At 37.4% G+C, this 576,716-nt stretch overlaps 5 protein-coding genes and 2 long non-coding RNA genes across 26 annotated transcripts; 3 read left to right on the forward strand and 4 right to left on the reverse strand.

The window, feature by feature from the left end:
• Positions 1-141,089: 141,089 nt before the first annotated feature.
• CETN3 (centrin 3) lies at positions 141,090-151,887 on the reverse strand. Of its 3 annotated transcripts, none has more exons than XR_011682576.1 (5): positions 151,743-151,887; positions 149,531-149,666; positions 147,721-147,835; positions 144,090-145,274; positions 141,090-141,535 (listed from the first exon to the last, which is right to left on the reverse strand). XR_011682576.1 is itself a non-coding variant. In XM_071448728.1 (5 exons), the coding sequence occupies exons 1-5, from the start codon at positions 151,757-151,759 to the stop codon at positions 141,492-141,494; spliced, it is 471 nt and encodes a 156-aa protein (XP_071304829.1). In that variant the 5' UTR covers positions 151,760-151,887; the 3' UTR covers positions 141,090-141,491. The 3 variants fall into 3 exon arrangements, 2 of the variants coding, with proteins under 2 accessions (XP_071304829.1, XP_071304828.1); XM_071448728.1 differs by having other exon boundaries at positions 145,083-145,274; positions 147,754-147,835; XM_071448727.1 differs by having other exon boundaries at positions 145,083-145,274.
• Positions 151,888-155,582: 3,695 nt separating this feature from the next.
• Positions 155,583-161,223, reverse strand: MBLAC2 (metallo-beta-lactamase domain containing 2). Its single transcript, XM_071448726.1, has 2 exons — positions 160,677-161,223; positions 155,583-159,082 (listed from the first exon to the last, which is right to left on the reverse strand). Exons 1-2 carry the CDS (start codon positions 161,119-161,121, stop codon positions 158,694-158,696), a joined length of 834 nt encoding a protein of 277 aa, XP_071304827.1. The 5' UTR covers positions 161,122-161,223; the 3' UTR covers positions 155,583-158,693.
• LOC139600505 (uncharacterized) lies at positions 160,989-176,053 on the forward strand. 9 transcript variants are annotated; one of them, XR_011682579.1, is made up of 5 exons: positions 161,357-161,492; positions 161,638-163,015; positions 163,648-163,775; positions 168,639-168,686; positions 169,414-176,053. It is a non-coding gene; the product is annotated as an uncharacterized lncRNA (long non-coding RNA). The 9 variants fall into 9 exon arrangements; XR_011682584.1 differs by lacking the exons at positions 161,357-161,492; positions 161,638-163,015 and adding an exon at positions 161,214-161,258; XR_011682582.1 differs by lacking the exon at positions 161,638-163,015 and having other exon boundaries at positions 161,240-161,370.
• On the reverse strand, positions 175,382-181,424 carry LYSMD3 (LysM domain containing 3). Its single transcript, XM_071448725.1, has 2 exons — positions 181,164-181,424; positions 175,382-179,171 (listed from the first exon to the last, which is right to left on the reverse strand). Exons 1-2 carry the CDS (start codon positions 181,422-181,424, stop codon positions 178,563-178,565), a joined length of 870 nt encoding a protein of 289 aa, XP_071304826.1. The 3' UTR covers positions 175,382-178,562.
• Positions 181,425-181,439: 15 nt separating this feature from the next.
• Positions 181,440-470,102, forward strand: ADGRV1 (adhesion G protein-coupled receptor V1). Of its 9 annotated transcripts, none has more exons than XM_071448717.1 (93): positions 181,440-181,558; positions 186,215-186,310; positions 194,491-194,653; positions 206,289-206,473; positions 207,399-207,548; positions 208,651-208,746; positions 209,836-209,940; positions 211,239-211,352; positions 213,785-214,350; positions 215,571-215,841; positions 216,640-216,969; positions 220,818-220,994; positions 221,938-222,161; positions 227,557-227,589; positions 228,653-228,779; positions 228,871-229,056; positions 229,731-229,911; positions 230,470-230,633; positions 231,290-231,413; positions 231,789-232,055; positions 233,442-233,568; positions 235,750-235,967; positions 237,018-237,761; positions 239,546-239,919; positions 241,894-242,070; positions 244,238-244,418; positions 245,045-245,247; positions 245,881-246,010; positions 247,432-247,512; positions 248,865-249,004; positions 249,418-250,027; positions 250,928-251,143; positions 252,347-252,562; positions 253,449-253,693; positions 253,890-254,071; positions 254,836-255,647; positions 256,889-257,098; positions 261,412-261,542; positions 261,785-261,884; positions 262,836-263,015; positions 264,510-264,673; positions 265,211-265,304; positions 267,822-267,900; positions 268,506-268,644; positions 269,182-269,323; positions 269,748-270,010; positions 271,482-271,657; positions 273,134-273,258; positions 274,108-274,274; positions 274,363-274,506; positions 275,395-275,502; positions 276,007-276,259; positions 276,944-277,063; positions 277,232-277,454; positions 277,917-278,121; positions 279,058-279,204; positions 281,481-281,736; positions 284,647-284,855; positions 285,404-285,574; positions 285,956-286,138; positions 286,855-287,034; positions 287,672-287,836; positions 289,104-289,221; positions 289,503-289,626; positions 291,484-291,622; positions 291,763-291,948; positions 292,213-292,445; positions 292,948-293,096; positions 293,190-293,388; positions 293,955-294,171; positions 295,280-295,519; positions 296,703-296,852; positions 297,703-298,176; positions 298,903-299,046; positions 300,302-300,473; positions 300,853-300,988; positions 302,597-303,444; positions 310,421-310,538; positions 311,409-311,580; positions 315,673-315,915; positions 320,461-320,868; positions 322,008-322,192; positions 323,266-323,515; positions 323,670-323,809; positions 324,783-324,943; positions 329,669-329,769; positions 392,629-392,745; positions 399,922-400,100; positions 424,652-424,809; positions 436,032-436,153; positions 459,817-460,008; positions 461,735-461,912; positions 469,643-470,102. In XM_071448717.1, the coding sequence occupies exons 3-93, from the start codon at positions 194,632-194,634 to the stop codon at positions 469,759-469,761; spliced, it is 18,684 nt and encodes a 6,227-aa protein (XP_071304818.1). In that variant the 5' UTR covers positions 181,440-181,558; positions 186,215-186,310; positions 194,491-194,631; the 3' UTR covers positions 469,762-470,102. The 9 variants fall into 9 exon arrangements, 8 of the variants coding, with proteins under 8 accessions (XP_071304818.1, XP_071304821.1, XP_071304822.1 ...); XM_071448720.1 differs by having other exon boundaries at positions 286,855-286,971; XM_071448721.1 differs by lacking the exon at positions 392,629-392,745.
• Positions 470,103-503,268: 33,166 nt separating this feature from the next.
• On the forward strand, positions 503,269-506,612 carry LOC139600410 (uncharacterized). Its single transcript, XR_011682516.1, has 3 exons — positions 503,269-503,579; positions 504,815-505,151; positions 505,799-506,612. It is a non-coding gene; the product is annotated as an uncharacterized lncRNA (long non-coding RNA).
• Positions 506,613-530,781: 24,169 nt separating this feature from the next.
• Positions 530,782-544,779, reverse strand: ARRDC3 (arrestin domain containing 3). 2 transcript variants are annotated; one of them, XM_071448740.1, is made up of 8 exons: positions 544,278-544,777; positions 541,036-541,117; positions 538,388-538,535; positions 537,075-537,177; positions 536,430-536,686; positions 535,868-536,030; positions 534,907-535,061; positions 530,782-533,520 (listed from the first exon to the last, which is right to left on the reverse strand). In XM_071448740.1, the coding sequence occupies exons 1-8, from the start codon at positions 544,555-544,557 to the stop codon at positions 533,464-533,466; spliced, it is 1,245 nt and encodes a 414-aa protein (XP_071304841.1). In that variant the 5' UTR covers positions 544,558-544,777; the 3' UTR covers positions 530,782-533,463. The 2 variants fall into 2 exon arrangements, with proteins under 2 accessions (XP_071304841.1, XP_071304842.1); XM_071448741.1 differs by lacking the exon at positions 530,782-533,520 and adding an exon at positions 535,300-535,395 and having other exon boundaries at positions 534,925-535,061; positions 544,278-544,779.
• Positions 544,780-576,716: the final 31,937 nt, after the last annotated feature.

Below are 576,716 nucleotides of genomic sequence, written 5' to 3' on the forward strand. Positions count from 1 at the left end.
GAGTAATACTCAATAGTAATAGTACTACTACAATTTGTGATTACATTAAAGAATTGTGTTATAATTGAGGAGATAGTTTCCCACAAGCCCTTGCCAGAGAGCTTTCTTTCATCAGACATCATCTTTCTGAAAGGGACTGATTTGTTTCCCCTGGTACCTTTACAGAGTGAAGTCCTATTAGTTACATTTAGCTCCTAGGACTCAAAATTTCTATAAAGAAACAAACTTGACTGATTTGCTTTTCTTGTGCTTTAGTATCAAACATCACCAAGTTTTTGCAAATGGCAATAATACTCCACACTTCAAACCAGAAAGCTCAAATCTAATGTTTTTCCTTTAAAAAAAAACTTGAAAACCGTGTCTGTAGATTATCTTTTATCCAGCAAAAAGCCATACATCATTGAAAATTCTGTCCATTCCCAGTCTTTAAAATTACTTCAAAAATCAGTAGCAGAGGTATTATCCCATGTACCATTCCAGATGGAAACAACTCTATTCCACACACCTATGTTCTTTCTTTAGTTTAATTGAATAGCTTAATTGAAGTGTTTTCACTTCCTGCACTAAAATCGTGTGCAACATCCCAGCTCAGACTTATCCACTTTCCTTCAATCAGCAGTGTGTTTCTGTGGAAATGTAAACCATTCCATTATGTGTATAAAATAATTTGTGATCTTAGGTGCTATAGGCCACTGATCAAAAGCATTATTTAGATTATTCAAAAGCATTATTCAATTTAATAGAGTGGGCAGGATCATTGTCTGGGCTTTATGGCTTGCCAATGCTCCCAGTGACTCCAGCAAATGAGCCTACTCGAAAATTATAAAGAAGCCTTCAACCTTTCACTTATTTAACATCCAAATAAATCAAACAGACATGGAAAATATTGATAAAGTTTGTGCAGAAAAGTGAGAGAACCAGAATTATTCTTGCCAGCCTTTGCCTACCAAACACATTAAGTTATTTTACATCTAATATTAGAGAGTAGAATTGGACCTCTAGCTACAGTCTCCAGAAAGTCACTCAGCAGGAATGAATGTGGCTCCATGAGGGATGACACAAGAATACATATGTTGTGCCAGGCTATCTGTAAGCTTCAGATGGGTTATCAGAGATGATGCCGGAGGATGCATGCTGCCATGAGTTTTGCCTGTAGAAGGAGGGAAGTTGCTCCAATCAAGCATACCCTACAATGCTACCATGATTTTGAAAAGGTCCCTTCACTGTTTCAGGGGCCTTAGAGATGATGGGCTAACTCATTAACTATTTCTCTCCAGTATATACCAAAAAATAGTTTCTAATTGAAAATTATCCCAACTACAGAGAAAATTATCTGAAAATAGCTCCTACTTCTTTTACTAGCTTCCCCCCCCCCTCCATATCTTCAAATTTCTTGGCTTTAAGACTTCCCACACTCCTCTCTCTGCTTCCCCCTCTCCCACCTCTCACCTCCTCCCTCTCCAATCTGTCTTCTCCGCCTCCCTTGGCAGGCTCTTTAGCTTTAATTCAATAGTTAAAAGGCTGAATCAAAACTTGTATAACAGGCTTGAGCCAACTTTAATTCCATGTCAGAAAGGGAGAAGAGGCTAAGAACAGCCCAGATTTGATTTTGTGTTCATGGGAGGGAGCACAGTGACCCACCAATATTTTCCCCTTTACGTGGAGATATTATTTGCCAGGTGTTAGATGTTACCTGCATAGTCAAGAGCAGCAGTAGGGGAATCTCAGTGACAGGTATGATGCACCACAGGTCTGTTCCTTAGGCCCTTCTCATCTGAGACATTTCATTAATGATGTCATCTGAAACCCAAAACCTAGAGGCTGCTTTAGCTTTAGTGGAAGGCAAATTTCAGGGAGAAAAAAAAAGCAGAACAAGGGAAGGAAATTAGACAGATAGAATAATGAAAAAGCGGAGAAAGAATGTCCAGTTTTATTCTTTCTATCCAAAGCAGCTCAATTTCAGTTTAAATAAGATTTAAGTTTAAATCTGCAGAACATGCAGATAGGCACTATGAGAAGTCTGCCATGCAGGGGAGAGCAGAAAATGCCTTGATTACCCTGATAAAAATGATGACGTGTGCTAGGACTGCTGAACCTAATTGTAAAGAATGAGCACATGTCAGGGAGAAAGTCCACCAGTGCTAGTAGACAGTATTAACACAAAGCCAAGTATAAACATGCTGTTGATCAGCTTCAACACCCTGAATAATTCATATTATGCTGAGACCAGTAATAGAGTCACTATAACCTGCTAACCCCAATGCCTGATCCAGCAGCTGGCTTGTCGTAGGAGGATCACAACCTGATATTGATCAGGACTCAAGTAGTTGGGTGTAATGAGGTTCAGGTATCAGAATAATGCAAACAAGGATCAGCAGGTGATGAGATAGCAATGTCTGAAACTGCTAGAAATGTATTAAATACCACTGTGGTTGATTTTATTTTTGCATAAACTTGCTATAAACCAGTATGAATATGAGGAAGTCCTTTATTCTTTAGAGAAGTGGCTATGCACTGTAACAGATTACAGAGAGGTTGTGGGGTCTCCCTCAATGAAGATATTTAAGAACCGTCTGGACACAATTCAGTGCCATGTCCACTATGATGACTCTTCTTGAGGCAGAAAGGTTGCATCAGATGGTTAACTTTAGTACTTTCCAACCTGAACCATTCTGTGATTCTGGGATCTAGAAGATTTTGGGTAGAAAAAGAGAGAAATGAGCTTTACTTACTTGGGAGAATTGCATTGTTTTTAGCTTAAAAATTAGAAAAGGAAATAAACCGTGCTTCTTTATAAAGCTAATAAAAGGAACAAAACCACTACACAGATTTTTTCACCATGGCATGGAGAGTAGAATCAGGCTGTTTTTTTATGTCAAAGGTCAGCATCGCACCATTTGAGTTTCATGTAATATTAAAAAAAAATAAAGTTACATATTATATGTGCTGGAGCCCAGGTACTTGTTCTCATTAAACTATTTCCTTTAAGGTAAATCATAACATTAGGAATAAGACTATATGAATTTATCCTGGCTGTACGTGGTGTTATTGGTTTTTTTCCCCAGTAATTTAAGGATTTAAAAATAAATCAGCCATACTGCATTGCTTGAGAAGAAAAACTTAGAACTCAGATATAACTTCTAAAGAGAAATTTTAATTTTTTTAAATTAATCCTAGGGTCTAAAATCTGCAAAGCATGTGGGGGGTGCGCACATATCTTCACATGCACTGAAGACAGACACTTGTACAAGGGCTAAATTTTAGTTGTAAGTGAGACTTACAAGGAGCTTCCGGGAAATGGGACACACACCACAGCAGCAGCGCCACACATCCCTCAGATCCTCACCACACACAGCCAAGTGTATACAAAATATTCAAATTACACATACTTTAAAAAGCAGAATAAAGTTTTTAGCAAATTGTAATCAGTGTCACAACTATTGCATATTTAGACTTTGTGTTTGGATTTTTCTACCAATTCACCCTAGCTGTGTGTAGTGACAATATACATAACAAACCCATTATTTCTTTGTGATGGGAGAAAATAAAACAACTACAGCAATCAGAAAATACTTACATTAGTTCCCATCACCCAGAAAACAATTTTTTTTGAGACTGTGACTATATCCTGTTATTACAAGGGCGTTTTTTATTGCAAAGAAAAAGCCAAAAGTTGCATTCATTTCATCTCCTTCTCCCATGTTTTCATTTCTCCTTGAACATCCACATCCACCCTACACACAGTGCATGCATATGGGACATTGGAATTATTATTAGCTCGGTGTGGAAGCTTTGATGTGTGATTCTTTGCAGAGCTGCCAGGAGAATGACAGTCTACTTACCGCAATGCAAAGACTGTTCTTCATCTATTCAGCTCACTTCCAATAGTCTTATATCAGTGTCACAAAGAAGATTGTGCCTTCCAAAAGAAGAACTTTCACCCCTCAGGGTTAGTTCTTTCTCCCAGAGGATTGAATGTCAGTTCTGAAACTTTTTAGAATTTTTATGATATGAAAATAAGGGTTAAATGCAATAAATTAAGTGAAAACACACAGCTCAAAATATAATAAGTAATAAACTAGAATTCATGTTTCTAATACATTGTTTCCAGAGGTGAGAACTTGGTTTTTGTAGCATGGTGATTTTTTTGTAGCAGTGAAGTTGGGACTTCCTCTTTGAACATATAAAGAATATTGCACTATGAATTCAAATGTACAGATTGCAGCAGTTAAACATAAACTGCTTTCTCCTGAAAAATTAATTGCAATTTATTGTTCAATGAGATAGATTTGTTGCATTTAAAACTATAAATGATGCTACATATGGACACCAGAAGACCATGAGAAATACCTCAGAAGCTAACTCATCTCTTAGTACCTGTGTCTCCATTCTGGTACCAGCCCTCATGGCAAGCATAATTTTCCTTTGAGTGAGTTTGTGGATCCAAGGAGAGAAGGTGCCATGCCATTTGCCAAACATATTCTTGCTGAGATTGTAGGACCACAATGCTAGGTGCTATAAAAAGAAAAAGGCATCTGGAAGATTTACAGAGAGACAAAATAGGATGGATAAGTAACCTCCTATATGATATAGCAATATAGTGTAGAGATAAGAACAAAGGTCCTCAGTCTTAGCCTAGCAGTTCCCTCCTCCCCACTCCATTTCCCATCATGGTATTAACTGTACATCTAAGGACTAATTTTTAAGGCTGTATTACCTGTAAGTGTGGGAGCATTTTGTGTGGAGGAGTGCTGCTAAAAGGCTATTTAAAAGAACAAAAATACCATATGCTTCCTGGATTAATTTTGAAGCCTCATTAAGGTCAACATAAAAGACTCAGATACACTACTGACTTGGTGTGTATTTTCATTCCATCAGAGAGGGGTGGTATTTTTGTAAACAAAGTTGCTAATTTAATCCGGTCCTTAATAAACTTGTGTGTAAATATTCTAAACTGCAATGTTGCTGTACCTTAGCAGAAGAAATGCCAAATAGATGCTAAGTTTACTCATCCTAAATAATAATGACACTTCATTTATGAATACAACAGACAATAAAGAAAATTTGTATTATCTAGGAACTCCAAAGGTGTTTCCTACCAAACTAGCAGCCAGTTCTACAAACTGGTAATCCAAAACTGACACAGAGGCTGTGTCAGAAAGGGAGCGTAATGTTGTTCCTGTTAACAGAATATTATGTTTTAAATAAGGTTAACATCTTCAAATACTGTCATGCTATTCTTACTACTAAGAATAAATGAAATACTTGAGAAGCAAAGTCTGAGAATCTAGCCTGAAATATTCCAGTGATATCAAATTTAGTTCCAATATCCATGCATATAAAAAAAAAGTAATAAATTAACTAGACCCTTATAAAATTGAAATGCATGATTCTACCCCAGTATTGGTTCAGTAAATAAAGTAGTATTGATGTTAGTGAACATATAGTAGATTTTTTCAGACTGAAAAATCTTTGCTTTCAAATTGCCAGCCAAAGACCTATCATTCCATTCTGAAAGCTTTGACATTTATTTTCATGTTAACAAAGCTTTTTTTGTTTTTAATTTCAGTTACCAATCAATGGAAAAAAAGCTAAAAAAAAATATTTCTAATCTGACAGAATTAACTGTTTTGCATAACCTTACCTTGAAACTAATATATTAATTATTTGAAGAACAACCTCTGCAGAAATTTCATATAATCCTACAGTCCTCAGAATTTTATTTGATGCTAAGAGAGAAGTAAGGACAGGCACATTTCATCAAACCAAAAGTATTTGTTTCCCTTTAACGCTATTGACTGAAAACTTGTATTCATAATTTGATTTTTAATAGGCAACTGAATCCAAATCATCTTAATTTAAAATCATCTTACATTTTTAAGGTAACAATTACAATACCAAAGGCCAGAGTCTGGCAGGTTATATAAATAAATTTGATATTAAGGGAAAAATCAGACAGACAAAATAGTAAATATAGCTGTTCAGCTTTTCCAACTTGCAAGTATATGCCTCTATTTACAATTTCTTTATGACCATATTTCCTTAAAAAAAAATCTGTGCAAATCCAGTTTTCAGTCCTAAAACAGTCCTTACTTTCAGTCTAAAGAATGTTGAGTGACAAAAATCTTTAATTTAAAAAAAACCAATCAGTAACAAATGTGAAACTTTCCAAAGGGATATCTTGATTTCTTACATTGTTTATAAGACCACCCTCTTTACTTCTAAATTTTTCTGTATTTTTCCCTATCTAATTACTTCAACTGATCTTAATTTAGGATGTGTCCATTTGCTGCCAGAATTTGTACCAACATGTCAAAGCTATGCTACTTTAGTCACAGAATAATAATTATTCCAAATAAGATGTTTAGGTGAAAATCATTGTGTAAGTGAATTTCACTTAAACCCAAGAAGAAGATCTGAATGTTGACAGGCCCTCAGGAAAATACTTCGACTGACCTACCCTATTGACTATGTGCTCTAATGTATTACATCCCTTTAAGTCACCTATGATGCAATTCAGAGTGTATTAGAACACCTTCCTTCTTTGGAGGAATTCTCAGCCAGTAGAAAAAATATAACTACTTTTATAAGGCTGAGTTTGAAACATATAAATGTAGCGATGTAAAGTCAGCTACTTAGTTTGCTGTTAGGAATGTAGTAGCAGTAGGAGTTGTGGCAGGTCAATTGTTCTATGATGGCAAAAGCCCAATTCTCCCTCATCACACCTGGCACTTGTGTAAAATTTCCCACCTAAAGGCCTTTGATAAAAGATCCTGCCTGGAAAGGCTACGATATCTTTTCTAGTTTTTTTCTTTTCTGCTATCCCAATCCTAATAAACAGTTTAAATGTTTGCAGTTTAAATGCTTATTTTTTTATCTGCTCTTTGGGCACAGGGAAACTTTGTTAATCTTCTCACTGCAAAACTGGTGAATTATTAAGCCCTTTGCTGTGGTAATATCATTCAAAGTTCCATAAGCTCAAACCACTCAGTCCTTCCTAGTAAATCATATTTTCTGAATCTCCAATCACTGTCATACAGCCATACTAATAACCACAAATCCAGACTTTCATGGAGAAAGGCACAAATTATTGGACTTTTCTTCAACTACAATGTCATCAGACATAATAGAATGTTTTCTTTCTCTCTTATAGACAAATTTTTCTCCAGTAGAGATTTGAATATTTTGTCCTTTTTTCTTTCTTTTTTTCTAACACAATAATGCAGGCAACTCATTCCAGCTGTGAAGGACTGCACAGCCCTGTTTCATCCAGAGAGAAGGCATGTACAGATATTTAGCCTCACCCAAATATAGGTGTTTATATTTGTTCTTCTTGCATTGCATTAATGGTAGTCTTGACATCATCACAAATTTGCCAAGATTCTTTTTGTTTCTGAATGCCAGCCTGCAGGACTTCAACCTCCCATGTTATGCATAAAGCTAAAAAGACCACAATGGTAATCCAGGATTTCAGAGTTTCTGTTAATGACAGATCAAAAGTGATCCTTACAGAAACTTATTTTGACAGAAATAATTTGAAACAGCTTTGAGTGTCATTTTGCAAATAGATTTTTGCTTTTTGTCTTATGCTTTAATTTAGATAGATTGTAAGGAACTGTCAAAAACCTTACTATGTTAATGATATACATCTATAACAATTACCATGACTCTAAGTGCCATTCCTCTAACCAAATAATTGGCTACCTTATTGTGGAACAGGAAATCAGAGAGAAAAATACCCGATTCCAAATTATTTGTTTAACTAGCAATCTGAAATGAATATTTTTTCCTTATAAAACTGAAGATAAACAAATTTTAAGGAAAAAAAATTTCTTCCAATAATATGTAAACTCTTTTTGTACCAAGCATTACTGTGTTCTCTGCAATTTTGAGGAACCAGAAAATTGCTGATGGCATCACCACAAAAAGGGGAATGCAAAAGAAACACTCAAAATGTACATAAAAATGTACAGAACAACTTTAAAAAGAACATGAAGGTTACTAATTGAGCATGTTCCAACAAATGTAGGACAAGCTCATGGTAATGGGAGGATGATGGGAGAGGTGAGCAAACAATTTGAAGACCATACATCAAAGAAAAGCAGAACACACTACCACAGCATGAACAGGCAGTGCCTCACAGGAATTCTTTTTTTTTTGTATGTACCTAAGACAATGAATAAATCCATGGAGAATAGAACAATAATCATTTCAATGCTAAAAACAAAAATTAAAAAGAGCAAAAGCACAACATAGCTTGTAACAGTCTGATGAGCTGATCAATCAGTAGAGTAGTAAAAGAAAAATAAATTCATATGCAAAAATTTCCTAAAAGTGCAAACAAAAAAAAATATTTAAAACACAATTAACACACATTGGGTATTGCATTCATATTTCTTTTTTGATGAAAAGTAAGTGAACATGAGGCAAGGACTAATTATCTGGGTTTTTTTAGGCAAATCCCAAAGCCATTATGAGGTCTTGTTGAATTTAATCTTGATCAGCCTTTAAAAGAGTGAGTGAGAATATTGTGTTTCCCATCCACATACCTGCTCAGCAGCACAGGAAGTCACTGGGCACACTTAACCATAATGTACATATAGAATCTCCTATAGTAACAGATTTTGGGGCTGTTTAGGGGCCCCTCTAACTAAAGAGCAGGCACAATCTTCACTACATTTTGACTGCAACAGCAGAGCAGTGAACAGTAGGAGTCCCATCAACTTAATTTCCATGAACCCACAGTTTTCCCCTTCCATCCTCTGCTCGATGTAAACCATGTTACTTTAATGCCAGTGTTGACCTTAATACTGCTTTAGACATTGACCTGTAATTTTTGCAAGAAAGTCTTTGCAATTCTCTGGAGCTATATAAACAATTGACAGCAATTAACTGCTGCTTCACCTGTGCAAAAAGTGAAGACACTGATCTATCACCAGCAGTAGAAAATTACTGAAGGCACTACTTCGGCCAAGCATCCAAAAGGATGTTTCTATGTCCTTTTCTGTTGTGTTGTTTTGGTTTTTTTTTACAAAATATATATATTGAATGGTACTTTCTGCAGCAAAAATATTTCATTAGTGTTCAGAGATTTTCAGAGCTACAAGGAGCAGCTAGGGTGCCAATATCAATATGCTGCTGTTCATAATTCCTGCTTTTAACAATCAGCACAGTTCAGAGTTTGGAATGATTATCCTTTTACTTGATGATCTCAGAGGTCTTTTCCAACCTAGTTCATTCTGTGATTCTGTGTTTCTGTGATTCTGTAATTCTTATTTTACTCATGAGGAGTGCCAATTCTAAAGACACCACAGCATCTAACTTACATTCACACAACCCTGTTCCAGACATGAGCATTTATTAAACAGGTGATCAAGTGCAGCCTCTTACCAGCAATAACTTTTCTTCTATGTTTGCATAGTCTAATGCAAGGAGATGTCATCTACAATTTTCTCTTGCCATAACATATTGCAAGTCATACTTGGTTAGACAGCTGAGTTGTAGTTAGGAAAAATAATCTAACACCCTGCGCTGAAAGAATAGACAAGCATCTATAGGTGGTCAAAATTCTAATTTCCAGCTGCTCTTGCCTTTCTTGTCAACTCCTGACCAGACAGATCTTGTAAGCACAGGTATAGCTGGCATGTCTATCAGGGCAATTGACACTTGAGATTGAAGAATTCCAAGTTTTCTTAGTAATTTAGACCCAAAAAATGTGTATTCTCACCACAAAATACAACAAAAGAAAAATATGAGACTCTCCTGTACTCTTTCCTCTGTGTTAATTTTGAAAAATGCTTGCAATCCTCCAGTACTAAAGACTAACAAAAGATAGATACAAAGTTATTTTAATTACTAGGAATGGAGAAAAAAACCCTTTGATATCTTTGAGGGTTGGGTGGTGCTTTTTCTTTCTTTTTTTTTTTTCTTAAGCAAAATTTCTGCGTTGGTGTAAGGCAGATTTTCCAGGCTTCAACAAACCAGATGGCCATCCAAAATTGTGATATGAAATTTTTATAGGAAGCTAAGAGCTGAACCCATCTATGGGAGAGATTTTTCAGAGATTCCAAACTTTTAAAAATAAATATTACAGCAAGATCTTATGTATCTACATTTGAACTGCAATGAGTCAATAAATAACCACAGTGATAATTACCTAAATTCTATATTTAGAAGTAACAGAACACATGCAATAAACAATAGCACATTGTGATATTAATGAAGCACTTGCTTCCTCTAAATGTAGAAATTCAGCAATTATCACCAGAATTGGCATGTATAAAGGTGCTGGTGACAATTTTAAAAAGGCATATTGCTTATATGATAGACCAGAATGCATGCTTTGGACCCAGTGCATTCTGTTAGGAAGGATTCAGCGACACAGTCCCACACTGAGCCAAGCTTATGCTCAGCACAGCATTGGCTCTGGTGGAGAGGAAGAGGTGATTGCAAGCCTTCCTTCTGCTTGCCCCAACTATGAGTTGGCCAGAGGCCAACTCAGCCATCAGCACAAACTAGATCTGCTAAAAAGATGTTCTACTTTACACCAGCAGGTTTGGACCCCTGAGGAGCGCACCACTCAGGTATCAGAACATGTATTGAATTACAAACCTTTCCCATCAAACCTCTGTCAGACTCTTTCCCTGCTAAAAGGTGTCTCTGTGATGCTCTCAGGCGTTTCTTCCACACAATTTAAACCCTGTCAGAAAAGCTGGTAGGGCTGGGCACACCAAGCTGAAATGTCTCTCAGGCACAGGACTTGTTCTCTTGCGCTTTAGGGTCACTCTTAGTAACTCTCCTTTGTAGACCAAGATTTGGCCTGAACACCTGCAGTCAAAGAAATACTTCCAGGCAGCTTGCTTTTTCAGACCTGCATCACTGGCCTCAATGTGCACACAGAGGAGAGCTGCTTTGATGTCTGCACTTTGCACTGTGCCTTTCCAGCCTGCCTTTTTTTTGTCCTTTCTAGCCTTTTTTTTTGTCCTTAACTCTATCCATCTTTTCTCCCTGGGTGAAAAATACTGCTTGCATTTTTCCTTAGACTTTTCCATACCATGTGGTTTCCTATAACCCCATCGTATTTCCCTCAAAGAAAGAAAATAAACTTCACAGAACATAGAAAAGGGATCATTTACCACCTGGCTAACTGCAGGATTTGAGTTTTGGCTTTCCACCCTATTACGTGCCAAGAAAAGTCAGCCACAGAACAGACATCTCAGTCAATGGATGAAGTCTTCTCTAATTCTCTGAGCAAGGCTTTATACTCATACTTCTCCTTCACACTATACCTGCTGTGCAGAAAGCACTGCTGAACTGCTAGGAACAATTTCTTTACTGGGTACTACCAGGCCAAGGAATCTGCAGCACAGCCTGCAGTGATCAGAAGGGTCTCCTTGTGTTTGGGAACTTGGTATAGGTTATAAAAGAGAATCAATTACTGAAAGGGAAGGCTAGCCATTTTCCAAATTACAGAATTCAGTTGTTTTGTTCATTCACCACCACTCTGAATGTGTATATTCTGCAATAGAGGTGTAAGTGACTCTGTGACTCTGCTCCTCTCAGTGCATCCTGAAAGATGAACTTCTGGACACTGCACACCCCTTGCACTCACACAGATGTGTGAAATGACTGCATACAGTTCTGATGGAGAGCATCAGAAGTCAGTCATGCTCCTTCAAACTCTCACCTCTGCATCAGGAAGTATTGCCAGTAGTTGACTCCTATAGCTTCAGGGACATATATGCAGGCAGATGCTCCCAGTCTCAGGGAGGTGACAAACATCACACATTGCCCGGATGGGAAGACAATTGCAATATTTTGGAGCATTATGTCACTGAACATACACAAGATCATATGGACAAGATAACATGCCGGGAAGAATTCATATACCAGCCATGTCAAAAAAGGAGATGAATAAAAGGACTGTAGCTCATGCTTTCCTTTTCTAAGAGGTGATGCTTCCAGAGGATACAGGGTGTAGAAAGCTCTCTATAGGAATCAACAGAGTGTCATGGTTTAACCCTGGACAGTAACCAAGTTCCACACAGCTGCTCATTCACTGTTTCACCAGCAGGATCAGGGATAAAAACTGGAAAGGTAAAAGCCAGAAAACTCCTGGGTTGAGATGAAGTCTGTTCAATAGGGAAAGCAAAACCCATGCACAAGTACAAATGCATGTACAAGTACTTTACACAAAGTAAAACCAGGAATTAATTCCCTGCTTCCGAGAGGAAGGAAGGTGTTCAGCCATCTCCAAGAGAGCGGGCCCCATTACATGTAATGGTTACTTGGGAAGAAAAGCATCATCACTCCAAATGCCCCCCCAGTGCTGCCTTCCTTACCTCACTTTATATATTGAGCACGATGTTACATGATTTGGAATATCCCTTTGGTCAGCTGGAGTCACCTGTCCCTGACATGTCTGATCTCAGCCTCCCAGGCACTTCCAACCTCTTCACCAGCATAGCAAGTATATGAGAAGCAGAAAAGGACTTAGTTCTGTGGAAGCCCTGCTCAGCAATAACAAAAACATCTCTATATTATCAACCCTGTGTTCAACACAAATCCAAAACACAGCCAACTGTGAAGAAAATTAACCCTACCCCACCTGAAACCAATACAAGAGATAGCCTAAGCAGATTTTTAAGAGGAGAAATTGCATTATTTTCTTCATAAACTTGCAGAGATGATAGCATGCATGATAACATTCACATCACTGAGACTCCAAATATACCGATCTAAATGTCTGTTAACATAAACTGCTTACAACTGACCCCACAGAATTAGAGCCCAGAAGATTGCAAGGTCTGTAGACTTACTCATTCAGCAGTTGTGCTGACTCTTACATCTCTGCTACCACCATATAATGTCCTCCTCCCCAAAGGGCCAAAGACACCATAGTGAAAAAAATTGCCACAAGAATCATAGAATCATTAAGATTGGAAAAGGGTTCCAAAATCATCAAGTCCAACCTTTGACCAAATACCACCATGCCCACTGAACTATACCACAAAGTGCCACATCTATGGTAACTCTACCCCTGGGGACCCTGTTCCAATGCTGACCATCATTTCAGTGCAGAAATTTTTCCCAATGTCCCACCTCAGCCTCTTCCAGTGCAACTTGTCCTGTCAGTAGTTGTGTAGGAAAAAATACTGAACCCCACCTTGCTACAACCTCCTTCAAGGTAGTTGTAGAAGGCAATAAGATCTCCTCTGAGCCTTCTTTTCTTCAAGCTAAAAACCCAGTCTGCAAGGACAGGAGAGACAATACCTCTTAGCCACCTAACCACTGGATGTCTTTCTGACTTGGAAAAAGTAGTGAAGTTCCCTTCCCAAACACTAAGCTGGGAGCTCCTATCACAGCAACCAGAAAGGGACTGCTTGTCTCACTCTCTCTCCATCTGTTTCCAAATAAAACCTGAATTCTTTCTTTCTTCCCATCAGTAAAGTGAACTCTTGAAAGTCATGTACTGTGTGACATCTTGGTCAAATAACCTAATAAACACAGAATTTCTGTGTCTGAGAAAACATACACTTCCCCTCTGCCTGTGCTGGGTTGTAATGACAAAATACCTGCTGCAGGGGCATGTATCCCAGCTATGACCATTGGGATGTATTGAATATGCATAGGCACTACTAAGTAAGTATGCAATCTAACTCTGCCACTCTCCTCTTTGCTCACACAAACTCTTGTGTTTTCCACTTAGCAGTGGAAAGCACTGGACAATGACTCTACAAAAACATGTAGTTATAAATGAGCACACCAACTGGTTCTCAATACAGAACAGAGCAATTGGGTGATGGAATGCACTGGGAAATTCCCCATCCTGCACCTTTTGTTCCAAGGCTGCTAATGTATTTTCCATGAGAATTTCTTCTGCAATGGAAAAAAACATTTTAGGAAAACAACTTATTTACTATTAGAATGGCAGGCAGAAAGCGGAGTATAACAGAGTTTTAAACAGAGATTCTGTGAGAAAAATATTTTAAAATGCAGAAATATGTTTCAACAGTAGACATATTTGATAAGAAGTGACATTTCAAGGCCTCACAGTCAAAATCTTCTGAACTGCATTCAGATTAGCTGAACCACGGTCTGCAGCACTGTTACATGCATACAAAGTTGTAGAATCAAGTCTCTATTACTGCATATGGGACTAAACCACCTTAAGCATTTTTTCCACAATCAAACACACTGTCCCCATGAAAATGGAGCCATATACCTAGATGGAGCCAAAATTAAAATGGACACCACACCTCCTAACATGCCAGGCAACATTTAGTGTGCAATCTGCCATGACCTTATTGATGTTGCTCCTCTGAGGTCATCTAGTTGATGGATGAACATTATGATGAGGTACCTACCTCTGGAGCAAAGTCTTGAAGCAGCCCTCCAAGAATTGCCTAGCTGTTGTTCAGCATCCTACCTATGAAAATTAAGCACAGGATGCAAGGAGAAAAAAATAGGAGAGTTGGTGAAATAAAAGGAGTAATTATGCAGCTGAAATGAAGTAGAGGAGGAGGGGTTGAAATGGAGATGAACACACACTTAAAAGAAGTGCTCAGAACTAATTCTGCAGTTAAAATACTGCCATTCCATGTGTTTTTCAAAACAGCCTTCTTGTAACAGATAATCTGTGACATTTGTCTCAATCCTCTCAGCATGCCTAAGCAGCATTGCCGTCTATTGAATTGCTACTGAATTGCTGCAAAACTAACCATAATTCCAATATCAACATCCTGCTACCTAGAGCAGCCATAACCTCTGTAAAATAAAGTTCATGCACATAATAACATGCACAGGAGAATTACATTTTAAATAACAACAGCTCTGTAAACATTCTATATGTTTGCACATAACTTTTAAACATATCTTGTCTGCAAGAAGTGCATAACTGAGGGTTACAAAACATCTTTTAGCCTTTTCTCAGTATTTGTGATGTAGTTTTTTCCTCTGGCTATTTTCCTAAGGCACAATCTGTTTTTAGGCTATGCAAACAACAACAGTTTTTGGCTTTTCATTCAAGGAAGCAAGGCTTATAATGTCTGGAATGGCACCTGAAGTGAGCATCATTGGGCCCATCTCTTCTGCAGTGGCATAGTGGTTTTGCTACAGGGACAACCAAATGGAAAAATTGTATTAATAAACACAGTTCTATGCAATGCTCATTCTGAATATGTGACTTAGGAGTCGAAATAATGGGAGTGTACACTGTCCATAATTGATATTCTTGTGCTCACTCTGCTATACCCCAACCACATATCCTTTTACAGAAATCTTTTGTCCTGTTTACCATGCAAATTCAGCAAACATATACACAGCTGAATTCTTGTGCAAAACTTGATTTATGGTCACCAAATTCAGTTTTAATTAAAACTTTCCCAAAATATCAAGTGGTTTTGATTTTCCAAGAGCAGAAAGAAAAAAAAAACCACCAAAATCTTACTTTTTTAGCATGTCACAAATATTATGTTTTCCTCTAAATTTGGACATAAGAGCTCATAGCATCAGCTTGCACAGAAAAGGCTACCTGTATCTTTAGCACAGCTACAGCCTTGGAAAAATATCTTCATCTTTCCAGCTGCAGGTTTGGCAGACAGATTTTAAGGGTGAAAGGATAAGAGAAGTACAATTAAAGAGTCACTAGCTAATATTTTAAACTGCTGTCTTGCAGGGTGAGTAACCTGCCAAGGACTGGAGAAGATAGTTACTTACCATTGCCTAAGGTCACAGCATTTAAAATTTTGATTAAATAATGTAGCAAATTCTGAACAGCAGCTCTTTTCTGCTGTGTTGCCATGTTCATAGTCACACAGCCATGGATAGTACACTGAGGTCAAATCAGGATCTTGCTTTCTTGATAGTATTAAGACATAGTTTTTCCCCAAAGAGTCAAAATTAGATGAAGAATAAAGTTAATCAGAGTTTTTCCCCATCAAAGCTAGCTTATCCATAGCAAAACCTCCATATTTTCATTCTGATTATATTTCTTATGTAGAGTATCACTTGTTTGGTTTTTTTTTGGGGGGGGGGTGGGGGAGGGGATGGCGGGAAGAGGAGTACAGAAAAAAACCACAAACAGTAATTCCACAGGTTCCATAAAATTCAGGTTGGCTATACCATCTTCCAAGCAACAGAGCTCAGTCTATTCTCAAAAAGAAGGATCTTCTCAGACCCTCTCTGCCCCCATTATCACTACCCTGTCTCTCTTTTTTCTGACCTGAGCCTTTATCTGAGCAAATTCAGCTCAAAAAAGTTCCAGAAATTTATCATTCTGCATTTTTTCAGCAGGTCCCTGGGTTGAGATTACTCTGAGGAGGGTGGTAGTATAAAGCTCTGGAACAGGGCACTTGGGGATTTCATTCAATAGCAATATTCAAGCTGAGCACCATCTCTTATTGTCACATACCCATCCGTTCCCAGAAATTGAGTTTTTGGTTGTTTTTCTGTCAGTAATATTTGCACAGGTGGACAATATCTTTACAGAATCTATCAAAAGGACTGTGTTCTCAACCACAAAAGGACTCCACTGACAGCTTTGAAGAAAAGGAGGGAAGTGAATCTATCTAAGCCACCAGAACCTTGGCTGATTTCTGAAGCCCCAGGAGTCCATTGACTATCAGGTGCACTGTGCTGGGTAAGATTAGGGAGCGTATCCCTGATCCTCATCACATAACCACTGTGAGGCTGTCAGGCAATACAATGAAGGCAGCACCTTAGATCAGAAAACAAAATCCTCTTCATCTGCTAAGACAGACTCAGATGTCAGGTTAAGGAAGTGCCTGGTAAACTGAGCTCATGGAAGAGGAAGTCTGACTTTTCTTACAGATTTCTTGCAATCATATGCAGGATTGTCCATTGCCCTTCATTCGGCAAGGACTAAATTACTCTAAACCCTAATTTGACAAATCCGTTTTTGTTCCATGTATACTTTAAAACAGCAAGCAAAGAAAACAAACCCAGCAGTTAAAAAGGGGCCAAGGAGAGATCCTTGTAAGTAATATGACTATTATTCTCCTATCTAAGTAGGGTTATAGCTGCAACAGAGATAAAAAACAGCAAAAGACTTAGCAATAATTATCACATCTTGGATGTGGTTAGGTTTTACTCAGGAAAAGTGCAACAACTTTGGGTTGCAAAGCACAGAAACATGTTTGCACGAAATTAAAATTTTGTTCAATATGAATGATAAAGTAGTTAAAGGGAGAAAAACTTAAAATTTCCAGCTGAAATTGAACCTTAAATTAGTATTTTAAATATATTTAAAAGAAAAATTAATTCTAGCAAATGTATAGAATTTTGAAACAGGTGTTTTAATGGAGAATCAAGCAGCCAAGAATTGCAGACCATCATTGTACCAAAGGGGAATATCAAAAGCTATTCTTTTGGACAAGAGTATGCTTCTCATGCATGGGGAAAACAGCATGTCATCTTTTAGTATCCACTCCAAGACAGGACATGTAGTCATCTACAGGTTTTTCTTCAAAGGGAAGGATGACACACAAAAAAGTAGAAAAGCTCAGGAAAAATTATTCCATTGGGATTTTTTTCCAGAACTGGCAGGATGACCTTGGCTGAAAGAAGAGAGGATTAAGGACAGGAGCAACCAAAATCTTCCTTCCATCTCAATCCCTGTCTTTTTTTTTTTAATGTTTCTTCTTAGCTATTGACTTGAATTTCTCATCTTTTTCTTTTTTCTGTAATTTGTTTGTTAGCTTATTCTGTTAGATGCCTAACAACTTGTGTGCTGATATGGCATTTTTTGAATACCTAGTCTCTTTTCTGATGCACAGAAGTTTTGCATTTGTTTGATGTGCTGGTACTTAGACTGTCCTAAAGCAAATCACAAATGTTTAATAAATAATAGAGTTCAAAATAATTTAGCACAGAAATTTATTTGTAAATACATTTTAGTAATATTAGCTTAGGTAGAAACAAACATCTGAGGGTGAATTTTTTCATTCTGTAATGCCAGTTTTGTAATTGCAGACAGGTTTTGCCATTGACGTCCTTCCCCCTTCTGCGGTATAGAACACAAAAGCAATATTTAAATATCTTATACCTGCTGGTCTAGGCAAAGATAGTAAAGATTCCCCTGGCCTGGCAGGGATTAAAGCACTGCACCCTTTCCTTTGCAATCCCTTACCAAATGCATGTATGTATCACTAGCAAGCTAGGACATATCAAGGTTTGTTCTGAACTATTGCCTGAAGCAGTAACCCTGGTTTCTTGACCCTTAAAGCTACTTCTGCCTAGAAGTCCATTAGTTCAGCAAATTTTGAGGATCCCCATCCAAGTTCTTCTCACTCAGGATGAAGTGAATGTCCAGGCCTACCTTTCTCTTATCAGCTGGAGGTGTTCCATTCTCCAACTAAACTGTTAAACTGGAATTAACACAAATGGTGGGTATCAATAGACTGTGAATGAAACAAAACCAAAAAAACCCAAGCAACCAAATGCAAAACCCACCAAAACAAAACAACAAAACTCCCCCAAAACATCAAAATCCTTTTGGAAAGCATTGCCACTTGAAGCCAGTTTAAATATTTTATCTTCTCGACCAAATACTAAAACAGGTGTGAAAAAAAAGAGGTGGCTGAAAGGCAGATATCCTAATTTTCATCAGCACCATGAAGAAGAAAACAGAAAAAAATTACTTAGTTTGTCTTAGCTAAATTTAAGGGGGTTTTATCTTTTGAAGTAACTCCAAACCAGGACTCCATCCAGTCTTTTATCCAGTTTATTGTCTCAATGGGTAAGGATTAATTCTATTATTCAGATTAACTTCACAAGTAGCATGAAATGCCTTTCTATGTAGATATTATGTGTGGGGGGGCATGTGTTTTGTGGAGACAGGGAAAACACACACCCAGATGTCCATGTGGCAGTGCAAAATGAGAGTGTTTTATTGCACGAACCCAGCCTTATATAGGGGGTTTTTAATGTCTCAATCTAAAACACTTACTGGTCTGCTCTTATCACTGCCCAGCTCCCAGACCAGTGATATGTCTGCAGTTTAGGAAGGAATGTATTTGGGTGAAGTCTCTGTTTGTATTCAAATACATCCTATCATCACTCAGACAGGGACTAGTTTATGCAACCAAGCTGGGTTTCTTATTTATAGCCAAATTAATTGTCCAGTACAAGCCAGCCTGTACTGTGACATGAAGAAGCCTTCATTAAAATAAAGAAGCTACGCCAGCAGTTACACTGTCTCTTCTGTGCTTTGGAGTCAGCTCTTTTGTTGAAGGCCTTATTCTAGTTTCATTCAGGAAAGCCAGAAAGTTATATGTAGAATGAGAAGTGATTGCAACACCCAGAAACCATTGTTGCTTACTTTCAAAGAGACTCTCAAATGTACCATGCCTGGACTACTTTGGAAAGTGAAAGCATTCAGATTCTGACTCTCAGATGTATTTAATAAAATATACATGTTTAAATAATTTGCTGTCAGTGCCTCTGAGCCTACATTACATTACTAATGTAATTTAGCTCACAATGCTAAAACTGCAATAGGATTACTGGGAAAATCACATGTGGGGCTCAGATCCTAACCTTCTCCTGTGATTTGCCTCAGTTTTTTACAAGAAAGCATGTGTTATTCTGAACATGGTTTCTATATTTTTGCTGTACAAAGGGGAAAGACTTTTCCACATTAAGAAAAAATTCAACAAAAAAAACCTGACAGGCTTGAATTACAGACACAGTGAGACCAAAATATCTTTCTGGTGCTAGTGATTACTGGCTTTGTCTTTCATGCAGTTCTTCTCTCCTCTTTTGTCTCTTTCTCTTTTTATTATAACATAGGAATAATAGCAGTCCATCACCTGTACTGGCAAAACTGAAATTATTTACTTTCCTTCCCCTAGGAGGCTGCTTTCCCATGGGCTGTCCTGCTGGGGTGACAGCAGAAATGAAGCACCCAAAGGGTTTATCCCTCTGCCCCAGTTAGACCCATGTGGTTCCCTAGGACAGCACAATTATCTCTCTCCCATTAAAGCATTGTGGCAGCTCATCAACCCTGGTACTTGATAGATCTGTCCTAGTTACTCACAGCAATGTCCATTCTGTTTTGAGACACAACTACAGTAAAGCCTGGAAATAATATCATTGCAATCAATGACTACTGAAGACTAAACTGTTAATTTTAAATTCAAAGTCAAAATGCCAATGATACTTAAAGGTAGAAGCTGCAACATTCCAGCAAGATGATGTTTGTGTGTCTCCAAGCTTCTGTCTGCAATATCATCCAGCACATAATGGGGAGGAGGAACACTGTAAAACAGATTTCTCTTAAAAGTCATTTGACCAAAAATCTCTGACTTATCTTGATATATAATATAAAAAATTAAAGCCTGACTGTGCTGCAACATATTCCAACTAGCGGGAAATGTACAAAACACAATTGTGCTAAACTGATTTTAAGGTGAAAACTCCTACAATTATCCTTCTCCCTGGCACTTAATTTTACCCATTAACTTTTTAAAATTCTGCTCTTTCTAAAGGACATAGAGCAAAAATAAAAACTTAGAAATGCATCTGATTTTGAATATGAAATGTAACCTGTTTAACAACAGGCAATTTTCATTTTTGGGATTCAAGATCTGCATGTATTGCAGTGTCACCTCCCAGCATTCCCCACTGTGAACCTCAAGTTCATGGGAATGACCAATACTAATGATCTCTGAACCGTTTCCCACAGCGAAATGACAGCTGTGATTCTTTAGCCCCAGTTCTCTTCCTTAGAGCTGATTCAGTGATAAATTTAATGCACTTCCTCTGAAGCATCTCATGTTAGTTTGGACATTTATCACCCAACCTTACCATCAGAAGATGCATTTTCCTCATAACTCATAGTCTAGAGCCTACTTCACAAGACTGTGGGAAGTAGGAAAATGCAAGTTTGTGTATATTCTGGGAGATGACCAAGGCATTTTTCTTTATCTTTATTACCATCTTTCTTCAGTGGAGGTCGAATAATGGTGGAACTTCATGCAAAACGTGGAGGAACTCTGTCTGAAACAGTGGGTTCAAAGAAGCTTTGGGCATTTCTAAACCTGGATACTCTGCCAAATCTATTTCAGGTTTGAGACTTCTATACTGCCCACCTTAGAACTCATAAGAAATGTCTACGTCAAAGAGTATCTGCTGGCATGGAGCCAGTAAAGTGCTGTAAAAGCTAAACAGGAATTATTCAGGTGTCATTTCTCAAATCTATGGCAGTTAATCAACACATCTCCGAGTAAATCCATTGCAGATTTAACATTTTCTATTATTTTCCTTATCACTCCATTATAATGCAAATAACACTAAGAACTTGGTCTTTCCATGTTTAAAAATGATCCTTAAAGCCAGGATACATTTCTGTGTTTACTGCTCAATCTATTATAGCTCATGTGAGAAAAAAAAAAATCTGCACCAGATAAGCAATATTCCCTCCAGCAAGAAAACTTCAATGCTTAACAAGTGAAATGGAGCTTCCCTGTTTAGCCATAGCTGAAAGTAAAATCAGTGTGAAATTCTGAACAGAAAGGGACTATCAAAACCCAAAAGTTGTTCTGATTGTTGCTTATTCTTGCAAAACACGGTGATGCTTGTCTTCTGCAGGTTTTTTACTTAGGTAGTAGAGACAAAGAGACTAATAGGAGAAACGGATTCCAGATTCAGATGTGGATTTCAAACCCCTTCTTTTCCCTCCCCAGTCTCAGCTTTTCCAAACAGTATTTTATTTTTAAATGAGGGCAAAACCCAGTGTCTTTAACTTCATAACTTTTTGCTCAGAAACTCTAGCAGTGTGTGATAGTCTGGTTAAGAGCTGTTTATCCTGCAGCCATGCCAGCAAAGCAGTGCACCCTTGATCTTTCCATATGAGCTGTTACACAGAGAGCAGGTTTCACAGCAGGTTCCATGGCACAAAAGACATCACGATGCAGAAATAATGCTCCAAACAGCCAGACACATTTTCACTTCTACAAATGTCTGAGAAAACATCCGCATCTGGTATTCTAATTTTTTTGGTTTTGTTGTTTCAAAGAATTACGAGTATTAGCTCTTGTAGTGTGCCATTTAGAAGTGATTTCAGTGACTCAAACAAAGAGTTCTTGCTTTGGATCTGGCTGGAATTTAGTCACTGTATCAGGAACACATCTTCAGCATGTTCTGTGCAGAATAGATTTGAAATCCAAGGGCTATTTTTTTATGACAATAGAAACAGTTTATCCAAGAAATAGGATAAGCTATTCAAAGATGGCTATCAGAAAATCAGCATGTTTTTTGTAGTTTTGTGTAGCCGAATATTCAAATACCATTTTAATTTATACCAAGAAAAAACATTATTTGTCCATTTTGAAATATCACTGAAGTTCTCATTCAAAGTGTTGCTATTCCATCTGGGTAGTCAAAATGAGACAAGTAAATCCTGAGCAAACAAATCAGACTTTTGCACCTCATTCTGTAGAGACAAATATTAAAATTGCAAACAGTAGACAAATAGAAACATTCTAAAATGCAAATTAATTGTTACCAGCAATATAAGGCCAAGACAGTAAAGTGATCTCATTAAGAAGCTTTATGGAGGCCATAGATTTAATTATCAGGGGCAGTTGTACTACTCGTTCTGACCTTCTAGCAGCATTTTTGGTTTGCACAGATGGGCCATAGTGCTGTCTCTTTCCGTCATTTATCTTTTTTGTTCCCCAGAACAGGCAAATTACTGAAATCTGTAAGTATTCTGCTCAGCAAAGCTCTCACACTTTCTTGTCATTCTTGAATGCAGCAAGCTTTCTGCTGGCAGTAGAGGTGGAGACAATTTTCAAGTCTGTGAAAATCTTGTAAGTTTCATTCCTTAATAATTATTATTCTGCAATTGGCAAAGATTAAATGCAGCCTGTTCTCCCTGCTCATTTTTCTGCTAGCAGCAGGAAGTGTCCTACATACTTAAACCATTTCTCATGAACATACAGGGTGGAGAACAGAGACAAAGCTTAAACAGTTGGCATTATAAATAAGGAGTTTCAACTGTTTCACCAAGAATATATAACTCCTTTCACTCACCATGAAATAATGAAGTTTGGGTGCTGGTAAACGATATATACTGTACTTGGCCATGTTAGTTGTACAAAGAAGGGCAAGGAGTTGTGCGTCTTCACTGGACTTGTTTCTCTGAGAGGAAAAATTAAACTTCCACAGAACACACATACACACACACAAAACAAAACAAACAAACAAACAAACAAACAAACAAATAAAATAACCAAACAAACAAAAATCCAAACCAACCAAACAAACAAAAACCTCCAAAAACACACGAACTGAAAAACAAACAAACAACATCAAACACTAATAACAACCCAAATACAGAGTATTGCAAATTCCACAAAATTTCGTCCATATAATTTTTCTTTACAAAAATAAATTCACCCTGCTTGCAGGAAGAATGTCATCTGTGCTTCCAGCCAGGAGCCCCTGTTCCTATCATTCTGGTTATTCCTTTGTGTAATCAGTTTTCTGTAATCTGTATTTCTGTTCTCTCACCAAGTAAATGCATTGAAAGTATGTGCTGGCATTCAATCCTTGTAATATTTGCTCTACTCCTTTGGCAAAAAAAAAAAAAAGAGAGAGAAAATATCCTAAGTGTTGTGCCATCTTCAGAATTTTATTCTTGGAGCAAAAATCTTGTATCACCAACACATATGTGAAGAATGAAAACTTCTGCATAAATTTTGTTATTGGTCATAAAGAACAAGAACAGTAGAAAGCACAACTTTCCTCTGCAACACTGTGTAAGTGGATAAACTAATATCTGACTTGACCAGTTCTGATGTATTAAAAAAAATTCTGAGTGCCTGTAAATATACTGCCATATAATGAATATATAGGATTCCTCAAATCTCAGTTTTATATTTTTTTATGTTAGAGGACCTGTCCTACCTTTGCCATGACACCTTCCTTCATATTTTCTGGTCCATTTCTCAGGTTAAAAGAGAAATGGATCAGAAAAGATGAAAGAAGGTGTCATGGCAAAGGTAGGACCAACACCACTGGGAAGTTAGGGTGTCATTTAAGGTAATAGTTTTCCCACAGAACCCAGTTTTGAACACTAGAGTTGCTTTTAATGGACTTAACTTTTAAAAACTATTTTCTTGACATTGATATATTCTTGTACTTAGCTACCATCAAAATATTTCTGTTTTTCCCAGGACTGATATTTAATTTCTCTTTGAGACATCCTAACTGCATTTTACTTTTCCTGATGCTGGGTGCCAGCCCTATATTGCCCAAGCTTCACACAGTGTGGTTGCATTCACTGTTTTAATATCAAATTACATTCATTTATTGTCACTCCAGGTGTTTCTAATTGGTTTCCCAAACACCTGCAGTAATACAGCTGCTCTATTTGGCAGTTGCCAGTGCCTACAAACTCCTTTGTCTTCTTCTTTGACACTGTTCTACATGTTGTCTTTTGGCACTAAAGAGAAAACAGTTATAATCAGATGTAAAGTATAAAAAACTCCAAAACATCTGCATATAAGATATCTTCATATAAGAAATTACAAGCAAAATAACCACAACCAGAGAATAAATTTTCAAGATATGATTGGTGATGGAGAAGACAAAGGCAAAGGCAGGGCTGACCACAGCACCCCTGTCTGAAAGCTCATCACACCTGCATCCAGGGCTGCCTGGCTTGGCTTAGGAGGTTGAGGTTTCTTCCTAAATAGTTCTGTGCATTTGCTGACTGGATAATGGCCCGCTGGAGGTTGTTGCTTTATGGTGGAAAATGTAAATATTCTAAACTACTCAGGTTCTTGCATAAACAGCCAAAGAGTATCCCTTTAAAGCGATATCTTTTATGAATAGCAAGGGGTTGAGCACAGCAAGGTGCTTCTCAAACTGCCTGCGAAAGAGGACCAGTGAAATGCAGTGTGGAAACCAATCAGAGAAAGGGCTGTGTTATTTTTACACAGATTAGGGTTAGGGTTAGGGTTAGGGGTTAGGGTTATGCAGAGCATATGGGTCTTCATTTTGGTGGCTCTGATCCCACCTTGGGAAGGCATGAAACTGAAAAGTACAGTGCTCATTTTATCTCTCACACAAGAATGAAGAGTGCAGGCAACTCCAGTACTGCCTGTACCTCTGGTTTGAGGAGGTCTAGGTATTTTAAAACCAGTTCCCAAACACCTGAGTATTCTGAGTGCAGAAGTCCTCAGTTCATAGGTACACTGGGCTGTGAGCACCAGTCTAGATCCAGGCTGGAAATCAAACTGCGCCTAACGGCAGTTAAATAGCACTGCTCCTGTGTTTCTATCACCACAGTCTTGATTTACTAGGCTAAATAAATCTAGTAGGTCTGTAATATGAGTTTCTGGTAGAAGGTGAATTACTATTTACATGTAGGAAGGAACAGAAAAAAAAAGAATGAGTGTGCCTCAATCTCATGTTCAGTTTTCATAGACGATCCTGTAAAACAGCTTAAAAACAGTCACGTAGGACAGAAAAATCTTTGCTTAATAAGACAAGGGTGCACAATCCACACATGCAATCCTTGTGATATTTTTACAGAGCTGAACTTTATATGAGGGTAGGAAAGAACTTCTACAAAATATACTGTAGCAATGTAAGTTTTCTATTTGACAACTTAATTAAGAGAAGAGTTAGTGTAGAGCATGCAGAATTCATGATGAATCACATGTATTCATACAGACTTCATTTCAGTGTTTCAATTATACACATTGCTAACTGATGAACAGCACATAGAATTTTCTGGTAATAAATATGATATCTGTTGAAATTGATGATATTAGTTCAGTAATTACTGAGCCATTATTGTCAGGCATCAGGAAAAAAGAAATGGAAGGATGTCCTAGTTATTAAAGTCTAGTGCCAGCACTGAAGAAATAAGTGTGAGGGGTATTTCCCTACAGGCGCAATACTTAGCACAAGTCCAAAAAGTGACAAAAGGTCCATATGGATCTAATTAAGAGGCAAGGGAGAGTGGAACGACTTAGCTTAACGAATGGAGGACCAGACTGAGGGTTGGGAGATTTGTGTTTGATTCTCACATCTATCACTTTCCACACAGCTTTCCTGTGTGGTTTAAGTCAAATTATTTCTTCTCTTAATGCCTCAACTCCCTATCTGAAATAACAATAAGATTAAATGCAATACACCCCTCACCCAGATTTTTTTGCGATTAACTCCTTCTCTTACAGAGTTGTCTTCCAGTATTATGGGGAAGTATCAAATATGCTACCATAATATGAATAATTGCTAATCTGATTTTTCTTTTAAGTTATGGGGAGGTGGCGGGGGGGAGATGGGGAGGAATGCAGGAAGCAAATCCTTCCTATGTAGGCACTTAGAATTTGACTTTGAAACCTTGGAGGTATCCTTGCAGGAGAGAAAAGGAGTCAAATTTCAGGTCAAGAATCATTTCTAAAACAGTGTTCTTAAAATACCATTTTGCATCCAAACTTCCAGAAAAGGAAAATTTCCTCTTTCTTTCTCCCAAATATGGTAAGAAGGAAGGCAATATTGTCCCTGACAGAGCTGACAGCAGAGAGTGATGGATGAGAGTTTAGCTGCAAATTCAGCCAAATCCTTTGGTTTTGTTCCCAAAGAAAGGCTACTTTCTCAGCTACAGAAAATTAAAAATTTGCAAGAGGTGAGAACACCTGCAGATGCCAGGGGTCTTATATTACAGCAGGTTGCTTTCCTTTTAGAGTAACAGCAGCTTGAAATCAAGTATAGATGTTTATTTCTCCAGTAACCTATCCAAAGTTACTTATACTATCATAAATACATACACAGGAAATAGGCTTCTGCTATAATTGCCTTTGAGTGTGTTCATAATTACCTCTACCAAGATTACTGATCAAGAGCCTCACCTCAGAGAACAGCTGGAAATGGCTTCTTGTGCAACTTTCTAAGGAACAATATCTACTTCACCTCCTCTTTGTCAGAGTCCAATAATGCACAAAGCACCTACTCCTATATCCCAAAAAAATATATTTTAGAAATTCATGTTGCCTTGATGAGAGGTTCTTTTTTCATCAAGTAAAGCACAGGATGCTAAATATAAGGAGCAACTCTAATTAGGTATTTTGTATATTATAACAGCAACAAAAATTACATGCTCTGACACTTTAGTGCACAAAATAATACTAAGAAAGAGATGAAGAGGAAGATAAAGAAGCCTCACCCTTTAACCTACAAGTTTATATAATTTTTTGAAATCTACAGAGAAGACATGGAAACAAAGGCCACGAAGAAGCAAGAGATTATTTCCTGAAAGGATTTAGGCAGAAAAAACAGGTAAGCATCAACACAAGATTTGAGCAAACTCCACCTGATATGGTAGACAATTGTGCTCAGCCTAGTGCTGTCATGGATGTCCAGTGCTAAAGCTGTTCTCCAGTTTAACCCACATCTGATTGTTACTAGAAATTACTCCAGTTGTTCCAACTGAATGTCTTTGTTTTTCCTTTTCCCTCTGAAAAATGCTGACTTCTCAAAATGTAGGTGATCCATGGGAACAGATTTTAATGAAGTTCTTGTTGAAGCCAAGAAAAATGGAGCTATGCCATTTTTGAAAACCATACTTAGGAAGGTTTCTAAAATTATCCCATGTGACTTTCTGCCTGTTCACCTAATACACTGCTAAAGAAACCAAGCTCCCTCAAGTCCCAGGCCATGGACTAGCCAGACCTGGAAGCACAGATACTCAAGATGTCACCTCGGGAGCTTGCCAAGGCTTCGGAAAGTTCAGGTAGAAATATATTGAAATTATTGACAAAAAAATAGAATTTTTATTTTTTTTTAAGCAGAGCTGTGGACATATTTAGGAAGACATTTTGAAAGTTTGTTTTTCACTTGATTTTTTTACTTTATTTTTAGTTTTTCCACTGAGTGCCTGACAGCAGAGTATATTTCTTTGGCTTCAGTTACCATTGCAAAGCCATGTCAGTTGATCAAAAAAAGGCACCAGCCCTGGTGCCTTTCTCCTCAGACAAGCTGGCTCTGTGAAAGAACTGACCTGTGGAGATGCCTTTGTCATTTGCTGTCTGTGGAAAGACCTACATGGCTAACTGAAACTAGACTCATATAGAAATTTAAGACAGGTACAGTTCAGAAAGATAAATCCTATTCATAAACATTAAAATCCTCTGAATTTAGAACAGATTAAGCATGCTGCCTACTCTAACTGGAAGATATAATCTATTACTTATTTCTATTCAGCTGCCTAGTTTGATACTTTGTATTCAGAATATTACAAAGCAGAATTGGTAAACATGAGAGTTTGTGTCCTGAATTTAGTGTTTTTCCTAGTGTCTGAAGCTATTACTCCATTTTCTTTGCTTTTTAGTGTACCAAAATGGCAGCTATTTTCAAGTTCACCACCTTTATTAAATGTCTATTTAGCACCACTTTCTACCTTCCTCTTGTGTCTATTGTCTCACCTTTATCCTGAAACTTTTTATGACTTTCCCCTCCTATTCCTATTGTAGCAAGTTACCCTGCAGTTATCTCTTTTCCATCTCCACTGTGAATAAGGGATGTACCTTCCCAGTTTTGGCTATTTCAACAACAGCTTTGTGACAGAAGCTGCTCATTTTGGTGCTGGAAAGTGGCTGTCAGAGGTTTAAAATTCCTCATTGTTTTCACAGGCCCTTTCTATGACATTCATGGTATACAACCTCTAAAGTACCCATGTGGTTTCTCTCCCCTCTTCCAAATGATGTGTAGGGTGCTGTAATCTATTGGAGAAAAAAAACCCCTGGAATTCTGTTTTCATTCTGCCACTTCTTTTACAAGGAATATTCATAATAAGAAATTTTGTTTTCAGACTTAGAGGGTCTGCAGGCCTTTAGATGTCTGAAAGGATTGCATACTCAAACCTTTTTTATTTTAGATGATTGATGTTCCAGCTTCCTTAGCCTCACCAGACAGATCTGTTTCTTTGGGCACGGGAAAAGTTCTCCTTAGCTGTTCTTTAAAATGTGAAACAAGATTTTGCTCTTACAACAAAAAACACTGCATTAATCAGTTTACAGAGGTGTAAAGTGTTTGTCAGAACACAATGCCAGCAAGATAATTTTGTTTAACAACAATCTTAACAGCAAGGGTCCCTGGGATGGAAATAAGTAATCAACAAAAACAGGGATGAAACTTTGAGAAGCCACCTCTTTCCTATGCATCTACAGTGCAATGAGACCTCACACAAAGCACTGTGGGAAACTGGCTTTTCTTTCTGTGATCCTGAAATCAGTATTTATGCCACAAAAGTAGACACATTCCTTAACATGAGAAATGAAGGACAGAAGAACCAAGTCTTTGCATAAATATGCCCACCTCTAACCTGGTCATCCCCAAATTCAACAGTTCTATTGACAAGCACAATGAGATTAAATCCAAATCAGTTTTGGAAATCATGTTCTCAGAGTACAAAATTTACACTACTATGCATTTTAGATACAGTCAAACCAAACCAATTTTAATGCCAATTTTTAAACCAATTTTAATGGTATGGAATTAATCTTATGCCTATGCACATAGAGGAGTATTTTCATTATCCAAAGCATGAGGAAAGTTGAGAACATCTAATTTTCCCTCACCAGCTACTACATGGATGAGACAAAATTTATGAAATAAAAGCTGATCTTTTTTCCTACTAATTTGCCTTGCTTCTGTCCTCAGATCATCACTGACCCCATTCCGTTATCACAATCAGACTGCACACCAAAATGAACCTATTGAAACACGACTGTCAGCAGAAATGGAACAGCCCCTTAGTTTATTTTTTGCTTTCATGTGTGTGAGATGGGGAGAGATAGCAAGAAAGGGCTATTGAACTTTAAACTTTGCAATAAACTGTATTGTGGGAAAGTGCCATTTTTAGGTTTTCATGAAGGACCTACCTCTGAGAATGCCCTTTTAGCCTATGAAAAAACTAGAATCATCCCAGGAAGTCTCCAAAACATTGCAGCCCTGAGAGAATTTGTATAAAAATAAACGCTAGATTATTTCAGTACTACTCCCTTGAGACAATGAGATCAAATTACTCAGAGCTACTAGCATAATCTTGACAGAGAAAGGGAAATTAGCAGCTGATGCCAGGGCTTTTTTTGTTTTGTTTGGGTTTTTTTCCTGTCTTCTTAGTGTAAAGTAATACTTGGAAGAGTCAGCAAAGGCAGGTTAAGCTTCTGATTTGAAATAGACTCTAAGCTGAGACCAAGCCCTGGAGGACAAAAAACCAAACAAGAAGGAGTGCTTTTAAAAGCTGTAAATTGAAATTCACAAAAATATGAGAGCTTGAAAAGTATCTACTGACAGACACAATTCAAAGGCAGAAAAATTCTGGTCTCTAGAGTTCAGGGTAATTTTTTTATGCTTTTTGTCAAACATTTTTCTCAGGTGAAATTAAGACATGGAAGATGCAAGGAGTGATACAGGGTCCCATACCACTGTAAAAGATCTTTCTAAGCCTCATCAGAAAAGTCCTTCATTTCATGGAAAAGTTATTATGCTGTGTTTTCACTGGAAGGGCTTAGAATCCCACACACAGCATTGGTCCTGGTAAATGATGGTAAGAAAGCGCATGAGATGTTCTGATTTCAGTTATCTATTGGTGATCTCTAATAGTGAAGAGAAAGATGTGTAAAGCATAGAGCAGGAAGTCTGAAGCGGGGTGATCTGAAGCCATAATTCTAAAAGTTTATGTATAAAACAGGAATTATAATGGAGGCATCTTCTTCGCAGTTATGAACTGTTCCACAATACCAATCAAAGTTGAGCAAGTCTTTAATGGAAAGTGTGTATCAAAACTCTTCTGAGAGGGCTTGTATTGACTCAGAGAAAAGAACAATCTGGCATTGTCTGCAGTTCAGCGCAATGTTCCAAAGCAGAGACTTGATTGATGGTCTGACATTTGAGATACGAGCTTTGGATTTTAACTTACTGTTGCTCCCTTGCATGGCACTAGGAAGATCCGGAAGAGAGTATAACACAATAGGAAAAAAAAGACAAACAAGGAGAAGGTGTTATGTGTGCTGTCTAGGCTGATTCTGGATTCAACAGTCAAAAAGAGTTTCTTTAATCTGAGCTGGAAAGCCAGGATTTTTATCTGGACATGTTACAAACTTCATACTTCCCTTGCATGAAACACAGATGGGATCCCTCAGCAAGCATTGAAAAAGCATTGCAGAAGTAGACACTGCTGCAACCCTTTGGCAAAACTCCTTCCAGGCAACCCAAGAGTGAAAGTAAACAGACTTTGATTACTTTGCTATCATACTGGCCAACAAAAGAAGATGAAGGCAAGAATCTCCAGTATGAACTAACAGAAAGCAAAGAAATTGCTTCACAACAGGGAGAAAATCAACACTTTCAGAAGGAGAAGGAAAAAATATATGTTTTTAGCTTCACTGTCCAATCAAGTTAATAAAATCATTCAAAAATCACCATACAACTCTCCATCTAGAGTGAAAATTCAATATCTAATGGCATTAACAACATCATTAATAAGAAATGTCTGTTTAATTACTCTTGCTAAGATTAAAAGGCCATTATTCTTGTAATACAAGAAATTTATTAGCTGAAAAGTCTTTTTCATGCCAAATGAACCACAGAGTTCATTAAAGGCACAGAGTTTATTATTTGAAGGTACCTCTGACAGCCAGGCATTTGTGTTGCTTGAAGGAGTACTACCCAGCTGGGCTGAAGTTCATGTTGTGACAATGAGGAAGTGCTGTTACATTTGAGAAGATCTGACAAAGCTACAGGTCATTTGATAACAGTGACTTTCATTTAGAACTCTTTAAAATGCACAAAGACAGAATAGGGTTCTCAGAAGTAACTAAATCACTTATGACCCTTCATTTAAGTGAAGAAAAAAATAAATTCTTCTGAAAGATTAATATATTCCCCAGCAAATTTTGGAAATACTGCCCTATAATCATCAGCTTTTCTTGTCATGTGCTGAAAGGGACTTGTACTAACACTATAAGCCCTAATGCTGTGGATTATGCAATGTGCACCTTCTGTAACCAGATCCTCAGGATGATAAACACAACTGTTCGCCTTGTTATTCAAGGGAGGAAAATATGGCTAACGCCATAGTGCCATGATCTATGTATCAGTCTGTCTGATATCAATTTTTTACTGGTAGTAAACAATGTGTATTCCATCTTTAGAACTGAATGTGGTTGTGAATTTTGACAAACAATCCCATTTGTCTGCAGCTGCAGAACTAATTACATCCTCCTAAAGCTTGAAACACTGCACTTCTGGAGTCCAGGGCAATCAGAAAATCTGATCTGGGACAGATGGAAAGGTAAATGAATTTCCCACTCTAAGCTCTATGGATGGTGCTGGAAGGTTATAGAGAAAAATTATTGCAGTTCACAGCAATAGCAAAGAGGGGTGTGTTTAGGAGGGTAATTCACTCTGAGATCAAAAGTAGCCCTCAGTTTATGTGCCCCTCAGCTGGCTCACCTCCACATCATGCATGTTCTGAAGTCACAGCAATAAGGAAGAAGACATACTAGAACAGCAGTAAGAAGTGTAGCTGTTAGAAAAGATACTCAAGTGATCCATATCTCAAAAACAATGCTGAAAAATGCTCTCTGCTCAGCCTGTTTCACTAACCAGAGTCTATACACTGATGTCTGTAAAATATCTTTCGTATTTTAAAACAATTCAATTAACTCTCTATTTAAATACATTTTTGGCTGGGTTGAGGGATGTTAGAAAATATAAAGCAGCATTATACATTCAAGATTTGTTGAATGCTATATTTGTCTTTGAGACAAGGACAGTCAATGACTTACCCTCTTTCCCTCATTTCCTTAGAAAATACTAACAATCATAGATAGAATTTTCTTTGATGTGATGGTAACAGGAAACCATGAAGAGTTCTTCTGCTACTTGATGCAATACCAGGATGACAAATTGAGGATAAGTATCACATTATTAGAACAAGAGATTTATGCCAGATCTTAAGAATAATTCAGAGCCACTAGTCCTACTTCTTGGGCATATTTGCTGTTTTTCTGCTTCTGACAGACATATCTACCAATACCAATACCAATACTCCCATTTCATGTCTACTTGGAGGCGATTCCATTTTTCCTATCATGATGACTCGGGACTTCTACTATGGTGGGATGTAGATAGTTCCCTATAAAAAAAACCAACTTGCCATGATAACACATCATTGATTAGCAGTTACAGCTTACGGATACACCTCCCATGTGACACACTGGATGCTTTTACATAGTGAAAGCAGACTGAGTTGATGTTATGAGAAAGTAGATGTCAGGGAACCTCAGTAGTAGTTTGGAAAACCACTGAGTTTGGCTCCTAAATAGAAATCTATCTGCCTCACCCTACTTACAGGTGTTCAAAAGCCTTTTGTTGCCACCACTCTCCAGCAACATTTAAAAGCACCTCCCTCACACCAGGCACTAATATATGAGTATCTGCCACAAAGTCACAAATACATGCTAAAAGAGCTTTTTATAAACTTCTGTCCCATTTCTAGGTCATGCAAGAAGGGACACTAATTCAGTGTCAAAAGTAGTAGTATTGTGGGTCAGTAATTCTGTTAACACAAATAACGATATGTATTTGTATTAGAAAATATTTTTTTCATATTTAATTTTGCAGTCAAGCAACTGGTTTGCTCTGTTTAGCTTTTCATATGGATAGCAGATGGATTAAAACAACCGTAACTTTGGTAAGAAAGGAGTTGTCTGTTCAAGAAGGAAGGGGTTATATGCAAACAGAGGGCATAAACTATTTTTTTTCTTCCTTAGTTTTCAATGCTTTGCTCCACTTCATAAGCCTTTGATAGGTAGCTTTGAAATGCCATATTCATTCAGTTATACCTTGTTTATGTGAGAAATTTTACATCAGAAGCAAGAATTAGACTTCCCAAAGAGCAAACAAAATCACTACAGATTAATTGTAGTGATTAACTGCTTTCTGAAATAGGTAAGGAACTCACAATAAGCCTTGAAGTGTCTGTCACTGACCAGAGTTGTCAGGTATGCTGGTGTATTTCTTAGTCACAAGTGAATGAGTAGGTTGTCTAGGCTTCCAGTTTAATTTTTAGAGCTTAAACCTGACTATGATAGGTAGACATAAAATCTAACCACATTCTTGTTAACGTCATCAGTCAACTAACAGTCAGATATGTATGCAAACATAATATACAAGAGATAATGATAGAAATGAAAAAGAATTATGTGTGTATTTGATTGCCACATTCTTTTCCTTGAGAGCAGTATGATTACCATACACATCCAGCTATCATTCACTCTAGGTTAAATTAAACCACAGCACAAACACAACCAGTTTAAATTATATCACCCAAGGGTCACTTTGGCCAATCACATGCCAATTACATCCCTGAAAATCAATACTTTTCTTTTTAAAGGTAAATAGTGTTTTATAAAATTAGTTTTAGAAAAATGGGGTTTGTTTGTTTTTTCAAGAAAGTCACATATTTGTAGAGTTCCTGGACTACTTATGCCATTTAAAATTACATCTGTTTTTCTCCATTTGTGTTGTCCAAGCCAGTTTAAAGGTAAAACTAATCTAGAGCAAGCCAAAGATCTGACTAAATTCTATAAGGTAAGAAACAGCCAAGCCACAGAAAATATTTAGGCATGAGGTTCCTGCCCACAGTCCGGCACAGCAATCCCCAGGAATGCACTGCAATTGCTCTACAGCTGGATCCTGGCTGCAGACCCCATGGCTGAAGCATGGCTTTCTTCCCATTCCTGTCCAGGATAGCCCCAAAAACAAGCTGTTAGATTTGGGTGTCTCCCCTTTTCCCCTTCACCTCACAGCGGCTGTTTATCACCACCCAGCAGACTTAGGCAGGAGGATGGACAAACTTCTGATGTTTGAGGATCTGCAAACAGTTGCTCTTCCTTCTTTGCAAAAATAACCCAGGTCTCCACAAGTGTTCCTCCTTGCAAAGTTAAACACCTGACCAGGCAGCATGATTTTGTCTGCTTATTAGTTTGTTAGTAAGTGAAAGAGTGAGATGTGTATTTCCACATTGTAAAAGCTGGGTTGGCAGAAGGGGATTATGTGGATATGAAGTGTCTAACCATAACTCTGACTCATTTCTTTATTATATTTTTTGTCTGTCTTTGCCCTTTGTGATTTCACTGTCCCCAGGACAACTCAAATACTAAAAGTGAATCTGAGCTTGCTAAGCAAAAATCTGGCCCCAAAAGAGTTTTGGAGCTGATTTCATGAGCACAAAGCAAGTATAGATATTTATCCCTTACAAAAAGTCTTAATAACTATAACTATATATATATATATATATATATATAGTTATAGTTATAGTTATATAGTTATAGTTATAGTTATAGTTATAGTTATATAGTTATAGTTATAGTTATAGTTATAGTTATAGTTATATGTATATGTATATGTGTATATATATATATATATTAATGAAACCATGAAACCTCTGTGTTTTTTGCAGAGAAGGGACATGGAAACCACCTGTGTTGTCATAGCTGCAGAGCAGTATTCACTGGAAAATATTACTTTACCCCGTGATAAGAATCCTTGGGCAATTGAACATTCACCATGAAAAATGGCAATGTAACTGAAAGAAAGATTCTTACTTCTGTCTCTCCTATCTAGAGCTGTAACATTTGAACATATATTATTCCTACACCTTTCTTCAAAAAGCAGATCACATGCAGGAAAAGTTGAGAAAAACAATGAAAACTTTTACCAGGAAAAAGTACACACTGAAGTAGTGGGAAGAATCAATTTATTGAATGATTGTGCTTATGGTTCCCAGTTTCAGCCACCCACTCAAGTTACTTGTGTATGTCTGTTTATACAGATGTGAGTATATCTCTAGGCATACACAAAGATTATGTGCGTTGTATTCTCCTTTCCCCATGGAAGATTTTAACATCCCACCAAGATTCCCTTTTGGCATTCCACTTCTGTTTTTTTCTCTAATACCTCCCCCATTCTCCTGATAACATAGTTTGCCTGTCTTTCCACAGCTGTTACAAAGCTGAAAGGCTCATAATATTAGCTGATACAGCCAGACAGGGTCATAACCCCTGGTGCTCTCACTTATGGAAACCCCACGTGCTGCTCAAGATCTTTCCTGTCCTTCCTGTGTGTCTGCTCTCATGTCACTCTTGGGTAGGCTATTCCCATCCTCTTCCCTTTGCTTTCTCAGTGATTCATCAGCTGTTTCTGTTTCCTCTGTCACTGTTGCCCAAAAGAAAAAAATAGCATTTCTTACTGCAGCGGGCTTGTTCAGATGGGTTCTGCAGGGACATGCACCACAGAGGAGAAACCTCTGTGCTCCACAAGACTGAAAGTAAAAGTGGGAAAAACTTTACTCATTTTGAAATTTTATGTCTTGGAGAGCTACACCTCTGAGAAAATTTCCCTAAAGTGACCACACACTTGATGTATCCTTAAGTTTGGTGAGGCTGTTCCCCTTTCCTGAGTACCTATGCCTCCCCTTCAGGTACCCTTTCTCTTCTCACCTTTCCCAAATGTCTTAGCAGGGCTCTTGTGCTTCCTGGAAGCAGGCTTCAAAATGCCTGCTTCCAAAAATGAACTGCCAGAAACTACAATTATTTGTATTAACACTTCAGCAGATTTTCTGTCTCACATTTTCTACCTATCCAAAAGGAAGATTACAGGGCTAGGACTGATAATATTTTTTTTTACTTTTTTATTTTTATAATAAATTGCCAATCGGGATTATAGAAAAAATAACAATTGCAAAATCCGACCACTCACATATGTCTTTTATCACATTTTCACTGACTTACTCACCTGGCACATGCAGAGTTTTACCTTGTACTAGTAGCCTGGGTCTCTATCAATTTCATGCAATTTACAAAGGAAAATGATGTTATTTGATTCTTGTTTGTAATTTAAGCTAATTGCAAACTAGTTGTTCTTAAGGAGGAACATTTTCCATTTGAGAAAGGAAGAATCAATGGATTTTGCCTTAAAATGTCAGATCCTTGCTTTGTTAAGACAGATGTGTCCTATTAACTAAGAAAAAAACAATTGCAAATCTGAAGGCCATGCAGTCTAAACGTATTTTTTCAAGCTATTTGGGGAAATGCCTGGTGAAATAGAGATGAAGGAAAACCAGTTCAAATTTTAGGTGCATTTTAAAAATGTGTCCCTTTTAACATATAAGTTTTTTCCATGTTACAAATGGCTAGCTTACATTTTAATCTTCTTTAAACTAGTTGTTCTTAACCTTTTTAAAGATTGGTTAAAATAATATCAATAGTTTCAAGTTAAGCTTAAGTTAATATGAAACACCTTCTGTGCTGGTTGCATTCCAGGCTGGTGGTTTGTTGTTTTGGATTTGTTTTTTTAATTAACAAGGTTCTAGCAGTCATTTTTGACTGCTGTAGCAGTGTAGCATCTCTGCTACACTGAGTTTATTTGTGTCATTCAAATCTTTGCTTTTTAAATATCCTGTTATAAATTTATTATTGCAATGCATTCATATATTTAAGCTTAATCTCAAACTTCAATAACATGACTAAATGAATAGAAAGGAACCCAGATAAAAATTAAATTACTGTTTTATAATTGCCACATAAACTATTAGGGATACTGACAGGATAATATTTTAACTTTGTCCTCTTTTGAGTTGCTTTCTCCACCTCACTTCACTCTTCCATCTTCAGCTTTTTGCCAAAGCTTCTGATTAAGCACAGGAACAGGATACCTACACAACATGCCCTGAATATCTTTAAAAAGCAGAAGTAGTGACACCAGTTAAGAATCACTGTGCCTCAACCCAGAAGAAAGGATCTTTTCTTTCATTAACTAAGTACCAAGTGATTCCCACAGAAAAACACTCTTACTATCAAAATAATTTTGAAAAACGGTATCTTGTAACACTAGCTCTCCACCTGTCCATGATTTAGTTATATTATGTGACCAATTGCTTTTTCATGCTCATGCAAAATCTGTTTGCAGGCCTCTCCACCAAGCCTCCCTAAAACAAATAGTTGAGAAGTACTTTCACCCCATAACTAAGAATCTGAATTTTGTTGGATTTTTTTAACTTGCAGGTATGACTGTTTTCTCTTTCCCTCAGTTAAGAGAGAAGAAAACTAGTCTTTTTTCAGATTTCTTATTTATTGAGTATCCAGGTAACAAACTGCTTAAAATCAAGCAAACAAAACTTGATAATTGGCCCTCATCCTCACCTGAGCTGCAAAAGGATGTAACCATGGCAATATGCAGTTTAAAGAGGACCATTTAATGTACCTTTCAGGATTTAAGCTTGTCAAAGTCTATCCATCCCTAAGTAGAATTATCACTCTAGACGCAGTTTGGTATTTATTTAAATGATGGTTAAATCTGAGGGCAGAAATAGTCTTGACAACATGTTCTGGGGTGGAGGGAAGAAGTATTGAAGGTGATATGGATGTACACACAAAAAGTAAAACAAAACAAAAAACCTCAAAGTTCCTCTCCAACAAGGAATGAACAGGAACAGACATTGCAAAGCAAAAGATGGTAATTAAGGAAGAGTTAAGCCCAGCAGGTTGTCAAAAAGCTTACCTGCAAGTGAGTCTTCTCTTAAGAAGCCTGGAACAGCCCTAAGGTCTGCTTTCCTTCCTGAAAGTAATTCTTATTGTAAATTTATGCATTTATATCAATAAAGAAGTATATCTTTGGAAAGAAATTTAAGGCAAGAGACCACAAAACAACAGTTGTTTGACACTGGCCAAAGACCAGGAAACCACAAAAGCTATTCACTCACCCTTTCTTGTTCTCATCTGGCCAGAGGAGAGGGAAAAAAATTAATGAAGGGTTCATGAGTTGAGGTGACAACTGGGAGAAAACACTCTAAGGGGGCAAAACAGGTTCAAATGTAATGGTATAAAGTAAATTTATTATTAACAGCAGAGGATGACAATGAGAAGTAAAAAGAGCCTTTAAAACATCTTTTTCCCCTAGCCCCTCCCTTCTTCCCATTGATAGTACAGGTACACACAGCGTGGGGGTTTTGGTCAGTTCGTCACTCGAGATCTTCTGTTTGCTCAGGGAGAGGAGTCCTTCCTCTGCTATGCTGTGGGGTCCTTCCCATAGAAGACAGTTCCACAAGCATTTCTCCAGCATGGCTCTAATTTCACAAGGAGCAGTCCTGCCAAAACTGATATAAAGTGAGTCTTTGCCATGGGCAAACAGTCTTCCCAAAACTGCTGCTTTGTGGGTCACTCAACCATGGCGTGCACTCCTCTAAATAATAGGTTGCTTTATTTTGGAAGCAGGGTCTCTCTCTCTCTCACTCGCTCTATCCCTGGAAGCAGGGCTCTCTCTCTCTCTCCTTGGTTCTCCCACTAGATTACAGCTTTCTACAGCATCCACTCACTCTGGCATGAGCACTTTTCACATGGGCCGCAAATAGATCTCTGCATCCCCTGTGGACTTCATGGGCTGCAGAGGGACAGCTGCTTCACCAGAGTCCTCACCACAGCTTGCAGAGGAGTCTTGGCTTCAACTCTTGGAGCACTTCTTCCCCCTCCTTCTCCACTGACCTTGGTGCCACTGTGTTGTTCTCCCTAACACACCCTCTCTTCCTCCTTTTCTCATATTAGAAGAAAAACTGCTGCGTGTAGGTATCACTGCCAACAAGTTCTACCAATTCAAAGATTCTTGGAGGATCCTGTGGCACCAAGTTGATCTCATTAGGATCTGAGGTGGGGAATCAATTGCCATGTTTCAACCGCCAGCCAGGCGGCCCCAACACCATTGTGAGGGCAGTGGTGGCTGCTGTGGCACTGGCACTATGTAATGCCTCTCTTCAAGCTGGGTGCTGGGAAGGGGAAGCTGCCGCTTCCCCTGCCCTTCTGCCCATGGCACAGCTGGCTAGGGGTGGCCAGGCAGGCAAGACTCACTGCGGCCTGAGATGGCAGTGGCCACAGTGGTGCAGTACCACGGGCTGTGCTGGGATGGCCCTAGCAATGGCGCCTCTCCACCCTTAGAAAAAACTGTGCCTGCATGGTGTTGATTTTCTTCTTAAATACATCATCACAGAGACCTTACCAACCTCTCTAACTGGGCCAGCAGCATGTCCATCTTCAGAGCCATCAGAGACTGGCACTGTTGGACTCAGAGGAAGCTCCTAGCAGCTTCTCACAGAAGCAACTTCTGTGGCCTTCCACCGCTGCCAAAAAACCAGGCTATCACAAATCTACACACCCACATTGGTAACATGGTAACTTCTTTTTTTTATTATGGGGACTCAGGATCTAATGAAACTTAGTCAATTTAATACTTTTTCCTCTTATATAATGTTTTGTAGGTTTTTCCTATCTGTGTAATCCAGCCTTCCTTATGTATTTACAGCTAATAACTCCGTAACATTACTGTTTTCATATAGCCCTGCATATAATTTTGCTTTCTCCTTGCATTTCATTAATTAAATTTTTGTTTTGTAATGTAATTAAGAGTTGGTCTTGAAATCCGTTCTGCTAATGTTGGGGTTTTTTTTTTCCTTTTGAAACAGAAACTACAAACAACATATTTTAGCTGTCTCTTTGCATAAGACAAGTTGCATTGTTTAACCAGAGCCTGATTAGTCAAATTAACTGACATGAGAATTAGTAGTTGCTCTGAAGAGAAGAGGTAATGCACAAGACAATGCTCAGAAATTTCTTGACATGGAAATCTAAGGGAGGCATTTGTATTCAGATTTTGAAATAATTAAATTTGAATCAGAATAAAAATAGTCTAAGTCAGAATGAAATATATTCCTGCATCCTCATATTCTATTAGCCCCTGCAGCACAGGAACAGGGAAACATTAATGGAGGCAGCTTTATTATTGACTAGAGTATGTGTCATGGAAAACTGCATTCCAGAGTGTATAATGCCATAAAACATCATGTACACAGGAACACTTTCTTCTAACTGTTCAGTAATCAACTAGTGCTTTTCACTCATAGTGCACACTATGCTTCCTCTAGTTAGCACATTCCATGCAACGTCTCCTTTTCTTTCTATTTTTTTTTTCTTTCTCTTCTTTTTTGCAACATATACTACTGTAGGTGTCCTGTGCATCTTTCTTAAAAACAGCACTTTAAAATAAAAAATAAATTAATGGAAAGACAATTACAACATTTAAAGGTGACCTACAGTCAAGTCTGAGTTTTACATGGCTAAGATCAGATTTTAGGCCTGCAGGAGTAGGTATGCTTGTTATCAGTTCTCTAACTTCAAGGAGCAACCAAAAATAGACCATCCAGTTAGATTATAATTACTGTGCTCCTACCAGTCTTACTGCCATCACTCATGCTGCTACTGATACTACTGTTAGTAATCTTTTTTTCAAAGAATAAGCAGGATTTTATTAATCAGCAAATAAATATTTCTTGCTATTTAATTTTATCCTCAGAGAATTTTGCATCTTGTACACTTTGATAGAAATATAAGCTCATTAACAGAATATTTTTTAGCTAGACCATTATGGCTTAATTTTGAATCAAAGCTCATTAAAACAATTATAATCAAATGTTTCATTTTCTTTTTCCCTTGTGACGAACAGCTGAAAAGGTTATGTTTGTTTTTCTTTATCTGAATCTCTAGGGCTATATAAGCAGACTATATGGACCTGGTTTTGCTTCTTTTTTTTTCCATTTAAGGGTTTGCTCAGCAGAGTATGCATGGATGCTGCTACTGGGATCCAAGAACAGTTGTAGCATGAGTTGCCACCCAAGCCATGCTCAAATCAGAGATAGTTTTCAGGCTGTGTGCTGAACTATGCTGCTTCACTAACAAAGGTCCAAACAGGGGCCATGTCTTGATGCAGCATCATTGGAAAGTAAACACATCTGGGATACGTTTGCTTTTCCTTGTCTTGCAGGAACCTACACACTGTAAGCAGGAGGAAAGGGTAAGATGGTACAGGTGAGAAGAACTGCCTCAATCCTATCTTAGATTAAGTAGTTCATCATTCAAGACAAGAACAACCAATTAAGAGAAAATGTATGCTCAAAACCCAGTAAATCAATGTAACAATAAATTTAGAAGTAATAAACCTTCCTCTCACAAAGCATTACCTTCATATGGAAAATGGTATTTTTTTTTCTTTTGAAATAGCTAACAATTATACATCATCTGCAAACCAGAAGATCAGCACTTGGCTATAGTCCAGAACCACTTACTTCACATTAAACATTAATTTTTTTTCAGTAATGAGATTAAAACCAGAAAGTTGAAGAGGGGATACTAGCCTGAAAGCTCCAAGTTTGTTCAGATTTTCCTGTATCTGTTGAAAACAACAATTCTTACTATCCTAATATCATATAATTTCTGTACCAGCTCAGTGTAACTACATTTTCCATGCAACAAAAAACACATAATACAAAGCAGATGATGTGCAAAGTTCTAAAAGGACAAAAAATAAGTAACACAATTACAAAACGATTTAAAAAAAAAAAAAACAAAACTTTATTGCACAGTTTTTCTACTGCTAATTGTCCTAGAATTCTTGTCTAATTTTAAGGGGAGAGGTAATACAATATATATGGCCATATCTTAAAGTAAATAATACTTGAGCGAATAATACTTTCTAGAGGCAAGCTTCTTTATAAAGATGTCTTTCTGGCAAACATATTACCCAGTGGTTAGGATGTTCTTTTGGACTTACGGCTTAAAGCCAGCAGTTTCTGGAGTGAAAGGAGAGAGCCTGTTATTCATCTCTTCTACCTCAGGACAAGACAAGGAGGCAACAATCTCAAGGTTTTTTCAACACCATGAAGGCCTGAGTTGTTCAATCTGTTCTCTCAGACCTATTAATTATCCTTTTCTTTTTTCCAATTTATGGATAATTTCCTAGGTTGTGAGGTTTTTCATGACATCGTAGCAATAAATACAAATAACTTTCACAAAATCTTCTGGACTAGTATACTAGAGAATCATTTAATCTAAGTATAGATATGCATATCCACGATTCTCTATTTTCATTTAACTTTTAAATGCTGTCTAACCACATTGCTAGCTCAAGCAGGAAGAGCACCATCATTTTTATTTTTTTCCTTATGTCTTTTCCTTCTTTTTCTTAATTTTTTTTCTTTTTTTCTGTCCATTCTTTTTTTTTTTTTCTTTTTTTTCCTTCCTCCTTTCTCCTCCAGGCTCTACCAAGATCAAAAATTTCCAAACCACAGATAAAGAATTGATTTGGGCATGAATGTGCAAGGAAATCTCCTTGCACAGTAATGGATATGAGAGCTCTCTTCTTTCTGGGGTGCAACAGACCTGTCTGTTTTTCTATAGAAAGATTTTCCATTGATTACAGGTGTGAGCCAGGTGGGCAAGCAACAGTATTTTAAAGCACGGCACAGAAGAATAAGACAATGTGTCATGTCTAGAGTCCTGCTAATTCTTTACAATAAACCAGAAAAACAGTAAAATTAATGGGGGGGATAGTTGTAGTTACAGTTCATTTCTAAGACTGTTTCCAAATGCAGACCTCTAAACCAATGGACATTAGATTTATTTCAGTTTTATACCAGTTTAACTTTCAGGGTAGAACTGTCAACTCCCTAGTTGACATCAGTCATCCCTAGTCAGTTGTCAGGGGTGAGGTAGAGAGGAATGGGAGAGCAAAATACAGAAGGAAGCAAAGCAAGAAATATCTTGCAGTTTCCAGATTTTACTTTGACCATTCCTAATTAAATAGTTTTTTTCCCAAGAGACAAGATATGAACATTGCATTGTGTGATGGAGTATGTGAAATTTTTTTTTAACTCTGTTATTTAGGAAGGCCAAGCATGACCCTTGTGTCAAATCTGTTCTGCATCTGGGGTATTTTGCAGCAGTCCAAAGAAGAGCTGCTTCTCTCAGGACAGTGCTACTCTGTCCATACTTCTCCAGCTCCCACACCATGGCTGTAGTCTTTGCACCCTACTCACCAGTGGCCGAGTGTATTCAAGATGCTCTTGCCTGCATAAAGCTAGTATTTTCCCCATCACAATGATATTTTCCTGGAGATCCAATTTTTCATTGAGCAAGAGTATTTATTTTAAAATTTTTGTTGTTGTGGTTGGTTTTATTGTTGTTGTTAACTATTTCTTTTAAGGACAGCAGCAGACTAAAAGAAGTGACCTACTCATGAATGATGAGATCATTTAAATGAAGGCAGTACGGCAAAACCCAGACATTCCAAAGTTATAAATCAGGCCTCATAAATCATGAGATAGCCTCAAAATAAGGATTAAAAAAAAAAAAAGAGTTCTTGTTTTTCTCCTCTATCTTCTGGCTTTTTCATCTTTTAAGGTACACATTAGGTCAAAAAATTTCAAATTCTCATCTAACATGAGTAGTATGTACTTTTTGTTTATAAGCAAAACTGATGTTAAAATACTAAATGATATGCAGAACTTTCGTTTTCAAGAAAAACATCAAATATGACCTCTCTTGTGGTAATATCACAAGAGCTAGAAACAAAAGAATAGTGTATATGCATTGCAATAGTCTTTCCTAACACTTTTATAAGACAAACATTTTACGTCCTAGCTGTGCTTTAATTAAAACCAGTTACTTTCTTTTGTTTGTAAAAGCTTAAACATTTCAGCACTTAAAAAGAAAGGAAAAAAATGGAAGAAGCTATCTGGATGGGCTTCTAATAGCGGGTGTAAATCCAGTCATAATCAAGATTTACTTGTATATATCATTTCAGTGGGAAAATACAGCCTCCAAAATGTGCATTCAATTAAGTGTCATACCAAACCTTTCTAATCTTTATTTAGACCTGGCTAGTGTCTATGTACTTTGTAAGTCAAACATAAAAATATCATAATAATAAATAAATTCTATTTATCATGAAAAGTTATGGATTTCATAATAATTTCAATTTATCAAGAAAAGCTGAGTCCAGTGTCAATAATTGGGCATCTGCATTTCTGTTGGTACTTGTAAATGCCTAAAGACAAAAGCAACTTTATTATTACAGATTAAATCACTGTAAAATATTAATTTCTGAACCCTTTTTATACTTCAAAAGTTGGACAGCATTTTTTGCTTCTTATCTGAATTCCTGAATAATGTATTAGAAGATCAAAATTTCAGAAGAATTTGTTTGAGATTTCTTCTTTTTCTTCACTTCAGTTCTCAATGAGCAATGCATCATCCAAACACATTATAGAAATTAGAGTCTGCATTCCATTATGCACTCAGACATTCATAGCAGAATGATAAACCTGTCTGTACCTCAGGGAGTTGGCTTTATAAATCAAGGCTTCCTTTAAAAAGATTATATTCTTATTTGAAATTATTTGGTTTCTGAATCTTCTTTCCATATCATGTTATAGTACATATCAGAAAAAGAAAGGAGAATGGAATTAAAGTGGAGGAAAAGTGAGGTTTTATTAGAGGCAAAATGTGTTACTACTTTATTTTGATTTTCTGAAAGAAAACTGAGATTCTGAAGGTTTAGGTTTGAATGCTTCACCATTATGGAACTTATTAAAAAAACCCCAAAAATCCCCGAACAAGCAAACAAACAAAAAAAAAACCAAAAACACAAAACCCAACCAAACAAACAAAAAAAAATAAAAGAAAAATAGGAAAAACCTCTCATCTCTTAATCTGTTTTTGAAACTTATCTGCTTCTACAGTACTAGAAAAAATCTGATGTCTTTCGTGGATTTATCATCACTGAATTCCTCTGAGGGAGGAAAATGCTGTTATCACTATTTTAGATATCAAATGTTAGAGCACAACTCCTCAGATCTCTCAGGTGAGCTCTGACACAGCCAGGGATTGAGCCATTGTCTCCCAACCTAAAGGTCACACAGAACATGGAGAAATTAGAAATGCAGTCACAGAATTACAGAATATTCTGAGTTAGAAGGAATCCACAAAGATGATTGAGTTCATCTTTGAGTGAATGGTCCACAGGAAAGCATCCCTTTTCAGCAAGCAGGACACAGTGGGTCAGGACGCACTCTCATTAGCAATAGGAGGGGATTTGGATGGGACATTTTGTGGTGTGAATGTCCTCAAGGCACCACAGCACAGTGCTCTAAGTGCCATGTCATCTGTCCTACAGTAAGATGCTTCTGTTGAGCTCAAATTTCACTGCCTTAGTAAATGCAGTGAGAAATTAGTCTGCTAATGTGTGAGGAATGGAAATTTGACTTCCACAGAGGGCATTCACTTATGACCATCCCCATGTCTTCTTCTACCACACATCAAATATCCCCCTCATGCCTCAATGGAACCTTTCTGAGATGTCTGTATTGCAAATTATGGTCAATATAACAATGATGGTCACACAAAACCAGGTGAATAGATGTGAAACCAGGTCTTACTTTTCTTGAAAAAGAAAAGTTTTTCTCTGTGGTGTCAAGTGAGCATAACATTCTCTAAAAAATTTGGTATACCTTAAATTAAGAAACCTGTATACATGGCAGGGCTCATTAGGATGAGACTTTGAATAAGAAATATTAAAACTGAAAGGAATTAAGGAATATAAGAAATTGGATGGAGAATGTGAAATTATCTATGGTTTTCTGCTTACGTGTTGCAGAAAACAATTTCATGTCATTTATGTCTGTAAATTCAATAACTGCTCCTCAGCAGATATGCCTTTCTCTTGGCAATCTGTCACAAAACACTTTGTTAATTGTACCCTCTGTATATTCAATAGCTGGAAGGAAACTTCAGGATGGGGATGAATGAAAGCAGTAAATTAGGAGGCATGTGAATCTCAAAAGTCACCTCCCATAGTTGTTAACAGTGGAATGTACACGTGAACTGCAAATTTTCTTAATTTTGTTATTTAAAATTCTGCAACAGAATTTCAGACCTCAGAGTAAAAAACCACTAAGGTAAACTGATGAAATCTTGTTCTTGTAGGTCAAATTACTTAGTCCAGTAAATGGCCTGAGATCCTATTAATACAGTGAAGTCAGATGTTTTGGGTTCTTTAAGTTATACCCCACAGTGATTTCAGTATCTATACGTAACCTTCTTTAAAGGCACAATGACTTATCATCTATGTATTAACTGTATTTTATTAACTGAATGAAATAAAGCTCTCTAGGGCTGAAACGCCTCCTGAGAGCTACAGTTTACATCCACCTTGAAGTAATTGAAAGGCTTCATGGCTCTGCAAACCACCAAAGCACACCACTATATGTGTTCATATAACACTAGAAGCTCACCTGAAAAAATAAATTTTTTCACGTGTATAAATAAAACCATCCTTCCTAATTTTTTTCTTTTTTTCCCAAGAAATAAAGTCTTGTTCCATATTTTTGCTATTAAAAGATTTTGCATCTCTGTTTTTCTATCTGGAATCAAAGTTTTCATGCGCCACCCTTAATCTTCTTAAAACTTGAAACACTTTTTTATTGAATGACACATCGATATTCCATGTTAAGTGTAAGCTATTTGCCACTCTATCATTAAAAACCTACTCAAAACCAAAGTCTGATAAGTTAATTTGAGCAAGAAAATTTATCCTACATTGTTCACTTAATTTTAGAATCAGGAAGCTGTGGAAATAAAATCTGCCAGAGGAATCAGATTTGACAATCAGTAGTCCTTACTCTTTCCTAGTTTGTTGAATTAGAGATTCAATATATACAATATTGAATACACAATATACATAAGGACCCACGATCATGTAGAGTATTGATTCCCTTCTGTGCTTGTTTCTTATTTTATTTTTATACTGTGAAATACTCCCAAGAGATACACACAAACTCTGAGGTGGCCAGACAGAGATGCTGTACCAGCACTACAGAACAAAGTAATTCAGTGTATGCAATCTTAAAACCATAACCATTAATCTTTTGATGCAGTGCAACTCTGAGTGTAGACTTATAAAGCATATAATAAAACACAGATGTGCAACAATGATTGGAGTCAAGTCCTGTCTTTTCTCAGCCATTTGACTTACAACAGCAGAGTCAGAGCATGGGAATGAGCTCAGGGAAAAGTCTAAGGGTGCAAATAATCAAATCTAAGACATTTGTTCTCTAAGACATTAAATCCCTTTAAGGGCTAATTTTTAGTTTTGCAGGTTGACTATAAAACCACCTATTCTACAGTGATGCTCTACTTTGGTTTATTGACATTTTCCACTGTCAAGCTGTCAGTTTTACTGTTTAAAATCTTTAAAAATTTAATCGTCTGAGTGAAACTCTTCTAAACCTTATGTTGGAATTTGGGAATATTTCAGAATATTTCAGAATATTTCATTAGCCATATCTGAGATTGGGTTAATGAAAAAATGGTTGAATTTGTCAGCTTCTAGGGAATGTAATTGAAATTTGACAAAGGTTGGCATTTGAATCACATGTATGACTTTGACTGTTTCTGGGAAACTGTACCCAAATTTATATAAAATCAAAAGCCTATTTCACAGCTCAAGGGACCAGAAAGAAAACATAAAGAAATTCTGTGCAAGCTCTTTGTACTGCTATGTAAAACCAAAGGCACTAAAACAACAGGAAACAGCATATCTGCCGTGGCATCTTCTTTTTAATATGTGTTTATGTGGGATTATTAGTTACAGCTTTTTATACCACTTCTTTTTCATGAAGTGGTAATGAGATCCACACAAGAAAATGTTAATAAATAAATTACAGTGGTTTAGAACAAAGCTTTAAACAAAGCAAAGGCTGATAGGAAAGAAAGCAAAATATCAGATAACTCATAATTAATCAGCAATGATTCCAGTAACTGAATGAGATAGTCATCTTTGAAAAAACTGGGATGTGATCATAAAATTTAAAAGTAAATAATAAAGCTCAGGCACCTTTTTATGTTATTTTCTCATTTTCAAGTGCCTAACTTTGTGATCTTATTAATGTAATCTTGGTGACAATTGCATTTTACTCATAGTGAGAGATCATAAGAAAAGCTGGATTTCTGGGAAAATCTTGAATTTTATCACACAAAGTTCAGATAGCCATGCCTACGATCTGTTCCTCTGATGCTCCTCAACAGGGTATGCATAAAATACGTGCATGTGTGTGCATGTTTGTGTGTATGCATGTCTCATAGATAGATAATATAAGAAAGACATGGTTCATGTGTGAGAAAAAAATCCCATTTAACTATAACAGTCCCAGATGTTTGGTTTTCTCAGTACAGTGTATATGCAGAGAGTAGCTTCCCCTTAAATAGCTTGCAAACTTTCTAGATTGTTCACTGTACTCATCAATCCAGAGCCACCAGAAAACAGCCAGAGCAATAATATATATGTATAACCAGGCCTTGGATGTTTGTATATTTTTAGCAAACATAGTTCTTTTGTACCCAACTGTGCCCCTATGCTATTTTTCATATTTGTTTTGTTGTTTAAAGATCAAAAAAAGCACAGGAATAAACTGTATATTGCAAAGAAAGGAAATGAGGAGGCAAAACTTCAATAGTTTAAAAACCTCTCTGGCACCTCTCCAAAACACAAAATACAATTGTAGAGCTATTCTTGAATATTACGTTATATCTTGTGCAGGACCAGAATATTTGCACTGTTTGTCTTATGTTACTCATAGTGAAATTTTCTTAGTATTGACTTCCACAGTCTCATTATCTTTTGTACCATCAGCTACATGAGCCTCAAAAAAGCAATTTTAACTTTCAATATGTCTAATGTAATAATTTAATGTTAAAAGGACTTTTGTATCCTGTCTGAATGTGAATATGTTTTTCTTCTAGTCTCCTCTCCTTGACAATAATTAAAACTGTGTAACAGACTGTTGAGAACTTTTTCTCAGTGAGAGAATATTACTGATCTCCCCATTTATTCTGTGGGATCTTAAATCACAGGAAAGTATCTCATAAAAGAAAAATAAATATAGAACTGGAAGGTGATTGAGAGGTGTAAAGGTAATATCAGTGAGAACTTTTAGTTTGAGCACAAATGGCAAGACTGAGAAAGTTGCTCTATGTGCCCAACTTGTGAGGCCTGTCCAGGGTGTTGTGTTCATAGTAGGGTGAAGTTATATGGGTTATATGGGTTCAAGAGTTCAATAGGGATCAACTGCAAACAAAATAGACTGCAAAATAGCTGGTTGTTGAAGGAAAGCATGCCAGGGAAAGATATAAGAAACAGTTATGCATGGGAAGAGGTCACTTTTACATAGTGACCCACAAAGATAAACTCAGATTTATGAGCAAGGTATTTCCAAAGTGTTTGCTTCTACTGCATGCCGAAAAGATTTTTAGACCAAGAAATAACTTCTTTCTCTTTCTTAATTCATGTGGATGTTTTTCTTGGTTGAGTTGGGTTGGGGTTCCTTGTGGTAGAAACTACATCTAAAGTCTTGAAATCTTACCACTTGAACCAAAATCACCAACATTACTATGTTTGAGTTCTGAAATCATCATAAGAGATTTATAACATAAATCTGTAATGCTCAAATCCAATCTCTTGTATTCTCTAAATCTTATAATTTATGCAAATAGAACCAGCCAAAGTGAGTAAATCCTTATGCAGCAAAAGATGCAATTACTTTTCTGTGTGTTCCACCTGAAGAAAGGCTTCTTGATATGGGCAGGAAAAGTACTTTTACTTCCTATTCAACTTCATTAGGCTGCAAATAAAGCATGCGGGCATGTGCTGATGTACTCCTGCAGAAAATCCAAATGCCACGCATATTCTAGATTATTGCATGCAGATAGTGGCAAAGTGTATGTAGATCTAGATTTTTTACTAAATGAAGTCTCAGAAGAAAAGCATGGGTTAAAAATACATATTAAGCTCCTGTTGACAGTGAAAGGATCTGAAGGCATTCACATGCAAAGGTAAGGTCTGGACCACAGTCATATCATAGGAGAAGTTCTGACACTGAAAATGGGTTTATTTAAGTTCACAAAAACACTGACAATATATCAAAATGCAGTGCAAGCACACAGGGAGGGAGATGCATAAAATAGGCTGTGGAGTGAGCACTAGGGAAGAAAGATACAAAGTGACGTGCTAGAAAAGCAAACATCTGGCACACGTGGAACCAAAGGTTGTCTGGATAAAGCAAAAAAAATGTGACTCAAAAACTGGAGGATCAAAAGGCATTTGAAATTTAAATGAGAGCCCAGTAGCTGATAATCTAAAAAGTAAAGGAAATTTTAAAGGTACATTCTGTGTGGGTCAAAATAAGCAGCAATGGAGCTGAGTTGTCTGGTGTTTAATTTATCTGCAGAGAGAAGGAAAACAAATGGAAATTTTGTTGAGATCATGCTGTTTCTAGATACTTCCATTTAAAATATAGAATCAGAGGGAGTTTTATTTCTTTAGGTATCTATCACTTTCCAAAACAGATATTGAACTAGAGAAAGGAAAAAAAAAAGACAACAAACTAGTATTTACTTCAAATTCCAGCAATAGAAATTGTTTGACTTGAAATGTGGAAAATTATTTAGAGAATGATTTTGTAGGTATGTAAGTCATAAAGACTGATAGGTATATTCGTATATTAATAGACAGACATCTATAAATTTACAGTGACAGCAGAGGATAATTTTAGACTTAAACAATACAAGTAAAAATACAGGGCTTTTCTGAAATACCAATGTTAGTAGTGCAGAGTCTTTTATCTCCTGTAGATGAATCCTGTGCAGGACAACTCTGAAGTACTCATTATTGCTGTGAGAGTTCATGCACAAATTAATCTTTTTCATTTCTTTTTCCTAAATCTCCTCTCCAAGGAATCAGTGTCCACATTCAAAAACAAATTTTCTGCAGCAAAACTGCTGCTCTCAGGGGTCTACCTGAGAAATCTGCCCTTCTCCTTGGACCAAGAAATTCCAGAGCTACTGCTAAAGGACCTGCAGCCCATCCCACAGGGCTGGCCCAGCCATATATTACAACCTGCCTTGAAGGTGAGGTTACAGAAGTTCTTTGTAGTAGATACCTTGGGGTAGATTAGAGTGAAACACACTGAATGACCAGTGTTTACATATACATATATGTAAGGTTTATTTTAGCACAATTTGCTTGTGACGGAAGGGTGGTATGTAACCATTTTGGCTATTTTTATTATCTATAGAAATATAGCAGTATAAAAGTAAGAAAATTAAGAGAATATATTAGGAAAAGAAAGAAAAAGAAAGAAAGGATATGAGAAGAGTAGATAGAGGACAGGAAATATATCACCACCTGTGGATTCAGTGACAAGATTTATTTGTTGCAATTTCAGTGTCCATTTGTAGAGGTGATGGCCACAGTCTTTATCTGTCAAGGGCTGCAAAAAGCCTATGAAACACAAAGATCAATTGTTAATGTATTAATGTACATTTAGGCTTAGGTGGAATATACCTCCCCTGGGTGGGAAGAAGAAGTATCACACTGTCTATTTCAGCACTGTGTTTCTGTTATAACACTTGTGCAGTCCTCTGGTGGCAGACCTCAGGAGGAAAGTCTGGGGGGTACTCTGGGGGTATTTGATGATTTATGAGCCTTTCTAAGAGATGACAACTGCCTGTGTCATCCGTGTAGTTGAGCCAGCTATGCCCCATCAAAAGAGATTAATTAACCTCCAGCCTTCCTGTGAATGTGACCTTTTCTGGAGCTGGAGGGTGAGGGGGAGAGTTTTACAATCGAGCCAGTTGTGTAAGGGAGGACATTGGCATGATAAAAAGCACTACCCCACCTCAGCAGGGTCTGCTTCTTATCAGTCTCCTCCTTTATGTGGTTCAAAATCCAGAGGCTCCAGTGCTCACCCTGTCTGTCTTACACAGATCAAAGGTTTCACCACCACGTACAAAAACCTCTCCTCTTCCATTTTTGTTTGGGGAGGTGCAAACCTTGCCCCAGAAAAGCACACTTTGCCTTTGCAAATGGCCAACTCTTTGAGTCATTGCCAGTTATCATGTCAGTCTCTCACCGCATCCCAAAAAACATGAAGCATTAAATCAGCTAGCAAGCCATACTTATGGTTTTAAGGATAAGCAGATGGAAGGTTGAGGGCTTTGGAAAGAAGTTTCATCTTCACTCATAGTCCTTCACCTGCCTCACTCCTCCATTTCCCGTTTGCTCCCACTCTCCAGCCCCTGAATCCCACCTCTGCTCTAAAGAAACAGAAACTGAGAGAAAAAGCACTGTAATGCCAAAAGTGAAAGAAAAGACTTAGGCTAAAAGGAATCATTCTTCTTCTCAATGAGACATTTGTTTTCACAAGGAAATTCCTTCTCAGCTCAAAAGGCAAAGTCATGGCCTTCTTTTCAAATAAAATCTATTTTCAGACAAATCTTGAAAATAGAAGAACATTTTCTACAAACATTTCAATAGGGAAAATAGCCTTCTGAGTTCTACAAATGTAAGTTTCTGTGGGTTTATCTCCTAATTCCTTTTTGGGCAACACTCTCTTTGACCTTATTGATGAGTAAAGTCTCAAGATTTGGCATGAAAAGTTTCATTATTGCCCTGGTACAAGGCACATATATAGGTTGTTTTATTCATTAGTACACGAAAGCACTCCCCAGTCCCCAATATCTACATTTATAGATGGAAAAAAATAACCTGTTTTGATATAATCTCACATACTAAAGAAAAGAAGTACACTTTTTCTATCTGTCAATTAAAATAGTCACCTGATGTGAATAGTAACCTTTTAGGTAATTCTCCTTAATCTCATTGCTCAAAGCCAAATATATTTGTTTGCCTATAATAAAAAAAATCCACAACTACTAGGTACAGCATGCATAAAATGTTAAGAACCATTATTACATCCAGAAAGTTTCCATTTACACTACCCTTACCATATACTTGTTCTAGAGTTCCATGTGTAAGGATCCTTTGTAAGGATCAATTGGTCTATTGTTTTAAGACTTTTATCTCTTTGTCTTTTATTCTCTAATACAGTATTTCACTTAATGCATCACATTTTCTAAAGCTGTCTTACAATAAAATTCTTAATAATTTCAGACATTTTAGCAGGCAATGAGTTATTCATGTATATATGTATGTTAATAATTAAGGATAATAATATTAACCTAATCAAGCCCCAGTTTGTGGTTAAATAATCATCATTTTTTCTTCAGTAAGTTCCTTTCTTTTATATTTTTTAACATGTATACATACATACATAAAATAAAGTATACTAAAGGGCAGAAAAAGATTTCTTTGGTTATATTTTCTCCTTGTTTTCCTAAGTGTATTTTCAAAAAAAAGAAATTCCATTCATAGCCTATCTGGACTTGAGAATAAAGAAGCATTCATGCTGTTATTGTCTCAAGCCTGCTTTCCCCTAACAGCACTTTGTTCCAGATGTTAGATGGAATAATGGGTTTTAAGAAGTGGCTGATGACTGTGCACTTGTTTCAGAAGGAGGAAAGAAAAATCCCCAAAATCTACTTTGCCCAGGAAAATTGTATGTAGCATCCTACTACCACAGCAGCAAGGACTTGAACTGAAATACCACAAGAATATTGAAATTGCCCTCCTTCAGGGATGAGGCCCACTTAGATATTTTCAAATCCCTGCTGGTTCACACAGTGATGGAGGGAGGTTTCCCACTGACCACTGCTGGGCCTGCTGCTGAGTACTGAAGAAAGGGAAGCAGGAGAATCTGCAACATGAGAAATGCTCTTACTTGTGAGTGAAAAATAATCTGCAAAATCACTGAGTTGGACAGTATCATGGACAACTTGCTGGTTTGCCTGGCAGAGGAGTTGTACATGGAGATGGTTTTTCAGGGTGCTAAACATAATTAGTGTATTTTACCTGGAAGATCAAGGGAGGATGAATGCTCTACTTCAAAAATCTTTCAGGGAATTCTCAGTTTACTCACACACTTGCATCACTGTGCTGCTTTCTCAACATAGTGGAAATCCCTTCAGTCTCCAGATTCAGAGTTTAGAATAGCCTTCAATGCCTTTCACAGATCAGATCTGAAAGATTTATTGAAAAACACCTCAAAAATAAAAAATCTTCCTACAGAAGGAAATGCTGCATTCCACACATTAAAAAAAAGGCAATTTACTTCTTCTTTGCAATGATTAGTGGACAGAACAGGGAAAAGAGAGATATTCTCAAAGGAAAGCATTATTTCATCATATAGATAATCGCCTTTGTTTAATGCAATTTAGAAATTCCTGATATTGGATAGATAAATTAGGAAGATAAATTGCTGGTGACAGAGACAGGATCAGAGAGATTCTAAGGACTTCAGAATGTATGTTTTATCTCCACAAACACATATTTTAATACCCTGTGCTTTTTTTCTGTACAAAATTAGGCAAGGTTACCTTTGCCTAGAAGAGATAATTATTTTTTATAGAAGAGTGCATAAATTCTGAGGGAAATGCAATATCTTTTGACATAGCTTTAGACCACCCACACAGCAAGCTAAGGGAATCAATATTCTTAAGCCAAAATATGTTTAAATCACTAAAAAAAGCTTTTGGCCTTCTACATGTCTTGTTTTTTCTAATAAAAAAACTGAGCTGGTTGTGAATGATTTAGAATTTTTGAGCTCATTCGTCTGGGCTATAAGAAGCTGGATATGATATAGTAATTATTTTTCCAAATATAAAATTAATTTTCAGTACAAATATACAATCAAGTCTATTCTGAAAACTGGCCTCCAATGTAGAAGGCAAAAATTGTCATCTATTTTTAGGGCTGTATATCTTTTACTACTTGATAGCAAGTAAAAATCCACTTTGATGTGAAGGATGAAAGAAAAGGATGCAAGTGTTTAATGCTTCTTATTAGAAACTGTCCTTTTCTCTTTACCTAAAATTGAGAATTACTGTGCACCTTATCCTCCCCATACTTATCACAGATTTTAGAGATTACTGCTGCAAGAAAAATCTCACAGCACTGCACAGGATGTAATTTATGGTTGAGAGGTAGAAAGGGCATGTTCTGTGTAAGGTAACTACCATCCACCCCCATTCATGTGCCCAGAGAAGGGACATAGAAACTTGGGAGCTGAATTTAAGGCCAGTTTTCCTCAGACAAGAATGTTTCTCAAGCAAAACCCCTGAAGGCACTGGGAAGAGTTTACCTGAATTCAAATGAGACTTTGATTGTTTTCCTAGATAGTAAGGAAAGAGCATTAACAAACTTTATTTGTGAATCATACAATCATAAAGTATGGAAAAATCCTCTAGGATTCTCAAGTCCAACCATTAACCTAACACTGCCAAGTTCACCACTAAATCATGTCCCTAAGCACTAAGTCTACAGGTTTTTTAACCACCTACAGTAATGAGGAAACTCTAACACTGCCCTAGGTAGCCTGTTCCAGTGCTTGACCACCCTTTCAGTGAAGAAATTTTCTTAATAATTTGAAGATTGTTCATGGTGATTCTTGGAGCTACCCTATGCTGGACCAGAACTGGATTTTGTGGGCCCCTTCAAACTCAGGATATTTTCTGATTCTATGACTTTTCCAAAAATGGGCACAAAATCTGGTTGACAAATATTTGCACTTATCCAAAAAGCTCAGAATATAACCTTCTCTAGTTAAAGTCAGAATATGTTCATCCGCTCGAAGTTCCACTGGCTTCAACAGAACCACCAGGGGAAGAAGCAGTCAACAACTTCATGCATATCCAGATTGCAAACCCTACAGTTTTATTTCTGTACATTAGCTGTTTCCTCCTTATTGCTTCCCAGGGCAGGAAGCTCCTAGGATTAAGGAAAGCAGTGGTCTCTTTCCTTGACCCTGCTTTCTCCTGTTGTAAGCAGTATTAACAGTAACAAAAATATTTCCAAGGTAAAATTCCAATCCTGTATCTGAAGTTATTCTGGAAAATGTTTTTTGCTTGTCCAACCTGTGACTTTACTTAAGGTAAAAGAGTTCTGTGCTCTCTGCACTTTCTCCAGTAACAGTGCTTTGATTCAGTGAGCAACAAGCTTGAGTTGAAAACAGTGATTAAGCTTGGCTGAAGTTGTGAGAATCATATAAAAATTCCTTAAATTCAGTCCAAACAGTGGAATAAAAACATATCTTTTCCTTTAATAAAAAAAAAATTAATTATAAGCTTTTTAAATAGAACTTAAAACAACTGTTCTGAATTAAATTTTAGTTGTGACCTCAGGTACTGCTGTTTTTCCTTGTAAATCCTGGGAGCTGCAAGCTATTTGGCTAAAAAATCAGTGAAATCTTGAATTAACCAGATTCTCTAACTCATATTTTTGCACAAGATAAAGAAATTAGTTGTGTGAAGTCAGGTAAAATGGTGAAACCAGGTAAAAGGCAGTAGCAAAGAGAGGTATGAGGAGAAACACTTTATCTTTCTCTTTAAGTTATTTAGCACAAATGAGAGCACACTTGTATATAAGGTAAAGAAATTGCATGCTAAAGCACACTGTTCATATGAGAGAGGTTTAATTCATTTTCCTATGACTCTTGTAGTGATGAAACTGAAAGCGTCACGACACATCCCAAACACTATCTTCATTGTGCAGAAGTGGGGTATCTAAAGCTAATCTGGGTTCAAACACTTGGTTAGGTGCTGGGATTTCATTGTCTCTTCCTCAGTTGCACAGAAGAAAGCACAGGCTGCCTTTCCCCAGGTCCCCATGCCTGAAATGAAAGGAAATTTCTTCACTTTGTTTTATTATTTGTATACATAAATACAATGTGCCTTGTACCTGAAGCCTGGATTCATGGTATTCACAGAAATATTACCAAGTTGCAAGAAACCTACATTTTGATAGAACAGTTACTTTCTAATATTTTTTCAATTACATTAACTTTGTTCCAACTCTAACAGTAGATGTAGAAACATTTCCCCTTCACCAAAAGAAACCTAGCTCATCTTAGCTCACCTCTGTGAGCTAAAGAAATTTTAAATGCTGTTGAGACACAGATTTTATGCAGAGATGCGCACAAACCTGCAAAACTTTACAGTTTTAGATCTGGAGAACTCAGCATTTCACTGGGGCTACTCATGTGGACGTGATAATGGGTTCAAATGCTTTGCTGTCTGAGGCTTCTAGGTTTACTCTTCTTTTTAGGCATACACCGGTATTCTTCCTCTGTAGAGTAAGGTTATACCACTGCTAAGGCTGTTACTTTTAAAACAGTGGCAGCAGAAAGGTGTTAAAAAGTCTGTTTTCTGTAAATTGCACTAATTGTGTAGCTGCAAAGGAGTTTCATGAGATGGCAGGCATTGAAGGCATGTGCTGCATTGTAGGTGCACGCCTTTGCCTCTGGCATGTGGATGCATCATGTAAAGAAACCAAATGAGGATCTCTTTCTCATAAAAGGTGTTCATGCACAGTTGGCCATGCATGGAATCACAGAATCACAAACTTATAGAGTGATTTGGGTTGGAAGGGACCTTAAAGACCATCTAGTTGCAATACTCCTGCTGTGTGGGACTCTAGCATAATATTGGACCCAACAGCAGTACCGTAAAGTGTTGACACTCATGCCACAGATATGGGCACATTTGGTGGGATTATCAGAAGAAAAATCTTCCCCAGCTATACTCTGCTTGAATTTGCACTTTTTGTTACCAAAATATATCACTATGTGCCACTAAATCTGCATCAAAAGTAATGCATGAGAGACTAAAAGCTGCTTTGAAGTCTGATCGAGTCCCAGGAAATAGGTCTCTTTAATTTCAAGCTACAAGAAATTTTGCTCATAAGAACTTTGTTAAAACAGAACAATCTTAATTCTCTCTGGTCTGAAGGAATGAATTTGTCTGCGAAGCAACATCTAATGGCAGAGCTTTTAGTGTTTAAATCATTCCACCTCATTTCAGCATTTAAGGGTCTGCCTCCTAGAGGAGAGAAGTCCCCAAGTGCCAGCAGCTGATCTACACAACCACAGCTCCTCAAAATTTAGCAATGAGGAATTTGTGTTGTTTCAATCAAACATCCATTCTTCTTTCCCCAGTCCAAGATGTGAAACTGTCCTAAATACATATCACCATTTCCCAGATTTTACCTGCTGCTTTTTAAAAAAGGGTAAAAGCATTTTATTTGTGCATGTTCTCATGAGTTCACAGTGATTTAAAACATTTCACCAGTATATTGCAATTTTTACCTATTATTTTACATTTTAAAGTGGGACAGTGCAGAACTGGAAATAGTGAGGGTTTAAGGTAGAGATCTGTTTAAAAAAGACTTGAACATGGTAAAATCAATCTAAAATCTATACTAGGCAGGGAAGTGGCAGGGAATAACATGAGCAAAGGGAATAAAAAGCTCTGAAGAGCCCACACCAGTTGCTAATACTTAATCTCTTTAAATAATGAATTAGCTGCTCATATCTAGTCACTGCAAAGAGAAAGCACTTTCTTTGTGAAGTGAAGTAAAGCTTGAATAGCCATGAATTATTCAGTATAAAGTGTGCCAGTTAAAATGCCTTGATATTTGAAGTCAAGTGTAAGATTATCTTTTGTCTGTCAGAAAGCATCTCTCCCATGTTACTGAGACTTGAGGGGGGTGGAAAAAGGGGCCAACCAGGGCACAAACATGTCAAGGAAAATAAGGGAGGTATTGTAGTAACATGCAGAAGCATTTCCACTAATGTATGAGCTCCAATCCTATGCAGGAAATGTTCTGCTAGACTTTTTTCTGCTTACTGTTTCTCTTCTCCTTTACCTTCATCACTGCTCCATTGTCTGTGACTCTGAGAGAAGCACTCATGATGCAGCAACAATACACCAAGGCTCCTTCCAGCAGAGACACTATCAGTTATTGATCTGTCAGCCTTTGCTGAAATGCAGAAATGTATTTCTGTACTCAAGTTTCTAACAGACCTTTTTACTGTATCACAATGTTTACTTTAAAAGAATGCAGGAAAGTCTTGCACAGAAAATTACTGTTTCTCAGGAAAGTTGAGGTTGCCTAGCTTTTTAGTACAACATGATTTCCAAAATCTCAGTTATGCTATATTTTGAAGTAGGGGGAGAAGCGGGGGAGAAAGGGGGTGGTGTTTCCTTTTGAAACTGTCCACATTGTTGATGGTACCTCCACGTATGTCAAACACGTCTTTTATTTTATTTTCTACCTGTGTTTTAAATAGATTACATATATTTTTTCTTTTTCTTTTTCTTTTTCTTTTTCTTTTTCTTTTTCTTTTTCTTTTTCTTTTTCTTTTTCTTTTTCTTTTTCTTTTTCTTTTTCTTTTTCTTTCTTTTTTTCTCTTTCTTTCTTTTTCTCTCCTCTGTAGTTGTTTTTTTTTTTTTCTCATGATTGCAATTGAGTTCAAAATATCACAACATTCTGAAGCCACAGAGAAAAACAGGTTGGTGTTTGGGAGCACATTTTTTTTCAGTCCCTCTTTCCCATTTTTCCTCCTCAAATTTCTCCAATAATCTCCACCTAACCAATGCCTTCATCTTGTCTTTCTATTTCATGGGTATGTGATCTGTATTTGGTGGCTTTTCAGATTCAGCAGTACAACATCGGCAACTAAGCCACAGATGTAGCATCCAAAATAGTCAGTAAATTGAATAATCTTTATGGGCTATATACAGCTTACCACTTAAAATCCCCAATTTAAGCATCTTATTCTTCCCATCATTGATTACACTGGCAGGCAGGAACTAGCAGGTCTGACCAGAGGTTCGTCTGTGTGCCTCATCAGGGATGCTACCCTATGACAATAACACTGAGACTCTGTAAGAAATGTGAGTACAATTGGGTGTGAGAACAGCAAGTCAAGATTGCTTAATCACTTCTAGAATATTTTAACTACCATAATTCTCTGCAATCCACTTTATATTGATTTTGATAAGAATTTATGCAAGCTTGACACTTCTGAGAATTACAGCCTTGGACTTTGAGATCAGACTAGAGAACACAAGGGGTATCTTTTGTTTCTGGATCACTGATAGTGCTCTGTGGAGTCCTCAGTGAAGGACCATATTAGTACTCCCAAGGCTGAGACTGAGAATTATCACTTCCCTACCTATTAACTGAAAAAAAAGGAAAAAAAAGCTGTAACAACACTGAAAAGTAGTGCTGGCTGTAAAAAATGTCATAAAAGAATTATACTTTGAATTAACTTATTTAAGAGATGGAAGAGTTACTGCATACTTTTTGGAAACACCTACAAACTCTTCCATATCTGTATTAATGTAAAACTACTAGTGCTATTGATCAGTCCATGTTTGGATAAATTTCCGACAACATAAAAGTAACTTACCTTTTTGTCTAAACAGAACAATCCATCTGTCATCTCTTCTGTTTATTTCCATGTTTCTGTTGAAACTCAAAGAACCAGACTTTTCTAGCCAGACCAAGCCCAGGACAGAGAAAAAAAGTCATCGTTGTCTGTTTCACCTGTGCTGACTACAGATTAAAAAATAAGCTGCAATTTTAAGTATTTATTATTTCTCTTTTCTCAGACATCTTTCTGCATGTTGGATGATACTCAATTTTATTTTTAACAGATATTAACCAAATAAACAGTGGCAGATTAGCTCTCTTTTCTTCAGCTTCAAATGGGATGGATTCAGAATAAAATCTGAATTACACCACAGAATGAAAATAGGAGAAAGAAATCACATTAGGGTTCAGAACTTTCCCTCTGGACAAAGACAGCTGTGTGATTATATGGTTAGAAGGAAAGTATTTGGAGTTAGAATTTTCTTGTAATACAGCACTGATTTAAAATTAATATAAAGAATCTAGTATTAGGAAGATGAATCAGAATTGAGAAAAAATTCACTAATTTATTTGTTTTGAAAGGAGATATTTGTATGATGTCTTTTAAGATATGTCTTGAAATGTCCTCATTCAACAGATTAAGAATATACAACATGTTGCATGACAAAAAATGCAGTCTTTAGAGTAATTTAAGATTGATGTTTAGTAACAAATGAAAACCATTTGCCACTCTTCCCAGAGAAATTTTGGAATGAAAGATTAATTATTCATATTATTGTGGAATCTTGATCCAGAAAAACTCTCTTTTGTTCCAGAAATTAATTTAAATGTATTGAAATGATTTCTCAGAATTTATATGGTGCCTTTCCTCATTAAAATCTATGGATATATATTTGATATTAAAAGAACACAGATTTTAGCAAGGAAAGTTAGAGGCTTGTTGCCTTTTAAACATCACGGACCATATCATAGTCTCCATTGTATGAAACTAATTCTTGCTGAAATGAATATAAGTCCCACATATATGCTGTTTTCATAATCAGAACCAATTGTTTTTCTGCTTGCACAATTCAGGCAGGGTAAAGGAGAAAACTTAGGAAACTGAGCATCACAAGGCAGTTACATTCTTTGGTTCTCAGAATGTGCAACACACTAAATCTTATTGTTCTCACTTGTGGCTTTAACAGAATTTTATTAGATCTTCCATATTTTTTCAATGAGAAGAACCCCCATGATTTGTTCTGCAACTCTGTATAATTCGCCACTATTTGAGTTTTGTTGAAATAGTCACATTTTTCATGCATCTTGCTGAATAAACAGATTTTCCTTAGCTAGCTTAAGTGAATGTGCTTTTGTGACTTTAAAGCTACCAAAGTAGAAAATAGACCCATAACCAGTTTATTCCACTACAATGATGTTTGGGACCTGAGCATGGTTTGATTTGGGGTGGGGCATACCTGAAATTTTACCCCAGAGTGCCTCCCCAGAGGCATTATGTGTCTTGCTTCTAAGAAGTTTGTGGTCTACTTGCACTATATGGCTTCTTGTTTAGGTTTTGGGGCTATTATGTGTGGAGTTTTGTGTGTTTTTTACAAATTAACAGCAGCTCCTGACTATTTGCACACTATGCAATATGAATGTCAGACTGACCTTGTTCTTTAAGAATTATGCCAGATGTCCCATGCTCAAAAATACCCACACTAATTCTACAATCACCACTATCAGAGTTTTATGTTGTAATCAGTTGTCACAATGTCTTTTTATATCAGCACTTGTATTGTTTTTGAATAAGTCTAGAAGAGAGAGAAAAAAGCATACCCTTTAACTGGGCCCCTAGCATATTTGTAGAAAATATTCAGGAAAAAACCCCAAACAGTTTTTAAAGTACTAGAGCCCTTTGACATCTTTGACCTCTGTAGTACCTACAAAAGAGGCCAAATGATACCCTTAAGATGCCATATCTTAAGAGGACACTTCAAAATCCTATTTCATAGTGGATATTTGAAACAGAATTTTTTTCTAGGCAAGGCCAAAGGTTAGATTCTTACTTTTCCCCTGATACATTTTCATGGCCACCAAAACTTAAATAATTGCACATGCACATATTAGCAGTCAGGATTTGTTAAGGTCCATGTATTAGCCAAACTTTTCCTCTGTAGGCTCATCTGAATAACTGACCCATCTCTATTGACTCCTAAGCCACAAAAATTCACATTTTGAATAAACCTTTCAACAAAAAACCTTATTCTGGGGGTTTGAATAAATCCACAAACAAATTTAATGGGAAAATATATAATTACGTTGGAGGAATAATTACAGGACAAAAGTGTTCTGTTGCCTTCTTTAAAAACAGCATTTCTTAACTGGATTTTCACAATACCTTCTAGACTGAAAAATCTCAAAAATTAGATAATAGGTTTGAGTACATCTTGTGCTGGCATGGAAACACAATATCTGTTGTTTAAGAAAAGGTTCCACTGATTATTTAAAATGAATGCCCGTCACAGCTAAAAGGGTGTTAGCCTTACTTGTACCTTTAATCTGCAGTCCATACCCAAATAAAAGAACCCATCTGTAAATCCTATTCACCTGTAGTAAAAAAATTCTAGCCTTCCTAAAATGAAAGATATTATTGTTACTTTTTCTATGTCTATAATAAATGTAAAATGCTCCAGTACAAATCTAGTATGCTGTAAGTATAACAGGTTGAATTTCTTACCCCATTCAACAACAATAGTGATATATGAAAAAAAAACAGGTGGAAAAATGACCTGCATTGAGAAAATTATCCTTCAGATTCAGACATAGAAGAAAAACATAGCACAAAAAGTATTGACTCTTTTCTTTCAGTGCAGCTTTATTCATCATTTTGGGGGGAACACATTATGAAATTATTAACATAGCTGAAAATGATTGTTCTTTCTACCTTCATTCTTTCTCTTCTATTTTCATTCTTTCCTTTCTTTCTTCTTTTCTTTCTTCTTACCTTTCTTTCTCTCCCCCCACCATTTCTCTCCCTCTCTCTTTCTTTTTTTTCTGTCTTTCAAAAATCAACCTATTAAACCAGTAAATCAAGGAGAAGACAATAAACATGCCCATTCCAAATAGTAAATAATTATTTTGTCCAACCAGCTGCTGGCAGTTATGAAATCTGCGACAGCTAGTTAGTCATCCCCTTAGGCCTAACTGCTCTAAAAATCACTTCTTTTCCTTTCCTCACTCTCTTGTTTTTTTCTCCCTTTTTTTTTTTCTTTTCAGAGCACATATCCAGATACAGAATCTCTGAGCTAATTATCAGGGCTGGGATTCTCAACTTAATCATCACTACCAATTCCCTGGAGAACAGTGGCATCTAAGAGCTAACCCCTGCCATGCTGAATCACAGTCACACAGATGAAGAATCAAAGCCCACTGAGATTTTCAAAGGAGAAGTCCTGTACACAAACTTCATATAATTCTATACTTTACAATTGAAGTGTAAAGTAGGACAGAGTAGCTGATAAAATGTTATTTATAGTTAAAAACATTAATATTAGAGATGGTTAGTTTAATAAGGAGTCAGGAAAGAGAGAGTCCATCTGCCTGCATTGTCTAAAAGCAGTTCTACAGTGCACTATCTGTAAGAATTAACTCGTTCTACGTTCATCATTAATGGAAAAAAAGGTGGAAAGAGACACAATCTACTAATTTGCTGTAACTTTGCATCAAGTATTAAATTAAGAGAAGAGAAGGATAGACTGCAGAATCATTTCTCTCCATCATCCTCATTAAATTTCTTTTCAGCAGGGAATTGTGTCACTGGTGCTTTAGTTATCTGCTGTGATTTCAATCCAATATTCAGTTTGAGTGCTCTTTGTATGTAACTGCCTGTATTTGCAGGTACATAGGATGACATGCAGTTACATGATGCCAGTAAATGCCAGGCTTAATTGTTTCATAATCATTTCATGAAATCATTTATTTTGCATGAATAAACACAGATGCTTATAGTCTCTGCTGGTGTAAATCGTAATCGTTCCACTGACACCAGTGGAGGTGTGCTAATTTACACCAGATGGAGATTTGGCCCGATTATTTAAGGACCTGAGGTGTTTGGCAAAGGCTCAACAGGCACAACTGAATTGTGAAGTTTCCTCCTAGGGTATTTCAGCAGTAAATTACATTTTATACAGAAATTTCAGCTATCTGGATGTAAAATCTTCCTGGAATAACTGCAGCAAATTAGTTGGTCTGTTAGATGAATGATATTTGCTACAGCACTTGCAGATGTTCAGTCTTATGTTAGATTCCTTTGAGGCAACTGCCTATAACAAAGATACATTTATCACACTTACAGCTGTCTAACCTTTAAATAACATTGCTCAGATGCAAAAAACTTTCTGAATTTCAAACTATGCTGTTATATTTTATTAAGGTTTGGGTATTGCTAGCAACATTGGCAGGTTACAAGATGTTCATAGTGAACTGTTTGCTGTGTTGTTTAAGACTGCAGTTTCAGGAGTTTTTAAAATATGTCGGAATTTATGGTTAAGCTTTTTAAGTATAAATGTCTTTTTAGCATGCATCATAGAACAAAGAAATTAGGAAAATGTCCTAAATAAACAGGCAAAGTTAAAATCAATCATTTAAGAAACTCAGCCATCTTTTTCTGTCCATCTTACAGTAGTTATTATTTAATAACCTTGGAGCACCTTGCATATTGCTTGATTTGTGACTTTAGCAGTACAGTAAGATGGAAGGCACTCTTTTTCACAAAATTGTAGTGGAAGATATGAACTTTATGCCAAGAAACCACAGTGAGATTTGAGAGTCGGTGGAGAAGTCATATATACATTGGCACAATTTTATACATCTATACAGAGGATAACAAAATAAATTAAACTTGAATGATTAAAGAACATGAAAGAGAAAAAGAATTTTATTCTCAATACTGCCACAAACACCTTTATTCTCATTTTCTTTCCTTTTCTCTGTCCAAAAATTAAGTAAAACAATGTTTTATCATCCCTGTTAATTTGTTTTATTTTGGAAAACCCTCCAGAATGCGGTCAGTCTTACTAAGTATCATAATAACTGCAAGAGATTCTGCTCTATAAGCCCAAAAAAGAGCTGTTTCTCTGAACATCGTTAGGACATAGTTATTGTGTCAAACCTGTCCTAACCTGTTGCTAGAGGAAATTCTATAACCAGGTGAGTATGGCAGCAGTCAGATTAAACTATAGGAAAATTTGATTTGATTTTTAATTGCTTCCAAAAGGAAAAATAAACAGTTTTATTTCATTATTTCAGTAATCAGTGCAGATATGATTGTCAGAAGGACCAGCCTGTATCAATTATGCATTTTTTCTGGTATATGTCTAGCTCTCTTTAGCACCATGGCTCCATATTATAAGTAGAGATGTATTTTATTTGGGTTCATTCCACCTGCTGGAGAAGGATCTGATCCCTACTTGTGTTTTCCTGAAAAGCAATAGAGGAGATATTATTTCAGGAGGTGTTATTTTCATCCCCTTTTCCTTCCTGAACACATACAAACAGTTTAGAGCTTTGCTTATAAATTACCCTTAGATGGGGAAGAAGCTGACTTGGCACGTTTTTCTGTTGCATGGATTATAGCAGATGGGCAACCAGCAACCACCTTTAAAGAACCATCTCCTGTTGATTATTCTGTTCCAACCAGACAAGCTGTTGTAATGGGAGACATCTTCTTTAATCATATATACCATATTTCTAAATATTTATATGTATTTATATTAATTCATAGATCTCAGGAGATTCTGTAGAGCTCTTTGTCAAATGTTTCTGAAATTCGTCCTGTGAAATCATTCTTATCTTGACTGATTAAATATTTTTACAAAAAATCCAGTCCCTAATCTCCACCAGTGGAAAGTGCCAAAGGTGAATGCTTTATCTGTTTGGATACTCATTCTGTTGTCCCTGTCCACAAAGCTGCATTATGGATGTTTCATGGTGATCCTGGTGATGTTACTTGCACAATTGCATACATATATATTACAGTGTATGGTCTATCATTGCCCCCCTTATTTCATGCAAATTAAATTCCAAGGTTGGTGATTTAAAGGTCTCCTTGAGGGACCTGCATGAGCTTGGAAACAGGCTTATCAATTTAAAAATATCTTCCAGCTATTTTACAGTCTTACGATTAAACATTTTCATGGAATTTTTAACCAAAATATGATGAGCACTCAGGATTTTACATCAGATATTCATGTGATGAAGACTGAACCTCTCCATTTTGTGAATTCACATATCTTTTATCTATCTGTTTCTAAAAAACAACTACGGTTTGCAGTAGCCTTCCACTTGAGGAATGAACTGTTTCCTTCTGAATAAAACTATCAGTAGCTCCAGTGGCTAAATTCCGCAGATGGGCAAGGACTAACATGGAACTGGAGAAGAGTCTGGAGCACAGGTACTACAAGGAGTTCCTGAAGAAGTTGGGGGTGCTGGTGCTCAGCCTGGAGAAAAAGAAGTTCAGGGGAAACCTTCTCACTCTCTACAACTACCCAAAAAGAGGCTGTAGCTGGTTGGGAGTCGGTCTCTGCTCCCAGGTTGCAAGTGATAGAACAAAAAGAAACAATCTCAAGTTGAGCCAGGGAGGTTTAGTTTGGATATTAGGGAAAATTTCCTCACCAAAACAAAAAAAAAGTGGGCAAGTCCTGGCACGGGCTGCACAGGGCAGTGGTGGAGGCACCATGCCCAGAAAGTCTTCAAAACTATGTATAGACGTAGTGCTTAAGGACGTGCTCCAGTGGTGGGCTTGAATGTGCTGGGTTAATGTTTGGATTTGATGGTATTAGAGGTCTTTTCAAATCTAAATTATTCTATGATTCTGTGACTTTACTAAGGAGTTTTCCACAAACAGTTTTGTAGGTGCAAATCCACTGGAGACTGCTAACTCTTCATTACAAGCAGCTCTGCCCTCCTTGTAAAGCCATTTAAACTCAGTCTGAAAAGGGGTGCCTAGCTCTGATCTCTTGTCCTGTTTCCCACTGATTTTTCTTTAGGCAAGCTGGTAATGACTATCACATACAGTGTGTAACAAGCACAAGGCAACATGTTCAAGATCACTTTGATCTTTTGGCACAGAGCTGGGTATCCTGCCAAGCTGTCCTCTGACAGGAGGACTGTCTCAAAACAACAGCCAAGTGTACCAGAGGGTTTAGCTGGCAAAGGAGAGCAGCTTCAGGACAGAGTAGTAGGTAGACATGTCCTGGAGGGCCTTGAACTGTTGGAAAACTGAGAAACACTGAAAGCAAGGAATAGAAAATTTATTATGAGACCCTGTGGGCAGATAAAGGGTCTGTGAGGCCTCATGGAACTTCAGCTGGTTTAGAGAATATCTTAAACTCCTGCATATCCACCTAAAACATGCTTCTGCGAATAGTGATATCTGCTAATATCACGATCCCCACTTTCTGTTCCCTTGTCTAGCTACAAAATGTCATGTTATTCTTGTAGACATAATTATCTAATTGTTATTTTAATCCTCCTAAAGCCTTTTGCTGTTCATTTAGCAAGTTGCCAGTGAGGCTAATGACATCAAGAAAATTGCTCTGAAAGGAGTTGCCTGTACACTGTGATGTATCATAAATATAGATGAATGCAAAGATGGTACACACAAAATGCAAATGAACAGGGAATGAGATTCAGTTGTTCACCAGAGGTTCAGATCTTGATGGAGAAGCCTCTGTAGGGCTACGAAGCAAAAAACAGGCTTATGTTTCAACTCTCCAGGTGCTGCTGAGTAGGGACTGTAACCTGTCATAGAGCACTAATTGAACAGGATGCTGCTGGAAGGAAATATGTGTCAGTGCCAGTCCCCCATTGAAAAGCCATAAGGCAGATTCATGGAGGAACAACAAACAATGAACTGCTTGGGTCAAAAGTGTAGCCTGAAATGCAAAAAAAGTCAGGAGGGTGAGCAGCAACAGAACTCTCCAGTGGCTGAGGAAAGTAAAAGATGGTTAAAATACCTCAAAGATTAAAGTGGCCTCTGCAGAAGTGTCAGAAAGACCACTGAAGAGAATAAACAGTTGTCATGGGAGGCAGTAACTCGTTATAACAAAACTTTATTTTACTGTACATCTTTAATGCAAACCAACACCCACACCGCTTCCCTGGCTTAAATACCGCAAGACAGTCAGAAAAATAAGCAGAAAATTGCAGGAGAAAATGGACGGGGAGCAAGCACTGCATCCCTGTCCCATCTACCTCTACAGCAATCAGGGGTGCAGAAAGGACAGGAACACAGGCACTTCAGGCAACAATTTTGGAAGTGCCAAAAGTCCATGCACCTAAAGTACCTTTATGTTTCATGGTATTTTAAATTATTGTCATTATCTAGTTTCTTCCAAACTAGAACCAGTGCTTGAAGCACTGAGATCTCCCAGATAGCTGGCATGAGGCACCTGAAAAGACTTTGAGTTCCAAAGAGTTTTCGATTAGCCTACAAAATCTCACATATATAGCTGACAAAATAATTGCAGCTGTTCTGAAACGACAGCAGTAATTTGAAGAGGTAAATCAATGGAACCTGCAATCTTTAATCAGTTTGCTCTAAAAACATCATTCCACAAACAAAGACATTTGTTTGTGGAGGAATGGCTACGTGACAGGGGCCACGTTCTGGATCAAGAATCGGGAGGATGCAGCTAATCTGGGTCCCTGCACCTGCAAAACACTGTGTCCTTGAGCATAGCTGTGGTACAATAACAAGTAGTGAGAGAGACATGTGAAAAGAAAGATGTAATCCCTAAGGTATGAGGAAGAGCTGATATTGTAGTATAGCCAATAGATTGCTTAGCTTGCAGAATATGTATGAGCTTATTACTTGTTGTGCATAAAAGTCTGATGCTCTCTTCAATAAATGAAGCTTGCTAAACACTCATATTGAGCGTCCAAGTTTCCCTCACCACGACAAGACTGAAAAACTTTTTCATATGTGTTCATGTCCATGTCTCTATCTGGGCATATAGGACAGTCAATTTCATTCTTACCTGCAATGCAGGAACCACACGAGTACACAGAAGTTTTGAGGCAAGTGCATTTCAACAACATCTCAGAAGTTGGAGGACAGCTGTGGACAGCTTAGATATGAGTTTTCTGCTTCAGGACTGAAAAAACTTTTATCAGCTTCTTAATTTTCTGCAACAATTAATATTTGCAATTCATATTTTTGAATACATTATAAATTAGTTCCTAGGTCATCAGCACCTAGGACTGGCATCAAGCCTATCTAGAGCACTGTTACAAAAAATTTTTTGTTACCATTTATTTGATGAAAATGTTGCATGTGGTCAGATGACTTGTTCAGATACATAAAATTTACGATCTGAGGTTTTTTAGCATTAGCCCCAAATCTCTCTTTATTTGCAGAAAACATGATACTCTTGTGCATTTTTCTCAATATTATGATGCCCACTGAGAGAGTCTGATGTTCCTTAAACAGACCAACAGTTTATTAATACTAGCCATTCCTTCATTAAAAAGTTTCTCTCAGAGAGATACTAGGAATCTGCAAATCACTTTCACTAAGGAAAGAGATTTTGTATTTTTCGTATTGTTTTTGTTCCCTAAAATTTCCAAAAGTTCCAAAATCAGGTAGGTTCCTGATATCATCTTTATTGCAGAGATATTAGGGAGAAGCCCAGGGAAATAATTTCTGTTCCAGTAATGTGGAAAAGTTGCTGAATCCCATTTTTTTTAGGGGTAGCCCTGCTAACAACCCTATCTACATCTTACAGAAGAAAATTAACCACAAGCCTAGTTGAAAGGGGATGGATACAAAGGAAAACTTGAAGGGGAAATAAGGAAACCTAATTTTCAAAGTTGTTGCATTTTCTGGGCTAGCATCTATTTGAATATGACTGTTGTATAAGAATACACTGATATGATTTAAAAATAAAAAGCCCAGCAAAATAATAGTGGTTTTCATTATTTCTCCTTTGGGAATTTCTGGCTTCATTAGTAGATTCTGCCTTCACTGTTAGCAGACAAATGTTGAACAATAAACAAAGCATTTCTTCCTAAATTAAATGAAGTTTTGAATGGTGCAGCTATAATGCTCACTCCTCTGCTAAGAACAAAGGGTTAAACAGTGTGAAATATTGCCTCTCTGTGAGGGAAGAGGGATTGAATTTCAGAAGGCAAAGTCTTACAGCAGATCCTGACTCAGATAGGCTTTCATTGATTCAGCCATAGCATTCACTTGGAAAACTTTACATCATGGCCTTGGCAGACTCCTAGGCTTTCCGAGCGCAAGCTGCTTTTCTTTAGCTTACCAAAAGTAGCCATGAATTTAGTGTACTTGGCTTGCTGGTGTTTACAGGCATGAAGGTGTCTTCAGGATGGCTCTGGGCAGTCAGAGACTGTTACAGTTGGAGACAAATGGGGAAAATATTGAATTCCTTTGTAGGCAGAGACATCCACTCTAGAGTCTGGTACTTTACTACTTTACAGACTCTAAGCATCCAACCAATTGCACTGGCCCCATCATCCACATGTGTGTTCCCAGCTCAGACCCAGCCTTTCTGGATTGTTGTGGTCATTTCCAAGTGGCTAATTGTTCACCTTTATACATCTCTTGTGGTACACTGATCATCAGAGCAGACTTTCTTCAGAGTGAGGAGCAAAATTCTGGCTTCAAAATGTTGAGCAAAAAATCCCTCATTTGCTACATGAAGGGATGAGTATCACAACGACATCTCCATACAAATCTGCTGATCTTTTTCAGGCCCTTTTCCTACAGCTGGGAGGACAGAATCTCAGCTGCTGTCACAGCTGTCACACATTATAAGATCCTGGGCAAATGGAGATTCCTTTTGCTTCATGTACTGTGATATGAAGTGACTGACACACCCCAGTGCAGAGGATTCTTGGGTATGTAGCGCGGAAAATTTTGAAAGGAGACCAGCAAGACGCCTAAACCACGACAATCTTAAAGCTCAGCTGCCAACACAGGCATCCCTGTCATGCTTCTTATCTGGGGGCACAGAAAACACCAGCATGAGCATCTTGGTCACCACAGGGCTTCCTAAAGCAAGATATCTAAAAGACAGTATTCCTGTCAGATCCAGGCCTGCAAGGTAGTCTGGAATTTTAGAAGTACCATACAGTTGTTCCTTGACTGTAGAAGGCAGCTGGCAATAGTGATGAGCTCTCAACAAGGTTTTCCTAACACAGTTTACCTAAAAAAAACCACAGCACAAGTTACAGCAAGAGGTCAGCACATATTTTTGCTTGAGCTCACTACCAGCTAGCTTTGTTAACTTCCTAACAAAACTGCATGCTCTGCCTCCAAGCCCGGGGTGGATGCAGCAACTATCTCCAATAAAAAGAAAGGACCTAACAACCTGGTAGCTTTTAGACCAGTTTTTTTTCAGGAAAATTATCGGGATATCATCTCAAGGTTCAGAAGACTGGTAAATGGAATTACTGCAAAATGTCACAAGAGGTCAAACTCTTTGCTGTGCTTCTTGTGTCATTGGTCATAACCACCAAACCCCTATAGCAAAAATCTGGAGAGGAAGAAAGACCAAAGCACCATGGTCAAATGGTGTGTCAATATCATGTACCTGCTTTTCATCCTTCTCTCCCCATCAGGGAAGAACAGTGACAAGCTTTAGCCTAAAACCCAACTCTCAGTGGAGCATGACTCCTGCTGTGATGGCGGTAGGGAGAGTGTCTTTGTCAGAGCTCACCTAAGGAATGCAAAGATGTTGAGCAAATTTGTGCCCGGAAAGTGGTTTACTTTTGGTTACAGGAAAGGAAATTGATCATGCTGTCTAGCACAGAAGTTAAGTGCCCCATTTACTTACTGGAGTTTTCTTGAAATTTTGTTATCTAGAAACAATTAGGAGAAAGCTCTTGTTCAGATAATTTTATCTCAGGTTATTTCCCTATTTTTTTTTGTATTAATTTACAGAAGACCTCACAGAAGGTATGAGGAGGTTTAGGTTGTATATTAGCAAGAAATTCTTTACAGAAAGGGTGACTAGACATTGGAATGGACTACTCGGGGAGGCAGTGAAGTCACCATTGATGGAAGTGTTTAAGAAAAGATGGGCATGGCACTTATGGCCATGGTCTGACACTGTGGTGATTGGTCATAGGTTGGGCTTGATCACAGAGTTCTTTTCCAACCTAATTTATTTTGTGATTCACTTTCCAAGCGAAACAAAAAAACATATATCCTCCTGTAATACAATTTATCCCCATGCCCCTCCTGCTGCACACTCTCCTCCTAACAGCATGGTCTCTTAATTCATTATCTGGTACCTTCCTTTGCTATTTTCCTTTCTTTTTACACATATCGCTCATGAGACCTGTAAAGGAGAGGAGATCTGTGAAACCTGGCAAAAGGCAGATTCTTTTACTTAATTCAATGCACAGGATGGAAGGCTCTGTACATGCATTTGTCTGTACCTAGACACATGCACATATGTATCCATGTGTGCATATTTTGTTTTTAGAATATTTTTTTAAATGTACCCCTAAATGCTAACAATTCAAAACCAACAGCCCTATGCAACTTTGGCGAGTTAGAAAGTGTAGGTTGGGCAGCCAGCACCAGCCTTAATAACCAAAAATAATTGCCTGGGTCTGAACTAAGAATTTTCTCATCAGTATGCAGCACAAGGGTGTAGGGCGAGGAAAATGAGGGGTTTGAGGATATAAAACAAACAGTAAAATGAAAACATGTCATCTGTGCTCTGGCCTAGCCTTCTGCTTCTCACAGCCCATTCCAAACAATGCAGTTGGGATATGTGACAGGCTGTGCACAGAGCAGGAGTAGCACGCATGCAGCTGAACACATCTGGTTAGCAGTTGCCTGGTTTTGTGCTGTGAGCCAGCCAACAACATCCACATTTCCAAGCCAGCCCTCTGCCATTGTTACAGAGTGGTTTATGACTTCACTTTTCCTTTGTAATAGGTTCATTCCTCTTTCCAACAGTACTGTTGTCACTCTTTTATCTTTGCCTCCCTGTAGCCTTCATCCACACGTGCATATGTAGAGTCAGGCTCAGGGTGACTGAGAGGAAATGGTTTGCATAGGAGAATTTGATGCAAAAACCTGGTCTGAAATGTTAGGCAGCTTCCCCTCTTAAGGTTGTTTCTGACAAGCCAACCATATTTATTTAGGTGTGTAACAGTGATTTGCAGGCCTGGGTTTAGCATCAAAGGGGAAAACTGTGACTTCAGTACTTCCACGTACAAAACAAGATGGATGTTGTTGCTATTTTTTTGCTAAAGGTGTGGTTATACAGGAAAATGCAAAAAAGTAGATTATCTCCCTTTGTTAGATTAGCCTCACTCAGCCAGGAGCAGCCCATCTGTCATTTCTCTCTTCTCTATCATCCATGCCATCAAGAAAGTGACTAGGGACAGTGTCCTGATCTGTTTAGTAATTTAATAGGCATGGTGGTAAGGACAAAAGTCATCCCACACTCATCACCTGTAGTTGCTCTCAATTTAATTATCTCCACTTTCCAATTCTGCTAAGAAACTGAGGCTTCAATGTGGCTGGAAGCCACTGGCTATAGCACAAGGAAGCTCAGATAAAGAGACAAAAATAGCCAAATGGACAGACCAAATGTAAGGTGGTCCATACAGAGGACAGAAAGAAAGATTGGAAAAGAAACTCTTTCTGGGCTCTGGGAGTTACACTAGACAAAGAACAGAGACACAGCCATGGAAATACAGCCATGCACATGGAAGATGTGATAGACTGGCAAAGTCAAATTGCTTCAAAAGCAAAATTAATGCTGATTACTTGATGCAAGACGTCACTCAAACCAATCAAATTGTTATTTTGGGAAATCATAAATTTGTATCCAGAGTCAGTTTGTCACTCATTAAAAACTTATAAGAATGATTAGAAAATTAACTTAATAAGTAAATCTTAACTTCTTTTTCATTTAATAGCTTAAAATATAAGATGATCTCATCTGGCTCTTACATGACCTCTGGCCACATCACAGGCAATTAATTTTATTCTCATCCTCACTGCTAGCATTGGTCTCAGTCTAATTTTTTCTGGTGTAAACATAGCTGAAATCTCCCTGCCACCATCTTTATCTGGATAAGGAGTATTATATATACCCCAGTATGGAACCTCTATATTTCACTCTTTGCTTGCTTCCTGGTTCTATTGTTACATGGACCACTTTCATCAGGCTTTTACACTTACTCGAAAAGTTGATCATGCTGGAAAATGCCCTGCTGAAGGGACTTCAGAAGTCAGTTTGGTGGATTTTCTTTGTGTACTGCATATCTGTACAGTCAGCCTGGGAATCTAATTTTAAGGCACTACCAGGAAAGACAGCATTATTAAACTATGTAGAAGTGGGCCCATTCATTACCAAAATATCACTTAAAATATTTTTTGAATAGGTTTCTTAGGTGCATATAATTTCTTTTGACTACACAAGGACATATTTTTTCCACAAACATATACCTTTTTTTCTGAGTGAAATATTCCTCTCTTCCTAAGAATTACCCCTGTAAATTTGGAATGGGTCTTTGCATGGAAGAAATACAGATTATCCTGTATCTTTAAAAGGTAAACCATACTGGAGAAAAAAACTCTTCAGAAAACTAATTTTAAAAAACATTTTAAAAGCCAAACCAACAATTTTTAAAGGAAAACAATTTCTAAGGGAAGTTACTGTAATATGAATGTAGTAGTGAATTCACTTTACCTTTAAATTTTACTTTTCATTACTTGGAGACAGGCATTTGAAACTCTGTTGAAATCTGTACTTCTTAAGCCTTCTTTTCAGTAGAATAAGTACAAGAAACCCATGGGATTTGTGTCCAACAGGTTAAGAGCAGTTTTATTTAATTAATTGTCCTGCTTTGCTGAAAGGGAGTGACAGTCTCACCACTGGTGCAAAAAGAGACCTTTTTGATTTGCTTTCAGCTCATCCATGCTTCACAGTGCAATTCTCTATTTCTTTCTCTCTATATCTAGGAAAATAATAATAAATGCCACTGTGACACATTTTCAGAAAGTGGCAACATGGTTTAGAGGCTGTCGATACCTAATGAAGCATTTCAGCTCTGTCTTATAAGCTGTGATTATCATGATCATTTTTACTGATACATATATGGATTTGACATCTGCAGCCTTTTAGCCTTTTAAATAGTCTGGTCAGCAAAATTGCTAGTATGTAGGTCAATTCAACCATTTCTTTCCAGATTTTCTAGTGCTTTTTTAATATTATGGTTTCTGTTACAGTATGTGTTGCTGCTTTTCTCGAGGAAACAGAGCAGAGAAGGCTTGGAAGATATTCAGCAAACCTTGTTACAAACTCAGGAACATCTTATTACTTACTATATTTCATCATGGCAATGCATTATATAAGTAACACTGACAGAAAGGCTCTGACCCAAGAATTAGAGACCAGAAGTATTGATCATACTGCTTTCAGGTTATAAAAATATTTGTTTAGTTGTGACTCATGTACATCTTGAGATGGCAGGAGTGATAATAAGCTGCTGCTGAGCTGGTGTGGGGAGGGGGAATGGTGCAGGAGCACACACATCCAACTTGAGCATGAAGGTACAAGCCACTACAAACCTAGATACTTACAGAATAACTTGGGTTGGCAGGAAATGCAGGCTCAAGGCTGGTCAGGTTATATAGGCACCAAGGGTGTACTCTTATACTTGCAGGGTGATGGCTTGCTCTTACTTTGCTTGGTAGACATATGATTTGGGTCTGAATTGGACCTTATGTGAATAACCATGACACTGAGTGAAATGTTTGAAGGTGTGATTCCCCTTAAGCATACAGGTGGCCCTGGTGAATTTCAGTTACCTCCAAAACATCCTGATGGAAATTTGTCTGAACAGATTGCACATGACAGCTGTGCAGTCTGACACACAGCATTGGTGAACCATATCATCAAGTGTGTTAATTTGCTCGTAACAGAAGTCCCCAAAACACTGATTGATTCCCTTGATCACCAACAAAATTTTTCTGGTAATCTCAAGGATAAACAAGTGGATGATGTGTGATTTATCTAAAGATTTTGTTTTACTTAGTAAAATGGAACTAATTGCTTCAAGCTGGATGTGGAAGAACGGCTGGATGAACAGGGCCATGGGTCCCTGGAAATGTTGTACAAGCAAACCCCATGTTAGCTTAGCATAAGTAGGCCTCACTTGACATAACTAGGCTGCACACCATGATAAGGAGTTTGCAAAGTATGCTGCATCATGCTGACAAGGTTGAAAGGGCAAAGACAGCAGCAAAAATAAGGAAGAAAAGAGGTTTTGCAATATAAAAATAGAGAAGTAAAAGCAACAAGAATGAGGAAGAACCCTGTGTTAGAAACCACAAAGTAGGAGGAGTATGTAAAAATAACCTTTTGCTTTAAACCAATGAACTAACGACGAGTATGAATAATTATTGATGAGTATGAATAATTATTGAAAACATATAAAAGTACCGCTGTACTCAAAATAAACTGAAGCTTGCTTTACCAATCATATTGATTGATTGCATGCCTTCCCTCGCCGCCATCAGCTGGAGATCTACAACTTATATCTATATCTTACTTTTGAAACAATTTTGAAAAGCGTTTTTCAGACCAAGAATTTTTTTGTTTGTGTTTGTGATATGATTGGTTGGATTTCAGCTTGGTTCTGCCATTCTGCTGTATTAAGTACAGCCTTGTCAGGAAAATAAGGATCTCTCTGTTCTTTTCCATTTTGAAATCAAGGTATTTGCTCAAACAGCCAAGCACAAGATATTACATAACTCTGAACCTGAATGCAGCAGGATAAGGGCTGTAAATGATGACCACAAGGTAAGTGCCACAGCATTTGCACATCTGTGCTAGACATTCAGGCCATGCATGAAATACCTTCCTAGACCCACACTGTGCTGATGGTAGGTCTTGCACCAGGAGACACCAAATTCTAGTGAAAGTTAATGATTCACGCTTACTTGTGTCTGTGCCTCTGTGTGTGTGTACAGAGAGATACTTGCGCATATAAAAAAATAAATGTCAGCTCCATTTTAGTACCAATTTTTAGGTAACTCAGTTTTCTACAAATGCTGGTATGTGCCTCATTCTGGAATCCACCTACAGATAGCCAACAAGTAAAGAATCCTGGAAAACTGTCATAGCAACATTTCAGACTGCTGTGCAATATTGTACCTTGTTTCAAAACTGACATCCAAAAAATTAAGTTTTATATCCAGGACCTGTTCAGTACTTTTCTGAATCAGGGCCATTCACTATAACTGTCTGTTGCCTGTGCTGTTGCTTCACAGCCTATTTTTAACCCATGAAATGCATTCTCAATAAAAATGTATAAAATTGCATTTTAATTATGAATTGCCTCATGAACCTTCCTAAAATAATATACACTCTCATCCTTTCACATGAAACAATAACATTATTTTCATTAAACAGTGCTAACAGATAACAGCTCTTTCCCTCTTTCCCCTTTCCTGTCTTCTTTGTAAACAGATTTTTCCTGTAAGAAATCATAAAATGAAATTCATTCCTGGAATAATGAGTACAAACCTGTATCAGATATCAAGGATCTTGTTTTCATTTTCCTGTTACTGTACAAATGAAATAATCATGAATGCCCAATGAATCACCCTAAGTCAGAAGGACTTTTTAAAAAGTTCATTGCACCACTAAATTTATGACTACCTACCAGAGTTTACATAGGGAAGCACAATAGATCAGCTGCTAATTAAGAACTAAACATTCAGCTGAAGCAGATACAGAGAAAACATTCCCTTTTACACAAGCTAGTGGCCCAGTTCCAAAGGTCATGTATGAGTCTGTTGCCCAAAGCATCAACACCTTTTTTCTTCAAGAGGAGCCAATTGATGAAATCTCAAGTACAGTTCTAGTGCAAAGAGATTGCAGTATTGTTGCTTAAAGTATTTATTGTCCATATTATCTACTTCAACAAAATCTTGAAAATGTCCTTTTCCCTCTTTTTCATCCCAAAGGTGCTGTGACTCTATTGGAGCCCCGGACAGTGGGCAAACATTCCCTTACAGAGTAGCCAGTACACCCACCCCTGCATAGGGATACCTTTGTGCCTGAAGCAGAAATTTGCGGCCATAGCTCTGTTCCTCCAGACAGGCTCTCATACATTCTCCAAGCAGAGCATTCATCTTCTCCCACTGCCATTTGCACCCAGAAATGCCTGCCTGGAGTTTCATGTCCATTCAGGACCAGCTCTCAGGACCTTGTATTCTGTCCTTGCCACATATTGCTCATAGCCACACAGCTGCTTGATCTCTCTGTGCTGTTAGACATAAAATGACCAAAGTACTCAGAAGTCAAGACCCGTTATTAATTTTCATATGGTTCTGCAAGAAGTTGGTCGACACTTGTGCTCATTATCAGGACTAAGTGTAAGAACAGCTATGCAGTTCTTAGAGCAATTATAATTTCTCTCTGCTTTTGATGGCAGATTTTCTATATTCAAAGCACATATAGAGAATTTTTTTGCGGGTTTTTTAAATATTTTTCTTTCAGTATTGACCCCAGTCATAGAGTCACTTTCCAACTTGCATTTGTAAGGAAGGCAAAGAGCCATTCACCTTTTGCTCATGGTCTTTTTTACACAATGTTCAGCCTGAGAGAGCACAAATATTCAGGAAGGATCTTTGGACAAGTTGAAGGGAAGCTGGCTGAAAAGGACACAAACACTAGAAAACTCATTTGGGTTTTTTCATCCCATAAATCCAGCTGCTCTCAATTTAAAATTAGTGCATGTATCCTTCTATACTGCTGGACTCTTGCAGACAGCAACTGTACATAGCATGTGTACCATTCCTCTTTCTGGTCCTCTTTTTCTCTCTCACATAAACCAAAACACAGACAGGCAGAGACATACACACACACACAAGAGCACACACGCACACAGAGTAACAGCTTGTCAACAGCTTTAGCAAAGTAAAATACAAATGATAATTAGAAACATGTGACCCTAGAAAAGCAACACAGAAAGTAAAAGGTCATCTTTTTCCAAATGACCTAATTAGAAAAGCTTGGAGTGTTGGCTACAATATATTGGTTTTACACGGCTTTTTAACATAGACTTCCTGTTTTAAAACAATGCAATTTATTGGTCATAAAGAAAAAAAAAAAAACAAGGAAAAAAAAAAAAAACCTGGCATTTAATACTGGTAAAACTAGGTCTCACAACACCTACCTCAAGAAATCACCAGCCTTCTAGATCTATCAACAGAGCACTGTTTATTTGTTATCCTATAATGACCATCAAGAGGCCAGCACCAGAACAGCTGCCAACTCATGAGAGAGCCTGAAGAGACATTCCAGTGTCTCTCTGGAGAAAGACACTCCTCATATGGAGGAGGCAGGCACAGGTGGCTCCACAACCCTTGCCTGTATCATCCAGCTGGAGCACCCTCACCTTGGCTGAGCCAAAGGCAATGTGCAGAGGAGGGGGGAGGGACAATGGAGTGAAATAGAAAGGAGCTGAAAGCATTAAGAAATGCATAAAAAATATGGAAAAAGGAAGGTAGGGATCTTTGTGCAAGAAAAGGAATGGATGAGTAATTCTTGCCCAGGGTCATCTTAAAAAGATCATGGGCTACAGCCAAGGGTTTTCCCCAGCTTAGTTTCACCTACTCACTTCTTACTCCACACTCTTGTTTAATAATTTTCTTTGTTCTGGTGAACATGCATGCCATTTATTCCTGCAAAACTATTAATCCTAACTTATTCATTGTTTAGAGAAGCTATATTTAGTTTCAAATAAATCAAACTTCTCAGGCTTGTCAGTTTTAAACAGTTTAATTATGGCAGCTATTCCCACACTGTAGAGCTTGTCCCCACCACAGTGGGAGTGCAGGGCGGGGGGTGCAAAACCAGCTCAGGACAGCACTGAGGGGAGGACATGAGCTGGCTCCAAGTATGGAAGTAGGATAACCAACATATTGTGGGTTTAGACTGAGCTAATTAAAGCGAGGGACAGAGTTCATGAGGGAAGAAAGAGCTAGAGAAAAATCTTGGGAAGTGCTGAGTTAAGACCATACTCTGTGTTATTAAAGGCAGTCTAAGCAGGTTTCTGTACCTTTAGCTGAAGAGAAGCCCAGCTTTCATATGGAAGAAAAGTTTAAAGCTGTGCGGCCATTGTAGAGGTGGGAGGGTGAAGTTTGAGTTTCTACATCCCTGGGGGCTTAGAATTTCTCTGCTCATAATGGTTTCATTGGGAATCAATGGCATTGCCCATTTCTCAGGCAGTCTCTGTGTCCCATAGGACTGAGCTGGATGAAGCAGCATGGAAAAATAATATATGCTGTGTATGTAATGAGCTGCCTAACCATTTTTTCCAAGAATCCAAAAGCATGTGATCTTCATTGAAAACTGCAGATGCCAAATTAAGAGCTTTACATTCGAACTCTATTTGAAAGTCTGTAATGGAAAAAAAAAAGAAAAAAGAAAAAAATAGAAAGGAAAAAAGATGCATTTACTTGGTAAAAAGGCATAATGTTTATTTCATTTCATTGTTCTGAAATGAGTGTGTGGATTTTATTGAGCAGTTTATATGTGCTGGTTTAAGAAGAATAAATGTCAGATTTTTACTGTTAAAGGTAATTTTATTATGAAAGCCACTGAAAATAGGGGTTGAAAAATATTAGAATCCAACAATAGTAGCACAGTGATATTGTGTATTAATAATGGTTTCCTCATGGTAATATTTTCAGTGATACTGGGCATCTCACCCATAGTTACACAAGGACATTCAGATATACTTGATGATTACAATAAACATCTCAGAATGAAAAGCACTGGAAAGATACCATATCATTTGTAATACAAGTTATGTGAACACTTAAGGTTAGAGAGTGACAATTAGCATTTTCTCTATATCACACTGAAAGTGTAGACATTATCCTCAAGTGTCTTTTTTTTTTTCTTTTTTCTCCATATATGCAAAAGGTCACAAGACCTACTGAGGCAGAATCAGGCCCCTGTAAAATATTCACACCCTCATGGGGCTGTATGTTGATCTAGGGAGAATCAGGTCAGTAAGATGTTACTTGGTTTCAAAGACTGAAAGGTACTAATTTTATATGCCAGTTAATCCATCAGATCCAAGGAGACAGAGGAAATGCTTTTATCTTTAAAATGACAGGCATTATTAATGTTACTAGAATTCCCCTTATATAACTTTAATACTTTCAGGACTTTTAAATGTCTGTACAATGGGAAAGCTTCTGAAATATGAAAGGCAATGTCCCTTTCAGATTTACTAGCATTGCCAGCATGGGTGTGGGAAGATGAAATATGTTCTCAAGAAAAAGAAAATGTTGGACAACAGAAAGGAGAGGTGTATTATATAGGCACTCATAGTGATAGCATTGTAGCTGGTTCTGTAAAGACCAGCTGTGGAGTGGGGTTGCAGCCATCTTTCCCACTTGTAGGCATGAAAAACATGAGTTTTGAAACAACCATTGCTATTGACCTTGCAAACTCTCTTGGAAATTTGCAGGACAAAGTCCAGAGCAAGCAGTCTGGAAAGCCTAAGCCACAAGCTCCAAGTATGATCATGAAAAGAAATGTCTGACCTGTCTACTCTGAGCATCATAGCCTCTGTATCATAGCCTTTCCTCACCCTTCCTCGGACGTTCTGGAAACCAATGGCTGCTTAAAAAAAAATAGAATAATAAAGGACTCTATTAGGATTGCAGGTCATGTTTTCATAATCTCAGGTTAATGGGATGCCAATCTCTCCTCTGCCCCAGGACAAGAAAAAAAATGTCAGAAAAGAGCCATTTCTTTTTATGTACAGGCTATTAAAGGAAGTTCTGCATTCTGTACTTCTGATACACATTTGCTTGGACCACATCAGCTCATGACAAGAGCATGATAAGCATAATCTGCATTTGTGCTTACTCAAGCTTCTAACAATTCCCTAAAAGGGTGTCAACATGCATCTCAGCTGGGTGAAGCTGGAGGAAGCATGCCATGATTTGAAAAAAAATCAATCATTCCCTGAACTACTCCAAGAACATTTTTCTCCTAATGTATCTGAGAATTAGTAGGAAAAGGTGTACCTCATGGGCAGAATGTAATGTAGCAAAGAGTTACTTGGACATCCTTGCGGGTTATACTTACTGGCCATGTACTGGGCATTTAGCAGCCTGTCATTACTATTTTGCTCTTTTCTTCCCAGGCTAATGGAGTTCCTGGGAGCAGTTCAGTAATGGAGCTCCACAGGAAGTTAGTGTCTTTTTTGTCTTTTAGTGTCCCCTGCTCTTGTGTCTCACCTTACTTAATCATCTTTTTACTATAAGACCTATGTTAGCTATCTCATATAGGAGCTGAATCTCTGCCAAACTATGGCAGAGCTCAGGGGTTGGAGAAGAGATATCACAGAAACAGCAACCCACGCAACTTCTTGTTTTTGCAGCGTGAATAATTCACTACCACCCCACACCTGCTTCTCTTTAAAAATCAATAAGAAAAAATTTCCCAGTAAAATGATAGAGGTGAACAACCAGACTTTTGTACTGAAGTTCATGTAATCTGAACTTCTGCTTTTTATGATACTTTTCATTAGCATCACATTAGTACAGCACACAGAGATTTTTATGACAGCAGCAGTGATTCATTACCTTTGTTAAAGGTAATTTGAAAGTCTGCATAGAACAGATCTGTAGAAAATCTACAGGATATTCCATTTGGTTTTTATGATTCAAGCTCACTGTAGACTGTACAGTCACAGTTTTCCATTTCTGCTGGAAATACTACAAGCTATTTTTTTTTATTATCAACTATGATGGAAACTGAAGGTTACCCATTCTTATTTTCAGTCACCTACTTTCTTTCCCTTTCACTCATACGCTTCATTGATCTGAATTCCACATTAATTCTTATCAGAAAACAGATTTAGTTGATCACAGAAAGTTGCTCAATCCAAAGTGGAAAGATTTTTGCTTTGTTTGGCAATGGGATGCAGTTTTAACACTGGGGTTTCAGACATCACATTTCATAATCTAACTGGCTATTTTGAATGAGGCAATATGAGCAGAGAGGCAATAGAATACGCACAAACAGTTCTGTCAAATGAAGTTATTGTAATATCAGCTGGCTTATTACCTCAGTATCATATTTACAAAGTTTCTTTCTTCACAGACGTCCTATGTACAAAATAATTCCTATGTCCTTGGTCTAAAGCTGTGGAATTTTTCAATTTTCTTCTCAGCAAATACCAAACCAGAGCACTGACAGTGTCTTTCACTACTGTCTGATCATTAACACAATCTGAAAGGCTTGCAGGATATGCACAAGGTACTAACTTATTTGTCCTGACCTATTAGAACCCCAAAACACTGATTCTGCACCAACATGAAATACTGAGTGTCAGCCTCAGTAAGGTATATCCCAGGTTGGACTCACAAGTATCCCACTTGTGCCTGGCAAAGAATGAAATGCTGTAAAGGTTATGTTTGCCTCAAAGGCAACACCACACCCAGGAACTTGCTTTCTGGAACTGTTGCCTGGGGGCTGCTGAATATGTTTATTGTGACTGCAGGAGTGAAGCTCAGAAGTGCAGCATGCAAGATACCAGGCTCTCACCAGGGCCTGGTAGGAGAGTAATTCAGAAGAAAATCTTCCCTTTCAATTTTTTTCTTCACATAAACAATTCAAATAGCTATATTCCTCAACAGCTGGGAAATCAAACACAGAGGCAGCTCCTGGACTGTACAAAAACTGTCACCAAGAAGGTGCAGGAGACTGGGAGGAAACTGTTAATACACCCACGGGGAAATAAACTGGGAAGCTGCTTCAGAGCACAGTAAGGGTAGAAGAGTAAGCTGCTTGCTATTCTACAGTAGGTGGGGGTACAGCTCTTGTCCCATAAACATATCCAGCTTCAATAGAATGTGTTTAGAGCCCATTTTGGAGGGCTGTTCCAGGTCTCTCCACTTTTCATGGAGAAGTAAATGCTGGATTCAGTATATGCAGATGGCAACATGTGTGAAACACAATTTTATGGGTACTGGACAGCCATCGGGAAATGGTGCCTTCACATGTTACCAAAGGCTATAGTCCAGCAACAATAAAATACCCCACCAAAATTGATCTCTGAAGCTACTCCAGTATGTTACTCCTCAGTTTGAAATAGTTATGTCCAAAAGTGTGGTCTGTGGCATCAGGAGAGCAGGAGACCCTTGATTTTGGTTTTTCATACCCTTAGAAAGAGAGTAAGTAATTTTTGTAAGCTTTGCATGGGGAGGGCAGCACTGCCTTGCACAGGAAAGATCAGCAGGACAGTGTCGAAACTTCTGAAACTTATAAGATCTAAGATCTCCCTGTTGTTTTTGCTTCAGAATAAAACTAAGAGGTAGATGTTGTCTTCCTTCTTATCTTATGGATATCTTGATATCTGGCCTGGGGAAGACATGGGCAAAACCAAAGGCAAAATCTTTGTGCCATATAGCTGGTATAGCTGGTGAATTATATTTTCTGGTGAATTATATTGTCTGGTACCACTGCCAGGCTGGTCAGCGGCTGTCATTGCAGAGACCAGCAACTACCCTAAATCATCGCAGATTTTAACAGCAATACCTGCACCTAAGATGGGCTGGAGGTCCTGTTCCACAGCAGCACAGATATACCTCTTTTTTATTTAATAAGTGTTCCAGAAAATATGTCTTATCACAGGAATATGGGGTTGGCCAACTCACCAAAGGCTTGCAGTAGCCCACTGGGGGCTGGTACAATCTCCACAGAAGAGACTGCTTGGAGCTCAGCAGCTCCATACACATACTCAGAAATGACCTTCTTGAGCACATTGCTCTCATTTTGGACACATGGAACTGAAATGACGTGCAGAAGTGCTGCTTCTATCACCCCTCCCAACAGTGACCTTATGGATTGCTGCTTAGGGTAGGGGAGCAACTGGAGTGCCCAGAAGCATCAAGCATCTGCCTGACTAACTGCTTTTACAACCACAGACGAAAGGCAGGATTTTGCAATAAGCATCTCCTTTTTAAATTCAACCCTGAAATTTTTTCTGAGGAATTATTTGGTTATGTTTCAGGCTAGCCTGTGGCCTTTCCTGAGAAACAGACTCAAGAAAAGGTGTACAGGTGCTGAACAAGAATCTCAACTTTTAAAAAAAAAATCTTCAAAGTTATTTCCTTAGGGTTATTTGAAACAAACAGCATTTGCTGAGACAAATGACGGCTTGACTGGAACAAGCCAATGAAACACATGCGCACAAGTTACAGCTTGTTAATATTAAGAATTATGTCTTTCTGAATGACAGGTAAAAAACCTCTTTTGCAACATTGCATGGCTTGGAAAGAAGCATTTTCTTCTTTTGGCAAGAATTTAGGTCTATTGTTGGATCAAAAGTCACAGAATGGTTTGGGTTGGAAGGGATATTAATCATCTCATTTCTAACTTCCCTGCCATGGGCAAGAACACCTTCTGCTACATGAGGTTGCTCAGAGCACCATCCAACTTGGCCTTGAACACTTCCAAGGATGAGACATCCACAATTTATCTGGGCTACCTCTGCCAGTGCCTCACCACACTCTTAATAATGAATTTGTCCCTAATAGCTGACATAAACCTATCCTTTTTTGGCTTGAATCCATTTCCCTTGTCTTATCACTCTTGTCAAAATTTCCTTTCCAGCTGTCTTGTAGCCCCTGTAGGCACTTGAAGGTATTCCAACTACTCTCAGGAGACTTCTCTTCTCCCATCTGAACTACCTCTTCATAGGAGAGGTGCTCTAATAATGATTCATGCTAGGGAACTACAAGATCATCATCATCATAATTTATTAGAGGTGGTAGTGAATTCCTAATTATCATTAATAGGTTTCTGAAAAAAACACTTTCTTTCCACTAAGTTTGTTTTTTACTTTTCCTCTGAGGCAGAACTTGATATTTATATGTAGATCAAACAACTCTTAATTTGATTTGTTGTTTGTTGGTTTGGTTTTGGGTTTTTTTCAGATGGACTGCTAACTCATCATTTTATGGCATTTTCACAGCATTTGCTGTACTTTTTAAATCTTCACTGGTCCTTTTAACCACTTGGAAGCTAAATAAAATTTTATTCCAAATCAAACATTTATGGATTAAGATCCATATAAAAAATCTCTTGTACCTGCATTGAGAATTCTCTGCTTGGGATGAGTTGCACAGGATGGTTTGACTTTTGTGTTTTTCAACATTTTTGAAACTGATTTTCAAAACTAATTACCTAGCCAGTCATGAATACAATTATTCCGTTTCTAAAAGTAATTGTGTATTTCAATATGAAGTCTCAGGGGTCACTTCTATTTTGTTTAATATGACAGGGCAAAATCCAATTGATTTCCATAGCAGGAGAAGACTAAGAGAAAGTGACCATTCAACTCTCATAACTGGATAAATCTTAATTTTTAAAAGTAAGGCTACATTCAACTAAGCTCACTTTACTGGCATGCTTCCAAATTACAAATATCCAGTGCTGCCCTTGAGTTTTGTAAAACTACACCATCATCTCAAACATCTTTACCACTTCTTGCGAAATGCGTATGCCAGTGTCCCGTTGTACTAGACACAAGATATACAGACATCAGTCATGACACAAAAAAATTTTAAATATACATAAATTTTTATTATTCATGTTTTTCTTTTCTTCAGATTCGTCCCATCTGATTTACAGCTAAATTTAAGTCTCCATGTTCTCCACGAGCATAGCTCAATTTATTACACCAGCCAATTTAAGTGTACAACCTTATCTGAAATATATCCTAGATCAGCTTAAGATATCCTAGGTCAGCATAAGATACTTGGGATGAAAAATCAAAATATTTAGGCTTATTTATTATTTTCTTTGAAAAAAGTAACACAGTAAACTTGAAAAAAGCTCATCTAAGTTGAAGTCTTGACTTTGCCAAAAATTCCTTGTGTTCTATTGGGAATTAATTTCATCTCTCTCTAACTCTGCTTTCTATCATTGAAGGGTTTTTCTATCTTTTTTCTCGCCCATCTATTCTGATCCTTAACACTTCCTTGGCCTCCTGCTGTTTCTAATGATCTTAATATTTCCAGATGCCACTGTAATACAAGTAACAACCACAGATTTCATACAATTTCTGCTGTGGCAGCATGAGATGGACTAAGTCTGATGGGTTTATACCAAGGTCACATGGGGCTTTTGTGTAATGAGTTGCTTTGGGAGAAAAAATATAAAAGATATGGTACTGTTTTATGATTTGTCATCAGCCAAAGCCTGTAAATTCTGAATACCTTAGCTTCTCTGTCTATACAGGGGAAAAAAAAAGAAGAAAGAAAAAAAAAAAGAAGAAAAAGTCCGTATATTCTAGAATGACTATCAGTAGTTATCCTCTTCCTTTCATGACGCTCTCTTTTAATGGATGTGAGCTCCAAATAAAAAAACCAAAACATCAAGGACAGAGTAAAATTTCTGCCACCTTGTGAATTTCAGACTTCAGTTGTAAGAACATAGTCCTTTCCTCTCTGATCCTTAAATCTGGCACCAGCTGCAGTAAGGCATCTCAAAGCTCTTTCATGACTGTAAAACTCAGAAAAATTTGAATTAGAAAGTAAGGAAATATTCTCAGGATATCAGGAAGCATTAAAGGAAAAAAAAATGCGAGGCAGATTCCCACTAATATATGTGATTTCATAAAGAGTTTTTCTTTGCAAATTCTCCTCCAAAGTGTTAGCCTGTATAATGAATTGGACTAACAGTTATGCTATAAATGCAAAAGCTACTGTAAAATATGATAAAAATGATAGGTTAACAATCTACATGGAAAAATAGTGACAAGACAAAATAACAGGGATTTGATCTTTCATGTGAATATTCAGTTTGGTCTGTGATGAGAAATAACATTAATAATGAGATGCTATATCTATCAAAAAATCCTGGGAAAGAAACTTAATACAAAGGAAAATATTAATCAGATCCCAATGCTTGTAATCAATACATTATTAACAACTTTGATAAAATTGGACAATTAATACGTAGAACTGTCATAAAAGCATGTAGAGTCTCGCACACAACATGAGCTGTTGCTTAATAATAGAGAACCTGGTTTAGTCTAAAACTTTCATAAACAACATCTTTTTATATTGCCCTTTATATTCAGAAAATTATCCCATTTTTCAAGAGCTCTTTTCTCAGGGTGTTAATAACAGAGTAGAGAATTTTTGAAAAGGCCTTTCAGAGATAATCTTCTCAATTTTTAAGGATTGACTGCACATCTTATTTGATAGCAGCAATTTCATTTTTAACTGCATGAAAGTTGCCCTTGACTATATTGAGGTATATTAAGGTATATGCAAATATTACATAGACACATATCTTTAAGGGAGTCTGTGGTGCACTTGAAGGGTATGTGGAGGTTTTTCAGGACTGCTTCTGCTGTTTTGCAGGTTGATATTGAACTGGCAGCTCAGACACTGTCAGACATCTTTGAAAATGTACTAAGTGTATAAGTGATGCATTTTGAAGCAAGGCTGGTGCAGACAGCCTTTAAGATCCAGAAGCACTAATTCAAGTCATGTCCTGGACTCACTCCCATAGCAGTCCTCATGTCTTATCAGTCCAGCTGCAAAGAGTTAGGGGTCCATTAGGCTAGAAAGCCAAAAGCACTCAGCTGTGAGCTTTTATATGCCTCTGTTTTATGCACCTAATGTACGGGGATTTCAGAAACTGTCCTGCCGCACTTGGCTCAGGTGAGACTGCTTCCATTAGGTAGTGGTGAACATGTTCTCACATGATACAAGAGGGATATTTACAACACAAGAACCCTTGGTGGGAAAATCTATTCCAGAATAGGTCTGTGCAACACAGTATGTTTTCCTGCCTGCAAAAGTATCTTGGTTTACTTTTATAGAAAATTCACTGTGTGCACAGGGGCTTACCCAAAAACAAGGGTGCAAAGAAAAATCACACCTTTCACTTCCTTCACAGAAGTGACCACAACAAAAAAATATTAAATGGTTTTTTCCCATGACCTGGCATGCTGATGGAGTATATAGAATTAACTACAAAAGAGTATGGAGAGTTCAAGTGACATCTGATACATAGAGTCACCTGAAATGTCTCAGGTTGGATTGCAATGGGATCTGATATTAGCCAGCTACTGAGGAAGATATCCTCTTGTCTAGGAAATCCTCCCAGAAATTCAGTCAGCAAGAACTAAATGGTCAGTGAGAAAAAGCCAGCACAAAGTGACATCCTTCTGTTCCCAGAGGTTTGATTCTCTCCAGCTTGTTTTTCCTGTTGAAATGAGATCCAGCTAATAAAGTTCTATATAATATATTCAGATTCCTGTGGTAACAGTGGATGCTTCTTTTTTTTTTCATGACATTTTTTCAAAGTCAGCTTTATATGTATGATTCCTGCTTGCCAAATATCTGCCCCAATTGAAATCTATATCTAGCCTGAAACATTTTGTTTTGTCCTTTGGTTGACCGTCTGCGCCACTGAAAGACATCCTTGTGAAGAAGTGCCCCCTTGCTCCTGTGGTTACCAATACTGTTCCACAGTTTCCAAGGGTGATGTTATCATATTGCTCCAGCCACCCTGTGCACCCTGTTGAGTAATTTATTGGCCAAGATCCTAACAGTGGAAAGGCCTGTCTAGAATCCTGCTGAATTTTAAAAGGTAGGAATATTGCACTTCATAACAAGCAGCCATTAATAATAACCAACAATATAATTCTTATGGAATTTTGCCTTGCATATGCATGAAATTCCCAAGCATAATAAAAAGCAAATTAAATAAGTTAACCTCTTGTGTGCCATGCTTCCTGGTACATAATTACAGTGTAGTGGAAAGAGCATGACCCTGTAGCTGTCCAAAATTATAATTAGCATTCCCCATACTGCGGGCTATTGTCTGGAGGACAGTTTTTTTCTCTCCTCTATTCTGACTTGTGCAAAATTATACCCTTAAATGTGAGTTCATGACCCTTTCTCCAAGCCAGCCTTTTGTTTTCAGTGTAGCCCCAAAATCAATAGCCTGGCAGGATGCGCAGCATATACCCACAGGGTCAGTTTGATGCTCATTCACTAGATACATACTGTGCATTGTAAGGATCTATATGAGATAATAATGATTTTCCACTTTTCAAATGTAGCCACATGAAATTATGGCATTCGGCAGAAAACACTGCCAATTCTTTATGTCATCCTATTAATGGTGAGTAGCAGAGTCTGTACATTTTTCTTGGACTACAGAGCAAAAACCAGCTCAAAAATCTTCTTGTTTCTCTTCTCATGTATAAATGAATCTGTGCATTGTACCTCATTAAAGCAAATGGAGGCACCTCATTAACACACACCAAGAAGTAGTTTTCATGTCAGAATTGTAAGTCTGTATAATTCTGACATGAAAAGTTTTACCAAAGGAAAGCTCATTTTAATTAAGGTGATACTGACAGGTTTTAGCAAAAGATTAACAATCAGATGTTTAGAATTTTCCCTAGACTCAGGTCTGATGGAAAAATATGATCCTTAACACAATATGGTTTTTTAGTTGAAAATTTCTGGCATTGTTAATTAAGGGTTTTGACTTTCTAAAATTGTTTTTACTTTTATCTTTCTTCTCTTCCAGGTGAATTCATGGACCTGCAGAGGTAAAAATGTAACTGTGGGCAACATTCCCTAATTTTAATTCCAAAATGAGAAGTCCTATTTTCAAAAGTGAAGTTCATGTAAAGCCCCAAATAAGCTCAAGCAAAGAAAATAATCTAGGAAAAAAACCTCAGATAGATGCATGGTTTATAAAGCAATTTTCTCATGGGACCCTGACTGGTGTACTGGTGATCAACACTGTTACAAATTAGGCATCTTTTAAAGAATCAAACAGGGAAAAAAAATTAAGCCTCCTGTTGTTGAAAAGTCTTTCATTAGATTTCTTTGTTAACAAAAGGTAATTTTTTCTTATAATTTTAATTTTTCCTGTGATGGTGGTGTAAGAAAACATTTTAAAAATAGGTCTCTTTTACTCCATTTATTTTCAAATAAGTAGGATTCCCAAATAAGTAGGATTATCATAGTCCAGACATCTAAAACAGCCCTCCAAATGTGAGACACAGCTGCTGCTGCCTGATCTGAGACATTGCTTTTACATGTGTTTCTGTACAATTTTAAATTAAATTTTCTTTTTCTGCCTAGATTAGGAAAAAACCCTTGCCTCATCCAGTGTGAGTATGGTGAATATCCATCCATTCAATTTGTCTTGAATGAACTTTTTGTCCTTAGAAGGCCAAAAAGCAGGCAGTACCTAAAACTGAAGTCTACCATCAATTGTACCACAGAATTACTGGCAATTAACAGAATCACAGAAGGATTATTGTCTTGGAAGGGACCTCAAAGCTCATGTAATTCCAACCCTGCTGCCATGGGCAGGAACACTTCCCACTAGTTCAGAGCCTCATCCAACCTGGGCTTGAACACTTGTAGGGATGGGGAAGCCACAGCTTCTCCAGGCAATCTCTGCCAGTGCCTCACCAAACTCACAGTGAAGAATTTCTTCCTAATAACCTCCTTTCTGTGTGTATGCACTCTCCCTTATCCAATCATTCCGTGACCTTCTGAAAAGACCCTCTAGTCTCTTCCAGGCCCTTTTTTTTAAATGGAGCTGGAAGCTCTAAGATCTCCCCAGAGCTTTGTCTTCTCCAGGCTGAACTCTCCTAACTCTCTCAGCCTTTCCTCATAGCAAAGGTGCTCCAGCCCTCTGAGCATCTTCATGGCCTCTTCTGGACTCCCTCCAGCAGATGCACATTTAGGCTCCTGAGACTATGCATACTCCGATGAACACGGATCTTGCTCCAAAGGATGCTGAGATGGTGCTCACCATGTCAATGTTATCCAGAGTCAGAGCTTTATACCATGCCAAATCCATGTAATGATTCTTTGCAGCAGGGATATAGCTAAAACAGCCCCACTTTTACTTTTGATATCCAAGTGGATACAGGCAGTGTGTGAAAGGTAAAAAGACAGAATCTGATCACTGACACTCTTCCCTTATGTGGCACTTTTTGACTCATTTCCCAGTTTACAATTAGCCAGAGCTGAGTGAAAATTTTGTGATAATTAATACAACAAAATTTAGCCTCTTCCTAATTTGCAAGCAAATAATGATTTTTTGAGCAAATTTTTATTCAAATTTATCAAATGCATGCTGCACAGTTGTTTGGTTATTTCACAGCTGAACACAAATAACTCCACAGGCATATTCGATGATTAAGTTCTGAAAGTTCACATATACTGTTTAATTGTAGCTAATTAACTAGGAGTTTTAGCCTTATTTTCTGTGTGAAGGTTAAGGAACAAGCTGTACAACTATCAGCTATTTTCCTTCTCTATTTCTGAGACTGGTGCATTACTAATTTATCTAACTCCATGAGGTACAATGAATTTACTTTTCCTCATTTGTGTTATAGTTTTTCCTCTGAAAAGGAGGAACAATTCAACAAATTGTAAAATTTTGGTTTTGAAATAAGTGATTCAATTTTAGTCTTCTTATAAATCTAATAGCTTTTTTGCTTTTTCATAAAACATGACTCAAACTGCAGTGACACACAGACCTTATGGCTGGCGTTACACTAGAAATTTTACTATAAATTTATGTTTAAAAATTACCTGCTCAGCTAATTGAAAAAATGTTTTTCAATAAATTGACCTCCATAATAATACTTCAGTTTCCTCTTTATTTGGAATCCAAGATTTTTTTAATGCTTTCCTTATATTCTATCATTTGTACTTTTACATATTTAGATCCATATATTAATGACAAGGAAGTCAGTATTGTGAAATTTTGATAATTTTTTTATTAAATACATAAACACCCCTAAATCATGAGAACTTTTAGCAATTGTATAAAGGGGCTTTTAAGTCATATAGCTAACCTTTCCTAGATTTGCTCTTTTATAGGGAGAAAAGAACCAATAATAAGTTTGTTTCCATTATTCAGTGCCAACTGAAACAACAAAAATATTGACCTGGTATTTCGCATCTGAAGCACTCCCAACATTCCCAGTCCAGTGCAGAAGTTAAAACTCTGTGCTTTTCCACTGTGCAATGCAGAGAATGTGGTGGGAACAGAATAGCAAGGCAACTCAGCTGGAAAATATCTGATAGATGAAATATTTGTTGAGCAGTTTTCTCATGTGAATATGCCTCTAGTTGGTATATGCCAGTCTCTAGTCCATGGCATTTGTTTTATCTTCTGTCTCTAGGATTTATTCTCAAGGAAAAACTGCTGCGTAAGGCATCATAACTGTGGAGACAACAGAGAAATGTTAGTTTTAAAAAGAGCTCTATCTTTCATAGGTCTAACAGACAAAGAGTCAAGTTTTAATATTCTCAACGGTCCTTTCTTCAGATAAGAATTTTATAACAAAGGAACATTAAGGCAGGTTCCCTTTTTTCTTCTACCCTGTTAGATTCATATGCATTATTGACAACAGGACATCATTTTGCATTTTTTAAAGATGCAGACATCAAATTTGATAGTGTTGAATTTAAAATGAACAACAAGAACTATATTATTAAAAAACATGTTATCCCCAGATATACTGATGTCTCAACAAAATCTTTGTGCAGAAAAGGAAATAAGGCACATATAAGTGTTTATCAGCTTTGCAGCACTCAAAACCAATGTCCTGAATGAAGACAGCAACATATTCACTGGTAGTTATCTGATCAAAAACATTCCACATGTATAAATCAAAGCTAGGAGGAAAAAGAGCCATATAAAGATGAGATAGACGAGAAAACAGCCACATGCTTCTCCTATTTAAACAGTCAGGCTTTAAAAAAAGGTAAAATGAGAGCTAAGTGAATACTCCTTCAGGGTTCATAATCTCACAAACGCGTTTCTGAATCAGATAAAGATACATAATGATTCTGTTTTCCAGCATGATGTGGACACTTACCTCTATGTAGAGCATATTTGAAGGTGTGTGTGGACAAAAAAGAGAGCTAAGCCTAAAAAGGCATGCAGACAGCCGTTTAATTCAATTAATATTACAATCAATGTTGCAAAATTAAATTAACATTATGAAGAGAAAGCGCTCTGTACACTAATGCTTGTACAATAATACTTGTGCCATCCTAATTTACTGCTGACCTACACTGAGTAAAAAACAGCATCTGTGTGTTACTCACCTCCTGGATGTGGCAGTTACACAGCCACACCAAGCAAGACAGAGGGTGTCTCTCACATGAGGACAAAATTCCCATGGAAAGGTAGCTCAGTTAATGTCACTTTCCTCTCCAACACGACCATTCTGGAGAGTCTTTCAGTTTATAAGTTATTTTTGTCTCTGACCATAAAGGTTCAATAAATAGCTCTATCACTACTGAAACTAAAGACCTTTGGCTTGCTTTCATGCCTAAGGTGTCAATTCCTCATGAAAATTTTCCAGAGGGGCAGACACATCACTCTCCCATCTATATTTTTGGGTTTCTGGAGGATATCAGATTATACCATCATCACCACCCTCACAGCATATTTAGATGGCTTGCTAACTCTTTCCACAAAATATGTATATATTTGATGGGCTCTTTTTTTTTTAGATACTAATTTCTTGAGCTTTACATTTCAGTTACATATCTAATCATTTCCTTGTGAATAATTTACAAATGAAAATTCCTATTAAGTTTGTAATAAAACACAACTACTCTTACCACATGACTTTTTAAATTCAGTGCACTTAGAAAAAACTATTATGTAAAATACAAAACAGCACTAGTGGTGGAAACACTGAGACAGTTTCAACATTTGACTTGCCACAATGATATTTCAGGAGCTGTTTCTAAGTTAAAACAAAAAACAATCCATTGCTGGAAAGATGAAGAGGGGAAACCAATAATTGTGAGAGTGGATATCAGTCCTGAGTAATTCTTATGTAATTTTAAATCTTTCATTTGTACAATATCATTTTCCTATGTGCTTTAGAAGAATGATAATTACTAATCTCTTTATGTGCTTACAAGAGCAGAAATGTCATTGATACAACTAAATTAAATATACTGGGAAGAACAATATGCTTGGTTTGGCCCCAATACTGAACGCATCCATGGTCTTAAATGCAATAGGAATTACCTACTTCCTTGAAAAAGCATGAATCATAGAAACAGAGGATCATTCAGGTTGGAAAAGACCTTTAAAATCTTCAAGTCTAACCCTTAACCCAGCACTGAAAAGAACATTAACCAAGGTTCCCAAGTGCCACAACATCTTTCAAATCCTTCCAGGGATGATATCTCCACTACTTCCCTGGGCAACCTGAGAGAGTTGTTTTGACAGAAGTCAGTGATTTGGATGGGCTGCAAAGGGCCACTTGCTCCTTACCAAAAGATCAAAGTGATCTTGAACATGTTGCCTTGTGCTTGTTACACACTGTATGTGATAGTCATTACCAGCTTGCCTAAAGAAAAATCAGTGGGAAACAGGACAAGAGATCAGAGCTAGGCACCCCTTTTCAGACTGAGTTTAAATGGCTTTACAAGGAGGGCAGAGCTGCTTGTAATGAAGAGTTAGCAGTCTCCAGTGGATTTGCACCTACAAAACTGTTTGTGGAAAACTCCTTAGTAAAGTCACAGAATCATAGAATAATTTAGATTGGAAAAGACCTCTAATACCATCAAATCCAAACATTAACCCAGCACATTCAAGCCCACCACTGGAGCACGTCCTTAAGCACTACGTCTATACATAGTTTTGAAGACTTTCTGGGCATGGTGCCTCCACCACTGCCCTGTGCAGCCCGTGCCAGGACTTGCCCACTTTTTTTTTGTTTTGGTGAGGAAATTTTCCCTAATATCCAAACTAAACCTCCCTGACTCAGCTTGAGATTGTTTCCTCTTGATGTTTCACTTGTAACTTGGGAGCAGAGACCGACTCCCAACCAGCTACAGCCTCTTTTCGGGTAGTTGTAGAGAGTACGAAGGTTTCTCCCGAGCTTCTTTTTCTCCAAGCTGAACATGCGCAGCTCCGTCAGCAGTTACTTACCAGGTTTATTCTCCAGACCCTTGCTCTGGTCTGTTGCCCTTCTCTGGACATGCTCAAGTATGTCAATGTCTTTATTGTCATGAGGGGCCCAACACTGAAATGAGAATTCATGCTGATGACCCCAACATCTTGCACTGAAAACTGCAGAGAATGGAGATTTTGAATTCACACTGTGCAAGCCACGGTGTGTCCAAAAATTTCTCAATTTGTTGCTGCCTCTTGGCAGCGCAAAAAGCATTTGGAAGCACAATAACTTGTTTTTTAATTGGATTATCAGAAATATCAAAAGCAGTCTCATTCAGAGTGGAATAGTGTAGATGCCTTCAGGGACCACCAGCATAGAAGCAGGACATCGAGGGTGACATGTACGTCCATAAGTTTGCCTTCATTTTGCACCTACCTGTGTAGATAGGCACTCGAGAATGACAAGGTACTCAACCAAATCACAATTTGATGTGTACATAGGTGTCTCCTAATGTATTAAGTTAATGCTATGACCGTTCCTATGCCCGTTCCTATGCTAGCTCCCTGTTTCCAAGACACCTAATTTAGTAGTGAGAAGATGAGTGTGGAACTACTCTGAAATTTTCTCTGTATGATGGGGATGACACAGACAATCTCTAGCTCTTACTTGTCTTCAGTGATTTGGGGTGTTTTTAAGAAAAAGAACCTAGTATACTGAGTTTACACATCTCAGAACATATTTGCATATCACAGATAAATTAGTTATATTTATTAAATTAGATTAATTTTATTTTATTAGTACTTAGAGCACACCAGAGCAGTTATGATTTTTTTCTTCTGATGAAATACAGGGAAGGGAAAGGCATTACAAGAGGGAAAAAGAGAGCAAAATTAAATGGTTGTTACAGGGGTCAACATTCAGTCTGTGACACGGTAAGGGAAGAAGGCACCAGTTCTGGACTTTTATACTTCACTAATTACTTTGCTTTGCCTGCAACCCATGCAACTTCAAGTCACCAGCCAGTGATCCTTTACCCCAGAGCCCCAAGGGCCTAGGGGCTACTATTTTTTCCAAAGTTAAACTCATTAAGATTCTCCCATCTGAAACTAGGGGGGAGTTTTTTTTTCTGATTAACACTTAAAAGACTGTGTTTTCTAAATTTAACTCTTACTCGCCTTTGTTCTGTAATACAATGTAAAGCATAGATACTTTGACACTTAGAAATAATCTGTAGAGGACTACATCATTTGAAGATACCATCAGGCTAATGATCCCTGAGCTTCTGCAATGTAAGACCTAGTTTTCAACTGTTTATGACCCTGCCAAATACATTTGGATTCAGTTTTTCTCTATGAAGTGTGCTCTATTTTATTTTCCTTGCCAAGGATATGAGATGAGTTGTTGTTTGCATCTGGAGATCTTAATCAGTCCAGTCACCTTTCATAAAAGAACAAAGAAAACTGTTTCAACAAATGAGAAATTTGAAGGAAGTATTATAACTGGTATCCCTTGGCTCACAGAAGCAGCTACTACCTCCTCCTGCAGGTCCTCCCACAGCTGTAACCCCTGCCAACTCTTCTCTAACTTGGCTTGTAGTCAGTACTGTGATACTCAATTGCTTTGAGTCAGTGTTGATGACTGAGATAAGGCAAACAACATAAAATGCTGTATATCAAAGATAGAAATTCTTTTGGTATGTACTTGCCAAATATTGCTGATGCACCTGTTTTATGTTCAGAGTGGGAAGACAGTCAAAAAGGAAGTGGCTAGCTTTGAAAGAGAAGCAATACTTTCAATTTCTGAAAATAGCCCAGATAGAGAAGTGGGTAATAAGAATACATTACTAGGTAAATGTGTTTTGAAATGCACTTGGGCATTTTTCCTCTGTCACACACAAATAGTATATGCAATGTTTTCAGAGAATAAATTCATTTTAATGAGCCTGGAGTGCTTCTTATCTATATCTACCATTGGCAGATCGAAGATACTGCTCAGTGACAGTTGGCAAAGGTTTGCCAAAAAAGCCTGTGGTGAAATCCATTGTATGAATTGCCCTTTTCCACCTTATTTTCAGTGTACTTCTCACATAATGGAGAAGACTCAAGATGCTATTGTACACAAGCTAACATTCTCTGGCATACAGATTTTCTAGGCAACATTAATTTTCTCAGTACTCCACAGGAGCACTGGCAGAAACTGCACTGCAGGTGGGGAAATTATAACAGGTCAGAAACTTGTAGGTGTGTTGGACAGTAGAGGAAATATTGGTCACTGGTAAAAGAAGCCTCCATTAGAACATGAAAGTCTGCAATATCCTAGGATGTTAGGGACAAGGAAAAAAGCATTCAGCGGGTGACATATCTGCTCTTCTTGGCTGGCCAAATCCAGTTAGATGGCACACAAAAGTGTCTTATAATGAAGTGAACCAAGATTTTCCACACCTACTAGGGTGTAACCCTGGGTCTATGAAAAAATAAATAGACTCTTTTAGAAACCATAGAACACTTGTTAGTACTTTAAAAGATTGTACAAGCCAGGAGAAAAGGGTTTTATGTTGGCTAGTTGAAAGAGAAAATAGAACTTACTAAGAAGTATGGTGTGATAACTTTTTCTCTTTTTTTTTTTTTCTTTTTTTTACCTTTTTTTTTCTTTTCAGTTTGACCATGAGTCCCTCTGAGCAAAGCAGAAACTCTGCAACCTGTGATTCTGGTGCTAGGGGTAAAAAAAGAGCATGAAATCTATGGAACTTATACTAGAAAAGGACTCTTGATTCATTCCCACACACATATACGTATACACCAGTACATAATGGAATCACAGCATTTCATCTGTCAGTAAATACAGAGGTATAAGGCAAATGTGGTGATTCCTGTACCTTACAAAGCAAAAAGAGTTACAAAGACTGATTACACTGGCAGGCAGACTGCCTGGTGTTAACATTTCAAGTCTGTTAATCAAACAAGTTCCTGAGCTACTACACAGCACATGGGAACCATGTTAGGGAGGGATTGAGAAGGAGAAATGACAAATCCCCAGAGACAGCACTTGAACCTTTAGAACTGGTTGATCAAGCATACCATTCAGACAGTAATGGCAGCACCGTGGGACCAAAAGAAGGAAAGCAGTGCTGGTGGTACTGCTGTGCTTCCACTGCAACTATTAAGCTTTGCTGAGAAGCAGGTCCAGAGAAGATTAACACACCGACATTTTGAGTCTCTTGTAAAACCTCCTTTGTGTTAAAATCCTACACAATTTGATATGATAATAAACATTAATTCCACATATGGAATTTTAAAAGTAAGAATCTGCTTTCAAAAACACAAGCAGCATCTGGACATGCTGCATGTATAAAATTAAATACAAAGCTTTGAAAAAAAAATTCTATTTAGAACAGAGATATGTCTGAAATTTGGAGCATCAGGTTTTTTTGGGGGCTGTCTAGACTGCAGACTTTGGCATCTGAGGATTCCTCTAGTGCTCAGGACTAGGGGACAAATTTGGGATGCTTTGTCAATTCAGATATTTAAATGCTATTCCCTGGCTATGTTCTTATTTTAACAGGTAGAGAAATACATTGTAATACTGGGAACATCAGAAAACATTCATCACCATCCCTTAGGGATGTGCCTGGCAATCTGTAGAGAAGGTACCACATACACTACCACTTTCAATTGCCAGCTCCCAACTACTACTATAAGGAATGAATTTACACTTCTGAATATCTTCTGTGTACTTGACCCAGCTCTCAGGCTGTTCTTCAGTGGAGGGTGTTTTGCTAAAAATTGCTAGAGATGAAAAGTGCAAGGATGAAATTCTCCCACCTGCATAATCTTACAGATCACATTCCTCATTCCTGATCCTGAATGGTATCCCCAGCTTGGTCCTGAACTCTATCTGCTGGTGTTATGCTAGCAAGACAGCAGAAATTCCTGGAATAAAGAGAAAAAAGCTGGAAACAACTCTTATCTGTGACATGTAATAAGGTTTGAATGTGCAAACATGAACAAGAAACAACAGAATGAATAGGTGAGGTTTTTAAATTATATTTGAATTCTTGAAATCGGGGATACTTTCAAGACTTCTGTAGCACTGCTAAAGTGTGACATCAAATGCAGCCTGGGTATTTGGGGATGGTAACGATCAGTAGTCAGCATCTCATTTTGGAACCATAAGGAAATTTCACAGAGTGACAGATTGTTGATCCCTATAGATCAACCCCTTGATATCAACACGGCAAGACTTGACCCACTGTCTAAGAATCCAACTCCAAATTCCTCAGATGTCCAATGACACTGAGCATATGGGTCTGGAATGCTCAGAATTGTATTCAAATTCACCTTTTCCCTGTAGATTTCTAACTTTAATGTGTGAATTTCATCTCCATTACTACCTTGGTCCCTTGCACATGTTTCTTTAAGATAGTTATCTGAAAAAGAAAAAGCTTTTTTTATAGAAATCTGAAACATTAGAAAGATGTTAAGAAAACTGATTATTGTAGCTAAAATAGAACAAAAGTAAAATCAAATATTCTCTTACTTAATAAGCACACTGATAAAAAATCACTTGCAAAGATTTTTAACATAAAAGACTACAAAAGCCTAAAAAACTTGTTGTCACTTTTGAGAAACACAGTCTCCTCTGAGCCTTGAGTGACTTCTCTGAGCCTTATGAGACTACTGAGCACTGGATATTTTACCAACAGACATGACTAGCATTGCATATTATCAGGATTATCTTCCTTTCTTTATAAGGACATTGTAGCTCATGTGGATCATGCCAACCTCTTCCTTTGCCATGTCTTGATTTGCCAGCGGGCTGAATTATTCACTGTCTACAATCTGAGTTTGCATAAGTACTTTCAAAGAAATAAAAAAGGGGGATCTAGTGAGACTAGTGCAGGGAAAATGAGGGACAAAATTTAGTCCATGAGACATGCTGGGAGGCACTTGCAACTTGTAAACAAACCTTGCTATTTTGCATAATCTTTAATGATGATGATAGCTACTTAACAACTACACTGAGTACAATGAAAGAAACTAAGTGGAATGGAAAAATCTGCAAGATCAATTCTCTCTTTATCTGTGAGTTGTGGTTAGCATCCAGGTATTACTCCAGAAAACCCCCTTGACACTGTTTGTTATTTCAACTAGGAAGATTTATTTTACAATTATGCTTCATTGATGGAGCTAGCAGGGTCAGAGGAGATAGCGCAAGAGATGAGAAATAAGCATATGTGACAATCTCCAGGAAACTATTTACATGCATAAAGCAAAATGTTTCCAAATCTAAGAGCTGTGCAAGCTTGACAAACATGCATGTAAGCATCGTTGTTCTGAAAGCTGGGCTGCCTCAAACAGACAGGTACCCATCAAACCAGAATAGGGGCTTCTGTGCTGGTAAAGGTCAGAATTTGGGCTGGTATGGACCCTGGTGGAGTAGAGAACAGGGGATACTATCTTTCAAGTGGGGTCACATCCTGTTGCAAATTTGGGTCAATCTCCATGCAGGGAGGCATTAGAGCTGTAGAATGCACTGGTCTTAAAAAGTTGATGATAGTGGTGCATGACACTACTGACAACTAACCCTGGCACACTCACAGCCTCTGGAACAGTCTGTGATATCACGGTCACTTTTACTGAGCGAGAGCTGTGTTCAAAAAGGATTGAAAATTTTAAATAAAAAAAAAACAGCTTTCAAGCAGTCTAAACTCATAAGTTATTATAGTGTAAAAGGGCAGTAAGAGTAGGTGTTCACCTGTCAGTCTGCTCTATAGAAGACAAGAGCCTATTTCTGCTCTTCCATGAAATGACTTTAAAAAAAATTACATGGAGAAAAAAAAGACACCAACAAAAAACACAACATCTTTGCTACAGAGACATTTTTAACAAGCATTCCAGAAAGAGCACCAGCTATCAAAAAGGCTGCCAGGACCAGAAGGAGCCATCAATCGAACAAGTCTACATTTCAAAGTTTTTTGAGAACAGTGAAATGTCTTTACCCTTCTTGATGGGAAAACTACAGTGCTATAGGAAAGTAGCTATTTGCTGCTTCCTACATTTATCTGAAGCAAGCCTTTAACCCTAGGAATGGTGCTAGAGTGCTAGACACACACACACACGCACACGCGCACACACACACACACACACACACACACACACACACATATATATGTTAAGTAGCACTCCTGAGAGTTCTGCTCAGAGCTGCTTTGAGACTGTGGAGTCAGTCTGCTCTCTTTTCCCTTTCCATATGTCATTGTTCAGCTCCGGGGCTTCTTTGAGATAATAGAGATGAACTGGTTAAATTTTTAAACACTTTCCTGACAGTGTTTACAAGTCAGCAGAATGCATCTGTCTAATTTTGACGTTTGTCAGCTAATTCAGTCAAATTCCCTCATGTGACATTCCCACTAAAGGAACCTGCTGCAAACAAAAGGCCACACTATATTGTATGGCATCACTGCTCCCAGATGTTTTAAAATTAAACTGCTAAGCCTCCCTGTGCCTGTGAAACCTGGAAGAGGATAAAAAGTGGAGTGATTCTTAACAAGCTGTACTTTCTTTATCTGTGCTACTTATTTCTTTGTGCTTGATTTTTTCTGAGTCATTTGAAAATGATTAGGCAGCTCAAATAATTGTTTCCTGGGTATATTAGCAGCACTATAATTGTCATGTTTAAAGCTAAAGTTGGTAAAGACTGAAGTCTACTCTGGAATATTCAAAGTTCCTATACACAACAGCTCTCAGATAAATGTTTTGAAACTTTTATTACTAGTTTCCCTCGTAGTTTGTTTCTTTGTTTCTTTGTCAGGACCCCAGATGGATTCAGTCTGATCCTGTTCCTCATTATACAATGGCACTGCCTGAACTCTGGATGGAAAGGTTGTTGTCTTGCCTTTGGCCAGCATTTTGCAGTCACTCCCATATGATGGCTATTGAATACTCTCTTTTGGGTTGGAAGGGTGCATGACAGGCCTTTACTCCTCTCTATGTGCAAAAAAGAACAGATACCATCTACAATGACATATAATTTGTACAAGCCTCAGACTGACTTATTGGAATAAATGATACTTGGTGTCATTCATTGGTGGGGGTGGGGGGGAACAGTTACCATGCCAACTCTTTGTAAATACCATTGGTCCTCAATGAACTCCTTTTGACCCACTGGTGTGAGGTTGTTGCTGAAGTGATGTACATAATTCTCTCAACACTGGTCCATTACTTCTGCTCAGGTCAGGCATGCAGTGTAAACTCAAAGAGAATTAGCAGCCTTATCAATAACCAGCTGTAGAACTGCAGTCCAAATGATAGATCATAAAAATCCAAGGAAAGATGAAAAAATGTGAAGGAATATGCATGTATATGCTATAGTTTGAGCAGCTGCTGTGGACTATCAACATCATCAGGAGATTTCAGTACATTAGCATAAATTCAAATGACAAATGTACAGTGCTATTCAGAGACTCATTAATTTGCAATGGGTGCAGTGCTCATGACATATTAGTGAAAAATTCAAATGTCTTTGTAGCATTGTGAGTTTAGTTGCAGGACCTAAGCTGCTAAAATGAAAACGTGTGCAATTTTTTAGCAGTTTATTGAATTATGAAGTGTGATTACTGTATATGTGCATCTTTTTAAGCAAACGAAGTCCAGTGTGCTCCAGCACCAAATTGCATGGTTTGTGTTGAAATCTCCCTGTCAGACAAATTCTGAGCTGGAGCTGAAATACCAGCAAGGTGCTGGCTGCTGCAGCATGCAGGCTGAGATCTCCCCCTTCTGGGAGAATGACATTGCCACGGAGAAAAAGAAAATTTGGTTCTTTCAGGTCTTCTTTGTTATTCTCCTGTCTTGTCTGCCACATTAGCCACTGGGTGTGCTTTATGATGTTTAGAAGAGCCATAATAGCAGAAATAAAATAATGCTACATTATTATGTGTGAGCATGATGGCTTCCTCTGTCATTCCTTATGCACAACCATAGCCTTTAAATGTAGAATAACTTAGACATGTAGTATATGAAAAATCTTAGTTGGGAATAACATATCTTAAGCTATGGTTTTGTTATCTGTAAAAAATGGAGAAAGAAAATGTTTACATTTTTATATGGGGAACAACCCATCCATAGCACTCTTTCATAAAACTGAGATCAAGCTTGCAATTACAGCATCTGACAACTGAAATCCATCCCAGTGGTGTTTATCCTCAGTGCCTTGACTCTGCTGTGGGTGTGCAGCTCTGACACACTGCTACAGCTTTCCAACCTCAATGAATACTGTGAACTCTACTGCATATTTTTGCTTCCTCTTGGAAGTTGACATTGTTCATTTGGACCTCTGCAATATCTTTTTCTGTCCCTGAGTTTACATGTTTTTCTGTCCACCAGGCTGTCACATCTAGTGTGGATTTCTTTTACCAGAAAAAAAATATCCTTAAAGTTATTGCTAGTACTTTTTCTGAGGAATAAAAGCCCTAGTTTTGAAGTGCAGGAGCCACAGTAGCTAACTGGTAAAAAAATAGCTGATATTTTCAAAAACACTAGGGTTTAGCAGCACAACCTCTGAAAAATTTTGAAGCAATCTGAGTTTTGGAGACAGGGAAATTAGCTGCCAGTTGCATGTCCAGACTCATCAGATGCTCTTGAACATTTGAATGTCTCTGTTAGATGAAATATTTTATATATACACACCAGTCATTAGGTAGTACAATAATAAGAGCCTTAATAAGGTTTGAAACATCTCTTAGCATATTTCACACCTCCAAATAAAAGGAAAGCCATTTCTCAGTCTTACTTCTCATCTGTGCCATGCCACCTCCCATGTAAGCTATGGTATGTCACAGCTCAAAAAAAACAAGCCCAAAAGCAAAATGCGACAGAAAGTAAGAGCATGTCACGTCTTCCCCTCCCTATGGGGAGGATCGCATTCCTCTGAATTCCCAGCTTCGTAGTGTTTTGATAATCATGATACTTGCCAGGTGACCTAAGCTGCCAGTGAACTTCAAGAGCATGTGAAGTGCTTTGCGCTATCCACATAAGGAAGAAAAGAATCAGCACATCACCAAATTAAGACTACAAATAGTTATAAACTGGCTTAAAGCTATAGTTTCCAAATCTCACAGAAGGATTAGGATGCTTGTCTGACCTCAGCTTCCACCCCCTCCAAAGGCTTTCACGGTAGATATCCAGGGTGAGATCATAAAAACTGCATGAACTTCCCAACAGAGTCAGTTGAACTTCATGCCCTAACATCACACCCTAACATCTTCATTAACCTTGCCCAAACCTGACCTGAATGTCCCCATGACTTGGATCTGAGCTATTGGAAGCACAAGAAATTATTTTGAGAATGAAAGGGCAGAGAAAATGTCACGGTGTGATGCCAGCAAAGGATGCATCTGGGTGTGGAGATGTCAGGATCCATTTGGAGCCATGGGTTTCAGCCATGGGAAATGCTGAAAATCTGGAGCAACACCCAAGACTGAACAGTTGTTTTACGCACAGAAGGGCAAACATTTAGCCACACAGCCTGCTCTGGGGGATTTATAAGAGGAAAGGGACAAGAACAAGGAGACCCATGTCTTCATGGCCCCTTAGGTTGGGGGGCAGCAGCCACTCCCCAACTTTCCTTTTCCCTTTGCAACTGAAATTCCCATTTTAAACAAGTGAGCAGAGCCTTAACACACACCTACAAACATACCCAGGCACAGACTCACTTTCTTAACTGTAGCTTAACCAAAGATCCCTATCCAGCAAAGAAATACTTCAGTAGCCCTCAGATGCCTCTGTCTCTCAGTCATTTATTTCCCTCCCTTCTGCCCAGCATAAGACCAGAGCCAAATGTGTGGCGCCATGGATGATTGCCTAATCTAATTTTTGGTGCCAGCAGGACCCTAAAGCTTAAATGACAGCTAGGGGATCAAAGGAGCCTGGAAATTAATTCATCACCCTTCTCCTCCCACCACTCACAACATAAGTGCTGAGGGTTGAGTCCATGAGCTAAATGCCACCATGAATTCTGTGGAGAGATAAAATTTTATTTTGTGAGTAACTCTCAAAAAGCCCAGTTAAAGGAAACAGGGCACAGATGGTATTTCTTATGAGAAATATCTTTCCTTCATTAGTAGGCAGCACTGGACAATAGGCCTTGGTTTGAAATATAGCACCTACTCTTTGAAACCAATTGCACAGGTTTCCAAGTGCACTTGATATTTAGGCATAAACAGAGAAAGCATTTTGTATCTAATCAAGAGCACAGTCAAAAAAAAAAAAAAAAAGCTTCATTGCAAGAAATTGATTTCCATACTGCAAAAGGGTTTGCTTTTCTTTCAGAAAAGCCCTGATCTTCTTTTCACTTTGGGTTTTTGTGGTTCTCTTATATCACACCAGTCAAGAGGCAAGCTGCTCTGGACTCTACATTTCCAGGAGTGACATTGATTTCAGGAACATATTCCAAAAAGAGGTACCACACAGATGATCAGGTGAGAGTCTGGGTAGAAACAGGATACCAACAGGGAAGTCCCATCTTAAAATCCTACAAAATTATTATTAGTAACAGAAAAATCCTAGCAGATGGAGTTTAATAAGACGAATGGAAATTTAGGTTATGTCTGCATGCTGGCAGAATCAGTGAACTCCTTCTTCAAAAAAGTCCGATCATTGGAAAAAACTCAGGTCTGAGTTTTCAAACCAGTGAAAATCCAGTCAGTTGTCAGCTTCAAAAGTAAAACTTGGTCCAAAGTCGTTAGGAAAAGGAAGGTGATAATATTCTTAAGCTTATGACACTCTTTGTGTTAACATCTTTTTTTTTTTTTTGTACAGAACATGTTTGTACTTCAATTGACAAAGTATTTACAATGAGAAGATATATACTCACCCTTAAGCCAATTAATTCTGGGTTACAAAGCTTGTATTTCAGAACAGGCATGAATAATTCAGTGTTAGGTTGTTTAAGCGTGTTTTGTAAAATAGAGCTGCAGCTTTTGTTTTTCTTGAAAGCTTCTGAGAAAAAAAAGAAAAAAAAAAGGTTATTTTTAATTTTTTTTTTTTTGTCTTTTCACCCCTGGGGAGATCAGTGGCCTTTTCATGTTCCACATTGACCTGCATCTCTTGTTTTTTTCTTACTAAGTTGAAGAAAATACAATTTAAAATGGAAGCATTAAGGAGTAAGGAGTATGGCACTATACCTGTGTGTCATGGCATATTGAACAGGTTGTGGTGCTTCAGACTGCTTTAATCATGACTAGTATTGCTGGACTGTGAGCTTTTACGATGCTGATGAGCAGAAGTGCATCCACATGTGGACTTTTGGTTTTTTGAGTGCAAGTCTAACCCGACAAATGAGTTTACATAGCTGAAGGGAAGGTGTATGAGTAGTGCCTCCCCACTGCCTCTTCAGGTGCATCACATTATCTTCACGCTGTCCGATGTTTAAACCTAAAAAAAAAGCCTGGGTAACAGCTGGATGACTGCCAAATTTTACCTAAAACTTTCTTTAGCACCCAGATTGAAGAGACAGCAAAAAGGAAGCATTTTTTTCCTAGTCCTTGCAAACTAGTGGCATAGTTGAACTTGTGTACAAACCATTTACAGTCCCTGTTCATGTCTGAGTCTGCAGTGCTGTATCAGGGGAGAAACTTCATTATGACCCTGTCACAGTTTTTGGAACTTTCATATTTGAAGTCAGTCATTGAGGAGTATTTTAAATCAAGAAACAGCAGAAAACCAGGAATATTACAGCTGACGGGTGTAAACTGTCTCAAGCGAAGTAAGCTCAGATAATCAACATTCATAATGCCTGTTGATAGAATTGAGGGACTTCAGGGTCCTGCTAAAAATGTTCTCACACAAGAGGGCACATGTGGTCAATCAAGTCTTGATAAGTACTGTGTGGTGAAAAGCAAATGACCTCAAATGGGTAATATGGGAAACTGCTTTGTTCTATTTTTTCAATATGTGCCTAAAATCTCTTCAGGTGGTTAAATCTTATGGTACTTCTGTGGTAGCTGAGTTGAGTCTTCTCAGTCTAGGCCAATAACCACTGGATAGCCAGTTGGATGTAATCTCTGTATCTGTCCAGACCCCTGCAGTCAGAGAGGGAACAATGCATGGTATGGCTTTGTCTTGGTTTGAAAGACAGGTGTCTGCTAAGGAAGGCAGGAGCCTCCCTTCAAATGGAAAATGGAAACCCTCCCTCCTCCTAAAATTATTATAATTTTAAGGGACTCCCAGGCAAAGATATGGGAGTAGGAATAACAGTTCATTTTTAGAGAAAAAATAAAATAAAAATGCAGTAATACAAAACAACACTGACTGAGTCAGAATATGACCTGACACCCTGTTGGGTAGCAGCCCAATTAAATGGTGGCTGCAGTCCTCCTGGAGTGACAGATGTGGTTCTGTTGAAGCAATGATCCTGTAGAAGGGTGTTGTTTTCCTCTGAAGGTCCAGTGGTGTTATAGATAGGCTTGGTCTTCCTCTGGGAATCCAGTGGAGAAGAAAGCTGCTCTTCTGGGAATTCAGTGGAAAAGGCTGCTGTGGTATTCCAATCTCAGATTATATCCAGGTAGGAATGCTTGGCTCCTCCCCCTGGACAGAGCATGTCCCAATGGGATGATGTAATTTTATCAGTCATGGAGTGACACTCAATGGCCCATGAACAGCAGATATCTCCCCAAGGGAGGATGGATTGTGGAAGACATAAAGAAAACTGCCCCACCTGGTTTTAACAGGTGGCCCAATTAACAGAAGATAACTGACCCACCTCTAACAGATGGCAATAGAATACACAGCCCCAGCCACATCTTGCATTTCCAACCTAAGATAAGCTTTACAGTCCTTATGCTACCAGCTGAAATACTGGAAATAGTGGTGGAAATAGTGTAATTTCTTAATGATTTTGAGCCAAAAAAAATTCATAAAAGTACATGTCAGGAAGGAACAGTAGTTCCATTTTAACCCAATTAGTCATGTTTCTTGGTTTTTAGTTAATAAATAGTGATAAATCTGATAGAGGAAGATGCCAAGAGCAACTAGACTACCATCTCTTGGTAGTCTTGATCTAGATATAGTTTTTGTAAAGACACAAAAGCATGAGACCCCAAGAAGTAAGTCAGAGGGATTGTTTGGGTTTGAACTGTAAACACATCAGCTGTTTCACAGATGTTTCTCATACACATGGACTGATATTCCTCATTCCTGCAGTTGCAGAAAGTCTTAATGCCTTCACAGAAGGATTAATCATCACAAATCATGTTTGCTTTTCAACCTGAGGAAAGAGATTCAGACTGGTGCCACCAGAATAATGGTGGCAAAGATCCCAGTAAATGTTTTTTCAGAACAGGGCCCAGTCTTTCTGATCAAAGAGATTATGTACTTTCCTCCGTGAGATGAAGCATCATGAATGCTGCTTCGCTTATCCAGAGTGGAGGATAGTTAATTCAAATAGCCTGGGGCTCCTTAACAGGGGCTGCATGGCCTCTGCATGGTAGCCTGGTAACCAGGATGGAGATGTCCAGAAGATGTTGACTGAGCTCAAAATTTAAGAATTTCTGCTATTTCACACTGGAATGTGTGAGCACCTTGTCCTTGGAGAGAAGTGGACAGTTTTACCTTCAATCCCAGATGAAAGATACAACTACATCAGTCCCAAATGAGTGAGGTCAGAAGGGGCAACTTTTAGTTTTTAAATGAACTCTAGTGTCATGGATAATTTTTATCTGCTTTCTCATCCCATTCTTTTTGTTTCTCATCCTTAAGTCTGCACAAAGACTGTAAAACTGTATTTCATGCTCTGACACAAGCTACAAATCCAGAAGGTGATGAAGATAAAGGTTATATAAAGTTTATCTTTTAACTTCTTAAGGAGGCAATGCCTAAGACCCAAGGTTTTCTTAAAAAAATCTCTACTCAGTAGTTCACAAAGCCTAGTTAAGTCATTTGGGCATCTTAAATTGCATGTAGACTGCTTATTAGTCTCTATTTTTTTTTTAATTTCATTCATTTAAACGAGATGCTTTGCTTCAGAGAGAGGAACAGACAGCAGAGAGATACAAAGCTTCCTGAGTCTCTGTTATATAGTGGAAAGCATAAATGTTTGGAGCTGCAAAACTGTGTAAAGGGACCTGATTATACAAATACATTAAACATCTCTTAAAATCTTCTGAAATTATATTATAGTAGCCACACAGTTAAAGGAAAAAAGGATCATCTTGTTTGAATACCCATGGTCTATTCTATTTGCAGAAAAACACGTTTCTGAAAAAGAAAGGATGGAAAAGGATCATTATATAGGCTAAGTCCAGGTAACAACGCTGGACTTTCAGTTGTCTCACGTGATAAAACGCACAGACATTTAACATTTTTCCTCTAACCTTACCCCAGCTTTCACACAGTTGTCTGTTTCCTGTGAGGCAGACATATTTAAACTGTCATTTAATAGGTAATGTAAGTTTACTTAGATGTCATGTAATGCTCCTATCCATGTGGAAATATACCAAATGTCCAAGTTTGCTCTCAAGGCTATGGCAGTCAGTAAAAATCTTCTCCCATGGGATGCCTAGGCTTGACAAATGCCTGAGTATTAGGCATAGTCAGCCAACTCTTTGTGATGCAAAATTACAATCTTGGCTTTTTCAAGTAGTACTACATTTTTATTTTCTCTAAATCAAGAACCAAATTTGCAAACAGTTCAGGTTGTATAAATTTGTTATTGAATAAAGAGGTCTTGCTAAAACCCAGGAACTGAAGAAATGCCATAGCTGAAACACTCACTTAAAAAATTTAAGAAATTCAAGAATGTCTAAAAGCCAATTGTTTCTTTCAATATTTTTCATACTTTATACCATATTGCTATAGCACTAGGTAATTGATAGCTTAGACCATCCTCTCCAAAGTCATCCTGACTCACAAGTTGATATTCCATTGTAAAAGGTGAGAACTTTATGTTATTTAAACTGGAGTAAGGCATCCTTAAATTAAAATTTTACATTTTAAATAGGGTCGAAAATCAATTAACATGCTTATGTTTCCTAAAACACAACGTGTAAAACATATAGGAAAAAATGCCTCTAGATATTGAAAGTTGTTGTCTTTATCACACTGTGCATTGAAATTCCCAAGGATGATTTAATGAGGTTTGCACATTAAAAATCTTGTTTGTTACAATAGAGGAAATCATAAGAAATATTAATGCCCTCTGTGTGGTGCCATGGAATTCAAATGTCTTTCAAATGTTTTCACTCCAGGAACACTTTGCTATGCAGGCCTGTACTTGGCAAAGATTTTTCAGTATAAAGAATTTATTAGTTATGGATGTTGATGTTGGTGTGCTATACCCTAAATACCTGGAATATGCCTATGTTAAGACCAGCTAGGTCTTGACTTCAGAAGGCTTTGAAGAAATGTTCATAGTTCAGGCTGATATAATGGATTCCTTGTCAGAAACACATGAGGCTACCCAAAGGTATGATGACATTCAGTCGTGACATATTTTTCCATTGCAGTAGTGATATCTGACACAAAGCAGAGTAATGTGCTCAGACTGTGCTGTCTTAGAGAGTTTACCTCAAAGCTAAAGGGACACAGACCTGGTTGAATGTGCACCTCTTTCTCAAGAGGGAGAACTTAAATCAGGGAAGCAATACAAAAGACTCTCAAATGGCTGTTTAACTTTACAACTCACTCAAGAAATGCATAGGTGGTATCACATTCATCTGCTCCTGCAGACCCAAACAACAGGTCAAGAGGAATCACCCTGCCACCATAAATCCAGTCCATGTTTCATTCATGGAAAAGAAAAACATAACTTCCCCAAGGACTTAATGCACAATTACAGTAAGAATGCAAAAGAGAGAATAAATACAGCCTTGATAAAAGGCAGAGAGAATACTGGAAATATAGACATGAACTCAATAAATGGGCAAAATGAAATGTCAGAGAAAGATTTCAAGCTAAAAAGTATTGGGAAGTGAAATGTCCAAAATACATCTTAAAAATTAGACGTATGTTTTCAACAAATGTGGGAAACGCAAGCACAGAGAGGTCCCAAGGCCTCAAACATACAAGCTCGGAGATAGAGATGGATACAGTATTTGACCTAGGACCTTGGAGAAGGCTTGAAGCTTTAGGATAGAATAGTGAAATAGACATGAAATAAGAAGAAAGATTTGTAGTTTAAGGTGAAATATGTTTTAAGCAAGTAGAAATATGCCTCATGTAAGCAAATAAATATGTTAAGCAAGATAGTAAAAAAACAATTAAAATCTAACAAGAGAATTAGTTATAGAATTGGTAAAAAATAGAAGATAAAGCAATAAGTTTCTGTAGAGTTACATGATTGGATAAAAAGAGAGGCATTGCAGCAAAATAATGTAAAATGTAGCAATTAGAAATTGGTTTTGAAGATGCTAGCGAGCTTTGTGGAAGCAGCTGATTATATAAGAAATTTATAAAAGACATTGTAACTAAAGTTATAACGCTTCTGATGCATGGTTTGCTGATGTGATAGCTTTGGATGTAAGAACCTTACAGTCTCGCCCTTCCATGAGACTGATTTTGTAATCAGACAATACATGAAAATAAGGTGCGCTCCACCATCTTCTAGGATTACTAAAACTCCTTCATTATTTCTTGTTTAGCAATATGTCATGAATTCCACCCAGGCACTTTCCCATTTTCCTTCAAATTCTACAAACATAGTAAAAGACAGTTCCTGTCATGACAAGCCTCAAATGCATGAGGTAAAAGATAGGAGAAAACATGGAAAAGAATCACAGAGAGAGACAAGTGATTAAGTTTTTTAAATAGCTGAAGTAATTTTGAATTCTTTCACATTTATTAGCACTACCTTTAGTGACTGGCACAAGGACAAATGGGAAGCCTAATGTAGATAGATATTTAGCAAATATATTCTCAGTCATCATCCAGAGCCTTCAACAAAGACCATGCACCATGAAACATACTGGCTATGAGGCATGGCTTTAGCATTACCACCATGTCCTTGAGATCTTTTCTTCATTCCATTTCAGACAGGTTTCTTTAAACAAAGACACTTAAAAAAGAAAGCACAGCTGCTCTCAGAGTGATGGGATGGACAGACACCTGCTTTCCCATATATTTTATTATTTCTCACTGCAAAAAATCCTTAAAATGGATGCCAATCCTTAAAATTGTTGTCATTTCTAGGATCTCCATTAAAGTAGATATAACATTATGCTCCTATAGTTAAAAATGTTTTACCGAATGCAATGAAAACAAGATACAAACCCATAATTTTGCACATTCAATTACTTTTATCTGGTAAATGTTAATTATAAATATGTTAAAAAAAGTATAACTACTGAAGATTATTGATATCAGGCAACAAGATGCTTTGTGGATATAAATGGGGAGAGTTATGACTTTTTGGTTGTCTTGTTTTCTGACCACCAGTGCAGAAATATCTGAAAGGGTAAAACCAGAAACTATTTTGTTTGCAAAAATATCAAACCCTGTGGCTTGTCTACCTGACAAAACCCATACATTATGAAAAACACTGGATTGTGTGCCTTGTTTACTTGGGACCAGAAAGGGAAAAGAAAAAGAGGATCAGGAACAACTTGTGCATCTATCCTTGTCCTTCAGTGCAAGTGAAATAAATGTACTGTGTAGAGTATCATTGTCCAAAAAGGAGAGAAAAATTTTAGGAGAAACAGAGGATGTGAAGGCAGGAAACTGGTAGCCCAGTGGAAGATAAGAGCAGGGACAAGATGGAAAGAAGATGGGATATTGGCTATGACTAATATGCAGTGTGGCATCACACAGGACAGATGCACAGAAGGAGGTGGATTTGGTCTCCAGCCTCTGTTGCAGGGGACCAACACAGCCAGGGGTCATGATTCCAGAACTCTACTAACATGGTAAATCAGTGGATAACCCCGATTTAAATTTATTCTGCCATGGCCACAGAATTGATGGATTGGTTACAAAGACAGTCCTCTAATTTGAATGAAATCAAATACAAATGCACTGCTTCCAGAGTCAGCATAGTGACAAAGATAGCTCTGGGCACCTTCAAATTTCATGCACCCTGACCCAGCCATGAAAACTGTCTTAGGCAGCCTGACTGCCCTGTAAGAGCTGACTTTCTGCTTTGGGAAACTCTTCAAATCACTGTATTTCCATTAATCACCTTTACCAACCTTGAAGAAGGGGTCGGTGGCAACAATCCAGACAAACCAGCCTGGCACACAAGTGCATGACTGGAGTGGGATGGGTGTAAGGCAGTAAAGAGCTCTAGAGCAGCCAAAGTTCCGGATCCCCATTTCTAACCACAGAAATGGGATAGGATTTTTTTGGTACCTATCTCAGCAGCAAGATGCTTGACAAAAATTTGAAAATCAATTTAAGGAATGTGAGCTCTTTTCCCTCAAAGACAAAAATCATAATGTGGATGATACACCAAGCAGTGAAGAATATCTTGCATCTATTTCTTCAAAAATGCTCCCTAGCAGGTAGTAAGACGTGCACCCTTCTTGTTCCTAACACAGGTGAAAGGAAATTTTGCTCATGATTCATTAGATGATTTTTCAGCAGTGCTTTCTATACCATTGAAATATTCTCTCTTTTCCTGGACATCTTTAACCTCTCCTCCAACTGGAGGCACTCCTACCCTTGTAAAACCATATCATTAACCTCATCACAAAAAGTGTATTTTTTTTTATTTTCCATTGTTTTGAAAAACCTCAAAATATTCCACAGTGTGTTATTAAACATTCATTTAGTCCATATACAATTGAGTTTCATAAAAGTTTTTTAAGATGATAGAGCCCATTCTTCCTCAACATAGTTCCATAGTACCTGAAAGCTCTTCTTCCTTTACTGGTACTTCAAACCCTTGGAAAAAGATGCGATGCATTCAATTTTTGGTAGTTTTATTTTAATTTTGGTTTTGGGGGTTTTTTGTTGTTGTTGTTTATTTTTGTTTTGGTTTGGTTTGGTTTGGTTTTGGCTTTGGTTTTTAACATGTAAAGCAGGTCTCTTAGTATTTCCCACATAAAGCAAGCATTTAATTTTTTAAAAATCACACTTTCAGAAATTTTTTCATGTCTGTCATATCTGCACTATCAGAGCTCTTAATTGTGCACTTAGACTGATAAGTTCTTTTTTTCTTTTTCTGTCTACTTGTTTCACTTATTCCCCTTTTTTCTCACAGTGTTTTGTTCTAGATAAAAGATAGTCGTGACATCTCTAAAAATGGTAAATTGGCTCTATAACATCAGACTATTTACAAATTTCTTTGTGTTTCTGCCTTCTCTCTGTCTTATCGCTGTTGATCTGTGTCATGGGCAATTTTAATTTTCATGTAGTAGGTTCTCAGGTGATGGTTCTCCTATTAGCAGCTGCTGTCTTGTATAAAGGAAAGTCCTGACCAAATGAAGTACTTCCAAACCAAGTCATGTTAGAATAATGCAAACCTTTTTATTGAACACCTTTTTGGAGGCAACCATAGATAAAAGCCCTTACTGTTTTCTTTTTATTTTCTCAATACATCCAGATGGCTTTAGCACTGGTGGAACTGGTTTTTTCCATCTTTCAGTCAGGGAAGCAGTTATCTGGCCTTTTTCCATTGTTTTTTCTCCATGTTTGTTTCCAAAGCCACACAAGTAGAGCTCCTAGGCATGCAAGCAGTACCATGATAAGCAACATGCAACACATGGTCTGCTCATTTATACTACATTTTTGGAGAGGAAAGTGCCTCTCATCCTATAATTTCCAGACCAGGAGCCAAGCAGATTTCAACAGGTGGTGCAATATTTGGTCCAAACCTGAAATGAACCTGCCTGAGCTGGGCTTAATTGGGATATGTAGAACAATGAGGACAAAGCTGCAAGTATTGTGCCATTAAGTACAGCAGGGAAGACAAGGCCCAGTACTCTCAATATTGGGCCTGTTGGAGAAAGGGAAATGCTTGTCTACTTTGTTGCTAAATTGAACTCCCTGGCTTGAGATACAAGAGCCACAAGAGCTGTGCAGAATACAAGGACACCAGCACAGCAGCAGATGCTGCAGAGGGTCTCTGCTGGCCATGGGCAGACTGGAGCAGCTGTGCTGGCTGGGAAATCTGCTCCAAGATGCATCTGAGCTCCAGTGCCCAGCTGTGGAGTGTACTGTGCACTGAGAGGTCTGACCGTGGGGCACCACAAGCTGGGGAAGCACAGCTGGGCATGGGCACAGCACTGCTGCTGCCACCTCACATGATGTCACACTCAGAACCCTGGAATTTACATGGAAGATGTCCTAGCAGCAAACACTGCTTGAGGTGGAACCAAGTAATCCAGCTGCTTACCACACTGGGAGGAGCTCCTCACCCTGAGGTCTCTGTTGATGCTGCTGCTACTCAGAAACACAAACTCCAGAAAGAATTTGAATGTTAGATATTTATGTGCTGGAAAATAAATCTCTTCTCACAAGTATACTTTTTAACTTCAGCTACTGATCCTTATCTCTTAATGACCAAAAATAATAACCAAGGCAGAAGCAGTGCTCCCTTCTCAACATTTCAATACATTTAAGGTTGTAATAGTATTTTAATTCAGCATAGCTTATGTGTCACATGGAATAGATGGAAAAATTGTACCATATGTAGCCCCAAGAAAACACTGACAAGACAGCTGTACCCATTCTGTCTCAACATGAGATATTGTCGCATTCTAACTGTCTTTCATGACAGTGATTATATCTAGCATCCTGATAAGTGAATATTTGTGGAACTAATTCTCACATAGATCTTCGTGATAGTAAATTATATTTTTCTTTTTCAGCATTGTTGTGTACTTGTCATTTTATCTATGATGTATTTAACTAGAGATCAATGAATCCAACCGTGACACCAAACAGCTAAAAAAACCATCATACTCAGTGCATGAAAAAAAATCTCTTATCTCCTGCTTCCTCCAAGTCACAAATTTGCCTTTGTGTTAAAGCTTTTATGTTCAGAAATGTTTCTTCTTAAGATGGATTTTAAAGCCTACCAATGTCTATACATTTCCACCAACATCTGCAATACAATGTTGATGGAAATGTATACCAAAAGTACACCAGAAGCAGAAAGAGGACAACTCCTCAGTTTGACTGGTAAACATAGAAGGAGGACCAAACACTGGATCATCTCCTAAATGCTAAATTTTCATTTAAGGTCACTATTCAATTTTCACCATTTTGTTTCCACCAAAAGAAAATACGTTGATCTAGTCATCCAGAAAGGGACAGGTCCTCCAAATTCCTGAATTCCTATATTGATTTTCATTTTCTCATAAATACTTGTTCTTACCTGGAGTGAATCTGGGAGGGTTGATAGATGTTATAAATTATCAAATCGAGAGCCAGATTTATAAGAAAATTTAGCAATGATTTATTAAATTGTCAGTGAAACAGAATTTCGATTGGCAAAAACCACGACAGCCAAGGGCAGCACCGAGCCTGGGATTGACACTGGGTGAACACACGAATGTCAGAGTCTCACCTGTTCACAAATGCTGCTTTGTACAGCGAGTTTTTATACAGTTTATTCTGCCTGAGGCAGAGATGACCGAATGTTCCTTTGTGTCCCTTCACATGCAGAACCGGGGCTATACATGTGCAGAGTTAGACAAAGATCCAGTCCAGGTGTCTAGATGTTGTCAGAGCACTCCAGAGAAGTCGGCATTCACATGCCACAGGGTGGCGGCCCAGTGTCGGTGATCACCGTGGTAGATGCAATCTTTGAGGTGCAAAATCACTCTTGAGTGATCCTGGCATTCCACGGAAGTCAGTGATCATCACTCAGGAAGGTTCCATTCTTACATTAAAGAACCTGATATTATCTTAACGTCTCTGGGAACTAGATGAATAAGAATAAGACTCTGCTCCTGGCTGGGGTGGTCAAAAGACATAGCTTGGATCTTACAATATTTTATACATTAATAGCATGAATTATCTCTACCATATACTACAATAGAGACACTTTTTCTATAGCTAACTAATAAGTTCACATTCTCTCACCTCTCTAGCTACTCAGTTAAGTCTTCAAAGCCATGAAGGTAGAAAGAAAAGTGTGGTCCAAATTTCTCTACTCTTGGCCTTATAACAAGGCCCAGATTTCTGCTGTAAAGAAGAAAAGCTGATGCCACATACAGAAATAATGCCAGATTAGCTGAAAATTCAGAAGTAGTAAGTTTTCCAAGAAAGCAACCTCAAACTTACCAAGCTAGTTTGAAGACAAGTGTCCCTATTACTGTTGTCTGTATGATATTCCACTACAGGTAGATTACTGGAAAACTCCAAACATAGACAACTGACGTTGTGTCTGGGTCACGGGAGGCAATTGGCATGTGCACCAGGAGGGGCCGCGCCCTGCCTCTGCTGCCGGCAGACAGGATGGCGGTTTGGCCACGGTTGGGTCCTAAACTGCCAGAGGTGGCCAATAAACGTGGACCCAACGCCGAATGATCAAGGTAAAGGAAAAAGGAAGGACTGTTTGCTTCTCCGAGCTGCTTTAGTACTTTCCTGCGCAGAAGCGGTGCCGGGGCGGTGCCGCTTGGAACCGGCAGCGTGGCATAGAAGTTATTGTTTCCCACGGCAGTAGCAGTGCCGAAGTGAGGCAGGTGGTGCAACCTTGAGGACAGTGGCAGCGCTGGCGGTGGCAGTCTCTCCCATGGCAGGAGCCGCGCGCCAGCCGAACGAGCAATCTCTCTCACGGCAGGAGCCGTGGCAGCATGGGCAGTGTGGGGGAAGCACCGGGGAGAGCGCGCGGGACAGGCGGCAGCTTTCCCGCAGCAAGAGCGGGTGTTCTTTCTTGTGGCGGAAAGCGGTGCCAGCTGCAAAAGGTTGCGCTGCGCTGGTACCAGAAGGGTGCTGGCAGGGCGCGGAAGCCACGTGACTTGAAGAGGGGGCAGTGGCAGAGAGCGGGAAAAAGAGGAAAACACCCTCTTGGGGGTGGAAACATAACCTAGAGCGGGAAAGCTACAGACCAATGGCAAAAAGGAAAAATCATAACTGACAGTGAATTCTCTAGATAAAGGGGTGTCTACAGGGGCAGGACCTCCATGGATAGACAGGGAAAAATCTGGAATTATTAACTGCCACAGTGAGACAGAGGGCAAACAACCTCAGACAGAGACTAAACATACTCCTCACACCCCCACTGCTGTATGCAGGGAGAGACCAAATATCTTCAAACCCCCACTACCACAGGCAACAAAAGCTATTTCAAAATGTCCTATGGTAAAGGCCAGGTTTGTAGGAGAGATGAATATAGAACAATAAAATGGTTTAGCTTGGAAATTAACCAGAAAGGTTAGCTAATTCCAGCCCTACTTCCATGGACAGGGACATCTACTTCATCAGGTTGCTCAAAGCCCCATCCAGACTGACCCTGAACACCTCTAGGGATGGGGCAACAACAGTTTCTCTGGGCAATCTGTGCCAGTGTCTCACCACCTGAACAAGAATTGTTCTCCTGTAGCCCCTTTAGGCCCTCAAAGAAGCTTTAAAGTCTCCCCAGAGAGCTTTGTCCTCTCTGCAAGCTGTCAATTAGTCTGTGCTAATGCTCTCTTTCCAGCAGCTGCATATCTTATCTGATTAAATCCTGCAGGCCACGCTCCTCGCTCTTCTTTTTCTTAACTCTGGAGCTTCCTTAAGGAGTGTGAGACAAAATATGAAAAATTAAATTATTCAAGAACTAGGATTTAAGCATGCATTTAATTGCAAATTTTACTCTCTGAGGTCAGATCAACTGTCCTGCTGGACTGGCACAGACTTGAGCAAATGTTTTTACCTAATCCTGGGCTTTATGCACTCTTTACTCTGTGCCCTACACTCCTCGATTGCATGAACTACTTTTAGGCAAGTTCATCTGATGCTTGTGCGCATTTCTGCCATGTCTTCTGCACAGCACTGGCTGAATCTGCATGGCAAGTGGGGCAACAGTAAGCAGGAATCTACAGTAAATGCTCTGCATTTTTATTCCCTTGCTACTGATCCTTTAGCATTGACTTCTAGGCCACTGAAAAACAAAGTATTAATACTTCTCTATGCTAAAATAGAAGGAAATGTTTCTCAGTTTATATGCTGTCTGTTTCATTTGAAAATAAGTAATTTGAATTCATTACAATTTAAAAAAACATTAAAAAGAGCAAAGCCTCTGGCTGCTGTTTGTAATGACTTGCACAGATTATGGAAGACTTCATCCAATTACACAATTTTCATTGAAGAGTGGCCCTGTAGAAGCCAGTGAGAAATGTTATGTATCTCCATTATACTAATCAGAGAAATATAGACTTGTGATATGCAAGCAGAGGATATTACTGTTCTTTTTAATATAGGAGGACAAAGAGAAGACCAGACAGCTTCTTGTGATTTGTATGTGACCTCTATAGTATGATCTTATTATGGTGTCTGAGTCCTCATAGAATTAAATATATTCTTGCAAAACATTTCTCAGATTACTTTTGGCCTCAGGATTTATAGAATTCAACCTCCAGTTCCTAGCTGTATAGAGGTCCCTGTAGGTTCAGCCCAGAACACAGGACCGTGCTGGGATTTCTTGGCAGCAGCACAGGAGTATGGAAAAGTTTAACCAAGCTCTGCCTTGAGAGCAGACCTGACTGCTTTTAGCTGGGGTCTTAATAGGGGAGATGCAACATTTTAGGATAAGGAAGTAATTTTTTAGTAGCTATTTTCAGCTTCTCCAGTGGTTATCAAAAGGGATGGGTTAGTTGCTCAGCTTAGAAGACATAACATTCTGGACTCTCAGTGAGGTCTGACAGAGTAGCTACCTTTTTCTGAAGTGTGACAGAATAGCTACGTTTTTATGAGCTTTTTTTTGTTTTGTTTTGCTTTAGCAGCTGAAATATGCTATGGCTCATTTTGAAAGCAGAAATTTTAAATGTTTCTAATAATAGTTGTTTCCAACCAGAAGAAGTCACTACTAGAAATCTCCCGGGATCTGGGTGGAAATCTCCTGGGATGTAGGTTTTTAAGTTCAGAGACATTCCTTTTTACTAGACCTTCACTATCTGAGTAGTGATTGCAAAATGAGTATCTGGCCAGGGTTTGCAGAAGTGCAGTGAAAGGGTCAATGGTGTCTGCAAATAGGCACCTGTACTGTCAGGCGCTAAATCTGCAAGCACATGTTTAAAATTGATCATGGTATCTATAGGAAGAAATGATGCTTTACAACACCAGTGAGCCTCTCCACTACACCTCTTGCCAAAAAAGGATAACCGAATTTCAGAAAGCAAGGAAATCCTTCTGGGTGAATCACCATGGCCTCCTGGTGAAAATCACACAAAAAGGTGGTGGGCAAAGAAGACCTCCTTCCTGGGAAGCTCACTGGCCTTCATATTTATTTAAAAGGGGAAAAACATCAACTTGGTGACTTTTTTCAGACTGGTTTCAAAATTAAATCATTGTAACAAACTCAAAATTATATTTATTTTTCTATCTTTGAGAAAAAAAACCAACATGGCTGATTTACCACCATATAAGAACCCATATTCTGTTGGGTCCATAGCTTGTCTTCTATTGCCCATCAGGTACCCAAATTTAATACTGAATGCCACTGAATAGAACAGGAGTGAGCCTGCAGGAGAGATCATTGTAGAGAACAGCCCCTGGATACTTTGTAGGGCTTGTTATGACATGATTATAAGAGACGCCTCTGCCTGCATTAAGTTGCAAACAAGACCACGAACAGAAGTCAATAATAGGGATTTTTTTGTAACAGTAAATGTGAGGTAGCAACACAGAAAGAAACAGGGAAAAAGTAGGGGCACAGAAGGAGAGTGAGAGAGAAAGTGATTAGGTAGAAAGATATCACCACTCATGGATTCCTACAGCATCCCACTGGTCCTTCTTCACCCTCCAAATTCTTTGGTGGTGGGGATCCTGGAGTTGTTTTTGTGGAGGAACCACTTTTATACGGCTAAGTCCTGGGTACCAATGGGATGAAAAAGCCATTCCCACAGCTTGGTCTGGCATCTCTGTAACCAGTTGCTTCCTTTCTCACAGTTTGCTGCCATGGGAATTTTTGTCCTGATGGGTCTTATTTTAATTTCCCAGAGTCTGTACAGCAAAATTTTGACCAGTGTGCTAATTCCAAGTATTCGCCTTTGTTAGCCCTGGAATCCATGTCTTCCTGTTTTGTTATCTGTGCCTGTCTCAAGTTCCTGTTGTGGCTTATCCTATGGGAACTTCTTTAACAGTGTTTTGAGATATGCAGCTGCTTTCTCTGTCCTCACACAGCTCACACAGCTCATCTGTGCTTCCCATGCTGGCACCTCTGTCAAGGCTGGTATAATCTGGGGAAGGCTTTTCCGTTCTCAGTTTACCAAGCTATTCTTTCTGAGTAGGGAGAATGTTTACTTTTTTTTTAATGCTTCCAGTATAAAGCTATAGCTATCCTTATGCAACCAATGTACCCAGGCACCAATAAAACAGAAGGAAACTTAGCAATTCCCTCCTCTCAACCCACTGGCTGTGGGACATTTAGGAAACAAATGACATTTAGGAAAACATCAACACCTGGGTTTAATACCTCGGTTATTCATATTAAGAAACATATATTCATTCTGCTTTGGTTCTTTATTTTTTTTTTATCAAAATGAATTGTAGAACCTCATATTACCAAAACATTTCACCTTTTTCTATAAGAAAAAAAAAAGTCAAAAACCCAGAACAACAGGGTCCTTCTCCTACCTCCCTTTTTGAAGGCCAAGACACAGAGTGAGCCAAGGAAACTGGTACATGTCTGAAAGATATTTTAAGGCTAGAGGAACCTAGCTAGTAGTGCAACTGCCATTTACATAGCCACTGATAAAAAAATAATTTACAGAAAAATCACAGGTTGTGTAATCCTCCAAAAGTTTTCTTTGAAAGGAAAGCAAAAGATGTTTAGTGAAAGTTTCCACTGTTTTCAAGGGTGGGTACCTCAGGGCAAGGTTCAAACAATTTTTTCCACAAGCATTTTGTTGGCTCCTTTTTTTTAGTGGTGGTGTTTACTCAATATATAATTTTATAATGATGTAACTTAACATCTCTGTAAATCATATTCCGTGTGTCAGAATCAATGCTCCTAAAATATTCTCAAAAGGCATTAAATATATTTCATACATTCCTTGCTAACTCTATGTTATAAAATAATTGATACACAGCCTGCAAAACATCTAAAAATACTCTCTCAGCTTAAAAGATACCTGCAATTTCTTCTGCTGTGCATAGCTGCAAACCACAGAAACCAATCCGAAAATCCAATTATAGCAATATTCAGGAAGTTGCAGAGAGAGAAAACAACCTTTCACAACCTGAGTATTTGCTTTGTTTTACACCAAATGGTCAACACGTGCACACAGCTCAGCAACAGAATAAATTTCCAGTATATTGTTTCCTAATGAAAAATATTTTTCCATAGTTCTTGCCACTACTGGACTTTTTACAATTAATATTGTATAAATCTAAATAAAATAGCAGATACAAGTATTTATAAATTGCTATTGTATATGATAGTTTATTTCAAACTATTTACAATAATTCCAGGAATATTAATACTATTTCTAAAATGAAAAGTGATCTATCATTTATTTTCTGAGTGATCACATGGCTGGTTTTGTTTCTTTTTTCTTTCCTTCCTTATAGTAGTAAGAATTGGTGGTATATCCTTAATAATCCCCAAATATCCAGGAGGAGGCACACAAAAACGAGTTAATGAAGGCTTAAACCATATCAAGATTAATTCTTTTCAGCAGTGGACTCTTTCTGTGATCTCAGATTTATTACTGCTGTAGAGACTTTCAGGAAAAATAAAAGGCAGAAAAAACTAGATGAGAAGCCTCTACATTTACTCCAGATGCTCACTTACATTTTGAGATGTAGGGAAAGGGATAGGGGGAACATTACAGAGGTTCATAGGGAACAGGACCGCATGGAGGTAAGGTGGGGAACATGATTGCAGCTTGTCCTTGCAGAAGCAGGAGCAGGGGAAGGAGCCAAGTGCACCCAATAAACTGAAATGCAAAAGGATACAACTTCTCCAGTGCCTACAGAACCCAAAATCCTATTACATGGTTGTTCGTTTGCTGTAGAAAAGGGTGACACTCCTGAGGTGGAGAGCCTGGGGCCAAGCATGGAAATGTGGGAAGGGAGGAAGGACCACCACACACCACACTGAGCAGATTCATTCACAGAGAGCAGGTGGAAGGAACAATTTCAGGAATGACCTAGACCTTCAACATCATCAAAAGCAAAAATGGCTAGATAGAAAATTTAGTGCTTTGGGAAACATTTATCATATGTGTAGACATCATTAGTGTCCCTCTGGGGACACCAACACAGCAGGGAATTTTGGTAGAGAAATTGGCACTTCCCTACTGATCATAAGATTTTCATCTTATGTGTCAAGGATTTTATTTTGATTGTGTTTACTCCCAAAAGCCATTTGCTCCCCATTACCTGTAGGGCCCTCAAAGTCCACCTTTGGAGCCAATGGCACACTGCCTGTGACAGAAGCATCCTGGCCTGTGGGTGAAAATCACAAGCCCACTGACATTTGCAGTGCTAGCCTTTGAGAGAACTTCATTAAACCACACATGCGGACAGCTACAGCCAGCACACAATACGGCCTGTGTTAAACCCTGCCAAAACACCACCGATATGAGTATACTTATGACTGCATGGACAAGCCTTTGTTCCCTGGAAAAAAAACCCCAAAAATCTATTTGCAACTTGGGGAGGGAGGAACAAAAAACGAAAAAAACTCTAGAAAAGTACTTTTTTTCTTCCAGTGATAGCTTTCTTAACCCCGTGAACAGATTGCTGAGATTAACTGCTCTCTTCTTAGAGAACAGTCTCACAAAGCCACACTCTTTTTTCTCATTGTAAGAAATTACTCACTTTGGGGGTTGTGGCCAAGAATGATACCCACATGAACAGACAGAAAGTTGACAGTGTAATTTAGGAGGCCAGCTGTTTGCAGCATGCTGTCATTAACTAGCTCTTGAAGGTGACCAAGGAGTCTAAAATAATGTGGAGGAACACTTTGTGTTAACATTTTGGTCTCTTTTTTTGCTTGAAAATAAGTGTTTTTTAAAAAATTCAGGATCTTTCAAAAAGTAGATCTGCTGTGTAATTGAGAGTGAAAACTACAAATTAACAGGAAAGGGAAAACCCCCCACCCCAACTTCAAGTAAATGGAGAGACTCCTGTGTTCTAAGATCTGATTAAATATTTAAGGTTGTATTGAACAGAACCACAAGGAACATTTTAGGACAAGCTGCTGTAAAATCTTCATGTAAATGGTTAGGCCTGAGTATTTCTCCAGAGAGGCTTTGATATATATTATTTTGAGAAAATTATTTTGTGAGCCCATTTCATGTGTGATGTGCATTTTGTTTAGAAGACCAGGGTTGAGAGCATACTGCTAAATAAACTCACCTGGAAAATGAGTGCCAAACCTAGTGAGGGGAACTTTCACCTGGAGTTACTGGATGTAATGACCATGGAAGAATAATGAATGAGCACAGAACAGGCAAGGGAGGGGAATAAGCAAACCCAATAGAACTTCTTATCACAAGATCTTTTTATTTTTTTTTCTTTCTTGTGGAAGACCCCTAAAGGGGTCTTCCCCTTTCTTGTGGAAGACCCCCTTAAGAGCCAAAGAAAACAGCCTCTTCCCATGCATTTCTGATGCATGGAGCTCCCTTCTAACTGGAAGCACGAAACAGCACTATATCCCATCCTTTCTTATTCCAGTTTTGTGGTCAGATGACTTCTTGATTGGTCTAACTGACTGCTAACTCATATCCTGACCTGGTTCCAGGTGAGCAGATGAGGGGAGGGCTTTAAGAAGCAATTACTACTAGCATCTGGTTGAAATATCTGCACTTCTTTCTTCTCTGCATGAAGATTTCAATTTTTTTTTTTCTTTTGTGAGAAACATCCAGAACAGTATACCTGAACAGTTTGGAATAAACAATATTCCTATAGCATCTATTGGAATCCAGTGTCAGTCTTTGATGTATCCTTCAGTATAAATATAACCTTGGCATCATCACTGCTGTCTCAGAGGTAAATGTTATCAGGAACAGTCAGAGAATCATAGAACCATAGAATGATTTTGTTGAAGGGACCGTGAAGATCTAATTTCAAACCCCCTTCCACAGGCAGGCAGAAGATTGCTGGAGGTAAATTGTGGCAGTCAAACCTGTGAAATCTCAGTAGAAACCATCAAAGGCAAGAGCAAAGGAATGATATGAACAAACCAACAGTTGAAATCTGTGAAATTTCTCAAATTCTCCCCTTCCCAAAACTTCTAAAATTTCCATTTTGATATTAGCTGCTTTTGAGCTTAAGCTTCCAAAGAAATTGCTTACACCACTGAACTGAGGTATTTTAATTAAAAAAAAAATTGCCTAATTGATTCAGTCTAGCAATTTCAAAACTTTCTGTCAAAAATGTTATCTAATTAAAGTGAAACTGAAAAGCAGCTCATGACAGAAAATTGCTTTGTTGTAAAAGTACCAATTTTGACATTTTCTAAACTTGTCTTAAGGAAAAAAAATCAGAAAATCTTCAATGACTTCTGTTCAGAAGCACAGTGTTGTAGTTTGTTTTTGGTATGTTCTGTTCCCCCCATGTTATTATGTTAATGGTTCTGCCTTTGGTCTCCTCCCTTCCCCAGTTATATGTCAATCTCCTGACCCCTCCCCAGTTATCCTAGTTACCAATGTATCCTTTCCTTTCCCCACCCCCGGCTGCCTGCCAGTCACTCGGCATTCCTGCCTCTTTCTCTAGAAGCTTCTAGCCAGGTGATTGGTTCAGGGGCCAGGGCCCCTCCCTCAGTTTTCTATGATTGGTTTTCTTTTTGTGTCATTTATCAATATATCACCCTTTCCCCAACTCTGATTTGTTCCTGTGTTGTTACCACCCCTACCTCCCACTTCCTTTAAAACCCAGTATTTCCCTGCCCTCTGGGCTCTCCTGTTCTTGGACCCCTTGGGTGCGCTTGGTCCCTTCAGGGGCTCAATAAACCTGAACCTGCCACTAACTGGAGAGTCGCCTCTTCTTCCTGCGGGGTTGAAGTCCTGTACGGCAATGTCCCTCAAGGTGGGCTATTGTCTTTGAACGAGATGCCAGCCTTAGGCACTGTGCCCAGCCATGGAGTTGGAAGAGTGCCCCCTCTGGCTGAAGGTGGGCTCGCTAGCTAGCCAGGGTGTTTACCATCCGCTGGCCGACTTCACCACAGCAAGTGCAAAACTGCAAATCTTACACTGCCAAACAGCTTCCCACTGATTATAGTTTAGAATATTTAGCTTTTGTAGCTCCTTCTCTCATTACAACACTTTTAACTTGTCCTTCCAGCTTTTAACTGTTTATCCCTCTTTGTAATATTGCACATCAGTGTCCATCTTTATCTTAAGCATGTTTCTTATTGGCCTCCTCTCTTTCTTACTGATTTGACCTCTGATTATCAGGTCCAAGTTTGGATTATTACAGGCAGGCTTGAGTAATCCCAATGGATTTTAAAATTTATATATGAATATATATATACATGTATATATACATGTGTAGAAATACATGTATACATAACCAACAAAAAAGATATATATATATGGGTACATATACATGTAAAAATATATATTATATGTAACAATTGACTTTATATATAATGTAATATATATACATACATCCTGTTCAGAAGGTGTAATGAATGATACACAGGCAACTGAAAGCTCCAAGATAAGGACATATATTGATTGACATGTATCATACAACATAAGTGGCCTTGGAATACTACGTATAATAAAATTAAAATAGAAACTGGTAGCATGACCCAAAGACTGGAGAAAGACCAGATAAACTTCTTCCATTGTAACAGGTTCCTACCAACACATCAGAGAATCACAGAATATCCTGAGTTGGAAAGGACCCACAGTGCCATCATCAAGTCCAACTCCTCGGCCTGCATAGCACCATCCCAAGAGTCACACTATGTGCCTGAGAGCATTGTCCAAACACTTCTTGAACCATGTCAGGCTCAAGGCTGTGAGCACTTCCCTGGGGAGCTTCACCTCAGGGTGAAGAACCTTTTTCTAATATCCATCCTGAACCTCCCATGAGACAACTTCACACCATACACTCAAGTCCTGTCACTAGGCACCACAAAGACCTGCATCTGTTCCTCCTCTTTCCCTCATGAGGAGGTTGTACACTGCACTTGCTCCAAGCAAGCCATGACACAATAAAATTAGGGGCTTTGTTATTGGATAATGTGTCAAGAACTCCCCTTTTAATAACTACTTGATAACCTACCTACACCATCTGGTGAATATTATGTGTTAGGTAGTGACCACTGGGTAAATAAAAGAAACTGAAATATTCATTCTGGGGATTCTTTTCCCTGAAAAAAAAGAACAAGAGAAGACTAAATGAAGTGCCAGAGGTGACACATCTACTAGAGGTTGCATTCAAATAACACGTGTTGAGAGAAAAAAGCCAAAAAAGTTAAAATTAAGGTTGCAATATCTATGCTGACACACAAGTTATTTTTAAAAAAAAATGAAAATAAAATTTATGAGGGCAGCTAGAGTTGAGGAAATGATCTGAGAACTATTGTTAGAAAATCCAACCAGATTTTTAAACTTAATTCTAAATGTCCTGATTCATGTCAATTAAAATGTTATATGCTCTATATTCATAAAAATATTAATTTTTACTTCCTACAGCAGTAACAAGTCACTCTATTAATCCACAGTAGACATTTCAGTTACATCACAGCTGTGATGCGTGCAACACCATGCACTATAATCTGCTTTCCTATGTGCTCTTCACTGGCACCACAGTGGGACAAACACAGTCACTTTGCTGTAGTTTCACATGTTGATTCAATGATAAAGTACTTCAGAGATTAGTTTAGTCTGCAGGACTTACAGGTCAGGATTTATTGTAATGTAAATCACAAAGCTGTTTTATCTTGACAGAGATTACATACATTTTAATATTTCTCACTGAATCTAGAGATGCGTTTGCTTTTTCTCTGCAACTGCTGTGTAAATTTGGACTTCAGCCCAGAAAAGAAAAAGGGATGGCAGCCTGTTTTATTTTCCAGCAACAACTTAATTTCTGTTAAAAACACACACAAAAAAAAACCCCAAAAAAAACCAAACCAAAAAATCATCACCAAATGTCTTCTATTAATACAAGAAAATCTTTCAGGATGGAGAATCAGTTAATCAGTTTGTGTAGATGTTCAGCAGGACATTCTTGGAGTTATACTTGGGCTATCTGAAACCAAATTATCTCATCACACAATGCTGAAGCAGCATCCTGTCATGTCTTTCACAATGCATTAAAAAAACCAAACAACCTGACATTTATAGCTTAGCTAAGACAGAAATGGTAGTGAGCCAGTGCCCTAATATCTGCTCCACTCACAGATGAGCTGCCTTGGGTTATGCAGTGCCAGGACTGCAGGCACTCTCCCCTTCACAAGGGCTGAATCAGCTCTTCTGTACCACATTTACAGACAATAAAAGTTCTGTGTACTTGTGCGTTACAGCCACAGCCTTACCAAATATAGTAACTAGCACTCATCTTCAGAGTGGCATTCAGGAGTCACAGATGGGCTCTCTATGTTTTGTGAAGGCACTTGTCAGCAAAGACTTCAGGGTTGCCTCAGGTATTAAGTACACACATTCCTCCTGTTTACCCAGGCCTCTATGTTCCCAGGAATGGGACTGTGATGGTGCAAATCCATCTAAAAAGCGCCTTGCAGGATGAGCCAAGCTGGTGGCACTGGAAGGCTGATGGAAAAGGATTTGCCACTGGTGAATGATTCCTTTAACAGAGTCTAGCCTTAGGTTAGCAACAAGAAAAGTACTTCCTTCATTTGAAGGCCTTGTTGTTTTCCCAGTCTTTATTTCAATGTTTAGTCGTTTGGGGAGAAACAAGGTATTTCCATGAACTCCCTTTTGTGTGGAAAACAGAAGGGAGGAAGACAAGAAAACAAATTATAGGGTGGAGAAGCTTGGAGACAAGGCAGCAGCATTTTTATAGTCCTCGCCACCACAACCCTGGATTGATGTGGTGACTTGGTAAGATGTTGACTTATGCAACCATTCCCATAGATGTACTATTGCATTCATTTTGGGCCCTTGAATGTAGCTAGACTTGCTGACCTCAAACTGAGCCTTTAGATAGGATAAACAAGTTTCTGTGCCAGTGTACATATCAAGTCTGGAATTTGAAAAGTCATTGAGACAATAAACATGATGCTAAGTTTACAGATTCACTTTTTCAAGCAAAATCACACTTCAGTCTATATTAAGAAAGCTCTCTTTTCAGTCAAAAATGTGGAGCTGTATATAAACATACAGTTGCACAACTGCTGTGCCTATTTTGTATTTAGATTAAATGGCAAGTTAGTAGATCCTGGTAGATTTTCTGGATTCCTTTCACTGAATTCCCACCATTTACATTTTTTTACCTTTTCTAAGTTAGGATTTTAAAATGCAAATATAGCAAAATATGCAAATCTATCATGCACTCTTAGATCAAGTTCTGAGGAAGGATGCCAGTTACAATTCAAAAAGTTTGCTTCTAATGAACAGAAAAAACAGGTGTTCAAGAGGGAAAAAAGGCAGTTTCACATAGTTCTACAGTTTATTAAACTTTGCAGTTATTTCAAACTGCAGTGAACATTATAACAATTTAAAAGAGGGGTACTGGAGTCATATTACTATGTGTCTCAGAATATAAACCAAGCATAGGAATCTGTCAAACTCCAGGAATAGTTTACAAAAAATAGTAAGAACTAGTAGTAATTATATTCTTGTTTGTATTAGTTGGTTTGGGGTGTTTTAACTGTACTCTGGCCTTAGTAAACAGTGCTGTCTTACTAGTTTGGATTTAGGATGCAGTGTTTATTTACACAGAGATTTTGTAAGCTATGCAAACAAACAAACAAACAAATAATGAAATTATTCTTTCACATGAGTTTGAGACCACTCCTTTGGCACCAACTCACTTTTAGACAAAGAGAATGCATTTTAATCAATTTCAGAACACATAAATTTCTTCCAGTTGCTCCTTAGTTTATTAATTTTAGTATCATTAACCTTCCATGTAAATACTTGTTTCCAAAACTAAAGAGAAAAACATACTCAGAAACAGCCACCTGATTCTTGGGATCTCTGAAACACATGGTTTACAGGCTGCAATCAAATTAGATTAGCAGCACATTTAGGTTATTTTTATTTTTAGATCTGTTAAAGAAAAGAAAAAGTAATCTTTTGATGATCTCAAGTGAATGAAGTCTGATATAAATATTTACCTGTTGCACATTTTTAGGTGCTCATTGAGCAATCAAAAAACCCAAAAAATTAAATGCTACGAGCCTGTACTAAATTACAAGGTCATGGCTATTATTATCATAGGGGCATTGTAGGTCATTTCTTCTATCTCTTATTGATCACAGATCTTCATAGCAGCTTAAAAACAGTAATTTCCCAGTAGATTACATTGTCCTTTATTCTTTTCAAGAACAAAATTGGAATCAACACATTTCTTTGCATTGAAGCCTGTGTTCTAACACAGACCAGCCTGATGCACTCAGTACAGCACCATGAACTCACTCTCAGATGTCTGCAGAAGATTCCCACAGAAGACCCCTAAAACCATCATGATACAAGAATTGGGAGCCTCCTCACTGTCCAGTATTCAGTTGCACGGTAACAGGAGATGCAACAGCTCCATTGCCTTCCATGGAACTTAAGAAAAAGCAAGGGTACAGGTACCAGTTTAATACAGCTGAGACTTTAATTAGCGCAATGCAAAGTCTCAAAAAACAAATATCTTGGAGGTGCAAAGACTCTATAATTTCAGATGTCAGCATCCCTTGTGCCTCTGATACCCCTGTGACAAAAAAAAAAAAAGAAACAATGTTACCCTAACAAAAAATGTAGAGAAAGTGTAAATTTGTGCCTTATGTGACTTAGTCCCCCACAGAAAGTTAGGTGAGCACTGAGATACCACACTTTACAATGGCAGCAAGGAGATGACAATGTCCCTTCTGCTGGTGTATGCAGCAGAGCCCAGAGCAACCAGGACAAAACCTCCCCCACTGTGTTCCATCCTATCACTGCCTCTCCAGCTGCTCCAGTGCAGCTGTCAGGGGCAGGTCTCTGGATAGATCAAGCACATGAGGACTAGAGAACTTAGGCACATTTAATTTCCATTCCGTTTGCAAAATATTAGCCATTCCCCATGATTCTGACATGTATCATGTTTCATGTCACTGAAGTAGAGGGAAATGCCTGGGAAATGCCTGCCTTTCACTCTGTATTTGGAAGTATTAGGTGTGTTGGATTCACAAAGACTGGCACAGTAAGGCCAACATCGGGCTCAGCTCTGTAGGACACATTAATAGGAGAGAAGTGGGTGCAGATTTATCCTTCAACTTTATCACAACCACACAAAATTCTCTGCAGTTTGTTTTTATCCTCTTTTTAAACTCTTGTGAATAATAAATACATACTAAAAAAAACTATCTGGAAGTCTGCCACAGATAGTATATCAGGATTCCAACACAGGATGAGTGTAATAATGGCAAAAGCAACTTCGTGATTTAGGAAGTGAAAGTCATTTCCGAGGGATGCGTAGGTAATTATTTTCCAATGGTAGCAGAGGAATTTGAAAGTCCTTTGGAATTTGAAAAAATGAGGTTCAAGGGCCAAGACATTGGTGACTGAGATGGCCATCTCCTGTTTTTCGCTATGGAAATCAAGCTGCAGATCCATTACTTACTCAAATGTGACCTGAATATTATGGCATCGTGTGTTTTTTAAATGGTATTGTTAATCTGGTTATAAAAGATAGTTATTTACTGTTAGGGAAATGGTTTAACCCTCTGTTACCCCTGTTAAAGTCCCTCAGAATGGTTTCTCCCTAAGTTGTATTACCCCGTTTTTCCTGCCACTGAGTTGTCCCTCAGGGGCCTGATCCCCTACTCCTCCCCTTATGCCCTTATATGCCTGTGTCAATCCTCATGGTGCTGCCCACTAACACCTGTCTGTAATCCTGACCACCCCCCTTTCTTTCGAGACAATTCTGTGTCAATTACCCTTAGTTCACTCCATGGTTCGCCTCCGAGGTTTCTTCCCTCCCCTGTACAATCCTCATTGGTTCTGCCTTGTCTAGTTCTCCTCCCCTTGCCTTTGCTTATTGGTTGCTTTATGTTTCCACCCCTTAGGCCCAGTCCCCTTATAAGAACCTCCCCAGAGCCTTCTTCCCTGACACTCGACCCTGGATCTCTCTTGGAATAAAGCTTTCTTGGCACCCATACAAGTGTCCACTCTCGTTCCTTCATCTTGGGACCGTGCAGCCAGCACCTGCGTGTGTCATCCGTGCCGCAGCAACACGACTACCTGGGCAGTCTCAGAAAGAGAGCCTGGAGTGGCTGCTCTTGTGGCTCCCTCCAGTCATGTGAGGAGCAGCTGGCCGGCGTCTCTCCGCTCCTGTGACCGCAGTGTGAGCCGCAGAATATTTCATCTGAGTGCTGTGTATAGTGTGTCAAAAAAGGCCATTGAACTGAACCAAATAGGCTCTTTGTTGGAAATTTTTAAAATGGTTACACAGCACAGTTGTTTATCAGTCTTTGATATAACAGAAGAAAATTTTACTTAAGTAAACACTAATTCAAAAATACATTTTCACTCATTTGAGCATATTTAAATACAAAACTCTTGTTAAAAACAAAAGAAATGTTACTGCATCACATTCCCATCGCAACTGGGAAAGAATTTAACAAATATGTGAAATAGCGAGGATAAATAAAGCTTTGCATCCTTTCTGAGAAAAATAATAGCTACTGATAGCATTAGAAACAGTATTAAAATAACTTCACTCTAGGCATAAAGGAATAACTTACATTGCTTTTTACTTCACATCTAAGAAACACACTGCTTTAACTTTTTAGAATTTGGGTGACAAATTGATCTTGACAAAAGGCAACAGAACAAAGACAAGAAATTGTCCTTCCTCTTCTGCCTCCCACCCAGACAGGGGCATAGGAGGAGGAGAAAAGGTGTAACGCCACCAGGTGGGGGACCACTGATCAAGAAATGCTGCCATGTAGAAATTTCCAGACCATTTTATTGCTGGTTTTTAGAAATCTGCTCCTCACTAATCTACTTAAGCAAGGTAAGGGCTGTGATGGTGTTAGTGAAAAGAGGGGGGAGGATTAGGGGCAAGCTAAGCTGCAGGAGCTAAAAGGGATGCTGAGGAGTGGCATGGAACAGGGGACAAATCATGAATTAAGCCACAGGTCCTCTTCACTGGACCACCTCAGAGCCAGGAGACAGGAAGGAGAGTGTGATGGGCAGCACAGTCAGATCAAAGCTGAGCCTAGTATGGGGGAAATGCACACATGAGAAGATAAAGCAAGAGCGGGGCACCAAGTTGCAAAGCCCAGAGTAAAGCAGGGTGACTGCTTAAGGCAAGAAAAAATTAGGACATGAGTGTACTATCTGGCTGTCAGAACCAAAAAAAGGACACATTTTTCTCTCCATTCCGATACAAAATCAAATAAAATTACCAGTGTATCTTTGAATAAGTACATATTTTCTCAGTAAATTCTGCACACCAAAAGCAACCAAGTATTTGTTTTCTGTCATTTTTATATATTTGCAAAGTGACACAACACAAAAACATAAACCTTCAATACCTGCAAAATAGTTCTTATCTGTGCTACACAGAAGTTGCCTCTTAGTTGGCAAATTTCGGGTAAATAGATGGAAAAGGCCCACAGATATTTTATGGTGTGCGTGCACACCAAGAGAGAGAAAAGATTCAGGCATGAAAATTCCACCTGATATTTTACTTAAAACTTCGGAGTCCACTTTTAGTCGTAACAATGGGTCCCCCTAGTGGGTAAAACCATAATTGACGAATTTTGTCCCTCATTTCTCTGAATACAGCTAAGTATCACACTTGATTACCAAGTGGAAGTTGCTGCTTTTAGGAAAGTGAACATGAAAAAACATGGTTAACTTTTGTGCAACTTTTAAAAACCATAATGCACAGCCAGAACGATATATATTCCTACTGAACTGTCTCATTAAACAATCAAGTAACATCTTGAACATCTTTGTTTTAAAACAATAGTAATATAAAGAAATCTTTCTGTGCCCTGGGTAGGGCACAAACAACTTTTCAAACAAAAAAAACTGTGTGAGAAAGAAAAATGAATCCTGATAACACTTTTTGAAGTCATGAAATTCAGTGTTTTACAGAGAAATGAATTGGATGCTGTTAGCACTGCAACTGCTTCCATAAATATGGCAGCCATTATAAACTAGCATAATTAATTAACTCACACAGCTCTAGACATCAGCACCTATTTTATTAACTGAAGAGGTCTTCATTAAGACAGTAGGATTATGGTTTGCTCTTTTAGGAGTACTGGGGAAGTAACTAACTTCCAATGGGGGCTGAATAACTGAACTGTTGCATTTTAATGTCCTTTTAAGGGTGACCCACTATGATCTACATCTAACTAGTATTTTTTACTGATTTCATTTAATTGGGTCGTTTGGATGTGCCTGCCAACACCTGGGAAATTTATTTCTTCCTTGAAATTCATTTAAGTACTCTTTTATAAGTGGTTTTCAAAATAGTAAAGGCTAAAAGATGGAAAATACAACCTCCACCACCAATACGCTTATATGTCATTTCAAAAAGACCTACATATGGAAATTTCCCACTTATGTATTCTGAGAGCTATCACTTCTGACTGCTGGTAATTGCCAATGTGTTCCGTTTGCTTAGCAACAGTTTTGCAGTAGATGTGCCATTTGTGCAATCATAAAAGTAAGACACTTGCACATTCTCTAGAAGTATATGATGCTTCTACTGATTTTCTGCAACATCTTAGTAAGGGTGTCTGAATAGATTTGTCCAGATATTTCCCTTGCTGTCCCTTAGGGAAGCGCCAAAACCACAATCCCACCTCTTCCCTCTGCAGAATAGTTTTTGTTTTTTTTACTTAAAAATAGGAACATTGTAAGCATTCCTACAGACTTACATCCGTGGTAACTACAGAAAGTGAGTTATACAAAAATTTTCCTAGCACAAGTTGGTAACTTCTATTACCTATTGACTTAATTGAAAGGTCGAAGAAAACGCAGCTCTTGCTTCAATCAGGTTCCTCGTGCGTGCATTAAGGCAGGTTGCAGTCACAACCATTTACTGCTTAATAGAGGACCCAGTCCAACCAAAACAAATAAAGGGTTGTTTATATAAGTGTGTCTTGGTTTATTATCCCATCCCACTTAGGGGGTTTTTGATCTGTTTTGTGCACAGGGCGGCTGCTGTGCCCACCCCACCACCTGCTTCGCGGTTTATCATGCTGTTTGTGTAGGGGTTTTTTGGTTGGTTGGGGGGTTTTCTGTTTTGGCGCTGTGAATGACCTTGCCGGCTTGGCTTCTTTCGCTGCTCTTCTGTGGGAAGCCCCGAGCCAGTGCGTGCCCCGGCAGGACCCCGGGACTCCCTCGTTTCCCGCTGGGGGCTGCCCGCCCCCCAGGGCCCAGACCCAGGCTGCAGCCGGCGGCCGACAGAAAGCCCCGGGAGCCTCGCTGCTGCGCTCGGCAGCCGGGCTGCTGCTTCCCGCCTCCCGCCCTGCCTCTGCTGGGAGTTTTGCTACACTACAGCTCTTCACCCCCTTCCGCCGTCCGGCTTGCAGCTGCGGAGTTTCTGCTGCCGCTTGCTTGCTACCTCCGGCAGCAGAAACTCAGCTTGCTTCTCCTGAATTCCTGCTGCAGTTCTTTCTGCTATCCACAGGGGCAGCACGGTCAGCTGCCCCTTGGGGTTCGTAAAGGAAGCTCCTTCTCCATCCCTCCTGCCAGCTGTGTCGGCCGTTACTATGTGAGAGAGACGTTTGAAACTCGCGGTACAGCGCCACCTGCAGCCGCGGGGGAATCACCGCACCCGTCCGGACTAGCTGGGGAGCCGCCAGCGCCCCTGCCGGCTGTGAGCGGAACTGCACCAAGGGGGAAATTGCCTGACAGCCGACAGAAGGCTGTTGTTGGGTCTCTGGAGGGTAAGGTTCCGCAACTTCAACATCTAGCATTTATTCAATTTTTTTCTACTTTTTTTTTTTTTTTTAATAAAGGGTTTTTTTCACTTTCACCCCCTGGTATCCATTTTTCTCACTGGCAGAAGAAAAGAGAGTTATTGAAGCCCTTTCTCTTTAGAGGAAATGGTAATTCCAGGGTGTTTTCTCCTGAAATTTGTCTCAACAGAGCAGTGCATCCATCAGATAGGAGTCCACAAAAAACCTCCAACTGTGCAACTGTGTGAGGGGTATGAGCAACTACAAGCAATCTGTGGGGCAAATGGATTTGGTGCAATTGTCCTCATCCTCTGTTCTTGTGTAATTTGTGGTAAAAACTACTGCTAATAAAGTTTACTTTGTAATATTTCTGAACTGCACATAGGCTGCAAAACTTTCTTAGACTAGGGATTTAAAAATTGAAGGATTTCTGAATGCTCTGCTTCATGGCTTAACCACCACACAATCTCCAACAATACCAGTCACATCTTCCTGAGCTGCAGCCACAGTGCAGGAAGAGAAGCTGTATCCATGAGCTCTACTATGAACTAGAGAGACCAAATACAAGGAGATCAACATGGACCCTGATGCCCTTCAGTTTGGGCTGCCTTTCCTCTCATGCAGGCCTGTAGCTTAGCTTTAGAGCTGACAGCCAGCTGTGTCCCTTCCCAGTGGCTCTGTGCTCATCCCTCCTGTCACAAACTGCCTCTTTGGCCTCTGCTCTGTTGCCAGACAAGCTGTCAGTTTCCCTTTTCCTCTTTGCCAAGTTCCAACAGCACAGTTAAGCACAGCTCTGTTGTACATGGTAAAGTCAAGCACACCAGCAAAACCCTCAAGATGTTTCTCAATTCAAGCAGAGCCTTCACATGATGCAGCACATGTAACCTTAAGATTGGTCTGACTGTTGGTGACTTAAATGCGCCATGGAAACTTTCGCATGAATAAACACAAACCAAATATGATTGATGTCACAAACCTAGTACATAAAAGACAACTCTAACATAAGCCAGTAGAGTAGTATTTGGTGTACACTGCATTCCAACAGGGTATTTTTATTAATTTGAAAGTTCTTAACTTCCTCAAAGTTATATGCGATTATTTAGGGATTAATTAATGGGATTATTGATATTTGGCACAGTTATAAACAATTGTTACTATAAGCTCTTAAAAAGAGCTTCCAGTGATTTCAGTGCAATGGATTACAACATTTCCTAAGCTGCCATTTTTAACTTCCACCAGACATCACTGTCCTCCATAGCAGAGGTGACAGAGGACCATCTGTCCCTGGTACTCCAAGCCAGACCTTGTTCTTTTAACACTAACCCACTTTTGCAAATGTAGAAATAAGGGACACATTCAACAGCACACCTAGTGCATATGTAGTGATGACTGCTGAACCTTGGCAGTATTCTACAACAGAGATGATAAAATGTTCCACCAAATTACTTGCTTCCTCTATGATATCAGGCAAAGTATAAAAAGAAAAACTGGCAATCTGTATCCTATGATTCACCAAGAGAACTATAAAAAAAGTACCAGGATAGATGTGAACCCCACGAAGCACAGAGAATTAAATGCAGCATCTATGCTGGGCCAAGCTGACAGTTGCAAATTTAGAGATTATATCTTACTATGCTCTGGTCTCTGATCTGACACAATTATTGTCTGGTTGGTGAACACCAAGGAAGGTCAACAGGAATTGCAACAATCCCAGTACACAAAACTGTGAGATCAACAGGCAACAGTACAGAACAAGCACTGTTACGAAATGCAAAAATCTCCAGAACAATGAAATGAGGGAAAAAAAGTAAAACCAAACATTGAGAACACTAGTACCAGTACTATTGAGAAAATAGTATCACTATTCTGATTGTTTCTTTTTCCCTTCTTCTGTGACACTCCCACACTGTCACTTACAAGACCTCTCTCCAGGTCACTGACCTCTGTTTATGGAGCCTTATACTATTGTTACCTGGCCCCTAACAAGTGCTGCCATGTCTGCAAGAACAAAGTAAGGTTTACCAAGTATACTGCAAAAGCTAGAAATAAGGCCTCAATTCAGAAGACACAAAGTACATCTTACTGTAAGAGTTACACATAGTAAGTGGTCACTTATCAAAAAATAAGGACCAGCTATCTACAGAGATGGTACCATCCCCCTAAAGACCACTGCAGCATGTTAGAACATGTGGCACATTTAAAAGGTAGGGTTTTCAAGGAAAAAGTTTTTTGAAGACTATGAACAGACCTTTCCAGTTCTTTATCACTTTGATTGTCTGTAGAAACTAAAAGTGTCCCTGAAATAGTATACAAAAAACCAAATTAAAAGCAAGGTCAGAAGCTACTGAACTGGACAATTCTCATACTCATCCTAGAAAATACTTGTTAAGAGCCATCCATAGGCTCAGTCCCAAACACTGAATCTTTTCCCCTAAAGATTCACTGCCCAAACAAATCTTCTAAGATTGCAAAATACAGGTGAGGAGTCGTGGGGGTTTCTTGCAGGTTTTTTAAAATACATTTTCTATTTCACGTGGGGTGTTTTTGCTATTAGATTCTAAAGCAGACTACTTGGCTTGCAGGAAGTTTGCCACTGTCATTGTCTCCACAACTGTCAGAATTGTGGATACTGGAGAGAGAATTGCTGGCTGACATCGGAGTGATTTAAGCATGTTTGAAATCATGCACAGTTGTGTGTCACTTGTTATAGTACAGGGGTAACAGAGTTAATAAATGGCATCTTTGAAGATGCATATGCTTGCCCACTTAATGTTGCAGTTCATCTAAAAGAACAGAAAAGCTTATAAATGAAAAAAAACACATTTTCTCTGATTCATTGTCCCTTCTAGTTAAGCTCAGATTACTACAATAATAACACTTTCAAGCAGTAGTAAAGAATGTTTTATTAAAATGGAAGTTTTTCAAACCTTATGTATCAAAACTAAGGCCACAACTAATGCTAACACAAAGTCAAGAACCTCAAAAGGTTCTTATATGATACAATTTAGAAATCTGAGACAAGGCTATTTTACAAAGTTACTCAAACATTCTGAAATGCAGCATTACTTACTTGTTCTAAAATATTACATCAATTATCCTAGTGATAATATTTAATGATACAAAGTACTGAATTATCAGTGCATATAACCCATTTTTATTTTGGTCCTGTGACACCTAACTTTTTGCACCACTCCAGCTATCAAAATAAATGAAAGTACAAAACATTGTAATGGAAGCTGCCAACAACTCCTCCCTTTTGTGGTCAGTTAATTTTTTTTCTTCTAATGCTAAATATCTCCAGTCATAATAGCAATAAATTCTTCTTGATTGACTGCAAAAAGAAAAAAGAAAAAAAAAAAGAAAATCATTAGACAAACAGCAATAAACCTTAAATAAAATAATATATCTGTACTTTAAGTAAAGGCTTTTCTGTTAGTATTTGTTGCATCTGATCCATTACTATAAGTGTTTACAAATTTGCTTCTAAACAAGGGTTTTGCAGGGGTTTTTTCATGAAACATGGAACCAGAATGCAACACTATGTGGAATACTAAATCCAGAATCTAGCTCACTTATAATCACTTATATTATTTCTAATTATAAAAGTAAAAAATATTCTAAAAGTGAAATATGATAGAAAAAAATCTCTGAGAACCATATGTAAGATGGCTATGGAAAATAGTATTATTTTAAAGGTCTATAAAAATGTTAAGAATGGTACCTAATTTTTATTAAATAAATATTCTCGAGTAACAATACCTTAGTTAGTTATGACTGAATTCAGTTTTATTCTTAAAATCATAATTCAAAACATTTACATCCAACTTATCATCACAGATCAAACAACACTATTCCTGTTTCCCCATTCTATAACACTTACCAAATACAAAACAAATTTTAAGATTGTTTAGCAATTATTCCATAAATTAGATAGATTTAAAATAGACATTTGATGAGCCTTTCCCATCTGAACTTTCTTCATTCTTCATTTATAATAAACAGAAATTTTACACAAATGCACTTGAAGAAATAAGGTCATAATAACACATTAATCAGTGCTCATTAATTATTTTGCTGCAGTTATACCTGAGGTACTGACCTTACTCATATGTTAAAACAGTAAAACAGTGAACCAGTGAACATGTTCACTCTGCAACTAATTACTGTACTGGGGAATGATTAGAGTAAGATGGTGGTATGGAAAAGACAAGACACATAAAAAGCCCTGACAATTATCCATCCCAGACAACATGCTCAAGCTATTCCTAAACAAAGCACTGCAAAGAAGGAACTACATTCACAGCTAGAAGAATATTAAAGAAATTCAACTATGTTAAAGAATAAAAAAATAAAAAAACCTAAATATGTCCTGCTGTGATGTATGTAAAAAAATAGGAAACAAGTATATTTAGTCTAGCTTAGGGCCCTATGCTCTGAAATACCAGTCCATCACATAGCTACATCTAGTCCTATGACACAAAAATACTGTCACTGTATGACTTTAAAAGCACTTCCACAGCTTTTATCACAGTAACATAGTAACAACACAAATTCAAACATCGTCTCAAAAATATTCTCTGGTTTACAACATCCTTGAAATCACGCTGCAAAATGGAAATACAACACTGTAATGACAAATTTTGGAACATTCAAAGAAACTTCAAAAAGCAGTGTAGTTACAATTCCCAGTACCCAAAGTAATCCCAGTTAGTCCCCTTCAGATATAGGATCTGTTCATGAGTTAAGTACCATGAAAGCAGAAGCACTGTTTTTTCATGGCACCAGATTTCCCTCAATTCCATGACGTAAGTAGTCATAAAAGAACAAACTAGAATCAGAACTAATAGAAAGAGAAAATTGACTTATAATCTTGAGTGTTAAAGGTACATATTTTTTCAGAGGTGGGTTTGGGTACTTGTCTTAATGTTGTGCCAAAAATCTGAGGCACGAGACTGAATAGTGTTTCCCACAGTTGCATCCACACAAGATGATCAAAATTGCATGAACTGACACGACAAAGTTTTTCAAGTTAGTTGTGCTCAAAACCAGAAGTAATTATTAAACCCAGGAATACCAAAGTAAGATTATTTACGTAATTAGGGGAGACAAAAATACATCAAATATACTTTCTTTTACAGAAAACTGTGTAGTAATGTACTCTACCAGTAGTTTTACTGTGAACATAAGGGTTCATGTAACCTGAGTACCATACAAGATACCTTAATTCACTGTGAGCAAAACAATCTCTCAAATGTAATACAGGGTTTAAACCAAAAGTGGTACTATTCCTGTATTTGATATATCAATTAAAAATGCTAACAATTAACAGTTTGAATTTTTTTTGGAGAGCAGGAAAAGAAGGAGAATTAGATGACAGCAAGATTTTGCCACATTTGCCAGGTGTTTGAAGACAAATGAAATCGTGATTCACAGAATAATTAACTTTCTCAGAATGAATCTTGAAAAGCTAGGAACAGCCTCAGTTTTCTTTAAAGAAGAAAAAAACACACAGAACTTTAAGGATAACAAAAATTATGAAATTTATGAATTATGAAAAAAAATTATGAAAATTATGCTGTCACTCTTCCATATTCAATCTTCTGCTTGATTGCTCTAACAAAGACAATGAATGGATGATTGAATAAGAGAAAACTGAGCCACTTAGTCACAGCTGATCAATCTGATTTAAAAAGATGTAGCACTGACACAAAATAGTGACTCAGTAACCCTCCTGAAAGGAACTAACAGTATATGTTCCATATGTAGTACCCAAATAGCAATGTGACGAAAGAACATTGATCCACAATTCTGACATCTCATTTGGCAGCTCCAGGAGATCAACACATGACAAAACATATTTGACAAAGAGTTATAATTTCACTCACCTCTACGGCTATGACTTCCAAAAATAACACCTACATTGAATAGCATAGAAGACTATCTGTCAAAAGGCTTACAACACAATTTTTTCCACTAGTACATGTGCATTTTGAGCCCAACATATGCCCACAAGCATAAATATCATTGTCACAGGAAAAACTGATGACCTGCTAGTGAAATCTAAGATATGAGTCATCACCCTCTAAGAATGGTGCCTGATGGACTGATACAGTCTTTATGTGCAAGATCTTTAAGTGAGTGATCTTCAAAATTCAGGTATTAAGGTTTCTAATGTAAAAATAAGGTTGTTTTGAAGATAATGAAAAACGCTTTAAGTTTCAGTTTTCACAGTGATTTAACACACATAGTATCAAACTTGATTTGCTAATTCATTCTTTATCTACCTAGTAAGTTCCTTCTGTAGCCTACTCTGTATTGACTTTGTCAGTTGCAGAGCTATTTTTCACACTATGCTTTTCAGCACTCCAAGAATCAGAAGTATGTTAAGGAGTCATGCAAGCTGATCCTACATAGACCCAGGCTACTTCCAGCATGATTTATTAGCTTAATGCTCCATAACTAGTGCTGAAACCACAACAATGACACATTGCCACTTAAAATATATTGAGTAAGTGACCAAAAATCTTTCTCTCAGCACTTTATTGCTTTTACTGATTAATAAGGAAATAAAAATGTAATGTAGGTACACAGAATCTCTCTTACTTCTACCTTCAACTACACTTTCACCCATCTTTTTAAATAGACATTGGGCTGAGTAAGAGTTGGTGGTGAATCAATTCTTAAACTCCAGGATTAGTAGCTGTCAAAAGCAATTGTCTGCATTATTTGTAAACTAAATTATGAGATGATGAAGAAGAAACTAAGATGAAAGTAGTCTAGAAGGAAATGAAAGAGGACATTTTCACAACAAAATAACACCTAAAAAGAGAACAAAATTAAGAACAAGATGATATGGTGTTGTATTTGCCAACACATACTTTCTCCATCTCCATCCTTATCAAATTCTTCAATCATAGCCCGCAGTTCTTCATCAGACATATTTTCACCCAATTCTCTAGCAACCCGGCGCAGGTTTCTCAGACTTATTTTACCAGAGTCATCATCATCAAACAATTTGAATGCCTTGAGTATTTCTTCTTGAGGGTCTCTGTCCAGTATCCAATCTGTCACTGCAAAAAGGATACTTAAGTTAGACTAAAAAATTCAAAAAGGTAAACTCAGAATGACCTTTGCAAACTAGGACAATATGAAGAACACACTGATTTCACCTGCTCTTACATTTCTATAGAATTCAATATTTGTTTGGCTGTTGCCTGACCTCTCTTTCTCACCTCTGTTTTCCCAAGTTGAGTTGCTCTTGGGGACATAACTGCTGCCGTAGAAAGCTGCATGGCAGTTCAATCACACTTTCCAAACATTTTCCAATAGGAATTTAAAGTATACAAAAGATGCCTCTCTTTCAAAATTCCAAATTTTCAGAAAAAAACCACCATCAACTCTTTTAGATGAAGGTGTGAATTTTTTTTACTTTACATGTTTTCATCAGGAGAGAATTTTGAGCTGGAGAGAACACTGAAACAGTAGGTTCCACACAGAATCTTTCTTTTAAAAATAAAACCACACTAACACAAAAAGCCCCCATAACCAAGCAACTGATCACATCCCAGCACCCCCAAACCTGAAAACAAAAAAAGACTAAGCACAGGGGCTGTGAAGAGGATGCTGCTATGAATTACAACATGTTTATTCTGAAAAGATTCTTCAACCTTTATTATTCTTTTCAAGACAACCATTTGTCAGTTTCTGCAACAGAAAATACAAACTTGCCTCATGAAATATGAAGCAATTGCTTCAGAGCAACCAACAACAATGTATCTCCACATCTTTGGACCTACCAGTCTTGCATTGCAGGGCAAGTCTTGTATTATCAAGCCCTTAAAATCACATCAACGCTGTTTGCACAGAAAGAACTTTTCATGCTTATACAAGCCAACTAGAGGAATCAAGTTTATTTATCTGCATATTTACCCTAAATTTAAATATTTTCTTTTAAAACAACAGTGCTGCATGACAGTATTACACAATTTGAAAAGTGCTACCTTTTGTGGCAAAAAGACAACTGAAAAACAATAAAATGTCTCTAAATACAAAACTATACAAGATAAAATATAATTGCATCTTTATGTATTTCAGTTGAACATTAAATTAAGAGAAATTGATGGCTCAAGAATTGTTTACCTATATTCAGCAGCTCTTCACAGTTAATGTCTCAATAAGCTATTTTATCTTACTCCCCAGTCTTTCTGTTAGAAGTGATATCGTATTTAATTCTGTGTCAGTCATATGGCACCACAGCAATACGCTACTTCAACTCAAGTTTTCCAACAGGTTCAATCCCCTTCTAAGTATATACTGTACTTTCTACATGAATTTCCTGGCTTCTTGCACCACTTCATGACACTTGATATTGACAGCCAGGAGAGAACAAGAAAACAATGAACATGACTGGGCATCGGGAATTTAAAAAGTAATTGCATGGTAATTACAGTATATTAATTTTATATAATATTACATAATATAATATGCAATTTTAAGACCAGTGTTACTATGAAATCAATACACTAATTTTCTTCCTAATACTTCCACATAGACTTTATAAATCAGAAAAGACCCAAAAATAATGTTCTCTAACTTTGAATATAACTATAAAAATATTACCTGTCATTAACAAGATATTTTGTCCAGTACTAACCTGTAAAATAATTAAATGCTGCCACATTTCAATCACTAATTCTTTTGATACATTAAGATGATTGCTATTTGTAGCCAAGAGCAAGTACTGGGGATTTGGGTGTTTTGTTCCATAAAATCTCCAGAAATAAAATACCTTGAAGAAATGGACTATCATGAGCATAATGAACTATAATGAACGTAATAAGCTAGAAATATAAACCCACACAGATTGTTTTTTGGTAAACATAAATTGTATGCAAAAGCATAAATTATGCATAACAAAAATCCCCGAAAATCTTTAAAGAAACATCAAGTCTTAAAATTCTGCAGATCACCACAAACTCAAAGTACATGAAATTTCACAATATGCAAATTTCAGATGGAAGACACAACTAATGCTACTGGCTCTATCAGCAGTTGAAAATTCTTGAACAATATTTAAAATCTAATATTTCAATTTCTCTAATCTTCTTTATATATGAAGTCTGTAGTTTGCTTGTCTGTGTATGCATTCCTTCTCATGAAATTCAACGCCAAATATCTTTTCCACAGCAGGGAGAATTTTACAGAGATCATGAACAGGACAAGAACATCTACACTTTAAACTAGCATTAATTCCTCTGTTTAAGCTTGAAAGAGATTGAAAGAGATTGATACCCTACTTCCTTTTATACTGTAGCTTTCATCTCTACATATCAAATTAAGAATTCAGCAAACAAGTATTTATCTTCCTTTACTATTGACCTATATTAAAGTATTAAATGAAATCTCCCACTTCTATTTCTTAAATAATTGAAAAAGCCCACAAAGTACAGCTTTGAAATTGTACTCACTATTATAGGCTAAATATCTCTATAGGTAGAAACACAATCAAACACATACCAACTTCATTAAAATCTTCAAAAGTGATCTTGCCTGTTGATTCGCGATCATAATCTTTAAGTATTTTCAGGACATCAGCTTTTTTCACATCAAAACCCAAGGCTCTCATTGCCACCTTTTGGAATAAAATGGAAGTGCAATCATAGATAAGGATCAAAATAAACATTTAATAGGTTTTCCTTTTTATTTCATTTATTACCTTCTTTCCAAGAGAGAAAGAGCATATCAATGGTTTAGTAACAATAATAAATAAATAAATAAAAATAAAAGAGGTTGGGATATTAAAACCATTTAGAACTACTATTAAGAAATGGAACATCCAGTTACAGTGAGAAAAAAAACCAAAACTTTGCATTTTCAGGGATTTTACAGACTGGACCAAATCCATCTCAGGACAAGTAAATTTATTCCTCATCTCTAAAACCATTTCAAAATCTTATCTTCTTAAGACAAAACTGGAAGTCATTCTGCAAATTGTATGCAACTGTATATGCATGGTCCTACAAGACTTTTAACTGCTTTTCTAGCCACAGAAGCCAACCTACATTTTACTTTTCCATTAGTGTAGAAGTCCACATTTAGTTTCCCATTTCACCTCAGAAGGCAATTGCTCAGCACACAGCACCCCTAACGTCCTCCAAACTGATGAATACAGGCTAACCACATATGGAATACCACTGAAGTAATTATTCAAAATATGCTGATTTTTTGTACAGGAGACAAGTAATTTTTTTCTTTATGTGTTTCTGCTCTTTCACAGTATAAGCTTCAGGGTGATAATATTTGGTTAGACAGCTAAGAAAGAGCTTTTCAAGTAATAATAACTGATGGGAATTCAAAGCATACCATAACCAGAAAAAGCGTAACCGTAACCAAGAGAATGCCCAGCACAACCCTAGTCATAGTGACTTCCAGCAAAGATAAAATAAGTGAACTATGAAATAAAGAGAAGGTAATTGCTCTACCTAACACACTCCTGTAGCAGCAAATTAAATAAGACTTTTCTCCTTCTTCAAATTACTTGGTAGAGCCACACTATAGAGCCAATACACTGAAGTAGGCATTCTTTAAAAAAAAGAAAAAAACTCACTCTATATGTGACTGAAACACTGGCCTCTCCAAAGCTACTTTTTGTTCTTGATGTCTTAATTAGAATAAAAATGCATAGAAGATTTAAGGTGAATTTAGTGAACCCCACTTACTACTCTGTAGACTTTCTGTTGGAGGCCTTACCTAGAAATACATCCTAAACTCCATCTGCTAATAGCTATTGTAAGGAGCATCCTTCTTTGGGAAGGGCAACTACTGAACCTCCCTCAAAAAGCACACCTTATTCCTACAAATCATAGGCTTTCTTTTGAAAAATACAGGTAAGCTTTGGCTTGTAGTCAACAGTTTTACAAATTTAATTTACATCTTTTACTTTCACATCTGAAACCAACACCAAGCTTTAAGTTATACAGTGTCTTTAAAAATAATCAAACAGTTTTTCAAGAGTTTTTCCCTCTGTCCAAGCTTATCCTTGGACAGTTTTTCTATCTGTCCAAGCTTATCCCAGGTCAACAATTATACCAGGGTTATTTAGAATGCTGTAGCAATTCTGTTGCACATGAAGTATATAAAGTGGGAAGAAAATCTTATTACACCAATAGAATATTTCCCATTTGTTCTTTATTTTTTCCTTTGCTCCTTTAACCCAGCAACACATCTTGAAGGAAGTTTTTAAAGATATAGCCAGGATCTTAAGAAATCACTTTGGAACAGATATATTATCTGCTATAAAATTGCTTAAATGAAAAGAAACTTCTACCTTTAATTCATGATAATTTATCGCTCTATCCTTGTCTGTATCAAACAATTCAAAGGCATCTTTAATTTCTTGCTTCTGTTCCTCAGTCAGTTCTCTTCTTTTCTTCTTTTTAGTTTTGTCTACTGAGAGCTCATTCCTATATAAAGAAAAGGAAACGTAGTGTAACAGATTTCTACTGGGAAGATGACACTGTAGATAACCTTTTCCTCCAATAAGAAACTCATCATAATTTTAGGAATCACTGCCTTACCTAGTCAGTATTTTCCCAGCTTGTATTCCCAGTTTAAAATAACTTTAGAAATAGACAATTACCTTGTGAAATCTGAATGACACCTCCCATCTCCCACCCAAAATAAAACCAGCAGAGGCATTTTTGTTAATAAGCAGTAACAATAACAACAACAAAAAAAAGAAGGTAGAAAAATTACCAGTGAAAAAGTCTTCTTGAGGTTACAAACTAGATTAGCAATTGAAATTATACAACTCATGAAAACAGTTTGTTTCTACACTGTAGCTTAAAAAAAATAAAATAAATTTGGGCACTGACAGGCCAGGGGAAGCCAAACTAGGCCAGACAGTCTAGCTACTAAAGCTAGCATTAGGTGCTACAAATCGGCTTTGTTGCCTGTAACGGTTCTTAGATAAATAATACTTGCAGGATTTTTTTTAATCCCTTAGATCCCACACATACACATTGTTTTGAAGATCTTTTGCTCTGTTTTGGTATATACAAAAGAGAAAAGCCCTCCAAATCAGCAAATCTTGCTCAAAGACAGCCCCCTTTTCTTTGGCTAGTCTAGGAATAAGCTTATGTTTTTAGAGGAGCATAGTAAAAGGACAAGAGACAATAGCTACAAAATTTAAGGGAAAGAATTGCAGCTGGAGGAGAAACTGCAGCTGGATCTAAGGGAAACCATTTTCCCAGTGCATATGGTGACATGCTAGAACAGTTCCACTGGGAAGGAGTCTCCATCATCAGAAATTTTTTGAACCTGACTATAAAAGGTGCTTAGCATCCTCAGCCAGCTTTATGTAGAAGGTGCTGGACTAGATGACTTCTGGAAGTCCCTCCTAACCTAAATTACTGTATAGTTTTTGTTATACTCTCAGGAATATTTTTTTATTCTCATTTGTCCTTTTGCACTAGAAGCAGAATGAGTGCTGTATCACCTAGTGTAGAATGCATAAAGATTACTAATCAGAAAACTGCAAGATTATTTTTCTAAATCCCCTCTTAGTAAGCTACTTTATACCCTTCATTGTTGACAATTTGCTAATTTTAATCAAATCCTAAGCTTAAACACTTATCTAGCTTTTAACAACTACTGAAGCAAAAATCCCAAATACAGACAAGAAAAATGCAAGCTGCAGAAGCTGAACCTGCTTCAAACCACAATACCCTCAAAAAGTAAGATCTCTTTAACAGACCAATTGAGACAGTAAGATTTCACACAGGCTTTGGATTACTACAGCTCTTGAAAGGACTAAAATAACTCTGAGCTAGCTACGTAGTTAGGGTAGTTCAGATCTAGGGAGCCCAGATTTTGTGAGCTACGATGAAGAAATCAATTTATAAATCTGAAAGCAGATTAATACCGAACTCTTCTGAAAGAGCAGTCTGAGTGAGTATTTAAGTGTTCATTTAGTGCTTAGCATAAAATAATTTATCAAAAGAAAAAGCAGTACTCAAATATAAGCAGTTCAGTGCCACTTCTGCAACTACTTTAACCATACTAAGCATGAAGTTCTTAGACTTGAAAATTAAGGATAACAGTTGCCATGAAAGCGTATTAATTACACTTGAAGACAAGTATTTGCCAGGTAGTGGGATTCATAAGCCAGGCTCCTTTATACAACAGCTACTAAATCAGAATTTATAAACAAAACAAAGCCGAGCCATTTAACTTTATGCCTATTCACAGGCCTTTTGAAAGCACATCAATCAGACAACTCAGAAGCAAACCTCTCAAGGCCAGACGCGCCGGACCCTTCCCACCCTTCCCTCTTCCGCCAGAGAGACGAGCCTGATCCGCCCCCGGCCGCGCCAAACAGATCAGATGTGACCGGCTGGTGGCCGGGGATGACCCAGGCCCCGCCACGGCCTGACGCGCCCCGCCTTACGCCAACAGCTCCCGAACGGGGGACGGCCCTGAGGGATCCCCACCCGCGCTCCCGAGCGGGGGAAGCAGGAAATCGCCGTGCTCGTACCGACCTGAGGGCCAGGCTCATCGTGCCGCTGCCGGGAAGCCGAGTCCGGCAAACGCGCCCCCTCCCCTCCGCACGGCCCGGCCGCGTCCGAGCCCTAGCAACGCCGCGCTCCTGCCCTGGACGACGCCGTTCAAGCCGCGCCCCCACCAATTACCTATGTCTGATTGGCCGAGGATCGATAAACTCCCGCCTGCGAGTCCTAGGCGCTCTGCTATTGGCTGAGATCCTGCCACTCAGCGCGGAAGGGGCTGTCTCTGCTCTGAGCTGGCGATGGCTCGCGGCAGCGCCTTTGGCCGCTGAGCCGTTTCGGCTGCGAAACGGGCAATATGAGAAAGTTTTCCTAAGGAAGGATGTTTCTTGATGTTTGATCTTGATTTTCAAACCTAATCAACAAGAAAGGAGATTTAATTCTTGAAACAGATAGACGCTACAAAGCAAGCTTAAAGTGATGTCCAGGCGTTATAAAGAAAAATCTTTTGTTGGAATTTCCTTGTTAAGGTCTAGCGCACGACGTGTTTCAGTGATGTCAGACAAACAATTCAGAATTTCTTGGCCACAATTTGGCAGAACCCCCAAAATACGGAAGAAATTATTAAAGGCAACTCAGCAACTGTGCTGAATCAGCTCCAGCAGACCACTTACCAAGCTACCCACCGACTCAAGGACTGGGCATGTGGACTAATTAGCATGGGAAGTAAGAGAATAATTAACACACAGAAGATAGAATAATAATTAATACTAGAGCTATGTAACCTGAAGCCAATGAACATTAATGCATTTGTTAAAAACGCCAATCACTTGTTTTTAAAATTTTTAAAAGTTTAATAGTAATAAATTGGTTATAAAAATAGTAATACAATTAAAGTAATAATAATTTGGACAAACTGAATTAGGACAATATGAGACAATAAAGATAAAGAGTTACAGACGTCCGGGTACCTTTTTCTGGGCATCACGAGCCTGAAAAAGGACACCTGTTAACAAAGGATTAACCCTTAAAAACAATAGCCTGTTGCATATTCATACCCCTCATACATGATGCATAAATTCCATTCAAATACAGGATTCTGTCTGGTAATTGTCAACTTCTTCCTTCAAATCCTAACAGCGCCTTCGAGGCGGGAAGAAGTTCGTTTCTTCTGATAAGAGGGCCATAAATTCTTCTTCTCTGAAAGATTTAGGTGTCCTGTGGCTGCTATCTCACTGCGAGTCCTTTCTTTTTTAGAAAAGTATCCTACATAGCATCGTTTCTATTTTAACAATTTTTATAACCTAAAACTATATTTAACACAGTACTTAAGAAAACTAATACAGCATTACTTTCTAACACAACACATATAATATTCATTTTAATATTTGCGAAAAGCCAATCATAAAGTACATGCATTTTTCACAGGAAGCATTAACCAAATGGTGAGTGAAGTGTGGGAAAGTAGCACCAGGAGCCCCCAACTGCACCAAGAGCCCCAAATTGCGCTGATTCATCCCCACTCTCACTTCCTCTGCATGCTGATCCTGGATCTCAGCATAGGAGCCCTTGGTTCTTGCCTGAGCTGTACTGGGGTTATTCCTGTTCTTGTACTGTGTGCTGCTCTTGCTGACATACCAGAGTTCGTGGCCTGGCCACGAACTTGAGTCATTACCTTGCCATTGTCTACAGTCACTGGGCTGCTTACAGGTCAAGTTACTCTGCAGGGAGGTCACAATCCCTGCCTGTGTTGTGACTGCGCTTCGCTTCCAAGTTGTCCTCTCTCACGGTGTACCCGTGCCCTGGCTGCTCTGTGTCAAGCAGAGTGAAATACCTGATACTGATAGTCTGTGTGTGCTTCTGGGAACTGGAGATCCACATTCAGGTCCCTACTTCTAAATTTATAAGCTAAAAAGTTGCTCCAGAAACCAAAGTTCCATTCTTCGTACATTGATTTAAGTTAGCAGCAGTGCTCATACTGCATGTGAAATAGAGATGCAAAGAATTCCAAAGAGAAAAGACAGGCTCAAATAATAATATCTAAAAATATGGTGGTAGTGGCAGTGACTTATAAATCCTTGCATTTTCAAAGTTGGATAAACCCGTCCTAAAATGACCTCTTATGAATAGAGTTGGTAAGTTAGAATAGCACTTGCCTGTTCCTCACGCATACATATTGCCAGCTCAATAAGGAAAATAATTAATAATGAAATATACTTAGGGATGCTACTGGCTTTTACTTAATTTTTAAACTCATCTATTGCTTTTAAAAAGTCATTTGTGGGGCTGTCTGCCAGGTCTGTCTTCCCTTTGAGTGAAAATAAATTCTTCTGTAGTCCTAATTTTATTAGTATTTGAAACTATCCTACCACTCTGTTGTCCTAAGCTGAATTTGAGTGTGCAGAAGACTATAAACCTCATCCCAACTGCTCAAAATCAGATCACATATCAGAACTGTAATTAAATTAATCCTGAATTTTTTAAAGGAGAAGTTGGGCAAGATTTCATGCAAGTCAAGAGAGTTCTGTTCATGTCACTCTTAGAACAAATCATATGTAAAAGTACAAAGCCATTTTAAAAACATACCAAGTATCATTGCCAGTTTGATGATTGTGAATGCATTTCTTTGTGCATCTGGACCAAACTCCTGGGAAATACCTGGCACAATTGCAGAAGTGTTGCCTAAGTTTCTGAGCCTTTTTCCATGTCAGGTCCTTCTAAGTTTTTTTTGTTGTTGTTGTTTGTTTGTTTGGGTTTTTGAAGTTTTTATTGTTTGGTTTTCCAATTTTAATTTCTGCTGAGTGCCTGATTGCCTCCCCAGGACTCTGTTGGGCATGTGTGGGAATATGCAGTTGGCTCTAAAATAATTTTTTAACCTATAATTTTTAAATTATTGTGAGATTAGTCAGTCCAATAAAATCTGAGTCGTTAGGAGTAACTATGCTGAAGATGGTTTTGGATAGCACAGTAAAAGCAAGGAGCAGACTTATAACACCGCTGGTTTCTATTTTGATATTCGATTCTGTTATTTTCATGGTAAATGCAGCCCCCGCCCGACTTGTGGCCACCGGGTGGCGTCGCTCCCCGCAGCGCAGCGCTGGCGCGGTCAGCCGGCAGGACAGCGAGGGGACATCGCCACCCTAGGGACACTGCACGGGAAGGGGCATCCCGCCCCTACGGAGCCTGCACGTGCAGTAACAGGCTTTGGGGTAGGATCCCACTACGCCAAGCAAGGCGCGGCTGTGTAAGCTAGTAAAGTGACTTCGCAGCATTCTGGAGTGCCTGGACTACTGATGCACCTCGAACGGCTTTCTGACTGCCCTGAAAACCCAGGGCAATACAGCTAAAATGTTTTGGCTAGCAGCTCCCTCGTGTAATAGCTAAAGTCAAATAAATTTAAAACAAAACATAATGAATGTTTTTTTTTTTCATTACTTCTCGATAATTTCTACACTTCCTAATTCAATTTGAAAGTGAAAGGACTTTAGATGGAGTAGTAGTATTTTGGGTAATACATGGTTGAATTTTTAGACCCAAGAGGTACTGCTTACTGATTTAAGTTACATGTGCATTAATTATAAATAGGAACTTGGACCAGTGTTGGTTGAATGCTGAGACCTAGATTTTTAACATTAAAGAATAATAATTCCTCCTTTTCCTCCACCTTTATCTCCCTCAGGCTCTCCTTAGCAGAGCTGAATTACTTTGTTTTCTTTGGCTACAGATGTCTGCTTTTACAAGACAAAGTGCATGTACAATGTGTAAACATTTTAAATGCAGTTTCTTTCTCAGAAGCATAATTCTGCTAGGAACTTGTAAATATAGTCCATCTAGAATGAAAAGTGCTTCTGTTGAGAAATATGTAGAAATCATTACTTAAGTGCATAGGATTATAATATTTTATTATGATAATACATGAAAAAAAATTAATTATGTGCAAACTGTAGTTTAACATTGTAACAGCCTTGACAGATTACAGAACAAAACTTCCCATCTGATTTTTATATCAACTCCCCAGTCTATTGAAAACTGCATCAACATATATTTAGATGTTACTAAGAAATCAACATAGTTCTAAACGTTCACATGACACAGTATTTAAACTTACAATGCATTTTTCAAATAGTTAATCCAAGTAGTGTTAAAGGACCACTGTCAAACTCTTATGATTAAAATTTGTTAAGTCTTAACAAAAATAATCAGAAACCATTCTCTTAAGATAATTTAAATATTATTTATCTAGTAGTGAATTTCTTGTAATACAAAAAATAATTTCATGACTCAAAAAACTACTTTCATTTGGATTAGCAGCAGTTTACTAACAAACTCCACTTTGGGTTACGTGCATGTAAAGTTCATTTCTGAGCTAGGAAATTATCCCCTAGATTTTGGTAAAGTAAAAAAGTCAAAGTTTTGGTTCGTACTTAGTGGACTTAAGCATAGCTTAATAGGGCATTTTGACAGTGATCTGACCATTTAAGGATCTTTGCTGATAGAGATATCGAGCACAGATTTAAACACAAATTATGGAGGATGGAGGTTATTCTTTCCTTCTGAACTGATGTTGCCTGTGAGTCTTCTCATAAAAGCTCAGGCTTTAAAATATAGTAAAATCTGGCTACAGAGATTCTAATATTGGATCAAATAAACAAACTGATAGAAGTATAACACAGAATCTCAATTCAAAGTGATCTTACTTTTCTAGTGAACATCTGCAAAACTTAGCAACTTGACATCCATATTGGCAGGCTTTGGATTTCTTGGTGACTGCTTTAACGCACAGGGTTACCACCAGGGCTCCCAGAGTCTTCACAAATGCATTGTTTAAAAAGAATGATTATTACTGGTGTTACACCACTGTCAACTAAATTGCAGGAATTCAAATAATGTGAGGTAACCTGTGACACCATGGCATCCTCTCGATAACCAGTGTAAGCTTTAGAAATATATATACTTCAGCCTGCTTCCCATGCTGTTTTTGTATTTCTTCCTCTGCCAACTGAGGCAAAGATAAACACCTCTTGGTTTTATGATATAAGTCTACCCACTGAACACTCCTCATCATACACTGATGTACATGGATTTCTCAAAAAAAAGAGACTGTGAACTGACAAGTAACAGGTCTTTGAAGTGCTGCATCTCTGCACATGGCCTGCTCACTCACAATTTTGCTTGAGCTTGGAGATAGGCACTTCTAAGAAGAACTAGGCAACAATCAATACAAATCCTGGTAAAGAATATATTCACAGTAAAGGCAGGAGTGCAGTCATCTATGAAAAGGAAAAAGCCTTACCTAAGATACTTGCTTTTATCATTTTTAGACAGAGTTGCTTTTTAAATTTTGTAATAGGTTAGTCTTTTTTCCACAAGAATTTGCATCTATTTAGAAGGCTATCAACTTCCTCTCCCTCATGCCTTAAGACAGAGCACAAACTTCTGGCTCCCTTATTATTGACTATGATGGGGGCAAAACCTTCTGCATGAAGTGAAAACCAAATAAGAAAAGTTAAACTGCACTAAAATTTGAGAGAAGCATTTGCAGTCTTTTTTTGAACATATATATGTCTATGTACAAAAATAAATTCTGACAGTGTCCATTTAAAAAAGTTAAATATATACAAACTGTTAAAATAATTACACAAACTAACCATTTCAGCGGCTTTTAAATATCACCCATTCAATTTTCATAAGCAAATTGCAATGCTATTTAGCATTTCTCAATATATTCAACATATTTTTTGGAACAAACTCAATGCAACACACTTTACATTTCAGAACAACTACGTGCAGCACATACCTCAGATGCAAACAGTAAACCATTTGAGTTACATTCACTTTGTGATAAAAAGTGTACTGACTGCTTAATGCAGCACCTTCACGATGGCAAGGTCATGTTAAAGTCTCAATCCCTCCCCTAACACAGATGATTAACAACCAAGTTACAACACTGTCACATAAAAATATCCTTTAGCATAAACAAATGCCTTAAGTTTGTCACAGTTCCCTTCTCTCAGCTTTCCAGAACAACAAACTCTCCAAATATTTTTATAAGCTGATCAGAAAAAAATAAACACATCCAGCAAAATCTCAGTCCACTTTGTACAGGGTAATGTAACACCTTAATTCACTAGTTCACAAACTGTCTAATTGCTAACTCACAAGCCTACAAACAAAACAGTTCCCTAGCCAATGGTGAGAGTGCTCCTGCTTGCTCCCTTTCGCCTGGTGCAGTGGTTCCCTGCACCACACCAGGAAACATGAAAGCCTCAACAGTCTGTCTGCACCAAAAGCTTTTGTGATAAACTGATGTATCTGTGACTTACAGCTTGAAAGTTTGGTCTATAGAATTTCCACGTGTTTATGTATTCTAAAGAAAATGCCAAACGAGTACTTTGCAAAGATAAAGCTTCAAGTGGTGAGAGGTGCAGCAGATAACCATGCCCACAGGTGGCAATGGCTACAGAATTATCACTTTCTGCTCACGGACTCCTGCATAGGTGTTGCTCCTGCTCTGACCTAATGGCACTGGTCCTACCACACACTAGATCTTAACAAGAGCTCTCTCAGGTCAAAACCTGAGCAGGAGGTGATGAATAATCACAAGTCTAGTACTATATCAACAAGGTTTCAAGCATGAATGTAAAACCTCTCCTTTTAGTATTTATCCATCTGCCAGACTGTAACAAAAATAAAGCAATATATTTCAATTTAAATAAATAAAACAATATATTTCAATAAAACAATATATTGCAATACATGTAAAAACATGCTCTGAAAAAGTAGAAAGAAAAACTATAGCTTTGGCTAAAGCTACTAGTTTACAGAGTTTTTATAAAAATATGAATAAAGTAGGAAAAAACAGGGAGAATTTTTGAGCTCACCTCTATCAATTGGCCATCTTTTTGCTAACACTGCTTCTGCTTGTTATTGATGCTTTCACAACCCATTTGGTTTTACAGCATGTGACAGATCACACAAAATTGACTGTCACTGAGAAGTGATTCTTGAATTTGCAACACGAAGTGCTATGCTTGCAATGGATCTCATAGCACACGTAGAGATCTTGTGACAGATTCCAGCTTGGGAAATGTAGTTGGAAGCTAAACAATACAGCCTTTCTGCTCCAAATATATTAAAGTGCCCAGGTAGTACCTTCTCCACAAGACCTCTATCTACTAACTCTATCAGGCGCTGGCAGCTTGCAATGTAGTCACTGATTCTGCTGTAGGGAAGCCAGTCGATCATAGATCCATCATACACCACATCTCCGCTGAACAAAATCTTCCGGTCCTTGTCATGTAAGCAAATACTGCCTCGTGAATGACCAGGCATGTGCATGACAGTGAGCTGTCGATCTCCGAGGTTGATCACATCCCCTGCAAACAGATTTATTACAGGAAATTGTATGCATTTGCCATGTTTCCTAAATGACATAAAGAGAACTAGGTAGTTCTCTATGCATATACTCATATGCAGAGTTGATACATACTACCTATTGCAACAGTGGGAGTGGGGCATTTATTTTCTTCGTGAGTGCCAAAGAGGTGTCTGAAATACAAGCTTAACAAAATGGTATTTTCCAGTGATACTAATGGTTAACACAGGCTTGGGTTGTATTAATGGAATATACTCACATTCTAATAAATTGCACAAGGTGAAAAGCAATGCAGTAGAGAAAATGAAATGGGAACAAATAGAATACAACTAAGCTGGGTCTTCAACAGTTTGCAAAGAACGTATTTCACAATTTATTATAATTTGACCTTTAGAATTCCTTTAGAATTGCACTGCTGTTACTCCTAAAAGGCATAAGGCTAAAACATAAATTGCTGGAGGAGAACCAAGCAAGACAGGTACACACCTGTCTTGACACACTTTCTCCACTTCATTCATTAAGATATAAAAATAGAACTTTCTTACTATTAGGTCATTTTTTTGACAGCTTAAATGTGAATGCCTTTTAGTTGTACCAGCCACTGAACTGATACTTGTGTCTCATGTCTCCGTTAGCATCTTAGAAATTCTGATGCTACTCTGGCAGCCAGTGTACTTGCTCTTTGAAAAAAGTACTTTTTTTAAAAAATAATTCTCCCTACTTTTTGAGGAAAAAAAACAACTCAAACTTCTATTGATTTACTATAGTTAAATGTCACTATAGTTATTTAACTATTATTATAGTTAAATGTCATCCAATCTTTACTGAAGCTTCCAGTAAGTTCAGTTCTGCTTTTCCAGCAACTATGTGGGATGGCCTAATAAAGCCAAGAAAAGAGTAAGCACTGTGCCTAAGGTGTCACCTGTCTGACACCCACTCTTTAACATCTACTGAATAGTATTGCATAGTTTAGGTGTTTAGTTACCAAAAAAACCGAGTCACTGTCTCCCATTAGAGACTAAATGATCTTTTTTTATCTGCAACAAGCCACTTCTGTAAATGCTACATCAGTAACACGTGATTTTTTAAATTTTACATAAGTCAGGTAAGATTCAATAAATGTATTTATGTAAAATTCACGTAAATTCTGTAAAATAAAAACTATTCTCAGTAGATATTTCAGGAATTGTTCTGTTAACTGCACTTTCCATGTTTTGACAGCTTATAAACAATAAAGATCACCAGATGTCAGAACATGACCTGCCGACATACCATTTGAAACCTAAGGATAAACCTGGGGTACTCAATTAGTCACCTAAAACACTGCTGAGTGATTCTTATTCTATATGGAAAAAAACCCAGCCGCCAAAACCTTCAGAACTGGTAGAAACTATTTAACCCAGTACGAGTCTTTTTGGTCCCATGCTGACTGCGGGTGGCTTTTAGGTCCACAGGAGTGACAAAATTAATCAATTTGATTATTTTATAAGAGGACCTGGGTAAACCAAGAGGCGCTCAGCGGCAAAGAAGCTGCTCCGTAATACCCAGAGCACTGTGCCCCAGCACCCCTAGGCGCGGCGAGGCCGCCCCCTTACCCTCGTGCAGCAGGCGACTGGGCCGGACGGGCGGGACGCGGAACTGCCGTGCGCTCCAGCCGGGCCGCGGCGGTCGCGCCACCTCCCGGTCTGACAGCCAGGTCACGGCCTCGTAATTGTCGCCTTGGAGCAGCGCCGACGCCTCGGCGCTGTGCACCGCCACCTCCTCGAAGTGCTGCAGCCCGCCCGAGTGGTCGAAGTGGACGTGGGTAGCCACGGCCAGCAGCGGCCGCGGCCCGGCGCCCTCGGCCGGCGCCAGCAGCCCGGCGTCACGCAGGTAGTCGGGCAGGCTGCGCAGTCCAAGCCCCGCGTCAATCACCACGTCTCGTTGCGAGCCCCGCACCAGCCAGATGTTGGCCCGGTTGCCCGACTCGTAGAAGCGTTCCTGGATCCAAAAGATACCGCCACCCAGGGGCTTGTGCGCGAACCACTCCAACGCCGACATGGCCCGGCCGGCGCTGTGGGCCCGCAAGCCGCCCCCCCGCAGTGCGCCGGCGGCGGCACGGGCGGGGCCGAGCGGGGCGGGGGCGGGCGCGGGCCCGGCCCACTGCGGCAGCGGCAGGCGGAGCGTGACGGGGCCAGGTGAGGTGTGGGGAGGTTCGGAGAGGCTGTGGGGGGCTCAGCCGTGGCGCGGCACGGCACGCGTTTGAGCCCCCTTCACCACTGAGACCCGCCGGCGGAGGGGGTAGTAAAGGTGAAGCGCTGCGGCCGTGAGGGGAGCGGCAGGACCCTCTAGGGGTGACGGGCCGTCAACGAGGGGTGGGGAGCGGGAAAGGAGCGGAGAGCAGCTGAGAGGGCTATTCTCACACGGCAGAGGTTAGTGACCCTCAGGACAAATATCTTCTCCCCCTTACTGGCTTTAGTTAAAAAGACACCCACAAAATTTCAGTATTTAATGTTCGGTACTTTCTTTTGTTTATGTTCTTCCCTTTAACTGATGGCACCTGCCTCTCAAAATCAGAGAACACAACCACCAGAACACGATCAGGAATTTTGCTGTGAGGAAAGCGTAGGATACCGAGAGCTCGTCTGAGCGCTCAGTCTTCTCAGGTCTGCTGTTGTTGCACCAGCCGTCCGGCAGCTGTCGGGGATCCGGATTCCACGGGCCTTTCCCTTCTGAAACATAAGCTGCCTTCCCCTGAGTAACTGCCCGAGAAAGTGCATATGTAGGTTTGGAGGAATTTGAAAAGCCTAAATCTGAAAATCTTCTCTTTTATAGATGACACACAGACTACCCGAAAACAAGAAAATACACCCTTTAGATCCTTTAGAAATCCCCCAAGGCAAACAGAACGCTAGTTGGGGTAACTTTATCATCCTTAGTGGCTTAGTTGTCCAACTCTTCAGGATTTTTCCATCTGTCACTGTCACTTTGTGCTGTCAGTAAACATAAGCATTCTGAGGTTTTTAAAAAATCGTAGGTTTGGGTAAAAATGTGTAGTTGAAATGCTGCTAGTTTTAAAGTTTATTCTCATCAGACTAATGCAATGCCATTTTAAGCAAATTTACTAAGAATTAACTTTAAAGCAGCTTTTAAAAAATGGACCTTCATATTCACTACATTTAATGCCTTTCCTTGTTAGCTTAGCATCTTGTTTAACTTGTGTTGTGTTGTTCTGCTGTTTACTTTTTTTTTTTTTTTGCATCTAGATAATTGCTCATGTTTGGGGCTTTACAGTGTCTTTTATCTTCTCTATTCTGCAAGGCTCGCATCTTGCCTTTCATCCTATTTTCAGAGGACCTTCCCTTCCCTTCCCTTCCCTTCCCTTCCCTTCCCTTCCCTTCCCTTCCCTTCCCTTCCCTTCCCTTCCCTTCCCTTCCCTTCCCTTCCCTTCCCTTCCCTTCCCTGTTTTTTTCTTAAAAAAATATTTATTTAGGTCTCTCTGCTTATTTATTCTGTGCTGCAGAGTGGCATGGAAATCTAGAATATGATTTTGTTTTATCCACATAGAGCTTATTCCTGTTGAAAGTAACAAGTAGGAAAAACACTGGCATCAACATGTTTTCTATGACCTTAAAAAAAAGGCGTTTGCTTCTGTATGGGGGGAACCAGGTGCACTCGTACAGGTACAGCAGTAAGTCTGGAACAACCTGGTTGTACTGAGCAAGTACAGTGACCTTGCAGTTACTAGTGAACAGCTCATGGGATTTCTGGGCTTCGACCTTGCACCAATCTGAGTGGTTTGTGGGAGTGAGCAGTATCACAGCGCTTCAGCTTCTCTTGGAGCCCGTTTATTGACATCTTCCCCCATTCTCACATTTTGATTTATTTATCAAGCATGGGTCGTGCAATTAATGGGATGAAGCTTGGTATAACATGAAAGTGGAGAGAAGTGACTGTAAGTGTTTTGGAGGCTCTTTTATGGCCTTTTAAAATATTTCAGTTAGAAACAATATCCTTTTTTTTTTCAGCAGTTAGCTTGCAGTCCTGCTGGAGTTTTTCATGACTTTTGATTATCTTAATTACCTCTTTGCCTGTGTCACTTTTTCAAGATCCAAAAATAGTTACTAAGATAAAGGACAAAAAATAGTCATGATGAAGAAGTCATGAATGACAAACACAAACTGCCTTTTGGAGAAAAGTTCAAAAAAAACACTAGAGTGCAGTCACAGAAAGTTCAGGATTCTTAAACTTTTTTTTTCACCTGTTTCTGGTTCTTCTGGTTGAACTCAATCCAGTGCATCTAGGGTTTTGAAGAAGATGGCTTAAAATTCCTACGTTAGGAGGCAATTTCAGGCATGCAGAGGTAGCTAGCAGAAATAAGTGAATGAAGCTGAATTTATGCTTGTATCAAATTTACAGTCTGTGGAAGAATCCAAGACGGGCATTGAAAATGGCTTGCTATTTAAAAATGATTTCTGGTTTTAAAATGCCTGTAGTCTTTGTTAGATACTAACTTTCTTGGTAATATGTACATCAATTTGAAACACATAAGGAAAATATATCTTTAAAAATCTATAATATTTTCAGTACATCCAAATGGCTAGGTCAGGTAGAGGAAGGGGACATGCTTCATCTGCCTTCAACATGGAGGTTATTGGCTTTGGTAAAGATGCAGCTCTACGTGATGTCATCTGTAAACCTCACCATAATTTCCAGTAAGTATAGCCAGTATCTTGGAGCACAGTCTGTGTTCAAGTAAACTGTGTTCACACTCATGTTTAGAGAACATAGAGAACTTAATGAAATATATGAACACTCCTAAGAATTTTGGATTTTATAATAATGTAAATCACCATTTTTCTTAATTCATCATCAAAGGGGCTTTCCTTCCCCTTTGCTAACTGTTGTATCACATCTTTAACAGGATTGCTTGCAAGGAGTTAGTGCATTGAAGTCCTCATCATGATTTGGTTTTCTGGACATTACAAGAATAGATACACTGGATACTTGAATTTTCTGAAATGAGTTTATATTAATCTTTGAAGCTATAAATAAATTTGCTGATTTTAGAAAATTACTATTTATGCAAACATGAAAGATTGTGTATGATTGTCCTGTACTGCAGAAGCCAGCATTAGAAAATAACTGAAAGATCCTTTGTGTAATTAAGGAAGCATAATTGAGACTTGGCATTTAGGATGTATTTGAAAATCAAAGGGGAATAAAGACCATCTTCTGACCACATTTTGATGTGCAGGGAAGCTTTTGACTTACTGAACCATATATTATTCATCCTCTTAATCCAGCATTACAATTAAGATGTGTAATTTCATATTACTAAGTCATCTGTAACTGTTTTTCATGTGAATGTTGCAGTTTGCTTGGTAGCACAGTTCTGTGCCATCTGAATTCTGTATACACTGCATCTTTTGAGGTACAGTCAGCCTTACAGGAGAATTACTAGCCCCAGTATATTTAATTTATACCCTGGAGAAGGTAAAAGGCTTTCTTCCTTCTGTGAACAAATTTCAGAACCAAGTTAAACTTCTCAGGGCAAATCTGGTGCCATTCAGGAAAATCAGAGTTAACCTAGCTGTATAAGTAGAATCAATAAAAAATTCAAGTGTTGATTTAATGACTGGGCAATGACCAAAAGTATGTTACAGCTTTGACTAACTTACAGTGAAATTATTTGAAGCAGAGAGTTATTGCTGCTGCATATTCCTATTAGACACTTTCTGAGTTCACACAGTTTCTGTAAATGCAATTAGAAACACAATTAAGGAACATCAGCAACATTAAGTGATTTAAAGTGTTGGCCAACTAGCAAATATAGATGGAAGCAGTAAGCTCCTTTCATGGTCCAGATCTGGGACTTGTGAAACACTTCATGCTTTGCAACCTACCACTCAGTTATTGATTTAGCACCATTTATCACATGAGAGAAACAACATCCATTCTGTAATTCTGCCTGTAGTATTCTGGATATTTTTAAAACTGTTTTTGCATATTTATCTTTCTCACTTTCAAGATTCAAGTTAAACAAAAACAAAACACCCCAAAAACAAACCCCCACAAAAAACCTCCCTCGAACCCCAAAAATCCAACTCTTAACATTTCATTTAAATTCAGCTGGTAGAAACTGTGTGAGGGCCTGGTTTTAGACAACACAACCTCATGATAATAGTCATAAGAAGAGTGTCCATGTTATTCAGATTGCATACTTAATGTAGCTGTAACACTGTCACTGAAGTGGTTAAGAACAACACTACTCTGACTGAAGAGAGAAGGAATGGTTTCTGAGAAAGTTCAGTTGGTGAGAATAATTGCTTTTGGCAATTAAGAGTTTAGGATTACTATGAATGACTGTGTAACAGTTTTAATAATTTTTTTCCCTGATTTTGTCCAAAATGCCACATCTGAGGGGTGGGTTATAATTACAACAGTGATGGTCTTCAATTTAAAAAGCTTGTTTTTATCTCAGTTGCAATGTGCAGTTGTCTCTGGGACTGCATTCTGTGGCAAAAGTGGTCTAGCTTTAAGAAAACTGTGGAGTAGATTATTTTTAACTGATATTTTCTGTTACCTGGTTGACAAAACATCTTGTAAAACTAAGAGGGTGTCACAAAGTAGGCTGTAAGCAGGAACTTCATAAATTGTCTTTGCTACAAGAGTGAATGGATTGTTATAAAACCTCAGAGTAGTATCTGCGAGCCAAATGGTCTTTTGAAGTGTGAGAAGTGAAACGTTTTAATTAGTTAGGATGTATCTGTCTATCTTTCATTATTCAGGTAGCAAATGAAAGCCCTGTCTCCTTCTACCTGGAAATTTTGATGTGAAATGTGCCATATAGCATAGATTTCCATCATTCAACACTCATTTTGAGAGAATAGCAGGCATATTCTATAGAAATTTCTTTATTTACCCCACTATGTAAGTTACGAATCACTCATATTTTCCTCTAGGTGTATCTGCCAAGACTGGGTGACTGCCACCTTGGCATTGGTTTGGAATTAGTTCCTTGGTTGTGAGTGGCAAGAGTCAGTCAATGTATTTTTTTTACTGATGGCATCAGCAATTTTTTCTTCACTAAAGAGCCTTGAACTGAAATCAAAACTATTTGTTTCTTTTCCTCTCTTTGCTGATAGTTTCCTACATCTATGAATGCCCCTTGAGACACTGTTATTTTAATTGTAGACTCTTTCATGCACACTTTTGGGAAGGTTTTCTGTTTGTCTTCATAATAACTAAGTTTAAGATTTAACTTCATCTATGATGTCTTCTTTTTCCTTGGTGAATATGCACCTGAAGGATGGAATGCCATACAGAGAGACCTTGACAGACAGGAGAAGTGGGTGCATGGGAATCTCACGTAGTTTAATAGTGAGTGCAAGTGCTGCACCTGGGTTGGGCCATTGCCAGCACATTGAGGGAGGGATTGTTCTCCTCTTCCGTGTTTTGGTGGGACCCCATCTGCAGTTCTGCGTAAGCTCTGGGGTCCTAGAACAGGAAGGACATGGACCTGTTGGAACAAGTCCAGAAGAGGCCACTCAGTTGATCAGAAGGAAGGAGAACTTCTCCTATGAGGAGAGGCTGAGAGAATTGAGATTATTCAGCTTGGTAAAGAGAAGTCTTCAGGCTGACCTAACTGCAGCCTTTCAGTATCTGAAGGGAATTTACAGAAAAGATGGGGCAATAGCATGTAGTGACAGGACAAGGCAGAATGGGTTCAAATTGAAAGAGAATAGGTTTAGATTAGACATTAAGAAGAAATTCTTTACTTTGAGGGTGTTGAGGCACTGACACAGGTTGCTCAGGGAAATTGTGGATGCCCCATTTCTGGAGGTGTTCAATGCCAGGCTGGATGGGGCTTTGAGTAACCTGATCTAGTGGAAGGTGTCCCTGCCCATGGCAGTGGGGCTAGAACAAGATGATGTTTAAGGTCCCTTCCAACTCAAACTCTTCTGTGATTCTATGAGTTTGTGATTATGTGCTAGAAGTCTTTCATGCTAAAGGTCAAAGGTTATCTTTGTAACTATTTTTTGTAAAATATCTGCAAATATTATCCCTACTTGGGTTAACAGTGCAATCAGATTCAGTAATTTTGCACTAAGTGGATTTTGCATGTGGTAATTTGTCAAGAAAAAATGTGACTGATTTAAAAATACTAAAGTTTTGCTATTGCTTTTGGCATTAGAGATTGTATGTAAAAGGTTATTATCCATGTATAAATGGATGTACTTGCACAGTATGACTACTATGAATTTCTCAATTTACTTCTTGTGCCTGGAAGAGGGTTAAATGGATTAAAAGTGTTTAGCTGCTGTTTTGGATAGGATGCAAAGCTCTTCCATTGCAGAAGTACTGGAAGTCTTGGAAGCTGGTGATCAGATACAACCTTTTGAGACTTAGGAATACTGGATACTATTTATGAATAACACAGTGATGTTAAATGTTGCTCATTGGTTTTGTAATAAAGATTTGATTGTGAAACTCTTGAAGAGTAGAGAATTACTGTTATATTTGATGTTTCAACTTAGTCTCTAAATAAATCTGCATTTAACAATTCCATGTTTTCAAGGATAAAAGAATAAATTATAGTATTTTTGGAGTGTTGGGTGTTTTTTGTTTGTTTTGGAGTGAGGTTTTTGTTCAGTTTTTTTACTGTTTGACAACAAGAAACTGTTCAACATGGGATTAGAAAAATATACTCTATGTTCAGTTACAGGTAAATATCAAGGACTGTCTGGATTGCCTTGACTGTGAACTAAGTAACACTTTCTCTATAGTAATTGAGAGATAGTCAGGAGTACCAGGACAATGCAAAGGAGCAGGAAATGTGGACACCAGGAAATGGCTGAGGTTATCAAAGGCTAATTTTCTATGAGCCTGTGAAATGTTCTGATCTTTTAAGTATTTGATTCACTATTTTTCAAACAATAGAAAGGTAAGAAATTATTACCAAGTCATATATTCCTTCCAGTCCTGTATTTTGAGAGTTATTGTACTTGGCATGATTTCAGATCAAGGTGAGTATTCTTTTGTCAAAAAAAAAAAAAAAAAAGGAAAGAATATGCTTTTATTTATTTACCCTGTTGTAACAACTGATTAGCAGCGCAAATGCAAACTTAGGCTATCACTCTTGTACTCCTTTTTCCTTACTCACTTCATAAGAGTTTTGAACAGGGAGCAAACACTGATGTTACTAAAAACAACCCAGCCTTATGTCTGTCATGGGAAGCTATGTTTTATAATATCAGCCTTCCCAAACCATATCTTTATAGCTCACTACTGCAAACTTAATTACATAATAAGTAAGTTGAAGAGCCTGTGGGCCACTGGAATGGCTGAACTTTGTCTCCTTGGGATAGAAGCCAGTTGTCCTTATGTGGGTAAAATGGCAATCCTGACTCCCGTTTCTCAATTTAAATTACAGCTAGAATTCCCTAAAACTGTTGTACTAAAACATTTTGGCATGTATGTAGATAGGATCGAGGACCCTTCCTTTCCCTGGTGGCAGGGGAAGGATTACTGCTGTAAATCATAATTTTTCTATATTAAAGCTATTTTCTGTACAGATAGGAGAAGACTCCTATGAGAGATGAAAAAGAAGGCAAACAAAAAAGGTATGTTATATATTTTAAGAAACAAATATTACATAGTAGTTGAGAAACAGAAGCTGTAACAGAGATACTTAGAGGAAAAAATGCTAGAAATGTTAATTAGTCTAAATCATTAAGGCTTTTGGCAGATTTTTTCCATAAATATTTTATTAGTCTGCCTTTTGTGGTTTTTGCTTTGCTTCTGTAGCATGTTTTAACTTACTGGAAAAGACTTTCCTTCCTTTCTTCTGCCTTTTATGTTGATGCACCATATTAACATACAAGATATGTAACAGTGAAAAATTTTTAAAAAATCCACAAATCTTTTTTGTTTTGAAAACTTGTATCTTTTGTCAGCATTCATCCCATTCAATAGTAACTGGCTGTTCAGGTTTCCTTTATATTTTGGTTTCTCAATTATCTTGTTAATGATTTGGTTGATTTTTGAATCTTTTAGGCCTTTTATATGTAACTTAATGTGGGTTATTTTCTATTTTCCCTGATTTTACTTTATTTTCAGCTTTTGTCTGCAGAATCGTGAATCAGATCCTTGAAAAGCAGTTGGAACTAGTAGTGGTAGTTCTTACAGAAAAACATCTTTATTACGCAGCATAATTTGTTTTTCAAAGTGTTTTCTAGTATGACTTATGACTTATTTTAAGTTCTTTGTAGAAATTTGTGGCCTCCTTTAGCTGTCTGTTTATATATAATTGTTTGCTTTCTTCCAAGTCTTTAATGTGTCATTTTTCAGTTCACAGATAAAACAGAAAAAGGAATGGGAATGTGCATAGTCACAGAGACTGGCTCAGCTGGAATCTTTGTTCCCTTTTAGAGCATCATTGAGAAGCATGATACAGAAGGTAGACTGTAACATTCAACTGAAAATGAAATACTTATTTGCAAAATCTCCAAAGATGGGACCAGAATATACCTGGGTTTTATTCCAAAAGAAGAAACCATGGGCTTTTATAAGCCTATGCACAATAGTTTTCGCCCTGAGATCATAAAAAGAGAATGACTGCTCAGTGGGGGAATTTTTCTTTCTTTAGTTCTGATTTCTTTACTGGCTCTTAAAAGTACATTCCTCTACATGTTATAATGGCAAAGATCAGCTGACCATCAGAATTTGATTGGATTAAAAACCAGGTTCCCCTAAAAGCAAAAACAATGTGGGGCTAAGGGTTTTTTTGTGGACTCCTGATGATACATTTAGTTGTTGTTTTGTTGTTTTTTTTGTGGAATCCTGATGATAGAGAGTTCTATATTAGTCAGGAGGTTTGCACATAGCTGATCAATGACCCATTAGAGCTCCTGGTACTTGTCTTTTTTGACACATTAACCATGGTGACACTTAGGTGACACTTTAACCATGGTGGAACAAAGGTGAACAAATCAACAGAATTTGTACAGAAATTCAAACCAAGTTCCTACCATTCTCCCTTTTTAGCTTGCAGGAGTGGTTTTGGGATCAATACAGTTCAATGCACAGAGGCAGCTTTACTTTTACACACCTCCCCTCCTTTTTTTTGGTTTCCCTGGATGTTTTAACTGCCTTCTCAGTGACAAAACTTTGGGTAGAATTCCACACTGACCCTGGGCTGTGAAATGCAAAATCCTAGATACCAGCAGTGCTTGCTGAAAAGAAAAAATACATAAATAAGATAAATAAAAGTGTCATCTGGGTTCAGTAGGCCAGCCATATGCATAGGGATATAGCACTCAAATGTATGCATTTTAGCCCAAGTACTGGAAGACCAGGAATTAGACTGTATTCTATTGCACCTCTAAGGTAGGGAGCTATTTTGCTCCCATAGTTCTAACAGTGAGTCAGTGTTGTCCCTGACATATTTTATGAAAATCCTTTCGCTAGGATTTTTTTCCTGAGAAGCTGAGAGGTCTCAGAAGCGAAATGTAAACAATAATTATCTGATGGCTGTGGAATGTGGTCTGGCGATGGTTCATCAATGGGTGCATCTTTGATTGGTCTCATGTGGTTGTTTTTACTTGATGACCAATGACAGCCAGCTGTGTCGAGGTTGTGAGCAGTCACAAGATTTTATTATTCATTCCTTTTTTTGCTAGCCATCTGATGTCTTCTCTTTCTTTAGTATAGTTTTAATATATCATTTTCTTTTAATATAATATATACCGTAAAATAATAAATCAGCCTTCTGAAACATGGAGTCAAGATTCTCATCTCTTCCCTGGGGTTGCCTGCAAATTACACACCGTGTTTCTAATTTATAAGGGCCAAAGATGCCCAGCTCTTAGAGACAAATCTCATGTCTGTTTGTTCTATATGTATTATCTGTAAAAGCCTGCAGGAGGTTGTGCAGGGATGATAATTCTGAATTGCACTTTCTGCTTGTTTTCCTAAAAAGCCTACTTCATTCTGGATGTGTTTATTTGATGCTGTTCATGTTTTTGCAGAGCAGCTTGACTCCCCTGAGCTCTGTGCAGCACTTTAGTCATATAATCCTTTCCTAGGCAAAACACTGGAATAAACTCAATGTTATTTATGACAAATGCTTTTGATAAAATATAAGTGTTTTCTCAGCAGTTCCCAGTGTTCTCCATCCTTGAGCATTTGGGGAACTTTGGTTTAGGGTGCTGCCATTCAAGTAACTCTTACCTGGGTATATAGTTTGCTATTTTTGAACTTTGCTCCACCATACAGTTAATCAGGGAGAAACTTGATAAAGATTATGCTCATGAATCAGGGGACTATGCAGAAATACACAACATAGATTCATTAGAGGAGAGCCAACTGTAGTCAAAAAGCCATGTAGCTGTAGTAATCATGCCTTCTGTTGGAGCTAATGAACTTCTGCCTTTTTTTAACATCTACTTGTCTGAATTATTAATGTTTTGTATAAATCAGTAAAAATGAGTTTTTATTTTTTCAAGATGATTAAACATAACAAGCGAGATTCTGTTCTAGTTTCTTAGCATTTTTTAAGTATAGAGGTGACTAGTATTTTGTGAAGCTGAATGTTGTATTTTAGCCCAGCCTTTGGTCAACTGCTTGTTCAAACTGAATTTCAGCCAGGCATCTCTTATGTAAATCAGCCATTTGCATCTCTGTGAATGATGTAGCTCAAAGTCTCAGGTAATTTTAATACAGATAGTATGGGATTTCTGTGGCATACTCAGGATGTATTTACTCTTAAGAACAAGTAAAACAAGATAATTTGTCTTTTTCACATTAACAAAAAAAATAACAGTAATGTATTTTATTTCACCAGGTGCAAAACCAAAAAAGGCAAAAAACTCTGAGCCTAAAAGTAATCTGGATGTCATTGAAAAAAAATTAAGTAAGATGTGCATACTCTTTCTAAATTTTACAATAGACATTGAAGGAAAATGAAACCTAATATGTTTATTAGTACAAATGGAATAACAAACACACACTTTTTCTGGTCTTGTCTTGCTACTCTGACAGACAACTGTTCTGCAGCATGGTGGCACAAGGGTTAGGGTACGAGTCTGGCTGTGGAGAAACCACTTTCTTTGCTTTTTTTTGTACCTGAACACAACAACCAACTGCTCTTCACTGGGTAGCAACACAGTCTAATGTAAATAGTAGAGTTGCTATTGGAGCTTACAGAAGGAGGAACTAGTGCCAGTGTTTTTAAATCTGTTGCTATTTCACCCATCTACTGATGTTGGAACTTGAAAGAATTTACTAAGTTGAGAAAAAACACAGAAACTTAGGACATGACCGCTGTTTTGTTGGCAATTACTTAACCATGTGTCAGTGGGAACCTTTAAGGTGAAACAGCTTTATATTTTTTCTCCTGGTGATCCACCAGTTGTTTAAAGTAGTTATATTATTACATATGGTATGAGGTATTGCTTTATCAAGTATGAAATGGTCTTCTGTCAACTGTTCTAACAGTGGATAATAAAGGGGAATTGTCATGTCAGTTTATTACACAGGACATGGTTTTTTATGGCTGATGCTTGACCAAGTAAATCCTTATTAAGTTCTTGTGCTTCACATCATATTGTAAATATTGACACGCAAGATTTGCACAGCATTGTTATGCTAACTGTCTTGCTGTTAAGTGCATCTCAACTCTTTGGTAGTGTGGAGGATATGCTGTTGCTGTAAAATGGGATTATCTTGTTAAGAGATTGCCTTGTGACAGGTGCTAGAAAAGAAGGATGAGGAAAAAGAAAAACCTGAAGATGAGAAAGACAAAAGACAAAGGTGAAGATGATGAAGAAGCAGAAGAACCAGAGGAATATGATGAAGAAGAGCATGAAGAGGTGTAATGTTAGTTTTCCTATTTATACAGAGTCAGATCCCAGTCATTGATAGTGTGTTGACTGGCAAAGAAATGTCCCAAGCTCCCAATAAGGCAGAGTTGTTTTGGGAGAAATTATTACATTAATTGTCTTTGTTGCACTACATTGCAAAAATTTAAGCGACTGTTCTAGACTTATTACTCACAAAGAGCTCTGATAAAAAGATCTTGTACATAAGAATGTGTTTACACAATCAATACACACAATTACTCCTTTTTATCACGAAAACAGTGATGCCTATTGTTTCATATATATCAGGACTTCATTACAGTATTTTCCTTTTTCTTTCCCAATAATCTATTACTGTTTTAAAGTGTGGGTGCTCAAGTGCAGTTTAAATAATTTTTCTTCTATAAATTGTCTTCTCTACCCATACAGTGATTTTTTTCCCCATTGGTTTAGGAAAATGACTACATTTCTTCCCATTTTGAAGATGGAGATGGCTTTGATGTTGCCAGTGATGACAATATGGTTGAAGCAACATAGTAGCTGTTGTTTCTAAGTATTAAACTGCTCAAGCCTTATACTACCTGAAGCAGTATATTATGGAGATAGGCTGAGTATAAATAGACTTAATGCTTTAGCTCTTTTGGTTTTAAGCAGACTCTCCAAAAACACACTGGAGTTTAATTGTACTGAATAATTGTACAGAATAATTATATTCTGTAAAAGAGGCTAGGGAATCCTATGTTTTGTTCTTTTGCTAAGTGCTTTGCAGACATGCCTTTTTATGGTCCTCTGGAATGCCTATGGATAGAATAGGGTATGCCATTGTGTTTCTTCTGCACAGAAAAAAAGTATGCATTTTACTTGAAATTGTCTAAGCATTTGCACTAGTCAATTCTATGCCTCAACAGTAAAATGTTAAAACAAATAATGAAATTCTTGATGACCACTACAAAAAAAAAAAAAGACACAGAGCCTTTACGGACATAAGCTGCTTGTTGGTAGCTGACTCCTTTGAATAACTTTTAAGTAACTTCTGAGTTCAGGTAACTGAAAATAACTGACAGCTATGCATTTCAACATAAACTGACTTGGAAGAACCAATGCCTGATGTCCTAATTAAAAAAATAAGAAAATGCCAAGAAAAAGCAAAAGCTTAATGTTTGGAAGCATCCTTTTTATTTGAAAACCAACAGCTGTAGTGTTGAAAACTTATTACTGAGATTAGATGCTTGAAGAATGCTGTGACAGCACATTCTCTATATCTTACTGTCTTTTGATAGTAAAAAATAATATTTTTTATTGTTACTACATTACTGTTGATCAGGGGTTTTGGGCTTTTTATGTTGCTTGGTTTCGAAGTGTTATTTTCTTTTAAAAAAAGTGTTTCACCTTACTGATGACTGGGAAACAATTCTGCATTATTCTGTGAACTTCTGATATACAAAACACAGATGTGAATGAGGCAAGGATGCTGAAAATTAGATTTGCCTGCTGTGACTATAACTGCTTCTGCTAGCTGTTCTCCCTGTGCAAGGTGAATTGTGAGACTCCTTACCCCCTACAAAACAATGCAAATAGATGGAACCATAAAATTAATGCTAGAAAAGTTACTACACGAGTAACAATTTGTTGACAAGTTGTGGCTTGCCTGAACAAGTACAGCATCTCATTCTGTAGCAGACAGTAATTTTTGAGGACCGATACTTTCTCCATTCATCATTCTTCTAATGGGCAAGTGCCTTCCTACTGCACTGTTGAGAAATATTACTCTGGTAAAAATCAGATCTTTTTGAGTCCTTTAAGAGGTAAACTGTAGTCACCTCTGTCATCCAGAGGGAATTGCAAAGTCTTAGGCTGGACCCTCCAGGATTAGTTTAGCTATGGTAAATAAGGCCATTGATTAGGAACAAGTTCTTCAAGGACACAGATCAGTGCCAGGGCACTTCTGAAAAGCAGTTAGATTGTGCTCTTCCAGAGGTGTAATACTCGCACCTCTGCTTAGCAGCTGATTTTCTGATTGCTTAGAATTTATTGCAAGACCATAATGCCAATAAAACTTATGACTGTTCTTTAGTCTGCAGCAAACTTCAAATTTGGACATGCATATATTCAAATCCTAATTTATAGCACAGAAGAATACTGCTTTCAGTGTCATCTCACCGTCAAAGAACTTCACTGATCCCTCCCTTACTTGTTCATACCTATTTCTAAGAACTAAAATGTTCTCCAAAATTTATGCAGAGAAGTTCAAAGTTTACAAGGCATGAACAGAATAAACCATAAAGGCTGCAATTATGGTATGCTAGATAAAAATATTGCCAACAAAGTACTTGCTGGCTAAGGATTTTTATTGTAGATCATACATAAAAATTGGCCTAAACAAATAAAAGTAGTAGCGTGCTGTAATAAAAAATGCAAAATACATAGAATTAAAAATATATTAGATGCACCATTTTCACTGCAGTCTAAAATAAAATCTTTATTTTACATATATTACTTACATTTTTCTAAAAGCAGAGGAGCAGAAGTATTTAAAATAAGACTTGCATCCTCACTCAGAAGTATTTCACAAAGTTGTATTTTCAGCCCTTATACAAGTTACAAAGACTATTTGTGAGAACTTATTCTGAAGTATACCAGACTTAAAACATTTAGATTTTTTATGATCCAGCAGTGCAATATGCACTTAAGTTTAAAACTGAACTGTTGCAATTATTCCAAAAGGTGATTTACAACTCAATTATTCCATGTTTGTGGGGGTTTGGGCTCTTTTTTGTTTGCTTTTGGGGTTTCTTTTGTTTATTTGTCTTTGGTTTTGTTTGTTTCTTTAGGAAGTCAGTTTCTAGAAGACTACCTTCAGAGATTTTATCTTGAATACGATTTAAGTTCCTCACAGAGCAGTTACCCGGTTTATTCCAGGCTGTGATGATGAATTACCGGCTGTGTTGTACTTTGGAAAAAAGCTGTAAATATCCCCACATTCTGCAGCAAGGCAGGCCAGCTGATGGCTGTAGATTACCAGGATCAGGAGTCCTACAGTCTTGAAAAGAGTTCTACTGTATCTTCTGATAACGTTAACTCTAATTAAATGTGCTGTATGAAATATGTTACATAATACATATGTAAAAACATATCAGGCTCTTGGTATGGAATATGGTCCCATAAAATAGCTACTCCTTTGTGTTTTTCTGTAGACTGCTTATTTTAAGGTAAAGGAAGGCATATCACCCTTAACTCGGTGCCAGTAAGCCACAGGTCTTTGACACTGTAAAAGCCCAAAGTCTGGGACACACTAGAGGACTCTTCAGCTGTACCACCACAGACCTCTGTATTCATACATCAACAGGTCAGAGACCTTCCTGACCTAGTTGAGCCACAACCACAGTTAAGTTCATTTCTGTACCAACAGCAATTTAGTAACTATCAGTCCAAGTATGTGCTATATATTAGGCTTATGCTGCATCATCACAATAGCTAATTTAATGTTCTTTGATGAATCCATAAGAAATGGAAGGAGATAAAGTATTAGAACTGGTGAGTTTCAGCAACAGGATGGGAGAAGCAGCAAAACAATAAAATTATGCAGCAAAAAAATTATGCATTATATACCAAATTTCATCCGATATAGAAAACATTTGTTTTTATGTGCCAAAGCTTTCTTGTTGGAGTGAGTCACCTTTTAAAGTTTTAACCATGAGAGCTGTATCACTTTAGCCACCATAAATTATTTTGTGAAGCATTTTTGCATATAGAACTGCTACCTCAGTGTTTATGTTTGTCTTACTGGCATATTCGCTTAAAGAAAATAACTACTATTTGAAAGGATCTTTGAAAACAAGTGTAATGCAAATCATCAAGTTCATGCTGTTTGTAATCTCTTTTCCAGTGTGGAGACTATGAGTAGGCTCACTATCTCCACAGATGCTCCTTTAATCAAAAAGTTCAACAGTAACATAGTTCAGGCACCTAACTTTACACCATTTTCCTTCAAGCTTTGCCCTGCCTCAATTTCAATATAATACAAGTTAGGCAATTCTTGTTCGTACACTTGGCATGCGTACACAGTGAAGACTCTCTGCTCCATTTCTTGGGGAAACAGGTGCTCCAAGAATAAATGGGGCCTAGGTCTTCACTCTCAGAATCTCACAAAAGCATTTTGGAATACCTCAATAGTTAGAACACGTTCACTTTACCTTTTTGTACTGCATATGAGTCAAGACACTCATTGAAAAAATTACAATAATAGTTTAAAGGATGCTGTCTGTTTTTCCACTTCTCTCTTTTTAAGTCCTAATCAAGTTTGTTATACTGGGTTTTGGTAATAAATGCTGTTTTGAACAGGGCAATGGAATTCTTACTCCACAGGCAAATATAACCAAAATAATTATAGGCACCATCTCAGTTTTTATTTAAAAGTATTCTGAGTACACAAGTACCTCCTTTCTGTAAAAAGAGTCCAGAGGTGTGGGGCTTTATTTATGTTTTTTTATGGGTTTTTGTTTGTTTTTTATCCTGAAGCATTTTTAGATGGGGAAGAAAAAGAGGAGAAAAACCAAGGTTGATCATGAAACTCCAAGAGAAACATTCATAAATACACCAAGATGTAAAGTACAGGTCTGTAGTACAAGTTGTCTATTCTGCTCAAATTTGCTAGCAGGCATTAAATAGCATTTGAAGTCCTCTAGGACATTTCAGGAAAAAGTTAAGAGCTTGAGGTTCATGGGCACAAGACCAGTATTAGTATGCTCAGTACCCACATGACTGCTATCTGAAGAATCAGTTGGTCCTGAACTGAGATTAACAGGATGGGAAAAAAAATAAATCTATTAGCAGAAAATAAGGACTACTGGAGCAGTTACAGGAACGTGCCACACTTCAGCACTTCTTTCATTCTACACACAGGTGACCCGATGAGAATGCAGTCCAGTCAGTTTTCAGGAGGATACCAAGGAACAATGTAGAGTTTCAAGAGGACTACTAAGTGGACTGTGGTGAGGCACAGAATGACAGAGAAAACAAATTACCCTAGTGCCTATACTGAAAAGTACCAAGGAATGAGTTGACTATAGGCACAAGATTTCAAGTTTAAGTGCTACTGCCTCTGTAAAAAAGAACTTCATGCTGGCTATTAATTATGGAATGACTGAGTTTTAAAAGAAATCTTACTCTATAAGAAAGATAAATTTTGAGAACACCACTTAAACTTAGAACTGTAAACCTGATATTAAAATGTCAAGTGTACTATGAATTCTGTAAATCCTTTCAGATGTTTAAAAGTTAGCTATCCCCATATGCCCACTTCTGGGCTGTAAAACACGGAACTCCTTATGTGTTAGTTTGAGCTATATTTTTTCATCTCATCATTAATTAAGAAACATGCCTATCAAAATAGAAAAAGGTGCAAAGCTTCAGAGATGACTTCATACCTTAATATACACCCCAGTCTTGTAAATTGCCTATCTCAGGCATATTCAGAGATTATGTGATCCCCAGAAATATCCTTGTAGTGGAATACTGCCCATAAAGGCAAGTGACACATCAGTACACTTCTCTACATTCCAAGTGCATTTTGCATCCTGTGGATTCCCCTTTACCTATGTTATGTATCTACAAACAACAGCTGTCTAGGGTCTTCCACTATTAATGCTGAAGGTCTCCTTGATTATCAACTTTCATCATATTTGTTGGATTTATTCCATTTTCTGTTTCTTTCTGATGTGATACTGCTGTGACAAACAAATGAGAAGATTCCATTGGGAAATGGTGACTGACATCTGCTTTCACTAGAACTTCATAATACAGGAGATAAAAAACTGGAGTTACTATGCCAATAATCAACATAATCACTACTGCTGTCCACCATCCTATACCCCAGTCTGCCCCATAGTAAGGATCCTTGCATTTTTTAGTTTTACCATCAGTTTCAAAACAGATCTGTTGGGCTGCTAAAGCAGAAACAACTTCATTCAGATTCTCTCTCTTTGTATCATTACACTTCACTATTTCTTCTATATCTCGATCGACTTCTTTTAAGAAGTTGCCAGCAGTCTCATTAGCGGAGAATTTATCACAAAGAGATGTTTCCTGTACTTCTGGGGAATATAGAGCAGGCCGAAGAGCTGGTCTTCCTTTTGGAGATATATGGGTTTCAGTCAATACACTGAACTTTTTCACTGGAATTCTGATAGATCTCAGGGCAAAAAAATCTTGATCGTTGATAAGATTGTTAACTCTCTTGATATCTGCAACCTAAAAATGAAAACAACAGCTAAAACATCGTATTGCATTGAACCAAAACTCCCTTAACAGTACTACACCTTTAAGAAATACAAGTATTTTGTAAGGAAACAAAGATAAGGCCTTTGTTTTTGCCATACCCAAGGGGCTTTTCCTTTTCCATATTCTTGTTCAAAATATCATTTTGCTCAAATTAAGTTCAGATTTTAAGCTGAAGTCTAGGGCAAGGCCTTTGGTTTTTATTATCATTAAATTTGTGGGTTTTTTTAATTGATACCCATTCATACAGTATGAGTACTGTATTTTTGATACCCATTCATACAGTCAGAAGAGGTCAAAGACCAAATCTGAACAACTTTACAGCAAGAAGGAAATTAATTATGATGCAAAACCCCTCCCACTTCAGGTAAGAAGACTGGAAGTCACTTCACATAGATACATTAACTTATATGTATGTTCAGCTATCAGTTGGCAATTATCTCTGTGAAATTAATGAGAATTCACCTCACTTTAAGTTTTCAAATTATGTAAATTACTGTTAATTTCTAATTCAGTGAGAAACTTCTGAGTTAGGAGTTACTACAAAGTATGAGTTTGCAATTCATCTAGTCACAGGTGTGTTTTTTTGCTGCTTCTGGGGGCTAAGGCAGAAAACAAGTATAACTTTTAAACTACTGTAATCTACTTTACCTAAGTCAGCTCTCCCCTTTTCCTATTCTTGTTCAAAATTAATCTCACTTTGCCTGCAGTAAGTTCAGATTTTAAGTCTAATGTGAAACATTCTGCAGAGATTTAAGTGCACTGGCATAATCACTTTCAGATGGTAACTCCCTCACTGTAGCAGGCACAGCCACAAACGTCACCATAATGAAGTACTTCCAAATCAGTGCTTTTCTGCAACACCTGCAAAGCACACAGGAATTACAGTCACTTGAAGATGCACTGTATCCAAGTTCATGCAAACCTTTTTAATGTGTAGAAATCCTTCAGCTGCTATGGTGGTGTATTTGTTAAGTGTATGATGTTCAATAAATTGGGTAAGAATAAAAGACTGCCAAATGCAGCAATTTATGATTCCACCAGAATGCAACTTATACTTTCTGCCTCAAGTCCCGGGATAGCTCTTCACATTCTCTTGAATTTGCAAGAAAGAGTACAATTTAGTTATCCTTCCTTTCTTAGTGAGGCCTGACCTCATAAAGCTGCTCAAAATACCCATTTGCAGTAGGTTCTGAAGCCAAGACTTGGTTATTGAGGCTAAGGTCTGCCATGATTAGTTATGTCAAGACTTTAATACCTCAAGTCACAACAGGAGGCCCACAATTCTGTTTCTGCCTGAAGAATTAGATGACAGTGTATTCTGTATATACGGATTTTCAACTTGACCTCATGACACCTGTGCACTTAGCAGTCAGTCCCATCAACACACACAGCTGATTTCCTGTTTAAACTGGAAACATCAACCAAGACCAATGCCATTGCCTTAATAGTACTGGCAGCTAAAATTACTGGGTAGGCAGGACATTTACCAGAATAATGTAAGAACTGAGCTAGAAGTAGTGAGCACAAGGAAGGGTGCACAGGGGTGGAAAGTTCCCAAAAGTACAGCATGCTCATGCTTAAAATTTAGTGGAATTCAAAGGAAAAATATGGAGGATATTTTTCCCGTACTTTGATGGAATTAGGGCTCCACACAAACCCTTAAGATAGTTCACCCTTGTCCCCCAGCCCAACAACGAGGATGGCACTAGATGTGCCGACCTATGACTGGAGAACAGCTTTGATTGTAACACTCTGAGAGTGTCACAACCAAAACTATGCACTTGTTTTTCACACTTATATTAGTTTTAAGGGGAAAAGCCCACGGAACCGGAACCCTGCCCTGTAACACGAACACTCCTGACGTAATTTTCCACTTCTGAAACACACGGCGTTTCCTACGTGCTGCCTCCGGGCGCAGCCGGCCCGGGACCAGCCTCGCGGGCCCCGCTCCTGGGCACTTACGGAGCAGCAGAACTGCAGTGCGATCGCGTTCAGCGTGTCCCCTTCACGGATGTCCTTCGTCAGCAGGACTATATCATCCAGCCTGTCCCTCGACGCGCTCCGCCGGACCTTCTCCCTGCCCCGCGGCCGCAGTTCTGACAGCTCACCCTCCTCCTCGGGCCCCTCGCTCTCCGTGCTCACGAAAGGGTACAAGTGACCGCCGGTGAGCGGCTGCGCCACGGCGGACGGCTGCAGGCCGCTGCCAGCGCCTCTGCCGGCCATGCTCCGCGGGTGACCCTGTGGAACAGACCGCAGGCGTGGCGCCCTCCGCGGGGAGCCCTACGCTGGCCCCTCCTCCTCGCCCCCGCCCAGCTCCCTCCAGGCTCAGCAACCGCCGGCCACGCCGCCGTGGGGAGGTGAGAGTCGTCCCGTGCCGTGCCCAGCCGGCCCGCTCCGCCCCGGACCGCGGCTTTACTTGCCCCCACTCCACATGGTACCCACCGCGATGGCGGCCGCGCTGTCGCGGCCGCGCTGCCACGTCCGCAGCGCGGCCACGCCCAGGCGCCGGCCGCACAAAGAAGGGGGCGGGGGTGGCGGGAGGCGGCCCCGGGGTTTGGCCGTGCCTAGCCGACGGTGCCGGCCCGGCGGGAGAGCGCGTTCTAGTGCCGATTGGCGCTGGCGCAGTCTGCTCCGGTTCGCCCTGCTCCGTACTGGTCCTCTCCGCACTGCCCGCGCCGCTCCGCTGCGGCCCAGAGAGCGCTCTGGCTGAGCTGCTCGGCGTTGGAGGCCGAAGCGCGGGGCCGGCGCTGCCGGGCGATGAAGCGTTTCACCCTCGTCTTCCTGGAGCCCCCGGTGTGCTCTTGCTGATCCTCTTTCTGGAGAAACATAGTTTGCTCAGATGTACGAAGTTGCCATGTATTTGAGTCATTAAAAAGGTTCTTCTGAGACTGTTTTTCCCTAGCGTTCGCAGTTCCACGTTCTGTATCTCTTAGTCCCGCCTGGCTCTCACAGCCTTGCTGCACCTTCAGAAGCTGCCAGGCTGTTTCTTTATAAACCCTTCACACCTGTCCCCTCAGCACTAGTACTGCAGAGGTACAGAAATCTAGCCCTCACTGATAGATCTTTCTCACATCAGAGGTACCACAAATGAAACCCTGTCGATATTTCAACTTTCTTTTCCTAGCGGAATAATTTCTACTGTAGGGGTCTGTCAGCCGCTTTTGGGGTGCTGAGGCAACAGATGGATGTCCTAGATAGATTTAACTTAGTGTGTATTTTTGCTGACACAGTCTTAGCAGGAAGTTTTGGATTACAGCAGGAGTAAAGTATTAAAAAAACTGATGGCTCTAAGGCTAAATATGTTGTAAAAAATTGTTGAAGGCAAATGAGTTTGCAGGTCTGGTTCTTTAATCTGAAAATAGATTAAATTTGATCTTATGGTACTTTTAAATTAGGGTTTGGGGTTTTTTTCTTTTGTTTTTGAGCCTTGCTAAACAACCAAAGTGGTTAGAAATATGTTTGATATTAAAAAACACAGATTTTTTTTTTATGTCTTTACTTTGGAAAACCAGATGTCTTGAGTCTGAAGACATAAAAATAAGAGCTTACAATTGTGTAGCTCTATGAAGTGTCACATTCACACCCACAGAAGCTTAATTGAAGCCACATTTCCAGATATTGTAAAACAAGCTGTGAAGGTACGTTGTGTTCTTGTATGTCAGCCCATTTTTTGTGTGTATATATTACACATTGTATCTACCTTGAAATAGTATTCTGTTGTATATAAGGGACGATCAGTTAAAATAAAGGCATTCACAAGACTGTCTAGGTACTCCCTAGCCAAATAACATCAACATGAGCAGTACATTTCTCTCAAGAACATAGAGGTTTGCCTGAAAGAGTAGAAATATTCTCAGTTACAGAAGTCAGCACAAAATAACAAGCTGGCCATTTCATGCAGGTCTGATCACTGCTGTTTGTGAAGAAGCACGGAGTAGTACTAGCATTTAAATGTGATATTGTTCCTACAGGAAGTTCCTACAAGTTCATTGAAGCTAATTTTCTGGCTTTTTTATTCTACACTTGTGAAAAGAGCCCAGTGGATACCTAGTGTAGTCAGAATTTCCTCATACCAAAGTTTCTTATAAGTCCAGACACTTTCTAAACCATTTAGAGGCCTAGTTAAGGGTATTTTCTTGACACTTGGGCTCACAAAACATTTTCCTTGCTGAGTGTTTCAGGTGTAATTAACTGTGAACAGTGTCGTTTCTCCTAGACTGGCGCAATTTCTTCTTTCATAGCATCTTACCAATCAAAGCCTGCTCAGAAATAAGCTTTCTATTTTTATCAGGGGTCAGAAGCACAGCTTGTGCTGATTAACACAGCTGCACTGAAGATTTAGATAGAAGCTGGTATCCAACAAAGCTTGGATTGTCAGATTACATGACAAATGTGTGAACATATTTGTAGGAGTCCCAGAATGATTTTATTTTTGGGCATGCTAAATGCAGGTAGAATGAGCCTTCCACCACTGTATTTCTGGAAAGAGCAGTGTTGAAGATAACAAAATTGAATTAATTTCCCATAAGCCCAAAGTTTTCTTGTGGGATCTTGAGGAAAATTAATTTTAACTTCGAGATTTAGGATTTCATCTATTAAGAAGTACCATAACTTGTAAGGAACATTTGCAGCACCGAGCAGTTCTGTTTTGTTTTCTAAAGGAAGCTTTAGTAATAGAAGTGAAGTAACTGCAGTTATCTGTAGCTGGGAAACTGATGACTCAGATCCTATTCATGCTTTTGAAAGACTGTTTTATGAGACTCATCAGAGCTGCGGGTGGATCGGTAGAGGAGTTTGAAGTCAGAGTTTGTACGCAAGGGTGCCTGCAGTGGTGTCTAATGATTGACCCATCATGCACCACTAATGTAATATCCTTTTGGAGGTTTTTTTTAATCTTTGGGTTGTGAGGCTACAGCAAAGATCAGGAACAGGGAATTTCACCATTTCTTTTATCTACAGAGGTATACCACCAGGTCAAAAAAGAACTGCTGAAGCAGCACTCTGCCTTAGAATGGGAAAAAAGTACTGGAGTTTGCTTTGACCCTGCTACACCCATGTGTGTAACCATTTGTAACTGGTGACATTTTCCCATCAATAACAAAAGAGTATATTCCAAACCTGATGAACAAGACTGGGGCTGCATCGCTCCCATGAATGCTAATAAGAATACAGCCTTTCTCTATTCCCATGTAAGTTACTTTGCATATCCTAATAGTGCATTCTCAATGAGCAAGAGGGTCAGTGTTAATCACACCATGGCATTTCAACAGCATCTGCATGGATCTGTACCACATTCCTCTTGGTCATGTTATTTCTTGTGTGGCCTGATCAGAGCTTGGAAGTATACACATAGAAAGATTAGGAAGATCTTAAGAAATTTTTAGAAAGGAGTTGTAAGGAAAATGTGGAGGGGGGGCTGATATAACTTGTTAGTAATTTTTTATTAAAATCCCAAACGTATTCTTTCCATCTGGAAGCTATCCCATGTCATGTGCCACCACTGTTTTTGTAAGTCATTCTATGATTTGGTGCCACCAGTCTAGATTTGCATTTCAATAACTAGTGTCAAAGTGTCTAAATGTATATTTTAATTCCTTGAATGACAAGATAAATTTTTACTCGTTAAGAGATTCACACAGAAATACATGTACAGCCTTTGTCTGTCTCTGCTTCTCTGCTAGGTAATTGGCAGTACAATGGTAGTACAATTGTAGGAAATAGTAATGTCAAGGTAGCTCTGCAACTCCAGTACACACCAAAGGAAGTTATTAAGACATGACTGTAAGATGCAGTAAGAGGAATTTTTCAAGATCTTTATAAAAGTATGCAAGAAGCAAATAATGCTAAATCTACAGACACCGTATAGTCTGTTCTCCGGTAGAAATATTTGCATATATACATTTAGCTATAATCATAAACCCTTAATATCATTAAGTCCAACCATTGATCCTCAAAACTACCATAAATCCTTTTTATTTAGCAAGGGTCCAACAAAAGAAAAATGGCTTAAAATGATCCAGAATGTATTTGTTTAATTTATTATTGTTATAGTTTAAATGACAGTAAATGAAAAAATACAATTGGATTGAGACTGTATTTTCCCTGTGTGATACTGTACATATTTGCTGTTCCCCTTTGGTTACTTGACAGGAATCAGTAACAATACACATTAATGTGTATTGATAATAGAAATATGCTGTGTGCCTTTCACAATGCAGCCAGTAGGGTGGATTGGTTGTTTGATATTTTATTTTCAAAAACTGTAAATAACTGCATATTTGCTTCTGATTTACTGCTTAAGTACCCTCTGAATAAGAAAATCTATCAGGGAGCCCATTCAGTTATGGTAAAAAGTATGGGAAAATGCAGTATAGTTTCTCGAAAATGTCTTTCAAATTATTCACATATGGATTTAGTTATTAGATTTGGAATTCCTATCTGTTGATGAATAACTGTTTTGGTAATGTAATAGATGAAATTATTTTTGGAGTGGGTTTGGGTTTTGTTTTTTTTTTTGGTTGTTTGAGGTTTTTCCTTGGGGTTTTTTGGTTGGTTGGTTTTTGGCTTTTGTTTGTTTGCTTTAAAGATTATCACAAATTTTTTCCAATTTTTACTGTATGACTGTAATAAATCCAGTCAATAGCTATTACTATTTCATATGTTTTTCCTGCGTAAAGTAAGGAAACCTTTCAGTATTTATCTTCTTTTTCTTCACAGGTAATATTTGCACTGTCTTCAAGTCTTCATCTCATTTGTTTTCAATTGATTAAGCATTCAGAGTTTGTTGACTTCTGTTTTCTTTCTCTAGGTCTCAGTTTCTGGGAATTTGATTTATTTAGATCCTCCCTGAGTTACATAATTGTTTTTAAAATGCAGATACCAGTATTTATGCAATTTCAAATATCCACCCCTTTAGTTCCACGTACAAAAGTAATTCCACCATCTTAACTACTTGTCACTAATCTGCTGTTGATGTGTCTGAAGATGACACATGCTTGTTTTTTCTTTCCCAGTCACAGAATCACATTGGACACTTATGGTGAGCGGCTTCTCTGCTTGAGTTTCTTCAGATGAAAATGATTCAGAAGACCTTTATTTTAGCTTTGAAGGTATTCAGCAGTGTTAATATGACTTGTTTTAATGGAACCAGCCTATCCGGTGAACTCTATTACTGTAATACTCTCATTCCTGTTCCACTAATATTGATAACACAAACATTCAGTTGTGAGTTTTGTATTTACAGGGAGAGAGCGTGGAGGAGATCTATTTGTAATCCTTGTTGAACTACATATTACAAATATCTTCATGTCTTCATAATGAAATTTTATGTCTGTGACAAAAGATACTTGGGTCTCCACATCTTCCCCTATTGCAGCTGTTTTTGATGGTCAGTGTGATTTCTACTAAGAGCCACACCAGGTAGGAATTACAGGAGAAACGAGAGAGCTCTGATGACTGCAATTGGCTTTGGTACATGTCGGCATACAAAAGGGTATAAAATGCTTCTGGATCTTGGGCCAGTGGGGCAAACCTGAGGCTGCAGGCAGCTTATGTGTAGATCCCCCATTGGCAGGGATGCCTTCAGGGTACATCCAGCCTGAAGGAAGGGAATACTTCTGTGTAGATGAGTAAAAGCAGTAAGATCCGGTCACATATGGAGATAAAATGACAAAGTAGCTCCATAGGTGCTTTGTTGCTTTGTGACTGTGCATTCTCTAAAGCCAAAATCTGTAAACCTGTCTGTTTCTGAACTTGCTGATATTATAACCCTTTAAACCTGCTTATGTTATATACCATATTGACAAAGGTTGTATCTTAGTTGATACAGACTTTCCTCACAAGTTTCTACAGTGAATGTATTCCATATTGGTACATGTTACCTGCAGCTACAGCTGACAAAAGCTTTCTCTGGCAAACTGTCCTTTGATATCATTCCACTGGGAAGTGGGAAAGTGCCCTCATACTGGCGTTGGTGCCCCTGCAATCCTGTCAGCTCTGCAGCTGCCTCTTCCATGCCTCTTCTGTTCTTACCATGTGAGCAGAGGCCTATAGGCACGGAAGAGAATTCTCTGAAATATCCTAGCATTACTTTCATCCTTTGTTTTAAGCTGCTTTTGGCTGGAAGAGTGGTATATGCTGAGCAGCTTTTTATCAAAGGGAAAGGGAATAATAGAAGGGAGTGGGAGCAGGACCAGGGAGGCTATCTCATGGAAAGGGTCTGATTCAGAGTCATAAAAATCTTCTATATAGAAACAGGTGTGACATCCACAGCCTGGTAAACTCTTTGTTTATGAGCCTTCCATTTTCACCTATAAGGGCATATAAGTCTAAATGAAACTGTTGGATTAATACTCTCTGCTCCTGATATTAGTAATAAGTAGTTGTAAACATCTTACTATGCTGCCTTTCAAATTTTCCACACAAAATTGATTACAACAAAAAACATATATAGCTATTTGTAATATCAAATACTTACCAGTATACAGCTTAAGAAATGGTTGTTTTTCATACAAAACATGTTTGTTTCAATTTTGCATCTGTCATTTCTGGATAAATATATATATATATATTTAATATATATATATATATATATTATATATATATATATATATATTTAAAAATACGAAAATACTTGTAAAATAAATAATCTCATTCAACTTTTTAAAGCACTTAATATATGATTACAAATATTCAGTTTATGACATAAATATGAGAATGATCTACTTGAAACAGACTCTTGGAAGGGAGCATGTTCATGAATTTTAAAATAGATTCCTCCCACTCTCATTTTCTTACAACTTTTGTCTTTCTATTTGATTTAGTTTCTATACGGGACAGTAGAACACATCAGAAACCTTTAATTCTTTTAGAAAGTATCAGGGATGTGAATGCAAATATGTTACTAGTAATCTTCATCAGGAGAGACAGTAACATAGCCCACATGGCATCAGTAAAGTGTATGCAAGATATTAATATGCCTACTGTGACAAGTTGTATTTAATGGGAAGCAACAAAGAGTCTGTTTTATTAGTTTTCCTCCTCACTCAAGTAATAAATCTTAAAAGCTTCAATATTGATTCAATGAAATGAATGGTTGAATCGTTATGGAGAGGCTCTGGCAAATGGACAAATGCTTCCATGGTTACATTGAGCTATGCAGTATGGTTACTGAGCTTTGCTGGTTTCCTCCCTCTGCCATTGAAGTAGAATAACAAGCCACAGGGAAGCACCACACATGATGAGTGTAAACTGGAAACAACTTTAAAAGATCAAGTTAGCTGATCTTATACAGATTTTAAACAATATAGGATTTATTATTTTATACTCTTTGCCCTAAACATGCATTTCAGTAGTTTTTCCTTTGTATATCACTTTCCCATGGAATGGTTTTATTTCTTGCCTGAACAACCTCTCTTTTGATTTGGAATGCCACAAATTAAAAGACGGTGAGAAAATGTGTTTCATAGTGCTGTTACATGAGTTATATTTTGTAGGAAAATTTATGCATTAGATGGTGTGCCTGCATCAATGTGGGCTTTTGCAATACCTAGATAGCAAATAACAAATCATGTTTAGAACTTTTATATGCAGTTGCTTTAGGATTCTTTGCAGTATAAAAATAATTAAGTGGTTTTATTTTCAATCTGCTTGCATTTGAGGTACTCAAATTTCAGGTGTCACAGGGAATAAATTATTATAAATGCATTACATTTTAGAAAGACTTTAATAAAAAACAATGGCATACAATTATTTAATTAGAAATAACATTTTAAAATGTTACAGATCGAGTATTATATTAATAGAGGGAAATTGTGAATGTCTTCAAAGCACAAATGAAACTGTATGTATGAAAAGCAGATTTATTGACAATAGTTATATTCTTTCCCTTGGAGACCAACTCCAAAATAAGCATGTTATCTACTGTATTAGCACTGTTTTATTATTTTCTCCTTTGTGTGCTTGACAGTCCTCAGAAGCACCATCTCAGCATTGGAATGCCAAATTGTTTCAGCACCTCTTTGTACAGGCAAGGATGAATGCCAGGATTCCACACAGCCAGGAAAATAAATTCATAAACATGGAAAATAATTACTTCTGAAACAAAAATTCTGGCCTTAGAGCTTTCCATTGAAAGTTTGTATTTATTGTAGGTACTTAATTTCAGTTTCTCAAGTAATTTGTCTTTAATTCTGAGGGGGGAAGGTAATCAATTAGTGAGAAAACATTTCAATGTTTCACTTAAAAAGAGAAGAGTCAATTCTTAAGTTGAAAGATATAGGGGATTTTGTGTTTCCAAGTAGTTCTTTTCCTCATTCGAAAGGAAGCAAACAGAATGCTTAGTTGTGAGCTGGGAAAGCAAGTTAAGTTGTATACAGCATCTGGAATCCTCTTGCTTTTGTTTTTAAATAGTTTTTGAGGACTTTGAAATTAAGACAAAATTAGATGCAGGAGATATAGAGAGGTTTTAATATTTTTATTATATCTTACCTTCAAAAAATGTGCTTTTGTTAACCATTCTATTTGAATTTACAGTCTAGTGCTTGACATGCTCAGAAGTTGTGTGTTTCGATGGATTTTTTTTAGGTTATACTTGTAATACTTATTTTCTGGATAGAATGTACGTTATCAGTGACACACTGCAAATGAAGAGGTGAACGCACTTGAAGAAGCAAGACTGCGACTTCATTTAGCAGCAGTCACTGCATAAGAGAAGCAGGCAGGCAGGTCTTGACAAGTTCTCATCTTGCTGTTTCTTCACATGGCACACAAGCCAGTAAGCATGCACTTTGGTTTGAAATGAGCTATGTAACATTGTAAGACCATACCAACCCTTCACAGATGACATTCTTGCATCATTAGAGTGACATAAATGATGTAAATTGTCTCAAAATGGCATGATGAGCTTGATCACCCAAATCTAAGATGCACTAATTTGAAACAAGGCAGTTATTTTCTCATTAAGTGTTCATTTTTCGTACAGTTTAATATTTAAATTGACATTTTTAAAAAGCCATGTCACTTTTTGTGGAAGTCTTGTCAAATGAGAATTCATTAATCAAAAACTTATGATTATATGAATAGTGTTTCTGTTGTAATGTGAGTTAAAATATAGCAGCCTTTAATGAGCAGATGCTAGGAACTATTTTCTTTTTCCGAATACTAGGAGTAATTCAAGTTTTTATGTTAAAAGCTCTTTTAAAATGTTAACATCAGCATGCTTTATCTGCATACAAGTAAGGATCTGTACCATAAAAACGTTAATCTTTATTAAATTGATCATAGGAAGCACAAACAAATTCATGTTTGTCCACTGAAAAAACATTAAAAAACATCTGAAAAAGAGCACTATATGCTTGAAAGTTCTCATTTTTCAGTTTCTTAAATCCTGGACATTTCTAAAAAATAGAAGATCAATATCTGAGTTTACCTATATATGTCAGCACATGAACTAGTCTGGCATAAACCGATCAGTCAGAAGTGTAATACTCAAATTTTGTTATATAGTCTTCTCAGTTTATTAGCATTGTTTGCATTTGTCTATTTTTTGTATTTCCTGCATGTGTTTGTTTATTTATCAGGAACCTATGCAGTAAAATCAAGATTATGACATTAAAGCATTCCCAGCCCAACAAAAGGATGTGGTAAAGTTCATGAAAAAGAGCAGTGCAAGTGTCTGGTGTCAGGTGTCACTTGGCAGTGGTTTTGCATTTCTCTGGCATTGGGAGGCTGGATAGGGGTCTCCAGAGAGTGCAGGTAGAACAACCAAAAAGTGATCAGAAACCTCATTTCACATTTTGAAAAAGAGACAACCCAACCATGATCCTAAGCTGCTATGGGATAGGTCAGAAGCCTGCTAGTACAGACTAGTCAGGCTGTGAGATGAGCACACCTCTTTGGTATAAGTTTTGGTTGGTTCTGCCCTCTTTTAAAGCTTGACTTAGCATAGTTCCCTGAAGACTATGCTACTAAAGCCATGTTCTATAGTTCTGGCTGCTGTTTCTTTCAATACTGCCAGTTGGAAGTGGTCCCCAGTGTGAATCACACTAAATAATAAGGGAGAAAGGGAAATGCAACCTAGATGTCAGCAAAACAAACAAATCAGAATCAAAAATTGAGCACATGCTGCACATGCACAGGGAAGGATATTAGTGCTTGTGGCTGTCTCTAGCATGGTTTATCTTGCAAAAACACTCAGCACCATGGACCATCATTCAAAGAAAATCCACTTTAAAAACACACAAACAAACAACTAACAGCTGACTACCAAGACCAAGTTAATTTCTTGGAGGAAAATATTCTATATCTTGTGATTGCTCTGTGAAGAAGCAAGATGAGCTTCAGTATCTGCCTTAGTCTGGGGGATATTATGTATTTTTGAAGTGCATCATATTGGAGAACTTGATTTATAAATAAAAGGTAAAAATAACTTGTCTGTTATATCATAATTAAGCATTGATCTATGAAAGAGCTATGCACATGCTTCTTGTTCCTTGTTCTGAGTAGTTGAACCTGTGCAGGACCAAAACTTCAAAATTTTTTTAATCTCTTTATTTGGTACTTGCATCCAAATAGGTGCTTAGCCCAGAATTCTGAAGCTTGGATGTTGCAGGTGAAAACACAGGTGAATTTTAGTGGCATTTATGAATTAAAAAAATATTATAGCATTTATTTTTGTTTTTTGATATTTGTAGATTAATATTTCAGTACCTCTTACTGAAAATCAAATGGCACTGATAAAACAGAAAAATCTTACTTAATAGAAACAAAAATGCAAAGAAGAGAAAGTACACATGCCTGAAAAACCTTTGTAAGGTGTTTTTTTCTTCTTGCTTCTTTAAGTCATGTGTTCTTTCTCAGGAATTTGTTTCTAACTCCCTCTTCTATGGTCTTTTCTTTCAGATGATGCCAAATGAAGGGAAAAGGCAAGGTTTCAAAACAAACAAACAAACTGGGGTCTGTTGTTTCTGGCACTTTCAGTATTGGTTTACTTGCAGCAGAGCCATTTTTTGCTTACAGAGTTTTAATGATTTCAGAACAAAGGGTATCCAAACAAACAAAGAAGTGAGGTGTGTACTTAATATACCTTATTTACTGGTTTTATTGAAAAGAGAAGCTAAGGCTGACCTGGAGGCATAATTCTGTGCAATGCCAGATCCATTGTAGGTCCAATACCAGTCCTGATTGTTTGTCTCTGACATTTGTAAGGGTTGGGAGTGCAGTGTGGGCTGCATGCTGATTTGTTAAAAGTGTGTGTGTAGAGTGTCTGATGTCAATCACCATCATCCTTCCAGCTGCTTGAGGACTATCACTGACAAAATCCTATGGTAGCTTCTCTCATCTTCACATGTAACAAAAGGAAGCACAGATCCCTGGAGTGGTATGATGAAAATGAAAAAAAGTAACTAGGAAATCCTCAGAGTTTGAGTGAAAACATGGAGTGTACCACGTGTTGAGTCAGAGGGCACAGCAAAAGGTGCAGTCCTTTTGGGTCTGAATGCAGTCTTGTGGAAAGAGTCCATGAGAATAACCACATGAATTACTGAGCCCAAGTCTGAGTTCTCATTCATCCTTAGCTTTCCAGCTCAGTAATTAGCAATGTTTAATGTGCTCAGGCCTTCTGTGATTGAGAACTAATGACTGCTAAGGCAGCCCCTCTGATAGCTAGTAGGAGGTGAGCTTTGTACAAAAACTGGATGAAAAGAGGAAAACATAAGGTAAATCATATAAGCTGAAACAACATTGTAGAATAAAAGATAAAAATAGTCTTATACCTCTAGTATCCTTTCGGCCAGTTGATCCACAGAAGAAAAACAATATGGTATTTAGATTTTAAAGCTGAAATATAGTAACAGCATGGTATTGAAAAACATGGTGCTTATCTCTCATGTTCATGCATTAAATTCTGACTGGTGGAAAATTTTGCATTTCTAAAGCCAATACTATTAGTATTGGCTTTAGAAGGAATGCTTCTTGCTCCTTTTTTTTTTTTTCAAGATGAATATGCATAATAAAGTATTGATCAAAAAAATATGACCAGATATAAACCCAGGTGAACTAGTGCAAGAAGTGATTAAACATATAAAACAGACTACCAAAGAGAACAACCTGAATTCCTTTTACATGCACAGCACCTGAATTCCTTTTTTGTTTAGAAGCAAAAAAATACACTTGAAGTTTTTTTTAAAAGAGAATTTTTGTAATGTTAGGTGAATCATCTCAATATTTCCTCAACTCTTAAGAACTGGAGTTTTTTGTGATTATTAATGTCTACTTTTCCATATGCATATTAGATTGTCCATGACTTTATCAGTTATACTGCAAATTTTTATTTATCAACATTGATTTTTCTCTTTAGCTGTATACAGCGTCAATAGAGAGATTCTTCTTACCTAACAAAGCTAGGTAGTAGTCTGAGATAACTATTTGGACTCCCTATTTTGTCAGAGGAGGGAAATAACCACCTCTTAGAGACACTTCATCCTATTGTGCTATGAGTCTACACTAGGCTGGATGGCTTGTTAGGTGGCATGCTTCTACTATAAACATCATTTTTTATAAGCAAATTGTTTTTAGTAAAATGCTTTTTACTAAGTAATTTTTCTAACCTTTCATCATTCTCTAGCATTTTCTTTACCTTTCCATGTCTGTTTACATTATTCCCGAATTATCATAGCTCAGTACAGATTGATGTAGTGACTAGGCTAATGACATCAGGAGGCATAGAGTATACTAGATTCTGTCTTGGTTTTGCCTGAATACTTCTGTGCTCTATTCATTCCTTCTCTCCTTTACTGGATAAGAAGAAATTTTGATACTTATATGCTCTTAAGTGAGAATCTGTGTGTTTGGGGGCGAACACTGACAATATCTGAGTGTTGCCTTTGTTTCTGTCTTGTGGCTCAGGATTTTCTTGGGATGGTGGTGACCGTTAAATATGAATCTGATATTAGCTGGAGTGAGTCTGAAATGCTTTATCTAGGATTGGAAATTGTTTCTCTAGCAGAGAATTGTTTCTCCACCCTGAGCACTGAATAGCTGTGAATTAAGATGAGCTGCATGTTCGGGTGCCACTGAGAACTTGAATCCAAAATCTGTCATAATCCAATAATAAAACCTGTCAGTTTTGCTGTACAGAATAATACAACAGTGCAGCCCAAGCTGAGTGGAGGACCTGCCAAGGCGCTGGCGGGAGGGGCTGGCTCTATCTCAACTACGGCAGTGCAGCGGCAGTTGCTGGGCTTTGAAAAAATTCTGTCCTCTTCCATCCCACCCCTTTTTATCTCCACAGCAGTGGGAAGGCAGCAGCGGTCAGGAGAGGGAGGAGAGTGCTGGGCGCTGCTCAGAACAGAGGGAGGAGTAGGAGACGGGAATGCATAATGCGTGAGTGACAGTGGGTGTGCAGACGGCTGTCGGAGTCCAGAAGACGCGGATGTTCCTGTCCCAGGGTCCAGGTACGTTTATTGTCCCTCTCTCTGAGGCAGTAGTTGCTTTGGAAGCATCCTGTATCAGCTGCAGAGATGTTCCCTGTCCAACCTGATGTTCTGCAGGCAGCACCTGTTGCGGCAGGGACGGGGTTTAGCAGCGGCAGACGCTGAGCCTGTCGCTCATCCATCCATGAGGGGCTGCTGGAGGGTGACAGTCTGCTAAGGTTTCTGTTGTTCCAGCAGCTTCTCTTCCTGCTCTGCAAAGCCAGGCAGGGTGGAGACGGTAGTCTTTCCAGTGGAAAATTCTGTTCTCAGGGGAAGCTATCAGGATGCAGCTCAGTCTGAAGCCAACAATTTTTGACTCTCAAAAAGAATAAAACATTGGCAATTTAAATTAGGTGAAAATAGAAGGGTAGGAGCTGCCTATGCACTGTGTGTTTTAAAGGAGAGTGAGTTGAAAGTAAGAATGAATTTTTCAAGTCATTGTCTAATAAGGAATGAATTTTAAACATTATTAATTACAATATGAGATGTAAGTGATTACAATTAGAAATACTGCTTTTGCTTCTTGCTTTTGATGTGTTGATTCTATGTAAGACATTGCATAATGCACTCTTGCTAACCCAGATAAAGTTAAGATCAAATGTATTTGGAACTGCTTGCCAAAAATCAGTCATTGTTTTTTAATGAGTCTGTAATTGCTTTATAGTGCAGATATAAAATAACATGTGATTTTAAAAAATCCTATTCATTATATAGAAGCCAAAAGTGTTTTTGGTTTTTTTTCTTGATAGTACTTTATGCATGTTTTCTAGAATAGATCTTTTAGTTAAGTATTAAGTATTTTGGGACTCGGCCATGAGGACAGTTTAAGAACTGAAGGTAGAGTGTGATATATTTAGTTTATCTGTCCCTTAAGCCTAGAACAAGCTTCTCCTACTAAACAGAGTTTAGCGTTGAAAGACTGAAAAGAACCAGATTCCTGAGGAAATAAAATAATTCGTGGCATAATAGGCTTAAAATTGAAACTGTCAAATGTTTGATAATATAAGAGCTATCACATTTCAAGGGTCTAAAATTTCTAATTTGTAGTTGTTACTGATATTTATGTTTTTATAGATTTCTAAAGCACAGTTTTGTGCTTTAGCAGTTTTCTGATACACTTTTGTGTTTTAATAGCTTTAGATGAAGATATCAATAATGTTTACTAAAGTTACCTCTGAAAAAATTAATTAACATCGATAATGGGAGCACATGCTTATTAGATTGTCAGTGTGGTCTCTGTCCTGGACACATGAAAATCGATGGGAAAATGTTATCTGTTTTTGTGAAATCTAGTGTTGGGCAGTTTATTTGTGCTATCAGTATTTTTAAGGTTGAAAAACAATGTTGGAGGAGTTTCAAATTGTTGGTGCTAGTGAATGAGATTGATCCTCATGCATTCAAATCTACTGTGCAATTCTTCCCTGAGAAATTGTTGTAAGCTTTATTTGAAATAAATTTTCAGGACTGGGTCTAAATCATAGCCTGTATTAAAATCTCTACTACCCATGGATTTTTATTTAAGCTTATTATATTCAGTATGTTTTTATTTGATTTGGAATTCCATTAAAAAAATAGAGTGCTTAAACCTACAAATGCTTACATGAATATTTTACTTAGAATGTAAATATGATGACTGAAATTAAAGTATTGGATAAGCTATGATAGCATATTCCTTTAGTTGTGTAACACTAAAGAAGAGTACCACTACAGAGGTCTGTGAGGATCTCATTCATTGGGCAGCCATGATTTATAGCAATTTGTGAGAAAAATATTGATGGTCTATAAATCACCTTTGACATTGTTACCCAGCTACCACTGGTGTTCAGAATTGTGACGTGGTAACAATAAAGGGATATTTAAAAAGCATGGTTTAAAAGTTGTCTATGAGCTTAACAGAACTTTAATTTTAGAATGTTTCATTGAAAAATTGGAAAAATATGTTCTTCCCTTTGAAGAAAGGGAAATTTAAAATTTGTCTCAGCTACATCAGAAATGTTTTAGTCCCAGGTGTTTTGGAAAGCCTTGGAACAGTAAAATTTATGTATGACTCTTGCTATTATTTGAGGTAGAGTATCTGATGCAATTTAGCTAAATTTTATTTCTGAATAATACCAGCCTCTTCCAGGGTGTTCCTGGTATCAGTCAATTTAGTTGTTCACTAAGAAAAACAAAAACATAGGTAGGCAATAGTAAATAAAAAATATATGCTGAAATTATTTGCTCATGGACTATTAGGCCTTGACCTTCTAAAAATATGATCACATATATAATTATTTTTACATGTGTAATCCTCTTGATCGGCTGTACTCATTTGTAGAAATTGTACTTGCATTACAACTCTACAAGACCGGCCAATTATAGCATAGCCAGTATATATATATAACTGTATATAAATATAAATAAAAATTATATATATATATATATATATATATATATATATATATAAAAACCTGTCATATACACATGAATATATCAGTTCTTTTCCTCTCTAGAAATAAGCATATATAGTGTCTAAATGCTTCTCTCAATATATATTAAGAGTCAGGTGCTCTATAGTATCTCCATAATAAAACTGAATTTTACAAAGACACTGCCGTCAGTTGTAGGCATTGTCATAGTTCCAAAAATTCAAGAATTACGTCTGTCTAATAGGAGTGCCATTACTATTTCTTAAGGAAAGAAAAAAAAAGATTGACAGGGGAAAACAATATTACCTGCCATTTGTCTTACTCCAGGTGGACCCACTGTAACATATTTTATTTGGGAAAAAAAATACTAAATCACAAATGTTTTTGCAAACTTCTGCAAACTCTCACTTGCTTAAGTCACTTTCTCAGGGGATAATATCACTGGGAAATACTTTGTGTAAATAAACACTTCCAAGATCTAGCTAACTTTGTGTGTGAGAACTTGAGGCAGTTTCAGATAGAATTTTCAAGCTATAAGTCTGAAATATGAAAAAATGAAAAATATGAAAAAAATGCTTAATAGATGGGCTTATGAGTATTTCCTATAAAACTAAAGTTCTTGTATTTTCTTGTACTGAAACAATTTGAAAATCCAAACCAAGGCTGTAGTTAAGATAAGTATGCTGGTATTTACTGAAGCAGGCATATTTGACAGGCTAAATTTATCTAGTGAAATTAAACAGCAAAGAAGATGCTTTGCATGTTTATCAGAGCTTTTGTATTTGTGGATTATTTTAATCAGGACAGAATTTTCTCAAGAATGTAACAGCAATGTATATTTGTCCTATACCATGATATTTTTGTTTATCTAATCTTGTATAAATTCATTAATTAGAAAGCTGTTATGACTCTCATTTTCTGATGGCAAAAGAAACTTCTCAGTCACTTATCTTGGACTGGTCCAATATGTTACTGCTCTGAATTGTTTCAAGCTTTACTTCATTAGGGATTTAAGATGGCCTTAATTCAGCCATCTGTTACGGGTTTGGCAGGCCAACAGATCTGAGGTATTGGTAAGAGCTTTAGAAATTTCCCACATTTTTAAAGGTTAGGAAGAGAGCTACCTTTATGAATAGATTTTGAAGAATTCTCAGCAAGACAATGGTGCAGAAGTGGGGTAAAAAATGCTTGTCATTCTCTGAAGCACAGGGTCCTCTGTCTGCCTTTAGCTTTGCTGAAAGGCAATTAGCATTTCAACCAGCCAATTTGGTTACATGCAATGAAGTATGTGGGTTTGTAATTTGCTGCTTTTGGCTTGGTGCTGTTGAGAACTAGCTTTGTGTAATCCTCTCAAAGCACCTTTCTTTCCTGCATAGTTATTGTTGCTGGTCTTAAATAACTAATCAACAAAGAGCTTTCCTTGTCTTGGACTGCAGGGTGCCTTAGAAGAATGAAAAGAAATACCCAGTTAATAAGAGAATTATTCTAATTATTAAATAGTGATTAATAAATTGTGACATGGGTTAAAAGGTTTAGAAAGCCAGGCAAAGTAGAATACATGATAAAAGTAGTGTAAGAAGGCTTTGGATCCAAACAAATTTTGCTTAAGGGTTCTCTTCTCTGAGAAATAAATACTTTATTATATGTTTTATCTAAAAACAAATTGCCTGGATTTAAGGGATAAATACATAGTATAGATTAGAGTGAGGGCCCCACACTAATCATCTTTACAAATTACACTAATGTGTTTTTACTTCTACAGAAAGAAGTCTTTGGGGGACTTTGTGACACACAGATTCTTTAATTTGTTGCAATCTAATGAAAAATTATTACATTTTACTCTTACTTAGAAAAGAAGCTTGTTTTATATATGCCTTAAATTCTTGTATCAAATAATATGCTTTTTTGAACTCAAGAAAATCTCTCTGATTCAATTATTGTAATAATTAGGGAACACATTAAAAATTCTGTTTGTTTCATATATGTGTATTAAATTGTAAGAACCGGTTATGGATAGCAACAATTCTGTCAGTGTACCTGAAACAATGCCATCTTATCCTCGCCGTGAGGTTTAATTTTGCTATTCTGTACCCTAAAGTTTTGGGGTTTTTTCTTGCAATAAAATTATGTATAAATTATGCATAATTATGCTTCTATTTTTAGTTTTAAATATGAAAAAAATAACCACTGTACTGCAGAAACCCATGATTTCTTTTCTGTTATATGCTATTGATTCAGGCCATGGAACTTCCTTCACAGCAGATAGTAGGTATTTGAAACTGTGATTGTTTTGTCCTCAGCTGCCAACATATGTTCTCAGCATTTGTTATGTCAGAGCATGGAGGATGTGCAAGAAACCTCCAAAGTTGAGATACAAATGGAAATTATTGTGAAGTTTAAGATCGCTACTGAAGTATAATAAATGGCTGCTTTGCCATGAAGCCAGCTGACCTTCATCAGCTGGATCTCTGGTTCCATATGTGTTAAGAGTCTGATCCTGTGGCATGCTCAATCATGCAGTTACTTCTACAAGTATGAGCTGGGAGTGCTAGGCATCTTCGTGTGGGGCTTGCTTGGTTTTGATTTAGTTTGATTGTTGTTTTTTTGTTTGCTGTGTTTTTTAAATCCCCTTGCTTTTTGGTGCGAAAACCAGTTTAAGAGAGTGTATAAGTGCTTACTTATGTAAGTAAGTGTCTGAAGTTAAAGTTACTTGGTGCAAAAGTTACTGGATGCAAAGTTACTTGGTAAAAAGCTAGCCCTAGTTCTGGAATACCTGGTAAATTAATTTCTGTTAACATCTGTGAAAGATGTCTACTGTGTTCATTAGAGCTATATGGGTGGAAGATGTTTTCCAGTGTGGAGCTGGAAACGATATACTTGCCTTTTACTTAAACTTATACTATATGTAGGAATGCTCAAAACCAATGTCTTGCTTTTCACAGTATGTAGTCAGACCTATATATTAATAGATTCTTGTCAATTGTGTGAGATAAATTGAAAGTTATGCAGATGAAGTCAGTGTGCTTCAACATTAAGCAAATTCAGATCTTTACTGGTGTATTTTTTAACATTGTTAATTAGCAGATTTCAGCCAAAGTTTATTTACAATAAGAGAGATCAGAACTCTGATCTCTGTTCTAAATTTAAAATCACCTTAATAGCTCCAAGTTGTTGCACTGGAGGTAGTGTGGGTAAAAATAATCCAGATCTTACAGCTAGTCAAAATTATTTCTTGGTTCTCTGTTTGACATGAAAATTATATGGTAGTTGCAGATTTTTGTAGAAGATTTTTGTTTCCTCTGCTTGCTGCTAGAAGTACTGGATTCTTCACTGCATGAGAGTTTTGCCCTTTATTCACTGCTCAGAATTAGAGCAAGCAGTTACATCAGAAAATCTTTGACATTGCTGGGCATAAGAGATAGCATTTGATTCTTCAGTGATGATTATTTGTTTTAGAACATAAAAATTAAGAAAACAGTTTAGATCTACTCAAATTCTTCTGAGAAAATGTAAAGAAATTGTCAGAAAACTTGCAAGGGGTACTCTGGACTTCTTACTCTTTTTAACTCTGAGCGACTTCTCTTAACAGGGTGAGATGATTTGGATTTCTCCTTATGCTTCAGTCTTGGCCTCACCTTTACTGCTTTATGTATTGGTTCCTGGCTGTGAGGATAAATGTACTTTCCTGACTAGTAAATATAAATATAGTGACAGTCAAGTTAAGTATACTTTCTTCCTTAGGATAAGATGTCTGTTTTGAAGGATGCATGCCTTTTCTAAGAAAGGGTGATTGAATGAGCAAGAATTATCATATGAAGATGTTCAGGTTACATTAAATTTGCCATTCGCAGTAATACCTATGATAATAGATTACATGATTTAAGAAAAAAATGCTGCAACCATTAGAAAGAAAGTGGTCAGGGGAATAATTGACTGATGGCAGGGTCATTAATTTCAAATGCAGATAAATCTTTTTAGTGCCTGATGTTCATTGATACTGTTCTCTCAAGGCAGCAGTAGTGACTAGGGAAGCAGGCAACTGAGACCAAAAACTTCAGGGTAGTGAAAGCTGATCAAGGGGTTTTTAGCACCTAGTAGTGCTAAAAATTTGTGCATTGGTTAGCATTTTCCTGTGTTAGTAATAAGAAGGAGAATGTCAGGTATCTGACATGCATTTGTAGTAAAGAGAAAGACAGGAAAACATGTAGAAGAATGGAACACTGAAGAATGTTCATGGAAACTGGTGAGATAGACTCTGCAACTATTAGCATGGTCCAGGGATGCACACAAAGTCAGTGTAATTCTAATTTTTTATTCCCTTTGAAGGAGGTTGAGGGCAAAAAGGGGATATAGGTGGATATTGTTTTGAAATAACACCTTTTGAAAACTCTCTTTTCCAATATATATGAGAATGAGAGACTTATTCCACATCTAAACAAAAAGCCCAAAAGAAGGAAGAACAACCAGCAGAGCAGGTTTGAGTAGTCTGCTATCCATATGCTGTTTTTTGTTGTGTCCTGTTTTTTCATATGTGTGAACTGTGGGAACTTTGAGGCAAGGAAGAAACAAGTCTGAAATAAAATATATCTCCTTTAATTTGGAGCCTTGACAACATAAAAAGGAGAAGTTTAGTGAATCAAAGTTTTTATAATCCCTGTTGCTTTCCCAGGTTGTTCTCCAATACTGTTGTATATGTCAAGAGGTTCTGAGAATGCCTGAAATAAAAGAATGCCGTAAATATGGAGGGTTTCAATATGTTTCTACAACAGGTGCAGCAGTGGCAATGACCTTGTGAAACTTCTTGCTCTGTGCTGTTCCTGTGTACTACAGAGAATTGCCACTTCATGTATGAAAGACCACATGTATCTGTCTTCTATTGTATTCAGCCAAAGATGCTGCTGGGTGCTGACATCTCTGCTGTGAATAGACTTCTTTCTGGCAACCATTGATAGTTGTAATGCTGTACTCAATGCAAAGTACTAGGCATGCCAGTTTTTTAATGTTCGGCTTGGCTGGGTATTTGTAATCATGGGAAGTAAACAAGGGCAGGCAGTGAAAAGTGGACTTACTCTTGCTTGTCTGTGTTTGTGGGCTTTAGAAATATACAGTGAGTTGTTTAATGATGGGCAAGTGGTAAATCAGGTTGTAGCTGCTGGATGGGAATGGTGCTTCTTCAGCTCGTTGCTTCTCCTGTGAACAGCAGTGACAAACTCTGAGGTAAAGAATATTTAATCCCTTGTTCCATCTGCTACTTTGTTCATGAACTCTCTTTCTTTTGCCACTTCCCGTTTCCTATCCAGCATTTTATGCTTATTTCATTTCAGATTTTTAATCTGGAGCAGCCCTTTGATTTCCCTTCTTGGTCTCTCCATGTTCCATTGGGCTATAGATTCCCTCACATTTCAAAGAAAACAGCCAGGAACTCTTTTCATTCTTAAGGGTTTAGTTTATTAAGCACAGAAGCTGGTGTAAAAATCTGCTGAAAAGACCATTCATTCCTTATAAACCTTAAAGTCTTCATCTGAAATTTGTTCCAGAAACTGACTGGGAACAGGAAGCTAATCCTGGTGATTCACCAGTTTCGTAAGTGTACCTTGGACAACAGATTGAAATGCTATTTATTATATAAATTGTGATAGTATTGTGGAAATTACTGTGTGGAATCAGTATATGATTTGTTCGATTCTACACTAATATTTCATATTTTAGTGGAAAATACAAATTTGCTTCAAAAATTGCCATAAGATGCATACTAAAAGAAAGTGTTAGGGATCATGACTCAGAATTCTGAGTTAGATTTCTTTACTTTTTAAAAAATATATGGTTGAAGAATGGGATGTTTTTAAAATCCTTTAATACCATTAAAATGTCTAGATTATTATTTGAAAGGTATGGTTTGGCTTTGATGCCAGAAAATTTTATTATGAATCACTTAGAAACATCATCTAGGCCTCAGTACATAGCATTGTTTGGAGCTACCACTGGTACTACAAATGATTGTTTGAAATGGCTTAAGTGAGAGCATGACAACAATATAGTTAATCAATTGAACATACTCTAAAGATGTGTGATGTTCTATTCCTTGTAATTGTTATAAAAACATTGCAATGACTTTGGCATATTAAACTAATTTAACTAGAATATGTCAATATCCTGGATGGAGAGAAATGAACTCAATAATATTTAGCTGAAACAGAGGGGAGTACTTGATCACCAAATGAATGGTTTACCAAAATTTAGCAGTGAACATGGACTAGAATTTCATCTTAATTTAAAAAATAAGTTACAAATTAGGGTCACTAGTGGTTTAATGAGGTGAGGGAAATAAGAAAGAGTCTTGTAATCCATGATCTTGCAAAGGCTTCTGCTGAACTTTATGCAATATAATTAATAAAAAACAAATTGTATTCCCATATAAATTAATGTAGGAATTTAGTGTATAAACTGAGTTCATTTTTAGTTAAGTAAAATGCTGGGACCTATAATATGTCTTCAGCAATTTGAATAAATTTGTCCAGCATTCTCTTAGTCTTGGTGTATAGTTTTTCATTATATTACATTGTATCAATTTAATAAGAAATCACGATTTTAAAAGTGTAGTTTATATAAATAGAGTAAAAACTACTTCTTGTAGGCTGTGCAAAGTAAATCTTAGTACAAATAATGTAACAAGGGAGGATACACACCAGTTGAATAATTGATGGTATGATTGTGAAACTTCTCTTGTTCCACAGGAGTAATCCTATAGTTTTAGTATGCTCTCTAGTAGAAGTAATAGAATTCAAGTAATTCTAAACTTTGTAATCTTGCCCTCAAGGATCATGTTTTCAGTATTATTTACTAGAAGCATGTACCGTGGGAAGGTATTGGCAAAGTCTATGACAAGGTAACAGCTGAAGCTAAAAGGTCAACAAATTCCTCACTTTAGGATGGATGATGCCTGCTTCTGCAGAGTGTAATTGTCTGAGAGTTTACAAAAGTTAGGTAACTCTTTTCTTTCCTGCTTGAAGGGAATTTTTGTTTGTTTTTTCAGAACAGTTCCACATAAAGCTAGGGGAAAAAACCTTCGAAGTGCTGGTAATTTTAAATTCCAGGGGGCTTATATATGTATATATATATATATATTTCATCTTTACTTCCCACCATAAGTTTTTGCTGCACTAGAATTACTGAATGGATAGATATGTGAGAATCAAGCATTCTTTCTGTTGTTCTGTTACATACTGAATTCCCAGTAAGAGCCATAGATATCTTGAAGGACTGGGTTCCTGGTAATAAAAGCTTAGAGTTGTGTGAAGTTATGCAGCAAAATCATTACTGACATTTTTTTCAGAAATAATCAGACATAATTGTTCGAGTGGTGGGTGTGAAAAGTGGGTGGTGAAAAGAGTAGCTGTTTTCATAGAGAAAATAGTCCTGATTTTTTGCTCATACTTTTTTTTTGTTTCACTGTTCCCTCTGTGATGTTCAACAGATCTAGATGAATTTATTGTTACAGGTAATTAAAATCAACTAACTTTGTCAATCCACCAGACTTTGCTTGGAGGTACACTGGAAAACATTGATGGTTTTCTTGACTGTACTTCCAATTTGTACATAGTTAATAAGCCTTTGGATCTTTTTGTTCTTTAGCTTGCCTGAAAGCATTTTATTTCAAGTCCTCACAACATAAAATTTATCCTTGCCCAGACAGAATTTGTTGAAAGATGAATCAAAGACTTCAGAAATCTTTCTGAAGCTGCATTAGTTAAAGTGATCTGAAGGCTATCTTATTATCTGTTCAGTCCAGGATTAAAACTATCTGACTGCAAACATAAATCATTCAGAGTATGTGCTGGACCTCAGCTCTGATTCAAATTTACACATTTTACAAAAATGTGTTTTAATGTACGCATGACATTTGCCATTTTAGTGATGATTTATGATTAAATATTCATAAATGCCGCTCAGATAATGAGAGCAAACTGCTTTGCAAACATGTCCAATCTTAAATGTTATTAATATGCAAGTATTAATGTAATGTTCTGCACAGTTTATACAACTGCAATTGACCAGATTTTTCTCGTAATTGTAACACTTGAAAGGATGATTTTAAGCAAATTGACATTTTATTTAAATATTTAATTACACAAATACTGCTTGTACCTTTTGTACAGAAATTTTAAGGAGTAATAGGGTAAAATGGTGATTACAGATTAAAAGAAGCTTGGTGAGGGAGCTAATTCAATTAAAGTTTGATGTTGTAATGCATTTTGATGTTTAGAGCACAAAAATCTCTTGTTCTCTTGTTTTTTCCAAAACCTCTAAGATCCTTATGACAGCAATCTGCCCTATCCAGCATCCATGTTCTCAGTTCTGGTCAGCACTGTGCAATATAAGCCTCCGCAGAACAATGCAATAATTTGAAATTTGTGGTGCCAGACTCTTTTAAAAGTTTTTCTTTCACAGTATCACACTTTCACAGATGACTTCCCTGGGACTTGAAATTGAATTTTACATCACAAAACTGGACTTTGATGTAAGAGAAATTGATAATGTAAAAGAAAACATTGGTTTTAAGTTTGCATAACCTAACAGAAAATACTAGATGTTGTGCAGAAACAAATGAAAATCGAAGTCTGCCTGTATAAAGATTGCAATGGCCAAGTAGCACAGCTGTTCTTCGGGACAGGAACACATGAAAGGACATGGGATAAGACTCAAATACATATTCAAATGTGTGAGGATATTTCACGATGAATAAGATGTCAGAAAATGATCTGTGAGATGACTGCAAGTATCCAACCCTTCACCCTTCCTGTAATTTTTTGTGTGTTTTTAAAGACAATCTAGAGAGCAAAGAAAGTAGAAATTGAACTGTCAACCTTGAAGTTAATTATTGTTGATTAAAAATTAAAACAGTTTTGGTAATGTAAAAAAAAATTGTTTCTTAAAAGAAGCTCCTTATTCCTTCACTGGAAGAAGTTGATAAGTACTGTCTAGAAAATCACTACATGAAAATTATAAAAGTAGAATTAGACAAACATGATATTTACATTTTATGTCTTGGTTGTAGTGGAGGCCTCTGCATGTTTTTATCTCATTCAGACACTCACAAAATCATCATGGTATGTGAAGATTTGAGAGGGACCAACTGGATTGGTAAGGTCAACCACAAATGCTTTATGTATTTTAGATTTACAATTTATTTTAATATCTTTTTTCTATAGGGATGCCCTCTGCTTCTTTATTAGTGTATTTGCTTTTAGCATTACTCATTCATTTCACATCTGGAGAATCAGAAGTGAAGTTCAGTGGACAAACAGAATTTGTAGTCAATGAAACAAGTACGACTGTTATACGCCTTGTAATTGAAAGGACAGGGAAGCCTGCTAACATCACAGCAATTGTGTCGGTAAGAAACGATGGCAGTCATATTCTCAGTAACTGTGATAACTTTTTAAAGTGCTTTTTGTGACTCAAATACATGGAGAGTTCTGAGTGTGACTGATAAGAGAGACAAGTGAGAGTGACAAAAACCTCTTTGTTTCCTCATCTCTGAACTTCTAATTTCACTCTTCTGAGAGGAAGAATAGTGTTTTTCACAATGATTCTTTCAAGCCTTTAGGTTCTAAGAAGGATGATTCAGGTGTGTTAGCTATGCTGGTTCAGTAGCTTCTCTCCAGTTAGTCTCAGTGCCCGACTGTAAACTTAGTTGAGACCCTTTGCTGTTTTTACATGACTGCCTTTGTAATCTCTCCTCTAAACACCTAACTCACAGTAGAATTAGGGGAATTTTCTTTTGTTGACTGAGATGAAAGGAGGGAAATTCTTTTTAAAAGACTTAATCTTGCCAGCTTTCATTATCAAATTGTTAATCTAGGTTGAATTCCTAGGCTCCTTCCAGTACTTAGAATGGAAGGCAGAGGGCAGTTACATCCTAAGGTAAGTTTAATTCATGTACAGTATTATGAGATGTATAGATCTATGCTTCCTGTAGAGGCATAGCTTTTCCAATAAAAAACCTTTTCATATGTTACATTATGCAAAAGATACCAAATTGCAGGGAAGGAAGTCATAAATAGTTGAACACTGAAGAAAGTGTTCTATTAATTTTATTGTTTCTTTTTTTCACCTGTTTATTCAGGATGAATAAAATGGGTTATTATCTATGTACCTTCTGTCCAGAAATTAACTCTATGACAGCAGGGGAAAGAATTATGTCCAGGGGGAAGACTTAGTGCAGCAAAGAGGGAATGAAGTCTTTTTGAATAAGTCTAGAATGGTAATGTAGAACATTGAAGAAGAAGGAGATGGCATTTGTTGTGTGTTTATTACAGATTGATGGAGAAAACACAGGAGACTTTTTTGACACATATGCAGCTGCATTTATACCCGATACAGAAACAAACCGAACAGTGTATATATCTGTCTGTGATGATGATCTTCCAGAGGCTGATGAAACATTCACATTTCACTTGACATTACTGGTAAGTTTCAATTTTTCAATGTATCTATTCCACAGAAAACAGTGGATAATCTAATATAGGTGAATGGTATTTCATACATTCACTGTAAGCCACTAATTACAGTGTGGTCTTACTGCTTGTGAACAGTAGTAGGTAAGAGCTAAAATCTGCAATCCAATCAGGATGATGCTTATTGCTCTTCAGAAAGTTTGCATTTCTGTGGATATCTCTGTGTCATGTTGCTGCACCTGACACTTGAGCAGGCATTGCTCAACCTGTGGACATTTGAAGGTGTACCAGAGCCCAGAAGAGTTAGATTGTGAAGACAGAGCCTTTCATGTTTTCTTGTTTTCTTGAATGTGCATGGAGGAGAGGATGGAAGTTGCAAAAAAAGAGGATGACTTCCTGTCATCCAGAAGCAGAGGTTAAATATGACTTATCTAAACCCAAACAATTTATTTTATAAATATTTACCAATAAATTTCTTCATATTGTTCTGTCTCACAGGAGTTATGCTACAAGAGAGGGGTTCACATTCATATATTTTTAGCTAACAGTTCATGACTAAGTAAGATGTAAATTCCATTAAAAAATGTTTCTATATCAGTGCCAATATTACAAATCTATGGGGATGTTTGCAGTGAATATAAAAATGCATATTTTCCCTTCCTTCTCACTTTGATTTGTAAATCTAGCTCATTTTTGCAATGCTATAAAGACTTGCTTCTTATAGTTGCTGTCCCAGTAAATCCTTTAGCTGGTATCCCACTATAATAGCTTCAAACTTTTAGCTTTATACAAATGTTAGGGGAAAAAGAGCAACCTGGCAGTGTTAGATGCTTCGTGAATGGTTCTCTATTGATATACTGTTACTAATTGCTTAACTATTGTTAATCATTTGCAGTTTGTTTCAAGCACTTTATTGTTGACTGTTTACAGTGCATTTTCACAGTAATTAGGAATGACCTTAGTGATTCTATTGCTTTAAACAATTGTCATTGTGATATATAATAAAAAGACATACGTTTTTTGTAAGCTAATATTAACTCTTAAGAGACAGTAACATCAAAATGCCTTTTTTTCTGTTACCATACTTAATATTTTATTTTGGTTTTAATTGTAGAAACCATCTTCACGGATAAAGCTTGGCACTCCCAAGTCTGTCACTGTAACAATCTTATCAAATGACAATGCCTTTGGAATAATTTCTTTTAACATGGTATGACTTTCTATATGTATATCTTAGAACATTTTAGTAAACATAAAGGTGAAATTGTCAAAGATGCTGGTCACTTATTCACCCAAATTCCTTGAAGACAGATTCTGAGTTACATCTCTGAAAACATCTCTTGAGATAATTCATACATATGTATGCAATTCATACATATATACAGCTTTAATATTTCTGTATGCTTTTAGGTGTTGAAATGTTGCCTGAGATCCTCAAACTTGGATGAATATCTGTGTTGCTCATCTAAATATAAAGCTTTTAGAAATTGTTCAGCCCCTCAGTGTACTGTAAAGGAAATGAGGACTAATATCATTGGAAAGTTAAAGAGGTGACTTGGGAATTTTAAGAATATATACCTTTTTCCCATCTTAAGTAAGCAATTTTATAGTTAACTCTCAAGCTGTAAGAGCAGCAATCATGATCTATGCATAATGTAATACCTTCTAGGGATAACAGTGGTGTGACTCTAGTGATATGGAGGATATTTGCAATAATACAAAGTTTGTGTTAGCAGAATGAGAAACTCTGCTTTATTGCTGGCATTGTGGCAATAAACTTTTTAGAAGACTTCTCTGAAAAAATCCAATATGAAAAAATTTTAGCACCATAGTATTAATCCATGCTGCTCCCTGAAGTGTTGTAAATCTTTGAAATCTCTCAGCTACAACAGTTTGATAGGCAGAGTCCATTGTCTAGTTATCTAACAAATGAGATTTTAATGGAGAAAACTATTTTTAATAGGGTTAGGAACTCCTGTAAATATGACCAGTGCTCATATGCCAGTGCTTACTTAGTGTATCGTAACTGAACTCATTTACAAAAAAAAAAAAAAAACAACCACCAACAAAAACCAAGAAAACCCACTCAACGTACATTATGATAATTTTTTTATCTCAAACCTTTCAAGCTTTCTATTAGCTGAACTAATTGGTTGCTAGGAAATGTATGCCATCAGCAGACTGGTTTGCAGATTGGATTAACTTGTCTGTGGGAGTTTGGTATTTCTATGGTAACAATTTCTTCCGTCTGCTGTGATATTTGATCTGTGCCTGATTGCCTGTCCCTTTTCTTCATTAGTCTGCCTTTATCACAGTGAATGAGCCTAGGGGCAGAAACGAATTTGTTCCTCTCACTCTAATCAGGGAGAGAGGAACCTACGGGACAGTCATTGTAAGTTTTGAGGTGAGTTTATCAAAAAAGCATCTTACCTTTTACTATTAGATGAAGCTGCGAGGCCATAATCATAACTTATCTAAGTGTTTACAAAAGTGGAAGGACTAAATAGCTATGTCTGCATTTGTTAATTCTATTTCATAAAATGGGAAGATACTACCTTTCAAATGGAAAATATTGCAATTATCTAACTGCTTAATTTAGGACAAATGTAAATATATTAAACAATGAGTATTCTCTGTATTTTAGGAACATACTTGAAGCAGCATTTTTTGGTATTATTAGCAAACAATGTCTGAGTGTGCAAGAAATGTCTTGTATATTTTTCAGAGTTTATAAACACATGACTCTTTTCAAGGTGCCTTTGCCACCTTCAAACATGTAAATGTAGAGCTCAATATTAAGTGAATTTCTGTATCTATAAGATTGCAGTTTGGATTCCCAGACATTTCAACCTTTCAAAATCATTACTTGAATATTTAGGCCATTAGTCACATACTTCATGTGAATTACTGACTTTATTGTGAGAGGGGGGATTTTTTTTTCCTTGTCTGGTTCTGATTCTATTACAGGTAATTCTTTTTCATATCAAAATTCCTTTATCAATTGTCATCAAAGATTTAATCTAGATGTGCCAAAATCTCAAAAGATTTGTAGTGGATGTTCTTGCAAGCTAAATACAGCATGTATAGATAATGTTTAGAGATTCTTATATTATTTATTGCAGATATATTTGTTTTTAATCCAATGAATTCTGCTCTCTGCACAATTTATCAAGGTTAATCTCAAAATGTAGTTTATACGTATGTTGAAAAAAATTTACAAGATTTTCTAAAACAAAATCCTAATATATTGCCTCTATGGGTCTTACTATTTTTTCAGGCTTTAGTATTAAGTGTAATTTCCTTAGTATCTCAAATCAAGATAGAAAAGTCACAAAATGAGTAATTGCTATTATCTTGTCTTGGAACTGATTAGGAAATGCTAGTTAAATTAAAAAAGAAGGACTATCCTTTTTATTATTTAAAAGAGTCAGTTATGCATCAGTAGATACCAAAGAGTTCTCAAAAGGCCTGTATGGAAGTAGATTTCTTTCTCTGGTAATACATAATTTCTTCAGAGTGCCTACTCTGTTTTACACCATCTTCTGAAAAAGAGTAGATTTTCACAATGGAATGTGTGAGCATATGATTGGGAGTGTATAAATAGCAATTTCTTATGCATTTCACACACTGTATATTGACTATTGTACTAGATTTTTATGCATGCTCTATATATTTCTTATAATAAAAAACAATTATTTGCAGGTAGGAGATGGACCAAACTCAGCTGAAGAAGACTTCAGTCCAGCCAGGGGAAATATTACATTTACCCCTGGGAGATCAGTGTTGATTTATAATTTAACAGTGCTTGACGATCAGGTAAAAACAAACTGACAATTTTTGGTTTGGATGTATAGATTGACTGTTGTTCTGGAGGGACTTTCTATATTATGTTATAAAATTCTTGGCTTAAACAGGGCTACAAGTCCTTCTGCTTCATAAAGTGATGTTCAGTTTTGTCTGTGTAGGCTATAATTTTATCTTTTCAATGTTGCCTCTGTATTTCTCATCAATTAATATTTTTAGTTTCTGAATATACCCTGACTGCTCTGACTAGATCTGTTAGGTGCTGTACAGTAAAAGTATAAATAATCAAGAAAGCTTTATATTTTTATTCAGATGGAATAGTGAGGTTCTTGTATTGTCAAGGATGATGTTCTTTAACTACATAGATGTTCATCTTATTAGACTGACATTTCTATATTTAACTTTTCTGTGTGAACGTGATACTGAACAACTTGATAAGGAAATTCACTAAAAAATTACATAGGGGGAAAAAAAGTGTCTGTGATAAAAGTGGGAAGCTTTTGAGCTAATTATGAAAATAGTCTCCCAAATCTATACTCATACTAGTATTTAAGAGACTGTGCCGAACTGCCATGTAGAAATATCTCTTTCAGATTAGTTGTATTAATTCTGTAACTTATATATGAAAAGAATTAATTTGGTTAGTGGGGAGATGTGGTTTTTTTTCCCCTGAGAGGTTCTTCTAATGCTCTTTCACTCAACGTTTGATCTGTATAGCTGTGGTGGTCCACTCTCTGGATGTCTTCTGTGGTTGTACACAAAAGGTTAATTTTGTGTAAAAATCCTTTATTGATGATGTTGATGATGATGATGGAATGCACAAGCATTCAGTGTTACTCTCAGAACTTAATTTGAGCTGTTAAGATCTGAAGTTAAGAAAAAACTCTTAACAACAGGTATTGTTCTGAATTGCAAAGGCTTTTTCCTACAAAAATTAGGCGACTGCAGCTCTGATCTCTAAAGTAGTATATTTATTATAATTCTATTGTGTACATTTCCTTTTTTAGTGAGGAATAATGGAAACTTTTTAACAGAAAATGAAAGAGGCAAATCAACACTGAAAATCTTTTATATTGTTGTCTTTGAAGTCTGACTGGGTTTTTCATTGGTCAAAAAGATGCCATTAAGAATTCCAAAGTGTCCTGTATCATCTGTAAATTAGATGTAAGATGTAAACTACAGCTAAAGTTGTGGATATATTTTGACTCTCTTGAATGCATCTTTTTAAATTTTGCTAGATGGAATATTAGTTAGTCAACTAAATGAAACCTGCATGTTTCTGTGCCACAAGCCAAAGGAACTTAATTGGCATAAGCTATTATGCCCACTCTTCTAGCCCTAGAAAAGGATCTGAGGGTGGCCAATAAATAAATGAATGTGAAAGAAAAAGAAATACTGGACAGCAGAGTTTTCAGAAGTTGTACTTTCGTCCTGGAGTTCCTCTCAGAAGCAAATACTACTGATTTCCAGTAGTCCACAGTAAGGACGAAATGCAAAGATCACAAATAATTTTTAAATACTTTCTATCTATATATATTAATAACAATATTTTTTCAGTTCCATGAGTGTAGCTAATCAAGATTTGGGGAATAAAATATAGAATCATATAAAATGCTGAGTTGAAAGGAGCCCATTAGGATCATCAAGTCCAACTCCTGGCTCTGCACATACACAGGAATCACATCACACCATTTTTGTCCATATATATATATATATATATATATATATATATATATATAGTAATATAAAACAGAAATATCATCCTTAATTCTGTAATTTGTGGTTTATAAGCTATTTATTGTCTCCTGCATCAGATATTGGAGAAGAAATAGCTAGAACTAAAATGTAGTTTTAAACACTTGTTTCGTAGAAGTACCATAATCTAAATTATTGGTAAGAACAAGAAAACACTCAGATCTGTGATGGAAATTTTGTCTGGGTTTGTAGCGATTCCAGTTGTATAGGGATGGATGGGCCAAGGTTGGTTCTATAAAGAAGTTGCTGTTGTATTGTCTCAGGCACAAATAGAGGTAGATCAGAATCAACATCAGAAAAAAATAAAATTTAAATCTATTTAATGGAATGGAACACTTGTTTCCAAGTAAAAGTGGCTTTCAAAAATGGCAATTTGTCTTCTCATACTCTCAAGCTGTAAAGATGAAGATTTTTCTGATTCTTGAGTAATTTTTATTTGTATTTGGTTTGACTTTCTATTCTCTTTCAGAAGTATGTTTAGGTAAAATAGAGACCTTAAATTTTGAAAAAGGATTTATAGCATTAGTTAAAAGCAAGACTATTCTCTTGTTTGTTTTAATATGAAATGAATTTCAAGCTCGTATAGTTTCACTTGTCTGCAAAATGCATAAACCATATTTCTCAGTATTAAGTGTTCTGCATATATTTGAAATGGGACTTACATACAGTTGCTAATACTATTTTTCCAGGTACCTGAAAATGATGAAGTCTTTGTTGTTTGTTTGAAGACCGTGGAGGGAGGGGCTGAAATCAACAACACAAAAAATTCTGTCTGGATTAATATTAGGAAAAATGACAGTCCTGTGCGTTTTGTCCAGAATGCTTATATGGTGCCTGAGGAAGATGAAGTGATAACAATCCAAGTGGTTCGTGGTAAGGATGTCACTGGAAAATTAATTGGACCTGATGAAGATGAAGTCTCTGTCAGTTACGCCATCATAACTGGGGATTCAACTGCACATGCACAGCTTAATGTAGACTTCCTAGATCTACAGCCAAATACAACACTTGTTTTCCCACCTCTAGTTCACGAAACATATTTGAAATTTATGATCGTTGATGATGCCATACCAGAAATTGCTGAGACCTTTCAGATTATGCTTCTTAAAGACACTTTGCAGGGAGATGCTGTTTTGATTTATCCATCTGTGGTTCATGTCACTATCCAGCCGAATGATAAACCCTATGGAGTGCTGTCAATCCACAGTGTTCTGTTCACTCATACTGTTATCATTGATGAAGATCAAATTTCAAGGTACTGCAGATCTTAAAATCTAGTATCTAGTCAGTTTAAGAGATTTATTTGTAGTTGTTAAGACTCCTTAGCATATCATTAAAGTAATTATAAAATCACTACTAAAATATAATGTAGTAATCACTTAGTGTGTTGTTATCATCAGCTATATTTACAAAGATTTCAAGGAAGTGGGAATGTCTAATCATGCAGAAAGTATTTTAATATCTATAAACTATATGTAAATAAGCCATAAGTATTCAATCACATTATCAGAATAGTGAAAACTCCTAATCTAAAGGTAGGACCAGTAAAGCTGTGATACTGCTACACACAGTTTCAGTGGGAAATACATTTCTGTTTTCCACCCTTGGTGTATATTAGTTTTTACTATCTATAAAGCCAGTCTCTGATTAAAGAAAAAAAAAGTGTTCAACTTCTCCCATTAAATAGTTACCATAAACTCAAAATGTAAATGTTTGTAATTTCACTTAGAGACTAAAATCAAAGTTCTCTACAAATTTTATAGGCAGACTGATACACAATATTGATAATCTCAATAAAAATGTCCACCACTAACGACTGGTTGTTCATCCACAAAGAAACAAATAATGCCTCAAACTATCATACTATGAGAAATTTTGGAAGAATATTTTATGGTATGTAGAGCCCAACACTTGAGTATTCATCTTTCTTTTTTTATACACAGTAAAGAAATGAATCTTGCTTTCTAGATGTTTGTAAGTCATGATTTCCAGATTTTTTTTTGTAGTCATGCACTTGTCAGATGCAGGCAACATGACATTTCCAGTATCATAAGTATCAGTAGCTGAATATATTTTTAGTACAGGGGCAAACAGTACATCCAAGATCATATTTTCAATGCTCATGCCTCATAACTGTTCATGTTGTAGAATAGGCAATATGTTTTCTTAAATTTGATTTGTATTTTGCAAGACAAATATAGAACATGCCAAGACTCCACTCAGTTCTGAGTACCTTACTTGCTGTAAAGAAAATGAGATCTAACATGTGTCTTCTGAGATTTTACAGAGAGTTTGTGCGTAAATGCTCAAATCTTACATATGTATTATGATTTCGCATACTGTAAGCCTTGAGTCAAATGTCAGTTGCAAGCATTTATACCATGTAGGTCAGTGTAAATATTTTAGGGAATTAGTAACCATACATGCCAGTAGTAATTATGGTTTGTGGGATTTTTTTTTCATTCAAACCCATAGGTTTGAAGGGATTACAATTGTAAGAAATGGTGGAACACATGGAAATGTTTCTGTTTCCTGGGTTATAATCCGAAATAGCAGTGACCCTTCACCTGTGACTGCAGACCTACTTCCAGAGGCAGGAGAGATAAGTTTTGCTCAAGGAGAGATGCTGGTGACACTTCATCTGAACATTATTGATGATGATATACCAGAAGAGGCAGAGCCTTATCTTCTGAAACTCCTAGCTTATACAATACAGGGAGGTGCAGAAGTCAGTGAGCCATCTGAGGTAAGTTTACTTTAGAATTCTCTTGGAAAAGGTAGTTGGAGTAGTAAAGACATTACCAGTTTTAATAACATTGATTGATGGATTATCTGAACAGGTTAAAAGGTTTGTTCTTGGATAAAAATCAAGGAAACTGATCCTTAATATAATCTTAGTGTATAGAGCCATATTTAAAGTATTTGGCTGAGTATAGTGTACAATGCCAGACCCTTTTACTGTGGTAGAATTCAGTTCAGATTATTCCCAATGTGCTAGGATTGAATAAATGCTGTCTCGAGTGACTGCTTTCTAACAGAAGACAGGAAAGTTACTTTCACTTGTTCCTTCGCTGTTTTAATGATTACTGAAATGTTTACAGAGTAACAGCTTCAAGGGGAAGCTTTGGTGATTAAGACTGTAACCTATGAACAATTAAATAAAGGGTGGCTAGACTTGCTGACAGTTCTGTGACTCAAATCCCTGCTTTGTCTTTCTCGAAAATGGTTGGAATGAGCTTGGTGAATAAAATGAAACCCTTTACAATCTAAAACATTTTTAAATTATTCACTTTGGCTGCTGAACCAAAAAATCAGTAATTCAGAGCTCATTGTGGCATATGTGATGATGCATAGTGGGACAGTTGCCACTGTCAGTGCGATGCTTCTTGTATATAAAGAATTCTTTGAGGCTGTCCATCTGATTTCTTTCCTGATGCCTAAGGAGATTAAGGAGAAAAATGTGTGGTGACTGTCAGGAGATGATTTTGTGAAAGCATGAAACTATGGTAAAGAGTAATGCAGCATGCTGTTTTCTGGTTTGCAGCTTCTGTTTTACATTCAGGACAGTGATGATGTTTATGGCCTAATAAAATTCCATCCTTTGGAGAATCAGAAGATTGAAAGTAATCCAATGGGACGTTTTCTATCCTTGAGTTTTGCAAGGGAAGGAGGAACAGTTGGAGATGTGCAGTTGGTTTATACTGCACTGTATATTCCAGCTGGAGCTCTGGATCCTGAGAGAGCGAAAGGTGGCATTCTGAATATGTCTAGAAGAAGTACTCTCATCTTTCCAGAAGGAAAAGCACAAGCTACTATAAATATACCAATACGAAATGATGCATTTCTTCAAAATAGAGCTCATTTTGTCATACAGGTATCTCAGCTGTTTTTGGGGTGTTTTTTTTAGCCCATGCAGTATAAAGGATATAAAATAGTAGTGGCTCCTTCACTTTTAACTTAATTAAAATGACTCTGCCTGATTAAAAAAAAGAAAAACAATTAGTTCTGTAGCCAAGAAAACTCTTTTATTTTAGATACTGCTTCCACAGATATGCTATAAGGAGCTTTATTCCTAATAATTATATACTAATTACATAATTTTTAAAAAATACACTGTTGTAATAGGATTCAGCTACTAATTATGAAATTTAACAAAATTATATCAGCGTTGCAGTAGCTAGTTACCTTTTCTGGTATGTTATTCTGTCTACCCTTTGCCTTTTGATTTAATCAAATTAAGGCTCCTAAAGTACGGGAATATGAGAGATTTTAGAAATTAAAAGAAAGTAAATAAAAATTTAAATAGTCAAACATATGTTGAATTTATGTGCAACTTTGACCAGGTAATTGAAAAGTTTCTTCTAGTTTTCCCTGTATGTGGTCTTTTGGTTTTTTTCATCTTGTGTTTTTGTTTTTGTTTGTGGAGTTTTTTAATTTGTTTGTTTGGTGGGGTTTTCTTTTCTTTCTACCTGAATTTGTAAGAAAGGAGATTGTGTAATTGCTTGTAAGATTGGCTGGAAAAATACACTAACATTATGCTTTTGAAAGAAAATGGGTTTTCCACAAAAATGTTTAAAGAAAGATTTTTTTATTTTCCAAAATAATTTTTTTTCTTCATTTTTCACTGGAGAAAAACAGATTTGCATACATGTTAGCAAGTTATTGTTCAGATATGCTGCTGTGGGAGATTCTGGGCATTATAATCAGTAATTTTTATACTTCTTTTCTCATCTGCAGTTGAGACTACTGCATAATCTCTACTTCCCCTGATTAACTATTGCCACTGTCTAAGATCATGAGTCCGGGGAGCAATCCTGATATACAGACAAAGGGGTGACTTGGCACAACCAAAGCATAAATCTCAAAGTCTTTTCTTAGTTCTTTTAAGTCTTTTCCTTTTAAGTCAGGTATCTTCAAAGTTTTCAAACAGAGATGTTGATGTGGAATCATAAATGTAAAAATTGGTCTTTTTTTCTTTATTTTCTAGTGTACCAAAAATGTTTTAATTACTTGAAAAGATTTCTTCCCTCTATCTATTTTCCCCTACATTCTATTAAAAAAAAAAAAAAAAGAGAAAAAAATATTGCCAAAATCATATTATCATTTTAGTTGCACATGCTCTTTCTATGTTAACAGCTAGGCAGGGAATATGTTTCTGAAATGTTAGAATAGGTTTGTGTGTTTTACCTTCTTCATGTGATCTGAAATATTGACAGAAGACTTGAAATATCTAATTCCAAGCTCCTTTCAGGTGATAGATTACAAATAACATTGCAGTGTGGACTATGGACAAGATGTGTAAAAAGTACTTCAATATGCAGACTTTTGGCGTGCCTTTTCAAACTGCAGATTCCAGGGAGATGGGGTGTGTGTTCTGTACTTTCTCCATGAACTATAAAAATGTTTTGAGTACACAAAATCAGATGCAACTTCTAACACAAATAATTCCTTTAAAAAAGGAAGAAAAATGCCCCTATTTATCACTATGACAATCCTTCTACATTGTGAATAAATTATAGTCTCAGAAAATGGGTTTAGAATGAGATTACAAAGTTTGTACTAGGCCCAATAAAGGATCAACTCAGAAATCAGGGAAGGAGGGAGGGATGAAGAAATGAAGCATAAACACAACAAGAGAACAGATAGAGGAACTGGAAATATGAGATTAACCTTCTTCAGTAACATCTTCAATTAAATAACCTATTGTTTGATGTGTAGACTACTTTTGGTATGGACAAGAAGATTAACTAATTTAGTAAACTGCTTGGCATTATTCGATTCACAGTGCATTCTTTTTTCCCTCATGGACTGATTTGCTTTAAGAGGAAACAATGAATTTAAAAAAAAAACAAACCAATATTTAATTAATTATTACTTTAATCTCAAAGTTACTATCCAGATAGTAACAAAGGGAATTCTTTCAGCTCTGTAGTATTTCAGAACTTCTACTGAGCTAACAACCGCAACAGTGGTCCTCCTGCATGGTGTTAATTTGAGAATTGGCACCTATTCTAAAAGAAATCTTAGAAAAGAAAGAAACAAATAGAACCACTCTTTGTTCCTCAGAACCCAATAAGTAGCTTGGATGGTTGAGAATCAATTTCTAATTACAGTATTTATAAAACAAATCCCATCTATCATCAAATAAAATGTGCTTGAATATTTTTGAGTGTTACTTGAATAACAGCAGAACAAAATATGTACAGTCCAAGTATTTTATATAAATTGGTTTAAAGAATCAAAGGGATTAAAAATTAATTAGTTGAGAGGATGATTCATAATGCTAGGAAAATTAATCCACAAACACCAGAGGTTTATGTCCAAAAAGGAGTCAGAGGAGTCCTTTTATTGATTTGAATAAAGGGAGAGGCCATGGGGCATTCCCCTGGGGTGTCTCAAATTTTTGGAGGACATTGCCTGCTTTTTTATCCTAATTTCCCAGCTGCATTTCTTTTCTCTCTTTCCCTGTTGGCTGAGGTACTGGAGAGGTACCTCAGACTTCCTGATACACCTGATACCGAAGATTTCCCAGAGATTTCACTCTAATGTATAACCCTCCCTTTTAATTTTTAATTCTTACAGAATTTAGGGTTTTTTCTTCCCCATTGTTTCTTTCATCTCTCAATGTCTAATTTAGTTTATCAGCAAACCTAAAGTTTATTTGTAAAAGCAAATATCTTTTTCCATTCATCAATCAGTGGAATCTTTCCCATTGTTTCTTTTATCTTCCAGAGCTAGTTTTATCTACCAGCAGACCCACAGCTTGTTTGTAAAGACAAATCTGCTATTCCTCTCAATAATAACGATATAGATTTAAATAAGGTCATTTTCCCCTTCTCCACCAAAACCTGTGTGGCAGCATCTAATAACTCCAAGCAAAAAGATCCTAATGGGAGTTGAAAGGTGGTTCTCATTGATGGTTCATGCACCAATGAAATGTTTACAGAAGTATATATAAATTGGTAATAGAAATATCTGTTATTATGATCCATGCAGACAGAATCTGATAGTGTTATAAATTATATTTGAAAGGAATATTAAAACAATTAACCCAAGGAAAATCATGTCAATGGTTCTGATGGGCTAAGTGAATGGTATTTTCCATTCAAAGATAGAATAAACATTTTTCTATTTCTTCTTAGTATAAATAAACTATCAAAAATATGGTAATATAAGAGGACACTACAGTTTTGAAATCTTGTGCTGATTTTCAATTATGAATGAAATTCTACATATTAGTTATTGTAAATAGAGAAGTGTTTACATTTTTTAACTGAGGAGAGAAATATATAAACATACATGTCCAACTAACTCTTTGGCTTCATGAGAGTGTCTAAATTATTATGTTTCCAGTGACTTCAACAGATTTTTATCAATGCATGACAAAAAAACTGAAGTACAAACAACAATCTGGCAGATCAATCCATATATCTAGTGAGGAAATGCTCAGTTCAGAAAGTTAATTGTCCCTCGATGTACAGTTAGTTGTGTACATGATTAGTCTGAGAGGTATACCATTCTGCTGTGGAAGCTCAGTACCATTCACTTAATTTCTTACACAGCTACCTACACATTTTTGTAGTAGAAATGGCGCTGGTCGGAGAAATTTATCTTGGAGGTGTTTTGCTCCTTGCATATGACACTTATTCCAAGATGTTAGAATAGTTTTTACTTGGTACTCAGGCTTCTTATTTCTCAAGTTTTTCTTACTTTTTCTCACAGTTGGAAAAAGTTGAGCTGCTGAATAGAATTCCTCTTGTCCCACCCGTGAGTCCTAGATTAGATGAGATTCGAAATATTTCTTTGAGGATTACTCCAGATATTGCAAATGGAGAAATAGGCTTTACTAGTAATCTTCCAATTATTCTTTCTGAACCAGAAGAATCACCTGCTACAGTGGTAAGTAAACATTTTTATATTGTCCTTTACTATGGAAAACTTATTTGGAGAAAGCAAAGTTTGCTATATCCACTATGGCATTTGAAAATTAACGTGAGAAAAAATCCATCCTCCAAGTCTGATCTTATCTCAAATATTCTCCTCCTTTATAAAACCAAAAAGGTAGAAATTGCTAGCAAGATTAATGTGTTTGTCATCTGAAAAGTGTGGTGAACTTTGCTTTCTCTGTAAGAATCTAGAATTGGTTAAATCTTCATGCTCAGATGGAGCAAAAGATGCTGCAGTTTAATTTCTTTCACCAGCTGCAAAAACACTCTGTGGAGTAGGACTGATTTTGCTCCCAAATTTGGTGAAAGTGTGTGTGTTTTTTATAATTCACTTACATGTGAATATATAGTTTGGCTTGCTGTGTCTGTTTTCTAATAAATAATGCTTTTTGTATTTCTCAATACCCAAAGCATTTTCAAAAGCATCATCATCCATCTAAATGCTGTAACCCCAGCCAGAGAAACCCTATAGAAAATATTTTTTCTTACATTTCCTCTTTTTCCCCCTAATTGTCTTAACTGAGATCTTCCTTCAAATCCTGCTTCAGAGAGCTGCTTTTCATCCTCATAATAAAACTGCTGATTTAAATCCTAGGTTGTCCATCATAGAAGGGTTTTTGTGTTCATGAGTGTTAAGTGATTTGTCATGTTAATGTTCTGCCACCTCCACTAAGAATATAAAAACATACATGTCCAACTATATAATGGATAAATGATTAAATATATACAATTCAGTATATATCTTCATAGATATACCATCTTTGATTTCAGATCTTATGCATAGATATAAGTCAGAGGTGAATATTTTGAGGCTCATATTCAAACAGTAGTTTGCAAGGGGTTTATTGTTTTTGTATCTAGTTTTGCAAGTCACAGCAGACTCATGTTCTTTACAGGTTTCCATTGCATTGCATCGAGATGGGACTGATGGTCAAGCAACTGTGTTTTGGAGTTTGAGACCATCTGGTCCTAATCACAAGGCAGTAACACAGGATGATATAAGTCCTTTTAATGGCTCTGTTGTTTTTTTATCTGGACAAAGTGATACTGCAATCAACATTACTATTAAAGCTGATGATATACCTGAAATGAATGAAACTGTGTTATTAACTTTGGACAGGTATTGTACCCCAATATTTATTCATATGTACCACTTGCTATATTCAATCTATATATAAAAAAATTGGCACAGTATTAATTATGAGGTGTTGCCTCCATTGCGTTGATAAATGCCTGGAGGAATATTGGGCCCTTGATTTAGACTGTGTATGAAATCTTTGACTCATGATCAATGTAAGAAACCATATTGTGCTTATTATCTAATGACTTAGTTTTGTTTGTATTTCGATTAAAAATAATTATGCTGCTTAAAAAGTTGATTTAGCTTTGATCTTTAGTTCTAGCTCTTGATTATAACACTTATTTTCAGAAAAAAAATGTTTAGTGAGATAATGGGTAAAGTTATCATGAATAGTAATGAAAGCAGTACATAACTGTGTTTTTCTCAGAAGAGGTTTATAGTCAGGATGTTGTTGCAGAATTAGATACTTCCATCACAACTGCTGGCTTCCAAAATAGGCCAGTCTGACTACTATCACATGCCTCAGCTACAAAGGGAGCAATGATGTTTCTGAAGCACAGTGTTGTGGTCTCCCTTCTGTGTGACATCAGGTTTTCAGGATAATTAAGGCTGTAAGAGGCCTCAGAAGATATTATCTGCATGTGAACACTACTCAGAATGCTTGAATTATTTCATATCCAGGAGCCTTTTGTTTTGTTAGCAGGAGAATGAATCTTGGCTATTTCTTCAGTCCTGCTTCCAAAAATTCAGATGTATCTATAGTTTAGAAATACTATCACTTCTGCTAATACCTCCTAATAATCTAAGGTATATTTTTCCCATTTATTTTTCTGGAAACGTGCTAAGAAAGGTCTGTCAGCTGCAATGTCTGCATTGACCATCTGCTACATATACAGTCCTTACCTTATGTAGAAGTATCCTTGTTGTACATAGGAAGGGCAGACTAGCTGATGGGAACTTTTAACACTATATATTCATATAGAGTACATACTAACAAACCAGAAAGCAACTCCTTTGGCTGCTGCTCATCCTGTTTTTTTGAGCATTGTTCTATCACACAGGAAAGATGCTTTTTCAGTACAGTGTTGCTCTGCTTCTGTAGAAGCTAGCTGGTGGATGCATCTAGTGCACAATGAATTATTTCATTCTAATCTTGGATACTCACTGTGATGAAAAGATGGTCCTGTTGAAAACAAACAAACAAACAAACAAACCCATAAACCAAAAAACAAAAACAAAACAGAAACAAAAAAAAAAAAAAAAAAAAAAACACCAAAAAAACAAATGGAGACTATTGCAAGCAGTTCTCTGGATTTTTTTTTTTTCCTGTGGATGAAATTGGTTTCCCTGAAAGTTCCTTAGAATCTGTGGCACAAACAAAGAAGCTAAGATTAGAAATAATGACTGAAGTTGTGAAGGAGTTGTGTAAAGTGACAAAAATGCTGAAGTGGAAGGATGGGAGACAAATAAGTACGTAGAGGAAGTGGGCAGCATAAAAGATTAACTTTTTAGTATTGGATAGCTCTGCAGTATGTGTAACTATAGCTTTTTACCACCTGCTCTGACTAGTAATCCCATGCCTTGAAAATTATGTCTAAAAGGGGATTGAGTTGGCAGCTGAACAAACGCAACCACTGTTCTGCTTTTGCTATGTGTAGTGGGAGTAGCAGATTCTATTGATCATGAAGTGGCTGGTAAAAATTTTGCCAGCAGTAAGCAGCTTTCCCACACTTGGCAAGGTCAGAGAGTGAAGTAAGGAATAGGTAGTTTGGCCAGGAAAAAGTAAATACATAGGAGATAAAATCTGAACTTTTCTCTACACCTGGACAGTGTCCCTCAAGGCTACAAGTGGAATCTGGCAACTTTTAACTTGAGTAAAAGACAAGAATGCAATACCTGCAAAGATCATCCTTTCAACACTGGAGATGACTATTCAAAGCAGGGGTGAATGATACTGGCAGGGTGATGCATGTAAGCTTTTGTTATTGCCTCCTACATAGTTTGTGTTTTCTACATGAAGAGAAGATTTCAGTTTCCAAGACAGGCAGCCAGCTCCTCACAGCAGTAGTGAATTACCATGAAAACAAAGACACACTCTGCAGTGGATGTGCTCGCACTGCTTGATAGATTGTAGATAAGTCAGTAGAAAAATAGAGCATGTACAGACTTTAATGAAACTATAGACGTCGAAATACATCCATAAGCATTCTCTTTATTGCAATTAGTAATAGCATGGGCAAAATAATATGATAATTAGTTCTAACAAGGATGTATTATTTACAACTCAGTGATGTTGTTATGGTAGTTTTATGTTTTAAATGAGCTTTGATTGTACCCATAATAAGAAAAGAAACCTTCCAAGCCATTAAAAATAGTATTTTACTTCCTTGCTCTGTGGACACCATCTGTAGGCCCTGGATATTAAAAATAATTATGAATGCTGTTCACAAAATGGAGGCCAATATATATATAATGAAGAATATGCTTACCCAGAAGACAGATGAGCTGTTAAGAAGCAAGATAATCCTGTGCCTGCTGAAGCTTCTTCATATTTTCTTTCTTTAGGACCAGCTTCAGTTTGGATGCCTGCCCATATCTTAATAGGCCTGAATTGAAATAGCCTAAATTGAAACTAAAAATGAATAAAGCCAGAGGTCTGTATCACTACAGACCTAAATCTGATAGTTTTCTTAACTTCTGCACAAGAAGTTTGGCTGTTGGCAGTTGCCATGCCCCCAGTGCAGATACACAGCTATAAATTTGGCAATTGGCACAGCTGAAGGGCCAGGACCAATCATGGGACATGGATTGTGTTTGTTCTCTTAAATGAGTGGAGCTGAGAGTAAAACCTCTGAACTTTAGGTCCTGGGAAAAACAATACACAAATTAATTTATTTTTATTTGGGGAAGATTAAAATCCAGGAACAGCTGAGTATTTAAATAGTTTATGCTTAGAATCTTTTGATCATGACTTCCATAAATTAAGATACCAGAACAGATCCATATATGTGTATGTATGTATCTAATGTGACATATGTTCAATGAAGCAAAACTGATGTAATGTGGAAAATTTTATATTTCTAGATTTCTGTGATGTGATACAGGCTGAGGTACTTAACACCTTTTTTGCCTCAGTCTTTGACCTCAGAAATACAAATTATTCTCAGGGTAACTGGTCCCCTGAGCTCGTAGAAAAGGTAGAAGAGCAGAATAGATCTCCTGAAATCCAGAAGGAAATAGTTAGTGATTAGCAGAGCTATTTAGGTGATCATAAGTCTATGGGAGTGGAGAGGATCCATCCTAGGGTAATGAGGGAGCTGTTGTAAGGGCTCTCTAAGCTGCTCTCTATCATTTATCATCAGTCATGGCTAACTGAGGAGGTCACAGACAATTGGAGGTTGGCCTATGTGGTGCTTGTTCACAAAGAGGGCTGGAAGGAGGATCTGGGGAACTACAGGCCAGCCTGCCTGACCTTGGTGCCTGGCAAGGTTATGGAACTGATCAACTTGAGTGGGGTCATACGACATCTACAAGATGGCTGGGGCATCAGACCCAGCCAGTATGGGCTTAGGAGGAGTAGGTCCTGCCTGATCAATCTGATCTCCTTTTATGATCAGCTGACATGCCTGAGGGATTGGGGCAAAGCTGTGGTTGTTGTCTATCTGGACTTTAACAAAGTTACTGTGTGCCACAGCATTTGCCTTGAAGAGCTGGCAACCTGTGTCTAGGACAGTTGCTTGCTTCTGTGGGTTAAGAACTGGTTGGATGGCCAAGCCCAGAGAGTGGTGGTGAATGGTGCTGCATCTGGTTGGCAGCCAGATGCAGCACCAAATCTAATCTAACTAATCAGCTGAATCTGATTAGTTGCTTTCTAACTTCCAAGTTCTTGAAATTTGGTCTGATTTACGCTGTGACTGTTAAGAGGTAGTAAGTATTGCCAGTCTTCTAAGTACTTTCAAAGTATACCTGGAGATACTTAAAGTACCTCCTCATGGTACCTTGGGACTGTTTATTTTCAGCTATCCCTTGGATTCTGTTAGAGCTACCATTGTGCACTACAACATGATACTAGATTCTAGCACTATTACTCAGTTAACAAGCCCTTTTTTGTCTGAGCTGTGTTTAGATTCATGCAATCTGACTTTATGAAGGTGAAATGAACTCTGACATTGACCTTTCACTTTTTGATAATTGTGTCTTAACCACTTAAGCTTGTACATCATGTACCAAAAACCCACTTGATATAATAATTCATTTGTATTCTCTGCTGTGAAATATATTATCAACAGCTTAATGATATATTAAATTTTAGCATTAAGAGCAATATAATGAAAATTTAGCATAAATTTTAGCTCTGGAATTTTCACCTTGACTTTTTAAATAGCATTAATGCCTGATGATTTTGGAAAACTTGCAAACATTTCTTACATTTCTGAAGGGAAGGAGAATGTCTTCATATATAGTATTTGAAATGTAGCTTCATTTGAAATAATTAAGAAATTTCTGTTAAATCAGATCTCCTATTTGAAAGAATAGAGCTGCAAATGTATTTGCTTTATTACTTCAAACTTTTGAGTGAAGTCTTTTGTCTACTGAATTCTGAAGCTGAAATATTTAAACTTCACTTTATAAATGCTTTGTTTATTTGTTGATAGTAAATCCAGGTTTAATATTAACTGTATATTTATTTTAGGTTAAGAAAATAATCTTTGCATACTTTCATAGAATGACATACTTGTTATTGCAGAATAATTTCCTTTCGTCTCAATTAATGTAATAGTTTTGTGATATGTGCTTATATTCCTATTTGTATTTTTTCCTTGTTTTTTTTGGGGGGTGGTGGTTTTCTTCTTTTTTTGTTGGTATTTTACTCTGATAATCTGATTAATCTAAAAAATTGTCAAAAATAAAGTTTGATGTGATTTTCTGCTAGAATAGTCTTTGATAATGTATGTGTTGTAACTCCCAATGTACTTACCTGTTTTTATCATTACTATGTCAGATTGATGTAATAACACAAAATGGAGGCATGTTTACTGTATTTTTTTTTTTTTTGCATGAAGTTATAAATGTGGGCTGCTGGTGCAGTTGTGAGCAGACACAGGGGTTGGCAGTGAAAGAACTCCTGGAGGAGGGCTGGGTAGGGTGTACCATGAATGGCCCTTGACATCCTGAATTGATTATGCGGTCATTTCTCACCAGTGAGGATTGCCCACTTGCTAGCATTTGTCAACATAAAATGCCAAGGAAGGAGGTTCCCATAAAAGGAACATGATGTGTTTGGAAAGGGAAAAGAAAACTTTGTGGTACTCTTGTTTTTATTATTGTCTAAGACTGGTACTATTGAAATTTTTAGGAACTAGTGCTTTCATTCATTCCCCACCCCTTTTCTTTCCCTCTATTCTTCCTTCCTTCTTTCTTTCTCTGTTAACAGGGTAGAGACAGAAAGGTTTGTCGTGTACTTTGGGTAAGTGCAGTGAACTGTGGTTTGTCTTCAATGAATCAATGCTTTGTTTTATAAGTGATTAGTTTGAACAGAATCTGTCAATAACTTCTTTTCCTCTCAGGAATCATGTCTTCTGCATCTCTTCAGACAATGCTTGGTTGTTCTTTGGTTTTTAATTTGATGGCATGGGTTTCTGGCATGAAGCTTTATTTAGGATTTGTGAATGATGAAAGTTACTAATGCATGACTCAGTGCTTGATACTGCGCTTGATTGCAATATGGATCCATTGTCTTAAACTGCCAGAAATACAATTTGTCCCACCTAAATGCCTGAGTGGACTAGAACTATGAAGTTTTCTGTTGAGCAGTTATCTTTTTTTTTGAATGAAAAAGGTTTAGTTTATGTTAACACAAGTTTTTGTGTCTGCCAGCATATTTTTTTTAATATGCAAAAAATATTACATATTACCATTTAAAATAGATATTTCTAGTTTGTTCATTGAAATTTTCCTCCAGAAAACATGGAAGATGAATCTGAATTCATAAACCAACATTTAATAAGCTATATCAAAATCATCAGTCTGAAGGTGCATTTTTTATGCATCTTTCAGCAGTAGTTTTTCTTGCATTTTTAATGGAATGTACGTAAAACAATGTAATTGAAAGTATATATGTGACGAAATGAATGCAAGAAATTCAAGCTCTCTCTGTTTAAGTGATTAGGGATCACTCCTTATGTTTTGATCCAAATAAAAAGTAATACTCAATGTGATTTTAAATTTTTATTATATGATTCTATTTCTTTTTCTTTGTATTGTGTGCATGTGTGACTAAAAAGCCCCAGAACTGTACGCTGTAAAAAATAATCAGAAAGCAAAGTTATCTCAGGAACAAAGGCTGGGTTTTCTGCAAGTGAATGGAACACTCTGATGTGTCTTGCCTAATTTATTATATTCTTTTTAGGTAATTGTTTTCATAATTTATTCATAAAAATAATCAGGATTCTGATGTCCTTCACATAGATATGTATTTACTTACTAAAAGAACCAACACTCAAAAAACCTTGACTTTTTTCCTTTCCCAGGGTCAGTGTGGAAAATCAAATACTGAAATACGGGTTTACTACTTGTGAGATCACTATTTTGGAAAATGATGATCCTGGAGGAGTGTTTGAATTTTCTTCCTCTTCCAGAGGTCCCTACAGTATCAAGGTAGCTATCTGAATAACTTTTCTTAATTGTTATGGAAAAGTAAATCTTAGCAGAATGCAAGTAAAATTCTGGATTTTCTTTTTTTTTACAGGAGGGGGATTCTGTTGAACTGCAGATTGTCCGTAGCAGAGGGAGCCTTGTCAGGCAGTTTCTGCGATACACTGTAGAACCAAGGGACAATAATGAGTTTTATGGAAGCACAGGAATTCTGGAATTTAAGCCTGGCGAAAGAGAGATCATAATTACTCTTTTGACAAGGATGGATGGGATTCCAGAGGTAGAAATGAAAATTTTCCTTTCTCTAAATTGTGTTCACAGCATAACAGTTTGTCATTTATTAAAATATAAGAAAATATATCGTAGCAGAATGAGTATGCAATGCTTCTCTATGGAATATATTCCCAGTCTCCAAACCAGGGATGCCTGGATTACTAGAAGGTATCTTTGGCTTTAATAGGCCTCAGTGGATTTTTTTTTGTAAATTGAAACTGAACTTCTCATCCATCTGAGCTTTTGGCACCTGTGGCATTCTGTACTATAGAATACCACTATTTAATTGAGGCCTGTACAATCAATTGCTTTCTTTTTGTTCTGTTTTTGGTAAATACCTGCTAACTGAACTCAGTGCTCCCCAGTCTACACTAATATTTGCTGTATAGATGCAAAGATGCAATGCTTATTTTAGTGTTCTGTGGTGCATCTCCTGCGAGTGTTTGTTCAAGAAATATTTGAAGTATAAAGTCGCATTATATAAATAATGCAAGCTGACAAATTCTTTTTAAATTACCTTAATGTCAGTGTTTTTAAAATCTTTACTTCCACTGTTACAGATGACAAAGATGTACAAAACCGTTGTGCATGTAGAAACTGTGGGTAATTTTCTTTTGTTGAAATTGTCCTCTCTTTCTGCTGAATAAATCTTTTTATTCTGACTGAGTTTCCCTCTTCCAGTTGGATGAGGCATATGCTGTTGTGCTCAGTGGCTACAGTGAAATGTCAGGCAAGCTGGGGAATGCCACAAGGGTAAATATAACCATTTTGAAGAATGATGATCCACATGGTGTCATTCAGTTTCTACCTGATGAACTATCAGTAACAATAAAGGAAAGTAAAGGAGAAATCATCTATGCTGGTAATTCTTTTTATTAGAGTAACTGCTTTCTCTGCTGTCTGCTCCTGCAAGGCTACTTTTCCCCACTTCACCTTTGTAGGACAATGCCTGACTCAGGAGTTTCCAGGGGGGTACAGTATGATGAGCAGTGGAGATTAGTATGGAGGAGGATGGGCCTTGAAAGCTATTATCAAGGGATCAATCCAGTTAAAATATAGCTTGAGAATATACCAGACAGGAGGGACAGAGAATTTATTTACTTGCAAGGAACAGCCTGGTGGTAGTAGTACTGCTTGGTGAGCATGAGGTGCTATGTGAAAGAAGAATGAGCTAAATTTTCATATGTGTCATTTCAATTTATCTATCTCTATTGTACCAATAGAGTTGATACAAGTCTTTACTGCTGTAATGGTCTATTATTATGTGGCTTTTTGTGTAGGGCACTTGGCGTATTAGTTTTGCAATTGGACTAACTTACTGTTTCCTTTCCTTTTTCTTTATTTCAGCTTTGCTGACCTTTTTCATTTTGAGTTGTTTTTCTGGAGATGCACACTGACTGTACATGTTTACGTTTTACAGCCTCTTACAGACTTGTAAGAAACCAAGGAAACTATGGCAGTGTTAGTGTGTCCTGGATTGTTGACCCAACATGTACCAATGACATCTATCCAGAACAAGGGACTATATTCTTTGATAATCTGGAGTTTTCAAAAAATATCACAATTTACTCTCTACCAGATGAGGTAATAATATTTAAAAACATACTTAGTAATGTGTTTTTGTGTAAATATATGGAGCGAAGAGGAAGTGCTGAAACATTGAAATTTACGAAGTATCTATTTTTTAAGAAACTTGATTTTTTTGAGAAAAATCAAAATACTTGGATAAAAGTGATTTTACTTAAGTAAATAATAAGAGAATTTGAGACATTGTGCATATCTGTAAACCAAAAAGTTAGAATCTTTCAGTAGTCATGTGCTTAAATTATAATACTAAGTAAACCACTTGTTTTGATAGCAAGAATCCTAATCTAATATTTTAATGCTGATGTATTTGAAGTAAGATAAGAAAGAATGAGAATAATTAGTAATAAAGGAATAAATAAATAAACATAGCTGTAAAAATAAGTTACATCAGCATCAGGAAACTGCAGGATAACTTTTGGATTATCTATATAATAGTAAAGATGAGGGGTTTTATTTGCAAAGATTTTTGAGTGATGATTATTTTTGTGTGAGTGTATGAACTGTCATTTTTCTTCCTTCTTAGCACACTTGTGAATCAAGAAATAAACAGCAACATGCAGGAACCCTGTTTTGTTAACCTCCTCAGCTGTTCCTTTTAATTTCTTCATTGTTTCATGTGCAACAAATTAATTTCTTAATACTTTGTCATTCAGGTACCTGAAGAGATGGAGGTATTCATAATCAGATTATTCAATGCCACTGGTGGAGCAAGACTGGGCAATATAACCAGTGCATTTTTACAAATTACAAGGAATGATGATCCCATTTATTTTGCAGGTTAGATATTACTGTTTTTAAATTTTGAATTCATATTCTACCCCATACAGATCTTATCCAAAGACCAGGTTATTGAAAAAGCTTAATCCTAGTGGAGCTAGTGTTATACGACATACTTTTTTTGTTTTTGTTGTATTGCATTTGCTTTTTTTTTTTTTTGTACTTAAGAATTTTTTCTCATTTTATGTCATTATTCTTTTTGATGGCTCTTGGATTCGTTAGGTAGCTAAGGACAATAATATTCTCTTCTACCTGCAAGTTTTTCCCTTCTTTAACTGCACGCGCCTTCTCTTTCCTCTTATGGGGGATTAGGTGAATAAGCTGCATGCAAGAAGCTTAGGCTTGAACTTGAATTTGTTGCTTGTATCCTTTCAGAACCTCTGACAGTGAGCATTACAGAAGGGAGTGTTGCAAACTTTACAGTCCTAAGGAATGGATCTGCTAATACTGTTGTCGCTGTTCAGTACATTACTGTTAATGGGGATGCAACAGCTGAAGAGGGAGACTTTGTTCCCAGTGAAAAGGAGAGTTTAATTCTGTTCAATGTTGGAGAAAGAGAGCAGACCTTATCTGTGTATATTAATGATGATGACACCCCTGAAACTGATGAAGTGTTTTATATCTTCCTTTTGAATTCAACAGGTAAAAGCAATGATTTAATATATATTTAGTAACTCTCCTTTTCTTTTTTCTCTATTTTTTACCAGCTTGTTCTTATCATAAAGCAATGTATAAATGCCAGGCATTATATGAATAAGGTTTGCATCAACATTTCTATAAAAATTCTGTACAGTGTGTTTGGATTTTGATCTTGAATTGTTTAATTGGAAACAAAAATTAAACTATAAAGCTGAAACTGTCCTGCAAAGATAACTTGAGTTGGAATCTCTTTCTAAATGCTCCAAATGCTCCAAATTAGATGGGGTTTTAACTCATCAGTAAGAAAATATAAGTTAAATAAATAGGTAATTTTTCTCAGTTATCTGAGTATAAGGTAGTTCCTCTTTCCCGTGTTTCCCGAGGCCAGCTATAATTCAGTCTGATACCCAGCTCTCTTAGAGAACAGCAGCTTCGTGGAAATTACTGGACAAAGCTATACTTCTCCCGTCTTAAATTTTCTCTTCAGTGCTCTCTTTCTACTCAACTAACTTTGTTCAGGATCTGTTGGTATCTTATTTTACCATTCTATTGAAAACATGTGATGACTTTCCTCCTTTCACATATTTCTGCCAGAATGGGCAAAAACCAGAATATTCCTAGATGAATTCCTGAAAAGGAAAAAAAAAAAAGAAATTATTATTTTTCTTTTTATCATCTGATCATCTGTTGTATATATTGGTCTTGATCATCTCATCCCTTTTGAAAATTTTATTGGACTGTTATACCTCTGAGAAAATACAAACAGAGGTATATGAAGTTAAAACGGGTTGTTCACTTTGGAATAAAAACAAGTCTAGTGCTTTTGAAAAGGGCAAAAACTAGGATGGAGATGAAAACATAATGTACCTTTGTGGACATAAAGAAGTGTTGAAATGTCCCTACTCTGCTAATATACACAAAGAAATACTACTAATTTCCTTACTTTACCGGTATCTTATATTTTTTTCCTTTCAGATAGGCTGTGATATGGGTATGACTAATCTCTTAAAGTGCAATATTTCTGCTGAAGGTCTAAAGGAGAGCTAGGATCTCTGAATACATGTCTTTTTCTTCTGACCTGACCAATTGACCAAACATGAAGTACTGCCTCTCATACAATCCTTTCTTCTCAGGAATGCATCATCTCTAGTCATGTCACATTTTTTTTTTCAAATCTACATTCTTGATCCTTGCCTCAGATACTATTTGCAATTTTTTACTCTGATTTGTCTGTTAGTGAATATTTCAAATATTAGTTTGCACTGTTTTATCACTGCTTGTTTCTTTCTTTGCATGAAAGCTGTTGGTGTGAGAAGAAAATACATTCAATTTTAGAGTTAGCTCCATTTCTGATTCCAGTTTTGATAAAATTAATCACCCTCTTTTTAGGGGATACTGTTATCTTTAATGCTGGAGTGGCTACAGTTATTATCAAAGCAAATGATGATCCTAATGGAATTTTCTCCTTAGAACCTCTAGAGAAGCCAGTGGAAGAAGGAAAAAGTAATTTTTTTTTGTGAGTAACTTTTAAATAATATTGTTGCCCCTTTTTGGAATACATGTATGTATATCTTGATGTGTGTGTTATTTTATGAATAGTACTTTGATCTAGTCTTATTTTTTTCATTGCTAAAATTTATTAGAAAAATAGCTTCACCAAATTTTGGATTAAATTATTTGCAGAGATATTGAGGATCAACAAAACATCGAACATCAACTCTTATATTATCAAGTAGACTGTGCATATTAAAATGAGTACAGAATTCCTGTTAAAATATAAACAAGTATGATTGCAGCACAGGGGGCTTTTTTATATCACAAATAAGATTACAGCAAAGGGGGTTTTGTTATACTTTCATGAGAGTGTGTATTCAGAAGCATCAAAATGAATGAGCCAAATATAATCTGGACCAATAGAGAAGTAAAAAGATCTTTTCAAAATACAGCTAAATACAGCTATGTGGTGGTTAATTTCTTCTTGCATCCCCCTTTGAAATATTACCCTACAAAAAACCTATTTTACTCTATTCTTTCTGTTATTTGTTTTTCTTCTATCTGTAAATTGCAGATAGGAGCTGTTCTCAAAGTCCAGATGTGCCTTTCTTCTAGGCTGAATATATTTTTCCCTAGTCTGGCCTGTAGCTGCTAGGATGTATTCAGGAAAGGGAAAGATTAAGAAATTAAGTTTCATGTCATCTGACCTTTTTATGTTCTTAAAGTGAGAATGTGGTTATAAATTGACAAAAATACTGATTTTCAATGAGAAAATTTTAGACAGTGTATAAAGAAACAAAGGTTCACAATAAATCTGATAGGGTGCGCAGTTTAAGAAGAGGCTTTTTCACAATTGTTTAATTATCTTCTATATATTTTTATTTGATTTGATTGTTTGTTTAAGGCCTTGAAGAAGATACCTATGACTGTGAGTTAAATTTTTATGTGTGTGTTGCACATCTAAAAAATTTAAATCTTTGTTAAAAGAGTATATTAAATATATATTCTGTCGCTGGTTTTGTTATGCTGCCCCTTAGAGATTTTTTAGTCCTTAATAATTTTTATTTTTAAATCGATGGTGTGAAGGGTGATGATTTGAACTAAACACATTTGTATACAGGTGCTTTATAGAAGCACATAATTCCAAGGTTACCAACATCTTACCTTGCTTAGTCCTTATTGATAAAATATATTTACTAGGAGACTGTCTCTTCCATACCCCCAAAAGGATTTGACTTTTGTTTAGTACTTAAGAAAAGGGTCAGACTAGTTTATAAACCAATCAGTGAGAACACCTGTGGCAACACTGAGCTTTTAAGAGAGTAACTGGAGTTACTGCAACAGTGCTGCAGTGCTACACCACAGGAATAGAACGCCCTGCTTAATAACAACAAAAGAAAACTTTGGAAGCGGTAAAAACCTATTGTGTTTCTGTTCCTAGACTACTTTACTGAATTGATTTTTCAGACTTGTACAATAATGCTTTGCTTTTTTTTGCCTTTTGCAAAACAGAAATGCTCTTTTTATATGCAAAAATTTTGTTAATAAAGGAACTTCTTTATGTTCAGTTCAGTTCTTCAGTTTTTACTTATAATACCTTTTGGATATTAGTGAAATTATGTTACCAGATAGCTATGCAAACAAATAAAAGCTTTTTTTTAATATTTATTCAATTCTTAATATGGAATAATCAAGTTCATTAAGGACCTACTATATAACTGAAATTAAATAACAATACAAAAAAGGTTAAGGCACCTTAATGGTTAAAGGAAAAAAATACTTGTAGGTAAATGCCTTCTCTTTCTTCTCTAAGAGTGGCCAATTAACACAATTGTTGATGTTAATTTGCTGAATTATAGATTAATTTTTTTATTAAAAAATAGAAGTGCAAGAGGAACTGATGTTCATCTAAACAGTGCTATTTTGCATGTACCTTCATTGATTACTTTCTTTCTAAGACATCTGTGGTATACCTTGATGAAGAGTTATATTGTGAAATTGCAGGCCCTCTAAGAGGATTGTTTTATTGTTCATGGTTCTGTTTGTTATTTTTGCTTATTTAGGACAATGCATACTATATTCCACAGTAAGGATGATTAGTCTATGTTTTCCATTGTTAATGGAGAATGCTATGTTTTCCATTGTTAATGGAGAATGCTGATGCATACCTGCCAGGACATTGACTCTTTCTGTCTCTGAATAGGATTTTGAGACATAGAGGACACTTTGGGAATGTGTCATTAACCTGGCAGCTGTTTCATAATGACTCTACACTGAAGCCAGGAGAAGAGTTCAATGAAACATATGGGACTGTGTACTTCATGGATGGTGAAGGATCAAAGCAGATAGTGCTCCATGCTGTTTCAGATAAAATTCCTGAATTCAATGAATTTTACATTTTAAAATTGGTGAACATTTCAGGTACTCTCTTCCATATTCCTTTCCTATCTGGTAGAAAATTATTATATTTAATCAATTAAAAAGAAAACAATCCTGCAAAGAGCTTTGCCTTGATGCCTATGTCATCCTATACTTTTCTGATGACATTTTATGTTTCGTTTTTCATTTTTTCTTTAATTTAGCTATATGAACACAGTTTTGGAATCAGACCTTTAAAAAGGATGCCTTTTAGTGATTTCAGAGGTGTAGAGCTTTGTGTAGAGCTGACAAAATGAAGGTATAAAAGGTTATGCGTATCTACTATAATGGAGATTGGCTGGTTTGTTTGCTTTTTTCTAGAAATTTCTCTAAAATACAAATAGTTACCACTTCATATCACTTAAATTACAACCACTACAGGCCTGCTACTGAGTAGAGTTCCAAATCTGCTGGACTCCTTCCACCTCAGTACTATTTATGGTCTTCTGTGCCGAGATACAACTGAAAATATGTTGACATTTCTGTAAGTGAAATCCGTATGCATGTACAGAAGATTTCCTACTTAGTGGTGCATGGAGGCTCTACAGTCATACCATGATCTTCTTACTGTGGAGAAGTAGGTGGCTAATGGCAGGACTTAGGAGTAATTTTAACACACAACTAGTTACTGATTTTGCAGGGTAATCTCTGTTTATTTGGAGGCAATGAACCAAATGTTGTCATTTCATATTTGTGTAAACCTTGGAGTACAATGAGAAATGAATTTGACCCCATGTGTTTCAAATGAAACAAAAGCAACCTATTTCATTACTAATTCAGGAGATCTGAGCTCATCTTGTTTTAACTGAAAGACATTTATATTCTGCAATTGAAAAATAACATGGCTTGTTTTCTATGAAAATGTTCTCGATAGTGTTTTAAAACCAGTACAGTTAATTTATCTTAATCCTAAATTTGGAGAATTTTTTAAGAGTTCAGAGACACTTTAAAGAAGATGTAGGCCTATTTAAAAGGTATTTTGTTTAAACATTTTAAAATACTTAGTAACTTTTTTCAGACCAGTAACTTTTACTCTTAATTTCCATTATATAGGTGGGTCTCCTGGTCCTGGTGGGCAGTTGTCTGACACAAGCCTTGCTGTAACTGTGATGATCCCTTTCAATGATGACCCTTTTGGAGTCTTCGTTATAGATCCAGAGAGTCAGGACAGAGAGATAGTAGAAGATGTTCTTTCTGAAGATGATCTTTCCTATATTACAGACTTCACCATCTGGAGACGTCAAGGCACTTTTGGTGCTGTCCGTTTAGGTTGGGAAATACTGTCCAGTACGTTTCAAGCTGGATTACCATCAATGGTGGACTTCTTGTTGCTGGGATCATTTCCAAGTACAGTGCAATCTCAGCCGCACATGAGACGCCATCACAGTGGAACAGATGCTTTGTATTTCAGTGGAAAAAAGGATGCATTTGGAATTATTGGTCTGGAATACCCATATGATGGAAATACTGCAGTAACTAATTTTACATTTTCAGCATGGCTAATTCCTAATGTCAATACTGATGGTTATATAGTTGAAAAGGATGATGGCAATGGGACCTTATATTATGGTGTGAAAATCCAAACAAATGATTCTCATGTCTCTGTAGTGCTTCATTATACAGCATTAGGATCCTATATGACATACATAGCCAAAGCAACAGTCCTGAAATATCTTGATGAAAGTACTTGGGTTCACATTCTGATTACTCTGGATGAAAGTATAATTGAATTTTACATGGATGGAATTCCAGTTCTAGGAGGAGTTAAGAGCCTTAAAGGAGAAGCAATTGCTGATGGTGAGGCAATAGGTTGTATTATTGTTCTTCATATGTAAAGTTCTGCAAAATATGGAAGAGTCTAGCTCCTTGAAAGATGTATGCAAGATTCAGAAATTATTATATCTGATTAGTTAAAAGCAATTCATAGAAAATTCTAGGGATTTTCAAAAACCATATAAATGGAAGTAAGAGCTGGGAAATTTTCAAAAAACATCAGAACTGTAAGGGAGCTTGAATGTCAATAATTTAAAAATAATAGTTAATAATTATATTTCCACATGTAGGCTTATAGATATATAGCTATACATATAGTTATATATATTTACAGTTAAGATTTTGATTAGATTTACAGTATTGTGGCTAAGAAAGAATTTTTTCTCTTGATTTCTGAAACAAAATACAATAATGTTTTTGATTCTAGTTGTGTTATTATATTACAGCTAAACCACGACTTTTTTAAGCGATGGAATTTTCAGGGTTTAGATTTACTTATGCATGTATTTACATGATATATGAAAATTTTGCCCATCTGTTCAATGATGTTCCAAATAACATTAGCATATGTACTTCAGTTCCTCTAACTTGATATTCTCAGATGTGACTTAGTCATACATAACCATTATGGACTTTTACACTCAAATAGCATAGCAATGAGCATCACAATAATTCCTTTAACAAGTCAGGTATTGTATGGTAGGGATATGTTTATGTTTACTCTTTCTTTTGCATTTCCTCACTCTTCCATGTGCTTCTTTTTCATAGTAGTAATCTCCTTCTTTTCATTTCTTTCTCTCCCCATCAGTTTCACAGGTTTTCTTTCATGGGGATAGGCAGTGTATGATTATCAAATTTTTGAGTACAGGCTCCTCTGTAATCAAAGAAGGAAAATTTAATAACATGCAGTGATGTTAAATGCATATACATCTACTTGAATATATGTGCACAAACATAAAGCTCTGTCTGGATATACTAGAAATATATGCTGAGGTTTTTAATCTCTCACCATTTAATGTTAGATACAGTGGGTGCTGTAGCCTGGCTTTTTTCACCATCCTCTGCTTTGTGTCTTGGGACCATTAGCAGTTGTGGTTGCTTGTTTCTAGAAGTGACACTCAGTGGCACATTTCCTTCCAAAATCAAAAACCAGCTGAAGAGATATGTTCTCTGTGTTTTAGAGTGACAGGAGTATGAGCTATCAGCTTAGTTTATTTGTGAAAAAGAGAACTGTCATCCTCTGATTTGCTGAATAGAATAATTTTCTGGAGAGAAAGAAATGTTAAAGCGGTTGTAAAAAGTGCTTGGAACTGGGTCTACATTTCTTAAGCCTCTCTTCCAGTGCATAAGGGTATAAGCATGTGTCCTGTGTAGCTAATACTCTGATCATCAGAATGGATTCTGTGTCCTAGCAGAGGACACATTAAATATAGAAAGATAAAATGGGTAAAGCAAGTGTTCAGAAAAACAAAATTGAGATAGGCTGCAGCTGGCTGTGAAATTTTTTAATGGAAAGAGAGACGTTTCTAAGATTCATTAAGATAAGGGATGACGACAATGTGCAGATAGAATTAGTAGGATGAAAAACATGAACCATCTAGGAAGCATCTAGGAAGGAATTATTTGACCTGAAATGATCTACCTGTAACACTGAGATGAGGCTTCAGGAGCCTCCCAGTCTACATTTCAAGATAATTGTGATTATTAACCCAGGGACAATCAACAATTTAGCACAGATTATTAAATAATTACATATATTAGTTATTTTGAACCCAATAACATGAGAAAAATTCTAATTTTCTTCTCAGGTCCAGGAATAGTGAGAATTGGAGCAGGAATCAATGGCAACAGCAGGTACACAGGTTTAATGCAGGATGTAAGGCTTTATGAGAGAAAACTGACACAAGCAGAGATCTATGAACTCCATGCAACTCCTGCAAAGAGTGATGTACACCCTGTCTCTGGGTATTTGGAATATCGGCAAGGAGAAACCAATAAATCATTCATTGTGTCTGCAAAGGATGATAAAGAGGAAGAAGGAGAGGAGTTATTCATCCTAAAGCTCATTTCTGTGTGTGGTGGAGCTCGAATTTCAGAAGAAAACACAACAGCAAGATTAAGAATACAGAAAAGTGATAATGCTAATGGTTTATTTGGCTTCACTGGACCATGTATTCCTGAGGTAAGATGCTCATAAGAAAAGCTACAGGAGGTCAAACTAATGGCAAGGCTAACTAACCTTTGAAGGGCCTTGATTCTACATTTTTAGTTTCTGTAGTCAAGCAAAGTTTTCTAGAATTTGGAATTGTGTAAGTTCTGTTCATACAGCCTCAGTCACTCTAGCATTTCCGATATTACTTTTTTTTAATCCCCTCCAAATTATTTTTATTAAGAAAATGTATCTTATTACACAAACTGAAAACTAAGGCTTAAAATTTCGTAGAACAGTTTTTTCCTCTACTTCTGTAACTTCTGAGACTGTAACCTGATGTCATCTTGGAGGGAGTTCATTTTCTTCTTAGTATCTGGTACAGTTCTGTGTTTTGGATTCAGGATGAGAATAATGTTGATATCACAAGGATGGTTTGGCTGTTGCTAAGTACTGCTTCACCTGGGTTGAAGACTTCTGTGTCATGCTCAGCTAGTGAGGAGCTTCACAAAAAGATGGGAGAGAGCATGTTCAGGACAGCTGACCTGAATTGGCCAAAAGAACATTCCATATTACAGAATGTCATGTGCAGCATATAAACTGGGGGAGTTACCTGGAATGCAGTTGGTCATTGTTTGGAAATGGACTGGGTTTTGGTCAGCATGTGGTGAGCGATTGTGCTGTGCAGGAATTGCTTCTCCTGAGTTCTGTTCCAGTGTCTTCCTCCCTTAAATTAAATCATTATCATTTTCATCATCATATTTGATATGAATTCACTTAATATTGGCTGGAAGTTACTGTTTTTAAACATTAAATATGCAGGTGACCATCATATATGCAGTATATAAAACTTGAATCTTTTTTTGAGGGGATTGAAATAATTGTAATTAATTTTTTAGTTTTTTAATCATTATGAGGGAGAAGACATGACACCCATTTCTATTGTTATTAGATTATTTTGGGAAAAAAATTCATAATGCTTTCAAATCTGGGAGCTCTTATGACCTCTTAAGTTCATCCTTTCTATCTGAAGTCCTTATGATGTGTTTGAAGGCAACCGTCTTGCCTGACTGATGATAGTATTCGGTTCGGTTCAGTTTGTTTTCCAGGTGCCTACTATCTGCTACCATAATGGATTCCTTCAGTTTCCAATGCCACTGGTAATTCTGTGATGTCACAGATCAGCAATCAACCGTGACACAAAATTAAAAATTTATGTGGCATGTTAATTGTTTAGCCTTTATCTTATAGCATTGTTTATCAGTAGTTTAATTTCCTTATGTCTGTATCTGTCCACTGAGCAGCTGAAGGCATATTCAGTATTTGCACTGTGCTATACAGCAGCTCTGAAATTTACCTAATGCTTAAGATAGCTTTATTCATTCTGATAACTTTCAACTAAAATGATTTTCTATTTTAGTTTGATGATCATAAATTTTTTAATACACTTTCCCAGTATCAATACCTGATTTGTTCCAAATATGTGAAATTTTTGCTGCTAAGGGCATGTACTTTATGAAGACAGAATTGCAAAGAGTACTGTAGCACAAAAAGTTATTCCGTTTTTTTCTGAATCATAATAGTATAGTTTAATTTAAATGTATCTATTTTTTTCCATAGTGGTTTTAGTGAGGGAAAGGAGGAATCCAAATCTTTCTTTAAATTAAAATTAAAATAGCTGACATTAATATAAAACAGTATAGTCTTTTGCTTTTGATATACACATTTCAAACATTGATTCTGTTTTTGTGTCCAAAAGAAACAACAGGGTACAGTTACTGGCTGACCTCAGGGAGATGCTAGAAGCTATTGCAATTTCCATTAAGATTGTTCTGACCGCCATCAACATCAGTTTCAGCTTCCTGTCACTCCAGAAGTGCTGCAAGTAACATGACAGCATAAAGAATTCTGAACATTTGAATAGCATTAGAGAATTCAAACTTTTATATTTGTTCCTTTGATTTACTTTGATCATAACAAATATGTCAATTTCTTGCTTTCTTCCAGGCTGCTGATGAGGGTTCCACTATATCCTGTGTTGTGGAGCGAACAAGGGGCGCCCTAGACTATGTGTATATAAATTACATTATCTCACAGGTTGATTCCAGGGGCATTAATTACTCCCTTAGCGATTTTTCTAACAGCAGTGGCACTATCACATTCCTTCCTTGGCAGAGATCAGAGGTAAACCCTACCTTCCTATTAAATATTAATTCTGTCCTTTGCAAACCTGCTGGAAAACACCTTCTGAGGATGCTTGACAGGTTTTCATACTAAAGAGTCTTTTCTTCACATGGCTTTTTTTACATTTTGCAGGGTTTTTTCATCTTTGACATCTAACAAGTGATAGGATAGACGCCTATATATCTGTGTGCATCTCAGTTTAGGCATTACTGTGCATACATGAATACTTAAATGCAAATAATTGCACATAAAATATGTTTACATATATGTATATATTAGATATATGTATACCCATATATATATATATATATATATTTCAAGTTTAGGTGGTCCTGGGTTGAATAGTGGAGCCAGTGACTTCTGAAATTGGAATATAATCAGATTTTGCATCTGAGTTGTGGAGATCAGTTTTATCTTCACAACAATTAAGTAGACAGCAGTCAAATTCACTGCTGTAATCAAATGTCTTGCAACTGTTAGAATGTTAGCCATCTTCTATTAAATATTAAGACCCGAATGTTTCGGGGTGTGTCCTGCCTGGCTTCGTCTGGCCTCGCTGCTGGACCAAAGGCGGCAGCTGTGGCGTTTTTCACCCCAGAGATGCCTTTGGCTGGCTGCGTGCTGCAGCTGGACGCTCAGAACAAGTCCAGGCAAAATAGGAACTCAGTTTACCTTTGGTGGAAAAGGTTCAGACGAGATGAAGGTGAAGAGAAAAGGAGCGGGTTCTGCCGTGTAGCTTAGATCCAGAGTTTTATTGTAGCATGGTAGACCTCTGAATGTGGTATCAGCTCCAGCCAGACAGGCAGAGACAGAACCACGGCAGAGACATGGCAGAGACCCCGACCGCGTGGTCTCGTGTCCTTTTAAGGCCCGGGGACAGGGGGAGGGGACGGACAGGTGAGGGCCAACCAGGTGTGAGCAGGGGAAGGGTCAGGGGATGTGGACGCTGGGACAAACCAATGAGCCCAGGCCTGGGGGCCATCTGCCAATCACACGACGCCTTGCTGGAAGGTGCCAGGCAGGAGGGCAAAAGGGGAGGGGGAAAGGTTGGCATGCTTGAGGGGGATGGGACAGGTGAGGCAGGAAATGGTGACGCACTGCAACAATATTCTGTCTCTTTTGATTAATGTATTTCTGTGAATTTGATCCCAACCCACAGCATGGGAATTTCACATTTATTTGAAAAAGAGGTGTGGGACCACAATACTATAGAAAGTTCATATGTGTTTTTTATTGGTGTTTGTTAAATAGAAAGGGTGGATTGATAGTAGAAAATACTGTCTTTAATTTTCCTTCTGTCATTCTGTTGAAGTCAGTAGGGACTGAGTGAAACCTACTGACATAATTTGAAATGATCCCAGTGACTCAGAGCTGTGGATTTGGTCCCAGTTAAACAATGTAACTGATTACAGCTTGGCAAAAACTTGTGATTTTGGAAAATATTATGCTCCTGGCAGTTTATTAGCTTTAATTCTCTACTGAAATGTATTACTGCATTACATACAGTCATTTAAAGTTAAATTTGCCAAGCTTTTCCAGTCTGGCAGCATGGATGAGGCCTGACTTCATAAAGAAGTAGAAAAGACCTGGTGAGCCCTCTTGCTCCATTGCTATGTGGTCCAATATATGGTCTACATATAGAGAACCTAATGGTCATGGCCCTAAGAAACAGACTGGGAGCAGTTGCTCATCAGGTGAAAATCTTAAAGAGAATTTCCATTGACATTTTTAAACTACTCATTCCCATGGCTCTACAACAGCTTCCTAAATTTTTTCTCCTATATATTTGTCAAATCGCAATATATAGGAAGCTGGAATCATCTGAGATTAATATTATAGTTTATGCAGAGCAGATTATGTTACATGGTAGGATGATCTGTAACCTCAAGTGTCAGGTGGCATTAAAAGCTCACTTCACTTGCTCTCTAAATTAGATTAATTGCTGTAAAGTCTCTGACAGCTTGGTAAAGATGTTTTTGGAATTGGAATTCTAAACTTATCATAAGGTTAAATAATTTGGAGGGCAATAGTGTCCTCTACATTTCTTTCTGAACTCAGAGCAGATACAGCTGATTGACTAAAAATTTAATTGTTCAAAAGGGTCATAAAAATCTTAAGGGATGTATGTTACATACTTTGATTTCTCCATTATTTTGTCCTTCTCTAGGTCTTAAATTTGCATGTTATTGATGATGACATTCCGGAGCTAAATGAATATTTCCGTGTGACATTGGTCTCTGCAGTGTCTGGAGATGGAAAACGAGGTTCAACTCCTACCAGTGGAGCAAGTATAGATCCAGAAAAGGAAACTACTGATATCAGCATTAAAGCCAGTGACCATCCATATGGTAACAATGTTGAAGATGATACAGTCTTATTGCAGATTTATATATACTTCTAGCTCAAGAGGTAAAAAATTTGCCTAGCCTAGATAGATGAGGAAGCAATGTCAAGTAATACACTTTATCTAACTTGAGATTAATTCATAATTTTTATACAAGAATGAAAGTCAAATTACTTACTCTTGAAAATACTACAAAAAAGGGATTAAAGCTGCCCCAACCAAACATGGGATCATCCCCATTTGCAAGAAAACCACATTGCATATTGTTAATTTTATGGTCATTTTTGTGAAATGAGAATTTGTGAAATGAGGATTTGTACCAGAGGGAGACATTTAAACATTGTTATACCAATAAGTACCCAATAGTATGACATTTGAGTTCTTTTGGGAAGCATTGAATTCATTCTTGGGAAATGGTTTTTTTAAGACTAACATGAATATCAGTGAGAGTGAGAATGGTACATAGTACATTCCTGGAAATAGCATGATTGAATCCTAAAGGCATCTTAATATGTTTAAAATTTCATAAACATTAAATATAGATATTATAAATATTTCTGGTTAAATTTTTATTATTATAATTTGAATTTTATATGAGAAGCCATGTAAATTATAATTTTTGTCTTTCAGGTCTACTGCAGTTCTCAGTGGGGCCACCTCCTCAGCCCGGTGATGACATGATTGTGCCAGCCTCTGCTGTGCCCCATATCACTGTTAAAGAAGAAGTTGGACACGTCAGATTATTGGTCGTTCGTGCACAAGGGCTTCTTGGAACAGTTCTTATAGAATACAGGACAATGCCACTTACAGCTTTCAGTCCTAAAGATTATCAGGTACGGCCATTGCCAAGGTGTGTAATTATTTTAGAATTTAATTAAAGCTATTTGTCCTGGAAATAGCCATCAGTTTGAATATTTTAGCTCTGCTGTGATTCTTTTCATAGAAACAGTTTGTTTTATTATGGTGTTGTGATAGATGCATAATACTATACAAATATAACCCATAGTGTCCATTTTGCCTCCTTTCTGTGCAGCATGTTGTGTTTCCTAAGAAAAGCTCCTGGGTTTGATTTTTATATCCTTAAGAAAATTGTGAGTTCAGGAAGAATGGATATTTCCTATTGTTTCTAAGTATATCAGACTTTATATGACCATACAAGTGCATATGCAGGTGAAGATAATATTAGTCCTTACTAGGACTTGTACATATTCAACAACATAGCTTATAAGTACATTTTCTTCTCTGACTGCTCTTTGGGCAGAAAATGTAGATAAATGAAGGTGCTTATAATTCAATGAATTTAGATTGGTATTTCTTATAACAAAGTCTCAGCAGATTTTTTAAAGTTAAAGTGAAGAAAAGTAGATGTTTTGATAAAGAGAAAAAGAATTGAGGTTTTATTTCTTTTTTCATTTGGATGAGAACACTAAACTTGAACAAAACTCTGATGACCTGTCCTATTTCAGGCTGTTTGGGGCTCAATGGAATTTCAGCCTGGAGAAAGATACAAGTACATTACTGTTAACATCACGGACAATTCTATTCCTGAACTAGAAAAAACTTTTAAAGTGGAGCTGTTGAACTCGGAGGGAGGAGGTAAGGCACATATATCAACCCACTGGTTGTATTTTTGTGATCTTTATTTATCCCTTAAAATCTAACCTTGTGAACTATTTCCACATTATTTCTAAACACACACCCTCCAGAAAGCAGTGATTCTTTTTCTGAAAAAACTGTCCTTCATATGTTTTGTTGATCACTGCTGTAAACAATCAGATCTCAAAAGTATATTACTGCCATATATTCAAAGGCAATTGCTGCTTTTAAAATTACATAATTCCATAGTTGATAGAAGGAAATAAAGTAATGTAAAAAAATTTTTTTTTTTTCAAGTTTTCAGTATTTAAGGTTTAACAGCCAAAGGTGTGCTTTTTATCTACCACTTAAATGAAACTGGAGAAATTGCAATAAACTGGTTTATAGCTTATTCAAATAGATTATAGCCTTAGAAAATTGTGGGTTTTGAGATGCCTGCAGAGTTTAGCTGAGTTGGAGAACTAGCTAGAAGCTAGTGTAAATCTTGCTGTGAGACATTAGTCTTAGAACTGTTGGAAAGCATCTGTGCTCCTGCCATGTAAAATCAATTTTGCTTTACAGAATTTTTTGATTTACAGAATAAATTTCCATTGCAAAAAGTTTTTAAGGGAGATTCCTCCTGGTTGGAGGAAAAGAAATAATTAAAAATATTGAGAGCCATAAAGTGCCTTTTTAACTGATATTTTTCTAATCAATTCAGAATTGCAAGTGTGATGCCTTCTAGAAAGTTAGATCATATTAACATGAATGTCTGTGCCGCAATGTGGCATGATGGTGTTATGCTAAGATTCTTTTGATAAAAGTTTGAGTTTTCATGCCTGTGGAATTTTTGGTCAAGTAGTTGTTTCAGTTAAGCAAACTTTTCTCTTTCACTTTTTTTGGTTAGAAAACTTAGAGCTAACTTTGGTAATTTACTAGATGCAGATACTTCCTCAGCATAATTTTTTGAAGCTTTCCAACACCACTGCAAGCACAAAACTTGGAATAAAGGCTCCATCAGTTAAGCTGCCAAATTTTTTTGACTTTCTGGCACAAGTTTTTGATTTGTGAGAAAATATTAGAGTAAGAGGATTTCATAGGGTCGAGCCACTTCTTCCCTCTCCTTCCTGCCCCATTTCTAATTTCTCCAATAGGATTGAGAAAGAGGGAACACAGAAAGAAAGGTAAAAAAAAAAGATAAAGTTACATGTGTTTTCCTTCCTTCTGACTTCCTTTTATGATTCCAGTGCGATAAATTAAACAAGAGGTAGCATATTCAATATTTTTTCTGGCTTTTAGGAGAAATTCATTTTGAAAATTGACACTTTCCTAAAATACACCTGTCTTTTTGTGTTATCCAGAAATGTGTAAGTTACTTTCTGCTTTCCCTTTATTTATAAATGTATATATGTGTATGTATCTGTATGTCTGTCATCTTAAAGTTTCTGAGCTCTTTAGAAATGATGGAAGTGGTAGTGGTGATGGGAACATGGATTTCTTCTTTTCAACTGTCCCTCAACATGGTAAGCTTTTTTGATTAATCCTGTATTTTATTTTTAAGTGTAATAGATATCATAAATTATTATGCTTGATGCAACTTCCTTTACATGCAGTTAGAGATTATTAATCTAGATTTCACTTAAAATTTTACAAAAAAAAATTCTTTTCCATTTTAACTTAGGTGTAATTTCATTAGTAGTCAGTGTATTATGTAAAGCAGAGTACAACAGGCTCATATATAATCAAAACTATATTGTTGTAAAATACAATATAGCAATTTCAGAATTAAAGCTTATAAAATTATCTTTGTCTGAGCATTGTCAAATTTTCCCGGGAGGAAAAGCAAAGGTACTTTTAAAATTGAAGGCAATTTTAGAACTACCTTTGATAATATATGATATAATAGTCTATGTATAATTTACCCTTCATGGCAAAAATAATCTTAAAATATAGTAAGTTGTGTTAGATTTTTTAATGAAATAATTTCATCTTTTTCCTCTTTCCTTTCTTCATGTTTCTATTTATGTCATGATATGGATAAAACAATGATAATTAATATTGATTAAAAAATTCCAAATGAAGAAATAACATCAAATATATAGGAAAACCCTATGCATATAGGACTTCAAATGAAAACCTGAAAAATGTAAAAATGTTATATGAGCACCCAAATGCTAGTAGAGTAATATTTTTTCTTTTTTTTTTTAATTTTTTTTCTTATATTTTCTTTTTTTTCTTTTTTTTCTTTTTTTCTTTTCTTTTTCTTTTTTCTTTTTTTTTTTTTTTTTGTTTCCTTTTCCTTCTTTTTTCTTTTTTCTTTTTTTTTTTTTTTGACATTCTGTTTCCCTTTTACTTGTTTCCAGGAATAGTTTCCTTTAGTGCGAGACTCTTTTTTTCTCTCCGAGCAGTAAGTTATGTCAACCATGACAATATCTTTAGAAGCAGGATTTACTTGACTTGGTGGGGTTTTTTTGGTCATAGGTTTTTTTCATTTCAGCTTATGTCAGGATGAGATCTGCATTCATCTTGTCTTTCCTCTTATACTGTGGTTTATAGTATAACTCCTCACTGTCCTAAATACTACTCCATTTTCATTCATTAAACCTGTAATTTTACTTTCATTCCTCCCTTAAAATAATACTTTTTTTTATTACATAGTTCTTCAGAAGGACTGAGAGGACTGCCTTACTGAAAGTCAGCTCCTTTTACGTACAGGGGATTATCATGCGTTTTAAAAAGAAAAAAACAAAGATAAATAGCACAAATACTTCATACTCTCTTTTGTATTTTTGTAGCATATTTCTTCAGCTGCTTTATTTCATGTAAGAAAACATAAGAGATAAAAATAACCCTTTTTGGAACTCTCATTTAACAGCTAGCTTGGGAATTGCATCCCACATCCTCGTGACTATTGAGGCTTCTGATGATGCTCATGGTGTGTTTGAGTTCAGTGCTGAGTCCATTTCAGTGAATGGAACTGAGCCTGAAGATGGAGATAGCAATGTTGTGCTGCAGGTTAGGAAGCTTTGAGTCTCATATTGCTGCATTGTACTCTTCTGTCTGTTTTTACTGGTGTTCTCTGATATTTTTGTCATTAGTTTGTGGGGTTTAGAACAACTTTGTCATGAATATTTGTTTTTCCAGTCATGCAGTGTTTGCTAATGTATATTATTCAGCTTGAAACTAAAATAATAATAATATCCAAAAACTTAAAATCTTCTACCTACTTAGAATCAAGGGACTACTGTCTTAAAATAAGTGTTGATAATACAAGTTCTCCAGAGCTGAGATAATAAAAATGACATGCCTTTAAAACACAGACATATCTTTTATTCATCATGCTATTGTGTTTGCTTAATTACATTTCACACTTCTATGTTTCTTTCTCATAGAACAAAAATATGCACATCTTTATATGTTTTTCTTAGGTTGTGAGAAGTCATGGGACCTTATCTCAGGTGACATTGCATTGGATCATAATCTGCGATCTCACCAACGACCTGGTCTCTACGTATGGGAATGTAACATTTGATGTTGGCCAAGTGAGAGCAAATATTACATTACAGGTTTCTCCTGATGATGTTCCTGAATTGGATAAGATGTTTTCAGTCTTGATCATCAATGTGTCCCTTGGTCGTCTTGGATATCATACTAATGCAACAGTAACTATTTTAGCAAACGATGATCCATATGGAGTCTTCATCTTTTCTGAGCAAAACAGACCAATAAAAATTGAGGAAGAAACAAAAAATGTCTCTCTGACAGTTGTAAGATGCGGTGGTCTCCTTGGTACAGTAATGGTGAAATACAGAACTATTGGTGATGAAGAAAAGTTGCCTTTTCTTCCACCTGATGTTGTCAGAGCAATAGAGGGAAAAGACTATATACCCGTTACAGGTTATGTGATCTTTGCAACCAATGAAAGTGAGGCCACAATATCCTTGCCTATTTTGGATGATGATGATCCTGAGAGGTCAGAATCTGTTTTTGTGGAGCTAAGCAGTGTTGTTTTGATCAAGAAAGTTCAGGATCGGCCAAGTAAGTGTCTTACATAAAACCTACAATTTAACTATGAAGGTCAGTATTTATATATAACAGGAGAAACTGCAGCAAGACAAATGAACTCCAATGAACGTCTGCCAAACTGTATACTTAAGATATCTCTTAGTTACCTGACTTGTGCCTGTTATTTCCTTTGGCACACTATTTTATTGAAAAAGTATGAGTATTTCTTTATCCGTTTTGCATTTCTTATGCAAAGTGTTTCAGGCTAAATATGTTAAGATATTTGTTTATGTACTAATACATATTTATTTAGCATTGTTTCTGGAAGTTCAGTAGTAGGAAATAGATAAGCTAGTTTTTTAAATTAAACTACAAAAAAGTCTTATTTAAATAAAGTGACCTGCTGCTTTCTTAGTGTTAACAATGTTTACTTAGTTTCTCATTCAGATAAATTCGGGTCATTACAGCCTGAGTGTGCTTACAGCCATTTGCGCTTCAGAGCTTCTTGGCATGTCTAATTGCTGCCCTTGCTCACAGATTAAGGGGTACCTTCAAATATAATTCCACTTGGAGTTAAAATCTTACTTATATTTCATCATATCAAAAGTAAAACTGAAATTATTGTGAACTGTATTGATCTTATTATTAGTCTTATGGTTAAATAATTAAATAAATTCACAGTACTTCATCTTTTCAAAAAATTATGGCTTGTATGCTCCACAGCATAGTAGAATAATGTTCAGATTTTCTGCCAGAACATAATTTAGACACATGTATTTTGATGTGGTTTGTAGTTATGCTTTGTCCAATTCCAAAAAAGATAATTTTCATGAAAACTAGAGACGGCTAATTTTACATGTGTGCCTATGAACTCTATAGCCATGAATAGTAATCATTTCAGTTACCACTCACTAAGTTTTCTTTATATTTCAGTTAAAAATTCTCCTCGACTTGGTTTAGTGGGTGAGACAATAGCTCATGTGATTATTGATGCCAATGATGATGCTTTTGGAACACTTCAGCTTTCAGCTTCAGCTGTGCGAGTTGCTGAAAACTATGTTGGACCAATCATTAATGTGACCAGAACTGGGGGAATATTTTCAGATGTTTCTGTGAAATTTAAAGCTATGCCAATAACTGCAACAGCTGGTAAGAAAGCAGAATAGCAGAACTATGCAGCCTTTGTTAAAACTGAAACAAGCAAGTGTGTAATGAATGATCTGTTGTATAACAAGAATGAAATATAAGGCATTGACTGTGCTTAGCAAATATGAATCTAAGACCTAGGGGAAAGTTTATGCATTATCACTAGAGAACTTAAAAGTCAAATGAGGGAAGGAATTGGGGTGTTGGTTTACTTAGTTTGTTTACTTAGCACACCACCACTTAAACACCCCCTTTCCCCACACCTCCCAAAATGCTATAGTAGTATATGTAAAAACAATTTAGTCCCATGTATATATTTAAACATGTATATATTTAATAAGCTTAGTGGAGCTTATCGGAGAAGAAGTGACAGCTGGGGACTTAGCTGTAAAATAAATATGGAAAAATCTATCAAAACTCAAGGACTTCTGAAAAGGGAACATAAACTTCTCCAGTTGGTCCCTGCTATACAGAAGGCACATAAAGAAAGGAGAAAAATTATGAAGTCTCTAGGATTACTTAGATGGTTATAAATTGCATGCACTATATTTCAGCTATGTCCAAACTGATTAGGTGAGTGATACATGCTCTGAGAACTTTTAATTTCATTTTTATGTAACAGTGTTACAAATGTGTAACTAGATTTATATCAGAGTAAGCTTTCAATTAGTTTCTGAAGCAGAGCTGTGATCTAGTGTATCACAGATATTCCTCTAGACACTTGAGACAAGTTTGCCTAAAATGAAGTCAGCACATAAAAGGTGCGCTTTACTGAAATCTGCTTTGACAAGATGCTTCTGTTTCACTTTTATCTCTTGGAAAGCGGGACAGGAATTATAAATCAGATAGAAACATATTGGTAGTGTGACCTTGTAAACAACAGACAATAATGGACCTTTTGCAACTACCTCTTGGTCCAACAGTTCAGAATCTCTCTCTCTTTTTGGTCAGCTAAGTTTTATTTTGATCCAACCAGACATCTAAAAGGCAACAGGACATAAGTAAATAAATAAAAATAAATAAATAAATAAATAAATAATTGTTTTGGGTCTAAAGATAAAGGAAAAGACGCTATAAAACACAGAGTAATGCATGTATAAGCAAAGAGAAAATGGGTATTTATGATAATGTTCACCACACTGAACCATAAAGCATTGATATTATCTGTGTTTTATTATTTTTGATTTTTTTCATCTACAAATCTAGGTGAGGACTACAGTGTAGCTTCATCAGATGTTGTCTTACTAGAAGGGGAAACAAGTAAAGCTGTGCCAATTTATATAATTAATGATATCAATCCCGAACTTGAGGAGTCATTTTATGTTCAGCTGCTGAACCAAACAACAGGAGGAGCCTTGCTTGGATCTTTGACGAGGGCAGTCATAACTATTGAGGCTTCTGATGACCCATTTGGATCCTTTGGTAAAGGAGTACATATTTTCTTTCTTTCTTCCGTTAACATTTTTTTTTCTGGGGGTTTGTGGGGGAGCTGCAACTTGGCAGCTGAATAAAAACATTCAGAAGTTGAAATGTGGGTATAGAGAGTAAAGGAAAAGATAAGATGAACTGAATTAAAATATGTAATAAAAGGAGTAATGGGGCTTTATTATAACAGAAGCGTTGAGCCTCTTGGAGGCTCTGATTGTTGGCACCAAGCAGTAAAACAAGAGGCAACAGGCAGAAACTGATGCCCAGGAAGTTCACCTGAACATGAGGCAGACCTTCTTTACTGCGAAGGTAGTGGTGCACTGGAACAGGTTGCCCAGAGAGGTTGTGGAATCTCCTTTAGTGGAAACATCTAAGAAATGTCTGGACACATTCCTGTGCTGTGTGCTCTGGGATAACCCTTCTTGAGCAGGGAGCTTGAATTGGATGATCTACAGTGGTCCCTTCCAACATGACCCATTCTGTGATTCTAAAAAACAGCGATTTCTACTTAACATATTCCATGTTAAATAGTTATAATTTATTTCTTTAATAAGTGACATGAAATCTGGTAAAGAGTTTCTTTGCTGGGAATAACTATGAAGTTATATTCTAAGACCTTAGAAATAGTTCATGTTTAGCCACAAACAATAGGTGTATTGGAATAGACTTTTTGGATGAGGGCTTAATTTTCATGCTAATTTTCTGTGCAGATAAAAACATAAGTATTGAAAGTCTGCTTTTAGGTTTAAACATGATTAAAGGGGATTTACCTGTGCAAGTAAATGCAAGCAAGTAAAATAAAACTCTGTACTTCAGAAACGGATATATTTACTTTCAATTTTATTGTTAATGCACTACATTTCCCTATGGTGTATGTCAGTTTTTCAGAATACTGAATTCACTGTGGAGGAGCCTGAATTTGGATCAGTAACCATAAATCTGCCAATAATCCGCAATGCTGGGACACTGGGTAACGTTACTGTTCAGTGGGCTGCTACCATTAATGGGCATCCTGCTGATGAGGACTTGCAAGTTGCCATGGGTAATATTACTTTTGCCCCTGGGGAAGCCATTCAGATGTTGCTGTTGGAAATCCTGGCTGATGATGTTCCAGAAGTAGAAGAAGTAAGTAGAGCAGTTATGTCTCTCTTGAAGAGTATTAGAGTTTTAACTTGTGTAAGAAATGTGTGCAGATCAAAGCAAGAAATGTTATGGCAGGAAGCTGCAACAAGTTAAGATTTTATTTTGCTTGTGATAATTTTTAGAAATGGCAAAAATTATTTAGCTGCATTATTTTTTTCTTCTTCTTTTTCTTTTTGAGATCATCCATATTGAATTAATTCAGGCCTCCAACGGTGGTGCTATCGGATTAGATGGCGTGGCAAATATTGTTATACCTGCCAATGATAATCCTTATGGCACAGTTTTCTTTCATCAATCCTCATATCAAATTCAGGAGCCACTAGAAAGAAATTTACTTGCAAATATATCAGTCAGGAGAAGGTCTGTATAATATTGGCTGATTTTGAATCTCTTTTTTGTTGTTGTTGTTGCTGTTGTTTTGGTTTGGTTTGTTTTTTGTTGAGTATTTTTCTGCAATAATTTTAAATGTCACACCCTTGTATAGGTATTTGCATCAATTTCTTGTTCTGCCAGTTTTTATTTCAGATACATTGATTTTGAACTAGATGTCTGCTTGTTAGAAATGTATATAAAGTACAAATGTAATAAATGTGTAGTGTAAACACAGTGTACACTATGTACTTGAAGTTTTATTTTGCCTATTAAATTGACAAACTATTTAAAGCTGCAAACCTGCCTGTTCCTGTGATGTGAACTGGAGGACAAAATGGATCAAATGTTGTGTGATGGAAGACAAAATGAAAAGCAGAACAGGTCTTTCATGTGAATATGGTATCCTGAGGATGCCTCAGAGGAATGATAACAATGCTAGACAACAAAGGTTTTTTCTTCCTTGACAGTCCTAGGAAGACTAAGTTAACTCCAGAAACAAATGTTTGCAAACATGCATGCTTAATAGACTGCTACCCAAGCTATAAACACTAAAACTTGCTCTCCAAAAAACCCAGCTACTCACTTGGTAGTACTAGCTTCAAGGGAAGTCGCTTTAATTAGCTATTTGTAACTTTTCAGCAATTCAGAAGTCATTAGTTGATTTTAGTAATTTTATTCTTAACCCAGTAACATACAAAATATTAGACATGCTTCATCAGCTAACATAATATTTTTATTTTAATGTCTTTTAGTGGGGGAAGGTTTGGTCAACTGCAAATATTTTACAGCACTTCTGAGACTGACATTGTAGCTCTTGCCATTGAGCAAGGTGAGGATATACTGGCCTATTACAAGTCTCCTGTACAAGGAATTCCTGACCAGCCATCCAAGACCAGAGTGAATGTGTCAGCAGCAAGTGACCCACTGTATGCCTGTGCAACTCAGTGCCTAAAAGAACAAGCGTGTTCAGCCTTTACATTTTCCAGTGCCTTTGAGATTCCTCTCTGCCTCTGGCTGACAACAGAGATCGGGCCATTAACTAACATGTCAGGATTATGGACCTACAGGAAAAACATCAGCAGTACATCCATTCTGTTTAGCACACAAGCCATTGCTGGTAGTGATTACGAATCTATCACAGGACAGTGGGCGACCATGCAGGAAGGAGAAGAGTTTGCAAATCTCACAGTTACCATATTCCCTGACAGCCTGCCAGAACTGGATGAAAAATTCACTGTATCCCTGTTGAAAGTTGAACTATTTAACATCTCAGCCAACTTAAAAAATCAACCAACTATTGGACAGCCAAATACTTCCACAGTTACTATAATGATGAATGGGGATGCCTTTGGAGTATTTAAGATCTATAGTGTAAGTCCCAATGCAACAGAGAAAGGTCTATATATTGAAGTAGAAGAATGTCCTCAGGCCAGCGTGCAGCTTATGATAGACAGGACAGAAGGCAGCCTGGGACAGGTGGCAGTGGAATGGCGTGTTGTTGGTGGAACTGCTACCCCAAACTTGGATTTTGTGGGTGTTGGTGAGATTCTGGTGTTTGCTGAAGGTAAGGCTAGGTTCAGCATTAACTTCTCTTGTCTAAAATTAAAGAAAACACAAAACAAACACACAACGACCACGAAGACTAAAAAAAAAAAAGGATGAAAAGTACAAATATTTAAGTATTTTTTTAAATTTTTTAAAGAAATATTGCAGTATGCATTATAAAGATAACATTTTTACTAAATAAATAAGGAATAATATTGCTGAAATAGGTGTTGTATCAAAAATTATGAAAATGCAAATCAGACCTAAGTGATCTTTTGTTCTTATCTTCTCAATACAATACTATTTTTTGATGAGATATCTTTTTAGATTCTGAGATTGTATTGATTTCGTAACATAACAGGATAGTTAAAAAATTGCAAATAAGAAACGTCTGTGTCAGGCATTATTTAAGCACTGTGCAACATGACGGATGTATTTTCTATTTTCAAAGTCTGAGATAACCAAGAAATTGTTTTGAAAACAATCTATGGGAGTGTATTTAAGATTTGAGTGTTCATTTAGTTTGCTAAATAATCTGAACTTAAATGAAGGGTTGCCAGGAGTGATTTGGAAACTGACATGTAATTATATTAGTGTTAATAAGTTTACTAAATCTATTTTCAAAATACTTTGAAAGGCAGTATAACAAAAAAAATGTAAGGGGTAAATTGATAATTAGTACAAGTTAGGAACATACAATGACCAATAGGATTCTGTTGCAAATTGTAATGTATTATAGAGACTGGTAATTGATTGTGTTTGCTGCTTACATTGTCATTCTTTGATATTCCAGAAGACATATAACTTATACAATGACAGGCCACTTTAATGCATTTCCTGGTCCAGTAAATATATAGTCAAATTTCATGTACATATGTCTGTATGTGACATCAGAAAAATGTATTCACTTGGTAATTTTTTTACAAGAATTATATTCCCCTTTTCTAATTAAAATTTGAAAGCCAGGGAATTTAGAAAGCAAATAAGAATTCTAGGCATTCAGAAATTATGCAGATATTGTTAATTTCTACAGAGTATATTTAATAATTTTTAAATTATATTGCCTAGTGTAACATTTCATTAGTAACTGAATAAATTTTCATAACGACATTCACTAACTTCTGGAAGGTAAATAAATAAAGATTCTTCATGTCTTTTTTAATATTAGTTAAGTATTTACTACTAGAGTGGATGCTTGTATCTTTTTAAAGGTGATTTTCATGTGAACATATAAATATGTGTATGTTCTTCTACTTTTAGGTGAAACAAAAAAGATGGTCACACTGACCATTTTAGATGATCCAGAGCCAGAGGACAAGGAAAGCATCATAATCAGCCTGGTGCATACTGAGGGAGGGAGTAGGATTCTGCCCAGTTTCAGCACTGTCACAGTGGTTATCCTGGCAAATGACAATGTGGCAGGAATCATTAGCTTCCAGACAGCTGGAAGGTCTGTTATTGGTCATGAAGGTGGGTTCTGTGTGTGACCACAACCATTTTGATTAACATCAGCTTCCATTTCTGTGCTTTCTGTTGATAACCATTATGTGATTGTATCACTGTTCAGAGAATGCCAGCAAACAGAGAATAACCACATACTTAGCACACAGTTCTTTGGATTTTTAATTCTTGCAAACATAGATAGTACTTAAATGAAATCTATGGAAAAGATGAATAGACTATTTCCAAACCCATATTTCACCATTTGTTCTTTCCCTTCCTTTTTCTGAAGATTATGCCTTGCTTCTATTGGCATTGCATTTCTAACTCCTTTTAGCATTTCTCATTCATTTATACCATGTTCCAGAACTATATATAAACCCCCTTATACATAACAATTGCTAATCTTAAGCAAATATTATATATCTCTGGCTTAAAATTAGCTTTTAATTATCTAGAAGATATTCCCACAGAAATAAAATAGGAAAAAATCTTCCATCTTTCTAAAGTTTCTCTTTGCATTTTTATAGCAGCTCATTTTAGGAGTGTGATAATCTTGATGTTATCACTCAGTCATGACTTTTGACACTGATAATAGTCAGATATCTAGTGTCTATCAGTGTTTTAAGAGAACATACCTAGAGTTGGTACAGTTCTGCATAGGACAGTAATAATAATAATAATGTGACTGCTCTTGTTATCCCTTGCTGGCATATCAGTGTATTGCAATCTCAAATTTTTATGATGTGTAAACTGATGGGTAGAGAAAACTAACAGAAATTTGTTGTCCAAGAATGTATGCACTGAATTTTTTGTTGGAAAAAATAGTCTACCTCAAAAGGACATGGTCTGTTTTTTTCCTATAAAGAAAGGACACCATAAGCTTTTGGGTTTTGTTTAGATACAGTTTGTGTTAATTCTATTGTGCCCAGTTTCCAACCTTTATTACTCCACATTAGTGGTTCTGATCTGCCTGACAAGCCAGCTACATTCTCGCAGTCTAAGAACAGCTGTTAATGAGCCCAGGGAATTAATTCAAACCATCTCATTCCCCAAAGTTATGAAAATGTTATACACTTTCCACTGGTTAAATATTTGTCATAGCATGCTGAAGCTGAATGATTTTATCTGGAGCTGAAATACTCTGCTATGTATAGTATGTATATAGTGCTATAACTGATTGCAATTCCTTTAGCTTGTGAAAAACAATGCATTGCACTGCATTATAGCAAGAAAAAACAGACAAACTAGTTCACTTTGATTAAAAAAAGGAATGAGCTAAGGCCTTCATATGATTTCAGTGTTTTTACTTCATTTTCATTATCAAGTTTTTTCTTATGAAAACATCAAGCATAAATCAAAATAGTGTTATCTTTTATATTTATTATATTATTGAACAGTTTCTGTTAAGCAACTCAGTCTTTTTTTCAAGCTGTTCATATTATTTATCCCTGTGGGGAGGAAAGATTTGAAAAACTGAAGATTGGTGAGGAAAGAAAAATAATTTCATTTTAGAATTGTTTTTACTTAAAGACCAACCCTACAGATGGGAGATACGTAGAAAATACTCAGTGTGAGAAAATTCAGGTATTTGTGTTCACTCTGGATTGTTGGCTGTCAACTGAAAAGAAATGGATTATTCTCACAGAAGATAACAGGATGTTGTTAAAGTCTTAAAAGCCTTTCCCATAGACTTGGACCTCTCTGTAAGCGGGGAAGGGAGTTAAGAGGAGTGGTGAACCACAGCCTGGTGAGGGATTTGTGCATTGTCAGGCCTTTTGATATGTAATACAGTGCTCAGGCCTGGGTACTTTTTGCCCTGGTAATATAAGATAAGTTTAGCAGTATTGGTGTCTCTGTTTTGAAAGTTACGTAATGGAATAAATCTTTTCTTCACACTTCAATGGTGGATCATGGCTGTCTTGGTGTTACCTGCATATATTCAGTTCACACAATCACCATATTGAGGGCAGTGGCAGCATTTAAGTACAGGCAGAACAGGCGACATTTGTATGGCTGTGACTCAATTGGATGAAAACACACTGCAATAGCTTAAAATAAGGAACAAGAGAATTGATTAGGTCCTCTTCTCCTTGATAAAGGCAGAAATCTAAGGAAAAATTTAAAATTGTAAAATATTAAAAAAAAAAACCCTAAGACAAAATAGGGAAATAACCTAATAATACTTTCAATCATCAGAGATAAATTTGTATTTATGTTAGTATTTCTAACTGGATAGGAATAACAAAGATTTTGGTAAAGCTGGCTGAGCTTTGCATGAGTCAGTAGCTAAGTACTGGAGAGTCTTTAATTGAGACAAATTGTACTTTGGGTTTCTTCTTGGTGCTTGGATTACAGTGTATCAAGGTTCTGTACCTTGAAGTATTTTACAGTCATCAGTGAAAATTTGTTGTATTACATAATGTTACACTGAAATGACCTTTGTATATATCGTATGTTCTGTGATGATACTAAAGTAATTATTTTCTGTCAAATAGGTATTTGTATATAATGGATGCGCAAAATTCTCAAATAGGATAAACAGATTTCAGGGCAGTGTTAAATGATATGAAAAATTAGCCTTAGGGGAACCGGTAAATTGTCAGTCTGTCCTCAGATATCTGACTGTAGAAGCAGAATTCTTGTGATGTCAATAAATTTTGAATTCCTTTGTTCTCTTAGAACTAGTGTTAGACAACTTAAAATAAGGTTTAAATGAAGTTTGAAATAATGAGACTGATAACATACTGATGCTATATATTGGAAAATTGGCATATAGAATTTTTATTTTACTTCTTTGCAATTTTATTTTTCAGTTTCTTAAGGTCTTTTGAAGTTTGTTGTTCATATCTATCTCATTCATAGCCAATATATTGGCATCTCTCAAATATTTCCTTACCAAACAGAGAACATGTCCAGAAAGTGATCAATTTTTTTCTGCCTCTTTTAGATATACAATACTGTCCTGCAGTATAATAATTTGGTGTTCTTTGAGTTACACTATCTGTGAGAGTAGCTATGCTGCTCAATTCTGTATGCCATGGACTGAGAACATAACCTAACACCACATCTTCTCTTTCCCTTTCACAGATGAATCTCAATGTTTCTCAATAGGGTATAGCTTTTAAGTGTGTACATAACACAAACTAAAAGATGGAATTATTCCTAGTTCTGCAACAGCAAAAAAAAATCATATCAATTTATTGCAATACTAAGAAAACAATTTTCAGTCAATTGAGGATGGACCTAAGCTTACATGATTATTTCCAAGCTCCTCAATATTGCATGTCCTTGAAAACGAATTCCACACTTATATACTGGCAAACTTCCATCCTGTGAACTGGGAAAATGCTGTTGTCATACAGATGCAATACACTTATGTATTATAAATAAAAGTCTCTCCTCTAAGGGAAATATATTGCATATTGCATAATTTTAGTAATGTCACCTGCTGATCAATTTCATATTTATATAATATGTGATTTTACATGCACATATTTAAAATATTTAATTTTATGCCAAATATTTATTTTGTATAAATGTATATAGATATTTCATACTTTATGATAATATAAATTTTCTTAATTTTTCAAAACTTTTTGAAGAGTTCACTCTCTAAGTGACCATTGAAATATTATAAATGTGTAAAAAATACCATAATTACTTCTTAGTGATGCTTGTTTTCATTTGATACTTATTATTTATGAAATTATAATAAATTATTAAAATAATTTTAAAATTAGCAAACATTAATGTTTTGCTTCTAAATACTGCCCTTTTAAAATTATTAATTGTTTTTTTTTTCTGGATGTTTTCTAACATCCAGAAACTGGTAACATTTGTAAATTCTAACTCACATAAATGGAACTTCCGGGTAGCTGCAAGCATTTTTACACATGCATTATTTGAAGTCACAAGACACTACTACACAAGATATTAGGAACATGTCTATTCCTTGCCACTTAGCTGCTGTAGAAAACTGTGTTAAAGCTGTGTGTAGGGCATTTATTCCATGTGTAGTTCACAAACAGATACTGCTCTTCTTTTGTCCATGTTTTGATAGCAGTTATGCATATGTACCAGGTTTTTTATATTTTGATAGTTCTTTCTGAGAATGAACTAAATTCATAAAAACCTATGAGGAAAGAGTTCAGATTTGTGAGGGTTTTGTTTCACTTAAAAAAAAAAAAGTAGTACATAACTACTGGGAAGCTCACTATTAAAAATATTAAGGTTTTACATAAAAAATAGTTTAACTGTGATTAATTTTTTTGTTTTCATTTTAATAGTTGAATTGTAGAAGAAGAAATCCCAAAATATTGCATTTTGTCATTTGTTCCTAGGAGAACAACTGCAATTCCATGTTGTAAGAACTGCCCCAGGACTGGGAAATGTTACTGTTGAGTGGAAGATAGTTGGACATAACATAGAACAAAATTTTGAATACTGTTCTGGAATTCTCTTTTTTCCTGAGGTGAGTCCATAAGAAAATCTAATGGCTAAAAGAGAATATTGTAATTTGAAGTGAGCTGACAAAACAAGTATGCTTTTAAAGCAGTCTTCCTTGTTTTGATATGATTAAACAGCCGGGAGTTTATCGTTTTCAGTATTTAACTTGGCATTTCTTAAAGGTATTGCTCAAAATGCATATGATAGAGTGATATTACTTGTACTCTGTACACTAATGACTAATCAGTTTATCAATAACATTTATAGGGAATATTGAATACAACATTATATGTCCACTTGCTGGATGACCGTATTCCGGAAGAAAAAGAAGAATACCAGATCATCCTATACAACATCAAAACAGAAGGTAATGCAGAAGTACAGACCGCTATATCTGCTGTATCTAAAATTGCCATTTAGTAGTGTAATAACTTTGTGTTTATTAAACCATTTTGGAAGTGTAGGACTATGAATATTGAAAATGTTGCAAGCTATGCAAAATTTGTTCATGTTTTATTGAAACAGGCTTGATTCTTCTTGTGTATTAATGTATACATATGCTACAGATGTCATAAAATAAATGGATATTTTTAATCTTTTTAAACAATCTTCAAGCTGTCTTCTGATCTGTCTCTGAATTAGAGGAGGTCAGAATATTTTACTCTTTCATTGAAATTATAATGAGAAAAGAAGCATGAAACCACATCCATTCTGAAATATCCTTTGTTAAACTGGAATAAGTGTGTAAACACCAAACTAACTTGACATGGATGGTGTTGCTGATAGGTGCCTTGCCAACTTACCTTAATATTTTGTTTACTCTTGTAATCCTTCAGTATAAGTATCAATTCATACAGTTATTCATCAAGGCAACACTTACAGTAATTTCTTGATAGAATGATTGAGAAATTGAATACAATTTTAACTTAATAAATGAATTATGATGGAATTTAGGAATTATAATGAATTCCTAAAAAATTTTTCTCTTTCCTTTTACAACAGAAGTAGTTTAGGGAAGTCCACTGTTTCTTCAGATTTCTCATTTCTTAATACAGTCTTGAACTCTATACTTTTTATGTATACAATTTTTGTTGTGATTGAATGTTCCTGTGCTTGTTAAAGAATGCAATTACATATAAGAATTAAGAATGCAATTACATTCCACACAATCCATAAAATTCATTGAGCATATAATGTGTTTGGTTTGATTTAATTTGCAGTGTTACTGACTGTCATTTGTAAATAAAAATAGTAGTAATGTAAGACAAAACTTGATTTACCTAAGACAACTAACTGTAGTCCATTGATTCTTTTGCAGGTGTTTCTCCTTCTGGTGCTGCTGTTTTGGATAGTCAAGGATATGAAGCTGTTCTGACAGTAGAAGCTAGTGATGAACCACATGGAATACTAAATTTTGCTTCTCCATCCAGGGTGGTTTTACTTCCAGAGGAAAACAAAACAGTTCAACTTTTTATTAACAGAGAATTTGGATCTCTAGGTTTGTATAACATCTCCAAGAGAAATTATATTTTGTTTTCAAAATCATTAGACATATGAAAGCCATGACAGAGAGGCTAGAAATTCTGGAAAACCTTGGATACAACTGTGTTTTCAGAACTTCTGGGCTCTTTACTGCCGGCTTGAAAACTAAGTTTTAGTTAAAACTGAAGCCATAAACTTTAATTCCACAGCAAGGGAAGTCTGGGAGCTGTGCCATAGCTAGTTGGTTGTTAGGGTTGTATTTTTATGTCCAGCAAATCTGTGTTGAATTGTCTGTCCAGAAGAAATAAAAAAAACATGAGAAAAGGAGCTTGTATGGAATTATCATTCCTACAACATCTCCTCTATAAACTTCCAGAATCTGACAGCTTAGGAAAAAATTGCACTGTCACCTCTGAGTTCAATTTATGCCTCTCCTAAGAATTCTGTATTTCTTTTTACTTCAATTTTCCTTTTAAAATCAAATTAAGTGGTACTAACTTCAATAATGCAATGTGTGCCTAAATTTATTTTTTGGTTTTTTTCCTGAATATTTTGACTTCCATTGAGAGATAGCATACATAATCATTTTCTATTCACATTTTAGGCTATATTTAGACCTCTGTTAAAATCTCTCTTATTTTTGTTTTCTTTGTTTTGAGGTGAAGTGATCAGTTGAAACAAACATTCAAGATCTGGGCACACTACAGATTTGCAGAGGAATTTAAATATCATTTCTTTTTTTCCCATTTCTTTTATAATGTCAATCAGTATGTAAATTACCTTTCAAATGCTACTTAAGAAAATATTAATAAATTCTAATTTTCCATTGTAAATGTAAAATCTCTCAATTGAACTCCATATTTATTTATTAAAATGAAGATTCTATTATATCTTATGTTTTATTTCATACAGACTAACTTTGAATTTCATTTTTCATTTTATCTCCAGGATCACTCTCTTTAAATTTGCAACTTGACTTACTGTGGCAGATTCGTGAGATGTGGCTTTGTAATAATTAAAAAAAAAGTCTAGCTTTCCCTCTAGTAAAATTAATCAATGTGTCCTGTAATTTTTATTCTCCATAAATATCTTTGTCAGTCTATTTGGGAAGGAAACTAAATTCAGAACTCTCCTTAGAGCCTTTCTTAGACATCAGTCGTTCCTGAAACACTCTACTTCCCTTGACACCAAACCTGGTATTAATAATACATTAGATGTCCCACATCTAATACATTAGATGTAATGTAATATTTGCAGTTCACAGCACCTCAAATAGATGAATACATTGGGTCCTAATGCCTTCTGAGTCCTGTAATCTAAGACAAATTATTAAAGGTTGGACTGAAAGAAATAAGTCCCATTGGTTTCAGATTAGTATTTTAATCCCCTGGTTTGTAGTTAGGCTTTCCATTTCTTCAATGAGCATTTGGTCTATTTTCTTTGTCTATTCTAGTGAACATTTCATAAGAATTGAAAAAAAGTGGGGATTTTTTTGTCACGTTTTAAACAGGTGCTATCAATGTTACATATGCCACAGTTCCAGGATTGGTCTCCTTAAGTAATCAGACAGAGGGGACCTTGGCTGAACCAGGAGCTGATTATGTAGCTGTTTCTGACTCAGTGGTTTTGAAAGAAGGAGAAACATCAGCTGCCATAAATGTTACTATTCTAGAGGTAAATTCTATATCCTTTCACTCTATACTTATTGGTATGACAATTGAAAAGGAATATTTTGGAACCTGAATCTTGTATGCTGTATTATTTGAAGCTATTGATTTTATGGTAATTTAGAAAGACTGCTTTGTTCTTTAATGATAAAATCACAGAAGGACAGATAATAACAGAAGAGTGCTACTTATAGTTAAGTGAAATTTAACTCTCTCATAATGACTTTATTTTCTGATATTCAGATCAGTGTCATTCATTTCTTGCTACTGGCTCTTATTTTATCAGTAATTGCCATTTGTGCCTGCAGAATGGAGCAGATATCTATTCATATCTAGTTCAGTGTCACCACAGTATTTTCCATTAAATGTAATGTTTTACTTCATAATTTACATTTTATGTAAAAATGTTCCAGGAAATTGGAAACATAAATTAATTCTAATTTGCTATAAGGTTAGAGACTTCTAGTGTGTTATTTTTTGACAAATTCTGTGATTGTTTCTTAAAGAAAATGAAAAGAGAATATACTGGATTTGTGTTTTGTAGGATGATGTACCAGAAGTACAAGAATTCTTCTTGGTTAATTTAACTTCAGTGGAACTTATCATGAACCATTCAACTTCCTCCCCACCTAGGCTGGGTAAAACAACTTACAAATCATTATGATTAATTTTATTTTTATATCTGTTGAATGCACATTATATTACTCTGGCATATCATTCTTCCACTTGCCACTTCCCAAATAAGCCAAAATGAGACAAGGTATTCTGCAAGAAACATTGTAGAACATCAAACATAGTCATTATTACACTATTTTTTAAAGCCCTGTAAAAATTATAAGACAATTTTCACAGAGGAGTTATTTAGTAATTACTAGTTAGAGAACACAGTTATCTCAAAAGTTGTGTTGGCACTGTGTTAATGTGATTTTAATTTCTGTAAATGACAGAAACAAATATGTACAAAGAATTCCTTCAAGTTCCTTTACTCACTGTTTCAAAAGTATCTTTTTATTACTTTTTATCAGATTTACTTTTAGGAGTCATGATCTACTGTGTTCCTACTCTTCCACAGAACTTCATTAATTGCTTGCTTATTGAGTTCCTCATTCTGCTGCCTAACTCAGTAGCACAGCTGCCATTGGCTTTAAAGACAGTTGGGTTATCCTGTGACACCAGTAACTAATTATGCTGATTATTTCTAACATCTTCTATGACTTTTTCCCTTTCTTTGCATGCGTATTGAAGTGACAGAATTAATTCGTTACAGACTGAAAGGTAACTTGCAAGACTGATTGCTGCTGTATAGACTGAGCTCTGATTGTTGAGTCTAAAATTTAAAACACAGAAAGAGTAACATAAAAGTATGAAGGATTTCCTGATTTAAATTGTTCTGAGCGACATATAATCTTACCTTCTGCCATAAGTGGTTAGCAGTCTGAGTATGACCATTTGACTCTGATGTACTTATGATGATCAGATAATATGAGGCAAAATTTTGTCCTCATTTTAAAATGTCACAATTACTTCTGTTATCAGACTATTTTCTAATCTTGTTTTCCCTTTTTGTGTATTTTCTTTGTTATGATTGAGAATTCAAATCCTTGTTGATTCAGTGCATTTTTTTAGGATTTAGCAATCCTGTTCTCCGTAGAAAACCTTTGATATAATTCTAGGTGTCTAATATCAAAAGTGATGGGTGTCCTGCACATGATACTTAAGTGACCTTTATTTCTGATCTGAGACTTTCTGGATATGGAGCAGAAGCAGGAAACATAAAGGACAGTTCTGTGTTCTTCATGCTGCTCTCACTCCATTCCATCATCTAGCACAGGTGGAAGAAAAGGCCCAACTCTAATACAAAAGTGCAAGGAATTAAGAAAAGGGAAAATGTTCAAAACTTGAAAATGATGAAAGAAAAATGAATAAACTTAATGGATAGAAGAAAGAATTAAGATAGGGTAAAATGGCAGGAGGTCATCAGGAGAGAGGAGAGATGCCAGATGTGAAATTAGAGGTCTGATGTTGAAAGTGAAGTATTATAGGTCTTGAGTGAGTTGATCAGACTATGACATGATGAGGGAAAACACCAGTTAGGAATCTGAAGGGTCTATATGCACTGTAATCCCTATGAATTTCTAAACCTTTCTGCTATCTGTATAGAGGTGTTGCAGCTGCTATTCATGTTTGTCATTGTCTCATAGTGTTAGATTTGGATTCAAGGCAGTGATCATTTACTTTTATTAAGTTTTATCTGATTTAATAGAAATCTCTCAGATGGATCTAAAAATAGTATATTTACTACAGATTTAGTGGAGTCAATTTGTTTTGTAGGAATTGTCAATCTTAATTTCTTTTTAATTTTTATTAACATTTAATTGAAGTAAATTGAGATATTCATGTGATGCTGTTTAAACAAAATAAGGCATTATTTTCTCAGAAGAATCAAGTTCTGACTGTCAAGTTCTGGTCTGTGAAATTAGTGGAAATTGCCAGCATTAATCTATTATTCAGTATTTTCACAGGGCAATACATGCAATAATCTTGCAAAGTTATTATGAATAAACATGTGTTTTTATATGGTAATAGAATCTTACAATACATTAACTAAAAGGAAATTAATAATTCTTTTTTATAGCAAAATCTGTGGTGTGTGCCATTAAGATTTGTTATCAGCCACTAAAATATTATTATGAGATGATATACTGGATCATTTATTATTCTTTTTTACTCATTTTTCCTCCAATATTCAGAATGGCACTGTATGCAAAACATTAAATATCATCATAAGAAAAACACACAATGAATTAAGACTTGATGAAAATCTTGCTTTTGTAATTTTCTACTTTTTCCATGCCATGAGTTTTCTTCAATTTTTTTTCTTTTTTTTTTTTTTTCTTCATATATTGAACAAAATGGTGGTAATTGAAGGCCCTGTGTTGCAGTTCTAATAGTAAGCTACTAAGGACAGATTTTCTTGAAGCCTTTCCAAGTATCCTGTTCACTGCCTTTTCTCCTCTACATTTTGGAAATGGAAAATTATTTTTTTCTTCTACAAAATAAGTAAAGATATAAAGAAAAGCTTTCTGTTATTCTTGAAAATAATGAAAATTAACTCTGTGGTTCTTACATACTTGTCTTTCTGTTTTCCCTTTTAGATGTAGAAGGTTTAGCTTCTCAAATTATTATTGATGCTAATGATGGAGTAAGCGGAGTAGTTGAATGGGAAAATACCAAGTAAGTCTTGTCACCTTGAAGAACTCCCTATGGGAGTTAATGATTAGTGTTGCCCAACTATTTTCATTTTCTGTTAACAGTGAGACCTCCTATTAACGTTAGGAAAAGATCTTTGAGCTGACTACATATTATTCAGTTCAGTGGGACTGAATAGATAGTGCCCACAAAAAGATAATGCCCACACAAGAAACCCAACATTTGCAGCATGTTTACTCAGAAATCTCATGCTACCATGTATTTATTTTCACTATTGTCCCTTGGTATTGTGGACTTCCATCACTCCCTCAAGTCTCCATCCAGTGCCCCAGCCTCTGCATCCGTGTAAGCACGCACATTGACATCTCCCAGATCTTTTTCGCTGATTTCCAGGAGCTAGGAAAAGGCATCCATGCTCATAGACAGGCTTAACCTAGTTCAAGTCCATTTTGATAGGAAAAAAAAGGTATAATGGTTTCATTAGACAAGTGGCTTTGCTGAAACAGGCACTTTTTCTTAAAAGGTAGAGGGGATGATTTTAAGTGAAAATATAAAAATTATCTATCTACCATCTTATTAAAAGAGCATGCTCAGTGAGCACTGAGAATTTGTCTTGGTTTTTGTTTTAGTTTTGCAGTTAATGAAACTCATGGGAATCTGACCATAATGGCATACCGAAACAAAGGATCTTATGGAAATGTGTCTGTGTTTTTTTATGCCCAAAATTTGGAGGCACAACTGGGTTTGGATTTTAATGTGATTTCAAGGGTAAGAAGCAAATTTTAACTCTAGTAGTTTTTGTTTCTTCAACTTCTTGAAAAGAACATAATCTTATTTATTCTGCAGAATGGTCACTAGTACAGCTATATTTCTCAACTTCTTTCAGTTGCTCTGATCATCTGAATAGAGATAGATTTAGTCATCTTATTTTACTCTTTCTTTCTTTTTTAGTACTAAAGCATTTTTAAATATAAGACACATTTTAAACTTTGAAACATCTATTTCATATGCAATTTGCTTAGAAAGAGAATATAAGATATCATGTAAGTTTTAATATTTTTTGCAAAACAACTTTCAAAGTGAATTGCTCTTGTTTGTCCTCACTCTATGATGTGCTAAACTATTTAACTGTTTTGCTTCTTTTTCAGTCAATTTATAAAATTATTATAAAAATTGACATAGAAATTACTCTTCTTGCCTCTTCTTTCCTCCTTATTTAAGGCAATTCTGCTTAACCTTAGTTTAAAATTTCTGTGTGCATTATCAGCTAATGAATATTCAATGCTTTCTGTGTTTCAATGCTAGACTCTTTTTTTTGCTGATGGAGAAAGGAATAAATCTGTTGTTGTTGTGATTTGCGATGATGATATTCCTGAAGGTGTTGAGAAGTTCCAGTTAATTCTAACAAATCCCTCATTTGGCCTGGAATTAGGGGAAAACACAACAGGTAAAACTTAGTTTTGATGTTCTCATTCTTCAGAATTGTATCTCTTTAATTTCATTCTTCTGAATAATCATGTTTTAGAAAGTTTTAGGAGTACCAGTGTACTCCTATGGTAAATTATTAATCTCATTTGGAAATTCTTAAACATCACTGTGAAAATTGTAAAACTAACAAAATAATATGTAAAATAAGGAATCAGAAAATGCAAAAACTGGATGTTTTAATAAGAGAGCCTAGATTCTTCCTTTCTAGAAATCTTCCTAGATAAAGCAAAATACTTACATATTCTGCTAAGTAGTATCAGGACATAAAAGCAATATAATTATATTAAAGAAAGAGTAGATTTGTGTATATATTTATTTATTTGTGTACAATTATATTTTATTATTTTAATTAAAACATATTTCTATTATTTATTTTTCAACAGCCACAATTACTATATTTGCCAATGATGATGGACATGGAATTTTGTCATTCAATAACAGTGATCACTTCTTCCTAAGAGAGCAAACAGCTCTCCATCTGATGGAAAGTGTTGCAGTATTAAATATTATTAGAGAACCTCCTCAGGGAATATTTGGAACAGTGTCTGTTCAGTATCTTGTAAGTGAAATTAATTCTTCAGAGCCATCAGTGGATTTGGCCCCTTCTCAAGGATACATTGTGCTGGAAGAGGGAGTCAGATTTAAGGTAATATGGTAGTTATAACACAAAAAGTGAAGAAGGCTTTTTAAAAAATTATTTGAAACATTTCAGCAATGTTTGTGGTTTTTCATGTATTAATTTTTTTCTTATGTTTTCCTTAATTCTCTGAATAAACTGAGCTAGTGGGAGTGCAGAAAAATTAAATATGCTTTTCTCTAGATATTTCTCTCTCTGTAATAGTTCAGATAAACTGAAAACAATATAATGGGTATATAGTATGATGTGTGTATAGGACCATTTATTCATATGTGTTTAGCATGTAACTGAAAGATAAACTTTGACATGCAGTCATAATTTTGTACTGTAAATAATCACAGTGGAATTAAAAATACTATTCCTTTATGTGGCCTGAACTGAAAAGAGTATGCTGCAGCAGAGGCAAAAGGTGAATAGCTTTCAGAGTTTTAGAAATTTAAAATTACTTATTTTTCTGGCAGTATTAATCCCACTTCTTCTAAACTGTCCCCACAAGAATTTCAGCTAGAAAATGCGCTATCTTCAGTGTGTCAATAACAGGTTAGTACATTATATTTAGGGGAGTAGGATCTGAAACAAATCTTTCTGAAAACACTGGTTTTCAGTTTCTGAACCTAAAATGCATTTGACAACTCAGTGATGGCCAGTTTAGCAGATCTGTGAGAAGTAGGGGGGTTAAGATTTCTCAATAGAGTCTTTAAATATGGTTTATTGAAGAAGTAAATAGAGATCTAAAATGTTGTAAGCTCTATTTTAATTCCAGACCTGTTATTACTAAATAATTTTTTTAAGGCAAAGCTACGTGTACTACTGTAACTTTCACCTCTTTGGGTAATTGGGAAGATGACAGTGAAAACATCTATTTCTTTCTAGAGAGTTCTCTGCTGATTTGAGACCCCCTTGAGACAATCCTATTCTTATCCACCATGGTGCAGTAGAGGGAACAAAACACCAAGAAGAGAGTATTTCAAATATTTCTCTGTTGCCTTTTTTTCCTTCTTTATCCCCAGGTAGTTACCAGAAATGTAACTACCCTGTTGCCCATGAGATAGTTCAGTTGACAACTAAAGTAAAGTAAACCTACCTTGATTGAGCTGTGATCAGGTAGCTGTACGGGGACTATGTTATCAAGGAATGTGTAGAATAAGTACAAAACAAAAGTAAGAAAAAAGGATCAAAACCTGTTACACTTCAGAGTATCTTATTATAAGAGTAAAGAGGAGAAGGGGAAAAATAAAAAGAACGTGGATATGCTCGTGCTAATGTTGCACTAATGGAAGTCAGCAGGGGGATTACTTTTGAACCCCAGCCTGAACTATCCAGGCCTTATTCCTGCCTTCTCCAGTTCACGAACTGCTGTGGTACTGCCCTGCACTCCAGAGCTGTACAGAGAAAGAACAAAAACAGCAGCATGGCTTGAATAACATTATCATTATTAGCTGTCAAGTCTCAGCAGCTTTCTATGCTTGTTTCTTGTCAGACACTGCATATTTCTGCAATCCTGGATGAAGAACCAGAATTGGATGAGCACTTTATTGTCACCTTGTTCAATCCAACTGGAGGAGCCAGACTAGGCACCAGAGTGCAAACTATGATTACAATATTACAGAACCAGGCTCCACTGGGGCTTTTCAGCATCTACCCAGTTACAAATAGGTACTGAACCCTGATTCAATTAAAAGGAAGTTTTTTTTCATATTCATAGAGATAGTTTCCCTTTAATAAAAAAATTAGGAATCCAGTTTTAAACTTTCTGATTTTAAAAATGACACTATTTGTCAAATATCATTACTGCTATACAGAAGAGCAGAAAAGCTCTTAAAATGGACTATTCACCATTAGAAATGTTGATTTTTCTGTGCATTTTTCCTTGAAAGAGTACTTCATTATTCCCCAAATATTTCACTAGCAGTAATCAATATTAGAAATTCCAAACCATAAACCAGTGTCTCAGGAATCAGAAATTTTCTGATTTACCTATAAATTTACCTATTTATTTAAGGCTGTGTAAGATACACTCTCACTCAGGGCTGTTTTTTCAGAACCAAATGAGCTAATCTTACTTGGACAAGCTCAAGAAGTGGCCCTTGGGAATCTCATGAGGTTTAACAAGATCAAGTGCAAAGTGCTGCACCTGGGTCAGAGCAACCCCCAGTACGGGCTGGGGGATGAACAGATCGAGAGCTGCCCTGCTCTGAAGGACATGGTGAGGGGCTGGACATGAGCCAGCCATGGGCACTTGCAGCCCAGAAAGCCAAATGCATCCTGGGCTGCATCCAAATCCCTGTGGGCAGTTTTGGAGGGAGGGGATTCTGCCCCTCTGCCCCACTCTGGTGAGACCCCACCTGCAGAGCTGCCTCCAGCTCTGGGGTCCTCAGCACAGGAAGGACATGGAGCTGTTGGAGCAAGACCAGAGGAGGCCACTCAGTTCATCAGAGGGATGGAGCACCTGTGCTCTGAGGAATGCTGAGAGAATTGGGATAGTTCAGCTATGAGAAGAGGCAGCTTTGTGCTGACCCAATTGCAGCCTTCTAGTGCCTAAAGGAAGCCTATCTGAAAGCTGGAGAGGGACTTTTGGCAAGGGCATGTAGTGACAAGAGGGAATGGCTTAAAACTGAGAGACAGTAGGTTTAGATTAAATATCAGGAAGAAATTCTTTACTGTGAGGGTGGTGAGGCACTGGCAAGAGAAGCCGTGGATGCCATATCCCTGTAGGTGTTCAAGGTCAGGTTCAATGGAGCTCTGAGCAATCTGGTCTAGGGGAGGATGTCCCTGCTTATGGCAGGAGGGCTGGAACAAGATGATCTTTAAGGTTCTTTTCAACCCAAACCATTCTATGATTATATTAGTCAATGATACGGAATGATGTTTTCAGAAATCATTCAGCTTCACCCATACAGTTGTGTGTTAGATTTCAGGCTGGTTTAAGATTTTTTTGAATTTCCCATGATTTTGTCAAAGTCTTGTGTGAAGAAACATTGGGCAACCTTAATTAGTATTTGTCCACCACAGAGCAAACCCAGTATTTTCTTTTTATTGCATATTCTGTGCTGAAAATGTACAGTAAGAATCCTATTTTTGTACTATAAAAATAATGCATCTTAAAATTTATTTCACAATTCTCAAATTTAGGACAAGTATCTTCACAGTTGAAGAAGCAAACACTACGGTTTATTTGAAAGTTTCACGGAGTAATGGGCTCAACGTATCTGTGAGTGTTGAGTGGGAGACATTGTCGGATACTGCATTTGGCATCAGTACGTTCACTTTATCAAGAGCATCTGTTGCTGTTTTCAGAGTAAAGATAGCTACAGAGTAACCAAACATACAGGAGATATAACTTTGGAATGAAAATTCACTTATAATATTCCTATGATATCAAAATTCATTAGATAAAAGATCTTGGCTGCTTAAGAGTCAGTTTGTCATCAGCCATTGCTGCCATTGTTTCAACAATCTGTGTTGCTCTTCCTGTTGCTTATATATTTTCACAAGACCTTTGATTTATACATCTATTCTTTACTACTTGTAATTCTGGATTTTTCTAAATAATATAAAATACACTATTTTCTCTAAGTGTTGAATGACTAGGCCATTTAAGAATATTATTGCCATGACTACTACTTGTGATGAGAGAGAAAATGAGGATAAACACATTTTTAGTTTCTTTGTCACTTTTTTATTTCTTCTTATCTAGTTAATTTTCTCACTACCTAAATTCCAAACTGAGTCACTCTGAATCACACTCAATTTGCCTATGCATCCTCCATATGTAATAGTAATATATGAGAAATTAATTTATTATTTAACTCAGTACAACCTCAGTGCTATATCATGTCCATGCATTTACATGCACTTATACCAACTATTTAGAAACAATATAGATTAGGCATCTAGAGCATGGTGCTAAAAATGTCAAGATTGTGGGTTTGACCATTGTATGAGCCACTCACTTAAGAGCTGGAGTTGATAGTCCTTGTTGGTCCATTTAAACTCAGAATCTTCTGTGATTTCCGATACTAGATTTGGTTTTCACAAATAAATAATGAAAATGGTGTTGTAAAAGACCGAAAAGATAAATACTTTTTTCTTATACTGTATTGCAGGGGATAGTATCAGTGTTCTGTCTGTCGTGCAAAGCTTTGTGGAAGAGTCAGCAGCTAGCTGGTGTTTCTTTGAATTGGAAAAAAACCTGTATGGTGTCCTGTTGCGTTCACCTCCATCTGTGTTTTCTACTCTCTACCAGTGGAAAGGAGTTTTTGTTGCCATCGAGGTAAATGCTTGCTTACAGACACCACCATTAACCATGCTGCTTAATAAAACTTTGACATTTCAGTTCTGCATTTTTGTTCTTCTCTCAGAATTTCAGTATGTGGAATCCTAAAAGCTGTGTGTCTTTCCAAATCCATGCCTCTCCCTACCTTGTGATTACTCATGGAGGAAGCAGTCAGAGAGCTTCCAACAGCAGTGTATATGTATTCATGCCTGGACGCAAACTATTGAAGGTAAATCTGTGTTACTTAGAAATTCATTAAATAATGGGGTTAGAAAGGACTTTGTGAAGCCCTTCTGTTCCACCATGTTTTGGGAAAAAGAACTCTATTCTCAGATAGTTTGGCAACTGAACACTCTGCATGAGTCAGTGATGTAAGTTATTGTCTTGGTTTAGGCCAGGGCAGGGTTAATTTTGCAGTAGCCAGGAGAGGGGGTATGGCTGGAGTCCAGAGGTTATTCTATACCACCTCATGTCATTTTCTGTTGACAGGGGAAAAGGACTCTCCTGGGGGTTGGGGTATTTGGGTGCAGTTCACATATTGATGGGTTTTGCATAGTGAGCATTTTCACATGTGAATTTTGCCTCTCTTGTACCCTCTGCTATTATTATTGTTGTTTTTACTGTTAATTTTCTTATCACGTTGCTGTTTGCAGTAAATTGTCCTTATCTCAACCCATGATCTTCACCTTTTGTGCTTCCAATTCTCCTCTCCATCCCACTGCAGGGGGGAAAGGAAGAGGCAGCAGGGTTTGGAGTGTTTCAGTGGGAATACTAAACTGAGAAATACCATTCCTAAACCATGACAGTTATTAAAGCTTGTTGTCTAATGTTTTTTATAGTCATATTTTGAGGGAGAGATAAAATGACCTTGGAAGTGAACAAAGAAATTGTGGAGTAATGAAGTCATAGAGCATTTTCTGAAAAATGTATGATAACCAATATTAATTTTGTAAAATGATCCCATATATATTTTTAAAACTATAAAATTACATCTATGAAAATTTTAATATATTATTTTATACATGTTTTGTATGTTTACAGTTTTTAAATCTCTGTGTGCATATGTATGAACTTGAACTGACTTCAAAATACCATTTTTGCCATATTTTCCTTGTAGCTACAGACCCTCTCTATTTTGGATACCACACTTGTCAAACATTTTGCTGTGGATGAAGAAGACTATTTGGTTTTTGTGAGTGATACCACCAGTTTCAGTTCCATCCAGGTTAGAGCACACTTGTCTTCATGGCTTTGATGTAGGTAGTTTGATTAGTTTTCAGTTTGAAATATGAAGAAAATATAGATAAAACAGTAAGTATGTATTCCTGAAAAATTAGTTACATTTCTATTATAGATTTTTAAGACATGAAATTCTAGACTTGTTTAAAGGTAACAACACTCCTTAAATTAACATGTAATTTAGACTTATTTTGATTATATTGCTACTGTCATTTCTGTTTTGAAGTCTATTACATTAAATACCTATAGGGATAGAAATAGCATCTGACCATAAACCTGTTCATCTGAAGAACAGATGCACAGGCACTTTCAGTAAGGTAGTTACTTACAGTTGCTTATCAGTGTGCTTCCACCATAATGTAGGATCCACTATAGAAATGAGGAAATCAGTTAATTATAAGTCTTTCCAATTTCTCATCAAAACACTTAATTTCTTTTTTCTTAGTGCTTTTTATAAATATATAATAAAATACATATTCTATTTTTGCAGGTTTTCCAGTGGAATAAAGATATATTTGTGCTGCATCATCAACTACCACTTTACAAAGCTCTGAGCATTGCCTTGTTTCCCCGAGGAGGCATTATGTACTTACTAGTTTCTTTGTCAAATACCAGCCAGAATGTACTCTTGTACCAATGGCTGAATAATGAGTTTAGGAATCTTCATCAGTTACCAGCAAAAGAAATAAAACACATGGAGGCCTGGACTTCTGGATCTGATATATATTTAATTGTTGCAAAAGGTATTTATCAGAAAACAAACACTGAGTTTGCTAAGTATGTGCTGGCTTGTTTGATAGCAAAGGTATTTGGAATAAAAGGGGTTTAGATAGAGATTAAAATATTACTGCTGGATGACAATTTGCTGAAAAGGATCTTACCAAAGTAATCTGTGATTTGTACCTCAGAAAATGAAAGCATTGTGTATGTTCTCAAATATTTATGAAGCTAATGAAATATTTTCCCAATAACAATAGGGAATAATAACTCTATTCATCTAGCTGCTCATTGCACCCTTTCTAAGCTTTCCCGAGTTTTGCTATATGCAAAGAGCATTGTTCAGCAAAATACATTTTTATTACTAGTATGACACTTTAGACATTGTTTTATGTCTGCATCACTGTGACTCTTTGAATGTGTGTGTTGCAGTCCATAGGTTTCTTTGCCGTTGACTGTTGTCTGCTGGGTTTTTTATTGTTCTTTTATGTGAATGTGTGCAGAAAAACCCTTAAATTATGTCATGGAATAAATCATCTAATGGGAAATCATGCTCTGGAGTTATGCAAGTAAAAAGGAAGATACAATCACTGGTCTCACTTTGTAATTAAAGTTGCCAACCTCTGCCTTTGAATGGCCACCAGTGTGTGATTAGAGGCAGCAATATAACGTATGTATAATGTATGTTTTGTAATTTTTCCCCTTTGTAGAAACTGGAAATTCTGAAATTTTCATCTGGGAGACAGGGCAGTCTACCTTCAGACACTTTCAGTCTCTTCCAGTCTCTGCTGTAAGAAACATCCATGTTTTCATACCTCCTTCAGGTTTAGGTGAGATTTTGTTTATAGTACTGGAATTGAAGAAATATATGCGTTCAATTTTCATATTATTTATCAGATTTTAAGAGATACTTTTAACAATTGAGCATTTCTGATATTACAAGAAATTTTAAATATATCACTGAATATGTCTTTTTTTCTCTTCCTTGCTCAATGTAGTTCACATCCTCCTCTCTGGTAAGGACACAACAGCACTGTACTCCTGGAACTCGGAAGGGAACCAGTTCTCTCTGATGCTGGAAGCCCCATATGCAGATCATATCATTTTCACTACTACAAAGTCTCTGAACTCCAGCAAGAGTTTGATTGCTCTTTCCGTTGAATCCAGCTCCCAGATTTATGAGCTGACAACTGTCTCCAACCAGTCAGATTTTATACCTAGGTAGGCTTTTTGGTTTGTATCCCAGCTCTTGCATTCCTTTTTGGTGGTCTTTTTGTTACAGTGAAGACCATAATAGGCTCCTCTGTGTGATGTGTTTATTAACACTAAAGAGAATTTTTCACAGGTAGACTTAAGTTAACCTGAAGTCAAACTTCTCTCAACTTGCTTTAAAATATGTAATAAAAGGACTTGTAGTTAAACTGGATATTGAAGCTTTTATTTGGGATAAATTAAATTACATTACATTAATAAGAAATATCAGTTACTCAGTTACTATATGTTCTATTGTAATTAAGAATAAAAACAAGCCCAACACTAATTCCACAACCTCTTTGACTTACTCAGGAAAATAAACAACAATTTCAGCATCAAAAATGCTCTTTAAATTTTCAGTAGTGCTTTCAAAGTTTGTTAATCATATCCTTAGTTTATAATTACTTGATGTGTTTGTTTGTATGCTAGTTCAGGTGAATTGATATTTGAGCCTGGGGACATGGAAGCTGTGATAGCAGTCAATATCCTGGATGACATCATCCCAGAGGAGGAAGAATGTTTTCAAGTGCGCCTGAAAAACCCTAAAGGAGGTGCAGAGATTGGTGTCCACAGTTTTGTTAACATAATTATTCCTCCCAATGACAATGCCTATGGAGTCATTGCATTTGCCCAGGTAAAACTTTTAAGGTAAATCATTAAAATATGTATATATAATTTCTGAATAACAGAACACAAACATACTTAAATTGCATGTGACAGGATTCTTTTTCTAAAGTCCAGTAGCAACCTGAGACAGAAGGGTTTTGACTTCCATTTAGCATTGTTACTTGGTTATATAGATGACAGGTAATAGAAACTCAGTTCCAGTCTGTCCCTGTTGTGGGCTTTTTATAATCCCCTTACATTTAGAATAACCCATTATTTTATCAGTTTTACTTTGCAGCAACCTAAAAAATTATCAGATGGCATATATGATATCATCATAGTCTATATTGATTGGTTAATCAAGGGAATTAAGTAAAGATTCTTTTCCTCTAAAATAGTTATGCCACAGGATGAGTCCATCTGCCTGAACAAAATAAAAACTTTGGAGACTTTGGAGAAAATATCAGACTAAAAGTATTATTTGGAGTTGTTGATTCTTAAGTTATCAAATATTGTAGAAGTTATGTAAACAGATATATGTACTAAATGCATAATGAAGATATACAACACAGAAGAATCATCACTGAAATGAAACATTGTGTGAGGAGAGTGAATATTTGTAAAGTAACAACAGTAAAAGTATGTCTGTCTTGAAAGTCTACATGTTTATCTGCTTCACATGATTTGGATGTAAAATACTGTACCAAAAAAAACCGTGACAAAAACCATTGAATTTTTGCCTCAGGATGAAGAGGTCTGACATTACAAATTCTTGTGTTTATAAAGTTTGGACCTGTTGAGTATTAAGTTATGAACGTTTAATCAATAGACTTGCATTTAGCTGCTTAATAGTAGAATAATTTATTGAAGCCCAATGTCTCTGTCCTTTGAATATCCTGTTCTCTAGAGAAACTTCTCTTTTTAAGAAAATAATGCTATGATTCTGCTGCTGTATGTTTTCCAGAGTTCTTTATTTAAGCAAATTGAAGAAATGGAACAGGACAGCTTGATCACCCTGAATATTGAACGTTTAATAGGAACATATGGACGAGTTACAGTAGAGTGGATCACTAATGGGAGCATAAGTGATGTATTTCCAGCTTCAGGAATGGTATTTAATAATATCACTATTATTGGGGAGGCACTGACTGTATTGTCTCAGACAATAGAAAAAGATGTATTGAGTGAGAAGGACAGTACACGTTAGATTGCCCCACTTTTCTGTTAATCCCTGCTTCCTGGTCCTTTCCTGTGATTCAAATGTTTTTTGCTTCTGGCTGGCACATAATACCTGTAAGCGGTGATACTGTAAGCGGCATCACCCTTACACTTCTAGAACCTGATATTGCAAAGCTGTCCAGGCACAGGAGATGTGTATCTGTAGTATCCTATTCACATCTTCCTTTTTCCCTGTTGTGAGATTCAGTTACTATGTAAAACTGTTTGCATAGGTGGGAATCTGGGAATGTTTGCTCTTCGTCCTGACCTTTTCAATACAATGGAGAACTTAAGTGGCCCAGCAGAATATGACAAGTCCCAGTTTTCTATGTTTTTGAGACTTTTAGATTCCCAGCCATGTTAAAATCCAGTTTTTCCTGTGGCCAAAGCTCTTTATATGTCCTAGGACTGGCAGGAGTCAGTTTCTGTAAATCAAAATCCTCCACCTTCTGGCTGTCTGTAGTAGACACAAAGCCTGAAAAATAGTGAAGAGAAAAATAAATGAACTGGAAATCAAGGGTCCCAAAACAATCATTCTAAAATTGTTAGAGTACCTCCTTGTGCATTCCAGCTACATACCATATGAGTACACTGCATAGCTTTCCATGCAGGAAGAGTCAGAAAGGATGATATTAAGTGGAAATTTCTGTTTGTCCTACATATTATGTGTAGACTAGACTAGATGTGTTTCTACACACATCTTCTTTGTTGAGAAAGACCTAATCAAGTGGCAGGCCCTTTGAATTTAAAAATAAGAATATGGATAGACAAAGCATGTATCAATCATTTTATCTGGAGAAGAAGAAAAATATAAGTTGAGTAGCCATTTTTTTCACATAGCAATGATTTTAAGAGATATATGTTCATTATTTTGATATGGATATATGTGGTGTGTTGACCTTAGCTGTCTAAAAACCTCCAACTATTTCTCTCTTACTCCCCATCTCAGCAGGATGAGGAGAAAGAGAAAAATCTTGAGATAAAGGCTGTTTATTAAGAAAAGAAAAAGCCATTGTCTACCTGGACTTCTTCAAGGTTTTTGATACATCTTGCTCTGGATTTTTTCTAAATAAAGTAATGTGTTACTGCTGCCCCCAGGGAGTGGTGGTAAATAGCTCCTTTTCAAACTAGCAACTTGTCACAAGTGTGGTCCCTCAGGGATCAATATTGGGCCCAGCAGTGTTTAATATCTTCATAAGTGATGTAGGTGATGAGATCAGGTGTACTCTGATGAAGTTTGACGATGTGAGGAAGTGGACTCTTTGGAGAGCCATCTAGCAGGAAGACCTGGGCAGACTGGAATATTCATTGGGAGCAAATGTTGCATTATGGAAAACATAATTCAGGAGTCCAGCAACCACTGGCATCTATCCTGACTGGGGATTAGCTCCAGGAAAAGGGACTTGGGGATTCTCCTGGTCAATAAACTCAATATAAACATTATAAACATGAATATGAACATTGATGCAATCCACCAGAATGTTTCTGGGTAGCATCAACAAGGCCACTCCCAGCAGAGATAAAGCAGTCATTAGCCCACTCTACTGAGTGGTACTTTTTGGGCTACAGCTGTTCAGTTTTGGTCCCCATTATGGAAAATAGATATGGGCAGGCTGGTAGGGGTCCAGAGCTGACCACAAATGTGGTTAGAGGACAGGGAAGCCTGTCATATGAGGAAAGGATGAGAGAGCTGTTCAATTTAGAGAAAAGGTTTTAGGGAGACCTTATGTTCAGACCATGTGTCAGTACTTAAAAAGTGGTGACAAAGTAGAATACTTTCTACAAGGTGTCATGTTGAAAAGACAAGGGGTAATGGATGCAAGTTACTCCTGCGGAGATTCTCACTGGACGTAAATTTTTCACCATGAGAACAATCATCCATTGGAATAACCTTCCCAGGAAAGTTGTGGACTCCCCAAAACAGACACTTTTAAGATTGAGCTGGAGAGGATGCTGGACCATCTTGGTTAGACTCTGGTACTGCCAAGAAAGATTGGGCCACATAATCCTTGTGGTCCCTTCCAACCTTGTATTCTATGATTCTATAAGATATGTATGTGTGTATGTAGATGCATTTTATAACTGAAACAGTTTACAGAATAAAACTCTAGGTTTACTAACACTGACAAGAAATTTGACTTTTTTTCTGCTTTTCCTCTAAAACTTTAGGTTACATTTTCAGAAGGTCAGGCCCTGTCCACAATCACCCTGACAATTCTTGCGGACAGTGTTGCAGAACTTTCAGAGGCAGTGGAAATCATACTCACGCGTGTTACCACTGTGGATGTTCAAGACAGCACAAAAGGAGCTGTCATTGATCCCGAAAGGGCAAGAGCTGTACTTAGCATTTTACCCAGTGACTCTCCACATGGTGTGATTGAATGGCACATGGAGTCTCTCTTTGTTAAAATCACAGAGCCAGAAGGTAAGTCTGTTTCTTAATTCTTAGGAAAAAATGTATGTTTTTTCAAAGTCAGCATTTTTAACGCTATAACACTGGTTACATAAATGTATATATATACATACATATATACTTATATGTATATATATCATCAGTTTTTTATTAAAGTTTTTATATATCAGCAATATTTTATTATTTATAGCATAAATATCCCTTAAAATATGTAATTATGCTGTATTTCACATTGCATACATCATATTCTTCAGCCATTCTTGAGAGGTAAGTTGCAAATCACAAATGCATAAAATACTTCTGTTTATATAAAAAGCAGAAGTTGCCCATTTAGTGAGATTGCTATATTTAAAATAATTTGCATAGAAAGACTTTCCCCTTGAAGTGGCTCAAAAAGGGAAGTCTTTTGCTCAGAGGCCTAGGGGAAGGAAGGAAGCAGAGCAGGAGTGAATTGTACTTCATGAAAAAGGTGGTGTTTTTCTGCTTGCAGTTACATGTTTGATTTGGTTTTCCTTCCAGGCACAAGTTGAAAAAGATCTCCCAGGCACTTGATCAGAGGAGAACTGACAGGCAGGCTTCTTCCCTCTCTCCTGGTTCAGGGAGCTAGCTGGCATTTTTTGGGGCTCTTCCCGCAGTTACCTGATAGGCTATTCATACTTTAACAATCCAGTTAGAATTTTCTAACAATTTAATATTCTGTCCATTTAAAAAAATTAGATATACAAAAAATACTTTTTTCATCAGAGTATATTATCACATGTAAAATATTCTAATATGTTTTATTTTCAGGTGAATTGGTGTTGCTCCTTTATTAGCACCTAGAAGTAATGTATGGGGTTCTGTTAATTTCTTACACATTATAAACATTTATACTTTGAAGTTAGGATTCAAGGAAGGTTCCTAGCTTCCACTGGTTGCACAGTTGTTTTTTTTTTTTTCCAGTCTTTAACTGTTGTACTTTTAATGAATTATTCACAAATTCTGTCTGTGAAATAATACCTGGTTACAATAACTTGTTTGAAGTGCAAGCCTATTTACATTTTATCTATTTCTGCAGTCATAAATGCACCACTTTTCACCAGATCATGTGTTTCATTATTGATTGGATAAAATAAATCTGCTTTCCCAAAAGGATGCTGATTCTGACTGATACAAGTCTATTTAACTTCTTCGATATTTGAGTTAAGGAAATGTGATATTTACAACCAGAATGACTACCCTAAATACCACTTTCTGTGTTAGAATCAATAGTGATGGCATGAAAGGTCAGGCAAATTACTGAGATAGAAGTTTTGAAGGATAACTGAATAAAAGTGTAAGTGTTGAAGTAATAATTTGTGTAATACACATATAAAACTGTAGATATTTAATATCTTATTCTTCTTCTAGATCCAGTTTTTCGATGCACAGTATCTTCAAATATAGGCACTGTTTTGTGTGTTCTCATCACTTGTGTGTGCTCATCTGCTTAAGCCCTAGAATTCTTCAAGGACTTTTGTGTCACGGAGCAGAATTGAAGCGCTTCTAACAAGCAGCTCCGGTAGTTAGCTGACCTGAGAATCAAGCAGGCCAAGGGCTGAAATATGGCTTCCATAGGGCTCATCGTAGTCTCAGTTCTCTTCAACATCTTCATGAACAGCTGTAGCATGAAGGGGGGTGGGTCAGAGACAGAGATGACCACACACCTGAAGTCCATGTGGCAACAGATAGAGTTTATTGTTTGAACCCCTCTGTATAAAGGGGCTTTGAAATGCTCATTGGTCTGATAGCACTAGATAGCTCATTGGTCTGATCTTTTAAAGCTGCTCAGCTCCCAGACAAGTGAGATGTCTGCAGCATAGGATAGAAGGTAATTAATTGAGATTCCTCTCTGTCAACACAGGGCCCAGTTTATGGAACCGACTGGTTTCCTTATTTATATCCAAATTAATTGCCCAGTACAAGCCAGCTTGTACTGTGATATACTGTGAGAAATGACTTGGATCCAGGACTCTTGGGAATACTAAGTTTGCTGACAACATTAAATTGGGAGGAGCTCCCTTGAGGGCAGAGAGTCCCTGAGGAGAGACCTCAACAAATTAGAAAGACCTTGACAAAGTACAGCACTGGGCAATCACCCAGTATGAAGTTTAACAAGGGAAAGTAACAGACTCTGCGCCTGGGATGGGGCAACTCTTGATGGATGGACAGTCTGGGGAATGAGATGGTAGAAAGCAGCACCATGGAAAGGGACCTGGGGTCCTGGTCAGTGGCAAGTTGAACATGAGCCAGCAGTGCCCTGGCAGCCAGGAGGGCCAAGCATGTCCTGGAGGGCATCAGGCCCAGCATTGCCAACAGGGCAAGGGAAGGGATTGTCCTGCTCTGCTCTGCTCTGCCCTGGGGCAGCCTCACCTCGAGTGCTGGGGGCAGTTTATGTCACTTCAGTATAAGAAAGACATTAAGCTTTTGGACAGCTTGCAGAGGAGGGCCATGAGGATGGTGAAGGCCTTGAGGGGAAGTCGTATGAGGAATGGGTGAGGTTATTTGGTCTTCTCAGCCTGGACAGGAGGAGACTGAGGGGAGACCTCATTGCAGTTACAACTTCCTCATGAGGGGAAGAGGAGGGCCAGACACTGATTGCTGCACTCTCTGGTGCCCTGTGACAGGAACTTAAATAAATTGCATGAAGCTGAGTTCAGGCAGATTTAGATTGGCTAGCAGGAAAGGTTTTTTACCCAGAGCGTGGCTGAGCACCACCCAGTGTGCTCAGGGAAGTGGTCATCAAGACTGACAGGGTTCAAGAAGAATTTGAAGAATTCTCTCAGGCCCATGGTGTGATTCTGGTGTTGGACTCTGATGATCCTGGTGGGTTCCTGCCAACTCAGCATATTCTATGATTGTAAAACAATCGTATCTTGAATTTTTTCTATCTCCTTACTATAGGGCAGGAGAATTCAACTACTGTTACTCTACAAATTGTTCGAGAACAAGGATTTGTTGGGGACCTTGCAGTCCAGTTGAGCACTGCGCCAAACTTTGAACTCCCACCCTCCAATCGAGCAACAGAAAATGAGGATTATGTACTGGAAAAGAAAACAGTAATTATGGCAGAGAATGCAACAACAGCTTCTGTCATAGTCACTATTTTGCCTGTGAGTAGACTAACAATTTCTTAAGCTATTAATATCTTTTAAGGAAATGGAAATGGTACTGAATTTATACTAGTAGTATGACTTAACATTATGGAAATGGCTGTGCTGGGACTCTTGCAGCCATCTCTTTCAAAAAACCTTGCATACTCATCACTGGGAATGAGCCAAATTCTTTGATTATAATCCAAAAATTTGCTTATAATAATGAAAAAGATTATGTATATTCTTTAACTATATTTAGAATGGAGGTACTGATTTTCAAGTCATGGCTTGGTTTCTGAGATCTAGCTGACTTTCTCATAGGTAGCAGTAACAGATGACAGCCAGCACTGCTTTCCACTGTTCTTGCAGATCTGGAATCTGACTTGTCAGCTTTGATTTCAAAATCTCAGCAAAAGTATCTTTTCATCTTTATGGTATGAAGCCAGAGATTGGTTATATGGTCCCCAATACTGAGAAGTTTTGAACAGGTAGCAACCTACAAGTAGTCAACTGTACTATATTGCAATGTATCATTAAAAAAAAAGACATTTAAAACTCTTTTTCAGGATAATATTCCAGAATTACAGGAAGGATTTATAATCAATATTACTGATGTGCAGCTAATCACTTTGTCTGAAGGACAGCCAAGTGTGAAGAGGCTTGGATTAGAAATAGCTGAAATAACAATTGAAGAAAATGACGATGCCAGAGGAATATTTAATTTTAATGTTACAAAGGTAAATAAGTCTGAATGAAAAACATGTAAAGTGGCTTTTGAGCAAGACGCTCTGATTTCTCAGATGATTTATGAAAGTGTTCTGATTAGCTTTATGGTACTAAATTGTTCTGGGTAAAATGGCCAGATACCAGACAAACAATTCTTTCTTAAGAGGTTCGTCACAAATAATACACAAAATTTATTATGGAGCTGGCATTGCTGAAACCAATGTCATAAAAAGGAATGTCAGGAGGTCATTTAATCCAGATTTTTGCTCATAGCAAGGTCAATTCTAAGGCCAGACCATTTTACAAGTATTTCTTCACTTATTTTTAACTGCCAGTAAACTTAAAAAAAAAAAAGTTTGTTGAGACACGGCAATTTCTTTTTGAATATACAGGGTATCACTGGAGCTGTTTCTGGTTATGAGGTACCACCACCACAAAATGTACTAAAACTCCCAGTTGTTCGACAGGCTGGGAGGTTTGGGTCAGCAACTCTGTATTGGGAATCCATTCTTTCAACTGCCAGCTTTGAAGACTTCACACCATCATGTGGAAACCTTACATTTGCAGATGGACAGGTATTCACTTGCTGAAAGTTTACCTGACTTTGGGTTACCAGCTTAAGATTTTTTCTGTTTTATCTCTATCATAATTTTCACTGTAAACATATTATTTATGGCCTTATGTATGTGAATGATGGTCCCAGCTTCAGTTTTTTAACATGGAAAACCAGAATATTCAAAACCATTGACCATATAGGCTTGTGTGTCTTTGGTACTTTGGCAAGTGAGGACATAACTTCTAATAATAAACACTGTTATAATGAAAATTTGTAGCGAAATCCACCTTCACTATAAATTCTCAGAATAAACCTATATGTTTTCTTATCTGTGTTCCACACAAAGTGTTAAATTTCATGCTGCACCTTAGAATACTTATTGTACACGAGGGATTTTGATTTTAAGTGAATATAAGTGATCCTTGGCAAAGGGAAGGATATACATAGTGTGCAGAATTTTGACAGAATATTGACAATATTGTCAACATGCACTTTCTACTGAGTACCAAAGCAGAACATTCTGCTGGTTTTAACAAAAAAGATTTACATTGATGGACTGAAAAACAACTACTGAAATTATATCTTCTTATTATAAATATACAAGCATAAGAAGAAAAATTAACAGGTCAGCATTGTCTATTACTAGATACAATTTGCCTATTTTAATTTTTTTTCAAACAATTGGCAGAATATTATAAATGAAGCTTTGTTGCTTTTTTTTTAACATTTCTACAGGCTACAGGAGAAATAGAAATTACAATCATAGATGACAATGAAGTTGAATTCCTTGAGATATTCAAAATTGCCCTGGTGAGGGTAACAGGTGGTGCAAGACTTGGGAATGACACCCTGGTAACTGTTGCTATTCCACCAAATGATTCTCCTGTTGGGGTATTCAGGTTTGAAGAAAAGAATGTGAGTTTGATTTAGGCTGCACTCCTTTCTGCTAGACTTGGAGTGGGTTCGTGTCACTAGCATATAGCTGATTTTTGTAAGCCTTCACTGCAGTGGAAGATGTGATTTCATTGAAATGATATTAGTGCTTGTCTTCATTGAGCTGTGTAGGATGGTAGTAACAGTGAAAGTGCTGCTGCATAAATGTAGATTTCTGCATGACTGAATCAATTTAATTCACTATAATAACAATTCAGGACATCCTAGGAAGGATTTTTGATGGTCTGTATAATAATCTGCATTACTGAAAGTAAAATTTGGAAAGAAATTACAAAGCATATCTCATCTTAGTTCTTGCAATGCTTCTGCTCTCCCTTTTGCTGGTACTGAGCCTGCTGGTGACATTGTCTGTAATTGTTTTGGATCATAGTGCATACAGAAATCACTTGAATGACTAGTCCTTGCTACCAGAATTCAACACTCTCCTTACCCCTGTTATGTCCCTATCCATTTTCACTCCTATTATTTAGAATTGTCATTGATAATGTTCTCCACTGTTTATCTTAAACATGTATCCATGTTTTTTGACATAATCAATGCAGCTTTTGACTTTTTTCAATACAGTCTTTCCCATATTCTCCTTCTCTTTCTCCATCAGGTAACTGTGAAGGAACCTGAGACACCTGATGACTCTGCTGCAATTGTTTTGCTCAATGTAAGTCGAAGTCAGGGAGGAAGAGGAGCAGTTACAGTGTTATGGATTCTCGAGGAAGCAGCCAGATATGATCTGACCCCTCTAAATGGTACCCTTCATTTCAGTGAGGTACTGCAATAACTTATTTATAAATACTTCCTTCTACTGGTGTATATTTGTATGGTTGTTGTTACTTATTGATAGAAGTACAGGGTTACTAAGTATTATACACTAGAAAAATGTCAGTTTGAACTGGTGGGGTTAGAAATATTCAGGCTTCTTTCAAGATGCAATGGAAAGCTGACATGCTCTTTTAATGCAGCAGAATGTAATCATCAGGAAGGTAGATCTTCAAATCTCCACTGTTTTTACTATTAAGAAAGAGAAGTTGAAACTACCAAATGAAAATAATGATTACAGAAACACTTTTTCCAGTAAAGTATCAAGAATCTTTAAAAGAAAATTTGTATTGAAAGAGTGAGAAAGAAAAATGACTGCTCAAAATCTGCAGATTAAAAAAAACCCCAAAAGCACCTTCATAACTTTCAAACTAGACAGTGTTATTTAATTTGTATTTCATGGCAGGTTGCAGTTCTGAACTCAGAGTTAAATATTGGATACTGTGTTAATATTTAAATATAAATATTACAGTCTACTCAAAATATTTAATGAAGAAAAGTATTTTAGCAGAGCATAATGTATTTTCTCTCAGCATAAGGGTTTTTTTCATTAAATCAATAGGCATGCTGGTTGTTTTACTTTGAGTCAGCTGAAAAATAGATTTTTTTTTTCTGGTAAAACCATTAGCATTTGGCAAAGTTTTGCTGTCATTTCGCTACTGGTAGGCTTTCACATTTTGTCTTGAACATTTATACATGCTTGAGTATAAGCATAAACTGTATGCATGATATACTAAATTTATATATTTTTGCCACTTCCCACTGACAAAAATGTGGATTAGGCAGAAATTTGACTAATATATCTAATCTTAATAATATGACTAATATATCTAATTTGACTAATATATCTAATCTTAATAAAATAATCCTTAGAATATGTGTTTACTATTGAATAGGTAGTTTCTCTATAGAAAATTTCCTCTAAGTTAAAAAACACCTTTGTGATTACAATTTCAAAGGAATTTCAATCTTTATTTAGTTGAAAATAGTGAGGGTATTTTTAGAGTGGCCCGCAATGTTTGAGAGACAATTTTTACTGGCTATCAATCTGTGAGAAGAAATTTCAGCCAGATCAGATAATCTCATGTTTTAAAATACTAAAGAATATGTCAAGCAGTCTTAACACTTGATATGTTCAGAAAATTTTTTTTAACACTGTATTTTGTTTAATTTCATTTAATATATATCCATGTCTTTCTGGTCTTTACATGATGCAGACTGAGTCCCAGAAACTGATTATTTTACATGCAATACAAGACGGTCTGCTGGAGGGGAATGAAACATTTACCATTCAACTAGTCTCTACTGGTGATGCAGAGATATCTCCTGTAAATGGTAAAGAGTTAATTCAGTATCTTCTGGTTTTAGATATTCTATATGAGAACTATTCTAAGTCTGTTCATATTATTTTAGTCTCCAGTGCTTAAGTATTTTGTGGGCATCTAGTTGGTTGCAATTGTGAATGTCAGTCTTTTTCCCTAATTTCCTTACCTAAAGAAGTCAGATAGTTCCACAGCCCTCTATGAAGCTAATGTTTAACTATTCATGCCGCAAAATTTACCAAAGGTAAATTGCTTAGTTTTCACTTACCATGAGACTAATTTTTCTCTTCATAGGTGTTGCAACCATCACTATTATGGGAGATGAAGGAGCTTCTGGGGTGGTTGGGATAGCCCATTCATCCCAGCATATTTTGATTGGAGAACCTTCAGGAGGTTATAATGGAACTGCTCTTATTAGGTGGGTACATATCTCATTTTGTCAAAGAAAGAGCAACAGCCCAGATTCAAAAGCTATGAGACCCCGCATTGGGCAATTTATTGAGTATTGCATTTTATCATAACTTCTATAATCAGTACTATTTTAAAAAGTAGGTGATTGGTTTTAAAGAAGGGTAGAATATACCATGTGTGTATCCTTTCAGTATTAATGGAGAGGTCCAAATATTCCTCTCTGTCTTCAAGTTATTTACAACATCACCAAAGGATGCACCAAAGGAAAGAGGATCTTAATCAAAAGAAAGGGGTAAGAAAATGTGACATTTAAAGGTGCTTTGTGCTTTATAGAATTTGATTCAGGATTTTTGCCTGAACAGTATTTCAGCAAATTGTTATATTCTAGCATAAACAGTGTGGGAATGGGGGTTTTGGTGGAAACAATATGCAATTGTTTTATTCAATCAACTGAAAACAGAACAAAGAGTTTTAGATTCTTAGAAGAATCTTCTAAGAGCATTGGAATAAAAGATTATGACACTTCCAACAAATATAAAGCAGCAGAACACCTTCTGGTACTGGTCCAAGAAGTCCAAAAGAGAAAATAATGCTTTGTGCAAGAAGTAGTTTAAGATTGTGTTATGTGCAGAATGTGCAGACAAATCTTTACTGTGACTTATCCAAGCATTATGTTATTATAGGGTTTTATACAAGCAGCAGACAGAACATATCACAGAAATTCTCAAAGAAGTATTCTAGTATCCTACATCTGCCTTATAGATCAAATTGCCCCTGGCATTACCCTGACATCCAATTGCCCTTCTCTGGAAAGAGAAGCAGAACAGAATCTCTGGAAAAGCAGAACAGAATGAAGAGAAATCAGTTTTCATGCCCTATCTTTGGGCTACATGTGGAAAGAAACTTGAAAGACCTCTTGGTAAAAATACAGCTGGAGATGCCTCCTGTCATGGTTTGACACTGGCACAACGCCAGTGCCCCCATGAGAATACCCTCTCCCTGGTTTTTGCTGTGAGATGTGACCAGGAATAAGCAAAGCAGGCTCCCACTTAGGAAAAAAAAAATTATTAACTAAACTACAAGGGAAAGGAAAAAAATAAGAAACACACAAGGAAAATGAAAACTTCACAAATATATCTTCTCCTCCTCCCCACTAAATTCCCAATACAATACATCCCCCAAATCATCAACTCTCAGTCCAGCACCACTCTTCAGAATACTCCATCCTCAGTTCATCAGGAGGTGGAGTCCTTCTTGTGCCAATGGTCACCTCTTCTTTCATGTGCAGCGCTCTCACCACTGAACTGCTGCTCACCACTGGCTGCCCGATGCCTCTCAGTGTTCCTCCACCCTTCCATCCTACAGGGGCCTTCCCCTCCCTTCTGTCCGGGGCCCAGGCCTACCTCACCCGGCCCCATGGCTGCCCCTGCCCCGCCCAGCCCGCAGCCGGGCAGGGGAGCTCTGAGCCTTTCCCTGACCAGAACCCAAGAGAGCCTGCCAGGGGAGAGCCCTGCTTTAACCCCGTGTGCTCAGAGGCAGACCCAATGTCCCAATGGCCACATTAGGTGCCAATATTAAAATCTGAGCATCCATTGGCCTAACCACAGCATCCCAGAAAACATATTTCCTGTTAAACCACCACACCTCCAAACGCAGAGAAATAAAAGAGAACTTTAGATATGTTCTGAAAATGCCTGAAAAGGGAATTCTTATGTTCTTAATAGTGATTAAGTACATTAAAACTCAAGCTTTCATAGTGCTGATAACATTTCTTCCATGCACAACAGTATGATATACTATCTCTGTATTGGATATTAAATAATAAAGGTAAAAATAAAATCTGTGTTTATGTCCTTACCTGCAGCCTGGTACGTGGCCCGGGGATTTTTGGAGAGATCATAATATATTGGAATATAACACCTCCTCATCACACAGAATTTATTGAGGTATCGGGTACCTTGACCATGCGCGATAGGCAATCTGCAGCAGTTGTTCTAATACAGGTATATGAGAAATCTGATCCCAGTAGCTATTTCAAGTACATTCTTTTATTTTCTTAGGATCTTGGCTAAAAATTATTTATATCTCTCTCTCTCTGGAAATAGTTTAAATCCTTCCAGCTATTGTTGGTTCTTTCCTGTAGGCTGTAGATGACAACCGTCCTGAGGAGAAGCATTACTACCAGTTTCAACTAACCAGAATCAGTGATGGAGGACTCATAAATGAATCTAGCAGCCAAGCAAATATTACCATGGCTGCCAGTGATTATCCGTATGGAGAGTTTACGTTCTCCAATGAACTACTGCAAACAACAGAAGATGAAAAATGGGTATTAGATTAAAATTCTTTTTTATATAAAATTACTGATAAATATCAACATTGTTGCTAGAATTATGTTCAACTTTAGAAAGAAAAGAAATCAGTCTCTAAAGTGACTGTGGCTATCTGTTAAATTGCATGTACTCTGTACTTGATCAATCATATTGTTGTTACCGGACAGAACCATTGAAAATATGACTTTAGAACATCTTGCAAACGCATCTGTAACAGAAAACAAAGCCATTTTAAAAAGAAAATATTCTCTTTCCCTCAGGTTAACATCACTATTGTGCGTTCCAAGGGATCCTACGGCAGAGTGCATCTTTGCTTTCAGATAATAAGTGGGACTGCAGAGGAAGGAATGGATTTTACTCCCACAATAAGGGAAATGGTGTTTGAACCAGAGGAGGAAAGTAAAATTATTTGGATTGAAATTCATGATGATGACTTTCCTGAAGGTCCTGAAAACTTTTCATTGGTGATTACTGAAGTGGAACTCCAAGGAAGGTAAAGTTAAAATTTCCAGTTCATTTGTTACAAGCAGAAAAACAAACTAGAAAAACAAACTGTATTTGGATTCTGATCTAACTGAATAAAATCACTGCTAGACATTTTTTCTGCTTTACTGTAAAATTTTGTAATACAGCTAAAATTGTAATCATAATAGAAAATGGATGTATGGTAAATCCATTTATTTTAACATTAGTGTAAAGGTATTGCTGATTAAGATTTAATAAAACTTAAAATCCATACATTAGATACAAATTGCCAAGTTGCAAGAAATTTCATTAAAAAGATGAAATGAGAAAGAACAAATGAAATATACAGATTTCTAGTAATAATTCTTGCAAACATAATAATATGAAGAAATGTGAAAAAAAATCTTCGGTAGTAACTGTCAGAAAATAAAATTATTTGCAGTAATTAAAAAATCGTCACACACATATCTTTATACTTTCACAAGAAGTTTAAAATGTATTTTTATGGGGTTTTTTTATGTTCTTGCAAGTGGATTTGATTTTACTGTAAGAGAGAATGGTCTACAGGTGGATCAACCTCCAGTAATAGGAAATAGCTCCACAGTATGGGTCACTATTGCAAAAAATGACAATGCTGAAGGTATCATAGAATTTGATCCGCAGCATGTCCTTCTACAGGGTAAGTTTACCACAAGTTCTCTCTATATTTTGGAAGATAAGACTTTGGCATGAATTTTGAAATTACATAAATTTTTCTCAATTATTTTTGTAGTGGAAGAGGACGCTGGAATAATCATGATTCCTGTTTTGAGAAAGCGTGGAACTTATGGCAATGTCACAGCTGATTTTCTTTCTCGAAGTATTTCTGCACTTCATGGTGTAGACTATGTAATTCATAATAATACTGTAATTTTTTATCATGAACAGAACCAGTCTTTTATTTACATCTCTATTATAAATGATGAAGAAAGGTAATTATATTTTCAGATATTTATTCACCAATTTACTTTTGATTAAGTCTTTTTTAGCATGCACTAAAAAATCTACCCATATGTGTTATAGAGCTTGAACTGGAAAACACCTTTCTGCAGGCTAGAAAATCACCTAAGGGAGAAAATCATCTAAAGGGGAAAAAGAAGATGTTATATTACAGTGACATAGTTCCTGTTAAATAGTATACAATCATGCATGCAATCAAATATGATTTTTAATTACATTATAAGAAATGTTGGCATCAACAGTACTGCTCTGAAGAATAAAATATTTTTCCATATTTTTGTTTAACTTAATGCTAGTAGAAAATAGAATAATGATAGAATTTCAGAACTGTGATATCTGGAATATTTTTATTTCAGATATCACCATTCTATGCAACTAGAATGAATCTTCTACACTGCACCCATGGAGATGAGTTCTTTATTCCTTTAAACACATTCAGTTGGTTGCATGATTGAATTACTAAGTACTGTTTTGATTTTTTTTTGTTTTCTCTCAGATATCTCAGAATGTCTTTTCTATTTTTTTTTTTTCTGTGCAGTGAATTTGCAGAGCAATTTGAAATCCAACTGACAGGAGCTACTGGTGGAGCTGTCCTGGGGCTCCACCTGGTGACCCAGGTCACCATTGCGAAAAGTGACTTTCCCCAGGGCATGGTCCGATTTCTCAACCAAAGCCAAATTGTTCTTTCCAACCCTGATGCAACCACAACGGTGTCCCTGGTGGTGGAAAGGACTGGGCAGTTGGTGGAGGCGCAAGTGGGTCTTGTCTGTAAAAGACTAATAGTTTTCCAGTGACTATGTCAAAAAGCTCCTTCATTGTGCTTTGAGAGCTTTCTTAGTAACTTATTTCTAATAGTATAATTACAGCTTTTTATTAAACATGAATTGCATATAGCTGCAGTATAACAGAAAGTGTTGTTACCCTTTTAAAATCCTCTTTCTTCTCCTCCTTCCCTTCTTTTATTATGGTATTGTGTATATTGTTTTGAACTAGCTCCTAATCCCACAAAAATTATAGTTAACTTCATGTACTATTACTAGTTTAATTTAATTCAGGAAATTACTTACTATGAGTTTTGTAGAGTATTTTTTTACTCTATACAGGCCACTTATAAAGTGAAGATATAAATATAAAACAGGGTGGGCCTTTCACAGTCTTGTCAAATAATTGGAAAATTTGCATTATAAACCATGAACTTTTCTTCTCCATATATAATAATTGCCTCAATCTTTGACTTTTTCTAGAAGTCATTGGAGAAAAGCAAAAAACACTTAAATTAACAAAATAATAATTGTAAAGTCCTGAATATAACCTCCTTAAAGGCAATCTAATTCGTGGGAATTGCTGGAAATACCGTGGCTTTTGATCAGGCTGAAGAAATATGAATGATTCATAATTTTCTTCATAATCTGAAGAAATTTTCTTTATAAGCTGACTTTTATGATAGAAAATATTTGTAATTTTTAGACTTGACATCACACTTCAAAGGGAAATGGTTTTGATCATGAGTACTGATGTGGGAAGTTTTGCAAAAAAAGTCATGAAAGAGAAATAGACACTGGCCTTTGTGATTCTTGCTATATGCTAAAGAAATCTTAGTTTTTTTTCTATTACAAACATCTAGAATTTAATAAACTGACATTGTGACTAACACTTTAAAATTCCCATTTGTGAATTGACATGTTTACTTTTTCAAAGGCTTCTATATTTTGTCCCATAGAATTAATTATGACTATTTTGTATCCTGTATTAATAGCAAAGACTTAAACATAGCTAAGTACTTTTGGTACTCTGTCACTTCTCCCCTTGGGATGCTGTTATAATATACGACCCCTGTAAATCTGAAACTGATCTCTTCCACAGATTAACTGGGACATTTTGGGACCCAATTCAGAAGAGATTTTGTCTCCTCTGAATAATGACATTGGTGACCCTGTGAATGGAACATTCTATTTTGAAGAAGGAGAAGGAGGTCTGAAAACAATTAATCTGCAAATCTATCCTCATGAAGAAGTTGAAGTTCAGAAAACCTTCATTATTCGACTGAGCCTTATGAAAGGTGAAACAGAAATAGATTCTAAGGCAAACAGCATTACATTAATAGTAAGTTATTATCACTTCTCTTTCTTCAGAGATTTCTATTGATATTGGTATTTATAAATGCAAAGCTTTTAAAAATTAATCCCAATGATTACTTAGTCATTTGGCTTTTTTGACCTTTGTACTATTTTGATATATTATATTCAATTCTGAAAGAAAAAAGGGCAGAGAATCTATCAGTAAAAATTGGAATAAAGTGGTGAGCTGGCCCTCCTATTTGCAGTTTTCTATAGTTCTCTTTGGAGAGAGCATGGATTGAGCCCACATTTCTATGTGTCACTATGTTTATCATCTGTTGTGATTTAAACCCAGCTGGAAATTAAACCCCACTCAACTGCTTCCCTTCCCCTACCCTCTCTTTTGAGAGAGTGACAAAAAGCAGCTTCTGAGTCAAGATAAGAGAAATTTACTTGAAAACACCAAAGAGATGATGGACAAACTCTCCAGGCTAGACCACTTGGCCTGCACCAACCATCATGTGTGTGTGGTAGGTAATAGCGATCTGGACATGCCCACACAGCACCAGGCTCTGACCCCTCAGAAGTTACAAATAGGACATTGTCACTCTTGACATCTCTTCAGAGGAAGGGAGAAAGTCTGGTTTCTCATAGTACTAGAGAAATGCAGATGTTTTTGAGAGTTATCACAGACAAATCAGTGCTCTAGAGATACTGCAACTAAGGAAATATTTATAAAGCTGCTGTAAGAAGCCCTCAAAATAATCTCCCCTGGAAATGGTATTTTTTTTTTTATTATCTGGTCTGAAAGACATTGATGGAATTAGCTCTTCCACAGTCCCCTTCAGGAAGTCATGTTGCCCCAAATTCTTTTTTGCAGCTAATGGTTCATGGAAATGGATGTGGATGAGCTCTCTCTCCCATAGTTCTGAGTTTGCAAACTCTTAGTATTAGAAGAGTTTCTGTATACTAATTCATGGTTGCCTGAGCATTTTCTGCTTTAGAATCAAAATACTCAGATGTAGCATTTGAAATAAAACTTTCTTCTTTTCCTGCTTGGACAGGAGAACTGAAAACTGAAAAGAGACATTCAAAATTTTCTCTGCTGTTTTTGAAACTAACAGATATGTGCCCTGTAGCATCTAGCAGTGAAAATATCAGTAGGTTCAATGAGAATACAACTCACACTACATTTCTAGTTTTTTAAATGTTTGTTTACCTTTTTACAGATAGAGAAGTTTGGTGATCCAAATGGAATTGTACAGTTTGCTCCTGAATCATTAAAAGAGAGTAATTTTGCAGAACCTTCAGGAGACGAAGGGCCACAAAATATTACACTGTTTGTCAAACGAATTCAAGGCATTCTGGGGAACATAACGGTATTCTCACCCTTTTCCTAATAAACAATGTAATCTGAAATCATCCTTGATGTTGATGTATGGAAAAATATCTCATTCTGTGCCTTTCAATTGCTTGTTTCTCAAATTTTTTTTTTTTTTATGTTGCCTTTTAGACTGAATTGAGGAAGGGCTTAGCCCTGGTACTTGTGGTTTGGAGAGTAAAATTCAGTCTTCCCTGGTCAGGGGAAATAAAAGAAAAACAATACTGCTGTACTGCTCTTGCTTTCTTTCTCTCCCAGTTTGCTTTTGATGGAAGAATAAGAGACAGTACTTTCATAGTGACAGTGAGTTGTCTTTGATATCATCGCATTTTACTTTTTTAGACAGAATCAGACTTCCTCAGACTTTTCTGAACCACCAATGACAAAACATTGGTTTTTACCTAAAGTTTAGGAGTTTTAACAGGAACTCATTTAATTTAAAATAAAGTGATCAATTAATAGAAACATCTGCTGTGTTTAATGAGAGTTAATTCCTTTCTTATGTGAGGAATACTGGAAACAGAAAAAACAGCAATGGTATTTTGGTGAGAAAAGAGAAATACTTTTTGAAAAACGTTCATAAATTCCACATAGTTTTACATAAATCTTCTGAAACTAAACAAAGGAAATATTTATATTCTTAACACTGTTAATGAAATAATACACTCTTTTGAAAGATAGTCTGTGTGATAGGATATTCTTCCTAGGCATACCTAAAACAATTGTTATTTTACCCATTCAAAAGCAGTCTGTTCCATATCCTGTCTATACTGAATCCTGAATTTGCAAGTTTCTGACTTTGGAGATTATTTTTCTTTTATGTTTTGCATTTTCTATACTAATTTCAGGTTTACTGGGAAATATGTAGTGAATCTGACATCACAGGTGACTTTCTTGAGACAGAGGGATCTGTTGTCATTGCTGACCAGCAGAGTACAGCTGAGATAATTATCTACCTGTTACCTGATGATGTTCCAGAACTGGATGAAAGCTATGAGGTACAGCTGATATCAGTGGAAGGTGGAGCAGATTTAGACCATGAGAAAGGAGTTTCAAAGATCACAGTGTTTGCAAATGATGATCCTTATGGAGTGTTTGCCCTGTACTCTGATCAGCAGTCAGTATTGGTAGAAAAAGCCCTGGATCGATATGTTCAGATTAATGTGACTCGGCATGCTGGGGCATTTGGAGAAGTGATGGTTGAGTACCGTGTCATATCCCTTAATGACAAAGCACTAATTGAACCCGAGAACGAGGTGGGATTCCTTACAATAAAGGATGGTGCCAGCTTTGGAGTAAAAAGAGTGCCAATAAGCAACCAGGTGTGTATTACTCTTTTTTTAGCTTTCATGATATCTGTTGCTTCCATTTGTTTCATCATGATACAAATAAGATAAAAAACTCTCACTAATATCAACTGTGAAGAAGCAGAAAAGAGAGCCTTGGTGTTACGAATTTCCTCTTTATGGAGTAGAACTGGATTTGAAAATCAAATTTTCTGACAGTAATTGCAAAATCACTGTTATGGATGTGTTCAAATAGTTTAAGTTTCCTTACATTGTTGTTTTGTGTTACTATGAGTTCAACATCTTATTATTATATGAATGCAAATATTTTCTTAAGTTTCTTTGGATTGTAAATAGTGATCTGTCATTTGTGACCAATGAAGAAAAAGATAGATATACCTGCAGTCTCCTGTGTTTCCTTATTGTTTGTCATTTTTATCACAGTGTTACATCCACTCTTACATTCTCTTACAACCATCTTAAATATTTTTAATCCTAAGGATTAAAATCAAACCAAAGGTGGCCAGTGTGTCAAATGCAACTTTTTAAAATGGCAATAGTTGCTTTACAAACTCCTATTCCAGCAAGATGGCTTAACTGTAATTCTTTGAGAAACATAATCAATGAAACACTTGTATTGAAAATGCTTTGTATGTAAACAAACAAGAATCTGCAGGTTGCTTTTTAATTATTTGCACTGTTGGATAATATTTTTAGTGGAATTAAATTTCTACCTTTTTAATGAAATTCTCTCTCTCAAAGGCATTTATTTTACTGGGCTCGAATTTTACTCTGGAACTTACTAATGTAAGCCTGGTTAGGGGAAGTGCCAAGGATGTGCCTAAAATATTAGGAATAGCAAAGTCTGCTGTGCTGGTTATTCCTGAGGAAGCTGCCAATTCACAGGTCAGTAGCCTGGTTGTGATGTCATGTTCCTACCACAGAAGAAAGGTACACTTCACTGCAGAAGATACCTGTTCTAAGAAGTCAGTGAAGTTTTCATTGTAATGAATATGATGGTAGAGATCCTTCCTGTTATTACTTGCACTGTATGTTTTTCTTTTCTCTGATAAAAATTCTTATAGAAACATTTTAATACAATTGGAAAAGGCCTCTTCATATGTAAAATGAAAGTAGTGTAAGTATTTACATGAAAGTAGTGTAAGTATTTACATGAAAGGGGACTTAAAGGAAAATAAGTAAATCTGGACAATGCTTCCATAAGTACTGCAACCCCAGAGTAGAAAATAGCATGAATTCAGTATTATGTGCAAAAAGACATGGAATATATGTTGGGTGTTAATGCACATGTCCGTAAATTTGGTAATCATTGAGTGATGAATTTTCCATTTATCTATTTCATATGAGAATGAGAAAAGATAATTTTCCTACTTTGATACGGTATATATGTTACCATTACATTTTATTTATGTCAGGCAAAGGCACGATGAGGTTTTAACTCTTAAATTTTATTGAAGTTTTTATTTAATGTTTTTAATTATCTTTAAGAATTATTGTAGTTTTTAATTTACAATGAAACTTAACTCAAATAGTCTTTCTGAATACACTGTTTTCAGAAAGACTATTGTATACCATATACTACTATATATCCATTTATCATTGGTTTTTGAATATGCAAATTATCTTCACTCCTATTTGCTGGTCAGAGAAAAAGAAAAGTAGATCACAGTAGCAGGAATAATTTTGTGTACAGTGTCATGTGGTAGCAACTTGCTTTTCACTGGATATATAATTAATAACTTATTTTAGACCTAATTATATGTATATATCTATATATGTGGAGAAAGAATAGTACAGTTAATACCTGTGAGCCCTGAGGGCAGGCTTGATTTATTTTTCTGATAAACAAGAGACACAGATTGTATTCACTGTTTCCAGTACTGAAATGTCACTCATTCGTGGTCCTTTTCCCTGCAATCTAATTGCCTGAAATCTAAAATTTGCAAGTATTATTAAAGAGTTCATATGAGCTCTTTCAAAAGAGCATATTTATATGTCCGTAGATAAATTCACATACATTTATGTATATGCGTCCATCCTTATTGTAAGATGCCCATTTTACAAAAGTTACTATGCTTTCACGTATGTTATTGTCCATTTTTTATTCCATTTTCTGATAAAATCTACTATGTTTTCACAGGTTGGCTTTGAATCTGTGATATTACGACTTACAAACATTGTAGCAGGGACAGGCCATGCTGTCATAACCAGAAGAGGAGTTTATGGCTCTGTTATAGTTAGCTGGACTTCAGGATGTCCACCAGACCTGGTCACTGACTCTGTTAAACTAGGCAATATTACTCCTCCATTTGGTGAGTAATTGCTGAAACAAGTTAAATACAGCTACAAGGACAACAGCTATGACAATTGCCTAAGTGATGATACCACTTTTTAGTTATTTGTATCTCTGCATGTTTCCATTATTAATGAAGAGTCATTAGAATGAAATCGTGTGATCCAATTTTTATCTGTAAGGGACATATTTACTTTATGAGAAAAAACCAACTTTTCTTTATAGACACAATGCTATGCCCCTGAAGGACAGTTTTCTATAGGAAAGACCCTTATCATGAAGATTTCTTTACCTCAGTGAAATCGAATTGTGACTGAACTTCCTATGTCAGTGTGTTTCCAGGTAAAAATAGAATTCCTGTTCAGTGATTTTGACTGTCTCAATCATTCTCCTTTCAGGTACTGTTGTATTTTCCTCTGGGGAGGAAAGTAAAGTGATTTCATTTCAGGCTACTCCAAGCCTAAATAAATCTGAGATATTTGCCATCACTTTAACAGCAGTGCACAGCAATGTGTCTGGTGGGGCTCGCCTGAGGTAAAGATATTATTTACACTTTTGAGTTGCACTGATGCTGTAAGAATTATGACATGTATGGGGGCACATATCTCATACAAATCCCTATTAAATTATAGGTAGTTAGCAAATTGGAATTCCTTCTTTGATAATTTCTATGTCTTGTCTCACATGGAAAAAAATGTCCGTACTGCAGATCTGATCTGTCTGAAACTGAGGCTTTTCTTCAATTCCTGTCTGTTTCCTGGCATTGGGATCTGAGGTACCTAGAACGTGTCTAGAACAATGGATACAGTTAGGTTGAAGAACGAAGATCAACAGTTTTAACCAGAAAGCTGAAGAATAAAATAAACTGTCAATTTTCAGTGTCCCTAAATATCTATATTTAGAAGATCTTAGATGACAACCATTATTTAAAAGAAATCAAATGAAATAAGAAATGCTCTAAAAATGACTAATTTATATTAACCCCGTTTTTATTCTGAAAAATTAAAACATTACAATCAATGTAGTTTTTTGGCTCACTTAAATTGTTATCTGTTCTTCAAACTATTTTGACTCTTCTTTATTGAAGATGAAAATGTATAAAAAATGGGCATGGAATGACACTGTGGCACTGTAGGGAGAAAAGTACTGGCTTCACCATATTAAAATTGAACTGGCAAATCTGAAGGAAGTCAGGAGTGAATCAGATCCCTAAATTCCTCAAACAGACTCTTTCTCCTATGTTTGTCCCTCCTATGAACTCGAGTCCTCAAGCATGTATTTACTGTGCAAGTCAAATACCTTGAGTGTATGAGAATAACTTTTCCTAGAAAACTTAAGACTGCATCTCGTATCAATTACTTTGAAGGTTTTTTGGCTTCCTAAGTGGTGGAAGGGTCTCATCTCTTAGCCAAATCCACTTACTGTAATCGTGCCTTTTGGTAGCCTCTGGCATTGAATAATGGTTAAGTTCTAGAGATAAAGGGATGACACAAGATTCAGCAGAGTCAGTCTAATATTTTGTAATAAGAAGGGAATATATTTAATATGAACAGAGTAAACCTTAAATTGCATTGATAACAAGACTCAGATCTGAAAAAAAAAAAAGTATTTTGGGTAATATTGTAAAGAGGCAGTATTTCAAAGCCGCACTGTATATTTTAAAATAACTTCCTGTCCTTCTCTAGCTTCCTGGCTAAAACTGTAAATCTGCTAGCATCTGTCTACTTCACAGCTTGCCCTTGGTACAGGAGGTTTGTTCAGTGTTTAAAACTGGTATTACTTGTAGTGGCTATATTATATTCCTGTATTATGTTCACAGTAGGAAGATCTATTTTCCTTTGCCTCTCCATTTTGTCGGGAAGACCATATTTTATGTATCCCATCCCATTTACTGAGTATCCCATCCTGACTTAGGATGCATTAAGCATGAGGAGGGCTGCTCTAACACTACAAAAGCATTTTTTAGATAACTTCTTTCTGTCTTGCTTTGTATGATTTCTATTTCTTCTCTCTAACATTGCACATTTTTTAATCTGCTTTCTTACAGCCATCATTGATTGCTCGCTGAAAATTATTATGCTTGACTGTTCTGCTTTTTATTACTTGTATTTCTCTCTCAATATGATATTGTTTCTGTTTCAGATCAGGATTTACGATAGCTAAAATTGAGCCAATGGGGATCTTCCAGTTTGATCTTAACTCAAGATCAGTTTCAGTTGAAGAAGATGTTCAGGTAGTCAGACTATATGTCCAAAGATTGTTTGGTTTTCAAAATAATCTTACTAAGCTGACATATCAGACCATTCCCGGAAGTGCCAAACCACTAGAAGACTTTATACCCATCTACAATGGAGAGCTTATGTTTTTACATTTTCAGACAAATGCGGTGATAGAAATATCAATAATTGATGACGCTGTGTCTGAAATACAAGAATTTTTTTTTGTAAACTTGACTTCTGTGGAAATTCTGGATGTTCAACCTGCAAACCTTGACTGGAGTCCCCGTTTGAATCTAGCTTTCAGTGTTGCAACAGTTAATATCCTGGCTAATGATATTCATCATGGAATACTAAGTCTGGGGCCAGAGTTTATTTATGTTGAAGAAGATACAAACAACAATATCTCCAACACAGCAGTGCTTCAGATCAGAAGGACCAAGGGATTTACTGGTGATATTAAAATTACTGTTAAAACCTTTGGGGGAGTGAGTGCGCAGAGTGCAGTAGATTTGTATCCTTTTGGAAATGTTTATGGAAAATCAAACTTCACATGGGCAATGGAAGGAGAAGATTTTGAAGAACAGACAATCTCTCTGACTTTGCTGGATGGAGAAACTGAAAGCCAGGTGTCCATAAAAATTTTTGATGATGATGAGCCTGAAGGACAGGAATCATTTTATGTTTTCCTCTCAAATCCTGAATATGGAGCTCAGATTGTGGAAGGAAAGGATGAACATGGATTTGCTGCTTTTGCAATAGTAATTATTGCAGGTAATATTATTTCCCCCAGGAAATGAGTAAATATATTCGAATTAAATAACAGTAAATAACTATATGTTCTCATAGCAATTTTCATGTAAAATTGGAATTCTATATGATAATAAGCAGGGTATTCTATTCCTAAATCTAATGTTTTCCAGATGAGAGGAAGCATCTAATGCACAAAGCCCCCTTAGCATCCCTTAGCAGTGTAACTCAAAATACATCTATAGGTGCTGCTTATCTCTGTTCTTGTCCTTTATGAAGGGAGAAGACTGAGTGAAACACGTGGTGGGTCAGAGACAGTGATGACCACACACCCAATGTTCATGTGGCAACAGAGAGCATTTAATGGTTCAACCCCTCTTTATAAATGGGGTATTGCTGGATAGCTCATTAGTCTGATCTTTTAACATGGCCCAGGTCCCAGACAAGTGAGATGTCTGCAGCTTAGGATGGAACGTAATCGGTTGAGGTTCCTGTCTGTCAACCCAGGGGCCAGTTTATGAAACTGGCTGGTTTCTTATTTATATCTGAATTAATTGCCCAGTACAAGCCAGCTTGTACTATGGGATACTGTGACCTCTCCTCCTTCCTTTTTTTATTAAAAATTGCAACCTGCTCTCTGTCACCCTGTCACAAGGGCCCTTTGCAAACTGGGTGACAGAAGGTAGGATGGGGTTAATTTGCATGAGGCCATGTATCACTGAAACTGCAGCCTTCATGTCTAGGAGCTGTTCAGCTAGAACTACTAATATTCTTTCAGGGTAACATATCACAGGCTATTTTCTTTGAAGTTACAACTTATCTCTAAAAACAAGAAACTATTTAACTGGTAAACCATTTAATCCTTTGAACAGTTAGAGAAAAACCCAACTACTAGAAAAACAATCTGTAAACAGAAAAAACAGTTTGTAAACAGGAAAAGATTATTTGTAAATGAATGAAATCCTTATATGAACTGTCACTTCAAGAGTCCCATATTTCCATGAGGTAGGTGATCAGTTATTACATGGTTACACAGCTCTGTGATGTCTGTTGAGAGGTCATCAGGAGGATGTTGCCTGTGATTCCAAGCAGAACATAGTGCAGGCTTGATAAATTTGGCAGGTATCCAATAGGTCCCATGATCTGTTGAAATGCTCTCATGTCTCTGTCCCTAGGTAATAAGATCTCAAGGACCACCCCCCCTGCCATGTATTGGTAAGGAGGTCTCTCACCATTTCCTTGGGTTTGGGCAGCTAAACATCACAGGATGATTGTAGCGATAAGAAGTAATTTAAGTTAACTAGGTTTTGGCCTTTTCTAATACTGATATATGCTTGATTGAAAGACATGAGATAGCACCCAGGACTTAAAGGGGGGTATACATTCATCCCAACCTTCTTCCCCTTTTCTTTAATAACTAAAATAGGAACAAAACATGGACTATTGAACAATATTAATAAGGTGAGACTTAGAACTGCATATATGTTTTACTATAGGGTCTGCTATTGCTGAGGGGCTTCTTTTTCACAGTGAGGACTTGAAAGAACCTCTTCCAGATGAGGCTTCCTCATTTATCTCAAAGGAAAAAAGTTTAGCTTTTGCAAAGTTTGCACAGAATCATCTATATTTGCTCGTATATTTTTCCTTTACCAGCCAGGTTAAGGGCTTGAGCAGGGCCAAGAATTTGGTTGGGAAAGGTTTTCTCTAATTATATTTTAGAAAACAAGCCTGTATTAGTATCCACTGCAAAAATTCTTTAACATGAACAACTTATGAATAATTAAAGAAATATAGGCATTTTAATTTTTGTCAGTTATTATGGTAACTGTGCAAACAATATACTTTTCTTCCTTTTGTTAGGAGTTAGAAATTTGTTATTAACTTCAATAGGTGAGTTTTAGCTTTTAAAATTATGACAGGTGGCAAATTTTCAGTTTGAAAACTTTGCAACTGAAATTGGTTTATGACATTATTAAGTCAGTATTTTTGTGTTTGCTTTAATGAATCTAGAATGTTAGAATGAACAAATTATTTGAGTTTTTCAGGTTGATCTAGCTTGTATGCTGCTTGTATTGTGTATATAATTAATATGAATAAACTTTGTATTATAAATTCTAGGATATATTTAATAAACAGTAGTCCATATTTGAAACATAGATAGACATAATGCCTTCCTAATAACTGTAACAGAATTGGTTAACAGAGACCTATTAATTTTGGTTTCAGCATATGGAAACAATAATAACAAATATTGTACTATGAATTCTAGAACATATTTAGCAAATATCTCTGCATATTTGTAACCTTTGCGAGAAATCTTTATTACAACTGCAATAGAATTGGTCAACATAGTTACATTATATGAGTCAGTTTCAACCTTAGCACATGTAAATATTACAGTCCTCCCTCTTGGGGAAGGGGCTATCAAACTAGCCTGATCTTCTCCTTCATTTAGCATCAGTATGTAAGAGTCTGTAGAGTATGAGAACCTTAGTAGAGTTAAAGCAGTAGCAGGCAGGGCGGCTGTGGGGCTCTGCTGAGTTATGTTGGCAAGAACTCAGCACTGCTTAGCCCCGGCCCCCCACGTGCAGCTGGGCCACTCGCTCTCTGGAGGAGGCGGCCCTGGTGCATGTGTGGCAGTGGGGTGTGCCAACATGGTGGCATAGGGCGCAGCTGGAGAGGACACTACGTGGTCTGGCCCTACGCAGTGGGGCAGCATTGTGTGTCCCCCCAAGGCGGTGGCATAGTCCATCCCTGCGCAGCAACTGGGTCTAGGCAGTGGGAGGGTGGCTCTGGGGAGCATATGACACTGTGGGATGGTCCCAGGATCCTCAGCTGTTACGATGGTGAGGCTCGACCCAGGACAGCAGTCTCATGCAGTTGTGTGGGGGCCTGGCACCGCACAAAAGGTCTGTGGTGTGGCCACAGGGCAGCTCAGCCCAGTGCAACAGTTCTGTGTAGGCACGGAGCATCCCAGCACTGCCAGATCTGCACAGTTCGCCGGGGCCGTGGCAGACTCCATTACTCCATGTGGCTCGATTGTGTAATCTGTCTTGCCACCTCCCTGGGCATTGTTGGCAGCCATAGCACGGGCAGTCCCCAGATTCTCACCATTTGCCAGGATTCCCCCACTCCCCGGGGCAGGGACACTCACCACAGCTGCTTCGCAGTGGCCAGTTGCGGTCCCACTGCAGCAGGACACGTTCTCGCAAAGGCTGGGGCCATGTGAAGCCGGCGCAGCAGGGCACACTGAGGCGGCTGCACTGTCGCCCAGCGCAGTTTGGCCATGCGGCATCTCCCTCCCACCTTGCCTTGTGGGGGAACACCCCACCAGCAGCGCGTCCCGGAGTGGGGTGGCCCCGTGGCTCTGCACAAAGGCAGAACACCCGGTCAGCGTATTGTCCCTGTCTGGGGCATCTTTTCAGCTGCCTATGGTGGTTTCATGGTGGTCTGTGTCCGCTTTGCCCGTCCTCCTTCCCGCTCATTATTTAATTGTTTTAATAAGTCCAGGGTGATCCTCCATGGCCTTTTAACATCCATGGCTGTGTCATCACCAATGGAGGCTGCTGCAAGTATATTTCGTCCAGCCTGCTCCCAATTTGATAAGCCTAATGAGGTCCCTTCAGACACATCCAATTCATGGCTTTCGCACCATGTGAGCAGGGCTAGCAGAGCCTGCTTGTCATTACTAATCCCTCTTTTTATGAGAAAGAAAGTCCATACCTTCAGAATGGGGTCTTCTGGTACAGAAGTTCAGGCACCCATAGTCCCAGTTGTGATTCCAATCCACAAAAATGGTGTTTGAAACCATGCAGCACACTCTGCTATCTACCACTGAGATCTTGTAGCAATTTTCCATTGAGTGTGGTAATTCCACCGCTATACTGCTGTCTCTCCAGCTTTCTCCAGCTATCATGCCATTTGGATTACTAGCCTTTACTGGCTTTCTCTGGCTATTACGCCATTTGGATTAGTGGCATTTACCAGCTTTCTCCAGCTATTACACCATTCAATCTCCCCTGCTCCTTGTGCAGAAAATGCCTGATTTGCATCATGTCGTGGGCACCACATGTATCATGTGTGTGGTGGGTCAGAGACAGAGATGATCACACACCTGATTTCATGTGGCAACAGAGAGTGTTTTTTGGTTCAGCTCCTCTTTATAAAGGGGGTATATCTGGATACTCATTGGTTTGATCTTTTAACATGGCCCAGGTCTCGGACAAGTGAGATGTCTGCAGCTTAGAATGGAATGTAATTGGTTGAGATTCCTGTCTGTCAGTCCAAGGGCCAATTTATGGAACCAGCTGGGTTTCTTAATTATATCTGAATTAATTGCCCAGTACAAGCCAGCTTGTACTGTGATATACTGTGACAGCTGAGCATAACTGTTTCTTTAAAGATGGAGTAGCATTGCAGGCTCATTTGGTGTTTTGCTATTTTCCTTATTCCTGGGATGTGAGATTCCCATCTCAGTAGATGTGTGACTTCCAAATTCAAAGAATAAGTGGGATACTTTATGCTACAGACTTGTGACTATGAAAAGAGTCATCAAGTAACTTATGGTATGAAAATAGAAGTGTCCAAGAAGATCCTGTTATAGAACTGCTGGGCTTCCATTGTTATTTCACAGTATTGTAAAAATGATTTCTCACAGTACTCCAGTGCTGCATTCAGACCAAAATATTTTCTAAAACTGTAAATACTGACCACTTATTGACAGTTTATGGCACAAAAAGATCACTGCCTTTTTTTCCTTTTTTTGCTTGGTTTGTTTCTAAAGACCAGATGATTTGTATTGTGCCACTTCAGGTACTTTGCTTTCTCAGGATCCAGAATATTTTAAGCTTCTTTTACTTTTTCTTTTACCTGTTTTTTTTTTTCTCCTTTTCCTAACTTTCTCTATGAAACATGATTTTGAAAAAGAAAATGTCATGGGACATTTGAATACAGGAAAACATTTTTTTCTATTGTGTACAGAGAGCCAGTGGCACGGGTTGCCTGGGGAGGTTGCATGGGCTTTCTTAGTCCCTGGAATTTTTTCAAGCCCCAGACCTCTGAGACATATGGTCTGGTTTCAGAAATAATTAAGGTTTGAGAAGGGTGTTGGACTAGAGACTTAAAGGGCCCTTTTAACCTGAATTATGTTGGCATTCTGTCAGGTGTATTTCATATACCTTGTATTTTTAATTTAAGTCTTTCTCTTTTACAATGGATGGAGTTTGTACAAAGTTTGTACAAAGTTTGTACAAATTCTAGGTTAACTCAGTTTAGTCTAATCAAGAAAATAAGGTCCAGCATTACTGGAGTGTTGTGTATTTAGATAGTCTTAAGAAATCAGTGTGGGTATTGAGAACTAAGATTAAACTGTATTGCTGGATGAGTGTAGGAAGCAATCAAGATCATATACAAAACTAGATCATATTAAACAAGTTATCTTTATGTGAATTATCTGTAAAATTTACCATGGAAGTAACCAGTGCCCTGGGTATTTATGTTAACGGTCACGTTGCTCCACCCACACCTGTGAGGATAGGCAATGACTGGAACAGGTCAGCATGGAAGAAAAGTGGGTGACAGGTCTTAGGTGGAAAATCCGAGGGTCCTTTATTCTTCTGCCGCAGTAAGAGGAGTGCTCCCAAATACAGCCAAACACTTAAGACCTGGAATAAGGGGTGATCCCTATTTATATACACTAACATGGAACATTCTAGCAACTTTATAACCAATCATAACCAGGCAACATTACCCATATTAGCATGGTAACTTTCATGATCCTGTTCAAACAAACTTAATCTCTCCCTAACTTGAAACAATGTCCGTGAATTTAGGGTGTAGCTTTCCATGGTGTCAGGTTGATCCTGGCTATGGTTGGCTAGCTGGCCAGCACAGGCCACTGGACCTCCACATTTAACTGCAGAAGTATGTGTATAGACATGTGTTGTAATTTGTATTGAATACCACAGCTTGTATTGAATACCACAGAAGTGTGGTATTCAATACAAGCTGTGGTATTCAATATGCTCTAGAGTTATACCTACAGTACAAAGTTCCATGAAGTTGGAACATGAGACAATGTATTAAGGAGAGTGGTTAAATATTTGTTCATGCACATAAGCAAACACACAATTTCTGTTCATCTTATTTTATGTATTGACTTTTACTAAGTACTAAGTGGAAGTAGATTGCTGTTTCAATTCTAGAGTAAAGCGATCACTACCTGCCAGGAGAAATCCTTTAGAAGCAAGATTTGATCGAGCACTGTGAAGACATTAGTTTCCCGTCATTAACGCTGGGAATTTTTATCTTCCAATGCTGTTTTTCTGAAGTTACTTGCATTCCCCTCAGAAAAATGTAGCGTTTTGCAGCCCATGAGTTCTACATGTAGAATAAAGATGCAAGAGACAAGCTGATGTAATAATCTATGAAAATTGAGGGGTTCAACCACATCATGGATAGGATGAATAAGAAACCTTAAGTTACATCACTGGAAGCCCATCTTTATCACATTACCTACTTTATTTGTTGAGGACCATTTCTGTTCTGACACAATGTTTTAAGATTTATGATAAACATAGCTGGAGCGAGTATCTCATAAGGGCATTATAAGCAAGCTTTTGAGATTGTTCTGGAGATTGCTGTAACACTTAGTCTCTTGAAGTCAAAGGACACAGAATTGTCAGTTTGTTGAATGCTGCTGAAAATACAAGCTTACATGCAAAAATGGTGCCAGGACTCTTGTAAGGAATTTACTTTCAAAAACAGTTGTTATTATTCTAGTGATTAAAATAAAATTTAGAAACCTAAATTCTAAATTTAAAAATCTAGAGTGTAAATTAAGAATAGAAATATTAAGAGAATTGAGGTGTCCTGAAATAGTACTTTACAGCATGCTTTTGATACATGACTGGAGTTTTAACAGTTGTGCATATTAAAAGTATAATTTACTCTCAGCTTAACTTTCTGGCTTTTTTACTTTCATGGACTATTTCTTACACAGGAAGTGATCTCCAGAATGGCATTTTGGGATTCATTCCAGAAGTACAAAGTGGCCTGATACTTGATGAAGACTCAGAAAACAGAGAGGTGTTGCTGACTGTCGCACGGCAACCAAACAGGTGCAGGCAACAGTGGATTCCAGTGCTCTTCCTACACTCCGTAATATATTGTCTTGAATCACAGGAGATACTGTTAGTGGAAGAGGTTTTCATCACAGAGTTTTATAATAAGTGTTTCCCTTTCAGCTCCTTTAATAGCTTCACAGATTTTGGCAATAGGGCATTTAAGTTGTGAATATAATTATGTCTGTCACTTTATTGGTATAAAGCAGAAACAGGAAAAAACTCAAATTCTTACCATTTTATACCGTGAGTCAGCAAATGTGAAGGTTTTGCTTAAGGTAATGTATTTGCACTGCTAAAGGTGTAACTCCAATTCTCACCTCTTTGTATAATGTAAGTAGCTATGAATACTACAAAGAGCAATTAAGAAGTTATGTGTCAGTATGCTTATGTCTTCACTTTTTTCCTAATTAGCACACACACATATATATATATTGTACATTTGTGTGTACTTTAAATAAATATGCTCAACTACGGTAAGTTCCTTATACTTGCAGGAAAAACTCAGTCTACCTGGCTTTCTAGGCCAATGGTTACTATAGTATTAATGAAAGTACTTGGGCACATCCTTGCTTTCCAAGTGTCTCTTATTCAGATGATTGCATGTTATCTGAAACAAAAATTAAGAAGAATCTAGGTTCCCATAATTGCTTTATTTTCTTCTTCTGTTACTTTTTTTTATAATCTAAGTGGATATTAGAGGCTGAAATTTAAATAAAAAGAGCTAATTTTTTTCATTGTAAAGCAATTGATTCCATAATGATAAGTTTTGAATAATATAAAACGTATTTTATATCTATGGTTTATGTTTCCTAAATCTGTTGTGCTCTCCTTCAGTACATGCATACTCTTCTCTTTTGCTTATAGGGCTTTTGAAGATGTGACAATCTTCTGGCGTGTGACCTTTAATAAAACAGCTGTTGTGCTTCTGAAGGATGGCGTGAACTTGGAGAATGAACTTGTATCTGTGCTGGGAGCCACGACCTGTGTGACAGGTCAAACAATGTGCAACATCTCTATTGAAATAAAACCTGATCATGTAAGTAATTATTACTCTTCATGTACAGCATTGAATTGCAATTTGTCAAGATGAAAAAACTCCTCTGATCCAGAGGAACTAATACTTTGAAGATAGCAACTTGATATCTGCTTGACTTCTCTGGAACATGTCTATTTATAGACTTCTACTGACTCCATTGTGACTGGTAAATATTTGGGAAGGAGATAAGTATTTAGTTTGAAGAGTAAAGTACAGTTCTTAGGTTTTTAAAAAACAGTAAGGAAAAATAATGGAGTTGTTTTAATGAAATGTTTGATCATATAATCTCATCCTTCACACAGTAAGATTTTCATCTACCGAAGCATTTCTTAAGGTGGTTGGTGGAAAACATTCTGTAAGTAATATCTCATTGCACAAAAAAATCTTTGAGTCTTACTTTTGTGTAATTTTATATTCCTAAATCTAGCACAGTGATCTCTGAAAACTCATAAAAAGTGGCTAAGAATTTCTGAGTGTCTAAAAATCTATCTCTGTTCACATCTGCCTTTTGAATAGTGAAGTTCAATTTAGGAGCCATCATCCACTAAATTGCATTTGTCTAAGTCTGACAGCCTTGTGAAACTCAGCTGGCACTCTAAAATACAGACATGATTGTATTAACACAAAACACAGTATTCAGTCATTTTTATGAGAAAAGAGAAGGAAAAAATATTTTAGTGTGAATACCTAGGCGTTACAGTAAGCCCTTAAGAAAGGAAAGAATAATGTTTGCCATTATTTTAAAGTTGGAGAGTTTTAAATTTTTGTAAGAAATTATCCTAGCACCCAGGTGTAAGAGCCATAATGAGGGATGTGGGACTCCAGGCAGCTCTTCATAATGCAGTTTATTACATCCAATACATTATAGTAGTCCAGGGTCATGGGCGACAGAGCCTGTGCCGACAGCTGTCAGCTCCAGCTGCAGACAAGCCTGAAGACCCTTTAGTTTTGGTTACAATGCATTATATACTTTTCTTTGCTGAGCATCTTGATACAGAAGAACCAATCTATACCTTAATTTTTACCTATAGCATATCATAACTACTATAATTACCATATTCATGTTACTATTCTCCAATCACTAAAAGTTAGTACATTACAGTTTAAGCTAGAAGGTGTTTTTCAGTTTTCTTGCAGTGGAAAATTCTGAGACCTTTTTTCTACTTGCAACATCGGCAGACTTGTTTGCCTGTGCTATCTTTCTGCTTGGTAAAAATATCTTCTTGTTTGAGGTGGGTTTATCCTTTGCTCTAAGCCATAAAAACCCCTTCTAACTAACATACCCTTTGCCTTCTTGGTTATCCAGTAAGACTGGCTAAGCAATTCTTTTCTTCTATATCAAAGCTTACTTTCATTTCTATTCCTTCTTCAGATTCTACATTCAAAAATCTTTCTGCCAAGCATACATATATGTGAGACTTTCTTGTCAAGAATGTAGCAAAGCTAGTAGCAAAGCTGAGGTCTGGGCAGTGGAAAATCAGTAGATGGGGAGATTTCCATGTTTTCTTCTGACTCAGTTCTAGAAAATATTGCAACATGCTATATGTGGGAAATAGGGATTTCCTATTTAGGAGATAGGATGCATTCCGTTATTTCACTAAGACAGCCATTTTCATTCTCCATCTTCAGATGTTATTTTTACATCACAGAGCCAATGAATAGGTGTATAGGGCACAGACTGCCCTGCTGGGTAAACTGAGATTATGAACCTCTTTAGATCAAAGAAGTGATATCAGTATTTAATTACATCAGAGCACAAGCTGCAGAGAGGTTGTGCCACATGAAGCACAAGCCTGTGCCATCCCAGCAAGTGCTACTAGAAGGTTAAAGCTCCCCATTCATTCCATGTATAATTGTGCTTGTCATTAGTCAAGAACATTTCATTTAGAGAACCACTTAACAATTTAATTGAAAACATTTACTATTTATCTCTCCAAATATTTCCTAATTCTTCTTAAGGTTCTTCTTTCATAAGTTAGCTTGTAAATCAGTAGTAAATGTATTAAAAATGATGATATAGCAAATACATTAAATAAGTGCTTTACATTTTTGTAGGATACATTCTAGCTTTTGTAAGTTTTACTTCCTCAGCAGTACTGAGTTTATTAGCTAAAAATCCTAGAATTAAAGTAAGATTTCAAAGACTTCAGAGTTGAAACACAAAGCTTTTTTGTGTAGTGGGTTGACCCTGGCTGGATGCCAGGCACCCACTAAAGCCTCTCTGTCACTCCCTTTGCAGCTGGGCAGGGAGAGAAAATATAATAATGCATTTATGAGTTGAGACAAGGACCAGGAGAGATCACTCACCAAACACCATCATGGGCAAAATAGGCTCAAATTAGAGATACTAAATGAATTTTTTGCTAACAATACCAGAGCAGGATAATCAGAAGTAAACTGAAACCATAAAACACCTTCCTTCCTCCCCTCCCTCCTTCCAGTTCTACCTCCTCCCCTCCATCAGCAAATGGAGTTGCAAATGGGGGTTATGTTCATTTCATCACACGTTGTTCCTGCTGCTGCTCAGGAAGAGGAGTCTTTCCCCTGCTTCACCATGAGGTCGCTCCAATGGGAAGCTTCTCCAACATAAGTCCATACCACAGGCAGCACTTCTCCATAAACTGCTGGAGTGTGGTCATCCTTCCATTGGGGGCAGTCTTTCAAGGGCAGGCTGCTCCAGTGTGGATCCCCCACATGGCCAGAAGCCCTACCAGGAAGCCTGCTCCAGTGTGGGCTCCTTTCTCCATGGGTCTGCAGGTCCCTGCCAAGAACCTGCTCAAGTGTGGACCACCCATGGGGTCATAACCTCCTCTCAGGCATTCCCCTGCTCCAGTATTGGGCTCCTCCATGGGCTGCAGGTGGATCTTTGCATGCTCATGGATGTCTGTAGGCTGCAGGGGTCCAGCTGCTTCACCATGGACTGCAGGGGAATCCCACCTGAAGAACTTTCTCTCCCTCCTTCTCCCCCACACAGACCTTGGTATCTGCAGTGTTGGTCCTCTTATGTGTTGTCACCCTGCTCTATTTTGGCCACAATCATATCTGCAAAGAACAGGTTTCTTACTTCTTAAATATGTTGTCATAGGGGTGTTCTGATTGGCTCAGCTACAGCCAGTGACACGCCCATCTTGGAGCTGTCTGGCATTGGCTCTGCCAGACAGAACTTGTGGCAGCTGGGGAGAACTTTTGGTAACATCTTTCCAATTATTTTTGGAAATTTAGAATGGAATTTTTGGAATTTTAAAATTTGGATGCCTATTTTTAATGTTACATTTGTGCTGTAGGTATAAAATAAAAGACGAGGCAGAACACCATATTGTAAAGTTAGCAGAACATCATACTGTAAAGTTAACACTGCTACCTTATTTTCAACAAGGAAACAAAGTTCCACAGCCTATATTTTCAGAGTGAATTATTTCTCTCTATGTGAAACATCACAAAAGTCTATCAAATAGTATTGTTTAAGCTCTGAGATTTTAAATAAATTAAGTGTGCAAATCTACTGAGTTTTTAATTTCTTGTAAAAACATGCATGGGCATACTAGTGTCTAAATGCTTAAGTTGTATATAAAATGTTTTTCAGAACTTTAACTGAGACCAGTACTTGAATACAGGAAAGTTATTATACAAATTAAATGCATTTTCAAAATTGCATACTTAATTCTGTGCAGTATTTCCAAAAGGTAGTAGGATATGTCTTTTTGTAAGGTAAAAAGAAAATGAAAGAGCAAATTCTTCATAAGTTGTACATCTATGTAAATCTATAATCTGGAATATGGCACTCTTGGAGGATACTGTCATTTATGTCAAATTTACAGCCACTATACCTGCACTATTTAAATATCTACTTTAATGCAGCAAGTTCTGTGTGAAAATCTGGGATTTAATAATTGTGCCTGACAGAGTGATGTTCATTGCGGTATTGTTTTTATGATATATTTTATTGTATTTATTGCACATTTCAGGAAGCGTGCTTGTGTAGTGTTATTAAAGTGATCCACTGTGTGTACAATGTAATATATAAACACTTATTCAAAGCTGAAAGTTATTAGTAGGTCTTATAATGACATGAAAATCATCATTCACTTACAGGTTCCAGAATTTGAAACTTATATTTTTGTTGAGCTATATGCTGTAAGCACAGGAGCTGCTTTGAACAACAGTGCCAGATTTGCTTTTATAACTGTCCTGGAAAGTGATGCTCCTCATGGTTTAGTGTATTTTGCTCTCGGATCTCGATTTGCTGTTGCTTATAAGAAGACAGCTTTAATCAGTCTGCAAGTTCTTAGAGATTCTAGTACATCAGTAACCACAATGGTTACCTACAGTATGCAGGTAAGACTTATTATTATTTAATTTATTTTTATGTCTTTTTCTGATGTTTAGGAAAGCACAGACTTCCAGCTCTTCAGGGAGATAATGAGAGGGTTCCCCTGGGAGACTGCCCTCAGGGACAAAGGAGTGGAACAGAGCTGACAGATCCTTAAGAAAGTCTTCCATAGAGCACAGGAGCTAGCTAGCAATCCCCAGGAGCAAGAAATCAGGCAATGAAGGCAGGAGACTGGCATTGCTGAGTCAGAACCTGCTGGTCAAAGTAGAGAGAAAGAAACAAATGCACAAGCAGTTGAAGCAAGGACAGGTGAGCTGGAAAGAGACTAGAGATAGACTGTGAATGTGTAAGGAAGACCAAGGTGAAGCTGGAAGTGAACCTGGCAAGGGATACAAAAAATAACAGGGAGGGCTTGTTAACCAGAAAGGTATGTTAACTAGAAAGAGAAGGTCAAAGAAGGTATTTCCCCCTGATAAACAATGCTGGGAAACTGGTAGCAGCAGATTAACAAAGGCTGATGGACTCAACATTTTTTTGCCAGTCTTCTCTGGCAACCTTTTTTCCTATATCTTTCAAGTGGGTGGACAGCAGGATGGCCATGGGAGAGCAAGTCCCTCCCACGGTATGGGAAAATGGATCAGGTTTGGGTCAGGACCACATGAGGAAATTGAATGTTCACAGTTCTGTGGGACCCAAAGAGATGCATCCCAAAGTCCTGAGGGAATTGATTGATGTTGTTGCCAATACAGTATCCCTTGCTACTTGGAAAGTCTTGACAATCAGGTGAAATCCCTGGTGACTGGAAAAGGGGTATTACTATATCCATCTTTAAAAAGGGAAGAGTAGAAAGCAGGACCCTGGGAACTGTCAACTTGTTGGCCTCCCCTTTGTGCCTGGGAAGATCATGGAACAGATCCTCCCAGGAGCTCTGCTAAGGCATGTGGAGGACAGGGAGGATCTTGGAGAGAGCCAGCACAGCTTCACCAAGGGAAAATCTGTTTGACCAACCTAGTGGGCTTCTCTGATGGGATGACTACATCAGAGTACAAGGGAAGGGTTACAGATGTCATTTCTCTGAGCTTCCGTAAAGCCTTTGACACATAACTAACAAGAACCTACTCTCTAAATTGGAGAGAGATGGATTTTATGTTGGATTTGAATGGACTGTTATTTGATGGATAACAAAGTGGTTGGATGGTCACATCCAGAGGGCGGGAGTCAATGCCTCAGACTGTCAGTGACGAGTGGTGTCCCTCAGGGACCTGTACTGGGACCAGTGTTATTTACTGCCTTCATTAATGGCATAGACGAAGGGATCGGGTGCACCCTTAGGAAATTTGCAGAAGACACCCAACTGAGGGGTGTGGTTAACACTCCTGAAGGATAGGATGCCATCCAGAGGCACCAGGACAGGCTCAAGAAGTGGCCCTTGGGAATCTCATGAGGTTTAACAAGATCAAGTGCAAAGTGCTGCACCTGGGTCAGAGCAACCCCCAGTACGGGCTGGGGGATGAACAGATCGAGAGCTGCCCTGCTCTGAAGGACATGGTGAGGGGCTGGACATGAGCCAGCCATGGGCACTTGCAGCCCAGAAAGCCAAATGCATCCTGGGCTGCATCCAAATCCCTGTGGGCAGTTTTGGAGGGAGGGGATTCTGCCCCTCTGCCCCACTCTGGTGAGACCCCACCTGCAGAGCTGCCTCCAGCTCTGGGGTCCTCAGCACAGGAAGGACATGGAGCTGTTGGAGCAAGACCAGAGGAGGCCACTCAGTTCATCAGAGGGATGGAGCACCTGTGCTCTGAGGAATGCTGAGAGAATTGGGATAGTTCAGCCATGAGAAGAGGCAGCTTTGTGCTGACCCAATTGCAGCCTTCTAGTGCCTAAAGGAAGCCTATCTGAAAGCTGGAGAGGGACTTTTGGCAAGGGCATGTAGTGACAAGAGGGAATGGCTTAAAACTGAGAGACAGTAGGTTTAGATTAAATATCAGGAAGAAATTCTTTACTGTGAGGGTGGTGAGGCACTGGCAAGAGAAGCTGTGGATGCCATATCCCTGTAGGTGTTCAAGGTCAGGTTCAATGGAGCTCTGAGCAACCTGTTGTCCCTGTCCACTGCAGGGGCTTTGGAACTAGATGATCTTTAAGATCCTTTTCAACCCAAACCATTCGTAAAATCATGGATTTTATGCTTCATTTTATAATTGAAATTAATTAAATAATAATAAATATTTGATCATTCTTTACAGTAAATATCACTGTAATTAGCATTTTTTTCAGGAAACAGTCAAACATTTGCTGAGCCTAGCTTCTTTGGTTTTCCATTATTAAAAGAACTTTTTCTTATTGCATTGTCAAGAATATTTTTTTTAGCAATATCTTTCAGTGGCCTCAAAGATTATGGTCAGCCAGGCATCTAATATATTTTTTTCTTTGTTCTAAGGCTCTTGTGAGCCTTTAATTTTTGGGGCTTTTTCATCTGAAATTTTTATCCTGATGGTTATATTTACAACATCCAGATAGCAGGACACCTCTTCTGTTTGGGAACAAAATTATTATTAGTACCAGAACATATATAGGAAAAGAGAGAGGAATTATTCAAATTTTATTCAATATTCTTGGAGTAATAAACATAAAAATTGTTCTTCTTATCAAAAATAGCATGTGCTGAAGTAAATTTTATCATCCCCATTAATTTTTTGTCAGATTATGCCCTTTATGTAAAAAAAACCCATAATCCAACAATTTTTGAGATGTTTACATCTAAAGCAAAAGACTCTTCTAGCTGTTGACACTTTTTTCTCTTAAATGCACACCTCACTCATTATTATTGCAGCTGATGAAGTTTCTCCTTTAGCAGATTGCAAAAACATGATTCCTGCCACTTCCTTAGTATGTGTGAATCCAGCATGAGGGCACAGGTTACAAGAGATACTCTTTCAAGTTTACCACCATCAGTAGTAGTTAGCCTGATCAGCTTTGAATATTTGTGATTTTATGCCTAAAATCATTGTTTTGGGGGTGAGTTATTATATACTTGCCCTTTATAATAAACTTACCCTTTAGAATAAAAGGTTCTGCATTCTATTTTTATATTGAATGCATGTCTATTTTAACTATATAGGTTTACATTGTATTTCCATCCATTTATTATATAGTAATTGGCCAGTGTTTCAATTAGATTGTATGGTAACAAATTTTCACATTTATTCAACCTAAGAATTCACTATAATTTAGCTGTTAAATGGAAAAGAAATTGCTACTGTCCAGTGTATATTTAAGCAAAAATATAGTGGGCAATCTCTTATCCATTTATAATTTTTATAACCAACCTTCTTTAGACATTTTTTAGGTTTTGAGGGTGCATGGCCAAATACTAAAGTATTAGTAGATGCTTTAAAATAAGAGGTCACAGCAGACAGGAAGGCAATAACTGGAAACTGATGTTTATCTTAACCTACAAAGGTTTCTTAGACATTGTTCTTGTCATTAGTGCTTTTATTTCTGCTTATTTCCATTTCCTAGTGGGAAGGGATAAACGAAAGGAAATTTCCCCCTGGAATTTCCACAGGTGGGTGATGTGATCATGTCTACTGCACTTTTGAACAGTTACAGGCTGCATTGACTTACCAGGTTCTCTACTGAACTCAGAAAATGTCTGATTTATTCCATAAATAAGCTCTACTAATAAAAGCTAAATATTTTCTAAAGGGGTCTAGTATTTCACAAATAAAAATCCTCATTTTATTCAGTAGGAGACCTTTACTTAGGAGTTAGTATACAAGCTGCCCTTAGTAAATTAATATATACTTTTGAAGAAATAATACAGTTGAATAATAGCTCAGGACGTTAGTTTCCTCTTAAAGAAAGTTTATTATATAACCAGATGTAATGTCAAGGCTATGGCAAGTGACAAAAAGAATGAGACTTCGAAGAATGAAACAGTAACTGCAAACCTCATGGAAGGTAAAACCAGTGTTGCTTCACAAGGAAATAAGGCCATGTAGCATTACTGAATATATGTATTTTATAGCATTTGCTTTGCCTTTGCATTAAATGGATTATTCATCTTTTAAGTATGTATTCTGGGACTGAAAATACCATGAATTGATATTAATTTGGACACAGATTTCCAAAAATTTTGCTTTACTTTTATTTAGTTTTCTATGTATTTGTAATGCTTTTCTCTACCCTAAAGTGAGGGACTTTGTGCTGCAGTCATAGTCTTACATCAACCATTCTGGAATTCACACATGTGCTAACATTTCTGTAGTATTTATTCACTCAGAAAGTTTTGTGGTTTATGTTCTGGAAAAGAAAGAGACCCTTTTTACTATTGACAATATGTAATTCTTCTCCTAGGTTTGATTGATTACTAATTCAGGGAGATAATGATTTTAAATGTAATATTTTCATCACTCACAGCTGCTTTTTGAAAGAGGACTTCTTTTTTACACATTTTATTTTTACCCACCTAAAGTACGTTCTACAGCAGGTGGTTTTGAACAATTACATCTATCATAATGTTACCTAAAACTCTTTCGGTTTGTTTTAAGGAACTACAAAAGCCTGAACCTATTGGACGGACCTTCATATCTCCAGCTGTGGCAGGACAAGATTTTGCCAGGTCTGAAGGTTTATTGACTTTTGAACATGGACAGAGAAATGCATTCCTGGATGTGACCCTGACTCCAAAGACAGGATCTTTAAACCCATTTCCTAAACGTTTCCAGGTTGTACTTTCTAATCCCACAGGCGGTGCCAGGATAGATGATGTGTATGGTACTTCTAACATCACCATTGTCTCAGATTTGGACTCCTTGCCAGTTTGGGGACTGATTGATCAACTGCATCAGCCTCTTGATGACACCATTTTACACAGAATCCTTCAGAATCTGAATGTCAAAGTGGCTACAGAAACTACAGAAGAGCAACTTACTGCTGTGGTGCATATAATAGATAAGGTAAATACATCCTGTTTGTTCTTAAATGACTAATGACATTAATTAGAGTATAATAACACAAGACACACACACACACACACACACACACACACACATATATATATATATATATATATATATATATATATATAGGCAGATCACATCCACAGCAGTGACTCAGAAGCACTGTACAGTTCACAGAATACAGCAGTCAGCAGTGGTTCCTTACTAGAGATAAAGAACTTGCCCTGAAGAACAAGGTTTGAAGATAGTGCAATTTTTTTTGCATGAATTAGTTTTAATCTGCAAAAATGGAAATTGTGAAGTCCCACAATCAAGGAGGGAGTTTGTCTGCCACTAGTTAGGAGGTGGCAAGAAATCAGAAATCAAATAGGTTGAAATGAGCAACTAGTATTAATTTTGCATACATACTTGTAGCTCTAGATTTTCTACCGTGCAATTTTCCTTTTGCTGCTGCAGTTTCATAGAGCTTATTATGTTTTCTTGACTCTTGGTTCACACCATTGTTGCTTTTAGGCCTGGCACAATCCATGCTCCTATCTATACAGCAGACTGCAGTCAACACACAAGCAAATCCTACCTGGGCCAGCTGGAGTGTACTGTAGTCAAACCAAGCATCAGTCTTTTTTTCTCTAGTAGCTTGGGGAATTGGATTCTCAGGGTAGCTGAATGCTTAAGCATTGCTCTAATTTCTGTGAAAATTATGGATTAATTTTATGGTATTCTGTCTCTTCTGGACTCTTGGAATAATGCATAGAAGCTGGAAAATTTCTAAATATCTAGATGCAAAGCATTATAACAAACCCATTCATTTTTGATTGCTGCCACAAAGAAAATTGAGAAAATAATTTAAAAACTTCTGGGACTCAAAAATTTTTGGTTTGTAAAAGAATGAAAAATGCCACATCCTTTCTTTAATAATCAAATCCCCTAGTAAGCATATCTTTACGTAGTTTTAACAGACTGTGTCTTATGCCTTGGAAACTCCTATGTGATCAGGAGTTGGGAAAAATATTCTGAACTTTCAGTTTGAATATTGGAATCACAGAGAAAATATCACTAAACTATTGAACATGAGGAAATGTTACAAGCAGATTCCTTGGTGTAAAATGTTGTTTGATTTCTCCTGCTCTCATTAGGTTACAGGTGTAGGTGAAGAACTGTTACTCACTGATAAAAGTAGAAGTCTATTCTATGAGATACTCTGTGCTCTGGCTAGCCCAAAACGCAAGGACACACAAGGATATAGCTTGCTTGCTGAGGTGACTGAGAAGTTTGCTTTTTCTCTGTTGACTGGGATAAAGTGTGGATCACCAGGAGAAAGGTTAGTAAGCTTGAATTCATAATATGTTTTGTAAATACATTTACCAATGTAAAAACAATTGTTTTGTAAAAACAATTTACCAATATAGAAAATCTAAATTACATTTTCAGAAAAGGGACTTATCTACTATCTAGTATGTTACCCATATGTGAATGTGTTGTTACAGTGTCATAATCTCACAACATAATCTTACAGCACTGTGTCACATTGCCAGATTGAGTGTAACACATAACTGTTACTTTGGTATGGGGTAGATGTGGGAATATGAGTCAGGAGATCTATTGATGCACCTCTAGCTCAAATATTGTCTGGAAAAGTATGCATTATTCTTGCAAAGAAAATAATATGTGATTGTATGATGCAGAGCTGTGTTCTAAGCCTTAGATGAAAGTTTGCAACCCAAAATTTATACAGGCATTTTGTAATTTGAATGTTTTTGGTTTTGCTCACTCGAACATTGTTTTGAAATGTTTAAAGCTGCTCGTAGTTTTAAATTGCTAGTTTTGTCTCCAAGAGCATAATAGCCTCATCAAACTAATGGGCAGGAGAAATAGGTGACTGAGAAAGTGATTATTCTTTTTCATGAGACAGGTGGTCTCATGAAAAAACCCTTTTTTCCACATGGGGGATCTATTAAACAGCTGGTGGTGGAATGTGTGTTCAGTGTTTAGAACTTAAAAGTTAAAATTCTTTATTCCATGCATTTTGCATCATCTGTTGGGAAAAAAAATGAAACATCATCCATTTTAATGCCTCCCCTGTTTTTTAGACTCAGTTCTACATCAAGTTGTAACAATGAGTGTTTTGGTAAGCTAATTCACTGTGGAAAGGTTTTAGTTGCAGGTCAGAAAGAGCAAATCCCGAAGAAATGAAGATGCTGAAATATGTAAAAAATCCAGCCTTTTTTTTTTTTCCCACAGAAACTGAAACAGTGTGCCAATTAAATATCACAAGTCTAAAAATGATGAATTAATAAAGTACTAACAAATCACAAATACATTTTAGAGTCATTATGTGATGAATAGTGAAGCTTGGTCCCACTTACCAGCCTTATTGTTTTTCCATTTCCACAGAGGCAAAAATATCCTTGACAGCTGCCCATATATTGCAATAATGGCTCACAACTGGTTTCCTCAGCAAATCAATGGACATAGATTTAATGGAAAAGATGGAGATTCTATTCAAGTACCTGAACATCTACTAGAGGTCTCTGTAGTATTACCATCTCCCCAAGAAGAGAACTGTGAATCTGTACAGTTCACAGAATACAGCAGTCAGCAGTGGTTCCTTACTAGAGATAAAGAACTTGCCCTGAAGAACAAGGTTTGAAGATAGTGCAATTTTTTTTGCATGAATTAGTTTTAATCTAGATATTGCTCAAAACATAATAAGTGTTTCATGGTTGTCTCTGATTAAAATGAGCACTGTGTTGAATCTTAATATTAAATATATCTTTACATTGTACATGTTGTTTCAGGTTTTTTCAATGAGCTTGAAGGGTCAGAGTTCACAACCTTTGAAAGACAGTAGTGAAGTCATTTATCGTATTTATGCTGAAGGAAGTCGGATTGTTCCACAGAAGTCTCTATGTCTCCTCTGGAATCAAGCTGCTGAAAGGTTATTTTATTATTGTGTTTAGTTTTATATTTTCTACCATTAATCTATGTATTTAAAATGTGATAACGCCAATTAAATAATTTAAAAATATAAAATTGATTCATTTCATGTCTTTTTTAATTTTTCTGGCCATTTTACCAGTACATAAAACGTTTTTTATAATAAAATGAGTAGTTATTCTATCTCAGATATTTCTCAGACTTCCACCCTTTTTTCATCAAAATACTATTTACATTGTATATTGATGCATTAGGTTACAGTGACAGGCCATAAATCTAGAATTGCATCAATAAATGTGTTAATGACTTGGAGATAATAATGTTCTGTATCCCGTTGAAGTCTAGTTGATTTAGATTCAATTTCATTAGACCAACTGGATGATATCAGCCTCCTATTGATACAAACTGTTTGTTTTCAGGAGGAAATGCACCACAATCTACCTGTTTGCTCTCCTTTTATCTATGCACAAATTCCAGTAGAATTGGCTTAGGCTATCACCTGTGGTATGCCTTATCCTTTTTCCAAACCACTTCAGCGATACTGAAAAAAAACTCAACAAAAACCAAAGAACAAAAAGAACCCTGAATTTTAGTTTCAAACCAAAAAAGAGCAGTATAAAATGTTCTCCATAACAGGATAAGGTGTTGAGCAAATAAATTAACTATTTGAAAAGTCAGACAGACCTAGAAATCTAGCAGAAATTTTAAAAACATGGCCACAAAAATTCCCTATGAAAAAGAGTTAATTTCAATACATTTACAAAAATTAAAAAAAAAAAAACCAAACATGAAAAACAACATTTTAATCTCATGTAAATGTGCTATTCTGAGCACTGTGCATGACAGATTACAGAAAACACCTCTGCAATAGTTTAGGGAAGTTGGTATTCCAGGAATACAGCAAAAATTTTTAAGCCTGCTTAAAATGTGAATTACGCAAGTCCATTTCCAACTTTGTGAAACTTGTTTTGCAGCTGGCTGTCCGATAGCGGGTTCTGCAAAGTGGTTGATGACACATCAGATTATGTGGAATGCTCCTGTTCTCATATGTCCATTTATGCAGTTTATGCCCAAACAGATAACTTGTCTTCATACAACGAGGCTTTTTTTTCTTCTGGATTCATCAGTATTTCAGGTCAGTTCATTTAAGACAGTTTGCTCCTTAATAACAACTGATGACCAGTAAAACTGGTTGATTGATTATTAACATTTTTGGTAGCTGATGACAATCTTTTTATTTAGTGGAATATTGAATGAATGTTAACTAACTTCATGTTATTAGAGGTGCCATCTTGTCTGGTATTTGCACAATGACAAATTTTGCCACTGGAAAAAAATGTCAGGCATAGAAATATCACTAAGTTGGAAAAGATTTTTGAGGTCATCGAATTTAACCTGTGACCTAACAACACCTTGCCAACTAGACGATGGCACTGGGTGCCACATCCAGTCTTTTCTTAAACACATCCAAGGGTGGTGATTCCACCACCTCCCTGAGCAGCCCATTCACATCCCTGCTGGCTCATATTTTGGCACACAGGGGCAGCCTGCTCCTGTGCCTTCAGGATTTTTTTCTTGAAGTATGTCCACTTTCCTGGATCTCTTTGCTTTTGAGGGCTGTTTCCCAAGGTAGTCTCCTAAAAAGCATCCTGAATTCCACCCTCTGGAAGTCTTGTGTAGAAGTTCAGAAGTTTTATTGAAGTTTCAATATCCTTGTTTCACTGAATATTAAGAACTCTATTATTTCATGGTCACTGTGCCCCAGATGGCCTCTGACCACCACATCTCCCACCAGCTCCTCTCTGTTTGCCAACAGCAGGTCTAGCAGAGCCCCACCCCTGGCAGGCTCACTCACCATCTGTGACAAGAAGCTCTCCTCTGTACACTCCAAGAATCTCTAGAGTGACTCTTTTCCACCGTGTTGAGTTCCCAGCAGATACCTGGCAGGTTAAATGTCCTACAAGAACAAGGGCTGGCAATCTTGAAACATCCTCCAGCCACCAGGATGTCAGCCTTGATGGCCTTTCTCTGATTCTTACCCATGGCACTTGATCTTATTGTCATTAATCTCAAGTTCCATGGTGTCCAGAACCTCCCTAACATACAGAGCCGCCCCTCCACCTCTTCTCCCTCTCCTGTCTCTTGTGAAGAGCTTGTAGCCATCCACTGCAGTGCTCCAGTCCTGCAAGTCATCCCACCACATTTCTGTGATGGTGACTCTGTCATCACTTTCCTGCTGTGCCATGGCTTCCAGTCCCTTGTTTGTAACCCACACTGCACGCATCAGTGTACATGCACTTCAGCTGCGCTGCTGATTTCACCCCTGACTCTGGCTTACCACCCTTGGGGTCACCTCTCAAGCGCCTGGTTTCATCCCCTTCCGCCCCTTCCTCCTTCAAACCTAGTTTAAAGCGTTCTCAATCAGCCCTGCCAACTCATGGGCTAGAATCCTTTTGCCCTTGTTGAACAGATGGAGCCCATCTGACTCAGGCAGACCTGGTGCTGTAAAAATTGCCCATGGTAGAAAAACCAAAATTCCTCTGATGGCACCAGCCCTTAAGCAGCCATTCAGTGATAATGTGGGTTTTTCTATTCCTTTTATCATTCATCCCTGCTCCTGAAGGAACTGAGCAGAACCACACCTGAGCTCCTGCCCCATCAACCAATCAGTCCAGAGCCCTGATGTCCTTTCAAATGACCTGGTACCCTTCTTGTCATCACTGCAAACCTGGACGAGCAGCAGTGGGTAATAATCAGAGGGATGAATTAGTTCAGGGAATCTCCTGCTGATATCCCATACCTGGGCCCCAGGAAAGCAGCAGACTTCCCTGTGGAATGGGTCTGGGTGACATACAGGGCCCTCAGCTCCCCTCAGGCGGTGAACTTTCCACAACTACCCTTCTTCTATTCTTAATTTCCTGAGGTTGTGATCTGTCTGACAGACAAAGTGCACCTGGGAGACTCTCCAGATGCTTTTGTTTGCCATCATCTGCCTGAGCCTCTGGACCCAGGGCCTTGTACCTATTCTGTAAGGGCACCTGGGAAACTGACGGGGGTCAGGAAGGAATTTTGCTACCTCTCTGAGTAGGCATCCATTTCCTTTCCTCCAGCCTGCTAGGTCTCCTCCTTCTGCCTGATGGTAAGAGGGACAGGGCTCCTCTGACTCCTGCCAAGGTTCTCTCAGGTTGCAAGGCTGTAACTCCACCAGTCGATTTCTCTTTTTGCTCTCCCTAATACTCCTTAGCCTTTCTACCTTTTGCTTAAGCTCTGCTACCTGACAGAGCAGATCACCAGCTGACATCACACACAGGCGCCTTTTGCATTGTGCTCTGGTACTGCCCCAGGCTCCCTGCAGCCAGGGATCTGGACAGCTGTGTCCTTCTTGGCGGGTTCTCTTTGGGCTTAGCAGTTTTGCTGGCAGCAACAGCAGGCTTTTGACCATTTGTAAACCACTACTGGATCTAGTCAAGTCGGGAGAAAGAAAACCAAAAAAACCCAACCAAAAGACACCCATCTTACACAACCCACCACCAGGAGCCGGGAGAGCAGCTGCATTCCTCCTGTACAAGCTGCTGTACCATGCTCTCACTGCTGTGCTGTGCCCCTGTTTGCCCAGTCTGGCTCAACATGCTCCCTAGAACAATTTAAATCTCCTACATGTGGTCCTGGCATATCCCTTGCTTGCCTGATTGGCTGTTTCCTTGGGATGATTTATTGAAAAGAGATAATATGTCATTCATTTGGGGAAAGAAACTTAAAAATCCTAAATTCATCTGTGTTTCTAGCAGGAGTACTGTAATCCTCTTTGTCAAATTTCTTTGACAATTTTAGCTGGAATTTTCACTCAGAAATGATAACTCAGGGGAGATAGATTCCTTTACACTCTGCTGCCTTACTGCTGCCCAAGATCTTGGGAAAAAACCCTAAGAGTTTAACCTATAATTAACATGACTCTTCATTAGCAGCTTCAACAGCATAAATCACAAAATGTGAGGCAGGAAGCAGGGGATCTAAGTTCGGAAATCAACTTGGCTTCTGAAGGAGCCTTTCAGATTGCAGCTCGTTTACTATTATTGTTGCAGCAATCACAAAGAAAAGTAAATTTTCTCAGAACCACAGAATTATTTAGGTTCAAAATGAACTCTTGCATTTATGGGCACTAAAAGCAATGGGCTTATTAAGGAAATATGCTAAATGGAATTCTTGACTAATTTAACCCCCTTAAAAGGGAGTCTGGTTGCGCTTCTTGTGAGGTTTATGACTTCTATATTAGATCATCACTATATGAGTAACAAAAATTGTGCAAACAGCTAAATCACCTATTTATCCCTTCCAAGCAAACTGCCCTAACAGATTAAATCTAGGCTCCTTAATGTTTTTTAAATGTCAGCCAAAGAAAATAAAGACAAAGAAAGAGGAAAGACCTCTCAATTTTTTCCCTGCTCCACACAAATTGATGGTTATATTTAACACTAAAAAAAGGAGATTTTAGCACATAAAACAAAGCAGATTTGAAAATACTGTTGCTGGATTACAGAGAAAAAACAAGTAAGTTGATGAAACAAAATGCTGTAAAATGCAAAATGCTATGGAAACTGAAGAAAAAATATGCAAAAGCTTAGAAAACATTTTGCTGAATTGGAATCAATAAAGATGCAGATCATTGTTCAGAACTAGTCACTTACAGTATTTGTCATAAAAATGTTTTTTAAAAATAAAAGTCGTTTAGCTTGGTTAAGGGTTTATTTTGAACTTGAGGCAAATTCTTTCCAATGCCTTTCAGTTTTTTGGCCATTTGAATATGTTTACTTGTGTGATGATACAGATTACTAGATTTAGATGAATGTTTTAAGTAACAAATTGTTTAGGAGTGATAAGGATATTTTTCATATATCTTGACATTTCCATTTGGGTATGAATAGAATATTAAAAAAAAGAAGAAGAATAAAATAGAATATTATAAAAAAGAAGAATATTAAAAAAGAGAGAGAGAGACCATGTAAATGTTCATGTAAATATCACTAAGTAATTTTGAAACACTTAGATATAATACTTTTAGCAATTATTTATTTTACTTATCTCTTACAAATACTGGTAGCTGAACAAATATTCAATCTCAAGACTGACCTGAAAGATCTGCCTTAATTACCCAAAATCCTGCCCTGACTGAAGGGTAAAAGTGCACAATTAACTCCAATTAATTCTGAGATTTAGCAGTGTTTTTCCTGGTGGCTTAACTTTCCTAGAATCCTTTTCCCAGGAACTACTTACTGGTAGGAAAGGGGCCTTTGCTGTGTTCATGTTTACCATTAGTTAGTGAAACAAAAAGTGGTGTCATTTCTACTGCTATAACAAATTTCTATGCTTAACACAGATGCAATAGGAGACTGGCATTTAGAAGGTTATAACTATCTGTTACAATAGTGCCACCAATAAAAAAATCTGTTACAATAGTGCATTTTTTATGTAACTGTTTCTAAAAACATTTTTTGGAAGCACTAATATGAACAGTGAACTGTTACTTTGCTTTGAATAGAACTATTATTATAATCACCCATATCATGCAGAACAGGACACCAAAGAAACGCTTTTCAAAAATTGCTTGTTTACATTATGAAATTATTTTAGCTTCCAAGCCTATGGGAACATTAAATACACTTTAGTACTTGAAATAAACTCATGAGTGATCCCAGTGTGAAGCAAAATGATCATATTCTCCCTGCAATGTTTGGTTGGTTGGGGTTTTTTAGGAAATCTGCGCCTTCGAGAAACATCTGCTGGATAATATAGCACAGTTTATTAGTCTAAACTTAAATATGCCTTATTTTTTGAAACTTTTTTCATTATCATTTCTGTGTAGGTTTCACTTTGGCTATCATCTCCCACCTTTTCTGCAGCAGGTGTGCCATGTTTGCAGCTAAACTTCTCACTCATATGATGGCTGCTTGTTTGGGTACTCAGGTAAGAAAAAAGGCTGAAATCTCAAAATGTAGAGTAAGTACATGTTTGCTTTCCTCTTCTTCACTTTCATGGCTGTGTCTGAACAGACCTTCTTCAGTGTAAATGTTTTTGGAAAGCATAAAGTTTCAATATATGACACCTAAAATTAATGCAATATTCATATCCTGTGTGTGGAATTCAAGTGAAATTACACAGTCTGAGGATATTTAATGAAAACTGATGGATGATATAGCAATGTGAGAAGACATTCCATGTCTGGAATGCTGTGCTCAATTCTAACTTCTGAAGGATTTTGAAAATTATTGTCTGTTTGGGCCCACAGGCTTTTCTGTCTGTGACCTGTTTTTTTGTTTAAATACTCTACATATTAACTTTTATATGTAATTCTTATCTCTGAAGAATAATTCCTGAAAATAGTTCCATGTTGTGTGTAAATGTAATAATTTTAATTACAGCGGTGCAATTTGTATGGTTCTAAGTATTTTTGTCATTCATCCTCAATCTTTGAAATACATCATTTTCCTGATCTCTTTTCCTTTGCCATGCAAAGATTTAAAAAGTTTAAACCAAGATTTTTGAAAGAGGATTTTAGCAGGGTAACTGCCTATCTAATGAGCTAGTTTCAAGAAGAAGTAAAGACTGTTTGGCAGCACCTGTCAGATAAAGGAAGGTGGTTTTAAGTCAGGAGTGAAAAGAGAGTGTTTGACAAGGGAGAACTGAACTACTGTACCAGCTGTTCTGAACAGCTGAAAGAAAATCTTTGTACAGTTACCTGTGTTGTGATATGTTGGCCTATTGTGAACTAGCCTGATTAGGTAGCAAAAATTTGACAACTCTAGGTAGATGATATATGTACAGCTGTAACTACATAAAAGCATTTGGTTACTATACATATGATAAGAAATGCACAATGTAATTGAAAATTTCATGAGTTTGCTAACCAATGACTCTGTACATTTAAGACAGTTTTAACTGAGAACTTCCTACATGAAAATCAGCACTTCATAGTTTAAATACAAGGAAAATGTTAGTATTTTCCATTTCTATCTACTAATCTTTACTAGACACTGGATTTGTAACTCTTAGCTCTCAGGCCAGTCTAGAGAATGAAGGAAGCTGGTGTTTCTCTGCGTTTATATTTTTATGAGAAAAAAACCCCCAAAAACGAAACGACAACACCCGCCCCCCCCCCCCCCCCCCCCAAAAAAAAAAAAAACCAACTGGGAAGTTTTTTGTGGTAGTTCCACTGTTTTATACATACAGAAATAATTAGTTTTTCTCTAATATCTGCACTAGGTGTTTGTTTATTAGGTTTGTAGTTTTGAGATAAATTTTAAATTACTACCAGTGCACTAGTTACTCATGTCTGTAGATGGCAGTCAAATCTTCTCAGCACATTGCTCAGAAACTTGCTGTTCCAAGGCTGTGCTGCTTTGTAGTTTCTCACAAAACTTCATTTCTCTGTCAGTGATGGGGAATGGTGATTCAAACATTCAAGCTTCATTTTATTCTTGGTGTATCCAGGGCTGCCAGCATTAATAGAGCACTTGTAAAGCATTCAAGAATAGATGTTTCACCATGTGTTTGATGGAGCTCATTGGAGAAACATAAAAGCCTAGATATTTATAAAACATTTTTTATTCCTTTCAAGCAGAAGTTCACGTAACAATACCCTAAATGCACGAAGGAAAAAATTTCTGGGCTGAGATTTTCAGTTTTGGAGTAAATTTAGGTGAATTTTTGAGTATTCAAAAAAATCGAAGCAGTATGAGAACATACTTCACAATACTGTCATACTAGTCAATAATTTTTTTCTTTTCAGAGCTATAAACCTAGATTAATCTTAATAGGAACAATTGTTATGCCTACCTTGCTTTGCCTGAGAATTCCCAGGCAGAATGCATGAATAAGCACTTTGTACATGGCTTATTTTTGTATACTCTGCTTGATGCATCTTGTCCACATTAAACCTCAGGGGCCATTTCCACAGTACATGCTGAGTGTTAGAAATAACATGAATGTACTCTAAATTCTCTGTTTAGACTTCTTGTGAGTGCACTGTTGAGCTGCTTTGCCTATATGCAGTAGCCACTTCTCTGGAATATTTGAACATTCATAGACTGCTTACAGCAATTACTGTGTACAAATGGCTTTCCATTTTTATGGCCAGCAAAGCAAAATTAAAGTCCAGTCAAATAGAAAAAAACCTGCGTCACCCTATTTTTGTCAAACAAAAAATTAGTATTTTCTAATTTATGCTGTCCTCAAGCTTCTTATACTCTACTATGATGCACTAAGCATCATCACCCGTCACTGCAATAACTACCAAACTGTCCAGGTCAAGTTGATGCTAACACTGACTTTGATGGAAATGCATGATGAAGAATTATGTTACTCTGTTTAAATATTTCAAAATTGTGTTATTCAACCTGAGCAGAAATTCAAACATGCAGTTATGTTTTTCAAGAAGCAACAGTGCGTACCATCTTCTTTTTAAAAAATTGTTAAACATTTATTTAAAAATTATAATCTGCATTCTTGGTAGAATTGTTTCTTTATTATTTGTACTCTTACAGATTTGGACAATTCTGCCCGAAGATAAATTTTAAAGATGTGATAAAATCTCCAAGAGATGATGAAGGAGCAGGATATGAATGACTGAATGAATGAATGAATGAATGAATGAATGAATGAATGAATGAATGATCATATGAGCCTATAGCTTCTACTATGATAGGAAAGTGAAACCTTTACAGAAAGAGTGAAATGGTGCTTCTGCTGTACTGTTTTAATCTTAACTCCTCTCTTCAAAATATGGAAATTCTTATTTTCCCCTACACAAAATCAAAGCTCAAATGAAATTGACATATATACCTGGATAGGGGGAGCTTGCAAAGCATGTTCCAAAATGAGATTTCTATAGTGATTCTTTATACCATCCACCACAGAGACAGTTTGTGACAGTGAGTGACTGAGTGCCTGTCCCTCTCCTGGCAGTAGAGAAAAGTTTTAATTTTAATTCAGTCTTCCCCTATGGTAAGCCTGAGCCTTTTAGTCTGCTCCTGGGAAGTCCTAGTTAAAGGACTGTTTCTGAAGAAGCTGAGAGGTGCAGAGTTCCCCTAAACTCCAGGTCCATATGAAATATGAAACTTCTATGGAACAGGAAGCAACAAATATTTTTATGCATTACTTTAAAGTTAGAGCCCAGTTTCCCAGAGTAAGGGAGTTTGTCTTTGAGGAAAACTAGGCCTGAAATTTCCTTGCTCTTGATTTCTTTGCTGTAACCTGACAGCAGCAAATAATGCTGATGAGATACCAACAATTCTTACTTGCAAGATTTTAGATGAAACAGAAAAGAACTGTATACAGTGATCCAGAATTGGTGCTCATTTTAGAAATTTGGCTCCAAGCTAATATGTTTTGTCCTGTTACTTTGTGATTTGAAATATTTCAGTAAGAATTATGAGTCATATGTAGTCTTCTTCCACCCTTGTTGTCAGTGTTCCTATCTTTGGGATAATAAAGTCTAACATTTCTCATTTATAGAAGGAAAGATTCTACAGATGTCACTAAGAATGGAAAGTGGAAAAGATTTTCACTTCTATTGGGGTATTGGAAAGCACAGCTAGCTGAGACATTTGTTGGGTATGTCAGAAGGGGAAGGTGTGTCAGTAAAAATGTTCACGTGGATAAGCTGCTTTCACCAGTTCCCTGCATAACATTTGTATCACAGTAAATAATTTTTTTTTACTTTATAACAGTCATGCTGCACCAGGGGAAACAATGAATGTTCCCCAGTCGTACTGAAAACATGGTCCCCTATAATACTGCAGACACTGACTCCTGGATTCTTGCATATTTTTTTGTTACATTGCAAAAATTAGGACCTAACCCTTTTCTCCAGGGACTATTTTCTTAGGTTTCAAACTGACTTATTTAATTATTTACCAGTTATCAATTATGTACTAGCTATTATTAAACTGACTTATTTGCTTATATACTAATTATTACTGATTTCAGTAATTCCTACCAAGTCAGAGCACAGTTCATGCAGCTTCTTTCAGAAGCAGTTTCAATCTAATCATAAGTAGAACTATTTAGGAATGGGATTTAAATAAAAGACAATTTCATTCAACATAAATTGAATGCTTCAATAGCAAAGGAATACATTTTATGATCAATGAGGATTTGTGGGCCCATCTCTATTACTCCAAATTTCTATTTTTGAGTCTGCAATATCCAAGAAGAATCAGCCAAAGTTGGAGCTAATCAGAGATTTTTAGTAGAAGAGATTGTAATCTATATCAAGATTTTAATGATTTTGTGAGTTGTATACATTGATCATGTATATATGCAGATATTTTAAAGATGCTGAATGAATAGCTAGCTAGCTAGATAGATAGATAGCTAGCTAGCTAGATAGATAGATAGATAGACAGACAGAGAGACAGATTAATTGATCGATTTCAGGTGTCCTTGGGTGTTAGATAAGGTGTATGAGGTCCTTCAGAATCTGAGAGTCAAGAAATCCCTACCTGGAGAAGTGGAATACTCAATCACTAGGATATATATTATGCACAATTAAACAGTGAGGAAGGACTGCTACCATAAAACAACAGCAGATCATTCCTTGATCACTCAGATTTCTCGTTGGGAGCAGACTATTCATTCGACTCCTAATTGCAGAATATTTCCCTTTTCTCCAGCAGAGGGAGTCAATTTACCTGTGAGTTCCATCAAGTGCCAAGTTGCCACAGCTTCAAGATATTTGATGGGATGATGCCGTCTTCAGATACTTAGAGCTAAAGCTCAGACAAAAGTAAAAGGCTCTGCAAATGCTCTAGGAGTTATCTTCTCGGTCTCTGTCTAGGGAATGAGGAGATGTAGAAGCAGCTGAAAAACTTATATCCCAAGAAGAGAGAGTAGTAGTTGTGGCCAAGTAAATGAGTGTAAGAAATAAATAGGAAATATTCAATTTAAATTTTATGCTGTTTGTTTTTATCTACCAACAGAGGATTTTGGTGTTTTGGTGATAATCTAGTGCTATGGAAGTACCCATATATTTTTACTTTTGCTACTTGTAGGGATTTTACTTATACCACGCTTGTTCATTTTTCTCATGTTGAGCCCCATGTAGTGTTATGCACAAGCTGTTAGGTTTTTTATAGATTATCTCCTAGAATTTTCCAGAACTCAGATATATGAGCAATGCTATAACATATGTTAGAATGCTGCCACATTACCTCACACCTTCTGTCCTCACTACAAACATTTTATCACTTGAAGTATAAGAATATGAGATTTGTATCAGCTAATGCCTTCCAGCTCTTTTTTATTATTCTCTACTTTTCCCCAACATCATAAGCAGTTGGGGATCACACACACAGCAGAAAAGATAGAAACGTTCCCAGGTTGGCTATTCACTGCTGTTCTTGGTGTCCTACTGTGAAGCAGGTTATACTGCTGCCTCTCTCTATTTCATGCATCATTGTAATTTTTTAACTCTTTCTCTCATTTTATCCCTCCTTTCTTCATCTGCCTTTGTTCTGTACTCTCATGTGTGCCATTCTGATTTAATAAAAAAGTAATTATCTATTACTTCTCCTAATTAGCAAATCTTCTGTTGCTTTTTTCCCTGGTGAAGGCTGATGGAGAGAAGGACAGCAGCAGTTGCTGTTACCCCTAAATTCAGGCCATAGCAACAGCTGTGCTGTATAAATATGAAGTTTCCAAAATATTCTCAATTTAGCTTATCTTTCAGAGGAAAAAATCTATAGGGTTTTATGAGCAAAAACCTCAATAGTTTTCCTTTACAGCTAATTAAAATTATACTAGCCATTGAAACTTTAAGTTCTGTTCTTTCTCCACTACTGTCGCTTTGCTTGCATCCACATGCAAGAAAGTTTCAAAGGAGTCTTTTTTCCCATTTTGACAGTTTTCTCATTACCTGCTTCATAACTTTAAGGCAGCTCAAGTTCCATACACAGTAGATTCACAAATCCTTTTCAGGACTTTATTGGATTATTTGTAGACATGAAACCAAAGCCTGATCTTGCCAGATTCATATGGCAAGTTTACTTTTAAGTGTACTGCTGTTCTGATTTCTTTTGAAAATAACTGAATATTATTTTCATAAATGCCAGCTTACAATTTATGATTATGGTTAACTTGGTTATGGTTAACTATGATTAAATGCTTTTTAATAATGCCTAATTTAATAATGCTTAATGCTTAATGCTTAAAAATTTTCTGATAGTTTAACCAGTAGGCTGTGGTTGAATTTTATATGCTGGTAGATCTAATTTTGTTCCTACGGTCATTTTTCCCTGTTTGTATAGAAATTACCTTTTGAAAATGACATTATAGAGATTTACAAGAATTAAACAAACAGATTATAACATGACAGACTTTTTTACTTTTTAATTTTTATTTTTAAGATATGTCAACCTTTTTTCATATAATTTGAAAGAAAAACACTAATACTAATATAGATCTGATTAGATTCTGAAAAATTATAATGAAAACCTTAAATGCTTGGAATAACAATGAATAATCGTGACATTATTAAAAACAGTTTGGGGTGTATATCAGCCAGAGGAAGAAACCAGAAGCATATAACTTCATATGCCAAAGAAACCGCAAACTGTGTTCAGCCATGAAAAAAGGTTTAGAAAACCATGATGCTATATTTCTATGTTTCCATTTCAAAAAAATGAAGAAACCAGGAAGCTTTTTTGGGCAAATTAATAGAAATCAACTAAGCACAAAGCATATGCATCATTAGAAATGAACATCTATAGTTGAAACATTTGCTGAGAATTGTAGAATTTTATGTGGGTCTCAGAGACCAGAGATGGGAGAAAGTGCACAGAAGATAATTAACGACATTGTTTTACTTGACAGCTGAAATGGGATAGGAATCTTTCCTTAGTCAATAATTGTGGACCAGCTGGCAAGAAGTAGCTTGGAAAGCAAAGGAATTCCAAGTCTAAAGATTGTCTGTCTGTGAGTAAAACAGAATTGAGTCAAATGACCTCCTAGCATCTCATTTACCCAGGGATACAAAATGTCTGATCCACTCAAAGGACAAATATTCTGATGAAACTTGTTAGCCCTTTCCCCCTGTCCCTCCAGGCCTTGCAGTCTCCAGAGACTTGTATTTCATTGTATCCTGCAGTAATTTTGGACAGATGCTGCTCTTGTCTGTGGTGTGGTATAAAGCTGCAGGTTGCAGGCAGTCCAAGCATAGGTCTTCCACCATTGTGTAGAAGCAGGTGGAAAACAAGGGACATATAAATATGCTCACTGTGTTATACAAGGTTAAGTGGCACCTCTTTACACAAGCTTTTAGGCTTCTTGTGCTCTATGGAATCCAGATTCAAATCAGGAAAATTCAGCCTTGAAAATAAGTTAGTAAATAATTTGTGGTTCTGAGACCAAAATGAAAAGAAAAAAATTCTCAAACAATAACTTCAATAACTGAAGCTTTGGTTTGACATAGGTGGGCTTTTATTTCTTTTTGATCTGGATCTGTTCCTATAGTGAGAAAAAAGTTGGGAAGAGAGGAATCAAGTAGGCATACAATATGAATACATCCCATGAAGATGCATAATCCTCTAAACCTAATATATAGAAGATTTTTTTTGTCTTCCCACTACCTCTTTCATAGGTGTGCATGACTCAGCACAACATAAATGAGAGACAGATAGAGAAATATATAATTGAAAAGTACAGCTATAGACTTGTGTTCTATATAAATTCATAATTAAAATTGGCCTATAGTTACTGCTATTTACTTCTGAAGTATTTTTAAAATATTGTAAACTGTGCTTGAGTATAATTTGTGATCAATATACAGCAGCGTATTTACAGACAACTGGAGACAGTTACTTGAACATTTTCAAAAGGTCTCCATGGGAGATAAAAGACAGCTCTATAACAAAATCTATCTTCATGTTTAATTGTGTTCTTCAGTTGTCACAGATCCTTGCAGCCACTCACCTTTGAGCAGAGTTTTGGGTAGATGGATAGTTAATGTGTTCCTAAACCCTGAACGTTTGCCAAGTCATTAACTTATAGTGGTATACAGCATCCTACCCTTGTCATGGGACAGGTTAAAGCAATATCCGTATATTAATCTTTAGATTTTTTATAAACTTGTACCTTTCCTTTAACTTTATGCAGACTGATATTTAGCATTAATATGTTGCAGCTCATTACTAACTCTTAGCTGAGATCAGATGTGATGGCAACTAATCTTGTCAGGATAATTTTTAGTCTGGGCATCTCAGCTTCCACCTTTGAAGAACAAAAGCTTTCACAGGATATATTTGATAGTAAATGATAAAAATTGTTAAAATATATCTTATCAACATCAGACCAATTTCTTAAAGTCTTGTGTAAATGTGGTTTCACTGGAAAGGAATGAAATAGAACCAAAAAAGGCAGTTGAATGAGAAGACTTTCACCATGTGATTAGTAAGTCTAAAGCATTAGCTATTCAGCCACCTTCTTTGTTATAAAATTCTTTTCATTATTGATCAAAAGGTCATACTTATTTTACTCTAACTTTATGAAATGTGTTCTTGGTTGGGTTTTGTATTGGTTTAAAATGAAGCTAGCTTTGACACCTTTAGCATTTAGACTGAATTGTGTCCTTGTTCTGTGCCTATATGCTGCTCAGTACTGCAAAAGGATATTAGCAAAAGTGAACTTGCTGTTAATTGCGATAACAGATCATTCCTGACATATGAAGCAAGTGCTGATTTTCTCCTTAGAAGCATGAGTGGAAAATTGGTCTTTTTATCAAAAGTACAAATAAGAAATCCCTCCTTAGAAATCCAGTAATGGGTGCAGGTGAGCTTGGCTAGCTCTGGCTGGAAGTAGAAGTCCCTGGGAATGTTCCACCAAACTCTCATTCTCTTGTTGCTTGGAAGATTTTCCTTCAGATTTATGATGAACTTTTACTAAGCTCAGTTTAGTTCAGACATCCAGAAAGTATGCATTGCAGAATAATAAAATGTGATGAGTTTTCTCTGAAGATAGCTGTTCACAGCTTTTTTGTTCTGAAATACTGCTGGAGCATGTGACACTCATCCACACACATAGCTAGCAGGTTTCACACAATGGTATATTCCACAACATTTGCTGAAGCTTTAGATCTTTCAGGTCTAATTTTTTTTATTTTTATATTTAGACCATTCACTTTTGGAGGAAGAAACACAGCATATCAGTCTTCCTTTCTGCCCAAAGACATTATCTCCCTATGCTCCAGCTTTCACAAATGTCCTTATTGGCAAGTATCCTTATTAAACTTCACCCCAGAAAAAAGCATCTTCAAAAGATTCTTTGTCTGAAATACTGAGATGCATAGGTGTTATTACTGAGTTTGACAAATATCAGATTCCAGTAGACAAGTCTGTTTATCAAAGGAAAAAACGAGCACTTTATTTTTTCTAACCTCTTGAATTACTGACATGTTGTCTAAAAAATGTTACAAATTTCTACAGGATTCTCCTAACATTTAGCAGTATGCAATACAGCAGTTATTCCCTTTTCAAAGTTGCTGCCTAATTAGTTAATATAGCTGTTGATATATGGAGCGGTGGCCAGTGGAAAGTGAAACGCCCAGGCTAGATAAGTGTCCAGCCAACCTCCAGCCAGTCAGGCACTTCCCCAACCCGGAGTCAGGGCCTTGTGCCTAAGGCGATGTCAAGCCTTGCGGACGTGTGGCCGCAGTAGAGAGCTCCAAAGTCGCAGGATGAAATGAAGAGGCGACCCTCAGTTTCTTCGGGGGGGCGGTTTTATTGGTAGGGAAACGTGGAGTTTTTCGGTGGAAGAAGCTGAGAGCCCCGAGGCAGGGAAAGCCTCGGTTTTACAGAGGGTGGGAGGGGTGAAAGATAGCAAATCAGAGAGGGATACATTAAGGATTGGCATGATCGGAGAACCCATCAAACACAGTTGCGGGAGGGACCCTGGCCCCTAACCCAATCACTCGACACCCTGGCCCGAACTCTCTAGAAAAAGAGGCAGGGGTGTCGAGTGACAGGCAGGCTGCCAGGGGTGGGGAACAAGAAAGATAACCAAGACAACTGGGGAGGGGTTTGGGGATTGACACAAACTGGTAACAGGGCAGGACCTTCTGAGAGAACAATGGGGGGAAAACTGAACAAGCATAAAACACCACAACATCTCCCCCTTTTTCGTTTAAAAACAAAAGAACTGTAAGGGCAAACACCATTCAGATATATTAGTTAATATAGCTACAAAACCAGAAACATTTTTTATTGCAGCTTAGGGTTCACTGTGATCCCCTTGCTCAACTTGGCCGGAGTCAGTTGGCAAAATAGGGACAGCAATGATGGTCTAGCCCGGAAAATAAAAACTTCATTAATGAAAATAACAAATATGAAAACCACAGAGTACAGAGACTAGAACCAAAGACCCATGGGTGGGGCAAACATAGCCAGGTGTAGGGGCAAAGGTCCAATCACGAACATGAACTCAAAATATGACCTTATATGAATTAGGCATTGAGTCAAAAGAAAACAAGAACTAGAAACTTGACCAAATATAGGATGGTTCTTTAGCATAGAACTAATTCGATGACCCCACTCTTCCCACCGTGGCCTGGTCAGCTGCCCCCTCCTCTCAGTACCCTGCCTCCCATGGTCTGTGGCCAAAGTCTTCTGCAAACACAACTGAGACAGAAGTCTCAGCTGGATGTGATCCCATGTTTTTTTTAAGGAAAGCCAAATAAATGTATTTATTTCTCAGTAGTACATTGCCCACTTAGTTCATAGTTGTATGTGGATTACTAATTTGCAGCTTTACTAGTTTATAAAGTGTAAGCATCACTGTGATACTTACAATATACTAGACATTTGAAATAGAAATTTGAAGAAAAGAACTGACTGGAGGAATTTTTAGTATAAAGAATCCCCTTTCCCATTTGCTTCAGTAGATTACTTTCCTGCCTGAATGTTCCATTGAACATTGTATCATATTACCCCTTCAAAATATTCAAATATTATTGGGGGCTGTTGATTGAGATACAGACACAAAATATGACTCCAGCTTTGGAAGTAATCACTTGCCATCAGTGATGAAAATGTGAGTGTTGTAGTTTCACTTGGTTTATTTCATAATCCTGCACAAGAATCACCCACAGAAAGTTGTAGCAATGATCTCCTAACATGCTTAATAATGCTAGGTGGGTCTGTTGCTTAGCAAATCTGATATACCACACAACTTTAATCAAACAGTGAGAGGAAACCAAACTATAAAAAATAAATGCTTTGTAAGACATCATTTGTACTGTCCTAATTTTGAGCTGCTATACAGGTAAAGAATTGAAGGATTTGTAGGTATTATAGATAGCTTTCAACCAAGATCAAATATGCTTTCAAAACATCAGATGAATTTACTGCATTTATTTAAAGGGAGATAAACATAGTTTTAAAATGGTATTGAATTTCTATGGAATAAAATAAATCGATGGATTCCTTGTAATTTAATTTTCAGCATTTTTGGTCTGAAGCAAATGGAGTTGGGATCTTATCTAAACTCAGGATTGATATTCTGCTTTCTAATATTCTTTCATGCCCATTTGCCAACACTTTCACCTAAGCACTTTACCTCGTTTTCTTCAAATGAAAGAAACAAATTAATGAGTTTAAGAATATGTTCTTGTTTGATAACTACCAAGTAGTGTGCTTTAAATAATCTAGTAAATTATGAGCTGCCATTTATTCATTAATTAAGTGGTCTTTCCTGAGATAGAATGAGAGAGATGGATTAATTGTTCTTCATTTCCCAAAATTAGTTATAGCCAGGGTCACATTGTTGAACATAATTTTTAATAAGGCCAATACTTTCTAAGATTTGCAAAGCTTTGTGTAGTAATAGCCCGTGACAGACAGAATTATTCAGGAAAGTCAAGTGTCACTGATAAATTAAAAACATTAGCAATTCATCTCAGACTGTAAGATTTTTTCCCCCTTCCTTTCCCAGTAAGACTTCCCTGCACATCAGATGGAAATCTGGAGATTCAAATATTTTTCTTGTAATTTGCTTTTAGCCTCTGTTTAGCTCTGTGGACAGTTCCAAAGATGATGGTCCTCTCTTTGTCTGTCACAACCCACCATGCTAATAGCAGCTGCTACACTCTCAGATGGTACAGAATTTCTAAAACTTAATGTGACTTTTCAGCAAGTCTAGAAGTCTGTTAATAATAAGAAAAAGTTTTGCAGAATCTACTTTATCATTTGACAAACTTAAAAAAGCCTGTCCTCTGTCCAGAGGACTTGTTGACTTTCCTTTCAGAGTTGACTTTCCTTTCCTCAAGGTACTGAGGTTTTCTTTTCTAAGTAAACCCAAAGAAAGAACCTGCCCAGTATTTGTGTATCTTAGAGGTTTGGGGGTTGTTATTTTGTGTTTCCTTGCTTTTCTTTTAGACTTTGTTTTTGGTATAGGTCATCATAGCACTTAGTGAGCCTCAATTCACTTTGGGAATGGGAAGCTAGTTCCCCTGTATGATAAGGTTATCATACATTTTTTCTTGCCTTTATTTGTTATTCATGTTTTCACATTTCTGTATAAAATCATGAAAGTTATAACTCCATGTTTCTTGTCCGTGGATCACTTCTCTTTCTGTGCATTTGCTGGTGTTTTTTCTAAAAAAATTCAGTCTGTGAAATTTCCTTCTCTTGTGTTTTTTTAGTCCAGTGCTTAGTAACATTTGAGGTGACTTCAGGAGAACTATGAGCAGAGAGTGACACAAATACAGCTGCTAAGTAGGTATGCATCAGGGTAGAAATTAGCTGGTCATTAATAGCTAAATCACAGCACAGAATAAAATAATTATTAGGATGAGAGGACCTCTAAAGATCATGTAGTCCAATTCCTTGCTCATTGCTCCCTATTCAAATTAGAGAATGCAGAGAGAGCTGTTTAGTTTGGTTTCATTCTGATCAGCCAATCATATGCTAGGAAGTGGCTCGTTTCTTTCAATTCTAGTATTTCTGTGTGGATTTGGAATTCAAAATAAGATTTGGAGAGTTTTTTATTGATATTGAACTCAGATTGTTCCAAATTGTAAATCAAAGGTTTCCAGTTGAAATGGATCATATTTAAGCAATGGTCTAAAAGCTCTAAATAGTCTAAATGATTCTAACTAGCAGGTATTTTTCAAAATCCTACTTGTACTGAATACACTTGGAGATATCACTAAAGATAAGTCTTATGGTTTAGCTCTGCAGATCATATTGTTGCCTCCTGAATTGTAGGAAACGCTTTTATTTGGTTGATTTCAATGGTTATAATGAAGATATTTTATTGTATGAGCTATAAGTCTTGGTGATATCTTCAGTTCAGAGATATGTGCTTTTAACTTAAATTTTATTGAATATAAAAACTTAGATTTACCAGCTACATTAAGTTTTTATTATTGTTTTCCAAGCTGTTTTCAAAAAAATCAAGTGAAATAACCAAACCAGACTTTCTCCCATAGTCTAGTAAAATGCCCAGATTAACTATATGGATGGATGTTTATCTGAGATTGAAATGCTGAAATGTCATGCTAGAGGTTCTTGCAAAGCAGGTTTAACTAAGGCAAGACTACTGTATATCTTTTACAGAATCCTTTAGAATCCTAATTCCTACCTCCATTTAATGATCCAATCTGTTTCTCTATCACATGACCCTTATTGATGTGATCACTTTTTCCTCTCATATTTAACTTTGATTTAGAATATGGATCAAGAGGTATAATGTCAGAGGTTTAATTTCATTTGTCCTGCAAATGAAATCCCATGTGAAATGAAGATACAATTGTTATCTATAACAACTCAGTTATTAAGCTTTTTTGAGTCTATTATGATCCGAATATTTCTTCTATTTTACATAGAAAACTGATGAAAAGCAATGCAGTGTGGTACAGTAAAAATACTCATTTTTTCTTTAAAAATAATTTAAAAGCAAAAAAGTTTGAAGTCTGTAGAGCCACTTTTCTATTCAATGCTTTGTCAACAATTCCTTACAGGGAATGAAGATAACTTATCTTTATGGAGATCTTTGCTATAAACAGCTACAAAAAGTTTTCAGATGGTTACTAATTAAAATGTGAATTGAGAACAACAGTAATTTTCCCATAATAAAGCACAAATTTAGTCTATATCCTCTGAGTATTATACTAACAAAATTGTACAGAAAGAGCTTATGTGTTCGCATAAGCTCTGTCTTTTCTGGGTGTTTTGATTGGACAGAGATGAGTCTGCATGGGCATATATCAGAAGCTTTAGCTCTTCAGCAACTGTTCTAATTGTAAGGGCTCCACAAAAGCTATCATCGGTTCTGTGACTCTAACCTCACTGTGCTCCCTTCCTGCAGTGAGAAAGTCTTCCTCACCATGAGAGCAGTTGAGTTAAACTCCTGCTTTGAATAGATTGGTGAGGGAAGCTATTTCTTGTCCTTATCTACAGTGAGATTATGTTTGCCACAGTACATTTAACTCTTCTAAAGGGAATTTGTCCACTTCTCTTTAATGGTGTCCTCATCCTGCTGGTATCAAAACAAAGCAGAACCCAATCAGCTTTTGGAGTGCTAAAGCATACAAACAGAAATGAGCAGTAGACACAAAGCTGTCTAACAATAACAAATATTTCATTTTTCTTTTCTTATAAATTCGGAATTAATGGGAAATTAAGGTAGCTTCTAAAATATTATAAGAAGAAATAGATAGTTTTGATCTAAACATCTAAAGATGGTATAAGTATCTTGGATCAGTCATTTAAATGTTATATAATAAATTACAGGATAAAACATCAAGACTCAAATTACATATAAGAAAGTTCTTTTGTAAAAAGATTAGTTACTAGACTAAAACAAAGTTACTAGATTGGGTAATGGAGTTAATGCATTTCTTTAGCTGTCCAGGTTTTTGTTATTAAATTATAATTTAATTTCTTGAGAAATAACAATGTAGAAATATGTAGAATTTAGAATTTCTTCCAAAAGCATTGGTTTGAATTTCTTTCAATAAATGCATATATTTGAAAACAAAAGAAGAAATTCCTTTCCCTTGACTGGACAAAACAAAAGAAGAATTTATTTTGTTTGTCCTGATATTGGTATATTTATCTAAGTGTCATCATGGTGTCCAAATTATGACTTTTTTCAAAGAAAATCAATGCTAAATTTTACTCATTGATAGCAAACTATATGAAACTACATATGATAAACTATTTAGATCATATGAGAAAGTTATTACATGTGCTAAAAGCTTATTAGAGATTTTGTCTTTGGGTAGATTTTGTCTTTGGGTTTATAATTGCTGTGAAATTCTATATAATACCATCCTGCTTGAGTCAATTGGCCAAATTGCAGTCATTTCCAAGACAAGAAAAGCACAACAGTAATTTTATATGACCACCTGATCTAATCAGAGGTACACAAATGTGTTTTTTTCTTACAGAATAGAAGTTAAGTGGTTAGGCTGCAGTTTCTGTAAAAGCTGGTCTCACTAATTATTTCTGGCTTATTTATGTTTAGAAAGTAATAAAAACTAAGAATAAGACACTATTCAGTACCTTGTATTGCCGGAAATGATGACAGTGCTAAATAGATTTTCTTTTCGTAAAAAGGTCCAATTACTCCATTATTAATGACATAATTTAAGTACTCATTAAATGTGACATTATTTAATGGGCTCATGTTAGTTTAAAACCTTCATTAAAGGATTGCTCTGGGGAGCTTTGTAATCTTGTATTTTTCCATCCCTCCAGTGTTATATTTCCTACTGTCACTATAAATTTGGGAACTTTTTCATTTGAACAGTGAATGTGGAATCTCAGGTCACTGATGAAGGTGAAAATTATGTAGATTTCAGATGATAGAAGAAACTGGAAACAATTAAGCTTCATCAATTTTCACTGTTCTCTTTGAAATTATTGTGTGATGTCATGGTGATGGTTATTTGTTTTGTGGGTCTTCATACCAGATGGCAATTTGCTGTCCTGATAAGTGTGGTGCACTAAATAGTTCTAATTGTCACAAGTGATCAGTGGCAGAATACTACCCCAATGTGAGAAACAGGGTAACCAGGAAATTCTGCACTAATTGTGTATGCATCTTCTGCACTTTGTAGGGAGGGAAACATCAACATACAATTGGCAATGCTGTTATTCCCTTATTTTTGAGAACTGTTATTTTAATGTCCTAGAATTGTAGGGGAGGAAAAATCATTCATATTAAAAGCTGTTTTCTGTTGTAATTTTTTGTAGCAAGCATTCTAATTATATCTCAAGTTAAATTGGTAATGATATTACCAAAATATTTCTTCCAAAGCTTAGGAAAATTGTCTTCTGATAATTTTTTTTTAAATTAAGAAGTATTTTTCATCTGACTAAAGCTTTATGTGTCAAAAGAGAGAGTTTACATCTACAGTCAGTCATCAATTTCTGTCACTTTTGCACTTACTGTAAGTTACTTTTCAAGTATTCTCATTTATTTAATCAGGCCTGCTTAAGAATAAGTACCTCAAAATATGAAAATCTCGTTCTAGAATTTGTTTCAGAACTGAAATACTGAATTTAGTACACTGATATTGGATGGATCTTATATTAAGGATGCTTTGGGGATCTTCTGTGCATTGTCATTTCTCAGGGATCACCATGTCAGTGAAAAATAAAGTATAAAAGTATAAAGTATGTAAAACTTTTCATATATTAAAAGTGTATCTAAACTCTTCAGGACTAAAAACTGACCTTTCCTTGTGTGCACACATAGATATACATATAGAAATTCATGTGGAGATGCAACGTAGATATTTTATACATACACATAGGAAATATTACAGAGAAAAGAGAGAGCAAAAGATAGAGCATATCTAGATGGAATGTGTGCATATTTAAATAGATATTTTATTTTATCTTTTTTATAACATTATTTCAAAGTGTGGGAACCTGTTGATGCTGCCTCTCTTCTACCCTTCTGTTCTTAACTCAAATTTCCTCCTGAAATCTTGCCTGTGAAAGAGAATACTTATTATTTTTGTAAAGCCAGCTGTTTTCCAAGCATTTTAGTTGTGTTCCAAGATTGATTAATGTTGAAGAAATGTCATCTTCTACTTCTACATGTGATTACACATGTAATCATTAATCTAGTGATTTAGCTTCTTGTAAGCCTTCTGGATTCAGGAGGCATTTCCTCTGAATTCTCCTATTGTGATTCAGAGGCCAGAATACCTCTATAACTAACTTTTGCCAGGCAAAATTTGTTTTATAAACAGAGAGACCATTATGTTTTCTCCACAGTAGCTAGTAGAATTTTCATTGTTTTCCTTTCTTCAATCTTTATCAGCTACTGCTTAACAATGACTCATATCACCCTTGTGCTCATTACAGCAATCTCTCCATCCCCTCTTGTTTCCTGCCCTTGTTATACTGAAATACTGTATTTTTTTGATTTCTTCTTTCCTTCATCCTTCAGCAGTCTCTCCATCTAAGCCCACTCCAATCCTTCATTGATCATTACCATCCATAACTTCTTCATATCTAGCCCTTAGCACTGCGTGACTGCTGGATGCTGTGATTTGAATCTCTGCTGCTTTCTCAAAAAAGTATTTCTCCTTCTGATACCTCCCTGCAAATCCTGTTATTCCCCACACTAATCTCAACATAAATTTGCACTTAGCTAAGCCATTAACTCTGCCAGCTCCTTTTTATTTAAATGGTAGCCCTTTTAAACTCTTTAAGTTGTGTTCACCAGTTGTTACTGGACACTGTAATCTCATTCATTCTGTGGAACTCCTTTTAATGTGCTCAGTTACAAATGCCTTCACTATGGTGATGAACATGAGAAACTTGTCTTCTCCATTCCCATGCAACATTGCAGCAGGATGCCATTCAGGTCCAAACTCAGCTTTTGTCTTGTGGCAAACAAGTACTCTTTGAATTGTCTCATTGGTCTGCATTATTGTGCATATGAATAGTGCCTACACAGTTCAGGCATGATTTGAACACCTAATAAACTCTGATGAGTGAACATTAGAATGGCATGTGATTTAATTTGATTGCTACTGCAGGCAGTAGCAGTAGGGTAGGAGTTTGTTGTTTGAGACCTGAAGAGCAATCAGTCTTAGAAGTTTGAAAATAGTAAACAGGAGGAGCTTGGAGAGAGACGATCAGTCATTTTTTCCCTAAATCTTCTACATTCAATTTTTTTTTTTTCAGAACTTTTTTTCCTCTTAACTAACATATTTTTTGTAGGGGAACATGAGGGAATGAGTGAATAAGTTTTAACAGAAGTAATACAACTTTCAGTTCTTTTTTACAAGCTGTGAAATTAAACACCAAAACAGCTGTAAAATTTCTGGGATATTTTGAAACATAATACTTAGAATTAAGTATAAAATAATAAATACTCTGTTTTCTCCTAATTTATTAAACTGCTTGCTTTTTATTATGAACCATGTATATGTCTGAAAAATTTAAACATGCTGATTTTGCTCATTCAGCTTTGTTTAGCCATAAATCATGTTGGTGACTTAAATAATACCATTGTCTGTTGTTCATCATGCCTGTGTTTTAACAGAATTTTTAATCTCAACTGCATAAGCACATAAGACTTGCTTCAAAAATAGGGATAAATAAAATAAGTAATCTAAACCTAGAACTTTAGATAAGGTATATCCAGACACTTGCTGTAAAGCAGTTCCTCATATCTGATTTCTGAGCTGTATTTGCTTTTGATCTTTATTATGAAGTTTAATTTCATTATAATGCTTTACCTTATAACACAGCACAAGGCAGAGAGCCCGAAGATCTCACTAATCAGTCTGGGTTTAAGCTTGCAAACTAGACAGCTGTGCTAGTGTAGCATTCAACTCAAACCAATTAGTTCTACCCAGAGGCAAGGTTTATTTGTCCATCTAGACAAGATGTAACTTTTCTTCCAAGCACCAGGAAGTATTTGAGTACTACTGTACTGCACTGTTGGGGCATAATGGTCAGGGACCCATGTGCTAAACAACTTAGGAAGTGTGCATGTGACATTAATACACTTTGACTCAAGTTTTGACATTCAGATTAGCTGTGTGGTGCATTATGTATGTTTCTCCTCAGTCTGGTATACTGTTTTACCTGTTCTACACTAGCCTCCATTTTTGATTCTCATTGTCTACAGAGCTGTACACAATTCATTTTTCTATTGCTAACAAAAAATTAGAAGTTACATTATGACTTAGTAAATCAGATTAGACAATTTGATACTTAGGAAGGATCTAATGCCCTCTCCTAGATATATGACATCTTTCTATGAGAGATTTGACAATATTTACAAATAACAGTAGCTTGGAAAGAAATAAAACAACACATACTAATGAAATTGCCAATGTCAGGAATTCATAATTTCTAAACTGGTGAACCTCATTTATAGCAAATTGGGCTACTTCCCAATTTTATATACAGTGAGACAGGAAAAAAAAAAGTATCTCTCTCTCTATATTTGATGGTGTTGTCTCAAGGTGTTTTAACAGTGACCATATAAAAGACTATGTATTTTTGTATGTACGTTTGTATAGCTGAAATACTAGTCCTACTTCCAATGAGCTTTTCCCTTTGTGTCGGTTTTCTTTTCAGAAAAGAAAACTGGCTGTGGTCAAGATGAAGTTAATGTTCTTGATAAAGACTCTACAATGCAATGTTGATAACAGACCAGTGTTCTGACTGTTTCTGTCATGTGTGATGCCAAGTCTTTGTATTTTTCCCACTGCCTCAATATTGATTGGGCTGGTGGTCAGAAAGGATCTAGGAAGGGTACACAAAAGAAATAGCTGACCCAGGTGACCAAAGGGGTAGTCAATACCATGTAACATTGTATTTAGAAATAAAAATTGAGAGACAGGAGTTAGCCGAGGTTGGCTGGGCATCTTCTGGTTGTGGGAGCTGGTGAATGATTGCTTTTGTATCACTTGTTTGACTCCCTTTCCTTCACTTACAAAATTTTATTATCATTATTAATTTTTAATTTGTATTAGTATTATTCAGATTGCTTTAATACGACCTAGTTAAAAGCTAAGGAGGAAGGTATTTTAAAAATTTACACTAATTTTATAATTTTTAGTGTTTTTAATTTTTCTTCTATCTTGCAGCAGATATTTTGGTTAAGGAAAAGCTATTCTTTAGGAAGTAGAGTAGCATCGTAGAAGGTTTTCTTTCTAAACACAGAGGTATAACATCACTGAAATACTGCAGGAACAAACACTTGTCCTATGGAAATATTCCTGAAAAAACAATAATTACCCTCCTAGTGTCAAGTATATAATATTTCCTTCCTAGAAGTAAACAGTTCTCCCAGTGAAATCATAATGAAAACTGTGAGTGGCTTTTATATATGTGATAAACACTCTGATTAATGCTTTAATTTTCTAGAAAAAAGGACTAAATCTACCCTAATAAATTTAGGGTAGATTTATGATCATGTTTATGATCAATTTTATGTATCAGTGAATAAGTCTACATAAATACGGGTTTTTGAAATAACATCAACAGAATATTCTCACCAGATCTTTGGCCAGCCAGACTAGGACATGTACTTTGCAATATTTAGAAACATGTATTTTTTACTTTAGTGAAGAAATCAGTAGTTTAGCAGTAAAGGCCACCCACTCCTTTTACTCTTTATATTTCTGGATTTTCAGATATTACTGTACTGTGTTTGGCCTTGTCACAAATGCCTTAATTTCTCCCAGTCTTCCTTTGCCCAAGGCTTATTAAATCTCTTCTCTGAATCACACTGACCAACAATGCAGGGGTTTCTTTTTGTTTTTGAAGGTCCACCTCTGCCTGAAAAGTAGACTGTGATTCTGAAGGAGCTTTTTTCACTTCTATTAGTATTTTTACCTTTACTTTCCCTTAAGTGGCTGTAAAGTAAAGTTAACAAAATTACATTTTTATTTAATATAGTAATAGACAACAGAAATAAATTGCCATTCTGTTTTGCAAAGTTGTCTATGAAAACATGGAATAGCAAAACCACCAAATATATGTGTCATATATATTATACAGATTTTTCTTTTTAAGTCTGAAACGTGCAAATAATTACATAATTGCTTGATAAATATAAGCTTAAAATTAACATAATGTTGATTTAGATTAAAAATAAGCCTTGCAGTGTATTTGAGGGGAAAAAGTCTATTTTTTTCTTAATTTCTGGGTATCATCTTCACTAAAAATTAGAGCACATAGACATTTTCTGAGAATTTACTGTTTTATATTTAGAACTTAAAACTTTATTTCCAACCATAGTTACAGAGAAAGACAAAAGTTGAGCTTAAACCTGGCTCTAATGAGTGTTATTACATAATTGAAAGCTAAATTTGGAAAGACTTTTAGGAACCCTGTGCAGGAGGCAGAGACTTATTGGTTGAGGTGCCCCTCTGAGATAAAGAATGGCTCAGCAAACATGTAAATCAGAGCTGTATCTTCTTCTGTTCTCATGCTTTTACTCTCATTTCCTCTCTGAAAGCACTTCAGATGGTCTTCGTTTTGGAAATATTTTGAAATATGGGTTTTTTTCATTTTATTTTTGCTTTTCCATCAAAAGGGTGGGGTTTTTTTTTATGAGTTCTACATAAAAGCCTATTTAACGACTATTTCTGTCCGACAAATGCAAGAGAAGCTTAGAAATTATCCAGGTGCTTCTTTGACAGGGTATCCACATTGGATAAGATAGCACACATCTTAGAGGGATATTAGAAGCAGGTAAACCAGGAAAGCAAGCTTGTACTGCACTGCAGTATGCTGTGGTAACATAGCAAAATGTACAAGAGATATAAGAATTTTGTTACTCAAAAAAAGTTGTGCTGGGGGTGCTAGCTTTAAGAGGAACCTACAGACATAATTTTTAATGCTTAATCTTTCTTTGTCATCTTGGATTCAAACTTTTTCAAATTTTTTCACTCAGCATGTACTGCTGAGATCCTGTGATCTGATTCTGACTTGTTTCTTTTTTCTTAAACTTCTAGTATATATGCCTCAGACATATGTGTATTCATATATCTTCATCTGGTTGTTTTCTTTTCTTTAAAAATGACAAGAAAAAGAACAAAAAAGTCTACCTGCCTCCAAAAAATACCAAAAAACACACACACAAAAACCCCCCAAGCAAACAAAAACCCAAACAATAAACCACAAAAAACCACTCCCAAGGTATGCCAGGTTCTGTAAATGAGAGATGATAAAGTATGTGTACCAATGTCTGTAAACAAAAGCTGCCCCACCTTAAACCTCAAGCACTATTCACCTGCCAACATCACTAGGATTTAGCATACTGGGTCCTGTTTGTTCAAACTGTTGCCACAGGAGCTAATATTTCAGCTGTGTTTGCCATAGACAAATGGTGCCAGTTTTCAACTTACCTTCCTTTCCATTCCAGGTATTACAATTGTAAAAGGACTTGTTCAACAGTGCTGCATTTCGTGGCTTTGTCAAACAAACTGTGATTTTGAGGGATGTGCAGCAGTAAAGATGCTAATGTGTCAGTGCTGCTATTGAAACTGCTGCCTGTTTGATTTTTCTTTCCTCTTCCCCATTTACTTATCAATAAAGAGGTTCATTTTTATTACCAGCATTTTTCCAAGCAAGGATTTGTGAATGTTGACAGTCATAAATAGCCAATTCCCTAAGAGTGAAACTTTAATCTGGAGATACAGTTCCACATAAATTACACACCCTAATGTGAGATGTTTTGGCCTGTCCTGTTCTCAGTATGAATAAAGATGGTTCATTTAATCTTGGAACCTGACTACCAGGCTATAGGCTGATCTGTGTGGGAGGCTCCTTTCACATCACCTCTTAAGCTGTGCCAGCTTGAAACAATTATAGCAGAATTCCTTACGTCAAAGTGAAGGAGCAAGAGGGAGCATGACTGTGGCTAAATGCATTGGGCACCTATTTAGAAGAGGGGAGATTCCAGTTCTGATTTCTGCTCAAAAGACTGCATGAAAACCTTATATTAAAGAGTTATTGGAATTCAGAGATGTGTGTCTGCTCCTCACATCACCCCACAGGTTGAGGAGCTCATGAAAGACAAACTTTTCCTGCTCCTATTTGGATCCTGCAACCACTGACCAATTACATAAAAGAAGGTAATTGCTACCATCTGAAAATGGGGTTTTAAGAAATAACTCTTCTGCCAAGTACAGAAGAAATTGTCCATCTGTGAGCCCTAATCAATTCCTGAATACATTATATAGAATCATGAAATCACAGAGCATTAAATGTTGAAGGGACCTTAAAGATCATTGAGTGCCAACCACCACTTCCATGGCCAGTGACACCTCCCTATAGATCAGTTTATGCAAGGCCTTATCCAAACTGGCCTTAAACACTTTGGGATTTGTGACATCCACAACCTCCCTAGGCAACCTGTTCCACTATATCACAGCCCTCACAGTGAAAAAATTCTTCCTCATATGTAACCTAAATTTTCCCTCTTTCAGTTTGTACCCATTATTCTTCTCCTATCACTACAGTTCCTAATAAAGAGTCCCACTCCAGCTTTCCAGTAGGCCCTCCTCAGTTACTGGAAGGTTGCTAGGAGGTCTCTATACAACCTTCTCTTTTCCAGGCTGAACAGCCCTAACTTTCTCAACCTGTCTTCTTAGGAGAGATGCTCCAGTCCTCTTATCAACTTCTTGGCCCTCCTCTGGACTTGCTCCAACAGTTCCACATCCTCCTTCTGTTGGGACACCAGAACTGTACACAGCACTCCAGGTGGGGTCCCACAAGAGCAGAGCAGAGGGACAGAATAATCTCCTTCCTCCTGCTGCCCGCACTCCTTTGGATCCAGCCCAGAACACGTTTGGCTCGCTGGGCTGTGAGCTCACACTGCCAGCTCATGTTGAACTTTTCATCAACCATCACCACCAAGTCTTTCTCCTCAGGGCTGCTCTCACTCACTTCTCTGCCCAACCCGTAGGTGTGTTTGGGATTGCCATGACCCAAGTGTAGAACCTTGCACTTTGCTTTGTTGAACTCCGTGAGGTTTGCATGGACCCAGTCTCAAGCATGTCAAGATCCCTCTGGATGGCATCGCTTCCTTCCAGCATGTCAACTGCAACCCATGGCTCGGTGTTGCCAGCAAACTTGCTTGGGGTGCACTCAGGGTGATAATTCAGTGACAGTTATCACTGTCCCTGTCACCAACAAAAACAATGAACAGTATCAGCCCTGGTACCAACCCCGGTACTCATGTCTAAGGAACACTGCTTGTCAGTGGTCTCTATGTGGACAATGAGTCATTGACAACTTTCTGGGAGGCAGTCCAGACAGTTCTTCATCCACCCAGTGCTCCATCCACCAGATGCCTGTCTCTTCAATGTAGAAACAGGAATATGATGTGGAACAGTGTCACTTTGCATAAGTCCAGATGTCAGTTGCTCTGCCCCATCCACCAATGCTGTAGCACATCACAGAGGTCACCAATATGGGCCTTTGTAAAGCCATGATGGCCGTTACCAGCCACCGCTTTGTTTTTCATGTGCCTTAGCATGGTTTCCATGAAAATTAACTGGTCTTTACTTCCCCAGTTCTTGCACTTTCCCCTTTTAAAAATGAGGGTTAGATTTCCCTTTTTCTAATAATTGGGAATTTCACCTGGTTGCCACAATTTTAAAAAAAAATGTGGCTGTCGGCTTAGCAAATTAGTCTACTAACTCCTTCAGGACACACAGATGAATCTCATCAGGTCCTGTGGACCTGATAATATCTGATAATATGAACACCTTCCTACAACTCTAACTTCTGATAAGAGATGAGTTTCATGGAGGTTTCTCCCTTCCATGTTTCCTGTTGATAGAGAATACACTACGTACAGCTGTGCTCAAAATTCTGGGGGCTGTGAAGTACATTCATGGGAGACTATGGCAGTGATGGGACCAAGACCCACCCCAGCATGGCTTGGTATTCACCAAAGTGTGTTTTTTATGAGATCCAGACAGCTACATCTTAGGGCTGGAATATGGTTCTTAGGTTTTAATGTTGCACTTTAGACTACAGATGATAATTATGGTGATGCTGGGCATTTACTGAACTCCAAGACCTCAGATTAGTATTTTAACTATACTTCCCTCATAACACAGAGCATTAAAAGCCTACGTTTTCCGACTCTGATGAACATTAAAGAGAGTTATGAAGCCTAGTTTTGCGAATGTTTGGTAGTGGTCTCTATGTCATACAATAATTGCATCAATAGTTCATAAAATAATAGTAATGTTATAGCACATTTTGTAGGTTTCTTAGACTATGTTGAGGTGCCTTGACAATTCTGAAATTTTTTGTTTTTCACACATATTTGATTTTGTCTATATTTTTAAATTGACAAACTCAGTTAATTTGCAATGGGGCTTTTAGTTTCTTGTGCAAATAATTAAGTCTTGTGCAAATAATTAAATTTGGCAAAATTCAGGTATGGTCAAGTCTCCTCAACTCCCTCTCCCAAACAATATCTATTAAGCTGTTAAAAAAATGTTGCTTCGTACACAGAAATACCTGTGTTCATGCATTTCAGTAGCTATTTTTTATATTATGAGATCAGAACCAACTTCATCCTTTAAGCATCAGTAATTAAGTTCTAGAAAGTGTTAAATAATTTAAAGTAAAATTAACTTTCTTAGGATTCACTGTCAAGGTTTCACTCTCTTAACTAAAAAGATCATGAATCATCTTTTTATCCCAGACTGTGACCTAAATCAGTAGCATTTTTTGATAGATCAAAAAAATCCTAGATATGCAGATCATTTAATTGTGTATAATGTGTGTAGCTGTTTAATCTTTTGAGGCAATCACATAGCTTTGTAAGTGATATATTAATATTAAAATATAAAAAATAACATAAAATTATGCTGTAAAATCAAGCAATGTATGAAAGTGAAAACAGTTACTTTCTCTGCTAAAGATATACTTTCTTTGAAAAAGAATTGTTACTGAAAAATTAATTTCATGAAGAAAATAAGCAAGAAAAGAAAAAGAGTACTGTAAGAGTACTGAAATGAATAAAAATTAATAGAATTATTTAGGATGGAAAAGACATGTAAATCAAGTACTACCATTAACCCACCACTAAACCACGTCCCCAGGTGTTATATCTAAATGTCTTTTAAATACTCCCCAGGGGTGTTGACTCTACCACATCCCTGTGCAGCTGTTCCAGGGCCTGACAACACTCAGTGAAGAAATTTTTCCCAATATCCAACATAAATCTCCCCTGGCACAACTTGAGGATTTTTTCCTGTTGTCACTTGTTACCTGGGAGAAGAGACCAACCCCCACCTGGTTAGCTCCTTAAAGGCGTCTGTAGAGAGTGATAAGGTTCCATCTGATCATTCTTTTCTCCAAGCTGAGCCCCACCAGCTTCCTCAGCTGCTCCTCAGCAGACTTGTGCTCTGATACCTTCACCAGCTCTATTTCTCTTCTCTGGACTCACTCCAGGACCTCAATGTCTTTCTTGCAGGGAAGAACACAGGATTCAAGGTGTGGCCTCACCAATCCTAAGTACAAAAGGGACAGTCACTTTCCTGGTTCTGCTGGCCACTATTGCTGATCCAATCAGGATGCCACTGGCCTTCTTGGTGCCTGCACACAACTCTCTTAGGTTTAGATGCTGTCAGCCAGCATCTCCAAGTTCTTTTCTACTGGGCAGCTTTCCAGCCACTCTGTTCCCAGCCTGTAGCTCTGCATGGAGTTGTTGTGGTCAAAGTGAAGGACCCAGCACTTGGTTCCCAAGGGCTCAGTATTGGACCAAGTATCTTCAATGTCTTTATCAGTAATGTGGACGAGGGGATCAAATGAACTGGGGATGCATTTGAATCTCATGCCATTGGTGTTGGTCAATCAACGCAGCCTGTCCAAGTCCCTCTCCAAAGCTTTCCTGCCCTCCAGCAGATCAACACTCCCATACAACTTGATGTAATTCAAACTGTCTGAGGGTGCATTTGATCCCATTGTCCAGATTATTGATAAAGACATTAAAGACACTTGGTCCCAATACTGAGCCCTTGGGAATGCCACTTGCGACCCGATAGTGACTAGATGAAACTCCATCTGCCACTACCCTTTGGGCCTGTCCATCCAGGCAATGTTTCAATCAGTGAACAGGACACTGGTCTCTTTAGCTTCAGTTCCACAGTTGTCTGTCCCAGAACTTGTGCTTTCATCCAGATTTCCTGTTCTGCCTCCATATAGGGCATCTTTCCACACAATTTTCTTGTACTCTGTTTTCCCTAAGACCCTTTATCTGTACTGTCAGTTTATTTAGCATGAGTCCTATGTGTTCACCATGTAATGGGTATACCATGGATCAAAAGCAAACATTTTATTATGGCCCTGGCTTCAAAATAATCTAGTAATAGTATGTTTTTTAAAAAATCTAATATGAAAACAAAGCAGATTTTCCTTCATTCATTATGACAGGAATTTTTGCTGTTGGGAAGAAGAGTGAATGTTCCTGAAGCATACAGCATTAGCAAAAATTAAATGTAAATACTTGGAATTGCAATCCCAGAGTGCTCAAAAAATTTGTTTGCAGGTAGTCTCCTATAGCTTCTACTTCTTCTGATAACCAGAATCATTCCTAGATCTTTGATTTGACAAAATTAATATTGTTTCCCTTCTGCTATGTGACATGCAAGCGCATGAGGTTCTTCAATTTTTGTTTTTATTTTATTGGTATATTACTGCTGCTTGGGGGAGGTCCATTTAAATCCCTTGAGTTCCAGTTATATGATACCACTTCTATCTCAGCCACTGTAGCACAGCATCCTAAATAACAGCTGATTGCACACTTTGCTTTAATTATGAACATGGTTATCTGAATACAGAATATATTTTTCTCTGCTGCCACTCTGAAGTTTACCTTGACCTGCATGGTGTTTCCAAGCTGATTGTCTTGCACAGATTTATTGAGTGATTTTTAGGATGGCTTTTCTTTTTCAAAGTGAAGAAAAGCCTGTGTAGGACTATCATGCACTCTGCTCAGTAGAGGGGATATGCTCAGTTTTTCTGACATTATGTAGCAATAAGCTGATTAGATTTATGAAATATATTTGGTAAAAATATAAATATGGTAGTTTCATAATTTCTTGATATGTTAGTTGGTCTTTCTGAAGATGGAACTAGAATATGCTTCTCTTTCAGTTTTTCTAACAAAAACTGTAGAAAGCCAAGAAAAGCATGTTATGTTTTTGGTGGCTAAAGTTGGTAGCTAAAGTTGCATTCTTAAATCTGTATTTCATTAACTTATGGCGAATTATTCATCAATAAAATTATATGTTTAATTTAAAATGTTGAAATTGAATGGTACCCTTGCTTTTCCTGCAAAGTATACAGTATCTCAAAGCAGACTTTCAGTACTTTTGTGATGGAGTGAGTATCAGAAAATGTGGCACTTAGTTCTGAAAATCAATACCTGTTGGGTTACCATGGAATCTGGCTTACTGCACAGTTATACTACAGTCATAAGGAGTAATACCAAGATGAATCCACCAATCTTGTGCAGGGGTGGTTAAAAAAATGATTTATCATGAAAAAATTACCACCTCTCATTCTGATAACTGAATAGGAACCAGATGCAGTTTCTGTATAGAAATATAGAAAACAGGAAAAGATAGCTAGAAATAGCTGATGGTGAAAATTAGAGTAGATTTAGAACATGCGTGTGCTTAGAATCATTACTGCTGCAACTTTTATCCTTTATCTAGCATATAGGATGCATTTATTTAGGTCATTTAAGTATTATATTAGTAAATGTAAGGATAGTAAAATACACACAAATACATATTCATATAAAATAAATAAAGCAGTGAAGGACAGTTTAAGCTCTTCATACTTTTGCTGGTAATATATCTGTCATGCGGATTTTGCTGCTGAAATCAACGGGTTGACTCACACAGAGAAATAAGGCAGTGAAAATCTGGCCCTAATTGACTTCAGATTGGACTTTCCTGTATTGAAATACTTACAATTGCACAGTGGCAATGTAGCTCTAAAAATGTCATGTAAATCTGCAAATGAACTGAATTGTGATGTGATTAGCTTAAGTTTAAAGCAGAGTCTGAACTCTAGTTAAAGTTTGAAAGAGTTGTTTAAAGCTAAGAGTCATTCATTGGAACCTCACAGTTGTGACTTAAAATGTTTCTCCCTTTGGGCTGCATTTCTACTGTATAATAGCAAAAATTGTATTTAGCTTAAGAATTTGTTTAAGGAAATTTTTTTTCCAGTGAGGTCAGTTTTCATACAAGTGACATGTAGTATCTCTCATTCTCTGAGGTTAAGCTGTTCTACTCTGCATAAAATGTTTTGCAGCTTATTATTAACCTTATATGAATTAGTGCTATTTACTGAGAAAGAGCAAGATGTACCTTTGACTACTGTGTCCTAGCTGAACATCTACTAGTTTATTAAATATTCCACAGGTGGGATTCACTTATCTTTGAATAGGTTTTATTTTCTTGCCAGCTGTATTTTAAGTATTCAACAAACAAGAATGGAAAATTCCTGCGTGTGGAATTTTCCAGAAGTGGGGATTACAATTGTTAGCTCTGTTTTTCTCCAATCAAAAATAGTAAATTGAATCAATTTCTGAGGATTAGGTGTGATAACATTGGTGACTGTGATAAACAGAACTACTGAAACTGTTAACAGCAGCATTTTTCAGCTTGTTTTTCACTAATGAGAAAAGCCTAATCTTTTCATGAAGATGCACTTCTTCGTTATGAAGGAGATCAGTTCTAATGCTGATGTTTTAGAGTTGTGAGCACAATTTGAAGTGTCCAGTATGGAAAGTAATTTTCTGTGTTTGATTTCTGGGTTATGTGCCTCAAAGTCATAGATTTTGGGGACAATAGGCAAATGCAGGGTGAGCTGTAGACTAAATGTGTTCTTTCAATCACTTTAATAGCATTATTTTGTTGTCAAACTTTTCTAATTTGTTCTTGTAATTCTGTCCCTGGTGCTTTTGATGAAACTTAATAGGTCTAAGCTATAGTCTTAGATTTACAGATTAAATAAAAAGAGCAAGAATTTTCCCATATTTGGGCAGATAGAAGCAGGAATCCGCAAACAAAACATGAGTGTATTCAGGCTGCCATCACTACTAAATATGTTCTCTGGTACTACAATGTTATGCTTTTGAGAATCTTACCTGGCATTCTCACAAACAAGGCAAAGTTAGACACTGTTGTTTTGCACAATAGTAACACTTTTGCTCCTTAAGAAAGAAGTTACTTAATCTCAAGAGTCAAACAAACAGGCCTCACCTTAGATCTGAGGTCTTTACCTATTTGTCATACTTCCATTGCAAGCATCACAGAGAGAGAGAGGTAAAAATGGGGCATAAAGTTAATTTTTGCCATCATGAATATTTCAGTTTTCAAAAGAACAAACAAAAAATATTATAAAGAGAATCTTAGGTAATTGTTCACAGGCAGAGAGGTTGGAAGCTGTGAACTTGGCTTTATTACCGTCATTAGTAAATACAGGTGTGTGCCAGTGTGTCCAGACCCAAACATTCTCATTCAGCAATCACGTGCTGAGTGCATGGGCAAGTCACCTTTGTACCTTTCCAGAGTTCAAGCTGAGGTCTGCTTTGTGTTCAGTCTTATTGTGTTTCCTGGGAGACAGGAACAGTGTAGAATAATAGTATTTTCCCAAACAGCTGGTAGTACTATGATTGATGGCAAACTACATTGTATGCTGTGATATTGTTTTTTCTTGGCTCCGTATAAACACCTTTCGAGGGGTTTTTTATAGATTTAAAATACAAAATAACTGTTTCTGTTGGAATTCAGAAGAAATGTAGGATTTTTTTTTTTTTCACTAAGCACACACAAAATTCCATTTTGATTTTTCTTCCAAAAATATGCCACCAATCCTTCCTTTGTAGTTGGCAGATGCTGCCTTACCTGTATTCCTTGTGTGATTCTGCCTTATGTTTCCAAAAAGAATATGAAGATAAGAGTATAAAAGGCAAGGGTAAATAAAAAGCAAATTGTACTATTGTGCTTTCCTTAGTACTTTCCTGCTTTACTCACACAAATAAGCAGAGGTGGAGGGATTATTGAACAGTTTTGTTTTTTGTTATTTTTTTTTTTAGTTTACCAGGGTAGTGTTTTGAATCTTAACAGACCATTTTTTCAGGGACTTTGTGGTCATGCTTAAAGAACTTTCATTTTAGAAGAGACTAGAAATTAGCTGGCTGTTCACACCGTCAAAACAATGAAATAACAATAGAAAGAAGGATGTGTCCACTCCATAAACTGAAATTTTGGTTATGTATAAATTCCATCTATACTTGGAATCAGTTTGCTTGGAAACAGTTATGTATTTATTCAGGATTTGTAAAACTGGCAAATCACAGAGAGTTAAATCATCAGAGAGTTAAAGCAGTGAAGTAGTGATTAACAGCAATGGAATAGATTAAAAGTCAAATGAAAATACAGTATGTGAGTGGTTTTTTTGAAGACAATGTCTTTCTGTGAGTCATTCTGGAAGAAATAGAGGAATTATAGAAGTATGGGGACAAGTAGGAGACAGCAGTTAGCATTTTTGGGTTAATAATAAAAGGAATAACTGGATAATAAATCGAGTTTTGCTTAAATCCCTTCTGGTCACTCAGTCTAGTACCAGAGATTTTTAGATGGAGTTCTCCTGCTTTCTGTGGCTTTTCTTGTGTTGGGTGGTGGCTAGGACCTGCCTGCTTAAGGGGATTCATTCACCCATGTGAATGGTTGTTAGTGCACAGCAGCTTCTGTGTGGGATGTGTAGCACAGACATTGCGGTACCCTTGAATAGCCATTCTGCAGGATAGGTGCAACACTGCTTAATTATCTCCAGGAGACATTTCTAGGTTAGAAGCAGGGCTCTCTGGAAAAAAAAAAAAAGTTAATAATTTTCTTATCCAAATGCTGTGCCCAAAATTTTAGTGAAAGTTTTTAGTGGGTAGGATGTTTTATTTACTTGATTCAAACCAGCCATTGTTGAAAATCTGGCGATGAAAAACTCTATGGAAAGTATCATTATGGTAAGACTCTGATATTTATCTAGTGGAGTTAGATCATGTATGAAATGATCATGTACACTGTGGTTTGTTAAGGTACTTTCCTCAGACAGGAAAAGAAAAATGATTTTAAAAAAATGCCCAGCACCCTTACTCTACAGAGCTGTAGAGAGATAAGCAGCAATGAAACAAGACAACCATATCTGAGCCTTCCAGACTGATGAAATTGCTCAAAAAGGGGAACTCATTAGGTAGGAGCACCAATAGGGACAACACTGGCCAGCAAGATGCACCACTTCTCAGCTCCCTCTCTGAGATACTTACCTTACAATGCGTGACCATTCCCTCTGCTGACCCTAGTTAATCAATCAATCAATCAATCAATCAGTCAATCCCTACTCTACTTACACCTTGCAAACTGAAAATGCATGACATTAATACCTTTTTCTTGATATTGCTGTGTCAGCATAGACTTTCTGCAGGTGTATTATGGTAAAGATACCTCTAGGCAAAAGCTGATCATATGTTTCAGCATAAAAAGTTACATCCAGCTGGGTGTCTCTTGAGTTAAATACTATGAAGAAGCTAAGTGAAAACCTCCCAGAATGGAAGGCCCTTGTTATCTTCTATTGCTATGGCAGGAAAAACAGAAGTGAAAGCACCACTAGAAAATATTATGCTAATTTTTATAGGCTGATATTCCAAATGGTATCAAAAGAGCTGTAAATTGCATGCTTCTAGCACAGGGTTTAGCATTACAGAAATACAGTATTTCTTTTACACAGAATCACATTTCATGTTTAATAACAAACAGTATGAATGTAGCTCAGTGAACTTTAACAAATCAAGAACAACATTCATAAAGTGACCCTCAAAAGTGACAATGTTTAGTTCTGGTCTTGCAGACCTTTGGAGTTAGTTTGTTTAATTTGGGGCAAGTTTATATACAAGAAAGAGTGCTATATTTTGGATTTGGAATCTACACTGCTGTTTACCCACTTTTCATAATTATAATATTACTTATTAATCTTTGTAGCATTAAGTCAGTAGTGGTCTGAAATACAGCTTTGCGTGGCTCAAGCATGACAACTTGTCTCTTCATTTCAAGTGACAGATGGCTTTAAAAATACTTTGTGTAATTTTTTTGCCCACTGCAAAATGCTTAAAAAATATTTGAAATCTTTGTGTTGCAGATAGAGACAGTGAGAGGCAGAGAAGCATTCTTTAGCTTCTGTGAGTCTTTACATTAGGATAGGGCAGAACCTGGATAGATTCAAACCCAGGTTCCTTCAGCCTCAGTCCAATGCTCTATTTACTTAATGTGAAAAGAATCACAGTATAAGAATATTCTTAGTAAAAAAAAAAAAATCTCAATTTTTGTCTACCAAGTCTATAATCCCACTTTGAGATAATAACCAAAATTAAGATCTATACTACATTCTGAGTTGCTTTTCCAGAAATTTAGTTCTCTATCAAATGGGATTTTCTTTGAAAGATCCCACTCTGAGAAGGCATTTCTACCTTAAATTTTAAAAAATTCCCACTGACAAGAGCTCAAATTCTCTGTTAAATTTTCCATTAAAAAGTAGTTTCACTCTCTGAGACTAATTTCTGTAATTCAAGTCTGTGAAGGCTTACTCAGGGTTGTTATTTGACAGGCAGTATTCTTCTTGCCTGTTTTTAAACCAATGCTATATATTCATTGTTAAGATGTTCATAATCAAACAAGGTTCCTTAAATAATAGTAGCCACTTTGAAATTTAATATAGGTAAATGTAAATATAGGGCAGTTTTTGTTTCTCAACATAGTTCACTTGAAAGTCTTTAAAATTTTGCCTGCCTGCAGAGTTCTTTCTCATTTTCCTAGGTTTTTCCACAGTAGATAGGATGCTAAATTCTTGCCACAGGGCAGACACTTTGTAATTTTCCATGTGCTACTGAGAAGTTTATTAGAGATTTGGAATTAATCACTTATACAGTTCTGTCTCATCATGTGGTTTAGCTGTTACTGATTGACCACGGTAAGTAAAGAGTTCTTAAAATATTGATGATGACTTTATATAAATTAACAATGCCATTAACCTCCACTCAAGCAATGAATTATTTTCCTGAAAAATCTTTTCTTTGAGAAACAAGTTGAAACCACAAAGACCCAGAAGTTTTACTTATGGTAGCCCTTGCTGTGCTAAAAACATGCTGTGGCTAAATATAAATATCTCCTTTTGTTTCTTCATATAAATTTATGGAGACTGAAGTGAGCAGTTGAATACTTTATGTAGCTATAAAAAATTATACTGGAGCCAGAAGCTTCAATCTTTTTTCCACAGGAGAAAAAGACTTCTACTTTTTCTTAACAACTGGAACCAGAAGCAAGAATTGGTACCAGTGGTTCCATTGGTAGTTTTCCCATTAACCAGAGGAGGGAAAGGAGGAAAAAGGAAGAGGAGGAAATAATTTTTGAGGAACATTATTTCGTGTCCACAAGCATAATTTTTCAAATAGTCTCTTGTTCTTCTCTTATGCTGGAAAATACAAACTACTCCAATAAATTTGTGTATCTTAAGAACTAACCATATTTTCAACTTCAGTAGTGAAGACTGGAGGTAATTCATGAGTGAAACAGTGCCCAGTCTCCAGATGAACTATATGCCACTAAGAGAAAGTAGGAAATTATGAAAATAATTTTCTGATTACACTGAAAAACATTTATCTCTATGGATTCTGCATATAATAATTAGAAAATATGAGTATTTAGTTAATGTTGGATTCAGAAACAGCCCTTCCACTTTTTCCTTCTTGGGAAAAAAAATAGAGTTTACTAGGATAAAGGCAGGGATGAGATGGAGTTTTGTTGAATATTTAAGACCTCTTTTCAGGTTACATAAAGAGGTAGAGTGTGCCCACCAAACTACTCTGTTCCTTAGTAAGTGGTGGCCATATCTTACCTGCAGTAGAAAAAACTAGTCAGGGGGAAAATGGTGGTAAGCAATCTACTGTTTATACCAGCCTGTGCAAAAAGCAGTAGACTTATGGATTATGTTTTGTAAATTGGTAAGCAAAAGTCATATTTGAAGTCACAGTGAGATATAAACCAATTATACTTTCATGCTAATCTTTTCTGGAATTTGAGAAACTTCACTTATCACTGAATTTTAGGTGAGATGAACTCTTGTCTGCCACTGACAGCATTTGCTATTATAATTTCGCTTCCTAATTTGATACCTGTACTCAGTGCATATTACTGAAAGAATAGTTTTTGGTTGCTTGGTCTTTCTTTATTTCTTTTGTAAAGCAACATTCATTTCAGTTTTCTCATGGGGAGAAATGGAAGATAGTGCAGTAGAACACATACCTTCCCTTCTTCCATACTGCAGTATACTACTCTATATTGCACAGTACCAAAACACACAATACCATGCCATATTGTAGCTTATGTAGCTTACTTCAGATATTTGCATTTATATCAATCACTGATAAACTGTATTTGTCATCCCTTTTGTGTATTTATAAATTTTCATCTGTTGCTGACAGCTAGGATATTCTTTTGTACCCAGAGCACCACTGACAGACCCAGTGCCCACTCCTTTGGAAAGTGTTGTCTCCTAGCAGTTAATCTTTTCACCTCCACCTTCTGCTTGTAAATGATACCAAAGTCCTTTGTAACTGGTCTTTGTAATTTTTCCTTTTCTTCAACTGTAAATAAAAGGACATGAAAATTCTAAATGAAAGAAGATGAACATTCTTATTAAGGGCACTTTCATATCTGTATGGTGGCATTCATGACAGATTTATTACAAAAAGTCAGAAATCAGCCTCCACCTGTGAAGCAATTCTCTTTAGTGGCACACATTTTTAAATGTGAAAACCATTTAAATGTACTGACTGGATAAAGCTCATAGTATTGCTTTCTATACTGAAAGTTTCAAATACATTTTGTACCATAGTTGTCTGATTATCTGGCAAAAATATTTAAGACAAATGAAGAATTATTTAACTTGGCTAATAGCTGGTGATTCTTCCACAGAGAACACAAAAGATTCTCAAATATAAATAACTTTAAGCTCCATGTAAAAAGGCTAGCACCTCTCTGATGAGCATATGTGCCAAGTACAGACTCACAGCATGGTAATGTTTTTACTTAGGTGTCCTTCAAGAAAAGGAAAAATTATTGGGATAATTTTATATAATATATATTTGGAATTAAACCTTAACTTATCCTGCACCTAATATTTTAGTAATATTTGGTTTTGGATGAAAGTTATGTTTTTTAACTAAGATACAACATAGTTTTGAACTTTCTGTGACATTGCAAAAGGCTTTTTGTCTTAGAGGATAGTCAGCTTGAGAATTAAATCTTTACTAGGTTATTTAAACATGAAAATTAGTTTTCCCAACTCCAAAATATAACTTGTTGAATGCAATGGTAGTACTTCTGTCATAATTTTTAAGGGCTATGTAACGTTTTATCTATGGTTTCTCAAAACATGAATAATTTTAATTTTCAGTGTTATTTGAAGCCCTTCCTAGTTTACTTCTTTGTAGCCCTTTCCTGTATCTACATCTGGTGTTTATATACTTCCAAGTATTTTGCTTCTATGCTTAGTTTTAATAAAATATTTTGATTGTTAAACAGTATATCAGGAAGAAAATAAATCAAGGACTTTAAGTCAGGGAAGATGGTGGGGAAAGGGAGAAAAAAGGAGAAGCCAAAGAATATTCATTTCCAAGTCAGCTTCTCTGTAACTCACACTTCAACAGTCTGGCTTAATTGCTTTGTTAGGGTCAGTTCAGGACTAGAGGAAAAAGGGTTTTAGAAGAATAAAAAAATATGGAAACCTGCTTGACTGCTCTTGGAGCATAGAGCTTGAGAGGTCTCTGCCCAGCAGTGTCCTAATACTAAGTGCATGCTAGAACTGTGTTCTCCAGGTTTTGTGGCTTGCCAACCTTTCAGAGGTGCAGCCAGCTCATAAACTGATTTTGTCAGTCTTGCACAAAGGACATAAACATAGTCCATTTCAAAAATGTCACGTAACCATGGGACTCGAACCTAAAAACAGCTGGTCTTCAAGAAAACAGGTGGGCGTCAAAGACTTCCTTCTGAAAGACATAACCTATGACTTTTCCTCTCCTTTTGTGCTCTGATTTAGACTTTCTAGAAATACTGCATTGCAAAATCTTCAATTAGCATTCCTCCAATCCTCTGCAACTTTATTTCACCCTTTAATTTTTTCTTAATGCCTCTTTCCTCTCCCACCTCTGTACCAACCATTTAGTCTGATCCCAAAGCAAATAGCAGTTTTGGTTTTGCTTGGCATGTTCTGTCATGTTTAAAAATAGAGACAGAGATTAGTGTAATAAAGTTACTATGAACAAAGTCAAAATTGGGAGATAAACACAGGAAAAATAACCCTATAATTAGAAAAATGTACTAATTTCCATCTCGCTTTTATGTCATTGCTGTTGAATTGCTTTCTTCAACACAATATAAAATTTGTTGTTCTGTCAAATAGTAGAATATGAAAATAATCTGCTGTTTGTTCTTTAGTTCATAGTCTTCTCTCCAGAACTGTCTTTGTTTTCACATAGTCACTGTCATCAGAGTACTATGGAATACCTTACAGATTGCCTCCTGATTTTATTTTATTTTATTTTATTTTATTTTATTTATTTTATTTTTCCTTAGACTTTTTGGTGGTTTTATTTTTGTTGTTTTTAGTCGTTTTTTATTTTAGTTTTCTAGTCAAAGCAAACATCCTTTAATTTTGTTTGAAAGACATGTAGTGTAAGTTAAGGGTTTTGAGAGCGGAGTACTAGCCACTTACCCATGGTCTTGGTTGGAGATAAATGGGTTAATACTCCTGATAAAATGATCAGTTCATGATGTTTTTCTCAAGGCCTTTGCTGGCATTAATCTTTTCTGGCGTGGGGGGAAAAAAGTTATAAAATTATCCAAACTATACTTGAATGTGAAGAAAAGATCACTATTTCTGTGTGTAGCTGGAAAAAAAATCTTTTTTATTTCCAGAAAAGCCTCCTGTAATTTAAGTGTAGGAATTCCATTTTTCTGGCTTGAAAGATGAACTAAGACCAAAGGTAGGAAGTTCAACAAGACCAGTTGCTGGGTCCTGCACTTTGGCCACAACAACCCCATTGAGAGCTACAGGCTGGCACTGGAGTGGCTGGAAAGCGGCTTAGCAAAAGTGCCTGAGGGTGTCAGTAGCTGGCTGAACATGAGTGAGCTGTGCCCAGGTGGCCCAGAAGGCCAATGGCATCCTGGCTCAGTCAGCAATAATGTGGCAGGGCAGTGACTGTCCTGCTGTACTGGGCACTGGTGAGGTAACTGAACTGTGTTCAGTTTTGGACCCCTCAATTTATGAAGAATATTGACGTGCTTCAGAGAGTCCAAAGAAGTGCAGTGGAGTTGATGAAGGGTCTGGAGCACAAGTCCTGTGAGGAGTGACTGAGGGAGTTGGGATTATTTACTCTGGAGAAAAGCAGGGTCAATGGTGACTTTATCACTCTCTACAACTCCAGGTTTTAGCCAGGTGAGGGTCAATCTCTTCTCCTGGACAACTAGCAATAGGATGAGAGGAAATAGACACAAGCTGCACCAGGGGAGGTTCAGGTTGGACATTAGGAGGAATTTCTCCACAGAAAGGGTGATTAAATATTGAAATCGGCTGCCCAGAGGGATGGTTGAATCATTTAAGGAAAAACTAGACTTACTGCCTTGGTCTCATTGGCACAGTAGTCATCAGTCAGAGGTTAGTGTCAGAGATGATGTCAGATGTCAGAGTTCAGAGTTTCTTGATTCTGTGATTCTGTGTGATTCTGTGATCCTGTTACGACACATGTAATAGTGCAGGAAAGTAAAGTAAATCATAGGAATTGCTGAATTTCTTGGGAAATGCTTGATGGCAATCTTGTTCAGGTTTATTTGCTTAGTGACAAACTCACTAGAGTTGGATATGATGATGATTTACAGTTACTTAGGTGACTTTCACTTTGACACCAACAGATGTGCCCACTGAGAGGCAGTCTTTACCCACACTCCAATCCAAATGCTCACAAGACTGACATTTCCTAAATTTCACTCATGTGGGATTTTTATACTTATTCCATGTGGATTTTATTTACAAGTAATTTGCCTAAGGAGACAATGAAAGGGAACTTCATATTTTAGTCACTAAAACATATTGAATTGATGCTCTGTCTTAAGCAGTCATATCAATAGCTCTAATATGGTACAGATACTAGCAAACAAAGTAACAGTGCCGAGACTGTGAAAGGGAAGAAATATGAACAGAATTTTGGGATCTTTTGTTCTGCATCAGTACTAATTTGTGTAATTTTAGAGCTTTATATTTCTACTCAGGACTCAAAAATGCAATAAACATAGAAAAATAATAACTTCAATTGCATAAATTTATACTTCACAGCGACAAAAGTTTTAAATTACTAATCCTGTAGAGTGAAAAGTACCACTTATGTTTTTTGTTTACATTCACATTGCTTCCAAATAAGACTCCAAGTTTTGCTGCTGTCTGTGTGCAAATCAGACAAGTGAAGGAAAATCTGCAGTGAGTGATCTGGGTCTGTGTAGGAAAGATTTAGCCTGGCAAATGCTGTACACAAGGGCTTTTAAACATTTGCTGAATTCTGTATTTTCAGAATGTGACTGTTGTGTGTTTACATCCAGTCAAAGGCAGAGATATATATGTTCAGAGGCATATGTAAATAAGTCTTGCAGTAATACTGCAGTAGTTACACTTTGCTCATAGCACAATTTTTAGGACAAGATGTTTTTTACACCAGCAACAGTTGGACAACCCAGGTAAGGCTTCTAATTTGCCAACATTTTTAATGATGAAGAAGTGAAGAAGCAGATATCATCCCTCAAATTCTTAATTTCTTTACTAATTAGGTACTTCACACAAATTTGCTACCTCACCAAATGCCCAGTTTTGTCCAAAGGAGCCATTGTGGAAGCCTGCAATTGCTGGGAAATTTTAGGAGATCCCTATATGTATTTTTTTTTTTACCCAATTCTTCTTGAGATCTGTAATGGCTTGGTCCACTTGGCAGGTTTAGAGGAAGGTTGTTTCATTTACTCTGGGCTGTGTCCAGGTGAAAAAACCAAAATTCTGAGGAATTTCTGGAGAACCAACAAAATTCTCAGGAGGCTCAAAACAAATTTTTACTTGCAAACTTTGGAACATTGAGGTAGAATAAAGTAACTTGGCAAGTTTTGAAACAACCCAGAAAAAGTAAGGCACTTCACAAACTTTAACTTATTGAAACACAACAAAGGTTGTGTTTCGATAAGTTACTTAACAAGGTACTTAACAAAGCATTGGTTGGAATTTTTACAGTTGGGCTTGCAGTACATTTTGAGAAGAAGACGATAGGAAAGGGAGAGAAACAGAGAAAAAGGAGAGAGAAAAGTATTTAGTTGTGAGAAATGTGTTTGCTGATATTGGAGACAGGCATGTGACAAAACACACCACGGATCATGTGACAGTAGCCAAATTTTATTGAGCCCTATTCACCTTATAGAGAGTTGAAGGTCCCCATGGTTAATCCTGATTGGCTGAACCAGTTGCCACCCAGCCAACCAGCCAATGGCTGCCCCTGTCCTCAACAGGCTAGGCCTGCTCCCTGACAGCCCAGACTGAGTCATGTTGTATAATCAAAGTATTACATAATTAGTTATATAATCGGTTATGTTTCAGTTATAAAATTATAGGTAGGATTACTCATAACTGTGAGGCCTTCAGGCCAGCTGTTAACCACCACATTTCGTCACCACATGAGGATCCAGTGTGGTCTCAGCTGCTTTTAAATCCAGGGCGCTGGAACACCTGAATTTAGCATGTGTCACTGTTCTTTTATCTGCTCCTGTTCACTGGTACTCTTCTCCAGGCATGTACCTGCACTTTAATGCTTCCAGCAGAGCCACATGGTCAGCATGCACCATTTTGGCCTGTAGCAGAGACTGATTGAAGTCACAGGGGACCAGGGCAAGCAGTGGCCCTCCTACCAACAATGAGCTCACGATTGTCCTCCCCTAATTCCCACGTGGTTCTTTTGAACAAATCCACTGGTCTCCTAAAAATTCCCATCCAGGTGGCCATGCAATGGGAAAATGAAGTATATGAACCTAATCTTACCTAGGGACATTTTGTTCATCAGGCCTTAGAAAGCAAGGATATGCCTGTGAAGTCCTTTCCTAGCAGAAAGTGGGTAAATATACACTTGCCCTGCTTCAAACTGGACTCTGGGCAGCTCTGTTTAGTGTCAGTTAAGAGTAGCATTGTGTGCAAACTAATGTGGGGCTTGGTCTCTCAACAAGACTTATTTTCTCAAGTGTTACACAGTGTTAGCCAAACTATGAAGCTTTTGATCTGGAGCTAGCTCATATTCAGCTGCCTTAAAGCATAAGGCAGATGAGGTCACGTCTGTGTATTAGATACAATACGAATTAAAACTGACCTTACACAACATGGGCAATGGCCATGCTTGGCAGAAATTCTCTCCTCGCCACAGGGCCTGTGGACATGCATTTGGGCACACATGTTTGCAAATATGGCTTGGAGGTGGGTGGCATAATGGGGAGGGAGCAAGAGTGTTGGAAGGTGCCTCCATAGATGAGATTAACTGATGAGCTAAGGAAATTGTTTCCTTTGAAATGACAAAATTCAGTTTTGCTACGGTGTCAAAAAGCAACTAGCATGTAACCAATGCAAGTTTGGAGCTCAGAAGATATTTCTGTGATAGTATTTTACTGTATGAACATATAAAGAAGAAACAGAAAACCAAAACGTGGTGATGAAGTCATTTCGGTTAATAAATGAATAAGGTGCTTTATATACGTTTGACCTTCTGGTGTTGATTAATTTAAAATGTGAGGGGTCTGAAGAAAGCAGTTGCTATTATTAGTATAGTCAAGCACAGCAATCATTTGAAACACCTGGTGACAGCAAAAACATCCCTGTTTCTGTAGGAACAAGAAAAATGTTGAAACTAAGTACAGGAGTGAACTCTATAAGGAGACAGATTTGAGATGTGTGAGTGTTTAAGAAAAATATTCTCTGTGTTTGGCTGGCATTACAATAAAAGATAAGGAAAATAGCACGTTCCTAGAAAAAGAGAGGTTGTAGAAAAAGTGCTTTTTTCCTGTTTTGAAGGTAAATGTAACTACATTGCTTTAGAACTATCAGTTAAGCAGAGAGGATGTTTGCTTTCTTACATGTGCTCCCATACACAAAGCTGTTCTGCTCAACCTGTTTTCATTGCGTATATAATCAAAGTATGCAATTTGCAAATCTGGTTTTCAGAATTCTGTGTTCTGTCAACTTCTTTTTGCCTGCAGAATTACCACACATGCCTGAGAAATATTTATCATTTTGGGCCTGCTGGACTTTAACAGCTCTAAGTTTTACAGCAACTGACCTGCAGAGGAGCTGCAGTCATCTGCGAAAAGGAATGTAAACTGGGCTAGGCAGCTATCAGCTTACAAATAACTCTTTTATAAAGAACGTAGATCTGAAGTTCTTTGATTCTGTCATATCAAGTAAAAAGTAGTCTTTGTGCAATGAGTGGCAGGAGCACATCCAGTATTTGAAACAGTCCCAGAAAAAATTATTAAGCCATGGGTATTTATCCTTCTCATGCTGAATGCTGTATGTGAGTTATGATTTGAGAGACAATCTCCAGTGCACAGCAGTATACAGCATACATTTTATGAAGTCACAGAATATTTTCTATTCTTGCAGCATTTTTTGTCACTCAACTAGTGGCACATGGAGTGGTCTGGATACCAGTTTAGCTATAATTAAAAATACAGTATGATCATTACATATGACAAGCTTTCCTCACCATTGTAGAATGTACAGTAGAAGATATCATACTTGAACCTGAGAATATCTTAGTGTCTTAATCACCTGTTAAATATTTTATTGTCGAAAACCAATTTTTGTGCAAGAGGGTTGGTTGGAAAATAATTTTAATTGGTTTTGGTTTCTTTTTCTGATTTCCGTTTGACACAATAGAACAGAAAGTGGTTTGGAAATTGCTGCCCTATTAGGAATAATATTGGTAGGAATAGGCACATCCACTGGGTCAATGCGTGGCTCTGAGGCTGATGTAATTGGAAAAAATTGGGGCATTTTATCATGGGATGATCTATTCAATACCTAGTCTACTGACAGGTGATGGGATACACCTTTATCAGAGGGAAGAAAGAGCACAGCAGGTAGTGGAGCTCATTGGCAGAGCTTTAAACTAGCTTGGAAAGGAAAAATACCAGGCTCAAGGGTGATGACCAGTGGGATCTCTCAATCTGCTCTAGGAGGTTGGCTACAATGTACCACACCTGAAATGTTTCTACAATAATGCACAGAGCATGAGGAACACACAAGAGGAGCTCAAGGCTTTTGCTGTGTCCCAGAGATTTGATATCACTGGCATAAGTGATTGAATGAGTCCTGTGACTGGAGTGCCCTGTTGGAGGGTTCCAGGCTATGCAGGAGGGATAGGCAGGGCAGAAGAGGCTGGGGGTGGCACTGTATGTAACAGAAGGAATGGATGGAGTTCACAATTGGCAGTGCAGTTGAGAGCTTCGGAGTTAGAACCAAAGGGCAAACAAATGAAGTGAGAGTCTACTATAAACCTCCTGGCCAGGACTGTGCAACCCTGGATGTCTGGACAGACTGGGATGCTGGAAAGCAGAGCCATGGAAAGGGACCTGGGGGTCCTAGTCAACGACAAGTTGAACATGAGTCAGAGCTGAAATGCTGGAAATACCCTTCCCAAGATTGCACCTGACAGGGGTGTCTGCATAGCTTGAAAGACAAAGGGACAAGATGGTGTCAGATCCCTCCCAGAAGGCAGGAGCTTACAGAGCAGTTCCAGCAGCAGATGAAGACAGCTCTTCCAGGGTCAACACCCTCCTCAGCAGGGAACACCAGGGTGGGCACAGCAGGTGAAGCAGTGGGCAGGACCCATTTGGTGCTTTCTTTCCCCTACTGGGCGCTGCTCACAAGCCACCAGCAACCCGGACCAGAGCAGGACTACTATCTGCAAGCCCATTTACTTTAAAAAAGAAAATAATGTGGTAATGTGTTCTGTATTCTCATTATATACATGGAAACTATTACAAAAACATTATATTCTGTAGAATTAACTAGAAGTTCTGGCCCCTAAATATCAAAATCATGTAGCAGGAAGTACATAGTAAGTTTTCAGACCAATTTCCTAGTCTTGTGGTCTTATTCCAGAATAAATACTAGTGTATTTCAAATAACTTATTTTGTTAAGACAATTGGAATAACAATAATTTTGGGAATAGCTGATTTTCTCTGCAGTTCTTTTTTACATGTTGGCAGAACGACAGAGCACAGCTTCTAGCTAGATAAGGAGGTTTCTGTGTTTGTGTTTGAAAAAGTGATTCAATCTGTACCCCTGAGCAAAGTCTGTGGCAGGACAATTCACCTTCTGAATTCTATAAATACTTGAACCATTTCTGGAATTTATTTTTACAATAGTATGTGTGTATTAAAAGTTATACTTAATACCTAATTGATGCTATTGCTTTGGGGTCGATACAATTCTAGGATCCTTATCTTTTTGGCATATTTAGTGCATTTGTCTTTGTTCGTCTGTTTTTATCTAAGTTAATACTCAGAGCACTAGTGATCCATTTGTTTAGAGATGAGTCTGTAAAGAACAGATAAACTGTGTCTACCAAGACATTATGTAATGCTATTTAATAATCTATATTAGCTGGCGTGGTCCCAATGATTTTGTTATACACGTCTGAAAACCCCTGTCTTCAAGTGGCATCACCTTAAATCTTTACTGCTTGTTAAAGCCCATGCAATTTCTAAGTGGCATTGATTATTATGGGAAAAAAATTCAATCTTTCCACTAGCACAACAAAATCTAGAGGTTTTTTTTTCTGTTTCTGTTAGGTAGGAAAACCTTCTGCTGCTTGGAAGTTTTGAAGCCTTTTGCACAGTGAAAACAGCAAATAAAGCTTCCTGTATCATAAAAAAAAATGAAAATATACAGATCACTGAATTCACAGAATCACAGAATTAGTTAGGTTGGAAAAGGATCCCGAGATCATCAAGTCCAAGCTTTGACCAAACACCACTGTGTCAGCTAGACCATGTCACTGAGTGCCGCATTCAATCTCTTCTCTAACACCTCTAGAGGTGGTGAGTCATCCACCTGCCTGGGCAGTTCATTCCAACATCTGATCACCCTTTCTGTGGAAAAGTTCCTCCTGCTGTCCTACCTGATCTTTTCCTGCTGGAGTTTAAGACTGTCTCCTGTCATCATTACTTGACTGGGTAAACATTTCTTTGATATCATAGGCAAAAAATAATAGTAGAACTTGGTTAATTACCTATTAGCCCTTGTTGAAGAATGCTTTGTTTGTAAGTAATGTTAAGTAAGTGTGCTTATGTTTTAAAACTTCTGGAAAAACCTGAATTGAATCAATTAAACATTCTTTCCTCTCACACCCGACTTAATGTTAGGATAGCTCTTCCAACTAATAGAAGACGACAGATCCCATGGTCTTGTAAAGATCTCTTTTTATGTATGTAAACCTCAGGGGTTTTTTTTGAGACTGTAGACAGCATGCACACTACCAACAGAGGTACTGCTGAGAATAATAATCATTTACTGTGACCAGCCTTCTGTTAGGAGTTGCATTTTTAGTATACATGCATTTTGATCTGCATATGCAGACACTGATTCTGTGTCTCAGATTACCTCAAATTAGGAGTTTTTGCTTAACCCACTGTCTTTTAACTGGAAAATAAAAGCCTCTCAAAATTATTTCAGAGCTGTATAGAGGAGCTAAGATTTAGGCAGAGTTTTGCTACTGAAGCATTATGAAACCAAAAGACACTCTTTGTCTGGAATGACACCTTGGTAATTTCTTTTTTAAGAATACAAATAAATTGTTGTAGAATCATAGAATGATTTTGAATTAGAAGGAGCTCAAGGTTTATTTTATTTTCAACCCCACTGTTGTGAGCAGAGACACCCTCCACTAGAGCTGGTTGCATCTGTGTCCTCCATCATGTGACTACAGCACACAGCTTATCCTTGACAATTGACTAGCCTTTTGGAGGAAGGTAGAATTCCTTTTCTACCATGCTTAAAATACTGTCCGTGGCTGCATGCTGATTGTATCCTGATCCCAGTTTATGGTGAGTCTGCCCTACCTCCTGCCCTTCCCTGCTGTGTCTCCTGCAGGGGGAAATCTGCAGGCAAGCAGGTGGAGAGTTGCATGTTTCTCCAGCCAGCATCTAGGTTCTGTGGAGTAATTTTCTATTTTTCATCTTCAGATGAGAAAAAATTTGTTAGACTACAAAAAATTTACAATAGTTCTGATTGGAAAGGTCCTACAATAATCATTGAGTCCATGGCCTGTTCACTTCAAGGGCGAATAATTGCTCAAGCATTTTTGTAAGGGTGTTGTCCAAATGCCTCCTAAACACTGACAGGCTTGGGGCATTGACCATGGGACATGGGGCACTGACCATTCCAAACTATTTACACAATGGATCAGAGGTCATCAGATGTTTTTCCCTTGCTGTAATTTTACTTGCCCAACATTACATTTCGTTGGACCTGGATAGAGTCCTAAATTCAGTTTAGAGTTCATAAATGGTCATGTCATCAAATTTGTGTGTACTTTTTGCTGGAAACTTATACCTGAACTTCAAGAAAAACCCCATCCAGAAATGTAGGAAGTGAGAAGCCATGTTATTGAAAGCTTTTCTTGATAAACCCCATAAGTGAATATAGATCCAACCTGAGAAACCTCTAGTGTAAATTAAAATGTCAAGGCAGATCTGCTCAGGGTCTTATCTGAGCTTCTAGATAGAAAACAATATCACAGAGATCTTACTGTAGAAAATCAAAGTCCATCAGAGGATCTTGTTTTGGACCTGCCAAATCAGCGCATTCGGAGCAGAGCCCTGAGCTCTGTGTGAGTACTTGAACCTGGGATACTATAGAGAAATTTTTGATAGTTTTACAAAGAAGATTTTTCAGCTTCTCTTTGCATCATTGCACAAAAACTATTATGTTATTGTGAATCTTGCAGCAGGACAGGATGTCTGGCTCTTGTCCTGTAATGAGTAACAAAAACAACGTGTATCTTTGTTGCAGATCTAAATGAAGGTGATAACAAAAGCTTTTTACAGGTTACTATGCTGGATACATTTTTCTGAATCTGGTTGTAAAACTAAATCGGTTAGGACCTTCTAAGAGCATGTTAGCCCTTATTTTTCCTAAGCATATTATTTATAAGGTACACTACAACTGGAGCAGAAGACAAACTGTGTTAGAGGACCTTATGTAGTTGGGTGCTTGTGTCAGGCTTGTTTTGAGGAGGTGTGAGCTACCCCAGTCTTTCCCCAACAACTAACTTCAACTGCATAGTCAGCTGTGTGCTGCTGTGCTCTGCATCATGGTGCCTCACTCCCTCCTACCCCTATCCTGCACTCTCAGGTTGTTACCTCCTTGCTCAGAGAAGCAAAAAAAAAAAAAGTCCGTGTGCCTAAAAATGGGAAGCAAAGAGGGCAGGGATTGAAACCAGCATGAAACCAACTTCCTTCCTGCCCAGCTGGGGGAAAGGAATGAGTAACATATGCTTACTGATGTTTAATCACTACTGAAAACGATTGCCAGTTCTGCTGCTTAATAAAGTGTAAACATCTTTACAAAAGCACCGGGGGTCACTGTTGTAAATGTAATTTCAGCATTTCAAGGTATTTTATTTCAGTTAGCTACTTGGCTTTTCTTACAATGTCATTTTATAGTGATAAGGAATAAACAATATAAGCAAATGAATAATAAACATAAAATAGCTCTAAAATACAATGTGAGCACAAATTATATAGTATGATTATGGTGCTGCTGTTCATAAGGTACTTATTTTTTAATATGTATGCTCACTGACTTAACTGAAAACACAAATAAAGCCTTACCCACATATATGGGGGTTTTTTTGTGGTGTCAATTACACAGCACTCCTCTCAAATAAACTACTTAATGATCAGTGAAGTCATTTAGCATTCACATAAATTCACAAAGGAAATGTACCTCCTTATTTAAAAAATATTAATACAGAAAAAATATGAAATAAAAAGCTTGTTAGGGAACTTTCACCCAGTTAAATACTATATTTTGAATTTTCTAACTAATATAACCTTTTTCTCCGTGCTCTGATACATGCTGTATGTTCTATTGTTACTTTTTCCAGAAAGAGTGACTTAGAATATTTGTTGGTGGCCGTGAATCTCTCTAGTTTTTTGTATATCCCTTGTTGGTATTTTTGTCCTGGCATTTAATATCAGAACACAAAACACAAGAATACTTGGCTCACATCAGTGCTGTCCGGTCCTATGAAGCAGCAACAAAAAGTATGATTCATATGTACTATTATTAAGCAGTGTCCTTGTGTTCAAGGGGGGAACCCCTTTCTTTGCCATATAAAGTAAAATCAAAGCATAAGAGAGCAGTTCAGTGAGGCCATGAGAGTTTAAATGTGTTTATTTTCCTATGTTATTGCTCATGGCAATTAAATCCAACAAAAGGAACAGCAGTTTTAATTATGGTCTTGATACTGTTCCTCTATTGAGATTGGGTTGGTATAATCATAGATAGCATGTGGTTCGGCTGTTTGTTTTCTCTTCTTTTTTAATATAGATCCATATAAAACATCTCTGTTTTATAGGCAGACAATCTCCATGTAGACAATTTAATAAAATTGATAAAAGACAAAAAATTGTTTAATGTGAAAAGAAATTAGATGGCCACTGTTAGGATCCATTTCAGTAAGACATGTAAGAACCCATTTCTGTCTAGAAGAAGAGAAGGTCTAAAGCTTTGTGGGTTCATACTGTGAAATAGCATTTTACATAAATTGCAAAAATGTGGCATAAATATACTGATGTGCTCTTCACAGGCACACTCCAAAATGTTTTAAAAGAGTTGACCATTTGCTGTATGGGTTTTTCTAGGTGGGAAGGATCTTTTTCTCAGCTGCAGGAGGCAGATTGCTTCCTTCTGAAATGGGAAAGTAAAACTGTTGTGAGCAGATTTGTCAGACCTTATGCTTGTACCCTCTTCCAGGGCTAAATGCTTGTTGTTCAGCTGCTTGATGCTTTTATATTTGCTGGGATGAGCTTCTCCACAGCTCCTCCCCTAAAGTATTGCAAGACGTTCTCTTTCTTTCTCCTTGACCCATCACAGCATGCTACCTTTTCATCACTCCTTGCAATTGGGAAAGATTATTCTTCTCAGATTTATTCTCCCCTTGTGAAAACATTTTTCAATTCTTAAAACTATAAATTATGTTTTACTGCTCTATTTTTTTTTTTACCTTTTGTTTTACTTACTCTATCAGGGTTTTAACACTTGCAGTATCAGTGCTGAAACTTCCTGTTTTACAACTTTTATGCCTAATAGTGCATAGACTTAGTTATTGGTAAAATTTTTTTTTCAGTATTTATTGCATTTGCAGGCTGAAAAATCAGGATAGAACATTAAGACAGCCCTATCCAGAGTTGACTGGAACATGGTAAATCAGTTACCTACAGTTTTTAAAAGACAAACCTTCCAGTCCTTCTCACTGGGTGTTGTTCATTCTCTGAATGGAAATAAATTTTGTGATATGGTTTGCCACAAAATGCAAGGAAAAATGTTTTCTTTAGTTTTTTGGGGTTTTTTTCTTTAAGGAATATTCTTTCTTTTGTCACAGTGCTTCAAATTCATTAGCTTCATTGTAGTTCTTTGAACAATTCTGAAGTGTTGTCACATAAACCACTTAAAATCAGTACGTTCCAAGAAAGTTCAAACTAGTTTTGAGTCAACCTCACTAGATGCATTTCCAGCCTACAAGTCAACAGCTCACCTATGAAAATCTTACCAGAGAAAATGTCAAAGTCCAGGTAGACAAATAGTCCAGGTGGACTTTACTAAAGTCCAGGTAGACAATATATGCTGCTCTCGCTTCATCTGCCAGTCCAGTGACTTTGTCACAGAAGTTTATCAAGTTGGTCAAGCATGACTTTCCCTCTCTGATACCATGCTGGCTACTTCTGGTGATTGTCTCATCCTTAATGTGCCTGCAAATTGTTTGCAGGATTTGCTGCTCCATCACATTCCCAAGGGTGGAGGTGAGACTGACCAACTTATAGTTGCCTTGATCCTCCTTCTTGCATTTCTTGACCTTTGCTTTCCTCCAATCTTTGGGCACTTCCTGGTCACCTAATTGTTGAAAGGTTATCTCAAGTGGTCTTGCAATGACAACAGCCAGCTCAGTCAACACTCATGTGAGCATCCCATCAGGTGCCATGGTCCCGTGTGCTAAATTATTCCTGTCCTAATCCTCTTCCACAAAGGGTATATCTTCCTTGCTCCAGCCTTATCCCCTAGTTTTTGGGACATGGCATCCCTGAAGGCTGGTCTTACTAGAAGAGTCTGGGGCAAAGTATTTAGTATTTCCACATTTGTTGCAACATAAAGATAAAATTAGTTTCCTTGTGTCATGTGCTGTATCCTTATTTTAAAGTCAAATAAATAGTAGCATTTCAGCACTAACCATGACAAATTGGAATTACTATTGCTTTGTGTTGCACTTATTTATTTTTCATACATAATTCTTACTTCAGTTTTCAGATAACTTACTTCTCTGTTGATTTTTTTATACCTGATTGGTATGGAATTTCTTCAGTCTTCTGGTCTTTCCTTTTTCTCTTTTGTGCAATATTAAAAAGGCAACTTAGACTCATTATTTTCTCTGTAAATTTCTGTTATGAGGCCAAGTTAAGGTCTGCTAATTCTGAACTTAGAGTTTAATAAATTCTATGATCATTAGAAAGATCATTGAATTGGTCATGTCATCTATAGTTGGCGTCACTGAATAGACTTTGTATGTTTGGTTTGGTTGACAATAGTGTTGTCTTCTTGTGTGGAATTTTTGTTAAGGTTGGTTGGTTAGTGGGTTGGTAGGTTATCAGCGATGATGAGAGAGGTGGGTAGACTGCGATGGTCAGAAGAATCCAATCCTATTGTGGACTACATATGTTTGTGGACTATTTTAGGAAGAGTAGTAATGTTTTACTACAATGAATGGGTTAATCATCACATAAACAAACTTACACTTTTTACAACATCTCTTGCTTGCAGAAGTCTTGATGTAAGTTTTTTTTCTGGTAAGTCTTGATTTAATCTTCAGCTAGTCTTGATTTAATTGTCAGAGTTCTGTTTGCTCTTGCCAAGGCATCCTGATTGCCAAATCTTATATGCCAATAACGTCCAAAGTACTCTCTGTCTTGTGTGCCCCAATATCTCCCCTTGTGTGTCAACCAAAAACACTCCTTTAATAGTCTTATTAATTAATCTCTGCTCACATTGAAGCAAGCAAGGTATCATGATTAATACAATTATTAGCAAAATCATCACATTCATACCTATCCCACAAAAATCCTTTTGCCAGGGTGCTAAACCCCAGCACTAAATAGGTTATCTAGCCAAGATCCAGATTCTACTCTTAGTTTAAACACACTATCCTTTAGCTGCTGTATGATTTTATGGATAGATTCTGAGTGATTAGAAAGGTTCATGCAACACATTCCATCAAAATCTTCACAGCCATGACATCGTGCTAAAAGCAAAAAATCTATTGCAGCTCTGTTTTGAAAAGTAGTGTGCCTTACACTGTCAACATCTATTAATAAGTTTGACCAAGCAGAGCTGGTGGCACTCATTTGTTTTGCCAGCCAGCAAGCTACCTTATTTAATAGACTCAAAGCCTTTTTTGCAGCCAGGCCTGGCCAAAGCAAAGAGGCCCAATTCATCTGGATCTCAGACCACAAAGGCAATTCATCATCACAGTATTCATCAAATGCATGTAAACTGTGCTTTATTCTGTGGGGATATTTGTGCTGTAAAATTATGGATGCATTAGGTGTTAGCATAGTTAATCGTCCCAAGCTACAGGTACCTCCTTTTATGTGTGAAGGGAGAACAGCCTGGGCCCAATTGCCAAAAACAAAAAACATTCCTGATGGCAGCTGTAGGGGGGCATTACGGGACTTAGAAGGGCTGCCAGAAGTATAAATGCACCAAAAAGTTTGATTCTTATACATGGGTTGATAGAGAGAAATCCCAAGCTTTAGACTGATTTCTTCCCATGTATTTAAAATTAACAGAAAAATCAATTTTCACAGAACTCAGAAGCTCTAATTCTTGGGGCTCCAAGGGTGCTTCAGGCAGGTAAGAGGCCTACTGATCCCATGCATCAACAGGATTTGAACTCTGCACCACACTTTCATTATTTTCTGGTATTGGCCAGTCATCTAATGGTGAGCCGACTAGACAGGTTGAAAGTGGATTTTCTGGGGATACAGTAGTCAAGCATAGGGTATCTTGTTTTGTTACATTAGCCAGAGTTATCCAGATATTTGTTTTGGGTTCATCAACAGGCCAGGCTGTGCAAATAAAAGCAAGCAGTGCTAATAAGCATAAGCATAGCATCTGATTTAACCACATGTTTTTTTCTTAACTATGTGTGGCAAAAAATCGCTTTTTGGACTTTAGTTTCCAAGCATGTCTTTTAGCACATTCTCTTTTTTTTCCTTGCCAAGCTCATTCTGGGACTGGAGAGATAGAAGAAACTAATTTGTTTTGTTTGCAAATATGGCTGTTTTCGGATTCCCTCAAAACTTCCCTCCTGAGAATAGAAAGCCGAGGTTTATAGTAGATATTTTTGCCCCCAACGAAGGAGAGGAATGATGAGAAGGACTCCATCTTATCAAAAGGCTAATTAATTACTTGATTATACTATATTACATTATATTACGTTACGTCTAAACTGAATCTGCCAAGCACTCAACTGCACATCTTATGACTGTCAGCCAGCAGTCCCAACACACACACTCCTGGATTCCATTGGTCAGTGAATCAAAACACTCACACCAGAATCCAATTATCAATTCCCTTCCCAACCTTCCATGATGCATTCTGCTTGTGAACAACACAGGAGCAGTAAATGAGATAAGAATTGTTTTTTCTTTCTCTGAGGTTCAGAGGATGTGAAACCCAGAAATATTCTTGGGAAGAATTGTATTTACTCTTCTCTGTGAAGAGAAATGTGGCGACAGAGGTCTATCCCTTTCCTCTTGGCCTACTACAATTAAAAATTCAATGGTCTTATACCTTATTTGTAACTCCACATCATAAATGGTCTTGCCAAAAGGGCTCTGCGATATCGCAGATTTCCACACTTTTTACACTGACATAAAACCCAAGGTTCACAGTTTCCTTTGCAGGTGGGACAAAAGATGTTAGTCAGGAATTGCAGTCTCAGTGTGGTTCCTCCCTCCCTCCTCTTCTGAGGGCTTGATAGCATCCTGGCCTCCGTCAGCTTCTGGTAGAGGTTCCTGGAACAATTTCACATTCCTTGCAGGGATCCAGTGTGGTCCTTTCTTTGTAGAGATACAAGCAAAACCTCTCGCCCATGTGATCAAAAGGTAAGGGCCAAGGATTTTACCAGATTCTGGGTCACAGATTAGTAACGATGGTTTCTCCTTGCACAAAAGCTATGTGGATGATGCAAAATGCCTAGTCATAGGGGGACTTAAGTCCATTATTGAACAGTTCAAAAAATTTAAAATATATAGGGGTTTCTGTAGTCTTTCAGCGGGTGTGTCTCCAGCTCCTCCCTTCTGTTGGGCCAGGAGACACTTGAGGGAGCCATGGGCTTGCTCTACAATGGACTGTCTGGTGGGTGAGGGGGGTATGCTTATCTTGTGGGTAATTCCCCATAAGGAGAAAAAATTTGCGACTTTATGGGAAATGTATGCAGGGCCAGTATCTCTCCTAATATGTTCCTAGTGTGGCAAAGGCAGCACTGAAATGATGGCAAGCATCCGTTGCTGTTTCTTCTATGTGGGCTGAGGCAAACAGATCACCTGAAAAGATATAAATAGAAGTATGCACAAATTTCAAATGGCCAAATTCAGGAAAGTGTGTCACATTTGTTTTTCAAATTTGTAGGCTCTGTAGACCTCTTAGGTTGACCTCGTGTTCACATTAGGAAGAGAGCAATGCTGACAGGACTTTTAGCAAAAATACTAGAAGCTTGTACTGGAGTGAACTCATAAGTCTAAAGTCCCAGCATTTTGGTGAAAAAATGAGTGACTCTAGCCTGCTCTATTCTCTTTGGTAAAAGATATTGCACCAGTAGGATTAACAAGTCTGCCTGGGCATTGCCTTCTGTAAGAAATCCAGGCAGACTGGAATGCAACCTTATATGCATAACAAAGTAAGGAGCAGTCCGTTGATTTAAAAATAAAAACTAGTAGTTTCAACCAGTAAAAAAGAATATAATTTTAACTTAAGACAGAGGCTTCTGCTTCAGACACAACTCCTGCGACATAGGCAGCAGTTAGGGTCAGTAATTAGGCTAAAAGGTGAGCTGAATTTCTGAAACACTGACCACAGCAACTAATTCTACAACCTGGGGAGACCCTTCAACAACAGCAATATCAGATTGCCAAGCTCGCATTCCAGAATAACTCCATGCAATCAGTGATTTACAGGTTTTCTAAGAACCGTCTGTGAATATTGCCATATCTTGCAAAGGAGTCTCACTTCTCCTTGGCTTTGGGAGCAAATTAAAAGAACAGTTTAACATCTTGTGCTTGTGCGGATGGATAGATATCTGCCTTGGGTAATCTGCTAAAGCTGTTTGCAATTTCTCTGACTTCTGTGGCAACCAATCCAAATAGAACATTATAAGAGGTAAAAATATATAGTCAAAATCCCTTCCAGCCGAGGAGGTCATTCTTTGATGAACTTTGACAATTAACATGGCCATAAGTTCATCTTGAATTGAAATAGTCTTGGATATATTATAAGGAAAAAAGACCCATTCGATAGTTACAGAGGTTTTTTCTGAGTCCCACTGAAATATCAAGGCATGTGGTTGACTGTCAGGGTTTAAAATGATTAACCATAGTAGTAACTCTGGAGCCTAGCCTAGCAAGCTGATTGCCTTTGTGAAATAGTATCAGCTACTTTTAGAAGCACAACTTGTGCCTTTGTGTTTAAATGTCCAGATGATAAGAGGTCAGGCTCTCCCTTTAAAAGGGCAAACAATGGCTCCAAATCTACATTTGAGATTCCAAGCAAGGGATGAACGAATTTTATGGTCCCTAGCAATTTTTGTGCATCATGCAGAGTTTTGATTTCAGTTGTAATTTGCAAAGGTTGTGCAGAAATAGAGTGCATTCCTATATGCCAGCCCAGATATTTCCATGTGGATGTCCTTTGAACCTTTTCAGAGGCAATGATCACCTGCTGATGTAATAGCCTGGCTGACAGCCAGCACTGCTTCTTCCATTCAAATCACAGTTTCTGCAGAAATAAGAATATCATTCATATAACGATACAATAGAACATCAGGCATATGTTCCCAAATCGGACTTGGGGTCCTTGCAACATACCACTGGCAAATAGCCAACCATTGGCTGTTGCACATACCTTTGGGTAATACCACCCAGTGATATCAAATCAGTGGTGCTACATACTAATGCTCAGTACAGAAAAGCTGAATTTTGCTGCATTGTCCAGATGCAGCAGAATGTCAAAGAAACAATCTTTTAAATCAATCATTGTCATATGCCAGTTTCTGGGGATCATGGAAGGGAAAGGGAAGCCTGTTGGAGGGCTCCCATTTCTTCTAAAATAAATATTACTTCATTTATTTTCCGCAAGTCATGCAACAGCCTCCACCCCCCCAGATCGCTTTCTGATCACAAACACAGGGGAATTCCAAGGGCTATTAGATGGGACTATATGTCCTTTTTCCAGCTGTATCTGTACAAGTTCTTGTAATATGCACAGTTTGTCTAATGACAGGAGCCACTGGTTCACCCACACAGGGCCGAAGTTTTCCAAGTAAGTTTGGGGGTGCCATGTATCCCAATGACCTCTATATGAAAATTTGAATGCATAAAGATTCCCACTGTGTCAACACACCCCTCCTCCACAAAACCAGAGAGGCTGACAGCACAAATGGTTTAACTGTGCCTATCTGCCCATCAGGCCTGGTTATTTGCACCATGTGTTGACTTTGCAACCTTTGACTATTCCCACCCACCCCTGAGAGTACCTGAGGCACAGTTGCTAATGGCCAATCACTGGGCCATTGGCTTTTTGAGATAACAGTCATATGTGCCCCAGTATCAACCAGTTCTGTTAAAATGGTGTCCCTGTCTTTCAGAGTCACTTTGCACTGGTATGTGGGACACTGAGATGTGATACATTGTGTCCAAAAAATCTGTGGGACCCCTGTGGAACCAACCCCTCCCTTCCCTCTATTCAGCTATCAGGGGTGCAGATAGGGGTGCTGTGGGGAAAAGTTGAGTAGGGCTATATTGCTACATCGGCTGTGGGATTTGTATCATTGCATCGTGCTGCTCCACGCTCCAAGATGAGTTTCCTTGTAAAGGTTGGCCATTCTGGTGAAACTTAGAGTGGCATAGACTAGCAAAGTGAGGGCCTTTCTGACAGCAAGGGTGTATACCCGGGGCTTTGGGGTTTTGCACTTTTTTGCAGTCTCTTTTAATGCGTCCAGAATCCCCACAGCCAAAACAAACCAGCTGCTTTCCAGAGTTTAATTTCAGGGCAGCAAAAGCATCCGCTATGTCCTGCCCCACGGCTTGATATGTGATTGCCGCGGTGTGTTGTAGTGTCCCCAAGCAGTTGCACATTTGTATCATTTGGAGTAAAGTGTGTTCAGTTTCAGGGGGCAGAGATTTCAAAAACTGTTTATAGTCCTCATTAGCATTTTCTATGGCAAATTTGAGGAGTATAATTTCCCTTGCTTTGATGAGTGACAAAGAGAGGTGTATTACTGGTTCTAAAGCCCTGGTTTATGGGACAGAAAATAACAGGCCCAGGCAAAATGCCCCAATGGTGGGAAGTAGAGAAGCGCTGACACTAAGGGGTAGTGGGGTAGCATATGGAAAACTGTGAATAATTTCGAAAACTGAGGAATGAAATAAAGGAGTATTTTCTAGAACAAGTTGAACTGTCATAACTTGTAGGCTAGCAGCAAAATTCTGAACCAAGAAGTAGTTCATTTAAAATAGGAAGGAAAGCTGGGTGTACCACTGATGATCACTGGATGATGATCACTGAGTGATGATCACTGAGGTATTACCATTTATCCGCCTAAAAAAACAGCTACATCATGGGCTGCATCCAAAGCAGTGCATCCAGCAGGTTGAGAGACAGTATTTGGCCCCTCTGCTCCGCTGTCATGAGAGCTCAATCAGGTCTGAGGTTTTCAGCCCAGAAGGGGCATGGACCTCTTGGAGCAAGTCCACCAAGATGATTAAAAGGATGGAACATCTCTCTTATGAGGAAAAGCTAGGAGACTTGGAACTGCTCAGTCTGGCTTTGGGGTGACCTATGGAATACTAATCCCACTATTTCCGGGTGGGACGTGCCTGGCTTCATTTAGCCCTCGCTGCTGGGCCAAAGGCAGCAGCTGTGATGTTTTACCTCAGAGATACCTTTGGCCGGCTGGGTGCTGCAGCTAGGCACTCAGAACAAATCCAGGCATAGTAAGAACTCAGTTTACCTCTGGTGGAAAAGGTTCAGGTGATGGTGAAGAGAAACAGGAGAGGATTCTATCGTAGAGTTTTAATCCAGAGTTTTATTCCAGGATGAGAGACCTCTGAATCTTGTAACAGCTCCCAACAGAATCCCGACCGCATGGTCCCGTCTCCTTTTAAGCCCCGGGGACAGGGGGAGGGGAAGGGACAGGTGAGGGCCAACCAGGTGGGAGGAAGGGAAGGCTCAAGGGATACAGACACTTGGACAGGCCAATGGGCCTGCACCTGAGGTGCATCTTTTGAACTTCTGCCAAACACACCATGACCCTGCTGGAATGTTAAGATTGATGGACAGCTCTCAGCAGGAGGGCAAAGGGGGGGGGGAAAGGAGAGATTGGCACACCTGGGGGCTTGGGATAGGTGAAACAGCAAATGGCATCACACTGCAACAGTGACCTAATTGTGACCATCCAGTACCTGAAGGGGGCATACAAGAAAGATGGAGAGAAACAGTTTTCAAGAGTAAGTAATGACAGAGTAAGGGGAAAGGATTAAAACTGACAATAAGTTTAGATATTAGGAAAATATTATTTACTGTGAGGGTGGTGAGGAACTGGCACCGTGTCAAAGAGCTTTTTGCTGTTATATGGAAGTGCATTTATTTATCTTATTTTTTAACTTTTTTTTTTCACTGTCGAGGGGAACCTTTTGAATTATATGCTATCACCAAAATTTTCAGTGTGGTATGGAACCATCACAGTCAAATTATTAAAAGTATCAGCCTGCTACTTGAGTTATTTAAGGGATGATCAATTAAATAAGTTTGGGTCAGGACTTATTTGGAGGTTTTCAGTGCTGGCCGAATGCCAGTACACTCACTAGAATATGCTTACTTATTCTTTTGCTGTGAGATTGAATTAGGAGGAAGGCAAAGCAGGCTCAAAACTTTAAAAGGATATGAAGAAAGCTTCATTTACAGTGACTAAAAGAAAGAATACTAAGAATCAGAATAAGACCTTTAGAACACTTTTCCTACCCCCTACAACTTTTTCTTCCTCACTAACAATGTACAAAAACAATTCAGTCAGTTTATCACTTCTAGAATAGTCTTTCTTCAATTCACTTAGGGAGAAAAGACCCTCTTGTTAATTTATGGACACTGCTCCACAAGAAAATAGTTCTCTCGTGGTTTCTAATTTTCATGAATAGCAGCCTCCCAGAAAATCTGCAATCATGAAGTTCCTCCCATTTTTCATGTTTTTTCCCACAGCTGTGTTTATGGGCCTTGTCAAGTTATGAAGTACTGTTTTAAGGATGAGCTCTTCATAAGCAAAGGTTCTCTTTATCTGTCTCTGAGATCATCTTCATCTCTGTAAACAGAGATCTTCTTCTCACCCTGGAGGTGCAGGGTTTTCATCATTCTTCTCTCTTTCTGTTTAAACTTCTCAAATTCACAGCTATTTCAACAATGCCTGCTTCAGCACAGGTTTGAACAATCCATCTCCCCATATTTCTTCAATGAGTTACAGGGAAAAAAGAGTCTGATGTGTCAATTACATTCTTCTCCATAGCTTTAGAAAAGGATTTCAGCCCCAAGATCAAGGCATCTCCTCATTTCTCCCATCTGGGACTTGACTTCCTCTTCACTGACCTCGATGTCTTCATGTTGTTCTTCTACATGCCTGCACTTCATCCTTTTCTCTCACTCAGGGGAGGGTTGAAGTTAATATCTCACCTGGGGCCAGCAGATGGTCACCTGACCCTGGCCGGGCTTGGCAGCTTTTGGCTGGAGCTGCAGCTGGGCTAGGGAGGGCAGCTAGGATCCTAGCAGCCAGGCCAGAACTCAGCAGCAGCACACCAGGGCTGATGGCTTCTCCTCCTCCTGCCCAGTGGTTGTGGGTGAACCCTAACAGTGGCAGAATCTTGGCTGAGCCAGCCTGGCCCTGGCTGCTCCGGGGGCCCGGAGGATCCCAGCTCAGCCTGGCTCAGCAGCAAGATGTTTGGAGCCACAGCTGTGGCCCATCCTGGCCTCAGCCCCACGGCCTCCCCTCTGCCTGCCTTACAGCTGATGGCACCCAGGGGGCTCACCAGGAAGGATGAACCCCTGAGGCAGGGGCTGCCTGGCCTGGCTGAGACAGGGGCCAGGCCAGCCTTGTCACCTGACTCCAGACTGGAAGGGAAAGAGATGCTCCTGGGCTTTTTTCATCTTTAACATGTATCTTCACAGAGGCATGTACAGTTTTCTTAGTGGTTTAACAGATTGCCAATTCTTGAAATTAATTACTGATGGATCTTTTTGTCAGACATGGAGGAAACTGCTAGCAGCTTCTCTTAGAAAGTCACTTCCATGAATGCCTCCACTATAAAACCATTACAACTAATTGCCTTGATGAGAATGAGGAAGAAGCATTATGTTATCATTTCAGCATAAAACTAAATGTCAGTATATAACAATTGAAAAGGGCTATTTAAACTCTAAGTTCTCTGTAAAAAGATCTCTGGACAGTTGGTGTTATAATGAGCATATATTTTAAAGATCCAGGAGTGTACAATTTGTCCCAATAGATGGCACATATTTTTGTTATTAAAGTAATATGTTCCTTGTTATAAAAGGTTGCAGCCTACAGTTAATAACTATGTGAGGCACAGAAGACATGGGGCAATTAGTCCAAGGAACACTTTATTTGGAAGGCATATTATTGGTTTGCAGGGTTTTTTGTGTTATAAACCAAGTGTTATTTGTAGCTTCCAACCAAGATACAAGATAACAAGTCTAAGAAATCTTTATATTTCACCTTTTTTTTTTTTCCTAAAATACTCTAAGTACAGTGAATTCTTAGCTGAGTGATTACTCCAGCCGTATTGCTGAGTTGTTCCTTTAAGAAAAGTCAGTTTCTATCAAAGATATGCATTTTTAGCACATATTTGGACTCCTTGCATTGTTTTAATTGGAAAACTGTTGATATAGTGATACACTCCTCTTTTTTAATATGCAAAACCTTGTTTTTCTTGAATAACGGGAAAGTGTTACGAATTATAGTTTCTTGGTTATAAATGCAAAATGCTTTCAAGCCAACATCCAGTGCAAAAGGGATTAAAAATTATATTTCCAGAACTCCATTGGTCTGCTTTTGTGTTTGCATCCCCTATTTGACTCTAGCATGGAGTCTGTCCTTGACATATACACAAGCCTTCAGAGAGCAAAAGGTTATAAAGCCTTTCCACCCTTTGTTGTCAGATGCTTGTTGTCAGTAGAAGCATTTGCTCAAGTCTTAGACAAATTACTACTGGTAGTGTTTGAGAGAGCTGGTGCTGTGAAGTTGTTTCCAGAAACACTTCTTGTTTATCCCTCATGGGTGGCAGCTATTGCAGACATAGTTCAATTGTGTGTAACCCACTCCAGATGATGGGATTTCTTTCAGCAGTGTCAGAATTTGGCAAAGACCAGTCATTATTAATCTGTGTGTTAACCTTTTAATAACTGAATGGTTATATGGCCATGATCAGATGCCAGTTCCCAGCAGAAGCTGATAAATACCACATAAAATATTGAACATGCATTTTTTTTCTTTAGATTTTGAAATGCTTTTCATAATTATTTTTAGTCTACTTGTTCCCCAGTTGCTCATTGTTATTCTTCAATTTCATGATAAGGTAACATTATACTGTCTTTATAAGGGTACTTTTATGATAAAGAGACAGTGTAAGGGTTACTCAGTACCCTATGAGTATTTTGTTGTAAATACAGTGTCCACGTGTATCCAAATCACTTAATTTGCTCTAACTTTCTTACCTATTCCATCTCCTGATTTTATGTACATCAAATCTGTCTCCAGAGCCCATTATTTTCAGTTACTAACAAGTCAATGGGCTGTTGGTGAAAAAAGTAGTACTTTTTGTCAGGCAAAGAGAAAATGATCATCACAGTGGATGAGTAGAGACTTTCTTTATGTGAACACTTTAAGTCTTTTATGAATTTTGCTTGTAGCGCCATTTCTTCTCTAAAGAAATTTACAGAAGACAGAGCTTAATGTTTCTGAGTTGTGTTTTAATTTAAAATGATCTGTTGAAATTGTCTAGCTGCATTCACTGCAGTCAGAGTTGGAATACCTTTGTTCCTTACACAAGGCATTGGCTACTTATCCAGCCAACATATGGTCCTTTGATATTTGGCATATTTGTGGAAAAACCCCAAACTGTAAGTGCCTTGCGTGTGTGAAAACCTGGTATGGTATTAGACAAAAGAATAGTTGCTTCCTTCCTTTTGTCCAGTATTGCTATCTTAGGGGCTGAGGTATAATATTCCTACAAGTCTGATGGCCTGAAGACAGTAAATGCCTCGAGTTTGTTTGTTTACTTGATAAAATATCTGGATTTATTCAAATCAGAAGATAACATCTCACTTAGTCTTATACAGGCAAATCTGCACCCCAATTGCAAAACTTGTGTTTAATGTTGCATGGGAACAATTTTAAGCAATAAATATTTAGTCTCTCTCTGTAGTCTGGTCATATAAGGGTGCAGTGTGTGGAGAGGGCACTGCCTGAACATTCTCACACCATTTAAGGAGTTGCACATGCACCACCTGAGACTGTCACTGCTGGGAGTGGGGTCCCTTCACAGCAGGCAGCTCCAGATGGCCCCAGGGTGCCTCTCCTGACTCTTTACCACACATACCCTCTCTCTCAGGTGTGCTTCCTCATTCTTCAAGCTTGACCCTTGGTTTTCCATAGCAGAGTGTCAGGTGTCAGATTTCTAAAAAAAAGTAATTTAAGAGTGGTACAGTACCTGTTAGCTGGCGGAGCATGGGAAATTAAAAAGCCCTAGACTTTGGATAAGCATTATCTAGCAACAACAAAAACATCTGTGCAGTATCAATATTCTTTTCCATTCCAACCAAAAATATATCTAGATGTAAGATCACAGCTTGTCAACTAAGGCTTCAGCAAATCCAACTGCTTTGGGGGTTGACAGTGTTTAAGCATAACTTCTTTTGGGTGAATATTAAATGTCCAAGATATCTTTCCTGAGTCTCTGAAATAGTAATTTAGTGTATGTTTTACTTCCAAACTATTTTTTCCCCTTATTGTTAATATTAACTGATTTCTGTTTAATTCCCATATGCATATATTCTTTTTTCCCCCATCAGGTTTCATTTCTGGCCTCTGCTTATGTGAGCCAGCATATCTCAGAGGAAAGCTGCTTTGCCCTCGCATCTGTTACCCATTACCTTTACCTCTGCCAGTTCAGCTGGATGCTTATTCAGGTTGGTTTCTTAGTCCTTTTTATCATTTCCCCAAAATACCTATAAAAGTAACTGATAGTTAGACTGTATTTCTATTATATTTTAGTGCATATATATACATATCTGTATATCTAGATATAAGGGAGATAAAGAGCACTGAAATCCAATGCTACTAGAAGGTCAGACCTTCAGATGACTTTTATAAAATCTGCAGGGACACAATTCCAAGGGTAAATATACAAACACTATAAAGACTTCTTCCCCTAATTTCCGTTACAACTATTTATTCTTAGAACAATGAAGAATTGTCTCAGAGCAAGGAAGATTTTTTTTCTTACTCTTAACAGTTTTTCTAAACGTTTTTTATTTGGTTTTTTGAAGCAGTCTCTTACAAGTGAAGTTTAAATGTAAACTACATTGTAATTTGTTGAGTCAGTGGCATTTTAGTCATTAAACTTGTATAATATGACAAACATACCTTCACAAGTGTGCATTAAAATACAGAATGTATGTATTCATAATTATTGCCAGAATTTTTATAGAATTATAGAATCATTTAGGAGAAGCTTTCTAGGATCATTAAGTCCAACTGTTATCTCAGATCTGCCAAGTCCACAACTAAACCATTTCCTCACATCCTTTTGTCTAGGCTGAACACCCCCAGCTCCCTCAGCCATTCCTCATCAGTCTACTACTTCAGACTACTCACAGCTGTGTTGCCCATTTGATATATTATAGAACAGTAAATGATGGAAAAAACAATTGAACTAACATGGAACTCCATGAGCAATCAAATTAGTTGTGGAAAATTACTAATTGAAAGTTAGTCAAAGCAACAAGCTGTGGGGTTATTAGAAAAAATACCTTGTTATGCCCTCCTTTAGAAATATATATTTAGCACCAGTATTTGAGTTGATTTATTTTTCTATTATTTTAAGAGGAGCTGTCCCAAGCACATTTATTATAGCATACAGCTTTATATATGCAGCTCCATATCTTACCCTACAAATTCTCCAATATGCAGGCTGTCAGACCAAACCAAGAATTGCAAATTAGGCTGCATCTAATGCAACTTCCTCTCCCAGTAATATTCATGTAACATGTGGTGTTTTCCTGGAATATGTCAGGATCATATTCATTGAGAACCCTAGCGGCCTCTCCAACAGCTCACCTGTGCTCATTAGCCTTAGTAAGTCACATGTAGATGGCCTCAATAGAGAAACTTGTTTGCTTTGCAAATGATGTTCTTGTAGGTTAACTACTCTAAATTATTTTTGTAAACTGTAAATTATATTCTTCACAGTTGCTCATTCACTTTATTCCTAAATTGTTTCAGAGCTCTTCACCATTTGCTAATTGGGACAAAGTAATGTTTTCCTTTTTTACTGGGATGCATAAAGCTTTGGCAATTCAGTGTTTGATAGTATTTAATTCTATGTGTTTTACATGACATTAGGTTGCAAAAATTACTTATAATGGCAGTAAGAAAATTTGACTCTTAACATTTGGTCATTTTTATGTCTGTAGTTGAAATCCAGTGTTATTTTTTTTTGAGTAGACTTTGGTCAAATCCTAAGAACTCGCATAATACACTGCATTTAGTGGAGCCTCAGGCTTGTGTTAAACATGAAGACTCTTCATGGAAATCTGACAGGACAAAAGTGCTTAAGAGGGAATCCATCAGCCTGCTGAGTGATGAGCTGCCAGGAGTAAAACTCAGAATGAAGATGATTCTCCTTTTTGTAGGTGGAGGTCTTCAGCTGAGAATAATTCTTGAACTTTGAAAGACTCAAAAGGAAGGAAATAATCTTAAATATAGATCAACCCAGTCCTCAGCTACAGTTTGCTCCTCTTGGCTGAGAATAGATCTTGGATTTATATATCTCATTATGGAGTGAGTAAGCTATATCAGGGCACAGGAATGAGTGCTGGGGACATCTCTGTGCTTGAGTTGGTGACAACTCTAGAAAAGCATGTGGATCCAAGGGGAAACCAGATTAGTTCAGGAAGTCTGGATGATACTTCTGTTTGAACAGCAGTCTTGAAAGTCTGGGAAATTAATGTTTGTGTTTCTCAGCATAGTATACTTTATATACATGATTTGAAAAGCAGAATGAATAATATATTTATACTTAAATGGGACTTAAATACTTACGTCTGAAAAAAGAACAAAAATACAGGAGAAGACTCTGTGTCCTTTGTGCAGTCACTCTGCATTTACAAGGCTGCATATCATAGTGCATATGTTTCATCATTGACTTACGTCATACAAATCCACTTGTGGCTGCCTTGATCACAAGGTACAGAAATGGGTGAATGTGATAATCAAGTACAAGCACCATATGTAAAACTGAAACATCCACAAAATCCAGGCAATCTTAAGTGATCAAAAGGTGGTGGAACAACATTTCAGGCAGAAAACTAAAGAAAACACAGATTTAACAGTACAGTCAGACATGCACAGATTTATTTCTGGGGTCCAGATCAAAAATATTCACTTTCTAGACTCCAGGATAACTTCCTTACATTTTTGGTTTTTGTAATTTTTTTGTAATTTTTTTGTAATTTTTCCATCTTCTGCATAGTGTTAGGTATAGTAATTATGCTTAATATTTTGTCTTATGTCAATGCTCTTAACAAAACAATTTATGTATAGCTTCATGTTTTAATTCTTGTCCTCTTTTTAGCTTCTTGCATTTGTAGACATATTTAATATCTGTATTTTTGCTACAAATGTAACTACTATTCAGATATTGACTGAAATATAAGAATGGAAAGGATCTCAGAGATCACCTTCAGCATCAGGACAAAGATTCCCTCAGATCATCCTTGCTTGTTTGTTTGTTCTTCTCCCTTTTTTATTGTATGGTATTTTTTCTTGCTTTTTATGGGGAGAAGTCAGAGAAAGTTGATAGCATTACCCAATTTTTAAAATAATGAAGCTTTCCTAACTGCAGAAGAAAAGGACTAAGCAAAGTGCAAATGGCTTTTTATGGGCCTGAAATATTTGCCTTATTTTAATGTCAGACACCCAGAAGTCTTCATCCTGACAAGTGTCCCTTTGTACAGCTGAAGACCATAAACCTGATTTATCTTAGGAGCACGCACTAAAAGTGTCTTTCATCTTGACAAGGAAAATAAGTTTCTTCTCATAGTATTTTATAACATGTTGCAAAAAGTAAGTTGCAGAAAAAAATTAGAAGCTGTTATTTAAAAAAAAATCTATCATTTTCACTTGCCAATTCTGACACAGAGTAAAATTATGGAAAGATATGATTCTTTGTGCTTTCTTTACCTATTGCTGGAATGAATTAAATCAACAGTGAAAGTGTCAACTCAACAAACAAACCAGAATGAAAATCATGAACTTGCTATTACCCATACCTGAATCTTTCTCCTACATCAATTTAATGGCACTATAAAATTTCTATAAATTTCTATAAATTTGTGTCAGACTTGTAAGATGTCTATTGATCTTAAAGTAGGTTTGATGCTTTTTATTTTAAGAATAATTTGTTGACTGCTTAACAGCTTCAAAAAAGAATTATATAAAAGGATACAATTATTATAAAATTACACCTCCAACTATTTGTAAAAAGAAGAAAGGAAAATAGAAGTTTTCTTACTGATTTGGAAATTAGTTTATTTAAAGTATTTTGCACCTGTTGTTTGCCAGCTATTTGGAGATTATCACAGGTAGTGGGGCATTGGAACAGGTTGCCCAGGTTGCCAAGTTGTAGCTACTTCATCCCTGGAAGTGTTCAAGGGCAGTTTGGAGATGAGACTTTGAGCAACTTTATTGTCCTCGTTTAGGGCTGGTATTCTCCAGTTTAGTGATCCCACTGAAACCATGCACTGCTCTCTTGCTCCCAGCCTCTCCCCGCCCGGTCTGCCCTGCAAAGATTATGGGTTGAGATAAGAGCAATGTGCTGGAAACAGCAATGAGATAAGGGAACAAACAGTACAACAACACCGAGAAAGGGTACAAGAAAGAGGTGAACGATTCACACAGAAACAGCCCCACCCAGCTGCTCCCTCGACCACATTTTACCGACCCAGAACAAACCCCTTCTACCCAGAAGAGTTTCTTCCCCCAACCCCTAGGAGTGATGGGAGGTGATATAGGATAACCTCTGGGTCCCAGCCATTGCTACTGTAAAAATTAACCCTGTTCTGGCTGGTAACAGGACACTGGTCCTGTGGAAAATGTCCTATGGTGGGAGACAGGGAACTAGGTGGCCCCTTCCAACACAAAAAATTCTAAAATTCTGTGATTATCACTAAAGATAAATGAATGAATATTTAAACAATTAAATAAATGTGTCCCAGGTTTGAGAATTTAATTTCCATTAATTGCTTCATTTTAAAAGAAAAAAACCTTCACTGAAATTCACATTATCTCATTAGAGTGTTATGTGAAGAAACAATTATTTTGCATTTTATATCAGAATAAATCACAAGTTGCCCATTTGTTCTTCCACCTGAGCAGCTGGAAAATGGCTGTACATTTTCTTCTTCTGTTGAACTGGTAATTTTTGCAGAATGGCAACAGGAAAGGATTTGCTAACATTAGCTCCTGTATTATTTAATTGATTACATTTTGAAGCATCAAAGGGGTTGAATATAAGAACTAGTAATTATCAAAATACAAATGTGACTGTGCAGAAAATCTGGATAATCCAACCTCACTTACACCTTTACAGCAGTTGTGGTATTAAGTGTTATGCTGTGATAAATGAGGTGAGATAACTAAATATGCCTAACCAAACACAGAACAAGGACATAGGGTATGACTTCACATGAAGCAATTTCAGCTGGTGACCGAGAACAATTTTCACCAGATTGTCAGAATTAGTAGAACCAACAGTTCCTGAGTATAATGGCATATATAGTTCAAGGATTTTGCTGTCTGTAAGTGCTTTCAGTGAGGCACAGCTTAGCCAGCACTATAAGGGCACGTAATTGAAGTATGTTTACTGATGTGTAGTGACAAACAGAATTTTGAATGAGTTTTCAGTCCCACGTAAAAGTGAACAGGACAACCAAATATTTCCACAAGCTGTGGATTTTTTTGTCCAAATACAATTTTCATCTGTTTAATATTTTCTTCCTGTGCATGTTCAGCAATGGAATTAATATTTTTTCTGTGTTCTTTCAGCCTACACAGGATAGTTGTAATTATGTGGTGGGATTTACCTGTGATCTTTTAAGGAAAATAAACTTTGCCTTTGTTTATATAGCACCAATCACCAAACAAAAACCAAAAAAGACATAATAGTTATTATATAATTAATATAATTATATACACTGGATATAGCTATGAAATCTCGTTCTCTAAAAAAGGCATTTAAAACAGTTACTAACCTTTTTTAAACAAGTTGCTACCATTCTGTGGTTTATTATTGAAAGTGTTGTATATTCATACCATATAAATCACAGAAAAAAATCTGAAATGATAGGTAGCTAATGAGACCTACAGAAGGAATACAGAAACAAGTGATTAAGAACTTTAATGTGAAAATTAGATGTTCCTGAACAAAGTGGTAGACAACCCCTTGGTCGAGGAAATGGGCAAAGTTTCCCTCAATAAAATAATCATGTTGCATTGTCTTGTCACAGTATATGAATTTTTACTTATCCTTACAATAGATGGCTGAAAATGGAGCCTGTAAATTAACATTATTATATGAAACCCTTGTGTAGGCCATAGAGAGGGATGATTATGCTTGTGTTAGGATTAATGAGTCCCTGAAGGTGCCCGTCCTGTCTCCATTGACTGACAAGACATGCTTAAAGGCACAAGCTCAAATTAGATACATTACATGCAAATAAGACAAATAATCCCTTATGGACCTCATATAAAAGGCCAGAAATCATAATATAGCATGTGTACCTGTAGGTATAAAATTTTTGAAGTGGAGAAAGTGAAGAAAAATTAAAAAAAAAATTTTTTTGTGGATAGCTTAGTTGTTTATTAAGCAGTGGTGTGTAGATGTGCTTTAAAAAATGCTCACACATGACAGTGTTTATACTATGAACATCTTGAAGAAAATTCAAATATCCAAGCTATATGTTAAGTATTCTGCTTTACTTGAAGAGTTTCCTTACTCATACTACTAATTCTTTCAAGGAATTTCAGCTATTCCACTATTTTGATTGATATAAGGTTTTAAACCACATTATGCTGTTTGATGATGAGTTGATCATAAGAAAACACAGAATGTTTAAGAGATGCCTGTAAGTTTACATTAATTTATTTGCAGTTTTTTCTCAAACTGTTATGCATATATTACACAGAATCATAGAACCGTTGAAGTTTTAGGGGTACCTTGAGGCTGTCTACCTCAAACAGCTAGGGCAGGTTGCTCAGGACTGTGGACAATTTGGTTTTGATTATCTACAGACACATACTCCACAACTGCTTTGGGCATCTTGGCCCAGTGTTTGACCACCCTCACAGTAAGAAAGCTTTTTCTTGAATGCAGATGAAGCTTCTTGTATGTTAATTTGGGCCCATTGCCTCTTGCCCCACTACTGGGCATCACTGAGGAGAGTGTCTCCTTTGTCACTGACTCCTATCAGATGTTGATACATATGGATGTGATCCCCCTGAGCATCCTCTTTCCAGGCTGAACAGCCACAGCTCCCTCAGCCCCCCACCATGGGAGAAGTTTTCCATCCCTCTATCATCCTCATGAACCATTGGTGGACTTGCTTCATGTCTGTATTGCACTGCTGACCCAAAAACAGGATCACAGAACCATCAAAGGAGCTTAGTGTGTTTCTTACAAGATTCATACAGCTGAACAATAAGATAAAAATATTAAATACAGATAAGATTTAGAAATACTATATGCCAGTCTTCTATGTGAAGGTATGAATATCTAGAGAAAAAAGTGACTTTTTCCCCAAAAGGCTATTTTTACATTGCAAAAATAGTGTTATCTACTAAACAGGGTGTCTCTTTCTCTGTTAGTCTAATTCAAAACAGTTATATAAATAGGCATATTGTTTCTAAAATGTCTTTTCATTACATAAGAGAAAAAGTGAGGGCGAAGTATTTTTGTTGGATAGTGTTTATACATATACCTGCACTGGGGCAGAAATATGCTGCATTGTGACCTTCAGAGTAATTAGTTTTTTGGCATAGTTTATAACCAGCAAGTCTACTGATTGTTTTTGTGCTTTTTTCTCCAGGCCATTAATTTCTGGTATGTCCTTGTGATGAATGATGAACACACAGAGAGGCGCTATCTGCTTTACTTCCTTTTGAGTTGGGGGCTTCCAGCTTTTGTTGTTATCCTTCTTCTAATTATCCTGAGAGGAATCTACCATCACAGCACAGCGCAGATTTATGGCCTTGTCTACAGTGATCTGTAAGTGTTTCCTTAAAAAAGCATGAACGAGGCATTGTATTGTCTGTTTTGGTTTGTACTTAATTTTCTTCCATGTGGAGAGTCATATATAAGCATAGAAAACTGTCATAATTACAACAGTATGTCTTCATAGAACCAGATGCATTTAAGTGGAGATAGATAAATAAATATTTTTGCTCTTTCCTACCTTTTTTTCCCCCTCTGGCTTCTTTGCTGGCAAACTTAATCTGTGATGATAGCTCTTCTAGGATATAGGGATAATATACTTATTGATTTTGGATCACAATTACATTCTTCATGTGCAGAAAATAAACATTCTTCTTTTTAAAATGAATGTACAAATTCTTTTTATGAAAACAACATATGACATTGCTTTCAGGGTAGACCCACAGTAGGAGAATATTCATCTGTCTTTAATAAAAGAGGAAGATACAGTGTGCATCATTCCATTAGAAGAGAACAAAATTTAGTGTTTTGTTTTTTTTGCACCAAGGGAATTCCTGGAGTAGATACTTGAATTTCATACTGATGTTTAAATATATGCAAGTATATATAAACACACACACATGTGGCCTTATAAATATTGTTTGTATATACATATCTGTGTGTGAATCTGTACTGTGCATGGTAAGCAGGAATACCTGATTTTGATGTAAATGAGTTACATTGGGTACTAGAAGTTCTGTGACCATGTTGGCTGAAGTTTAGTCCTACATTCATAGACATCAACTCAACTCAGAAATATAACTGAGATCCACAACAACAAACCATTGCTGATGTTCATGTTATATCAAGGAATGCTCCATAGCTGTGTACCATGCCATACACATCAATATTTCTCACAGAACGTGTCTTTTTCTTTATGGTAAAATGCTTCTTTGTGCATAGTAAACCCAAGGAATGTGTGTAACATAATCAAGTTCTCCGACAGCAGCCAAACTGTTTAGTTGATGGTATCATGTAGTGAAACAGTTTTCCAGTTGCTTTCTTTTGATGTCCATGTCTCATTCTTTGAAAAACAAGGAAAAACCTTACAATTCTGATAAAATTATTCAGTAGAGGAAAATTACTGAGTCCAACCCATTTCCCAAATTAAATACAAAACTTTTCCAGCATTCTATTACAGTGTACAAAAGCTAGAAATCATCACAAGCTTAGTGAATGTGCAGCTTATTCTGTCTCAGTCAACATGAACACTCTAAGAGATATCTGCAAAAATTTTCATAAATAGCATCAATGCTAATTCCTGATTTGAAAAGCACTGTAAGGCTTGCTCTTATTTATACAAGATGGCTTTGAAAGACAGAATGTAGAAATGGAGACAGATTGAACTACAGCACTTGGTTTGTTTTCTCCAAACCAGAGTGCAGTAGTGGAAAAAGTGACAAGGAGACTTCCAAATCCAAACTCATTGCATCCTGACTTCAGAATCAGCCTCAGAAACGGTTTGAGAACAGTAGTGTGCTGGTAAGAACTCCTCACATATGAGTGCTGTAAGACTGGTTAAAGTTACAGAAGTAGTGAAGCCTGTTATCCTCACTCTCTCCTAAGCGATCACTCCTTCAGACAACCCATTTCTGCATTACTGTGGTGTCTGACCAACTGTTTTGTTCTTAACCAGTATGCCATGGGCACAATTAATAGCCAACAGCATATCTGTGTTTGGAGAAGTTCATTTTATTCTTGCACTGAAGAAAAAATGGGTTCAGCCATGTTGTTTTTTATCTTTCAAAGGAAGTATTAGGATAGAGTTTCCCTCCAGATATGACAAACTCTAAACAAAAATGCCTGTATTTTATACTGTGACTCCCATGTCCATGTCACAGTATAAACCAGTAGTATACTGTTGATTACTTTAATAATTAGCAGTGTTTATATATGGTATGAACAGTTATCTCTTTGGCATTGTGTGATTTTTTTTTTTTTTGGTAAATTTGTCTGTATAAATGCCACCAAGCAGCATTTTTTTTAAGGTTGGAGTTCAATGACAAGTGAAAGACCTAACTGACACAAAAGGACTCTTTCACTCTTCCCTTGTGCTGATTCCCCTGTTGCTCAGCTGCAAAGGTTGAAGTCTCTTTGAATAAGCCTGGAAAAGATGCTGATTCTGCACAATTTTAAAGTAGTACAGGGCTCTTTTATAATATCTTTTAGAATTCTGGACTATCTCTTGGGTACAAGTCAATTGAGTGCAGCATAATTAACCTTTAAACTCATGTTTGTGAACAAAAGCTGGTACTTGTCATTAAACAATTCCGGCTTCTGATCTGAGAAACAGATGAGTTAGGGCAAAGCTTAAAATGGATGTGGTTCATGAACTCTCAACAGCACTGAATTTTTCAGGGCTACATGAGCGATTAGAAAGCTACTTTACTGACAAAGATTTCTATTTTAGCGCTTTTACTTGCATCTTTCTTCTGTAAGTGTTAGAGAGTGACAAGTGACAAGGATGAAACTGGAGAGAGCTAGATTTTACGTAATTATTCAATTTCTCTTTCTTCTTACCTCTCCATTGTGCTATACATCTCTTTGTCAATATCTACAGTTTGAATTTGCCTCATGTTTTCACCATATTAGTGAAATGTGTCTTTGTACTTTAAGAGATCTATTAGAAAAAACACCATTCTGTTTAACTGTGAGATAAAACTTTTCAGAACCTTAATGGAATGATTTTCAGAAATGAGGTCTAGCTGTACATACCAAGAATGCAGCAAATGCTGAACTCTCTAGAGTTTGGGAACCACAGTAAGCTTTGGAATTTGATTTTAAGGTGAATTTTGTCTTGTTGTAAACTCATCTGTTCATAAATTTTTCTTTATTTAATAAAAAAAATTCTTCTGAAAGGTGAGCTTGATCTTTTACTGCTTGGGTATTTTAAATCTCTTACCTACAGTAGCATGGTTTTATCAGCTCAGGAACTACTCTTGTTGCTGCTTTAAGCTTTAGGTCTGACTAGACCTTCTTGAAATCAAATTCACATAAGAAGGCCAAAGGACTTTATTTATTAGAGTATAAGCTAAACCTGTAACCTTTGAAAATGAGAACATTAGAAATTATTACACTTGACAGAATAAAAATTTTAAAGTTTATAAGCAAATATCTTCCTGCCCACTGTATCTTTGCAAATGCTGTATTTCATGCATGATTTTTGTCATGCTGTTTCCTATAATTTTTTTTTTTCAATTGCAACCAACTCTATAATTCCCTCTAGTTCCCAGAAAGTAGGAGTTTTTGTTCATATTCTCTCAGGGATCGGTGTTGGCCCAGTCCCATTTAATTATCTTTATTGATGATCTGGATAAGAGGATTGTGTCTATTGTTACAAATATGTGAATGATATGAAGTTGCACAGGAGTGTTGACCTGCAGGAGGGTAGGAATGCTCTGCAGAGGGACCTGAACAGGCTGGATTGATGGGCCAACATCAATGGCATGAGGCTCAACAAGGCCAGGTCTTGGATACTGCACTTTGGCCACAACAACCCCATTGAGAGCTACAGGCTGGGAATGGAGTGGCTGGACAGTGCCCAGCAAAAAAAGTGCTTGGGGATGCTTGTCAATAGCTGGCTGAACATGAGCAAGCTGTGCCAAGGTGGCTCAGAAGACCAACGGCATCCTGGCCTGGGTCAGAAATGTGTGGACAGTAGCACCAGAACAGTGACTGTCCTGCTGTACTGGGCACTGGTGAGGCCACACCTCAAGTGCTGGGTTCAGTTTTGGACCCCTCAATTTAGGAAGGGTATTGAGGCGCTTGAGAGTGTTCAGAGAAGGGCAACGGAGTTGGAGAAGGGTCTGGAGCACAAGTCCTGTCAAGAAAGGCTGAGCCTGGAGAAAATGAGTCTCAGCACAGGCCTTATCACTCTCTACAACTCCCTGAAAGGAGACTGTAGCCAGGTGGGAGTCAGCCTAGTCTCCCAGACAACCCGTGATGGGATGAGAGGACATAGTCTCAAGCTGCACCAGGGGAGGTTCTTCACAGAAAGAGTGACTAGATATTACAATGGGCTGTCCAGGGACATAGTGAAGTCACTTGGAGATGTTAAAGGAAAGGCTAGATATGGCACTTAGTGCTATAGTCTAGTTGCTGTGATGTTTGGTCCTCGGTTGGGCTCAATGATCTCAGATCCAACCAAATTAATTCTGTGATTCTGTCTGTGTCTTGGCTGTCTTTTGCTTACTCTTTTCCCTCTGTTAATCTCTCCAGTTTCTAGAAGTGTCTCTCTTCTAGCAGAATCTTGTATTTGCCCAAGGGAGGAATGATCTCCTTTGTCAGGAGGATCCCTGTCACACATTCATTTTCCTCTTTAAAATACCATGTGGCAAACAAAGTACAAAAGAAGATATGTGCCATTACAGTACTTTATATTTGTACAAATATCCATTCACTTGGATTCAGATTCATATTTTCTCATAGCAAAAATAGGGTTAAGCTTAAATATCTTAAATATTATATTCTTAAATATCTTCTTTGTATCATTGTCATGAAATATCTATGAGAAATAATGGAAAAGATTTTCCAGTGACATTCCTTCTAAAAAACCCCAAATACTTCTATGTCCTCTACAGTCCAGCTCAAAGCAGAGTTTTTTCGCAGGAAAATCACTGGATCTGTGATTATAGAGCCACAACTGTGGAATAGGGAGGCTGAGCTAAAGAAGCTGGATCTATGAAATTTTTGCTCTGATTAAGGGTTACAGCTCCTCTTGTTGCTCCCATAGCAGTTTTTCTGAATCTTACATATAGGGAGAGCTCAGGGAACAGATGAGCCTGCCATGGTTTTAAGCCCAGATGGACAGGAAACACCATGTTTTACTTCTTCCTGTCTTTCTCCTCCATCCCAGTTGAATGGGGAGGAGAATACAAGTGAAACTTGTATATTGAGATAAAAAGTACTTACTGTTTGAAAAGAAAATAAAATAATAATTAAAAGTAATCATAATCTTAATAATTAGAATAATAACAATGATATTTTTTTATTTAAAGTGATGCACAGTGCAATTTGTCTCTCCAGTTTGTCTGGCTGATGCCAAACACCCCTTCCTGAACCCAGATTGACTGCACTTACCATTTTACATACTGTGCATGAAGTTCTGTGGTGTGGAAATATCCTTTTGGTCAGTTCAGGTCACCTGTCACAGCAATGTTTCCTTCCAGTTTATTTTGCCTACCTTTTCACTGACAGAGCGTGAGACAAGGAAGAAAAAGTCCTTTACTTTGGGTAAATATGACTAGCAAAACCCCAAAACATTAGTGTCTTATCAGTACCATTCTCATTCCAATCCAAAACACAGCACTTGTACCATCTACTGAGAAGAAATTAACTGAAACCAGGGCAGAGCCATTGTTAACATTATTGGGATAAGAAACTCCATCGAAAATGTGCCTTGGTACCAGGCCCTTTGCCATGAGTCATGGGCACTTTGTGCCATGGTTTCTCTCTCACTGAATGTCTGACAGTCTGGTGCACTGACCCTTAACCCAGTCAGAAAAATGTACTGGGCGCTGCTTTGGGTCTCACCCAGTTGAATGACTGTCTCAGTGTTGGCACACATCCCAGGAACAGATCCCTGGCTTACTAGCTGTTCCCTAAAATGGAAATCTGTTTTCTTTAAACCAAGGACCAGTAACAAGAATATTTTAGCTTGAGTGAGCCAATTTCCGTCCAAGCATTTGGATTAAGTCTCATGTCTCCTTTACTGTATCACTTCAAAAGTGTTGAATTCAGCTGTGGGCAACATTCATATCACCTGAATTTTACAGGCAGGAATAGGTAAGAAAATAGCTAAGAATTGCCACAAAACCATTCAGGGATTTTCATTTAACTCAAAGACATACTAAGAAGAAGAGGTTTGTATGACAAATCTATGAGGCATTACCATCCTCTAATGCCTTTTATATTCTGCACGGACAAGAAGTGTCTCCCTGCATGGACCTCTCTCTGCAGCTTCTTTTTCCTATTATCCAAGTTTTTCCACCTCCTCTCCTCAGTTCACTGGCACATCATCTAGGATTTCAAAGCTTTCCAAACTGCTGTTGCTAGACCTCAGAACAGAATGATGTTGAATGCAAAGAAGAATGAAACAGAATGACTGTCTGTATGCAAAGCGAAGTGCTTCATGAACCACTCAGCTGAAGTTGGGGGGCAAAAAGCCTGCAGTTTTCACCACTGATTTCTCACCATTTGGGCTCTGTCCTTTTCTGCATAGTAAATTAAACCATCCTGAGCTACTGCTACTGCTACTGTAGTAGCAGTATAAATATGGATAGTAGTAGTAGTAGTGTGTAGCAGCAGAATAAATATTTCTGATGAACCAGAGCTACTTCAATTATGTTGACACAGTGCCACACTACAGGCATTCTTATACATATATATACACATACACACATATGCATACACATGCATATACATATATACACACATATTTATATAGGGAAAAATCTACTGAATAAGTTAATAAAGTACAAAGTTTGACCTTTTTGTATCCTGTACTTGTGCTTTATTTTCTAAACTTTTCCTGTGTTTCCAAAGGAACATAGGTAGTTGATGTGCTACCACCTTCTAAGGATTATTTAAAAATACTTCACTTCTAAATGGGATCACTTTAATTACTTTTCACTTATACCTCATTACCAAGATAAGTTTTCAGTGAGGAGAAATTGTTGGGGACAGTGGCAGGGGGTTGAATGTCTTTCATATATTGGCAAATATTTCTTGTAGCACATCAGAATCAGGCATAATCACTGTACTGTGCTTTTTAAAACTACAATAAAGAAAGACAAATTCTGGTTGCTTCAACTGATGGAAGTTTGAAACATGAGTAGAGAAGAATAGTTGTTACGGAAAAATTTCCAATCATTATGGGATGGTTAATGTCTGACAAATCATGGTATTATGCTTTCATGGTTAAGAGTTAGAAAGATGGTTGTTATGGGTGAAAGTTGCACGCCCTAATGCCTGTGAGGCCTGGTCCTTCAAATGGGTTCAGATGAAGGGATTTTTTGTGCCCCAAAAAAACTCCAGGAACTTTTCTGGAGCCCCTGTAGTATTATGACAGGAGTATCAAAGAACATCTGCAGGATGAAGGCTTGCATCCCTGTCATTGATAGCTTTTAAAAGATTCATATTTTCTTTGTAGTTGTACAAGTAACTAGTAATTTCATCCCTCCTATTTGTCATCTTTAATCATTAAAATACAGCCTACTACTACTAAACCAAATCATTCTCAATTTATCTGTTTTCCACCAAATTAGAAAAACCTTAATCTGACATGCCAGAATAAGTTGAGAAATACTAAGATAAGCAAGAGTGAGATCAATACCACCCACTAGTTCGGACTACCCCATTGATACTGACAAACGGAGCCCATATATAAACCTTCTTGTATTTGATCTTTGTAAAAAAGAGGTGGGAAAAAAATAGTAGGATTTTTGTTTGGTTGACTGGGGGTTTTTTGGGTTGGTTTTTTTTTTTGTCTTTTTAATTTCACTACAGGGCTGTTCTACAACCCCTCAATTTTGTCTCAGATTTTAGTTCCATGAAGTAAGTTTTAGTGTATTTAGTGCAATAAGTTGTATTTGGAAAGGCAAACTCTTGTCTGCCCAATGTAAAAGCCACAGTAAACAACAGCGTATCTCACTGACCTGTAGTAAGATCCAAAGGTTAAAAGGAATGCAGCTTTAGCCGACTGATTTGTGTTATTAGTATTACATTTAATTGTCAGTATGAAAAACATATTTTGCAGATGTTATTCTTCTTCCCAAAGGACAGGACTATGAACATGAGCTTCATTTATGTTTGACAGTTTGCACATGGAAGTGTCTTCTTTTTCAGCTAGATTTGTAGTAAGTCCTTGGTTTAGACAATGCATAGGAAAAGTAAGATTAGAGTGTCTTCCTTAAAACATAGTACTAGGGAAACATTTTCTGGCATTGTAGAAACTGTAACAAGTCTTAAACAGTAAAAACCCAAAAACATAGCCTCAACAATATATTATAGTTTCAAAGTCATTGATAATGACTCATACACATGAGGAGCAAGCCTAGATTTAAACAGGAGCAAGACACTTAACTGAAATCGGACACATAACTCCTTATGTAATTTTAAAATTGCGGTGTTAGCAATTATGCGCTGGCAATTTATATACAGACATGAACGAGACGGGGCTACTGTGACAAGTGTCTTGAGCTATTTATTTTTCAGCATCAGTCTCATTACATGGTTATGGTAATGGAGAGATGCTAACAACTCGCTGGTCAGGCAGCAGGCCAAAGAAACTTAATGTCATACCATAAAGCCGTCTTAGCTAATTACATAGAGCAAAAGCATACTGATGGTAGTTCTATCCAATCACCTTAAGCACAGATAGCTTTGGTTAAAACAATGGTGACCTATTCTCACATACAATGGGCCATTTATAAGAGACAAAGCACAGAACACTATTCATATTTAACTTTCTAAATATCTACTAAATAAACTTGTTGCAATTTAGAAAGCCAAACTACACAGCTTTATTGTTCTATTTCCCATGTCTTCACTACAGCTTAGATATCTTTTCTGCTGCTTTAGCACTGTTCAGTATTCTTCTGTAACTGAGGCCTGTCTTCTGCAGTTTTCCCAAAGCCTTCTGATTTTATGGATTCCCACAATTCCCCCTCTCTGTTGACTTAAAAAGAAACTTTCATAATCTTGTCGTTTATTACTTGCGGATTTCAAGCAGGTTTCTGTCAGCTGTTTCCTGGTCAAATGCTGAAGGCTGCAAATCTTCTGAGATTTGTGGAATGAGCTGCCTGGGAACTCCAGAGCTTCCAGTTCCTTAAAGTCTCAACTGTATTAATGTAGTGGTTATACTGGGTCTTTGCTGTTTCTTCTTTGGTAACTGTATTTCTTTAGTATTAACTTACACTCCAGGAAGAAAAAAAGAAAGGGACAAAACCAAAGAAAAACATCAAAAAAAAAAACTAGGTATAAAATTGTTCAGAGAAATTTCCAGAGGATCATATAATGAGAACACTGAAACACAATAAGTTGTGTTCTAAAACAACAGCAGATGACCTTTTGGATTCTCATTATAGAAAAGCATTGTTTAGACATTTTTATTTTCCCCTTTTTCCAACTGTTTGGCCCTACAATAACAGCAGCAGGAGAGGGCAACAAGGAAATTGTTTTTCTGCTTTCTTATGCAATAGGTCTGGTTTATTGACAAGTCTGTTGTTGCACACACTGACTCATACTAAATCTTCTGAAGATTCAGTTCTTTGCTGTTCCAAAACAGCATCTTGGCATTTCTTCATCTTTTGTTCATGGAGGACTGGATTTCCCCCAATGTGTTCTATTGTTGGTATTTACTCTGTGGGTACCTCCATTAGTGAGTATCGTGCTACTTATAATAAATTTTGACATGTCAGTAGAGATGATAGGATTAAATTTCTAGCAGTAAATCCTATGGATGTAGATTTGGCTTTCAAAAAACTGCCAAATCAAAGTCTGTCCAAACATAAACAAGAATGGGCAAGCCTTGACTTAAGTTCTGGCAATTCTAATTCTGCTCTTTCTGAGCTCACATTTCTTAACCAAAACAGTCTAACTGTATTTTCATTTTTTCCCTTCTTCTCCTCTTTCCCTCATTCTTTTTCCTCTTTTTTTTTTTGCTGCATAGACAAAAGAAATGAAAAAGAAACTAAATAACGCCAAAGAGTTGATGCCACATTTTCAATCTATAAAATCTGGGAGAACCATTATTAAAAATTTTGCATTTCACTTGAAACTTATCTGCAAAATATAAGGAAAATAATTATTTTCTGAATTAAGAATTATACATGAAATAAAACATATGGACCTATCTCTGAGTTAATCTGTATGAGACATAAACAAATTTAAATTAATCAAATACAAATGCAGCTTTCATTTTTCCTCATACCAAACAACCTCCATAATTTTATGGACAGTAAGAGATTTCTTGGGTTGTTCATTTTCCCATCATCCTGGTGAGGTGACTGAGGCAGAGTGCAGCACTGAATAAAAACAGACAGTCTAATTGTATTCAGCTTGGGGCAGTAGTATTTGATTTCAGGCATTTCAAAATGTATTTCTACAAGGGTGTGACTTGTTCCACCGCTGCATGGGATTCTTTGGGGCAGCTATTATGAGTCCTCTGAGATTTGCTTAACTTGACCCATGAGCAGATGGTGTTCAGTGTTCTAGAGAAAATCCCCATTTGCTTTTGAGGAAAAGTGATTAAACAAAAACAAAAGTAACATCATGCTGGAGTTTTTTAGATGCAGCTGCAGGGAAAGCACTCACCTTTTCATTTTCTATTTCAAAATAATTCCTTAGGTATATACAGTCTTTCTCAATGAATTGTTTAGCTGAAGTTATAGGGTGATTTTTTTCTCTCTGATTTGAGTTCTTACACAGTCTCTCTCTTAGGTAAATAGGGCAAATTGAACCAGAAATTTTCAACATTTTCACACCAAAATTTGTATGGTTCTTACCATGGAGGAAGATGGATAACATGGGAAACAGCTGGTAGAACATCATGGCTATGTGTTTACGAAAAACTTGCACATCATACAGAGATTTCTTCACACAGATTTCTTGTGAAGCTTCACAGAAGTGAACTTGTAGCTGCAGCTGCACAGGTGTTCTGGGGCAGAGGCTGTGTTTGCACAGGGGGTGTTTCACATCTCTGCACACACAGCTGCAAGCAGCAGCTTAGCTCATGTTTCTAGTCCAGTGCAGCACAACAATGTGGCTAACAAAGTACAGCTTTTGGAAAATGCCCTTAAAAAACAGCTGGTCCAGGAGCACTCTAACTGTAACAAGTGGGGTGTAGCCTCTGCATTCTGCAGGCTCACAAATTTAAATATGAGCAAGCAAACTGGTACTTCCTCCAGAGCAGAAACACCACAAGTTTCCGCCCTGTGCTGTGTCCTGAACACACTGTACTGAGAGATATGTCTGTTTCCCCAAAACGGGGAAAAAAGACACTATGAAAACCCTTAACATACATAACTCTACATATTGAAAAAAACCCTGGTAACATCCAGAGATGAAGGTTTTGTAGCTGCATTTTTTGATGGTAAGAATTGAGACAAGGATTTAAAAAACCCTTGCTAATATCAGGAAGGGGTGGCTGTAGCTCACTTATCATCAAGAACATTTATTTGTATTAGTGTTCATTGCTTATCAGTAACAGCACCAACATGAGCTTATGGTAGAAGTTCAGTGAACACTGTATTGTTGAGGTTAAAAAGAACACAACTCTGAGAAATCCTTTAAAATGCTTGGTACATTTTGTTCAATTTCTAATTTCTTTTACCTGACTTTTTCATAGCTTTCCTAAATGTCTTGTCTGGCTGGTAGAAAATCTACTTATTTTTAGTAAATTCACTTTCTAAATTGCAGAAAAGATTTTTTTTTCAGGACTAGCAGCAACAGGAACTGACATTTAAATATACATATAATGCAGAGACAAGTGTAATGTTTGCAACTTTTCTCTCTGTCACCTTAAATTTCAGAGTTGCTTTACACATAGTAGGACATTCCCGGGAATGATGGAACCCACAAATATTAGAAAACTTTCTTCTTCATAAAATGTAGCTCCACCACAGTACCAAGTTGGTTTTTTTTCCTAAACTTCTGTAATCATCATGCACCTCCTAATTCCAGTGGAGTCAGATTTTAGAATCCAATTCCTTGTGTTTTGGACACACTTCTCACAGCTGCCTAGAATTTTATGGAAAGAGATCAGGAAACTATTTCTCAGAAGAGCACATACATATTTAAATAACATTTAAAAATCTTAAATTGTCTCACTAGAAATTTCCAGTGCATAACAAATACATTTTTAAGATTTTTTTTCTAAATAATCTGGGATTTGAACTCATTTATAATACTGTACTGCAACTCCCATTAGGAAAATCAGACTGTGGTTTAAAATTTGTCACAGTCCATATAATTTGACAATCATGGGATAAAAATTCTGTTTGTTTTCAAATAATTAAAAAAAAAAAGGATGTGTCAGGGATTTTCCAAGAAATGTAAGAAAGCCTGTGGCAACCATATTCTGTCGAGGCAGTGTCAGTGCGTCATGCCTCTTTGCAAGATCCCACATCATGTTTGATTACTGAATAAACCAGTGCTGCTTTCACCTCCCTATTGGACCATTTTCTGGAGTTACCTCATGCAAATATAAATCAGGTAGCTCATTCCTATTATTATTAGCTACTGTCTTGTTGCTGAGTATACAAAAAAAGAAATCTATTTCCTGAGAGGAACCTCTTGCTGAAAGAAAACCTTGCATAACAGAATGTAATCAAAATATAAGCCCAGAACACATTTCAGTCAGCCTCCATTGCTTGAACCACTTCTCTAGCCTGCCAAGTGTAGTTTAGAGTATTGTGATGCAGGTGTAGTTTTTGCTGACCAATGCAAAATCATTCTTCCCTGCTTAGTCCTGCAGAAAAGTCATCCCAGTCAGAAGTTCTAGGTAAGTGCACTCATACTGAAGCACTGAGTCATGAAAGAGGGCATATTTTTTCTTCCTGAGTCACAATACCATTGTTCTTGCCTTACAGTGCTCAATTTACTCAAGATGTCACTTTTTCTTCTAAAACTTGCCAAGGTTATTCCTAATATAATAACTTAGGTTGTTATGAATAATGAGACGTGAGAAATGAGGAATGCACCTGACCATTAGTGCTCAGCTTCAGTTACATGGCCTTTTAGTCATATTTTGATCAAGGTATCCATAGCCTTCCTTTTAATGCATGTCATTATGTAAATGCAGTACATTATATTATTATGACTTTTTCTACAGTAGCTGGAGTTTTCTGGCTGGGGGTGAGCAAGGTCTTAGGAGGGGACATGGCCAGGACAGCTGACCCAAGCTGACCCAAGGGATACTCCATGATGTATCCTGTCTGCTCAGATATAAAACCTAAGAGAAAGGAGGAGGAAGGGGTTTGTTGTTATGATGTTTGTCTTATGGAGCAAATGCTACAGATACTCAAGTCCTGCTTCTTGGGAAGTGATTGGACATCACCTGCTGATGGGAAGTGGACCACAAGTCTTTTCTTTTCCTTTTTCTTCCACATGCAACCTTGTTCTTTGCTTTATTAAACTGTATTTATCTGACCCATGAGGATTTTTTCATCTTATTTGCTGTCCCACCCTTCCTCTCTTGGTTTGCTGAGGAGGGGAGCAATAGAGCAGCTTGGAGAGCATCTGACATCCTGCCAAAGGGAGTCCACCAGAAAGCTGTAAGGCCTGGAGTAGGATTTGAGTAGCATTGACAGGCTGTAGAGGACAGGAGGAGTCAAATCTTACCTAGAATCATCCATAATGACCTCTTAGAGCCTCTGCCTTGGCATTGTTTTAGAATTATCGAATTGGAGTGATGCAAAACAGACCTAGGAATTTTGGATAGGAAGAGGATCCATTCTTGGTCAAAGATCCTTAGATCTATTCTAGTGGGTGTCCCCCACCAAGTCAGATTCTTGTTTTTCCTTTCCACTTCTCTAAGTAGACACATTGTGACAAGTTGGACCAACATTTCATTGCAAAATGTCTTAAGCTATACTTTCATGCAAATGCATCCATAGAAACAGAAAGACCTGACTAAATACTTTCCTGGTAGCTGTAATACCTTTATTGTACTTTCTGACCTTGCAGTAACATTCTCAAAAGCCTTGTAAAAATTATTTTACGTCACTAAGTTTTCTTTCTGTGATGCAAATTGGAAATTTTAACCTCTTTAGCCTATGCTTAATGTATGATAAGTATAAATGACAGAATGATTACTCAATGCTACCATTTGCATGATGTTATTACTCAAAGCACATCTGAAAAAAAAGGTTGCTTTCTGAAGGCTTGGGGCAGGGAAAGGTAATGCTTTGGATGCCCCTGTGGCTATTGTATTGGAGCACAATTTGCCCTTTTCAAAAGAAACTACAAAAAGGAAATCTTTGCTGATGGTTGTTTTAGAATTCTTGTGTCTTATGCCAATCTTTAGAGAGAGATTGTCTAACCAGCATCAGGATGCAAGACATACTAGCAGTGACAATAACGTTTTTGGTAAATGCTATTTTGGGTACTTTTAAAATAAATACTGCATCGTCAGACTGGAGCTATGTGATTTTCATCCTTGGACATTGGAAAGATTACTCTTCTATTTTGTAGTTTGCATTGTGCCATGTTTTAGTCGATAGCAGCTATAAATAGCAAAAAAGTATGCTAAGAAAGCTAGAACTAGAACTAGACAAGTTCTCTGTATATGTGCACCTGCATATCTTGTCCGTCCTATGCCTGTGCGTAGCTTGCAGTTATTGGTAATGAAGAGAAGGAAAAGGAAGGGCAAAGGGGAGAAAGGAAAGGAGAAAAGGAAAGGAGAAAAGAAAAGGAGTGAAATTGAGAAAATATCTACAGTGGGAAAGAAGAAAGCTCAGCTGATCTTCATTCTAGGCTTAACTCTCTATTGCCTAGGAAATGTTTAACAAGTCTACCAGAGATTACATTGGAAAAAATGCTTCAACTAGAGAAACAAGATCTGTCTGACATCTGTCATTGTAAGGCATGTGCTTTAATTACTTATTTTGTATTTATTTGTGGGGGTTTTTTTTGCTCCAAGCATCACCTCTTGGGCTTGAAAGTACGTTTCTAATTTTTGTTCGGTTGCTCTTCTAAGGTGCCCAATCCCGATCATTTTCAGTCTGCTAAATACAGCTAATCCCTCCTGTGACTACTCTGATAGCCATCTGCCAATAATGATACAGTTTAAGCTCTTCAGCTTGTGTTTTCCAGCAAGCAAAATATATTACAACATGGAGTATTCTAATTTTGCTTTTTGTCTGCTTGTAGATTGCCAGTTCCTTGGCTACTTATAGTTTTCCAGTAATTGTCCTTTCCTATTAGCAAAAACACCACAAACCAAACAAACCAAAACATATTAGAAATATTTTTCCCATGTGTTCAGAGCAGAACATATGTACAAGACCTCTGGTGGCTTTCATAGCTCTAGTGTGAACTTTTTTCATTCAGTTTTTGTTCTTGAAATTTGCCAAAAGCAGACTGTTCTGGTTTTGACTGGTGCAGATGTAATTTTCTTCATAGTAGCTAGTACACAGCACTGTGTGTTTTGATGATTTGTCTGCTGCTGCATAGTCCTCACCCTAAGTCCCGGTCTTTGCAGTGTTTCATTTAATGCCTGTGAGGAGCTGCACAGAAAGCTGTGAGAGGGCATGGCCAGGACAGGTAGCAACAACTGGCCAAAGAGATATTCCACACTATAGAACATCGCATCCAATATATAAACAGCGAGAGTCACCTGGAAGGGGACAGATAATTGTTCAGGAATGGGCTGGGCATCAGTCAGTGGTGATGTGCGCTTGTATAGTGTATTCCTTGTTTCTTCCAGGTTCGGTTACTACCTCTCATTCTTATTATTATTGTTAATATTTCAATTATTAACTTTATTACTATCATCATCATTGTCATTATCATCATATTCAGTATTACTATACTATTTTATTTCCATTATTAAATAGTTCTTAACCCACAAGGTTCACATTTCATTTCCAATTCTCTCCACTGACAGGGCAGGTGGGGAGAGTGAGCAACTGGTCCTTACCTGCTCACTAGGATTAAACCCAACACAGGCTCAGCATGCCACTGTGAGGTATTTGTAAGACTGATTAGAGCAGAACATTTACCTCATGTGTGTTGCAGAGTAGGCAGTTTTTTGTGGATCCAAGTATGACCTTTACATCTTTGGAAGAGTGTAAAATTACAACTCCTGTCATTGTTAATGTGGTCCATAGTAATTTCCAGATTCTATTCTGCAAAAATAAAACTAGCTAGTGAGTTCACTAGGTATGCAGTGTGTTTTACATTACTTTCCTTGTATTGCCTCCTTTGTAATTTAAATAGTGTAAGAGGTCTCAAGTCCATTTATAAAACAAACCTCTAAACTTGTGAAATAATGAAATCAATTTTGCCTGATGTAGTCTGTTGTCCAAAAAAATCTTGATAATGAGCTGAACACTTTAGCATGTCTCCTATTTTTTTTGGTTTCTGACTTTAGTGAAATATTAATATATATCTAGCAATCTCAAATTCTGCACTATATTCCAAGACATATTGAAAAAGATTGTCAGCAGTTCTCAGGTTTTCAGAATTCTTAGTTGAAATGTTTTAAGGAATAATTACCTTAAAGTGACCTTCAAATATTTTTCAACATTTGCCTTGATGAAACATATAATTTTTATTTGTGTAGTAAAGCTCATAAAAACCTCCAAATAAATGCTAGATCACCTTTCATTCTCCAAGGTACTCATAAAGCATATCAAATTGGGCCACACTCTTTAATTCAGTTTCACTCAGGTTGAAAAAATGTGAAGTCTTTTTCCAGGGTGTTGCATGGATTGTTGTTAATGTGTACAGAAGACTGTGTGAAGCTGACTGATGAGTACAAGTCTAAATTCGTGTGTCTTTGGCAGTATGAATTTTTTTTATAATGTAGAAATCTCTAGAATCTTGCCTACTGTAGAAACAGGAATTTCTTTCATGTGGCTTGAATTTCCTCAAAAACTAATGACTACCATCTCAAATGATACCTGTGATAAGCTTAGCACACCCTTTCCTTATGGTTTTCTCCACATCACTTCATAGATGCATAAGCTTTTCTCTTAAAAAAACAAGCCAAAAACCACAAAAAACCCCAAGCAAACAGAAAAACTCCAAAAAACCAAAAATCCCCAAACAAAACAAAATAAAACACACACACAAAAAAACAACAAATCAAAAGTACAAAAAACCAACAAAAAAAAACCCCTCACCAAAAAACACCCCTGCACAACAAAAATGTCCATATTTCATTCCCTGTCAGGAGAATGGAAAAATAAAAAAGAGAATTAGAATAGTTATTAGGAAGAAATTATTTTTTGTGAGGATGTTAAGGGACTGAAACACATTCTGGAACACATTGCCTAGAGAAGCTGTGCATGCTCCATCCCTGGAAACGTTCAAGACCAGGTTGGATGCAAATTGGAGCAACCAGATCTAATGGAAGGTGTCCCTGCCTATGGCAGCGCAGTTGGAACAAGACGAACTTTAAGATCCCTTCCAATGCAAACCATTCTAGGATTCTGTGAATCTATCGTTATATTGTTGTTTAATGTTTTTATGAAAAAGGATAACAGATACAACATAAAAGAAAGTAGAGTGGAACTCCATAATCTATCTGATAAGGTTGATTCATCAGGTTAAATAGGCTTTGACAGTGCAAGAGCCAATACGTTTATCTTCTTGGAAGGTTTGTCCACCATTGACTTGGTCTCAAACAGTTGTTAAACCCATTGTTTTCCTGAGTGCCATTTTAAAGTAAATGAATATTATTCTTGTTTTCCTGTAAAATGATTTGCTGTAAAGGCCAATGTCTCAGAACACCAGATATTTGATAGATAAGGACACTTGTAATTTTTTGTCACATTTAGCCTTTTATAGTTTCAAGATACAGTCAAAAGAGGTTGTCCGTGGAATTCAATTCAAGGCAATGCAATAATGGAATTAAACTGTTCTTATCGCATTGAGCAAATTTAAAATTTTACAATTGTAAATATTTTTTCCTCAGAAGGGCACAGAAAATGTCAGTCCTTCAGTTTTTTAACAATTGTTATTTCCCTAGCAATGTCGCTTGTTATTTATTTTTGTTTTCCATTTTTAATATTAATTATGTAATTGTGCTAACAGTAGTTCCAGTATACATGTTATCAATTGTTTCTTGTGTTTCCTTTAAAAGTATTAGGGAAAACAAAGAGAAGGAATGGCCTTCTCATATCATATGTAGCTGAAATACCTCTCCAGATTTTAGGAATTGTGATGTTTTAAGAGATCACAGAAGACTTTACAAAAACAATTGAAGTGTCAGATAACATGCTTCATCCCCTTGAGAAGAATCTGCTTAAATAGATTTGAGGGGGGAAAAAGGAAAATCAAGGTAAAACGCTGATTCTGGCTGGCCAATAAGTGAGGTAATTTTTATCAATTTATAGATTTAAATGTATATGATTTTCTAAAGATACATCTTTACCAAGGGGAAAGATGTGTCTTAATTTCCCCTAATCTTTCTGTGTTGTATTTGAAAGTAGCAATTTAAATTAAATGAACACCTGCAGTAGTCATCAATGAGAACACTATTTTATATACTAAAGCTATTTCTCATCATTCTAGGCCTGAAGAAAACAACATATGAATTAAATGTCTTATTGATTTGTATTGCAAGAAAAATAGCTGCTTAGTTTCAATAGTATGTTTTTTCCAGTTGTAAAATGATTAACAAGTAATTACATACTAGTATAGAATTATATAGTATAGAATCCTTAGTATAGAATTATACCTTGGAGAAGAAGCATACTACAGACAATTCTTTCTAACTTAATTTTTAGCCTCTTTCATGGAAGAGAACTTTCATGGATACAGACATACAAAGAGCTTTTGAAAATATGCTTTATGTTCTGTTCTGTTATGTTAGAAACAATTGAGATGGAAATAAAGTACTGTTTAAAGTATACCATGCATGAAATAAGAGACTGGGAGGATACAAGGTGAAGTCTTGAAGACAATGAAATTGAATGAGTTTAGATAGGAGTAGGGCAAGAGAAACCAATGGGAATATCTTAATGTCAAAGTGTTATGATCTGATTATAAGATACTTCTGGCCAAATCAAGGTGTTAACGAGACCACACGCTGAAATCAGTAGTAAAGATTAAATTTAACAATAAATGTGAGGTAGAGAGATAGGAAAGAAGAGGAAAGTGGGAGGGACAGGGGAGGAAAGAAATAGAGTGAGAGATTAAGCAGAAGATGAAAATATATTCACCACATGGATTCCTGCAGCACCCCACTGGTCCTTCTACACCCTGGTCTTCAGTGGTGGGGGTCTCCCTGTTGCTAACCTGGAGGTACCACTTTTATACAGTCCAAGTTTGGGGTATCCATGGGGCCTAGATGCAGTTTCCACAACTTCGGCTGACATGTGGATCCTTTCTCACAGTTTTCACTGTGTGTTTTTTTTTTTTTTGTCCAGATAAGTCTTATGTCCCCACAGTCTGTACATCAGAATTTTGCCTGGTATGCTAATTCCAGATCTTCACCTTCGTTAGGTCTGGTGTTAATGTCTTCCTGTTTTGCCATCTGTGCTTATCTCAAATTCCATTGTTGTGGCTTATCTTATGGAGACAGTGTCCTGGGCTAGGTGACTGCATTCTTTAAGCCCTCACACCACCCCATGCCTCAAATGCTGAATTCCAGGGACTTTTCCTCAGTTTGTATTTTTCACGGGGGTGGTGCATACACAGAAAAGACAAAGAGAAAAGACAGAAGCAACAGAAATAATAATGACAGTAATCATAAAATGTACAACAGCTGTTCAAGTAATTAAATAGACAAATCCAACAGCAATCGTCAACCCAATTCTCAATAGACCCAACTCCCAATATCTGACTCCCAACTATTAGAATATGGATCTTAGCCAGGTATTGGGGCTAATTTCTTGAAGCCAATCTTAGGGTTAGAGTGATTGAAAAAGTTCTGATGTCAGACATTTCTGTGGCTCAGGCTTTTTCAATTGATGATATCACGAATGGCAATAGTGCATTCAGTTTCTATAAGATTTAACATTCCATATACCGCTTGTTCTTTTAATAGTAACATATCTAATGCCAACTGACTTTGACACTTGTTAGAATTGCAAGTTAATATCTGGTCATATCTGGTCCATTACTGAAGGCATGTACCTGCCACATAACATTTCCTAAGATCCGCTGGTGCTATGGAAAAGCTACCTTAAACCTAAAACCTATCTTTTGTCCCACTATATCTGGGGCACATATACTACTGATCCATTCTTAGCTTTGTTCAGGAGAATTAAATTCCTGTCATGTCCTTCCTGCTGATGAATAGTGAAATACACAATTTGGGCAAATGGATGAGACTACTATCTTGCACGTTAGACCAGCATGCGGAGTTAGGGTCGGTCACTTTTCATCAGAATATCCCCAGACTGATCCAAGTGCTGTACCACAGTGGCTTGTCTTGCAAGTGCATCTGTCTATCAGGTACATTTGGGGCTTGAAATTAGCCATAGAATTACACAGCAAGTGTTGATGTTTAAATTCCCTGCAGGGGTATCCCAAACAAATACACATGTTACGTATTATGACAGGTATTTTCTCAGTCAGCCAAGACTCAAGGGGATGACCAGGTCTCGCAGCACAATTGATGATTACATTTGCACACTGAAACAAGTGTGAATGGGTTTGTTGAGGATGTGTCTTCATGTACTTTAAAAGCTTCAAAATAGGGTTCTTTCTCAACCACATCAGCATATAGCTGGAGAAATTTTGTTAGTAATGACAGAATTACAGAATATTCTGACTTGGAAGGGACCCACATTCCTGTCCCACTGGGTAATTCTACACACCATGAGAAATTAAGTTTTAGCACACGAAGTTCTCATACAAAATATGAAAAGTTCTAATATAAAAAAATAGATTCTTATATAAAAAGGTTTTCAGACAAACACATCTTCAAATTGAGCCTATACTCAGTTCTCCAGAGGATAGATTAAAGCTCTGTTGTGATTTAATTTTGACACAAAACAAAAGCTGTGGCTACTGTTGATGGAATCATAAGTGAAATGATTTTCCTTTCAAATTTAGTTGTTTTTTTCTCTCTTTTTTTGTTATTATTGTTTTTTTAATTTTATTTTCAGTGGGAAAATTGCTCTCATTACATTCCTTTGCAATTACTACTGCAGGGAAATTGCACCCACGAGTTGGAAGCATGTGTGGTCCACAGTGTACTGTAGTTACTATATTGACTGGAATAGATAAAAGAAGTGAGGTGAGGTTAAAATAATCATGCTAGAAAACCTAATAGTAGATCCGGCATATTAATGTGAGAATACAAGTATTTTCAAAAACAGTTACAGGTCTTGATAGGTGGTAAAAGGCTTTTCTGAATTTTATCCATGAGCTATTTTTAGTCCATGGCTGTCCATCATTCTAATTTAGGAAGGGAGACTCAATTATTTCCTTTTGTTTTGTTAAGATTGTTTAGGTTACTTATTAATTCTTCTGATGTTTCTGAAAAATTATGCCAAGTCATGATATATAAAAGCCTTCTGGGGCAGAACTTGCAAGGTTAATACATGTTTGCATGATTCCAATATGCATAAATTCTTGAACCAACTCTCATGCTAAATTTGGTAGAATTTTCTAATTCTCAGCTGGTAGAAATAAAAGAATATATGCATGAGATAAAAGTAAAAGCTTTTCCCACACCATTTATTTTTTTAGTTTGTCTTTTTACAAAGACAAACTTGGCAAAAATCAAAGTAATAAAACATTCAATGTTTTTCCTTATGTAATCTTACTAATATTTGGTCTCCCAATGAGTTCCTTCAATTAAAACACAAACAAATCACAAAAATTGGTAAACTGAAAATACAAGCAATTATTGGGGCCAGTTAAAAAATGTTCCATCAGTTTTTGTTATCAGCTTTCTATAAAAAGGTACTTATCTCAAGTTCCTGTTGATGGCTTTTCTCATAGGAACAGTGTTTTGAGACAATTGCATTCTTTAAGTCCTCACACAAAATTAACAGAGAAATTTATAGCAATCCAAACAAAATTAGACATCAACAAAGTCAATGATCAAAACAAAGTAGTCAGCACAGAACCAGAGTTGAGCCCTCCAATCAGATAACAATAGTCAAGAAGGGCAGGACTTATGGCAGCTTGGGACAAAAGCTAAATAGCTTTCTTTCCAATACTAGAAGAGGCCTAAGCTGGGATCAAAAATTCTCAAAAGGGTGAGGGGAAAAAAGTAAATTTTGATAAAAGGAAGTGTTACAAGGAAGTCATGGTATCTCTATGATAAAATGAGAACTGAAGAAGCTGGAAGTGCTCGTTTCCTGTTGGCTTTTTTTTCTTTTTTTTGGTTGGTTGGTTGGTTGTTTTTTTTTTTCTCTCTTGCAGAAGGTAGTATTTCAGTGGATAGATTTTTTTGATTGGTTGGTTGGTTGGTTTGTTGGTTGTTTAGTTGGTTTTTTTGCTATCACTCAAATTCAAAACAAACGAAACAAAATACTTAAAGAAATCTAGGGCCTTAAAAAAAAAAAGAAAAAAGGAACTTTCTGGAAAGCTAGGAAAGGAAATTACTGCAGGAAATAATGCTCTTCAGACAAATAAGATTTATAATTATGTAGATTTTTAAGCTTCTACATCAGTCTTGCGGGGCCTTTTAAAGTAGAGTACTTGTTTTCTGAAACATCAACTTAGCTGATATTTTGGGGTATTTTTCTAATATTTCTATCCAGTGCTAGGAATATGCAATACAGAGTAGTTCCATGAGACAGATGTGTCACAGTAATGGAATAATATCTGTGTCCCCAGTATTAAGTACAATAAATAATTGCAGCTGGTTCCTATAATGTTATTCCATATGATTTCTATAATAAAATATATCTGTCAACATATGTCATCACATGACTATATATGAATTAATCTTACAGGATGATGTGGTTGTCATTGACCTGCACATCATTGCTTCAAGAAAAAAAATTCAAAGTAAGCTTTGAAGATTAATATGGCTTTGTGTATTTCTTTACATAACTTTCCAGTATATTTTTTGGAGCAAGTACCAAAGGTTATTTGTAAAAGTGATTCATCTTTGTAGATTTTCATTTTTATACTGCTTTTTTAAAGTGAATATAAAGGAGTGATAACAATAAAGTTTCAAAAACTCTGGTAGATTTTTGGAGTGCATATTATCTTTGAAAAACAAAAATTCATCAAGTTGAAAAAAATACAGATTTGAGAACTTAAATATGATTTTATAGAGGATTATTCTTGTGCTGAGATTCTTGCCTTCAGGATAATCATTAAATACAGCATAGGTTGTGGTGATATGATTTCATTTCTTAGTGCTAGTTGTGCCAACTCAAGAATATATTTGGGGAAAAAAATAACTTTCATACCCAAGAAATAATTAAAATTAGAAAGATTAAATGGATGGGATGTTGTGCTCCATATCAACCATGTTGAGAGCAGATCAAGGGGGATGATCCTGGCCCTCTGCTTAGCACTCATGAAGTCACACCTGGAGTGCTGGGTTCAGTTCTGGTCTTCTCAGTACAAAAGGGACGTGGACAGACTGTACAAGGTCCTGTGAAGGCCACCAAGATGAGCAAAGGACTGAAGTATCTCTTCTATGAGGAAAGGAACAAACACTTTGAATTACGATGCAGAGTTCCTACTTTCCCTGATGCATGTTCAGTTATGTTATCAGATGATATCTAAGCTTGGTGTCTGACTGAGCCTCTAGATTCTGCAGAGAGCTGTGAAAGATATCTAGATTGTACTGGAAATTATTTTTGGGATTCACTGAGTATGCATGACTGCTGTTCTGAAAGACACAACACAGGATGCAATCTTGACTTTATGGCAGTATATGAAAGTACACCTAAGCAAACCCAGAAGGTTTATCCAAGCAGGTATGTCAGTGAACCATGTACCTAGGCCTCTCTCAGACATATATCAGCATCAGTGCTAAGCTTACTTAGATGTGCTGGTCTAAGAAATAGGAAGGCTGTAAGTTACACCCTCTCAGTAGGGATGGCAGTGGTCACATAATCTCAAGACATACTGACTCCTGCACCATCCCTTGGGCTGCTCTGTTGTGCGTCATCCGTAGAGTGGGTCAGTGGCTGTAAAGCCCATACTGGTCTCCAGGGAGAGCACAGAAAACCCTGATCTCTCACACTCCTAGAGCCCTCTTTAACTATCATCTCCTTTTTGTTCAAGTCATCATTATATATGGATAATTTGACTGTTTCAGGGATAATTAATATTCTTGACACATCTTTAAAAATAATTATAACAAATAAATGAAAAGGGCAAGGAGAGGCTGAACAACTGGGGGAAAAAAGGAGGAGGGAGTGAACATTTGGTTTCTGTGAGCAAATGACTTGAGAAGGAAAAGTTATGTTGTCTTTAGGACTTGTTCATTTATTTTAAAAATATCTTTTTCAAAACTTAATTTGTGCTTTCAGGAGCTAAGTATAGAAAATTTCATTATGTCCTTTTAGAAATTGGTGACTAAGAATGATCACTTTAAATGAATATAGAAGCATGTAGTTTGTTAAAATACAATATTTTTCATTTCCAGTTTAATTTTTTTCAAAATTGGTTAAGCTAAATATAACATGCATACTGGAAGAGCAAAAGCTATACTTCTTAAGATATCATTATATCTTAAGAAGTATAGCTTTTGCTCTTCCAGTATGCATGTTATATTTAGCTTAACCAATGAGATAAGACCCAACTGAACAGAAAGGAACTTATCAAGGCTACTCTGGGAACAGAGTTAAAGGATTTGTGGTTTGTAAAGCACATCCTTTTTCATAAATATTTGTTTCTGTATTCTACTTGTGGCCTTTCAAGGTGTCTCTTACGCTTATCAATAGCATTTTTTTTCCATTTTTTTCCATCAGGTGTTTCATTCCAAATGCCTATGCTGCTCTCTTCACTGCTGCTCTGGTGCCATTAATGTGCCTGGTGGTGGTTTTTGTGGTGTTCATCCATGCCTATCAGGTGACTCCTCAATGGAAGGCGTATGATGATATTTTCAGAGGAAGAACGAATGCAGCAGGTATGATTTGTCAGCAAACAAGTTGTACCTTTGAATGGTAGGGACTGTTCTTGCCAGTTCGGAGAACCCCACCTGAAACCATGGTTCAGTAGATACCTACGCACTTACTTTAAGATTACGCCTGCTAATGTCGCTTTGATGTCTGTGAAAGTACTTTGATGATCAAAGCTATGCAGATGCTTAACTGTCTGAGGGAGTTAAAAATATGTAAAACCCAGAACAAGAAATTAGTATCACTGGCTTTGTGACTAAGTCTAGTCTACCTAAAGAGAAGACCAGAAATAAAACAAAGCACTGCTTTGGATCACTGTGTCCCCATGCTAGATTTTGGCTGGAGATACCGAACAACCTATCCCAGGGAGGCCTGGGGCTGCTCAGGTGCAGTGATTGCCCACTTGCAGAGCATGATCACCTATGGATGCAGGCTGTACCTCCTGCTCAACCCCAGGTGATGGGCATAGCTTTGTGATGGGCACAGCTTTGGGTCATTGTGTTTTGCTGTATATTTTGTGGCTGTGAAGCCAAGCAGAGGTGCTCTGTGCCCTGGACTATTTGGAGTTAATGCCTCTGTTTTGATATTTCCTATGCTACTTGCAACTAAAACGTGCTTGAAAGGAAAAATCTGTCTTGTGCAAAACAGGAAGTTTCAGTCAGCCTCCTCTATCAGAACAATTTCAACTACAATGTTCCCAAAATAAAGTTGTGGTAGTTTAGACCAATATTTAATAATAATAGGACACTCTGTGGGAAGCTTAGAATATTTCTATTCTCTTCATAGTATTTTGTAAAAAAAAATAAGAGCTTTAAAACCTAATGCAAATAATCTTTTGATATTTGGGGTACAGAGATATATTCCTTTCTTGAGAAAATTATAATAAATATTAAGTATGTACAATCTGAACATTTCTGCAAATATTTCTGTCCTTTTTAATGACACAATGTTAGCTTGACTAAGATCTGTATGAATTCAGATAAGGTCTGATGATATCCAAGACCTTAGTTGCACTCTTTAATTTCTCTCTGATATAAATGCACAGAGGTGATTCCTCTTGTCAGTCTTTCAGTTAATTTATTTATAAAGAAATTGTAATTGTGCACCTGCAAGGCAAACTGCTGTTTTGCTACCAAAGAGCTTTTGTAAGCACAAATGAAATACTGCATATGGTGACAGTGAGAGCAGGTTGGAGATGGGCTATTTTAGAGAGAAAAACAAGCTGTGTCCTGCAATTTATGGTGGCTGTAATTGTATAAGAGGACTCCATGTAGCTGTGTTTATGATTTAACCTTCTAGAGAGAAAATATGGTGATTTCTGCAGTTTGGAACATTACCTATAACTACATATCACAGTACGAACTGTTGACTAGGATCTCTGCCTTTTTTGACTGAATATTTGTCTTCTGAAATTAAAGGTATTGGTAGTATATTTACACAGTTTTTAATGTCTTCTGGGTATATTGTGCTTGTAAGACTTAGTGAAAGGCAGTTTGCAGTGGTAAGGCCGAGTATCACTTATAAATCTCGAATCTTGACATTCACTCAGCTGACTCCATTTTCTTACAAAATTCCTGGGAGCTGCTGCTGCTCCTGTTATTGTAGCCACATAAATGGATGCTTTGGGAAACAACATTTTTCACATCAGTAAATTTATCTGCAGTCAGTTTCATGATGATATTTTACTTTTGAAACATAAAAGAGGTCTTCCATTATACCTGCACCAAGTTCTGACTTACAAGACACTATGTGTTAGGAAAGTCTTTTTGTAATGTTGCCTCCTTAAGTTGCACAGACATACAGTATTTTTTCTGTTTTCTTTTGACAATGAATATGCCATAAAATATGAATATCCCATCTCTCTGTTTCATCCAAAACCAGAGGAAAGGTGGGGCCACCAAGCAACAGTTTATCTATGCCTTAGAGAATTCAGGACAGAAGACATCAGTTGCTCTTCCCTTTTCTACTAATACATCCACTCCGTTATAGACAGCCATCATGTTGTTCTTCTACAGCTATTGGAATAAATTCTGTAAATTCTGTAAAACATCTTGCTGAACTTAGGTAGTAGCATGGTGGTTTACTACTTTTTTCTCTCCTATGAGCAGAGTTTGTTACTACCCACACTAAAGGAGAATACTGTGTATTTTTTCTTTCCTGAGAGCAGACTAACAATGCTGGGTTTCACTGTACATGCTTAAAAGAAAACATTTGGTAGCTGCAAAGATGATCTGTTTCTAGACAGATAAATATTTTCTTGGAAAACGATAGGGTATAATTGGAAGGTCTATTACTTTTATTTATACAATGCCCTTTTTTAATTGTACCTCCTTTTCTGTCATGCATATATTCTTCCTAGCCCTCTATATTATTCCTAGTAAATTCTTATCTCTTGTACCTTATTCTGGTAGTTTCAAGAAAATACCATAGCCCAACTATGGTATAGACAGCTAGCCCAGAAAAAATCTCTTTTAGTAATTGGTGCCAATTCCTTTGGCAGCGGTCTGTGATCTTCCTAGAAAGTGTTTATACTCTTTACTGTGACTAGGTTGTCACTGTAAAAGAATATGATAAAATGAAGGTTTTAGTGTAGAATAAAAGCAAGTAAATAGGTTAGCCAAATCTTAATTTGAGCAATATGCACACTTCTCATTACCCTGTCTGCAGCAGCAAATATGTGAGTTTGCCCTCTCGTGCTCTTTTTTACTGTTCCAGAATTTCTGTTACTGGTCATGTTGGTTTGCATGGTGATGGATATAATTTACTTAGCTCAGAGAATTTTCCTTGACAGTAGAGGGCTCAAGAAAGGGCAGTGGGAGAGTCAAGAATTAGTTATCTCTTAGAGCAGTCATTTTTTCCTTCTCAAAAGTGAATATTGGAAAGAAAAGTGTGAAAGGCTGAAAAGACTGGGAAAGATGATTTTCAAGGAATGCTAGCTCTATCTCTGTAGTCATTCAGAAGTAGGCATTGAGTTTGCTTAAAAAGAGTCCTCACTTTGTACAGATTCTGTTTGCCAGCCTTTCAGCAAACATGTTCTGTTGGCTGACTGTCCTCCTATATATAGAAACTACCTTCTCAAAAATTAGCCTTGACAGGAGCCAAGTCAGAGATTCATTGGATAAACAGCCTTTGGGCTAACTAATATTTAAGTTTACATCACAGGACACTGTTGGCCCTCCTGGCTGCCAGGGCACTGGTGACTCATATTCAGTTTGTATTTGACCAAGAACCCGGATCCCTTTCCATGGCATGCTTTTCAGCATCTCATTCCCCAATCTGTCTGTCCATCCATCCAGGGTTGCCCCACCCCAGTGCAGAATCTGGCACTTTCCTTTACTGAACTTCTTGTGGTTGGTGATTGCCCATTCCTGTGCCCACTCCTGTGGCTGGCTGAGGTCTCTCTGCAGGGCCTCCCTGCCTTCGAGAGTCAACAGATCCTCCCACATTTGTATTATCTGTGACCTTGCTTAGTGTTCCTTCCAGTCCTGTGTCTAAGTCATTAATAAAGATCTTAAAGAGCACAGGGCTGAGGATGGAGCCCTGTGAAAACCCACTAGTGACAGGTCCTAATATGCAAATACAGAAAATGAATAGTAACAGGACAGCAATCCAATATAAATTGTTTTGTTTTCTGTTTGCTAACCTTTCCTAATTTCAAAAAAAGATTTAAAAATGTAACAGAACAACTTGAATGTTCCCCCCCCGATAATTGTAAATAGATAAGCTTCATTTATTGAGTGAATCTTGAACTTACATAATTTTCACTGGCATGCCCTGCTTATAAATATGCAGTACAACTTACCTGAATCAGATACCATAATTGCAAAAGTGCCAGAATTAAGGTAAAGATTAAAACTTCATGTTGTCAAAATAGAACTTCATTAATAATGCCTTAGATATTTACTTGCAAAACTTTAACTCCTACTTTCATCTTCCTTCATATAAATTTCTTCAATATGAAATCGTAGAATCATTTGGGTTGGAAGGGACTTTAAAGATCATCTAGTTCCAGCCTCTAGATACATTTAATGTGTTAGCAGTTTGCAATTCCTAGTCACAACAGAGCATGCTAAATAGTCTGCCTACACCAACTGAGTTATATGCATTCACAGTACTCAGCACACACACTGTATATAATATTTTAGTCTTCATAATGCTCTAGGAGCTTTTCTTTTTTGTGATTAGGAGAAAAACAAATCTTTGCCTTTGAGAATTTTTAAAAATTCTATTAGGACAAAATGCACAAGCTGAAATAATTAGGAGTTGAAATAATGAACTAAGATCTGAATAAGGTAATAACATAAATGTATCCTCTTCACTCGTGTAATTTAGATTGCTTGCAATATGCTTCACATGTCTAAATTAGCTTTTTTCCTTCGAAGAAGTCTGCAGAAACAAGTTCAAATCCATGAATTGTAACTGCACAGTTGCAATTTTAGCACTCATTTAATATTTTGCAACTGTGCATTTCAATAATTTTATGTGGAAATAAATAGGATTATATTTTTCTTTATTCTGTTGATTTGCTTCTTTTCTGTGATGTGCCATGTTCCCTGCATAACAGTAATAGCATAAGCTATGATAAAAGGCCCTATTTTTCCCCTTTTATTATAACACAAGGTGTCTTAAAGTTGTGTGTGAAAGTTTGCCAAAACCCTGAGATTTAGTGCAAAGGTTTGAGAGGCTAGTCTTTTATGATTTTGAAGTAGTGATGTATTTGTTATACTTAATGGAACATGTGCTTTTCTTTTAGAAAGTATACTTTAATTTCAAAATTTTCCTTGTTACAAGGATCAGCAGATCAAAAAAATATTAATGAACAAAATATTTTGGCACATTTTTTACTTCCTATTTCTACAAACTATCAATGAACATTTTTTTTCAGTTCAGTTTCATGGACATGGATCTATTAGTTTTCTTGTCTTCAGTATCTGGTACTGTTAAATTCTGCACATTTAACATTCCCAGTGAGGATTCAATGGTTTTGTTATGATTCATTGATTGCATTTTCTTGGTGGTATATTTCCCTCTTTGAACTTTATGAGAGGAACCTGATTTGTTTTGTTTTTTATTTTGGCCACAAAATCCTGTTACCAAACCCCCTTTTTTTTTTTTTTACTGCAGCTGTCAAAAACAATTGAAAACCAAGCCAGCAGGACTTGGAACACTGGTTTTCAAGCTTATTTTAAAAAAATGTTGTTGTGACATTTTTATATTTACATTGCTAAGTTTAACTGGTGACTTCTTAAGCAATAGCCTGTAAATATTTTACTAATTTAGGTCTCCCAAAAATTGTTGAAATTCTGTGAAGCAGCACACTCTCCCCAGTCTTCTGGGAAAAAAAGTTTATAAAGATCTTTCAGGTTTTGCAGTAGATCTTCATGTTTAGCTAAAAACTGTTAAAAGCTATTAAGGTTGCATTATCAGTTGCAGTTTAAGAGCCAGCCTAAGGAGAGGACACATAGTAAATATTTATATGTAAACTCAGAATACAATTAAAGCTGTATTATTCAATTGCCTCTTTTATTGAATTTCTTATTTATTAAAAAGAATAAAGAAAATGGGAAAAGAAAATAATATGGACCAACACGGTGGTGAAAATACAGACATTTAAATACATTATGAATGCACAGTTCATGCTTTATTTTCCACAGTTAAATCATATAGATATTTTCTGCAAAGACATATTCTGCAATATCATCAAAGCATTAATATTATTTAACAATTTTCAGTTTTCTTAATTTATATTTAGTTTAACATTTTTCATTGCTCAGACTTGTTGTTCTGCCTAATATCAGGGAAGGATGGAAGTGGCAGAAGGAAAGAAGTGGCAGAAGGAAGGAAGGAAGGAAGGAAGGAAGGAAGGAAGGAAGGAAGGAAGGAAGGAAGGAAGGAAGGAAGGAAGGAAGGAAGGAAGGAAGGAAGGAAGGAAGGAAGGAAGGAAGGAAGGAAGGAAGGACTTCTGTTTTGATGCCTTTGTTTAAGTGAGTTGTTGGTAATTCAGTTAGTAGATGTTCTAAGTGCTTGCCCATTGCTTTTCCTCACTTTAAAGAAAAAAGCCCCTCTTAACAGGAAGGCATTTTCCAATAATTTTTCACTATGCACCATGAGCAGTCACTGCCTGAAATTGTACAGGAGGTTTTCTGTTGCTTCCTCTCTGCCTGGTAAAATAGGTTGTAATAGACAGCATCAAACTATTAATTCATAATCAATAGGCACTATACAGGGATGAGAGGTTAAGCACAGGAACTGTCACTTCATTAGTGAAGTTACACTGCCGTATTTTAATCCACCTCAATCTTCAACGTGCTGTTAGGTGAGCCATTGAAAGTATGACAGTGCGTCATGGTGCAAGGCTCCTCCTCATCTTCTTTTTCATCTTCACAGTTGCTTCCACTTCTTTATTCTTCAATGCTGCTTGTCCTCCCAGTCTTGGACTACCAAGAGGCCACATGGCTCTTAGTGTTCTCAGATACAGAGGCTGGCAGATATCCCCTTCCCATGATTTCCAAAAGAGGTGTTTCATGCATACAAAGGGAGTTGATGGACAGGATACAAATGGTACTGAAAAATATTTTTTCTCTTTTTTTTAGGCAGGTTCATCCCATGTTCTAAAATTTAATATCTATCACCACTTGTCCAATCCTTTCAGGCACAGAAGTGTGAAAAGTGTTGCAGTTCTTATTTCTGAAGAAGTGTGCCCTGGCTCACTGGAACCACAGTCCTAGGGGGTTGAACTTCTTTGCGGACATCAGTAAGCAGCCTGCTTAGGTTGCAGTAGGTTTGGGTGTAGACATAGGAGATCATGAAATTATTTTTCTTGGTAGGTCATTGCAAACCATGGAATCATAGAATGGCTTGGGTTGGAAGGGCTTTTTAAAGGTCATCTAGTCAAACCTCCCTGCAATGAACAGAGACATCTCCTGATACCTTAGAATGCAACAGAGAATGAAACTTTAAACTTCACCAGTCTTCCTCTTCTTTGTGAGGTTTATTTCAGGTTTATTTGTAAGGGTTTCGTTTGTTGCAAACTTAAAAACAGTGTCGGTGACATCATAACTGTTCGGAAATGTTTCATGTTTTGTTTCCTATTCTTTCTTCTTGTTTCTACTATAGGGAAACCAAACAACATATACAAGGCTCACAGCTTTTTCAGCTGGGCAATCTGGCATTTTATTACCTGAATCTTATGATATTACTGTAGTGTTCCTTATTCTTCTGATAATTCTTCTGAACTTAAGAAGTTCAGAATGATTTTGTGAAAGAAAAGTCCCCTGAAGATTACTAAATAGGGAAAAAAGCCCTGTGTCTGGTTAGGGAATCTCCTGAGTTGTAAATGGGAGAATCGCTGGGAGAAGTATTATATCCATCCAACTTTTTTGGCCCTTCTTAAAAGCAAGGCCAGACAAACTTTTTATATACCTAGTACAGTTCCTTTTAGGTTCTTGATGAGGTGACTGAGTTTTTCCATCATCCTCATATTTTCCCTGGATTATGAGTTTTGTAATCTAATCCAAACTCATAATGAAAATACTACAGCCTATCTTTCAAATTCTCACAGTTCGAGAATTTGGAAGTTTCTCTCACATTGTTTTTGTGTGAATCACTTACAAAATCTTGTGTTTACTCTAAGGACTCTCCTACTGTAGTAAACTACAATTTTATTACCCTTAATAATTTATTACAATGTACTGCAGCCCTCCGAACAGAAAATTAATTTTACAGATTAACAAGGAAATTATCTTTTCTCAACAATGAAGGAGTGACTAACAGGGGACACTTCTAGTTGTTTGGTAAATTGAATGAATACAATTTCACCAAGTTAAATATCAAGCTGGACTATGGTAAGTTTTCAAGCTCTAACAAGCTGCAACTAGAGCTACATAAACTGCATTTATCTGTATTGAATTTGTCAATGCTGTCAGTGTTTCTTAAGCTTATAGTAAGGAAACAGGGACATTTTTCAAGGAAAGTCAGGAACAGTCAGGACAATGATATATGCATGCATATATACATTTGTATGTATTTAAGGAGGGTGTGGACTACCTGTTGCTTAAATAAAATCTTCCATCACTTCTGGTATTAAAAAACAGTCTGGTAAGTATACCAAAAATGGGGACCAGCATGATTGGATTATATAATACCCAACAGAATTGCTTGTCTGTGTCTCAGTTACATCACCGTAATTTTGAGCTGACTTCTCCACATCATAAGTCTTATCCACGAAGGTTTATCCTTAGTAATAACTCACTTGGACTTAGAGTAAAAGTCATATCAGGGAAGTTTCATCTGCTCAGAATAACCCTTTGGGATTTCTTTGGGAGTGGGTTATTGGTTTTATATTCGCATGAAGAAAACTACAAATAATTATACTATTTTGGTCCATATCAAGACTATTTATTAGCATTCTCTTTCTTTGTGCAATTCTGATTTTACGAACTTAAAAGAATTTGTGCTTTTTTTCTGATATGTTTGCTCTAATTATTGAGCTTTTGTTGGATCAAAATCCAACAAATGGGTATACAGAACTTGAAGATCCAAGGCTTTAAATGATGCCACAGTTTCAACTCTGTATTAGCTCTTTGCAATACTGATAACTAGGCAATTATTAGCAATGAGGAAAAAAAAGAACGGAACTGTACCAATATTCAGTATGTGGCAAAAAGCCAGTATCTTTACAGTTTTTCTGGTTAAAATGTTATGTCTGTATGATGTGGGGTATTGCCTACATTCAGAAGGCCCTTACTATTTGTGCAATATTAAAAAAAATGGCTAAAGGGCTCCCAAACTGCTGTTTCTGGAGCAATGCCTGTAAAAACACATACCCACTTTTTGTTGATGCTTCATAACTAATGTGGAGAGGGGAGTGTCTGGCCAAGCAGTGTGCAGACCTGGCAAACATGGACTTTGAATTCTGCTGCAAATATGGTAACACAGGGGCTGGCTCTTTTCAGTTTCTGGAGAACATGTGGAGGTGAAAACTTTTGTTTTCCTTATTGCAAACTTTGTCCAGGCAGACATCTTCCTGCCAGCATTCCCTAAATCTTTTATGCTGTAAATATAGTGGAGAACATAAAATGGAGAATGTGTGCATCCTTAAGGACAGATTCTGCACATATTTTTGAAGATGAATGAAGTTAACTGGTTCAAAGTCTATCTTGTGGGTCTCTTGGGCTGAGAGGAAATTGTCACTGTAAGTTTTTTGGGGTCTGATGTCTTATGTTTGACTTGAAAAGGAAAATAACAACAAATCAAAGAATAAGCTATTCTTATCATTTCCTACAACCCTGTAAGTGGCCAGAGCTGGGACCACTTATGTAACCATGTGTCATGGTTTGGCACTGGCTAGATGCCAGGCAGCCATGAAAAACCATTCACTCATTGTCCTCTGTTATAGTTGAGCAGAGGAGGGGGAAAGAAAAAACCCAAAAGGCTTATGGTGTGAGATAAGGATTAGGAGGAAACACTTTAAGGGCAAAATAGGCTCAAAACTTAAAAGACAAAAGGAAAAAAATATTAAAAAAATTAAAAGAGGAGAATGCAAACTAAATAAACCTTTAGAACACCCTTTCTCCACCCCACTCCCACTCTTCCTTCCTTCCCACTGACAGTGCAGGGAGACAAAACAGTTTTTTAGTCATTTTTTTATTCCATCTGTTATTTTTAAAAAATCTTCAGTTTGCTTAGGAAGAAGAGTCTCTTCTGTTATGTTGTGGGGTCCTTCTCACAGGAAACAGTTCTTTGTAACTTCTCTAAAGTGGTTCTAATTTTCATGAGTAGCAGTCCCGCCCAACCTGCTGTAAGTGAGTACCTCCCACGGGCAAAGCAGTCTTCCCACAACCGTTTGCATAGGTCATTAGTTCATGGAATGTAGTCTTTTAAGGATGAACTGTCTAGTTTTAAAGCAAGGACTCTCTTTCTCTATCTCTGGAAGCAAGGGTCTTCTTTCTTTCTTCAAGTTTCCCCCTAGACTACAGCTTTTCAGCTTCCACATGCTCCAGCATGAACACATTTTCTCACAGGCTGTGAGTGCACCTCTGCATCCCCACATGTACTTCACAAATTACAGGGAAATAGTTTGTTTTATTATAGTCCTTACCATGGCTTGTAGAAGAATCCCAGCTCTGATGCCTGGAGCACCTCCTGCTCCTCCATCCTTTCACTGACCTTGGTGTCCCCATGTTGCTCTCATGTGTCTTCACCTTTTCCTTTTCTCTGACATAGGAAAGAATTGGGGTCTGTAGGTTTGGTTGTTTTCAAGTTCTGTGAGTTGAAAGATTCTTATAGGGTTGATCCCATCCAAGCTCTGCATTGAGGAATTGCTTGTCATGACTTTTGCTGCTGGCCAGGTGGTCCTCGCCAGCACAGCACAGGTGGCACCAGCTGCCACAGTGCCAGCTCCGTTCAGCGCCTCTCTTCATGCGGGGCACTGAAAGGAGCAGCTGCTGCTGCTGCCTGTGTCCTTATGCCCTCAGCATGGTTAGTTAAAACAGCCAAGCGAGCACAGTTTGCTGTGGACTGTGCTGAGATAGCCCTGGCCACATGGTCCCAGTCACACTGGGAAGGCCCCCAGTGGCCACCTTGCCACCCTGGGAGGAGAAGAAGGAAGAGGAATTGCATGTATTTTTTTTCCTTCTTAAGTATGTAATCACAGAGGCATTACCAACTACTTTAATTGGCTTAGCAGCATGCCTATTTTTAGACCCAGCCCACGATTGACTTTGCCAGGCATAGAGAAAGCTTCTAGCAGCTTCCCACAGGAAAAATTACTTCTGTGGCTGGCGTCTTCCCTCCTCAAAAAAAATCGAGCCATGCAAAACCAACTCACCATAATACTTTCCTTCTTTTCCCTTTCCTCTCAATTCTTAGAAATCAATTTTCTCTCAAAATTTCTAGAGCTTGCCAAGAGTTCTTCTATTCTTTTCCAAAGTTCAGCATATTTTTTGACTTCATGTGCGCTCTTCCCACCACTTGGTTTGTTGAGCTGGGCTGTGCTCATTCTGCCCCTCATACCTCCCAGACATCCTTCTGCTGGTCTTCTGATCCCAGGTGGGGTCACAAAAGTCCTGAGACTGCCACCCAACTAGAGCAGGACAAGGGCTGCCCACCACTGGAGAACAAGCTCCAAGGTTAGCCACACACAGCGAAACTATGTTCTGTGTCAGTAATTCTTTAAAAAGTGTTTTTTCCAAGGGCACAGCCGCTGAAACTCTGTGTTTGTGGTTTGCAGAGATCCCCTTGGTCTTGTACCTCTTTGCCCTGATTTCCATCACCTGGCTGTGGGGAGGACTGCACATGGCTTACCGACAACTCTGGATGTTAGTCTTCTTCATCATCTTCAACAGCCTGCAGGTAAGAGCCAGCATCTGGTCCTTTGGTCTTCTTGCTGACCTAGGGGTGTTTTCTCCACTCACATTTGTCATTTTGGCTTCACCTGCTGAATATCATCCAGTAACTCACTGTCACAGTGTGGAAGTGCGCATTCTGTTTACTTCTCAAACAGACATATGGAATGCATATTAAAGCAAGGGATTCATTATTTTTAAACAATAGCACTATAATTACATAGATTTCATTTCATAGCTAATACACTCAGAAAGAAAACTGCTTGCTTCTGTATGTAAATGTTACTGAGATAATTATACCAGTAAAACTGAAGTACCTGCAGCCTTTGCAAAATCGCTATTTAAATTTTCTGTAGATATTAATACTAATAATAATGATAGTAATGATGATAATAATAATAATAACAACAAAAATAATAATAATAAAAACCACACAAATATTTTAAATTCTAAAGGCATAAGACAGAATCTTTTTCCATTGTAAGAGGTGAGCCTTGAGGCTTGGCTTTTCTCATACAGCAAATAACTTTTATTGAAAAAGGAAAAATAAAGGCTAAATGTTCATCATTAATAATAAAAAAATATAAATAGCTCTTTCCAAAATTTTACCTGTATAAGTGTTTGGATAGAGAAACCAATGCATTGCAGCACTGCATTTGATACCATACTGCTAATTGCTGAATTATTTATAGAATAATGGTTATTATATCACAGATGGGAAAATACCTCTGATGTCAGAAAACAGTGAAATTAGCAGGAGATTTAAAATTATATATAAAAATCTTTGGAGGACAAGTACTTCTGGACTCAAATACGCCATTCTTATTTTTTTAGAACAGAAACCTCTGTGACAACTTTTATTTCCCAATATTAAAAATCTTTATACCCCATCAAATAAAAATTAAGTAAAAAGGCATATTTTCACAAAATGTATTTATTTTATATTGAAAATGTGAGTGTTTCCTTAGGCAGTGTTAAAATAATTTTGAAATTACATCTCAGAAATATTTTTTTTAATAATAAAAAAATGTACTTTATTCTCCCAGAAATATATTTGATTTTTCTGTATATATTGTTGTTTGAATATTATATATATATTGACATATCAATATGTACTTCTGCTCTGCTTCACCAGTAGATGTGGTCTCTTTTGGCATCTTGCCTTAATGATCGTTACTAATATCTGGGAAATAACTGTATATTTCAACAGACCTGAAGAACTTAATACAGCATCTTTATTCACATTATGTCAATACTGATCTTCCACATCAGGAAAAGAAATCTTTTACTTTTGTTCTTTCTAGCCCAAGAGAATCGGTAAAACCTGAAATATATAATAATTTTTTTCTTTATTCAAAGAGGGTAAAAACATTTCAAATGCATAGTCTCTTCCTGCTTATTATTTTAAACTAAAACATGCATGGTTGGAGCTCCAACTCAAACAGTAGTAAAGAAGAACTTTATTTTCAACTATGAGGAGCTTAATAACTTATACACCATGCATTACAAGTGGATTTTTATCCTTTGTTGGATTTTTGTCATGTAAAATGTAATAGAACAGTATCCATTATATTTTATAACTATTTCCTAACTGCTTTTTAAAGTATAAAGCTACCAAATACTTAAAAGGAAAACAGTTTTTTGGTGCTGCGTACCCTGGGAGAAGTTAAAAAAATAGAGTAGTTCTTTCACAGTACTACAGTTTTTAAATTTGTTTGTTTTAGTAGATGATTGTATTCGGTGCTTTGTAAATCTCCGTAGTAAAAGAAGCTTTAAAAATATCTCCTGGAATGCCCCCACATTTTAAATAGCCATCCCATATGGACCATTCTATTCTTTTAAAGTTAAGATTTATCTAGTCAAGAAATGGAAAAACTAATGTGTAATTCAAGTGATCAGACATACAGCATGAAATGAAAAACAGGGAAGGAACAAGGTGAAAAGCCTGTAAATTTCTTTAATCTATGCTATTCATCAAATAATCAGATCAAAATAAGTCAGAGAAAATATCAGCATGCAAAGTCTTTATGTAGAACAAAATTATGTATTACCACTACTGAATAAGGTGGTTTTTTTAATACTGAATAAGGTATTTTTTATTACTGAAGGTTTTGCTGTAGGCAGGTGCAGCTTCAGAAAGGATTTTTAGACCATGTTCCTACTGATGAGGGGCTGGTCCTGGGGAGTACACACTTCCTGCTGAGAGTCCTTCTGACCCAGAGGCTATGCAGAGCCATGTGTATCCAGCTCATGAACAGTCATGTCCAGTGTCCTTTGAAGATTTAATCTCAGCCAATCTGTCTGTGACTGGGAAATAGTGGACTCAATAGTGGATAACACATTTTCATAATGATAGCAGTAGAAACTACCTGTCTTTGTCATGCATTCTGTTGGCATCTTATTCTCGTATCTTGGTCAGCTCTCAGAATTGATGATTGTTAAAACAAGGCTGTTTTTTACAATAAAAGGTGGGTTTACCATTTATTGGTGAGCATTTCTGTTACACAACGAGCCCTGTTTCAGCTGGAAAGCAATTCATTGCTCTTTAAGAGTTTTTTTCATGACAGGAAAGAGGAGATGAAATAGTTTACAGGAAGTAGATGCCTGGTTCCCAGCTGTCCAGGAGCTATGGACTGTGTAAAGAAGCAGAACGTGATCCATTAAAATGTGTTGGATATTCAAATAGATTCAACACAAGAGATTGAGAGGACACTGAATATAATCCATTTTGTTTGTTTAGCCCTATGACATGCATTTCCCAGGGAATGCACTTGCTTGAAAAGTCATCCACTCAGTACAAATTGTTTCCAAGAACTTCCTGCAGGAAATGGTTCCCATCAGAGACAAGTTTATAGTAGGAACTATTCTAGTACATGGAGAGGAAAGTAACCATTTCCCTGTAACTTCAGGAGTAAACATGCAAGTGGGAGGGCAATGGCTGATTTACAAAATAAAAACATTTAGAAAACCATGAAAGAAAAAGAAGTGTGTTGGGTATTTTGAATTCCTTAGCGCTATGCACCTAATTTTCCTATTGAGACAGCATCTGTGATGCAGAAACTCCATTGCTCTGGCACGATAAGCCTTGTGAAACAGAAAAAATATTTACCTCTCTTCTTAACTTACAATTGTCATTGTGGATTTATTCGATTTATTCACAAGATACATGTTTATCTGGGGTCAGGAGTGAAAGAATAAGCTGCTATCTTGAGTACACCTCTCAAATATTTGAAATTTCTCAAGCTCTTTTGCATGCACTATACCCATCTAATTGATCACCATGTTTTTCCTGTAGTTAGGAGAATGTTTATGATTTGTATAGCTGACATCAACAGAGACTTATTTGCATTCAATGGATCTAAAGTTCAGTGGTTGGATCTCTTCCTGTTGTTTGTAAAAGGGTCTAAAAGGGACTTCAGGTCCATTCCTAGTCTATTCTCTGCAGCTGATTTTCTTAGTATAATCTAGATATTCTTTGGCTATATTGCCGGCGCACTGCACTACACACCTCCATCCTCTATAACTTAAGAATATATCTACACTGTAAACTACAAGTCATTAGGTATGCCACAGCTACCCCAGTCACAGTTTCCTTGCAATAAGTCCCAACACTCCCCTCTCTTAGCAATAATTTAATTAATTTAATTTTTTAATAAGTAATTTTGAATTGAAACCTTACTCTTATGAAATACTGTGATATTACCCACCAACAGTATAAAACATCCATTTTTCAGGAATATCAGGGGAAAAAATAAATGACAACTGGTAGGTAATCCATTATTAATGACGGCATTCAAAAATTCCTTTTGTGGTTTTTTTAGATGATGCAGATAAGGGTTAAATGTCTGCCTGTTCTGTGTTTGAGCATACTCGACAACTCATGTCCATGTAATAAGCATCAGTGTTACTTGCAAAGTACTTCTTCCCAAGAAACACAGGAAAAATGTGGAAGAGCTGACTGGTAGTTTTCCAAACTGGGCAAATGGCCTGACTTGCCTAACGCAATATCTCACTTTAGAGATAAATTTTGCAAAAAGTTCCAGAAGTCAGCTTATTTTTAGTAGATTGCAATAAGAGAAAATTCAGACGTTTGGGTACAAATATCTGAAAAGCCTTTAACAAGAAATATGGGAATACAGAAAACAAGTGAACGGGTGCACATCCAAACCTGACATTGACTGGAGAAGATGAGATTAACCAAACTTCATTAATTAAACAAATTAATTAAAATAATTAAAATAGCTGTGGCAAGCCAGAATGGGAGGAAAGGCTAGCTTGAGTAGAAAGGGAGATAAGATATCAAAGAAAACTACTATGTTGGAAAAAAAACCAAAACAACAAAAAAACCTGAAATATTATAATGAAACAATAGAAAATATACTAAGAGAAATCAAGATGACACAATTTTAGAAGGAGAAATAAATTTTAAAAAATACCACATATTGTGATAGTAAAAAGTGAGTAAAGATACAGTGTTCTGTAAGTTGCTGAATTATATTATGCAGGAAAGCAAAAGTACACAGTTTATAAAGCTCATGCCAGTACCAGTCACAAATGAAATATGTATTTTTTCCTAGAACATACTATTCAACTCTGGGACGTAGCCTGGGGACACAGAGAGGGCCACCACTATAAATAGGCTCACTTCCTGTGTCTTATGACGTGTTCTGAAAGCTTCTGCTCTGATGAGTGAGAGGTAGACTAGAAGATCCCATGCAGTGGTTCAGATTATCAAAGCCACACAAAACTAAACAGAACCCAGTATTAGGCAGACATGAGATGCTGAATGTAAAAGGCTGCCTACAGATTTTGCAAAAGGTTTTTCTACACTGCAAATTAGCCCAACAAAAGGCAATGAAGCCCTCATAGTAATGCCAGGATGAACTACAATTTATATCAAAGCTGTCAAGAAAAGGACATATGCTTGTTCAAGTAGATAGAGTCCAACCAAATCTTCTGTCAGCTAAGTGCACAAACCAAACACAGTTAAACACAGGCCAAACAATTCAAATAGTACCCCAGACACAAAATAAAATACACAGTCAAAGCAATTCACATGTGCATTTTGACATCTGTTCAATAAAGCTGGTGGCTTCTGGTGGCTTGGATTCTTAGCTGGAAGGAAAGACAATAGTATACTCAGAGCTGTTCACTTAACCTTGAAAGTTGTTCACTATGTGCAATTTTTTAAAGTAAAAATAACTACAGTAAAGCAAGTAAAGAAAGCATCTTTTCACTTTTGAGCCTTCACACTTTTTGACATCAGCTAAACTTCTTGGTTGTAGTCTTGATTGGACAGTAGCATTGGTAGTATGCATTATAGTAGCTGTGCAAGCACAAGCTGTCCATGAGACTTGATTACACTGTGAATTAAGAGAATGCAACAATTTTATATCCCTTTTTCTATGTTTGCAACTTCTTTCTTTAAAAAGAGTCCTCTCTGTTCCTAGTTACCACCTGAAATGTACTTTAACACATTATTTCTGTGTTCTGTAATTTCTATTACTTATGAAATTATAGTTAAAGATTCCATTTAGCTATTCAAGTCCATACATAACTGACCCAAAATCACTCTATAGCTGAAGACAAAACAAAGAAAAAAGTCTGCAGTGTCAAGTAAAAATAGAAAGCATTGTTAGGATAGAACTGAAATACATGAGAAATTGATGTCAGAAGAGTAGTTTGTGTTTAGAGCTGTGTTTATAATGTGTTTAAAAAATACACAGTGAAAAAGTATACTGAAGTGGGCTTTGATTTACTGGATTTTCAACTAATCACAGAAAAAAGCATTTAGACTTTTAAGTGACTCACTTAAAATAGAAAAATGTGGCTATAATACATTTTTTACTGTAATTAAATAACATTTTAAATCTTCCAGCATCTATGAATTTCCTTCATTCATTCTTGAAGAATTTTACATTGATATATTTCAGGAAAAATCTCTTAGCACCAATTTTTTTGCAACAGAAAGTGCAAAAGCAATTTTAGCCATTCTCCTTAGGAGGTGTTAGTAATGGCCAGAATTATGTAGCATGTAACAAGTAAGAAATGCAACTATAATTGCTGCAATGGGTAGAAGTATATCTGCTAAAAAGGACTTGGCATCAGGTGTGTTCTTTTAATTTTCCACCTCTGTCAATATGAGTCGACTTTTCTCACTGTGAAGAATAAAATAACAACCCAGTTAGTTTGGTATCTGTAACAAATCACTCATCAATGCAAATGCTTATTTTACAGTGAAGACAGAATAGCTCTTTAAGTGCAGTTGAGAATAACTTCGCTAGCCTAGGAAATAAGGAATCGGAAGTTGTCCAAACCAGCACAAAATTAGCCTAAAAGAAAATCTTCAATGTATTCTTTTTAGAAATGTTTTCCTCTAAAGAATCACAGAATCAACTAGGTTGGGAAAACCCTTAAGAGATCAGGTCCAACCCGTGACCCAACACCACTTTGTCAACTAGACCATGGCAGTGAGTGCCATGTCCAGTTGTTTCTTAAACACTTCTAGGGAAGGTGACTCCATCATAGCCACAGACACATTTTATGAAAAATCCTTTCTTTAGGATTTTTTCTCCTGAGAAGCCAAGAGGCCTCAGGTCCAAAATGTAAACAATAATTATCTGCTACTGTGGAATGCAACAGGTGCATCTGTGATTGGTCTCATGTAGCTTCTAATTAATGGCCAATCACAGTCAGCTGGCTCAGACTCTCTGTCCGAGACACAAGCTTTTGTTATCATTCTATTCCTTTTCCTTTCTATTCGTAGCTAGCCTTCTGATAAAATCCTTTCTTCTATTCTTTTAGTATAGTTTTAATATAATATATATCATAAAATAATAAATCAAACCTTCTGAAACATGGAGTCAACATTCTTGTCTCTTCCCTCATCCTAAGAACCCTGTGAACCCTGTCACATACCACCTCCCTGGGCAGCCCATTCCAATGCCCCATCACTCTTTCTCTGAAGATCTTCTTTCTAATATCCACCCTAAAACTCCACTAGGGTGGTTTAAGACTATGTCCTCTTGTCCTTGTTGGTGGTGTGGACTAAAGATGTGGTAAGTGGCCAAAAGAAATAGTGACTCTTAGAAACAGTAGCATGATATGAAAATAGGTTGTCTTTAACTCAAAAATGGTTTGGAATGCAATGAAGAAAGAATCCTGAAATAAGCCTGGGAGACTTCTATACATCAGCAAAACTTTTTATGCTACAACAATGGTTCAATTACATCTTGTGTTCTAACTGTGTTTTGATTTTGACAGCTAGAACCCTGTCATTTCAATAGCAGTTTTATTTATAAGTTTCAATACTGTCTTATTTGTAAGATAAGACGCTTATAAATAATACCTGGTTTAGATGTATTGATATTATCCTAGCTGTTATCTACAAACCTGGACAAAATAAAAGCAGCAGATCTGTTTAACTCATAGCAGGTATTTAAATACAGTTTCTCAGGAAAATTGAAGGAGCAAGATTTAAGGAAAAATATGGTGAAAATAAAATAAGGAAAGTATAAAAAATAATAATACGGGATCTTGATACAAACCTTTACTTGAATTTTTCTTGTGAGCGTGGCAGAAGAAGTGCTAGTATAGCTGTTTTATTAAAGAGATTTAGGTATTGTTCAGAAGACTGATGTATCCTGTGTAATGAAATGGATGAGTTTTAGTCTGCAGAATGACTTAGTAGGAATTCTGTGCAATCCAATCACACTAAGTGGAGAATTATGCACTAAGATACAAGTAGTGAAAGAATTTCTGCTATGAATTGATAAGCTTATATATATATATGTATATACATATAAGAAGTAGAAACTAGGAAGAGTGTTTCACTTAGCTCATGACAAATGCAAATCAGCAGCATAATATAGGTCTGAAAGAAGCAAATGTGATGCTTACTTTGTAAACAAGAGCAATTTAAATGCTATTGTAAAGGGTATTGGTGATGCATTATTTGGGATCCTGTGACATTTCTAAGCCCATTGGTCAAAGAGATGAATCCTGTACATTGTAGCAGAAGGGGGAAAAAAATCATGAGCAGGAATTTGAAAATCTTATTTCAGAAGCCTGAAAGAATTTCACATGTTATCTGTCATCTATTGCCTGTGTCAATATTGGCCTTGATCCAGTAGCTATATAATCACACTGGTGTCATATTGCATGCAAAATAGTATACCCTAGTTTTTCAGTGACTTCAGTCTGTTTTCAGAATTTAGTCTAATTAAGAACAACATTTGAGTTCCAGCATCTTGGTTCTTTTCTGAAGGCAGTATGACGTGAGAGCACAGGCAAAGCATTGAACATCTTTCCTACTTGCATTCACCTTGCCAGCATCTAATAACAGTGACAGCTGTGGGACAAACACTTAAACATCTAACCTGCTCAGAAACATTGAGTGTGGTGTGACCTCATACCACTGAGTTCTTCAAGATATTCAGTGTTTCCATCTGTTTCCATCCATTGTTAACAAAATTCCATTAATTTAAGGTGTTAACTGCAGTGTTAACTGTTGCAAATCATTTATAAGTCAGTTTGTTTGTACGTATGTGAATGTAATGTTGTCAGTGAACCACCTTTCCATATAGAATTTTTGTGATGGATTACATTCTCCAAAATGGAACATGTGGACAGTTAGATGTGAGGTTTGAATATAACTGTTTAGAAGCAACTCTCTCAGGAAGTTTTCTGATGCATATGAGGACTGCATTTGAGTCTGGAAGGAGTTGAGCAACTGTGAAGCTGGAGCTAACCACAGTTGGATGAAAATTGCTAAATTATGTTTTCTTTACTTTCAGCAAAATGTCAAGTATTGCTCTTTTGCTTTTGCCTTTGCAAAGGTCAATTGGATTTTAAAAAGCATCAAATCAGCTTGTACTAACAACTGATTGTTTATTTAAATCTTCAGATATGTTGTTTTGCTGTTACAACAGAGACACGAAAAGTTTTAGTGACAAAAATCCTCTATTATAAAACTAGGAACCATAATGGAAATTTTTCCTTTTTCTTTCTATATCTTCTCAAAGAAGAGTGGTCAAGAGATTTAGCTTGAGAGATTCTCTGTGTGTGGGTGCCTATAACTGTGTAAATAAAGTTCATCATCTACTGGAAACTTGCTAGTGTTTTGATTGTACTTCAAAAAATATGAAAGTATAAAGCAAGGTGAAAATTGTGACTTATCCTTATATAGGTTCAAATACTTATCATAACTGGTGGTAGATTTTGAAATTTTGGTATTTCTTATGCCCCAGAACCCTCTGGGATTAAGATTTTGAGTTCCAGAAAAGAGAAAATTGGCATTGTAATACAGAGTGATTTCATTCTGAGTAAAACAGAGCCAGCAGTTCTTGCAGAACCTTTTTCTCATTCCTGACTTCTGAAAGGTAACAGGAAATCAGTGATTCTCACCATGAAGACTTCTGCTTTCCTTTAGAGCTTTGTTATTTTCGCACTACCTTGTCTCCCCCATTATTAGCCAAGTAGGCCAATGTATGTGACAGAAATTTTTACTTCATAAAAGGAATATGTATTTACAGATCTGTTTTTAATTCTCTAATTCTCTCTTTTAAATTCTTTAATTTCTTTTAGTGAGCAGAAAAGACTCCCCACCACTGGGTACCTAATTTATCACACTGATGTCCAAAGACTTTTTATGTGGTCAATAGCAAGGGAAATGTGATTCCAAACGATGCTTCACCAGATATATGTCATGTTCCCGCTTTCACTTAGTATAGCATTTCTGTATTTAGGCTCTGTGATTTCATGCCAAAGACAAAGACGTTAAGCATCTTTGCCCCTTTCTGCCTGGATTTTAAAAAATATAAACTAGACGTTGTATACATTAAAAACACAAAGTCTGAAATCACCCGTCCCAATATTTTTTGGTTTATTTCAGAATCCCTTTTTATTTTCCCCTAAGAAATAGGTAATCTCAGAAGGAGAAACAAATTATTTTTATCTGCATTTCTGCAGGGTCTTTGCTTTGCAGATAAGTACAGTGTAGAAGTCCTTCACAAAGCTCCAAGTAAGGCCATTGAGTCTTGATGAGATATTTGGACCACTTGAAGGTTTTTTTAAGAATCACTCTCCAAAGACATAGTCTAAACTCTAAGAAATAATCTAAAAATATTTTAACCAAGATCTAGTTGTGTGTGCTAAATTTTGTCTGAAGTTGTTATACTAATCCCTTGAAAAACAGTTTAACTGTCCTACTTTCCTTGAATACACATGAAAACCAACTGAGAAAGTTTCTTTAGAGTATGTTATGAAACCTTAGAAATATTTAAATTAATTAAAATTTTGATAGTTTTGCAGCAAATATGTTTGTAGTAAACCACAAAACTATTTGGTATATTTAGATAAATTTACAGAAATTTGGAAAAATAAATATGGAAAATGAAAACTTGGAAATGTAGTATTTTTACTAATGTAATATAAATTTTAAGTTCATGTGTGTTAAAGAAATTTCAAAGAACACACAAATAAGAATTTTCTGCTTGTGCAAATCATCACAACAGCACACAATTATATATGAAAAGCAGAGAGTAATTTTTTTTTTAAAATTATTTTTATAGTTCACCTGTAGATAGCCATGTCTGTCTGATCAGCCTGTCAATCTTCAGAGATATGTATTATCATTTCGTTATAGATGGAAGAAATAAAAACTATGGGAAGATAAGTGACTTTTCTGGGACCAATGCAACACCTGCAATATGAAGCAAACTTAATGGTTCCTACATTTCCGATTTGTTCTTAATTTGTTAAACAACATTACCACCAATCTCTCAGTCTGTATTGCCTCAAGTACTTTATTTTTTGGAATGGACTGTATTTTCTAATTGGAAACCAAAGTTAGTTCTAATAGAACATTAAATTCCTGTAACAGTAGAAAGTAGAAGGAGCTGTGGGATGAATGATTTTCAGGACAATCTAAATAAAGAACCTCTTCCTGGAAATGTGTCTTTTTAGATTACCACCCTCATTTTCATTGACAAAGAGCATTAGCACACAATAAGCTATGCCACTTTTCTGATGTGGTTTAGCTTAATTTGTAAAAATTATTTGTAATAGATAAAATTAGAGGGAAGAAACCAGCGTTATAATCCTTGCCACAAATTTTACTTCTGGTAATGTAATTTTGTGTTTAATTTTACCTGTAGTTTTGCCTGTAGTAATTCATTGTGCATGAACCTTAACCTAATGCAGTGAGTGCTGTTGCAAATAACCGAATGCATATGCTTTAAGGAGTTCTGTATCTGAATTCAGAGGAAGGTTCTGTGTGGAGCAGTTATTTAACATATAGGGTGGAAGTTCATCTGAATGTTAAAACTTGCATTTTTGCTGAGTGTTCAGAGAACAATTGTACCTTGTGCCTAGCTTATCAATATTAAATTACCTTTACATAAGCATAGTTATATAGTTAATAATGTAGATAATTATATTATCTATATTATATCAATTATAATTTAATTATATAGATAATTAAAGGTAAATACAAATATATATATATGTATATTAATATAAATATTTGAAAATATTTTTATGTCTTAACCCAGACACCACTGTAAAAAATCCTCACAAGCTGTTGTAGCTTTGAAAGATTCTTAAGAAACAACATGGACTGGCTGTGAGGTGGCTGTGGAGAGAGAGGCTGTGGTTTTACAGAGAGAGGCCTTGGAGAAGCTGTCTTGGCTGAGTTAAGTGGTGTCATTACGTTACATTTCACTGAAGTCTTCTGAGGGAGCCTGTATCAAGAACCACCATCCTGGTGTTGGTGGTGAAGACATTGTGCCCAGTATAAGAGCAGAAAAAGAAAAAAACATGCTCAGGTTCTTACCATTCCCAGTGTCCTCACTGGCATGGAATATTGAACATCACCCTACAAATTTCTGCATTCATTAAATTATATGAATTATTGTAATTATTAAATACATTAAATCACACTGCCACACCAGCCTGTGAAAATTCCAATACTTCCCTATGTCACTGGGTTTTATATAGATTTATGTTTTATCTGTTTAACATAAAATTGCTTCAAAATCTACCTCCCTGTCTCACTTCAGAATTTCTTGCAAATTCCTTCAGGAAATTGTTTTTACATCTCACCAGGCTTTTCATTACTTATCAGCCCATTTCTTCTGCTGACTTCAGCGAGGAGCCAAAATGCTTCTGCAAACTTCTGAACTTGCAAATTCTGGAGGTGGAAGTCCAGTTAGGTCAGTATTCCCCATCAGATCTGACTTGTAAGCACCTCCAGGCTTGTCGAGCTCATTTCTCTGTGTTGGTCCTGCTCAGCAGGCAGAGCCAGTTCTGTCTGGAATCAAATCTGCAGGGAGGAACAAGGTTGGAGTTTTCTCCCAGCTTCAGTTGGTGGAGGGATAATGGCAGAACTGCTAGCTGTCTTGCTGCCACTGGGAACAAAAAAGTGCAAAGACTGACAAAGTCAAAAAGTACTAAAGCAAAAAACAAAATTTGTCAGAGCCATGCACTCTCCTCTTGACCCACACTACAGCTCTGCAGCTGGCGGCTGTCTGTGTTTGCTCTGCACTGTACTTGCCATGCAGCCCAGATAGCTCTGTGAAACACTTTGGATGATTTGGCAATGAGAAAACATGATCCTGCAGAGCCAGCAGGGCCGTAGAAAGGTGCTGGAAAAGAATAGATGGTAATCTTCAGCCCTCACACAAAGTGGAAGGCCTCAGTAGGACATATATTATATGCTAAGCAATAGGAAAAGAAAAGCTAAAATAAAAATAAACAAGCAAAACAAAAAACAAAACCAAAAAACCCTCAGAAACCAAACCAAAAACAAAACAACAAAAAACAGCTGAGAAATGTATTGCTTTTAAAAACATGTGAAAGTCCACCCTTCAACAGTTCCTATAATTTTTTTCTTTGAAGAAATCCTCCACAGATAGCAGGAACGCATTGCAGACCAGGTCAAAATATTTCTGTTAAGTGCTGCAAACATGTCTTAGGTCATTTTTGGCATTAATCCTGTGCAGAAAATTTCTAAAAAGGAGAAGGGAGCTTTTCATTTACCAAGTGCAAGGAGAACCAACAGTTTTGATATATATTTCGTGACTTACACTATCTTTTGCTGACTATGAGTAAAGCTACTTTGTGGCAAAGTTCAATGAATGTACCAACACGTAGAAACCAAATGTTTCAATTGCTCAGTTTTGAAATATATTTATATATTCTTTGTCATAACATTGGTATGTATTGACATACAATTTGTGGTTTTATTAGTAGAATTAATAACTAAATACTAAATACTATATAGAATATTAAATAATATTTAATTATACTATATATACTTAGTTATGTTATGTCGGTCATTACTCTCCCAAGTGTTGTACTTGTCTCAGAAATGCAGAGGAATCCCTGTTTAGAACCATTGGAATTGCCTCAAATGTTAATTTAATTTGCTTTCTATTTTCTGTAAATTTTCCTTGTTTTATATTTTTTTTACACTTCGTTGGTGTTTCTGTCTGAGATTGTTTAAAAAGTCCTGATGGAAATTTTTGTGGCAATGTTCTTTTCCATTTAAAAAAACAGTTGTAACCCACAAATGCAAATTCTAGAAAGCTTTCTTAAAAAAGCCTCAAGACAATGGTTTCTAGTAGAATACTTGACAATGATGGGATTGACTCCACCTGAAGCAAGTTTGCTGGCAACACCAAGCCAGGGGTTGCAGCTGACATGCTGGAAGGAAGCAATGCCATCCAGAGGGATCTTGACATGCTTGAGACTGGGTCCATGCAAACCTCACGGAGTTCAACAAAGCAAAGTGCAAGGTTCTACACTTGGGTCATGGCAATCCCAAACACACCTACGGGTTGGGCAGAGAAGTGAGTGAGAGCAGCCCTGAGGAGAAAGACTTGGTGGTGATGGTTGATGAAAAGTTCAACATGAGCTGGCAGTGTGAGCTCACAGCCCAGCGAGCCAAACGTGTTCTGGGCTGGATCCAAAGGAGTGTGGGCAGCAGGAGGAAGGAGGTGATTCTGCCCCTCCGCTCTGCTCTTGTGGGACCCACCTGGAGTGCTGTGTACAGTTCTGGTGTCCCAACAGAAGGAGGATGTGGAACTGTTGGAGCAAGTCCAGAGGAGGGCCAAGAAGTTGATAAGAGGACTGGAGCATCTCTCCTAAGAAGACAGGTTGAGAAAGTTAGGGCTGTTCAGCCTGGAAAAGAGAAGGTTGTATAGAGACCTCCTAGCAACCTTCCAGTAACTGAGGAGGGCCTACTGGAAAGCTGGAGTGGAACTCTTTATTAGGAACTGTAGTGATAGGAGAAGAATAATGGGTACAAACTGAAAGAGGGAAAATTTAGGTTACATATGAGGAAGAAATTTTTCTCTGTGAGGATGGTGAGGTACAGGAAACAGGTTGCCCAGGGAGATTGTGGGTGACCCTGGTACTGTTCAGGGCCAGTTTGGATAAGTCCTTGGGCAATCTGGTCTAATGGGAGGTGTCCATGGCAGCTGGGGTCAGGACTAGATGATCTTTAAGACATATTCCAAACCCTTAGCATTGTATGATTCTGTGATCAAATCCCTATTTAGTAATGAGTCTGTTTTTTATTTTACTTTGAGTACCACTCCCTGTGAAAAGAGATCTGAAGTGCTCTCTTGAGGTACATTATATTCCCTCCTTGCACAGACTGGGGGCTTATTATCTCAGGCCAAAAAGTGAGTTATCTCCATGACAGAGCCAAATTGTACCTCTGCCTTCTCTTGTTCACCTAGTTGTCAGATATGGAAGGACATATAGTCTTTGTCCTCATTTTTGCCCACATTTCCCTTTTCTTGAGGAGCATACCTAACCAACACAGTTTTATCTTCCTGCTTTACAAAGCTTGTCTTCTGCCATTGCTGAATCTGTGGAAAGGTAGTAAGTATCTATAGGATTTTTTCACTAAAATCAAGGGAAGTAGGGAGTATAAATTGCTGACAGTTCCCATGAATGTCACTTAACGCAAAGCCTGCTATCCAAGAACTGTAGTAATGAGAAAGTCAGTTGTCTGGCAAAATTGCTTCTTGAAATAACCTACACATCTGTTATTCTGGTTATAAAAACAATAAAAAATTAATTTTAATATATTTGCTGAGGTCAGTTTTAACTAATGGATGGTTGAACGTGGTGAGACCTTGTTTGGTTCCCTACAGCCTTGCATGTCTGTGGCTCTTTAACTGGCTGCAGAATCACGGAAGTGTTTTCCAAATGGTCAGAGAATGCTGGAGTACCCAAACACTTATTCCCATCAGTCTTGCCCTAAAACACTCAAGCAGAAGATATGACAAATAATTACACCAGTTATCTACAACCCTTCAGTTCCATCCAAGACGGAATTTTTTTTAAGGATTCTTGCATTTATGGCTTCTGAAGTTGCAGAGTTCTTGGTATACAGTTTTTTATGGCACTGCACTGAAATACTCCTAAATAGACAGTTTATCCAATTTGTCAGTCAGAGTAACAAGAATCAAAGAGACAATGGTAGGCATAAGAGAGATTACAACACTGAAAGAATTCCTTAAAGGAGAAAAATGTTGTTATAACAATAACTTCTAGCTTAACTCTTTTGACATTTTCTCTAATGCCATAAAGACAAAGTTAGCCTCTGTCTTTTGACTCTTCCAGTCACGAAAAACCTACTTTCTATTCCCTGTTTCTATTATCTCTGTGTATCAGTCATTAATACACATAAAGATAAATTACTGCTTTAACAAAAAATAACAATAAAAATAATAATGTGTTGCAGGAATAGTTCTTTTTTTGGCTGTGCACTGTGATGCTAGTATGTTTGGTCTTTGAATGTAGTTTTTGCAATTGCTAGCTTCTTGTTTTAGTTTTCAACTTGCTTTCAGATATAACTAGAGAATCAACTGTTCTGAGACTGTTAGGGAATCTCTTGAACTAGGACCAGATGTTGAAAAGGCTTTTTTCATCCAACTTTTCTTTGGGAAAGAAATAAAAGCAGTAGTAGGCTTGGATTGGAAGGTATGGTCTAAAATGTGGGTTTGGTCATAAATGTTTACCATGGAAAGCAAGTATGAGAGTAAGTATTTGAAAAATTTTACTAAGTTTATATGAAAACTCATGACTTCTCATATTTCTAGGAGTTGAAAAATGTATGAGCATAACCTTACTGTGTTTGGTCTTCTGTTCTTTTTTGTGTTTGGTTCATCAGTGACAAATAGTTTGGTTTCGTTGGTATGTGATCTGGATACTTTTTGGTACCAGAGAGGTCCTCCTCATAGGATAAAGCACAAGAAGAACCTAATGCAAGGAGGACCTCAAAGGATGTTGTCTCCAGTTTCTGTTGCCTGTGCAGGAAAGAAAAATGAATAAAAGCAGAGGGGGAAAAAGTTCATAGGTTAAGAACAGGGGCAGAGATGGGGAGCAATGGGGTGCCAGTTTGCTTTGTCTGCTCTTGTTTGTTCTTAACCTTCTGCCACCATTTGTGGTTGCTGAGATTTGATAACTTTCACAGAGTCTTACTGGCTCTCTGTAAGGAGTGGCTGGAGCCAGAACTGTGGGGGAAATTGCAAGCTGCTTCTAAGTGCTGGCTCTCTCATGTTTTCCCTACACCTCTCCCAGGTTCCTGCCTTCGGTGTTCAACTCAGTCTTTCTTTCTCTGTTAAGCTTGAAATACCAAAATAGGGCTTTCTTTGTATTTCCAGGATGACTGCATTGGAAGGAAGGGACAGAATCTTATTCTATCTCAATCTACACAGTTTGCAAGTTTGGCTAACCATCTGTATTTTCAGTGCATTTTCAAGCTTAACATCCCTCTTTTAATGCTGAATCTGTGCTCTTGAAACAAATAACAACAACTGACCAAAAAAAGTCCCAAAATTGCAACCAAAAAACCCTAAAAAAATGGAATAAAAACCCCTAAGACCTTTTCCACTATTTACAGTGCTGAAATGAGAGGTAGAAATGGCAGTTGTGTTGGAGTAGTTACAAGTGTGCTGAGAGCTATGCAAAATATTTATAGTGAGTACTGAATATCCAAGCAAATCTGGTTTTTAAAGATGTGCCAAAGTGTGTGAACCTGTCAGGTAAGACTTAGCGAAGTTTAGCTTAAATCTGAGATGAGTGCAGTTTGCCAGAAAGGAATTTATGGCTTTGGCTTTGAGCAACAGTTGCAAGATTCAGCATGGTGTTGGCATAGCTGGCTCTGCATAAAGAGAAACTTGGCAGTGTATACTAAAGTTTCAGATGAGACATTAGTATTAGGAAAACTCGTTTGAAATGCTGAAAGCACATTTTTTTCATTATTACAGAATATACCTGTAACATGTTTATCTGTGGAATTAAAATTTTACCAAAACTGAAAGCACTCAAAATAAGTATATCTCAGTGCAGACCTGTAAATGCACTTTCAATTTAATGATAGATACGTGAATTATTACTTTTCTTCATTGCATTTTTTAAGATGGCTTCTTTTCCTATGTGTGTGTGTGTGGTGGCTGGTTCAATAGGTGATACCTACTGACATGGTTTGGGTTTTGCAGTCCTAAACTACATTTATTTATCCTTGGTTACATTTATTATTGAGTTTTTGCTTTTGATGTTCATTTTTAGGTCTTCAGCTGTAACTGACACAAGTCTTGTTGTACCGAGCAAAATGGAGCGTAAATGCCTCAGGAACCAAAGTGCAGATAAGCAGTAAATGTTCACAGTTGAAACTGTGATAAGATAAATTGCAGGATTGATAAGAGTTACAATGGTTCATCAAAACTGATGCTTAATGGCAAATAAACAGTTGATACACAGCAGGTCCAATGTCTACTTACTAAATGCAATCATCAGCTGGTGGGGCTGCACTGCTACAGACAGTTTTACAACAATCACTTTGAATGCTAAGAAACAGAACCACATATAAACAAGGGGTCTTTGATTTATATTTCAAAGGTTATTATTTCTGAAGAGCCATGAGTGGGAGAGGTTAAGTGATGGCTGCAGCTGTATCATATGACTAAGATGATACTTCTGTCTTAATAGCAACAATAAAAGATCTTCAATTTGCTTTCAAAATAAAATATGATTGAAGAAAATAATGGCAAAATAAAATGTACATTGAAGACTGCATAAAAAAATTCCATGCATGCAATTTATTATAATGACCTCTAAAAAAAGGAAGGAAAGGAAGCAGGAAAGGAAGGAAAGCTTTCCTTGCAGAAATAAATAATTATATGTTTTGTGTTTGCCACTTGGCTCACATTAATAATACTACTGCATGTATGAATATTCAGTTCCATAACTAATCAAAAAATATTAGGAAAGATGATATTATCAAATTTATATCATGCTTTGCACAATGGCACTGATTATGATTTCTTGAATATTATGCCTTTAATTTTGTGAGTAATTTCTTGCTTTGCAGAGACTAGCTTTTGAACTTAGTGAAATATGCAATTTATTTATATTAATCAGACTGATAATTTTCCCAAAAGGGGTAGGGACTTGTTATGTAAGTCAGAGTTAATCCACAGCAGTCTTTGACCAACCAGTGATGGAAAACAACATAAAGAACTTCCCATAAATTAATGAAAACCCTAAGGAAGTTCACAAGAAATCAACCAAGGCACTGAATAGCACACCACCAGAAGTGGCAGCAGCACCCCTGACCATTGACAGCCAACCAAGAAGAACAGTGTGATCACTAAATTAACAAGGAAAGGACTTCCTAGGACTGGTTGACAACAGTAAATTAGCACAGTCCAGACAGAGAATGAAATTAAATCTCACCTGATAAAATTAAAAATCTGAAGTAAGACTAACCAAAGCCTAAACTGTCATACAGTAGCGACAAAGAGCATCAAGAGCTGATCCAACTATGGACAATTCTTCTGTTGTCCAAGATACATTTGTGTTCTTTATTGGGGTGTTTTTACCACCTGGCATGAATAAAGGTGTAAGTGTAAAAATAATAGTGTATTTTTTAGACACTCTGTTTTAAGGATCAGAATGAGCCATTTCTGGTAACTGAAATTTTTGGTCTGACCAAGAGGTCAGCTTTCTTCAGAAGCCTTGATTTTGCTTTAAGTATTCTCCTTTAGAAAAGCAACTTTTAGTGATACAGTCATGTGATGATAGTAAACAACCAAAATTTTCCAAATTAAATTAAATTTAAATTAAATTAGGTTTTTTTTTTAGTGCTGATATATACCCAGAAGCAGGTTGAGAAATGGCTAAAATGGAGTGATGAAATCACTTTTTGTTCACAAAAGTCTTAAGATACTTTAGTTTTATATGTAGAAATACCATTCCTCTAAAACAGATGATCATATCTGAATTAACTTCTCTGTTGCAAACAGGTGTTTTCTGGGTAGGGTATCTCAGACACGGTTAAAATACTTGTGGGAGATATATGATATATATTAGCTTCAAAAATAAATCTAATAACTTGGTGTGTTTGTGTTTATCAGAACAATAATAAAATCATGTGATGCAGTAAGCATCTTGGTTTTCTCTCTGTATGTAAAAAGGAGATGATGAAAAGATATGTTGATTGCCTACAATCTCTTTTATCCTTACTAATTATTAGTAACAGGGTTAGCTCAGTTTTCTAATTTAGATGTACTGTAGTGTCATATCAGTAGGTTGGACATACAGAGTTAGAGACCAGAGACAAACTCTGAGTCTTCAGTGTGCAGTGAAGGTTTCCTGTGGATCAGTCCTCCAGTCCTCTATGGCATCTCATGAAGTGTAAATTGTATGAATGTATTCTGTCCTTAATTATCTAGTTTCCTGCAGCTGCTCCTCAAAATAAGTAAATCAATCTGTTGTATAGGAAAACTCACTTCACACAAATGCATGAACAAAACCCTCTCATCAATTATATTGTGCACATATATACCAGAAAAAACTCCCTTCTTCTTCTTCTATGGAGTAATCTCCACAGTCTTTTTGGGCAGGTTGCCCAAGTGCTTAGTTACCCCTACATTAAATATATTTTCTTCATATCCAGTTGGAACCTTCCCCATTTCAACTTAAGACCACTCTCTCTCCCTCTGTCACTTCCCACTACCTTCTCCATGACTGTCTCTTGTAAGGTGAACTGCAGGCATAACCTAGAGCAGCACTGAGGCTGCTCCCACCTCACTGAACAAAAATATCCCATCAAACTTTTCCATGTGAGCTTTCTTTCAGACAGTTGTACCTGTGTTTATATGGATATATTTTTCCCTGACATAACACTACAAGAGAGTTTATGAGCCAGACCAGCTTGCTGAGATGAAATGAATGATAAGAGCTTAATTGTCTTCCATGAGCCAATATCAGTAAAATAGCCAGCAGTCTTTGCAGACAGTCTCTTGCAGGTTTTTTTCATATAAGCAGCATGTTTGAGAACTATAAGTTGCCTGTTTGTGCTCCCTCCCTTGAACGGTCTAGTTGTCTGCTTGGAGCATTTCCCACCTTTCTCCATAGGAAATACGTTACTACCACCTTTTTCTCTGATGTTTTACTGTGGCATTGTACTAACACTACTATCATAATTTAACCATAAATGAAATAGGGTTAAATGTTTTCTAAGTAGTCCTGGGGGCCCAATGCACAGAATTTATGTAGAATTACTATTTAATCCTCTGGAGTCCTAGTTCTTTAGCTTAGTTGTTCAGTGTGCTTCCATAGGGCCCCAGTCAAACTCTTAGATTATTAGTTGGTCATTGTAATCTGGGACCCAAGAGATTTTTCTGGCACCCTGGCACATGCTTATGAGTTGAGGAGTATGGCTCCCAATATATATGCAACAGCAGAGGTTGCTGGTACTGGGCTGAGATTTTGGGGGTTGGGTTTAGGTTAGGTTTTTTTGATGAAAACTTCTAATAAAGTTATATGGAAATATTATTTCCCATACATTTAACAGAAATACTATTGCCTGTGTTAATTAATATCCACACCTTAAGCAACCTCTTTTCAATCCTTAGGGAGGGTGTAGGTTCCCAGCAGGCCTGTCAGCAGAAATTAACTATTGTCCTCATTTCATTCTTAGTCCAGGCACCAAGGACAAGGTTTGTGAGTCTCTGAAAAAGTACAGTAGTTCCAAGCTGGTAGTACAGTAGTTCCAAGTTGTTTATATGAAAACACAGAAAACATATATTACAATGCCAAAAACCTTATTTTCCTAGCAATTTATGACTGTTTTTACAGTGTTAAAGGTTGAAGTGAACAGAAACATGAGTCACAAGAATAATGAAAGATCATTCAATTCTCAGACTGGTGCTTTTGAAAAAACCCACTGAAACTGTGAAAGCTGTGGTTGCACTGACAACAACCTAAGTATCTGCACGCTGTCCATGATCTTTCAGAGTAAACACCTTGGTAGCTGCTGGCTTGAAAAGAAACAGAAATTCATACTGCATGACATCATATGTAGTCTTTGGAACTCAATGCAACCTGGGCAGGACCTTTGACTTATTTTAGCTTCCTAACCACCTTCCTGGGGATTTTTAACAGGGACACAGGACTGTCAGAATATGACCACAAAACCGTTTTGGTGCTTCAAACAAAACTACAGTGATGGTACAAAGAAATTCACATCTACAGAGCATTAACTTCTTGAGATTCTAGATTTGGAGGGGAATATAGGGGAAAGAAAGATCCATCCTTTGTCCAGCCAAGGAATTCTCTTTCCAGCAAGAATTCCTGTCTAAATGTATTGCCTGCTTAGGAATATTGGGTTTCATTAGGTATGAGCTTCTGTTGGTAAGACATTGCTCTAACAACTTGCAAGAGGGGAGAAGTAAAACACAGTTTTTGATTCTGCTATCTGTCTCAGCCTTTGACTTCTCCTGTTCTTAGGCATTAAAATAACCTCCCTGTGTCCATGTGATTATTATGGAAGGACCCAGAGGAGTTTTCTCATCATCAGAGAATTACATCAGGACACAGACCAAGTTAAGGAGATAATTGTGACACTTTATTCCATGAATATTTGTTTTAGAAAATTAAGTGTCCACACTTGAAGCTACTTGAGGAGAGTGACTTGTCATGGACCTTGTATACCAATGCCTTGTGTCCCTGCAATTTCAAAAGACAGGGCTGTGTGACATCGTCAGCTAATGGGTTTTCTTGAAAAGTACAAAACTGCTTGAAATGTGTGTGCAGCTTTTGTGGCTATGCACTCAGAGACTGAACTGCCAGAGGCTACTCTGAATTTTTTTCGTCACTGTAATCTGTTCTTCTTGGGCGTTTTATCCTTTTCATATCCATAACAACTTAAATTAAAATAAATCCATTTGCTGGCCCCATTATGTTTGAAGTATATCAGAGTCCTTGAACTTGTTTATAGAATGAAAGGATATTTTAGTTCCTTTTTACCATCTCAAACATGTTTACATCTATTTTATGGAATGTACTTATGTGTATCACAAAGAAATTTCCTCTCAGTGAAATGCTCTGAGTTGTCATGACAGATAAACAATAATCTGGAAAAGCAGGAACATGTTTTCTCAAAATAGTTTTTTAGTGGTTTTAGCACTTTTGTTTGGTAGCTTTCTGTTTAAAAAATCTCAGAAGCAGAGCTGTATGTTTTTATAGCAGCTGTGTGAGAGTATTTCCAGTGTTTAACCCGCTGAGATTGAAATCCTGTTGAATCCCATTAGCTTTTCTTATGTGTCACTTCAGACCAGATGATTCTGTCATATCATTTTCACAATAGAAATTATCAATCTATGTATCATGAAGTGCTGTTAAGTATTTGCAGTCTCTTCTTTTTTCAAGTATTTTCAAAATTCCTTTTGTTAGGAATTCACAAATATGAAACTCCTTACTATTTATAAACCCAGTTAGTACTTCCATGCCAGTGGATACCTTTAAAATGAATTGTTCTGCTTAGTACAATTGGCTTCAGGGTTCTGGAGAACAATGGGAATAAAAAAAAACATTGCAAATGTAATTGTATTGCAGCAATTGGTAAGAATGCAGAAGACTTCTTTCTGTACTATTTTGGTAACCCCTTCTTTAGTAATTATTTAACAGGTTGATTTATCAGTTGGAGTGGATTATTTTCTCTCAGTATTAGTGCAACTTAAAAATTAAAGTAAGTCAGATTTATTATTGAGAAATTCAGTTACTGGATTTCTTTATAAACACAAGACATCGTTGTATTATTTGTCTTGGCTCGAACTAAAGGTCAAAATTAGCAAGTTTTAAACAAGAACTGCAGAAGCATATAGCACAGCCTTTGTTGTAATCAAAAATGAAAATCAGTGCTGAATTAGTGCATATCACAGAACATCTAATTTGTAGTTATGGTATCTGTGACAGCAGCAGTGCAGTTTGCATGGGGTAAAGATTACAAAAAGCTAGCAGGTCAGTAAGAAAATGAAGAATTGTGGCTAAGGAACAGCAGTCAAATACTAGTATAAGGGAGGCCTTTAACCTCATTTTCACTGTTATGATAACTGTGAAACTCAAGTTGGTTTTGTTGGTTTTGGGGTCATGGCTTTCCTTTGCAATTCTGTAGGTTCAGCTAAATAATAATTTTAAAATACCTGTGTGTGTGTGTGTGTGCTTGTGTGTTTTTAGCTGAAGAACTCAGGATTTGAACTTGTAACTTTTAGATCTCTGATGGAAAGCATCCATTAGTTTGCACAGAAAGCTCTGAACCAAGCTACCTGCATTTCACAGTCTGCTGTTCTCTTTCAATCTCTGTTTAAGGGTCTTTATGTCTTTGTGGTATATTTTATCCTGCACAACCAACTTTGCTGTCCTGTGAAAGCAAGTTACACTGTTGACATCAATGGGCATACAACTCCAGGATCAGCGTTTTTCATACATGGCAGTGGTCTGCCAGCTGCAGGAGGAGAGATCAGCAAGTCCACGCAGAACCTCATCAGTGCCATGGAAGAGGTAAGAGTGCTCTGTAGTTCTCTGTAACCGTTAACTTGTTTAGAGATTTCAGCATTAGTTCTGAACCATACATGGGAATAAGGTGCTAAATGTTATAGGTTTGACAGGGGGGAGCTTTTTCTTTCATTTATTTTAATAACAAAAATATCCATTTTTTATCCATGTTATTCTTGGAACTTACTGTGCCCTAATAACATCCCATGTAGAGAATTTCTTCTTTCACACTTGAGTCTTCAGATTATTATGGAGGTTGATTAAAGTGTCAAAAGTAGGTCATGAGAAATCAAAATATCAGGTTAATTCTTTCAGCTTACTATAGGTTTTAGATGGGCTTTATGTAGTTAATTTCTCAGAGTTATGATGTTCAAAACTTCTGGAAATTGCAATAAAGTTAGAATAAAATTGGAATGGAATGGAATGGAATGGAATGGAATGGAATGGAATGGAATGGAATGGAATGGAGTGGAATAGAATGGGGAAAGGAAGTGAATGGAAATGGGAAAAGGGAAAAGGGGGAAAAAAGGGAAAAGGGAAAAAAAAAGGGAAAAGGGAAGGCGTAGTGGGTTTACCCTGCCTGGATGCCAGGCACCATCTAAAGTGGATGATATAGAGATGTATTTAGCAATATTAATTTATCTATTGCTAACAAAATCAGAGCAGCATAATGAAAAAAAAAAAAACCAAAACCAAAACAATCTTAAAAACACCTTCCCCCCTTCAGCAAGCCTCCTTCTTTCCCAGGTCTAATTCCTCCCTCAGCAGCACAGGGAGACAAGGAATGTGGGTTATGGTCAGTTCATCATCCATAGCTTCTGCAGCTCCTCAGGGAGAGGAGTCCTTCCTGTACTTGAACATGGGGTCCCTTGCACAGAGGAGAGCTCTCCATGAACTTACCCAGTGGGAGTCCATCCCACAGACAAGAGTCCTCCCCAACTGCTGCAGCATGGGTCTTTCTTCCAAGGGGCGTAGTCCTTCATGGGCAGGCTCCAGCATGGTCTCTGAACACCTCCCACAGCCTCCTCTCAGGCACCCCCCTGCTCTGGCGTGGGCCTCCTTCATGGGCTGCAGGGGCACAGCTGCTTCCTCATGTTCTGCACCACAGGCTGCAAGGGAATCCCAGCTCTTGTATCTAGAGCACCTTCTCCCTCTCCTTTTCCACTGACTCTGGTGTCTGCAGAATTGTTCCTCTCACAAATTCTCAGCCTGCTCTTCCCTGGCCACAGTTACATCTGCACAATAATCTTTTTTTTTTATTCTGTTTCTTAAATATGTTATCACAGAGGCATTGCCACCATTTCTAATTGGCCCAGATGTGGGCCAATACATCTTTTGCTGCCAGGGGTTGTTCAACCAGGCATGGAAGAATCTTCCACTAGCTTCTCACAGAAGTCACCCCAGTAGGCTCCTCTGTAACCCTCCACACTACCAAAACTTGGCCATGAAAACTCAATACAGGAGGAAAGGAAAGGCAAGGGAAAGGGAGATACAGATAGATAGATCTAGATCTAGATATATTTATAGATAGATAGATACAGATAGATGTAGATATAGATATATAGATACAATTTATTGAAAAGTTTTAAAAGGCATCCTGGTTCATTATAGAAGTGACAGAATATTTGGTTCCAAAATCTCTTGGTCATCAGTTCAGCTCTGGTCATAATTTCCACTTTCTGTAAAATAGTTTTGATGCTTACTGAATTTTGTGTCTTTTTAAACTCTGCAGGTGCCTGCAGACTGGGAGAGGGCATCCTTGCAGCCTGCTAGTCAAGCTAGTGCTGCCTTTAAGCAGAGTCCACAAAATGGTAATGTTTTCCACCCTTCTGGAGGATACAGTACCAGCTCATTAGTTGCTGATGAGGAATCACAGGAGTTTGATGACCTAATATTTGCTTTAAAGACTGGTGAGTGACTCTTCCCTTTGACCTTCAAAGTTTGCTGTATTGCTATGTTGTTATTTATCCTAATGGTGCCACCATTCCACGAGATACAGTTAATGAGGTATCTTAATATAATCTGATTTCCAGTGAAAATCTTAAAGATCAGTTATCATAGAAATGTCTGATAGGACAACCAAAGAGGCAAAGGAATCCTACCTGATAAGATGTGGCATACGCTAACCAAAGCCCACCCAGTTAAAGTATAAGTTGACTTGCTTGGTTGCAGGAGGTCACCTAAATGATCTTTAGGGATACCTCTGAGCCTTGCAAGAGACAACAGCAAGATATTTGTGGGAATAGCAGATTATGTGACCTGGCACACACAATCAGAAGATTGTTCCCTTCAGTGAATCAAGAAAAGTTAAACTGGATGGGAGACTGGGAATTCTGATAATAAATAGGTATTTTTATTCAGTAAGATTATAACACTATATATCCTAAGCTGATTTACATTGCAGGAAATACCTGTAATTATGAGGCCCTCAAAATGTGAAGGACATGCACTGATTTCCACAGGAGGCCATGAAGGTGCTCAGAGGGCTGGAGAGCCTCTGCTATGAAGAAAGGTTGAGAGAGTTGGGATTGTCAGCCTGGAGGAAAGGCACTCAGGAGAGCTTTGAGTCCCTTCCAGTACCTAAAGGGGCTACAAGAGAGCTGGAGGGGGACTTTTGACGGGGGCATAGTGTGACAGGATGAGGAAGAATGGCTTTGAACTGAAAGAGGGCCTGTTTAGATTAGGTATTAGGGAGAAATTCTTCCCTGTGAGGGTGGGGAGGCTCTGGCACAGGTTACCCAGAGAAACTAGGGCTGCCCCATCCCTGGAAGTGTTCAAGGCCAGGTTTAATAGGACTCTGAGCAACCTGATCTAGTGGAAGGTATTCCTGCCCATGGCAGGGGGTTGGAAATAGATGGTCTTTATGGTCCCTTCCAACCCAAATCATTCTGTTTTGTGAAAATCTGTTTTATACTTATTAATTTTTCTAAATATTTTGCAGACTAGTTCAACTAGCAGAAAACAGCAGTCTTTTTTTTTTCAAGACTTTCAAAGCTAGGTGCAGAAGTTACAGTTGAAAACCTTTTTTTTACGTATGTAAGAAGGTAGCTTTTACTTTTTGACTTCTTGAACACTAAGAAGGAAATTCATAGATAGTTAATAAGACATGAAACTATCTACATCTAACACTCCTATTAATACACAATGTTTAGTACTTAAGTAAATCAGTTGGCATTACTAAACTGTAGAAGACTGAGTCTTAAGGCAGGAAGAACAATCAAGGCAAAAGCCATGGCTGAAATATGCTATAATTCAACACATATTCAGCACTTAGTTACTTTTTCCTGTCTTCAAGCTCCATCCCTAATTAACTTGTTTTAAGTTCTTTTAGAAAGTAGGTCTAAAACCAACTTTTGATTTTCTTGCCTAAATTCTATTATTGTCTTCTTTATTAAAATTTTATCATAATTTTTTATGAGTGTTTCATATTAATATGATTTGAGATAGTGACTTCAGGCTATTGTTGGAGAAAAATATTTTGTTTACATTAATGATTCAAGTAGTGCCAGACAATTTTACACCAATGCTTATTCATGTGCCCACATGGTGTCCCCAACAGTGTTACAATAGTAAAAATCCCCATGATTTCTAAGCCAAACCAGCTGTCCCATCTGGTTTCAGCCTCACATTTGGACAAGATGACCTGAAAAGGTGTTGTGGAAGGTTAGAGCATCTTTGACCAGCAAAGTAAATATTTATCAGCTATTGTCTCAGACACAACCTTTAGCTCAGTATATATTTTTTTCTTAAACAACAAACAAACAAACAAAAACAAAACCCAAAAAACCCCACCAAAAACAAACAAAAAACCAACAAGCTTTTCTGTAACTAAAAATCTTTTTTATTATTTTCATCCTGACATGTTCTCCAGTTCATGGCCAAAGAGAGGGAGGCAAGGAATCACATGGAAATAATAAAAAAGGAGATGAGGTGGTGGAAAGCTGGAATTTTTTTCTCTGTTTGGCAATATGGACCTATGCTGCTAAAGTATTCACTGTGCTGGTGTCTAACAGGAGTTTTATGATAATAGTTAAGCTAGCAGGCACTGAAATGAGCTCATCTCCAAGTCTCTCTGCACCACATTTCTTCCTCTCTTGTGTCATTGCTTGTGCTCACATGAAACCACAAGAAGTCAAGTTAGATTTCTCTTTTTCTTCTTCTTTCCTTTCCCTTCTCTCTCCCACCCTACATGAGTTAGTCTGAGGCCCTTTGAGCACCAGTCCTTCCTCCAAGAAAGTGGTCATTGGCAATTGGAAAACAAGGACCTCTTCTCTAAATAGGCAAAAGTGTAAAGGCAGCTAAGATGCCTTTTTGCTGAACTGCTCTTACCTGTAATTTGCTGTGTGAGGAGCTTCTCAAACCCTTTTTATTTCAGAAGGCTGAGAATCCTTCATTCTGGAAGAGCAGGGAGAAGGTGCTTTTCCCCCCACATTAGCTAGTTTTATCACTGCTTAACTGGGGAGTGTTTCTTTTGGAGGAAGATTAAAAATGCTATTGTTTAAACTTTACCTTTGATAAACTGAACCAGAACCTTCCATTATCTGTGTTCCCTAAAACTGTCAATCTATACTAAAACTTACCTACAGTAGTGCTATAGTGCTCCCACTCTGAGGACTGGCTGAGGATCAGGGCTGATTAGCAGAGGAATATGTAAAAATGTTTTTATGCCCCATTATGCTTCATCTTTTCTTTCTGTTCATGTAGTTCTGAACTGTCTGAAGATAACTTTAACTTATGGTCGCAGGGAATAATTTTGTGGCCACAAGGTTTAACCTGGATCATTTGGAATGAGTATAACAATTTTAGCAAAGCTAAATTTCATTCCTGCTTTTCTGCCATTCTAAGCTGTTGAAATGAAGACAGATTTTAAAAAAAATCAACCAATCCTCCACAGAAAAACTTTGTTTTTAACTTGTCACTGTTTAGTAATTTGCAGTGTGCAGTGCAGCCCCATAAATAGTTGTGCTGGCACACTCAGCCTTGTTGCTAAAGGAATGTGTCACAGAACTGTGCACTTAACCCTTGGTTCCACAGTTATTAATGCTGGGCCTAATTACACATTAACCTGAAATACAGGCTGGGTCAGATGGAGACATACAACTAACTGCAGTTCTAGCAAATCAGGTGGATAGCAGTGTGCTGTTTCTTAGCCCTCTGTTATGCTAGCTTTGTACAAGGATCACATAGTGATAGGGTTTTTCTGTTTTGTGTGAGAAATCCAGTGGGCTAATTATATCATGCAGCCATTGTATTTGGATGCCTTACCAAATAATTCCTTCTTTCTATCAAATATGCTCATGTCCATACAGAAATACACAGTTGGGATTCACCCTGCTCACTACATCATGCTGTTTCTTTTATTTTGGAGGTCTTTTGGAAGACAGGCCAGCTCCAAGGTGGCTTATGTGAAGGAAATAATAAAACAATTATGGTAGGAAAAATAATTTAGGGGCATGTCCTGCTCATTGACATGTGCTAAAAGCTTTTTTTAATGTTTATTAATTTGTACTTATTCTTTTTATTGTATTTCATTTATGGCTCTCATAATGATTCAAACAGCTTCTATTGAGAAAGTTAGTTATTTATGAATTAGGTTTTGTTGATTTCACTAATACCTTTAAAAATCTGCAATTTTGGACGTGATTTCATTTCCCCTCTGATTTCTTGTGCAAGGTTTATATTGATAGTCAATTTAGTAAGACCTTTGCCTTCAGATTGCAACAGAGTCATATGTTATTGTAATTGAGGATAAAGCCCAATATACCAGAATTCCCTGAGGACTTGTACTCTGGTAGAGAAGCATTAAAGCATGAATAAATGCATGATAGCTTTACTGATTTCTGAACTTCCATCTATGTCTTACAAATACTCTTATCCTCTCCCTTTCTGTGATGCACAAAACCAAAACAACTCAGTCCTTTGGATGAAATGTGAAACCAAAACACAGCAAAGCCTTTGAGAGAGGCCCGAACTCCTCCAGAGGTGATGGGTGACCCACCATAGTAGTATCCAGATACATATTAAGCAGAACACTGCTACATTCATACCTCAGTGTTTTTTAAATCTTAATAGAGGCAATTGTGATAAGTATTATAGAAATATTCCAGTATTTCTTTAATATGATGCAGATATTCTAACGATTCCCTGATATGGAAAATACTTGGAAAAATCTACTAAGTTAAAAACCCTACACAAATACAGCTGTTACAATAACAATGTTTTATAAAATGGTTCATTATTTTCAATCTGATACAGCTAGGGTTCCAAAGTCAGCATTTTATATACCTTGGTGACCCCACTGAAGGTGCCTGGTTTAAGAATAAAGCATCTCATGTGGCCATCCTGAACCTGAGGAAACATTTGAAATTTCAATTCTGAAAGGTATTCAGGGCAGCATCCTCGAGAGTCTCTATTACAGGGCATATAGAGTCTAGGTGGCAAAGTTCCTGCTTTATCAATCTGCATCTCTATTTTGAAGGGCTCACTTCAAAGAAAAAAATAAAGGAAAGAAAGATAGATAGATTGCATATTCATTCAGTTTCTCATCTGTGATTGTCACACATATGTTATGTGACGGCTATTGAATGTGACTTTGCAATACCCTGTAAGCATTTTTAGTTCAATCTGAACTTTTTTTATAGAAGCTGGATGTCTGTTGGCGTCATTTCTGTGAAGTTAAAACCCTGAAAGAAGAATTAAATTTGGTTTGTGTAGCTTATTCATATACATCCCACACATATAATAAAATTATGATTGATTAAGCAAGATATAAGTGCTTGAGAGATAAAAAGTTTTCCCAGTGATATGAATACAGTACTTACAATACAAGCTCTTTCCCTTAACATGTTTTAGTGAAAGTCTTAGGTATCTCTAGGCAAGCAGATGATAGCAGCTGTTGTTTCAGGGCACATAGGGATGCACTAATACAGCCCTTCACCAGCAGATGTCAGTGGAGGAACCTCTCTGGGTTTGAAGTCTAAGCTGAGACTTTTCAGTTTACAACTAGTCCTTGCATATGCAAAGAAAAGAAAGGAAGGCTTCATTTTCTTGCTTATTTTTCTTCACAAACTGGGGAAAAGTATTACTCCCTGCTACGTACCTACCATACAACTCTAGGATCTCTAGAAGAGTGCACGTTTTTTGGAATCTGATTGAGTTTAAATTCCACTCTAATCTGAGAACACAATGGACCAATGAACTCTGTGAAACTCAATTGTGTAAACAGTCATACCCTTTCCGGCCTGCCGACTGTTTGGTAAGCTGGTATCCTGGTTACATTTCAGTTCTTATTCCTAAAAAGGATCAACTCTAACACAGTTTGTCTTTGCAGCATCAGCAGAGCAAGGCCCTTGTAAACCTAAAGTACCCAGTTTCAGTCTCTGACTTACCAAGTTCCTGATAAGAACCTATGTAACAAAAAAGATCTTCTCTGACTTTGCACAGAGCATGGACAAAACTTGCACATATATGACATTTAAGAATATACATACTATAATATCATTAGACCAATACCTGATCTTTTTAGTGCCCAGCAAAAGATTCTAAAGGAAACCCTGTGCTAAGTTGCCACGTTACCAGTATAGCTATTGGTAAGACAAATATCATTCTAACACCAACACTCAGTGTTCACCTTCCATAAGAAGTATTGTGTTCTTTCTTCATTTGAAGTATTTTATTTACTTCATGGTTCTTACTTGATCATCCATCCCCATGTGGTAAATACAGCAGTCTGATTCATCTTACCTATTACAGTCAGGTTTCCTTTCTAAAATAATCAAACAATCAAAATAACTCGTTTAAACAATTGCTGTTTTTTCCAGGATCTTCAAGCACCTTTTGGATATTAGGATCTGGCTCAATTAAAGGGTTGAATGTGCATACAAATTTAAATCACTTCAATACATTTATAAACAAGTATTTTAATAATTCAGATCCTAATCTTGACTTTTTCATTGTATCTCTGTATCTTGATGGATTTTTTCTCCTGTCATACTCTGGCAGTAGTTGTTTTCTCAAGAGCTTGGGTCATGCCAACCTAAGGACTCAGTAGTGTCAGTGAACGCATGTTCCCTCCATGACCCAAACACCAAAACCAGGTGTAAGAAGGATCATGGTGCAACTGACCCACTTTACCCCTGGATCATGGAGTATGGATGCAAGTTTGGCCCCTACCAGGACTTTGTCCAGACCTCTGTGGGAAAACTTGGCTAGTCCTACAGGACCTTCTGTGCAGGTTCTCTGGACCAAACGCTATTCAAAATTGCAGCCTGACTTCCCACAGCAAAGCAGCATCACACTGCTGCCTTTGCAGTACTTCTTGTCTGCTTTAGGGGTGGTGGTTGGAAGGGTGCTAAGAGAAAACTTTGTCAAAGTGGAATAACAGAGAGCATAGAAAAAGGTGAAGGAACTCAAAAAAAATTAAACTACTCTTTTCTTTTGTCGAACAAACCAAAAACTGGAATGTCAGCTGAGATAGAAATAAGAGATGCAATGTATACCTTATAGAAACTCTGGAAAATATTTTTCAGTGTGAAATGCAAATCACTGCCTCTCCCAGCATACCCTATTCAGGGCTGTTTTGAGCCAGATGTCATTCCTTTGTAACTACCTTGAACTGCATGTAGTTACAGATCTGCTTCTGCCTAAAACAAATTATTTCCCCCATAATTTGTAAATGACATCACTGCAGGATCATACTTGAAAGTGATTTGTATCGATATCCTCATGCCTCATTATACTCATATGCAGTTCTCAACAAATTTAAAGCCTAGACACCTTAAGCCATCAAAACTCATGTATTGTGTAGAATTTGTTCTTTAGCTCAAGGAGATGAGCTGAAAAATCACTGAAGTTTATAGTTTCAACAGATCTCTTGTGACAAAATGGTCTGAACAAATTTCGCATTACATAAAAACTAGTGCAGGATTGTGAATCTTCACACTAATCTACTCAAATCTCCCCCACAATAAAAGCCCAAATGAAATCCCCATCAAACATTTGGGAAGCAGAAAGCTAGCAGAAGTCCTATGACAAAAGGATGGAGAAGGTAGACTCCCAAGGTCTCTTCTACAGATATTTTGGAGGTTCCCTTGGACAAAATTTCTAGTATTTACTTGTCTTCTGGCAGAAGTAAAACTTAATACAACAATTTATGTCAAATGTGGGTTTAAAGAATATTTGGTCAGTGTATTTTTTTATGTTGAAATTACTGTCCTATTAAAACAGCTGAAATTATTGTTTAACTTGGAAATTAAATCATTAAAAACCAATTATTTATGAGGAAATCCTTGGAAATACCAGATGCTAACAGCCAGATCATTAACTCAGTCCAAGCCAGGCCTTGATTTATGCTTTTCTGATTTCAAGGCAACCTCTAAATATCTATTTTACGACATACTGGGACAAATAAAGTGAATGACAATGAAAAAGCATATCTGGATGGTACAAAGCTATGTCAGCTATTGTTATAATCCATGAATTCAGAATGGTAGACTAGTATGAGGAAACTTGCCACGTGGTTGTGGGGTAGGGAAACATTTCAATAATCAGAATAAAACAGAGTAGGACAGAGTATCCCCATTTCTCTGTCAAAATTTCATTCTCACTGATTCTTATTTTTGGTTTTTTTTCTCTATTTCAGGTGCAGGTCTCAGTGTCAGTGATAACGAATCTTGTCATGGCAGCCAGGATGGTGGCAGCATGGGTAACTCCCAGATTGTAGAGCTTAGAAGAATACCCATAGCAGACACTCACCTCTAACTCCACAGCTTGCTTGGGATTTTCTTGTTGTTGTGGTTTTTTATTCAAGCCTTAGTATTTTTATATTTGTACTTCCTTTTGCACTAAAACACTATATGAAACTGTAGTAGAATGTTGTTATCTTTACTGAATGTTTAACACGGAATGTTTGCTTGAGGTTTTGTATATCAGAAAAAAAATGTAGATTTTTTAGACTGTGTGAGCATCAATAGATACCATGGCAATTGGCCTAGATTTGTATCTTGTAAGTAGATGGTACATTTCATAAACTGTAGCTTTTTTTTTTAAATTAACCTGTACATTAACACTGATTAATAAAGCAATAGAGTCTGTTTGATACACACCAGTCTGTTATTTCTCCTTACTGTTTATGAAGATGAAAGGCGATGTAGACGCCCTGTTGAATAGGAAAGTGTTCTAGTGGCACAGTTTTTCTAAGTTTCCTAAGCTGTACTCTTCTCACTGTTTTTGTGAGTACCCAAATCTGTGAACAAATTTAAATAAACATGCAAGCTTTGAGCCAAAGAGCTTGAAATTTAAATTGTGACATGATAAATATGCAATGATCTGAAACACACAGAGGGAAGGGGAGATGAAGAACAAGAGTGAAATCACTGGCAGCTGTGTGCTCTTAAGTTCTTTACCTTGCTGGTTTCATAATATTAAGATCTCTCGCTGTTCTGCGTCACAGTTCTGTAACAGCTAATATGACTGCACAACTTACAGTTATCACCGAGACAGACACCAACTTTAAGGTCTAATGCTGCAAAAGCCTTGACAGACACAGGAAACTATTTTTATTCAGGAAAGCTCTTAAACAAGAGCTTTTAAAGTATATGTTTGAATTGGGAAATAAGAATATGTCTGTGTATAGCTAATATATGATCTGTGATATTGAGTCTAAAATTTCTGACTCACAGGAATTTTGTTGTCTCTTTACACTGGTCATGGTATAGAGGAAACAAAGCAAAGTCTTTTTGGTAAATGTCATAAGTTAATGTGAGTGGGGGACAGTAGATGAGCCTTTCCTTACTGTGGGCAATGCACAGGGTGATCAGGAATACCCTGAGGAGAAGGGGCAGCTGTTAAAATTGAGTGCAGTACATCACAATACATACATAGATGCATACAGATATATAAAGTGGGAAAATTTATACAAAAGTGAGCCATCAAAGCAAATTTTGTAATTCACTTTTTTGCCCAAAGTACACCTGATGAAAAGGGACTTTCTGATCACTTGAGAGAAATGCAAGTATCATTAAAGTATGTGAGCCTGGAGTTAACATTAGTTTTGGATATTTTGCAATATGGCACTTTTTTTGTTTTCCTCACAAGAAACCTGGCTCATTCTTCCTGAATAAACTGAGATGAAGTAAACCTTGTGCGTACTGATCCTCCTCATCTACCCACTGAAGGCTTAATGTGAAACCTGGCCCTACAGAACTATTGCAACACTTGCTCGTTGTGAGCAAGTCAGGACTGTAACAGATGTTTCATTACTTGAAGTACATGCTACTACATGCCATGAGAAAGCTTATAAAGAGGATGTTTGTTTGATTTGACTCATCACCATAAATGTTAATACTTTATGTCACTTCAACTTGTTGCACAACTGGCCTGCTTAGGGATTTACTGTAAATGCATCAGCATTTTCAGAGTAGATCTGTTGGATGGCTTCTGCTGCCAGCATTTTCTGAACTTTACATCTCTATGTGGTACTCACATGGTTTAAGGTCATGAGATGAATTTTGTAATTGTTCTAAAACCGATCCTATTTTACCAGAAAATGTTCTGTCTGTAGGAGAGTCAGTGATTTAATAAAACAAGTCTCTTCAGCCCCTTTTTGCTGTTGTTTGGACAGGCAAAGATAGAGCCAGGAAGAGGGCAGCTGTTTGCTCTGAGTCAGGTGTACCCAGCAGCCACACCTGGGCAGGACCAGTACCTTACTCTTGGCATAACTCAGCACAACCAGACTGAATGCCTCCTGCGGCTCCTTGATCTCAGGAATTATTTAAAATTTAATTGAGAGTGTAACCATTTCTTTGTTTGTATGAGGTGAAATAATCTTTCAAACCAAGTATTACCACACAGCCTGCCATGCTGACTGACTCATACAAGCCTTTGCCTTGCCTCTCTGTAGGGAAAAACACTTGCTGCCTCTTCTGTTTTCTTATAAAAAAAGATAATTTCTCCCCAAGAAGCTATTTTACGTGTTTTGGAATGTAGAAGGAGCTGTAGGTAATATTTACTATATTGAATATTAATAGTTAATATTATATTAAATAAAAGCATTTACTACAATATTTAATTGAATGCACCTATAATACATTTCTAATATTATTTAATAATATAAGATATTATGCTCTATGCAATACTATAATGTTATATAATTGTTCATAATTTATTATATCTCTTATATATTATACTGTTATAATTTAATATTATATAATAATACTTAATATATAACATTTTGCAGTTCACTGTGTGAAGGAGGTCCCTTTTCCAGACAAATTTCACTTAAAACTACTTACATATATATGTAGATCAGATAGATTAAAGGACATGTTTCAAGAGTTTGTTACTGCTCACATGCTAATATAATTCACCTCTTTTGAAAGATGCCTGAATGTATTTCACATTTAAATGCATAACTGGTGAAAAATACTAAGTTCAACAAACATCATTTAGGTGATGTTTTAGAGAAAGCCACTGCTTTCACTTTCCTTGCTGTATAGCAAAAATACAGCTACATGTCAGTGACTTGAACAGAACTATTCAGATTACTAAGTTTTTTAGAACCCAGCTGAGGTTCCATCTCTACCATACAAATGATAGCTCTCCAATATTCTACACTAAATCTTCCTGCGGAAGACTCCACGAGAGCTTTGATCTGCAAAGGATTATATTATATTGGGAGCTTTACAGCAATAAAATGCTTATGTGCTCAACATAAAATTATGTTAAATTGATTGATTGTGTCAGGATCGTGGTTAGACTAGAAAATTGCTTAAATTCAGGCATATCCTGCTGTCAGATGCATTTCACTATAGCTTGGTTTATTCTCTGGCCCTTGAGCTACTATTGTAGATTCTGTTTCACCAGCACTAGTGTAAGAAATTTCTAAGAAATCAGAATGTATTTCAAGTTTGCTGGCAGCAAAATTTGCTCCTGTGTTACTTCTACTGACAGTAACATTTGTGAAAGTAGCATATGCAAGTCTGGGCTTATTTGTTCAATATGTTATTCTGGTAATTTTCACAGAAAAACTTTTAAGAATTTCCACTTCTAATGTCATGATTCAGAATTATCTTCTCTACAATAAATACATTGTAATAATTACAGTGTAACACTCTGGTACACAATAAATAAATGGAAATAATTGCAATGTAATACTCAAGCATTATTGATCTTATATCTGAGACTAATAATATATTGAAACTGAGAACACAGCTTGTGTAAACCAGCCTAAAAGTTAGGCCAAAAACCCTAAGAATAATTTTGCTTGGTTGGTTTTAATCAAGACAAAGTTGTGTTCATGATACAGCATTTTTACAAGGAGAACTGATTAAGAGGAAAATACATATTCCTATGTCTCATAACAATGTCTGAGGTAAAAACAGAAGGGTTTTGACTGGAGCTGTTTTTCCCCAGCTCAGCAGGTAGGCTTTGATGACAGTGTGTTCATGCCTGTGCTATAGCATCAATGATCTGAGCAAACAGTGATTTTATCCAGTGAAACTAACCTCCAAAAGCTGTCATCTTCAGTGTGCCTTTACTCTTCATGAACAAGTACATGCCACCATGTGCAGACAGACAAAAAATAATTATAGGATACAATAATAGATAGATAGATGGATAGATAGATAGATAGATAGATGGATAGATAGATAGATAGATAGATATGGATGTGGATACAGGCATTGATATAGGTAGATAGATGTAGCTATAGCTAGACATAGCTAGAGATATAGATATATATGTAGATATAGATATATATATAGATATAGATATAGATATAGATATAGATATAGATATAGATATAGATATAGATGGATAGAGGTATAATAAGAATAAATTCTGTTTCAGTCTGGGAGCTAAAATCTTGTGGTTATGAAACATATATGTGGTTTCTCTGGGAACTTCTTGGCTCCTGCTTTGCAATTTCTGAACCAAAGTTAAGCTTGTGGTTTCCTAGTTATCTAACTGCAAAGAGTCAGACATTGGATAGAGAGCTGTTAAAAGGGGAGCAAAGTAAGGGAATGCCCCAAATGTCCATTTTCTCTTAGCCTCACATAGCCCACGAGCTATGTGATGGATGTGCTGCACAACCTACAGCCTGTTTGTGTGCCTTGGGTCTGTCTGTTCCCCATGACAGGGAAGCAGAGGAACAAAGATTTACCATCTGGCAAGGAACAGATGGATGAATGGATTCCTGCTTGATGTGCACAGAGGAACATAATTCTTTTTGGTTTGAGAGAACAGCATGTCCTGGAGATCAGGACAGGGCAAGAGGAAAAGAATGGCCAAACAGTGACCTCACTCCAAATCATTGATGAATCCTGACAAAGGGAGATAGTGAGTTGTTACTCCTTGTGTATGCACAAGAGGATGACACCACTAGCTCCCCTCCTCTGCTGCGGCACACAAGCAGCACCTGCACTAGCTACTCAAGTAGATCTTGGTTTCTACTGTTTCAGAGCCTAAATGAGCACTGTTTGAGTCTGTTCTCCACATCACAGATACTTTTTGCTCATTTTAGCAGAAATCTAAAAATACCCCATCAACTAACTTTTTTCTGCAAAAGGTGACCTGCTTCCCTGAGCTCCTGCATGTCCACATTATTTCTCAAAGAGACTAGTTTTTCACTTATTCCTTCCAGAGCATTGTAAGGACTTAATTCCAATTAAGAATCTTCTATGTTTCTGTCTTCTAAGAAGTAACAGGTTTCCTTCTAAATTTTTTATTGTTCTGCAATTACCATGTTTTGTACCTTCTGTTGGTTAATGTCCTAAGGAGTCATGTCATTCTCCTCCAGCAAAATAACACTTGAGACCATCCTCATGGTTGAACAAGTGTCTATTTTGGCTATTCAGGTGGCAAAACCAGCCCACTGGTTGATGTGACTCCACCTATGTGGATCCTGTGTCCAGCTGTTGTCTGTTGTACATTTAGAAATCCCATTTTAACTGGGACTTCCTGTAAGTTTTAAAACATGCATGGTCATTTGTGAAGCCATAATGATTGCAGCTGAGGAACATAAAGAGAGAGGATAAACTTCTGAGTGCTTCTTTGTCTTCCTTCTCTTTTGTTTTTAATCACCCACTCACTTCCTACTCTTCCTACTGTTCTGCCTTCTGATGCAGCCGTGTGTAACAACCCACAGTACTTAAGGCAAGTGCTGTGATCCTTCTCTGAGCATTGTTCTTGCATCTTGAGAGCCAGACTTAATAAAAATGATTTTACTTTGTAGTGCTAAGGGACTTTTTAGAGTTAAGAGTGTATTACTCCTTAAATTCATTGCTGGCAGAAGATCACTGTTGCATATTGGAAGACCTCTAATCCTGATCCTTAAAAGACTAAGCATTAGGATTAGAATACCTCACATCCTGGTTTTTAGTGTACTAAGGATTAAGATGAGGTCTAACCTGTGACAGTCGTGTGGACCCCTGCTTTGTCACCAGCAAGGAAACAGCCTGCCTACCTTAAAAATCATGCAGAGTGCAGAGCTAGAACCAGCCAGGCAAAAGTCAGGCAGTTACTAACAAGCCTTTTGACTTGTATGGAAATGGTCCATTACAAACACTGGGTGATTAATATTAAAGATAATCCTTGGAGCATGTAAAAAAATCTCACGTAGCTTCAGGAGATGGACAGCTAAATCCTCGGAGCCAGTATACACAATTATGCCATCTGACCCCAGGGATACAGACCTTGTTTTTGAAAGCAGCATGCTTTAGAGGAGAAAGTAAATGGAAAAACTTGCTCTTCTAACCCAGAAAAAGAGCCTTGAATATTCATGAAAACAATGTTTTATTCAGAGGAAACAGAAGTTAAGGTTTTCTCCTCATAAGATTGAGGCTAGCATGATTTAAAAATGTGAAACTGTGTGAATTAGCAAAAAAAGAGAATGTGCATTTTCTATATATATATTTATACCCTCAGAAATACTGTTACAATTCATTTTTTTTGCAAAACTACTAGACGACAAAAAGTAGTGTTTTACATATCATATGAAGTAAGTTACCACTTAGATCATAAGACTCATAGTGCCTCTATACCACAAGTGGTCAGAACTCTTTACTGTTAATTTAACTGCTTTTTATTTTAATCTGAACTCTACCCTACCAAAAGGAAAATTCTTATGTTGAAACTAAAGTCTTTTTTTCCCTTTTTGTCTTATGAAATATTATATTTTTCTTATGACTTTTATATTAGTGGTGACAATACATGTTTTGCTCAAAATTAAGTCCACAATTTCTAGTTTTCCTGTGGGAAAGGTAAATAAAGGCATAATTATTTCCTTGTACCAGACAGAGACAGCTTCTCTGCTGTGAGCTCAGTATTTTATGACTTAAGTAAATAAATAAGCCTCTAAAGTAGTAATGTTTCTTGGATTTTGGAGGGGAGATTTGAAATGTATATCTACTTCTCTATAGAAAGAATATAGAAAGCAGGAAAAGATCGGGGATCTTTAATCCCATTAAGTGTGAAAAAGAAGGAGAAGCATGCCTTCCTATTAAGATCCATTCTAGGCCAAAACTGGATACACAGAAAACAAATTCATGACAGTGGGAGTCATTGTCTTAGCTTGACTAGTAACAGCTGTAAGATTATGCCTGCGGTGACTGTTTTCATTTGTTCTGCCAGTATACACTCAGCAGTGACTGCTCTACTGCTTCTTAAGGTCAGATCCTGATCTAGCAGCTTCTTAGACAATAGTTCTAAACATCAGATTTCACTGATAAGAATTTGCATTTACAGGCATTAAACTCTAGCCTTAACTGAGTTATGTTGTGAGTATAAACGTTATCTTTGGCTTGCTGGTGGACAAACTGTATCTCCAGGTTTCCTATAGTGACCAGAACAGACAACTGTTCCTCAATTCAGAGTGGAACTGGGGTCTGTACAATCCCAGAAAATGTGACAGGATATGATTGTCAGCTTTAGAAAGACTGTACTCTATTGTGACTATGTGTTTAAATTGATAGGAAAGCATGTCCATCCATCTACCCACCATCTTGTTCTTTGGCACACACCTGCTTCCAAACACAAAACCCCAGAACCGCAGGACAGTTTGGGTTGGAAAGGACCTTAAAATCATCTCATTTCAATGTCCCTGCCATGGGCAGGGAGGGACACCTCCACTAGACCAACTTTTTCAAAGTCCCATCCAACCTGTCCTTGGGCATTTCAGGGATAGGGCAGCCAGAGGTTCTCTAACCAATTTGTGCCAGTGCCTCACCATCCCCACAGGGAAGAATTTCTTCCTAGTATACAATCTCAATCTACATTTCTTCATCTTAAAGACATTCCCCCTTTTCTTGTTATTACATACTCTTGTTAAAAGTGGCTCTCATGGGATATGACACCTGGCACCTGTCCCTCCCACTGAGGAGAGTGGAAGATGCCTAGGCTCAGAAGGAGCTGATGAGCAGAGGTGTCACCTGCACTGACAACCAAGATGTGGATAGCAGACACTGCTCATTTGCAGCCCTTGAGTTGTGCCACAGAGCTTTAGGCTCTACTTGCCCTCCTGCCATGCTATGCAGTGTTCCAGCATCAGTGCGTATAGTGCTTGCCTGGCTCTTGGCATTTCCCTACAGAAAGTAGAGTGTATCTGAAAACATTGCTCTTGTTTCTGACTAGATTTTTGTTATCATGAGGTTCACCATCCACACCCCACATACACTAGATATGCACACAGCACCAGCCCCCCCAGGAGGTATCTGTGTACAGCAGAGACAAAATAGAGTTTGTTTCTGCAGCTTCCTTTGCCCAGGTTCTTGCTTTCCAGATTCTTGCATTGGCCACAGTGACAGCTTTGGGCAATGCTCAGGTGACAACTTAGAACTTCTCTCTCTGACAGCCCTCATGCATGTTTATTTTAGCTCTATCGTCATGCTGTAGGGATGATCTTCTTCCAGAGGACTATTGCTCCCATACAGTTTGCAGGACTGGGTGGCACAGAGTTAAAAACATTGCACTTGCCCCACACTTCAGGTGTCCTGAGGCTGGAGAGCTTAAAGAGCTAGTTACACCTGATCAAATCCTGCTTTATAGCTTCAGTGTATGCAGTCTAATGGATCATGCAAGCTCCAGCTATGTTCTGTAAGAAAATCTGGTGGTTGTCTGGACCCCCAAGGCCTGTATACAAGCAGTGTGTTAGGAACTTTGGAATCTGGTTTGGCATAAATTTAGAGAGGGGACGCAGGAAGCTCCTGATCAGGGTCTCTGTGGCCCAGCACACCATGAAGGGAGACCAAACTACCTTATTGGTGTCTGCGGATCTTTTCAGGTCTTAGCTTTGGCTCATGACAAGGATACCTGGGGCTCTGAGTGAACTGCGCAACACGGAGCACCTGTGCCCACAGCAGCACAGCTCACAGCCCAGGACCAACAAAACCTGTCTTGTCTTCCTTGTAAGCACCACCTGAAGAGTATGTGGGTGTGAAGCTACCTTCACAATCTTTGATTATGTGTCAAATAATGATGGTTTAATTAGCAGATGATGTCTGTTGATACAAGGTATGCCCATGTCTGCTTAGTCAATTTGTCTCTGAAGCTGTAAAAATAGCTCTGTTGGACTCTGAGGTTGTTTCAGGCATGTGGAATTGCTTTTTTAGAGAGTTGATCTTAAGTGATTTCCAGAAACACATGAGGTCTGGAGAAAGCCTTGATGCTGGTTGTGTTTCAGACTTTCCAGTTTGGGGCAGATAGTCCATGACAATGTGATTCCCTGCTTCACTTTGTTTTCTTTCTTTGGTTTTCCACAGAACATGCAATTTTTAGTGTTCACCTGCTTTTCATTGAGCTGATGGGAGCTTTGGCTATGAAGGAGTTATGTGGACTCTATAATATATGCTGGACAATCAGTGTGTGGACTACAGTATTTTTCTTAAGTTTTGCCTTCTTCAGGCTTCCAGAGTATTGATGTTGCCCATAAAAATTGAAATGTAAATTATCAATAATACAAAGACATGGGTTTATATTACAATGTGTAATTAAGATGTGTCATGCAAATTGCAATTTTAGTACTGGTAATACCAAATTTGTTGTGTTGTTGCTTATAAACCAATAAAAATGTGAGGGTTTTTTCTATGTGTCAACAAGATGGAAAGATACCCCGTTTTTAATGTCTGCTTAACATTCTTGCTCTAGTGCCCTGTCTTGATATATGATCAGTATATTCTGTAATGCCTGACTTGATTAAAAACAAACATGTTTCTTAAAGGAAAAGTCATAGTTAATTTTGAGGGGTTTTTTTGTGGCTGTACCTCATTTTGATTCCATTATATCTAATTTATTACTGGAGTAAGCACTGAATGCTGCTGCATGCCCTCCTACACAAACACAGTCACCTTTAATGTCATCTAAAGACTGAGGTTATATTTGTGCTTGGAGGTAATAGTGTAGTATTTGTTTAGACTTAATGATTGAATGAGAAGGAAGACGTTATCTTCTATGCACACACGTGACTGAAGGGAAATGCTTTTTGTCATGGGAAGGAGTCTGAATATTCAATCACTAATTTGGAAAACAAACAACTCAAAAGATCTTATTCTGTGCCTTCCATATACATCTAATTAAATGTAGCCAGAATCAACTGCTCATAAAGGCATTCCATATGACACTTGGTTACAGTTTCCATTTTGTTGCATATTTTTCACTTCGAACAAGTGCCACTGGGCTGTAAAAGTTCTAGAGTGCTAGAGGGATGTGATGTTGATAGCGGGGAGCAAGACACATTGACAGTCCCTCATGCTAACCTGTTGCAGGACAGCATGACACCTCCAGGATTTCAGCAGGGTGCTGCTCTGCTCTCCTACTCTTCTCTGCTCCAATGCTCCTCCTTAAGGATTTAATTGAGAGCATATGTCTGCTGGATGTGAAGATGACCAACTTGTTTTGATTGAGGAAAGCCAATAAAAGCAACCAAATTGATGCTGAATTAGGTCATACTGGTCTTTCCAGGAATTTGGACTCTGCTACCAATTCTTAGCCGTATCAGTAATGTTTGGGATAAATTTGTGTAAAGCATGTCATGCATGGTAGTAGATCTATGATTAAGTGTTTATATCCATGTTCTTTTGAAATGTGTGAATCAAAATTATTTTAACCTATTTTTTCCAGCTAAAATATTAATAATGCCACCTGATGAATTTCCACATTGAAGGAAACTATCCAACATCCACTACACACACACTGAAACAAAATATTGAAACTTCCCACCTGCCTCAATTAGACTTTCCAAGACATTCATCTCAATTACTCTAGTAATTAAGATACTTCTTGTTTTGCAAACTGTACCAGCAACTGCCAATTAAAATATAACTATTAAATCATGTTGAATTAGAGCTATAATAATATTATTCATTGCCTAATAACTTTTTGCAAGCCACTAAGAAAGTAAAGTCTTGCCAAGAAGGCTGTTACCCTTCCACAATATAAATCAATAAAACATAATTGTACTGTGCACCTTCACTTTTCTACCACACTGTGTAAAACAAAAAGCAAGAAACCAGAGATAGGTTAAGTAATTTAAAACAATTTGTAAATTTTAACTCAGGAGGCCTATTAATTAGTAAATCAGTCATAATCTTGAACATATTTAAATGCATTTGATTTCAGTAAAATATACCAAGTGGAACAATCTGATAATGTGACTGCTGCTTTCAAGACTGTAAAGGACAATGTTTTTAAGTGTTTCTGTAAATATTTCAACATAAATTCATGAAAGTAATAATCAATTTCAACCATTCCACCAATTCTACATAACTTAGGAATAACAAGAATTCCTATATTTTTATCCATTAATAACTTTCAGTAATATTTCCATTAATATTCATTATTAATGAAATTAATAATTATTAATTATTAATATTAATTATTAAATATCCATTAATATTTTCATTAATATTCCCATACTCATAATTTTGAAGCCATTGCAGAGATGGGTTGGAGCTTTCTTCTCTTTTCTTTGCTCCTTATTAGCTGCTTTCTGGCATTGCTTCTTCCCTGCTTTATCCTCATTTCAATAATAGTCAGTAGTGGAAAATCACCAGCTCTCAACTCCTACAGCTATGGATGTTCACAAGAGGACAGGGCACGTTCTATGGAAAATGGCCCTGGTTGGATTAGAAAGGATTTAGTATGGGCTGAGATTTTTAAGGCATTTTTAAGGAATTTTTATGTGAACCTCAAAACACTGGTTGAACACTTAGGGTTTCTTCTGTCTCTACTGGAATGGCTTAGGTGGCACTTCTCTTTTTTTAGGTGTCCTAAAGTGGTCCCTGTGATAGTGCAAGAGCTTGATATGTGTGTGTTACACCAAAAAAATAAAAGCAACTTCCAAATCATAGAACCATGGATTCATAGAGTAATTTAGATCGTCAAAGACCTCTAAAATCATTAAATCCAACTCTTAACCCAATACTGCCAAGTTCTCTACTAACCCATGTCTCAAATACCACAAGTGTTTAAAGTACTTGTAGGAACAATGAGACCACCATGTCCCTAGGCAGCCTGTTCCAGAGACTGACACTTTCAATAACAACTTTTTTCCTAATGTTTAATCTAAATGACCCCTGGCAGAAGTTGAGGACTTCCTCCAGTCCTCACTTGTTACTTGGGAGCAGAGACTTACTGTCACCTGGTTACACCTTCTTTTCAGGTAATTTTAGAAAGAATGAAAGATGGTCTCCCCTAAGCCTTTCTCCAGGCTAAACGACCTGAGGACCCCAGTTCCCTCAGCTTTTTCTCATCGGACTTGTGCTCCACACCCTCCTCCAGCTCTGTTTTCCTTCTTGGGACATGATCCAGCCCCTCCATGTCTCTCTTGTAGTGAGAGGCCAAAACTGAGCCCAGAAATTGAGGCGTGTCCTCACCACTGCTGAGTGCAAAAGATTTATAATTTCACAATGCTAGGTACCTTAGTTAGCACAAGAACTAAATCTAGAATAGAAAGGAATGAGATTATCTGCAGCTGCTAAACAGATGAAGTGTCTCCCACCCTTGAGAAATCCAAGTGACCTCTTGGAAAAATAAAAGGGCAGTCTTAGCTTTAGGCACATGTGAACTAGAATCAAAATTTATTAACTGCAGCAAAAAGACTGGTGCTGTGGATGAGATGTGTCAGGGCTCTGTTTGTGTAAACACCTTGGCTGGTGTTACAGGAAGGCTGGTATTCCAGCCCTGGGGAACTCCCAGTCAAGAATGAAACACTTAAAAGGAGGAAGTGCATAAAACAAATATATAAATATTTTCCAGGAATGTTAATATTGTTTAGACATTTCAAGGAAAGAAAACAAAGAAAATACAAAACACAGGAATAATAACAACAAGATTTCTGGAAAAAGTTATTTCAGCACATTGTTTATTTACTGCTTCTTTACTGTTCTAATTATCAACATGATATGAAGCATTATATATGAAAAATAAAGACTAAATCTGCACTCATGAATGAATAAGTATCACAGAATCACAGAATATGCTGAGTTGTAAGGGACCCACAAGGATCAGCGTGTCTAACTGAGGAGAAGCTTTCCAGTTAAAATCGGCAAGTGTTCACTCAACTATTTTAATCTTACTGAAATTCCACAACATCTAGAAATAATCTATAAACCCTTATTTAGACCTTACCTGCCTTTGGTTCTGGAGAAGGTGCCTGTGAGCACTGTTTCCGTCTATTTTTCACATGTGGACTAGAAGAGCAATCAGCTGATGCAATGAAAATAGAGGTGCCATTGCCATTACAGGTTCATCACTGTATTTCAGGCTGCAGAAGACTGATAAGGAGACCCAACAAATACACACTGGCAGAATAAATCTCTCAGACCATACACATGGGAAGAATACAGTTTACCTAGGGAGTTCAGATGAACTTGTGCAAACTACCTGTTAGGCAAACACCTCTAAACTCAAGGGCAAAATGAGTGCTGCTCTTCATCTCGACCTGGCACAAGTCCAGTAGCCTCCCTGCACCTGCATCCAGTACCCCAGGTAGCCCAACTACCTGTGTGCCCAAAGAAGTGAGTCCACCTTGGGAAGTCTCCTAGGTTAGCCCTGGCCTTGAATGACTGAGCTGCTAAAAGCCTCAGTTAATATCCATTCAGTATTTGTACTGTTCAAGGGCTGAGACACTGTTTTAGATCTTTGGGGTATTGTGGAAAAGAAGGAACAGCTGAAAACCTTTCCTCAGGAAAGCTTTTTGCCTTTCCATGGGAAAAATCTCTGATAGAATTCATGGGAGAGGGTAGAAAAAGAGTTTTAAAAATGTATTATAGATCCAAAAAAGAAAACAGGGTGACTATGTGGGGTACATGTCAGCAACAGATGTCATGTGTTATGATTTTCAACAAAATTTATGTTTACATGTGGAGCAGTTAACAATTAATCTGTATGTTTTTTCTTTCAGAACCAGTCCATGTGAAATATATCATGTATTCACCACATGCTTGTACAGTAGCAATGCTTATAACCTTGAAATAAATCTGTTAGGGATACTGTTGTGAGAGGACATCTCTGGTATTGACATGGACAGAGCCAAACTGTGACATTCCAGTACAATCTGAAGAGATTTTCCAGAGTGCTCAGTGATCTATAGACTCACAGTAGCATTCAATGCTATATGGATATCTTTTGGCATGAGTTAAGACACTCAAAATGTCACACAAGAATGCCTTATGCATTCTAATATTCCTTGCCAAACCACTGGCTGTGTTTCAAGATCTTTTAAGATCTGGTGGCTGTGCCCTTAGCCACAGCATGAGCCCTTGCGCTTCTATTGTAGCTTTTTGTTGCTTTCAGCAAGGAAACATGAATCTCAGTGAGTTTGGCTTCTGCTTGGTGAGACCTTGTCTTGGCTGAACATGAACTCCTCCTGCAGACCATGACCTTCTTCTACCCTACCAGTAGATTGGTGATAGCACAGTATTTCAGTATTTTGGTGGTTTTAGTCTCTCAGTCTTTCCATTTGCCGTCCTGCGTAAGAAAGATAAGGCTGCAGCCTTAAAGAGGAAACTGAAATAATCTGACTAAAGAATGCTCTGTCTTTGGGCCTGATTAAAAAAAAATCATAGTCATAGAATCCCAGAATGGTTTGGGTTGGAACGGGTCTTAAAGATCTTCCAGTTCCAATCCCTTGCCATGGGCAAGGATACCTTCCATTGGACCAGGCTGCACAAAGTCCCATCCAACCTGGTCTTGAACACTTCCACCAGAGATGGAGCACCCACAGCTTCTCTGCAGAAGCATCAAACACTCTCACAGTCAAGACTTTCATTCTAAGATATAATTTAAATCTCTCTTCTTTCAGTTTAGAGCTTTTTCCTCATGTTCCATCACTAACTGCCTACATGAAATGTCGCTCTCACTAATTTTTCTATGCAAAAGGATGGCCATTTATTTATTTATAAATTTTCCATCATTTTTATTATTACTATTACTATTTATTTTGCACACACACACCCCTACTGCCCCCCCCAGAAATCTCTAGTCCATTCAGTGGTCTGAGGCAGCCTCTTCTGACTTTTGTGCCAGGCTTTCACCAAAGGCAGCACATCTATGTTCTGATTCCACTGCAGAGAGGATGTCAGCGAGGCATTCACTCTTTGAAGCAACCCCTTATCTGTGCTAGGTCTTGGGGAAAGCTGACAGGATAATTCCTGACAGGTTCGGAGACCTGCCAGACACTCACAGGCAGAAGTTCAGTCTGTGCAGGATTAGGTGAATCAGAATAGCAATCTGTGACAATGTTGGACTAAGCTTCATGGTGACATGACATTCTGCAAAAAGCTGTGTCTGGGAGTGTGGTGCTGAGCACCGCTGTTGGCACTGTGAATCAGAGAGGGAACAATGCAAAGTGGCATCCTCTGAGGCAAAACTGTGCAATCTATGTGCAAAATGCAGAAGTGAGTTAACTATAGTGGTATGTATTACATTACTTCCCTGGAGCTGCAGAAACTGGAAGTTTGCACAGGCAGCTCTTTGAGACTGGGCTACGATTTTACATGCAGATTTAACACCTTTCCTGATGAATGAGGAGAAGATATGGGGAAATTCTTTAGAAAATATGTGCCTATCATTGTTTTTGTTGTTGCTGTTCTTAAAGCCTGAGAAAAATGACTGGTTTTAAGTACTCTGTGAGGTTTGCTGAAGAGTGTGAAGTTTTTGAAACAGTTAAGGCATTGTCACTTCCCAGTGAGTTCCCAATGGCACAATTGCTCTCTTACTTCTTTGCATCATTTGCTTACACCTAATTGGTTTCTACTGTGATATGGATAATGTGTATGGAGCCTTCACACAATGTCAAAACAAATTTCTGTATCTAAATATACACTGAGTTGTGGCTTTTACTCTGATGTAGGCAGGAGGAAGTTGAGCAGACAGAGGACTTGTTCACAAGTCTTTTGAGGCTTTTTATTTGTGTTTAGAGAAACATTCAGTCCCATCCCTCAGCAGACAGCAATGCTGAGTCACACACTTATTACTGCATATCAGCCTGGTTCTTGATTAAAGAAATGGCCAGTCCTTCCTCCTTGTTCCTTTTATAGGGCATCAATGGCAAAACAAAACGTCCTTTCCATGCAAGGACAGGATCTTCTTTTCTTCAACATCTTCCTATATCTGCTACATTTTTTTTCCCCAAACAGTAGGGAAGGGTTAGTTTTGCACAATTTCTTCCCCAAAACAGCTTTCAGTAATGTGGGCAGATACTGCTATGATGAAAATCAAGACAGATCAAGGCTTACAGAATTTAGTCCTATGTGTGGGTTTTAAATCGGCAGATGAAGTTGTGGATTCACATATTCTATTATTTTGCACCCTAAATAGGATGGTGCCACAGAATCATGAACTGCAATCACACCTTGGGATTAATAAATTGATATTGGATTTTATAACACGCTAGAGTTCTGATAAACACAAGTGTGCTTTGATTTAGGGATAGATTTTGCTATTAAATGTCACTCTTTAACAAGACTTACATATGACAATACAGCTTTCAAATTTTCTTCTTTGAAACCAATTTTTGAAACAAGCCTCAGCTCCCTTTTAACTTTTCAAGAATCAACAAAGACGAAAATTTTTCTTCAGCATTACAAAACAGTAGGAGTTTAGGGTTTTTTTCTCAGTTTTTAAGGTGTTTTGCTGAAATAGCAGTTGAAGTTGTGTTGCATTTTTCTGAGCTTGCAGAGTAAAATCTGTCCCCGGGAGTTTAGAACATGCCTATTTCTTTGAAACTGCTAAAACTGCAAGTGTGGGTTTGGTGGTTTTGTGTGGCTTTTTTCTTTTTGCTTTTTTCTCTTTTTGGTTGTGGGGGGAGAGTGAGGTGGGGGCAGGTTCTTGGTGTGGGATTTTTTTATTTTTTTTTAGTTTTGGTTTGGGATTTTTGTTTGTTTGTTTGTTTGTTTGTTTTTGTTGTTGTTCTTGGGGATTCTTTTGGATTTTTTAAGAGACCAGGGAAGAAGATAGGAGAAGAAAAGAATGGATTAATCTAGAGTGTCTCATAGAAAATATGCACTGGCCAAACCTGTTTAGTCTTTATTTAAACAGTTTCAATAGATAGCAACCCTCCCCTTAATCAACAATAATACACTATTTTAGGTGTCTGCCAACCCCTCATCTTGGCCAGTGCATTTTACTTGGAGCATGAATTAGGAATCTCTTTTTCAAAATGCCTGCAATAACAGCCTTCTCTCCTCCTGCTTTGCTGAGCATGGAACAGTCACTGTCTAACCTCTCTTCAACCTGAGTGGGTCAGGAAATTTATTAACCCTTTAGCTTAACCCTCAGGGTGGCATCCTGCTCAGCATGTACTGAGTTAGAGTGTGCTCTCCCAAAAGGTAAAGCTCTGGGAAACTTCACAGGGAGCAGTTGTCACACACTTGGTACAGAAGTTAATTTTAGCCCTTTTCTTAATCTGACTGCCCCCATTATTTTCATGGACAAGCTTACCATAAGCTGTTGCTCCACAAGAAATGTATTTTGTTAATTTATATTGTTGGCCATATTTTCTGTCCCTAGTACACTCTCCATATTATGCAGATTTAGTACTTTAAAAATGCCAAGGGTGGTCCAGAAAGCTAAGGAAGAACTTTTTTTCCTCGACCAAAACTAAGGAATCTAAATTTGAATGCTATATTAATCTTAGATATTAGGCAGCATTTAGAGCAGAAGTCTGGATATGTTTACCACCAGTATATGACAAATTTATTTTCAGACCTTTTTCAAATATACTCTAAACTCATTCTGTTTAGTTAATTTTTCTAAGATAGTAGAGGCTATTCTGGAATTTCTGCTGTAAGTTTTACTACTTGCTTAGAGACAGTCAACCCCATCCAGAGATGAAGTCACTGGGATATAAACATGTATCAGTCTGCCATGATGTCTGAAAATTTAGTCTCTGTAACATTTAAGATGATCAGGCACTACTATTTTTTAACAAGACTTCACTGAATTTGATTAGCAAAGCCTAACAAGCAAAATCAATACATTAAGGGCTAAACCTATAAACACTTTGGCATCATGCAGCATTAGGAAAACTTCAGGCAAACAAGCATGAGTGGTATTCAAATTTCCATTAGTCACTTAGAGTGGAAAATCTGACGTTATTGTCAATTAGTGGGATGGGATATTCAGCTTATTTAACTAAGAAACCACAGTGCAGCATGAGGCTCCTTAGTTCAAACAAATATCTCATTACAAAAGTACTTTGACATTTCTTGTGTTTATTTAAAATCAGTCATCATTCAGGTACTTCAAAGCCACAAAACTGAAATCATGCAGACCTTACCAAAAGTAGGTCTTACCCTTCCTTTTCAAGTTTCATAACTTTTGGTGAGTTTATACACTACTGAAGGTTAATGATGAGCTAATACCTGTTTAAGATGTCTATTTCAAAAATACAGAAGGCACTGAGCATCTCCCTGTTGCTGCAGCACACAAGATTTCTTTCTTTCTTGTGCTCAGATTAATGGTTTGATGCTTCCCAAACTGTGAGTCAGAATAGCTGCTTCTGCCTTTCTGCACTGTGGTTACACTGCCAGCATTCAGAAAACTTGTGTCAGCGTGTACCTTACGCAAGCAGGGCTCAAAGGCCAGTGTATTTTGAATTGCAACAAAGTTTTGTTTGACTTTTTTTTTTAAGGAGTTTCTTCAGAATTTTGTCAGGTTATGGTCACTGCTTTATGGCTACAAATGGATTGTACAGAAGAGCATAGGAGGAAGAAAGTGCTGGCCAGAAAATGTGATTGTAGCTCTTTCTGTCCCTATGCTTTGCAGTAATGGTGACCAATGGTGACTCAAGATTAAACAACTCTAGTTTCAAAGAGCTGTTAAACCCTGATTCATCAGAACTCTAAGTTCCACTATCTATAACAATGTGCTACAACTTTTCTTGATTAGGGTTTTGTTACTTGTTACTTCTATTGTTACTCTAAAGACCCTGTTCATGCTCCATGTAGGGTCAGGTTAGTATTATTCTTGGGAAAATGATGGTAGAGCATAGGTGCTTTGCCAGATACACTGTGTCCTGATTTGAGCTCTTTTCTTGTTGGCTCTACTGATTGACAGATACTAGCTCAGATAGGAGGTCTATGTTTCATTAAGAAGCCAAATGTTTTCAGTTTGAAGTTAAGGGATCAGGCTGAGGAACAATCTGGTCTTGTGGAACTTTATCAAGAAGTGTGATTGGGGTTGTTGGAGTTTGCTGTGCCTGAGCCCATCCAATGGGCAGAAGCTGACTCTTCACCAGGAGGAGGCACAGATGTATTACTGGACACTGGCCATAAATGAGAGGCAAGAAAAATCCTTAGAATGCCTGGAGTTTAGCAGTGGCTGCTCTCCTCCAGCTCCAAGGAGGAATCTCCCCTGAGAGAAATGTACTGGTGCTTTTTGAGTGAAGTGGTCTCTCCTCTCTGTACTCAGAAGTGGTGAAGAGGACACCTTTAATCAGCCAAATTCCCACAGCAAACACCCAGGTTTTTGCATGCCTCACATCACTTCCTAGGTTGACAGGCCTCTCCTTAAGCTCTTTATAAATCACATGAGCCCCGTTCCTGCTATGCACAGCCAGGAGTTTGGTTTTGGAGTAGTTAACTTGACAGATATCCATCCTCAAGGAATAATGCAAAACTAACTACTTCTGGTGCACAAGTGGCTTGCTTTTATCAAAAGTTTTGAATGTAACTGAGGAAGAAATTATGAGCTTCTATCACAAAAAAAACCCAAAAACCAAAGGGTCCAATTTTCTGCCAACCTGTTCTACCTTCATTTGGATTTGAAAAAGAGCACCTGGAATCCTGGAAAGGATCTCATGGGCTTGTGAGATCCAGAGCAAGCCAACAACATGCCTGGCTGGGTGAGCTGTAGGAGTCCTGAGCAGATATAAATCTCTGAGCAGAACTGTGTCCCTCCCTTGGAGGTGTGAGAGCAAAAATAGCTAATTATGTCAGTTTTTTGTTATCAAATTCCTCCCTTTAAAAGCATATGATGATGACGATTGTCTAACATTTTACGAGGAGCAAGGCCAAATGAAACTCAATTCTTTTAATTCTGAAATTTTCGCAAGCATATTCGGGAAAAAGATATTTTAACAGAAATTGTTTAAAGTAGCAAAAAGAGACAATATGTTGTGAGTCTATTGACATTTTTGGCAAAAAAATCCAACTGGGTGAAAATTTTTTATTGTTTTGGTAGCTGGATTTCTTGTTTGCTTGTTTTTCACATTAGCCAATGACTCAACGTAACTACAATAAAAAGATATTGGCCAATGATGTCTTCATATTACACCTGAATACAGAACAGAGTTAATCACCCATCTTCAGCAGCAGGGTGTGCCAATTATCTGCCAAACAGCTTGCACAGTTCAATGACTCCAAGTAATTTTGCTGACATTCTGAAAATAGGTGTTTATGCAACAGCCCTTCAAACATAAATAAAATCAAGATATATAATGAAATAACATTCTGTGCTTCAAAGGGGGTGATTTTATGTTCTTTCCCTTTTTTTAAAGATCGCATGATAACCAGATCATTTAAGAGTGAAGTAAGTTCTGAGTGTAGCTGGTTTCTGCCCTCACACTGACTTTTTCCTCAACTTCTATCAAGGTTTGTAAGATCTGTTTAATCACTTTGAAGATACCCTGATGTCTCCTTCAAGAAGACCCCTGCAATATTTACTGTGCTTTCCTCCTTCCTCCTTTATCTCCTCTTCCTCCTAAGACATTCCTGCAAGCACCTGGCTTAATTTTACTACAGTTGGAGCAGGTTTGACATTCAGCATCATTTGAGAACACTGAATTCCTGATTACTATGCACTGGTATTATATGGAGAGCTGTTTTCCTTCTCAGCCAAAACATTTTTCTCAGTCTTGCAGAAATTAAGTTTCTTATTGATGTGGAAAGTTTGAGTTGGCAGTGCTGGAAAACTCAAATGTGACGTGATAACTGTGTTGCAAAACAGTTATTATAGTGGAGACATAGTGAACAGAGGTAAAAATTACTTGAAGAATTGTAGATTTATTTCCTTTGGTTGTCTCAAAATGTTCTGGAGGAACCAAGTCCTCCCTCCTTCAAAAGATTATATATTCACTTCTAACTGGTTCCAGTGACATTAATTTTGTATTAAAGGAATTTCCCAGGCCCGTCCATATGACATGAAAGTCCTGTGCTTTTCCACTGAATTCTTGATTAAATCCTTGCAGACATTGCTTAAAGAGGAATTTTGAATGTGATGAGACTGGTAGAGGCTGGGAGCAGCTGTTATCTCTGTTTGTAAATATTATCAAGGTGTATTGGCGGCCAGAGATTTCTCTCCTCTAAGAAATGAACATCCTATTTTCATTTCATTCCTATTCTTTCCCATGAGTTATGCAACATAGAGTCTGAACAGCAAGAAAACTTACACAGTTTCCTGATAAAACTTACTTCTTGGGGAATGTCGCAGACATCTTTTCACAAAAAAATCCTTTCTTTAGGATTTTTCCTTCTAAGAAGCTAAGAGTCCTCAGAGACAGAATGTAAACAAGGGTTATCTGCTGCTGTGGAATGCAACAGGTCCATCTGTGATTGGCCCATCTTGGATGTTTATAATTAATGGCCAATCAAGGACCAAGCTATCTCAGACAGAGTCCGAGAGAGCTGCCTTTGTTATCATTATTTTCTTTTCTATTCTTAGCTTAGTTAGCTTCTGAGGAAACCTTTCCCTTCTTTTTCTTTTTAGTATAGTGATAATGTAGTATATATATCATTAAATAATAAATCAAGCCTTCCTATCATGGAGTCAACATTCTCGTCTCTTCCCTCATCCAAGAACCCCTGTGAACATGGTCACAGGGGAAGTGTGAGGAGTTGGTTTATTATCTTTTTTTTTCTCCCAGAGATTCTAAAAAGAGAAGATTGTAGAATTGGGTGTGTTATGATATTAATCTGTTTACAGGTATTGCATAGCCACAACTCTTGTGCTGATTTTTCATACCACCTATTAGCCAGTTGATTGTGACTGCACTTGCACAGCAAGCTCCAGCATGTGTGCAAGGCCCTTGGCAGCAGACAAGTGCTGGAGGAAAGAATCCAACTTGAAATGAGAAAACTGGCCATATTCAGTGTGGTCTAAGTGAAGTTGAAAGATCATGACAGCATTCCTTGTGAACTCCAGAGGGGAGATCTTGATTTGTATGTTATTTGCAGCTACTTTTTAAAATATATGGAGGATGAGCAAAATACTGGTGGGGAGAAATAAAAGTAATAATAGAAATTAAAATAAAATAATAAAAAAATAATAATAAAAAGAAAAACTTGCTGTCTATCATACTTTACAGAGGGAGAAAACGGTGAGATGGCAAATTGTCTCTCTAGCTTACTAGAAAGTTCTGAAGAAATGCTTGGCAATTGCAGCAGAGTTTACAACTATCTTGAGGAAAACAAAGAACTGAGAAACAGCCAACAAAGATTTGTCAAGAACAAATCATGTCTAAACAATCAAATTTCTGCTTTTGAAAATATGAAAGACTTTCTCAACAGGTAGAAACAGCAGATTTTATGCATTCTGGCTTTAATGTAAAATTGTTGTTCTGTTTCACCCAACAGTTTCTGGTGAGGAAGCATGTTGAGCTGTATGTGCTGAAGGCTCAGTGCAATACTGGCTGGAAAACTGTTTCCAGAATTCAGCAGCTTAAAGTTAGGGAATATGACCTCTGTGTGGCACTCAGGAACAGTTAATAATAGTGATGGGATGATGAAATAAGAGCATGGTCATTAAATTGGGAGGTAATATTAGACTGAAAAAGAATGAGAACGTATAGACAGGCTTAACTTTATAATTGGCCTCAGCAAGCTGGTGAATACAAGTCAACAAGGACAAGTGAAGAGCATTGCACCTCCGTGGGAAAAATCTTTTCAAATGGAGAGCAGACCTCAAGAAGTATTCAGACTATCGAATATTAGAATGCTAAAGGACAAAATGATAAAAAACCAAGTCAGCAACATTTTGGTAGAAAGGGACCTAGGAATGACTGTGGACCATGGATTGTATGAGATGGTAGTAGTGTTCATGTGAGAAAATAAGCTTTCCTATAGGAGAATTTAGAAGATGAGCTGTGTGAATAAGGTGAAATAACCTTTCTTCATCATTCAGTACTACTTGGTTAACATGGCAGTACTGTATTTTAGACAATAGTAATGATAGAAATGGTCAAGGACATAGGATAAAAGGTCTCCAAGGGAAGATAAAAATTGTTTAGAGATTTGTCTAACAGGGAAAAATAAGCCTTTTAATGCACAAAAAAAGTTGCAAAAGCTAGTCAGTCTGTTCTAACATACAGACAAGAAACACACCAGAAAGCATGGAGTTTACATTGCAAAAAGAGAGCTTTAATTATTAGCTAAGAGATAAGGAAGTACTATGCAGAAAAGGTGTGGAGCACTGGTGTCATGTTGTAGTTGTGAAAAACAGGTTAAGCAAAAGTTCTTCAGGAATGACAGGTGTGATTGAAGCTGCCTTAGTCTGAAGGATGGAAAATAGTCCTCACCAGGTTTCCTCTCATCTTCTGTTCTGTGATATTGACCAGTCATCAAGAGGACTTTAACCAGATGTCCAAACTAAATTGAAAGCCTCAATCTAGCTCAATGTAGACTAGCGGGGGAGCAGCTGAGAGATGCCTGTAAAATGAACCTAGATTTTAGGTAGAAATGTCCTATTTTAAAACTTTTCTGTTCTGCTCTTATGTAAAATTGGCATTTTATCTCTTTTTGTGATTTTGAGGCTGACCACAGATACCCAAGCAGAGGTATGTAGCTGGTAGTCAAACTCAGCTGGACACTTTGAATTAAAGTGCATAGCAGATAGAAAGATCATGATCTTGGTTGCAAAGGTACACACAACTGTTGTACTAAGCATTGACAGATTGACAAGAGCAATCCTTTTGTGTAATGGTTGTCCCTTTTAAAAATGCTTTCATTTAGCAGTAAGTGAAAAACAAATAGTCTTTAATTTATCACAGAATTGTTTACTTTAGATCAGTCATCCATATGCAGATGATTCAACTCTTGATTCAAGTGTTTCAGTACCTTAGTGGCAAGGATTTTTCAATTTTCAAATTGTATCTCTTTGTCTTTCACAGCACAAACAATGGAAATGGAAAATCGCTCAAGCTGTAATTATGAACATCATTATTTTCTCCGCTTTATTCATCTCCCTAATAATTCTGAGCATTTGCTGTGTCTAAGATGAATAGATAAATGTGGACTACTTTCACTGGAAAGAAATAGGAATTTCTTCTTTATGTCAGTATATATTTTTCTCAAGGTAATTCATGCACAGCAGACTAATATGCAGCTGATCAAATTTTTCTTCATGCATATATGAAGGCAAAAATGCTACAGAAATTTTAAAAAAATAATCTACCATAAAGAATGCAAGAAATATCTGTGCAAAAGCTGACACTTAAGGGTGCTGCTTCCCTTCAGTTTTATCCTCACTGCACAAAAAAACCCTGGGAAATTGACATTCATGCTTCTTATTGGCAGGAGAAGTGGTCTGCATTTGCTTTCCTAAACAATTAAGCGTCAGTCTGAGAATGACTATTATTTTCTGATATGCACGTAATGCAAAAATCTTGGCAAATTAAAAATCACTAGTAGAAAATCCAGGTTAAAAAAAGACCAAACAGTCCTTGTTGTGTCTATATGCTTACAACAATAAACTAAAATCCACTTATGTGAGTTGGCCTAAACTACCAAAAATTTAAACAATTCAAGAAAATCACTATTAAAGGTGCATCTTATGAGGCTGATTTCCAGAGTTAGATGCATCTACATAAAATCTTTCCTTGCATAAGAAACTAACTTTTATCTTCATAGAATATGGACTATTTTGAAATATTTATTTTGCTGTGTAGCACTTTTTTTTAAGAGTTGCACAAGTACCTTTCAGGTTTTAATGCCATGATATCAAGACAGCTGACAAATTGCATTGGATTTAAAAGCACTTTGTTATTACATTCTATAACTGCATTATTAATATATTTTCATGCAATTACAATCCATATAATATAATTGAGATTGTTAGAAAAAAACTTAAATTTGCTTTAAAATGCTTCTACAAATCTCTAGCACCTACAGTGACCACTTGAAATTGATGCACTCTATTCTGAGAAAAAAGTGAAACCCATCTAAGTTTGCCAAATAATATTATTTGGAAATAGAAGAATTGCTTTTTTTTTTCTGCTTTCCTTCATCAGAAAATGCTGAAAATATCTGTAAAGAAAATTTTGTAGTTTTACAACTAAATACACTGGCACATATTTCCTGACTTGTGCGAAATTGGGAAGTACTGTGATGAAGTTATTTTCCTTAGTCCTACACACCAATCTGATTTAGCACCATCACTGTATTTAAAAAAATATTACTTTAAGAATGAGATTTTATGTACAAAATCATTGTGTTTTAGAGAAAGTGTAGTATATTACATTTGCTTTCTATTGTTCTTCTTCATATGTAAGCTTTATTATCTATGCTTGCCATCATTCTTACAGAAGCACTGATAACAAAGTTTTTAAGATTTCATTATGTCATACCACTTTATTTCAGGAATGGATGATTTTTCAACTTAAAGCACAATGATATTGTGATTACAATGGCGTACTATACCAAAACATACATGTTCATAGTGCTGCAACCTAAGACTTTCACTGATTTAATGACATCAGTTTTTCTGCTGACTTAAACTTGTCAGCACAAAACAGTTTGTATACACAAATGTGCAGTGTAAGGGCAGCTGTCTTTCTTTCCCTAATGTATCTGTAGATGTCTGGATTATAAATGTATAATCTTTCTTGCCCCTCAACTCAGCTTTTAAATCCAATGGCAATCAAGTTTTATAGGTTAATCATCCATTTTGTGAGCAAATGTTCTATTACCAGCTTAAAATTTGCTTTTCAATAGTAGGTATGCATGATGTTTTGCTTCTTTGAAGATTCCTAGAGCTGTGGACATCCTTTTCCTCTCTTATTCCACTGTGTCACAAATAAATGTGTCAGTGCTACAGCACCTACTGAGTTGTATCAGAAGAGAGGAATGGTCCATCCCATCTGCAAGGAGAGCTGCTGTTTCTGTGCACTCTTGAAAAAGATTAGTTCATTCTGTGAAATCAAAATGTGTTGAGAGACTGTTCCCAGACAAACAGCTGCTGTTAGATTTTCATTATCAAGGGATTGATGAGATTTACTCTGGGCTGCTTTTTTTCCATTGTTCCCCAGAGATAAGAATTCTTGTCTTTCTGCTAGTTATATTTTAACTTACCTGTTGGTGTCCTTATCTGAGAAGCTAAACACAGCAGACTTTGTGGGAAAGACTAAACACTTGCAGTGCTACTGCTTCTAAGACACCTTTCTTGTTGAGCACCCAGTACACTGATAACTATAATTTAATGCATGTAGTTGCCTTGTAAAATGTAGAGAAATTAATAAACAGATGTTTTGAGTGCTTTACTGACTTAATGTGGACTCTTTCTGGATTCATATAGGGACAGTGGACCTCAGCAGTTAGTAAACCAGAGCCAGAATCCTGGCTGTGGCTGTGTTAGCTGGTGCTGAAAAACTATTTTTAGACCCTTGGCTATTTAGATAATTGAAGTTTTTGCCCCTTTTAGCTAATGAACTCTCTATTGTATAACTCAGCTGGCCATCAGCTTGGTGCAAGGGACAGGGAGTGCAGGGGACTCCACAGAGCACTCTGGGGGAGTCAAAACACTGCTACAGGTTAAGGACTTCATTGGGCATCCAAAACAAAAATCTCTGTAGGTGGAGGGTTCATTAAGCAGCGCTGAAAGAGTTGGAACTGTCAATCATGTTTACTTGCAAGGTTGAAAATAGATTAGTGTTACTAATTATCTCTATAAAGTGTCTTACAAAGACTCTCAGTGCTGCTAACTCAGGATTACATGAGCATCTGGAGAGAACTATTCCTATCTCTAACAGTGAATATCATTATTTGGCAAAACCACAACCTCTGAGGAAGACAGCTGGATTCTCACCAAGTCCAATATTGCCATAGAGCTATAACATCAATACATTCAAATTTCTAGCTCAGATGGTGGGGAGGTTTAAAAGACCAGGTAGGGCTCAAATGCTTGTCACCTAAACCCAGAATCTATTGTTCCACTCTACAGCTGGGTTAAGGAGCATGAACCAATAAGCACCTAAGATAAGGCTAGAAAATATGAAATTTTTAAGGACATTTGCTAAGTGCATCAACTACCAGACTGTTGCAATTGTACATGGAGTAATAGTTTAAATCCAAAGGGTAAATTTAGATTAGATATATGAGAGAAGTTGTTTTACGATGTTGGTGGTGACCAGAGAAGTGGTAGATGCCCCATCATTGGAAACATTCAAGATCAGGTTGAATGGGGCTCTGACCAGACTGATGTACTTGAAGATGTCCCTGCTCTTCGCAGGGAGGTTGGATTAGATGGCCTTTAAAGGTCCCTTTCAACCCAAACTATTCTATGATTTTGTGATATGCCATGTACACCCTCAGTTCCCTCATTTGCATAGCCTTTAACTACCATAGTAGTCCTTCACATTCCTAATCTCACTAAATTCTTTTGTGTCTTCTTCACAAACAAAAAATATTTGAGCAGAATAGAACATTGAGTCATAAATGTTCCTTCAGAAACCTGAAATGGTTTTGTAATCTAGTGGCATGGTTAGTTTTCCTCTTGAAAACTTCAATAATTCACCTAACATAAAGGAAAGTACACTAATATAATTATACATTATGTATTATCTTTGATATTATACTTCCTTTAGCAGTTTATATCCAAATCAGTAATTTTTTAGCATGATATTTGGGTTTTGTGGAATGTATGAAGACCAAGCTCCCATTTCTTAGAATTTCTTTGAGGCTGTTAGTAAAAGTAGTAATTAAAATTTCATAGTATGTTTACCTATCCTCTTCCCAAAAAAATCACTGAGACAAATTTCCTAAATCAACATTCAGAAGCTTTAATATTCTATAGAGACATGGATAGAAATTTAAAAATAAAAGTTGACATAATATTTTTTTTCAACAATCTGAGAGGCAGTTTTAATAAGATGCATTCTTAATGAAGTTTTTACTGTGTTCCAGGCAAAAAGGTCTTGGAATAGTCTCATTACACTTTATACAACTTCAGCTTCAATGTAACAGCCAAAAATACAAACTAAGTAAGCTGTCTCTTGTGAAACAAAGTCAAAACTGTCACAGTGTTGGCTTGTAGGGTCTGTTTTCATTTAAAAAAGAGGCAAAATAAAGTTTTCAAAACCAAAAAATACCTAAAGAATTAATCACAAATATCATTCTCACTGGAAAAGGTAGAGGGTTTTCAAAGCAGACCTTCACACTCCCTTAAACCTTTAATTACAATATTGATGTGGTAAGTCATGGAGTGCTGGACATAGATCCAGAAATGACCATGTTAATAATGGTAAGTTTAGTTAGTGCTGAGTAAGTGTGCAAATATGATTCACCAATCAGTCTATATGTCAATAATAAGTATGAATCAGATGCATTCCTCTAAAGTGTAAATTTACTTAAGTATAAACTTACTGAAGTATAAAATAAGGTTTTGACAGAAAATACAAGTGCCATGGTAACCTGGATTCAAAAACTCACCACTTTTAAAATGAAAATGCAGAAGAGAATACATAAATCTAGGTGTAGTAAGACTTTTTCTTTGAGCTCTGTTATTTTTCTCTTTTTATTAGTATCCTTCTAAGAAACATGTTCTGCTACTTGAAAAAAAGTTTACAATGTTTGTTCAAATTCTATGACCTCTAGAAAAAGAAAGCACCTTACCTGGCAAGCTGAGTTCTGGGTGGGCAGAAATGTCACAGTGATTTTGTGCTTTTGGATGTGGGATGTAGATCATGGATTTGGTAATTCAGTTTCATTCTTCTGTATTCTTAATTTCTATAAATCTTGGGAAGAAAGTGGAAAGGAGCAATTCTACATCCTATAGAGGGATGTGATTTGAGGAAAGCCATGTCATGACGTAACTATGTTGCAAGACCATTTTTTACACTAGTAGTGCCAAAATACTATTACTGTACAAAGAACTTTTGAATCAGAAAGTCAAAGGTAAAATATCTGATTTAAAGAGCAGAAATTAAATTGCAAATTATTTAGATTCATCACACATTGTAAACTGGTATGTTTCTTAGCTGAAACTGTGAAAACTTAAAACAACTTTGTAAATGTTGCAAATACTAAGTTTCCTATCTTAAAATAAAATATACAGCTCCTTAGATGAAAGTATTTTAATTCAAAATTGTTGGAAAACAATAACAAAGTTCAAACTTTCACACAAAATTTTGAAATTGTGGGTCAGTACTGAGATTCATGGACTCTTATCAGCAGAGCAGACCTTGATTTCAACTATTTTTTGTCCTTTTATTTTCCTTTTAGATGCTTCACTGCAGAGGGGTGATGAGCATCTCTCTTCTGCACAAGCATCCTGGATTACACAGAGAAAACACTTGCAGTTTGCTGAGCAAGTGGAGATAGACGCTTTCCTCTGCCACAGCTTTGGGATGGCAAAGCTCCTTTGTGCTGCCCCAGCTCCTGAGCAGTGCCACTCTGGGCTTCATGATGGATGCAGTGGGGAGAGCTAACAGAGCAGTGGCTGTATTCTTTGCTCTATTGCTTTCTGTTAGAGAAAAGGTGATTTGTGCATGCTGCACAGGCCTGCCTCCTGCCCTCTCCTGTGCTAGTGCATGGCAAGCAGTCTGTTACAATCATCCTGTAAGGGGGAGAGAGCAGGAGGACAACTCCTTGTCTGAACAACTTGAGGCAATACCAGGAGCCTTATGCAACTGCTGCCTTGTTTCTACATTTTCCATTAGTTACCAGACACATCTGTAGGTTTTTTCTTTTTCCTTTGTGTAGCTATTATATAACAAGGGTCATGTGAGTACAAAAAATCCCCAATAATAAAACATGTAGTTTCCCAGTATGTCGTTTCCCAGTAATGATGACTTCCGGCAATGAGCTTCATATGTCCTAATCTAAAACAAAGGCAGCACAGGAAGAGAAAGTGACTCAGTCTTTGAGTCTCAGAAAGCAAATTATCTAACCAATCTAATCTGGTCTTTATGAGTTTGAATGAGGTGTTTTGCTAGGCTTGGATTATTTTCACATGGGGATATGTAGTAGGAAGAATGGAAGCACCTTGTGAAACTGATAAAATGTGTTGCTAAATGCTCTTTAGCTGAAAGATTTTAGAGGTATTTTTGTTTCACCCAGCCAGCAACCAAGCCCCATGCAGTCACTAGCTCACTTCTCCGCAAGTGAAATCACAGAGAGATTGGAGGGATAAAAGCCAAAAAGCTCATGGGCTGAGATAAAAGCTGTTTGATAGGGAAATCAAAAGCTGCACACACAAGCAAGGAAAAACAAGGATTTGATTCACCACTTCCCATGGGCAGGCAGGTGTTCAGACATCTCCAGGAGAGCAGGACCCCACCACATAAATAGACACTTGGGAAGACACGCACTATCACTCAAAATGTCACCCTCTTCCTCCTCCTTCCCTGATTTTATATAGTGAGCCTGATGCCACATGGTGGAGAATATCCTTCTGGTCTGTTGGGGTCACCAGCGTCCCAGCCATGTCTCCTCTGACCCCTCCCAAGAACTCCACACTTCCATGTGGCAATATGAACAGCAGGAAAGGCCTTGGCTCTGTGTTAGCCCTGCTCAGCAACAGCAGAAACACCTCTATATTATCAACTCTGTGTTCAGCACAAATCCAAAACAGGTGTATGGCATCCCCTACAAAGCCACTGTGAAGAAAATGATACCAGCAGAAAGCAACACAACTATGTATGTCCTTCCCTCAAGGAAATTACCATACTTCAAAGCTTTGTTTTCTCCTAAACAGGTTTATCAGTACATTTTTTGGTCACTTGGGAAAGAAGAGGAATGAGATTTTTATCAGGAAGGAAATTTAGGGTGCTGTTTACCCAATGTCTGAGTCAGTGCAAGTCAGCTGCTGGGGGAAGTCCCTTATACCTAGCACAGTTCTGTTTTTCCTAAGCCTACAAATGTCCCATCTGCCCAGCAGTTCTCCTGCCATGTGGAAAAGGGTGCTGCCATTTCCAGTTGTTTCATGGCCTCTTCCTAACTGAAGTACCTCACACCTCATGTTTGCTGGAGCACCCGTCCCTCACATGTGACCCTGTGCTGGGAAGCCGGATGCTGCACTCATGCAGCTCTGTGGAGTGCATCCCTCATCGCTTTGCTCTGTATGCGTGTTGACCCTTTGCCTTCCTCCATCAAACACATACCACAAAATGTATGTCTCCCCAGCAGCTGAAACTCTCTCTGCACTTCATCCGTCTGGATTTCCATGAGGCTGAGAGAACTAAGATGTATTCCAGTTTCTAACAATTGCTTCATCTTGAGTGTCAGCCTCTTCTCCCTGGTAACAAGCAATAGGATGAGAGAAAACAACCTCAAGTTGCTCCAGGGTAGGTTTAGATTGAATATTAGGAAATATTTGTTCACCAGTAGGGTTGCCAAGTCCTGGAACAGATTGTACAGGGAAGTAATAGAGTCACCACCCTAGGTGGTATTCAAAAGATAGATCTGACATATTCACACAGGGATATGGTTTAGTGATGGACTTGGTAGGGCTGGGTTAATGGCTGGACTTGATGATGATAAGGGTCTTTTCCAATCTAAATTATTTTATGATGTTATGATCTGCTGCTGGGAGAGGAACTGCTGTGTAAAATTAAGTGCTGGCTATGGTCCTCTTTGACCACCCTTGGAAGCCCTGATGATTCTTCTTTGCTTGCTCAACTCTTCTGTCCCCTTCTCCTCCTTCATGAGTCCTTCAAATCATACCTCTTCCTGGCAAAGCAGGTGGAGTAAAAACAGACAGCTTTCCTTTCAGCACTGCAAGAATGACCCCAAAAGAATGTACTCAAACCAGTGTTGTGTTTATATTTTAATTATCCACTGACATGACCTTTGGCTGAGTTGTCCTTCCAGTCATCCCAGGAAGATATTGTCAGTCAGTGTTTTGTACAGCACTTCTGAAAGCACTTTGGAAGACACTGCAGCATTTGCTCCATTTCAGAGATGGAAAAATCACCAAATGAAAAATCAAGTAACTTTTAACTGCTAAAGTAGACATGCAGAGCCAGGGACTTTGGGGAGCTTTATCTGTGCCAGAAATTCAGGCCAGCATTTTTCAGACATCAGCATTTCCCAAGCAGCACCTACAGTTGTTGATTTTTAGCCATTCTTAGGGCAATAACTTCCCAGATTAATTAACTGAACTACTAACAAACATCTTGTTAAATTCTGTGCAAATAATTTAGAAGTCTTAAAGTAATTTGCTTGGTCAATCTTCCCTTATTATGTTTAGGGAGACACAAGAGTTATTTCAGAAAAGAGAACAGCAGAAATATTATCTATTTAGATAACAATCTGAAGTGAATAAATGCAACTCAGTTATTGACTGAAAATGTCTTTTGTTGCTTTGTTCTGCCACTTAGTGTCAACAGCCTGTGCCAAGTGCAGACTTGATTTGCGACACCACTATGGTGATTTTGTCCCTATGCTAATTTTGCGACGTATGACAGTGATAACCTTGTAAATCTTGGACTTACAGGGAGGTAAGGATGAAGTAAACAAGACGTGAGATTTTTATGTTTTTTTTTTTCCTGCAATATAGATTTATGGAAATGCTGTCCATCGGGGGCATTATCTTTAGCCTGTTATCTTTTTTCTGGCATAAATGTGCATTCATTTCAACTCTTTTAAAAAATCTTCAAAGGGAATAACAACACCAATAGTAATACAATTGCAGCAACAATAAATAATATTCATAAAATCACAGATCATAGAGTGGTTTGGGTTGGAAGGGAACTTTTCCCTCATTCATCAATAGGGACACCTTTTACTGGACAAGGTTGTTCACAACTCCGTCTGATCTGGCCTTGATTCTTCCAGGCATGGCACATTCACAACTTCTCTGGAAAATGTGTGCCAGGGATTCACTGCCCTCACAGGGAAGTATTTCTTCTAAATATTTAATCTAATCCTCTTCTTTTTTAGCTCAAAGCATTCCTTCTTGTCCTGTCCCTCCACACTCTTATTAGAAGTCCTTCTCTCGCTCTCCTGCAGCCCCTTTAGGCACTGACAGGAGGTCTAAGGTCTCACCAGAGCCTTCCCTTCCCTGCCTGGACAGCTCCAACTTTCTCAGCCTATCTTCATAGCAGATTTGCTTCAGCCCTCTAATCATCATCATGGCCTCCTCTAGACTCGCCCTGCTTCTTGTTTTGGGAAGTTGTGGTGTGAAAAAGAACAATAATAATAAACCAATGATAACAATAAGAAAAATAAAATATTAACATGGAACAACAAAATAGTAAAATAGTGAAATTATAAAACAATGAAACAATGAAATAGTAAAATAACAAAGTAATAAAATAGGAAATAATAATGTAATAACATCATTAATGGTGTTACTTGTTTGTAAATGGGTCTGTGGCTGCCTGGGGTCCCAGTGGTGGGAAGATGCTTCTGAAGCTGGAGCACTGGTTTTTTGGAGGTTGGAGGGGTGGAGGATATTTGCAAGCAATGTTTTTCCTCTGCTCCCAACACTGTGTCAAAAGCAAAGAAACAGGAAAAAAATAGAAAAAAAAAACCCAACAAAAACCCACCTGAAAACCAAACCAAAAAAGAACTTCAAACAAGCAAAAAAAAATTAAACAGAAACAAAACAAGCATCCTAGTCCCTTCCCCCAGTGAAAAAAAAAAAAAAAAAAAAAAATTATAGCTCTTTTCATCCATTTTGGTTTTAAACAGTTTTCTGGAATAATTTAATTCAAGCTAAAGGCAAATACTTATCAAGCAACATAGATTTAAAGTATAGTGTCAATGGTGATGATTTTTTATTTAAATTAAAAACTTGTTGAATTTTTTCCTTTTAATTTCTATAGATTACAAAAACTATCAACACAATTCCTGTTCTTTGACCCCCTGCCCCTTTACACAAGCCTCCAAATTATGTGCAGGACTTCTGATTATGGATGAAGCATATTCTGACAGGTAAAGAATCCTTGTTTGCAGTATTAGCTGAATAACCAAAGCTCTTGGACAAATTTGCAAAAGTTCCTGGCTTTGCCATCAGTTTTGTGTATAATTGTGTTTTCAGGTCTCATGATTCCCTTTCTTGTTTTAAAGCCAGCTGCAGCTCATTATCACTAAATTGGCATGATCAGAGGTCTGGACTGACTGACATTGTTGGGGGAAACTCACTTCTGTGTCTGGAGGTGAGAATGTTTACCCAGATTCAGTTCCTACAGAGTGCAACTGCTGAGTCTGGAAACACTTTGTGAACTTCAGCTCTGTGAATTGCAGGAAATCTTGGATAAAAGCTTGTTAATGGGAGTGTTTCCAACTTTTCATGGGTAAGGCCAGATCTTTAGCTTATCTCCAATTCTTCTTATAGCTTGCATCACCAAGAGGGATGTACTTTAACCTAGGTAATTGCTTTTCCTATATGTTAATATATATGACAAGATGTGAAATGAAGTGGCACCTGACTCCTTTATCATTTTTATCTAAACAGTCTGGAGTTATTTTTTAAGGGAGAGAATTTCTAAAATCAAAACGTAGTTTTAGACTATTAAATTTTGAGGTGTTTGAAGTGAAACAACTGAATTACAAAAGCAGAGGTCAATACCAGAATTCAGGTTCCTTTAAAATTAAAAAAAAAAATTTTGCAAACTTTTTCTTTTTAGGGGGGTTTTGTGGCTGTTAAGGTGATGAAGGAAAATCTCACTTAGCATTTACATTACAACATTTGCTTGGCTGAAAAAATATTAATTGCTTTAGACTGATGGTGGAAAATAAAAGAAATTTAAAGTCAAAGCACTCAACTTCCCTCCAATTTGAGAAAGTAATCTGGTTTTAATATTTTTAAAGTGTGTTGGAAATGACCATTTCACCATTTTGATTTTTTTTTATTAAAATATTTCTGTGTTTTAAAAAAAAACATGGCAGATGCATTTCATTAAACCTACAATTCTTCAGTGAGTTTTCTCCACAGACGTGTATTAACCTGCCTCTGCAAAGAACTGAATAAATGAATGAATGAATTGAATGAATGAATCATTCTTTAATATTGAAAGTCAGTGATTCACAGTTTCTTCTTTTAATTTATCTGGCTTTTTTTCTCTCAGCCCAGGTTTTCTCTTATCTCCAACCAGGAATGAAACTTCCCTTAATGGTCTGATTATCTTTATAGGGTAAGATGACCCCACATGTCTTTGTCCTTCCAGCTGAAACCAGTTTCCACAGACTTCACTATCCAAATGCATCTTTTGAGACTCTGGGTACCGCACTGGATCTGCACACATGAGAGATAAATCAAGAGTTTCTCAGCAAAAAGGCTGGTGATAGGTTTGACACAAGATTGGTTTTAAGGGAGAAGAAGAAGAGAAATAGACACTATTTGAATGGCCAACAAAGAGGATGATAGAAGCCTGTCTTACCTGATTATGTCTGGGACAGAAGGCTGCAAGTAGAAGTGGAGTAGTGTGGCAGTAGACAGCCATACAGGCCTAAACCAAAGGGGAACAGGACTTTATGGCTGACATTAAGTTGCTATAAACTCAGGTAAGAATGAGTTTCCCACACAAGCAATGTGAGGGAGCTCTTGGTTTATTTTGTTTTATCCTTTCAGTTTTTTTAGCATATTAAAAGCCTGGCCAAACTCAGAATAGGGGAGGTATTGAGAAAAGGTCATCTGAAGTTGGAACCACATGGACATTGTCAACTCTGGCTTACAGCTGCAGAATATTTGTGCAGCACCTACAGTGGTGCACAGGAGGAGGAGTAGATAAACTGAGTCCTGCTCCCTTTCCTTCCCTTTGATTCAGAAGCTGGAAACAGGAGAGCATGACACACTTGTGACCTGGTTTTTGCACTGTCCTTCAGGAACTTGACAGCAGTCCAAAAAGCATTCCTCAGATCACAGGCTGTTGACATAGTACCTCAATATGAACTGTGGAAAGGCTGGCTTCGTTCTATATTTACTGCTGCTGGCAGCCACTAGGAACTGTGCTGTGCTTGAAGCATTTCTAGCATGCTCAAAGCTAGCTCATAAGCCCCAGAAAATTAATGTTACACAACAAACTGGATCTGATATAACTGGGCTTAGGGTATCGCCAGGTGATATCCTTTGCATTGACCTACTGAATATTAGCCATGATGTTGTGGTTCTTGATTTTCAAAACTACTTTTTGTGCTGTTTTTTTTGCTAGTTTAACTCCCCGAGATGCCTTACTGTAATGCCAGCTGAGCACCAGCAGGACGGAAAACCACACTTCAGATGTTTTCATGCAAAAGTGTGTGAGGTTCATCGCTGTCTTACTAGGCCCACCGAAATCACAAGGGGCACAAAAAGTAAGAGAAACCTGGTACATAGAGGGTAAGAGAAATGTATATTTAAATGTCTTTTGGCAGAGCACAGAACATCCCTTCTATGAAGAAAGAATGGATATAATTTGGTTGAAAGTTTTTATTCTTTAAAAAGGAAATTAAGATTTCAGACCTCTGAAAGGAGGAAGAAAAAAGAGCTGGCAATTGGCGATTCATTTTTCTTTGCTCCCTTCCTTCAATAATTCCAGTGGAGTTACCATTATGCTTACTGAAGAAGCTAAAATCCTGGAAGCATCAGAAACTAAGCTGAAATTCAAAACAAATTCAAATGTCTAAGTTTGCATCTGCGAACAAGCCACACAGTTGTACTTTCATTACCAATACACAAATGTGCAAATTTCTTACCATATCTTCATTAGTCGATTTTATGTATAGAAGATGGATGGTAGTTTATCTTCTGTTCTGACTTCCCTTCAGCTGAAAAAAAAAATAACCTCTGACTCATGCTGAAATGTATTTTGTATGGGTTGTGATGGTCTTAACTTCCAGCCTCAGTTTACAAGATATGCTAGGTAAAAACAAAGGAAAGAAGAACAATAGCCTCAAGTGAATGTGAATGAAGTCATGTGTTATGAACTCCTGGAAGGGAGAGGGGGACAAGTCTTATAAAGTTTTTCAGCATGTGTCGAGTAGAAAGTAAAGGCCAGAAAAGAAGCATTCAAACTAAGATTTCTGCAAGTGATTCAACTATTTTTTTCCCTTTTCTCGAGTAAGCTAACTTTATTACTGTGGCAATACTGAGACCTCGGTCTGTTTCAAGCCAATAATCCTAATTACTCAAAATCCTTGAGGGTTCACCTTTTAGTTTCTCTGTCTTGGATAAAAAAAGCTAACTTTTATATTTGTTAAGACATTGATTGAATTTAAAGTCTGTGGTGGGACTCTTGAATATGGAGGCAGCAATTCTGCTGTTGCATATTTACTGGCATGGGAAGTCAGCAATCAGAGAGAGTAAATCATCCTCTCACAGAGTAAATTAATTAAAAATATTAGAGGTGCTACTCTGCACTTTTGTGATTATGTGCCTGTATTATTACACATTACCCACTTTCACTATGATACCTTAAGAATACTGTTAAAAATTCACAGCCTCTAAATAAGCAAGAGATCTTTGCAGAAATGGGAACTTGTGCAAATCCCCCCAGAGAAGTTATGAGCAGTGCTGGTGGAATAGCAGTCTGAGGTCAGCAGTAGCTTTCATACAGCAAAACTCATAAACAAGCTGGTGAGTCAAACTCATTTCCTTGACTAACAGGAATAGTATTTCATAAACACAGCAATCGCTTAGTGCTCTCCAAACCAACTGTGAACTGTTTTCATTAGTTTATGCAGCAGAGAAATGGAGGGGAAGGCAGCTGTTTCCAGCAGCTCTTTTGGAAACACTTCTAAAAAGAGGCTTTTTCAGAAAATATAATAGTGCTTAGATTTTGGGTAACATGGGAGACATTTTATTAGGACTCATTTAAACTGACACTTAACACTGCCTTATATCTGACCTACTCTTTGCTGAACTGGTATATTTTTTTCATGTTTATTCTATGTGTTATGTCATGGTGGCTTAATGTCCTTCTTAAAGTGTTTACTTGTGTTTGAAAAAGTCAGTGCGTAAGATGAACCTAATAAAACACTTCATCTCAGAAAATTCACTGTCTTTCTAGTGAGGAAGCATGGTCCTTCAAATCCTCTTTATTTCAGTGGAAATTCAGATAGATCAGATTTGTAAGGGAGATAAAGACCTCACTAATGCAAATACTTTACCATTTAAATTCAGAACACTGTTTCAAGCCTCTATTATATTTTATAAGCCTTTTCAAAATGTTGTGAACCAGATGATCAAATATAAAATGTATTCTGTATTCCATTACAACTTTATTCCAAAGGTTATATTTTAAATATTTTAATTCACAAAAAGTGGATAATGTCTTCAGCCCAACTCCTAAATATTCTGGCACTGGTCTTCGTGCAACTGCAGACCAGCTACACACCATGAATTCACTTCCCTGGACATTTCATGCCTGTGGTCATATAAGAGGCCTAGGTGATAATTGCAAAGAATACTTTGCAGTTGCCCATGGAGGATTGATTTAGCACACACACACCCTCCTTCAGATCTCCAGGTGGGGCATGGTCTGCAAAAATTTCCCATATTGTTCTGCAGCCGTGTCCTTTGTGTCACATCATTAATGGTGTTGACACTGAAAAGGTATTGAAACATCACAATATACTACTGATCTAAGGGTTTGATAAATAAACTGTAAACTGTGAAGGAGAGAATGTGTTTCCTTATCTCTCTAACCTTATCTTGCTCTTGTTCAAAGAGATTTAGTCTTGCTGGAAGGCCAGGATCCCATACAAGAGCTTTGTTTCTTTTTCTTTGTTTCTTGTTTCTCTGTTTCTTGTTTCTCTGTTTCTTGAAGATTTAGACTGGCATTGCCCCAGTTGCAAGGATGTGTTGCTGACCTTGCCACCACTTAGCCTGTGTAGGCAGAGAGAGGTGGTGGGGGCACGTCCTGACACTGGTTCCTCCTGCTCTCCACTGCCGGTGAAAAGCAATGGAGAGCTTCCTCCTCCTCTGTTTCTGTGAGATGGTGGCAGAACCTGATGGAGCAGGTCTTGAATCATTACAGTACAGTGAAAGCTGTCCCACCATCCATAATAAATGCCTCTCACACTTCTCTGCTGTCCCACTCTGCAGGCAGAGTTCATGTCATCAAGATTTTGGAGCATGTGCTTTAGATATTAGTGGTTGGTTGGCACTAAGTTTTTTCAGTGAAAATAGACACCAACTCTCTCCAGCACTGTCAGCGGGGAGTGGAAAGATTTCTTCTGCTAGATGTGTTCTAAAATTTACTAAGATGTATACCAAATGGAAAAAAAAATTTTTTCTCAAAGTGTACCCTGTAATTTTTTAAGAAACTTGTGCAGTATAACTTGTGCACTTGTGGAGGGTTACTTGCTACTATTTCAATGGCAGAAACTCATCCTGTGTAACAAGGGCTGCTTCTTGCATTCCTCTCCTTTTCCCCTCCCAGCCTCCTTGTGTGCCACTTGCTTCTTATCCTGAATTCCAACAACAAATCTCACATTTCTTCCGAAATTTTAATCCACATTTTTTACTTGTTCAATGGCAAGTCTTTCTCTATGTCTTTCCTTTCTACCACTCCAAGCTTTTTCTATACTTGTCTGGTTTTGCTGTTTTCCCTTTTACCCTTATGCGTCCACTCCTTACCATTCTCACTCCTTTCTTTCTTCTTTCCCTCTCTCAGGAAGGAATGCTTTCAGAAGTGTATTAGAAAGTTGGCAGAGTTGAAACAGAATAATTTCATGGGAAAAAAGTCAAAGGCTGCTAAAGTTTGAGGTTTTGATGATCACATTCTAGTAAACCCTCCACCCTTCTGTGTTTCTGTTTTCCCCAATGGTAGCAGTAGAGCTCTGCCCTTCTATTTTCCTTGAAACTTCAAAACTGATTGAGAACATCTGACATTCATATGCTGTTGTGTAACAGTCAAAAGGAGCAATATCTTAAGGCTGAGGACAAGACCCTGCCAGCTCAGTCAGCAACACCAAGAAGCTGACCTGGAGAAGAAATTTTTCTCAGCTGGGAGAAGATCCTGAAGACCTGAAAGCATCTTCATCCTTAAGGGTCAGGGGGCTGAGTGGAACAGGACAAAGGGTCCATGGAGAGAAGAAGCTGTCTATAGACACAAAGCTTTGAACATGCAAAAGCTCCAAAAATACAAAACCCTCAAACTCTGAAAAGCTGGAAATCAGATGGTTTCTGACCAGTTATTCTTGGTTTTGTTTTGTTTTGGTTTTTATTTTCCAGTCATGACTTTGTGTCTAAGTGAGTGCAAACTGAGGAAGTGAAAGATAACAAAAAATTAATTTGTTGGCAAACTGCTGTGAATTTTCATGCAACATTTTCCTATAGGGCAGTTCTGTCACCTGGAAAATTATAATGGCTGCAATTATTTTGGAAATGTGTTTGTCAGAGAAACTTGGAATGGAAACAAAATAAAGTTAATATCCTTTTTGTTATAAAGTGAATGAATTTGTATGCTGAAGTTGTAGCTTATTGTACCTGGTATGTGCAACTCTGTGTTGTCATCTAGGACAAATTTAGGAAAACTTGTGGGATCTTCTGTGAAAACAGAGAGCTAAAACAACATGCACCACTGCTGAAAATAGACACAGCAAAAGTTGAACCTTGAAGCCCCATGAGATTTCCTTGATATTAAATAGTAAATGCAAGGGCTGGAGTAATTGACAGGATTATGGGAGGGACAAAAATTACAAACTCCTACTGACAAAGAAGTGGCAAGTCATCTCAGAAACAACAGGAGAAACTCTGATTAAACATAAAGAAAAAACTCAAAATTCATTGTAATTTAAGGTCTTTTGCTAGCTGAAGAGGATCAAGTAGAAAAGAGTGACATATAGTATCTTAAAACTAACATAGACATGATTTCTATATAATCCATGAGTAAGAATTTGTAATAATGTTGGAAGTGTAACAGGAAAACTTTGCTGCTAAAGTATACATCCTACAGTAAATATTGAACTCTATTTTAGGGAACCCAGTCCTTTCAGGTTTTCCACATCTGTTTCAATTTTCATCCAATTTATGTCAACAATAATTGAAATCTGTTACCATCTGGGTTTTGGGTGGGCTGCATTGAATGAGTTACCAAGAAAAAAGTAACTTCTAGCATGAATTAAACATCATTCAAAGTCCTCTGGTGCCTTCTGTGAATTGAGGGGAGAAGACATAGAGCCTTGACTTGTATGGAATTGGAAATTAAGGAACTAAATTTTACAGAAGGAAAAATGTTGCCTTCAGTCTGGAGAATGATGGGTTAAGATATATGGCCTTCTATACAGTGATATTTGCTTATTATACAGAAAATTTGAATAAGCACCCACATGTCCACAAGTATTTGCAAAATCTATTTCTTTTGGTCTGTATCTAATGCAAACTGTACCTCAACCATAACATTTCAAAATTTATAAGAAAGAAATTAGACAAACAAAAGAGTGGGAACAGATGTTAATGTACTCACTCTAGGGAGGTCAAATGTAAATTCACGGTAGGAGACCAAACTCAGTAATTGGACTACCTAACAAATTAGATTCCCAGTGTGTGCTTTGATATGTACAAGTTCTTTGTTTTCACACAATAGCTTCTTTATCACCAAAATCTCCATATTATGAAACAAGAACATTTCTTGCAATATTCATGGTTTCTATTGAGGAAATAAAACACTGTAATATGAATCTTTAAGTGAAAATTCAATGTTAAAGCCTGTGGCTTGGATGTTACATCTAAATCAGGTACAGACATAACAAGGGGGCTTGTTTTCATAACCCAATGTTGCTTTTGGAGAAGTTAATGGGATGTTTGTTACTGGCAATACTAAGGGGTGGCTACAGACCAAAGGAGCAGTTATCAAAGGCTGTATAAACGGGGAAAAGTACCCATGTAGGCCTACAATAGTGACTGAGGGAGACAGAATTTGACTTGGGACTTGCAGAGGCTGTCTCCAAGCTGTATTATTCATGTTTATATGGCTATTTTTATTTTATTACCAGAGACCTTCTCTTTTGAACTATCTATTGTATTAGTGATCCCCTTTAAACTGAGTAATCCTAATTTTGTAATTTTTTTAATTTTTTGAAAGGATCATAGCTTTAAGACCAGGGAATAATGGATGCAGTAGGAAAAAATGCCTACCCAACAGAATTCTCTTTGGTTTCTTGATTGAGCTCATATCTACATAGATCTTAGGCTGAAAATTTTCCTAATGTCTTTTTACCACTATGGAAAAAAAGTAATTTTTTTGAGAATCTGAACAGTCCATAGAGACCAATAAAGACAGCAGGTCTTAGATGAAATAGCTGGCAAAATACCTAACTTTTAGGAGGGGCATCATTAAAACAGAACATTCAATGACCGTTCAAATTAATCAGCATAAATATTCATACATTCTTCATCCTTGAAGAACTACTCTCTTCTGGAAAGTACAGCTTTAATAATGTACATCGCAGCTTCATGACATCATCACAACATTTTGGCCTAGGAAATGGCACGTGTGGATATGGATTGTTTTATTTTGTGAGAGCTCAGGGTTTTTGTTTGAGTGTTCATAATTGTGGTAATTCCACTTAGGAACCAGCAAAGGAGCTGTGGGTAGGTATTGCAACCACGATGTATGTCATGTCCTCGGAATGTTGCCATCCTCTTTCAGGGACAAGGAGGGAAATTTCCTTCAACTCTGGGTGCTCTATATCAATTACTACTCAGTCATAGATCCACTGTGTACTCCAGGTATTTTGGCTTCAAAACGAATCACAAAAGGATGACAAACAGGAGAAACATACTGAAAGTATGATTAAAAAATGAAAGTATGATTAAATTGCTATTCTGTAGTGTTTAGTGCCTAGCTTCAGATGGGTTAAGATTCCAACTTTATTTGTGAATGTGCACAGGTTGAGAGCTGGAGAATGATGATAGTTGCTTTCTTGTTTGCAAGTGCCACCTTGTTTTAGTGTGTCTATATGATACTAGTATCCCCCTTGTCTGTTCTGTTTATGCTGGATATTAAGTTTGGCACCTTTGAGACTGGTTGTGAGAGTGAGGGGGGGAGAGAAGAAGTGTGCAGTTTGTTTTCAGACACTGCACTCACTCATCCACATTCCTGCTCCTGGACTGTGCTGTCTGCAGCATGGACAGACAGCGGGACAGAGCTCTTCTTTGCTTTTATAGCTAGTTTTTAGCTAGCTGAGGAACTGAAGTTCCCTGGGCTGTAGTTTTTCTTTTTCTTGGAACTGTTCAAACCTGCTCTGGACTGAAAATCCAGAAGAGCACTGCAAGCTCACAGCAGTGGCCCACCAGGGCCCAGGACACAGCATTTCTTGCGCAGCTGGGACTGATAAGAGACTGAGTGAGCTAAGCTGCAGACCACAAAAAGGACTTTCTGAGTTTTTCCATCTTTTCAGGACAGCAAGAGATTTTATTGTGCAATGTTATTCATTTCTTATGCTTGTGAATACTTGTTAAATAAACAGGTTCTTTCCATTTTTCTCCAAGAAAATACTTACCTGAACCAGTAGGGGGAGGGTCTTGAATTTTCTTTCTGGAGGAACCCTTTTGGAATTTCGTCCCAAATTTGCCTTAAACCAGGACACACCCTCTGCACTCTTTCCCCAGTGTCTTTTGGGTTTATTTCCCTCACCAGGACAGCAGAGGAGTGAGTTTAGAATGAGTGGGCTGTTACTCTTCTGTGGGCTAGAAATTGAAGTACTGGTTGTTTGGGAGTTTGAGTTAATATCTCTACCAATGATAAACGCAGGATAAAAGAAAATGAAGAACAGCTGGCAGATGCCCAACAAAATTCTCCACCCTTCAGAGAATATTTCCTTAGGCTTTGTAACAAGTTCTCGGTAGTGCTAAGTTCTACTTAATATGGATGTAGAAATATGTAGTATATATTTTTTGAAGTCAAAGCAAACACTGAAGAACAAATTGTGAAATCTCATTTGGCAGAGGGAGGTTTCGTCATTGGCTTTTCTCTCAGCCTCAGGAGGTTTCATAACATCTGAATATGTTATCATGAGTGTGAGAAAGCTGACATTTTAGAAAGACTCTAAGAATGGAAAAAATTATTAACTATTAAATATCAAGATGTGAATGGAGTGCACAAATGATCATAAATGATCATAGGATGCTTAAGTAATAATCATTAATGGCTTTAAGTATGTATGTTTTTTAATGTCTCTTATGTCTTGCAAAAAGACATCTTCTTTATGGTTCCTATATGCTTCCCATGTTGGAAAGCCCCTAATGCTCCCACATTTCAAGACATGTGGAGATTCCACTGGCTGGGGTCTTACCTGGTGTCTTTGAAAAGCTAGCCACAAGCATAAAAATGAAGATGTATATAGATGGCTTAGTGTGTGAAACAGGGATAACTTTCTGAGTATCGGAGATTCATTTACCATATTGAATTTCATCTTACTGTAGGACTTCATTATTGGCTTTATTCTGACTCTTCCAAGTAGTTTTGTGTCATCAGAGGTTACTGTTACACCACAATCAATTCTTTTATCTAAATTGTTTATGAGTATGTTGAACAACAGATGTCTTGTTGATAAATCTTTCTTATAATGAAAAAGTTTTTAATTCTCTAGGTGCACATAACATTTGCCACTGTTTCTGACATAAAATGGAATATTACATAAAACACACTTTTCTAGGGTTTTTAAAAATACAGACGTACATATGCATGTGTGGTATGCATTTCTTCTTATATTTTTATGTAGATATTTGTGGATAGATACATGCATCCAAAATTATTTTAAAGAAAAGTATTTGCATTTTCTTGATTAACAGAAAATTAATTAGTTAATTAATTATACTATGCTGCACTATAAAAGAAAGAGTTGTAATAACATTATTATGAAATATATATATCTACAAAATCATCTGCTCATGCTGATATCATATAAAAATAAAGACATTGTTGTTTAATTTGGCTGTGAAAAGATATACTTCTGGACTACCAGAATATTTTTGCCAATGTTTTATCTTTTGTTGTCTTTAGAAAATGAACACAGATTGTCAATTAGCTTTGAAGCAGATCTGACTGAACCCAGGAACTAACAGATCTTCTCTTGAGACTGTGATATGTTTTGAAAAGGCTGATTAACTGAGGTTAGATGCTGCAAAGGCTACATGCTTAATTTTATCTGTAACATGAATTCAAGGGCAAAAAATATCTGTAAAGTTTTAATGTGACTGATTTAGAACCTACCACACCTTTATGTGAACATGCAGCTTTTCATGTGGTTTTTTTTTCCCTCTTTTTTCTTTTACCAGTTGAAATTTTATTTGGGATGAGGAAAGCAAAACCTTTCCTCTTTTCTGGCACTTCCAGCTTTAAATCTGTAACAGAAAATAAGATATGCCCGCACACCTTAGATCTTCGGCAAATGTGTTGTCATTTGAAAATCCTGGACATGTCATTTTTTTCTGGCTTTGAGAAATAGTTTTCCATCAATGAGGTGAAAGGATCTGATCATGATAGCTCTTTCAAAACACTGTGTTTAGGCTGACCATTCAACTGAAATTATTATAAGTGGACTAAAGTTATGTTATTTTTTATATGTCATACACATGCATTTAGCTATGTTTTAATTCTCCACATTGAGAGAAAAGTGAATTGAATAACTGAAATAAAACAGAAACCTTCTACATGAGAATCTCATGTAGCCAACACATTTTTTGATTTCTAAAGATGCCTTTTACCAAGGATTCTGTTTTCTATTAAACAAATGTCACTTTATCATCATTAATAACCTCATTGACTGCTGTGTGGCAATTTAGGTTGTGTGAAGATGTCTGATTACATACAGTCAGGGCTGGGAAATGTAAATGGTGTCATGTATGGCCTTGTTCTTTTCATCCCTTTTCATTTGCTTCTGTCAGTGTATCCCTCTGGATCCCTCTGACTTGTAGAGGTTGAGACTTGTCATCCATCCTTGGAATACCACTAGAGAAAACAAAATTGCTACAGGATATGGCCTGATGATTCATTCACTAGATGCTCTCTCCCTTCTGAGTAACAACTGAATCATAGCACATGCCAAGGGTGGAAAAGACTGCTTGTCACAAAACTGTGGCTATGTGCTGTCCTTGTATCCTAACTTTGTATTCTCCAATGCTAAGTGTGTCATGCCCTCAAACAGCATTAGTAGGTCTGCAGGTAGAATTGGTTTGTTTTGTCATATAGAAAGGAAATAATTGATTTACAATGAAGTTTATTTTAAAGGGAAATGAAATGACCTCTCAAGGTTTGAAGATGGATGTCCAAATTCCTAAAATCCAAAGCTGTTTTCTGAGGGAGAATAAGTCACACCATGAGCCTAACCCAGCGATAATCAGGGATATCTTGTGGAGCTGTTCCTCCATGTCTTTCATTTTCCTGTCCATCCGTTATATACTACTCAAGAGAGAACTGTAACTTATTACGGCATTTCTTATTCCCTTCTTAAGACATTGGCTATGAAAGGGGTTTTTTGAAAATTTTGGGAAGTTTTTGAGTTACAGGGAGTTTCCCTTGTTTATATTTTGTACATTTCTTAATTTGTGAGGGTCTGGGTGAAAGTGAGAGATAATGAAGTATTAATTATTTTATGGTAATATAGGAATCATTCCTTGGCTGGGAAAGTTGCTGCTTGAAGACTTGTGATGGTGGTAGTAATTAGATTTTTGTAACCTAAGGATGTGCTAGCTAAGATGAAATGAAATGCTGTTCCAGACTTTTTATTAGCTGTAGCATATACATCAGCAAATAATAAGATTCAGATTTCCTTATTTTAGGATTTCTCAATTTCTGTTTGTATGAGTCTTTTGGGAATGAATAATACACTCATTTTTTAAAGCCCTATAAGTATTCTTCACCATCTCAGCATCTTTAGGAACTAACTACAGTGCATTCCACAGCATGTATGAGTCCATGTAATGTAAAATTGCTATTAGATCGCACATTTTGAAACCTTTTACTCTTGTGTGTGAATTTTCTGCAAGAAGAGCTGTTTGTTAGCTCTTGAGTGGCTGTTTCTAAACATAAACTGAAGATCTTTTTTTGTTTGATTTTTTTTCCCTGAGCTTTTCTCTATAGCTTCTCATAGACTGTACAACTCATGTTTTTAAAACTTACCATTTGAAGCCTTTTACACAGTAAATCGCCGCAGATACCTATGTTACCTACTTTCCTCCAAGGTGAAAAAAAACTTCTCCTCCCCTCTCTCTGTATTGTTTCTTCAATTTCCAATTCTTTCCCATTTGCTGAGTAATACAGAAGTTAACTGGCTTATGGTTATTTTACTTCCTCATTTGTGTATTGGGATAATTAAATGTGTCGTTTGTAATCCAAATACCAGGATGGTACTGACAAATTCTTTGGGTGGTAAAGATGTGTTCTTTTAAATTGCCATCTTAAGAGCTAGGGCCAAATCCTGATGCAGTAGTTCAGATTTTATTCTGAACTACTTTTATTCTCATAATTACTGAGTATCTACTTAAGGTCTTTCTTGAACAGAGGGACATGAAAACTGAAGACGTGTTGTCTGCTCACAAGGTAATACGTAAGAAGACGAAGGAAAAGAGTCAGAAGCCTCATTTCTGTCCCTATCCTATAATTTCTGCCTTCTGCTCTGCATCTTCTCACCTGCAGCATTTCATGCTGAGCTCTCTGAACTCATCATGTCTTCCCTTACCATGAGAATGGATCCAAAATGAGTTAATGGTGATATTTTTCTCACACCTTTTCTTTATTCATTGGCCGCACACTGATCTTATGTTGCAAATATATTTTCCTTCTCTGTATGGTTCAGAATATAATGGGGAGAAAGGAACACCAACATGCACAACATCAGAAGCCATGCTGGAGTTGATGACAATGAGCATCCTTACTTTTTTTGGTTTGCTTCACAAAAAGTGGGAGGAAAAGAGAGGGTATGAAATTAGGAATCTACAGATACTTTTACACAAATTAATGTCTGGTTTTGCATTTGTTTTACCTTTAAAAGAAAAATCCTTCTGTGAAGGTTATAAAATAGGCTAAGATTTATTTACCTTAGAGATAAGAAAGTTTATTGCTTGCAAGGTTATTTATGACATAAGCAAAGACAAACAGAAGGATGAAAGATTACATTTGTCGTGAATACCCAAGAGAAAATGTTGATAAACTGGGAGTTTTGGAAATGCCAAGTGTATTACTTTCCCCATTTTCATTTCTAGAAGTGGAGTTAGAGGTTTATTAATGTATGAAGGTAAGACCAGCATATGCTACACTATTTTTGCTTATCATCTGAGAAAATGAATGACAACTAATAGTATTAATTTAATATTCTAGCAAGTTGCACAGTCCTAATGAGGAATTATGGTGGAGTAAATCACTGATTTTTTTTCTCCCAGCTGCATCTCCTGAATTTGTACAAGAACACAGTCTTGCTGGACTGGGACAGGGCAGAGCCAGGAACATGTAGGTCAAAAAGAAAGATCAGAATGTACTTTCTGACACTGCATAGGACATGAGTTTCTTGGAAAGCAATGAGCTAAGCACAATTTTGGTAAAATTCCAAACACAGTTCAGGGTGTATCTGATGATGTTTTTTTGTTCTTTCTTTGGAACTTGAGTTTTTAGCTTCTAGGCTTCAAGCTTTTCTCACAAAACAAGGTGGTTAGAAAGTTACTGCAGACAAAACTCTAAAACTACTGTGGGAGTCACATTGCCTCACTCCAGGGACTGGAGTTCTTCTGGAAGTACTAGAAAGCACATGATGTAATCACACCCTTGGCGCCACTTGATAGAGAAAGAGGAATAAACTTCCAGTAGGTTAACACACAGCTGCCTCCACCATCACAGAGTTGAAAACTTGTCTGGTGCATTCTATTCATCCTCTGTATCCCTTTAGTCTCCTTTACACCTTTCTTCATTAAACATTGAGTTATGTGCTTGGTTGGTTTTTTCCCCCATGCAGGGTTAGAGCAGCATTGGAAGACAAGGAGAACTGTCAGATAAAAACTGTCTGACACTGTCTGATAAAAATTGATAGGAGTGCTAAGCAGGACCAAGTCTTACTGATATTTGAGTTTTTCACAGGTAGGGTGACTGAGGAGTAAATTTGGCCTCATCAGAAAGAGATAACTGCTGGATGACCCAGCTCTGGGCAGCTATAGCGGCATTGTCCCCAGGTGTTTGTAAATTATCACTGAACTTTGTAAATCAGTGAAGAATGCTGATGATCCATCAAAGCAATTTGGAATGAAGACTGACAATTTTTATCTATACTAATTAAAACTCAGTTGGTATTGCTAAGGACTCAAGCTGAAGACCACCTCTGTTGTTTTCTGCATCAAATGAGCAAGGTCGAGTTTAGGGGCAGTTGAAAGGGAAAACTGGCGTAGATATAGATAGGAAAGGCAAAACAAGCAAATATTAATTATTTGCCACTTGCTACTATTTTCTGAGAAAATCAACACTGGTGAAAAATATAATTACTTTTTTACTTGATTTGAAAATGAAGATAATAGTAAAAGGTGACAAAATATAATCCAAGAAAACAAGAGAAGGCCAGCTTTTTTTTATTTTCTCTTTTAAAAATCAGTATTGTCAACTCTAGCCATTCAAAAAGAAAACTACTAGAAGAGGATTTTCTCAAAAGGAATAAGTTTGAAGGTGAAGTGTATGCATGTGTCTATTAGTGTGAATATCAGACTTGTGACATCAGAGTTCATTCCAGTTATGTTTTCAAATGTTCCTCAACAATGTATTTGGCGTTTGCTGATTTTTCTTTCAATGGAGATCTTCTTTTTATCAATTGACTTGAGGAAAGAGGTCTTTAGTGTTCAAATATGAATGAAATCAAAAATCAAATCTCATAATACTGTTCTGTGCTCTGATATAAAGATAGTAATTTAAATTAGAACTTTATATATTTTGTTTTTCAGGTTTGGGTTCTTTTGTCTGGTTGGTTTTGGATTTTTTATTTAATTTTAGGGGTTTTTTCCTTTTTTTGTTTCAATTAACTTTTAACTTTTTTTTAGTAAAGTATGGATTACATAAGGTGTATCTGTTTTACGTGATTGTACCTAAGACAGAAAACCCAGACACCTGTCTTCCAGATGAGAAGTTGTCTCTTCTGCTGTGTTTGTTTAAGCTGCAAAGTCCAGCCTGGCACTCGTGCCTCCCTGCTTCCATCAGCAACCCAATCATGTCTGGAACACTGACCTATTTGCCTGGCAGACTGCTAAGACTTACAGCAAGTAACTATTTCTGATTTCTCTTCCAGGCAGCAGAATGAGTTTGTGGTGTATCACTTCCTCACCAACTGCAAAGTAAGAATAAGACCAGTCTTATCATCTCTGAAGGCTCAAGAGGGTATGATAATGAATTATTTGCCTTATTTGTTTCTACAGTGCCCTGTTGCAGTCACATTTAGTTTGTACTGCTGCTTCTCCTTAAAAAATTGTACAGCCCAGGAAAGGGGGACTCCTGCTTAATGGCAATGACATTGTCAAGTTTTTAAAATGTGATTTCTCTGTACTGGTGTTTCTGAGAAGTCGTGAGAAGTCCAGTCTTGTGATATCAGGATGATTTCTACCAAGAGCTGCTCTCAATCACCCAGGCAGTGACGGGATGTGTCAGGGCTGACATTAAAAGAATCAGAAAAAAAAAAAAAGTAGTAGTAATGATAATGATAATGATAATGATTGATAATGATAATGATAATAATGTTGTGGGGGAGGGGGCTGGGGAAGGGAAACCCAGCACTGGTTACAGAAACATGACTCAGCTTCTGTTCAGTAAGCCCTCTGTTCAAGCCCATTACACAACATGTTTAGAAGGAGCTTTCGTACTTTGTGCATGGCTTCTCCACTCTGATTTCCTGTTTACACCAGGCTAGGAAAAAAACTTCTGAGAATAGCTGGAGAACTGGGTCCTGGCTGCAGAGGAGCTCCTGCCAGAGCAAGTTTTTTGGAGGATTTGGATCCAGAGATGTCCTGGCATTGTCCCAGTCTTTAACAATAAACACAATAGTTTCACTCCAGCAGTAGTTGTATGTTCTGGTAAGCACACACCAGCTGTGTTGCTGCTCCTACAGTCCAAGTGTATTCTTTTATGAAGAATACTTCATAAAACAAAAATAGGCTTGTGCCATTTAAAAGGTCTATTATTTTTAATGCATCTTTTTGTTTTCTAATACATTTCCTTATTTATAAATTAAGCTCATCAAAATTATTAATTTAATAATGTAGCTTTTAGAAACTTTTCAAACATAGCTTTGTAAAGGAAAAAGAAGTGAGAAAATATATATGCAGGTTTGTTTTGCAATTTATTAACCAAAAATTACCAATACTGGCCATACCATTAGAAAGCAAATAGTAAAATAAAGGAAAATGTGTATCTCTCAAGTTTACCCCCAAAATTTCCTTTACACATAACAAAGTAGTTGAAACAGTTGTTAGGTATAAGAACATTTGCAATAATAGATTAATCAATTTATTCTGTTTTCAGTGTTTATCCAAGTGATATGTACATATATAAATTCAGGAAACTAAGAAATTTAACATGCAGCCTTTAAATCTGACTTCTAAAACCTGTGTTCTACCAGGTTCACTTCAATGGATATTTTAAAAGTATAAAATAAAATAATATTAAAAGCCTATTTTAAATAGATTAAATATAGATTAAAATCTACATAAAATAAAGTGTAGAAAAATTATTTTATAAAGAAATAAGTTTTAGTTTTAAGATTTCAGAGGGTTGTTTATAATATTAATAAATGGAAGAAGAAGCAAAGCATTTTAAATACGGAAAATAAATTGCTGGTGTCTTTTTTTATTTGCTTGAAAAACATTTTGTTTTGTAATCTTAAAATGAAATATTAATTTTTTTCCTGTCAAGCTACTTGACATAGTGCTTTAGGCTAGAATAGCTGGAATGTGTTCCTGAATATATCAATTACCTGGTCTTCCATTATTTAAAAGGAAGCACAAGGACTTGAAAAACCATATTGAAGGAAGTAATTTGGGTAGCTCTTGCTAGCAAAGAATCCCTTCCCAAGCACTCCTAAATGTGTTTCATTCACATATAACTTCATTCATATCCAGAACTATCTGAGGGTTTACTTAACAATTTATGGTCATGCTATAAGATGTGGGAGATGGAAAGTATGTTGAATATATTGCTATTTAAAACTTGCACAGCTTTGGAAGCCTGAAGACTACTGAGATCATAGTGAAAAAAGTAGAGAAGGTAAAGATGAGAAAGTGTTCTTCAAAATTCTTAATATATTACAAAGAGAAAAATGAGTTCACTAAGATAGTTTTCAAATACTAAGTCTCCTGCATGCTACAACTGTCATAGCAGAAGAATTACTCTGGATTCACAAGCAAAAATGTATACTTAGTAGAAATGATCAAAGTGAAACTTTTGGTAGCTGTTTGATGTAGCTCATGGCTGCAATAGTTAGATTGGATAATGACATTTAAACTGCATCTGGCTATAAGTGTTGCTTATAAATGTGGTCTTCAAAGACACTGGTTACCTGGAGCAAACTCAGAGAGCAAATTATAGATTTTGAGTTTTAGCTTGTTTCTATTTGTGTCCAATGCACACAGAATACTCTCAGTAAGAGAGATATTCTTAGGCATATTTTTTGTTGAAAAGTGGGTTTCCAATGAATACCATAAATATTTCTTAGAAGAACTAATTAGAGTTCTTTTCTAAGAAGAGAGAAGGAAGGAATCAAAGAGAAAAATACAAGAAGGACTCAAAGGAAAATATGGGCACCAGTGTGTCCCTACTAAAGGGAAGACTACAACTATAGTTTTTGTTAGGTTAAAAAGGTGAAGTCATATTTGTTGTAAGAACGAACCATAGCTAAACTTTCTTCATGCAGGCATTAAGAGGTATTAGGATGGATCTTTGGAGCATCTGTCTCTCTCTTTCATACATGGGCAGTACACACTCCACTCATGGCTCCAAAGAGAAAGGCATCAAAAAATTGTATTAGAAACATAACAATGTCCTCGCACATTGTAAGATTTAGTTGTCATCTGTTCTATGACCACTGTTTTAGGTAACTCAACAGGAAATTTCAGCACCTTGAGAAAACAAGTTGCATGAACACAGGGCATACTGGAGACTTGCCTTCCTTGCTTCAGCAGCCGCCTCTTAAGTAAACATAGGAGTGTTTCTGTGCACAGCAGTGTCTGAGGCTTGCAGGAAAAGCGCAGCAATCCTCAGTGTTGCCTATGCCTTAGCTGCATTAAATCACCTACTTTTCTCTATCCAAGTGCTAAGCTGGGGGTGGTGGACATCACTGGTGCCCTTCCAGAGTGACAGGACAAATAGCTCATTGGTGAGAGCATCAGTTGCTTTAGAGAGCAATGGAAATTAGAGCAGTGTCTATTAGGAGACAATGTGGGTGTCAGAAAACTGAGCATAGGCTGTCTGGTAAGACTTTCAGCTCTCTGAAACACACAGGGACTTACAGGACAAAACTGCATATAGTATATTTTTCTGCAATTGCAAAGTATGTTTTGCTGTAAAAAAAAAAAAAAAAATTGCTTAATGTTACCTAATATGTTACCAATGAATCAGAGAAGCTCCTCTGAACCTTTCCAAGTCTCTGCAAAATTAATCTGTGAGCTCAATGACATAACCAGTGTGCTGTCAGCCTGCCATCTATTAGACATGCAGAGCAGTTGTGAGTGCACTAGTTGTACCATGCTGGATCTCTGAAGGTGCAAGCCCAGTGGAGCATTCTGTAGTTTTGGTTGCAGGACTTTAGGCTTGGGATGAGGAAATTATGAAGCAAAACACAAGAATGCACCAATATAATTTATCTTTAGTAAGTTGACTGCAATAAGCTGTGTCCCTTAAATTTTATGGTGTACCTACCATATAGAATGCTTTGTTCCTTTCACTTCAGAAATAAGAATTTAAATTTCATAACCTGAATTCATGTAAAACTTTTAGCAATTTCCTCCTCACTGTTCTATGGAAATGATATTGGGAAGGCTGATGCCACAATTGAATGACTATTCTTCATGATTTAAGAGAGAAGTTTCCCCTTAGAAACTTTCCTCTAAAAAAGAATGAAAAGAAAATAAGTTTTTTGAAATATTGTTTTGATGAACAGGGGAAAATATATGTCAATTTTCTGATAAATAAAACAGTGCCTGAAAAAACATACCTGATTAAAAATTATTATATTTATACTTCTCTGTATCCTAATCATGAGCTGACCAGTTGAAAGACACTAGCAGAATGTCATCATTACCAGATTCTACATCTGCATCTTTGATTTATTTGACAGACATCTAGCATACAAAATATCTAGGCGAGTTGCCAGTGACTGTTTAGATGTTGGTGCAGGGCATCATGTTCTTCACAAATATATGTCCAGTCATTCCCTCAGAATTGTCTTTTTCTGCTTGTCTTTGTTTGTGTTGACCTTGTGTGGATTAAAACAAATACTCCTTTATTAGTTTTTTTCCATAAAAGGAAGGTGACTGGGAAGGCTGAAAATTTCTTTTTCTGCAGGTTTAGTTATGCGGCAGTCATGAATCAGAGCTAGATGAGCTCAGTTAGAGACAAAAGTAGTTAAAATCTATGAACTACAAGGAAATCAACAGAATGGAAGAAATTCCATCCTTTTAAGTCAGTAAACATTGTCAGTGAGCCACAAATCCTACTTTTGATGATCATTTTTGCCTTCTCTCTATACTGTGTTTATGCAATATAATCCCCTCAAAAAAAAAAAAAAAATAGAAAGAAAGGAAACAAGTTAGGTATATGTACTATCATGTAGAAGCAAATTGTACATTCATGAAATTACTTGTACAGAACTGAGCTTATCATAATCCATATAAGTACACAAGATGTGAGAAGGCTGAGCCTACTATTTCTATTTCTTTAATAAGACCAATTGCTTATATGCTATTTATTTAAATAATTGCAACTATCTTCTTCCCCCACCCTTGCTTTTTCCTTTTGGAGAGAAACAACTCCTAGAAATAACTAGTGTCAGCTGTGAATTCTGAAGGAGAAGCCAAGAATATAAAACGCGTGTGGACAGATCTTACCCTCACTGGGAACATGGTGACACGGTCCCTTTTCCTCGCCCTGGACAGCCTGTTGTCAGCAGCACCTTTTAGAGACAGGGGCCAAGGAACTTTTAGACTAGGAGCCAAGGGACTAATTTTCCCTGCAGCTGCTCCTGAGAGTCAGACAGCCCTTGCTGAGGATGAGGCTGCACTTTTGCTATCCCTGCTCAGAGAGGATGGTGCCTGGACCCTGCTGACGAGACTCAGTATTCCCCAGCACACCTATTAGGGTGGTTGCTCGTGTTTGCATTGCTCAGTGTGGAGTGTTCTGTGCTCACCCACAACATTCAAAGGTTGCTGAGTGACATAAACTTAAGCAAACAGATGGCACCCATTGCCTCTGAGGAAATTAAGTAGAGGCACCACAACAAGTTTTCTTGCTATATCGTGCTGTCTGTGTCCATGGCATACATTGCTTCCACTGAAAATCCCAGTAACATTTAGTTTTCAGCATGCTCCACTGCTCTTAGGTTTTTCCCACTCTTTGTCTTGTAATAACGCTAGCCTTTAGGCTTCTTGGGGGTCTGGGTTACAATTTATGAATGTGAAACTTTTTAAAGGTCACAAGAGTGCTTGCTCCTCCTGTCAACAACTTGCCTTGCAAGAGGGCAACCATCTTTTTTCCCCAGAGGGGAAAAAAGTGTTTGGTTCAGTTCCTGGGTACAATCCAGAGCACCACAGAATAATCCAGTAACAGCATTTTGAAACCCCTTTTTAAAACTGTCACCATGTTTAGAAAGACCTATGGGTTGTAGAAACAAAACACCTTCTTATTAAGATGGAAAACAAAACAGCGCTTCCAAGTCTAAACTGTCCTTGTCTGAACTGGACAGAACTCTGTTTTGTGTAATCAGTCAACAGATCTCTGGATCACATAAATCAAAGCTGTGCCTTACCCACAGTCCCTTTTGTCCAGGTCTGCCTGTGTTTGGGGCTGTGCATGTCATCCCTGTGGACTCACGCAGGTGATGGAGATAGATGCATGTTGACTGGGAATTTGCTCTGTCAGAGGCTCCTGAAGGGCTCTCACTGCATTCAGCAAGGGACTTGCCTGTTGCAATGCGCTTAAAAATTTCAGATTGCACTACTGAGCTAAAAATATCTGTGTGTTCGTCAGACGTGAGATGTCTGGCTTCTCTCTTGGTGGCTGCTTGGATACTGGATAAGGGGCCAGTTGCCAGTTGCAAAATTTAGGTTTCTTCCTTCCCTCTGCACTGCTCTTTAATTGTAATAATAGCAACTTTTTGTCCCTTTCAGATCTGCTCACTTTGAGTAAAGGGTAAAAAAACGATTTGTTGGAGTATTTTGTGTTTATCAACTAGTTGCCAAGAGAATAAGGTTTGGCACAGCGGAGCTTGCCTTTCACTGTAGTAAATAAAACATGCTGCTTGTACCTTGTTTCAACCCTAACCATGCTGTCAAGTGCAATATTTCTTGTTTCTCCTCGCTGTACCAGAAACCTAGTGAGATTCAGTCATACAGTCATAGAAGAGTACCAAATATATGCCAAAAAAATTAATGTAATTTAAAATTACTTTCTAATTGCATATGGGAAGAAAAAAAATATGAGAACAAGTGTAGGGTAGTATCGCTTTCATCAGAACAGTGTTTCCCTATGTTAGCTACTTGAAAATGCTGCTTATAAACCTTTTTAAAGATTAATTTGTTTGTGGTTTGTAGTACTTTGGTTTCTTTGGTTTTTATTTGGGGTGGAAGGGTAATTGTGAGAAAGAGTAGGATATGTTATCTCTCAGGTAAAAAGATACAAGTCCACTGCAGTGAACTGCAGCGAACCACTGCACCTCTCTAATATTAGTGGTTCCTCTGAATGCTTTTAACCTGTGATAAAATCACCTTCAAGGTAAGTCAGTTTGCATTCATTGTGAGATAATTCACGATAATAATGCTGAAACACCTTAAATATTTCCCATATTACAACTATTTCTTTAGTTGTTCATACCATGAATAAAAAGTCAGTTTAATACAAGTAATTTAAAAGTCTATCCAGTTAGTCCTTCTAAGTTTTTGTTCCATAAAATATTACTGGGGGAGAAAGACTATAGTGTATTTACAAGCTTATTCTGAGAAGGGATTTTGGCTCAAAAAGTTGGATGAAATGGGTTTCCTTTGAGGAAATACAGGCTTATATGAATGAGGCTTTATGGTAGCATAAGTTATATGCACAGAAAAGAAGTGGGATATTTTGAAGCATTAAAAAGTTTGAATAAAATATAGGAAGAGGAAGACATAAATTAAGACAAATTGTTAAGATTAAGAGAAGATTATCACTTCCTTTGAATTACTTTGAAGTATTAGGGGGAAAAGAGGGAAAATCAGGAAAAAAGTAGAAGTTTTGTGGCTTTACATTTTAATTAATTTACATTGTTCTTCTTCTGCACAGACCAGGTATTGTTTTCTTCCTTTGTTTTGTTTGGGACGTCCGTTTTACATGGTACAACTGAAGCTCTGTTACTTTAGAGCTGTGCAACTCTGTCACCATAAACAGTGTTGATGGACTAAAAAATAATGGCCAAAGTAAAACTGGCATTCCTATCTTATCCTGTTGCTAAATGAAAGGGAAGGGGACCATTTAGTTTAATTTATAGGAGATAATTATATAGCTGTAAAAGATTGCTGCAGGCTTCTCTTTGTTTATATTGCATATTTAATGCTGAATTTTTTTTTTAATTAGAGCAGTTGTTATCATGATCTCTTTTCTTGGCATTCTTAACTAGGAAAAATGGGCTACTTACAGTAAGGACCAGCTTCAACAGACTTCAAATGACTTAGGGTAGACACCCCCAGCAAGAGTGTAAATAATAAAAAAGCAATTTATTAATTAAAAGTCATTACCTGATGAATACTTGACACCTTTTACAGAAGGTATTCTTAAATTCTGTTTCTTAGCTGATGGGCAACGATGACAGCTTTGCCTTGAATACTCACCATCTGCGGTGGGGAGTTTAATTTTAATTCAAGGCAGTCCAATCACAGCAAGGTCTTTTTAAGCTCTGGGAAATTACATTAATTTCCAGATAAATAATAACCAGGTTTTAAAATAATTTTTCCCCTCCTCCTATGCTCCAACCTACTATTTAGCTGAAAACAAAAGTATCACATCTCCTTTGAGAAAGATTGAATGCATCACTTTCATCAGTTCATTTCAGAAATAACATTAACTACACCAATAAATAGGTAACAGATCTTGGCCTCACCATTACAAAGCATTTGGTGGAGAGTTGGTGAGTCAAAGGCATGGTTTAGCCTGGAAAGACTTGTGATAGAAGGCAACAGACTCTTGGTAGTGACATATGGGAGCAAGAGGAATGCATGTGTGCTTGGTTATTCCCCTCAGAGCCCCAGCAGAAGATCATGCAGGGAGCTGCATGGTAAATGGAATGCACTGCAAATGCACTGCCTTAGAGAGAAAGTTGAGTTATTCCTGTGTAAAACACAGGAGAATTATCACATAGTGCCAGGCTAACTTTCTGGATGTGATTTTTAATATTTTATTTGTACATTCCTCTCCCCCTTAAAATACATCTAACTAATTCAATTTTTATGTTCATCCAAGTATGAGAAACATTTCAGGCAAGGTGCCTGAAGAAAACTCAACAGGCAGTGTCCTTCTGAACTCTGAATCCCCCATTAGGAGCATTACTAGGTGAAAGGTGCACTGTTCAAATTGGATTTCAGGGCAGCACTTGGACTCTACTCAGTAGATACTGCTCTGTCATAACATCCACTAGGTAGGGAGATCCAGCTCTAGAAATAGCATGCTGTAGCTAGGTGGAGTTCCAGGAGTGAATGACTGCTGGGAGAAGATACAGGTTACTTTTCTGCTATTTACAGGATATGATCTGGAGGTCAAGGTGGAACGTGCTTGACAATGTGCCTTTGCAAGTAGTTGCAAGAATTGGTTCAGATCAGCAGCATCAGCTCAGGCAAATATGTTTTCCTGTGGAAAAGCATTGCTGTGCTGCTGCCCAGCTTCACAAACTACTTCTGAAGACCCTTCATCACTGCAGTAGCTGGACTTCATGCTTTGTAGCTGTGCTGTGGAAAGGTAAGGTAGATGAAGATCACAGCAAGGTAGTGGTCCATTTCTGTAAAACAAGGGAAGGCTTAAATCTAGCAAGGGGTTAAAAAGTACTCGGTACATGTTTTAACAAACTAATTCCCAGAAAATATCTTGATCCATATTGCAGCATTGCCTTTCAAAGCTCAAGTGCTTAAGCAGTTGTAACTTGCTGCTGTTCTGTGCACTTTAATGGATGGCTGAGGTGGAAGAGAGGCTAGTTTTACATCCTGGTGTAACATGATTTTGTACATATTTATATATTTACATTTATACTATTTATATAAAGAGATAACCATCTGCATTTTAAAATTCTCAAGGTCTCAAATAACAAAACTTTGACAATTTCCAAATTTATAACATTGACAGTATAGCTAAGTTTGTTAGGAGAGGTACTGGTCTGAAAATGTAGTATTTCAAGATGTTGCACATGTTACACAGAACTGCTAGCAGAGTGTCCCTTTAATGGTGCTAATTTAAATTCTAACTCTGTCATGTAGCACTAGAAGGTTTGTCTAGGTATAAAAAAAAAGAACTATATATATATATATATATACACATAGTCACTTAGCTATGAAGGAATTTGTTCTAGTTTTGACTGGGGTAGTTAATTTCTGTCACAGTAGCAATTACAGGGATGTGTTTCAGATTTGCACAGAAAGCAGCACTGACAACACAGAGGTGTTCTAGTTACTGCTGGGCAGAGTTCACAATGTATATAGGTCTTTTCCTGCTTCTTGAATCAGCTCATCAGCAAGTATGCTTGGGAGGGGACCAGCTGTCCCAGCTGATCACAGGGATATTCTAGGATACATGGTATCTGGCTCAGCATATAGAGGTGGGGGAAGAAGTGGGAGAACATTCAGAGTGATAGAGTTTGTCTTCCCAAGTCACCATTAAGGTATGATGGAGTTTTGCTTTCCTGGAGATGGCTGAACCCAAGCCTGTCCAGTGGAAATGGGGAATGAATTCCTTGGTTTGCTTTGTGTCTGTGGCTTTTGCTTTTTTAAACTCTTTTTATCTCCCCTTATGAGTTTTGTCACTTGACTCTTCTCTCCTCCCCAACCCACTGGTGGGGCAGTTAGGGAGAAGCTGCGCAGTCCTTCTTTGCTAGTAGAAGTTACACACAGTAATACGTCTCCTAGCAGATTAGCAAAATGACAACTCTCACATTTCTTATTGGTTTTAACCTGAACTTAGGTAAATATTATTAACAGTGCTATTAATAAGGAGGGAATTAACTCTTAAGTCTGTCTGAATTCTTCACCAAAGACAAACTCAAAATTAAGCTGAAATGCTCTACTTAGAGAGGAGGCCCTATGGTTTGTATTATGTGGGGTGTCGGATCAATGTTTGTGTCACCCATGTCAGCAGCTGCCTCCCTGAAGGTAAGAGTACTGTGGGAACGTTGTGGCCCAGTACCCCAACCACCAACAGAGGTGCACAGGCCAGGCCTGCCATTCAAGCCCCTGATCTTCTCACAGGTCAAGTGACATGCTGATCCTGAAGGACGATGACAATCCATTTTGCGCAGCATACGGGACATGCTGCAGCACTGCCATGCTGCTGGCACACAGGGGAGGCTCAACAACACTGCACAGGGCACACATTTCCACATCTGCTTACTTACTTGCAAGGGAACAGCAAAGGATACTTTCTACACCCCAAGTCAACAAACTTCAGGTCAAAGTTCCATCTGCAAACTAGACCTTTGAAGTCACTCCCCTCTTTCCTCCTATTCCCCCAAAATTTGTGTCATCTTCTCAGGCAAAGGACCAGAAACCTCAAAATAGGGTCAACTGCAGCTGTAATGTGATACAGAGTCCTAAAAAGGCATTTCCCATCTGGGACCTGGCCCCATAAGCTCAGTGATGTAAATAAAAGAGACAGGATCCCAAAACTAGACTCCAGAGGTACTCAGCGGTATAGTTCTAGAAATAGTTCTTCTGTTTTTTTGAGAAAGCAATACATGTTTTCCTGCAGTAAGTTCCTGTATTATGTGATACTTGCGGTTTTTTATTTTACACACAGATACAACATTTAAAACCTCTTTTTTACAAAAGTTTATTTTCCACAAGGAAGAGCAATAGGAAAAATTAAACTGTTCTCCACATATTGTTTTCTTAAAACAAGAGTCTACAAGGACATATTCAGCACCAAAACTAAAAACAAACAAAAAGAAAGTACAAACAGCCATAGAATATAATCTATAAAGCAAACATTTAATATTGCACTTTGTTTCTCTAACGTTTGGATTTTACTTACTTTTTCCTAATTCAGATCAGAATTCTCTATCAAATACTGGGTTTCAACTGTGAACCTGAAGTTTTATAATGCTGAGAATTGACCGTTATTTGTGGGAGAGTAATGCCTCTGAGAAATTTAAACTGGAAGTCTTTATTTGATAACCTTATACAATTTTTCATTCTAATCAAAAAGGCTGAAATGTCAATTACTATGATATTGGTCAATCCTGCCTCATATGCAATTTTCCATTGTATTGCAGTAAGTACTTTAATGCTATATGTATCAGCAATTGTTCCCTAGTCTGTAAAAAGAACAAAAAAGGAAAAAAAAAGTAAAACCACCAAATGCCCTTTTATACCAACAATCCCATTAGCTTTAAAAATTGTCTGGTTGGAGAGGGTAGAGGGAAGGGACATCCACAAAATTGGCTTAGTAACATCATCCAATTTCCTTCTTGCCAATATTCCCACTCAAAGCCCAAGCCTTTTAACTGAATCACTTAAAACGCGACTCATTTGTATTTTATCACCCTGTTGTCATTTTTGAAACATGAATGATCTTTCATGTTCTCATAAAGGCCACTTATGGAAAAGCCTATTTTGTCACATTTATGAAGCCTTAAAAACAAGGCAAAGGTTTTTAAAAATGAGCACCATGCAGAAACACCAGCCTCCCCTCTCCGACTCTCTTCGGAGCTTTTTTATTGCACAGGGAGACAGGTATTTGATGGATTACATCATATTTGTTCAAATAGTCAAGACCAGAATAGTGTCCCTTTGTCAGTGATCTGTGTTCCATGGTTTCTGAAGAGAAAAGTTGACTTTCATTGTACATCTCTAGCATATAAGCGCTGGCATTTGTTAGCACAGGTAATGGCTCCATTGCACCCTTTTTCCTGTGGCACACTCAAGGACAAGTGCTCTTTCCATACGGTTTCTTGCATTCTGCATGACTACATGGTATAATTAATTGTTCTGTTTGTTTTAAAGTTCTTGAGAGTGCCACAGAAGATGCAGTTATCAAAGCACTTCCAGCTAACTCATATTTAAGTATGGCTGGTAACATTGATCTTTCTCACTTTAATTACACTTCTAATCTTGTACAGTATCATAAACCCTGAAGGTAATACAAAGTGCACAAACTGAGCTCTTAGCATAAAAGAAGCTTTTCCTGCATTTTGAAATATACTTTCTACTAGACTTATTACATATAGAATTTTTGGTGATTAAGTAGCTATATATAAAAATAAATTTACTTTCCCTTCCTATCCCTACTACTTGAGATATTGATCTGTCTGTGAATCCTGGACAGTGTATGACCACTTCCTTCTAATACTCTTTTGAGGAACAGCTGGTGTCTGCTGGTGCTGCTTTCATTTATGCCTTTTTTTTTTAGAGCTTCACAACTTGAACATTTTTTTTTATAATGCAGAAAGAGAAATGGGAATGAGGAGGATTTTGTAACTTTTGTGTATGTCCTTATTCCAGATCTCCCTCTCAAGTAAAGAACAAAAAACAAAACACAAACACAAAAAAAAAGAACTAACTCAACAGTGCAACGTAAAAAAACAAATAGCATTCCAACAGTTTGGCAAGTGATGAGTTCACCTGAGATTAAGTGATTTTTAGGCAGTCTGTAACAAAATGCTGCTTTGCGATAATAGTAGAAAGGCAACAAATTCTTAAAAGAAATCAAGAAAGTATACAATCTTGACAAAGTCTATTAGTTTCTTTCTATTAACTCTTCACCCTCCCTCCCTATCCCCATATCTGTTGCTTATCTACTACAGTAGGCTGCAAAACATACAGCAAGAAGGATTGGCTTGAAGGCATTTGATGTTTGTAAAATAAATCCACAATAGGATCCAAGCTGAAGAGGTGATACATGGTCAGCCTACTAGGACAATTCTGAGCATGTGCATATGCAGGTAAAGTCCAGGCTACATTAAATTAAAAAAAAAAGAAAAGTCAGTGCATTTGTCAAAGTCTGTTACTGTTGGGTTTTTTGTTTCTTTCTTTCTTTCTTTTTTGTCAAAGCTTTCTTTTGCTCCTTATTGTGCGGACCACAAGACATAAGAAAGGGGTAACAACTGTCCGGCGTAAATGAGAATAAGCTGTAGTGACACTGAACCGCACAAGGTAAGCAATAAGCATGTGCAAATTTCCAAATTGTAAGAGGAAGCCAAACCTCTCTTAATGTGGTTTGAGTGTTTGGACACACATGACTGTAGGTTAGTAAGGCTGCTCCTAGTATGTGCCAGTATTTAAGAGGGAGGGGGGAAAGCTCAGTTCTTCAAGCATGTGGAGCAGTCCTACAATGTTACTGTAGGCTTCAAAGCATGATCACAGGTTGTTTTCATTTATTCACCACACAGGCAAGAGCAAACCCACTTGCTCTGAAAGTGTGTCTCCACTATGATGCCTTGACCTTCAACACAGCAGGTATGATTCCAAACCCAAGTCAAGTCAGTCTTATGAATTCTTTCAACGAGAAGGGCAAGATGGTCTGTCGTCTGTGGGTTGATCTGGGTTTGGATCAATCTAAACAAAAGAGAAAAAAACCACAACAATCTAAGGTATTTTTAGAACTGATTGCTAGAAAATACATCAATCCAAACACCAAAATTTTTAAGTCCAAGACAGTCAGAGATAAATGGTATTCCTAATCCAAAAGTTACTCAGGTAATTGAAGTATCTCTAAAAATTAGATAAAACTTTGAATTGAATATTACTAAGTACAGTGAAACACTTTAAACTGCATGTTGATGGTAGCTTAAGAATAAGCACAAACATGGAATAAAAAATCATAAAAATCCTTCTAGTGGCACAAATATTCTAAATTATTTATTGCATAGTAAGAAGACAACTGGACTCAGCACTTTGACATGTACCTTTAAATACTAAATTGATTTTGGAAGACATTTGACTTAAAAAGGCACAAAATAATTAGTAAAAAGTTCTTCTACCTAATTTTTAAGTAATTAATCCTGAAAAACCCCATAAAATATTTCAGAAGTTCATGTGTACCACACATTTTCTCCTTTTTAACAAAAGGAAGGAGGTGAAGAACATGGTCTCTAACTTAGGTCTCCAAAACTCAATAGGAAGTATAGTTTAAGTGGACATTACATAGTTTGGTCAGTTACTTAAAAAATACATTATTTAGAACAAAGGAAAAGCTTACTTCTAAATATTTAGGGCACCTAAAATGAAAAGCCCCAGAGTTGTATTCTAGGCTTATGTTATAGAAGAGACACAAAAAACATGTCACTCACTCACTCACTAGCAGATTAACTGCTTCAAGAGGAAAAGAAACAATCAAGAGTGGGTGGATTCAGGCAAGATTTAGCCAAAGGGCACCATTTTGTTTTGTCCTATACCACTGCTTTTCTTTGAAAAATATGAACATGGCTTTTGAAGGTTTTGAAGCCTGAACTTGTGTCCCAGTTATTGAGTGACTTTCACAGAACTTAACTTGCAGACAGAAATATTTGAGCTGTGCATTTAGAGAAACCTGAGCCAGAAAGAACACCTCTGTATCCTCTCTGCATGGAAATTCTGAAAGCAATACATACAAAGAGCTAAAAATACAGAGTACTTTTAGAGAGTAGAGTTTGTTGTGCATCTATATATTCAAAACATTGGTATTCACTAATGTCATGTATTACATATATAATGCAATATAACTTAATAAAGTTGCTGAGAGAATGCAAAACAATTTCAGAATCTCTATAAAGCATTACAATAGTGAAGAATCCTGGAAAATTTTTTATGCAATTTACCTGCACTTTGCTAAAACTAAGTTACCTTTTCATATTTTTGCTTATTTGTCCTGGTTTTCTTAGAGTAGAAACAGTTCTTACATTTATTCCACATGACAGAATTCAAAGCAACAGTACATGCATAATTATATTTTGAGGTACCTACTTCTGAATAGAGGGGTGGAGGCAGAAAACGAAACTCCTGGATGTATGCAAACAGTGGTCCTGGAAGCGCTCTCTCAAAGTCATCACAAACACCTAAGGGTGCAAGGCTGGACTGCCGTTGCTCCTCCGTAACCACTTCTGCATAGCTGGGAGGTGCTGCAGGGAAAAGGCACACGCAGTTCGAACAACAAGTTCTTATGCATGTCAAAACACATAATATGATAAATATTAAACTTTTATACTGTAAAATGCACCAGCGTTTAGATAAATTACTTCCGTGATTTTTACACAGTTATTGAACATGAAAAAGAGGGTAGGTTGCTCTAGTTTATTTTACAGCTATGCTCAAATCCAACAGCAGACTGACCATTGTTCAATGTGGCTTAATTCTCACCTTCAAATTTAAAGCATACTCAGAACACTGAATTTCTGTTACAGGCAGGAATGACGGAACATTGCACTCCTCTGGACTCCATTATCAGTCTGGGATCTGTACATTAAAACGCCATATGTTTATATGCAAAAAGAGAGAAGCTACAGAGCTTCTCCTTTGACAAAAGAGATTCCCACTGAAATGGATTACATTATCCTTTCACAATGTCTTGGCTACTAAGGATGATAAAGATCACCTTAACTGCTATTCTGACAGGTTACACTGACTTACAACCAAGGATACAGCTGGATACTGGAGGCACATAATTAATTCTGCCCAGGTACAATGGCACTCTGTGCTTTCACTTGTACCAGCTTCCAAGCAGCTGAATTCCACTGCTTGTACATCTGAGAGAAGAAGGCAAAGAGGGGAACTCCATTCTTCTACACAAAGCAAGCAGGTAAGCAAGGAAGCATCCACAAAGGACGTTCTATGGACCTTATTACGAAGAAGGTAATTTTTGTCTGTTTGCAGGACAGCAATGAATAAAGCACACAAAAATTGAAACAGACTTGTTTTGTCAGGTTACCTTCTGGTCTTTCAGGCAGTGTCAGACCAAGCCAATTCATGTTCATGCTACACTGGCTGCTTACACTTGATGTTCTGCTACCAAATGGGTGTAGAGGAATGGTGCCAATGACCAGTGGTAAGTTAAGGAATAAATCCATGGCGCCAGGAATATCCACATATACCTAAAGAACAATAAAAAAGTATAGATTAAAAATAGGTTTCTATGAGCACTTCCTAATTATTAGACTAAAATCTCCAGCCATGTAATTTTTCACAAGTGGCTGAAATGTCATTTTTGTCATTTTAGAACCAATGTCCCTATGGAGACAAATAGCCCTCCAAGACAAAGGCAGTTCTATACTCTTAATACAAGTCCTCACATGGAAATGTCACATACTTGTAACATACTTCCTTAGAACATGCAAGATTTAAACTGAATTTACTTACAGAATTCCTGTTAGGACACCTAATGCTAGGCTATGTACTTCTTTTGTAACTAGTTAGCAGTTCACAACGCTTTGTTAACAATTTGCAAGGAATCATGAAAACTACTCATGCTCCAATTAAACAATCCAACATACCATCAGTGAATACTCCACACGAATTATACTACAGTCAAGAATTGAAGGAGAAACAGGTGGAATTTTTAACTGTTTGCCATTCCAAGTTTCTGTTTTGCCAGATGACAAGGATTCCCCACGTAGGCTAGCAACAAGCTGCTTGACTTCCTTCATTTTCCCTTTGGCATAAAATGCCTGTGTTTGGTAAATGGCTGCCTTTGGCACCACCACACGGGAAGAGCAGTTCTCAATCTCAGCAAAGATCTGAATTGATTCACCTGAAACAAAGCAACATTTCATTTTTTCTATGTATTTGCAAGGCAACTGAAGCAAATTGGCACATACTATGTACTGTTATAAGGCACTGGATGCTCCTAGCAATGCTCCACACTTTGAACGATACCCACTGATGCTAGCAGGAGTAAGGTCACCATGAGGTAAATCTAACAGAAAAATGCACAGGCCCAATAAAAGCAATGTCCTTTAACAATATGGAGACAGAGCAAGCTAACAAAATCAGTCATTTAAAATTGCAAGACAGATGAATGCAAACCAAAATGGTAAGAATAGTTTAAGTATTTCTTTTATATATAACAGCAGCTAAGCGCACCCTGTCATTTTAAAAGGGAAGGAAAAACATTTCCTATAATTACTTCTGTTACGTACCTGGGGTGTAGCCCTTCCTTTCAATTTTGGCACTTAAGGATATTGGGCCTGAGGTACAAAACCAACAACAGAGAGTTTTTTCTTTTGTGCCTGCTTGGGGTGACTGCAAGAAAAGAACAACATTTTCCATTTAATAAAGTGCTCCATGACTCTTTTAATCTGTTCTAATCAACATAAAAAGTATGTATTATATACATTCTATGCATTTTGATAAGCATATCTAGTTTTATTTAGAGGAAAAAACCTCAAGCAAATTGCACCATGCAAACTATAAGCTTTAGTCTAATTCCATACTCATTAACACTGCTTTTTTGCTACACTTCATACTGCAGTTAAAACAAGTTTTTATACATAAATAAACTTAGCACAGCTTAAGAAAGGCTTTAAAGCCTACATATCCCACCATATTGTTGAAGAGCTTTTAATTTACCAGTAAACTAAAACGTCTATCTCTATGCAGTATAGTATTTCAGAAACAGTAACTAAGGTAAAGTACTGTAACCTTGACTCCTGCTATTTCCTGTTTCAAAATGATCCCGTTTCATCTGTATTAAACAGACTTTGTTATTTTACATGACACCAGGATTTAGGACTTGGTCCAAAGCCCATTAAAGTCAAATGAGAGTCTTTTGATTTTAATGGAATTTGTACAAAGCCAATGTCCCCGTGGGTGATTTTTCACCCGTACACACAAGAAACCTATTTCAATGGATTTTGAGAATTTTTTTCCCCTCTCCATGGGGGGTGAATTTGAAGAAGAGTGGCGGGGAATGGAATTTTAGGTCTGATTGAATTCAAATCCTCATTGAAAGGAATTGTGACATTGAAATTATTTTAATGAAATGATACTTCAGAAAAAGATTAGAGCATTGTGATAATTTCTCCCCATTGCTAGAAAATTATCCATATGAAAATGATCAATTATGCACACCAGTACATTATTTACTTTGCATTTTTAAGTTTGCAGTCTGTCACACTAATTCTTTTAAGTGTCACTGTTTTTTCTTCAAAATCAAAGAACAGTTCTCGAAATTTTTCTTCTTACTCACATTTAACAATTTAGTATTAATTTAATCTGACAAAACCATTTTACGTATCTTAAAAGTAAAGCAACTCCAAGTACAGGAAAACATAGCTTTCAAAATGGAAGAACTTACCGAGTTGCAGAACTAATGTAATACTTAAAAGATTGGCTGTAACTAAGTATCAAGGAAGCATTAGGTAAAATTAAATATGGATATTGTTTCAGTTATTAAACTTTGTTATTTTTTTTATGCCAGAAACAAAAAATGAATAATTCTGTCAAGTCTTACCAGTAATGAAGGAGTGTTGATATCTATATGTTCAAAGACTGTAAATTCCTTCTTTAATTTTACTGGTAGAAACCAAGGCCTATGCAATTCGGCTTTCACCCAATAGCGCACACTGCCATGTCTGCCTTCGAATGAGGTAGCAAGTGGTCTGTGCAGGACACAAAGGTCAAAACTGAGTAAAGTCTTTCTGTCTAATAATGATACAATTGATCAAGTCAGTGATTAGTATATAGAACTGCATTTTTAATGCACTGTAGTACTTAATGTAGAGTAGCTCAGAAAAATTCAATAATTAAAGATGGGAGAAAAAATCATCTCCAATTTATCCTACTATAGTTTTTCATAGATTTTAGGAATCAATTAGAGAATTGTACTAGAAAAATGCCAGGAGAGCACAGATTTTCTTTAAGCTTAAGAGGCCACTTCCACATCTGGGGTAAAGTATGCCCTTTTGACTACCAATTTAGAATTACCATTAGCACCAACCAATTATAGTTTTGGATGTTGCCATTGTGTATTATTTACTTGGTCAGTAGCTCAACTTCATGTTAATTTTAGCTGTAACTCAGCACTTCCATAGTTAGGTTCACCTTAAGCAGAGTAAATATTACAACATGGAGTTCTGAAGAGAGGCTATTTTGAGCACCTTCTAATCTTTCTCTACCCTGATGAGACAGCTTAAAACATTTTTAATACTTAAGAATGTACACATATATCCATACATGTATTTATATACACACAAACATATAAAATCATGAAGACTACTCTGAAATTTGTTAAAAGAAGGAAGCCTATTTAGAAGCTGGAAGAAAGATGATGCAGGTAGTATTTCCAGACCTCTGAACACTGCCTTTTTTACTGTAGTATCATAAAGTATCTTTAAAGTACAATTATTTCCAATTAACAGCAGTTTTTGTAGCTTATTCTCTATGTTTTTATTTTTTTAAATAAATAATTTAAAGTTTTTTTTGTATTTTACTATGTTCTGAATGCATACTTATATATACATTAAAATAAGGTATTTGTAACATTTTCATATTTTCCACAGAGAGTAATACTAGCCATGCTAGTGCTTAACTAGAATTATTCTTTCAGTTACAGTTTGACTTCACTATTTGCACATTTGAAATGTTTAGTTTTTTCCCCTAATAATGCAATTAGAACTTCAGTTTTTCATTCTGTCCCATATTCTGTAAAGGAAAAATCAGTAAGGGTGATGCACATCTTTTCCCTGTTGCTCTGAAGTTTTAGTCAGTTTTGGAAATATCCTATGGACACAAAATAGCAAGTAAGTAGGCAGTGTCAAAGTTCAGGCTTTTAATATCACTCTTTGTTTTTCCAGTATTATTAAAACTGGCTTGACAGCTATTCCCTCATGGCACTTAGAAAGAACCAATGATTTGACCAATGCCTGCTATCTGGCTGTTTCACTTCAAGCTAAGCATTTCATGTTCATGTTTTGAATGTTTTGAGTTTGGGATTTTTTGTTGTTTTTTTTTTTTTTTAATGCCCCTTTAAACTCAAGGGAAAAATCAGTACTGGCCTTACTGTTGAGATTTTTACAAAATGCTAAATTGTCTTTAAAAATCTCCATGTTCACAGGTCTTCCCAGAAAATCTTACTGAAACTATGTAGAAGTCCTGTGCCATTCACTTTGAAACTGTAGAAGCGTTTGCCACCTGCACATTTTGCTAAAACCAGCACCTCTAATAAACAACCTTAATATTAGGCAGTGAGCTTATTCACAGAAAACTGCCAAATTTTCAGCGACTTTAAAGTTTTTAATTTAATTTAATTAAACTTGCCTTTTACAGCAAAAGGCTCATGTTTTATCCATATTCATACTCCCTCTTTTCCTGTTTATTTGATTTTACTGGAACTTGTATTTTTAGCTCATTTCCATATTTCCAACTCTATTATGTCCAATCTTACATCCACAGTGCCTACATTACATATTTCAAAGAGGAGTGGGGCAACAATTTTTATCTTACCAGAACAAACTTCTGCTCTTACTCTTGCTTTGCCTTTGTTTTCTAAACCAAATGGGATTTGGTAAGAAAATTCTTCTTACTCTAACCACTCATTCTTAAGTTTGTTTCTATCAAGGCTTTCTGCATAAATAGCCACCCTGGGTACATACATCCTATCTGAATAAGAACAACCTCCTCTTTTGCTGAAATCTAAGTAAACTAGCAACATCTGTTCCAGACTTGAGCCCAAACAAGGCTCAATTCCACTGTGATCTTGTCTCTAGTTCTGCTGGTCTGCGTAACTCCAGTAAATAGTTGAGTTAGAAGGTATTTCAGCCACTCTGCAGGACTTCAGTGACATTTCAAATTCCTCTCCCTCCTCTTGGGAAGGGGAAATAGACTGGAATATCTAGTCAGTCAGTAAGACTTGGTAAAAAGAAAGTGAGCAACTGGGCAGCAGTGAGCCCCTTTTTTGTGGAAAATTTTTTTAAAAAAGGATGGGTATACCAGTGTAAAAGCAACCTCTTCAGTTTAATGAGATTATGTTCTCTACTGCATGTTACAAGCACAATTCCTACAACCATTGAAAAGGTTTCCCCTCCACCCACAGCAGGAGTTTTGGTCAGGTGGGTGGGCAGCAGAGCCCTGTGTGGAGGAGGACTGTGAGGGAGTTCTTACGTCTGTGGAAGCTCAAAGCTGAATGCATATTCATGCCTTCCTGAATGGATGGTGTGAAGGCCTTCTTCTGAATTGTCATCATCTAAAAGAGAAAAAAAACCAACATGCTAATCTGGCTGCACACGTTATACCTTGTGTAGGCTTCTCTCCCAGAAAAACCAATGCTCACACATTACAAGACCTAAAAAATGTGATGTCCCAGGAACAAGGGTCTCCCAGTCCATTAGTTATTAACTGCTGGAATTCAGGGCCAACTCTGATAGACAGAAATGTAGGCAAGAATGTCGGCCTTAGAGAGAAGCAGAGGTTAATGTTTTAATATAATCTTGCCTCTGAACAGTGACACAGTTTCAACTGCTGCCTATTCAAGGCCTCCATTCAAGGTCTGTAAAGGAAATCATGCTGCTTTCCACTGCAGTTACTAGTCAGAATGAACTAGAGCTGGCTTTTTCCAGCATTAACAGTACCAAGTCTGCTGCTTAAGATTAAATTTAGAAATTCAGGTTCTTTGTATCTCCTGCCTGGCAACAGTGTCCGGACATTAATCACACACACAAAAAAAACCGTGTGAGAAAGGAGTAAGAGTATACGAGCAACACCCAGAAAGTACCCGACAGATTCAGGGGCATAGGAAATGGCAAGTTGCCCAACTAATGCTATCTAGAGCTTAAACCTTTCATTTCTTTAATAGATTAACTTGATCTTGCTCAGATAGAGCATAGATACTTTCTGGTTTTATGCCAGGAATGCTAACCCTTGTTTACGGTCACACTTATTTGTCCAGCTTCAAATGCCACAAGAAAATTGTAGTTTATTCTGACATCAAACCAGAAAAACGCTGACTTGGTTAAAATAAAAGTTGAGTGAAAAATTACTGAGCACCTCGCAGACAAAAACGGCTGGAATTATAAAAGGAGTTATAGCGAGACAAAGCGAAAGGGAACAGCTTATGTGTGACTCGCTGAAGCATTAATGGAGGCATACAGAAGGGTTCTAAGTCTCTATTGTCCTATAGAAGAGCCGATGCTCTACTTCCTACAGTGTAAATACCGAAAATTTAAAAACAAATTAACAAAACAAGCAAAAAAAAAAACCCTCCTAGCAGCAAGATGTGGAAATAAATACACCTTCAGCACGCAACATTTCCCGTAGGTCACGAAAATGTGAAAAAGTGAGACAATGCGTCGGCGTGAGGGTGGGCTTCTATAATGTCGTTTTGCGTTTGGGGTTTTTTTCAATAACTATGATTTATTTATTTTTTGTTTAATTCTGTTCCGAGGAAGGGAGCGCTGCTTTCGGCTGTGGCTGCGCTGCTCTCGGCCCGGCCCCCCCTTCCTGCCAGCTCAGCAGTCCCGCCGCGCCGCGGTAAACAAGTGCTGAGCTGTCAATCAGCGCGGGCTGGAGCAGGAGCCGACCGGCCTGAACCGGCGCGCGCGGAGCGCCGCCAGCCCCGCCGCTCTCACATGCTGTGTGCGCTGCGCCCGCCGGCTCCGCACTGAGGGCGGACCCTTCCGCCACCGCGCCGGGCCTAGACCCCTCAGGTGATGGGACCGGCGACGGGAGGCGGCAAGGACGAGACTGAGGGCAGCGCAGCCCCCTGTCCTCTCTCTGTGAGGTGCTCTGCACAGAGACAGAGGCTCGGGGAGAGGCCCCTGCCCGCCGGGGGCAGGCAGCGAAACCTGCTCCCTCACCCCCGCCGCCAGCGCCCCGCCAATCAGCGGCGGGCATCGCCTTAGCAACAGGGCAACAAACCACGGCCGGCCAATCAGGGGGCGAGGCCGGGCAGCGGGTCTGCGCTCGGGGCAGTCATTGAAAGGTGGCCGTCGGCAGCGGCTCCGCGGGGCCCCTGTCCCACCCGCTCCCACGCGTGCTCCCCCCGCCACAGGCGGCTCCTGCGCGGCTGTAGACTCCCGTCCACAAGCTCTTGGAACCCGCCGTCCAGAGGTGCGGGAAGTTAGGCTCGGGCGAGTGATTCCTGAGGCGGTGGCAGGAGATGGGTGGGAGCCGCAAGTCACCTCGTTAGCGCGGTGTGCGCGATACCTGAAGCAAATAAAAAAAGTCCCGAGTTCTGCTACAGCTTTGAGCTCGAGTATACTATATGAAGGGCTCGGTGCCGCCTGGAGTTGTTCAAAAATAACACTTACTATTTTTTTCCGGAAAGAACGAGAAATATCGCATCGCTGCAGTGTATATGATGCAAATTCAAGGGAAAAAAAAAGGCGACAAGCAGCACAAAAAATTACATAACCGGTTTTTAACATTATTTTCTTGCGCTGGGGAATTAAGTCATCGCCACCACCTGACGCGTGCGACCAATCTGCGCGGAGCGGGCGGCCCACCCCCCTCCTCCAAAGCCGGTCCCAAACAGGATTGAACCGCTTCGAACAAAGGCTGCGAAGTTCGGAGAAAAAGAAATAAAAAACCACAGACAACCCCGGGGCCCAGCGCTTCCACCCCCCCAGCGAAGGGGTCCGCACTTCGTGGGGACACCAGGGCGGCTCGAGTGGGAAGTGGGGAGCAGGAGGTCCTCATCTCCCCAGTTTTGGGAGAGATGCTTCCATTACGCAACACCACTCCCCCCTCTCTCTCTCCTCCCCCTCCTTTTGCTCCTTATCAAGGGCTTTTCGGACACATCCTTACACCGCGGTGACCTCCGCTGCCGAACGGGGTGTAGGGGCATCCCAAGGAAATGAAAGCTTTTTACCAGGGCGAGGGCAATACTGAAATGAGGAAAAAATTACACGTGGGGTGGTGATATGTCAAAATAAGCCAGGGAGACTCTTTTATCTGCCAATAATCAGCCATCCTAAAAAATTCATTGTATTATCACCCCAACAGCATCAGCAGAACCCCGCACGTGTCAGAAAGGATGTTTTTTATGCTTTCACTGTGTTTCAACTAGGATTCTGCCAATAAAGTCCGCTGCCCATCTGGCTGTGATTTTATAGCTGTTTTTCCCCACGGTACGGCAAATCGTACTAAATATCACCGGGGAAAAAAAAAAAAGGTAAAACACTCCAAAAAACCCCATATTTTAATATATGGCCGTATTGAAGGGCAGGAGAGTTTTCCTGGTTGCAGGTACTTTGCAAATACATCTCCTATATGTAACTCCATCGCCAAGATACAACCCTGGGCATGTCCTGCTCTCCAATGCACCCATTAAAAGACAGGGCTAAACCGGGGTGACACAAAGATGCATGCTTTTTTTCCATAAAAAAATAAAGCATCGCAGCCCTTACCTCTCTCGTGGCCTATCAGGATGTCTTTATGGTTGAAATATTCCACTTCTTCGGTGTAGTTCTGTGTATAGGCAGTGTTGGATCCAGCATTCCTCGATTCAGTCCAACGTACTTTAGCGTGCCCCCTCGCATGAATTTTAAGGGATTTCACTCTAATTTCCCCAGTTACTTCTAGACTGACCCTTCCTGAGACTGTATCCCCGCTAGAGTACACAGGGACATTGCTGTCATTCAGACAGTCAAAGCTTATCGTCAGACTCTTCACCTTCCCCAGCACCATGGTTTTATAGCAAAGTGTACAAAAATAGACTGTAAGAAAAAAAAAAAAAAAGGGAAGAGGGAAGCCAAAAACAACCAACCCCGAGCCCCTGGGGCGCAGGGGTGCGGCGGCGCGGACCCTACAGGCGGCTCATGGGGGCGGCGGGGAGCCCCGGCCCCGGCGCGGGCGGCGCTGGTGCCGAAGCGGCGTCTCCCCACAAAGGCGCTGCCGCGCCGCCGCCGGCTCCGCCTTATAAGCCGTGTGACAAACAAACGCGGACGCGCATGCGCCGCCCCGCCCCGCCGGGGCAGCTCCGGCTCCGCAGCGCTGCCGCCGCCTCTGGGGAGCGCCGCTCCTCGGGCGCGCGGAGCGGGCCGTGCGCGCGCCGCAGGTGGATGCTGTGTTACTGCGGTCGGCGGCCCCAAGGAAGATGGCAGTATTCCAGCCTCCGCGAAGGGATGAAAGTTATACTTCACTTAACAGACCTTCTTCTGAAACTAGCAAATTCTCCCTTCTATTGGTTATTGGGTTTTGGTTTTGTTTCGTTGGCTTTGGTTTTGTTTGGTTGGTAGGATTTTGCTGCTTTGGGGTTTTTTGCGTTTGTTTGGTTAAGTTTGGGAGGGGGAGGTTGGCTTTTTCCTCTGTCCGTGTGTATCTAAAGGTGGGAAAGAATTAAGCAAAGCTTGATAGGGAATTATAGAAAAAAATATAGAAAAACATGGTAAAAAATAAAAAGCAGTCCTGGCTTTTGGGGTAGTATGTATTATACTACGTGAGAATCTTCTCTGTAAACTTTTGAAAATGAGTACTGATTCATCTGAATTTAAATATTGTATTATCAGTGATTGTCCCAGTAATACAAATTACATTGCTGCAAATCCTCCCTGGAAATGTTTCCAACTGTTGATTTTTATTTTTTTTATTATTATTATTACTTTGGTAGTTCTGTTTCTCTGGTAAACATTCTGGGTTTGGTTATTTAATGCTACATTAGCTAATTCTTGCACACTTCCCCGCTGACACAAAATTTTCAGTGAGAAGTATGATGGTGGTGGATGACATCCCCCAAGACACCGTGCTTTGGGGAGCCTAAACTGAGATACACTGCTAACATTTCATGCCAACAGTTCAGTTTTGAAAGTGTTTGCCTATTCTTGCTGCTTTTTTCTCAAGTAAAGAAAGTCATATTTTCCTTGGCCTGGTAGATATTCTCATGCATTTTTTGTGGCCAAAGGTGTTCAAGTCTCTTGTGGGTAAATTAGGACTTTCTGCACTTTTGCACCATCTCGTGGTAAGCATTCATACTTCCTTAGCTCACAATATCATAGAATGAATCATTGAGGCTGGAAAAGACCTTCAAAATCCTGAAATCCAACCATAAAAAGAATACTTGCAAGAGAAGCAGAGGTGATTGAATTCCTCTTCTGACAATGCTTTTCCTTTTGCTCTCATGCTTTCAGACTCAGGTGGTCTCTTGCACGTGTTTATTTGCACATTTTTCTTCTATTCTGTAATTTAAAAGATAATTGTGTCTTCCATGAGTCATAGAAGCCACAATTCCATGGTCGCTAGTTGCTATAGGACTTGAGAAAGCTGGCAGCCAGGTGGGATGCAGCTTTCATCCACAAGGCTTGGGTCATATCTCCTGTCCTGCCAGTTCTGGGCTGGTTCTTAATGTTCACCTGCCCAAGGACAAATCTGCAGACATGAGAAAGAGCAATTGCATTTTCGAGGAAGCTGAAGATATAAATCTGTTATTCCAGTGGATATTCATCTGGATTTTAAAACTTTTAAAGATCTAGATCAGTAAGGAACAGAATCATCCTACTTGCATTTACCTGTTCCAGACTGGTTGAGGAAGAATAAAATACTTTGCTAAGTTGCTGCAAATCATCCTCTGTATATACCCTGCAGACCTCATAGCCCTGTCTTAACTTCCCTTTCACCAGCCATCTCCTATATCACCACGCTTTGTGTATGGTTATATGTGATTTAAATCTGGACCACTGAACAGGCTTACATGATTTAGTTAATCATGTGTTATGCATACTAAACTTCAGATGGACAGTTCTGCAGAAGAATGTATGTGTATGTATGCATTTCCCACATCCTACCAAAACACATATTCATTCAACCTATGTTGCTCTTTTTAATACTTCTCTTAGTGCATTCATTTTACTTTTGTGTTCCTAAAGTATACACTTCATGCCACCCTGTGGGCAAAGGGGGTAAAGTGCCAACACTGTCTTCCACCAGTCTCTGGCCTCTGCATTTCTGCAAAACTGACATTTTTCTGTGAAGTCTTTTTGTCAGAATCAAATAATTTTAAAATGAAAAAAAAATTTAAAACTTTAATTTTGGTTTTATTTAAATGGAGAACATACTATGAGGTTTAGCCAAAAAATATTTAGTAGGGTTTTTTCAGATGTTTAGTTAACCAAATATTAGTTATTTTTCAGAATTTAAGTTTTTGCATTTGTCAAATGAGCTATCATCTAGTTAAATGTTAAAAGTTTTATCGATTCTGATACAGGATTTTAAAAATTGGTTGCAAAGATCATTAGTTCTTACCACCTTAGATCAACAATATACAGTGAAGACTTTGTAAACATGTGAAGTATCAGGAGCCTTCACTAACCTTTTACAGGCCTTATGCATGATGCAGTCCACAAAAAATCACATAAAGTTTAGAAAATTATTTATTAAATTAATTAATTCATTCGATTTTTTTTAACTGGCAAAACCTATGAAGATGATGCTGTCTGCTATTGGAGTCAGTAGCTCCAAGGAAGATGGCAATATTACAGCCTCCATAAAGGCTAATCCATAAAGATTATACCTCACTTTGCAAACCCTTTCTTGAAACTGACAAGCTCTCCCTTGTTTGTCTGTTCTTTCATTTTTTTCTTGGAACTTTTAAAATTATTTATATTTTTAAATTATTTTCTTATTTTTAAAAAAAAATAAATATATTTTTTTAAGTTTGCTGAGTGTCTAGTTTTGCACCTTTGTACATGCCTAGAACTCTCCCAGCCTCCATGTGACCTAATGGTACATTCATGCTGAAGACCATTAAAAATTCAGAGGTTAAGTCCATTTAGCATCTTTGTAGCTAATCAGCCTTCTCACTGTGCACTTGATAAATCTGCAAGGGTGGGTGTAATGCATGATGATCTTGACAATAGTCATTACATTTTTCTAAAAGCAAAGCCAGAAAAGCTTGGAATGTTCTCCTGACTCATTAATAAACTACTGTTAGTAGGAAGATCCAGGCTTTGATCCCATCTTACAGATCATCTGGTTTGAGACTAGGCCTGGTTTGGTGTGAAGACAGTGTTTACCCTTCCTATGAAGCTGTTTCCTTGTACAGCAGAGAATGGGCTAGAGTGAGTGTCAGAAGAGAAGCTATGTATTTTCTGAAGGTTAATGTGTCCTTATCAAAGGGACAATTCTGGAAAAGTAAACACATGCTCCAGGATGGTTTCTGTATTTTGTGCAGTGAATGAATGATAAAGGTGAAATGTTCTCCTAATGGACTCATTTCTATTCGTCCTTGTGTCTGATCCCAAATCCATTCATAAAAAATAAGAGAAATGCCCTCATCATACCAGTTGTGAGGCTACATTTGTGAAATATTGTCACATTAAAATGTAGAGTGGTGAGATAAAAATGTTGAGCATATAGTAGATCTGTGTACTGAGGAATTGTTTCCAAAATCCTGGGTTCAGAAAGATGTCTACAGACCTTTCTTTTGGACTATCTCCATTGGAACAGTTGTTCAACTGTCAGACCTATAGAAAGAAGAGAAAATTTTGCTAAACAGGCTTCCTTTGGTCTTGTTTTTTAATGGAGAAATTGTCAGCAATGGAAAGAAACTTGGAGTTTGTGAAACTGTTTCCTGGATTTGAAAAATCCAGGATTTGGGAGCAGCTTTTTTCTGGTATTATCTGTATGCATTTATTATTGAGAAAGAATGTGCTGTATGTAATTCTTGATGATTCTGCTTTCAGAACATGCATACTGTAAAAAAAGTATTCAGTCTCAAAACTCAAATGTTGTGTGAAATGTTTATTAGTTTGGTTTTTTTTTCTTTAAAATACTGTAGACGAAGTTGAGTTCTGGGATGTATTTGCAATTAAAATCAGAACATCATATAACAATTATGGTAAACTGCATGTTTGGTTTGAAAAATAACTGCTAGTGCTGTTAAACTGAGAAAACAGTTAAACACATAATTGAAGAAATCTCTCCTGGACAGCATGACCCAAGGACAAGTTTATGGCTGCAATCAGTAATATCTAAGCATGTGCTTCAGAAATGATGATGTAAAGTGAAACAAAGAGCAGAGGTAAAAACATTTAGAAGGTATGTGGCCGTGATCTGCACTGGGTTTGGTTGTCCCTGTTGTAACTCTCTGCTCCCCTTAAGGCTTTTCCCCCTTTTTGCCTTGCAGATACTTTATCTGTAGGCTCCTCCCAAGTCCTTCACCTTGTGCCAAAAGGGCTGGCACTGTGATTAAGCTGAGGAGTGCGCCTAAGCCAGTCTTGAGTTGATTCAAAGCCATTCAGTATTCAGCAGTGTTGAACCCTGGGCAGATAGCAGATGTCCAGCAAAGACACTCTATCACTCCTCAGCTGAACAGGGGAGACAAAATATAACAAAAGGCTCACATGGGAACGTAAGAACAAGAAGGGATCACACACTAATTACTGTCACAGGCCAAACAGGCTTGACTTGAGGAAACATCTCTGCTGCTCCTTCTTCCTTAGTGAGGACCCTTACGCTCTTCCCTTCACTGTAAGGGTCTTTCTCATGCGAGACAGTCCTCCATAAGCTTCTACAATGTAAGTCCTTCTCATGAGCTACAGTTCTTTATGAACTGCTCCAGTGTGTGTCTTTTCCACTGGGTCAGTCTTTCAGGAACAGGCTGCTCCAGTGCAGGTCCCCTGTGGGGTCACAAGTTGTCTTAGGTTGGAAATGCAAGATGCGGCTGGGGCTGTGTGTTCTATTGCCATCTGTTAGAGGTGGGGCAGTTATCTTCTGTTAATTGGGCCACCTGTTAAAACCAGGTGGGGCAGTTTTCTTTATGTCTTCTGTGACCCATCCTCCCTCAGGGGAGATATCTGCTGTTCATGGACCATTGAGTGTCACTCCATGACTGATAAAATGACATCATCCCATTGGGAGATGCTCTGCCCAGGGGGAGGAGCCAAGCATTCCTACTTGGATATAATCTGAGATTTGGAACACCATGAACAGCTTTTTTTCCCCACTGGATTCCCAGAAGAGCAGCTTTCTTCTCCACTGGATTCCCAGAGGAAGATCAGGCCCATCTACACCACTACTGGACCTTCAGAGGAAAACTCCACCCTTCTGCAGGATCACTGCTTCAACAGAACCACAGCTGTCACTCCAGGAGGACTGCAGCCACCATTTAATCAGACTGCTATCAACACCTTGACCTACAGGGTGTCAGGTTGTATTCTGTCGTTGTTGTTTTGTATTACTACATTTTTTATTTTTATTTTTACTGTTATTTTTCCTAATAAAGAATTGTTATTCCTACTCCCATATCTGAGAGCCCCTTAATTTCAAAATTATAATAATTTGAAGGGAGGGGGTTTACATTTTCCATTTCTACAGAGGCTCCTGCCTTCCTTAGCAGACACCTGTCTTTCAAACCAAAACACAAGTCCTTCCAGCAAAGCGGCTCCTGCTTTGGCTCCTTTCTCTACAGGGCCACTCGCCCTGCTAGGAACCTTCTCCACTGCAGGTTTTCCACAGGGTCACAGCCACCTTTGGTCATCCCCCTGCTCTGCTGTGTACCTCCATGGACAGTGGGGAGGCCATCTGCCTCATCATGCTCTTCATCATAGGATAGAGGGAAATCTCTGCACCAGTGTGAGGAGCAGGCAGAACCTTTACTTCTTCGCTGACCTTGGTTTCTGCAGGGTGGTTACTTGCTCAGATTTTCATTCCTCTCCCTGTCTGCAGTTGCTATTGCAAGTTTTGCCCCTTCTTGAATACAGTATCTCAGAGGCAGCATGATTATCACTGATAGGCTTGGCCTTGGCCAGTGGCAGGCCTGCCTTGAAGCCAGGTGGCATTTAGTCCATTGCATAGCTGCAGAGCCTCCATACCTGGCTCAGGTACATGGTCATGTTTAAAAATGTGGGATGGTCACTGCTGTTGTAAAGGTTAAGAGAAAATGCAGGATTAGGAAATTAAAATGACCTAGGAGTCATTAAGCTAAAAAAATAAAGTAGGCTATGAACTGTACTGGGAGCCTAGGAGCAAACGTTACGCAATTTTTCCGATGAGGTTTGACCATATCCTGCCAGGAGAAAAAGGACTTGGCATTGTGCTTGGTTCACAATGGTACTGAGGAATATGCCCTCATTACACTTCTGCATCCCCTCTTTTCATGTTTGTCTCTTCTTCTTACTAGCAGTTCGCAGAGAAATCCTGTGATATTTGTGGCTATATAAAGTCCCTTCTTTGTGCAAAGTGTGTGTTTTTGTTACAGGAACTTTCCAACATGCCATGACATTAGCTCTGTTAGTCAGATTATGGTGCTAATAATGACAAGATAGTGGGTTCAATCCTCGTATGGGCCATTAACTTAAGAGTTGGTTTCACTGATTAGTAAGAAGTGACAAAGAGTCAGTCAGAAGGCTGAGTGGCATAAGTGCACATCTTTACTTGGAACTGCTTCTTTTATATTCTGATCCAATACAGGTGGACCTGATTGGTCATTCAATCAATAAATTTCACCTGATTGGCTAATTAACAAGATGCCTATTTATAAACAATCTTATGAGAATAACAAGAAAACAGATATTAGTCAGACAACCCCTGTGGGTTGTTTTTAATAATTGGATATAATTGTTTATCTCCGACTCCTAAAACCTCCCAGGCTGATTCTGGGAAAACTTATGAATTTTTCTTGCTCTCTGACCAGGCTGTCACATCCACAAGTTGGAGTCAATTATCCTTCTGTACTCCCTCCAACTTATACTATTCTGTCGTTCTGTGACCCAGCAAAAACACTAGAAAGAGGTTTAAAGTATTTGAAAGGAAGTTTTCTAAGAAAACTAAGAATTTTTTCATTATACTTTCTTCTGGTTTATCAAAGGTTTATGCTTTAGTGCTATATTTCAAAATAAGATATATACTGTGATTTTTATATCCAGAAATAAGCTGTTTTTCTTTTTACTAAGCAAGGAGAGCTGAGATCTCTTATTGGACTAATTTGTAGTCTGGAAAAAGAACAGGCCAGCATTCAGTACACCAACTCTTCCCTAGCTTGGTTTCCCACCTATATTAGAACAGTATTTTAGAAATAAAGTGACTGTGAAGCAAGATGGGTTTTGTTTCAGGCCATCTCTTTTACTTCATCTTTCTGAGCTAAACTGATAAGCACATCTAACCTGCCTTATTAGTGAGATAAGCATTTCAACAAGAAGAGAGGTTGAAATACAGATGGCATAGCCATACTTCTTGCTTTATTCCTGTTCCCTTAAACAAAGTGGAAGCAATGCCTCTCTCCTTTTTGCTGGTGTGTGCTGTTAGAAGATGAGGACATGGGCACTTTCTTCACTCAGCAACTGTGTGGGTGGTTTACATGGCATGCAGTGATATGCAGGGTAGTCACTACTTCAAGTCAGCCTTCATGCCCAGACCAAAACCAAAATTTTAGGAGGAGTGACAGCCGGTGAGACGGTGCTCAAACACAACAGGACAGTGCAAGATGGTCTGCTGACTGTTTTAAGAATGTTTAGTGTCAAATCCTTATCCATTCACATGGAAGAATTTCTTCTTAATATCCAATCCAAACCTATGTCAACCTATCTAAATCTATGTCAATTTGAAGCCTATCAATATATGCCTTTGTCAAAACATCCTTTTTCCTTATTCCAGCTACCAACCATCATTTGTCGGCTACCAACCAACCCATGCGACAGAAGTTGAAAACATATCACAATTATGTCTTGATGGCATTCTGTTTATATGATTTGAATGTCCATGGGCACGTGTCAGATCTGTTGAGGACTGTTTGAAGGGCAAGGCTAGTCCTCTGCTGAATTCATAGCAAATGTCTGGCAAATGTCAGACAGCACTTCATCAGTGCTTTCCACACGGAGGCAGCTCGTGGAGAGTGCTGGGTGCTCACGGGGTTCAGGCATCACTGTGCATCAGCGATGCACAGTATGGTCCACAGAAGGGACTTTTGCATGCTGTATGCATGCTATATGCATGCATATGTCTGTAGGCTATTGTAGTTGACAAAATTACTTCAGGGTTCCTCTCAAGTGTTCTGGTTTTGAAAAGCAAGAGATCAGCCTTTATAGTACTTTGGAAGGTTTCATAGAGTTGTTTTTTTGTTTTGGTTTTTGGGGTATTTTTTACATATGTGTGGGATTCTTTTCATATAAGGATCATATAACAACAGGAGACGGTCTAGGCAGACAAGTAAAATTGCAACAAATGTCATTTGTGCAGCAATATTTGTACAATTCCATTTGTGTGATAAAACGTGTGTGCAACTCATCTTTTCATGAAACCTTATACGCCAGAAAATGCCTTTTGGTTTTTTTTTTTTTTTCAGCCTATCTAAAACGTTTCCCTTTCCAGGCTTTGGATACAAAGCAAGCAGATTCATTTCCCTGCTGCATCAACTCAGCAGTTATGCATCAGCAAGAAAATACTTTCCTCTGTCTTCAGGATGGTTTGTGGGCTACCACAGATAGCTGGGGATGCAGAGTAACATTGCTTAGGAGTCTCATTCACAGCTGTTTACTTCCCCATACATGCTGTGTTTGGACCTAGCAGAGATGCCTGGATTCAATTATGGGACTAGGCATTTAAGAGAAACATGTAGTTAGAGTTTCTCTCTGCTTTTCCAGAAAGCAGACTGCCAAATTGGTGTACAGAAAGTCCTGCTTGGGTTACAGCAGCAACGACAAGGGCTAAGGCTTCCTCTATAACCTCTTGTCTTTCTGCTGCTACAAGGTTATTATCCATGTAATGATATAAGAGGACATCAGTCATTTTCTGTCGAATGGGACTGAAGACCCTTGCAACAAACCACTGAAAATAGTAGGGCCATTTTTCATTCCTTGTGGGAGGACAACTCAATGATATCTTTGCAAGGGTGCTTGCATAGTGGTGCTTGGGACACAAAGGCAAATTTAGGAGCATCATCAGGATGCAAAGGAATGTCGAAAAATCAGTCCTTTAGGTCAATGACTGTCAAATGTCAGTCTTGAGGGATCATAGTAGGAGACGGGAGATCAGGCTGCAGGGCTCCCATGTCTTCCATTACAGAATTAATTTTGTGGAGGTCTTGGAGCAAGTGTCACTTGGCAGTTTGTTTTTTACTAACAAACACGGACAAATTCCAAGGACTGGAGAAGGGGACTAAATGCCCCTTTTGAAGCTGTTCTTGGACAAGTTCAGTGAATGTGCACCATAGGTAGTGGCAGGGTCCATATCAGTTTTCCAGGTCAATTTCAGGGTGTCATGCATCGCAATGGCTCCTCTCAAAAATCTGACTGAACTTGAAACCCCATTGAGAAAGTACATCTCATCCCCATAACATGGGTGGAGGTAAAACAAACAGGTTTACAGAAGTTATGTGGCCTTCTGGTCGCATCACCTGAATTAGATGGTGACTTTGATAACTGCGACTGCTTCCCCCAGTCCCAGTGAGGGTCTCTATGAGGGCCCATGTGGTAGGCCATTTAGCTTGAGAGATAACAGTCACATCAGCTCCAGTATCTAAAATGCTGGTGAGTGTTATCTGTTATCCTCATAATGACAGGGTACATTTACGGGTAGGGCATTTATCAGAAATTGTTTGTACCCATATTTGTGGGGTTCCTGTAGAGCCAAATCCTCCCAGCCTTCTTTTGCATTTTTCTACAGGGGAAGGTAAAATACATGGGAAAGGAATCAATTAGAGGATAGGGGTCCTTTGAGAGACAGTACAAGGTGGAAAAGGGGTCCAAGCCATAATCTTTATTTCATCATTAGAGTCTGAGTCTATGACCCTGGGGAGAGCAAAAAGTCCTGAAAGGGTATTTGAAGATCTCCCCAACAGTAAAGAATTTTCTGGGGCCTTGGTGGTCCAAAAATTCCAGTAGGGAGTAAATGAACAGAAGAATCAAGCAATGTGACTGTGACAGAAGTTGTCTGGTCCAGTCTGGTGCTGGCTGTGGTTGCTGGGTGAAGACTTGAGGAGACCCTCCACTGAGGGTCTGTGGTGGTGGCTGAGGCATTTGTGTCTGCATGCATCGCCATCCTGTGCTCCAGTTCCTGTTTCCCTGGATCAGGCGACCTTCAGACTCATACTTGGAGCGACATTGGTTAGTTAAGTGACAGCCTTTACGGGACCGTGAGCACTCAGCAGGGGCTTTAAGCTTAGTTTCTTTCCGTTAGCAATTGTGGCTTAATTGAGTGAGTCTGAGAAAATTCTTAAGTTTTTCTTATCCCAGCCTTTTTTCCTTTTTTTTGATAGTTGGTTTTTACTCCTCTTATTAATCTGAAGGAAATTTCTTATATACATGACAATACATCCACCAAGAATAAATTCCAGCATATGTACCTGAGTAAGACCACTAAATAACTAAAATGCTTGATGTTATTACAAGTAATAGGGACAAAGAGCAACTGCCTTTAAAGGAAAAGCAGCTACTGTCTTTATTAATTACATTTCAGCAAATACTTAAAGGAGAATGACAGAAGAAGAAAATTAATGAGGATATGGTGCAAATGGGACACTGTGAAAAGTTTTATAGCAATTCATGGGAGCTGTGCTAATACTTATAATTTCCAGGCCACATTCATCCAATGGTGTGCTGTAGTAAACTGCTGTTTCACTGAGCTCATTCATATTGAGGCAATCTGGTAATATTGCTGAAACTGTCAGTTTTCATTTCAGATACTTATAAATTTTGAATAGGCCTTGAGTAAAGTGAGTTGTTTTTTTTAACATGTCCAATGGCTGTAAGAATGGAAGGCAACAATTAAGTGATTTTGAATACTGAGTGAAGCCACAGTTTCACGCATTAGTTGGGTTTTATTGCCATCTGGTGGCTATTTTGTGTATTTCAGACAGTGCAGATACGTTCTCATTTTGTGTACTAGCATTCATATGATTTCAAAAAGATGGCATAAAATCAGCAGCTGTATAAAAAGTATTGAGTACATTTAAAAATATTCTGATATTACCTATATAAAATGGTCTATTAAAAATATCCTCTATTAACATGTAGGATTTAGGTGCTATGAGATAAGGACACAAATAAACAAAGGCAGCCTAAAAGTCCTGGCCATAGTCATCAAAATACAAAGTGCAGCTTCGGATATTTACAATTCTCTAGAATTGTAGCATAAGAGCCAAAAGTAATTTTCAGTGATCATAAAGTGAAAGAAGGTAATTGAAATCTTGACGTGCTCTTTGAATTAGTTCTTTTCTATATGAGGATACTGGACCTGGTTAATGGTTGTACTTGATGGTGTTAAAGGGCTTGTGGAAATTTAATGAATCTATGATTATATATGTACATTATTCCTAAAACTCAACTGGTGTTTCTAATTCAATGTGTTTGTTTGCTAGCCTGTCTCCTGCACTTAAGTGCTAGTAAGAGATGCTATTTTTTAAATCTCATTGATATATTTGTTTCTTTTACTATGCCTATTACTTTTATACATGGTGGTATTTCCATCAAAAGTGTAAGTTTCAGTGTAACTAAAGGTATCACCTTGAGATTTCAGTTTCATTCTTCATAGGCAGAAATAAGTAACTCATATGTAATATTTGTGATTTTTTTGTGGCTTGTTAAATGTAATAATTGACAGCTTATTTGTAGTCCACCTTATTTACTCTATGTGTTTGTCAGGGAAAATCCTTCAGGAAAATGTTTAAATCATCACCATGATAAAGTTTTATGCAAGTGTATTTTAGAGAGCGGAAGGAAAAGAAGTCTCAGTGAAAACCCAGAAAACAATTGTACCCATTTCTATTGACAGAAACTTTTGGATGAAATTTTAGCATGATCCTTGATTCAACAAAAAAAGTAAGCATCCTGACAGTAGGAAGATAACAAAAGGGGAAGACCCTTCTCAAAGTGACAAATCTAAAAGTATGTTTACAAATTTATATGTTATTTTAATTCCCTATGCCTGCCCCATGACATGCATCTATGTTTGGACAGTAGGAAATAAATAAAGGTAATTTCCTCTTCAGTTATAGGGCTGATGCCATGTCTACCATTCTTGCTGTGCTCTTGCTTTGGCTTGTGATATATTTTTTGTTGGGTTTTTCAAATCTCCCAGCTCTGGCGCTGAGGTTATTGTCTGCCGGGTTTTCCTTTGTGCAAACTTCCATCTTTATTTCTGCTGCTGTCTGAACTGTTTGGTACCGTGAGCATCAGTAGCTGTAGTCTTTTGGTTTTGTCTTCTTGACTGTCATCCATCTTCAGTCTATACTGGAACAAAAGGAATGCTATAGAAGCAGCAGCCTGCTTCTGCCATCCCAACCTTGATGAGAGTTTCATGTAGAAGCAGCAGCCTGTCGTGTTTATCTCTACTTTGATAAAAGCTCTCTGTTCTCTTGGGAAAGGTGCATACCAAAGGATTGACTCCAGCCATAAACACCATGTGTGAATGTTTTCTTTTACCTGGAACGCTGGGCTGTGGCATGTTTGAGTGAATGACCGATAAGGGCAGAAACATCTGCTCTGCTGGTGCCTGGTGGTGTGGCTGTTTTGTTTTTAAGAAAGTAGTAAAGATGTAACCTGCTAGAAGAAGCAGTGGTCTCTGTTTTATTTCCAAGCTGATGCATATCTGATCCTGTTACTAAATCAGAATCTTTAAAACCATGTATCTTGGTGTTTCCTAATCATTTATTACCAGAACAATGGAAGATTTTCTAACAGGCCTTTTCCTGCTAATTTTTTTAAAGCATACACCTTCCTATTACACAGCAGTGCCAGCAAAATTGCTATATTCTTCTCTACTATGAATTTCCCTTTATGCATCTCATTCTAGTCATAAAGATGTGGTTAAAGACAGTGTCTGCATTTCTCTAAATGTAGAAAAAATGACTGGTTTAAAGCCCAGCCTTTCACTCCTGTGTATTTTACAGAAGGGTCAGTATCTTGTAACCTCCAAGTGCAGTACCTTCAGCACAATCTCAGCTGAGTGGGGAACTTGGTGGCAGCTAGATGTGGGATCATCGCTAGGATTGCCTCTCCCAGCTGGATTCCACTCAACTCTGCCTCCCTCACCATGTCAGAGATTGATTGGCACCTCAGAATTTATTTATATAGCTCATTGTGTATGTTTCATCCTTAAAAAAGATCTCTTTTTATTGCTTAATGAAATGCCTCTGGGCTCCTATTGTTTTTACTTTTGGAGAAAGCAGCAGGGTTATTGGTAATTATGGTCCTTTTGTGTTTATACTAGGGATGGTCCCTTTTTCTGCTAAAAACAAAGAAATGTGCAAAATGCCCTTGCATTTCAGCTTTTACCTGGAATGTTCCCTAACCAAAACCAGGCGCAGGACAGAGTACCTGCTATGTCAGGCTCTACATTTCTATGTCCAGGTTCTGCCCACGAGAGGAATGAGTCACTCTAATAACTTGTGGGGGAGAGAATAAAAATATAATTTCTCTCATAAATGATATGAGATAATAAACTGTCAGAGCAGACAGCCCAAAGTACAATCATGACACATTACATAAATATTTGAACTGGTGCCGAAAGTGACACATTAAGTTAATTAGTCCATCACTGGGTATTGGCAGTATAAGTAATTAATTAAATATTAAAGTATTAATTAATGTGTTGGACCTTAATAAGTGGGTAGTTGTGTATCTCCCAGCTTGACTCTGTAGACATATGGTAGTCCCATTTACCAGCACCATGGGGGCTAAACCAGTACCCTCTTTCATCATAGTGAAAAGCAAGACTTTCATGCTGCTGTAGCCTTTAATACCTAGAGGTCATGCTGCTCCTCAGCAGAGGAGCCGGCTCCGTCACCATCAGCCAGCTGGTAGAACATCTGCAGGAGCATTAATGCTAGCAGACACATTTTGAACAAAATATAGTAAGACCTTGCTTGCCATTTGAAAGTGAGCTTTTTAGGAGTTTTAGCCAAGGGAACAAACATGGGTATATGGATTAATTCATAATGTTCAGGTTTGGGGGGGTTTTAATTCCTGAAGACTAGGATATACACTGGGATATATAGGAGAGATGATGGATAGATAAATAGATAGAATAAAACCATTTAGGATAATTAGGATAACACTAGGGAGTGTTACCCAAACAATGATGACAGAAGTTGTGGGTACTAAAGAGGTTGTAAAGTGCAGCATGGAATGATCCAGATGCCTGCTTCTCTCTGAGGACCAGAAGAAGCTTCCTGATTCCACCATTCATTCAGGGATTAAAAAACATGGATGTGTACTAAAAACTCAAAGAAGAATTGTAGGCCCAAGGAAGAATTACTGTTCTTGGAAATGGGTGGTAGTGTGAAGTTAAGTGGAACAAGGGAGTTTGAATATGAGTTTATGTAAACCCCTTCATTTATAGTACTTACAATGTAAGATTGAAGGAAAAAAAATCCTTAGATAACTGAAGGTGGTATGAAAGAATTTTCCAGTGCCAATCCTGTAAAAGAAAGAGTTTTATTGAGAAAATGTCTTTACTGTAGGTGACAAAACTATCTGCTGCAAGGTATCAGTAAAGAGACCATAGCAGAATTAAAATGGCGTATAATAATTCAACTAATGGTATTTGAGTCTTTGTTTGAAAATAAAATTTATTAAAATACTCAGAGAGACTTGTCAGAACTCAGTACAGCCCTCTGGGTGTCCAGAGTTGCTGGGGCTCCTGCCGGGGGGCTTGGAGACCCTGGCACGCAGCCAAGAACACCTGTGGGTTTGATTATGACCTGTGGAGCAAATTACCAGCTTTGTATGAAGATCTGAAAGCCACAGAAGTTTAAGTAGTGTAAGAACAAAATTATCACTGGGTGAAAAAGTAGGTTTTGGGATTTTTAGAATAGGGGTTTTTGGGGACAAGATGGAGGGACTTGGGCATGTCCAGCCTTTCTTCTTCTTCTTCTCTACCTCCATCTTCTGCTGTGATGCTGGCACTTTGAGGTTGATTTAGAATAGAAACTCACTGTCTAACATAGGTGGTAGGTATTGGAAAGTAATTGTAAACATTTTATACGTAGTTTGTAGTATAAAGAGATAGCACCACCCCGAGGAGGGTCAGAGTGCCGCTGGCTGTCCTGCTGAGTAGACCTCGGCTGGACAGAAGAAAAATTTTTATAGATAAGATACAATAAACACTCCGAGACCAAAAACTGAAGAACTCTGACTCATTCTTCCAACATGCGGGCTGAAACAGACACTTTTCACATATCTCAGGGCTGCAATAAACTGCAGCACTCCTGAGAGAGACTGAAGTTCTACAGGGAACAAAGAAGACTCTAAGTCTTGACTTTCCAAAATAGGCAAATATCCAGAATGCTGTGGTGTAATGGAAGTCTTCAGATTTACTGAGGAGCATGAAAACCTCATAGTACCTTTCCAGTGTCTGAAGGGGGCCTGCTGGGAAGCCAGAGAGAGACTCTTCAATAGGAGCTGTAGGGATAGGACAAGGAGTAATGGGTAAAAATTGAAATAGGGGAGATTTAGGTTAGGTATTAGAAATTTTTGCTGTGGTGGTGGTGAGACCTTGAAAAACGTTGCTCAGGGAGGTTGTCAATGCCCCAAATCTGGAAGTGTTCAAGGCTAGGTTGGATAAGGCTTGGAGCAACCTAGTGAGAGGCCTAGTGAGAGGTGTCCTGGCAGGGGAGATTTGGACTGGATGATCATTAAGGTCCCTTCCTTAATTGCAGATCCTCCCTAATGATCTCATAAACTAAGTCAATGTAAATTTTTTTGTTGTCATCAGAATCCATGAAAATTACCCACACGCACACACAGGTTTTTCAAAGCACATTTTGTCTAATTTCCCTGCAGAAACCCATATGGGGCAAAGGTCTTTCTTGATCTTAGTGTGCTACTTTGATTTATTCTGTTTGTTACATTGGATTGCCCTGTAGCTTTGTTACATTGATACTCAGTTCTTTAGAGGCATTTCATAGATGTGCAATTTAGAGAATGAAGATAAACTTCCAAATACTGTTGTCAATGAAAATAGGTGGTTGCCTTTGTGCAACCTCAAAGTGCTTACAGTAGATTTCTCAGTATAGACTCTGTAGGAAAAATACATCAGTATTAAAATGGAGCCCTGTGATATTAAAACAAAATTTTATCAAATTTTCTAGTCTTCTAGCTATGAAAAATGAGCAAGAAATTAGCTTGGCAAAAAAGTTAGCAAATTCTTATAGGTCGTGATATTTCTAGTCAACATTACTTTTTTCATGATAGGGACAGTAAAAGCCCTGGGCAAAACATCAAGCTTACTTGGTGTTTCTTGAACTTTTATGAACCTAAATAATGACTGACAGTGAATCTGTGGGTGTAATGAAACATGTTTGTGAAACACATGTCACATGCATGGAAGCCACAATAAAAATGCAAAAGCAAATAACCTGTGGTGGGACTTATACTTGAAGTGAAACAAGTATTTGTAAAGTCCATTGTGTCCTTTGAATGGAAGATACAATATAAAGGAAAAAGCAAATAAAACTGGTCCAGTTTTTGAGCAAACAGTGCATCAAAGCCCAAAGCGCAAAGAAATTTTTAGTTGCCCTCCTAGTCCAATGCTTGCAGGGTTCTGTCCAAACAGTTATTAACTTGCTCTGTACTCTAAAGAGTCAGTAACTCCAATGGACAAAAACATTTTCTGTCCTGCCTGAGGACTTAGTTTTCTGCATGATCTTTATGTAACCATTTCAGGAACTGATTTTTCTCACACTGTGAAAATGGTATCTTCTCGGCCATTCCTTATCAACTTGTTTGGCCAGTTCTTTCTTCTTCTGTTGAATCTTCAGCCAAATGATTCAGTAAACATTTCTTGCATTCTTTTGATTTTGTACTCATGTCTATTGTGATGATCTGGAATAATTGTCTAATTTTTCCAAAATGAGTTTATAAAAACATGAAAAATATTACATAGAAGCAAACTGGATTCTGCCTTAAATGGTTAAGGTTGTCCCTCACTTCATGATAAGGATTATTTTGTGATGAAATGCGCCCAAATAAATTTTAATTTATTATGTAATTATATATCGGAGTAGGTCTTTAGTAAAAATCATGTCTGTATTTTTACTGTAATTAAGAATACCCTACTTATTTAAAACTAGTATACCCTAGTAATATTCTACTCTGAAGCTGATGACATCAGTTGCTGATTTTTAAATGCTATGCCTCAAAAAAGCTAATTCCTCAGGAGCAGCTTAACTTGTACAAGTGTGAAGGAAAAAGGAAATTTGTAGGCATATATATTTTAATATATGCAAAGCCTTCTTGCCCCATATTTGGCATTTGTCAGTAGCAGCAGTTAGGTAGCTAGTACCACAAAGCTCTGGGTGAATCCTTCAGAAAATGTGTAATAGTAGTGCTGCTATTTGCATATCAGTAATAATAAGCTTGGAGTATGAATCATTTAGTTAAAACTTTTTCAGATTCTTTCCTATACATGCTGTTCTCATTTGTTTAGCTACTTCTGATGTGTTATTGTATACTCATTTACTTTTTATATTTCATGATTTGTAAGCATTTATTTTATTTTGGTTTCAGACACTCTTCCTACGGTTATCACTTCAGTTTAAATGTGTTCTCAGGCTGCACTGTTATGGAGCCTTATCTGAAGGAAATCCCTGATGATTCCTGTGAGGCAGAGGAATAGGTTGCTTTTCTAAGCAAATGCTTTCTGAACAAGTCCAATTTGCTACAGCTTTTTATGGCACACCTGAGTTTCAACAATAACTGGGGTTTTTTTGAAGTTCTCTTCATGTCTCCACAATTTATTTACTAGGTATCAGCTAAAAAATTGAGATATATTGAGTGCATTCATTTTTTTATTGCTGTCTAGGTTTAATAAAAGACAGTGTTTGTAACAGAAATTGCCACCTATAAGCCAGATAAAAGAAACATATTTCAAAAAGGTCTTTGATTAAGGTCTTTTAGCCATTAAGGTCTTTTACCCATTACTCCTTGTCCTAAACTGATATCTTTCATTTCATGAGGAGAAGCCAACAAAAAAGATTTTTAAAGGCCTATAAGAGGTACCATAGAGATTGTGCTGAGTTAGATGGTGTCATAGAAGAGAAAGCATGAAAGGAATTACAGCATCAGGTTGCTGCTTTGCTTAATTTAAGCTGTGGATGTCACCTCTATATGCAGGATAATTTTTCATCTCAGAAAGTTAAAAAAGGTTCCTTTTGAATTAATGAAACTCGCAAGCTGCAAGTGTGGTGCAGTAGTTTTTAACTGGAAAGATCTAAAATTCTTCTCCAATAGCAAGACCTTGCTGAGCAAGAACTGCAGCTGGGTCCTGAATTTAAAAGTGTTCAGAAGACAGGGAGAAGAGGTACCAGAAATACCTCATTGAGGGATTGAAACTTCAGTACAGCCCATAGCAGTAGCCTTAAATATGCAGAGACGGAAGTGTATAAGTACACTACAGAAGGCAGGAAAACAGACACTTTTTAATTTCTAGCCACAGTTGTCTCTGCTTCTTTCAAGTTAATTAAACAGAAAGCTCATCAGAGAAAGAGGCTGTGATTCATCTTGTATGTATATAGCTTCACACTGCCAGTCCTGGTCTAGTAGTGGAAATGGAAGAAAGTTTACTTCTTGGTGTTGTGTTATTTTTATTTTACAGCTAACAATGTTCAACAATTCTTCCACCTGTCAGCATGATTTTCCCATGAATGCTGACATGACATGGTTCATGGTTTTTTTTACCCTGTTTTCCTTTTTTTAGGTTGTAGTGTTTTCTACCCAGACTGTCCCTTGGGACACATTTCAGTGTCTATGTATTTTTACTGCTATCGTATAGTTTTCTGGTTTTTTCCATTAACTTTTCTCTTTTATTTATTACTGAAATGGGATTTCCTTTGTGGCTTTTTTCCTGTGCTGCCACTGTATTTCTGTATTTTTGTTAGCATTACTTTTGTCTTCATCTTTTCCATTTCCTCCTGTCTCAACAATATGGTTTGTCTGTCTGCCCATCCGCTGCTACTCTTCATCTCCACATATGTTGTATCTGGACTAAATCCAAAAGAATTATTGTGATACCCCAACAATGCAATGTTTAACTTCTTCATGCCTCTACAGGAGACAAAGACCAAGTCTTTGTAAAATCCAGGAGTGTAGAGCAAGCTTCTGTGAAAGATTTGTAACTTCTAAAATTTTGATTTGCCTGCAGCAAAGAATGACTGATATAGAAAGGGATAGGATTTGAGACACAGCAAGCGTATTAAAATACATTTTGTATATGTGTTCTGAAATTTGTGTATAAGTTTTGGAAACATGGCAGAGTTCAGTCTTTACATTTGCTCATAATGAGTAGTTTTTCCACCTATTTAATTGCCTTTTTAGAGCAGGTGCCACTTGCCTTCACCACAGTACTCTTCACACCAAAGAATGTCAAAAATTGCATCTCTCCTGTTGGGAAAAAAAAAGGCTCCATTTACCCATTGCTGCGAGAAGTTGTCTTCTGTTCCAGTTTTTTTTTTCATCTGAGTACGATATTCAAGATTTTCGGGGCCAGAGGAGTTTTTACAAACAATAATGTAGGGAAGTAGTTCTGATACCCATTTCTGAGGTAGCAGTATATGAATAAAGGAATCCTTAGCTTAGATTGAGAAGGAGAATGGTTTCTGACATGAGCAGGCAGGGGAGACCATGTTGCAGATTGCATTTATGTACTTTTTTCTCTTCCCCCAGTCACCACTCTGTGTGTCAGAATTTCAGAAATTTCAAAATATAATCCTAACTCTAGATATTATACACGGACTGTGATACTTACAGAGCCACCTCTGTGCCGGAATCTGATCCAAACATGATGCATCAAGCTTGTGTAACAGAGCTCTGCAATTTTTTTCCCTTTTTTCCTTTGGCAAGAAGCAACCACAGTCAGCTGTTCACAGACCTCTTGTCCATTACCAAGTTAGGTTTGTCATTCTTCGCCAAAAATAAAATGTGCAGTGAACACTGATAATCAGGAACCATCTGTGTGAAGGTTCAGCAGAGGGCATTCAAATTGTGAGCTGGAGTTTTGTTTTTCTTTATGTAGAACAGGGCATGTCAGATTGATACCAGACACATGTATGTACTTTCCTCCTCCACAGGATCAGAAAAAAGAGCCAAAGATTTAAATTATTTACAAAGTTGGCAATTCTTTCTTCTCACCTTAAAAATTTGACAGGATGTAGGAATACGCTAGCCAGCTGTATGACAGTCATGCCTCCCATATGTCCAAGACAGGTCCTTTTCAGACCCTCAGAGTTAACTCCCATCCCTTATGCTGAAGGTGACAGTTGATAAACGTGCCAACACAGTTGCTGTTGAAGAGATCTGCTACGAAGACAATTAATTTCTATTAAGCTTTAGAAAAATGTGGGACTTGTGACAACATGCATCATCAATCTGATTTTTTTATTGAGCTGAAAGTAAAATTTTAGATATGTGGCATTTAAAGACTAGGGTATGATGTAAGTGGAATTTCAGTACAGCAGTATATTTTCCTAAGGATTATGTTTTTAAATCTTACAGTACTGTGCTATAAATGACTTTGAAATATTTATGATTTTAAAATAAGAAATTGCTGTCTATTGACTTCAGAGTTACATTGCTGTGTTTCTAGCTGTAATTTAAAACCAAACCAGTTCCTGATAATCTAATGACTACCACTAAGTCTTTAAAGTGTCAAGGCATGTAGAGTTTTCTTTTCTTAATATGCTAACTTAGAGTGCAGCCTCTTTGAGAGGAATCAGAAGTACACATAGGGTCTTACAAAATATATCTTCAATGCAATATTTTTTCATGGCCACAATTTCTAAGGGTATGGTAATACCCCTAAGTGACTTTCTTACAATGTGGTATTCCCTGGAGAGTCTAAATCAATCAGTTTTAAATATCGGTTGTCAATTATTTAGCTAACCTTGGAGAGAGACTTAGATCTGGGCTTTCACCAACTTTTTCCTCTAATCAGCATTAATGTCTAACAGTCCTCTTGATCCTCACAAAAAGAATTTCAATTGTAACCTCATTAACTGTTAGTTCATGATACTAGAAAGGAAAATAGAACCAGAAGATGGTAGCTAAAAATTATGGAGAAAGTAAGAACTCTAAAGGAATCAAAATTCTATAAGTATTTTGCAGATCATTTAGTTAACTCTGAAAAAGGAAATTTTTCCTTTATGAAACCAACTAGTGAAACAAAAAGTATTTCAATATTTCACAAGTTCTAGGTAGAAGTAGATCTAGATGATCTGTGGCCTATAGCTGGGCCCTGGCTACTGTTTATCAGACACTGCTGTTTATCAGACACTTGATAGCACCTTCAGGGGGAGAAAGAGGAAATCAGACCAACTGTGGCCACTCAAGCTGCAGCTGAACTGCAGGAACAGCCCATGCCAATAGAACAGGAGGAAAAGGCAGGTCCAGAGATAATTACTGATCCCTGTCCCTGGGTGAGCTGCAGGATGTGCAAGATTTGAGCTGTCAGTCTGACTTGGCTGCTCCAATCCTGCCATATCATGGCCCATGATATGAAACTAGATGGTAATGAGGCTGAGGAGCTGGGATCCCTGTCCCAGGATCTGTCATTGACAAGAGCACTGGGAAGAGGACAGAAGCTCTCAGCCTTTGGAGGTGACTCCAGTCAAGCGTGAGAGAAAGGTTCTCTCTCAGGGATGATTTAGTAGTGCACCCAGGCAGGTGGGACACCATGGAGAAAGCTATCCAGTGTCTGGGAGAATGAGTGTTCTGGAGGTAGTCTCTAGGGATTCAAATAAGGTGCAGTCCCCTGTAGATCTGGATGGGGTCCAGAGTGCACAATCCACGTGGCAGAAGTTTGTATGGAGCACATGATCATCGTACACCAACTCACTGGCATCCATGTCCGTGACAGGAGGAGAACAAAGTGCTTTAGGTGATTACCTAGCAACATCTTTTTTCCTCCTTACTGACCTGCACCTTGTCTGTTGAAAGGCTGTCCAAGACTGCGAACAGACTCAAAAACTTCAGCAGATTAGAAAGGAAATGTCCCTTGCCCCTCCAGTGTGGACCAGAGTCTAAACTATTGGGAGCAATAGTACCCTCTGCTCAAGAGAGAGGGTACAAAGCACAAGGTGACCTGCGGCTTTTGCTGTGTGACTCCAGAGAGGATGTAAGGAAATGGGATGAAAAACCCACCTCTGTGCTGGCAGCACAGGTACGTGAGTTGAGAGGAAGAACAAACATCAGAGGAAGCTCTTCAAGGATAAATGCAGCTCCAGTTTCCAGTGGGTGAGTCCTCAGACAGAATAGAGGGCTGATGTTTCTTCTGGTCCAATTGAAAGGATCACCAGTTCATATTTACAAGAAATATCAATGAATACCATGACCAGAACTAGAGAGGCCCTGCCTCCAGCCAGATGGAGGAAAGGAACAATCAAATCTATTGGACTGTGTGGATCCAGTGGCTTGGTACACCAGACCCACAGGAGTGTAAAGCTTTAGTTGACCCCAGAGCACAATTTACCTGATGCCATCAAGATATGTAGGGGCAGGATCCATTTCTATTCCTGGGGTGATAGGGAGAACTGGACAGCTGATTGTACCGGAAGCTGAAGTGACCCTGTCTGGGAATGAATGGCAAACACCCCCACTGTGACTGGCCCAGAGGCCCTGTGCTTCCTTGGCAGAGATTACCTCAGGTATTTCAAGTATCTGGAAAGGGCATTGTTGGACTTTTGGGAGAGCTGCTGTGGAGACAAAGGAAATTAAACAGCTGAATACCTTGCCTGGTCTCTCAGAGGACCCTTCTTCTATGGGACTCTGGGAGAGCTGAAGAATCTGCTGAGGGTTGAAGAACAGCAGGTACCAATCACCACCACAGCAGTGCACCATTGATAGCACCTCGTCAGCCAGGACTCTGTGAACCCCAGCCTTGAGTGGGTTCTGGAGAGCCAGGAAGTGGCCAGCAAGGCTCACTCACCCTTTGGTGGCCCTTTATGGCCTGTGTGCAAGTGCAGTGGAGAGTGGAGACAGACAGTGAGCTATCATGATCTGGATGAAGTCACACCATCCCTGAGTGGTGCCATGGTGAACATGTTGGAGCTTCAGTACAAGCTGTACACTCTGTACACATTTTTGTACATTCTGTCATTAGTATTGTTGCTGTTACAGTTTGTTTCCCTATTCCATTGCTGTTTCCAATAAATTGCTCTTATCTCAGCCCATGACCTTTACTGTTTGTCATTCCAATTCTCTTCTCCATCCCACCACAGGAGAAGAGGGAGGGAAGGAGGAAAGGAGGGAAGGAGAGATGGAGGGAAGGAGAGATGGAGAGAAGCAAGTGGCTCATGAACTGTAGTGTTTTATTTGGAGCATTAAATTGAGGAATACCATTTCTAAACCATGATAGACCACTGAACATTGGTTCTGGAATAAAATTCAAGTGCATCAGTAGAGAATCAAAACATTGTTTTCATATGCATCTCACTGGTATTATATAACATAAGAGCTTACATAACAGTCTTACATAACAGCTACAGTAATAACAGATAATAAACAAGAAACAGATAATAAGCTAAAGCTTTTTGTTTACTGTGATTTTAAATATCTTAGAAGAAGATTTTTATAGCAAGTATGTTACTTATGCTGTGGAAAATGGTGATACAGTTATTTGCAAAGGTCAAACACATCTAAATTTGTGTTTTCTATTAATGAATGTGGCACAGCAACATTTAAAAGACCCTTCATCAACTCCATTTGTGGTAATTGTAAATCTTTGTATGACTACTTGAGCAATTTTTTAAAAAATATGAGTAATTTGCCATTAAAAATTATTATCACAGATTAAGACCTAGAGATGTTGCAACTGTGAACTCTAGAAGACTGTACAAAGCAGAGAAAATTAGGATGTCTCATGGAGTTGCTGGTTTTTCCTCCAAAGGAATGATAAAATATAATATGATCATCTACAAAAAGAGTAAGAGGAATTGAGTACTGGCTGGGCCTGTTGAGTTCTAGAGATACAAGTAGTGAAGGTGCTAGAGTAATTAACTGATACAGCATTGAATTTTTATACCCAGTCGGAGCAGGGACAAATCCTAAAAAAATATATTTCTGTCCTACAAGACAAACTTTTGCTTTAAATAAGTACTCTTTCTTTCTTTCTTTCTTTCTTGGATAACTTATTTCAATGAAGATATTGCAGCTGAATTACATTTTTAAAATAAAAATGGCCTTTTAATTAAGGTGGAAAGATGAGAAAAAGTGCTGAAATTTTAAAAAATACATTTAAAAATATTTTAGAATTTTTTTCCAAGAAAATTGAGAGAAATTTTCACAGGCTGAAGATCAGTTTATGTATTATAGGTACCAGAAGCCCTGGACAGCCAAACAGGCAAGGAGGTGGTAGTGCTGGGAGCAACTGAAGGTGATGGAACAACAGCTACAGGGAGCCACTTGGAGCATGACAAACAGGGGCATGGTACAGCAGTGAGGTCATGAGTTTTTTCAGGTGGATCAAGCGGGAAGGTCTCGTCTCTGACCATCCAATGGAGGCAACAGAGAGACTCAGTAGCTGGTAAGAAAGAGAAAGAGATCTCCTGCTAGCTGCTGTCTTATTAGAGTACTGCAGTAAACTTCATCAGTTATGGTGCTGCTGACACTCTGTAAAACCCAATGCCCTGTAGCTTCCTGGGTCACTGAACCAGTCATGTTAGAGGCCTCCAGACAGACAAATAGACAGATTTGCTGATCAGAGAGTGCCTGGAGTGGCCCTCTCAATGGCTGCCAGGAGTGCCTGATGCCTTTTCAGGAGGCTACAGCTGACAAGCTGTTCTTGTGCAGGAAGTGTGCTGTGGTTGAGGAGCTGTGTCACGAGGTGAAGGAGCTAGTGGTGAGGCAAAGGCCAGCTTGGCTGAAGAGAAGTTCTCTCTTGGACATATGGCAAAAAGTAACATGTATGCCCAGTGGAAGCAAGGTGAGGTGAAATGGGGAGAATACAGAGATGCTGTTGACACTGTAGGAAGAAAATTCATATACCCAAAGCTCAGCTGGAATTAAAGCTGGCCAGAACCATAGGGGAAAATAAAAAGAGATTTTTCAAATATTATAATGGAAAAAGGCAGTGTAAAAATAACATCAGCCCACTACAGGATGAGGATGGTCACCTCACAAACAGGGGCAGGGACAAGGCAAAGGTATTCAATGCAGTCTTTACCTCTGTCTTCAGCACAGATGATGAAGCAAGGGTGTTTCAGTACCCTCAGCTGGAGAACCATGGCTGTGAGAATGATAAATGCTCAGTCGACTCTGAAATGGTCTGGGATCAGCTGCATATCTACAAATTTATGAGGCCTGATAGGATTTATCTAAGTATCCTCAGATCTAGCTATCTGACATAGCAAAACTTCTCTAGTTGCTTTTTGATAGATCTTGGGAATCTGGAGATGTCCAGCTGATTGGAAGTGGGTCAATATTACCCCAATTTTCAAGAAGGGCAAGCAAGAGGACCTGAAACTACAGGTCTGTCAGTCTCACTTTAGAGCCTGGTAAACTTATGGAGAATATAATTTAGGGAGGTATTAAAGGCAACACAGTCATCAGTCATGGCCAGCACATCTTCATGAGAGGAGAGTCCTGCTTATCAAACCTGATTTCTTTTTATGAAAAGGTAACCTACCTCGCTGATCAAGGGAAGCCAGTGGAAGTAATCCTTTTGGATTTCAGAAAATCTTTCAGTGCTCTCTCTCATAGTATCCTTATGGATAAAATGTGCAGCACACAACTGGATAAACACATCATGGGTGGGCAACTGGCTCAGGGATTTGGCACAAATGGTGAGTGGGGTTATATTAGACTGGTGACCTGTCATCAGTGGGGTTCCACAGAGCTCCATCTTAGCCCTATGCTCTTCAACATCTTCATAAATGGCTTGGATATGGGACACAGGTCTGGAAGGGATATGTCATGGTTTGACACTGGCACAATGCCAGTGCCCCCATGAAGATACCTTCTCTCTGGTTTCTGCTGTGAGATGTGACCAGGAATAAGCAAAGCAGGCTCCCACTTAGGGAAGAAAGAAAACAAAACTTTATTAACTACACTACAACTACAGATAAAAAGGAACACACACAGGGAAAATGAAAACCTCACAAATGCATTTCCTCCTCCCCCCACCAAATTTCCAACACAATACATCTATTCCTCAAATCACCAACTCTCGGTCCAGCACCACCCTTCAGACAATCAATCTTCAGTTTATCAAGAGGAGAGGAGTCCTTCTTGTACCATGGGCTTCCCCTGGAAACACAGCTGAAGCCTCGTGTGTTTCTGTGTCACTCATGGCACCACCCAGAGTACATCTGCCGTTGTGACCTCTTCCTTTTCATGTCCAGTGCCCTCACCACTGAACACGGACCAGAGCTGCTTCTAGGGTTGTCTTTTTTAAGGATGCTCTGTCCCAATCCAAAAAAGGCACAGTCTCTCTTTTTGGACACCTGTCCCCACAATCTCTCCTTTGGGACACCGGTCCCCCCCATATTTTTTCACCCCCTGGGGCCGAGGGGCACCAACACTGAACCTTCTTGGTTCTGTGGCCATTGCCTCCCCCTAGAATGCAGTCACTGTGTCACAAGGAACATGGGTCTGTCCATGGCTATACAAAAAGAGTCCAGCAAAAGCCACTCCATCATCTCTTCTCACTAGGGTTCTTCTCTATTCTTCCACTATTTCTCACTCGCCCAGATCTCTCTCACACTTGCACATTCCTTCCTCATCTTCCACTCTATCTTCTAGGAGAGGTCAATGATCTGTAAAGTTCTCATTCTCCAAAAAGGGGTTAAAAGCTCCTACAAGCGGCCGGCTGAACCCCCCCACCCCCCTTCTTCTCCGTCCCAGCCGTGCTGCCGGCACAGGCCCATGTTTATCAAGCTTCAAGGTTACAGTCCCAGGCAGCGGCTCTCTCTCTCTCTCTCTCTCTGTGTCTCTCAGGGGGGGCTGCCCGATGGCTCCCGGTCTCTCTCTCTCTCTCTTCCACCCTTCCACCCCCGGGGTCAGGCCTACCTCTCCCGGCCACATGGCTTTTCCCCTCCCCCTGCCCAGCCAGCAGCTGGGCCAGGGCAGAGACCCGAACTCTTTCCTGCCGGAAACCCAAAAGGACCCTCCCAGGGGAGAGCCCTGCTTTTAACCCCGTGTTCTCAGAGGCGGATCCATGTCCTAATGGCCAGGTTAAATGCCAATATTAAATTCTGAATATTCATTGGCCAAAAACACAGCATCCCAAAAAACACATTTCCTGTCAAACCACCACAGGATACTAAGCAAGTTCACAGATGATACAAAATTGGGATGAGCTGTTGTCTCCCTTAAAGGCAGTGAGGTCCTGCAGAGCAATCCTGAAAAATTAGAGGACTGAGCAATCACTGGCCATATTAAATTCATTCAACAGGGAAACATGCCAGATTCTGCTTCTTGGATGGGGCAGCCATGGATGGATGGACAGTCTGGGGAATGGGATGCTGGAAAGCAGTGGCATGGAAAGAAACCTGGGGGTCCTGGTCAGTGGCAAGTTGAACATGAGCCAGCAGTGCCCTGGCAGCCAGGAGGGCCAAGCGTGTCCTGGGGTGCATCAGGCCCAGCATTGCCAACAAGGCAAGGGAGGGGATTGTCCTGCTCTGCTCTGCTCTGCTCTGCCCTGGGGCTGCCTCACCTCGAGTGCTGGGGGCAGTTTTGGGCACCACAATATAACAAAGAAATTAAGCTGTTACAGAGTGTCCAAAGAAGGGCCATGAGGGCAGTGAATGCCCTTGAGGGGAAGCTGAGGTCGCTTGGTCCGTTCAGCTTGGAGAAGAGTAGACTGAGGGGAGACCTCATTGCAGTCTGGAACTTCCTTGTGTATGGAAAAGGATGGCAGACACTGATCTCTTCTCTGTGGTGATCTGAGACACAATCTGGGGGAATGGCCTGAAGTTTTGTCAGAGAAGGTATAGGTTAGACATTAGGAAAGGGTTTTTCATTCAGAGGGTGGTTGGGCACTGGAGCAGGTTTCCCAGGAAATGGTCACAGCAGCAAGCCTGAAAGAGTTCAAGTGTTTGGACAATGCTCAATAGCACATGTGATTTTTGGAGATGGTGCTGTGCAGGGTCTGGAGTTGGGCTCAATGATCCTTGTGAATCACTTCCACCTGAGTATATTCTGTGATTCTGTGTTTCTCTGATTTTTGTAGGGGAAAATGTATTTGCTCATACACAGGATAGAAAAATTTTAAAGAAAAATGTGGAATGGGAGAACTTCTGGCCTGTTGGTTGAATCAAAAGAAGTAGATCAAAAATCTGCTCAAGTTTCCACTATAAGAGGCAAAAAGAATTAGTGAAATTTATAAAACTTTAATATTAATTTTTGCATTTCATACTTAATCTGGTGGGGAAAAGTATTAACTTCTTATCTCATATACAGTTGCAGTAGAAGCTAGAAGTGCCCTCCCAAATAACTCCTACTCCACCATTCCTATTACAATTAGTCAAAGCTACAGGAAAATGATTATAAAATCCTGTTTGTATCTCTTCAATGTTATATAACCTAAAGATAACAGTTTGAAAGGTATTTTGCCAAGTGCAGCTAAAGAAGCTCCTCCAGAAAAGGCTTATGGTGATTCCTCAGGTTAAGTCTCCTCTTTCACTAGCAGGACAGTGTGTTCAGGAAGATTATTCTTCTCACAACCTGAATTTTGTGTCCTCTATTCCAAAATGTGAGGAAATACTAATGGCATGTTGAAACCAGAGGGCAAATGAAGTTTGTGATGACAGGAATGTGTCTTTTGTTTTAGACAAAATTAGTTAGAAATTGAAAAATATATGTAAGAACTGAGGGGAGATACAAACATTTTCTAATTTTTTGACATAAAGACAATATAAATAAATAATAACTTTAAAAGTTCAGCTTGAAACAAATCACTGTCAGCTGTTGATTTCAATCTCCTTTTCTATTTCAACAGTAGATCCAAGGTACCAGGGTTTTTTCACATTATATTTTATCCAGGGACAAAGAATCTCCAGCCACCTTAGGCAACCTGTTGCAATGCTTAACCACACACAAGGGGAAGAGGTTTTTTCTGGTGTACAACTTGAATTACTTCTTTTGTAACTTCTTTTGTGACTAGTGACTTTTGCCTGTTTTTGGTGGACCTCTGGCAGGGATTTATCTTCTCTGTCACTCCACTTTTGGTTTTGGAATATAGCAGAGAGGTGCTCCTCAAGCCTTCTCTTCTCCAGTGTTCTGTTTTAAAAGCAAACTACCACGAGAAATGAACTCCACTCAACTATCTCAAGAGGGATTACAGGTCAGAATTACAATTTACATGAAAGATTACAATAAACACAATGATACAGAGTAAACTGGTTCTAACCTACAAAGACTGATTACAACCTGGCACCCCGTTGGTCAGAGTGATGATTGCAAAAGTCCTGTTTACATGATGGTTGCAGTCTTGCAAAAGCAGTGCTCACAGTCTTGTGAAAGTTGTGGTCACAATCTTGTTGAAGTTCTTTCCTCCTCTGGATCTGTCAAGTAGGGATGTCTGAGATTATATATGTTCAGGTTCAGGTGGGACTGCTCAGTACTTTCCCTGGGTGGGATGTTTCACAATTGATGGTGTAATAATTCTGTGAGTCATGGGATATTTTTGGGAATCTCTGATGGTCTAAGTCATTGTAGCTACCTATCATGCTAGTGCCATTGACTCTATTATGGCCCATTAGCAGAGATGACTTCTCAGGGTATAAATATGCCTATACTTCCCCAGAGGAGAGTTATTATTTATACTGAGAGGCATATTTATACTGGGTGTAAATATGCCTATACTTCCTCAGAGGAGAGTTGTCACACCTGAGTCATTGATGTGAAGAAAAAAGAAAGTCTACACTGCCTCAAAGGGTTGCCTCTTTTTCTTTACCTCATCTAATACCCAGCTTGTAGCCTGAAGTGTCAGGTGTGCACTAGGCAGGTCACCAGAAAGGACAGGGGTGGTGTGGGATGGGGTTGAATGCTGGCTAAACTGGCACCCTACTCCTGTAACCAGGACATTTAGGTAAACTCTTTCAGATCCTTTAGCCTTTACTCATGGTCCCTCTTCTCCGGCACCCTGTCTTAGTGGCTCACCTCCCCCAGAATTCTCCAAAATGTCAGTTTCTATCTTGTACTTGGGAAGTGCAAAAGAAGACGCCATGTTTCACATGCATCTTCCATCCATCCATCCATCCATCCATCCATCCATCCATCCATCCATCCATCCATCCCTCCCTCCCTCCACCTCGGTAATACATAGAATCATTAGAGTTTTTAGGTTGGAAAATACCTGCAAAGTCATTGAGTCCAGCTAACACTGCAAAGCCCACCACTAAATCATGTTCCCAAGTGATACATCGGCATGCTTCCTAAATCCCTCCGGAGATGGTGACTCTGCCACTGTGCTGGCCAGCCTGCTCCAATGATTGACAACCCCTGTCACATGTGGTCTTGTTTGCAGCAACAGGTGGATGGCTTGGTTCATCTTGTTCACTCACTCATCAAGTTCTTTTTAAATAATTTTGCTTCATGGCTAGCAGTTCAAAATTTCCATTACTTTAAAAATGTAGCGTGAGCTCCTTGAACTTGTTAAAGTGAAGTTCTTCCATCACAATAACTCTAGTTTCCAGCACTGGGTATTTAAAATCACTCAGAGGACATTTATTTTTACAGGACTTGTCAACTGGCATTGTAGATAAAAGAAGATACCAACGTGTAATAGTGCGGTATGAAAGCAAGCTTTGTGAGACTTTCAGGATCTTCTGTACAAGTATTGTAGGTATTACAGTTAGCTTTGCTGGTTGTTACAAAGAACCAGCAAAGCTAACTATAATATCTACAATACTCTTATTGACATTATAGATCAGGTAAAAGATGCTTTTCTCATAACACAAAGTCTGTCTTGGGTAACTTCTGCAAGTATTTACTTTTTCAATGCAGACAAGCAGTACTGAAAAAATACTGATTAGCTCAGTGGTTGCAGAAAGTGTACGGAGTTGTGCATGAGAGAATTTTACTTGAGAAAGAATTTGGGGCCACAACCAGAACAAGAGCTTGTAGAATGGGAACAAATAACATTGTAGCTTTTGATCTGCACCTGCAAAGGGCATTACTATATCGTAGGAAGGACCAGGTGTAAGATTTACAGAATCTCATATTATGCCAAGTTGGAAGGACACATAGGGATTGACTCCAACTTGTCTTATAGCATGGGAGCAGAACAGATTTGGACTTGTCATAGGTAGAAATTTCTATTTGGAGTGCAGTGTGGATTTAGCCTTAAACTATTCATATCTTCATGGAGAAATTTTGCAAACACAGCTTGTTACATAACAGATATGTGTATTCTAAAAAAGTAATACCCTGTTTTTTGAGTTGGTTTGCCTCCACCATGGAAGCATGTAATTGTGCTTCAGATTGATGTGCTTTAGATTAACTTCAAATCAGTGAAACAACTATATATCAAGTGATTACCAGCAAAAACTCTTGATGCACTTTCATAATTTATGGAGAAAGGCATATTTTCTTCTAGCTTATAATCAGGAGCTGCAGTGCATCACTTCTTGCTGATACACCTCTCTCATTGCCAATGGTGTTGGGTGCCTATAGCAGCCAGTTTTGGCTGCATAATTTAATGTTCAGGTGACTGAAGCTGGGTGCACTGTGCTGCACTCTAAGATAATGTCTGTTCTCCAAAAGTGAGAGACAGCAAGACAGCTATGCTGAAGTTCCTTGTTCAGGAAGTTGATTGGAGGAGGGGAAGTGGTTGGCCCACATGCATGAGAATGCTGGTACAGGCCATGATGCAATGACATGAAGAGGTCCAAGCATAAGACTGTTCCCAAAACCAGATTCTCTGTTTTCAGTTCCATTTAGCAAGACAAAATTTATCTTCTTGACTATATGCAACAATCATGTAGTGAA

The sequence above is a fragment of the Agelaius tricolor genome, unplaced genomic scaffold, assembly GCF_023055355.1.
Source record: "Agelaius tricolor isolate 1412-34295 unplaced genomic scaffold, bAgeTri1.0.p SCAF_27, whole genome shotgun sequence".
Classification (NCBI taxonomy): Eukaryota; Metazoa; Chordata; class Aves; order Passeriformes; family Icteridae; genus Agelaius; species Agelaius tricolor.

Excerpts from the sequence above, each read along its gene's own strand:
- CETN3 (XM_071448727.1), bottom strand. Across the intron at positions 147,836-149,530 it reads TAAATTATCATGAATTAAAG|GTGGCAATGAGAGCCTTGGG; the intron begins GTAGAAGTTTCT and ends TTATTCCAAAAG. Across the intron at positions 141,536-145,082 it reads TAAGGATGGAGATGGAGAAA|TCAATCAAGAAGAATTTATT; the intron begins GTATGTGTTGGC and ends TTCTTTTTGCAG.
- MBLAC2 (XM_071448726.1), bottom strand. The coding sequence starts at position 161,121 with ATGTCGGCGTTGGAGTGGTTCGCGCACAAGCCCCTGGGTGGCGGTATC. Across the intron at positions 159,083-160,676 it reads CAGTCGCCTGCTGCACGAGG|GGGATGTGATCAACCTCGGA; the intron begins GTAAGGGGGCGG and ends ATCTGTTTGCAG.
- LYSMD3 (XM_071448725.1), bottom strand. The coding sequence starts at position 181,424 with ATGGCCGGCAGAGGCGCTGGCAGCGGCCTGCAGCCGTCCGCCGTGGCG. Across the intron at positions 179,172-181,163 it reads CACTGCAGTTCTGCTGCTCC|GTTGCAGATATCAAGAGAGT; the intron begins GTAAGTGCCCAG and ends TTTCATTTTTAG.
- ADGRV1 (XM_071448717.1), top strand. The coding sequence starts at position 194,632 with ATGTTCCTGTCCCAGGGTCCAG. Across the intron at positions 311,581-315,672 it reads TTGAAATAAAACCTGATCAT|GTTCCAGAATTTGAAACTTA; the intron begins GTAAGTAATTAT and ends ATTCACTTACAG. Across the intron at positions 323,810-324,782 it reads TGGAATCAAGCTGCTGAAAG|CTGGCTGTCCGATAGCGGGT; the intron begins GTTATTTTATTA and ends CTTGTTTTGCAG.
- ARRDC3 (XM_071448740.1), bottom strand. The coding sequence starts at position 544,557 with ATGGTGCTGGGGAAGGTGAAGAGTCTGACGATAAGCTTTGACTGTCTG. Across the intron at positions 538,536-541,035 it reads AGCTTTGAGCTTCCACAGAC|ACCACTTGCTACCTCATTCG; the intron begins GTAAGAACTCCC and ends TGTCCTGCACAG. Across the intron at positions 536,687-537,074 it reads AAGGAAGGGCTACACCCCAG|GTGAATCAATTCAGATCTTT; the intron begins GTACGTAACAGA and ends GCTTTGTTTCAG.